Genomic DNA, 532918 nt, shown 5'->3' with positions numbered 1-532918 from the left:
AGGGTACCGCCCCTGCACCATCACCCAGGAGAGGACCGTAAACCCCACAAGGTGAATCACCTCACTGTGGCCATGCCAAAGGGGCCGATGTTACTGGAGTCTCCCCTGCCCCCTCAACCAGTGGGGCATCACCACACCCTCAACTGGGCTTGTAGCCTCAATGGGGAGCTCACGTTGGGGACCCAACCCCTCACCAAGTCCCCCCCCTTCAGGCTTCCCCTGGTCATCCACTAAGCTAGCAGACGCGTTCTCTGGGGGAACAGCCCCCAAGAGTAATATATCGTCCACTCTCAGGTGGTCCCTGACCTACAGAGGCAATCCTCCACCCTCAGAGGAAGCGTGCCCTGGGTTCTCCACCTCAACAGGAGGGGAAGGCTCCCCTCAGGTCGCCCCTGAACTTCAGGGCCCTTCTCTGTATCGGAGGACCCATGCCTCCTCCTCTTCCAACCACTGGCGTGCGGTGGTACGGTGAGCTCCATTGCAGAAGCTTCTACCTCCGCACTACCGTCTATCTCAGAGGCGAGCACGAAATTATCTGCTGCCAGGGGTCCTGCTTGGAGGTGATCATCTTCTAGGGGACCCGCCTGGAGATGTTTCTTCTTTTTCTTGACTTTCCTCCCCCGCTGTTGCTCCCAAACCTTCCCATCCACGCCACGCACTTCTCCGGCATCCACCGCCACAGGTACGGGACATGGGGTGGTGGGGTGGTGGGGGGATGGGGGGTGGGGGTGGGGGAGTAAAGCTTCACGGGCCACCGTGATAAAACCAGCAGCCCCAGATGGGCCAGTAGTGCTTTCCCGGGCCATCGTGGTGGAACTGACAGCCCGGGTCCTGGGACAATTCCTGCGAAAATGCCCCACCTTTTTTGCAAGCGTGACATCGCACTTGGCCCGCGTTCCAGAACACGCGATAGGAGAAACCATCCACCTCGACCTCAAAACTCCCCTCCGTGTCCGTCCCCTGTGCCAACTGTATATACACGCGACGCTTGAACGTATATATATGCTGCATCTCAGGATCGTCAAACCTGTACAATAGTTTGGTAAGCCCTGACCGCACCTCCCCCAGCTTCCTTACATGTGGGATCAGGAGCAAAAGTGGGAACGTTGGACAGAATGACCGGCAAAACGGGACCACCCCATGGATCCACCGCCGCAAAATTCCCGCCTGCTGTTACCCCCCTTTCCAGAGCCAGAGCCACCGCCTGTTCAGTCTTTAGTAGAACAACAACCTTCCCACTGACCACCGCGCCCGAGACTATGGCTTTCTTGCCAACAGTCTCACCCAGCGCATCTAGAAAGGCCTTGAAGGGCAGGTTGCTCTGCATGTACATTTTTACACCATGTGTGCGCCCCATCAACTCGTGACCCTCAGTCTCCGAGACTGCCGACCGTGTGACAGCTGCATAACTCTGAGGGGCTGCCATCTTTAGGGCGTGGCACAACACACAAAGTATCAGTACTTTATAAATCAAAGCAGTCTTTCTGCTGTTGCTGCACCTCCACTCTTTTGCAGCAGTTAAATAGTCCTGTGAAGGCTTTCTTGGCAAGCAACAGAAGCAGTCTCCTCCTGATAAGATAGGAATGTCCGTGCCAATCCTCCCCGTCGTCAAAAATGAAGCTTCCGGAGGCTTCTTCCCCAGATCTCCGTCGCCTCCCCGGCTTCAACGAAATCCAAGGCACTGTTGCCGTTCTTACCCAGCACACCTGGACCGGGCAAGTTGGTGGAGGAGGGAGCTTTCCGATGTTACCGACCACAAACACTGCTCCAGACTCAACTCCCACTTGTACAAGTGTAACTTGTCCCTCCGCCAACCAAAGCCGCTCCTACGACTTTCCAGATACACGGACAAATCCTCCCTAATTAGAGGAATCTTTGAACAAAGAAAGTCTCTGCAGATCGACAAAGCTCTGAACTGCAAAGTCTGACTGCTTTTGTTTCTCCCCGCTAAACAAATCCTTCCGAAAAGTTCATCAAATCCTCCCCGCCAGCAGAACAGCTCCTCTCCTGGCCCGCTCTGGGAGTAGAAGTGGGTCGGATCCGGATCCACAACGGCCGTGAGCCCCAGGCCGAGTTCAGCGATTGTTTGCCTGTTTCTGCTGTTGTTAGAGGTGAGACATTGCGTCGTGCCAGGGTCTTGAGCCTGTCCCACTTTGGTCGTCAGTTACGCGATAGGCCGGTGGCGGGCGTAGATTTTGTTCGCTACAAAATTTCATACCCCTCCGCGCTTCTCAGTGGGACCGGCCCCGCGCGGCTATACGATGCCCGTGCGCCTCAACGCGATGACGAGGTCGCGTAATTTGCGTGCCAAGGACACTCGTAAATGGGACAGGGCCTTAACATCGTTAAATTTGTACAATGACAGCTACTTCACAGGCTTCTGTTCTCACCCTCCCTTCTCCCAGCTAAACACACTGGGCGGTATCGTAGTGCAGTAGTGGAGTTGTTGCCTTACAGCACTAGAAACCCGGGCTCGATCATGACTAAGGGCGTTGTCTGTACAGCGTTTGTACATTCTCTCCATGACCGTGTGGGTTTTCTCCGGGTGCTCCAGTTTCCTCCCACACTCCAAAGACGTACAGGTTTGTAAGTTAATTGGCTTCAGTCAACATTGTAAATTGTCCAGAGTGTGTAGGACAGTGCAAGTGTATGGGAATTGCTGGTCGGAGCAGGCTTGGTAGGCCCAAGGGCCTGCTTCTGCTTTGTATTTCTAAGCTAAACTAAAATAGAGAAACAATGAGCTCCAGATGCGGGTTTACAAAAGAAGTCTGAAGCAGGGTCCTGACACGAAACATCACCTATCCATATTCTCTGCCGGTGCTCCCTGACCCGTTGAATTACTCCAGCACTTAGTGTCTTCTCTGGTGAAAAAAAGTGTTCTGCTTCTTCTTACCTTCCAGCCAACATTCCACTGATCATCGATCACAATTTCTGTAACCTTCAATTAGATTCTACCAGCAGGCATATCTTCCCCTCTCAGCGAAGATGGAGACAAAATGCTGGAGTTGCTAAGTGGGACAGGCAGCAGGCTGGAGAGAAGGAATGGTTTGGTGAGGGACTGTGCAGCTCCCTGGTTTGTTCTTCCATCTCCACCAACCACTTCCCTCCTCCTTTCAAATGCAATCACGAGGGATGCAAGATTCATCCTTCGAAGTCTTGCCTTCTCACCATCCAGGAACCCAAATAATCATTCACTTGCACTTCTTCCAATTTAGTATGTTGCATTTGGTTCTCAAGATGTCATTTCCTCTGCATTTGAGAAAACAAGCACAGACTGGATAACAGTTTTACATAATGCCGTTATTCAATTTGCAAGAGAGTCCCTGAACTTCTTACATGCCCATTCCATCCCTACCCTGATCTTTTTGTCTTTCACCGTCTACACTGTTCCAAAGAATCCATGGAATGTTGCAGGCCTCAGGACTCAGGACTCAATACTGAAATCAACAATTTCAGATTTCCAATCTTTCCTACATGGTTCAGAACTTGCCAGTACTGATGTATGGTTATCCATCCATAATATGAATGCAATGTCTCTCTCGCTACATTCTTCAAATCTTCAGATTGATCAGCATTAGACTTTAGAGATACAACACGGAAACAGGCCCTTCAGCCATCTCGTCCGACAATTTTACAACTTACCAAAGCTAATTAACGTACAAACCTGAACGTTTTTGGGGTGTGGGAGGAAACTGGAGCACCTGGAGAAAATCCACTGAAGGGGAACGTACAAATTCCGTACAGACAGCACCCGTAGTCATGATCGAACCCGGGTCTCCAACACTCAACTCCACCGTTGCACCAATGTGCTGCCCTTGATTAACAAGCATTCATCATCCTCTCTTAGATGACATGAACATTATTTGTGGCATTGAACATTGTTGGTTGCAATCCGTCACAGACATTGCCTCTGTTTTTTCCATCCAACCCCATTCTGCAAAACCTGGGACATGCTTGTTTTCTCACTTTTCTGGTTTTGACCTGAAATTTAAATTCTGTTTCTAATTTCACAGATGTTGCCTGACTTCCTGAGTATCTCCAACGTTTTCTGTTTTCATTTTAGCATCATGGAAATGCGTTGCACTCTCCCGAAGAGGCAGAATGTCTTGGTTTAATGTAAACCACAAGACAGTGCATTCAATAATGTCTCGCTGCCAATCTATAGTGCTGTGATTCAGTGCTCAGGTCAGTGCTCATGCCTAACCTCCTGACTGAAAGGTGTGCTAAGAGCTAAGCTATTAGTGAGTCTTTAATATGATTTTCCAATATGCATTACCATCTTATGAGGGTTGAGTGAATCTACCATTTGTTCCATCTTGTGTGGATGAATGAATCATCTACAATACTGTTAACACCTTTAAATCAACCTTGTTTTGGGCTCTAGGCATTTCTCAGACATGAAAGATCTTCCTCAGTCATACCTTGAAAATGTCCATGCTTACAACAGATACAAAATGCAAAGCACCTTCTATGCTACTTGCACTGGCGGCACGGTGGCGCAGAGGTAGAGTTGTTGCCTTACAGCATCAGAGACCCGGGTTCGATCCTGTCTGTATGGAGTTTTACGTTCTACCCATGACCTGCGTGGGTTTTCTCTGAGAGCTCTGGTTTCCTCCCACACTCCAAAGACGGACAGGTATGTAGGTTAATTGGCATTGGTAAAATTGTAAATTGTCCCTAGTATGTGTAGGATTGGGTTAGTGTGCGGGGATCGCTGGTCGGCGCGAACCCAGTGGGCCGAAGGGCATTTTCCGCACTGTATCTCTAAACTAAGCAAAACTACTTTCATTATTTTTATGGCTGGAATTCTTCAAAATTTAGCGGACATTTCAAACCACCTGCTTTTTGCCCAGATTGCAGCACCAGTCTTTCAACCATGCGTTCCCTAAAAGCTCTTTGACTTCTTTTTAATAAAGGACACAGCATGGTCGGAGGCGGGATATGTACTTTCCATCTAAAGGCACCAATGCTGCTTTGACAGTTTGTTTTCAGTTATGATCACCGGGTGTGTAAGGGTCGCCTATTATAGACGGATCAAGGGCAGCTCATATTTGAGACAAGTTGTTCTCCCGCTGCTGATGGCTAGTTTTGCGAGAGTGTGCCGACCTTGTATCACTCCAGGAAATTTGAAATGAAGGTAACCTTATTTGACCTTCAGTGGCTCATGCTCAGGACATTACATGAGAAGGGACCTGAAAGAAAAATATGGATCATGGCCTCCGCTGTTATTCACAACAAAGGTCACATATTAGCATTTAAAAAGACATTCCTTTTCAGGAAAAGAATAGCACATTTTAAAAAACTTGCACAATTACATTTGCTATCACTTTCTTAATATATGTATTTTGTCTCCTTATAAAGGTTTGAAATATCTGCCGTAAATGCTCCCCTGCATCATGGCACTTGATTTACAAATATCATGTGGTGTCATTATGCAGCAGGACTGAATGCAGCATTCAGTCTTGTTTTCGAAGGCATTGTGTGGATTGTGTCGTGAGGGCTTGGGATCTCTAAAAAGGAATAGTGAAGAGGTGAAGTTTGAAGCAGTTTATAAATCCAGCCGCCACAGGCCAAGAAAATATTTACCATTGAAACCCACAATGTCCAGAGATGAAAAGAATATCTTGTCACATGAACTTCTGCCTATTTAATTATGCATTAAGTGCACAGAAATTCTCATGGCCTGAGATATGTTAGATTACAATCCAAGCATGGGTTGCATTTAGCTACATGCTGTTGACAAGCAGCCCAGCAGTACATTATGTGAATATAACCAGTGGCAGCACACACAAAGCACACATTTTTGCACAATGTCATTAATGCCAGCATACAATCTTCTACGCATGAAGCATAAACTGGGAAATCTATGTTAAGAGGATCAATGCTGTGCTGCTCCTGCCATTGTGCTATTAGCCGCTCCTTCTCATAAATAGTAGTGTTGGTGGAATAACTCGAGCAAAAGTATATTTTAAATAAAATTGAATAGTTGCTGAATAAAACAAATTTTATAAAATTTAATTTGGGTCGGGAGATAACGATCCAGTAATTTTACTAGCATCAGTTGACTATGTTTGTACTCTGATTTACAAGACAAATCACTATAGAATTAAGGGCAGCACAGTGGCACAGCTGGTAGAGCTGTTGCCTCACAGCCTCAGAGACAATGGTTCAATCCTGACCTCGGGTGCTATCTGTGTGGAGTTTTCATGTTCCTCCTGTGACTGCGAGGATTTCCACCAGATGCTCCCACATCTTAAAAATGTGCAGGTTTATAGACTAATTGGCCTATGTAAATTGCCCCCGGTGTGTAAGGAGTGAATGCGGAAGGGGTTAACAGAACTAAAATGAATGGGTGAGCGATGGTCAACGTCAACTCAGTGGGCCAAAGGTCCTTTTTCCATGTTGTATCTGAACAAAACCATACGAATTCTGTGAATTCTGCAGTATTGAATTTCTGCAAAGTACCATCCAAGTCCTCGCTGTGAGAGAGCTTGCATGCATAGAGTGGTTGGGGAGGGATAGTATACAGCAAGGAAAGCCTTGCAGATTAAAGAGCAGAGCAAAACCTTGGCCGCAGGCTAAGAGATACTCAAGGATTCCACCAGCTACCAAACATATCAAAAGTGTTGAATGTTTCGGGATGTCTCCAACATTCAGAAAGATTTAAAAAAAACATGATAAACAATAAATCTAAAGTCTTCTGTAAAAAATTAAAATAAATCAATCCAAAATATTAATATGTTTAATTGATCTCAAGGTTCAAGGTGTATCTTGCCGCTCAAACCTTTCCCCTTCTCTGACATGATTCAAGTCACTGTTCCTGCATCAAGTCTAAACTGGGATATATTTTTCAGCAGCCAGTGGGTGAGGAACCTCTGCATCAGTTTGACCTCTAAACCTAGTGACCTGACACTCACTCTGATAGTTGCTGGCAATTTTCCCCACAAAATCCCACAATTTCCCACAAAGTTTGAAGTGCTGCATTTTGATCATTTAAACCAGGGCAGGTCTTATCAAGTAAATTGCATGGCCCTGGAAATTGTTGTAGAACCCAGAGACCTAGTGGTACAGTTCCATGAAAAGGATTACACAGGTACACAGGGTGATGAAAAAGGTGTTTGGCACACTTAACCTTCAACGGTCAAGACACTGAGTACAAAAGTTGGAATATGTAGGAACTTCAGATGATGGTTTCAATCAAATATTATTCAACCAAATATAAAGTTGGAATATTATGTTACAACTGTACAAAACATTGGTGAGAGCACACTTGGAGTATTGTATGCAGTTCTGGTCACCTAACTAAAGGAAGCTGGAAAGGGTGCAGAACGGATTCGCTAGGATTTATACTTGGCCGTGGGTTATAAAAAGAGACTGGACAGGCTGGCCATTTTGCCCCTGGAGTGTAGGAGGCTGAGGGGGTGACCTTATAGAGATAACAAATATAAAATTGTGAGGAGCACAGACAAGGCGAATTGTCGCAGTTTGGTTTTCCAGAGTAGGGGAATCTGAAACTTCACTGCATAGATTTAAGAGAGGGGACAAAATTCAAAGGGGACCTGAAGGGCAACATTTTCACATGGGGGTGATGGCACATGAAACAAACAGTCTGGGGAAGTGGTTGAGACAGATACAATTATAATATTTAAAGTACATTTGGAAGGGTACATAAATAGAAATGGTTGAACTGGAATATGGGCCAAACAGGGGCAATGGGAGTAGCTCATGTGGGCAACTTGGTTGGCATTGGCAAACTTTACCAAAATACCTGATTCCATGTTGTAAGACTCTGAAATCCTTACCTGTAACTTAGTTATGTGCTGTCAATTCATTTTTCTCAAAAAATGTCAGTATAAAAAAGCAAGAGTCAAAAAATGATGAAATAATAAATGTCAATTAATTTTTGATCTGCAAGTATATTTATTACGAATTAGAATGGTGCACATTGTCATTATACCACTAACTATAAGCTGTCTGCAATAGATAAGTGAAACAGTCATTCTAAAGGTGGAAAGTGGCCTAATGCTAGCAGAAAGAACAAATGGAGATGCTATCTTTATTTTGTTGCGCTTGCTATTCAGGAAAGAGAATAACAAACATTAGCAACAAAGGGCTTTTAAAGGACATTTAAAGATGGCACCTGCCTGTGGCGACATTTTGCCAGCAGCTCAACAGAATTATTTATAACTTCAATCAATCAACTCACCTTGATAAGAGAAACGGCAGAAATCGGCACCGTAACGGACTAGCTGCTAGTGCACTTGAAGGCACTAGCGATATTGCGCTCACACATCTGCGGGAGCCCCTGACTGCACGCGTTCCCTCGATCGCTGGAGAACACTCGACCCGACTGAGGATCACAGGTACTGTACCTGGGAACACCGGGAAGACCTCCGGAGCCGTCGGGCAGGATCTCCCAGGAGCAACGGAGCTTGAGCTGCCGACTGTGAGGGAATCCCCGATCGCTACGGAGCTGGAGCTACCGTCTGCAAGGGAATCCCCGTTCCAGCGCAGGTTCGCAGAAACAGCATGTCAGTAAACACAGTACCTGGAAACAAAGGGGAGGCCTCCATTGTGTCCTGAAACATGGCCGACGGGCAGGACTTCAGGTCAGACTGAAGCGCAGGAGACTTCGACCCCCTCTCCCTACTATCCTACTGGTCAACGTACAGTCCCTTGAAAATAAAGTGGAGGACTTAAGAGCAAGGCTGCTTTACCAAGGGAGTTGAGGGAATGCTCTGTGTTCTGTTTCACAGAGACATGGCTCACCCCCAGCTCCGTTGATTTTGGGATTCACAAAATCTTCGCGTGCCACCTGCATGACGCGCAAATGACGCCCATGTGGGACAAGCCCTTAACTTCCACCAACATGTCTCCTGCTGCACCAGTGGATCAAACACCCTCGACCACTGCTACACGACCATCAAAGATGCCTATCGCTCTATCCTTCGCCCTCACTTTGGTAAATCTGACCATCTTCCTGCCTACAAGCAGCAATTAAAGAGCGCACTCTCAGAGGTGAGGACAGTACAGAGCTAGTTGGGGGGGGGGGGGGGGGGGAGTGGGGGCCGAGGTACAACTCCTGGACTGTTTGGAGTCTGTAGACTGGGCAATGTGCAGGGACTCGGCAATGGACCTGAATGAATTTGCCACAGTCATTACAGACTTCATAAAGAAATGTGTGGAGGACTGCATCCCAACAAAAACCTTCCGAGTGTTTCCTAACCAGAAGCCTTGGATGAACCATGAGATCCGCATTCTTCTGAAGACCAGATCCCGGGCATTAAGGTCTGGAGATACAGAGGTCTACAAGAAGTCCAGATACGACATTGGTAAGGCCATCAAAACGGCCAAAAGGGATTTCTGCTCCAAGCTGGAGGATGAGACAGATGTTCGGTAACTGTGGCAGGGCTTGAATGCCATCACCTCCTACAAGGCGAAACCAGGAGGCAGCTCAAATGTCAGCGAAGCATCACTCCCTGACGAGCTCAATTCGTTTTACCCACACTTTGATAGGGAGAATACTGATGTGCCTTCCCGAGCCCCCATTCGCCGAGATGGTATTACAGTCACAATCACAGAGGCCAACGTCAGAAGATCCTTCAGAGGGGTGAACCTCGGAAAGTGCCTGGACCTGATGGTATACCCGGTCATGTTCAAAAAACCGGACCAACTGGCTGGAGATTTTACGGACATTTACAACCTCTCACTTCTGAGGTCTGAGGTTCCCACCTGGTTTAAAAGGGCATCAATTATACCAGTGCCCAAGAAGAGCAAGGTGACGTGCCTCAATGACTATCGACCATTGCCATTAACGTCTATGGTGATGAAGTGCTTTGAGAGGTTGATCATGGAGCATATCAACTCCTACCTCGACATGAACCTCGACCCACAGCAGTTCGCTTACCGCCACAACAGATCAACGGTGGATGCGATATCACTGGCTCTCCACTCCGCTCTGGACCACTTGGACAACAAAAACTCGTATGTCAGGCTGTTATTCATAGACTACAGCTCGGCGTTTAACACCATCATCCCCTCCAAGCTGGTTACTAAGCTCTCAGATCTGGGTTTATGCGCATCCCTCTGCAATTGGATCGTCGACTTCCTCATCCACAGACCACAGTCTGTGTTCCTTATTGGTGGAAATGTTTAATCCTCGATAACAATCAGCATGGGAGCACCTCAAGGCTGCGTGCTCAGCCCCCTGCTGTACTCACTCTATACTCATGACTGCGTAGCTGGACATAGTGCGAACTCCATCATCAAGTTCGCCGACGACACCACTGTTGTGGGACGAATCACTGATGGGGATGAGTATAGAAGTGAGATCGACTGATTGACCAAATGGTGCCAGCACAACAACCTGGCCCTCAACACCAGCAAAACCAAGGAACTGATTGTGGACTTGGAAGGAGTAGGATAGGGACCCACAATCCAGTTTATATCATGGTAGAAAGGGTCAAGAACTTCAAATTCCTGGGCGTGCATATTTCCAAAGATCTTTCCTGGGCCCAGCCCACAGATGCAATCATAAAGAAAGCACATCAGCGCCTCTACTTCCTGAGAAGATTACTGAGAGTCGGTATGTCAAAGAGGACCCTCTTGAACTTCTACAGGTGCACAGTAGAGAGCATGCTGACTGGTTGCATCGTGGCTTGGTTTGGCAACTTGAGTGTCCAGGAGCGGAAAATAATGCAGAAAGTTGTAAACACTGCCCAGTCTATCATCGGCTCTGACCTCCCCACCATCAAAGGGATCTATCGCAGTCGCTGCCTCAAAAAGGCTGCCAACATCATCAAGGACCCACACCATCCTGGCCACACACTCATCACTCCGCTGCCATCATGTAGAATGTACAGGAGCCTGAAATCTGGTACATCCAGGTTCATGAACAGCTTCTTCCCCACAGCCATTAAACTCGCCATCAAACAAACTCTGAACTATAACAGCCTATTGTGCTTTATCTGTTTATTTATGTGTATATACAGGTATAAGGTCTAGGCTATATAGACACACTGAACTGTATTCATGCTTACAATATTCTGTTGTGCTGCAGCAAGCAAGAATTTCATTGTCCTATCTGGGACACATGACAATAAACTCTCTTGACTCTTGGCTTGACTTGAAATCAGTTGATACTCATTAAGGCTTCATTAAACATATTAAAAGTATAAATATTGAATTCATGCAGCTTTACTCCTTGTATGGTCAAATTATAGAGTGAAATTTCACTCTAGCTCTATCCAGGAGTAGTGAATTTTAATGTAGAAAGATATTTAAAAGCAGTAGAAAACAAACCAGTGAATATCACCAAAAATATTCCTGCCAGGTTTCTCCTTTTTTCTCCTGTGTGATGAGCATTTTTCTTTTCATCTTTGCAATGTTTTCCATATGTAAAAATTAAAAAATAAATTGTTGTTGATCTGTCCGTCTGCACAGCAAGTACAGGCAGCAAAACTTAGTCTCCATGCAAATTATTATTGTGATAATTATCCGCAACTTTTGGGTTCTCCTTATTTTGTGAGATTAGATAGTGGAATAAACGCATGAAGCCTCACAGGTGGCATGGGTCGTAATTTACCATGGTATAACCAATGGAAATATGTCAAGTCAAGTCAAGTCACATTTATTTATATAGCACATTTAAAAAACAACTCTCGGTGGCCAAAGTGCTTTACATTTGTTATAAGAATAGTATAAACAAACAAACTGCATACATATATACATATAACCCTCGCTCAGTGGACGTCAGGAAAGGCTTGGTAGTATAGATAAGTTTTTAGTCTTGACTTAAAGGAGTCGATGGAGGGGGCAGTTCTGATGGGAAGGGGGATGCTGTTCCACAGTCTAGGAGCTGCAACCGCAAAGGTGCGGTCGCCCCTAAGCTTATGCCTAGACCGTGGAATATTCAGCAGCCCCAAGTCGGCCGATCTGAGGGACCTGGAGGTGGAGTGGTGGGTGATAAGACTTTTAATGTAGGAGGGGGAAAGCCCATTGAGGGCTTTGTAGACATAGAGGAGGGTCTTGAAATGTATACGGAACCGCACAGTGGAGAGAGGCCAGGATCGGGGTGATGTGGTCCCTTTTTCGGGTGCCCATCAGGAGTCTCGCTGCGGCGTTTCGGACCAGTTGCAGGCGGGACAGGGAAGATTGGCTGATGCCAGAATAAAGGGAGGTGCAGTAATCTAGGCGGGAGGAAATAAATGTGTGGATGATCTTTTTGAGGTCATCAAAGTGGAGGAATTGTTTTATTTTAGCTATCGTCCGAAGTATGGGTACACTGTTCTCAATATTTTCTATTCATGTTCCCAGTATAGGTCCATATTGCTGAGGTATATGTGCTTCATGTCATGTTCCAAGCAGAGAGTGTAATTTTGAAAAATAAAATGTCCATTTTTGTACAAAAGTCTTGCTTGCTGCACACACCTCATTCTGCATTGTGAGAGACCTGTTGGGTCAGAGAGTCAGAATGTTTAATCCTCTGCATCGAGGGAAGCTGAGACATTTTGTGTGAAGATTGTGAGTAATGGTAAAATAACTTAACTCCAATCTCAGTGCACGTTACACCCAAAGTCAGGATAATATCCGGGTCTCAGCAACTCTAGCGCTGCGCCACTGTGCTGCCCCATCGGCGTAGCAATATCAGCTCTGTTTTTCACTAGCCATTATCACACACTTTTTGAACACATCACCGTTCTGTAATCCTCCAACTTCCTCATTCACAATTCATCCCCAACCCATCACATATACAGTATTTATTTTGTTCTAACCATTTTCCCAACCAGCTCCCTCTCTGCAGCATAAAACAAAAAATCTTCTTGCTTTCCTGTTCATTGATCTGAAATATCAACTATTTTTCTTTTCTCACAGGTGCTGCCATTTCCTGCTGAGTGTTCCAGCCCTTTCTGTTTTTATTCCAGACTAAGAGGGACATGTTGGGTCCCTGTCACACGGGAGGCCTGGTCCGTCAACACAACCCGTTCCCCAAAGGAATATTCCACCACTCACCCCCAACTGCGCAGGCACGGATCATGTCCCCTCATCCCCCAGCACTCCCTCCCCCCCTCTTCACTCTCCCTCTTCCTTCCCCCCTCCTCCTCCCCTCCCCCAATCCCTCCCTCACCTCTCCCCTCCCTTTCCTTTCCCCTACCTTCAGTCATTCCCTCCCTCCCTCCCTTCATAAGTCCTCTCCCCTCCCTACCCCCCTCCTATCCCTCTATCCCCCACTCCTCACCTCCCTATATCCCCCTCACTATCCCTCCTGACCTCCCCCACTGCCCTCCTCTCCCTCTATTCCCCCTCCACCACTCTCCTCACCTCCCCCACTTTCCCCCTCTCCCTCTCTACCCCTTCCTCTCCCTCAACCCCCCCACTCTCCCTCCTCACCTCCCCAGGATATTTTCCCTCTCCTCCTCCCCTAACCCAATCCCTCCCTCACCTCTCCCTCTCTCACCTTTCCCCTACCCTCAGTCACTCCCTCCCTCCATCCATAAAAAGCAGCATCTGCAGTTACTTCCTCCACAGGTCATTCATTGTTAGCTGTGGTTTAGATCCCGTTGACTTGACAATTGGACCAGTTTGCATTGTGTGTGTGTGTGTGTGTGTGTGTGTGTGTGTGTGTGTGTGTGTGTGTGTGTGTGTGTGTGTGTGTGTGTGTGTGTGTGTGTGTGTGTGTGTGTGTGTGTGTGTGCGTGAGCATGTGGGTGTGCGTGTGTGCGTGTGTGTGTGTGTGTGTGTGTGTGTGTGTGTGTGTGTGTGTGTGTGTGTGTGTGTGTGTGTGTGTGTGTGTGTGTGCGTGAGCTTGTGGGTGTGCGTGTGTGCGTGTGTGTGTGTGTGTGTGTGTGTGTGTGTGTGTGCGTGCTCGTGTGGGTGCGCGTATGTGTGTGTGTGTGTGTGTGTGTGTGTGTGTGTGTGTGTGTGTGTGTGTGTGTGTGTGTGTGTGTGTGTGTGTGTGTGTGTGTGTGTGTGTGTGGGTGTGGGTGTGCGTGTGGGTGTGCGTGTGGGTGTGCGTGTGTGTGTGTGTGTGCGTGTGTTACTCAAACTCCGTGCAAACTGCTTGGCAACTCTGCAACTCGACTCTCCCTCCCTCCCTCTGCCCACTCTAGCACAGCTGCTGCTCAGCCCGTCCCCGTCCTGTCCAACTGCCCGCTGCCGCCACTCGGCCCATCCCCGCCCTGCCCACCCGCCTACCTGCCTGCCTACTCGCTGCCGCCGCCGGGCCACGGGAGTGGGTGGAGTCGGTGTTTGTCAAAGTGAGCACCACGAGTTTCGATGAGCTGGTGGAGAAGATCTCCTCCGAGAAGGCTGTGAGGGTGAGTTACCGCAACGGCGACGGCGGAGGAGATGGAACCGCGGGGATGAGTAGACGGGACCGCCATTGCCGCAGAGGGTGGGTGGGGGAGAGGGGTGAGTGATGAAGGGGAGAGAGACAGGACCAGGGCCTCCACTGAACCCCCCCACGGCCTCTGCTGGTGGTGGGGAGACGATAGACAAGTTACTGTGAGGAGTGGAGAGAGGAGTTTGCGAGTGAGGCTGGACAGGCCGCCGCTGCTGGTGGGGCAGGAAGGGGCTTCGCCATCTTGGCCATGGCTTTGACTGACAGGAGAAGAGACCAATCTGCGTGGCGCTGACTGAAGGAATCTGCGCACGTGCGGTATTTAAGATTTTAATACCTCGATAACTTTTACAATATTGCACAGATCGGAACGACACTTATTGCACTCGCAGCAAAGGAGAACGGTGAGGAATCTGGCGAAAAATCGTAGTGCTATCGCGTACCGTTTTTGCGCAAATAGAAAAACCCTGCAAACCGGAAGAGCACAAGATCAGAGTTTTAGTTATGGATGGATAGATGGATAGATGGATAGTTGGATAGATGGATAGATGGATAGATGGATAGATGGATAGATGGATAGATGGATAGATGGATAGTTGGATAGATGGATAGATGGATAGATGGATAGATGGATAGATGGATAGTTGGATAGATGGATAGATATGTGTGAAAGATACATCTTCTAGATGCGCTGGGACGCATCCTCAGTGATGTGACCTGGGGTGTGTCGGGTCTCACAACATCAGACACCCTCGCCCAGGCGACCCAGCCGGATTTGATCAAGCCCCGACTTGCGTCCCAGCAGCAACTGCCCACGGATCAGCCCTCTTAATCCAAAGCCACCTGGTGGCTTTTTCTGCGGCTTCGCTTGCGGACTGAATGGCCCTCTTCTTTGCCAGCCCCGTAATGCCCAACTGGTTGAGGACTTTGCAGAGTGAGCGTCCTGCAAAGCATCTACAGCCACCTCTATGGGCTCATAGTTTGTCTTCCAGCCTCTGTTCTGGCACATCTCCACCAGTTCCTGGTACTTTGCGCGTTTCCTCTCATTAGCCTCTTCAATACGCTCTTCCCAGGGCACTGTCAGCTCCAGAATGATCAGCTGTTTTGTCACTTCGGAGATGATGATCATGTCTGGCTGGTGTGATGTGCTGTGGAAATTTCAGCTGTTTGCCCAGATCGACGTGCAGCTGCCAGTCAGTGGCTGTGTAGAGGAGGCCCAGCCTTGTTTTTGGTTGTGGTCGAGGCTTCTCTCCAGCTTTGACAAAAGTGATTTATTTCTTTGAGGCGTGGTGGTGTTTGCTGTTACTGGTGGCAGGGAGAGGGAGAGGGAGAGGGAGAGGGAGAAGGAGAAGGAGAAGGAGAAGGAGAAGGAGAAGGAGAGGGAGAAGGAGAAGTGGAGGGGGAGGGGGAAGGGGAGGGGGAGGGGGAGGGGGAGGGGGAGGGGGAGGGGGAGGGGGAGGGGGAGGGGGAGGGGGAGGGGGAGGGGGAGGGGGAGGGGGAGGGGGAGGGGGAGGGGGAGAGATAGAGAGATCCAGCACCCGACACAAAAATTCTTCTTATTTTTGTTTTCATTTTCAACTTGAAATGTTAACCCTTCTTCCTGCTCCGCAAATAATATAATACCCCCTGCACTTAGTTTGGTTTCATTTAGAGATACAGTGCGGAAACAGGCCCCTCGGCCCACTGAGTTTGCGCCAACTAGCGATCCCTGCACACTAGCACTATACTACACAAACTCGGGACAATTTACAATTTTACCAAAGCCAATTAGCCTACAGACCTGTACGTCTTTGCAGTGTGGGAGGAAACCGGAGCTCCTGGAGAAAACCCACGCAGGTCATGGGGAGAAGGTACAAATGCTATACAGACAGCACCCGTAGTCAGGATCAACCCAGAGTCTCTGGTGCTGTAAGGCAGCAATTCTACTGCTGCCCATGTTTCAGAGTTCTTTATTTTTATTTCTCTCTGGTCAAAATAAAGAACTTTCTTTATTACACGTTTTACCCTAACGTGTGAAACTGGCCAATCAAAATAGCTTTAACTTCCCATGTAGCTGGGTAGAGAAAAATAATGAATGAGCCACGTGCCAATTTTCTGCCTCTGGCAGCAAAGAGAAGTCATCACTGAACGGATCATGTTACAAGAAGAAAAACTATAATGCATCCACAATTAATAAGTGAATGAATGACTAAAAATATGAGTAGGGATGTATATGGTTGCTTCATGTTCCAGTCTATTTGTGTTCATCTGAGTAACATTTCCTCTGTGCATGTTAATCTATTAGCGAACATTGCAAATAACATTTTATCAGTGTAATTCAGTGGATGCTGAGTAATACTTGAAGCAGACTGGCTCACTAATGAGCACTCTGCAAAACCTAATCATTGCTAATTCTCCCACTGAACAGTTCCACTGTACAAACCTTGCAAATGGTGAACATGTGGTATTACATGTTCTCTGCCCTTCTCCCTTAAGTATTAAGTATCACATCCTTCCTCTGCTGACCAAGTACACTGTTCAGTCCCCACAGGCATAATTTTTCAGTGAGTGACTTGAATAAATACTGTAATAGGAACCATTACAGTCTAAGGTTGCAGTGCCTACAATACAATGTGCATAAAATGAATAAGCACGATTACCATTTTAACAATAAATTTGTTCTCAGAATACTAGCACATAAATGGTTAATGGTACAAGGAGTGTATTATCAAGCCCAGCATCCATGGCTAGGGGCACTTTTACACTCTCAAGGACACTTGTGTAATTAAACAAGCAAAGGCCAGCTTTCGACCTAAATCATTGTACAATACATGATTTATTTTTATCCTCGAATGGCAATTAAGGAAAATAATAGCGCAGGTTTTGTGCTACACTTTGTGTCAATTAAGAGCAGTAATAGTAAGATTAAACGAGAAGTTACCAGTTTGAAGTTTGATCTGTATTTTATGAGGAGTTACGATGAGGGATTACGTGAAGAACCCGTCCAGCACGCATGCGCGACATACTTCAAAGCTGCGGTATGGAATCACAGAAACAACACAATAATTGAAATAAACATAGTAAAGACAAGGAGAACTAAGTTACCATTGATCTCTATAATTGAGGGTGGGAGCGGAGGGCACGTAATCCCTCATCGTAACTCCTCATAAAATACAGATCAAACTTCAAACTGGTAAGTTCTCGTTTAATCTTACTATTTTACTTCGGAGTCACGTGAGTGACTACGTGAAGATTTTAAAGCTCTGTGATTTCAAACCGTGTAACAGTTCATACTTCACTCGCTGCCGAAGTCATCCAAGGGAGGAAGTATGTTATCGTAATCAACCATGAATCTGTTTGTAAAACAATAATGGTATTTATTTAACAATAACAAAAATAAATTAATGCTCCCCCGGGCTTAAATTATATGTTTGCAGATTCTAAAACTCTTTCTGCAAATAAAACAGGTTCTGCTAACGGCTTATCGTAGAACGTTTGGAATGTTTTCTCCATGGACCACCCCGCTGTAGCCAGGATGTGGTCCAATGGCACGTCCATCCTGTTAGCCGCCGATGTGGATGCTGCCCTGGTGGAGTGAGATGTATAAACGTCAGTATCTACTCCAGCAGCTCCCAGAACCTGCTTGAGCCATCTGGAGATGGTTAGGCTCGACACCCGACCATGAGTTTTTTTGTGGCTGACCCATAGAGCTTTTTCTCTCCCTCGGGAATCTCTTGTTGTGTTGATGCAAACGAGTAAATGAGTCATGACACATAACCGAGGGTCAGGTGGGTATGTGGGCCTGAAGTTCCTGGCCTGCTCTGCTTTACCAGCTCCTGAATAGTGAATGTGATACTGTCTGGTGTTATAACCATGTTGTCCAGTCGAAGTAAGTGGAGGGACTGGACCCTTTGTGCTGAGACTAGTGCCATCAGCATGACCGTTTTCAGGGTTAGCTGTTCCAGGGTGAGAGATCTAGCTGGTGATCATCCCCTTAGGTATGTCAGGACAACACTGACATCCCAGATCTTGGTATACCTAGGTCTTGGGGGGTTGGAATTGAATATCCTTCCCATTAGTTTGATCACCAGCGGGTGAGAACCTATGGCCTGTTGTCCTGGTGCCTGTTTTAAGTAGGCTGACAGAGCACTTCTGGCACTATTAATGGCGCTGTAGCTCAGTCCTTCATTATGGTGAAGGCCGGCCAGGAACTCCAGTACATTAGTTACGGTTGTCGATGAATATATTGTCCCTGTTTTCGAGCAGTATGTTTCCCACTTCCTTATGCTCGATAGGTATTGTTTCCTGGTGGACATACGGTGGGACGCTGTCATCGTGTTGATGGTCCTGTTAGATAATCCCAGGCCCAGCAATGGTCTTTTCAGAATCTGCAACACAGTAGATTAATTTTGTCAAGGCATGGATGACTTATGCCGGACACTGGGTGAGTCAATAGGTCTGGACTACTGGGAATGGTCATTGGAGTTTCAATGACCATGTCGAGGACCACTGGGAACCATGGCTGTGTCAGCCAGTCGGGTACTATCAAAATACCTGAAGCAGAGTCCATCTGTATTTTGCGTAGTCCCCGACTGATGAGGCAGAAGGGGGGAAAAGCATAGAAGAAATAGTTCCCCCAGTCCAGCGCGAATGCATCTATCGCTGCTGCCTCATGGTCTGGTTCCCAAGCGTGATTTAGTCGGGATGCAAAGAGATCGATATCTGGTGTGCCATATTGCTTTGTAATTTCAGCAAATACTTTAGGATTTAACATCCTTTTGGTGTTATCATTGAACTTGCGTGACCTGGTGTCTGCCACTGTATTTAGCTTACCTGGTAGGTAAGTTGCTGATAGCCAAATATGTCTATCGACACACCATTGCCAGATTATGTTGACCAGATTGTCACATGATATCGATTTTATCCCGCCCATATGGTTAATATAGGCCACCACCGTGGTATTATCAATCTGTAAACGAACATGCAAGTGGTGCATATTTGTAGAATATGCTTTTAAACCATAAAACGCACCCAACATTTCCAAATAATTTATGCCCAGTGTCTGTAGTAAAGATGATTCTAGGTTAATCCATCTACCACCTGTGCTGGATATGGTATTAGTTGCTCCCCAGCCTTGAGCACTGGCATCTGTTTGTATAGTTAACGTTGGGTTATTGATGATGATAGGACTGGAATTATGCCAAATGTTCTCTATCCACCATTGCAACTCTGATATTGCTTCAATGGGTAATTTCATGGTTCGGTCAAAGTGACCTGCATGTCATTTTAACACCTGCACTTTTGCTCTTTGTAAGTTTTGATAGTGCAAAGGTCCAAATTGTGTAGCTGGAAATGCTGCTACTATTTTGCCAATTACTCTTGCCACTTGTCGGATGGTTGGTCGATTGCTAACCAATAAATTGTTACACGTCTGTGCCAATTCTGCTGATTTATCTTTTGGCAACGTTACAGACATGTGGACTGAGTTAATTGTGAATCCCAGATAGTCCATAGTTGTGGATGGCGTCAACTTAGATTTATCTGGATGTAAGACAAATCCCAAGGTTTCAAACAATTGTTTGGTAGCTAACACAGCTGATTTAGCCAATTCCATGGTTTTGCCTACTATTAAGATATCACCAAGATATGCCATGACAATATGTTTTTGTTTTCTTAATATTGCCAAGGCTGGTTTTAATATCTTGGTAAATAGTCTTGGGGCTGATGTTAAACCATTAGGCAACACTTTAAACTGCCATATGGTACCATCCAGGTAAATTTCAGGTATCTACGATGATCCTTTTGAATGGGTACTGAATAGTAGGCATCTTTTAAATCGATGCTTGCCATAAAGTATCCTTTGGAAATCAGTTGTTTGGCAGTTACAAATGTTTCCATTTTGAAATGTATATACTTAACAAAAGTATTTAGTGTAGTTAAGTCAATGATGATGCGACATCCACCATCTTTTTTGTTTTTGGTAAATATATTTGAGACAAATTCCAAAGGTTCATGTTTAGATTTCTCAATGATACCTTTTGTAAGTAACCTCACCAGTTCTGCTTGACCCTCTAGTTTTTCTTTAACTGAGAGGGTAAAGACCCTTTGGGGTGCATGCTGAACTGGTGGCATTTTTTCTTGAATGAATTCTATTTTATATCCACGAATACTGTTAAGTATATAACTATCATTTGTGGTAGTCCTCCATGCTTCCATGAACAGGTGTAATCTCCCCCCTGTTAGTACAGTTCCCCCACTTTTTATATGCTGGTAGGAACCAGACCCACCTACTTCCATAGTTATGGGTGTGTTCCTTTCTTCGGTTTCTTCATCTGTCGGATTGGTGCTGGTTGGGGGTGGCACATTTTCCATGGGGTCTGCTCTGGGCCCTGGCCTAAAAAAGGTTTTCGGGGATGGTATGCAGACCCCGAGCTTTCACCAGTCCCATGAGGTTGACGTCGACTGGTGGACGCTGTGAGGTACTGCCGTCTGGGTTTTGTGGGTCTGCTCGTTCCGGGGCCTGCCCTCATGAGGCCGAATGCTTTTGACTCTTCCTCTAGATCTTTGACTTGTTTGGACAAGTCCTTTCCAAATAACAGGATCTGTGGCTCTGAGGCCGGTGTTTTGCACAGTCCTGCAAATTTGGGGTTGAGGGCAGGTCTTATTGCCTCTTTGCGGAGGTTATTGATCTTGTATTGAGTATTACACAGCAGAGCCAGGGTGTCTTGCTGATTGGTGGTCATGTCCACCCCGTCCACGGAACGAGCATAGGATGTGATAGCTGACGTCAGGAGCTTTAGTATGCGCTGCAATTTCAGTTCCTGGGTTCGGATACCCTGCCCAACGTATCCCCAGATTTGGCTGTTGACGGCGGGTACGTTGAGTGAAATGCAGTTCTCTGGAGGCGAGTAGAGTTCCAATGCCTCATTGACTACCTGTTCTTGTAGGGGTTTGAAGGACAGGTAATCAATGCTGGCCGCTAGTTTTGGCTGCAATGGCCGCCCCGCTCGTGGTGTAGCCACGTAGCGGTTTACCGCACCCAAGAGCTCTTCCTGATCCTGTACCTCTTGCATACTCCCGACATCTTCGGCCAGTGACCCATGTTCCTGACCAGCCCAGCCCTGGTCGCCAACGCTGCCCTCGGCTGAGGGAGAAGCGGTGGCCAGTGCATTGTAAAGCACTGGTGCGGGAGTGCCTGAACTCCCTTGGCGAGACTGCTCCAGCTCCCGAAGCAAGTCTCGCTGGAGAATTTGCTCCATGAGCCTTTCCATGCGCCTAATGCGGCTGCCTCTGCCGCTCTCGGGCGGCGAGTCTTCCTCGCCGGAGTCATCGGAGATTACCGGCCGGTACGATTTCCTTTTCGCCTTGCCTCCAGTCCGCTGCTATTGGTCAGGCTGTGCTAGCGGTTATGGGCTCGGCTCGGAATCGGTGATTGTGGACCGCAGCGTGTGCGTTCCAGGTGCCGCTGATCGTCCCCCACTGATGGAACGCTCCTGTTCTGTTGGAGTCGAACGGGGAGCGACCTTCTTTCCCTGTTTTGCCTTGTTCATTTTTTCTGGAGTGCACAAAACAGAACAAGGTTTGGGAATTTACGACCTCAGAGTAAGTTACTTACCTGACGGTCCGTCTTTTTAAACTTCTAGCGGGAGCGCCTGTACTCCCATTCGTCGCTGTTGCACTGCGTGAACGCTCATGTCGCACATGCGTGCTGGACGGGTTCTTCACGTAGTCACTCACATGACTCCGAAGTAAAATTGGTGTTTTAGTGTTTTGAGAATTTCACTCAGTTTACATGGCAGGGCACCTAATCCAGAAATGCAACCAGCTACCAATATGGTTGGACACTCTTCACCTTGCACCTTCTCCTCTATACAACTGCCTGCAAACATCATGTCCTTCCTTGAGAAAGTCATTGCTCGTTATGTCATTAGAAGTGCAAAGATCCAAATTAATCTGTTTGATCATATTCATGATAGATTATGATGTATTAAGGATCTGCATCCTGATTGAATCCACTGTCAGTTGCAGGCCATGTGCTGGCTGCCGTAATGAAGACTGAATGCAAACAAAAACAAACAAAAACGATGAAGTCCAAATCAACAGAAAATCAGGGATGCAGGATCTTTACATACTGAGTAAACTTCATTAGTTTAATGAGATTGTCAAGAGCATAAAAAGACCAGGGTTATATTTTCATCTTGGTTCCTTAGTTTGTGTCAAATATGTTGTCTACATTGAGGCTATCTGCAGTGGATTTAGATAAAGGTCCAATGCTGTGTCTTTGTGCATCTGAAGGTGGGGAAAGGAGAAGAAAGAAGAAAGAGATGGTCAGATCAGGCTATTGCTGGCTCCTGATCTCCGAGAGCCTGAACAAAACATGGGTTGCAACTCAACCACATGTCCCACTGCCTACCTTTATGTTATTGTAGAGTCACACAAAAACAACTAAAACTAATGGCAGTGGGGTCACCTGAAGAGTTAGCACCAGCATCCACAATGTGTCCTAGCTTCCCAACATTTCCTTCTCCTTACCCTCTCTGCCACTAAATCTTAAGGCAGTCAGACCACTCGCCAGGAGCTGCAGAGAGCATGCAGAACATTTCCCTTCCGTTCCCAGTGAGCCACACCAAAGGAGCTGCCATACTATAGCTTACTGGCCTCATTGAGAGAGCCGAAGTGTGGTAAGAGACCTTTAATGTGACCTATGCCACACATGAACCTAGAGCTGGCACCTACTCCAATGATGCCTGCATGGTGTCAATGCTCAATATTTTCTTACATTGGGTGTACGCTTCTTTTGAAAGTGGAGATTTCTGTTCTATTTGTTGAGCAGCTGCTTGGGAAGGATGTCCACTCTGCTGACCAGACCCACCATCCTCTACCGTTTTCTCCTGCTCTTTATTGTTCAGTGATCCCACCTCTGTTCTCCCCTCATTCTCGCTTTCACTCTTCTTCCAGTTCCTCCCAGTGAATGGAACGGAGATACTTGAATTGTAAACACGCACAAAATGAACCACTCCCCTTTTCATAGGAATCTGCACTTCTTCTTGCAGCAAGGACATTATGTTGAGAAGGGATAGGGGTGAACAGATTAACAAAGTGATAGCGCGTAAACATGGGCAAATGGATTTCATTGCTGCATCTGCATGGATTGCTTTTGGAGTTTGACACTAGAAGAGAGGTTAACAGTGACTGGCCAAGGAGGATGGAAGTAGCACTAGAAACCCTCATAATGATGATACCACATGCATTCCCATAACCTCTTTTGAGTTCTGTTTCTAGAACCCTGACTTTAAATGGATCTGACTTTCTCCTCCAATGCTTTCTCTTTCATGTGGCTAATTAATTGCTTCTTCCTGAGCTTTAGACCACAGTAACAATGTAGCGGCCATTTGGCCTGTTTTGCATGCCATTGACGATGGCATGTCCATTTAAATTTTAGACTGCCCGTTATATTGTGGGTGGGATTTATGACGTGTTTTTGGGCGTGTTTGGAGCGTAGCTGCTGGCGCAGAAGTTTAGTTTTTAGATTGGTTTGGAGAGACCATGGGGAAGGTTATGCGGGCCATGGGGGGTCCACGGGAGATCTAAAGGAGATCATGCAGGATCATGTGGATCTTGCCAGTGTTACGGAGACATGAGGAGTTCTCTATTGTCTAAAGTAATAAGCTGGAGTTCGAAGAAGATTGTAGTAACGAGTTGGAAGAAACCTGGATGTATCTCACTGTTTTCTATCAACAATAAAGCATTTATTCATCAAAAGACTGTGTTTTGAAGCCATATCTGTGAAGAAGCTCTGAAGGTCTCTGTGAGTGAGCTCGCGTGTGTTTAGAAGACACCCCCTTCAACCATTCTCATCCAAATAGCGGCTAGGGTGCTAATTACCTGAAAGATATGAAAATCTGTCGCTACAAACATCCTTACTGTGTTTTTTTTTAAATAAATTGGCTCATTGCAATGAATCAAGTGGCGACCACATGCTCATTGTTATTTTAAAAATGTAGGAAACGTTTCCACCTGGGTTTCCCTTTACCAGTGAAGTCAGCAAACTCCTTTCCACATTTCTTCTATGTCTTTGTCCCAATGATTGCTGCTGTTGTTCCTACCATCAGCCATTTTTTGCCAGAGCCCGCATTCCTAAACCTGAATGGCCCTCCTTCCATGAAGGGGGACGGCTTAGCACTGCCCTGCTTAACTTCCTTCAAAGACTGTTCAACAGAGTCGACATTTAAAAAGGATGGTCTTGTACAACCTGCCTCTTTCCTGCCATACACTAATGGATTGCAAACAATGTTTCAAACAACAGCATGAAATCTTATGCTTTTGCAATGCTAGTTTAAAAACAATGTTTTGGCAAAATAGATTTTTCAGAAGCATACCACAGTTATGGCTGTAAGTTCAGGGTTCCACGGCACTCATCTAGTTCATCTGTTCATTCCTCTGAATCTCCCAAAGCCTGAAGGTGGTCCTTCCTCAGGCAGTCACACCACTTTAAGCAGCCGTACATCCTTATGGAAACACCATTGTGGTGCATTGACCACTCATTGCGGACTATTATAATAGTGTGTACGGGGAGTTAAAATCAAGTGTGTCAATGTATGATGTAGACGTAAATGTAGACAGGTTGGTTAGTAATGCCCCTGTCCCACTTAGGAAACCTGAACGGAAACCTCTGGAGACTTTGCGCCCCACCCAAGGTTTCCGTGCGGTTCCCAGAGGTTTTTGTCAGTCTCCCTACCAGCTTCCACTACCTGCAACTACCTGCAACCTCCGGGATCCGCACGGAAACCTTGGGTGGGGCGCAAAGTCTCCAGAGGTTTCCGTTCAGGTTTCCTAAGTGGGACAGGGGCATTAGTCTGCAGGTGACACCAACATTGCTGGGGTTGTGGATTGTGAGGAAGTTTGTCAAAGTATACAACGGGATGCAGACTAGCTACAGAAATGAATGGAGAAATGGCAGATACCGTTTTATCTGAGCAAGTGTGAGGTGTTGCATTTTGGGAGGTCGAATGTAGAGGGAAAATATACAATTTAATGGGGAAAATCCTTAAGAGTATTGATGTACAGCGAGATCTTGCAGTCCAAGTCCATAAATCCTTAAAAGTGGCAGCCAAGTCGACACAGTGGTAAAGGCGACATATGGTATGCTTGCTTTCATTGGTCGGGCATTAATTAAAAGAGTCAGGAAGTGATGATGCTGCTTTATAGGACTTTAGTTAAGCTACATTTGGAGTACTGCATGCAGTTCTGTTCACCTATTACAGGAAGGATGTGCAAGCTTTGGACAGAGTGCAGAGGAAGTTTACCAGATTTATGCCTGGATTAGAGAGCATTAGATATTGTGAGAGGCTGGACAGATTTAGATTATTTTCTCTGGAATACCAGAGGTTGAGGGGAGACCTGTTAGAAGTATATCCAATTATGAGAAGCATGGAGAGGGGAGATAGTCGGAACATTTTCCCCAGCATAGAAATATCAATCACTAAAAGGCCTAGCTTTAAATTGAGAGGGGCAAAGTTTAAAGATGTGCAAAGTTTCAAGTTTCTTTACACAGAGCGTAGTGGGTGCCTGTAACGCACTGCAGGTGTGGCGGTGGAGGCAGATACAGTAGTGGCATTTAAAAGGCTTTTAGATAGGCACATGGATATGCAGGGGATGGAGGAATGTGGGTTATGTGCAGCCAGGTGATAGTTGGCCCATTTGTTGTTTGTACCATCATGTTTGGCATAGAAACTGTGGGCCAAAGGGCCTGTTCCTGTGCTGTACTGTGCTATATTACAAGTTGTATGTATCAACCCGTTCTTCCTGGTTCCACCCATGTTAGCCAAAGTTGTGATCAGGGCTGGAATGTTCTTTCCCTAGCAAAATGGGAAGAAGCCACCATTGGTTTCAGCAGCCAGAGTGCAGAAGAGTGGGGTGAAGAGGATTGAGGTACGTCAACTCATTTTTGCAGTCAGCAGTGGCAAAGAGTTCTCCAGAGGGAACAGCAAAGAATCATTGGATGGCATAAATTCACATGTTATAGGAGCAGAGTTAGACCATTCGGCCCAACACGTCTGCTCTGCCATTCAATCATGGCTGATCTATCTTTCCCTCACAACCCCATTCTCCTGCCTTCTCCTCTGCCTCAATCTGTCTGCACTTTTACATTACTGCCATGGCTTTGCAACAGCCCACCTTCCACAACCAGCAGCCAGATCAACCCACCCACCTTCCCAAGATGGCTCCCTCAGGCCCCTAGCACCATTTCACTTTTATTGTTACTTTTTAACTTTATTGTCTGTTTTGTTATGTTTTTTGTTTGTCTTTTGTTTTGTTTTGATTATTTTCTTATGGATTGAATGTGTTGTGGTGTGTTAACCTGGTTTACCAGAGGGACTACAGATGGAAATTAGCCTATAGCTATAATCTTGCGTATTGCATGCAAATGTTTATAAATATGCACTGTCCTTAATAAAAAAACCATCTACAAGCCATTTTCCAGTCCTTGTTGCTGCCAGCCTTGACCTCATTTCCACTATTTTCTAACAGAAAGTAGACTAGTGGTACCAAATTCAGGCCAACATTTAAGTTGAATTTTTTTTCTCTGAATATGTTCTTCGGGATTTAAATTGGTGCAAAATTTGTTTAGTGTTACAGCAAACTGCTTCAATTTTTAAACACGAACTGAAAACATGTTCTAAAATTTTGAGAGACCATTTAAAAAAATAAAACTGTATTTATTTTATCAATGATAATCTTTCCCTCGAAACCACTGAGGCATTCAAATGACAATAAACCTCTTAGGGGATTATGACATCACCTGAACCCCTTGATTGGATTACTGCCTTGTAATTCATTTACAGCTATCCATTATGTCCTTCATATATAGTGGAAAGGAGTGTGTGTGTGAAAAAGAGAGAGGGAGAGAGAGAGAGAGAGAGAGAGAGAGAGAGAGAGAGAGAGAGAGAGAGAGAGAGAGAGAGCGAGTGATAGAGAGGGAGAGGGAGGAGGGAGGGAGAGAGGATGAGAGGGAGAGCATAGAGGGAGAAGGGAGAGAGAGATGGAGGGAGGGAGAGCGATGATGCTCAGGGGGACAGTGGATAGCTAGGGCTCCTATAGATTTTCTAGGGAGCTATCAAGATTTCTCGAGCATTTCACTTTAGATTAGAGGGAGAGAGAGAGAGAGAGATGAGGGAGAGAGAGAGGGAGCATCTTCCTGTTATATTCAATAATTTCCATGTTTACTTCACCTCCTCAGGAAGTTAGCTTTGTATTTCACATCTGTTATCAGCTCAAATATTGCTGGAAGGTTTTGTGCGTATATTCAAGTATCTCTGTGCACAGATACAGGATTGTGTCAGGAAACGTCAGGCAAATTAATGTACATGGAAAGCAAGGAAAACTGCAGGCTAATTCATGTGAATTGAATACGTGTGCTGCACAAAAAGGGTTAAAAGTTGGAGAATGAAGATAAACTGTTCAGCACTTGAAAGACACATGGACCACTCAGATGGATGACGATTTTAAGGCCCCAGATCTCCTCCCCAACCCTTGGGGAAATGGAGGGCCAGGTGCATCTTTTTCCAAATCAAATTAACCACAAGATGCCACATCCAATCCTGGTAAATTGATGTGAGACTTTGTGCTGCCTATAGTGGATCTTACAGCAAAGGTCAGTGCTGGTGTGTGTTCAGATACAACACATCAGCCTGCTGCATGGCAACACATATAATGGATAAAAAATATCCCCCAAAAAATCCTGCAATCAGTAAAAGCAGTTCTTGGATGTTTACGTCCACAATTTATGCATGTTATAATATTTCTTCATTAGGCTGCCATATAACTTTCATATGTAACAAAATTCTGTATGGACTTGTTGAAAAAGAATTAACACCACTAAAGAAAATACATCCAGAATGTTATATTATTATGTTTTGAATGGAAATCTCATACTTGTGACCTTTGAATAATTGTTTATCACTTTAAAAATAATGTAATCCCAACCCACGACATCTTTCTCTGGAAAAAATGGAACCTACATTTGTTTACTGTTTTCAATCAAAAATGTCTGAAACGGACTTCAGAATTTCTTTTAAAAATGGAGGTGAACTTGCAGCCCCTCTGCATGAAGGATGTCTCCACTGAATGTAATGTGCTTTCAAAATCAGTAAAATGTTCACATCACTTGCCTTGTGTGTTGGTTGTTTGCCTGAGAATGTGCAAACCGTTTAGTAGATTTGACATCTGTGCTGTAAGTCACATTGGCACGGCTTAATAGAAATTAATTAAAATCCCAAATCCAATGGCTCTGCTTCTGCAGTGAATACTGCAGAGCCACTTTCAACCTCTATTGATCCAGAAAGGTTTAAAGGGGCATATTGGAAAAACAATTCAAATGAATAACTTTCATCAGAATTTTAACAAGGTATAGCAACTGCATCATCTTTAATTCTGATACAGGAACTGATAATGCTCCATTAAATTTATGTATAATGTGCATATTACCTCCAATACTTTATTGGAATGAATCAACCATTTCATGTTATTTTTGTTAATTTTATAGTGAATGTTTTGTTTTAATTATGCAACAGTCATCAAGATATAATTTAAAATTTTAATTTCTATCTTAAGATAATTTTGTGAAGCACGGATGACTGTAATATATTAATAAAAGCATAATTAACAAATTTGTGTCACGCATTGGCAAATGTATTTGTTAAGTTATAGGATTCATCATTAATTAATATGTAAATGTTAGACCAGTCAGTCAATCTGAAACCCTAAATTATAATTTTTCCAGTAGGCTTTTTGCCTATCACCATTTGTTTCTTGTCATTCACTACATCAATTCAATTGAATTTGGGAAAATTAAATAAAGCATGGTAATAAATTATAACTTTCTAAAGCATTATATCTCATGTTGTCACTGCAGAAAAGTATTCATATTTGAGAAGAATATCAGAGGCATTCATGCTCCAGCCTAAACCTGGTGCAATAGAGAACCCAAATCCTGGTTTTCCAACAGGGATTGTGGATTAAGCTCCTGGTAAAATCAGACATTCTTCCCCGGAGTTATGGATCAATCTCATCTATTTCTGCAGCTCGTTCAAAAATGCTCATTGCCTAACAAAAACAACCTTGCTAATTAAAATGATTTCTGCAATGGGGACCTCAGACATACACAAAATAAGCTCCACGCTCTGTCACAGCTTCCCTTCATCTTCAACCCCACACTTACTAACTCATCCCTGATAAACCCCAGGCCACTGCATTGCAGTCTGAATGGGTGAAGAGCCAAATTATTGTTGCTCCTCTTTGGGGTATTGCATTTGATAAGATTCCTTTAACCATATTTGTAACTCAGGAACACAAGAAAATCTGGGAATCTTAAAACTAAAAGAACAATGGAATTGATGTTGTGCTGTTTTGTTGCTGCTGACACAAAAATGCAGGACATTTGTCAATTTCCAGTGTTTGGTCAGCCTAGTAAGTGTCAATTTCCAGAGTTTGGTCAGCCTAGTAAGTGTCAATTTCCAGAGTTTGGTCAGCCTAGTAAATGTCGATTTCCAGAGTTTGGTCAGCCTAGTAAGTGTCGATTACCAGAGTTTGATCAGCCTAGTAAGCGATACCATTGAGCTGCTCTACATGATAAGCAGAAAACGTCATGAGACATCCTTAGTCACTCTACTAAAGTCACAACATTGATTTGAAATTTCTCCTCGAATTACAACAGTACAATCACTATGATGCTGACTGATATTCGTGAGAATATGTAGAATTGGGGATACTTTAGGACTAAGGTTTAAGTATTCTGAGTTACGTTTTAATTTGATTGTGGATGATTAGCCATGATAACATTGAATGGCAGTACTAATAAGAAAACAGTTGGATAACATGAAGGAAGCAAGTGACTGGGGTAATTAGGGCTTCGGAAGTTGGTCAGACTGGCTAATCAACATGGCTATGTACCGAGCTATTGCGATTATTTGTATTTTTGTAGGATTAACAGTTGTAAAATGTGTATTGGGGAGAATGCAGACAACACTGGAAGGCATAGGTGCTCCAAGAATGTTATTGATAAGACAGGATGAAGTGTGTGATGAAGAAAGACTGAGTACATTGATAGGGTTCAGGAAGAGTTTGAATGACTGGGAAGGATAGAAATAGGGAGGAACATGGGGAGTTATCATGGAATGATAAAAGGGAGGAAAGAGAATATGTAGAATTGGAGATACTTTAGGACTAAGGTTTAAATATTCTGAGTTAAGTTTTAATTTCTTTATTTTGACATAATTTACTTACGTTTCATTATCCTTGCTGTGACAAAAAAAATCCTGGAAAACATGTGATGTTTAAAGCTATTGTATTGGCTAAATATATTATGCTGTGTATGATTGTAATTGGGTAGAAAGATTGTCCCCACCTATATAACCATGTGATACTGTAGTTATTAGTCTAGAATCACCACTCTTTGTAAGTTACCTCCCACTGTATCAACCATATATATATGCTAATTCCTTTGTTTGATGGTATACCCGGTCGTGTTCTAAAAACCTGTGGGGCCCAACTAGTTGGAGTTTTTACGGACATTTTCAACCTCTCACTTCTGAGGTCTGAGGTCCCCACCTGCTTTAAAAGGGAATCAATTAAACCAGTGCCCAAGAAGAGTAAGGTGACGTGCCTCAATGACTATCGACCAGTGGCACTAACGCCGGTGGTGATGAAGTGCTTTGAGAGGTTGATCATGGAGCAAATCAACTCCTACCTCGACAAAAACCTGGACCCACTGCAGTTCGCTTACCGCCACAACAGATCAATGGTGGATGAGATCTCGCTGGCCCTGCACTCCGCTCTGGACCACATGGACAACAAAAACTCATATGTCAGGCTGTTATTCATCGATTACAGCTCGGCATTTAACACAATCATCCCCTCCAAGCTGATTACCAAACTCGCAGAACTGGTTCTCTGCGCATCCCTCTGCAATTGGATCCTCGACTTCCTCATTCACAGACCACAGTCTGTTCGTATTGGTGGAAATGTGTCAGCCTCGATAACAATCAGCACGGGAGCACCTCAAGGCTGCGTGCTCAGCCCCCTGCTGTACTCACTCTATACTCATGACTGCATAGCCGGTCACAGTGCGAACTCCACCATCAAGTTCGCTGACGACACCACTGTTGTGGGACGCATCACTGATGGGGATGAGTCAGAGTATAGAAGAGAGATTGAGCAACTGTCCATAAGGTGCCAGCACAATAACCTGGCCCTCAACACCAGCAAAACCAAGGAACTGATTGTAGACTTTGGAAGGAGTAGGATGGGGACCCACAGCCCTGTTTATATCAATATGGTTGAAAGGGTCAAGAGCTTCAAATTCCTGGGCGTGCACATCTCTGAAGATCTTTCATGGTCCGAGAACACTAAGGCAATTATCAAGAAAGCTCATCAGCACCTCTACTTCCTGAGAAGATTACGGAGAGTCGGTTTGTCAAGGAGGACTCTCTCTAACTTCTACAGGTGCACAGTAGAGAGCAAGCTGACCGGTTGCATCGTGGCTTGGTTCGGCAACTTGAGCGCCCTGGAGAGGAAAAGACTACAAAAAGTAGTAAACACTGCCCAGTCCATCATCGGCTCTGACCTTCCTTCCATCGAGGGGATTTATCGCAGTCGCTGCCTCAAAAAAGCTGGCAGTATCATCAAAGACCCACACCATCCTGGTCACACACTCATGTCCCTGCTACCTTCAGGTAGAAGGTACAGGAGCCTGAAGACTACAACAACCAGGTTCAGGAATAGCTACTTCCCCACAGCCATCAGGCTATTAAACCTGGCTCGGACAAAACTCTGATTATTAATAACCCATTATCTGATATTTGCACTTTATCAGTTTATTTATTCATGTGTGTATATATTTACATTATGGTATATGGACACACTGATCTGTTTTGTAGTAAATGCCTACTATGTTCTGTGTTCTGAAGCAAAGCAAGAATTTCATTGTCCTATCAGGGACACATGACAATAAACTCACTTAAACTTGAACTTGTTTGACCACATGTGTTTCTCCGTGATCCACTGGGAGAGCTTCCCATGGCAGTACAGAGAAACCTGGTCACCCCACTCACCATCAACAACACCACAGTCATATCTGTGGAGTCTTTTAAGTTCCTGGGAACCATCATCTCCAAGGACCTTAAGTGGGGGGCTACCATGGACTCCACGGTCAAAAAGGCCCACCAGAGGATGTACTTCCTACGGCAGCTGAGGAAACACAATCTGCCACAGGCAATGATGGTCCAATTCTATACGGCCATCGCAGAGTCTGTTCTCACCTTCTCCATCATGGTCTGGTTTGGCTCAGCCACCAAGCACGACACCCGGAGGCTGCAACGAATCGTCCGGTCAGCTGAGAAGGTTATTGGCTGTAACCTTCCCTCCATTGACGAACTGTACACTGCAAGGGCCAGGAAGCGAGCGGTAAGATCATCTCTGACCCCTCACACCCTGGCCACAAACTCTTTGAATCACTTCCCTCTTGAAGGCGACTCCGGACTGTCAAAGCTGCCACAGTCAGACATAAAAACAGCTTTTTTCCACGTGTAGTAGCTCTACTCAATAGCCAAAAATCTGTAGCCTCCTTTTGCTCTGGTATTTTGTTTGGTTTACATGTTTGATCAATGGTGTTTTATTATTAAAGTTTAGTGTTTTCTGAGTCATTCGTAACTGTTACTGCATGTCATGTTGTCACTTGTGCGCGGAGCACCAAGGCAAATTCCTTGTATGTGAATACTTGGCCAATAAACTTATTCAGTCATTCATTCATGGTGAAATAAAGGATGATTTAAAGTATTCTAGTCGGTGTTTTCACTGAACGGACTAAGGGATATAAATACTGGAACTATCATTCTTATATCTCTTTGAACACATTGGTGTCGAAATCATTAATAATAACACACTTACAAACATTACTCATTTCTCAGAAAAAGTCTGATCTTAGTATTGTTTAAATTGGGGGTTAAAAATTCAATTTATGCAAAAGATATTACTTCTTCCTATTTAGGTTAATGTTCACACGAAAGGGGTGTGTTTCTGAGTTCATGTGGTCAATGAAGAATTCTGTCTCTTGCCAACTATTGGTGTTTTTGATTCATTGGCCATGGAAGGCCAATGTTGCCTGGGTTTCAGCAACTAAGTTACAGAGAAAGGTTGAACAAGTTAGGGCTTTATTCTTTGGAGCACAGAAGGTTAAGGGGGGACTTGATAGAGGTCTTTAAAATGATGAGAGGGATAGACAGAGTTGACGTGGATAAGCTTTTCCCACTGAGAGTAGGGAAGATTCAAACAAGGGGACATGACTTGAGAATTAAGGGACTGAAGTTTAGGGGTAACATGAGGGGGAACTTCTTTACTCAGAGAGTGGTGGCTGTGTGGAATGAGCTTCCAGTGAAGGTGGTGGAGGCAGGTTTGTTTTTATCATTTAAAAATAAATTGGATAGTTATATGGATGGGAAAGGAATGGAGGGTTATGGTCTGAGCGCAGGTATATGGGACTAGGGGAGAATACGTGTTCGGCACGGACTAGAAGGGTCGAGATGGCCTGTTTCCGTGCTGTAATTGTTATATGGTTATATGGTTATAAGGATTCGAGAGTAAAACATTAAAATATAGCTCCCAAGAAACTAAACACATTTTCTGGTGAATGGCAATTTATTTCATACGAAACAACTCTTTAAAAAAAATAATTCCCTGGATGTGGATGCCACTAACAGGACAGCATTTACTACCTATCCTAATTGTCTTTGAGAAAGTGACTGTGAGTCACATTCATAAAGTGCTGCAGTTGCTATGGTGACATTACTCCCCCTGCACCATTATTGATAAAGTTTCATGATCTTGATTCAGTGGCGATGAAGGGACAGGTTAGAATGGTACTGGACCTAAAGAGGAAGTTGAGGGTCTTTGAGTTTCAATGTGTTTGCTGCTCCTATTCACCCAGGTTGTAAAGTTATGGACTTGGGAATTAGTTCCTGTGGATTGGAGGGCAGCTAATGTTATCCCACTTTTTAAGAAAGGAGGGAGGGAGAAAACAGGGAATTATAGACCCGTTAGCCTGACATTTGTGGTGGGGAAGATGCTGGAGTCAATTAAACAGAGAGAAAACAGGGAACCTGCACCAGCATCCCAAGTCCCATTGCACCTCCGATATCTGGATTCTCTCCCCATTTAGAAAATAGTATATGCCTTTATTCCTACTACCAAAATCCATACCTCGAAGGTGGACACAAAATGCTGGAGTAACTCAGCAGGTCAGGCAACCTCTCTGGAGAGAAGGAATGGGTGACATTTCTGATCAAGACCCTTCTTCAGACTGATGGTCTGAAGGTAGACACAAAATACTGGAGTACCTCAATGGGCCAGGCAGCATCTTTTTTTGTAAAGCATCATCTGCAGTTCCTTGTTTCTACAAAAATCCAAATAGTTAAGTTAAGAAACTGCTTCTCATCTCAGCCATAAATTATCTTTATTCTGAGACTATTCTGAAACCCTGGCTCTAGGCACCACAGGCAGAGAAAACCCTGTAAGAATTTTATACATTTCAATGAGATCACCTCTCATTCTCCTAAACTCTGGAGAACACAGGCCTTGGCCACTCACTCTCTCCTCATGCAGCAGAGTCACCCTTCCAGAAACCAGTCCACCGATACTTTGTTGCTCTCCCTCTCAAAGTAAATCTTGTTTTTAAATAAGGGGATCAACACTATACATAAAGGGTCGCACCACAGCCATGTATAGTGTGATCAGATCTCTTTACACCTGTACTCAAAATAAAGACTTGGAATAAAGACCAACGTATCTAACAGTTTTCTGGACCTGCTTCAGTAACTCGCGTACAAGGACACCCAGGTTTCTTTGAATATCGACTTTCTCCACCCTATCACCATTTAAAAAATACTGCTTCACTGCATCAAAGTGGATGACCTTACATTTTTCTACATTATATTCCATTTGCTATGTTCTTGTCTTAGCATCATTGAAATATACAGCATGAAAACATGCCATTCAGCCCCACTTGTCCCCGTGAACCGTTGGCATTCTGGACTAGTCCCAAATGCTTGCATTTGACCCATATCCCTCATATTCCTCCCTGTACATATATGTCCAAATGTCTTTTAAACGTCGCTGTTGCATCCATTTCTAAAGCTTCTTTCAATTAATTACAAATGAAGACTATGCAAAAAGATTATCCTCAAGTCCCTCTTAGATCTCTCCCCTATGCCCTCCTAGTTTTAGAATTCTCTACCTTGGGAAGATGACTGAGAGTGCTCACTTTATCCATGCACTTCAATAAGGCCAACCCTCAGCCTCCATCTAAGACAAGTATATCTCAGAAGAAAAATGTCCCAGCCTATCCACCCTCTCCCTATAACTCAAGCCTGCAAGTCCTGGAAACATCCTGGTGAACCTCTTCTGCACCCTTTCCAACTTGTCCATTCACTCAGGTTGCCCATATCCACATGAATCCTTTTCCCATCCCTCCCCAAATGGGGCACAGCACAGTGGCACAGCAGTAGAGTTGCTGCCTTACAGCGCTTGGGGCGTCCGCGACCTGGGTTTGATCCAAACTACGGGTGCTGTCTGTACGGAGTTTGTACGTTCTCCCTGTGACCACGTGGGTTTTCCCCGAGATCTGCGGTTTCCTCCCATGCTCCTAAGGCTTACAGGTTTGTACAGCTTTTGGACGGCTGACATTTCAGGTCGAGATACTTCTTCCAGGTTACAGTCCAGATTGAAGTGTCTCAACCCAAAACTCAATATCTCTTTCTTTCTGCAGATGCTTATTTGTCTGCTGAATTCCTCAAGCTGTTTGCTTTTACTTATTTTCTCAATGTGCTGTAATTACGTCATTCATTTTCAATTCAGCATTTTCCTTACTACTGATATTAAACCAACAGTGGCAGTTCTCTGGTCTTCTTGTCTTAGCTGTGAGATCACATTTGTTGCCTTTCAATCCACCTTTCAGGTCCATTCGAAAATATGTAGAATTTTACTAATATTAATTTCCTCTTAACACTTGCTTTTCCAGTATTTTTGGCAATTTTTATTTGTGTCTTTTTCTTTGAAGACAAGCATAAGCCAATTGTTTAATTTTTCTGCCACATTCTCAGCCCATCTTTATATATTATCCCAGCTCTTAATGTAGGGAACCAAAATGAATCCTCATCTGTCTTATCCTTTCCAAGTATCTATTAAAGTTTTTACACTCTTTTTTTGTTGGTCGCAAGTTTACTCTTTATTCTCCTCTGTTAGGTCAGTTTTTTGATCTGTGGGTTCTAAAGTACTTCCATTAGTCAAGCCTACAGCTATTGCTGGCAATTTCAGAAATCACTTTGTAGAAATAAGGAACTGTGGATGCTTTACAAAAGGAGATACGAAATGCTGGAGTATCTCAGCGGGTCAGGCAGCATTTCAGGAGAGGATGGATAGGTGACATTTTGGGTCGGGACCTTTCTTCAGGGACATCCCTGGCAAGGTTGACGAAGATGACTGGACTGGAGAGACAGAGAGGGAATCAATTCTTCCCCATCTCCTCCCCACCCCACCCTACATCCGCAGGTGATGGTCTTCTTTCTAAAGGCAAGATGCACCCATGGTGCAGCTGTGGTGGGACTGGGTGCTTGGTTAGTTGACAAAATGTGTCCATTATGGCTGATTGAAAGGTTGGCAAAAAGATCCAGATTGGAAACTGAGCGATAAATTAACAAACAGGCTTCAAAAAACGGCATTCAAAGCTGACACAGTTGGAAGAAGAACTGACCTGTTTACCTGACCCAATGGGCTCGGGATGAGTCTCCACTTACCATCAGGCATGTCCATGAGAGGTCAGCCATTTATGGTCAGGAGGATCTTCTGCTATACAGATCCCCGCGGTTATGGTCCCAATGGAAAAATGCACTTTGGGACTACTGGGAGAAGCGGTGTAGTCCAGTGAGCCCAGGCAGCTAACCAGTCATTGGAATGGCTGGCAAGTCTGTTCCTTTGTAGATCTAATGAGTGGTTTGATACATGATTGCAAAGACAATCACCTTGCTGTGACTCTGGAGTCACATATAACCATGGACGTTTGACATACGTCTTCTCTAATGGTCAATATGGTAGTTTGATACGTTTGTCATACCAAAGCTGACACTTGTTTGTCTATTCAAATTTAATTAACTGAATTGAAATTCCAGAGCAAGCGGAGTTTAAACTCATTTCAGGAGTTTTAATTCAACATTCCTTATTCTTCATAACGAAAAACACAGCTTTGTGAACTCGCAAGCAACATTAGAGACACAGGAATTGCAGATGTTGGAATCTTGCACAAAATTTAAAGTGCTGGAAGAATTGAATGGATCAGGCATCATCTATGGAGGGAATGACTGATGACATTTCTTCAGACCTGTAGGTGGCTCCTGACCCAAAACATCGTCTATCCATTCCCTCCACAGCGAATGCCGCTGAGTTCCTCTAGCACTTTGTGTATTCTTGGTAGATTACTAGTCCTGCATTAGGACCACTTTACTACCATAACATGCATGAACCTTCCTGCTTCCAGCTTGTGCTTGAGATACTATTAGCCCAAGTAGATCTTTCAATATTGTTCACACATTCTGTAAAGTGAGGAGCTGCAAGAAGTTTGTCGGGTTTTAATGTCTTCATGAAAGAAAACGGTAGCCAGTTTGATGGCAGTTTGGCTAGAAAGTTTTTGAAAAGTTTGAAGCAAATCAGAAGTAAAGCATTTTGCATCCTATCCACGTGAGAATTGGATATGCAGAAACGTAGAGACGAGAATCACGTTTTTGGGAAGAGAGCCATGTTTGAGCAGAGCAGTTCCCTGACTTCATTTTTCTCACCATCATAATCAATCAAGTTTATCCTAGCTTGTTCCAAGCTCCATCTGCATCCCTTAGTTTCTTCATACCATAAACCTATCATGGTCTTTGAGTATTCTCCCTATCATACTGCCATGTCATCAACCTCTCATGAATCTCTATTTTATCTTTAAAATGTAGAATGCAAGGTTGTCTCAGAATTACACACTGTCAGATTTTCTGCTGTTCTCTATAGTGTCTGCTCTGGTCACATTCACTATGTCATTGACACGCTTTACCTTTATCCTTTCGAATCTCATAGCTTCCGAGAGAGCTTTTGTAGACAGCATTTGCCTTCTTAAGCAAATCCAGATTTAAGAAAAGCCTCTTCCCTGTGGCTATCAGGCTCCTGAGCCAATCACCTTTTTCACACCCCCTTCACGGAGGTGCTGCCACATATTCTTACTCTTAACGCTACCTGATTCTGTTAGGCCTTTGCTACAGTTTAGTTGTTTTTTTGCACAACTTTAGATTGCACTGTAATCGTTGCAGCATTCTGCCACTTTGCATTCATTGACATATTTATTGTCATTACCATATACTGTTGACTCTGAGATTCATGTGAACAAGGAATTACATTGCACCCTGATGTATCTGACATTAAACTAATCTAATCTAATTTACAGTCCTCTCCTATTCATACATATCTCAATAATAATATCATATCTCCTCTGGCAGTTGCTCTTTCTTTGCCTGCATTGACACCAGCGATGCAATCCAACATTTCTTATTTGAGCGCCTTCCACTTTATTGTCTGCATTCCCATCACCCCATCCAAGGAATCAATCTGATGAATTTTATTGGACTTCTTCTATTGCAAGTATTCATAGATAAACAATATTCCAGGTCCACCTCACTTTGCCCTGTTCGAAATTAAATCAAGTTATTGAATTGTAAATCGCAGGATGGAAAACACATGATGCATTTGGACTTTCAGATGTTCTGCAATAAGGTGCTACAGAAGACAAGATTAGAGCACAAGGGATAGAAACATAGAAACATAGAAACATAGAAAATCGGTGCAGGAGTAGGCCATTCGGCCCTTTGAGCCTGCACCACCATTCAATATGATCATGGCTGATCATCCAACTCAGTATCCTGTACCTGCCTTCTCGCCATACTTTAGCCACAAGGGCCACATCTAACTCCCTCTTAAATATAGCGAATGAACTGGCCTCAACTACTTTCTGTAGCAGAGATTTCCACAGATTCACCACTCTCTGTGTGAAAAATGTTTTTCTCATCTCGGTCCTAAAAGATTTCCCCCTTATCCTTAAACTGTGACCCCTTTGTTCTGGACTTCCCCAACATCGGGAACAATCTTCCCGCATCTAGCCTGTCCAACCCCTTAAGAATTTTGTAAGTTTCTATAAGATCCCCCCTCAATCTTCTAAATTCTAGCGAGTACAAGCCGAGTCACAAGCCGAGAGATTCGAAAGGATTTAGGTCATATATTGGCATGGGCTAAGGGATGGACACCAATGGAAACAAGGCAGTACGAATAAAAAGACCATTTTTGGATTGGAAGGCTGTAACTAATGGGATGATGTAGAAATCAGTGATAGACCCCAGATCTTCACAATCTATATCAATAATTTGGTTTTGAGGATCAAACATAATATTTCCAAGTTGGGTACTATGTAAAAGGTGGCAGTGTGAGTTGAGAGGAGCGTTAGGTGGACATTGATAGGCTGGGTGGATTGGTATGCACGACAAGTGGAATATAATGTGGAAAATTGTGAAATCATTTATTTTATGTGAAGAGAAAGAAAAGCAAAGATTATTCTAATGGTGAGAGATTGACAAGTATTGCTGTTTGGAGGGACATGTTATGTGTAAAGAAATACTGATAATTACCGTATGCTGTCCACAGCAAACAACAAAATGCTGGCATTCAATGCATGAGGATTTGAGTGCATGAATAAATATATTTTACTGCAATTTTTTAGGATCCTGGTGAGAACTGCATCTGGCATATTGTGTACAGACCGTTCTCCTTACATAAACAGGCATACACTTTCAACAGGGTAAAACAATGCTGAATCAGATTGATTCCTGAAATGGTGGGGGGGAGGGGTGGGACCATTCCAGGAGGGGACCTGTCCTTTTCAGAATTTAGAAGAACGAGTGATGACCTCATTGAAACACTTAAAAATGTAATAATGAAGATGCTGGAATTTCTCCTGGCTGGAGTGTGTGGAATTAGGAACACAATCTCAAAGTAAGAAGTTCCCCCTCCCCCCTCCCCTCCCAAATCAGGACTGCAGTGAAAATAACTTTTTTCCAGCAGAGTGTAATGGTCTCTTGGAATTCTCTAACCCTAAGCAAAGTTGGGGTTTAGAAGCTGAATATGTTCAAGGCAGATTGGTAGCTTTTAAATATCAGGGAATCAAGGGATATGAAGTTTGTGTAGTGCATTTGGAAAGTGGTGAAATCATTGGACAAAGTCAGCATGGATTTACAAAAGGTAAATCATGTCTGACGAATCTTATAGAATTTTTCGAGGATGTAACTAGTAGAGTGGATAGGGGAGAACCAGTGGATGTGTTGTATCTGGACTTTCAGAAGGCTTTCGACATGGTCCCACATAAGAGATTAGTATACAAACTTAAAGCACACGGTATTGGGGGTTCAGTATTGATGTGGATAGAGAACTGGCTGGCAAACAGGAAGCAAAGAGTAGGAGTAAACGGGTCCTTTTCACAATGGCAGGCAGTGACTAGTGGGGTACCGCAAGGCTCAGTGCTGGGACCCCAGCTATTTACAATTTATATTAATGATCTGGATGAGGGAATTGAAGGCAACATCTCCAAGTTTGCGGATGATACTAAGCTGGGGGGCAGTGTTAGCTGTGAGGAGGATGCTAGGAGACTGCAAGGTGACTTGGATAGGCTGGGTGAGTGGGCAAATGTTTGGCAGATGCAGTATAATGTGGATAAATGTGAGGTTATCCACTTTGGTGGCAAAAACAGGAAAGCAGACTATTATCTAAATGGTGGCCGATTAGGAAAAGGGGAGATGCAGCGAGACCTGGGTGTCATGATACACCAGTCATTGAAAGTAGGCATGCAGGTGCAGCAGGCAGTGAAGAAAGCGAATGGTATGTTAGCTTTCATAGCAAAAGGATTTGAGTATAGGAGCAGGGAGGTTCTACTGCAGTTGTACAGGGTCTTGGTGAGACCACACCTGGAGTATTGCGTACAGTTTTGGTCTCCAAATCTGAGGAAGGACATTATAGCCATAGAGGGAGTGCAGAGAAGGTTCACCAGGCTGATTCCTGGGATGTCAGGACTTTCATATGAAGAAAGACTGGATAGACTTGGCTTATACTCGCTAGAATTTAGGAGATTGAGAGGGGATCTTATAGAAACGTACAAAATTCTTATGGGGTTGGACAGGCTAGATGCAGGAAGATTGTTCCCGATGTTGGGGAAGTCCAGGACAAGGGGTCACAGCTTAAGGATAAGGGGGAAATCCTTTAGGACCGAGATGAGAAGAAACTTTTTCACACAGAGAGTGGTGAATCTCTGGAACTCTCTGCCACAGAGGGTAGTTGAGGCCAGTTCATTGGCTATATTTAAGAGGGAGTTAGATGTGGCCCTTGTGGCTAAAGGGATCAGGGGGTATGGAGAGAAGGCAGGTACGGGATACTGAGTTGGATGATCAGCCATGATCATATTGAATGGCGGTGCAGGCTCGAAGGGCCGAATGGCCTACTCCTGCACCTATTTTCTATGTATCTATGTATCTATGTAAAGTGCAGTAAAAAATGGCCTTATTGAAAGGCACAGAAGGCACGTGGGGGTTGAACGACCTATTCCTTTTTCTATTTCTTATGTTCCAGTTGCTTGTGAGATGACAGTATCATTTTCTATGTACTGTAGCAATGTCCTTGCGGCCTACCAGCGGTTCCTGGAGCGACGTTTCCCTGAGGGGACCTGGCCAGAACATCGGCTTTGGCGCCGGCGCAGAACATCGGCTTTGGCGGCGGCGGCACAGCGCTGGAGCGCTATTGCGGAGCGGGCGATGCCTTTCCTGGGTCGCCGCGCTGGAACTCCAGTATGCTGGGACCGCCGATAAGAACATTGTGGAGCCGCGGTTCTGTGGAGCGGCCACCTGCGACGCTGAACGTTACATCCCGGAGCCTGGGATCTCTTGCTGAGATCGCCAGTGTGCGGAGCTCCATCCGGCGCGGTCTGTTGGCTTGGAAGCCGCGGTCTCCGGTGGGAAGGCGGTCGTTCCTGGCACCCCAAGCCGCTGGGGGTTCTCCCGACGCCGGAGCACCATCACCCGGCGAGAACATCGGGCGCCGTGGCGGTGACTGTGGAGGCCTCAATAGGCCCGATTTTGGGTGGACAAGAGGATGGGGACTGGACTTTGTGCCTTCCCCCACAGTGGGAATCACTGTGGGGGGATGTTTTTGTGTTGAACTTCTTTTTGAATACTATGTTGTATTTTTATTAGTGTGCTGCAAGGACATCTGAATTTCCCCTGAATAAGGGGATTAATAAAGTTTAATCTAATCTAATCTAATGCATAGGTTTACCTTTCAGTCTTTTGATTCAAAGGTTATTGCATGCCTCTCCAACTGCCCATCTGTAAACAATATTGCAGGAATAATCTCCTCCAATTCAAAGTAAATAAATTGAAATCTTTTTATTAAAATCAGGAATCGTTCACCTCTTTTACAAATTTTATGAAATGGTATGGAATCTTTAACTCGGCTTCATCTAAAGCTGCGAAATCTTCTCAGATCTTTTCAGTCACCAAGATTATATTCTCTTGACTTTAAAATATCATCTCTGCACATTGATTTATCTCCTTCATTTTATCATCTTGAATCTACCACTCTACCACTTCAAAATTTGACCTGTAATGTTCTTCAAGAATGTTTCACACACTAGAATTTGTTAAGAATTCCTCACACTTATGACTCCTGGTTCTGATCCCAGAAGCTCTGATCAGATTGATATTAAAAACCTTTGCCCCGGCTTGAAAAGCCTTCATGGTTTGCTTGTACTCTCCATCAATCATCTTTACACTTTTCCAACCCTCGAATTTGCTGACTTTGGTCCTTGCGTTATTCAGTGTCCTGCATTCTTCAACATTAATACTTCTTTCAGCCTCTCTACCCTTGCCATTTGAACTCTAGCCGTAAACACCGTCATGTATCCCAACCTCCCTTTCCACTTGCTCTCACTTTATTTCACATATCTTCCCAAAATATTTTCGGTTTACCTGCTCTTCAAGATCTGCCATCTGGTCACCAATGTGAAACATTAACTCTGTTCTCCATAGATGCTGCACCACATGATATGAATTTTCTGTTTTTAACCAAAGATTTCCAGGATCTGCGATTGACTATTTCTCTTTTAGATCTGTTCTCAGATCCTTGTTTTAATCTCCAGCTCAATGTCTCGTGCTATTTCACTCTGTAACATGGCTGAAACAGCCTTCTAGGATTTCTAAGTGAACATCTGATACTATTTACAGCAATACCAGCAATATATAGTTTAACGCCAATAGAAAGAGAAAGTACAAAGATAAATTTAAGCAAAGATCAAATCCAAAATGGCAACAGTCTGCACACTTTAGCCACTGCCTTTTTCAGGTTTAGTTTAGTTTAGAGATACAACGCGGAAACAGGCCCTTCGGCCCACCAGATCCGTGGCAAGCAGCGATCCCCGCACATTAACACTATCCTACACCCACTAGGGACAGTTGTTACATTTACATTTACCAAGCCAATTAACCTACATATCTGTACGTCTTTTGGAGTGTGGGAGGAAGCCGAAGATCTCGGAGAAAACCCACGCAGATCATGGGTAGAACGTATGAACTCCATACAGACATCACCCGTAGTCAAGATCGAAGCCGGGTCTCCGGCGCTGCATTCGCTGTAGGGCAGCAACTTGACCACCAGGGGCGCCGGGGTGATGGCTGCCCTGCCGACAGTCTGTTCGTTTTTTCTCTTTTTTTGTTATTTTTTAATGCGTTAAAAGTTTGTTTTAATGTTCTTCGGTTTGTTTTATGTGGGGGGTGGGGGGAGGTGATCGGGGGAAACTTTTTTTCAAGCTCTTACCTCCCCGGAGATGTGATCAATATTCGGATCACATTCTCCGGGCTCTGCAGCCTGCCATCGATGGAGCTGGAAGCCTCCTCGAACTGTCGTGAGCCCCACGTTGCGGAAGGTTCGACCAGCCCCGACGCAAGGTTTGATTGCCCGGCGCGGGGGAGCTGACATCCCCCCGATGCGGGAGCTTGATCGCCTCGATGCAGAGGGCACGAACACGGCCGGCTACGGGAGTCAAGATCGTCCCGTCAAAGGGGTCTCGAGGCCCACGACTGAGGAAGAACAAAGGAAGAGACTTGAACTTTATTTTGCCTTCCATCACAGTGAGGAATGTGTAGGAGTCACTGTTGTGGATGTTCATGTTAAAATTTGTTTTTTTGAGTGATCTGTTGCTTTTAATTGTATGGCTGACTTGGCCAATGAAATTCTTCGTATGTTGCAAAACATACTTGGCGAATAAAGTGTGATTCTGATTCTGATTTTACTTCGGAGTCACGTGAGTGACTACGTGAAGAAGCCCGCCAGGACGCATGCGTGTCATATCGCTTTCATGCTTGTGAAACGACAGGCGGGGTGGAGCGTTCCCCCGCAGTGGTAAGTTTGAAACCGCGACCTGTAGGTAAGTGATTTACTCTGCGGTAGTTTTTGTCCCCGCGCTGTTTTTACACAGGGGGGGAAGCTAGACAAGTGTCCACAAGTGCTGCGAGTAAAGCTGGCTGGGGAGGACCGCGAAGTTGCGGGAGCCAGCAGCAGCTGAAGGCACAAGCCCCATAAGGGATCAGCTGTGCCGACTTTTGGTCCCGCGCCGGCCAGAACACCACGGCCGGGCGGGAGACTATTCAGATGGGGCCGTCGACTTTTGACAAGTCGAAAACGGCAGGAGGCGGGGTGGAACGACGTTCCCCCGTAGCGACAGTTTAAACCTGGACCTGCAGGTAAGAGCTGCGGTCTTTTTGTGTTTTCCCATGCTGATTACAGGTGGAGAAACCAACGGGCTGCGACAAAGCTGGTGGGCTAGCAGCGGCCAGCGGCACTTGAATCACCTATAATGGGATCAGCTGTGCCCGATGTCGCCTCCGCACCGGCCAGATCCACTCCGCGGCCGGGCGGTAAGGAGAGACAAAAAACAAACAAGGTCGTGGACTCAGAGGAGTCCGACTTTGAACAACCGCGGGCGGCCAGCGACCGTGAGCGCTGGAGTCGGATGGAGCGGTGTGTGGAGCATTTGCTCCAACGTGACAGACTCCGGGAGATGGAGTCGGGTCACAGTGGGCCCTATGATAAACCCACAGCAGTACCTCTTGAAGGGCTGCACAGTGCTTCTACCTCATCAGAGGGGAGCACTGCGGGTCAGTTCTGGGCTGACCTGGAAGAGGGGTCCGCAGAAGGACAGACAAGTGTGCAAGGGGTGTCCAATTTCATACAGCCAGACCAGACTGGTAAAAATCTGGAGCCAAAGCTAGCTGCCAGTATAGACTATATGTCTCTAAACCAGTTAAAAGAACAGACTGTACTGGACACCACATCAAGACACCTAGCACCCCTACGCACCCACCAGCAGAACAAGAATGACTGGTGAAAGCTCGAAGGCCCGGTACTCAAAACATGAGTCTTTTTAGGCCATGGCCCAGGCCGGCCTTCTTGGAAGATGCGCGGACCTCCAACGCCAACCAAACCACAAATCCAGACACCAGCGCAACAACAGCAGCGAAGAACCTACAAAAAGAAGTAAACCTGCCACTGGTAACTATGGAGGTAGGTGGGCCTGGTTCCCTACAAAATACAGGGAGCATGGAGGTTGGTGGGAGATTACACTCTTTTCTGAATGCATGGAGCATGTTAACAACCGATACTTACATCTTAAGCAGTATCCAGGGATATACAACAGAGTTTATACCCAAGTACAGCCCTCCAGTTCAACATATACCGAACCGAATGTTCGTGCTCTCTGATAAAGAAAAATCAGAAGCGCAAGCTGAACTGGAGCGGCTTTACATAAAAGGTGTAATTGAGCAAACTCAACACGAACCATTAGAATTCGTGTCCAATATAATTACCAAAAACAAAAAAGATGGTGGTTGTCGCATCATCATAGATCTGACAAAATTGAATACATTTGTACAATATATTCACTTCAAAATGGAAACCTTTGTTACTGCTAAACAATTAATTTCCAAAGGTTACTTCATGGCCAGCATCAATTTAAAAGATGCTTACTATTCAGTGCCTATACGAGGTGACCACAGATGTTACTTAAAATTCAACTGGATGGGACAACTGGCAGTATAAAGCACTGCCAAATGGTTTATCATGAGCCCCCAGGCTGTTCACAAAAATTTTGAAACCAGCCCTAGCGTTTCTACGGAAACGAAAACACATGGTCATGGCATATTTAGATGACACACTCATTGTGGGCAAAACTTTGGAATTGGCCAAACAAACCGTAACAGCCACAAAACAGTTATTTGAAAAACTGGGATATATTATCCATCCAGTTAAATCTAAACTAACGCCTTCCACTACTATGGACTATTTGGGGTTCACCATTGACTCAGTTCACATGTCAGTGACTCTGCCTAAGGGAAAGGCTAGAGATTTAATAGAGGCTTGCAATAATCTCATTGACATCAGCAAACCATCCATCAGATTGGTAGCAAAAGTAATTGGCAAAATGGTGGCTGCCTTTCCAGCCATACAATTTGGACCTCTACATTACCAAAACTTACAGAGAGCAAAAATACAAGCACTCAAAATCAATGCAGGTCACTTTGACAGACCTATGAAACTACCAATCAAAGCTAAAATTGAACTAAAATGGTGGATAGATAACATCTGGCTTTGTTCCAATCTAATCATTGTCAGTAACCCTTCCATGGTACAATAAACTGATGCCAGTGCACTTAGGTGGGGAGCCACCAATACCATCACCAGCTGTGGAGGTAGATGGACTGCTCAGGAGGCATAATTATTACTCACACTGGGCATAAACTACCTGGAAATGTTGGGTGCATTCCATGGCCTAAAGTCATATTGTACTGGGTCATATCACCAGCATGTTAGACTACAGATAGGCAATACCACCGTGGTAGCATACATTAACCACATGGGTGGAAACAAATCGACATCATGTGACAATCTGGCTAATACAATTTGGCAATGGTGCATCCAGAGAGATATTTGGATATCAGCCACTTACCTACCAGGAAGACTAAATTTAGTGGCAGACACCAGGTCATGCAAATTTAATGAAAACACCGAATGGATGTTGAATTTAAAAAAATATATATTTGCTGATATTACAGCAAGATATGGAACACCAGATATCGATCTATTCGCATCCAGACTTAACCACCAGTTAGCAAATTATGTTTCATGGGAACCAGACCCTGGGGCAGCGGCGACAGATGCATTTTCGCTGCATTGGGGGAAATTGTTTATTTACGCATTCCTTCCTTTCTGCCTCATCAGTCGGGTATTAAGGAAAATACAACAAGAATCTGCGTCTGGTATTTTGGTAGTACCCGATTGGCCTACTTAACCATGGTTCCCAGTGGTACCAAACATGGTATTAGAATCATGTATCACCATCCCACATAGACCAGATTTATTGCTACATCCCGTAACAAGGGATAGCCACCCATGCCATAACCATTTGAACTTATTAATTTGTAGAGTTTAAAAACACCTCTACTACAACTGGGGCTGACGGACCGAACAGTGAACATGATCTCGGCGGCCCAAAGACAGTCAACCAAAAAACAGTATCTGGTCTATATCAGGAAGTGGGAGATGCATTGTCACAAAAACAACATCACCCACAGAGACATGAACATCCCGTCTGTTCTGGAATATCTGGCAGGCCTCCACTATGATGAGGGGCTCAGTTACAGTGCCATCAACTGCGCCAGAAGTGCCCTATCAACTTACCTATGGCAGGGGACAGAGTATTACTCTGTTGGGACTCACCCACTGGTAACAAAACTTATGAGGGGAATTTTTAATACTAATCCCCCAAGAACCAGGTACTCCCAAATATGGGATGTAAGTATTGTCCTGAAGATGCTCAGGAATTGGTCTCCAGCAACAGTTCTGTCCCTACACAGACTGACATTAAAAATAGTCATGCTAATGGCATTGGCACAGAGGGTACAGTCACTGCATAAACTAAGACTGGACAACATGACTTCCTCAACTGAAAATATGGGGTGGGAGATTGCAACCTTCACGTGGTCCGCCCTGTTTCGACAAATGCAATCAACCCGGTGTGCACAGTCAAATAAGATCAAATAGCACAAGTTGTCCTACAACTTTAGGCTGTGCACTCCATACGCAAGAAGAAGAACTGAAAATATTACGTTTCATATCTATGAATTAGTAAAGCAGAACAGACAGGGATCAGCAGGCCTCAATATACAATTTAGGTCATACCCAATAGATGACCGTCTCTGAATAGTAAGACATTTGTCGTTATACATGGAGAAAACAAAAATCATAAGAGGCAATGAGAAGGCACTTCTGGTCAGCCACAGGCAACCACACAAAAGAGTGATGGTCCAAACCATCTCAAGATGGCTGAAACAGGTGCTAACACAGGCTGGGGTGGATACTAATATTTTTAAATCTCATTCCACCAGGGCTGCAGCTACATCGGCAGCGATACAGTTGGATGTACCAATGGACCAAATCCTCAAGGCAGCAGGATGGTCAGGGGGAAAACATTCCAACTATTTTACAACAAACCAGTAATGAAACCTGGAACGTTTGCAGAAACAATTTTAAGTTCTGTAAATTAATTTAAACCCATAAAAAGGGGTTATAATTTTGTGTTAATAAATTTTATGATTTCAATGTCGAATTCATGTCCAAATTATGTTAACACAATTCCTCCTACAGTCATCAAGGCAGACGTGATGCATGGACTCGTTTCCACGGCATGAAATCACAGAGCTTTAAAATCTTCACGTAGTCACTCACGTGACTCCGAAGTAAAATAGTAAGATTAAACGAGAACTTACCAGTTTGAAGTTTGATCTGTATTTTATGAGGAGTTACGATGAGGGATTACATGCCCTCCGCTCCCACCCTTGATCATATAGTCAACTGGTATCTCTTCTCTAATCTTACTATGTTTAGTCATTACAGTTATCTGTGATTTCACACCGCTGCTTTGAAGAATGACACGCATGCGTCCTGGCGGGCTTCTTCACGTAATCCCTCATCGTAACTCCTCATAAATACAGATCAAACTTCAAACTGGTAAGTTCTCGTTTAATCTTACTATTCTGTTTCTCTACCGCTGTGCCACCATGACCGCATAGTTAATAGTTAATAAGAATGAATATGGAGACACCTGTACTCCACCCACCCAGAAATCAATGTGAACTTCAGGGAAACACAAGTGGATAAAGATAGAAAAGAGACAAGTGTGGTTCAAAACTAACTAGGATGACTAAATCTGGGGCAACATGTTCTAAAAACTATGTTGTTCCCAATGACATAATCTCCAAGCACCTCTGGTCTTGCCAGGAGAAAATCTAACAACCTCTTTTTTAATTTTGCTTGGTTTAGAGCTACAATGTTAGTTTGGACGAGTGCACAGTTTGAGATATAAGTTTGAAAATAACTTGCCTGTGTGATATGGGGTGTTGTAAGACCGTCAGACTGTGAAGATACATTGCCAGAAGCATTGATTAAAGTCATATGATGATATAGTGAAATATATTAGTGGTGATTGCACTTAAGATATTAGAATCAATTTCAGTCACTACATGTACAAGACATTGATAAATTAGAAAAGGTGCAGATGACAGGCACATTAACCCTTTGTTGCAATGGCTAGAACAAGGCTGTTCTTACTTTATGAGTATACATTTTAACATAGTTTGTTGCCCCCAAAATGCAAGTAAATGAAATGGTTGCAAAATGCAAAATGCAATGGCTGAAATTTACGAGTCGTCTTTAAATACAGGAAAGGTGCCGGAAGAATGGGGGGTGGCAAATGTTGTGCCTCTTTTCAAGACGGCTGCAGGGAAAATGCTGAGAACTATAGGCATCACATCTGCAGTTATAAAGTTACAAGAGTGTATTCTGAGGGATAGGTTATACGGGCATTTGGATGGGCAAAGTCTGATTAGAGCTAGTCAGCATAGTTTTGTACGTGGGAGGTCGTGTCTCACAAATCTGATTTTTTTGAAGACGTGACCAAATAGGTCGATGAGGGCAGAGATGTAGATGTTGTGTACATGAATTTCATTAAGGCATTCGACAAGGTTCCGCATGGTAGGCTGCTCTGGACGGTTAGATCGCATGGGATCCAAGGAGCGATAGCTGAATGGAGAGCAAATTGGCTCCATGGAAGGAAGCAGAGGATGATGGTGAAAGGTTGCTTCTCGGACTGGAGGCCTGTGACTAGTGATGTGCCTCAGGGTTCGGTGCTGGGCCCATTACTGTTTGTCATCTACATCAATGATTTGGATGAGAACATACAGGGCAAGATTAGCAAGTTTGCTGATGATACAAAAGTGAGTGGTTTTGCAGATAGTGAAGATGGTTGTGAAAGATTGCAGCAGGATCTGGATCGATTGGCCAGGTGGGCAGAGAAATGGTTGATGGAATTTAATACAGAGAAGTGTGAAGTGTTGCATTTTGGGATGTTGAACAAGGGCAGGACCTACACAGTAAATGGTAGGCCTCTGGGTGGTGTTGAGGAGCAGAGGGATCTAGGAGTACAGGTGCATGGTTCCTTGAAGGTCGAGTCGCAGGTAGATCAGGTGGTCAAAAAGGCTTTTGGCATTTTGGCCTTCATCAGTCAGAGTATTGAGTATAGAAGTTGGGAGGTCATGTTGCAGTTGTTTAAGATGTTGGTAAGACTGCATTTAGAATATTGTGTTCAGTTCTGGCCACCATGATATAGGAAAGATATTGTCAAGCTTGAAAGAGTTCAGAAAAGATTTACGAGGATGTTGTCAGGACTAGAGGGTGTGAGCTATAGGGAGAGGTTGAGTAGGCTGGGTCTCTATTCTATGGAGCGCAGGAGGATGAGGGAGAATCTTATAGAGTTGTACAAAATCATGAGAGGAATAGATCGGGTAGATGCACAGTCTCTTGCCCAGAGTAGAGGAATTGAGGACCAGATGACATAGGTTCAAGATGAAGGGGAAAAGATTTAATTGGAATCCAAGGGGTAACATTTTCACACAAAGGGTGTATGGATCAAACTGCCAGAAGTAGTTGAGGCTGGGACTATCCCATCGTTTAAGAGACACACAGGTACATGGATAACACAGGTTTGGAGGGATATGGACCAAGCACAGGCAAGTGGGACTAGTGTAGCTGGGACATTGTTGCCCGGTATGGGCAAGTTGGGCTGGAGGGCCTGTTTCCACACTGTATATATGAATCTAGTGTTTTCTGATTGTGCAAAAAGGTTGTACAATTGGAGCAAATGACCGAATGATTTAAATGCAGGCAGATAATATATTTTATAGAATAGATTTAATGATACACCTAGGAAGGAAAAAGGGGAGAGGAATCACACAATAAATGATAAAACTTTAGAGAGTTAGAAGCGCTCAGAAGTTCAAACACTCAAACCATTGCAACGGATAATGTTGATAAACCTGTGAAAGAAAGAACATACTGGCTTCTAGATAGATGGAGAATGGAGAAAAGAGATAATGCTGAACATACACAGATGTCGGAAAGAAGGGGATGAATATTCTACAGCGTGACTTTAGAGAGCTCGGAAAAATGCTGAAAAACAGGACCTCCAGGGTTGTTATCTCCGGTTTGCTTCCAGTTCCTCGTGCTGGCGAGAGCAGGAACAGGGAGATACGGGACCTGAATGTGTGGCTGAGGAACTGGTGCAGGGGGCAGGGATTTAGTTTCTTAGATCACTGAGATCTGTTTTGGAGTGAGAGGGACCGGTACAAAAGGGATGGATTGCATCTTAACAGGTGGGGCACCAGCATTCTGGCAGGCAGGTTTGCCACTGCTACACGGGTGGTTTTAAACTGAATAAGGGGGGTGGGATGTCAAATGGGATAGTCGAGGAAGGAGTTAAAGGGAAAGAGAGTAAAGGGATGGTTAATGACCCCAGAATTAACGGGAAAGGAAGCTCACAAAGGGATAGGAGCGTATGGCCAAGTATAATAGGGATCGATGTGAAAGGTGAGATGCATAAAGAATTAAAAGTATTGTATATGAATGCGCGAAGTATAAGAAGTAAAGTAGATGACCTTGAGGCTCAGTTAGAAGTTGGTAGATATGACATTGTGGGGATTACTGAGACGTGGCTGCAGGAGGATCGGGCCTGGGAACTTAATATTCAGGGTTATTCATCCTATAGAAAGGACAGGCAGGTGGGCAGAGGAGGGGGGTAGTTCTGCTGGTGAGGGATGGAATTCAGTCCTTGCGAGGGAAGACATAGGGACTGACGAGGTAGAGTCACTGTAGATTGAGTTCAGGAATTGTAAAGGCAAGAAGACACTAATTGGTGTTATCTACAGACCCCCAAATAGTAGCCCGGATGTAGGGTGTAAGTTGCAGCAGGAGTTAAAACTGGCATGTAACAAAGGTAATGCCACTGTGGTGATGAGGGATTTCAATATGCAGGTAGACTGGGAAAATCAGGTTGGTTCAGGACCCCATGAAAGAGAGTTTGTAGAATGCCTCCAAGATGGATTCTTAGAGCAGCTTGTAATGGAGCCGACCAGAGAAAAGGCAATTCTGGGTTTAGTGTTGTCCAATGAACCAGATATGATAAGAGAACTCGAGGTAAAGGAACCGCTTGGAGGTAGTGATCATAATATATTAGTTTAAATCGGCAATTTGAGAAGGAGAAGGTTAAATCGGAAGTGTCAGTGATGCAGTTGAACAAAGGGGACTATGAAGGCATGAGAGGGGAGCTGGCCAAGATAGACTGGAAAGGGATTCTAGCAGGAATGACGGTGGAACAGCAATGGCAGGAATTTCTGGGCATAATCCGGAAGACGCAGGATCATTTCATTCCAAAAAGGAAGAAAGATTCTAAGGGGAGTAGGAGGCAACCGTGGCTGACAAGAGAAGTTAGGGATAGAATAAAACTAAAAGAAAAGATGTATAACACAGCAAAGAGTAGCCGGAAGCCAGAGGATTGGAAAACTTTCATAGGACAACAGAAGGAAACAAAATGGGCAATACGGGCTGAAAAGATGAAGTACGAGGGGAAGCTGGCCAGGAATGTAAAGAAGGACAGTAAAAGCTTCTTTAGATATGTTAAGGGAAAAAGAGTAGCAAAGTCAAATGTGGGTCCCTTGAAGGCAGACATGGGTGAAATTATTATGGGCAACAAGGAAATGGCAGAAGAGTTGAATAGGTACTTTGGATCTGTCTTCACTAAGGATGACACAAACAATCTCCCAGATGTACTGGAGGACAGAGGATCTAAGGGGATAGAGGAACTGAAAGAAATTTTCATTAGGTGAGAAATAGTATTGGGTAGGCTAATGGGACTGAAGGATGATAAGTCCCCTGGACCTGATGGTCAGCATCCCAGGGTCCTCAGGGAGGTGGCTCTAGAAATAGTGGACGTAAAAGTGAACATTTTCCAATGTTCAATAGATTCAGGATCAGTTCCTGTGGATTGGAGGATAGCTAATGTTATCCCACTTTTCAAGAAAGGAGCGAGAGAGAAAACGGGGAATTACAGACCAGTTAGCCTGACTGGTGGTGGGAAAGATGCTGGAGTCAATTATTAAAGAGGTAATAATGGGGCATTTGGATAGCAGTAAAAGGATTAGTCCAAGTCAACATGGATTTATGAAAGAGAAATCATGCTTGACTAATCTTCTGGAATTTTTTGAGGATGTGACAAGTAAAATGTATGAAGGCGTGCCAGTGAATTTAGTATATCTAGACTTTCAGAAAGCCTTTGATAAGATCCCGCACGGGAGACTGGTGACTAAAATTAGAGCACATGGTATTGGGGGTAGGGTGCTGACATGGATAGAAAATTGGTTGGCAGACCGGAAGCAAAGAGTAGGAGTGAACGGGTCAGTTTCAGAATGGCAGGCAGTGGTGAGTGGAGTGCCGCAAGGCTCGGTGTTGGGGCCGTAACTGTTTACCATATATATTAATGATTTGGAATAGGGAAGAGGGAATTAGGAGCACCACTAGCAAGTTTGTGGATGACACAAAGCTGGGTGGCAGTGTGAGCTGTGAAGAGGATGTTCGGAGGTTGCAGGGTGACTGGACAGGTTGAGTGAGTGGGCAGATGCGTGGCAGATGCAGTATAATATAGATAAATGTGAGGTTATCCACTTTGGCGGCAAAAACAAGGGGGCAGATTATTATCTCAATGGGGTTAGGTTAGGTAAGGGGGAGGTGCAGTGAGACCTGGGCGTCCTTGTACACCGGTCACTGAAAGTTGGCGTGCAGGTACAGCAGGCAGTGAAGAAAGCTAATGGAATGTTGGCCTTCATAACAAGAGGATTTCAGTAAAGGAGTAAAGAGGTTCTTCTGCAGTTGTATAGGGCTCTGGTGAGACCACATCTGGAGTATTGTGTACAGTTTTGGTCTCCTAATTTGAGGAAGGACATCCTTGTGATTGAGGCAGTGCAGCGTAGGTTCACGAGATTGATCCCTGGGATGGCGGGACTGTCATATGAGGAAAGATTGAAAAGACTAGGCATCAGTAGAGCCATCTCCATCATCAAGGACCCCTACCACCCATCACACCACATCTTCTCCATTCTGCCATCTGGGAAGAGGTACAGGAGCATCAGCTGCAAAACCAGCAGGATGCTCCACAGCTTCTTCCCACAGGCAATAAGACTGATTAACGGACTTTGTCCCCTCCCCAAATATCGCTCACCAACACATTCAACCTCGTCCATACTTTGACAGTTAGGCACCTGTCAAAGTAAAGCCACTGTAAAGCCACTGTCGGTCGGAATGTCTGTTTTTATTCTATTGTAAATTCTAGGCCTACTTTCTGTTTTTAGACATGGTAATTTTAATTTGTTTTTAAAGCTCTATGTATTTATCCTTTTTTATTAACTACACTGAATGGAAACTGATCGAGCACCATTTTTTCGTTTCCTCTGTGTATGCGAGTACTCAGTGAAAATGATATTAAAGAAATACTGAATACTGAACTGTATTCACTGGAGTTTAGAAGGATGAGGGGGATCTTATAGAAACATATAAAATTATAAAATGACTGGACAAGCTAGATGCAGGAAAAATGTTCCCAATGTTGGGTGAGTCCAGAACCAGGGGCCACAGTCTTAGAATAAAGGGGAGGTCATTTAAGACTGAGGTGAGAAAACACTTTTTCACCCAGAGAGTTGTGAATTTATGGAATTCCCTGCCACAGAGGGCAGTGGAGGCCAAGTCACTGGATGGATTTAAGAGAGAGTTAGATAGAACTCTAGGGGCTAGTGGAGTCACGGAATATGGGGAGAAGGCAGGCACGGGTTATTGATAGGGGATGATCAGCCATGCTCACAATGAATGGCGGTGCTGGCTCGAAGAGCCGAATGGCCTCCTCCTGCACCTATTTTCTATGTTTTCTATGTTTTCTAGTATTGGTTAGATTTAGATAGGTTTTGGGCAACACGGCACAGGCTAAGAGATGAATCTCGCCGCCTTTCCTCAACACCCTTCATCTCTCTCCGAGACACAGGGATGCATCTCCTGTACAGGCTCTTCCTCCACACCCTACAATTTCTCGCCCTGGTCCACCGTCCGGACACAAAGTGGCGGTCGGTGTTGCCTTTCGGTCGCGAGAAGGCCCCCCAGTGGGGGTCCCTCTCTGCAGGGATTCTCCCCCCTCTATATCAGGTACCTGGGGTGGAGGATACTGCACCGAGGAGTCCCTTGCAACCTGTTTCTCTCGCAGGGATCTCTTTTTGGGAAGGTGGGACCTGTACAGAAAGGATGGGTTGCACTTGAACCCGAGGGGGACCAACATCCTGGCGGGGAAATTTGCAAAGGTCACTGGGGAGACTTTAAACTAGAATGGTTGGGGCGAGGGACTCAAATAGAGAAAGCTAGTAGACAGAATGGGAGGCAGGAAGCAGAAAAGGGAAGCACTCGGACACAAGAGGAGAAAGAAAAAAAAGGAAATAAACAGAGAAGAAGAGACGGGGGGTTTCTTAAATGTGCATATTTTAATGCTAGGAGCATTGTAAGAAAGGTGGATGAGCTTAGAGTCTGGATAGACACCTGGAAGTATGATGTTGTGGCGATCAGTGAAACATGGTTGCAGGAGGGCTGTGATTGGAAACTAAATATTCCAGGATTTCGTTGCTTCAGGTGTGATAGAATTGGAGGAGCAAGAGGTGGTGGTGTTGCATTGCTAGTCAGGGAAGATATAACAGCAGTGCTTTGGCAGGATAGATTGGAGGGCTCATCTAGGGAGGCTATTTGGGTGGAACTGAGAAGTGGGAAAGGTGTAGCAACACTTATAGGGGTGTATTATAGACCGCCAAATGGGGAACGAGAATTGGAAGAGCAAATATGTAAGGAGATAGCAGATATTAGTAGTAAGCACAAGGTAGTGATTGTGGGAGATTTCAACTTTCCACACATAGACTGGGAAACACATTCTGTAAATGGGCTGGATGGTTTGGAGTTTGTAAAATGTGTGCAGGATAGTTTTTTGCAGCAATACATAGAGGTACCTACTAGAGGAGGGGCAGTGCTGGACCTCCTGTTAGGAAATGAGACGGGACAGGTGGCGGAGGTATGCGTTGGGGAGCACTTCGGGTCCAGTGATCACAATACCATTAGTTTCAATATAATTATGGAGAAGGTCAGAACTGGACCTAGGGTTGAGATTTTTGATTGGAGAAAGGCTAACTTTGATGAGATGCGAGATGATTTAAAAGGAGTGGACTGGGACATTTTGTTTTATGGGAAAGATGTAGAAGAGAAATGGTGGACATTTAAAGGGGAAATTTTAAGAGTACAGAATCTTTATGTTCCTGTTCGGTTGAAAGGAAACAGTAAAAATTGGAAAGAGCCCTGGTTGTCAAGGGAAATTGGACATCTTGTTCGGAAAAAGAGGGAGATCTACAATAATTATAGGCAGCATGAAGTAAATGAGGTGCTTGTGGAGTATAAGGAATGTAAAAAGAATCTTAAGAAAGAAATTAGAAAAGCTAAAAGAAGATATGAGGTTGCTTTGGCAAGTAAGGTGAAAGTAAATCCAAAGGGTTTCTACAGCTATATTAATAGCAAAAGGATAACGAGGGATAAAATTGGTCCATTGGAGAAACAGAGTGGGCAGCTATCTGCAGAGCCAAAAGAGATGGGGGTGATATTGAACAATTTCTTTTCTTCGGTATTCACCAAGGAGAAGGATATTGAATTATGTGAGGTAAGGGAAACGAGTAGAGTAGTTATGGATACTATGAGTTTCAAAGTAAAAGAAGTACTGACACTTTTGAAAAATATAAAAGTGGATAAGTCTCCAGGTCCTGACAGGATATTCCCTAGGACATTGAGGGAAGTTAGTGTAGAAATAGCCGGGGCTATGACAGAAATATTTCAAATGTCATTAGAAACGGGAATAGTCCCCGAGGATTGGCGTACTGCGCATGTTGTTCCATTGTTTAAAAAGGGTTCTAAGAGTAAACCTAGCAATTATAGACCTGTTAGTTTGACTTCAGTGGTGGGAAAATTAATGGAAAAGATACTTAGAGATAATATATATAAGCATCTGGATAAACAGGGTCTGATTAGGAACAGTCAACATGGATTTGTGCCTGGAAGGTCATGTTTGACTAATCTTCTTGAATTTTTTGAAAAGGTTACTAGGGAAATTGACGAGGGTAAAGCAGTGGATGTTGTCTATATGGACTTTAGTAAGGCCTTTGACAAGGTTCCTCATGGAAGGTTGGTTAAGAAGGTTAAACTGTTGGGTATAAATGCAGGAATAGCAAGATGGATTCAGCAGTGGCTGAATGGGAGAAGCCAGAGGGTAATGGTGGATGGCTGTTTGTCGGGTTGGAGGCAGGTGACTAGTGGGGTGCCTCAGGGATCTGTGTTGGGTCCTTTGTTGTTTGTCATGTACATCAATGATCTGGATGAAGGGGTGGTAAATTGGATTAGTAAGTATGCAGATGATACCAAGACAGGGGGTGTTGTGGATAATGAAGAGGATTTCCAAAGTCTACAGAGTGATTTAGGCCATTTGGAAAAATGGGCTGAAAGATGGCAGATGGAGTTTAATGCTGATAAATGTGAGGTGTTACACCTTGGCAGGACAAATCAAAATAGGACGTACATGATAAATGGTAGGAAATTGAAGAATACAGTTGAACAGAGGGATCTGGGAATAACCGTGCATAGTTCCTTGAAGGTGGAATCTCATATAGATAGGGTGGTAAAGAAAGCTTTTGGTATGCTAGCCTTTATAAATCAGAGCATTGAGTATAGAAGCTGGGATGTAATGTTAAAATTGTACAAGGCATTGGTGAGACCAAATCTGGAGTATGGTGTACAATTTTGGTCGCCCAATTATAGGAAGGATGTCAACAAAATAGAGAGAGTACAGAGGAGATTTACTAGAATGTTGCCTGGGTTTCAACAACTAAGTTACAGAGATAGGTTGAATAAGTTAGGTCTTTATTCTCTGGAGCGCAGAAGGTTAAGGGGGGACTTGATAGAGGTCTTTTAAATGATGAGAGGGATAGACAGAGTTGATGTGATCAAGCTTTTCCCTTTGAGAATAGGGAAGATTCAAACAAGAGGACATGACTTCAGAATTAAGGGACAGAAGTTTAGGGGTAACATGAGGGGGAACTTCTTTACTCAGAGAGTGGTAGCGGTGTGGAATGAGCTTCCAGTGGAAGTGGTGGCGGCAGGTTCATTGGTATCATTTAAGAATAAATTGGATAGGCATATGGATGAGAAGGGAATGGAGGGTTATGGTATGAGTGCAGGCAGGTGGGACTAAGGGAAAAAAATTGTTCGGCGCGGACTTGTAGGGCCGAGATGGCCTGTTTCCGTGCTGTAATTGTTATATGGTTATATGGTTATTTAGTTCACAGACTCGCCAGCCGCCTGCCACTTTTGAAGCCTGGAAGAGTCTGTGTGCCACGTGTATATGGAGTGTGTGAGGTTACAGCCTCTGTTCTAACATCTAAAGGGGCTGCTCCTTGCCTTCTGGCTGAACTTCACACCCACCATCCTCATCTTCGGATACCCTGTGTGTAGGGGAGATGGTAGGGCTGAAGATGTCCTGGTTGGGTTGCTCCTGGGCCTGGCCAAGTTGGCCATCCGCGAGTCACGGTGCCAGGCGGAAGAGGGCTCTGCCCGAGCCGATTGCCTGTCCCTTTTCCGGGGTTACTTCCGCATCCAGGTGGTACTTGAGAGGGACTATGCGCTATCCATGGGCACCCTGGGGGATTTCTGGGACCGTTGGGCTCCGCGTGGGGTGGAGGTCATCCTCAATAAGGATTATAATATAGTTGGATAGTAGTTTATTTAGTATATTTGTTTGTTTTGTATTATGGTGGTGGGTTTTATTTTGATTCATTGTGTACTGTAAATATTATTGTTAATTGATTCAATTATATTTGGTTATATATTTTTTTTAAAAGAGATGAATCTCTCCATCAGTTTTGCCAGTCAGACTGACACAGCCTGCTCCAGTGCTACTGAGAAGTAAATAGCCAGCAGTAACTCTCATCTCTGGAATCTTTGGGAGGCGACTTTGATTGCATTAAGCAATTGCATTTGACACATCTTACTGCAGAGGATGGTGTCTTTTAAAATAAAATCTTACTTTGATCATTTGTTTGTTGTTTGTTTTTGACATTTCAAACTAGCGGGGAGAAAAAGAGAAAGAGCAGCAACAGTATCAAGTATCAAGTAGCCTTTATTGTCATTCAGACCTTGCGGTCTGAATGAAATTTTGTTGCCTTGCAGTCCTACATATAGTAAAAATGACAAAACACACAATAAACACAAATTAACATCCACCACAGTGAGTTCACCAGGCACCTCCTCACTGTGGTGGAAGGCAAAAGTCTTAAGTCTTTGTCTCATCCCTTCTTATTCTCCCTCTGCGCCGAGGCCACTGCCGCTGTCCCAGCCGCCGCTGTTGTCCACTGGGCCCGCGGTCGGGTCGAGTGGCCGCTGCCACCGGAACGTGCCCCAGGTCCAAGTTCTGGTCGCCGCAGCCCCAGCTCCGAGGCCAGGTCGCCGCTGCCGCTGCTCCAGCTCCGATGCCGTGTGGCCGCTGCCACTGCCCCCGCTCCGAGGCCAGGCCGCCGCTGTCGCTGTCCCCGCTCTGAGGCCAGGCCGCCGCTGCCGCCGCCCCAGCTCCGAGGCCAGGCCGCCGCTGTCGCTGCCGCTGCCGCCGTCCCAGCCGCTGCCACCGCCGTCCCAGCTCCGATGCCAGGCCGCCGCTGTCGCTACCGCCGTCCCAGCCGCTGCCGCCGCCGTCCCAGCCGCTGCCGCTGCCGTCCCAGCCGCTGCCGCCGCCGTCCCAGCTCCGATGCCAGGCGGCCGCTGCCGCTGTCCCAGCTCCGAGGCCAGGCCACCACTGTCGCTGCCGCTGTCCCAGCCGCTGCCGCCACCGTCCCAGCTCCGATGCCGGGCGGCCGCTGCCGCTGTCCCAGCCGCCGCTGCCCCAGCTCCGAGGCCGCCAGCTCCGCCATTAGGCCTCGGCGCAGGCGGAGACGGAGACGGGGGATACGACAAAAGAAGTTGCATCCCCCGAAGGAAGAGACCAAAAACATGTTCCTCCCCCCCCCCACATACACAACATAATAAACCAAAAATCAACTAAACAGGACAAAAGAACAACACAAAAAAACAAAAACAAAACAGACAGACTGCAGGCGAGCCGCAGCTGCTAAGGCAGCGCCGCCATCTCACAGGAAGGATGACTACACCGAGCGGTAGGTGAATCTGCAATTAAACAATAAATATTAATAACCACTCAATAACCACCAGAATGTACAACCAGCCATAAAATACGTGGAAATTAGAGAAGGGATCACTTTTCATGAGAGCAAATAAGAGGTGTAAATATATAAAATGTATTGAAAAACACAAAATATTTAAAAAAGTTGAGAAAAGAGCTCTCTATAAATTCTTGAAATGGTAATTTGAAGATAAATGTTAGTTTGTCTTCAGAAGAACAGTAGGAAACCTTAGCAGATTTTGATTAGTTCCGTTTAGTTTAGTTTAATTTAGAGATACAACATGGAAACAGTCCCTTCAGCCCCACAGAATCCATTCTGACCATCAGTCACCTGTTCAGACTAGTTCTATGTTATCCCACTTTTGCATCCATTCGCTACAACAAATGGTGCAACCCTGGTCACATCACAGTTAAGGAGCGTGTGCGTAGCCAGGACATTGAATTGATGGCTGTGGGTCTTCGTCCATACTATATGCCCAGGGAACTCTCACACGCCATTGAGATGGTTGTTTACATTCCTCCGCCCGCCAACCCACTGCGCACGTGTGAGGGATTCTCCCCCTCTACATTGGGGACCTGGGGTGGCGGGTATTGTACCGAGGAGTCCCTTGCAAACTGTTTCTCTCGCGGTTCACAGTCTCGCCAGCCGCCTGCCACTTTTGCACGCTGGATGAGTCTGTGTACCACGTGTATTTGGAGTGCGTTAGTTTGCAGCCCCGTTCCATTATCTAAAGGGGCGGCTCCTTGCCTTCTGCCATCACTTCTCAACCACTATCCTCATCTTTGGACACCCTGTGCGTAGGGGAGAGGCGAGATTGTCCTGGTTGGGTTGCTCCTGGACCTGGCCAAGCCGGCCATTCGCGAGTCACAACGCCAGGCGGAAGAGGGCTCTGCCCGAGCCGGCTGCCTGCCCTTTTCCGGGGGTTAGGTCTGAGCCCGGGTGGTGTTAGAGAGGGAATACGCGCTGTCCACGGGCGCCCTGGCGGATTTCCGCGACCGCTGGGCACCGCGGGGGGTTGAATGCTTCCTTGACAAGGATTGTAAGATAGTTGTAGAATAGTTTGTCGTTTGTTGTGTATTATGGTGGTGGGTTCTGGTTTGTTTTTTACTGTACTGTATATATTATTTTAATATTTGAATAAATATTTTTGATTAAATTAAAAAAAAATTAAACGCGCGTGACGTCATCCACACAGTCACCGCAAGACCCCAGACACAGCACCCGAGTGCTTTCATTGCAATCTCGAGGGATTTCAACCATGTGACACTGGACACCACCCTACCCACTTTCACTTAGATTGCTGACTGTCCCACCTGGGATATGAAAACATTGGACAATGTTAAAGAGGCGCACAGCTCCATAGCCCTTCCGCCAGTGGGAAGATCTGTCCACAACCTGGTTCACCCGACCCAGGTATAGGCCAATGGTCCAGAGGCTGCCTGTGACCACAAGGTCAATGAGGAGATGGTCACAGGAGGCCTATGACGCTCTACAGGGCTGTTTTGAGGACACAGACTGGGGCGCACTCTGCAGTCCCCATGGAGAGGACATTGATGGACTCATGGACTGTGTTACCAACTACATAAAGTTCTGTGTGAATAATGTTGTCCCTGAGGAGACGGAACACTTTCCCCAACAACAAGCCCTGGGTCACCAGTGACATAAAGGCCCTTCTCAACCAGAAGACGAGGGCCTTCAGGAATGGTGACAGAGAAGAGGTGAAACAGATGCAGAAAGACCTGAAGGCAAGACTGAGACAGGGTAAGTACGACTACAGGAGGAAGCTGGAGCTGAAACATCAGCAGGTGTTGAGCTGCAGGTGATTCAGCCAACACCACTCAACAAAGTCGTCGACTGCACCTCTGTATTCAGCTTCCCTCCTCTCACTGACGCAGCTCACAAATGCAGTCACCTGAAAACTTCTGCAGGTGGCAGGAGTCCGAGTTTTATCTGAAGTCCGAGGTGTTGATGGTAAACAGGAAGGGAGAGAGGACCGTCCCCTGTGGGGCCCCTGCGTTGTGTGTAGTCATGTGTGTCGTGCTATGAAGAGCGTTACAGGCTACAAGGAAACCAGTGGCCTGGGTAGGGGAAGCAATCAGGACGGTGCCAACGAGCTAAACCTGTTTTTTAATAGAATTGATGGTGGGGCCTTTGACCACCCTCCCCCCTGCACCCCGACACTCTCCCCCTCAACACCTTTGGTCCACTTCCTCTGCCCTTTCTTTGTCGCACCTGACCATCAAGGCTGAGCAGGTGAGGAAAGATCTGAGCAGACTCCACCCTGGCAAAGCCACGGGTCCCGATGATATCAGTCCTAGGGCACACAAGGCATGAACCAGCCAGTTGTGTAGAGTACTCCGGCATATCTTCAACCAGAGCCTGAGCCTGGAGAGGGTTCCTGTGATGTGGAAGACATCCTGCCTGGTTCCTGTACCAGAGAGGACGTGCCCCAGCTCCTCCAATGACTACAGATTGGTGGCGCTGACTTCACACATCATGATGTCCCTGGAGAGGTTGGTGTTCACTCACCTGCGACCCCTGGTTAAACCCTACCTGGACCCCCTGCAGTTCGCTTACCAGACAAAGATGGGGATTGAGGATGCCATCATCCACATGTTCCAGCATTCCTATGCTCACCTGGATAAGCCGGGAAGCATTGTGAGAGTCATGTTTTTGACTTTCCCAGTGCTTTTAACACCATCCGGCCTGCACTGCTAGGGAGCAAACTGACGAAGATGCGGGTGGATGCTCCATTGGTGTCCTGGATCACCAACCACCCGACTGGACGACCACAATATGTCAGGCTACAGAACTGTGTCTCGGACATGGTAGTGAGCAACACAGGGGCCCCACAGGGGACGGTCCTCTCTCCCTTCCTGTTTACCATCTACACCTCAGACTTCAGATACAACTCGGACTCCTGCCACCTGCTGAAGTTTTCAGGTGACTGCATTTGTGAGCTGCACCAGTGAGGGGAGGGAAGCTGAATACAGAGGTGTAGTCAATTACTTTGTTGAGGGGTGTTGGCTGAATCACCTGCAACTCAACACCGACAAGACTAAGGAATTAGATGGTGGACTTTTGGAGGAGAGGAACACCCCTGTCCCCTGTCTCCATCAATGGTGCGGACCTGCAGTTTACCAGAGAGTACCAATACCTTGGAGTGTACCTTGACAGTAAACTGGACTGGTCCAGGAACACTGAGGCCCTGAACAAGAAGGGACAGAGCCGGCTATACTTTTTCAGAAGGCTCCGCTCCTTCACATCTGCAGAAAGATGCTGCAGATGTTCTACCAATCGATGGCATCCGTTGCCATCTCCTTTGCTGCCGTGCGCTGGGGCAGTAGGGCGAAGGCTGCGGACGCCAATAGGATCGACAAAATCACCAGGAAGGCTGGCTCCATCCTGGGGGCGGAGTTGGGTTAATGGGAGGTGGTCTTGGAGGGGAGGATGCTCCTCAAACCACAGAGTATCCTGGACAATACATCTCATCCCCTCCATGACACACTGGTGGTCAACCTAAGGAGTACCTTCAGCAACAGACTGATTCCACCATGATGCAGGACAGAACACCACAGGAGATCCTTCTTCCCTGTGACTACCAACCTTTACCACTCCTCCCTCTTCTGTCGTGGGAGAGACTGAGACTGAGACTGACTCCACTTTCCCTCTCCCCCTGTGCAATGCGAGAGGAAACTGGAGGAAATGTACACGATCACAGGGAGAAAGTGCAAACTCCACACAAGCAGCACAGGTGAGGTCAGGATCAAACTCTGTTTTCAGATGCTGTGAGGCAGCAGCTGTACCAGCTGAACCACTGTATGTAGCTGCAAAATACTTTATAGAGCTGATTTATTACCATGCAGAATTGTGGGACCATGGACTAGTCAGTAATAGCAGTCTGCGCAGAATGAGTTGTATATTTTCAAAAAGAAAAAAATATTGAAATGCAAAATAAGGAGCGAAGAAGAAAGAAAAATATCTTGCTTTTCATGAACTCAAGATGCACCTCTGATCTGAATGGCTGTTTCCTTCAGCAAGTCAGCACAGGAAAATTGTAAAATTGACATCTTCAGAGCCCTAATACTCCGGAGGGTAGATTTTAGCTTGTAAAAATGGGTATATGTTGAGAATGGTCCCACCATGAAACTGGGAGCTTATTGCTGAATCAAAACTGATGAGAGGGCAAGGGGATGTTTCACTGGGAATGCGATAAACCTGTAGTTCCAAGAGGCAGAGTCCTTGTTGTGCGCAAATTGGAATTTCAGCATGTGCTAGGAATCCAGCAGGCATTGCGAAAGGTAACTGGTTGAAGAGTGTACCAATCTCCTCAACCAGGTTCACCAGCTTCTGTGGGGCTAGGTGAAGAAGGAGGGCTCTCATAATAATTGCCTGGCTGCTGCAAACACAGCATCTTCCCACATCCAACAACATTTGTACTTACCAACCCTTCTCCCAATGTAAGACTGCTGGAGGCTTAAGGTGTTCCAGTGTAGCTCATTGGTTCTATAAAGATTAGGTTCAGGCTTAATCATGGTTCTCTCAGAGCCAATGACCAGCCATACAAACTCATCCACAATGGTCCCCATCATGATTATTCATTTTGCTTCCTGCTCTCATATGACACTTTGGTTTCGCGGGACCACTGGGAGAATATTATTTTTTGAATAGGACCACAGAAATAATAAAATATACCGTATAATATACATAAGAGTATAGATACTTCATTGGGTGAAGCAAACATAGTCAAATCTACTGATTGTACAAATATATTTTACTACTAAAAAAATCAAGACAATCAGTTCCTAAATTGAGGATCATAGGAGTCAACAGAGAAATGCTTTCTGACATGAGTGGTTCAGAATCGTATGGGATCCCAGCCAATGTAAACATACAGAGATTCGTGCAGTCTATAGCCTGCTTGCTGATGAACTATTGTTGACCTTCTTTAGCTGCATTCTTTGTGTCATACATAACCGGGATGAGCAGCCAGCTATTTAATGCTTCACAACTCATTTTACTTACTTTGCCGAAAGTTCGAGCTAACAGTGGTCAGAGCAGGAGTCATGGCCCGGTTAATTGGTGGGAATACGCCTTGGGGCAAAAACTCACTGGAACAGGAGAATGGAAGCAGTCATGGAAATGAAAGTGACGTACTGCGCCACCTCATGAATTGTGAGCAGCCCCCAGTACAAATAGAGTTATTTCATGAAGAAGTTTGCTGGTTTGTCTCGGATCACAAGTCTGATATCACTGCTCCTGACTTCAACCCTCTTATTAAGGCGATTTTAGTTGTGAGAATTACCGGTCGATATATTAATCTATGGAGCGCACTATTAGATAGTTCTCTGTGGCTGAATCAAAACCTTTTAAAGTAACCCCCCTCCCCTTTGTAAGTGATTAAAATTGACTCCAATTCCATTCTGCTGACTTTTTACTCTTACTACGACCTTGCATGTTTTTCTGAATAGCTTTGGACACTATGAAACACCAAGAATAATCGACAGATTATTTAACAAACAGCCACAGTTTCCTAACTGTTATGTCATGGACGAGACTCTCTGCTGGGATAGAGATTTCCTAAAATTAATCTGTGAAATATCGTTTTCATTTTGATCTGCAGTCATTCCTGCAGCAATTTCACATGAATATTTATTCCCTCATAGCAATCTTCAGGTCAGGCAAGTTTAGGAGGTAGGAGATGGAGATATTTTTCGATTAGCCACATTAATCGGTTTTAAGGTTTAACCTTAAAATCAGCAACTTCAGATGATGTCCATGTAAACCTCATTTTAGCCTATCCTTGATATTTGTCCTTTAACAACCTCCTTTTTGATTTATATCATTGGTTAATTGGCTGACAAAGGTTGAGCACAGAAAATCTGATCCGGTTTACCTCTGCAATATATGGGGCGGTAGAATTGGCATAGCTGCGGCCCCACAGAGCCAAAGGCCTAGGTTAGATCCTGATCTCTGGCACTATCTGTTTGGAGATTGTACATTCTCCCTGTGACCTCGTGGGTTACTCTGGGTGCTATTGCTACATCCCAAAGACGTGTGGGTTTGTAGGTTAATTGGCTTCTGTGAAATTACGCCCAATGTATGTTGAGTGGATGAAAAAGTAGAATAACATAGAACTAGTGGAACCATTGGTCGGTATGGACTCACTTTTCAAGGGTCTGTTTCCATGCTATATCTCTAAACTAAACTAGAATGAAGGAGGGAGCAGAAGAACAACTGAATAGAGAGAGAGATAAGGGGGAAAGAGAGATAGTGAAAGCTAAGTGGAAGGAAAAACAAGCATTGCTTGAAAAATCAACTCAAATGGAGTCTTGGCTTTCCTCTGGTCTGGTTCTACCTCTACCACAGAAAGTGCTGTCAGGTCATTTGTAAACCTTGTGTGACCTTCAACCATTTTTGCTCCATTTCCTGGTCTTATATTCTCATCCTTCCCTCTCCTTGCCATCAACTTCAGCTGCGCCAGCCTTCACATTCAGCCAATCATCCTCTGCCAATTCCATCTCCTGCAGCAAAAAGCCACCTCCGAACATAATTCCCTCCCCTCTCCACTCAGTATCCCAGGTGTAAAGTTACTCCCCAACACCCTGGTCCACTCTTCAATCACTACCAGCACTTCCTCCACCTTCTACAACAGAAGAGTTTCACACAGAGAGTTGTTAGTGTGTGGAATTCTCTGCCTCTGAGGGCGATGGAGGCTGGTTCTCTGGATACTTTCAAGAGAGAGTTAGATAGAGCTCTTAGGGACAGCGGAGTTAAGGGATATGGAGAGAAGGCAGGAACGGGGTACTGATTGTGGATGATCAGCCATGACCACATTGAATGGCGGTGTTGGCTCGAAGGGCCGAATGGCCTACTCCTGCACCTATTGTCTATTGTCTATTAACTCTCCACGTGAAAGATCAAATTATGCAACATCTGCCCTTTAATCACTTCCATTTATTCCCTTTACAGCCCCAGCACATTGTAATGATCAATAGATTCATTTCTTTCAATTCTGCACAAGGCAATTTCCCCCAGGTTGAGAGGACTAAATACATATGTTGAGAATTCTCTACGACTCTCCTTGGAATGGTCAACTAGCTGGGAAAATGTATTCCCAACCTCAGTGATATATGTGCCCTTCCTGCGGGAACAGACACACAAAGCACTGCATGGTCCCGGTAACCACAGCACCAAAGAGCTTTTGATATCCTTAAGTTGCAGCTGACCAGCATACCTACCCTTGCCTATTTCACTTCGGAATTACCCATAACGCTCACATGTGATGCGTCCCAGTACGGACTTGGTGCTGCTTGCCTGCAGACCACTGCTGATGATGACTGCAAGCCTGTTTCAAATGCCTCTCACACACTAACTGATACTGAACAGCTTTACTCCCAGATTGAAAAAGAATTGCTTGCAGTGGTTTTCGCCTGCACGAAATTCAAAGACTTAATTTTGGGAAGTCTGTGATTATAGAAACAGACCACCAGCCGCTGGTCACCATCTTGAATAAACCATTCACGCCACTCCGGCTCGCCGCCTGCAACGGGTGATGATGCAGCTGCAGCGTTTTGATTTTAACATTGTCTATAAAAAGGGCAAGGACATGCACACAGCTGACACATTAGCAAGGGCCCCACACAAAACCAGCGAACGACAACTCTCTGAACAGGACCAGTTCTCAGTAATGAATGTATCGTATGTTCCTACTGATTGCTTGAGCAGACTGGCAGAGCACACGGCTGCTGACGAGACTTTACAATTGCTGTCCGCAGTCATCCGGCGTAGCTGGCCCGATAAACAACCCAGCTTCCCGCTCGCGATCTGCCCATACTTCCTGGTTCGCGACGAACTGGTGTTACAGGACGGGAGTATAGTCAAGGGCCACAAGGCAGTTGTTCCAGCTGTCCTCCAGGACAAGTACTTCAACGCCGTCGTGGAGGCAACTTTACAACGGGCACAGAGCATGTTTTACTGGCCTAGTATGACCAAGTACATACGTGACAAAACTGAAGTCTGCGCCATCTGCAAAAGCCTGACACCGCACCAGCAGAAGCAGCCCTTACTGCCGCACCCGGTTCCTCCTCTACCGTGGTCCACGGTAGCCACCGACATATTCAAATGGCATGGGAAACACTATCTGGTTCTTGTCGACTCTTATTCGGGCTGGTTTGACATTGATCTACTCTTAACCATCACATCTGAAGCAGTTATCCAGAATTTGCAACGCCATTTCTCCGTGCACGGTTCCCCTGCACGCCTTCTATCCGACAACGGCAGTCAGATCACCAGCCAGCTTTTCAAAAACGTTGCACAACGATGGGACTTTCAACGTATCACCAGCAGCCCTGAGTTTCCGCAGTCTAACGGACTCGCCGAACGGGCCGTCCGAAGCGTAAAACAACTAATGGAGCGTTCTTACCTTGCTAAATCTGGCGTCTACCTGGACCTGCTCAATTTAAAAGGAACATTGCCAGGGATCCCACACTGGGTTCCCCAGCCCAACGACTTATGTCTCGTCAAACCCGTGCTGCCCTGCCTGTACCCTATCAGCTTCTGCAGCCACGGGTCCATTCTCCGCCCGCAGTCCAGAAACAACTACAATTCAATGCACAAAAATTTAGGGATTAACGGGTCCCTTTCAGAATGGCAGGCAGTGACTAGTGGGGTACCACAAGGCTTGGTGCTGGGACCGCAGCTATTTACAATATACATCAATGATTTGGATGAAGGGATTCAAAGTAACATTAGCAAATTTGCAGATGACACAAAGCTAGGTGGGTGGAGGATGCTATGAGAATGCAAGGTGACTTGGACAGGTTGGGGGAGTGGGCAAATGCATGGCAGATGAAATTTAATGTGGATAAATGTGAGGTTATCCACTTTGGTAGCAAAAATAGGAAGGCAGATTACTATCTAAATAACGTCAAGTTGGGAAAAGGGGAAGTACAACGGGATCTGGGGGTTCTTGTTCATCAATGATAGTAAGCATGCAGGTACAGCAGGCAGTGAGGAAAGCAAATATCATGTTTGCCTTTATAACAAGAGGAGTCAAGAATAGGAGTAAAGAGGTCCTTCTGCAGTTGTAGAGAGCCCGAGTGAGACCACACCTGGAGTATTGTGTGCAGTTTTGATTCAGATTCAGATTCAGATTCAACTTTAATTGTCATTGTCAGTGTACAGTACAGAGACAACGAAATACAGTGGTCTTGGTCCCCTAATTTGGTCCCCTAATTTGAGGAAGGACTTTCTTGCTATTGAGGGAGTGCAGCATAGGTTTACAAGGTTAATTCCCGGGATGGCGGGACTGTCATATGCTGAGAGAATGGAGTGGCTGGGGCTTGTACACTCTGGAGTTTAGAAGGATGAGAGGGTATCTCATTGAAACATATAAGATTGTTAAGGGTTTGGACATGCTAAAAGCAGTAAACATGTTCCCGATGTTGGGGGAGTCCAGAACCAGGGGCCACAGTTTAAGAATAAGGGGTAAGCCATTTAGAACGGACACTTTTTCTCACAGAGAGTGGTGAGTCTGTGGAATTCTCTGCCTCAGAGGGCGGTGGAGGCCTCTGGATACTTTGAAGTACGAGCTAGATAGGGCTCTTAAAGATAGCGGAGTCCGGGGATATGGGGAGAAGGCAAGAATGGGGTACTGATTGGGGATGATCAGCCATGATCACATTGAATGGCAGTGCTGGCTCGAAGGGCCGAATGGCCTACACCAGCACCTATTGTGTATTGTCTAGTATCACATTTACATAAGTATGCAGACCCTTTCCTCAGTATTTTGTTGAGGCACCTTTGGCAGCGATTACAGCCTCAAGTCTTCTTGGGTATGACGCTACAAACTTGGCACACCTGTATTTGACAATTTCTCCCATTCTTCTCTGCAGATCATCTCAATCTCTGTCAGGTTGGATGAGGACGTCGATGCACAGCTATTTTCAGGTCCCTCCAGAGATGTTCGATCGGGTTCAAGTCCGGGCTCTGGCTGGGCCTCTCAAGGATATTCACAAACTTGTCACAAAGCCACTCCTGCGTTGTCTTGGCTGTGTGCTTAGGGTCGTTGTCCTGTTGGAAGGTGAACCTCTGCCCCAGTCTGAGGTCCACAACGCTCTGGAGCAGGTTTTCATCAAGGATCTCTCTGTATTTTGCTCCGTTCATCTTTCCCTCGATCCTGACTAGTCTCCAGTTCCTGCCGCTGAAAAACATCCCCACAGCATGATGCTGCCACCACCATGCTTCATTGTAGGTATGGTATTGGCCAGGTGATGAACGGTGCCTGGTTTCCTCCAGACGTGACAACTGGCATTCAGGCCAAAGAGTTCAATCTTGGTTTCATCAGACCAGAGAATCTTTTTCTCATGCCTTTTGCCAAACTCCAAGCAGGCTGTCATGTGCCTTTTACTGAGGAGTGGCTTCCGTCTGGCCACTCTACCATTAAGGCCTGATTGATGCAGTGCTGCAGATATAGTTGTCCTTCTGGAAGGTTCTCCCATCTCCATAGAGAAACTCTAGAGCTCTGTCAGAGTGACCATCGGGTTCTTGGTCACCTCACTGACCAAGGCCCTTCTCCCCCGATCGCTCAGTTTGGCCGGGCTCTATGAAGAAGGTTACAAAGTTCTTCGATTTAAGAATGACGGAGGCCACTGTGCTCTTCGGGACCTGCAATGCTGCAGAAATTGTTTTATACCCTTCCCAGATCTGTGTCTCGACACAATCCTGTCTCGGAGGTCTACGGACCATTCCTTCGTCTTCATGGCTTGGTTTTTGCTCTGCCATGCACTGTCAACTGTGGGACCTTTTATGTGTGTTTACAAATCTTGTCCAATCAATTTAATTTACCACTGGTGGACTCCAATCAAGTTGTAGAAACATCTCAAAGATAATCAATGGAAACAGGATGAACCTAAGCTCAATTTTGAGTGTCATAGCAAAGGGTCTGAATACTTATGTGACATTTCAGTTTTTTTTTTTTTAATTACTTTGCAAAAAATTTCTAAACACCTGTTTTCGCTTCTTCATTCTGGAGTATTGTGTGTAGATCGATGATTAAAAAAAATGAATACATTTTAAAATAAGGCTGTAACGTAACAAAATGTGGAATTTCTGAATGCATTGCACCTGCATCGCAGGCCTGGGGAAGTGGTGGAAGCAGATACGATAGCAAAGTTTAAGAAGCATTTAGATAGGCCCCACACTAACTTTCAGGAAGGAGGGATATTGACTATGTGGAGTGAGATTAGATTCGTTAGCTTAGCATCAAAGTCAAGAGTCAAGAGCCAGACATGGTGGATTGAAGTACCTGATTCTGCGGTCTACTGAGTTAGGTTCCTGGGGACTATAAAATGTGTCAAAAGGAACTATTGATGCTGCAATATACCATAGATAGACACAAAGTGCTTGAGTAACTCAATGGGTCAGGAGACATCTGCTAGAGTCACACAGCATCTCTGGAGAGAAACAAACCAAATCCAATTCCTTGACGTTCTTTTAATCACTGCTCTCTGGGACTAAAGTATTTGGATTTGCTATAAGGTAGGGTTTTCTTCTCTAGCCATTGGATATCACATCACATTTGATATGGGAGCAGCATCAAAGCAAATACATCCATATTTTGTTTTGCTTCAGCTTCTTGACAGAAATCTCAGACTCCATTGGGATTTCCGGAACCCAGGCTCTCTGCTTTCCATGTGATATAATCCCAGTGAAAAACACAGTGGATTGCCTCTAATTACTGAATAATAATTGGTTCAAATAAACTGTGTATATATCATCTTCACTGTGCAGGACTAAATCATGAGCTACATTTGGAACAGCGGATACAGTAGATGAGTTTGGAGGAGGTGCAAGTGAATCTCTGCCTCACCTGAAAGGATTGTCGGGGTCCTTGGATGGGGTTGAAGGAGGAGGAATTGGGACAGGTGTTGCATCTCCTGCAGTTGCAGGGAAAAGTGCCTGGGGAGGGGGTGGGTTGGATGGGAAGTCAAGAGTTAACCAGGGAGTTGTGGCGGGAACGGTCTCTGCAGAAAACCAGAAAGGGGTGATGGGAAGATGTGGAGGTGGAGATGGCAGAAATGTTGGGGGATTATGTGCTGTATGCGGCTGCTGAGGGGGTGAAAGTGAGGACCAGCAGAATTCTGTCCCTGTTACGACTGGGGGTAGGGGAAGCAGGAGCGGAGCTGTGGGATACCGAGGTGACCTGTTTGATCCCCCCCGTTCCCTAAAGAATGAGGATATCTAAGAATGTTTAATTGTCATATGTACTGACAAGTGAACAATGAAATTCTTACTTGCTGCAGCTTAGCAGACCCGTAAACACAACACACATAGATAATATATAATAAACAAAATTCAATAACTTAATAACCACAAAACTAGTGCCCAAATTGAAGTCCTTAGTGCAATCAAAGACAGTTCATAGAAGTTTATTGTTGCTGAGGTTAGTGTGGTAGTCTTCAAGAGCCTGATGGTTGTTAGGAAGAAACATTGCTGGAACCTAGAGGTCACCGTTTTCAGGCTTCTCTACCTCTCTCCCGATGGTAGGAGCGAAATGAAAGTGTAGCCAGGATGATGTAGATCTTTGCCAATATATGCTGCGTTTTTGAAACAGAGCCTCCTGCATCCCTTCGGTCATGGGGAGGTCAGTACCTGCGATGGACCGGGCAGGGTCTACCACTCTCTATAATTTCCTTCATTCTGGAGAGGAGAGGAGCTGATGGAGGAAGTGGTTAAGGTGGGTACTTTTACAACATTTAAAAGTGACTTAAGGGCCTGTCCCACTTTCACGACCTAATTCACAACCTCTGCCGAGTTTACCCTTGACTCATAATCGCAGCATGGTCATCACCAGGTCGTAGGAGGTCGTAGGTAGGTCGTAGCTAGGTCGTGATGCTAGTCGTAGGTACTCGGGCATCAAGTAGGTCGGGGCATTTTTCTAGTCTGATTAAAAATGTCCACGAGTAAAAAAGGTCGTGAATTAGGTCGTGAAAGTGAGACAGGCCCTTTCGACAGGAACACAGATAGGAATGTTTTGGAGGGATATAAGCCAGGCGCAGGCAAATGAGACTAACTTAGTTAAGCAACTTGGTCGACATGAATGAGTTGGGCCAAAAGGTCTGTCTCCATGCTGCACAGCTCTTGACTCCATGACTAATATCCCAGACTTGATCTCATCCAATGACTATAACGTAATTGTAATAACGCATCTACTCTTGCAATGAAATCCAACATCCCATGTGCATTCCTAATTGCCCACTGCAGTGAATCTCAGCTTTGAGTGATCTTTATATACAGTATGAGGAAATCCTGAGCTTTTTGAACACTTCCTGAACTTTCATCATTTTAAAACGACTTCACATTTCTGGATTTTATTTTACTGAAGTGTTTACAAAAACAGTTTTTGCAAACTGTACACTATGGTGTTGCTCACTCTCTTAGCCTAATTATATCTCCACTCTTTGCATCCTCATCACCACTCACATTTGCACTTAATTTCATGCCAAAATTAGAAATATTACATTTATTCCTCTCAGCTGAATTGTTGACAATGAGTATGAATAGTTGAGGCCTGAGCTTTGATCCATTTGGTCCCCACCAGACACAACCTTTCAACCTAGGAATCATCTATATCTTTGTGCTCCTTGCTCTCTACCTGCTAATTAACAATAATGGGACGGCACAGTTGCACATTGGTAGAGTTGCTGCCTTACAGTGCTTTCAGCGGCAGAGACGCAGGTTCAATCCTGAGGTGCTGCCTGTACGGAGTTTGTACGCTCTCCCAGTGACCGCGTGGGTTTTCTCTGAGATCTCCAGTTTCCTCCCACACTACAAAGACGTACAGGTTTGTAGGTTACTTGGTTTTGTATAAATGTAAAATTGTCCCTAGTGTGTGTAGGGCTGTGTTAATGTGCAGGGATCGCTGGTCGGTGCGGACTCGGTGGGCCAAAGGGCCTGTTTCCGCACTGTATCTCCAAACTAAACGAAACTTAATCCATGCTAGTATATTATCCTACTTCCACGTGCATGAAACTTGTCACCAAGCTACTGTGGTCCTTTATCAAAAGCATTCTGAAAATCTAAATCCACTACTTTCATTGGTTCCCCCTCATCTAGTCCACTGGATACAGCATCGAAGAACTCAAGGAAGAGCGGGGTTAGTCAAACATGATTGCTTTCATAACTTCATGCAAACATCTAAAATGCAAAGCTTAAAATCTAGTCAAATCAAGAATCAAGCGTGTTTAGTGCTCATATGTACCTGCAACGGAACAATGAAGTTCTTACTTGCACCAGCATAACAGGCCTGTAAACACAATTTTCATAAATAACACATAATAAACAAAAAATAAATTAATTGATAACCTCAATACAGGTGCTAAGAAGCCCAATTTCATAGTGCAAACAAAGATAGTCTATAGTTCATAGTTTAGTTAGTACTGTATAGTTTTGAAGGGGAGCGTTGTCTGAGTGAAATTCACACAGTGCAAGGCCAAGGTGATACAGCCACACACCGCGATGAACAGGAAGGTTGGCGATGTAATTAAGACGGCTAGTGTATGGTAAGTCCTTTAAAAGAGGGGGGGGGGGGTAGAATGGGGGAGAAGGGGGGAAAAGGAGGGAAGAAGGAGTGGAGACAACTTTTAAGAAGCCAGAGATACACGGCTGTGAAGCTCGGCGGACATTAACATTACTGGTCGGTTATCCTTGGTTCTGAAAACTACTGCTTACGTTTTTTTCCCCAATAAGCCAATGAAATTCACCGGTCAGCACCAGCTACAACCTACGAGAACTTCCGAGAACCTCCGAGAACCTTCGACCTCCTGGCAACCCACTAGGACCTCCTGGCAACGCACCTATGGCACGAGAATTCTCGCTACTCTCCATGGCGGCTTCATTCTGGTCGCCGCTAATTTTTCAACATGTTGAAAAATTCATTGCGACCATAATGAGGCCATGACTAGTTCCTCACGACCATGAAGGCGACTACCCGGCAACCATCCGTGAGCATGTAGCGACCATGTGGTGGCCGCATAGTCTCCTGCAGTCACGTAAAACGTCACCTAAGTGGGACAGGCCCATTACAGTGCCAGAGACCCGGGTTCGAACCTGAGTACGGGTGCTGTCTGTATGAAGTTTGTACATTCTCCCCGTTACAGTGTGGGTTTTTCCTGGTGCACTGGTTACCTCCCACAATCCAAAGAAGTATAGATTTGTAAATTAATTAGCTTTGGGAAAGATTGTAAATTGTCCCTAGTGTGTAGGACATTGCTAGCGTATGGAGATCACTGGTCTGCGTGGACTCAATGGGCCTGTTTCCACGCTGTATCTCTAAGCTAAACAAAACTAAACAAAACTAAACAATGCAACCTATCAATATGTTCTCTACCATATACACTTGTTGCAGTTTAGGAGAGGATTCATCAACCTACCAGATCTCCTCAATTTTCTAAGGAAGCCGACTCATTAATGGGCTTTCTTTATGATTGCATCAGTGTGCTTGGCCCAGGACATATCTTCAGAGATATGCACGTCCTGGAACTTAAAGTTGTTGACTCTCTCCACCACCAACACATCAGTGAAGACAGGTTTCACATAAAAGGCAAAAACTGGAAGAGGAATACTGCTCATTGAAGAGGTGAACTACCTCGGGGCTAATGGGAGGCACGTTATCTTGCCACATGATGATAATGTGGATATTGTGAAGGCAGCGAGATGTGCCAACTATGCAATAATCATGGAATTAATGTGGAGCAGAAACTTCTTCCCATTTCACTGCCAGCAAAATCAATTGTGATTTGCTTGGGCCTTCCTGAAACACTTGAGAGATGTTGGGGAAGAAGGTCATAAGGAGAGCAAGGCAAGAGAAGAAATGTCATCCTGATGAACGGTGAGGACAACGGAACTGGAATGTTGCCAATGTCTGTTTAAGGAAAAACCAGAGAGCTAATAAATTCTCAACCCATTGGGGCTAATGTCAGTTGTGGGCAACCTAGAATCCTTAATGTGAAATTTCATCAATGAGAATTTGAAAGCATTTGGAAGCATTCAGTTGATGTAGATTTATTTCTACAAATGTAAAATGCCACAGATGCTGAAAGTCAGAAATAGAAGCAGAACTTGAGGGGCGACACTCAGCATCTCTGGAGAGATAAACAAAATTAATATTCTAGGTTACTGATGATCCATGGATCATTTCTCCATGGATTGCAACCTTGTTGTGGTGGAGAAGCTTGTGTGGTCCTGAGATCCTGAGAGCGATGCCGTCTGGAGCTATGCTCCTGGTAGGGCCACCCATGGCGGTAAGGTCGAAGGGGAGGTCCCTGACAAAGAGCAATCCAACCCAGACCTCAATGGTGGAACAGGCGGAGGATGATGGCTGACCTTAGTGGAGTGTCACAACGGCTGGGAAGGCGGATGAAGGCTGCAGCAGAAAAGGGTCTCCAGTCACCTTGGACTCCATGCCACTAGATCCCGACCCAGATCTGTCAGGGACTGTGTGGTGGCTGTCTGTGCACCAGTCTCCCCACGTTAAACAAAGTCAGGCACTGGCGTCCTCCAACCCTGGAGGCACCCATGGTCAGCCATGACCAAGGGGGGCCTAAGAAGATGATCCATAGTTGCCATGGATTCCATGGTTGCTGGTGTCCATGCTGTATCTTTCATTTGATCAATTTGCATATCTCCATAGTTACCACCCAGTTTGTTGGGATTTGTAGTATTTTCTGTGTTATTATGCTTCAAAAGAGCAAGGGAAATGTAATGAATAGGGATTGCCGTTGATGTAGTAGATGTAAAAAAAAATTGTCAAGGTTTTAATACGCAATTAGTTTGAAATAAAGCCGTGCATATCCATGGATTAAAATGTTAGTTGATGGGCAACAAATGCTTGAATAACTGGGTATTGCTCAGATTGGTGTAAGTTCACTAACCTAGGGTGAGTGTTTGTAGAACTGGAAGATTTGCTCTTGAACAACAACAACACAAACTCAAAATATTTCAATGATATAAAAGTTTGTCTAGTTAATTACGTGAAATATTTCAGAAAGGTACTGATGGATAGTGTCAGCAACCTAACATGCAATGGTGATCACAGTATTCCTAGAATTCATCTAATTGGTCAAATGATGGCTGCCAAACTTGCAGTGCCAGTTCCTGAATTTTAAGAGAGCAGAAGTTGCAAAAATAATTTAAAAAACTTAAATGGGCTCAACTGGAAACTGACTTTGGGAAAGGAATCTTTCAAATAAAAATGCTAATGGAATATCTTTAAAGTAAGTTCAATGCACACCCTGTAGGTAGAAAAGAGCAAGCAGAACAAAGACTTTCTGATCAAGGTGCCAGGATTGAAAATGAAATCTCTCAGGAGATCAGCGATGGATATCACACTCCTGTTAAGACAAAACTGAGAGCTAACAGTGGCACAGCTGTTAGAGACTCATAGCTTCAAAGATCCGGCTGGAACCTGACCTTGGGTGTTCTCTGTGTGGAATTGGCACATTCGCTCTTGTGACGGTGTAGGCTTCGTCAGCAGCTCTAGTTTCCTCAAACATCCCATGGTTACCATGGACTCGGTGACCGAAGGGCCTCTTTCCATCTGTTAATCAAACAATCAAAACTGCTTTTCAGAAATGGGTGAAAGTCTGTAATTCTTTACCTCAAAGAGGTCTTAAATTGGATTGGGCTACTGGCCCAGACAAAATTTATCCAAGGTTGCTGACAGAAATGGAAACTATTCTCAATGAGCTTCTTATGAATATGTTTAATAGCGACTATGTTAAATTGTTCAATAGTGTGTTTTGAGAGATATTCCAACAATCATAAAGACGTCAGAATGTAGAAATATTAGACATAAAAGGTTAAAATTAGTTGTAAGAAAGTTGCAACAAAGGAAATGTATGGATACTCCAAACAATCCCTTAATGGAGTTCTTTAGAATCATGCTAAATTGACTTCTGAGAAAGATCATCCTGGATAGATTCTCATGGTGGTTAATAGATGAAAAGCCTTATATCCATTATTTATTTGAACTTTAAACTCTTTTCATCACAAGATAGCTACGCACATAAAATAAAGCCCTAGAGGGGCAGTGCCTTGATCAGATAGAGAATTGCTTGCATTCTCTTCTGCAAAATCTTCCATTAAGGGCAGGACCTCTGCATGGGAACAGGTTTACAGTGAAACTTCAGGATCTTCCAGAAAATGTGGACATCCCTGAGCAGAATAGGCCATATGCTGCTCTGCTTAAGTTTTTAATGAATTGAAACAGCGTGTGAATGGCTAATGCAGAAAGTATAAGATGTCCTTCAAGATAACTTAAAGGAATGTTCTTCACACATGAAATGATACGGAAGTCCTAAAAATAATTGAGAATAACATAACTAGTTTTACACTAGTTTGACACCTTTGCTTAGCTTGGCATTCTCACGGACCTGGGACATTTATTCACAGTCATCAAAGATTTTGGGGAAATGGATTAAAAAGTTAAAGTGATGGCATTATTAAACACTGTTCATGTGGACAGATTATCAAAATAAAATAAAATATGGAGAAGTTACATGCCAATCTTTTATTATTAAATGGAAATATTGCTGACAAAGCCAATATTTATTGTTCTTCCCTAACTGCACAAAATGTCTTGGTTTGTTCCTTCAGAGAACAATTAAGATCATAAGGTCATGAATGATAGGAGCAGAATTAGGCTATCTGGCCCACCAAGTCTACTCCGCCATTCAATCATGGCTGATCTATCTCTCCCTCCTGCCTTCTCTCCATACCCCTGACACCTGTACTAATCAAGAATCTATCTATCTCGGCCTTAAAAAATATCCACTGACAAGGCCTCTACAGCCTTCTGTGGCAAAGAATTCCACAGACTCACCAATCTCTGACTAAAGAAATCCCTCCGCATCTCCTTCCTAAAGGAATGTCCTTTATTTCTGAGGCTATGGCCTCTAGTCCTAGACTTTCCCACTAGTGGACACATCCTCTCCACATCCACTCTATCCAAGCCTTTCACTATTCAGTAAGTTTTGATGAGATCCCTCCCTCATCCTTCTAAACAGGAATACAGGACCATAGCCAGTCAAACACTCAGCATAAGTTAACCTACTCATTCCTGGGATAATTCTTCTAAACCTCCTTTGGACCCTCTCCAGAGCCAACACATCCTTCCTCAGATATGATGCCCAAAATTGCTCACAATACTCCAAATGCGGCCTGACCAGTGCCTTTTAGACTCTCGGCATTACATCTCTGCTTTTGTATTCTAGTCCTCTTGAAATAAATGCTAGCAATGCCTTTGGCTTCCTTATTACCGATTCAACTTGCAACTTAGCTTTTTGGGAATCCTGCACCAATGGAGGAGGGGAGATGGGTGGGGCAGAGAGGGTGGAGGGAGGGAGGGAGGGAGGGAGGGAGGAGGAGAGGGGGGGAGAGTGGGGAGGGGAAGGGGAGAGGGGGGAAGGGAGAGAGGCGGTGGGAAGGGGGAGGAGAGCAGGGTGGGGGAGGGGGGAGGGAGGAAGGAGGAGGGGGAGAGAGGGGGAGGGAGGAAGGAGGAGGTGGGGAGAGGGGAGGGAGGAGGGGGAGGAGATGGGGAGAGGGGTGAGGAGAGGGGGAGATGGCAGGGGGGAGCGAGGGGTGAGGAGAAAGGGGTGAGGAGAGGTGTGTGGAGTGAGGGGGAGGAGAGAGGGGGAAGAGAGGGGGAAGAGGAAGGGTGGAGATGGGGGAGAGATAGGAGAGGGGGGAAGGGAGAGAGCGGAGGATGGGGAGGGGAGGAGAGCGGGAAGGGGGGAAGGGGAGACAGGGGTAGGGGTGGGAGAGGTGGGGGAGGGAAAGTGAGAGTGGTGGGGGAGGGGTGGAGAGAGGGGATGGGGAAGGGGGGAGAGGGATAGGGGGAAGGGAGGGGGAGGGGGGGAGAGATGGGTGGGGGGTGGAAGGGGAGAGAGGGATGGGGGGGAAGAGGGGGAGGGAGTGGATGAGGGAGAGAGGGAGGAGATGGGGAGAGGGGTGAGGAGAGAGGGGTGAGGAGAGAGGGGTGAGGAGATGGGGGGTGAGAGGGGGAGTTGAGGATGGGGGAGGGGAGGAGAGTGGGGAGGGTGAAGGGGAGACAGGGATAGGGGGAAGGGCGGTGGTAGAGGGGGGAGAGAGGGGTGGGTGAGGGGAAGGATATTCGAGGGGGAGGGAGATGAGGGGGAGAGAGAGGAGGGAGAGAGAGAGGAGGGAGAGAGAGAGGAGGGAGAGAGAGAGGAGGGAGAGAGGGAGAGAGGGAGAGAGGGAGAGAGAGAGAGGGTGAGGGAGAGAGGGAGAGGGAGAGAAGGGGGACAGAGAGAAGGGGGAGAGAGAGAAGGGGGAGAGAGAGAAGGGGGAGAGAGAGAAGGGGGAGAGAGAGAAGGGGGAGAGAGAGAAGGGGGAGAGAGAGAAGGGGGAGAGAGTGAAGGGGGAGAGAGAGATGGTGGGGAAACGAAGTGGGGAGAGAGAAGGAGGAGAGAGAGAAGGGGGAGAGGAAAAAGCAGGGGGTGGAAGGGAGGGAGGGAGGGGGAGAGAGAGTAGAGGGGAGAGAGAGAGAGAGAATAGAGGGGAGAGAGAGAGAGTAGAGGGGAGAGAGAGAGAGAGTAGAGGGGAGAGAGAGAGAGAGAGAGGGGAGAGAGAGTAGAGGGGAGAGGGGGAGGGAGGGGTGGAGAGCAGAGGGGGTGAGTGAGGGAGGAGAGGGGAGGGAGAGAAGAGGAGGGGAGGTGGAGGGGGAGAAGAGGAGCGGAGAAGATGAGGTGGAAGGGGAGTGGTGGAGGGGGAGAGAAGAGGAAGGGGAGAAGTGGAGAGGGGAGAAGATGAGGGGATGGAGAAGAGGGGAGGGTGGAGAGGGGGAGGATAGGAGGGGTAGGGGTGGAGGGGGCGGAGGAGTGGGATGGAGAGTGAGGGGGTAGATAGGGAGGGGGTAGAACAACTTGCTCTATTTGATCTTATTTGATTGTGCACGCCAGACCACGTGTAGGTTCCAATCTCCCACCCCTGTCACATTGTGATGTCATACCATAGGTAAATGAGATCCATTGTGATTGGACATCTGTGAAATGGCCTTGTGACTCATGCAGGAGCTTAATTTTATTTTTTTAATGTTTTTTTAATGTTTTTTACTAAAAAAGCAGGGAAATTGACCACATGTTCTAATTTTCAAAAAATGTGGAGGATGAAAAACTCTACAGGAATATGTTTTAAAAATTCCGTTACGGCAAAGGGTGGAGGAGTAAATTCACAAACAGCTTAAATGAATTTTCGCGAAATAGAACCCGTTACAAACCAACAAACCAACGACAGTTTTAATAGTTACTAGTGCGGAACCATTGGGATTGTTACCCCCAACGCGCGTTTGCAGGGGGAGAGAGGGGGATGGGGGGGGATGAGGGGGGGAGGGGAGGAGGGGGATGAGTTGCGGAAGGGGGGGAGACGGGGTGGGGAGAGGGGAGGGAGGGGAGAGGGGGAGAGGAGGGGGAGAGAGAGAGTGGGGAGAGGAGTGGGGAGAGGGGTGGGGAGAGAGGGTTGAGGAGAGGGGGAGGAGAGGGGTGAGGTGAGAGTGATGAGGAGAGAGGGGGAGATGGGGGTAGAGTGAGTGAGCATGGGGGGAGAGGGGTAAGATGGGGAGAGAGTGTGGAGGGGGAGGAGAGGGGAGGGAAGGGGGAATGGAGAGAGAGAAGGATGAGGATGGGAGGAGAGCGGGGAGGGTGAAGGGGAGACAAGGGTAAATGGGGAAAGGGGTGAGGAGAGGGGGAGATGGAGGAGTAGGAGAGAGGGGTGATGAGAGAGGGGTAAGGAGAGAGGGGTGGGGAGAGAGGGGCAAGGAGAGAGGGGTGAGGAGAGAGGGGTGAGGAGAGAGGGGTGAGGAGAGAGGGGTGAGGAGAGAGGGGCGAGGAGAGAGGGGTGAGGAGGGAGGGGTGAGGAGAGAGGGGTGAGGAGGGAGGGATGAGGAGAGAGGGGTGAGGAGAGAGGGGTGATGAGAGAGGGGTAAGGAGAGAGGGGTGGGGAGAGAGGGGCGAGGAGAGAGGGGTGAGGAGGGAGGGGTGAGGAGAGAGCGGAGAGAGGAGTGAGGAGAGAGGAGTGTGGAGAGAGGGGTGAGGAGAGAGGGGCGAGGAGAGAGGAGCGAGGAGAGAGGGGTGAGGAGAGAGGGGTGAGGAGAGAGGGGTGAGGAGAGAGGGGCGAGGAGAGAGGAGTGTGGAGAGAGGGGTGAGGAGAGAGGGGCGAGGAGAGAGGAGCGAGGAGAGAGGGGTGAGGAGAGAGGGGTGAGGAGAGAGGGGTGAGGAGAGAGGCTGTTTGATTTTTTTTTAACATTTTGAAATGTTTTATGTTTTTACTGAAAAAGCAGGGAAAGTTAAACCGAATGTTCTAATTTCCCAAACATTAAGAGGAGGAGGAAAACCCTTACCGGAATATGTGAATTTTTTTTAGTTTTTGCAAATTTCGGAGGAGGAGATTCAGAAAAATGCCTAAAACGAATATTCGCGGTATAGAACCCGGACAAACCAACACGAGAGTTTTAAATATATACTAGACCAAGTGCAGACCCGTTGGGTCTGTTCCTCCAACGCGAGGTTGCGGGGGGGGGGGGGTAGGGGGGTGGGGGGGAAGGGGTGGCACGCGGCGTCACACGCACTAACCACCCCTACACATGCTAACTACCCCCCTTGAGTACGCGGTAAGTACGCGCGTGATGTAATTTACGTCAAACTCACCAATCAGCTGGGCAGGAGGCGGGCCGACTGAATTTGGACGTCGCACGGCGTCGGGCGGTGACGTCATCACACAACGGCACACCGGTCACCGCGCAACGCCACACGCTAGGCGTACGACGTCAAGACGCTGCGTACAACGTGAAGATGCTGCGTCGAGATGCTGCGTACGCCCGTCGAGATGCTGCGTATGCCCTCAATGCGCCTGCGGGCCTACAGTGCAAGAGTTTTGGAGCCCCGCGCGATGTCGGGACCAGACCCGCACAACTCCATACACCTCCAGCGATCGAAGTGTACGTCTCAAGCGACCGGCAGCTGGGCGGGCAGGGCTTCACGGGCTGCACAGGCAGCGAGAAATCTTCCCTCGAGCGGCGGGGGATGGGGGGGAGGGGGGGTGGGGGTGCCGTGAGCAAGGGCATTGTGGCGTCCCCAGCTGCTGATTTAAAGAAAAGAGTAAATTTTGTGAAGGATTTTATTGAAAATGTGTACAGAAAAATGACTAAATTTAATGAGGAGTGGATTTGCGAATGTAAAAGTAAAATCGCTAGCGAAATGGTAAAAATCTCTGCGTTTTTGCGTCTGGTTTTCGCGGAGTAACGAATCAAAGACAAAATCAAAGGCAAAATCAAAATGACATACACCCACACACACACAGAGTTTTAAAAGTATATAGATAGATAGATAAGATAAGATGGATGAAAGGGGAGACAAGATTAAAAATGTACAACGTTCTGTAAAAGTGCAATGCAATTTAAGGAAATTGTGAGCTGGAGAAATAGAGGCAAGAGTTGTAAGTGAAGAGTAAATACAAAAGATTGGCTAAGGTAGAATTGGAACTGAGTTTGTAATTTTGCATATTCCATTGTATGAAGAACTCTAAAGCCACAACACAAAGAATCTATACAATAGATTGATTGTGATATTGTTACTGTCCGTAGAAGAATTATAAGGAGAGATTTGAGATACTGGCACATTTTCTCCTTGAGAAGAGAAACTATGTACAGCATTGATTGACTTTTTTACATTTTTAAGATTAGAGTGACCAGGAAGACTATTTTCTTTGGCTGGGATTTCAGTGAGGGAGGATCGACAATTTAAAATTATCACTAAAATGTGAAGAGACATGTCAGCAGAACTTTCACGTGAAAATGTGTTAGTGCTGAAATGCTTTGGCAGAAAGAATGAATAAGGCAGAGGGAATTGCACTTTTAAGGGAATTCTGGATAAATATTTAAAGCACGGGGGGGATGCTAAAGTATGGGGAGAGATTAGGTCTCATTATTTTCTGTATGCAATAACATTAACCCCCTTGTCACAATATCCCTTGGAATGCAAAATTATTCTCAATTACTCTTTCAAAGAAGCAATTCATAAATGTTGGACTGAATGATTTATTTTAATATTATAGATATTCCATGGGAATACTGAAGAGGGGAGAATGATAAGGAATATGTCACACAAGAACAAGAGATAGCATCATGTTTCCATGACTCCACAGACCAGCTCAGATAATTTCATCTTGGAACATAAAACATAGTAAATACAGTACAGGAACAGAAACCTTTGGCCCACAATGTCAGTGCTAAGCATGACGCCAAGTTAAACTAATCTCCACTACCTGGATGTGATTCATGTCCTTCAATTCCCCGCATATCCGTGCCTATCTAAAAGCTTCTTAAATGCCACTGTCGTATTTACTTCTATCACCACCCCTAGAAACACCTTCTGGGCACCCATTAATCTCTGTGTAAAAAAGCTTGCCTCCTCAAACTTGATCTCAATTATCTTTAAGCTATGCACTCAGGACTTTGACATTTCTACCCTGGAAATTAAGGTTCTCAACATTTTATATACATTTCATCAGATCTCCCCTCGGCTTTTAATGCTCCAGAGAAATCAAACTAAGTTTGTCCAACTTCTCCTTGCAGATAATGCGCTCTAATCCAGGTAGCATTCTAACCAAATTCAATTCAATAAACTAAACTTAAACTAATTCTTGTAAACCTCTTCTGTACCCTTTCCAAAGCTGCAGCATGACTTATTGACTATTTTACTCGACATCTCAACTAATGAAGGCAAGTATGCCACACATCTGTGCTTTATCTACTTGTGTTGCCACTTTCAGGAAGCTATGGACATAGATCCCAAGATCCCTTTGTATATCAATGCATTTGGAATGGAATGGAATACTTTTATTGTCAAGTGTGACAAGGCACAGTGAAATTCTTTGCGGCATACCCAGTGTGTACGAATCGCGGCCATCTACGGTGCTGACAAAGTTACAAAGTACGCCGGCTCCTCCTTTGTTCTCCCCCCCCTCCCCCCCACAGTGGTCCCCCCCACACCGGGTCCCCATTGTCCTTCTTTTTTCCCTCCCTCCCCATTGTCCATTGTTCTTCCCCCTCCCTCACTGCGGTCCCCCTATGAGGATCTTGCCATTAACTGTATACCACCCCCTTACATTCAACCTCTTAAAATGCATGAATACATAAGCTGCATGAGGGAAGATTTAGATGGAGTCATTGAAAAATGTGGGCAGTAACATTCATAGATGACAACATAAAGTTGTGCAGAAACGATAAGAGGACACAAGTTTCATAATGGAGGCAGCAGCAATTTCCCAGACTTAAGAGTTGGAGAACCCATATGAGCCCTAAAAAGATATAAAAGGATATATGAGGAATGACATTACAATATGGGGGCCTGGAAGCATGTGCAGCAGTTTACACCTGTGACTTTGGGGTCTACAGCCCTGGCTTGTCCTTTCCCTCAGTAAAGGCCTTTACTGAGCCTAAAGGAGTTCTCCTCTTATAAACACCCTGCACCCAATACAAAAATAAAACGAAACAGAATCAGAATGGATGTGGGACATTGCTTAGACAGAACTCTCTGTAGATTTCAGACATTTGGAGATGACAGTAGCTCGACTTTTTTTGAGATTCTCTTTCAAAAATCATCTCACTGGTCTACTTCTGAACATGCAATCTCTTTCTGCCTTGTTAGGTAACTCTGTCACAATTTCACTGATAAAACAAGACTGTTTCATTATGATTTATCAGTGCTTAAAGGGTGCCCTGATGCACTGTGGTTCAATGGACTAGCAGGTGGGATCAATCGTAACAGTTGAGGCACATCTAATTTCATGGACACAGATATAATGAGTTTGTTACACTTAACGTGTGCTCAACAATTAACTGAACGACTTATGTAAATATGTGAAAAGGCTGTATTCCGGTTAATGACGGAAAACAAAGGTCTAAATAGCACCTTGCAACAGCAATGCCTTCCCACGTCGGACAATGTTGCATTGACTATATCTGAAAGTTAATATTGAACTCGGGGTTACCGAGTGACCCGACTAAGTTACATAATGCGCGAAGTCAAAGCCTGGGGATATTATTGCTAGTTCAAAATCACTTCCGTAATCAGCAAGTGCCAAAGGTTCATCAACTATAGCCCAACACAGGAGCTGGATTTTTGTTCCATTGTGCTCTTGGAGTAAATGGGGCGTTTTTCTTGTGAATGAGAAACGCTTTGTGTTGCTGGCGGTCTATCGTTTCTATTGAAAGTGCGGGGCAAGAATATTGTCTCGCTTGCAACGAACAAGGATAAGGCATGTTATTTTCTTAGATAAAGGTTTTTCAGCTGGTTACATTCAGCCTCACGGCCCAAGAATGCAATAATGTCAAATGCTCATACGTTTGCCCAAGTTTGCCCTGTCATGGCGAATCCCGCTGGCTTAAAGACTTTCCGATCTGTTTACCGATCCTCGGGCGTTTCATTCTTCACTTTAAAGGCGTTTGGATTCAGCGACAGCTAAGACTGGTTGGAGACTTTTTTCCCAATAGTGTTCAAATAGTCACTCGGGGCTATGGAACCGAAATGATGTCTGCAGTGCTATCAGCTATGGACAGGTCACAAAAACACACGTAAGGGCAGTATTGTGAGGCTCTTGGTCATAAGAAAATGAGATTTAAAAATCACAATGTAATAATAATAATGATTTCAAATGCATATTGACAAAAAACGTATATTTCCTGCAAATCACAATGGAATCATGGATCATGGAAAGTGACCATGGATCACTTTCTAAATCCATCTCCCCATGTACCCATGTCTGGGTCAATTGCTGACATTGGAAAGGACATCTCTGTAGCTGAAAGTTAAGTAAAGAATGTGAACTCCAGCTTATTTAAATTTTAGACATCATATTAAATGCAAGAAAGCGACTCGTGAACAATTTAAAATAGTCGCCTGGAGAAAAGGAACAGCGAAAGTTGTCACTAAGATACACAATTCGTGCGTTGTCATGTACTTAACAAATCAGACAGTGTACTGATGATTCAAAATGTAGGAATTAAATACACAATGCGGAATATTAACAGTGTGACTATATGTTAATTAACATCACATTACATTTTGCATCGGGTTTTGTTTTTCAAGTGTGTTCTGATGGAAACTTTTACTTAATGCTTTTATGCATTACGTTTAGTTTCCTTTACAAAAAGGAGCGAAAAATTGCATTGTCATAATTTGTTTACTTATCCATTTAATCTACGCCTTAGGTTTACATTAAACGCCGCGCTATGAATTAAAAGTGACTATCATTTTCCTCATCGTAGGCGGAACTCATTGTGTATGTTGACACTAATCAGTTAATTCCACCGAACCTCTGGATAAACAATAGCTGGTTGTTGATCAGTAATGGATGTGGCCAGCTCTGTGGATGTCCTTGCTGTGTGTGGATCTGTACAGCTCTATGGCAGACAGGTTGCCTGAGGGGCTATACATGCAAAACTCGGGACAGAAGCTGGTTAATGAGCCTGACCCAGACTCCCCCAACAGCACTTCAATTGATGCTTAATAACGATTTGACAGGTGATGTGAATAATACTAATAACAACGTCAATTACTAATACAAAGACAATTTGACAGCTTTAGCGTATAAAGAGACCCCGTGATCATATCTTCCTTTCCATCTATCTGTTGGCTTCTGCGATTCTCAGGACTACACCCCCACCCCACACGAAAAGTGAATTTGATTTTAGTAATTTGACCAAAAGTAAAATGGTGTATGCTAAGTAGCGTGTTGATATGACATTCCCAAAAATAACTTCTAAAAATCTGCAGGATTGTACGATTAGGAGACGTGCATTCTGCCTAATTATATTAAAGTAAAATACAGGAGAGATAACACTCATTTGCTACATGCCTTTAGAAAGAAACTAGCAGTTATCTTTGAAATCTTGAATTGATTTCCTCCTGAGAGTCTGTGCACAGTCAAATACTCTGAGCCACGCACGCACAGCGATGTGTGGAAGACGCCCTTACCCGCACTAGTGGGGCGGGTGTGTTTCCAGTGATAGTTAATCATACTGTTCGTACTTAATAGTACAATGCTACATATATTCACTCGCATAAGGAAGCCCTCCTTTCACTGATTTGCTTTGTTTCCTGATTTCGAAGACTAGGTGTCAGTACTGTGCCGTGTCACAGTTTATACGTTTTAAATTGAAAGGCACGGCCATTTGAACCTTAATGTCTTTATCTTAGTGATAAAGGGATGTAACATCCAACTCCGATTCAATTCTAAAGCATTGAAAAGCATGTCAGAGCACGGGGCTGGTAAAACGGTGGGTGAATAGATGAAATGTTGACAACGGATCCGTTGAAAATTAAATTCCATCATATTTGTACAGTTTCTTTATGAATCAGTTGGTGTTTAGTACTGAGAGATTTAATGATCGCAGATTTCTATCTCTGCATCTGAGGTCGATAGCAATTTTTTTTCTGTTAATGTCCACTAAAAGCTCAGGGTAATTTAGTAATTGATTCCAAGCACAGCGACTCACCAATGCCCGGCCAACATTCGGGGTAATAACTTTGCTTATCTTATCTATCAGAATGAGATTACCATGCTAATTCACGGGCACCAATTGTCTTCAGGTCACAGGGGGGCACTGGGATGCAAATCGTATGATTAAACACAATCTCTTCGACCGGGACACCAAGGAAAACAAGAAAAATAAAATCACAGCCGTGATAAATATCCAGGAAATTCCTTCACAATATGACTTCAAATACAAATCTGCATGACATCGTCATGTTATTCCAAATGCTCTGTTGATTGAAACGATAAAATATGTGTCTTATATCAACAAAGGGGGATCATCGTGATGAATAATGTTGGAAAATTAACAGGTGACAAGTTAATGTTTAAAACCATGCGTTGGAAAACTGAAAGCGGTCTTTAAATTATCGTCATTAAGGCTCGTCTCTTTCTGATTAGAAAGGCATTTTCTGTGGTGTGGAGTTACTCCGGTGGCCGTTGTGGATTCTTTATAATAATGCGTGTAATATGTACTTGTGAGTGCCACCTTAAGCCCAATTGCGAAAAGAAAACCTATGCAGCCACCTCGTGTGCCGACCGGTGAAGTGTACACATAAAGTGTATAAAGATGACAAACGGAGCGAAAGAGAAATAGCAGGATGGAGGTTTGGTGGGTGTGGGTTGCCAATGTGCCGTGTTGATCTTACAGGTTCAGGGACTGTTTCATGGCAGCCGGCAAAAGGCCTCTCACTAATTGAATTTGGTTTTCCCTCTTTTGTCATGGGCAGATGTCACTTTACATCTGTGCCTCTGTTCAAACGTTCTGCTTCTTTAAGCTCAGCAGATGTTCTCTCTTATAGCCACTCTGAAACTAGCGGAGAGCCGATACACAATTTATGTGCATTTCCAGTGCTAGTCATTAAGTATATATATCTTCAGAAATATAATTTACACAATCAATTGAAATAATTTATAGATATTTCTGAACTGCATTTGTTTTATACTATGACTTAAAATAACTGTATATTTATCATTTGAAACTGTTGTCAGTGATGTTATACACGAATATACCCCACACCCAGTCAAAGTCAAAATGAAAGGACTATTTTGTTAAATATTAGCTTCTGTTCTTTTATAATACACATATTTGTCTTAAATGGAAAACAATAATAGCATCATCAACCATTTTCACCAGAATCACTGTTCCGGATGGTGGCAGTGGAATTTGTTTTTTTGGCTGTAACGAACAGCTTTTACGTTTAAGGAATAAATAATAGTGAACCTTCTCTAACTCAGATGATCAAAATATTTTCATACAATTCTCACTGGAATTGCAATATCCTAGCTGGTCCCACGTTGTTGAGTTTAGCCTCGGGTGAGACATCTTCTTAAAGTGAGACGTTATGCTCGCTTTGACAAGGCGTTTTCAGTCAATACATAACACGAATACAATAGCATTTTGTTACGATTTGTTTTGTTTCCCTGCCCTTCAACATTCCAACCTCTTTCAAAAAAGTAAGGGGAGGGGAGAGAAGAGAAATCATTCTCCCCTCCACAATTCACGGCTGGAATAGAAAGAACAATCTATGTCCTCCGCCGTCTATTTCTTTAAAGCCCTTACAAATACCTAAGATCACATAAGGTTTCATATATTCACATTCAGAACTGCAATTACATTTTTTCAAACAAAACGTTCATTTAGCTCAGCCGTTTTTTTTATTGAGAAAATTGAAAACTTAAGCATTGCCCTTTAAAAAACAAAAGTAAAATTTAATGGACACGATCCTTTTTTTTTGAAAAATAAAAAAATCTTCCATAGATTTTTTTTTTTTTTTTGAAAGTTGCTATTCACATCTGGCAAGCAGGGCTGGCTTTTGTTTCCTCGGGTTTGCAGACAATATTCATGGCCTGGCTCCTATTTGCGTCTCTAATTGTATTGGTCCCGACTTAAAATTCGAAACGGGTGCTCCTGTCTTCATCTCTATTAAATTATATTTGGACGGTCTCCTTTTTTCTCCTCTCCCCTCTTCCCAGACGCGTGGTGGATGGCTGCTGGAGCAGTTGGTCTATAGCTTTAATAATTGAATTAGCCATTTGGTACAACTTTTTAGCCCGAGCTGGGTCGCCAGAAGCTCGCGTGGAGAGCGCAAGTTTAACAAAACAAGGGCCGTTGATTGTCAGGCCCCGGCATTTATCTCAGAACTAAATAAACGGGGCGACAAAAGATTTTCCCTTTGGAAGCAAAACAAACTTACAAAAACTAGAAAGGAAAGCAAGATGAAAAAAAACCCGCCTCCAATTGTGCAGTGGGGCATTTGTACATTTTGTCTTGCTTTACTTTCGTGTTTTATATGGTGTGACTGACTCCTCGGCGTGTCGATTCACGCTTCAAACGAATAACAATCTTTAATGTTTCAAGTATGCCGCCATAATCCAAGGATTGTATTCCTTGTGCGAGGATGTACAATTTCCTTAATGTTATAAATGTGAGTGAATGTCACCTAACCTTATCAATGTCAGGGATTACCAAATTAATGATATATTATGAGATCGGTAGTTGCAGCATTCTGTATTTTTTTTAAACCTATTCTTATCTGTTACAAAATGACCCAAAATAATGTTCAGCTTCCTAATACTTCCTAACTTTGACGCGGAATTATTGTAATTTCGATCTTTGTAAAGATATTTCCACCTTCCACTGAGAATTCAATTCAAAATTCCCATTGCTCGACTCCACCGCACTTGTACACCTGGACAAGCTAGCAATGAAGAGACTCCTTTAAATCCGTTTGGATACGATCCTGAACAATCCCCAACACCAATCTGTGAAATATTGCATTTTCCCGTGGTACTGTTGTCATCTCCCTTCCCTAAATATTTAAATTACCTTAAACAATTCATAGAAGCGAGAAAAGTAAAAGCTTATTCTTTGATGGGGATCTATTTATTGTAGCGAGTTGTAGCGTCTGAAAAATACAAATGAATTTGCTTCCTTTAACTGGATTCTTTCAACATTTGTTGCAATTGTTTATTGTTACTTCACCGAATGCAGGGAAACGGCATTCATATTCATGAAAGCGCGAATAAATAAAGATAAATTCTTGTAATAATACTCAGATTCACATTCGTCTTTGCTGCTCTTTAGGTTTACGACTGAACAGAGTTGGAAGACAGATGCTTCCCTCGCCTTTGTCGTCTGGCTGGAGACGGATGATGAGAAAGCAATTTAGTGCAACATGCAATTTGTTTTCCAGTGTCACTGGTAACTTTGTTTTCATTTCTCCGGTAAACAAAACAAAACCATGTGTACAAAGCACAAAGAAAAGTCCTTCGTTATCGAAACCACAACTCAACACGTCCACCATCAACACCGCACTCCTCCACATCTTTCATAATTAAGATTTTTATTTCGAAAATGGGTGAAGCCTTATATTATCAACCATCATCAGCATCTTTAGAAATTGTGTGTGATATATATAAAATCACTTTAAATGATATTTTTAAATGCTCATATTTTATTTCTCGGGTATTAATTAGAACAAGCGAATAAACATAATTGTATTCGAAAAAATATGATTTTAATATTTTAAGAAATTGCGATTTACATTAAAAAAATGTATGCAATATAATTATTTCCGGTTTATTGTCGTACTTTATTATTCTCATTTGAAATCCGATGCTTTTCTGATATAAATATGTATATGTGTCTATCTTATACTCCGTGCAATGATGGTTTACTATTTGGGTTGATATTTAGTAGATAACATTTAAATGTAATCAAACCATTCTTCAAGTTATTGAAAATCGTAACAATCATGTCTTCTGGGAATTCTTGTTCAAAGCTGAAGGATTAATTAGAAAAATAAACATTCTTTAGTTTATTGGGTTTAAGGTTATTCTTTGTTTCATACTTTTCATTGAATTAGTTATTTCTCTTTTAACTTTGTAATTTCCCCGTCCGCGCATTTGAAATAAAACATCCTAAATCGAGCTGGTGCGATTCCCCCCCATGAGTCTACAGCAAAGGTTTTCTTGAACGACAAGAATTGATAACTGAATAATATTGTCAAAATATTATGTTAAACCTCATATGTTATGTTAATGCACTCTTCAATTTTGTGTTTCCGGTATTACGAACCAAAAATATTCCCGACATCAGTTTCATAAATGGCTACTCCAAATCAAAAACCGCATTGGTTTACATTTATTATCTAATAATTACAAAAAATCAGAAAGCATTATTTAATTCAAAAAAGATAAAATGTTCGTATTAGAATAAGATGTTCAAATCGGTTACCCTTCATCGCACAATAGTGTTCACCGTCTTTCCTGTAAATTTCCCAGCCAGGTGTGTTTTGTTTTAAAAAGAACCTTTTTTTTCCTTTCTCTTTCTACGCTAGCTGAGTTTTTGCACGGTGCCAGCGTCCAGCGAATGTCCACCCGTGATAACATTTCACGCACAACAGGGGGGAGTCTTGTTGTTAAATTGAGCGTGTAACATTATTACAAAAAGGCGGACCATGACACCCAGCTTCCTCCAGAAAACAGAAAATATCTCAATTTGTGCCCGAGCTATGATCGCTTCAAAAGCTTAAAAGCGCAAGGAAATTGGATCAGGGAGAATCGTCACCCAACTTTCATTATTTAAAAGTAGTCTGATTGAATTAAGGGCAGGGATATGGTTAGAGGGATGATGGAGGGGACTTTGTGCGTAATGGTGTGGTATTAAATTCTAATTAGAGATGCAGGAATCAATGATAGGGAGGCTGGGCAGCCCAGTCCCCCTGTGCCAGCCCAATAGACTGATGAGTTATTGTCATGTAAAAGCGAAGGCAATAAGACCACCGCTTTGCTATTGTCCAAGTGGAAACAGCCAAGTTTATTATGAGGACTATATGCTCTAGAGACCTGAGGCAAGGCAGCTCATAGGAGGCATTTTGATAAAACTAAGCTCTCCTGTTAGAAAGAAGCCCAGTTGTAAAGCAGGCTCTGCGCTGTGCACATCTACCTACCAAAGGCACCTTCTCTTTCTCTTTTTTCTTTCTATTTTTGGACAGCTAGCCAGAGCATTTTCAATGTATAAAATGGAATATTCTTACCTCAATTCGTCTGCCTACGAGTCGTGTATGGCGGGCATGGACACTTCAAGCCTTGCTTCAGCCTATGCTGACTTCAGTTCTTGCAGCCAGGCGAGTGGATTCCAATATAATCCTATAAGGACCACATTCGGGGCCACCTCGGGATGTCCATCTCTAACTCCAGGATCCTGCAGCCTTGGAACTCTTAGGGACCATCAGAGCAGCCCATACGCAGCAGGTAAGGATCTCTCGCAATCCTTTCCAAAGAGTACCCCTTCTCCCCGCAACAAACATGTATATAGGAAGGTTGATTGCATTTGAAAATTGAAATGTGTTTAGTATTTACCAAACGAAATTTGCTTACACAAATGAAAGAATTTATCACGTTAGAAGCGATTGCAGGCAATGGGTAATTCAGTTACAGGGTTACACTATACTAGTCACACCCGAACCGCCAACAAAATTATCTTAAGCTGCCAAAATGATAGGCATAATTTATTTACTTTGCGATGATACGTAAAGCTTAGAAAATCTGTCCTGGTGTAATTAAATAACCAAAGACTAAAGCTCATTACCAGAATGTCTTTAAAGCAGAGTGGCTTGGACTTAATACTACGATCGTTTTAAACCATTAGATAAACTTTAACTGACCAATACTTAAAAATGACAATTTGGAAACAATTTTATACAAAACTGGTTGTAAATCAGATTAAAACTAAATAATCAATTGATGCCATTATCTGATTTTATTTCGAAATAGACATTTTCCTGGGTTCTGAGGAAGCTATTCGAAATAATTTATTGATACTATATTTTTATATTACTTTCGTTCCACTAATTATACCTTGAATTAAGTTCGCGCTATGTTATTATGTATACATTTTATCACCTAATTTTAATTCAATGACTTCTAGTACGGAACTGAGAATTGCCTCTTTGTGCACCTGCTTTGCAATGAAGCACATTATAATGTGGATTTTCCAGGACTGCCTTCGTTATACCTTCCCGTATTTTAAAAACAAAAGGATAGTTCGAGAGTTTGACCCATGATCTGAGTTCTCGACTTTTCTCTTGGCTTTCCCTACCCCCACGCCCTCCCTTCCCTCCACAGTACCGTACAAATTGTTTACGGATCACGGCGGCTTAAACGAGAAGAGGAAGCAGAGGCGGATACGGACCACTTTCACCAGCGCCCAGCTCAAAGAACTAGAGCGAGTGTTTGCAGAGACTCACTACCCGGACATCTACACGCGGGAAGAGCTGGCGTTGAAGATAGATCTCACCGAGGCCAGAGTGCAGGTATTACTCAAACAGGGATTTAGCTCAGCGCTGTTCACACTGAACAGTGGTGATGTGCTCACTTCTGCAATTAGATGGTCATTATATCGGCAAATCCGAGGATATATCTCATTGCCCCCCCTATTACACATTTGGATAACGCCCTCATCCTTCGTGGCATTATCGAACAGTAAAGACGAGGTTTGTTAGCACAAGAGTGGAATTAGATGACTACACTGCCAGGTACTATTTGGAATCTTGGTGTGCCAGTTTCGAAGGCATAGAATGGAAATGACAATTGAGATAAACTTTAACGGCGTAGGAATAAATAAAAGTCAAAACAGCGCAATACAAACAATTAAATTGGGTAATATAGAAACACTTTATTTCTGCAGTTCTATATATCTTAAATCAATGCACACCACCAGAAGTTTATTACATACAAAACAAATGAAGAAGAAAAGAGCTGTTATGGTCAAGTTTGAGCTGCAAAAGGAGATATTAATAAAACCTCAATCTCGATCGGAAATCAATCAATCCATCGACCAATCAATCCAAATTCGTCGCCTATTCAATGCAGTTATATTCAGGAATATTTGTACTCTCCATTCGCCTCGCTCGTCGTTATTCTTTCGCCGAGCTTTTCTCAGTCGTTTAGCGCTTAAATGTTCAAAGGTTACTGGTGTGGTGTTTGAGCAGACGCGCCTGGTTGAGCGGATCTTTCCCGGACGCGCCTGGTTAACCACGCACCTGTCATTCCCAGACTCACTGTTAACCCTTCTCCTCCTTTCTCCCCTTCGCCAGGTTTGGTTTCAGAACCGACGGGCCAAGTTCCGCAAACAGGAGCGGGCGGCGGCGGCAGCGGCGGCCGCGGCCAAAAACAACAACGGTTTGTCCAAGAAATCCGACCTGCGAGCGGAGGATGACAACAAGGACTCCAAGCCGGCCGATCCTGACAGCACGGGTCCAGGCAGCTGCGTTGCCACTTCAGGCAACGGCGGCGGTGTGCTCGGCAACGGGGGAGGCGGTGGCCTTGGAGGAGGGGGTGGTTTAGGTGGAGGAGGGGTTGGGGACTCCGCCAAGACGGCGGCAGCGGCGGCGGCAGCGGCGGCTGCGGCAGCTGCAGGAGTAGCGGGCACCGGCTGGGCAACGGGCCCGGGTGGGGTGAGCGCAGTGCCCGACTCAATAGGAGGTCCTTTCGCCAGCGTGCTCTCCTCGCTGCAGAGACCCAACGGAACCAAAGCCACTTTAGTAAAGAGCAGCATGTTCTGAACTTGACCTCCCCCCACCCCACCGCATCACTGGGATTAAAAATATGTAAAAAAAAGTACAAAACGAGAAAAAATCTTTTTGTGTGTCTTTCTACAGCCGTGTTCTGTGAGTAAACCGTAAAAGTGTTATTCTCAGTATTGTCTTCACTAGTTGATCTTAAAAATACTTTTCTCCCCCGTAGTCCACATGAAGTGTGTTTATGGAGAATACAAATTAAAGGAGACCATCCTGGGTTGAGTTATTTTGTTTAGGTAAAAGCAGGTTCATATATTAATAACAACAATAACGGCATATATTTTTGTTAAATGCATGTTGTCGTTTATTTTTTATTTCTCTCTCCGTCCCATCAGAAATTATTGTGAACATAATCCTCATAAATTATGTCTAGGAGTTCAAAATTATTTATACGTGGTATAATGGATGCTTATATTTAAATAAGGGAAATATTTCTACGTGTGCATATAGTTTTCCAAAAGTGTCCCATTAACTTGATTGTTGATAATAAAATGCAAAGCAAAGGTTGGAATATGTTTCTGTTTTTTGTTACCAGAGTAAACTTGTGAGGATAATATGTGCCGAGTTGAGAGATAAAATTAACCTTAAAAACAAAATGACTGTGTGTTTTCAATATCAGACGATAGGACAATGTCAGTGTGATTCTTTGAATATCATTTGCCTAGTTTGAGTAAACATCATTCTAATATATATATATTAGCAGTTGTTTCGTCTTGTGCGGAGACACTCAGGCACATTTTCGAATGGAGATGGAAATGCAATATTTATATACTAGTTGTAATTGTATTAGTTTCCATTTTTTAAATGTCATGTTCGTTTGGAACAAAACGGAAACTACAAAAGCAAAGCTGTGAAATGATAATAAAAAAACGTCAAATAGGCCTGCTGATTAACACTACACTTTGTGTTGCCTACACATTCTAAGCTCCAACTATCAACCCTTCTGAAGAAACCTTTCTTGAAGACGAATATCTTGATGTAATACCAACAAGACCTTGACCAATTTTCGCTCCTTCCTTTTTATTTTTAAATTTCAAGAAAAAGATTAAGAGTTTTTTCAAAACAAATAAACATATGATTATGGAAATCAACTCCTTTAAAATGAAAAACAAAGAAAAAAACGTGATCATTTCTGCTTTGATTACATAACGCGAATGCAGCTAATCGAAAACCATTTGTAAATGAATAACATGGAGGCGGAGGAAAGAAAGGAAGGAAATTGTAGTGTACAAATACTTAGTTAAGCATGGAATATTTGAAATCTTTTCTCGCCAATAAAATAGTTTGAGTTCCGAATAATGTAATTCAGAAAATCCCGGAAACCATATTTCTCTTCGTCATGCACCGAGATTTCTCATCAGATGATCTGTTTGTATTCCGCTTGGCGTCTGGGGTATACGTAGACGAGGTCGAACCTAGTTTACGTTTAATAATAAAACCATATAAGAAACAAACAATCGTGTATTCTGTTGATTATTCTAACATAACTAATATATTTATTAAAACGTTCTCAGTGTCTGACGCGTAGTATTTTGGTTATTTTATCACTAAAACATGAAACCTCTTGCGAGTGTGAATTAGCTTCAATGTAAAGTAAGTGAGGGCGAATTATATTAAATGTAAAGTATCTATTTTTCATTTATTCGCTGACTATTGGTGTATAATGTATATCGATTGGTATTGAATAATCAAATTATATTGGCGTTGCCTGGAAAACAAATTGTACAGTATCTTCAAATCTGATGAGAAGAACTCATGCAGGTATAAACCCCGCCAATACCGGTCACAGTCTCCAAAAGATAGACTTGAAAAGGAACGCGTTTCCATCAGTTTTGTGGATATCGCTTGCAACATGTGAAATGGATACAATTTGGTTAGTTCTGCGAGACATTGAATTGAACAGGTGGTTTTGCACAAGCGATTCGTTGCTGTTGGAAACAAAAAGAGGTTGGGAGACAGAAGCCGGCACAGTTTGCTGCTAATCACAATTAATTTATATTAATTGTAGCTCGACTGTTTATAGATTCAATCTCACAACGAACGACAAGACGGGAAGAGGAGAGACAGGTTCCTCACCCAGAAGAGTGGCGTCAAACAGGTTCGGTGGCATAGAGCTGGTACCGGCGAAGGAATTCGTGGCCCTTCCTCCTGTCTGAATCTTTAAAACATGCTGCCTATAAATCACCAGCAGACATTAAACGTATAAAGATAAAAGTCTACACAATTTATCCCTTCTTATCGTAAGAATGTTTGCTGAACTGTACTTAATTGCAGAAATGAACCAGATCATAATGTTTTTATATACGAAGTGCTTTTCCCAGACTGAGCACTGCGCAGAAATGAACACTGGCAATGCGGTGCCGTTGTTCAAATAACAAATGCCTTAAATGCTTTACTTCCTTCTGTTTAATCGAAGATCATATTAATTTTAAAGCAGGTAAATTCAGGCCTCGTTTTATGGTGCTGTCTTTCGAAATCCCTGTCATAAAAGCGTGTGGTTGCTATTGCGATAAACGGGTCAAGGAAGGCTGCACCAATTTCTCCTGCCTCGCAAATGATTGGAACCAGAGAAGATCCTGTTGATGTCTAAGATTTTTGCTGAATTTTCCGAAGTAAGCATGTTCCGCATTTCAAAAACGTGTAACCCACAGATCACAGTCTCGGATATCCCAGCAAGATGCTATGGTTAAATAGATTGAAAGTTAGTCTCAGATTTACTCCCATCACAGATATGGTGAGGAGAGGGTGCATATCAAATGAAAGGTAGACAAAAATGCTGGAGAAACTCAGCGGGTCAGGCAGCATCTATGGAGCGAAGGAATAGGTAACGTTTCGGGTCGAGACCCTTCTGACTGAAGAAGGGTCTCGACCCGAAACGTCACCCATTTCTTCCCTCCATAGATGCTGCCTCACCCGCTGAGTTTCTCCAGCATTTTTGTCTACCTTCGATTTTTCCAACATCTGCAGTTCTTTCTTAAACATATCAAATGAAGGTGTGCCAGATGGCTGATCGTTAATAATGATTGCCAACAAACCGACTGAGTGCCAATTCCTGATGGCCCAACACAATTTTAATTACCTATATTAAATACGGATAGACATTGGTGATTACGATAAAATAGTTTCATAATCAAGCAAAATGGAGCACTTTTTAAAGTTTAGGTTTATTATTGTCATGCGTACGGCGCTACAGTGAAAATCCGTTTTTCGTGCAGTCCAACTAAATCAGATAATACTATACGCAAATGCAACCAAGCCCTCGTGTACAACAGGTAGAACGAAGGGAAGATAGGATACATAGTATATTTCTCAGCAGTACAGCACAACAGTCGCAGAATCGACCCGAAAGCTGGAAATGGTACAGAGAAGATCTACGAGTATGTTGCCAGGACTAGAGGGTCTGAGTTATAACCATATAACAATTACAGCACGGAAACAGGCCATGTTAGGTAGGCTGGGACTCTATTACTTGGAGCGCAAGAGGATGGGGGGGGGGGGGGGGGGGGGGAGAGAATATAGAGGTGTATAAAATCAGGAAAGGAATAGATCGGGTAGATGCAGTCTCTTGCTAAGAGTAGGAGAATCGAGGACCAGAGGATATAGGTTTAATGTGAAGGGGAAAATCTTTAATAGGAATCTGAGGGATGACTTTTTCACACAGAGGGTGGGTGTATGAAACAAGCTGCCAGGGGACATAGTTGTGACAGGGACTATCCCAACGTTTAAGAAACAGTTAGCCAGGTACATGGGTAAGACAGGTTTGGAAGGATTTGGACCAAAGGCGGGCAGGTGGGACTAGTGTAGCTGGGACATGTTGGGCGGTGTGGGCAAGTTGGGCCGAAGGGCCTGTTTCCACTCTGTCTCACTCTATGACTCGAAATATCCGCAATGAGGCAGATTGAGTCTACTCCAACATCAAGCTGGGCTACAGGGCTAGACCACTACCACACCTGGGTCAGTCGGACCATATGTCCCTGCTTTTAATTCCTGCATATGCCCCTCTCAGGAAAACCGTTCCTACCATTGCAAAGACCATTACAACCTGGCCTGATGGTGCATCTCAGCAGCTGCAGGACTGCTTCGACAGGACCAACTGGGATGTGTTTGAACACCGGGACCTGGAGGTGTTCACAGACAGTGTACTGTGTTACATTAAAAACTGCATGGACACGGTCACAGTGGACAAACGCATCCGGGTCTACCCCAACCAGAAGCCCTGGATGACCCGGGAGGTCCAGCGGCTGTTAAAAGAGAGGAACACCGCTTTTAGGTCTGGCGATAGGGCTTTATACAGCACGGCCCGAGCTAACCTGAAGAGAGGCATCAGAGAGGCCAAATCAGACTACAGGAGGAAGATAGAGGACCACCTGGACAGTAACAACAGCAGGCAGGTGTGGCAGGGGATCCAGTATCTCACCAACTACAAGACCAACCTTGGAGCTGCTGAAGGTGACGCCTCGTTGGCAGAGGAGCTGAACCTCTTCTTTGCTCGCTTTGAAGTGGAGCCACCCGAGACAGCCACATCACACCACATGGTCCACAGCAGCCTAACCATCAAGATAGAGGAGCATGAGGTGAGGCGCACGCTGCGGGCCATCAATCCAAGGAAGGCTACTGGACCCGACGGCGTCTCTGGATGCGTGCTGAAGGACTGCGCTGACCAGCTGGCTGGAGTCTGTACGAGGATTTTCAACCAGTCTCTGGCCCAGTCCACTGTTCCACCCTGTCTGAAGTCCGCAACCATAGTCCTCTTGCCCAATAAACCCCACATTTCCAGCCTCAACGACTACCGGCCAGTCGCACTCACACCAGTGGTGATGAAGTGTTTTGAAAAACTGGTCCGGGGTCATATCACATCACTCCTGCCCCGAAGCTTTGACCCCCACCAGTTTGCGTACAGAGCGAACAGATCTACAGAGGACGCTGTAGCCACAGCTCTCCATGCTGCACTGTCCCACCTGGAGCAGCGGGGGAGCTACGTGCGGATGCTCTTTGTGGACTACAGCTCTGCTTTTAATACCATCCTTCCCCACAAACTGGTGGACAAACTGGGGGACTTGGGACTTCCACACTCCACCTGCATGTGAATAAATAGCTTCCTGTCGGGTCGCAGCCAGAGAGTCAGAGTGGGCCATCACACATCCACGGCCCTCAGCCTCAGTACCGGCTCTCCACAGGGCTGTGTGCTGAGCCCCCTGCTCTACACCATCTACACACATGACTGCACCCCCGCCCACCACAGCAACACCATTGTCAAATTTGCGGATGACACTACGGTGGTGGGACTCATCTCCGGGGGGGACGAGTACGCCTACCGGGATGAGGCGGAGCAGCTGACAGTGTGGTGTGGAGAAAATAACCTGCTCCTCAACACCTTAAAGACAAAGGAAATAATAATAGACTTCAGGAAGAATAAAACGGACATGGTACCATTAATTATCAGAGGGGACTGTGTGGAGAGGGTGGCGGATTTCCGCTTCCTGGGAATCCATATTGAGGAGGACCTGCGTGGAGCGTGAACACCTCTGCGCTGCTGAAAAAGGTCCAGCAGAGACTGCACTTCCTGAGGGTGCTCAGGAAGAATAACATCACTCAGAGACTGCTGCTGTCCTTTTATCGGTGCTCCATTGAGAGCATCCTAACATACTGTGTATGCATATGGTACACCAGCTGCACAGCGGCTCAGAGGAAAGCGCTCCAGAGGGCCATTGACAACGCCCAGAGGATTGCCGGCTGCCCTCTCCTTACCTTGGAGGACTTACACAGTTCCCGCTGCATCAAAAAATCCCAGAGTATTATAAAGGACATTTCCCACCCCGGAAAACTCCCTGTTTGAACTGTTGCCGTCAGGCAGACGGTACAGATCTACAAGGACAAGGACAAACAGACTTAAAAACAGTTTTTACCCCACTGCTATAAAGGCACTAAATGTAGCCGCCAAGGAACGCAGGGGCGATACATACTAAGGGACTGTGGTACACTGTGAAATCGACAGAAGGATGTAGGGTTGGGTGTTTATGCGTGCTATTTTCATGATATTTATTTTAGTTGTTGATCTTTTTTTAATATTTTACCTTGTATGTATCGTTAGCTTTTAGAAATATTTGAATGGTGCACTGACTGGCTGACATTTTTTAATTTTGTTGTACATGGTTCATGTTACAATGACAATAAAGAAACTATTCTATTCTAGGAGAATCGGACTGTATCCTAGCGTATGGAAGGACCATCACCGGGCTTCTGAAGGTCTATCCATAAGCCAGGGTGCAGTCCGTTTCACCTCTACCTCACTGAGGCCAAACGTGTACAACACAGTAAGTCGATTTCAATGAATGTGTGTCTATACAAAGGATGGTTGCTAGTGTCACTCTACCGGTCTCAATTCCCTCTCTCAGTAGAGGCTTCCATCGAGCAGATAATTTAACATGAATTGGAATCTCAATTGGTTCACTTCTCATCAGTCTTGAGTATCAGTGTTCGGTTTACAATTAAAGATTTGCATTAAAACTGGATATTGGTTTTGATGTCCCTGTCTATTAATACAGATATAATACGGGCAATCTAGTCTACCTTGCTTTATCGGTTTTCTAAGTTCTGATGAATGGCCTCGACCTGGACCATTAATTGTGTTTTTGCTTCCAACGGATGCTGCTTGGCTGGCTGAGTTCTTCCAGCGTTTCTGTTTCTCTTTCAGATTCCAGGGGCTGCAGTGTTATTTGTTTTCCACATCTATTAAGATGACTGAGTAGTATTGCACGATATTTCTGGATCAAACATTGCCCCCCCCCCCCTCCACCACCTCCCACCCCCCAAAGCAGCAAACCAGTCTGCTATCGTAACTGTCACTCTATGTCATGTTGTTACTTGTGGGCAGAGCGAGTGGGCAAGATCATCTCTGACCCCTCTCACCCTGGCCACAAACTCTTTGAATCACTTCCCTCTGGAAGGCGACTCCGGACTGTCAAAGCCGCCACAGCCAGACATAAAAACAGTTTTTATCCAAGAGGAGTAGCTCTACTCAACAGCCAAAATCTGGAGCCTCCCTTTGATCTGGTATTTTGTTGGTTCACATGCTTGATCAATGGTGTTTTATCATTAATGTTTTATTATTATTAATGTTTAGTGTTTTCTGAGTCATTCGTAACTGTCACTCTATGTCATGTTGTTACATGTGGGCGGAGCACCAAGGCAAATTCCTTGTATGTGAATACTTGGCCAATAAACTTACTTACTTACTTACTTTTGGCATATCTTTCATTCATTGTTCTTTATCTCTCCACATCACCGTTTATATCTCTTGTTTCTGTTATCCCTAACCAGTCTGAAGAAGAGTCTCGACCTGAAACGTCACACATTCGTTCTCTCCAGAGATGCTACCTGTCCCACTGAATTACTCCAGCTCTTCGTGCCTACCTTCGGTTTAAACCAGCATCTGCAGTTCCTTCTTACGCATTATCTGAATGGTGTCAGATTAGGAAAAGGGGAGGTGCAACGGGACCTTTGTGTACAACAGTCACTGAAAGTAAGCATGCATCTACAGCAGGCAGTGAAGAAAGCTAATGGCATGTTGGCCATCATAACGAGAGGATTTGAGTTTTGGAGCAAGGAGGTCCTACTGCAGTTGTACATGGCCCTGGTGAGACCGCACCCGGAGCATTATGTGCAGTTTTGGTTTCCTAATTTATTGCTATTGAGGGAGCACAGCGTAGGTTCACCAGGTTAATTCCCCGGATTTGCAGGACTGTCATATGCTGAGAGAATGGAGCAGCTGGGCTTGTATTCACTGGAATTTCAAAGGATGAGAGGTTATCTTTTTGAAAATAGGTGCAGGAGGAGGCCATTCGGCCCTTCGAGCCAGCACCGCCATTCATTGTGATCATGGCTGATCGTCCCCTATCAATAACCCGTGCCTGCCTTCTCCCTATATCCCTTGATTCCACTAGCCCCCAGTGCCGATCTCCAATACCTCCCAGGCTGGTTAACAATCGAGGTGATTCCCCAATTTACTGTGGGGGAGTGCTGGTCTTTCACATCCCGACAGTGATTCCTCACAATTTGTCTATAAGCTTACAATTTCAAACTGTCTGGGAGTTAGCTGCCTTGGAGCGCAGAGTGGACCTCACACTGTATTGTGGTGCAGTGTCTGTCGCCCCCTGCAGTGCAGAGGGGGTATGTTGCAGCAGCGTTCAGCACCGAGTCTCTCGGCAAGAAGCAGCATCAGTTAACAGTTTTAAAAATCATCTGAAAATACAATCATAATTTTCTGAAAGAAGGGAAGAAGATTGAACTTTTTTTTGCCTTCCATCACAGTGAGGAATGTAGGGGAGTCGCTGTGGTGGATGTTCATGTTAAAATCTTATTTGGGTGTCTTGTTGCCCTTTATTAAAAATACAGTGAATTTCACTGTATCTTCATGGATACATGTGACAATAAACTGACCTTGAAACCTTCAATGACATTTGACCAACACGTGGAGAAATAGCCAGACCGTCTTGTTTAGGAAGGAACTGCAGATGCTGGTTTACACCGAAGATAGATACAAAAGGTTGGAATAACTCAGCGGGTCAGGCAGCACCTCTGGGGAAATGGAATAGGTGACGTTTCGGTGGAGACCAATTCTTCAGATTGAGATTGTTATTTTATATCAATCAGTTCTGGAAACAGGTTAACTTTCCAGGCATTATCCGTGTCTCCACTTGAAAAGTAGTCTAGAAATGTAGATTTTGTTTTGAAATCCAGAGGTTTAACTAAATACAGCAGAACCGTTCTGCTTGATAACAACTTCTGTAGAAAAAATAATTGAATATTCCTCTCACGATTAAACTGATTATCTGGCACCTCTTGGATTTTGAACGATGTTGAGCAAGCGGATTTTCTGGATTATTGGAATTGCTATGAATACCCCAATGCACGTTTACTTCAGTAGTAATGCTGCAACAATTTTTTAAGAGTGAAGTTGGTGAGTTTAGTGAACGGGAAATCTATATTACTAAAAGTCTGATCTTGACCACTTCCTGTTGTTCTGTATATTGATTTTAGAAAAAACGCTGCCACTTACAGCTGTGATTTTTGGCCATCTTACTCAGAGCCCCACCCGCTGTGCAGGACAAGAGGGTTTTTCCCATAGATTAAAAATAAAAGAGTTATTAGTGTTTAAAAAATGTTGAGATTCTCTCTCCTGAAGGCCACGCCCCTTCCGGAGGGACTATAAAACCCTGAAGTGTTGAGTGCCTCAGTCAGTCTCTGCAAGATGGGGGAACGAGAGGGTGACGTCTCTCAGTCTGATCTATGAATAACACTGAACACATGTCTACTAATCTGTGAGTGGTTTTACTGACCTGTCAGTGCCCTTAATGTGGTTTGAAAATATAGTTTGGAAATGCTAAAGCTGTGTTGCCTTTGGTTTGGAAATGCTAAAGCTGTGTTGCCTTTGGTTTGGAAATGCTAAAGCTGTGTTGCCTAATTAAAGTTGCCTTGCCTAATTAAAGTTGCCTTGCCTAATTAAAGTTGCCTTGCCTAATTAATGTTGCCTTGCCTAATTAAAGTTGCCTTGCCTTCTATGTAATTAAATGTCTAATCTTGACCACTTCCTGTATGCGCTTTATCTTGATTTTAGAAAAAACGGTACCACATACGGCTGTGATTTTTGGCCATCTTACTCAGTCCCCCACCGCTCATCAGGTGCCGAGGATTTTTCCCATCGATGAAAAATAAGAGAGTTATTAGTGTTTAAAAAATGTTGAGATTCTCTCTCCTGTCAATCACGCCATGAAAGCCATGCCCCTTCTGGTGGGAGGGACTATAAAACCCAGAAGTGTGGGCGTGGCTCATTCTCTGCAAGATGGATGAGGGAGAGGTGATGACTCGCTGTCTTTATTGGCCTTGCACCCTGCTTGAAAAGGTATGAAACTGCACTTGAATTTGGTGGCCTTGCACCCTGCCTGAAGTGGTAAGAAACTGCACTTGAATTTGGTGGCCTTGCACCCTACTTGAAATGGAATTTCAAGGAATAGCCGTGAGTCAACTGCCAGCCCACCAGCCGTGAGTGGGATCTTGGCTCTGAATGCAAACCTTCCAATGTTCCTCGCCCCTGATGTTCAGGACTCCAACCCTGGCCCCAGCCACATTCTAAATCCCCACCACTGACCGCACAACCCAAATGCACTTTGCACGCCATGCTCGTGTTCCAGATTAATGACGGAGGCAGCAAGGCAGAATGTAAGGATTTCTAAACATGTGAGTTTTAAATGTTCAAAGTCCCATGCCAAGATTTAGCGTCTCGACATGAAACGTCACCTATCCATGTTCTACATGACCTGCTGAGTGACGCCAGCACTTTGTGTCCTTTTGTGTATTAACCAGCATCTGCATTTCTTAGTTTAAGAAGGAACTGCAGATGCTGGAAAATCGGTATACAAAAATGCTGGAGAAACTCAGCGGGTGAGGCAGCATCTAATGAGCGAAGGAAATAGGAAACGTTGCCTATTTCCTTCGCTCCATAGATGCTGCCTCACCCGCTGAGTTTCTCCAGCATTTTTGTATACCTTCTGCATTTCTTTGTTTCTGCATTTGTATAGGAATGGATAGGTGACGTTACAGATCAGGACCTTTCTTTCGACCGGAAAGTCACTTATATAGTTTAGTTTATTATTGTCACGTGTACCAAGGTACAGAGGAAAAACTTTTTGTACCGAGCTATCCAGTCAACGTAAAGACTATACATGATTACATTCAACTGTCCAGTGTACAGAAACAGGATAAAGGGTATCACATTGAGTGCAAGATCAAGCCCGATAAAGTCAGTTAAAGATAGTTCAAAGCTCTCCCACGAGGTTGATGGATGGTCAGGACTGCACTCTATTTGGTGAGAGGACGGTCCTGTTCAGTTGCCTGATAGCAGCTGAGAAGAAGCTGCCCCTGAATCTGGTATGAGTTTCCAAGCTTCTGTACCTCTTGCCTGATGGCCTTTGACATTGTTGACTACACCAGTTTAATTTCTCTACACTATTATCCAGCTGGATTGCTGCTCTCTTAGTTCTAGTTGTTGCCAAGAAATCACCCAGCAAGTGCCTCACTTCCTGCTCCCACTCTGCTGCCTCTGCTGTCCATAGGATCTCTCCCTGTCCCATGCCGTTTTCTCATCTCCATGTCACCCTTCACCCACCCACCCAGGCAGCACCTGAATCGCCAATTCATGTTTCCGCAACTATTGTGCGAACACTTTTCTCTACCTCACCATCACTTCCTTGACATCTCCTCTGCCTATATATTGTCAAAGTACTGGATGAAAAGATATTGCCTCCAACTAAATATTTGGAAGACGGAAGCCACTACTCTCTGACCCTGTCACGTGTTCTGTTACCTTACCATTGACTACTCTCTCTGGCAACAGTTCAAAATATTCAATAGGCCAGAATGCTCTCAAGCAAATACTTGTGGACATAGTTTTAAGGAGAGGGGCAAAGTTTGAAGGAGATGTGCGGGGGAAGGTTTCTTACACTGAGGGTGGTGAGTGGCTAAAACGTGTTGCCGGAGATGGTGGTTGAGGAGGATATGATAGTGGCATTTAAGAGACTTTTGGATAGGCATATGGATATGCAGGGAATGGAGGGATATGAATTATGTGTAGGCATGGTCAGTGAGTCCTCCATGGCCAGAGTGAGTCCCACCGCAAATTGAAGGAACAGCACCTCGCTTGGGAAGTTTACACCCCAGCGGTATGAAGACTGACTTCTCCAATTTCAGGTAGTCCTTGCTTTCTCCCTCCTTCCCCTTCCCTTCCCAGCTCTCCCGCAGCCCACTGTCTCCACCTCTTCCTTTCTTATTCCCGGCCCCTCCCGACCCCCTCATCAGTCTGAGGAACGGTCTCGACCCGAAACTTTACCTATTCTTTCGCTCCATAGATGCTGCCTCACCCGCTGAGTTTCTCCAGCATTTTTGTCTACCTTATGTGTAGGCAGATAAGGTTTGGTCTTGGCATTATGTTCAGCACTGACATTGTGGGCTGCAGAGTCTGTTCTTGTGCTGTACTGTTCTATGTTTTATGTACCTTTGATCCAGTAGAGAGCTCAGACCACATGTCCATTCTGTGATTAAAACCTCCTATTTCAGTTCTGAAAACTCATAACTTGGCTCTCCTTCAACTCATCTGCTGTTGAAACTTTCATCCATGCATCATTATATTCTATCCACATATATTTCTGCAAGACTCCTTAAATTTTCCTCTCTGTAAACTCATTCAAAACCCTGCTAATCATTGAGACATAAAGAACTGCAAATGCTGGTTTACAAAATAAACACAAAGTGCTGGAGTAGCTCAGCAGGTCAGACGGCATCTTTGGAGGACATGGATAGGTGAGGTTTTGGGCGGGGTCCTTCTTCAGACCGATTATGGTGGGGACGAGAAAGCTGGAAGAGAAGTGGGGCAGGACAGAGTCTGTCAAGTGAAAGGAGTATACAGACGAGGGGGGTTTTAATTAACAGATAGTTGGACAAAGGACAAAAAGTGTGAAATAACGATAGACAGGTGTGAATTGTGCAGCCAAAGGATGGAATATATGTGGAAGAGGAGTAATTGGGCACAAACACAAATGGGGCACAAGGAAGAGATGGGGGGGAAAAGGAGGGTGAGGGCTGGGGTGTGTTGTTTATAGGTTAGTTATGTAAAAGTGGAGAATTCAATGTTCATGTCATTACATTGTAAGCAAACCAAACAGAGCATGATGAGCTATTCCTCCATTTTGTTTGTGCCCTCACTACTCGGCCCCCCTTTTTATCCCCTCTTCCTTGTGCCCCACCTGGATTTGTACCCTTTTTTCTCCCCCTCCCCCCTTCCACACACATATATTCCTTACTCTAATCTCATCTACTGCATTTCTTGTTCCTGATGTTGCCTCCTTTACGTCAGCAAGACCAAGTGTAGACTATGCGACTGATTTGCAGAACACTTGTGCTCGGTCAGCCAAGGCCTGCTGGATCTCCCTGTTGCTAACTATATTAACCCCCCTTCCCATTCCCACACTGTGCCTCCTCCATTGCCTGAGTGAGGTCACATACAAACCGGAGGTACGGCACCTTATATTACGCTTGAGTAGCTTCTGTGTGTGTGTGGAGTTTGCACATCTTCCCAATGCCTGTGTTGGTTTCTTCCAGGTGCTCTGGTTTTTAATACACATTCCAAAGACTTGCAGGTTAGTTGCCCATTGTCCCTACAGCGCAAGTGAGTGATAGAATCTGGGGGTGCGAGGGGGCGGGGGGGATGAGAACGTGGGGTGACCAAAATGTAGGGTTAGTGTAAATGAGTGTTAGATGGTGAGCACAGACTACGTCGGTCAAGGAGCCTGTTTCTGTGCTGAATGACTCTTTGAACCCTATATACTTTTTAATCTACATCGATTCCTAGTCAAATAATACTCTGATTTATATTAAAAACATTTTTATTTTCAATCCTATTACAATCTTGCCCCTCCAATTGTCTGGAAATGTTATTAACTCTATATAATGGCAGATAATTATCTTGAAGATATGTATTGATCAATATTGATCACATTCTGGTATACAGGTCATTGTAAATTTATTGCTCGACTTTTTGGCAGCTACAGAACTGGTGTGATTCAATAATCATTCCTCTTTTGGTAAAGTAGAAAACCTCTTGAAACTCCAAGCTCTGGAATTTGCCTCATATGCCCCTCTGATTTTTAACTCTTTTTTTCCCTTGCAGACATTCCCTAAAACCCATATCTCTAACAAAGCTTTGGCCATCTGCCTAATATCTCTTTTATACACCCCAAAATCAGTTTTTGGTTGTGATAAGCTATGGGACATTTGTGTATGACTATGACTGAAAGTTGTGATTTAATGTCTTGTTATGACTCGGATTGCACTCGCTAGAATTTAGAAGATTGAGGGGGGGGATTGGACAGGCTAGATGCAGGAAGATTGTTCCCGATGTTGGGGAAGTCCAGGACAAGGGGTCACAGCTTAAGGATAGAGGGGAAATCCTTTAGAACCGAGATGAGAAAAACATTTTTCACGCAGAGAGTGGTGAATCTCTGGAACTCTCTGCCACGGAAGGTAGTTGAGGCCAGTTCATTGGCTATATTTAAGAGGGAGTTAGATGTGGCCCTTGTGGCTAGAGGGATCAGGGGGTCTGGAGAGAAGGCAGGTACAGGATACTGAGTTGGATGATCAGCCATGATCATATTGAATGGCGGTGCAGGCTCGAAGGGCCGAATAACCTACTCCTGCACCTATTTTCTATGTTTCTATGAAATCCCTGTCTTAAAAGCGTTGGTTGCTATTGCGATAAACGGGTCAAAGATGGCTGCACCAGTTTTTATGTTAATATAAGAAAGGCATTATTATGCCAAATAATGAACATAACCCAAATCTTTTTCTTCATTTGCTGCCCATGCCGTTGCTTCATGTTATATAGATGTACATATGAACCAATGGTTTTTAATACCCATGCTTATTTGGATGTATGCAGAGATTTTTCTAAAGCAACTCCTGTAAAATTATGTTCTAAAATAAACTTCCTATAATTTCCTATCATTCACATACAACAAGCATAGAACAACACAGCACTGGAACAGGCCCTTCGCCCAAAACGTCTGTGCCTAACTCAATGCTAAATTAAACTGCACATCTGCCTGCACGTACGTGGTCTATATCCCTTCAGTCCCTGTCTGTTCATGTGTCTGTCTAAATGCAACTTAAACATCACTAACATATTTGCTTCCACCACTTCCCCGTGACCTGCTATTCGCTGTGTAAAAAAACCTGCCTTGTAAATCTCCTTTAAACTTTCTTTCTTTCTTTCATCTTAAATCTATGCCCTCCAGTATTTAACATTTCCACCCTGGAAAATAGACTCTGACTATTCACCATATCAATTGATATAAAAGAAATGAAATGTTATTTGTCATTGGATGAAATAGGTATTAGCATTTTTTCCCCATAATTTGAAGAGAGCTTTTTTGGACATCACATCCCATTTTAATGGTATTTTGTCTAAAAATGCAGATGTAGCATTACGATAGGAAAACTGTGCCAGCTCTCAGCGGAAGTTTTTTTAAATCCTTCTCCATTCCCAGCAACGATACCATTATTGGGATTAGTAATGGCATTGTGCTACTTTGTTGAGCTAAGGGAAGCTTTATATATTGTTTCACCAGCCCCTGGGGCTGAAGATGGGCCATTTGCCGGGAATAAAATCCACTTCTTAAATTGCTTCTTAACATATTTACTTTATTGCTCAGGTAATTTAATCTGATTTCAGGGCTTTAAGGCTCTTTGCTCTTTAGTGACTATGTCTGAAAATGTTCAATGTTCCCTGCTTGAAAAGTTGTTAGTGAAGTAAGAGCATCAAATGCATGGTCGATCCGATCAATCAGTTAATCTGACAGAATTGTACGTGAAGTGGTCTTGAATGAATATGATCTAATTACTTGCAATTGCTTCAAGATTGACTTTATTGCCTGCTACAAGCTTTGCCCGTATTCATAACTTGTACTTCCTGCCCGGCAACGAATGCTAGATGGGGGGTGGACAGAGACCGGATGCGGCAGTGTTGAGGTGAAAATAATGGATCCTCATCCAGAGATATGAGCTGAACTCCCATCATGGCGACTGGGGAATTAAGTTCGAAAAATCAAATTAAAAATCTGGATTAAAGAAAATACTACTCAATATAACCACCAGACTGTGATAAAACCAATTTCCTTCAGGGATAGAAATCCATGCCCTTTCTAAATCTGGTCTTTCTGTGACTTCAAACCTACCACTGGGTTGACTCTTATCTACATTTTCCATTCCCATGTAAATAGGGGTGGAGAGTAAAAGCTGGCGTTGCAAGCAATGTCCACATCCCATGAATAAATACAGCACTATTCCCCTACTTCCAATTCCTCCGTCTAAGCCGCAGCTGTGCCCAAGATGAAGTGTTCCATACCAGGACATCTGAGATGTCCTCATTCTTTAGAGAATGGGGGTTTTGCTCTTCCATCATAGATGAAGCTCTCACACGTGTCTTCGCAGTACCCTGCAGCTCCACCCTTGTTTCCCCTCCCCCTACTGCTTGCCTTTCCCTCCATCAGCAGTCGCAAAAACACATAATCCGCCAACATTTTTGCCACCTCCAACGGGATCCCACCACCAGCCACATTTTCCCATCTCCACCATCCACAGAGCATACCCTCCGCAACTCTCTGGTTAACTCATCCCTTCCTACCCAAACCACCCCCTCCCCAGGTACCTTTCTCTGCAACCGCAGGAAATGCAACACTTGTCCATATACCTCATCCCTCGACTCTGTTCAGGGACCCCGACAGTCCTTTCAGGTTAGGCAGAGGTTCACTTGCACAGCCTCCAAATTAATCTACTGTATCTGTTGTTCAAGATGTGGACTCATACATTGGCAACACCAAACGTAACCTAGGCGATCATTTCGCTGAATACCTTGCAATCATTTCGCTGAAAACCTTTGCTCAGTCTGCCTGGACCTACCTGATTCTTGGTTGCTAAACACTTTAATTCCTCTTCATGCACTGACCTTTCTGTCCTAGGCCTCCTCCATTGTCAGAGTGAGGCTAAACACAGATTGGAGGAACAGCATCTCATATTTTGCTTGGGCAGTTTACAACCCAGGGGTATGAATATTAATTTCTCTAACTTCAAGTAACCCCTGCATTCCCTCTCTCTCTCCATCCCTCCCCCACCCAAGTCACACCAGCTTTTCATTCTCACCTAGCAAACAGCTAACAATGGCCTGTTCCCTTTATCATTGTTAATTTTTGCCTATCATTCATTTGTTCGAGACCCTTCTTCAGACTGAGAATCAGGGGAAAGGGAAACGAGAGATATAGACGGTGATGTAGAGAGATATAGAACAAATGAATGAAAGATGTGCAAAGAAAAATAACACTGGAAACTAGTGGGAAAGGCTGGAATTCCATTTTACGCTCAAAATGATTCAGTGATGTGGTAGTCGTGATGCAGTGATTAATGCCCCTGTCCCACTTAGGAAACCTGAACGGAAACCTCTGGAGACTTTGCACCCCACCCAAGGTTTCCGTGCGGTTCCCGGAGGTTGCAGGTGGTTGCTGGAGGTTGCAGGTAGTGGAAGCAGGTAGGGAGACTGACAAAAACCTCCGGGAATCGCACGGAAACCTTGGGTGGGGCGCAAAGTCTCCAGAGGTTTCCATTCAGGTTTCCTAAGTGGGACAGGGGCTTTAGTTGCCTACAGCAGTAACAAAGAGGTTGGATTTACAATCCAGTTGCTTCAGTTCAATCTATGGCAGCTACAGAAGTTACATTTCAGTAATCATCTAAATTTTAAAAAATTACTCAATGGCTTCAAAATATTACTCAATGGAAGGATAACTACTGTCCTTCCCTGGTCTGCCCTGTTGCCAGGCGAGGCAAGAGCCATGTAGCTAGTGCTTCTGAAGACCACGGGTTGAAGGCAAGGGGAGGGCAACTAGGCAGATGAGGTGTGAGCATACCATCATCTTCTGCAATTCTGTGTCTTGGCCTGGACTTTGTCAATGCCATTCTAATCATAATGAGCACTACAACTAAGTAGATGCAGCTGCACATGTCCCCTCTCTCTTGCTGCTACCAGTTGCCATCTTGTCCTGCAGGAATGGGGCAAGTGTGCTCATGATTTTTGCACAATCTTTCAATTAAATAGCCTCATGGTTCACTAGATGAACCTGTGGTATGAGGATGGGTGGTGTTGGGGTAAGTTTACAAGGATAGGGTTGAGCACATGAACATAGATTCAAATATAGAGAATGGAATGCTTGCTCTCTCTCTGTGCATTGTACTATGTCTTCCACAATCATCTTGCATGGTTCAACCATCTGCTGGGGCTTCAATGCCCCCATTCCTTCCGCCCCCATTTTTATTAGATTCCAGATTTCTTTAGGCAGTGCAGTCCGACATTCTGAAGATTTGGATCCCAGGTGCTACACAAAGGCAATGGCGGAAATCAAGGTAATTGGATGGAATAATTTGTTCCTTTCTGGTTGAGCAGATGAGGGTAAATCATGTTTTAAGATCCCAGCACCATCTAATTTATCTGTTTCCATTTAAAATGTGGGTACAAAATCTAAAATAGATAAATCAGCTGGAAGGGATCGCCGATAAGTCTGCAGACCAGTACAGAGAGACATGAAAGGGTTCTAAACGTTGAACTTGAGCAATAAAAAGCATTTCATTGCAGTATTTTTAATAGTTTTATTTATAAACAACATACATTTACTATAAAAGCTGTTGCATTAATTGAACACATTGTAACGTATCCCTCAAGAGGCAAAACACTATACATATAGCACAATAGTTCAACCGTAGCATATGCAAGACAATTTTAATTGTTTATGTTTGAGTAACAGCCCCAGTTACAATTTGTCATTAAAACATACATCAATCCAAGTCCATATTTCGTCAAGCACATTCTGGGGAAAATGTAATTTAGCCACATACTATCAGAAATAAGTGCTCTCAATACAGATGTTAATAGATGCTGGGAGAGTTCCATGGCATGCTAGTTCAAGGAAACTGTATTTAATTACATAACCTTGAATAATCAAGTGACAGTGGGGAAAAAAACAATCACAATATTATTTACCCTGACAAATCTTTACTGATTAATATTCCAGATATGAACTTCTCACTCATTGTACTGTGGTTACCTAGGATGTTCATCACTTTTACATTTAATAGAAATTCACTTCTCTGCTACATTGACATTTTAGGCAAGGAATTATGATCAGTTTTTTTGGGTCTTCTGCTGCACGTGACCAATGTGCAACATGGCGATGAATGTGCATTAAACCAAAATATGATTTCAATGAAGTCAATAACATGATTTCAGAAGTGGAGCTCAATTTGTATCAGCCACTACATCACTTGATTAGAATTGCAACACAAATGAATTTCTACCCCAAAATGCTTCACTGCATTTATTTTTATGAGCCAGATTTTGAATGAGTTAGTAATGCCTTTAAAACAGTGGACAGGGAAAGTGAACAAGTTCATCATTCATGTAATACTGTTGACAATATTTTCCAGCCTACATTTTGTCTTTCTTTCTTGCGATAAAATGTTTAGATTATTGTTTAATTGTGGATTGAATAAATCCTAAAAAGCTTACTTCGCATCTCAAGAAATTGCAGTGCTACCAATTAAAAGCTCAGTAGCTTTGAATTTAGTTCAAAATCAAACTACCTAATATTAAAAAAAAGACATAATTGTAAAAGGGGCTATTGGAACAAGTATAGAATGTGCTATAACATATATTCAATGTTTCCCCTGCAGATCATTTCTGAGGAGTGAGAGTGTACAAGAATATGTAAAAAGTTGTCTTTAAAAATCTTCTGAATGCTAGAAGATGTAGTTTACACAATGAATGTACTGACTCCAGGAGAAATATCAGGCTTTGCTGAAACCATGCGGAGGGTAGGAATCTTTGGGTACTGTGAGCCAGTCACATGAGATGAACCAGCTGGGCCTCAGCTTCATGTCTGACTCATCTTCTTCCCAGTATCACTTGCACCCAGTTCATTTAATAGCTGACATAGATGTTTTTATGAGCCAGATACCAACATTTTATATTCTCTACACTTCTGACCATCCATGTGCAATAGCCTGCATTTAGTAAGGCACAGTTTCAATGAAACATTGATGAATGAAACACATTTTGCATTCCAACAGACTATTCAAACAATGGATACAAATAAAAATAAACCACGCAGTTATCATATAATGCCGTATCACCAACATGCAAAACATGTTAAACTACTTCAATAAATAAATGTCAACCTTGCAATTAAGATAATTACTGCTGGAACAAAGAGACTTGTTAAGTTATGTTCTCTTCAACAAAGCTGCTAAATGATAATGGACTACACCTTATTAATTATCCTTCTGCAAGGGAGTCGCAATATAGAGTAGGGATTGTATTGCTGTTGTTTAAGGCAGATACAAGTCATTGGCTAATTTGGTGCTATCTGTTCTTCATTGAATCACTTTGCAAGCATTTGCCTCGGATATAATAGGTTTGCCAAGCAAGAGATTATGCCATGCCTCAAGTTATTTGTAATTGCTTAATGGTCGTCTTGCTCGACCTACAAATCAACCCAAGTGACATTTTAAAAGCCTGTGCGAAATATAACGATATTTTAAGTTTAAAAAAATGAAATAATGTAATTCTATAGCAAATTCGCCAACTGAAAGGTCTGCTTTCCAGTATTTTTATAAAATCTTCAACAGCTATGCAAATTATTCCAATAGTGACCTGATATATTTATAAATAACTTAAACTATTTTGATTCAATCCCTGTTTAGAAAGACTAAAAAATCATAGTTTCAATGCTTCAGGTAGAATGCTTCATCAAAGGTGCAATAATAATCCAAATAATTGTATTTACTTTTTTGTTAGTCTAACAGGATGCCGACTCGTTTTATTGTTTCTAGTTAAAAGGATTTACTATACACTTAAATGGACATTAAGTATGAAACCTCTAACTTAGCGCTCATCAATTTTAGCTCAGTTTCCAAATTGACGTCCCAATTTACTGGAGTTTAAAATGGTTATGCAGACTGCATTCATAACTCGGAATATAATCCACAGTATTTGAGCATGCACAGATATACTGCATTGTATTTATCAGAACACTGTTGGAATTGTTACACTTGATGCTTCTTTATATACAGGGCAAATGGCATTGAACACTGTGAAAACACTGGGTTAACAGGGAAATCGGGGACTGGTTCCATGTGATAATGGAAAACCCCTGATCAAGTTATGGGAGTGGTAAATTCCATTTTGACAACCTGCATTTGAATTGCAGTCTGGCAGTTGTCTACTAAATAATCATTAGCTTGAAGAAGGTATAGATCTAAAATGCTTCTCTACAGTGGAACAGATCAATTAGCCGAATGATAGGTGAAAGAATGCCAGTAACACAAGGATCTGATGCACAATACCAAACATTGCCAATACACATTTGAAAGCAGACTTTGAACACAAATTGTATCTTTACCAAACACGAGTGAAACAAATCTTAGTCTGGCACACATATGTTCCTAAAAGGCAAGCATTTCAGCTTTCAATTCCGTTTTGTTTAACAATTCCATGTTGCTCTAATACATTGTGTAGTTGCAAGTTACTATTAGCCAAGATGAAATAAAAGCTTGATTACTGCCTCTATCCTTTTTCCTGAATGCTAGACCTTCACGAAATTCTTACGTTATGAAGAAATGCACCTGAAGGACATAGCAATCTAAAATACAAGGTAATTGTAAATCTACCCATTTGGAATGATCTCTACATTCCCTAATTGTGACACAGATGGCTCAAATTAGTTCCAAGGAAAGGAAGACCAAAGTTATTAACCAATACACAGGACAAATAGAATTTTATTCACTTACTCCATTAATAATTGCACCTTGATGATTAACATTTTCATAACTGGAGGAGGCAATAAAATAAATTACATTATCACACAATATTAATAAAAAAACATGTCGAATCCACTTAAAAGCTTTTCTTCAACAGCAAATATATATCAAATGATGCTACTATTGACTATTTGAACAAAACAACAGCGGTTTCACTAACTTGAAAATGATTCAAAATGTTGGTTGCCAAAATATCAACGCTGGTAAAACTTGTTTTTGGGAAGTGAGGGTTCTGGGAGTGAGAAAGCCAGTGAATGATAGTTTCTCTCTGCAATTGTCTGCAAATAGTGAACATCGCATTGAGCTTCAGGGTCATCTGTGTTCCATTGGATTTTCAGTTGCTGATTGGCATGTGGCATGGTCACAAAGTCGTGGGCTGTCCAGCAGCTGAATAAATCAAAGAATCCGAGTGAGTAGAATACAATTATTGTGATTTATCAGTTCATAGATACAAAAATGTTGGTGCATCATCAAGTATTAAACACTTCGTGAAATATCAGTGATAGCTGAAGGAAACGAACGATTATTGAACTCATTTCATCCTGACATTGCCAAGACTGCCAAATTGGAAATGGGATTTAAAGTAGTTGAGTATCCAGGCAGAAAATATGGTAAAACTGTTATTACATCTTTATTATGGTGCATATTTGCTTTTTATTATTTGTAAATTAAAATATGGATGTATAGGGACTATGAAACTGCCACTGTGTTACATTGTTGTGACATATTTTATTAGCAAGACTGTACTTAATGTTTATAATGCTAGTTTTGTAAGCAATGTGGTATATTTTTGAATTTATTCTGAGAAAACTGTTGTTAGTAATAATTGTATTTTTCAACTTTACATTCAGTAGAATTTTTTAATATAATAATATGCAAGAAATTTGCACAGAGGTTTATTTGGGATATCGTGCCAATTTCCCCTATTTCATGTGAATGTTGATCTGGCACCAAATACTGGGGATTTCTGGTGTCTATGTGAAGTCGGAACATTATATCGGGCAATAAACCTCAGCAGCCTCAAAACTCACTGATCTCAAAGTTAATATTTTAAAAATTATTATATGAAAACAAAATAAAAACTGGGCGTGTAACAAATTCAGTTACTAACTAAAATATCTTAAACAAGGTGGTTCAGTGATGGGAGGACGTGATTATGGGCCTCTCTTCCATTTCCCCATCTCGTGTTTCAATAAATATGGCTAAAAGGACATTTAATGTGCAAAAATATACAAGGAGATAATATCAGAAAATCAATACCTAGTCTTAAGGTAAAAGATTAGGAGGTTTGGCATTAAAACCAAAACATTAGCTATGGAATTTGAAACAGGAATTGAGATTGGCAATGGCTCTGAAACTCGCTGCTCAACAAACTTAAAAAGTACCCGGGTGAGCAGGAAGTATTGTAACCTACAGCTCTTTGGAAGTGGGATTACACTTGCATGGCCTATTTCCGTACTGTGCATTTCAATGATCCTATACGTAAAAACTAAATTTAGAAAAATATTTTTATTTTAAATCATCCATGTTTTAAGAGCTTTACTGATTGATTGATACTCTACACCTGCATATATTTCAGGACAACGGACAAGCTAAATCTGTAATAGCAATTTACAATACTATTTAAAAATAGAGATGGTTTTCTAATTGATAATAGTTTATAAACAGTTCATCACTGACTCCCTGAAGAAAGTCACAATATACCCTTTATAGGGCTGGGGGATAAATAGGCAGCAATGTTCTGCATTGGTAGACTCTCGAACACGGTGAATGTTTATATAGTAACAACAGAACATGCTGATAGATTTATTTATATTACTATTGAAAATTTTGTGTTAATAATTGTGTAATTTCCAATCAAGGATACATTTTTCAAGCAACATATAGCACTCAAATGTAACTCACTTCTGGACCTGATGTAGCAGTCATTACAATTGAGAAGACCATTGCGGATTCGGACATCTGTCCCGGTAGTTGCATCTCCAAGTTGTCCTCGACAGATACCACACTGCAATATCATTAACAAAAAGATGTTATTCATTCATTCCAAAAAATAGTATGCAATTTGATCTTGCAAGTTTACTCATCATTTCTCAGCCTGGCTCATTCCTTCTACATATGGTCTTATTCCAGTCTGCAATCACACTTGCAATGAACATTTATTGTTTTCATTATTAATTTAATTGATGTATTTTCTTCAAAACGTTGCCATGCAAAAAGATTTGATGATATATCTTAGTGGTAATGACATTTTAAAATATCACGAGTAAATCCCAAACCAATATCATGTATGACAAGATGTTTTTATTTGCACTGAGAGTGGTGGGTGCCTGGAACATGTTGCCAGGGGTGTTGACAGAGGCAGAAATGATAGTGAGATTTAAGAGGCTTTTGGATAGGTACATTGATATGCAGGGAATAGAGGGATATGGATCACGTGCAGGCCGAGGAGATTAGTTTAACCAAGCATTATGTTTGGCACAGACACATTGCGAGCCAAAACTGGAAACAAAGTATTGCAGGTGCTGGTAAACAAAAACAAAGTGCTGGTGTAACTCAGCAGGTCAAGCAACATCTCTGGAGAACAAGGATGGGTGATGTTTTGGGTAGTTGAGCAGGAAGGCTGCAAGAGGTGTGGGCGGGACAAAGCCTGGCGATTGTTAGGTGGATACAGGTGAGGGGGGTATTATATGGCGGATGGTTGGACAAAGGCCAGAGATGAAAAGACAAAGTGTGAGAGAAGGAGAGAGCAAACGTGAAATGTGAAGCAAAAGGAAGGAACATAGGTGGAAGTGATGGGAGAAGAAGGAGAACGGGAGGGAATGGGTGCCTTACAGGCATGGCATTGGGAAGAGGTGAGATGTTCAAAGTGCTGACTCCAAAAATAGTCTGATGAAGGATCCCAACCCATTTTCCTCCACAGATGCTGCTTGATCTGTTGAGTTCCACTTGTAGTTTGTTTTTTGCTCAAGATTCCAGCATCTGTAATCCTGAGTCTCCAATCAACATTAAAAGTGACCAATGCCAAAGATTATTAGTGGAATCCAGACTACCTGTAAGGGACTCAAAGGCAAATGCACTTTGACCGAAAATAATTGCGAAACACCCACGACTTAAAACAGCCAATCGTCTTGCTATATAATATGCAACTGACTGAGCCCGATACTAAACCCACACACTTGTAAAAATGAACCAAATGGAATTTATTCCAACTTATACCAATTAAAATCACTTTATCAAATATTTTCATATGTACCTTGCCCCTGTTAGGAATGTGGTAGGGGAGAGGAACATGCTTATTAGATACCATTATCTTTATTTGACATAATTATTACTACAAATGACATCTAGGTAAACAAATACGTTGCTTTGAACTCCAATGAGCACATTCAATCTCCATCAACGTTAATTGATCCTAAAGATAATAACACCCTTATTATTACAGATCTCTTCATAACAGAATTTTGGTTACAGCGGATGGACGTACCGACCTTCGATGCCAGGCCAGGCTGTCCATGCCACCCCTAGCCTGTACCACCGCACTGGCCGCTTCCAGACCAGATCTACTGGCGCCATAACCGGCCCACTAAGCCTGATCAGCCGCTCCCAGGTCAGATCAACTGCCTCTACCGTTGGCCCACACAGCTTCAGCGGCCGGTTCCAGGCCGTGCTTGCCACCGCCGACCCTTACCTGCACTCCGGTCGCCCTCAGGTCGTGACCCATCACTCCGCTGATCCCTGCCTCTCACCCAGCCGCCAGCAGGGGGCTGTCAACCACCTGGATTTCAGGCCCAGTCCCAGACCAAGAGTCTGAAGATGGGTGTTCACCCGAAACATCACCTATCCATTTTCATCCATGCTGCCTAACCTTACTGGGTTATAGCAGACAATTGGCAATAATGGATACCATTCCTCCTCCCCCTGTGGTCCATTATAACAAGGGTTTACTGTATCACAATCCAGGAATAGCAAGTGGCTTACCGTGAAGCACTGAATATGAAAATACAGACTGAGCGTTTCAATGATCATGGCTGCACCTTTTCCGAGGGGCAGCCCACAAGTTGAACATAATTTTTTTCCACTGACTGACCTACAAAAATAAAGCAAATATATAAAGATCAAAGCATATTCAAACAGTGGAACATTTTCTTGTTTTATTGCTGACCCTTTGCTGGAAGGAGATTCATGGGCGAAGCCCGCGCACTCTGAATAATAATCTGAATCAAGTTTAAACCAGTAGTAGCACTCTTATATCTATCTGTATATCTGGGTTACATGGTTGGGCTACAGAGTCACACTACTGCACAACAAAGACCATCTGTCAATTGTATGGTGCCTACCTGCCAGGAGACTGGAGCGGAGTGGGAGATGATGGTGGTTGAAGAAGCGATTGGCTTGATTGTAAATTCTCATGAGATCCAGACCTAACAAAACAATTATTAATAGCCGATGACAATATCCTTTTTATTATTTGTTTTTCCATTTGTAGTGACTGCTTGCATCTCTAATCTGATGGCGGTATGGCGTGCAACAAACAATTTATTATAATTATAAATGAGATATATCCAGAAAAGAATACAAAGAGGACCTGTCACCCATTTTTCCTTGTCAAGAGTTCAGGTTAGGATGAAAGTGGCAGAGCTCCCTTCTCATCCGATGTCAGGCTGCCCAATGTTGTCCAATACCCATGGACAGATTGATCTAAAAAAAAGCTGAATCATAACCTATCTCACTTAATGTACAAACAAGGCTCTGCAGATGGTGAACAAAGATATACACAAGTGCTGGAAGGCTCAGTGGGTCAGGCAGCATCTGTGGAGAAAAAGAATGGGTAATGTTTCAGGACTGAAGAAGGGTCCCGATCTGAAACGTCACCCATCCTGTTTCTAAACGGGTCAGGCAGATGCTGCCTGACCCGTTTAGTTATTCCAGGACTTTGGGTCTATCTTTGCTTAAATGCACCGCTGACGTTACTCCATAGAACTGGTCTACCTGAGAGGTTAAGCAAGATGAATTCCACCAGCATTCATTGCTGCTAGGATTCCTACTCCTCATTTTGTGATGGCTAATCTTGAGAACCTAAGAAATAAAAGTTAGGCAAGTTTCTCGAATCTGCTTTGTCAGTGAAATCATGTCTTTGATTTTTAATTTCATCTCTACTCTCTGTCTGATTCTTATAATCTTTGATTCTCCAATGGTACAAAACATTCCTGCTTGAATATATTCAATGATTAAGCATCCTTGACCTTTTGTGTACAGATGCCTAAACATTCAAAATCCTTAGAGGAAAGCTTCTTCATCATTTCAGTGTTAAATGGGCAAATCCTCGTTGTGAGGCAATGCTTGAGGAAGTGGCAAGGTAAAGTACGAGTTCATCAAACACAATTATGCTGCAACACAAACCATATAACACACAAGCACCACAATTTCTTATAACATAAACAATACCCAAGCTCTATTCAAGAATAAGACCCAGCCATGTAACCTTTCATGTCAACTCATCAGGTTAGGAAGTAGGTGGCTGAATGAAACATAGAAAATAGGTGCAGGAGTAGGCCATTCGACCCTTCGTGCCAGGTGCCAGCACTGCCATTCAATATGATCATAGCCGATCATCCAATATCAGTACCCCGTTCCTGCTTTCCCCCCCATATCCCTTGACTCATTTAGCCCTAAGAGCTAAATATAACTTTCTCTTGAAAACATCCAGTGAATTGGCCTCCACTGCCTTCTGTGGCAGATAATTCCACAGATTCACAGATCTTTGGGTGAAAATGTTTTTCCTCATCTCTGTTCTAAATGGACTACCCCTTTCAAGACTTTCAGAAAGCCTTTGATAAGGTCCCGCATGGGAGACTGGTGACTAAAATTAGAGCACATGGTATTGGGTGTAGGGTGTTGACATGGATAGAAAATTGGTTGGCAGACAGGAGGCAAAGAGTAGGAGTGAACGGGTCCTTTTCAGAATGGCAGGTAGTGGCGAGTGGAGTGCCGCAAGGCTCGGTGTTGGGGCCGCAACTGTTTACCATGTATATTAATGATTTGGAAGAGGGAATTAGGAGCAACACTAGCAAGTTTGCAGATGGCATAAAGCTGGGTGGCAGTGTGAGCTGTGAAGAGGATGTTAGAATGTTGCAGGGTGACCTGGACAGGTTGAGTGTGTGGGCAGATGCGTGGCAGATGCAGTATAATATAGATAAATGTGAGGTTATACACTTTGGTGGCAAAAACATATGGGCAGATTACTATCTCAATGGGGTTAGGTTAGGTCAGGAGGAGGTACAGCGAGACCTGGGTGTCCTTGTACACCGATCACTGAAAGTTGGCGTGCAGGTACAGCAGGCAGTGAAGAAAGCTAATGGAATGTTGGCCTTCATAACAAGAGGATTTCAGTATAGGAGTAGAGAGGTTCTTCTGCAGTTGTATAGGGCTCTGGTAAGACCACATCTGGAGTATTGTGTACAGTTTTGGTCTCCTAATTTGTGGAAGGACATCCTTGTGATTGAGGCAGTGCAGCGTAGATCCACGAGATTGATCCCTGGGATGGCGGGACTGTCATATGAGGAAAGATTGAAAAGACTAGGCTTGTATTCACTGGAGTTTAGAAGGGTGAGATGGGATCTTATAGAAACATATAAAACTATAAAAGGACTGGTCAAGCTAGATGTAGGAAAAATGTTCCCAATGTTGGGCGAGAACAGAACCAGGGGCAACAGTCTTAGAATAAAGGGGAGGCCATTTAAGACTGAGGTGAGAAAAAACTTTTTCACCCAGAGAGTTGTGAATTTGTGGAATTCCGTACCACAGTGGAGGCCAAATCACTGGAAGAATTTAAGAGAGTTAGATAGAGCTCTAGGGGCTAGTGGAATCAAGGGATATAGGGAGAAGGCAGGCACGGGTTATTGATAGGGGACGATCAGCCATGATCACAATGAATGGCGGTGCTGGCTCGAAGGGCCGAATGGCCTCCTCCTGCACCTATTTTAAAAAAGATCTCCTCTCATCCTTTGAAATTCCAGTGAATACAAGCCCAGCTGCTCCATTCTCTCAGCATATGACAGTCCTGCAAATCCGGGGAATTAACCTGGTGAACCTACGCTGTGCTCCCTCAATAGCAATAAATTAGGAAACCAAAACTGCACATAATGCTCCGGGTGCGGTCTCACCAGGGCCATGTACAACTGCAGTAGGACCTCCTTGCTCCAAAACTCAAATCCTCTCGTTATGATGGCCAACATGCCATTAGCTTTCTTCACTGCCTGCTGTAGATGCATGCTTACTTTCAGTGACTGTTGTACACAAAGGTCCCGTTGCACCTCCCCTTTTCCTAATCTGACACCATTCAGATAATGCGTAAGAAGGAACTGCAGTTGCTGGTTTAAACCGAAGGTAGGCACGAAGAGCTGGAGTAATTCAGTGGGTCAGGTAGCATCTCTGGAGAGAACGAATGGGTGACGTTTCGGGTCGAGACTCTTCCTCAGACTCGTTAGGGATAACAGAAACGAGAGATATAAACAGTGATGTGGAGAGATAAAGAACAATGAATGAAAGATATGCCAAAAGTAAGTAAGTTTATTGGCCAAGTATTCACATACAAGGAATTTGCCTTGGTGCTCCGCCCACAAGTAACAACATGACATAGAGTGACAGTTACGAATGACTCAGAAAACACTAAACATTAATAATAATAAAACATTAATGATAAAACACCATTGATCAAGCATGTGAACCAACAAAATACCAGATCAAAGGCAGGCTCCAGATTTTGGCTGTTGAGTAGAGCTACTCCTCGTGGATAAAAACTGTTTTTATGTCTGGCTGTGGCGGCTTTGACAGTCCGGAGTCGCCTTCCAGAGGGAAGTGATTCAAAGAGTGTGTGGCCAGGGTGAGAGGGGTTAGAGATGATCTTGCCCGCTCGCTTCCTGGCCCTTGCAGTGTACAGTTCATCAATGGATGGAAGGTTGCAGCCAATAAGCTTCTCTGCTGATCGGACGATTCGCTGCAGCTGCAGGTGTCGTGCTTGGTGGCTGAGCCAAACCAGACCATGATGGAGAAGGTGAGGACAGACTCTACGATGGCCGTGTAGAATTGGACCATCATTGCCTGTGGCAGATTGTGCTTCCTCAGCTGCCGCAGGAAGTACATCCTCTGTTGTACCTTTTTGACTGTGGAGTCAATGGTAGCCCCCCACTTAAGGTCATTGGAGATGATGGTTCCCAGGAACTTAAAAGACTCCACAGATGTGACTGTGGTGTTGTTGATGGTGAGTGGGGTGAGGGGAGGGGGAGCTCTCCTAAAGTCTACAATCAGTTCCACTGTCTTAAGAGCATTGTCATGTGCTCTAGGTTATTGCGATGGCACCAGGACGCCAGCTGTGACCTTCCTGTCTGTAGGCAGATTCCTCCCCATCCTGGATCAGTCCAATCAGGGTTGTGTCATCCACAAACTTGAGAAGCTTGACAGAGGTGTCTGTGGAGGTGCAGTCGTTGGTGTAGAGAGAGTAGAGGAGAGAGTACGCAGCCTTGCGGTGCTCCTATGCTGAGTGTTTGTGGGTCCGAGATGTGCTTGCCCAGCCTCACATGCTGCTTCCTGTCTGTCAGGAAGTTGGTGATCTACTGACAGAGGGGTTCAGGCACAGTCAACTCGGAAAGTTTGGAATGTAGTAGCTCTGGCACAATGGTGTTGAATGCAAGTAACGATGATAAAGGAAACAGGCCATTGTAAGCTGTTTGTAGGGTGAAAATGAGAAGCTAGTGCGACTTGGTTGGGGAAGGGATAGAGAGAGAGAGAGAATGCCGGGGCTACCTGTAGTGAGATAAATCAATATTCATACCACTGGACTGTAAGATGCCCAAGTGAAATATGAGATGATGTTCTTCCAATTTGCATTTAGCCTCACTCTGACAATGGGGGAGATCAAGGACAGAAAGGTCTGTGTAGGAATGGGAAGGAGAATTAAAGTGTCCAGCAACCGGGAGATCAGGTTGGTCGACGCGGGCTGAGCGAAGGTGTTCCGAGAAACGATCACCCAGATGAGGTTGGAGGCGGTGCAAGTAAACCTCTGCCTAACCTGAACGGACTGTCCAGTCTGTGTTTGGTCTCACCAATGTATAAGAATCTTGAACAACGGATACAGTAGATGAGGTTGGAGGAGGTACAAGTGATCATTTTCCCATCTCCACCCCTTTCCGCCTTCCACAGGGACTGTTCCCTCCGCAACTCCCTGGTTAACTCATCCCTTCCCACCCAAACCACCGCCTCCCCAGGTACCTTCCCCTGCAACCGCAGAAGTTGCAACACCTGTCAATATACCTCCTCCCTCGACTCTGTCCAGTCACGGCCGGCCTTAAGCCAATTAGTCCAATTGGGCCCCGCGCCTAAGGGGGCCCCACGCTGGGCAACACACTATCCCCTCAGCAGCGACCCCAGTAGGTGAAATTCCTCACCGACAACAACACAACCCCGCGGTTAACTTTCAATAGGGAGGTTGCACGCAGTCGAGGTCACGACCTGTGACCCGTACTGTTGCCACGCAACACCAACTGGAGTACACGCAATGAACTGCAGGTAAGCATTTTCTATGGCTGCCAGCACAGTGGGGACTTCTTCTGGCCCAGCATCCGGACAGGTTGCACACTCGCGGACCCCGGGCCGTCTATCCCCGCGGTGGTTGGGAGATGGGGGTCAGGTGGTCAGGGGGGGAAGGAGGTCAGGGGGGGAGGAGGTCGGGGGGAGGAGGTCAGGGGGGGAGGAGGAGGTCAGGGGGGGAGGAGGTCAGGGGGGGAGGAGGAGGTCAGGGGGGGAGGAGGAGGTCAGGGGGGGAGGAGAAGGTCAGGGGGGGAGGAGGTCAGGGGGGGGAGGAGGTCAGGGGGGGGAGGAGGTCCGGGGGGGAGGAGGTCCGGGGGGGAGGAGGTCCGGGGGGGAGGAGGAAGAGGTCGGGGTGTAGGTGCAGCGGGACCTTGTGTACAACAGTCACTGACTCCGGGTGAACGGAGGGAGCATACCGTCCCCAACTCTGCTGCAGCTGACATTGCCCGGAGCTGCGGCCCCGCTCCACCCGGACCCCTCCTCCCCACCACCCCTGGCCACAGGGATAGACGGCCCGGGATCCGTGAGTGTGCAACCAGTCCGGATGCTGGGCCAGAAGAAGGCCCCACTGTGCTGGCAGTCATATAAAATGCTTACCTGCAGTTCATCACGTGTACTCCAGTTGGCGTTGCGTGGCAACAGTACGGGTCACGGGTCATGACCTCGACTGCGTGCAACCTCCCTATTGAGAGTTAACCGCGGGGCTGTTTTTGTCGGTGAAGAATTTCACCTACTGGGGTCGCTGCTGAGGGGATAGAGTGTGTTGCCCACCAGCCCAGCGCGGGGTCCCCTTAGGCGCGGGCCCAATTGGACTAATTGGCTTAAGGCCAGCCCTGCCTGGACAGAGTCGAGGGAGGAGGTATAGTGACAGGTATTGCATCTTCTGCGGCTGCAGGGGAAGGTACCTGGGGAGGGGGTGGTTTGGGTGGGAAGAGATGAGTTAACCAGGGAGTTGCGGAGGGAACGGTCCCTGTGGAAGGCGGAAAGGGGTGGAGGTGGGAAAATGATCACTTGCACATCCTCCAACCTCATCTACTGTATCCGTTGTTCAAGATGTGGACTCTTATACATCGGTGAGACCAAACTGGGCGATCGTTTCGCGGAACACCTTTGCTCAGCACGCTTGAACCAACCTGATCTCCCGGTTGCTGGACACTTTAATTCTCCTTCTCATTCCTACACAGACCTTTCTGTCCTCGGTCTCCTCCAGTGTCAGTGTGAGGAACAGCTTCTCATATTTCGCTTGAGTAGCTTACAACCCAGTGGTATGAATATTGATTTCTCTCACTTCAGGTAGCCCCAGCATTCCCTCTCTCTCTACCCCTCCCCCACCCAAGACGCACTAGCTTCTCATTTTTATCCTACAAACAGCTTACAATGACCTGTTTCCTTTGTCATCGTTACTTTTTTGCATTTCTTTCATTCATTGTTCTTTATCTTTCCACATCACCACCATCTATATCTCTCGTTTCCCTTATCTCTAACCAGTCTGAAGAAGGATCTCAGCCCAAAATGTCACCCATTCCTTCTCTCCAGAGATGCTGCCTGTCCCACTGAGTTACTACAGCTTTTTGTGTCTACCATTCGGATAATAATCTGCCTTCCTGTTCTTGCCACCAAAGTGGATAACCTCACATTTATCCACATTATACTGCATCTGCCATGCACCTGCCCACTCACCCAACATATCTAAGTTACCCTGCAGCCTCATAACATCCTCCTCGCAGCTCACACTGCCACCCAGCTTTGAGGCATCCGCAAACTTGGAGATGTTACTTTTAATTCCCTTGTCAAAATCATTAATATATATTGTAAATAACTGGGGTCCCAGCACCGAGCCTTGCGGCACCTCACTAGTCACTGCCTCCCATTCTGGAAAGGACCCGTTAATTTCTACTCTTTGTTTCCTGTCTGGCAACCAGTTCTCTATCCATGTCAATACCCTACCCCCAATACCATGTGCACTAATCTCTTGTGTGGGATATTGTTAAAAGCTTTTTGAAAGTCCAGATACACCACATCCACTGGCTCTCCCTTATCCATTCTACTTGTTACATCCTCGAAAAATTCCAGATTAGTCAAGCATGATATCCCATTCATAAATCCATGCTGACTTTGACCGATCCTGTCACTGCTTTGCAAATATGCTGCTGTTACATCTTTACTAATCAACTCAAGCATCTTCCCCACTACCGATGAAAGGCTAACTGGTCTATAATTCCCCATTTGCTCTCCCTCCTTTCTTAAAATGTGGGGATACGTTGGCTACGCTCCAGTCCACAGGAACTGATCCAGAGTCAAGAGAACATTGGAAATTGATCACCAATGCATCCATGATTTCTAGGGCCACCTCCTTGAGTACTCTGGGATGTAGACCATCAGGCCCTGAGGATTTATCGGCCTTCAGTCCCAACAGTTTACCTAACGCCATTTCCTGACTAATGTGGATTCTCTTCAATTCCTCTCTCCTACTTGATCCTCAGTCCCCTTCTGGTTCTCTTCTCATCCAGAGTTGGTATCAAGCTGGGCTGCATTGTCCAAGGATTCAGTGTTTGCGATCAAGTAGAATGACAAGTGAAACTAATGACCGAATGCCACTGAATAATTCCACCGGGTGGCGCCATACCATGGCAGCCTCACCAGCAGTCTGTCTCGTCTTTTTTCTTCTTTTGTTGTTTTTAGTCTGTTATTAAATGTATGTTTTTGTGTATCTTTGGTTTTGTATTATGTGGGGGTGGGGGGAATCATTTCTTTCCTCAACGGAGATGCGACTGTTTCCATATCGTATCTCTGTTCACGCTGCGGCCTAACATCGTGGAGCTAGCGGCCTCTTGCTGGGGATCGACTTCAGGAGCTCCAACCGCCGGAGCCTGTGGACCTAACATCGTGGAGCTCGCGGTCCCTTGGTTAGGGACCGACTTCGGGTCCAAGCCGCCGGAGTTTCGACCGCCCCGACTGCGGATGGTTCGACTGTCCCGACCACGGGAGAATAAGGAGGAAAGATTAGACTTTATTGCCTTCCATCACAGTGAGGAATGTGGGGAAGGCGCTGTGGTGGATGTTTATGTTAACTTTTATGTGGTTGTGTGATTGTTGCTTTTTTGGTATGACTGTATGGCAAATCAAATCCCTTGTATGTTTTTCCATACTTGGCTAATAAATTAATTACATTTACAATACAATAATAGTACCAGGAGTGTACAAGAAAGAGGAGGTAGCCAAGAGTGGATTGGCATACCACATCGTTATACCCTTTGAATAGATTTTAATTTCAATGTACACAAACTGCGTTGCTACTACACCCTCCGTGTCCAAATCTTCAGTAGAATTGTCTGTGTTCTGTAGGGGCACATCTATGTTCAATAAAGAATGGATCTTTAAAGTTTCCCACATTTACTTTCACAGATTTACTGCAAGTTTATGGTAGCACTTGTCCCACCCAGGTCGTTCCTTCTTCTCGCTGCTCCCATCTGGCAGAAGGTACAGAAGTTTGAAAGCATCCACCACCAGACTCAGGAACAGCTGCTTCCCCTCAGTTATCAGGCTTCCAAATGGCCATTCCACATTCGATTCACTCCCTTTGAGGATATTGGACTTGTTTATGTAACTGGTGCATCTCAAAGCTGAGAAGCTACATTTTCTGTATCTTCCCCTTTGCTCCATCAATTGTACTTGAGTTTGAATTGAACTATGAATGGTTATATCAGATCTGTTTTGATAGCATGCAAAACAAAGCTTTTTCCTGTACCTCAGTACATGTGACAATAATAAACCTAAACCAATGTACCGTGTCAAATATAAAACACAAATCGGGAAAAGTACATTAGATAACTAACCACTTTTTTCTGTCCATCATATTGGACTGATGAGCCCAGCTTCTGTCCAGAGACCCAGTCTTCTGTTCGTCTGGAACATTGGATAGTTGGTTTCTGTGAACGTCAAGGAATAGAGGAGGTTCTTGTGCATTCTGATATCGGTCTGGAAAAACAGGGGAGTCTGCAGCTGAAATGAACACAATGTGCAAGTTTCAAATCTAAGGTAAGGGAAAGATCCACCAATTAGTTGCCAGTTTTGTTTCTTCACGTAAAATATTTAACCTCAAATGAAACGGAAAGACATATTTTAGGATTGTAAAACGTTTAGAGGGATATGGGCCAACCGCAGGCAAATGGAACTAATGGAGGTAGACATCTTGGTCAGCATGAACGATTTAGCCGAGGGGCCTATTTTGTGCTGATAAACTTTGACTCTATAATGGAGGGTTGTTTTGCTGAACTGAAGCATCAAAAAGAGAAATGCAGCTCTCTCATGGATATATTGGAATTGTGAATATTGGACAATCAACTCAGAAGATTGATGATTCAAGTTTCACCATGGCACATAGTAAAAATATGCAAGTGTGAGATGGTTTCACACTTGAAAGTGACAATCCCCCCTTAATTGGCCTGTTAAGATTGAAAATAATAATTAATAAGTCGTCAGGATATTATCAGGTCAGGCTGATGTAAACCCTGCAAAGTTCTCTGATATTTCATTAAGTCTCATTAACCTGTCTCTCTGAATGTCTGGTTGTGGGGAACTAGTCTAGCTGGCAGGTTAACTGGATGAATTCAAGCAGAGCTGAAGGCTGCACAGCTTCCTGTCCTACATTGTATGAAGACTGAACTGAAGAACATAAGAAGGAGGGTGTGCTCCTCAAGCTTGCGCTGCCAGCTAGTTCTTCAAAGTCTGAAGAAGGGTCTCGACCCGAAACGTTACCCATTCCTTCTCTCCAGAGATGCTGCTGTCCCGCTGAGTTACTCCAGGATTTTGTGTCTACCTGCCAGCTAGTTGTTTTTTTATAGACCATCTTAAAGTTGGTGAGATCAGGAAATGGAATTCACTTGATGGAAAACATAAATGATCAGTTTTAATTCTGAAGACATGGGAACTTTCAATAATAATCTACATAGATGGAGGTCAAACCTTGAGCTGACACTTGATGATGATCTGTGATGAGTGTTTGGCTGCGTGCCTGAATTTGTCTTTCACTGTCAGTTTCTTCATCTCTTTGGGAAAAATGTGGTGCAGACTGCAAGTTCAACCTGTTGGTAAAATAGTCAAAAAATTATTGAATATTATTTTATACCACAACATGCTTTGATTTTATAACTTTAGGCTGTGGAGAACCATACAGCATTATGGAATGAAAACAGAAGTTTTATCATTGCCAGTCTTTATACAGCAAAGTTCTCAATCTCAAAGAGAAATATTGAGACCCGAAATAGATGGCAAGTACATCGATATTGCTCTTTCATTCCTCCTAGTGGCAGGCTTAAGGAGAGCTCAAGAGACACAGCAGATTTACTGCAGTCAATAGATTTAAATGTTAGGCTTAGAATATTCTGCACAGTAATTAATTTAGTGCATGTGATTGAGAGCAAGTTTAGACACACAATCTCTTAACTAAAACCTTGGAAATAAAATTAGAAAAAAATAAAATCTTTAATTGGCTCTATTTTGATCTACAATTGTAAACATTCTTTATAACCTGCAACATACAACTCTCAAAACAAAATAAGCTGGTGAAATGCAAGATATACTTTCCCATTCTCAATATTAAATCAATTAGCACATTTGTATTTTTTAAATGCATTTCAAATTGGCCTTATTATGCCTCAACATGAGAACATATTATTTGCAGATAAACACATAATAAAAGCGTACTTGCATCCAGGCACGGAAATCGCTATCAAAACATGAGGGGGGGGGGGGGCCCGGGGGATACAATTTCTTGGCAGCTGCGTGCTCATGCGCACACTCACACACACATACGCGAGGCTTCGGAGGCTTCAACTGTGGGCCCTGTGCCCGGTAATTAGTGATGGGTGCCGGCAGTCGCCGAAAAAAATCTCGTAAGTGGGACAGGCACTTTAATTTCCCATCGAGTCTTCAGCTCCCACTAGTCGAGATGCAGGTGCTTTGTGATAAAAGCATTGAAGCTTTTTCCTAAGGTGGATTTCCTTCTGAAAATTTGCAAACTGTATTGATTGTGATTGCCTCCAGGTGGCTATTTTATTTCAAGAGTTAAAACGTAACGGCAAGTATTATAAATGGCACACATAAAAGAAAGCTAATAAACCAATGAAGAAACCATCATTGTTGGTATAATTTTCAGTAGCACTTATCACCTGTTTGTCCTCTGGTTTAGTTGTGAACAAGTGTGTTGTTGTCTTGTGGATCGCTGAAAGAAATTACCTGTTAAATTGAATGTGATTACTAATAATCGAGAACAGCTATTATAAAGCGTGAATTGCTTCATTATTATATGCATACCATTCAGTTTCTGGAAAGTTAGTTTGCCACCAGTGTCGTGGAATCATACGGAGAAAAATCATGGGTGACGTTTCTGGTTGGGACCCTTCTTCAGACTTCAACAACTAGAGCTGCTGCCTCACATCGCCAGAGACCCGGGTTCAATCCTGACTTCGGGTGCCATTTGTGTGGAGTCTGCCCATTCTCCCTCTGACCATGTAGGTTTCCTTCTGTTCGAAAAAGGGTCCCGACCCGAAACGTCACCCATCCTTTAACTCCAGAGAAGCTGCCTGATCATCTGAGTTACTGCAGCACTTTGTGTCTATCTTAATGTTTGGAGTTTTAAATAATCCAAACGTCAGACGGGAGCAGTGCCCCCAGGCCCACAGCCAGCGCAGAGAAGCAGCGCTAAATCCAGCTCAACTCTGCCCATCTCGCCGGGTTAACCTACAGCCCTGCCTGGACTGATGGGATACCAGTCCGGAGCCATGGAACCAGCGCTGCTTCTCCGCGCTGCCTGTAAACCTGGGCCATTGTTCCCATAAATCCAAGTAGGGCTGATGGGTTAATAGGCAGAGTTGAGCTGGAGTTAGCGCTGCTTCTCCACACTGGCTGTAAACCTGGGCTGTCGTTCCAGTAAGTTCAGGCAGAGCTGTAGGTTAACCTGGCGGGACAGGCAGAGTTTAACTGGATTTAGCGCTGCTTCTCTACGCTGGCTGTGGGCACCACTCCTGTCTGACTCCTGACGTCTCTGGCCACCCCCGGGCATGGGGTGGGGACGCGGCACTTGGGTGGGGACGGGAATGGCCCAGTGGCGGTTCGGCAGTAATTGCGGTGCTGGAAACTCGGGACTGATCCTGGCTATGGATGAGGTGGTCTGGGTCCAGGGCTGCCTAGAGTGTTTTTTGCTTGTGACCCTATGACCTGGGCATGAAATTCAAGCTCCGCTCTATGATCTTTGCTCCACCACGAAGTCTACCCTCCTCCAATCACCGCACTCTATCCTCAGTCCCACCCCCCTACATCCGCCTCTGACCAACACCTCCCTCCTCCAATCATCGCGCTGAATCATCAAGGTCTCCCCCCCCATTGCCTGCTGACCAATGTCTCTCTCGTCCAATCTGCGCCTTCAATCCTAAGTCCCACCCCCACTGTCTCACGGAAAGCAGAGATTTCAACGAGTTTTAAAACCCGGATTACAAAAAATGGGGTGGATCGTCTCCCATCTCTCAAAACAGGGGGGGACCCCCCTTACCCCCCCCCCCCGGATTTCAGCCCCCGCTTCCATCTACCATAACCTATCAATGTTTCTATAAAATACTAGACTAAGTGGGACCCATTGGGTCCCAGCATCACACAGGAGGGCTGGTCATCCAACGCAATATTCCACCTCTCCACCAATTCTAATATTGGTGGCCAGTTGGGGGGGGTGGGGCTTTCTGGAGCGCTAGTATGGGTGTTGTGGGCTGAAGGGACTGGTTTCCAGAGTGCTATTATGCAAATTGTGCGCCAAATGGATTCTTGGGCTGGCGTCTCAGTCAATCAAGCCTGTTGTGCTGGCAACTCACTCACTCACGGCTGGTGGGCTGGTAGTTGACTCACGGCTAATCCTTGAAATTCTATTTCAAGCGGGGTATAAGGCCACCAAATTCAAGTGCAGTTTCTTACCACTTCTAGCAGGGTGCAAGGCCACCAAATTCAAGTGCAGTTTCATACCATTTGAAGTAGGGTGCAAAGCCACTAAAGACAGCGAGTCGTGACCTCTCCCTCCTCCATCTTGCAGAGACTGAGCCACACCCACATTTCCTGGTTTTATAACTCCCCCCCCCACCGGAAAAGGTGTGGCTTTCATGGAGTGATTGACAGGAGAGAGATTCTCAACATTTAAAAAAAAACTAATAACACTTTTATTTTTCATCGATGGGAAGAATTCTCTGCATCTGCTCAGCGGAGGGGGACTGAGTAAGATGGCCAAAAATCACAGCCGTAAGTGGTACCGTTTTATCTAAAATCAATATACAGTGCAAACAGGAAGTAAGTGCATTTACAGTAGTGCCTTTCAACTTCATGCCAAAGCACCCAAGCCACCATTTGCAGTAAGTAGTGCCTTTCAACTTCATGCCACCATTTGCAGTAAGTGGTGCCTTTCAACTTCAAGCCAAAGCACCCAAGCCACCATTTGCAGTAAGTAATGCCTTTTAACTTCAAGCCATTGCATCCAAGCCACCATTTGCAGTAAGTAGTGGCTTTCAACTTCATGCCACCATTTGCAGTAAGTGGTGCCTTTCAACTTCAAGCCAATGCACCCACGCCACCATTTAAAGTAAGTAGTGGCTTTCAACTTCAAACCACACCCAAGCCATAATTAGCAGTAAGAGGTGCCTTTCAACTTCAAGTCAAAGCAACCAAGCCACCATTTGCAGTAAGTAGTGCCTTTCAACTTCAAGCCACACCCAAGCCATCATTTGCAGTAAGTAGTGCATTTCAACTTCAAGCCAAAGCTCCCAAGCCACCATTTGCAGTAAGTAGTGCCTTTCAACTTCAAGCCAAAGCTCCCAAGTCTCCATTTGCAGTAAGTAGTGCTTCAACTTCAAGCCAAAGCAACCAAGCCACCATTTGCAGTAAGTAGTGCCTTTCAACTTCATGCCACCATTTGCAGTAAGTAATGCCTTTCAACTTCAAGCCATTGCTCCCAAGCCACCATTTGCAGTAAGTAATGCCTTTCAACTTCAAGCCAAAGCACCCAAGCCACCATTTACAATAAGTAGTGCCTTTCAACTTCATGCCACCATTTGCAGTAAGTAGTGCCTTTCAACTTCAAGCCACAATTTGTAGTAAGTAGTGCCTTTCAACTTCAAGCCAATGCACTCACGCCCGCCATTTGCAGTAAGTAGTGCCTTGCAACTTCAAGCCACACCCAAGCCACCATTTGCGGTAAGTAGTGCCTTTCAACTTCAAGCCAAAGCTCCCAATCCACCATTTGCAGTAAGTAGTGCCTTTCAACTTCATGCCACCATTTGCAGTAAGTGGTGTCTTTCAACTTCAAGCCACATCCAAGCCACCATTTGCAGTAAGTAGTGCCTTTCAACTTCAAGCCAAAGCACCCAAGCCACCATTTGCAGTAAGTAGTGCCTTTCAACTTCAAGCCAAAGCTCCCAAGCCACCATTTGCAGTAAGTAGTGCCTTTCAACTTCAAGCCAAAGCAACCACTCCACCATTTGCAGTAAGTAGTGCCTTTCAACTCCATGCCACCATTTGCAGTAAGTAGTGCCTTTCAATTTCAAGACACACCCAAGCCAAGCCAACCAGGGGAGGGGTGCTTTCTGGAGCGTTAGTATGAACCATTTTAGAACCAATAGACATTTTTTTGCAAGCTTTAGAACCAATAGACAGTTTTGCAAGCTTTAGAACCAATAGAGACACTTTTTGCTAGCTTTAGAACCAATAGACATTTTTTGCAAGCTTTAGAACCAATAGACATTTTTTTTTGTTCAAAAAGGAACTGCAGATGCTGGAATATCGAAGGTACACAAAATTGCTGGGGAAACTCAGCGGGTGCAGCAGCATCTATGGAGCGAAGGAAATAGGCGACGTTTCGGGCCGAAACCCTTCTTCAGACATTTTTTTTTGCAAGCTTTAGAACCAATAGACATTTTTTTGCAAGCTTTAGAACCAATAGAGACACTTTTGCAAGCTTTAGAACCAATAGACATTTTTTGCAAGCTTTAGAACCAATAGACATTTTTTTGCAAGCTTTAGAACCAATAGACATTTTTTGCAAGCTTTAGAACCAATAGAGACACTTTTTGCAAGCTTTAGAACCAATAGACATTTTTTTGCAAGCTTTAGAACCAATAGACACATTCTGCAAGCATTTTAGAACCACTATGGGCACTTACATTTGAGTAGACATGTGTTCAGTGTTATTCACAGCTCAGAGAAACGTGACCCTCTGCCTTCCTCCATCTTGAAGAGACTGTGTGGCACACCACTTCCTGGTTTTATAGTCCCTCCCCCCTGCCGCCAGCGGGGGCAGCAGAGAGAATGGGGAATTTTGTAAAAACATTAATATCTCTGTCATTTTTAATCGACGGGAAAAATCCTCGGCACACATGTGGCGGAGGGGGGCTCTGAGCAAGGTGGCCAAATATGACGGCCGTAGGTGGCAGCGTTCTCTCGGAAATCGCAGCACAGATGGCCAAAACCGGTCAAGAACAGACTTTTAGTAATATAGACTGTCATAATGAATGCACAAATGCCACGGAGAGCGAGTGATTTTTTTTTTGGTGCAAATTATTCTATCCATATATTCTTTTACCATGTTCACCAATAAAAAAAAAAACAAGAACCAAAATCAGAAAGTTAAACAGCAAAAATAGTGGCACTTATGTGCATGTGCATGTACATGCATGCAAATGTACACACAAGCACACAATTGTTAACAGCTAACAGGGAAAGCTTAGTCAATGAAAAACCTGAAAGAATTCTGCCACAAAAACCATTCCAAACATATTGGCTCAACATGTTTGTACGGTCCCATCAGGGTTTACAAAGATTAACACATTTACAGAAAATTTATCTGCTAGAATTCCTTAAAGTCATTAACCGGTTGTATTAAAATATACACTTTAAAGTTTAATGTGCATCCCAAAGCACACACGAGCCAGTATCCTTCAATAGATTAAATCATACATAGTTTGACCAGAGCAGAATCCCATGAAGTAATATTTCTGCTGGGCATATGGAATTAATTCTTTAAGACAGTGAAAATATACGTGCTAATTTATGGGGCAAAAATGTAACATTATGCTGCATACATTGTTTAATATAATAGATGCATTTGTACGAATGACTAATTGTCAGTTAATAAAGATTAATACATATTTGCACATGGCATTCTTAAATATTTTACAGTGTCCATTTTGAGAGCTAGGGCAAACGAGCAATAGCAATAATGGTTGTGAATCGATACAAGTGCATTTCAGTTCTGTCCAGAAGAAGGCTCATCATTGTGTAACAATAACCTGTGAACATCAATCAGCAGTGACGCACTCTAAATCTCCAAAAGACCCAGTCAACTTTCAACTCTTTCGCAGGAAATAGTAGTGAAGTAGAAATATGTCCTCTGCTAAAAATTGTCATGCTGTTTCCCATTCCCAAAACCATCTAACAGGTTGACCTAACAGACACTTGCCTACTCATGGCCGTCCGAAGTGCGACCGCACCCCCTTTTTCTCCCAGATTAAGAAAAAATCCCGCGAGGGGAAAAAAAAAAAAATCCAAAAAAATCGAAATATAATTTTTTTTTCAGAAAAAAAAAAAAATTTCCGCTGGCCCACGCCACCCCCACTAAGCCCACGCCACCACCCCTGGGCCCACGCCACCCTCGCCGACCCCTGATGGGCCCACGCCACCCCCGCTGGGCCCACGCCACCCATGCTGGGCCCACGCCACCCCCGCAGTGCCCACGCCACCCCTGCTGGTCCCTGCAGGGCCCACATCACCCCCGCTGAGCCCACGCCACCCCCGCTGGCCCACGCCACCCCCGCTGGCCCCTGCAGGTCCCACGCCATCCCCGCTGGCCCACGCCACCCCCGCTGGGCCCACGCCACCCCCGCAGAGCCCACGCCACCCCCGCAGGGCCCACGCCACCCCCGCAGGGCCTACGCCACCCCCGCTGGGCCCACGCCACCCCAGCTGACCCCTGCTGGGCCAACGCCACCCCCGCTGGGCCCACGCCACCCCAGCTGACTCCTGCTGGGCCAACACCAACCCACGCCACCCCAGCTGACCCCTGCTGGGCCAACGCCACCCCCGCTGGGCCCACGCCACCCACGCTGGCCCACGCCACTACTGCTGACCTCCGCTGGGCCCACGCCACCCCCGCTGGGCCCATGCCACCCCTGCTGGCCCACGCCACCCCCGCTGGGCCCGCGCCACCTTCATCTTCGCCCCCCGCCAGAAAGAGGGGGGCTGGATGTGGGAGGGGGAGGGGGAAGGGAGGGGAGAGAGAGATGGGGGAGGGAAGAGGGAAAGGGGGATTATCTTTAGTGAGATTGCAAAATTAAAGTAGGTTTTAGAGCTATTATATTTTCTCCTCCATATGAATAATTTTAAACAATATCACATAATATCAAACAATTGGAACTGCTTTCTTTTCCTTGATAACAATACCGAAAAATATGAATTCCATAGTTTGTGACATAAATACACATTCTAATGGGATCATTATATACAGATGTAACATTTCCATTTCAAGATCGGGTTGGGGGGGGGGGGGGGGGCAAATATGCGTCAAGCCGATAGCCTAATCGTTAAAGAGTTAAAAGATAACCTAATCGATAAAGAGCTGAGAAGAGGAATCAGAGCCTCCAAGGAAAGGTACTCTGAGAAGTTGAGGAGCAAGCTCTCAGCTAGTGACTCGTCTTCAGTTTGGAAGGGCATGCAAGAAATCACCAGCTATAAGAGGAAATCCCCCCGCTCTTTGGACAATCGTCAGCTGACCAACAACCTGAATGAGTTTTACTGCAGGTTTGAAAATCAGAAACGTAACTCTGGTACCCCCTCCCCAACAAACACAGCCAGACCCCAGTCTGCAAAGAATAGACCCTGCACCCTCTCCTTCCTATTCACCACTTCACACCTACTGAAGGCCTCCAGTATGAAAAGAGTGGACCCTGTCCCACCCCAACCAACACATCACACCCAATTACTCATTTTTAACCAGTCCCTGCAAAGATGTACCATCCCTGCCTGCTTCAAAGTCTCCACTATTGTCCCTGTACCCTAAAAGGTAAGGATTACTGTTCTTTATGACTACAGGCTTGTCGCACTGACCTCTGTAGTCATGAAGACTGTTGAAAGGCTTGTGCTGGCCAAGCTGAAAAATATCACAATCCCTCTGCTGGACCCTCTGCATTTTCCATACCGGGCCAATAGATCTGTGGATGACGTAGTCAATCTGGGCCTACACTTCATCCTCCAGCACCTAGACCGCCAGGGGACCTATGCGAGGATTTTGTTTGTTGATTTTAGCTCTGCATTCAATACCATTGTGCCAGAGCTACTACACTCCAAACTTTCTGAGTTGACTGTGCCTGAACCCCTCTGTCGGTGAATCACCAGCTTTCTGACAGACAGGAAGCAGCATGTGAGACGGGAAAGCACATCTCGGACCCGCAAACGCTGAGCATAGGAGCACAGCAAGATGCGTACTCTCCCCTCTCCTCGCCACACCAATGACTGCACCTCCACTGACTCCTCTGTCAAGCTTCTCAAGTTTGCAGACGACACAACCCTGATTGGACTGATCCAGGATGGGGATCTCTGTACTCTTTTCAGTTTGACATCTTTCCTATAACATGGTGCCCAGAACTGAACACAATATTCTAAATGCGGTCTCACCAACGTCATATACAACTGCAACATGACCTCCCAACTTCTATACTCAATACTCTGACAGATGAAGGCCAAAGTGCCAAAATACGTTTTGACCACCTGATATACCTGCGACATGACCTTCAAGGAACCATGCAACCATCAACCATTCCTCTGCCCTCCTGGCTAATTCATCCAGATCCTGCTGCAATCTTTCACAACCATCTTCACTATATGCAAAACCACTCACTTCTCTATCATCAGCAAACTTGCTAATCTTGCCCTGTTCTGTGATGTTTCACAGAGTGCAGGAGTAACTCAGCGGGCCAGGCTGAGTATAGAGGTTGGGAGGTCATGTTGCAGAAGAAGGTGGTGAGGCTGCATTCAGAGTATTGTATTCTGTTCTGGGCACCATGTTATAGGAAAGATGTCATCAAACTGGAAAGGGTACAGTGAAGCTTTACGAGGATGTTGCCAGGACTAGAGGGCCAGAGCTATAGGGAGAGGTTGAGTAGGCTGGGACTCTATTTCATGGAGCACAGGAGGATGAGGGATGATCTAATAGAAGTGTATAAAATCATGATTTGAATAGATATGGTTGAGTCTTTTGCCCAGTGTAGGTGAATCAAGGAGCAGAGGACATAAGTTTAAGGTGTAGGGCAAAAGATTTAATAGGAATCTGAGTAGTATGTTTCTCACACAAAGGGTGGTAGGTGTGTGGAACAAGCTGCCAGAGTAGGTAGTTGAGGCAGGGACTATCGCAACATTTAAGAAACAGTTAGACGGGTACATGGATAGGACAGGTTCGGAGGGATATGGATCAAACATGGGCAGGTGGGACTAGTGCAGATGGGACATGCTGGGCCGAAGGGCCTGTTTCCACACTACATCACTCTATGACTCCATCTATCTTTCCTTCTCAAACCCATTCTCCTGCCTTCTCCCCATTACCTCTGACACCCGTATCAATCAAGAATCTATCAATCTCCTCCTGAAAAATGTCCATTGACGACCTCCACAGCTAGCTGTGGCAATAAATTCCACAGTTCACCACCCTCTGACTTAAGAAATTCCTGCTCATCTCCTTCCTAAAGGAATGTCTTTTAATTCCGAGGCTGTGGTCACTGGTCCTAGACTCTCCCACTAGTGGAAACATCCGCTCCACATCCACTCCATCCAGGTTTTTACCAGACTGGGACAGACTGCAACAGTTTCACACCCTGTCCCAAAGCTTGTGTCCTGTCCTGCATCACCCAAGGCAGCAGAGACGTTATAGGAGAGGGCAAGCACCGTAACAAAGTAGCTCACGATGGCTTGCGTAACATTCAGGAATGTCTATGCATGCCACATCATGAATATTACTGAAAAAGAGTCTTGACCCGAAATATAATCTATATCTTTTCTCCAGAGATGCTGCCTGACTCACTGAGTTACTCCAGCATTCTGTGATGTGTCATCTATCCATGTTCTCCAGAGATGCTGCCTGACCCGCCGAGTTACTCCAGCACTCTGTGAAATGTCACCTATTCATATTCTCCACAGCTGCTGCCTGACCCATTGAGTTACTCCAGCACTTTGTGTCTATTTTCCCTTCACCCATCTGCCCAAGCCCACACTCCCCCCTCCTTTCCTATGTTCCTTTCCACCCATAAACCTCTCTGCCTTTACATTTCACTCCTCTTTCAAATCTGCTCTACTTATCTACATGCATTTTTCTTCTTAACATTGTAGTCATAGAATGATGCAGTGTGGAAATAGGCCCTACAGCCCAACTTGCACACACCGACCAACATGTCCCATCTACACTAGTCCCACTCACACGTGTTTGGCACATATCCATCTAAACCTGTCCTATCCATGTACATGTCCAAATGTCTCTTAAACATTAGGATAGTCCCAGCCTTAACTACCTCCTCTGGCAGCTTGTTACATACATACATTCAGTACCCTTTGTGTGAAAAAGCTACCTCAGATTCCTGTTAATTTCTGAAATATTGGTCATAAATTTGGTGCAAAAATGCTCCAAAATAAGGCTCAGAATGCATCAGAGAGCATCTAAAACCCCAGAGCTTCCAGGGCCCTTAAGCAGGCCCTGGACCCTGGCATTGAGGGACTTCACGCTTCACATTAAATTTTTTGTAATCCTGTCATGCCACCCCCTTTTTTGGAAAGCTTCGTACGGGCTTGCTACTGTTTTGAATTCCCTACCTAACACTTTCTTCAGAGACACCAACCTGACCACTTAATCTATCAGCACTCTCCCTCTTGCCAATCGTATCCTTTGACTACCAACCTCAATCCCACTCACTCTTGATCAATTCTTGGCAGCTGATCCTCACCCCTACCCTTTTATCCGTCAATTGGCCCAACACCTCCAAACATAACTCCCCATGCTATAGACCCAGTCCACTCCTGAACTTAATCTCCAAGGATTCACACACAACTTCCAATTTTCTTAAGACTCTTTGTCAAAAATCCTTGAACATACAAGGTATACAAGAATATACAAAGCTTTTCACTGTACCTCGGTACATGTGACAATAATCTACACACAACGTTCCTTTCAGTTGTGTACACTAATCTTCATAAATTGATTCATTAATGCACATTTATCATTGCTGATCAACTTCTAGGCTTTTTTTTTTAAGACTTGATTTCGGATTGTGCTGCAAAGACTCAAAATATCAAAGTCTGAAAATGTAAATGTTTAATATTTACTTACTGGTGTACAGCACAATGATAATGACATAACATGTATTAAATGTTATAAGATTAATAAGTCTCTAATAGCATTAAAAATCATGTTATACTATCATTACTGTTCAGGGTTGTGAAACTTCATTCATACATACTTTAGCGTTTCAGATTCCAGTTGTTTGGTGTCCTGCCAGTGCCATTTCTCCAAACTGTTCCTCTCAGCTACCTCCTGGTTTTCCTCTGATCCATTCTCATCATTTGACCTCAGTGCTTCTGCTTGCGTCTGTGTTGATCTCTGTTTGGTGTCCTTCTGGCTTTGTGTTTCTTGAACCAGAAGCCCCCCCTCATCTCCTTTCTGACAACTGTCTATTTCTACCATCTGTTAATGAAAGATAAATTGAGATAGTCAAGAGCGTTTTATCATCATGTGCCAAAAGGGAACAATGAAATTCTTACTTGCAGTAGCATGGCAGGTCTGTAATCACAGTGCCGTAAACCCTCATTGTAACGCACCATGAGGAGAGCGGACTGAAATGGTATCTGTTATTATCGATTGTCCGCTATAATTGAGTACGGGATTTCTCCCCGTTCAAATTGCTGCCCGGGAGCTGGATCATAATCCTGGAGCCTAGTGGGATCTCCTTCACCACATGGAATGCAGCGGTCTAAGGAGGTCTCCCAGCACCATCTTCTCCAGCACAACTGGGGGTACCACTGCTGCCCCTGTAACCGCATTCAGAGATTGATATCAAAATGGGAGGTCTGGGCTATTAGTTCTTTTTAACAGCAAAAAAAATAATTATCTTTGATGCTGCACGCTAAAAATACTAAAGGTTGTTTGTTCTCTTCTTGTCCAATCTGGGACACATGACAATAAAACTCTTGACTTGACTTCTCTTGGAATTGCCTTCCATTTTCCACAGAATCCTACTTAATGAAACTATGCGCTCAAACACTGTCTGTATCCACCTTTTTAATGGTTTGTGATGAACTAATGATGATGCACTCATAAAGATTTGGCCATCCATTAGTGAGGTGTTACATTGTGCAGAAATCCTATTGTTTTGGGGGCTTCTTCTGAAGTGATGGCAACTAAGCTGATCCTTGTGGCCACCCTAGATTTCATTTTGTGTTGGAAGGAACTGCAGATGCTGCTTTACACATTATAGCTCATTAAATAAAAAGCATAAACCAAACAGAATTCACATTATGATGGCAACATCACATATACTCTGGAAATTAGAAGGATGAGAGGGGATCTTATTGAAACATATAAGATTATTAAGGGTATGGACACGCTAGAGGCAGTTCCCGATGTTGATTTAGTCCAGAACCAGGGGTCACAGTTTAAGAATAAGGGGTAAGCCGTTTAGAACAAAGATGAGGAAACACTTTTACACACAGAGAGTTGTGAGTCTGTGGAATTCTCTGCCGGTTCTCTGGATACTTTCAAGAGAGAGCTAGATAGGGCTGTTAAAGACAGTGAAGTCAGGGGATAAATGCATTTCGTTGTCTCTGTACTGTACACTGACAATGACAATCAAAATTGAATCTGAATCTGAATCTGAATCTGAATCTGGGAGAAAGCAGGAACGGGGGTACAATCTCATTTAACATTGTGGCAGATCAGAGCCAATCTTGGAACCAGGGCCGGCCTTAAGCCGATTGGGCAGATTTCTCCCAATTGGGCCCCTGCGTTAATTTTCCGTATTTCGTACAAAATACAAATTTGCTTTGATAAATAAAGATTTTTTTTTAAATTCGCCATACAGATTTTTTTACAAAACGAACATGGATAACAACCGCTGCACGGCGATCACATTCAAACGATTTGTTAACTACTATTGTAGCACTTGTTAACAGCCAGTAGTTAACAAGTAGTTATGCAATGTAGTTACATTCCTCAGTAAATTTAATTGTGTTTTGAACAAGTATTCATGACGCTGCGTTCCTTTGAATACAATTCACGCGGCGTCATTAATACTTGTTCAAAACACAATTACATTTACTGAAGAATGTAGATCGGTGCATTGATGACATTGAGAATTTCTTAAAACTCACCATCATGATTGAGGACTTCTTCTTGGTGAGCTTCTTGGTGTGCAGCTGGTTAGTCATTCAATTTACCTACCGACCCACGTTGTGTCTCTCTGTCTTATGCTCTCTCTCTCTCTCTCCCGCTCCCCATCTCGTCTCTCTCTAGCTCACTCGGCATTCCCGGAATCATTGATGTTTTGCGGTAGATAAAAAAGCTGGAGAAACTCAGAGCTATGGAGCGAAGGAAAGAGGCAACGTTTCGGGTCGAAACCCTTCTTCAGACCCGGGCCGAAAGGTTGGCTATTTCCTTCGCTCCATAGATGCTGCCTCACCCGCTGAGTTTCGCCAGCATTTTTGTCTACCTTTGATGTTCCAGCATCTGTAGTTCCTTAGAAGTTTTGCGGTGACGGCTGCATCTGCGGTTCCTTTCTGTTTGGGGGGGGGGGGGGGGGAAAGAGTCCTGACCCGTGGCGGCTCCTGATAAGTGATATGTTCCCTCCGTGGGTGCTGCCTTGCCCGCTGAGTTCCTCCAGCACTCTGTGTTTTTTGTTTGGCTCTGAAGTTGAAGGTGGACCCCCCTGTGTCTACCTTCAACTCCTCGCCTGTAGTGGCTTATCCCTGGCCAGACTCTCCCCCCAATTGGTCCCTTGAACTAGTATAGTAATTCAATAAGATGACAACTGATTCATGTTGCCCCAGTGTGCTCCCATTTTTCCCACCATCTTTCCACCTGCCGTCACCCTCCACCCCCCACCCATTCAGTAATTCAGAAAGAAGGAGATTTGGCAGCCTTGGGCAAATTGAATTGTTACTTTATTAATTTTTATTTTTATTTTTACGGAGAGGACAATCTGCGCATGCGCGGTTTAAGATTTTTATAAAGCCGACTGACTGTCATATTACTCACGACACGCGACTCATTTCTAATTATTTATTTATATATCTATGAAAATTGTTCCCAATTGGGCCCCGCACCTCCTAAGGCCGGCCCTGCTTGGAACAGCTACATGCTGGAAGCACTTAGGATATAAAATAAATATTTTCCTTTCTCCTCCTACTCCAAGTTAAATGTTTTAACTGGCCTTTAAGATTAAGGGAGAATTTTATATAATGTTAATACGCAAGGGGCACATACTCCAAAACCATGCACTTAGGTGACCCTAATGGGTAAGGAGCTTTTTTTCTGCTAACAGAAACATTGTAAGAATGCTAACTACAGAAGTTAAATATTCCAATAGTCTTACTGTTTGCTTCTGCAATTCGGTCTGTTTGCTCTCCCCATGGGTGAGTTCAGTGGACTCCGAATTCCTGACTTCCTCTGCTTTTGAGATAGAAAGCCACTCAGATGGAAGCTGGACAGGCACCGATCGTGGAGTCAGTGGAGTCACCGTTTCTTCAATGATTTTACGCTCCTGCATAAAATTGGAGATAAGCGAAGCATAATTGCTCATATTTCGAGCTAAAGAATTTAACAGTCTCCCAACAATTCAAAATGATTTTCTGTTTAAACAAGAAATGCAAGGCTTATCTTAAAAAAAATATTGACTGCAGTACATTCAGTAGTATCGACAAACAATTCGGACCACTTAGGGTCATTAGTTTGTATCCACGTTACACATGAAAAATAAACCTTGCCAAATATTACAGGCAAAACGTTCCCACTATATATCTCACATCTATCACTGGATCCTGAAAGTTATTGAAGCCACCCAATTTTCCTCATCTCTGAAGGTATTGCATATAATGGGGAATATTTCACCATCATGAGCCATCTACCACTACCTTCTGATAATTACATTTCTTATGGGCCAGTCCTGATGTTAAATGTCATTCTGTAATGTTGTTCTTCATAACCAAACATAATCTGATCTTTTCGCCATTTTACCATTGCCACCAGGAAGAAGGCACAGGAGCCTGACAACTGTAACGTGCAGGTTCAGGAACAGCTTCTTCCCTACAGCCATCAGGCTATTAAACACAACAACAAATAAGCTCTGAACTGCAAAAGTCTATATTATTATTGCACTGTATTTGTTATTTATTGAACTTTTTCTTCATCTGTAAGAGATGCATCAATAGACTCTTTGCCTTCCTCGAAATTACTGATGTTGTGGAATTTTCTTGAGTTCACATTCCTGCAGAGGTCACTGTAGAGTAATGAAGAGCAGGTACCTTGGTGTTTTATCCCCCCTTCTCCCTATACCAGTAAAGGTAGGTTCCTAAAAATACTACCTGCTAACATGCCATCATCGACCTCAGCCTCTGTCAACCACAAAACATTTAATCCCTTTTGCTCTGCTTCACAATTTTTACCAGCTGTGGAAGTACAGATCATTGATGGCATAAGCAAAGGAAATTGACTTACTGAAAAGTGACTTTTAAATCGATAATTATATCACAGCAATTTGATAATTTTCTTACCTCTTCATGATATCTTCGTTCTTCTTCCTCGACCTCCTTTTGTGCTTTTTCCCATTCTTGACGCAGCTTTTCGTGCTCCTTTCTATACTTTTCCTGTCATTAAGTGAAACACTTGTGTCATGTTGCCAGTCAAGTACGGAAGTGATTTGCTATGATTCTCCCCTCTTAACGGCTCATGCTTTTATCTCTTCTGGTGAAAACTCACATCAGATTAATTATTCTCTTTGTTGTTTGAAATTAAATTAACTAAATCTTATTAGTGCATTATCATCGCAGTAACTACATTAAGCACTTCAATGCAAACCCAGTTGGACATGAAGCTAAATTTATTAAAATCTCATTAGCTTAAACGAGAAGATTTTATTGCTGCCTGCAAGTTTGAAATACATTATATATAAAATATACTTACATGCTCGAGTAATTCAGCCTAAAATAAGTTGAAAGCCCTCAAAATATTTCAGATCAATATTTGTGATTGAAGAGTCAAAGATCAAAATTAATGTTTAAAAACCCCATTTGAAAGTGCTCCTACGATACTTAACCATAATGTATTTATTTATCTTCTCATGCACATCGACACATATTGGAAGTTTAGACTAACTGGTAATAAGCATAACATTCTCATCAAACGCATGCATAATTTAACATCAACAATTAATATCCATTGGCTTAATAGAACTTTATGGCCACAGTCAGTATTATTGATTAGTTCAATTGACATCCTAAGTACGTAGCTGTTAGTAATCTACCAACGGCATAAAAAAGGAATCCATGCCCACAGATTCTTTGAGCTGAATTCCGAAGTGTAGTGTATTAGATCCTGTTCTAGGTAAACGCTAATGCCTATGGGGATGTCTGGTCAGGCAGCTGAAAGAGGGACATTTGCTCTACATAAAGACAAGTACTGAAGGACATATTTGGCACTTTGAACAGCAATCATATACTGGAAAAACAACATCAAATTTGCACTGGCAATGATCACAAATTCAGTATGTTGATTCTGTACCAGCTGAATCATCTTTATTTAACTCCTCTATTAAACAAAACATGATATTTAATTTGTAATACATTTCACTTATATAATTATAGAGATAAACAAACACCTTGGATATCATGCCGTGCTTTGCATTATATCTAAAGTGCCAATTCCAGTCCTCGGTGAGCAGCTACATTTAATTGAATTTAAGGCTGCATATCCAGGGACCACGCTGCCTGATGGCTGCTTTATTTCCTTGGAAGCTAGATGACCTCTGTGCTGTTAGAGAAAGACAGATTTCAAGTGTGCCAATATCTTTACACATGCAAATTCAGTGCATGAAATAGCTCGCTGTGATAAAATTAGAGGGATAGAGAATTAGCAAAGTTTGCAGGCAGTGAATCTGTATTCATTTTCTCTTCCAAATTGCCTCAGCAATAGTGAATAATACTTGTCTTTCGGTGCCCGAGCTGGTTAATGTACATCTGTGAGCCCAAGCCATTGAGCACTACAGCCTTGTCTAAATTGGTCTTCACTCATTCACGAGTTTCTACACAGCAAGCACAAGACCTCCCCTTCTTCCAGAGTGTTTACAATTACTGCAGCAATTCATTATATGTCACCATATCTACATTTCAACAGGGTGCTAACATTCATGAGCAGTTACATTTAATTATATTTAAGATTATATGTCCAGGGAACCAGACTAATTCATTGCTGCTGCAATTCCCTTTGAAGCTTGGATCACCACTGCACTGCTGGCAAAACAACAGAATGAAGGAGAAAGAACAGCAATCATAGCTGGAGATTCTTGTCCTACTCATCTAAATTCCTCTTTTAGGTATTTAGAATTTTTGTGAATTTGTCCTCAGAGTGTCCAGTGTTATTCTCAGCAGAGCCAAAGCCTTCAGCAACTTCAAATGCAGACCGCTGCAAGCCATTTTGGAATTTATGTATTCAGGTGGTGAATCGATGCAACATAATAATTTTTACAAGATTAATCCACAGAGATTTCACAGGCAAGGCTAGCAAATTATATCCACCTCAGGTTACCCCGAGAGGATGATGATGGGCACCCTCTGCAACTACTGAACATTTTTGTTGTTTTGTTAATATATACAACTGCATATTACATCTGACTCATTCAAAGGCCAGTTAAGATATCAAGGGCCACTTTCATTTAAATTCAGTTTACGTAATGACCACTGCATATTTATAATAGTGATGAAGGTTGGATTCAAGCAATTTAGGTGAAAGTTTGGAGAGCAGGAGATCAACTGCTCTTAACAACTCAGCTGCATTTTCTCTGTTCTTATTGTACAGATCAGTAGAGGTTTAGCACAATAGTTTATGCTATTCTCAATAGGCTGTGGGCCGAGGTGCTTTTTCGTTTAATTTCTTGACCCAAATCACGTAACTACCTGAATTTTTAACATATTGTGTAAAAATATTATAGAAATTATACCTGAAACTCGTCAAGAGCAAAACCTGCACATATTTTTTAAATATGAGAAAAACTTCCAATTTTCTGAGTAGTAATTGTCCAATCAATGCACGTTTGACATTGCGTCGGACACCGATTGACCAATCATGCGCTTTGTTTCATGGTAGCTAGGCAATGAGTACTCTGGGATCATGGCTGCCTCCTAATTACATCAAAACAACAGCAAGGTTTCGAAAGAATAAAGGTAATGCTAACCTTGCTGATAATTTTGTTTTACAATTGATTTATCTTTGTAGTTATGACTGTATGCACGTAAATATATTTATTTATTGCTCATATTCTATGTTGCTCTTCTAGGGAGATGCTAACTGCATTTCGTTGTCTCTGTACTGTACACTGCACAATGACAATAAAGTTTGAATCTGAATCTGAATCTTATGATGTGAACTGTTAAATAAAAATGCTAAATAAAAATGTAAAGTTAGGATTAGGGTCAGTCAGTCGGTCAGTTAGAAGTCGGTCGGTCAGTCGGTTAGTTAGAAGTCAGTCGGTCGGTCAGTCAGTCGGTCGGGCTGTCGGTCGGCCGGTGGATGCTGCGAGGGGTCGGTCAGGCTGTCGGGTCACCAGTGAGTGCTGTGAAGGATCGGCCTACCGGTGGATGCTGTGAGGGGTCGGTCAGGCTGTCGGGCCGCCGGTGAGTGCTGTGAAGGATCGGTCGGGCTGTCGGTAGGCCGGTGGATGCTGCGAGAGGTCGGTCGGGCTGTCGGTAGGCCGGTGGATGCTGCGAGAGGTCGGTCGGGCTGTCGGTAGGCCAGTGAGTGCTGCGAGGGGTTGGACGGGCTGTCGGGCCGCTGGTGGGTGCTGTGAAGGATCGGTCGGGCTGTCGGTAGGTCGGTGGATGCTGTGAGGGATCAGTCAGGCTGTCGGCTGGCAACCGGAAGGTAGCTGGTTCGAATCCCGCTTGGAGTGCATACTGTCGTTGTGTCCTTGGGCAAGACACTTCACCCACCTTTGCCTGTGTGTGTCCTTGGGCAAGACACTTCACCCACCTTTGCCTGTCTGTATGGAAGTAATTGTGTGAAGCACTTTGGGGTCAATGCAAGTTGACTAAAAATGTGCTATATAAATAAAGACATTATTATTATATTATTATGAGGGTGCTGAAGGCGGCCCGGGTGCTCCCCACCATCATCACCATGATGATCCAGAACGGCATGCTGGCTGAGGTGGACCTCTGAGCAGCCACACTTATGGAGCCCGCAGCCTGTCCCAAAGCGGCTCCAGCTCCAGCCGTGGGCAGCTCTGGAAGAGGGACGAGTTAGGGTTAGGCATTTTCCTCTCAGTGGAAGATGCCTCAGCCTTCCCCCAGCCTGGCACTGTCCCAGGCCCATTATGGCCGTGACCCCGACTCTGCCCACTGGCAGTCAGTGGGCTTCAGTAAACAAATAGACAGCAGCATGGAATTAGGCTCCCATGGAGTAATATGAGCATTGAACACTAGATGGCGTTTACTTTTTCGATTTCATTTTCTAATTAGTTTAATTAATTAATGTGCAACTTTTGGCACCGACGAGTTATGACATCCATCTCAATTATATTTTACCTAAATCATGCCAAATTTCAATTAGTTCCCAGACATGGGTCACGAAAGTTAAATTATAGACACATTTTCGATGCTTGGTCCACAGCCTACAAGGACGTCACCTTGTCAGCTGAAAACTATGTGAAATTATTCAATCTATGGATTAGATGAAATTATTCAATCTATGCAAGTTTAAGCACGTCAGTTTTTCTATATAACCAATTAAGATAATGCAGCAAAGGGTCTCCCTCATTGCCTACAATGCCTCATATCATTACTCCTTGCTGCATTGAGTTAATAAGAGTGGCAGCACATGGCCATTTACACACTAACTGTGGATATTGTGGAAAGCATGCTCCATCATCCGGGTTTATGGATTAGATGATTTAACCTATTGCACTGTGCCCTGTATCATACAGTCCAGAGCACTATCAAATAAAAATGAACATTACAGTAATTTTAAAAAAAATTGGTGAAGTCGTCATAAAGTTAGGAGATGCGTAAAATTAGAATTTCCATCATTCCATCATTCAAACATGCGATTTTCAGTATTATCAGCCGCATTTTCGAAAATTAATCACACTTTTGAATAGTGCATCTTAATCACTGCAGCAGCCAGCAAACTACTGTTAACACTAAAGATTTGCACATGTGCAATTATGGCTTTGTACTAATCAAACATTATTACAGAATTACAGCATTTTTAATAATAATCCAAACAACTAAATCAAACTAAAAGGGAGTGGTAATAAAGGAAAATTACTTTTCTATTATATTGCTGCTTTCCCCCCCCCCATTGTACCAATTTACTCCTCATATGTTGTGTCTATTATTTTAATCTATCTATGTGACAGACCAGTCCAGCAGACAGTGGATGCTGTCAACAAATAGTTATAAAATACAAAAATGGAGACACAAGGAACTGAAGATGCTGGTTTACAGAAAAAACTGAATAAGTGCAGGAGTAACTCAGCAGGTCAGGCAGCATCCCTGGAGAACATGGATCAGTAACATTTCGGGTTGGGACCCTTCTCAAAACGTCACCTATCCATGTTCTCCAGAAATGCTGCCTGACCCGCTGAGTTACTCCGGCACTTTGTATGAAATACTGAAGCTCTCGATGCGCTCGTTATCTTGTTTTCTTAGCTCCTTTTTCCTTCTTGATATCAAGGGAATGAAAAGTTTGAATAATGGTCAAAACTGACATTCCAATTCAATTTTCCCATTCATATGTAATTTGGCAGTATTCCTGGGAAATCTAAATTTAAGAGATAACTAGAGAATGACTGGATCAAGTAAGTTAACAACTATGATTTTAAGCCAGTAAATTTTATGCTTGTTCTATTTTCAGAAATATATTAAATTTCAGTAATTTGCTCCCTGCTGTAGAAATCCTGAAAGTTTCATGGCTCCAAAATGCTTAGCGAACAACTGATACTCTGCTTCCCTTTTATTATTGTCTCCTGGTCAGCTAATCAGAAACATCCTTGTGAAAAAGAAAGCAAGGAGGATTAGTACTGAGAGCCTGAAGCAAGGGTCAACTCAACTATGCAAGCCTACATGTCAAGTCAAGCCCCTTTAGAACATGCACTTTGTAGCAGAAGGTCAATGCAAGTTTTGTTAATGTACCTGGAGCAAGCGTTCCTGCTCTTTCTGCCATCTTTCCTGTCGCTTGCGTTCTTCCTCTGGGTCCCAATACCAGCGGTCAAAATGCTTAGGGAGATTTAAAGATGCAACTGGGATCTAGCAATCCACATCAGGAAAGAGTAGTGTGACAGATTGATGTTATTTCATGATTTGAGAAATTTCAGTTAAGTTGATGGTTTCAGTTAGTAAGAATAAAAATTACAGTTTTTGAAGAAGGTAAATAAAAGTTCTCTTGAAACAATAAGTTTAAATGAAAGTTGTTAAATAGAAAGGATATTAACACATATTGATTTCAATGAAACATTTTAGCCAATGCGTTTTAATCTTTCTTCTCATGCATCATCTTTAAGAAGTCAGTAAAAACAAGAACAGTTAGAGTGCAAATAATCCATTTGATTTTCCTCATTATTTGAAGTATTTAGATTCCTTTGAATAGTTTGAGACAAACGGGTAAGATTATGAGATGTGCCATGTTCACCAAATGCATGAGCCAGCAAGGCAAACTGAGCCATCAGCAATGCTCAGTTTAGTTCATTTTTTTATTGTCACATATGCAGGTAGTGAAAAGCTTTTTTGTTGTGTGCTATCCAGTCAGTGAAAAAAGACATGATTACAATCAAGCTAGCCACAGTGTACAGATCAGTAATGTTGTGCGTGGTGTCTCTGCAAACTGCCACAACTAGTCGAGGATTACATTACATCTAATGAAAGGCTCTTTATTAAGGCTCAACTGATCCACACAAACCACACGTTTTAATGGCCTCTTCCTCTTTTGTACCACGGTTGTTCTACTCCTCCCTCACACGAATCTCTAGCCAAATGTGTAAATGTTACCTGTTTCCAACATTCCACATGACAGGGGCTTCCATATCACTAATCTCCATTCATCTCTATCAAGAAATTCCATTAAAATTCTTTACATGATTTCTCCATGTCTATTTTACTTTATACCCACTTTTTTGTGGCTTTGCTCGCATACAGAACTTATTCCTCAATGTCAAACCCATTTAATTCAAGTTTGGAAGATTTTCATCAGGTCTCCTCTGACTAGAGAAAAGTACCACCACATGTTCAGTATTTCCTTAATTCACGTAACATCCTTATAAATCATTCATACACTTCCTCCAGTCCTTAATAGGCTTTTTGTGGCACAAACAAAATAAGTATTACAAAGTGATCCAGCCAAGATTCTATATAAATTTTATATTACCCCTGCTAGAGATGAACTCAGTTATTGGTTCAAGCTCTTGACTGCCTTATATTGCTGCATTCAATTATTTATGTGCCTATATTCCGATTTCGCTTTACGATACCATTTAGTCTCTTGCCTTCAAATGGCCTCCTTATTTCTCCTACCAAACTTCACCACATTGAATTTCATTTGTTTTATATGCATCCATTGGGCGTGGCTTGCTCTTCCATTTTGGTACAGCGTGCCACAATAATTATATGCCCTGACTTAGTGATCTCTGGGGTGTTTGATACCAAATCGTTAATTCCTCAATTCATAGAGTGATACAATGTGGAAACAGGCTTCTCAGCCCAACTTACCCACACTGGCCAACATGTCCCAACTACACTAGTCCCACCTGCCTGCGCTTGGTACATATCCCTCCAAATCTGTCCTATCCGTCTACCTATTTAACTGTTTCATAAATGTTGGGATAGTCCCTGCCTCTACTACCTCCTCTGGCAGCTTGTTCCATACACCGCCATCCTTTGTGTGAAAAAGTTATCTCTCAGATTCCTATTAAATCTTTTCCCCTTCACCTTAAACCAATGTCCTCTGGCCCTCGCTTCCCTTACTCTGGGGAAGAGATTCTGTACATCTACCCAATCTATTCCTCTCATGATTTTATACACCGCTATAAGATAACCTCTCATCCTTCTGCACTCGAAGAATAGAGACCCAGCCTACTCAACCCCTCCCTATAGCTCACACCCTCTGGTCCTGGCAACATCCTTGTAAATCTTCTCTGAACACCTTTCAAGCTTGACAATATCTTTCCTATAATATGGTGCCCAGAACTGAACACAATATTCTAAATGCGATCTCACCAACGTCTTATACAACTGCAACATGACCTCCCAACTTCTATACTCAATACTCTGACTTATGAAGGCCAATGTGCCAAAAGCCTTTTTGAACACCTTATCTACCTGTGACTCGACCTTCAAGGAACCATGCACCTGCACTCCTAGATCCCTCTGCTCTACAACACTACCCAGAGGCCTACCATTCCCTGTGTAGGTCCTGCCCTTGTTTGACGTCCCAAAATGCAACACCTCACACTTCTGTGTAATGAAGAACTTTACATAGCAACTAAACTATGAAAAGCAGCAATCCCAGCAGACACCAATTCCCCTCTTCTGCTGACGATTGTTTCTCAACCACTAACTTGTTTCATGCTTTGTAGCCATTTTACAACTCAATGCATTCCTGAGCTTCCAAATACTGACCTTTACCTTGAGTTCCTCATCTAGTGCTTGTTGAAAGTTCTCAGAAAATCTGTATGACATTCCTGTATATATGACCCCATATAGTTTGTTCCTCATTATTTTTTTTAATTGTTCTCCAACTTTAGATGTTTGTCGTTACATCTTCACGTTTTCTTTAGTAACCAGTCTATAATTCTGCAGATTTATATTATATCTGTTTTTGTAAATGGCAATCCAAGCTGTTATTTGCAGCATATTTAACCTTAATCTAGTTAGATATGTAAAAATACTGATATTACTATTACAAATGTCATTGAAATAAATTTAGAATATTTAAATACAGTTGCTTGTATGAATCAGAATCAAAACTAAGAATTCAAATTGAAGTTGTCTGGCCAATACTCAGTAATTACAGGTAGAACACCAACTTGAAATCCCAGCTGGAAAATGGTGAGCAGCTGAAGAAAATTAGGCAGGGAATATGCATTATATTGCATATTTAAGATTTTCCAGGTTAATTCCAAATCACTGCTGCCCATATTCCTGCTAGATCTCCTCCCCAAGCAGATCCATATGCCTAATTGTTCAGTGCAGAAGGCAGTCCATTGCCAACTCTGAAAATGGCCAAGAAATGGTCGAGAAACTTAAAAATGGATAAAGATAAATGGGGCCTTCACCATCTTCATGCATACTTTATAGATACAGATTTTCTGGAGTGTAGGATGTATTTTGCGGTTAAATGTATCACACTTTCAAAGATAAGATTCACAGAATTAAAATGCTTTAAACAAAGCAGAAGAAAAATCCATTCAACTGAGATAATTTACAAAGTTGGGGATAAGAGTATGTCTGCTCCACAAACAGCCATTCATTGAATATGTCGCCTAGGATTGCACAATGAAATCATGCGATAACGATTTCCAAACAGTGTCCAATTATCAAGAGCTTTTAACAGAATTATCAATCCAAGGCTAGCAGCTTCCCCACTGAGAAAAAAAGAGAGAATAACACTGCAAGCATCCAGCAACACACCTTTTGCGTGTTGGATGGAATAGGTCTGTGGTACACCAAGAGCTAAAGATGTTTATAAAGAAATTGCACAAATGATAAATCTTCGCTACTTCAATGTATTAACCTGACATTGCATCCTCCCCAGGTTAAGGCAGGGTTCCATTTCCTGACAACTGTTTATCTCCCAAGTTGGAAATGCGGCTGTTGGCAATATATTTATATAAAAACATAGGCCAGCCAAAACGACAAGTCGTTTAACACAACCATTTCAGGTTTTAGGCAAGATATAATTATGTTGCCATAAACAGAGTTCCCACATGGCAGAAGATGCCTGCAGCCCCGCCGGTCTCCCAGATGCTTGTTCAGATGTACAGGCTGTACACGAGTCAGGCATTCATAACCTTGGGATAACCTCATACAGATTATGTCAAAGCATTATTTTTCAAAATGCTCTAATTAAAATTGTTTAGCTTTTCAAAAATATAGCTTTCTGTCAACTATTTAATCGCAACTCCATGTTACACGGATAATAAAATATCATGTACTTACATTTATATTTTCACTGCTGTCTACTTCTGCTGAAAGATAAAGAAATGCTTATTATAATGGAATAGCAATCATGGTAAGTTTCCACCTGTCTATGAAGGAGTCCAACAGGTAGGGAATGATGATGAACAAAACATTGTTTTTCTAATTAATGAGCATTTCTAATATATTGGTGAATAATTAGAAACATTGCTGCAAGAAATAAGAATAAAATGTCAAGCCTGGGAAGATTATTTAAAAATTGTCACTTCTTTGCAGTAATGTCAGATACAAGTGTGGATTTTGGAGCTTGCCACAATAGTGGAGGAAAAATGTAAAACGCCTTTTCTTTATTACAATTATTGACATCTAAAGAGGACTTCCATTTCATAAAGCTTATGTCTGAAACAATGTCTGGAATCCTTAAATCTCTGTGCAGATCATGAGCACTTTTGATCTGCAGTCACCCTTCTATTGTTGAAAACTTGGATACCAATTTGCACACAGCATGGTCTCTCCAAAAAAAACAAAACGAATGAGTACATCGGAGAAACTAGCACGTTGTTCTTGGAAACATTGACAGACAGGTGGAAATCTAGGTTGAAATTAGAGGATATCACGACCAGTTAATTGAACATGAGCTACCACCAGCAAAAATGATTTCCAGATATGACAACCAAACAGAGAGCGATGGTACAGGGAAGGAGTCATGGAGCTGGAATTTACTATTAAAAAATCCATAAAGGACTAAATTAGACAACTTTAGTTCACACGCTTGGATTGCAGAGATTTCTGTGCACTAACACCATGCTGTGTGATTCTGTTATTTTATTATTATTGTGCCACCTGCAATAGGGAAAACAGGCAAATTAGTAGGGAGAATACATGAAAATCCCAGTTTGAAACATGCATAGTTGCCAAACCTACCAATTTTATGTACTATGTGCTGTGGGCACTAAGACTTGTATTATAGATAAAGGCAAATAAGATTACTGTAAATCTAAATTTACTGCAAAGTGTAATGATTTTCCTGCAATTACTGGGCTAACCAGTGAAATGGTTTTGAAGGTGGGCAGTTTCACCTTGTCCATACCGTTGCGGGACGTCTAAGTTTTGCTTAACATTAATGCTCAATACTTTTCACAAAGGCTATTTTTGAAATTCCTGGCCTATGTTAGATTTCAATCACAACTTGCATCGTCAGCAGATTTTGAATACCAAGAAATACAGGCATGTTTTTGGTGCTATATGTACTAATGCCATCTTTTGGTAAAATACTGTTTGATGCAATCACTAATTTTGGAATATAACAAAGCAGATAGAATCCACATAGGAAATGTGACTAAATTTGCAACGGTCAATATAAAAAATGAGTTAAAGTGAGAGGAATTAAAGTGGTGATATTATGTGTACAAACTGATGTATTCTTTATAAAATTTCAGATAGACTTGTTCGTCCAGAGGGTTTAGTGTTCTTCATCTCTGTTTCTAATGACGGGAAAACACAATATTTACTAAAAGAAAGTTCTACTCAGGTCATTAATCAAGAATATTCTATTCTAGTGACAGAATGTATAACATGTTACTTTACTTCTTACAATTTGCCAGTCATTTTTAAAAAGACTCTTTGAAGGAAATGAACAGCTGTTTCCTGCCCATATTGGTGTGTATTGGCAACTATGCAGGAGATAACGAGAAAGGCAAATCTAAAAAAGTGGGAGATGAATGTGATTCAGGTGATCATCAGTGCATCTCAAAGGACTTCCGGAAGCAGGAAGCAAAACAGGGGATATTACTAAGCACGACTTTTACCTGGCAGTGAGAAAAACTCTGAGCGTCGCCAAGAGTTCCGAACTGTAACCGGAACACTGGCAAAATTAGCTGGCTCTAACAGTGGGTAGTAGAACAAACGAAAGAAGAAACAGAAATAAGAAAAAGTCTGAGAACAGAATTGTATTAGATGTGTATTTGAATTACAAGAATAAATTTGTTTCAGAATACAGTAACACACTTATCATACATAGATGTATCAATAATGGCACAGACACTTTGTCCAGTGGAGAGTTGGCTGCTTTCAGCACTATGTTTATGCTTACCTATTGTGACCTTCCTGACACTGGCTCATGGGGGAAGCTGGCACAACATGCAAGGCCTCACTAGTCCTCGATGTGAGGGCATACAGAGTAATCAGAGGGGCAGAACAAACCATGCCCACAGCATGCAAAAATAATTGACGGCCATCTAAGTCATGTATCTTGGAATTCTCAAAGTCATCAAATACTGGAAACAGGCTGAATGTCTCAGATATTTAAAAGATATTCATAATCACCTCGTATCCAAGAACATGTTTTCAACATACAAAACATTTCAAAGAGCTAATGCACATTAAAATGTATCAAAACTTACCTTAGTCATTCGGAGCTATTTACTGCTAATGAAATGAGTGGGGAAGCACTCCTTTTCACTAGATTCATGCACATGAGTAGATACCCTAAGTGGCAACAGTATCTAGTCCAGTATCAGAATGAGTTGAATAAAATGGAGTGAACCACCAACACTGTACAGGTGTATAGTAGAGAGCACATTGATTGGTTGCATTACAGCCTGGTTCAGTAACTCAAACACCCACGTGTGAAGGAGATTACAAAAAGTGGTGGACACCGCCCAATCCATCATGGTCACTGTTCTCCTCAGCATCAAAATAATCTATAGGAGGCACTGACTCAAGACGGCAGCCAGCATCATCAAGGACCCACACCACCCCAGCCATGCTCTCATTTCATTCCTGCCATTGGGAAGGTGGAGGAGCATGAAAACCATGACCTCCAGGTTCAAAAACAACTTCTTTGCAATAACCATTCACACTCTTTAACACCACAAACATACTAACTAAACTATGAACTACAAACTATCTAGGTTGCACTAAGAACATTGAGCTATTCTGCAATAATATTGGGATTTTTAATTGATTTACTTGTATTGGCTTATTATTATTGGACTGTTACATTGCTGCAAGTAGGAATTTCATCGTGGGGTTTCGGCCCGAAACGTTGCCTATTTCCTTCGCTCCATAGATGCTGCTGCACCCGCTGAGTTTCTCCAGCATGTTTGTGTACCTTCAATTTTCCAGCATCTACAGTTCCTTCTTAAACAAAGGAATTTAATCGTTCTGTTTTTAGCACATATGATGATTAAACACTCTTGACTCTTGTTCGCAATTTCAGGGCTTCTGTGTTTATGTGGAAATCTCAAAGTTGCTCGGTTACAGGAGAAGTTGCCAGCAGCTGCACATTAAACCCAAAGTTTTCCCACAATAATCTTAGCCAATAATTTCCTTATAGCTTATTTTGAACAACAATGTATTTATTATTGTCCTAAAATGTTTAGGTTGATTATAATCCCAAAGGATTTACTATATTGTGCATGAAAATCTTTGTTCACTTTACTCTCTATTTGGATGCATTTTGTGTAAATCATACCAATGTTTCAACTATATTATTTTCAGGTGAAAGAACAGGATTTCTAAAGGTTGTCCTCATAAAATTAATCTTCACGTGCATTGTCAGCAATTTCCATTGCTTTAAAACAAACGAAAAATAGGAAAACACATAAATATGTGATAATGGCACGGGCAGTTCAAATTTGTGTTAACTCAGATAATATAGCATGGAAAAAGAATTGTTTTCATTGTGAGAGATTATTCTCAAGTGTGACTGACACACAAGAAAGATGAGCATTCATACAACCTTTCACAGCTTTACAATGTCCAAATTACTTCACAGCCAATTAGGTATTGATGGAGTGTAATTTAGCAGCCTATGTGTGCACAGCAAGCTCACAAATATTAAATGCAAAAATGACAAGAATCTTGAAGGATATATATTGCTGGAGACCAGCCCTTATTCTTTCATATTCTCCGTTGGTAGCGCGAGAGACTCCAGTTTAAAGTCACATCTGGCGGATTGCACCTCGCTGAAACAGCATTTACTACGAGTTCCAGGCGGGGAATTAATCTAATGCTCTACTGATTCAAATGTGAGAGTACCACCCTTTAGTCAATAACGCCTCCAGTACAATATAAATGTAATTATTCAATGACTAACTTGATCATATTACCTTAGGCTGAAAATGGGCATGATCAAAGAAAACTAATCAATCGTAATATACTGTATAAAATGTACCAAAGTAGATTATAAAAAAGGAAACTAGGTAATGACACTGTGTTCAATAGCCTCTTAGCTTTTTAAGGAAGGAGACAACTGCAAACATTGCAATATGCATAAGAAGGTCCACATGAAAAGCCCCCTAGCTAAACACAAAGCCCCGTGGATCCAAGGAAGGAAATGCAAATGACCAAAGGTCAAAAAAACGGTGATTTTAATGGAAGAATATATTAAAGGGGGAATAGTAATTGGAACTTTCCAAAGTTTCCTGTTAGGATCAATATTGATTCCAATGAATATTAAAGTTTTGGATTCCGAAACATAATGAAAACTGGACAACATTTCTTGATAAAACGAAATTTGGAAGAAGCTTCACAGAAGTTGCAAAAATTGAAATAATATCTTGGGGGATAGAACAAAAAAAAAATCGAGGGAAACACGTCCCATATACAAACATTGAGAACTATCAATGGATCAAGTCAAAAGATGCCTCACGAGTCTTTTAATAAGTCCAGTGTTAAAATTGTGAGCTAGAAACATAGAAAATAGGTGCAGGAGTAGACCATTCGGCCCTTCGAGCCTGCACCGCCATTCAATATGATCATGGCTGATCATATTAATGAATAGCACAAATTCCTTGTATGTATACATACTTGGTCAATAACATTTTTATTTTTATTTTTTTTTAAAATTCAACTTCGCAATGCAGAACTTGTGATCTTACAGGGCCCTTGGTTAATGCGTTAGTTCCAGTTACAGAGAAACAACGGTAGCATTCAGGTATCAAAGATACTGCAGAGAATAGTGAGGAAAATTATATATGATGTCGACAATCTGAATGTAAAGGAAAGTTGGAGAAATTTGAGCTTTTAAGTACAGAAGGACAGTTTCTGAAAGGCAACCTAATGCCTGCTGGGTCCGTTCATTAAAGTCCTATGGGAGTTTGTGAGGGAGCATGTGGGGCAGTGAAGGCCAAAACTTTCCTCCTGGGGTCTGTAGCCCCACTTAAAATGCAACTGTGGTTTTGATTTATTGTGCATATTGATTTGTTCACATTAAAGATAAGGGCTCCTCTGCCTGAAGGTTCAGATGCAAAGTAGTTCAAAGCTGAGTGGATAAGTATCCTCGTTATTTTTAAACAGAACACAGCCTGGTGTCCACCTGGTGGTTAGACTGGCTCAGCAGATAATGTTGCTGCCCCCAGTTCCAGGGATCTGCATTTCATAACAGATAGGAGCAGAATTAGGTCATTCAGCCCATCAAGTCTACTCCGCCATTCAATCGAGGCTGATCCATCTTTCTCTCTTAACCCCATTCTCCTGCCTCCCCCCCCCCCCCCACCCCCCACCCCACCCATTACCCGACACCCGTATTAATCATTGTCTTAAAAATATCCATTGACTTGGCCTCTACAGCCTTCCGTGGCAATGAATTCCAGATTCTTCATCCATGACTAAATTAATTTCACCTCATCTCCTTCCTAAAGAAACGTCATTTAATTCTGAGGCAATGACCTCTGGTCCTAGACTCTCCCACAAATGGAAACATTCAGTTCAGTTTAGTTTATTGTCACGTGTACCGAGGTACAGTGAAAAGCATTTGTTGCGTGCTATCCAGTCAGCAAAAAGACAATACATGATTACAATCGAGCCATTTACAGTGTATAGATACATGATAAGGGGATAAGTGCAAGGTATGGCCAGCAAGGTCCGACCAAGGATAGTCCAAGGGTCACCAAAGAGTAGATAGTAGTTCAGCACTGCTCTTTGGTTGTGGTAGGATGATTCAGTTGTCTGATAATAGCTGGGAAGAAACTGTCCCTGAATCTGGTGGTGTGCGTTTTCACACTTCTATACCTTTTGCCTGATGGGAGAGGGGAAAAGAGGGAGTATCCTGGTGCAACTCATCCTTGATTTATGCTGCTTGCCTTGCCGAGGCAGCATGAGGTGTGTAAATTGAGTTAATAGAAGGGAGGTTGGTTTGTGTGATGGTCTGGGCTGTGTCCACAATTTGCTGCAATTTCTTGCAGTCTTGGATGGAGCTTTTCCTAAACCAAGCTGTGATGCATCCTGATAAAATGCTTTCTATAGTGCTTCTGTAGTAATTGATGAGAGTTGTAGGGGACATGCCAAGCTTCCTTGGCCTTCCTTAGAAGTTGAGGCATTGGTGTGCTTTCTTGGTTGTTGCTTCAATATGTATGGTCCAGAAGAAGTTGTTGGTGATATTGAGTCCTAGGAATTTGACGTTTTCGACCATCTCTACTTCGGCACTGTCAATGCACCGTACCGCTTCACTTCCTGATGTCGATCACTATCTCCTTTGTCTTGCTGACATTGACAGGTTATTGTCTTGACACCAGGACACGAGGTTTTCGATCTCCTTCCTATACTCCAACTCATCATTATTTGATACCCAGCCCACAATGTTAGTGTCCTCTGCGAATCTGAAAATTGAATTAGATTTGTACATGCACTGCACAGTCGTGGGTGTACAACGAGTAAAGAAGGGGGCTGAGAATGCATCCTTACGGAGCCCCCGTGTAGAGGATTATCGTAGAGGATGATTTGTCCCCTATCCTTACTGATTGGAGTCTGGTGGTCCGGAAGTCAAGGATCCAGTTGCAGAGATGAGTGCTGACACCATCCCGCTTGTTAGGTGATAAGCTTAGATGGTATGATGTAATAAAGGCAGAGCTGTAGTCTATGAATAGGAGTCTGATATAGGTGCCTCCCTTATCCACGTGTTCTAGGGATGTGCAGGGCTAAGGTGATGGCATCGTCCGTGGACCTGTTGTGGTAGTAGGCAAACTGCAGTTGGTCAATGCCACAAGGTAGACTGGATTTAATGCATTCCATACCTACCGTTTCAAGACATCCTCTCCACATCAACTCTATCCAGGCCTTTTACTATTCAGTACTTTTCAATTAGGTCCCTTCTCATCCAGACTTTGAAGTCTGTCTGCACAAGGATTTGCTTGTTCTCCTCTAACTGTGAGTGGGCTTCCTCTGGGTGTTCTGGTTTCCCCCAACATCCCAAAGAGATGCTAATAGATTAATTGGCTACCATGATTTACCCTTTAATGTAAGGGTATAGCAAAAAAAAAAAAAGCAAAGAGAAAGAAGAGAGAATAAGTTGCATAATACAAGGAAATAAAGGGAAAATAGGCAAATGAGATAGCTCCCTAGGAAGTTGGCATGGATGAAAATGGCCAAGTAATCTCCTGTGTCATTATAATTATATAATGTTCATATCTCAACTGTAATTCTTTAACATTACACTAATATTACAATGAAATCCCAGTTCCGCCCGACATAATTTCACCCACATAATTATTATTATGTGTCTTATTAGTCTGGCACTTTGGACAGCTGAACATTTCTCACAGCAGTTCACAGTGAGGAAGAAAAGCCCAAGTAGAGGTAAGAAGTGGTGGAGTGTTTCAGTAAGCAACTTTGAAGGAAGAGAGATCTGTGATGATAAAGCACCAGAAGACAGGAGTACATTCATTCTCTACTGTGAGGCGGAAAGACCAGGCAAGGAAAGGATGAAGAGAGCACCCATACCAGTACCTTTGACTCTGACAATCAAAGAGCACTGTGGACAAACAATTTTAAATATCCTTAAAAAGTTTCCTTCTATGTCTGCTACATGGCGGCATGTGAGCTGAGATTCTAATTAATGGGTCCACCATAAACCCAATCCCAGTGCAGACAGGGGCTAAACATTGGTGTGATATAGCCCTATCCTTTTCTCAATCTTTCTCACTGCAATATTGCATCTGATCTCCAACAATATTCTCACAGGAGTGAATTTAATCAAATGGCATTTATGTTCGCTCATGAGAGAGTTAGATAGAGCTCTAGGGGCTAGTGGAGTCAAGGGATATGGGGAGAAGGCAGGCACGGGTTATTGATAGGGGACGATCAGCCATGATCACAATGAATGGCGGTGCTGGCTCAAAGGGCCGAATGGCCTCCTCCTGCACCTATTTTCTATGTTTCTATGTAACATCACCTGCACTCCAGGACCAAGACCATTCCAACCTTAGTCACTGAGCTCCAAGTCAGCAACATCTCCTTCATGAGCCCAAACCAGGGAACCAGCTTTAACTGTAACATCTGCAAAACAAAGGCCCTTTACCAAGTTGCCCTCACTGTATAACATTAACTCACAGTAAAGCTCCACGATGCAACCTGGAAAACAGAATACTTTGCAAGGGCAGGTATTGGTATTGAAATTAGCTATAACTTCCTGCAACACAGAGCACAATTTTTGACTGCAGTGTTTGAAGATGAAGATTGGAAACGCCAGTACAAAGCTTATGATCTGCTGAGCAGCAGTACACCCTCTTGTACCCTTCAGAGACATGGACAATTCACAGCAGGTACCTCAAACCACTGGAGAGGTAGAACTAATGCAGTCTTTGCAAAACTATCCAAATCCACTTGGAGGATAAGCAAACCAATGTTTTCAAGACCAGCACGAAAACGCTAATCACACACATTTGGTTCCAGCAGGTGGGTTCATTGGTGACATGTTAATACTGGAAACCAATACTTCAACCCCATAACTCATCATAACAAGAGATCACCAGAAGATAGATACAAAAAGCTGGAGTAACTCAGCGGGACAAGCAGCATCTCTGGAGAGAAGGAATGGGTGGCGTTTTGGGTCGAGACTCTTCTTCACCAGAAGAAATTGGTTAAGGATGTTGTCAAAGCTCCTAGAAAAAACATGACATCCCACCAGTCATGGGCATACCTGGCCCATGATTGCTCGCTCAAAGTAGTGAAGAAGCAGTCGGAATGGTGTTGAGAACCTCGAGTCTCATCATTGGGGACACTTACATGGCAGAAGGGGCACACCACCTAGCTAATCACTCACCCACCCGTCTGCCAAGCACCAGTCTCCAGTCTCACCTGTGGCAGAGTCTGCAAACCCCACAACGGCTTCATCAGCCTGTTCCGAACCTGCAGAACAGCAAATCATCCCGGATCCAGAGGGACTATCTAAAAAAAGAACCAACAAAGGAATCTCAGACTATTATGGGTTAAAAAAAAAAACTTTGCAAATAGATGATACTGCAGATTTTTTCTAATTGTCAAGTAACTAGAGATCTAATGGTAGATCATCATTTTATTGTACCCAAGGCCTTTATCACAATTCATTTCTGACCAATTTTCAAATGGTAAAGGACGTGGAAAACATTGATTTAAAAACTGTAAATAACATATACGTGTGTCATGGCTGTCAATAAACTCCCAATGCCTTTGGTTTGAGAATACCTTGATATTGTGTGTCAGTTAAGGGTACTGGGCAAAGGCCCACCTGTTAGGTTGAGAATAGAGCACAATAAACATCTCAAATGTTCTGCTTATTGCCCTTGTCATTCCCAACAATTAGAAATCTGGATAAACTTGCAGAATCACAGATAATTACATATTTGTGCAGAAATTAGAGTTGAAATAAAACTATTTAGGTTAAACCCAAATCCTAGTTCTCAGTCTGTTACCTTATAGGTTACAGCTCCTCAAAAGTTTATCCAGATACAATTTCAATATGATGCAAGTTTATGCCTCGATTGCTCATTCAGTAGAAGGCTCAGGAGTTCAACAATGTTTCCTCAGTTCTCTGCTAAACATTGTACAAAATATTAATCCATGCCTCTTGGTTATTGATATCTCAGTCAAGGGAAACAGGTCCTTTTTGTTCAAGCTGTCTAGACCTCCCAGAAGTTTATACATCTCATTTAAATTCCTCCTGTTTGCATTGTGCCAAATGTCTTCAGGCAGTTGGCTTTCAGTTTTTCCAACTATCTATCTTTTTAATTCATTAACAATTCTACTTAACACAAGATGTCACTAAAAGGCTGATGCTATGCCCATATGACCCTTGTGCACAAAGGTTATAGCTTAATGTTTGGATCCCTTTCAAATTTTTTTTAGTTTCTTTTTCTTTTAACCCTTTTGAAACGTTTCATTTTTTTACATTTATGAAGAAATTATGCCCAATTTAATGGGAAAAATTGTTATGCAAATTTGTAAACAATTTACAGTTATTTAAAATGTGGGTATCCCCAAAGTGGTGAATTGCTGATATTTTGTGTTAAGATTTACCCATTTTCAGCTATATTAATAAAACTTTACCAGGACAAAACTCTTTTAATATAACGTTAATTCGAACCAAAATGTTGCAAAATATAAGTACAGTAGGACGAGCTCACAAAGTAAGTCATTTACCCTGTGACGACATAACTCTAATTTTAGTGCCATGCTTTTAAAATTAGTGTTAAAGTATGTCAAACATTACACATAACATAATGTGCTTTTAAAATTGTGTAATTGTGCAACCATGGGATTATATGCACATAATTCTGCTCACAATATATCTGTAATTTATTCAATTAATATGTGAAAGAAACACATTGTAGATACAGTGCTTTTAAGCCAACTACATCTCAGTACAGGTGTGTTTTCCATGCTTTTTGATCTCACCTTGCTGATTAATGGCATCATCATACCGACTGTTTTCTGTCACCTCTTCCTTCAGTTCACTTATCACCTGATCTGAATCCAACACATCTCCCGTTTTATCCTGTTGATGTGTCGTCGATTTTAATCCCTGTTTTGTGTAAAAACATATATTCATCTTAGAACAAAGTGTTAAACGGTATCAGATAAAACTGTCATCTGCATGAGCTTAACAAAAAAGCTAAACACATTATGGGCTTAGTCCGGTGATACAGCCCAACCCAATTCTTACAAACTGCTTCAATACTTAGATCTCATAGCTGCTAGAAAACTCTGATTTAACATTACAAAACAATTGTAATTAAGCAACAACTTGTAAATATTTAAAACACAATATTTTTGGCATTATGATGGATTAAAGAAAAGCTTACTTCTTGTTTAAACTGCTCCTGGGGGCTGTTATTTGAAGCTTCACTCTTGGGTAATAGGCAGGCTTCGGCCGACGTCATTATTTTGGATTCAACTGCGTCCCTTATGTCCAACTCAGCATTGTCTGATAGAGCAATGTGTACAATCGAAATGTCCAGGTCCCTCTGAGGATCATCTTCATATTTTGCAATGAAATATAAGACAATACAGTGAAATAAACAAATATTTCCTGAAGGAACACAGAATCAGCAGCAAGGTATTCCTTTACTGCAGTTTTTAGTTAAGGCTTCACTTTCAGTTTAGTGTGAACTGTCCTCAATGAATCTTTCCCCAGCCCACAGACTGACCTATCTTAGGATAAAGGATTTCCCAGGTGGAATAATATGAATATTATTATTGGGCAGCATTGACAGCAATCAAAGTGAACTTTATAACACAGACTTTTTGTCTCTTGTACATCAGGACGGTACCTGGGATAGAAACGCAAAAATGTTTACAGCTGAAAACTGATGCAAGTGGGAGGAACATGAGAAACAAATAAAAAGGAGATAAGGAACAAAAGTGCATCAGATATAATTTCCTGATCACACCAATATTAAAATTGGCTACTTTCATCATACTGATAATCCCAGTAATGAATTTCCAGAATCTTTCTGATGATAGCTCACGGGACAAGTCTTCCCACATCAGCTATTGGTCTCTTTTTAGGCTCCAACAGCGGCTAGTTGTTAGTGTACTGGGAGACTGAGGTGCCATCAGTGGCAGAGGCATGCAACTGGGTTCTGGGCAGGTTTGCAGGCTTCAAGCCACATTGCTCTGGGGAGCAGGGGGGAGGGGAGCATGGTGATTGGTAGAGTGGTGGGTGCCTGGAATGTGCTGCCAGGGACGGTGGTGGGAGCAGATATGATAATGCGTTTGAAGAGGCTTTTAGATAAGCATATGAAGATGAAGAGAATGGATCACATGTAGGCAGAAGTGATTATAGAGTCAGAGTCATAGAGTGACACAGTGTGAACAAAGGCCCTTCGGCCCAAATTGCTCACATGTCCCAGCCACACAAGTCCCACCTGCCAGCATTTGGTCAATATAATAATAATAATAAATTTTATTTATGGGCGCCTTTCAAGAGTCTCAATGACACCTTACAAAAATTTAGCAGGTAGAGGAAAAACATGTAAGGGGAATGAAATAAATAGTAGAGACATGACTAGTACACAAAGTAAAGACAGAATACAATTCAAAACACAATATGAGGCAATTAATGCACAGATGAAAAGGGAGGGGGACGTGGGGCTAAGGATAGGCAGAGGTGAAGAGATGGGTCTTGAGGCGGGACTGGAAGATGGTGAGGGACACGGAATTGCGGATCAGTTGGGGGAGGGAGTTCCAGAGCCTGGGAGCTGCCCTGGAGAAGGCTCTGTCCCCAAAACTGCGGAGGTTGGACTTCAATCTCCCTCCAATCCTGTCATATCCATATACCTGATGGTCTAATATATTAGTTTAATTTAGTATCCTATTTGTCACAGACATCATGGGCCCAAGGGCCAGTTCCTGTATTGTGCTGTTTTACTTTTTATTGGGCATGGGGAATTTAAAAAAAAAATGGTGTAACTGACAAGATAGATATTCCAAAACATTTTCATCCAACATATTTACAGAAATTTGTCTTCATGCACATTGAGGTGTATATCAATCAATGGTGCTATTTTAAATGCCATTCGGTTTCCCACTAGTAGATCCACTCTGAATAGAAAGTCACTGAAAAGTTCTGTGGTATGACAAAGCTGAGTGTTAGCCTCATTTTAAAAAATTCAAATGACGAGTGCACTGCCCTCACCTGCATTTATTACGGACTCTTCCTTTTGCTCATTGCAGAAGGATTTCAATTCAGAGTCATCCTTGGTGTTTGCCTGCTGAGTAGTAGTAATGACAATTGTCATCTCAGCTTGCTCCTCCTGTTGGGGGAAGAAGCCATGATTCAACATCAAACATCTGAAGATTCACAACGAGATTTACTTAAGAAGAAAAAAAACAATATGTAGGAGCGATTTATGTTTAGGCTACCTACTGTTGGCATATTATATTATTTTGTCTAGATAAATCGTGCAGTATTATTTTGTGCACTTAGGGGCGGTCATTAGATGCACAGAGGGGCGTATATATATGGGCATAGTGGACAGGGAGGGGGGCAGACCAGGCACAGGGGGTTGAGGGCATACAGTTCTCACCAGACCATGGAGAACAGCTAGCTACAACTTGTATGCAGAATAAGGAAAACCCGGTACGTTCATCTCTTTATTTGTACAACTACTTCAATAAAGAACCACTGGAAATAACGACTGGAAAATCTGTTCTATTTGCCTGTAATGGCAAAGGAAAGTTGGACACAGGAGGAGTCGGAAATTTGCCATAACATAATATTTTTTACAATCATAAATATTGTAACTCAGAATAGTTGTAAATACAACTTTCAAGAATAATATCTTTGTCAGTCATATGGTAAGTATTGGCAATGCGATAGCACCCTGGCATGAGAACCTGGTTAGTGAATGGAATTGGTGAACATACCTTATCTGTATTTTCAGTTTGTGGATTATTGATGGCAGAGGAAGCAAGCTGCTCAAGTCGGGATACACGGTTGCTGTTATCTTCCTGTAACTGTAGTGGGGAATCCACTCTTGCCACACCTTCAAACATCTGCGATCGGGTGAGCAATGGGGACAATCCTGGAGATGTGGACTCATTCTCTTCCACTCTGGTAAATGTTGGGCTTGTCTCTCCATTTATTCTTACCTTTCCATTTTTCTGCATTAATATTCATGCATATAAGAAAACAATTCAGATCAGATATTGACTTCATAGTTATAGACAAAAATAAAGTTTGTAAAATGTCATCATGGTAGAAAATAACATTCACAACTGCCAGTTACACAGAATATAATTGAGAAATTTATACAAACATCAATTTTTTCTTTGAGCTACCTATATATAAAAGGCCAAAAATTTGTAGGTTAACACATTTTTAAAATCTAATAGTGTCTCTAAAAGAGCAAATATATTGAAATTTGAATACTGCTGGATGCACGGATTTGGAGTATTGCAAACAGTTCGGGTTGAGATCGAATTAGTAGTTTACGATTTAGCAGAAGTTCAAAGCCAAAAACAGCAGATGCTGGGAATTTGAAATAAAAGAGAAACGCTGCTTTACTTCTAGAAAGCAGCCCGATTTGCTAGTATTTTCAACATTTCCTATATACTTTGGCTTATGCTCTCCATCAATGAACACACTAACAACAGTGTTCCCCACTTGCAGCCAGCATCTTTAAACCCACAGGTCATGAAGATGCAGCCAAAAGTGGTCCAATTTGGCACACATATAACTAATCAGTTATATACAGCTGAAAGAGGGTAGCTGGTATTGGCTCTTTTTAAATAACTGACCTTATGCAAGAGAGGAACTAACATCTGAACAGCGTTGGTACATTAAAACAAAGATCAAAGATTATTCTTTCAACAGTTCCTTACCTTAAATGATTTCAGCACTGTCTGCGAATCTTTTGGTTGTGAATAAGGCTTTGGAGTCAACATAGGCACTGCCTTGGAGGCAACAGTTTTGGTTGGGGATGTAACCATTGCAGTAAAGTTAGCCTGCGGTTGGCTGCTGGGAATTATCACTGCTTCAACAGTGGCTGTATATTTTTGGATTGGCAAGGACTGCTGTCGTAAGTACTTCAGTGAATTAGGTTCCCTTGTAGGCGAGCATGAAGAATCTGAATCCACTGACTGACTTCTCTCCAGGAATTTTGGCATCTCCAGGTTTTCAAGAAACGCTTCACTGATCATAAATCTCTGTGAATACTTCTTCAAAATTTCTTCAGCTTCTTCTGGCGTCCTTGCTTTTTTATATGCTTCTTGGAGTTCTTTTTCTCTGGATTCCCTGAGATTCAAAAGTACAGCCAAAAGTCAGGAACAGTTTTTAGGTATCAAATGAAACAGATCAGTTCCTCAATCGTACATTTCAGCCAAAGCCAGTCAGCTGAAATTGCAGTCAGTTTGGACTCTATGCAGCAATGTTACAAAATTGAGATTTTAAAAATCAAGTCTGCAATTTATCCCATCAGATAAAGCACAAAAATAAGTTTAATTTGACACCTAATTCACTTTCATATCTTCAGTATTAAAAAAGTTATGGCCATTTTCATACTCGGAAATTAGCATCTTGTTCCCTATTGATTTTCCATTGACTTAACACAAAAGCTGTGATCGAGGACAGTGACTTGGCCATAACTTTCTTAAAAATTAAGAGAACTGAAAGAAATTTTCAGTTATTGTAGATTGAAGCATTCTGAAACAAATATGAAACAATCTTTTTTTTAAGAAGGAACTGCAGATGCTGGAAAATCGAAGGTACACAAAAAAGCTGGAGAAACTCAGCGGGTGCAGCAGCATCTATGGAGCGAAGGAAATAGGCAACGTTTCGGGCCGAAACCCTTCTCCAGCTTTTTTGTGTACCTATGAAACAATCTTACTTGGATGACCTGAAATTAAAGCATATAATTAGTTAGTTACCCAATTGTAGCTAATTCCAAACTTCAATTACTAGATCTAAACATCTATCCATTTCTTAAGAAAAGATTAACATTTTTAAATAGCCTAAGTGTCCAAATAACATTCACAAAGAATTCACAATAAAACATGATTTTTAAATCTCATTTACATTAATTTATAGGCCAAATGGAAGGAATTTAGTGTTCAATTGCTGTAAATTAATGGCCATTTAAATCAGCTTTCGAGTGGGATCCTGTGGAACTCTGTGGAACGCGCTGGTTTGGAACGTTCCCATTGCGGTAGATTTGTACCCCATATGCCCAGAAAAATACTGCGGGATTTAATGGGGCACCAAATTAGCTACTCGCAACATAAAACTTTGTATAAAGGGATCTTAAGAAGCCCTTTTTAATGTAAAAATAAACAACCTACCTTCCGTTGTCCCCTGTATGAGATACGTCCCGTTGTCTGCGGTCGCGGGTTTAGAGGATAATTTTTAACCTACTATAACAATTAAATTAACCAATTAAGTTTAAAAATAGCTGCAGCGAATGAACCTCGCAGCGATTTTTCGTCAGCAACTAAGTAGGCTGAACAACCTCGATTTGAATAGCCGAGAGAAAATCGTGTTTTAAACCCGCCCCCCTCTCAACGGCACCAAAATCACGCACAGGGGCTGGGACAGATCTGCAGACCTGCTGAAGGTAGGTTTTGCAACATACCTACTCTATGTCCTATTTTCATCTCTTTTATTTAACTATGAATTAATGACAACAAGAAATTTCCTCTCATTATCTAGCAACAATTTTAAAAAAGGTTGCAGTTACCGTAACAGGAAAATGACAGCTTGAGATTACAGTGCAGAAATCGATTTAGTCATTGAGTCACACAGCAACAAAGCAGGCCCTTCAGCCCATCAGGACCACTCCAACCACCGATTTACAGTAATCCTACATTAATCCCATGTTTTATGTTCTTCACATTATTACCAACCACCCATCCTCAAATCTTAAACTCAGTTTCACACCAGGAGCAATTTACAGCGGCCAAGTCTATGATTAAAGTGCACTGAAAAATGAATCTGGCAATGGGGTTAGGTTAGGCCATGGGCATGGGCAAATCTTGCTGATATTTTACTCTGCACTAACATTATAAACAGAAATTCAACTTTTAGATCAAAGTTGGGAATGATTCAGAAGGCACAACTGGCCTTTACCGTTGTAAACCTTATCTAACTTCAGTGTAATTAAAAAATATATAAACAGCAATGGCTTAATTATTGGATATCACTGCTAGTTTAAACTTTTTTTATTTTTTTAGTGTTTTAATGTATGTTTTTAATGTTTCTTTGTGTGTTTTGTGTGGGGGGTGGTGTGGAGGGGTGAGGGGGAAACCGTTTTGGTCGCCTCCACGGAGAGGCGACTTGTATGTATGTATACATATATATATATATATACACACACATATATATATATACACACACATATATATATATATACACACACACATATATATATATACATATACATATATACACACATATATATATACATACATATATACATATACATATATATACATACATATATACATACATATATACATATACATAAATTTAAATTCCATTTCGAATATTTTTGGAGGACCAGGAAACCAAGAAGCAAGAGTTACTCCAGGGAGTTACTCCAGCGAATGATTCTGCATTGGTTTTCAGTGGTCGCGGCGAGTGGACAGCAATGGCGGCCAGATCTCTCACCATGCAAAGGGAGGGAGAAAGTGGCCGACGCCGACCAGTTACAGTGTCAGTGCGCATGTGCAGGGCAGCACATGCGCACCACCACGGCCGATGTGCTGGACAAAGATCCTCGCTATAGGATCTTTGGTGCTGCCCGTGGTTGTGCTCACGTGTAAGGCGGCCGGCCGTGCCGGCGGATGAGGAGCGGGCGGAGACCCGAGTCACGGACACGGATAGCGGGAGGAGACGGAGAGAGAGAGAGAAAGATAGAGAGAGAGAGAGAGAAATATAGAGAGGGGGCCCGCTCAGGTGTCCCGGGTGCTTGCCAAGCCGGGCAAAATGGCATGGCTTTTAGGTTGCCCGGTGGGACTGTGGGTTGCCATTGGTAACCGGGCAACCGCTAATTTCTAGCCCTGCATACACTGTAAATGGCTCGACTGTAGTCATGTATTGTCTTTCTGCTGACTGGTGAGCATGCAACAAAAGCTTTTCACTGTACCTCAGTACACGTGACAATAAACTAAACTGAGAAACAAGGTGATATCATATGTAACAAAAGTCCTAAGATGCAAAAACTGATGAAGACTTAACAACTAATGGTTTGTATGAAGCAGCTTAAAGAACAGCTGTCTTCGTGTAGAAGGTAAGGAGGCAGGGTAATAGGCAATCCTTTGAGGCCATGGATAACAAGAATGCAGGAAGTACTTTCAATTTCCTCTCCTCTTCTACATCACTCACCACTATAAACCAGAGTGGAACAGAGATGGGGACAACTCTTCTTTGTAAGGTAAAGAAGTGTGGAGTATGGGAAGAGGCATTCTATTGGTCCTGAGCCCTGGTTCTCCTGTAAACAGATTCACTTTCCCACTTTTTAAAATCGGAAAGTGAATACGTGTACAGGAGAACCAGGGATCATGACAAATAGAATGTCTCTTGCCATACCCCACACTTCCTCTTTGCCTTACACTGATGCTTTAAGGATTAATCCTGCCTCCCTGTGTACATGAATGGACCTCCCAGATTGGACCAGGTCTAGGATCAGAAAAATCATACCTCCCTCCTTGTATCCAGAATAATCTTCCAACCCTCCACCTGTCCGAGACATCAGAAGCCCTGGCAACCACATCCTCCTAGTGTCTGTGCACATTGCCATGGACCCAGATGTAGGCTACTTGCCTGCAGCTGACCTATGGCTTCTCCAAAAACATTGTCTGCTCAACAAGGAGGCCAGACTGCCAACAAGTGTGCTTGTAAAGCAAGCCAAGCAATGTGTAGTCAAAACTGAACACCAAGCAGAGAAATCCAGGTGTCCTGATCAAAATTCTTCTCTGCTACTGTTAAACATAGAAACATAGAAATTAGGTGCAGGAGTAGGCCATTCGGCCCTTCAAGCCTGCACCGCCATTCAATATGATCATGGCTGATCATCCAACTCAGTATCCTGTACCTGCCTTCTCTCCATACCCTCTGATCCCCTTAGCCACAAGGGCCACATCTAACTCCCTCTTAAATATAGCCAATGAACTGGCCTCGATTACCCTCTGTGGCAGAGAGTTCCAGAGATTCACCACTCTCTGTGTGAAAAAAGTACTTCTCATCTCGGTTTTAAAGGATTTCCCCCTTATCCTTAAGCTGTGACCCCTTGTCCTGGACTTCCCCAACATCGGGAGCAATCTTCCTGCATCTAGCCTGTCCAACCCCTTAAGAGGGAGTTGACCACATGCTCGACACACCTGACCCAGTTGAGAGTATATTGGGCAAAATGGTCTCACAATGAATGACAAAAGCATCGGTTTATAACAAAATTGCAGCCAAACATACTTTTCTTCCACAATTTCTTTGTAGGTTTTAATGCTCTTCCGTCTCTCTGACAAACTGCGTTCCCCACTCATTATTTTTTCCACGATATCTCGCTCCTCCTTCCGTTTGATCAAGTCCTGAGATGCACTTCTCCGCCTACTCTTCCAGCGAGCCAAATCCTGCAAAGAAAAAAAACACATTCTTCTTCATGGAGTAATGTCTGGAATTTAAGATTCATATTTTGTGGCAGAAACAAAATCAGTTGTTTTTACACTGAACTTTTCTATTTAAAAAAAAATGACGAGGCTCTTTGCAAGGCCATTTTATATTGAGTTGGAAATCTGTCTGTTCTGGGAAAAGTATGTTAAATTGGTGCTGCAAATATTCTGCTGCAGTTTCATGTAAAATAAACCACCCCGAGCAGTATAATTCTATTCCTCCGAAGGTCCAAGGTATCATAGAGAGGAGGGAAAAATCAGGTAGGTCATTAAACACGGGGGTGAATGAACAGAGGAAGGACTGCAGTTGGAGGAGTGGTGGCAAATTATAGAAAATTGTGACTAAAGTTATGAGAGAAAGGGAGATGGGAGCATTAGTGGTTGGGCAATGAGATGGAGCAATATTGATGGTCAGCATTTTGGAGACTGAGCAGGATTAGTGGTCAGCCAATGGTGGTAAAGGCTACGATGATTAAATAACACAGGTAGAATGCCAGCAGGGTTTTGCTTAAAAATTATGTAAATGGTTTGATTGAACAGCTGAATCTAGAATTAATAGAGGTACAAATTAGGCAGGGGATGCAGGTGATGGGAGTTTATTTGGTACCACAATGGAGAGGAGTGAACAGAAGGAAAATACTGACATGTAAATGCAAGTGAGAGCAAAGTGCCTCAACTTGCAACACTGTACATGCAACAATAGAGTACCATTGAACCATTGTACTAATGGTAACATGTTCCTTTGAAATGCCTTTTTCCCACTAATTTGGCAGAGATAATAACCCACTTAAAATTTCAGCGTGGTTCTGAAAGAATTCAGCAATCAATGCACAAAACATCAAGGGCAAGAATATGCTGCCAACAATGTGCCTCCCGAGTTCACCAGTGTCCTACAAATCAAGTGGGTACTACTTTAAGACATTATTTTTAACAATCTGCCAAGACACTGACAGATCGCATCGATAACTTTCAAAGGATGAGGATAATTATGATGGGGTTCAGCAGCTCCTGCTCTTGTCTTTGCATGCTGAATGGTGACCAGCAACTGCAGGGTAGGTGATAACAGCTTTAGCAGGTGATGGTAGATGCAGATGGAGTATCATGGCAAAGGATAGACTCAAAATGCTGAAGTAACTCAGGGGGACAGAAATGGGTGACACTTCACATCATGGCAAAGGGTTTCCTTTAGAGCTTACATCTTGCCATTTGTCCTGGTCTTCACGCAGTCGACTGTGAACTTTGTGTAGTTCCTCATGGCGTGCTTTACTATGGGGCTGTGTTGGACCATCATCTTCTGTTCTCATGTCATTCATACTGACGCTCCTGCAGAGCAATTTAAAGAAAGTGCAAGAATGTAGTTACTTTTCACAATTAGTGTGTAACAATTACTGTACATTCATCTTCCACAAGGGGGTGCCAGAAATAAAATTGTATTCAGCTTATTCTCAAGAGTAATATTCATTTCACCCATGGGGAAAATTTAACGTGTAAAGCCGCAGTACAAAACTTCCAGAACCATCCATCATAATGACAGGTTCAGTGTCCCTATTCGACATTCCAGGGTTCAAATCCAAGTAGAATTTTTAAACAATTTATTTGGATCTACAATTTAATTCACAAGACCAATCGGAAATAGCCATTTAAGAATGTCAAGACTTGCTGCAATCAGGAAACATTCCTCAAAGACCACGACACATAGTTTGGGATTTTGTAAACCATCACTTGAGTACTGAGCCAAACTGCACATTCTGTCCTGAAGTTAGAATGTTTTCAATTCACTTTCCCCAAGATGAAAAACTGAGAGGTTGTTGTATATAAAATTATGATTAAGCTATAAAGTTTACATTCTTGGGATTCAGAATTTATTATTACAACTGAAATATTTTATGGTGAAAAATTTGAAATTGTGGCATGGGATCCCATTCAGAACTTGGACTATCTCGAGGGATACTCCTGGAAAGGAATTATATCCGAATCAAAAGAACAATCCTCAAACCAGCCGTATAAATTTATCTCTGACCTGACTTCTCTGATGTTTTCAGTTAAAAACAGATGGGTAATATTTTAATGCTCAAAGCATTCTTCCCATTATGTGGTGTGATTTATGATCTGGGAGGAGATGTCCAACTGGAAAACTGCAAGTTGGTTTGGCCTCAATTCATTCACAAAGGTTAAAACAACAAAAGGAATTGATCAAGCATAACTTTTTGTGCTGAATCTGTTAAAAGGAAATTAAATGTTGCAAGCCAAGCAACATAGTAGAATTTGAAACAACAACAAAAATAAGCCAAAGGGTGTCAATGGGTACCCAAGAGACAAGTTTATTTTCATGCAATCCACAAAACCTGTGCAATGTTTAACAGAACACAGCTATCAAGCGAGCCAACACGGAATCAGCAACAACTTCCAACCTGAATGAAACCTGCTGCACACAACATATGGAGTAACTAAGGAAGGAAGCATTATCCTTTCAAGTGCTCAGAGGTACATAGCATGCATGCCATACATCAGACAAGTGATAGTAATTATAATTTGTACCCACACAATGTGAAAGCAATAGTATGGCAAATGGATTTGCATTTGTGGCAAGAATGGGATGGTCAGAAATTCACTGATTAATATTCATTTAATTTATGTTAAAGTGAAGCAGCTGTGTGAAATATGAGAGTCAACATACATTACAAATTGTGCAGTTGTTATGCAGTCATAGAGCATAAAAACAGGCCCTTCAGCCTAAATCGTCCATGCTGACCAAGATGCCTCATTTCCCCAGGTTTGGCTTATATCCCTTCAACCCTTTCCTATCCATGTACTTGTCAACATGTATTTTAAATGTTGTTATTGTACCTATTTCAACTACCTCATATGCAGCTTGTTCCAAATATCCACCTCCTGCTATGTGAAAAATCTGCCCCTCAGGTTCCTATTAAATATTTCCCCTCTCACCTAAACATATGTTCTCTTGTTTTTGATTCTCCTGGTAAAAAAAGTTATGTGCATTCATGGTACTTATTGCCCTCATTATATAATGCACAACTGTCTGATGAAGGGACTCGATCCAAAACGGCCCCCATTTATTCTCTCCAGAGATGCTGCCTGTCCTGTTAAATTACTCCAGCATTTTGTGTCTGCATCTCCTGGCAGTCACCCAACTACTTTCTGCCTGTATTGCTAGTGTGACAATCTCATCATAACTCCTAACTATAAATGTCCCACCAGCATGCGATAGCATGCGTCTAGCGCGACCAAACGTGGTCGCTTGAGGCGTACGGCCTTGCGGGGCCAGTCCCACTTCGATCGGCGGAGGTGTATGGAGTTGTGCGGGGCTGCTCCAAAAATCTTGCACTGTTCGAAAAATCCAGGCGACAACGGCCTGTTGGCCCGCAGCCGCATTGAGGTCGTACGCAGCGTCTCGACGGACGTACGCAGCGTCTTGACGTCGTTCGTAGCGTCTTGAGGTCGTACGCCGCGTCTTGATGGCGTACGCCTAGCGCGTGCCGTTGCGTGATGACGTCACCGCCCGACGCCGTGCGACGTCCTAATTCAGTCGGCCCGCCTCCTGCCGAGCTGATTGGTGAGTATGATGTCGGGACCAGCCCCGCACAACTCCATACGCCTCCGCGGTTCTAATTGGGACCGGCCCCGCGCAGCAGTATGCCTCAAACGACCACGTTTGGTCGCGCTAGATGCATGCAATCGCATGCTGGTGGGACAGGCCCTTAAGTCTTCTGTATGATCCCAAAGTTGTCCAGTTCCCTCAGATGGTCAGTCCCACAGGCAGAGTTCTCTGGGGACTAGAAGTTTCCCAGACAGTTAGATCGCCCTCTCAGGATCGCATATGCCATAACCTTCCAGAGCAGTTTATCAAGTGGAATCTATCAAATACATTGCTGAAGTCCATATATACTACCCTTATCAATCTTCTTGGTTAAATTCACAATATCTGTAGATCATCAACTTCTTCAAAAAAAAACACAATCAAATTCATGAGATACAGTCTCTCATGCACAAAACAATGCTGACAATCCCTAATCAACCTATCTTTCCATGTGTGTGTGTACAGCTTATCCCTCCAAATCTTCTCCAGTAACTTTCCTACAACAGATATTATGCTTACTGAGTTGTAGGTTTTACTGAATCATAGGCTTTACTTTGTCAGTCATATTTTAAGTAATCCAAGCACTGAAACATGGGATACCTAAAGCTAATATCTTTGGGATCGGATAACCGATGGGCGGCGCGACTCTCGTCAGCAGCGGCCTCTGCAGTCCGTCTGTGTTTTATTATTTTTTGTCTCGTTTTTATGTAGTTTTTGTTATTTTTTTTGTTGGGGTGTGTGTGTGGGGGTGTGGGGGGGGAGGGGGTAACTTTAAAATCTTTCCCCTGCACGGGAGACCCGACCTTTTCTTTGTCGGGTCTCCGTTGTCGTTGGGGCTGCAACGTGGAGCGACCTCCAACAGGAACGACCTGGGACTCCAGTCACGGAGCTGCCGACTACTCACCATCACGGAGCTGACCGAGTCCGGAGCGGGTGGAGCTGTGGTGGACGCTGCTGCCACCCGACCTCCGGAGATTCGGAGGCTGCAACTGTGGGTTTGGCAGACGGCGGCACCGGGAGCCCGCGGGTCCCTGCTGGGTGACCGCTTTTCGGGGCTTCCGCAACGGCGACTTCTCCCGCCCGAGTTGCGGGGTTGAAGATTACCTGAGCGGGGCCTTACACCATCGCCCCGCGCGGCTTGGAATGGCCGCGGGACTCTGCGAGCGCCCGCCGGGGGCTCTAACACCAAGACCCGGTGCGCGACCTTGCATCACCCGGCGTGGCTTTAATGGCCGCGGGACAATCGCCATCGCCAGCCGGGGGCTTTGACTTTGACTCTGACAGGGGGGGGGGGGGGGAGAGTGCAGTGGAGAGATAAGTTTTTTTTGCCTTCCATCACAACGATGTGATGGATGTTTGTGTAAACTGTGTTGTGTCTCGGGTCTTTTTGTTTTGTAATGTATGGCTGCAGAAACGACATTTCGTTTGGACCTCAAGGGGTCCAAATGACAATAAATTGAATTGAATTGAATTGAATTGAACCTCAACAACCCTGATAGCTGACAGGTTTTTTCATAAGTCTACTCTTCCTGATCATCCACAATCTCATTCATTTTCATTCTTCACTAACTTGCTTTACTTGGGAAGACAATAATGTGTAAATAACACAATTAAAAAAGCTTATTATTTGAGCTTCATTGAATTCTCTTTCTGATTTTCCCAGTTATGATTTCATTCTCACTCACTCTCGGGTCAGGTCGGGGGGAGTTCTCCCCGCCACGGGTACCATGTAATCCCGTGCTACCCTCTCCATGGTCAAATAGTCGGCGACTAAACCGTCTCCCCCACCTGGTTTGCCAGGTGAGGAGGGAGCTGTGGACCCCCAGCAGGACCAAAAGCAAGACCTGTCAAAGGGCGGATGAGCTCCTAGTGAACCAACGACCATCCACCCTTCAGTAGATCACTGTCGCACACTGGCGCACCGTGCCCTTTGATGTTTTCAATGATGATGATGATGATTCATTTATAGGTTGTAATTTTAATTGGTTAAATCTTCAAAGGGGCTAGTGGAATCAAGGGATATGGGGAGAAGGCAGGCACGGGTTATTGATTGGGGACGATCAGCCATAATCACAATGAATGGCGGTGCTGGCTCGAAGGGCCGAATGACCTCCTCCTGCACCTATTTTCTATGTTTCAAACATAAATTCACAATATCTGTAGATCATCATCATCAGAGGAAGCTAGTCTTGACAATAAGATAATGTTATAAAGTGTTAGCCTGATTGTTCTCAATGGATCCTTCAATCTACACATGTTTTATGCAACTTCCTCCAATACCACTGGCAATTTAAGATTTTCTCCTGCACTAAACACTGTGGCCACTTCATCAACCCACCTCATCAATTTCATCAAACGTACATTATTTTGCAGTTGAAACCCAATGAGTCCTTGCTTACAGCAAAACATGCAGGTGCTGTCAGGGGATCATGTATTTCATTTGCTTTGATTTTAGGTCAACAAAATTTTAAAGAGCAATTTCATAACATCCGTATAATAATCTATATTTCTTTGTTTGACTGTTTCCATCTATTTTTCTTCGAGCTAAAACTGAAGTAAAATTATTTTTTTACTGGATAATGCATGCCATTTAGCAACAATGAATTACAGTACTTGCATACGGACGCACATACAGTTTTTGACTATCTCGACTATACCACATCCCAATACTAGTAGGACAGATTCTCCAGCATCACTCTCAAATCTTATTACAGTTCAATGTGCCTATTGGAAGGCTATTGGCACTTCACCCACATCCCAAGATATACTTCCAATAAGATGCCTTTTATATTCATCGATTTTACCCACTCCCTCACCTCTGTCCTGGGTCCCAAACATTCTCCTCCGGCAAAACAGCAATTGTATTTGTACTAGTACAGCATTCTGCATTCACGAATGACTTCTTCGCTTTGGGCGACACCAGAATGGGTGATCGTTGCAAGGTACCTCTCTTCAGACTCGTGCATTACTCTGAAATTTCTGGTCACCCGCCCGTTTAATTCTCCGTCCCAACTTAATCTGCTTACATAGATGCAATGAACTGGGGCATTCATGAACTATTTTTCAGACCATGTAGATCGCAGCCTTCCAGATCAACACCGAGTTCAGCGCAGATAGACACGAAATGCTGGAGTAACTCAGCGGGACAGGCAGCATCTCTGGAGAAAAGGAATGGGTGAAGTTTCGGCCGAGACCCTTCTTCAGACCACGACCCGAAACGTCACCAATTCCTTCTCTCCAGAGATGCTGCCTGTCCCGCTGAGTTACTCCAGCCTTTTGTGTCTATCGTTGTTTTAAACCAGCATCTGCAGACTGCAGTTCCTTCCTACACAGCGAGTTCAGCGTAGTCGGCAGTAATTCCGCTATTCTGATTCACTTTACCGCTAGACGCATCTTCATTTGGAAGACTACCTGGACCCAATGCTCACGTGGGTCTACTGTGTGCAACGCTTATCGTTTCCACAACGTTTAACAGGAGTAGCTTTACTGGGCCAGATGTTGCCCAGATGTTGCCGAGCCGATGCTCCGGCCCTGCCCTGCACCTCCTCCCCCCCCCGCCGGCCACTCACCTGCTGCCCCGGTTACCGGGCGGCCCGGGGTAGCGCCGGGCGGTGGGCGAGGCCCGGCCGAACACTCCCCGCCCCAGGAGACGCGCCCTCCTCTGCTCTTCTCTCCTCTCGCCCCCCTCCCCCCCCCCCTACAACGGACGTAAAGTTCGCTAAAAAAATGTAAAACTTGAAAATTATTAACGCAAAGCAAGCATAATTAAACAAAGTAACTCCCATTTACCTCCTCACGCCCAGTACACGGACAATCAGTCAGTCAGTGAGTCTGCCACTTCTCAGCTTGACAACGCATGCTGGTAAGTCCAGGACTTTCTCACTTCTCCCGGTCCCAGGCTGGACGTTTGTGATTTCTTTTTAAACTACTAGCTATTTTTTTTGGCGCCTTGCTATTTGCTCTCATTACATCACGTGGTGAAGTCAAAAGGAGATTCAAAGACTCTCTTTCAACATCTCTTAAGACTTTGAACATTGACATACATCACTGACACACAACTGCTGAGTGCTGACATCAAGCACAGGATCGCTCTGTTTGGTGGACCCACAAACAAAGTGGCCCTTGCTCGTTTCAGGACGGTAGAATGAAGGAAGCAAAGAAAAAGGGAGAATCTCTACGTTCAACAGCCAGAGGATGCCAGTGCATCTCTACACCTCTGTCACCTGTGTGCAAGGGATGTTCAAGCCCAGATTGGTCCAACTACCAATTCTGTAAACATGGCAACACTTTGGATATCACGGTCTTAGGTGAGAATGAACCACAAGCAACAACAACATAAAGTAATGCAGCAGGGAATGACCCAATTTGGCCCTTTGGCCCATTGTGTCCAGTACCAACATTATGCACCATTCAACACTAGTCCCATTTCCCAGCACTTGACCCTGAATTTCCCAGGCCATAGGATTGCAAGCTCGTCCAAATACACTTAGAAATTATCTGCCTACATCAGCCTGTTCAAATCAGGAACTTCCTGATTTGAACCACCCTCTGGCTAAATAAAATTACACAAATCGTCTCCAAATCTCCTACAGGCAACCTTGAAATTATATCTTCTATTAAAGTTTCATACTATCTACCCTATCTATGCCCCTCAAAATTGGAAATTGGAATTTCTACCCTATCTATGCCCCTCAAAATTGAGGTGTAACAGCCATGTCAGCACCTCTTCTTCTTCTTCTTCTTCTTCTTGCGTATGGCATGCACAGCCTAAAGTTGTACGACAACTTTTTTTTTTTTTTTTCAATTCAACTTTATTGTCATTGCACAGATACAAGTATAGGTACAACGAAATGCAGTTTAGCGTCTGGTCATAGTCATAGTGCAAGATAGGAGGGAAAAAAAATACAGACAAATACAGAACAAGCATACATTAGAGTAAGAAGAGTACTGGTTAACAATGTGGATGGAGAGACCAAAGATATCTAGCGACGGGACTCCGAGTTCAGCAATGTAAGTGTGTTGTTGAAAAAGCTGTTCCTCATCCTGCTTGTTCGAGACCTGAGGCTCCTGTACCGCCTCCCTGATGGGAGGAGGGCAAACAGTCCATGGTTAGGGTGAGAGGGGTCCTTGATGGTCTTCCTGGCCCGTCTCAGACACCGTTTTCGGTGGAGGGCATCCATGGCAGGGAGCGGGGCACCGATGATGTGCTGAGCGGTTTTCACCACCCGTTGTAGTGCCTTCCTATCCGCTGCGGTGCTACTGCTGTACCATACCGTGAAGCAGGTGGTCAGGATGCTTTCGATGGTACAGTGGTAAAAGTTGGTCAGGATCTGGGGGGACAGGTGAGCTTTCTTGAGCCTCCTCAGGAAGTAAAGGCGCTGCTGCGCCTTTTTGATCAGTTTGGTGGTATTGTTCTATTTGATCTTATTTGATTGTGCACGCCGGGTTGATTGCATTCGTCGAAACAGGGCGGACCACGTGAAGGTTGCAATCTCCAACCCCCACCATGTCAGCACAATGACATCAAATTAAATTAATCCCGTCTGTTTGCACGTGGTCTGCATCTCTATATTCTCATGCCTGTTCACGTGTCTTGCAAAATGTCTTAAGAATTGCTTTTGTTCCACAAGGATGTTACTGGGACTGGAGAGACTGACAGGGGCTCCCCCCGGTGAAGGAGGCTGAGAGGTAATCTTATAGCGGTGTCTAAAATATAATTCTACCACTTACTCTGGCAACATTTTCTAGGCTACTATCACTCATTAAAAATAACTTGCTTCGCAATTCGCCCTTAAATTTCTCCCCTTGCCTTAAACCTTTGGCCTCTAGTGTTCGATATTGCCAACATAGATAAAAGATATTGACTGCCTATGCAGTCATAATTACCATAAAAAGAGGGCCTTGCTTCTTTTGGGAGCCATTTGCAATGTCGTTTGTACTTAGTCTGATCTCCGTGGCAAGGATTTCCTGGTGACAAATTTTCAAAACTACATGTGCGGCGCTCAAATGACGCGCAAATGGCGCGCCGACGGCGTACGGGCGGTGCATGGTTACGGATGTTGACGCACGGTGATGCATAATAAATTAGCATTGGCAATGTTTGTGCGTCACCGTGCATAACCGCGCTATACATACGCTGTCAGTACGTCAGCGTAAAGCATCAGTACGTCAGCGTGCGCAAGGGATACGTCACGCGGGTGGCACGCGCGGATTTTGAGCGCGTCAATGGGGCACTCCAAAACCCTGGGGCGCTGCGCGTTACCGCGCGTCACTGCATACGCCACCACGCCTGACCACGCGCATGTCACGCGCGCGTCACGACGTGCCACCCAATTTTTAGGATGCCACGTAAATGACGCCCGTGGGACAGGCCCTTTAGATTCTGACTACTCAGAGAAATCAACCTAGGTTTGTCCAACCTCTCCTTACATGCCAATATAGGCAACACACTCTAATACACTCCAATATAGGCAACATGCTGGTGAACTTCTTCTGCACCCTCATAAATGCCTCAACATCATTCCAATAGTGTGACAACTGCACATGATATCTCCATTCCTTTATTAGTTGTGATCCATCATAGGGTTTGAATAGATTAATTTCAAAAGTCCAGTCACATAATTAATCATTCATCCTATAATATTTCATCTATGCCAAGGTTTAGTTTAAGGAATCTTTATCACGCTGCCTGCTCTTATTTTGAGAGAATTTTTTTGTTGACTTAGTGAAAATGTACATGCAATTTACAAATCTGTAATAGTAACCTCAAATTCTTCTATTCCTGTTTGGCATTTCTGCTAAATAATCTATTGGCAATCTTGCACACTGTTACATTTTATCACCGACTGTTTATTATAAGATTTGTAAAGTTATATTAGGCATTTTAATAGGGGGCCCGATGAAAGCACTTTGTGGGATACTTTGACTGGAATGCACCAAGAAAGATTTTGTTAAGAAAAATAAGACGGAGATACAATTTATTTTGTATTCCTATTATGTTAGTTTCTTTTGATGTAGTGTCATATTCACTTCCAATAATATGAAACCAAATTGCAACAAATGGTATTCCACATCACATTGATCTGAGCTAAACAGTTATTCTTCCCGAGTGTCACTTTTTCATTTAGCTGTATTGTGATTTAAAACTTTGTCATTGTATTCGCTCTTGAGCTGATCCATTCTTCTTAGTGAATTCACATTGTGCTTTGCATATTTTCATCGAAACATAGATAAAGACTAGACTAAGTGGGACCCGTTGGGTCCCAGCATCATACAGGAGGGCTGGTCATCCAACGCAATATTCCACCATTACTAATATTGGTGGCCAGTTGGGGGGGGGGGGGGGGGCTTTCTGGAGCGCTAGTATGGGTGTTGTGGGCTGAAGGGACTGATTTCCAGAGGGCTAGTATGCAAATTGTGCGCCAAATGGATTCTTGGGCTGGCGTCTCAGTCAATCAAGCCTGTTGTGCTGGCAACTCAATCACTCACGGCTGGTGGGCTGGTAGTTGACTCATGGCTAATCCTTGAAATTCTATTTCAAGCAGGGTATAAGGCCACCAAATTCAAGTGCAGTTTCTTACCACTTCTAGCAGGGTGCAAGGCCACCAAATTCAAGTGCAGTTTCATACCATTTGAAGTAGGGTGCAAAGCCACTAAAGACAGCGAGTCGTGACCTCTCCCTCCTCCATCTTGCAGAGACTGAGCCACACCCACATTTCCGGGTTTTATAACGCCTCCCCCCCCCCCCCCCACCGGAAAAGGTGTGGCTTTCATGGAGTGATTGACAGGAGAGAGATTCTCAACATTTAAAAAAAAAATAATAACACTTTTATTTTTCATTGATGGGAAGAATTCTCTGCACCTGAGTAAGATGGCCAAAAATCACAGCCGTAAGTGGTAGCGTTTTATCTAAAATCAATACACAGTGCAAACAGGAAGTGCATTTACAGTAGTGCCTTTCAACTTCAAGCCAATGCACGCAAGCCACCATTTGCAGTAATAGTGCCTTTTAACTTCAAGCCATTGCATCCAAGCCACCATTTGCAGTAAGTAGTGCCTTTCAACTTCAAACCACACCCAAGCCACCATTAGCAGTAAGATGTGCCTTTCAACTTCAAGTCAAAGCTCCCAAGCCACCATTTGCAGTAATAGTGCCTTTCAACTTAATGCCAAAGCACCCAAGCTACAATTTGCAGTAAGTAGTGCCTTTCAACTTAATGCCAAAGCACCCAAGCCACCATTTGCAGTAAGTAGTGCCTTTCAACTTCAAGCCACAATTTGCAGTAAGTAGTGCCTTTCAACTTCAAGCCAATGTACCCACGCCCCCATTTGCAGTAAGTAATGCATTTTAACTTCAAGCCATTGCACCCAAGCCACCATCTGCAGTAAGTGGTGTCTTTCAACTCAAGCCACACCCAAGCTACCATTTGCAGTAAGTAGTGCCTTTCAACTTCAAGCCAAAGCAACCAAGCCACCATTCGCAGTAATAGTGCCTTTCAACTTCAAGCCAAAGCTCCCAAGCCTCCATTTGCAGTAAGTAGTGCCTTTCAACTTAATGCCAAAGCACCCAAGCTACAATTTGCAGTAAGTAGTGCCTTTCAACTTAATGCCAAAGCACACAAGCCACCATTTGCAGTAAGTAGTGCCTTTCAACTTCAAGCCACAATTTGCAGTAAGTAGTGCCTTTCAACTTCAAGCCAATGTACCCACGCCCCCATTTGCAGTAAGTAATGCATTTTAACTTCAAGCCATTGCACCCAAGCCACCATCTGCAGTAAGTGGTGTCTTTCAACTCAAGCCACACCCAAGCTACCATTTGCAGTAAGTAGTGCCTTTCAACTTCAAGCCAAAGCAACCAAGCCACCATTCGCAGTAATAGTGCCTTTCAACTTCAAGCCAAAGCTCCCAAGCCTCCATTTGCAGTAAGTAGTGCCTTTCAACTTCAAGTCAAAGCTCCCAAGCCACCATTTGCAGTAAGTAGTGCCTTTCAACTTCAAACCAAAGCTCCCAAGCCACCATTTGCAGTAAGTGGTGCTTTCAACTTCAAGCCAAAGCACCCAAGCCACCATTTGCAGTAAGTAGTGCCTTTCAACTTCATGCCACCATTTGCAGTAAGTGGTGTCTTTCAACTTCAAGCCACACCCAAACCACCATTTGCAGTAAGTAGTGCCTTTCAACTTCAAGCCAAAGCAACCAAGCCACCATTTGCAGTAAGTAGTGCCTTTCAACTTCAAGCCAAAGCAACCAAGCCACCATTTGCAGTAATAGTCCCTTTCAACTTCATGCCACCATTTGCAATAAGTAGTGCCTTTCAATTTCAAGACACACCCAAGCCAACCAGGGGAGGGGGAGGGGGAGGGGGAGGGGCTTTCTGGAGCGCTAGTATGAACCATTTTAGAACCAATAGACATTTTTTTTGCAAGCTTTAGAACCAATAGACATTTTTTTGCAAGCTTTAGAACCAAGTCATTTTTTTTGCAAGCTTTAGAACCAATAGTCATTTTTTTGCAAGCTTTAGAACCAATAGACATTTTTTGCAAGCTTTAGAACCAATAGAGACATTTTTATGCAAGCTTTAGAACCAAGTCATTTTTTTGCAAGCTTTAGAACCAATAGTTAGAAACAATAGTCATTTTTTTGCAAGCTTTAGAACCAATAGACATTTTTTGCAAGCTTTAGAACCAATAGAGACATTTTTTTGCAAGCTTTAGAACCAATAGACATTTTTTTGCAAGCTTTAGAACCAATAGACATTTTTTTGCAAGCTTTAGAACCAATAGAGACACTTTTTGCAAGTTTTAGAACCAATAGAAACACTTTTTGCAAGCTTTAGAACCAATAGAGACACTTTTTGCAAGCTTTAGAACCAATAGACATTTTATTGCAAGCTTTAGAACCAATAGACACATTCTGCAAGCATTTTAGAACCACTAAGGGCACTTACATTTGAGTAGACATGTGTTCAGTGTTATTCACAGCTCAGAGGAACGTGACCCTCTGCCTTCCTCCATCTTGAAGAGACTGTGTGGCACACCACTTCCTGGTTTTATAGTCCCTCCCCCCTGCCACCAGCGGGGGCAGCAGAGAGAATGGGGAATTTTGTAAAAACATTAATATTTCTGTCATTTTTAATCGACGGGAAAAATCCTCGGCACACATGAGGCGGAGGGGGGCTCTGAGCAAGGTGGCCAAAAATGATGGCCGTAGGTGGCGGCGTTCTCTCGGAAATCGCAGCACAGGTGGCCAAAACCGGTCAAGAACAGACTTTTAGTAATATAAGATAGATAGATAGAAGATAAATAGAAGATATATGCAGCAACTTTCAATGACATCTGAGAAAAGCTCTGAGCTTCAAATTCAATTTCACTTGAAGTCAATTAAGAACATTATATAGTATGTTTGCATGCAAAATATTATTAAACAAAGTCACCTGTAGCAGCAGAGAAAAATAGTTGGTTCAGAAATGTGTTTCTATGGACCAGTCCCCACATTCCAAAACCTTACCCCTAACACTACGGGTATTTTCCATCATTCACTCCTACACTACCCCACGCATTACACTACCCCACTCTTACACTACCCTTTGCCTCACGCATCTCCAACCAGAAGCAAGAACAACAATTGATATCCTACATACAACAACAAAAGCTGGATTTTTGGCACAGCCACCTCATTAGTTCCACTCTTCTGTGCTTTTCCCTGAGCCTTGCAAATTAATCCTATTATATTTTACATATATAATTCTGCTTTGAAAGTTTTGCACAGGGTTATTGAGATATTTTATTTCACATTTGGTAAAATGTTGGTGGAAAACAGAAACCATGTTTGATTGGGACAGAGCTACCAGCCTTGGAGGGCATCTACCACACGCGGTGCCTCAGGAAGGCCCTCAGCATCCATAAGGACTCATCACATCCCTGCCACGGTGTGTTTCAACTACTTCCCTCCGGCAGACGTTACAAGGCCTTCTACGCCCGAACCTCCAGACTCAGGAACAGTTTCATCCCAAGAGCTATAGCGGCTCTGAACCGGCCCTAATGAGTGCCCCCCCACCCACCCCCTTTGGACAGTCTCCCTCAGATGGTCACGTCAATCAATTCAGCTTGTTTATTTATGTATTGTATTTATTTACCTTTCTTGTACATCAGTGGAGCTGCACACTAAATCTCGTTGCACTGACGTGCAATGACAATAAAAGATATATTATTATTATTATTATTATGATTTGTGTGAGTCTCACAAACCCAGCCAACGAACTTCAGTTCAATCTAAATACTTGCGACTCTACCTACTCCCCACCCACCCACCAACCATCTTAACCATAACCTCTCGCTCACTCTGTTAAAACCTACTCCAAAACTGCCCGCTTTCTAGCGCACTGTGTTTTCATTATGAAATAAATTGCTTTTATACGTAATACTTCCAGATACCACAGCAATTGATTTAGAATGTGTTGTTCAAAGGTTCTTAAACATGTGGGCACAGAGAATACATATGGACATTTGTTTCACAATAACCTAATACCAAATGGCACTCATTAAGAATTTCAATGTTCTAATATTATTCCATATTCGATTCTTCTTAAATCTGTTTTGTTTTACGAGTGGAAATTCACCTGTTTCTTACACAAAGGGTTGCTGTCAATAGCCCAGATGCATGTTGCCGCAATATAGTCAAAGCAGTTAATTATACAAGCCAAGACAAACACGTTATTCTTGTTGGTTTAGTAAGCAGTTGTGAATATTGATCAAGCCATGCAATTTCTTATATTAAGATTCAAGGTACCACTTACCCTGTATCATCAGACAGGGCTGCTGTAGGACTGTATCTACAGGACCAAATATAAAGAACACACAGAATATTTACAATAAAACATGAAATACATCCAAATGCATAAGTTTGAGATTTTCAAAAATACAAAATGATAATTTCCTTGTGCAACAGATGTGTAATGTTGGACTGGTCCCTGGTCCAGAGAATCCTCAGTTCCAGGGGCAATTAGTTCCTGACATTTCAAATTCAAACCCTTTTTACAATTACAGTGATATTCTATTATATACTACCAAAGAAAGCATATAAAAATGTCTCCAATCATATTTAATTTGCTGGGAACAAATACTTCCAATTGGAGAATCATCTTCAGAAGTTCAGTAAATTCCCAAGGTTTCCGCAAATACTAATGACAATAATTGGTAACTCACAAAGATACCTCGAGAAATCTTTATGCTTGCTTTTCTTGCCCAAACTATCTAATCAAACACCTCTAATATGAAAGCTAATTTTAAACACATTTTCTCCCTTTTAATGCTGAAAGTTGAAGATTATATTATTGCTCATTCATTGGTTTAAAACCAGTTTCAATTGTTGGTTTATGGGTCAAATGGATGACCATATTCTTTAGAATGACATGTCCTGACTTATGTATCATGTACAACAATTGTAAAGAAATAAAACATGCCCCGCTGAATAACATACCAGTCACATATTTTTGGAATCCAAAAAACCCGACCAAGCAACTAAAATAATTATCTGACTGAAATCTTAATTTTGTTACCCCCCACCCCCACAATTACTGCCTGATATGTTGAGTACTTCCAATGTTTTTTTAATTTTTATTACATTGAAACAGAATTCCATTTGACAGCAGGATTAATGGTCAACATATTTAATATTGAAAAAAGATCAGAAATGTATTTGCAGTGATGTATTTCACAGGTAGCACCATGACCCTTTGGGAAAGATACAAACCAAAGAGAAGAAAGGAATGTTGGGGGATTGGTGGGGGTGGCAAGGTGGTGCAGCGGTAATGTTGCTGCCTTACAGCGCCAGAGTCGCGGGTTCCATCCTGATTATGGGTGCTACCTGTACGGAGATTGTATGTAATCCCCATGGTCATGTGGGTTTTCTTCAGGTGCTCCGGTTTCCTCCCACACTCCAAAGACCTATATGTTTTTAGGTTAATTGACTTTGGTAAAAATTGTAATTTGGCCCTTGTGTGTAAGGATAGTGCTAGTGTATAAGGATTGATGATCAGCACGGACTTGGTGGGCCAAAGAACCTGCCTCCACACTGTATCTCTTAACTAGGTTAAGAGATACAGTGATTTAGGTGATTTAACAAAAGATATTTGACAGCAATAACAGCATTTATCATGCTGCAAGACATGAAGGATATCAGGTAAAAGGTAAATAAATGAATTAAAATATTTGTGCTGACATTTAATAGTAATCTTAAACACACAGAAGCTAGTTAATTTTCATTTAGATTAATCATATTTATAGTTAATTTCATAATCTTAAGAATTCATAATTTGGGAATTCTAGGTGCACTGATGATCAGCTGAAGTTGAAGCATTTGGGTCTTATTTCCAAAGGTTCACATTAAAATTACATTTTACTGCACCTTATAGTGCATGTGACAAATAAATTTGAACCTGAACGAACTTAAATTAAGAAAATTAAGATTTTGCTAACAATAAATTAATAATACGTAATATTTCATAATTTAAGAATGAGTCTATTCAACAAATATGCTGTTATGGAAAGATTGAAACATTGATATGAATATTATCAAGAAAGTTTGTAAAAATTGGACTAACAATCTGGTTATTTTTAGAGGTATGGAGTCACAGAATCATGCAATATGGACAACGGGTCCTTCAGCCCAACTCATTCATGTTAACAAAGATACCCCATCTCAACTTGTCCCATTTACCCATGTTTGGCTTATATTACTCTGAACCTTTCGTATCCATGTACCTGGCCGAGTGTCTTTTAAATGTTCCTATTGTACCTGCTTTAACTACTTTATCTGGGAGCTCGTTCCATATACTCGCCACCCACAGTATGAACATGTTGGCCCTCAGGTTCCTATTAAATCCCCTCTCACTTTAAACCTCACGTTCATGATTCCCCTATCCTGAGGGATTCACCCCATCTATTCCTCTCATAATCGTATACACCTAATTAACGATGAAAATATTTTCTAAACTACTGCGAACATTGCACTTGTACATCGTTCCAATGTTGTACACAACAAAATAATGAATGACTTAAATTACAAAAAATACATCCTTCACAAATGTTGCAAATATCAGATTTTACTGGAATGATTTAGTAATAACCAAACAAGGAAAACAAACAAATGGAAAGTGCAAAACAGTGAGTTCCGTATGTAACACATAAATGTTTTGCTCTTGCATTCAAAATACGTCATGGAAACTTATTTTAAAGCAATAACGAATGAATTCAAGAAATTTAACTAATTGCCACTACTTATGAAGCTGCAAAGGACAGTGCAATGCAGCCAGCTTGCTTACCATCCCTTCCACCACCTTAAGCATCCATTCTCTCCACCACTTCAGCAAGTGGCAGAACTACAGGCCACAATACAGCAATTTGTCAAAGGTTCTTTAGCAGCAGTTCCCACACCCAGAACTTCTATCAGTATTAGATAAATAAGAGCAATCTCCATTCTGTCACATAGCATCTGACTGAGAAATATATCCACCTTCCTTCATTGTTGGATCAAAATCTAGGAACCCATTAAACAACTGTACCCCCCCCCCCCCCCATAAGGATCACAGTGATTCTCAGCAGCAGCTCACTAGCAGCTTTTTATGACCTCTCAGTAAATAGATCGTAAAATAATCACAGACATGTAGCCCAGTCGTAGACAGTATCTTGAATCAAAATATTTTCTTTAAAAAAAAATTCTACCTGGTTACATTCTCTTTCAGCACACTGCTCTGAAATGTCTCTATAAATAACATATCCCCTATGAATAATCAATTTGCTCCTCTCAGGTGATATTAGCTCACACCTGTGACTTATTTTTCATCTGAAGTACAAATGTACATATGTATACCACAGAAATGCCTATCTTTAAGGAAGATAAAGTAGTATTGCGATCACAAATCTCTAGCGGTTCATCTCTACATTTTATGCTTCAGAAATGTTAATTAAATCTATTATAGCAATTAGCAACAAACATTTTACTCTGGATTCTATATGTAGCATTTACAATATATGTAGCATTTTCCTTTTTGGGTGCCAATAAAGAGATATTTAAAAAAAAGAAATAGCATAGCAAAAGGTTAAGGCGATGATTCCATGCAATTAAAATTTTAAGACTTCTCATACAAATCATGCCCCCACCTCCGCACTAAATGTGGATTAAGACTTAATGAGCTATTATGTCAAGAATGGCATTTCACTGTCATCAAAAGGATATAAAACAAGTTTCAACAATACAATTCAACAGCCTTAATGTGTGCATACAGACCAAGACAAACTTAATACAGGTGTTAAGTTCTATTTATTTCAACGTAGGCATTCCCACACAAGTAATTAGATTGCATTAGTGCATTTCAAACTCTCGGACAATGGCAAACTGTCAGTTCATAAGCAAAACAAATAGCTCACGTCCTTTGAGATTCATCCTCAGATTTTCTCCTTTTTTTCGGTTCCCGCTCAGCTTCTTTATTAATTCCGCTCAATTCCTGGTCTTGCTGTGAACTGGGGACTGGGAGAAATTTGTTAAAGGAAGCACTGCTCTGTTTGGCGGTGTCTCTTATCCGACGACTCATCATGTCGTCCTTCTCCACATCCGGGATTCCCTCCTCGTCATCTTCACTCCCTTCGCTGGAATCCTGAGCGTTTTTGTTTATAGTTACTGTGTGGGCAACCAGGACAGGAGAAGGGATCCTTGGAAAATACTCAGCTGTGCAAGTATCACTAAGGAACGTTTCTTCAGGTTCACAACTATGGAAGAAGAGGTAAATTAAACAAAGAAGGAACGAACCAACTCACAGAAAGTAGGTAACAACAAGATTCACAACTTGGTCAAGCAAGGCAGAAAATTATCATTCACGCTTATAATTGATTGGGTTAAAGTTTCTGAAGATTTTAAAATTCTAGAAAACACTAGGTGATTCTTTAGAAGTATTTTGGAAGCTTGGGTTCAAAAGGTGACCAGTAGTCTATGGTGAAGCTAGGCTCTGCCTGGGTTCAGCAACACTTACACTTGCATCCATTGCACCAAGCATATCTTCAACACCCTGGCTGTGCTGCTGATCCACTTCAAGAACAATGTGCCCAGCCAAGCCTGAGGAGGTGGGCACCTGACAGCTTCACTCCCATGCCATGCTGTTGATCCCCCTTCAGCCCCTCAGGCCAATGAAGGTGTACAATATGCTGGCAGAGTCGGCCTCTCAGCCATGTTCAACCAGTGCAGCATCTGCTCAGCAGTTGCCACCATCCCAACATCCTTGAGGATTACATCCAATGTTTGTACGCATGCATACAGGGCACTGGGAGGAGGCAGCCACCAGATAGATACAACATATCTTTTATTCTGCCCACATTGCCTAATGGGCTCCTGACCGAGGTCACCAGAGCTAAAATGAGTCACCACCCACATGATGTTCGAGACTAAGAACGAGCCCCTCATCCACCCTGACATTGCTCCTGAAAGCAGCAACCACCCAGAACCTCCCCCACCCACAGGCGTTGCACATAGCTGAAGTCAGGTTGGGACCACAAAGCCCATTGAATTTGGCAAGGCTAGACAGGCCAGCACGGGGTATCTCCCCCCTCTTCTAGCTCCCCACTAACGCAGTAAATTAGGAGCTGGTTTTCGGTTGATGGTATTATGTATGTTTCTACAGCTGAAATTTAGCTACTGCTGGCCCGGCTCTGTAAACCTAGTAGAGGAATGAAGGCCTGAGGTGTTGGCTGCAGAAGGTAGGTGCTTGTTATGGCACCCCTTGTGTGCCAGAGTAGCAGCAGTAGTCTTTTGGACTCTAGTACATTTAGCCTTTCATTGATCAGTTGCAGGTTCTTTGCATTCTGGCCCATTCCAACGGATCCTGGCTGCAGCCTCCAGCTTTACCATTCATAAACTGTTATCTTTGGCCAAGTCTTGGATAAGAACTATAAGAAAAATGACTCTCCTGTCCAATCATTAAATTCAGCAGGACCACTACAACCCCAACTCTGCCACATTTCTCCACATTGCCAAGTTCCTGCGCTGCACAAATAAGAGGGCCATAATTATTTTGCATCTTCTGCAAGTTAGATTTATTTCTGACCATTATTAGACCAATAATTTTCTTTAAATTTGACCGATTTCAATGAGAATCACGGCAGAAAGAGTGTCGATAGCATGGGAAAAGTAGCACAGAAGCAGGAGAAAACACACACAAAAACTCATGAAGGATTAATTAGAGAGAGTTAGGAATATAATTTGTTTAATTGAACAGAGGTTAAATTATTCACGGTGCTCAACTGCAACACTCAGTTCTCAATACAAGATAAATATTTTCATTATTATCCAAAAGGTTTTTGTGGTTAGTAGATGTTATGTAGCCACAATTGAAATTCAGTTACATGGAGACCTGCATATCGATTGTGCAAATATTACTTTCTTACACTTGTGCTGTACTCTGTTTTAGTTTACTTACACAATGTTATACCCTTCTACTCTAGCCAAATCTGTGTTGTTTTTAGCTTCATATTATGAAAATTACATTTTTAGTAAGTTATCATTTGGAGAAGTATAGGCTGGAATTATTGTTGTGAGAAGGGGAAAGATTTAATAGGAATACAGGGAGCAACTTTTTCACACAGGGTGGTGGGCCTATGCAACGAGCTGCCACAGGAAGTAGTTGAGGCAGGTGCAATAACAACATTTAAAATACATTTGGTACGGTATATGGATAAGAAAAGCATTGAGGGATATGGGCCAAATGCAATTAAATGGGACTAGCTTATATGACTAGCGGCAACTTGGCTGGCATTGGTGAGTAGACCAAAATGTCTGTTTCCTATGACTCTTAGATTAGTTACCCTATACCAATACTTTCCTGGAATTCTAATCTAATAGCTATACTGTAAAAACAGATCACTCAAAGTTGTGCAGACTCCTACAAATATTCCTTAAAATAAGATGTAAAACTCCAGCGTACTAAGACTACTGTAAATATATACTCATATTAGAAATGTCCATTTACTCTTGTGACGAGCAGATATTGCAACATTATGGGGGATAGATAGATAGATAGATAGATAGATAGATAGATAGATAGATAGATAGATAGATAGATAGATAGATTAGATCGATCGATCGATCGATCGATAGATAGATAGATAGATCGCTCGCTCGCTCGCTCGCTCGCTCGCTCGCTCGCTCGCTCGCTCGCTCGCTCGCTCGCTCGCTCGCTCGCTCGCTCGCTCGCTCGCTCGCTCGCTCGCTCGCTCGCTCGCTCGCTCGCTCGCTCGCTCGCTCGCTCGCTCGCTCGCTCGCTCGCTCGCTCGCTCGCTCGCTCGCTCGCTCGCTCGCTCGCTCGCTCGCTCGCTCGCTCGCTCGCTCGCTCGCTCGCTCGCTCGCTCGCTCGCTCGCTCGCTCGCTCGCTCGCTCGCTCGCTCGCTCGCTCGCTCGCTCGCTCGCTCGCTCGCTCGCTCGCTCGCTCGCTCGCTCGCTCGCTCGCTCGCTCGCTCGCTCGCTCGCTCGCTCGCTCGCTCGCTCGCTCGCTCGCTCGCTCGCTCGCTCGCTCGCTCGCTCGCTCGCTCGCTCGCTCGCTCGCTCGCTCGCTCGCTCGCTCGCTCGCTCGCTCGCTCGCTCGCTCGCTCGCTCGCTCGCTCGCTCGCTCGCTCGCTCGCTCGCTCGCTCGCTCGCTCGCTCGCTCGCTCGCTCGCTCGCTCGCTCGCTCGCTCGCTCGCTCGCTCGCTCGCTCGCTCGCTCGCTCGCTCGCTCGCTCGCTCGCTCGCTCGCTCGCTCGCTCGCTCGCTCGCTCGCTCGCTCGCTCGCTCGCTCGCTCGCTCGCTCGCTCGCTCGCTCGCTCGCTCGCTCGCTCGCTCGCTCGCTCGCTCGCTCGCTCGCTCGCTCGCTCGCTCGCTCCTCGCTCGCTCGCTCGCTCGCTCGCTCGCTCGCTCGCTCGCTCGCTCGCTCGCTCGCTCGCTCGCTCGCTCGCTCGCTCGCTCGCTCGCTCGCTCGCTCGCTCGCTCGCTCGCTCGCTCGCTCGCTCGCTCGCTCGCTCGCTCGCTCGCTCGCTCGCTCGCTCGCTCGCTCGCTCGCTCGCTCGCTCGCTCGCTCGCTCGCTCGCTCGCTCGCTCGCTCGCTCGCTCGCTCGCTCGCTCGCTCGCTCGCTCGCTCGCTCGCTCGCTCGCTCGCTCGCTCGCTCGCTCGCTCGCTCGCTCGCTCGCTCGCTCGCTCGCTCGCTCGCTCGCTCGCTCGCTCGCTCGCTCGCTCGCTCGCTCGCTCGCTCGCTCGCTCGCTCGCTCGCTCGCTCGCTCGCTCGCTCGCTCGCTCGCTCGCTCGCTCGCTCGCTCGCTCGCTCGCTCGCTCGCTCGCTCGCTCGCTCGCTCGCTCGCTCGCTCGCTCGCTCGCTCGCTCGCTCGCTCGCTCGCTCGCTCGCTCGCTCGCTCGCTCGCTCGCTCGCTCGCTCGCTCGCTCGCTTCGCTCGCTCGCTCGCTCCGCTCGCTCGCTCGCTCGCTCGCTCGCTCGCTCGCTCGCTCGCTCGCTCGCTCGCTCGCTCGCTCGCTCGCTCGCTCGCTCGCTCGCTCGCTCGCTCGCTCGCTCGCTCGCTCGCTCGATCATGATTGAATGGCAGAGTAGACTTGATGGGCCAAATGACCTAATTCTGCTCCTATAACTTGTGAACTTGTAATGTGTACATATTTCTTTCTTTCGGTCTTCGCTGGCAAAGTCGGTCCGCACCAAGAACCAATGGGTCAGGCATGTACCTCCATTTCCTGTCTGTTGGTTCATAAAATGGAAATATTGACCCAAGTGAAGCAGAGAATTAATTTGATCCTAGGCTAATTTACTCTCCTTTTAATAACATTCAATTGATTTGTATTGAGAGTAAAGAAATGAGTTTCTAGACCCAATTCAGTAACAAACTGGAGTCAGGCCCCTCAGACAATATATTTGGTTGCTTTGCATTTGGAGAACATCAAGAATCTCTGGACGTACAAGCTCGAAAGGCTTTGGTGATGGTAACCATCACTAGGTCATGCCTTCCACACTTTCCTCCTCCTGCTCTATGGTTGCTCACCATATGGTGGCGACGGCCAATGAATGGAAGATTATTTGGCAATCAATAGATCACACGAAAGGTATGTTTTACACTGCATGAGACAGCCAGGCATTCTGTCATTCATTCAGTGAATGTTGTCCTCAACAGCATGAATTGCATACCAATGATGTTTCTAGCCTTCTTTACCAAGGCTCTATCCTTTCACTTGTCATGAAGACACATGTAGAGATGGCAGGACAGACTAATTTAGAATTAAAGCTGTTTCTAGGATACTGCGTATTGAACTATCTGATTCACATTCTGTGGTCAAATAATCAATCAGTCATTGATAGAATAGAACATCTCAGAGTTGACATCTAGTGCCTACGACTATTCACCAAAGGGATGACGATGTTTCTTGTGACACCATGTGCTTGTTCCACTAGCCACTCCTTATCAAAGGAGAAGGAAATGTATTTGACTCATTTGGTGTAAAAATGTCTCTAATTTCCTTTATATATCAAAGAGTGAAATATTGGAAATATCTACTCCAGCCTGGAAGGTACTTACTTTCTGCTTTCAAGTTTATTATAATTATGAGTGCCTGTGCTAAAAGAAAGTATTTGAAGGACCTGAAGTTGGAGTTGTGACAGGATCACATAGCACACCTCATTGAGAATGATCTCAGTGAGGTGGAGCCGTCTCCTACATTGTTTTTTGCAAAAAAAATATTGTTTGCTGAAAAATTAGCATGGATATAGACTTTTGCAATGCTCTTCTCCCATTCCTTCTCCTCCCTTATCCTGTTATGTGTACCTTCGGTTTGTTCTCCTGGTTGCGCTGCTTCCCAATGGCTCTTAAAGTAGTGAGCAACTCAAACACTCTATTGGCTCCTGGCGTTACACTCCTTGTAGACTACAGAAACATTAAAGATATCCAGATGCACCTAATTTTAATTGAATTTCATCACATTCTGTTGAAACTGTTCAGTGACTAACTTTCAAGTACACAATGGCCCCCCAGAACAGCACAGCAGGGATAAAGGATGCTATGGTGAGTGGTGGGCCGGGTGGTGGATGCAGGACTTGTCATCCATCCTGATGCTTGAGTTTCCATGTGATTAAGCCCACTATTAAATTGTTATTGGCTATATTGCACATGTATTATAATCGGGAACTGTTGACTCTGCACGTATTGAATGCATGTGCTAACGCTCACACTTATAATCTGGTCAGTCACCCATGCTATAGAATGTCCGTATAAGCATTGGGAATAAAACAATAACTGTTGAATCTGAACAGAGAGCCCCTACCACTCACCTGAATTTAGTCAAGAGGAATGATTGCTAGGCTAGCACTGTTTTCCTTGGGCAAATGGAAACATGAGGAGACTTAATTTAGGCGTAGGTGCCGAGAAAATCTAAGTGCATTTTAACAAATACACTAAATGATCATTACAAAGCATTGCCCACATCCATTTTGGTCATGGACCCATAGTCCACACAAGCAGCGTATAAGGCCCACTGCCATAGCACAAGCCCCTTGTTGTGGTGGGCAGAAATGTTCGGTGATCTAAAGGCCAGAGTGGGGTGGGGGGGTTGATGGGTTGAGAGTGTGAATGGCCCCAGTTTCAGTTTCAATTAGATTATCAGCTATCATGTGATGGGCTGGTGACTGGTGGTACGTTGCTTGTGGACTGGTGGTACGTACGTGGGGTTGGTATGTCGTGGGGACGGTAAAGATGTAAATACTAAGAAGGCATCTGGAATGGTTTTACTGTCCCCACAGAGAAATATGTACCTGAAACCACAAAATTCCTAATGGTAACAAACAAGTCAATGCATATTTGCCTCCAGAGCATAAACATATTAACAAACTTGCAAATAGTTTAAAGCAGCATTTGAAATGAACAAATGTGTCCAAATCATGCTGCAAAAGTTAAATAAAATCACAGCTCAGGAAATAAATATGACCGAACTAAACTGGAAACAGGTACGCTTGTGCAGATTCCAATAAAGTGGTTAGCACTTTTAACTGGCAATGTAAATGAGAGGTGTAGTGCCATCTGGGCTGCAGCATAGTCCTTTTTATTGTGTGTTATTTTTGAAAAGCATGTTGAACTAATTATTTTGCAGATGGCTGAAGTCTCCACATAACAAAACTATTGATAAAGTTAGAATTAGTGTCTGAAGGACTGAGTGGCCTCAAGTCTTGTGTTACAAGGACCATGCTTATCAGAAGTGCCCAACAACACATGCCCAAGTGCTCAAGCAGGCTTTTAATTCAGACCAGCTGGAAGGAAGACAAAATGTACCTGATCGCCTTCTGGGAGGCAAGAATAACCTCACTGTGTGCACGGATTTGGGATTTATCTCCCATTGCATTGTCTTGTGAATTGAGGATAACTGCTGAAGATACTGAGGGTAATTGATGGCAGGTATAGGCTTTGACAGTGCAACTATCTGGCTCTTCTTCTGACTCACTGCCTGGGCCAGCCCTGCTGATGCTCATCTTATCCCCACGTTGCTGACCTATCTCCGTCACTGGGCCAAAATGCACAGAGCGCTGGCAGCTGGGTGAAGCGCTCTTCGTGTTTCTTGCCCTACGATGGGCAAGGTCAACTTCAGCTGCTTTTCCTATTTCAGATCCGCACTTTGGCTTCACTTCAGAACAAGTTGTAGTTGGTTTGGAAGCCTCCTCACTGGACAAAAGTTATGGAAAATGGAGAAAGATTATAGTTAGAAGCAGACAAAGCTGTATTCACTAATTCCCAAACTGGCATTGGTTGCAAGAGGAAGATACTCTAGTCAAACAATTCACCAGCAAAAATAATGATACATCCAACATTCTCAACCATCTCAATGTATTGGCATCCATCTTATTATTTTTTTTAAATCACACAATTAACAAAAATGTGACTGCAGAATTGACTGTTGGTTTGTTTGGGAAGTAGGACATAGAAAGACGGTTTAATGTGTTTGAACAAGTATTAGAAACATAGAAAATAGGTGCAGGAGTAGGCCATTCGGCCCTTCGAGCCTGCACCGCCATTCAATATGATCATGGCTGATCATCCAAGTCAGTATCCTGTACCTGCCTTCTCTCCATACCCCCTGAACCCTTCAGACACAAGGGCCACATCTAACTTCCTCTTAAATATAGCCAATGAACTGGCCTCAACTACCTTCTGTGGCAGAGAATTCCACAGATTCACCACTCTCTGTGTGAAAAATGTTTTTCTCATCTCGGTCCTAAAAGACTTCCCCCTCATCCTTAAATTGGCAGACTCTAACTAGTTTTGTTCCAAGAGGATGAGGTAAACTGTTGCAGAGGCAATGGAAATACCAAATACCAAAACTGTGGCAGGTGGAGTCCACTGTAGGGAATTACTTCATCATAATTTCTGAATGGTGAGAAACTTCACATAGAAATTGTGTGGGAAGGTAAAGCAAAAATATCCCTAAAATCTAAAGAACTGGAATTTCAAGTGGGCAGGAATGCAAGGGGTTGGAAATTCAGATTCAGGCCATATGCCATCATGCAGTCAGCTCTGCACTGCATCTCAGACGGACAAAGCGCTTCAGGAGGGCAATCTGCCCCCGGACGGGATATACCAGAGTGATACTAAAAGGGTTACATTAAGAGCATAATTAACAGACTATACATGCGGTCCCCTGAGTATAGAAGATTCATGATTACTATAATTTGGCTGTTTAAGATGATTGTAACAATTATTGAGGTTGATATGGAGAAACTAGTTCCTCTCGTCGAGATGCCCAAAGGAAAATGCATCGTTGAAATCAAAAGTGGGTCATACAGAGATGAGGTCAGTAAACAATTCTTCACCAGAAACAGCCATGGACATTTCACACTAGCTCCTTTAAATGCTACCAACGATGGGTCGAACAATGATTTCAAAACTGAGGGTGAATATTTGTTAGCTGTTGTGGGTTATGTAAATTGGATAGATTTAAGAAGCAAATTAACAGTGAAGACCACAAAGGCTTAATTCCCCTGTTGGGATGTAACAACTGTTGTTACATCCCTACATTACCCAATGCTCTAGCATCAAGAATACAAAATCCAGAAGGATGTAGAATTGTTAGTGACAAGGGTCAGAAAATATAGTGGTTGCTATTTGTCACTTCAAGAGGTGAAAAATGTGGGGGATGGGCGCTGAATTTGGGGAAAGATTGATGCTGAATAATTCTCCTCCACTTTCCAATGGTCGAGACAACAATGATAAATACCGTAGCCTCCTGGAGGTCAACAATCTGCCCTCTTGTTTAAATCTGGTGCACTGCTCTGGGGAAACTAGCGAAAAAACTAAATTCGACATAAAGATTGCACCCCTCAAAATAACAAGTGTATTTCCGCATGGGTAAATGAGACTTATTTAGAGAGAGTAAATATAGTTAAGAGGTATGTGTAAGAGGGAACTCCAGATGCTGGTTTATACTGAGGATAGACACAAAATGCTGGAGTAACTCAGCAGGACAGGCAGCATCTCTGGATAGAAGAACTGTGTGGTTCCAGGTCAAGACCATTCTTCAGACGCTTCTCCTGAGCTGAAACGTCGTCTATCTATGTCCTCCAGAGTTGCTGCCTGACCTGCCGAGTTACTACAGTAAAATTCCAGCATCTGCAGTTCCTTGCATCTCTGAGCATTTATTGAAACAGTCTTGTGTAAAGCAATACCCCAAGGTTATATTTTCAATTATAAAAGAGTATTCACCAATAATCGTTGCCCATTTGACTGCCTAATTAACCTGAAAAATGTATATATTTCAGAGCTCATCGATTTGAAGCAACACATAGTGATTACCTATATTGGCCTGACTGAATAGGCCATCTGACTAAAATAAATACAAAGAGAAACTGAAAGGTTTTTGACCAAAGCAATTATTGTTGGTGCTTTAGCTCAGTAGGATTGAGTAATACTGCTTATCTTTTTCCCCAATGGCATACTACAACAATAGCTCCTCAAAGCAATTCTATTACAAGGGGTTCACCTTTATTTCATACTAGCCATGTGTTTCTGTCTCTTCAACACAGGCAACTCACTAAGAACCAGTGCTGTTACGTCACGTTTATTTTATTCCTCTATGAACACTAAACAGTAGGGAGCAGCTCTGTTTGTTGCACCCAGTATCTTAAAAAACCATCCTAAAAGTGATGAAAAAGTGATGAAAATCTTCAGTACTTTTGAAATGAAATAGATTCCACTCAAAATATTATCATCAGGAATGGTCTCTAATTAGTGAATTGGTTCGAAAGTACGTAACTTTGGATTAAAAAAAAAAAAGGGCCCGTGTTCTTTGACTATAATCGTGCTTATGCAATGGAAACATGGAACTATAGATGCTGGTATACAAAAAAAGACACAAAGTGCTGTAGCAACTCCGTGGGCCAGGAAAAAATGGATAGGTGACTTTTTGGGTCGGGGCCCTTCTTCGGACTGCTAATGCAGTGTTTTGCTTCTTGAAAATGTAATTCAATGCTGCACCGTTAGTAACTGAGGATTTAATGTGGCCACATTATAGGTATGTTACAAAACTTACCTTCAGCGGCGCTGCAATTCTGCCACTTTCCGTGTGCGCGATTTTGACGCGTTTGGGGGGGGGGGGGCGGGGTTAAAACGGGGTTTTTTCCCGACCTGGTCCTGAATTATATTTGTTGGAGTGCAAGATGTTGCTAAAGAATCGTTCCTACGGCCGTTCTATGTGTTTTTAAAAAAAATTCACCCGACAAGTTAATCGCTGGAATGATTTTAAAATCAGCTTCTGAAGCCGTCAATGCCGACAACGGGGACGGATTTTATGGAGGACCAGGTAAAAGAAAGTAGTTTATTTTTATGTATAAAAGTGTTTCTTAAGATGTATTTAATTCACATTTTAAGTTGCGAAACGGTGATTTTTCCCCCCAAAGACCGGCAGTGTATTTGCTGCCGATATGGGGGACTAAATTCACCGCAACCTCAACGTTCTAAATGGTCCCGTTCCAGAAAATCCCACTCGCAAGCTGATTTAAATGGCCATTAATTTACAGGTATTAAACATTAAATTCCTTCCATTTGGCCTATAAACCCATGACAATGAGATTTAAAAATTATGTTATATTCTAAATTCTTGTGTGAATGTTATTTGGACACTTAGGCTATTTAAAAATGTTAATCTATTCTTAAGAAATGGATAGATGTTTAGATCTAGCAATTGAATTTTGTAATTAGCTACAATTAGGTAACTAACTAATTATATGCTTTAATTTCAAGTCATCTAAGTAAGATTGTTTCATATTTGTTTCAGAATACTTCAATCTATAATAACTGAAAATTTATTTCAGTTCTCTTAAATTTTAAGAAAGTTATCGGCTTTTAAATGTTCTTGATCACAGCTTTTGTGTTAAGTCAATGAAAAAGCAATAGGGAACAAGGTACCAATTTCCGAGTATGAAAATGGCCATAACTTTTTTAATACTGAAGATATGAAAGTGAATTAGGTGTCAAATTAAACTTCTTTTTATGCTTTATCTGATGGGATAAATTAAAGACTTGATTTTTGAAATCTCAAAATTTTGTAACATTGCTACACATTAGAAATATTAAAAAAAACAGGCACTTAAAGTTTGAGACTTTGCACGGGTAATTATTGTTTTTTCAATTATAATTTTGTTGTTCTAATTAGATTAAGTATAAAGCAAGACTCAGTCGCAGAATAATATACAAACACGTACGGTGAGTGTAATTACAACAGAGCGGGTGCTCGGTAACAACCTGGTATTGGTGGAGAGCTTGAGCCTCTGCCAGATCTCCATATCAGCTGACGTGATAGAGGAAGGAATGAAGGTGTGAGGCTCTTGCCGACTGGTAAAACCAACCAGGGCCTTTCGCCGAGCCAGATCATCACGCTCTACATCTGGTCCTTTCACCTGCTCTTCCTCATTGTGCCCATTCTTTTTCTGCGACTTCAGCAACACGCCTGCTTCCATGCCTGCTTCCTGAAGGATAATAACTTCACTCTCTGCAGCCTTAATGGGACTTTTGCTGAACAATTGCACACACGTAAACAGAGGGATTAAAAGAAAACGTATAGTGAGAAGACAGAAAGCAATGGGACAAGTGAAGTTTTAAGGTGAACACCTGTTTCCATAGTTAGTCAAGAGTGGGACTGTAGAGATTGTTAATTGCACAATATTGGGAATGAAATCATATGAAGTTGGATGAAAGAAGGGAAATGTCATCAATAAAATAACAGGAGTATAACCTGCTGAAAATTATTTCCTCTGGCAGAGAACACTAAACACAAAACATAATCTTAAAATTTAACCTGTGACATTCAAGCGTGAGATCAATAAACTCCTTCATAGTGAAAATTTTGGAACTCTTCCCACAGCACCCCCCCCTGCCCCATCCCCAAACCCCCAGAAGAGTGTGAATGCTGCGTCCATTGAAATTGTCACGGTTGAGACAGGTTAGGTTTTGATAGCTGAGCAGTAATGCAAATACATGGACTTGAATTACTGCCCATCCATGATTTAAATGAATGGAATGAGCCAATGGAGCTGAATAGATTACCTTAATTCAAATGTCCCTAGCTAGGAAACACACAAACTTGATAAAGGTCCTCCCTAGATATCAAACGCTCGATATATGTACAGCTCGTACTGCTGTGGGTCGACAGGCACCTTTACCTGTGGGAACTTGGTTGTGCCAATATTGGCCTGCTTGAATTAAACACCTTGGTTTAACAACACTTGGATGGCCTACATTTGTATTTAAATATATTGCTGGGCAGCTGTATTACCGACTTGTGAATAATATGTATTCTTAGGAACCTGTCGTGCATTGGGGAACCTGCCGTGCATTGGGGAAGACCTATATTCACACATCTGTGAAATTGTAGGTCAACTTTCATCTGTAGGGACTATTTTTTTAAATATCAGCTTAGCAGAATCATAGGCATGCTTATATGCTAATCTTCGCATGAATGTAATTCATAACTCGGCAGTAGTTTTAAAATCAATATAGGCATAGAGCCACGCAGCTTGGAAACAGGCCCTTCTGCCCAACTTGCCCACGAACATGCCCCATCCGCACTAGTCCCTTCTGCCCCACTTGCCCACACCAACCAACATACCCCATCCGCACTAGTCCCTCCTGCCTGCGAGAGAGAGAGAGAGAGAGAGAGAGAGAGAGAGAGAGAGAGAGAGAGAGAGAGAGGGAGAGGGTTTCCCTAACTGAGAGGCGGGACGAGAGCAGAGGGAGAGGTAGCGAGATAGAGATAGAGAGGATCGCGGTATGACGACTAATTGACGAGGGAGACGGGCATCAGGGAGAGGGGGAGGAGATGGGTGAGGGGGGGAGAGGAGCAGGGGGAGCAGGGTCGAAGAGGAGGGAAGGGAGAGGGGGGAGAGGAGAGGGCGGAAGATGGAGAGGGCAGAGGGGGGAGAGGGAGAGGGGGAGAGGGGGAGGGGGAGAGGAGGAGAGGGGGAGGGGGAGAGGGAGAGGGGGATTCGAGGCGAGGGGGAGAGGAGAGGGGAGGGGGAGAGCGGAGGGGGAGAGGGGGAGGGGAGAGGGGGGAAGAGGGAGAGGGAGAGGGGAGGGAGAGGGAGAGGGGGGAGGGAGAGGGGAGAGGGATGAGGGGGAGAGGAGAGGGGGGAGAGGGAGAGGGGTGAGAGGGAGAGGGGGAGAGGGAGAGGGGGAGAGAGGTTGAGAGATGGAGAGAGAGAGGGAGAGAGGGGAGGGGGAGGGAGAGGGAGAGGGGGAGAGGAGAGGGGGGGGAAGAGGGGGGGAGAGGGAGAGGGGGAGAGGGAGAGGGGGAGGGGAGAAGGGGAGAGGGAGAGGGGGAGAAGGGGGCGAAGAGAGAGGGGGAGAGGGAGAGGGGGAGAGGGAGAGGGGGGAGAGAGAGAGAGGGGGGGAGGGAGAGAGAGGGGGGAGAGGGAGAGAGAGAGAGGGGAGCGAGAGAGAGGGCGACGAGAGAGCAGAGATGAGAGATCGCAGGAGAGACGAAGAGAGATGCAGAGAGAGAGAGAGCGGAGAGAGAGAGACCGCGAGAAGAGGAGAGAGAGGAGGAGAGGAGGAGAGAGGCGAGAGAGGAGGGGGGGGGGGGGGGGGGGGGGAGGGGGGGAGGGAGAGGGAGAGGGGGGGGGGGAGGGAGAGGGAGAGGGAGAGGGAGAGGGAGAGAGAGAGAGGGGAGAGAGAGAGAGAGAGAGAGAGAGAGAGAGAGAGAGAGAGAGAGATTGCACCCACTGACAAGTCTAATCTCAAAGAAGAATATATCAGTCTTTCTGGAGGAAAATACAAAGTGCATGAGTAACTCAGCAGGTTATTACTCCAGCACTTTGTATTCTTTACTCAAGATTCTAGCATTTGCAGTTCCTTCTTCTTTCTTGGGGGCCTTTTCTCGTCCCAAATTGACTAGCCCTCTGTTATTAGAAAGTAAATAGGAGAGTGGAGAGTAGTACTGTATATACTCTCAACTTAAGGCACACCTTTCCATTTTCTGCTCTTGCCTTTGAGAAGCTCCATCAATTCCACGAGGGGAATGTTTGATACTCGCCCAGAGCTCCCTGTCCTTCTTCGTGCATGGTCCAGCTAAAAACTGATTGACCACCTTGGGCTTGCATTGGTGGAGCTGAGCCTTCCTTAAAGCGAAGTCATCTTTCTCAAGATCAGGAAGTTTCCATTCCCCCTCCTCAGTCTCAGAATCGCTGTCCAGATAGTTAGTTGAAAATGTATTTTCCCTACGAAGAATAATATCTGGAGAAGTGTGTCCACTGCTTTCTTGCTGTTGTTTTAGTCTACCACATAGAGGTAAAAAGTGATGAACATTTGTCATCAGAAAGAAAGAAAAGCATTTCTCAGCCAAGCAATGAGAGTGTGTTGCTGTTAGCATCACTCACTTATCAAGAAGCTTACTGTCAGTACTTTTAGAGATTTTTTCCCTTCATGCCATTTTCCACAAACAGTCCCCTGCAACTTTCCCACAACTTTCATGCACATGTCTAGTGGCACTGTGCTGCAGCATTGCTGGTGCCCTGCATACAGAGAGCAATTTAGAAAGCGCATCACCTACGTTTTTTTGTCCTCTGCTTCGAATTGAAATCAACGAATTTTTTTGACAAGCTGCTGTCACCACAAAATCTTGGAAAAATGTACTCACAGGTTTCTTCAACATTTGTTATGCAACTCGCAGCTAAAACTAATTGTAGGTAATAGCTGATGCAACCACTCATGACAGTAAACATCACAGTTAGAATCATGCTAAATACACACAGGAATATATTTTCCCATAACTGTTAATGAAATCTGAGAGATCTAGGAGGGATCTCGGTGCATGGTTCCCCAAAAGCAGTGAGCCAGGTGGACAGTGTGGTAAATAAGTTGTCTGGCATGCTTGCCTTCATCGGGAAGAGTATTGAATACAAAAGTTGGGACATCACAATGCAACTGTACAAGTTGTTGGTGAGAACACACTTAGAGTACAGTGTTTCGCTCTGGTCACCTAGCTAGCTATAAGAAGCATGCCATTCAACTGTGAAGAATGCAGAAAAGATTCACCAAGATGTTACCTGGACTGGCAGGCTTGAGTTATGAGGAGAAGTTGGAAGGGCTGGGACTCTTTGGGGAGGTGACAAGATCATGAAGTGAATGGATAAACTGAACATTCACAGACTTTTTCCCAGAATGGAGGATTCTAAAATGAGAGGGCAAAGGTGCAAGATGAGAGAGAAGATATTCAAAAGGGACCTCAGGGACAACTTTTACACTTAGAGGGTAGGCCGTATGTGGAATCAACTGCCAGAGGAAGCTATTGATGCAATTACAACTTTTAAAAGACATTTGGAGAGTGGTTCAGAGGTGGACGATAGGGGTCATGCCATTGAGATATGCCTGCAATCCTAAATGTAGTTTATTCTGTGGTCTGAAGAAGGGTTTCGGGCTGAAAAGTTGCCTATTTCCTTCGCTCCATAGATGCAGCCTCACCCGCTGAGTTTCTCCAGCATTTTTGTCTACCTGTGGTTTATTACAAGCTTGGTTTTTCCTCACTGCAACCAAAGTGTCAAGGTGAGAATACCCCAATGCTTGGATTTCCAGCTCTTACTCACCATCACATTCCACAATCATCGTACCTCCACAAGCACATTCCAATCACATCTTGACTATTGCCCACCCTACATATCTTAGCAGCTCCCTCTTTTTTGGGAGGGGGGGGGGGGGGGTTATCCTATTTCTCCTTGCCTATCTCCATCTTATTCTACACAACCTACATTAAAAATGGTTGCTACTTTCACCATTGGACAATGCAAGAAGAAAATACGATTTTTCCTGCGAATGTAGTGGTCACTGGAGACTGGAAACTTAGCTAACTGTGCAGGGCAGGCTAAGAGAGAAGTGATCACATGGCAAATTAATCTATGTCTGTGTAGAGGTAAGATACCAGGATGTCACAATTGCCAATTTCCACAGACAAGAACATGCACTGGCCCTGTTATAAGTGGTCAGGGAGAGATTTGAAGAAAGCAAGCTAGCGAGGAAGGTTGAGGGTAATCGACCAGGAAATTCTAGGTACATGGGGAAGCCTGCCAGCAAGTTTGCTTAGTGCAGGAAAAAGTACACCTCCAACTTTTCATGTTCAGTTATGCAAAGCATAGAAACTATTCTCTCCACTGTGGGCATGGTCAGCTCTACAGGCAGAACTATGATGATTACAGAGACTAGACAGTCCACTGTGCCTTAATTCCTGAATTCAAAAGCAGATTGACCAGAAAACTTTCATCTGTTATAGATACAAACTTAAATAATGCAGCACCATCACAAACGTTGTCTCCACTAGCCAGTATACACATGAAGAGCTCAGAAAACATACAACAATTTGCCTACAATTCTAATGCGACGTGTGAAATGGATAGGCCCTTTGAGTAGTGACATTATTAATGTTATTGACATTATATGCCTGGTGAGTAAATCACAAAACAACTGTTGCAGAGATGTCAAAAAAGGCACGATGAGAAACTTAGTGCCCTTATTTAAATGCCAATTAGATCAACATGATATAGTTCAGTGCTCATGGCACAGAATAATCATGTGCGTAATACTACCAGCACAGTCTAAACCCAAGATGCCCATTGTATCCCAGTAATACAGGTGCAGCACATCAGTTTTCAAGGTCCTGAAAACCTGGAACTCCATTACTGTTATTTTGTGAAATATTTGCAATTAATTTACGTCTATAAATAACTGCAAAGTGAATGATAAAATGATATATTTTACAACATCAGGGTGCTCACAGTATGCACAATTGCTCAAGTATTGCTTCTGAATTTGATGACATCATTTTACAATGTATTATGGAATACAATTGAATTATAATAAGTACTTGGTCTCCTTTTCAACATTGCAGTAAAAACTACACGATTCAGTTATTTAGGATCAATCATCTGGTGTTGATTTATACAAGTAAAAAGATTAACATCGCTGCGAATTGTGTAAGGCAGTCATGATACATTGTTAGAGACAAACAAGACTGTCATTGGTGGAATCTTGAGCAGTATACTAAATGCTGGATGAACTCAGCGTGTCAGGCAGTATCTGTGGTGGGAAATGGACAGATGATATTTTGGGTTGGAACTCTTCTTCAGTCTGAACAACCCTTCTGTCTGTAAAAGGGGTCCTGGCCCAAACCATCATCTGTCCATTTCCCTCAACAATACATGCATTGATCCTTCAAAGATGAAAGTGGCAAAATCCATATAAAATATCGAAGTGCTGGAGAAACACGGCAGGCCAGATATGGTCTGTGGAGGGAAACGGACAGGCAATGTCTGAAGAAGGGTCCACGACCCACGACCCATAAATGCTGCCTGGCCTGCTGAGTCCCTCCAGCGGTTTGTTTCTGCTCAAGATCCCGGAATCTGCTGACTCTTGTTTCTCCTGGGTAATTATTTTAGGAAGGATTTTAAAATGTGAGAAGCTCTTCAGAGAAGGTTTATTAACTCGTACTTGAAATGAACAGGTTGTCTTATGAGAAAGGATTGGAGAAGCTATATATGTATCTGCTGGCATTTTGGAGAGTGTAGGGAGACTTCATTGAAGCATTGAAACAAAGAGAGGAGAACTAGAGTCATTCTTACAACTAAAGGGTCGGGCACTGACGATATACATGAGGTCACTTTTTTTCTTTTACATGATCTTAATTCTTTGGAACTGAAAAGATGGTGGGAGCAGGGGGTTTGATTATTTTACGACAGTGCTAGATATATTCTTGATAAGCAAATTGGGTTTGAGGGGCTGAGAGTCCTCTCTTGCCCCTAGTTTGTTTGTGTTTTCACTCTACCTATTACTCTATGAGATTGTTTCCAACCCTGTGGCCTGTCTTGTGAAACAGTGGTACCCAAGACTTGGAATATCTTTTCCAAAATCCTGAAAGAACTCCCTACAGATGAAACTCCACACGAGCATGAAGTTTAAAAAGTCATCCTTCATATGCAACAAATTAACATCTGCTATTCATTTACTGGATGAGACAGCACCTCACTTCTCTCTGTTTCTTTCATAACGTATGCTTATTTTACTTAAGGCAATTTTCTGAATTTGTATCCCCAACACGTTCATTGGGAATACATTTTGAGATTTTGAGCACAAGGACTTCATCTCCTCATGAATTTCCATAATTAACATTTCCAATATGTGTCTTGGTGGCAGCCTTTGTGATGGGAGTGATAATTTGTGTAAGAAACCTACCATTTCCTGGACATGCCAAACCAAAATGTGCTATTTATAGTGTATTTATTAATCAGTGACAGGGTTACATTTAAAAGAAACAACGCTTCTTATCAAACTGTTAGTCATATAGTGATGTCATGCCAAGAGTAAGCCCGCTCTGTAATCGTTGAATAAGTACACAACAGCAACTTCAGTACAAATCTACTGCAGTTGAAATGCTCATAAGCATGTTATCGAGGAACTCTAATAGTCATGCAGAAAATATTACTTGATGCGTATATAATAACGTACAAAAATACAAAGCCAAATGAGCACCAGCCAGCATACTGGGGTTACACAAACACATTCCTCAGCTTCATCATTTATTCATATTATACCATGTCAAAGTCATTAATTCAAAATAATTTCCTTAAAATTATCATTCAGTACCAAAATCTTTTGGATACATTTTTCATTAAAAAAATGTTAATTGACTATCTTCAAATTCATTAGGTTGACACCTATTTATGGTGAACTTAATATTTCTCACAGGCTCTATTTTAAAGCCGAGATAGTTAAAAGAATTCTAAAAGAATACCATGGTATAATAAAAACCTACCAAGCTAACAACACAACATGCCTTTACTTCACCTCTATGAGAGCTTCACACCACATTCTGACCTGCGGTATCTCTCAGCTGCTGGCAGGACCGTGATACCAGCCTTTTGAATTCTTTTCAACTTCTTTATTTCGTCTTCTTCTTTCCCCTCCCTTCTTGTACATTCTTTGGATGCTTTGTGCCCAGGGTCTTCCACCAGGTGAACTTCTAACGGGTTCTTGAGACCACCAACGTCCTCTGCAGCAACCAGGTTAGACTTTACTGTTGGCTTGGAATCATTAATCTCTTGAGTATTGGGAAAGGTAGATGATGGATCTGCAAAATCTTCACCCTGAGAGGATTCTTCACTGTGTTCTTCTTGTATAGGCTCAGGATGACTATGACTAACGAGTTATACAACATATATTAAGGGCAAAAATGTTATGGACCATAACATTTTAATTTAAATTGTAAGTTACAGATTATCACAAACCATTTATATTGGCTAGTTTTATTCTTGATAGCATTTGAGTTCGACCTGCCATCCGAGAAGGTCAGAAAACACGGAAGGTCTCTTACCAAATTCTATTATTACACCAGACGGTTGTGATTGTACCCAACTGCAGCCAAGCCCCAGCAGAACTTCCATATCCCTCTACTCCTTGCACTTCCATGTGCCTATCAAAAAGCCTCTGAAAGGCCACTATTGTATCTACCTCCATCACCATTCCTGACAATGCGTTCCAGGCCCCCACCACTTTCTATGTAAAAAAACTTGCCTCACACATCTCCATCAAACTTTCACATTATAGCTATGCCTTCTAGTGTTGGACAGTTCCACTCTCGGAGAAAAGGTTCTGATGGTTTGCTTGTATTTGGGAATTTTTTTTCGAATAACCTGGAAGATGCTGAAACAGCAAACAACAAACCTGTGATGATAAAATTAATTTGGCTGACTGATGTTAATTTGATCACAGTTCAACCAATCCCATGTTCATTCATATCGATGTCCTGCCTTTCATTTCACATAAAGGATGCATCGTTGTATAAGAATTCATGAAGATGGGCATGAACCATTTTCAGTAGGAAGAACATTTAATGGTGTTTAACTGGTAGAATCAGCTCAGATTTGAGAGATGATTCTGTTTCAGAAAAGCAGTTAGTTAACCACATACATCAACTTGCAATCACCCAAAATATGGTCACGTAAATGGGATCACATTAAAGATGAATGTTTGTTCCAGTTTTGTGAATGTCATTTAATACTTACAATTCATACAATGCAACTAGTGATGTCAGTTACCTACCTGAAAGGTCGTTCTGCTCCTACAGGTGAGGTAGCGTTGCTCCAACTCTTCCGGTAATTTTCTCCTCGCTCTGCCCGCTTTTTTCGGAGAGGTGCTGGCATATAGGCTGTATGATTGTGCTTGTTAGGTAGATATTGGTTAAAGGGCAAGGAGGATTTAGGATCATTGTAGGAAGACCGTCTGGCAGACATGTCGTCTCGCTTTACATCAGGTATCTTCGATGCCACATCCGATTCAGAATCACTGCCACGACCTTTAGGAGTACCCAGAAACAAAGCATCAGAAATTGGCTCATCACTTTCATGTGACACATTTCAGCAATGCTTAAATGAAATTTGAAATGGCACAGAATAGCGGAAGGATTTGGTTGGACATTCTCTTGACCGTGTAGGTTAGGAGTCTCTAACCCATTGCCAGAAAAATCGAAAGAAGCAGAAATGCCCATATTTAAAAAGTACTTGTATATGGCATCATATCCATGTCAGTACATAAACGTGAGGGGGAGGGGTGAGAGAGTGTGAAAGGCAATGGATGGAACTAGTTGGGGCAGTGGGGACGAGGGTGGGGGGAAGGGTAGGGGAGAGGAAGGGTTATGGGCTGCTAGAGCAGGTTGGGGAGGATAGAAAGGTCAGTGTTGGTCATTGCCGACTGAGAGCAAGTGCTCTGCCAAAGGGTCAGAAAGTTTATAGTTTGTTTCGCTGATGGAGAGGAGGCCACATCATGAGCAATGGCCACAATACATCAGGTGGGAGGAGGTGCATGTGAATCTCTGCCTCACCTGGAAGGGCTGTTTAGCATCCTGGATGGTGGTGGGAAAAGATAAATTGGGATAAGTGTAATACCTTCGACTGTTGCAGGACACAGAGGAGTTGGTAGGAAGGGATGAGCGGAGCAGAGTGTCATGGAAAGAGTGGTCATTGTGGAAAGCAAAAAAGGGTGAGGTTTAGATATATGTGGCGGGTGATAGGATCCGGTTAGAGTGGTTGGGAGTAGCAAAAGATGATCTGCTGAATGCAGCCGCCACTGGGATGAAAGGTGAGAACCGGGGGAACTCTGTTCTGTGGAACATGAAACTACAGATGCTGGTTTACACAAAAGGACACAAAAAGTACTGGAATAACTGAACGGGTAAGGCAGCATCTTTGGAGAACACGGAAGGGTGACGTTTCGGATCCATACTTTTCATCAGACTGGGAAGGGACTGGACAAGGATGTAATCAAGGTATGTAGAAATGATTTCAGTGGGGCAGGGGCAGGCAGAGACGACAGAACATTCCTGCTTGTGGATTTGAAGAGATAGAAGCAGCAGAAGAGGGATTAGATTGACATTAATTTGAAATGATAAAGGTTGATTAGGGATAGTCAGCATGATTTTGTGTGTGGACAATTGTGTCACGTATTTGATTGAGTTTTTGAGGAAGTAACCAAAATGGTTGATGAGGCAGGGCCATACACATTGTCTAAATGGATATCAGCAAGCCCTTTGCTAAGGTTCTGGATAATAAGTTGCTCTGGAACTTAAAAGACATTTGGACAGGTAGGAAAGGTTTTGAGGTATATGGGCTCATCACTGTGGGCAAATGGGACTAGCTAAGATGGGGCATCTTGGTCATCATGGATGAGTTGGGCCAAAGAGCCTGATATTGTGCTGGATAACTATCTACCCTTATATTTGATCCCCCAAGAATAAACAGTAACATTTGGTTAGCTTCCCCAATCAATTACGGAACCTGCATATCAGCTCTTTCTGAATCAGGCATTAAGATATCTCCGAGCTTAGCGATTTCCCACCATTTAGAGAATAGGCTTCCCTTTCACTTTCCCTGGCAAAATGGAGAACTTCATAAGTTTCTCACATCCTGCACTTGTCAGATTTTGCACATTCACTTAACCTATTATCCTTTGTTACGTTGTCTTCACAACTTACTTTCCAAGCTACTTCTGTGCAGCAGAAAATGTAGCAAATTCACACTAAATTTTTGCCTTCAACACCATGAGTTTTCATTTTCAACGACAACCTTGAAGCAGCATCTAATCAAATGCCTTCTGGATATCTAAGTCTAGTATATTCATCACTTCCCCTTTATCAAACACATATTGACTCTTCCACGAACTTCAATAAATTGGTCAACTGTGATTTCTCTTTCACAAGACTAGTTGAATCATATTTGATAGGATGGAAATCTCCTCATATAATTATTTAATAAAAGCTGCGAACATTTCCCCTATGGCAGCTATTAAGCTATCTGATCTGTACTTTCCTGTTTTATACCTCCCTCCTTTTTTGATTGAAAGGGTTGCATTTATTATTGTCCAACCTAACCAAGTCTTCTAGGAAATTCTGGAAATCTAACACCAAGGCTATAACTGTCAATCAGGACTCAGAGGCTTGTCAATCCACAACTCCAACAATATGCTCAGCGCCACTTCCCTGGTAATTGTAAATTTTCTCTCCCAATTCAAGATTTACAGTTAGTTTTGGACAGTAAACTAACGTTTGGATAAACGATTTGTATCCTCTGTAGTGGTGACATGCATTCCTCTTTTAATTCGTCTGGCAGTCTGTTATTTTACATTAATTCCCAGACACTCTATCAGACTAACGCACACATTGTTAATTTTTCTTTTTTACATATCTACACAAACACTTACAATATCTTCTTACATTTCTTACTTGCTTTGTCTTGTACTTTGATCTTATTAATCTTTTACTCATTCTTTGCTAGTTTTTATATTGTCTCCAATTTTCTGACCCATCAAACATTTGCATGGTTATATACTTTCTATTTAACATTGATGAATAACATTTTTAGTTATTTTGAGTCCTTTCGTTGTAATTCTATGTTCAGTTGAGAATGTTTTGTGTATTGTGAAACATACCCTTAAATGCCTCCAACTAACTGCAGGCTCTATAGGCAGACATCCGAATGTCCCTTTGTTCTAAGTTTATCAGTATAAAACTATCCTTTGCATATTCCCCGGACTTGTTTTCCTTCCTTCAGACATTTGTGGATTGAATTTTATTTGCCATTTTTCTGCGTGCTCGAGCAGCCCACCATTAAAATTTCAACAGTTACATCTTTCTCACAGAGGCTTCCATTTGATGATCTGTATCCTTCTTAGTTATATTCCAACATTAAAATGTAAAGCATTGCTGTTTATCCTGAATACTAAGGGTTTTTTCATTAGGGACTGGAGAATTTTGGCCAAAACTCTTAATGGCAATAAACATATCTGGTCCATCATTGACCTTTGCTTCCTGCATTTGAGACCTAAAATCACTTTCTGTTGGGTATTGTATTTCTATTTCCTTCACACGAATTTGCCATAATCTTTGCCAAATCCATAAATATTATATCAAATATGCCATGATAGGATAGTGGGTATTTTTTTGAGAAATAATCTGAAGAAGTGGATTGGGTATGAATCCCACTATGGCAAACAGTGAATATAAGTTTAGTTAATTAAGCAATTATGGACTAAAAAATATTTTATCATTCACCATGAGACTATCAAATTGTCAATAAAGACCCACCTGATTCACTCATGTCTTTATGGAAATAAATCTGCCATTCCTTACTTGCCTGAGTAACTCCAAACATGCATCACTATATTTGAATCTTAATAGCCCTATGAAATTTCCTGACAAACTACATGTTTATTTCAAGACCACTACATTAACTTCATATGTAACGGCACCATGGAAGTACTGAATGGCTGCGGCACTGACTGAATGGCTGCGGCACTGCGAGCGCACGCCGGGGGCTCTAACATCAAGAACCCGGTGTGCGACCTTGCATCACCCGGCGTGGCTTTAATGGCTGCGGGACAATTCGCCATCGCCCGCCGGGGGCTTTGACTTTGACTCTGACATCGGGGGGGAGAGTGCAGTGGAGATATAAGTTTTTTTGGCCTTCCATCACAGCAATGTGATGGATGTTTATGTAAATTATGTTGTGTCTTGGGTCTATTTGTTTGTAATGTATGGCTGCAGAAACGACATTTCGTTTGGACCTCAAGGGGTCCAAATGACAATAAATTGAATTGTATTGTATTGTACCATGGAAGTACTGTACCTACATCGGAAGAGTTGTAGTGCTTCAAAAAGGGAGTTCACTGCCACCGGCTCCAGAGAAATTAACAACATGAATTGTCTAAAGATGAGGCCCCATCGTGCAACTGTAAAAAGACCCATTTATAGGGCTGAAACCCTACATAGGTTTAAGCACCTACTCTCCACTTTCTGTTTCCCAGCCAAATATATTTCCCAGACCAATACCTTTCATCCTTCACTATGAAATTCCACAATAACCATTAACATTCTCAAATATTCCCGGGATGTCAGAACTGACATATGATGAAAGAAAGGATTGAATAGGCTTATATTCACTGGAATTTAGAAGAATGAGAGGGGATAGAGTCATGAGTCATACAGTGTGGAAACGGACCCTTCGGCCCAACTTGCCCATACCAGCCAACAATGACCCAGCTACACTAGTCCCCCTTGCTTGCACTTAGTTCATATCCCTCCAAACCTGTCTTAATGTTTCGTAAACTATGCGATAGTCCCGGCTTCAACTACCTCCTCTGGCAGTTTGTTCCATACATGCACCACCCTGTGTGAAAAAGTTACCCCTCGGATTCCTATTAAATCTTTTCCACCTCACCTTGAACCTATGTCCTCTGGTCCTCGATTTCCCTATTCTGGGCAAGAGACTCTGCATCTAGCAGATCTATTCATCTAATGATTTTGTACACAACAAAATAGAAACAAATAAAATTCGTAAGGGATTGGACAGGCTAGATGGAGGAAAAATGTTCCCGATGTTGGGGAAGTCCAGTACCAGGGGTCACAGTTTAAGAATAAGGGGTAGGCCATTTAGGACTGAGATGAGGAAAAACTTTCTCACGCAGAAAGTTGTGAATCTGTGGAATTCTCTGCCACAGAAGCAGTGGAGGCCAATTCACTGGATGTATTCAAGAGAGAGTTAGATTTAGCTCTTAGGGGTAACGGAATCAAGGGATATGGGGAGAAAGCAGGAAAGGGATACTGATTTTGGATGATCAGCCATAATCATATTGAATGGCGGTGTTGGCTCTAAGGGCCATATGGCCTACTCCTGCACCTATTTCCTATGTTTCTATGTTTCAAATGTCTTCCGTAAATCTTGGTACACCATTAATTCACCTTTAATCACAGCACATTACTACTTCAGATAACTTCAATAACTTAGTCAAACATGGTCTAACTTTCATAAAACCATGCTGACTATTTTTGATTTCCTTGGTTTTTTTCCAAAGTGCCTCAGTATAACATCTTGAATAGCAACTTCCAACATTTTAGTTATAACAGATGCTAAGCTAACAGGCTTGTAGTTTCTTGATTTTTTTGTCTTACCTTCCCTCCTTTTTTGAATAAACAAGTTGCATGAATTACTTTCCAATCTTATAGAATCTTACAAGAATTTTAGGAAATTAAAGCCGACAGCAAATATGTAATTAACCATTAAAAAAAAAGACTTTTGGATGAAGTCCATCTGGACAAGGAAACATCTCAGCCCACAGCTCCAATAATTCACACAGTTTCATTTCCCTGATAATGTAATTTTGCTGAGCTCCTATTTCTCTCCTGATTCCTGACATTACTCTAATGGTGAACAGTGTTGCAAATATATGTTTCATTCATCTGGTATCACCTTGCATTTCAATATTGATTCCCCATTCACTTGGGCAGAATATAAAAAAAACAGCAAAGAATGACTAATAGATTAATCAGGAATGCAAAATCAGAGAACAGGACAAAATTAGAAAAGAGTTAACAAAGTGAGCAATAGAAATAGGATTGGCACTCAGTGTCAGCCTGTCAGGGTAATCCATATCCTCTGAATGAATTAAAAACAAAATCTTCACTCACCCTCTCGGTTACTTCTCCAATAAATTCAATCTAGTTTGTCAGCCATGACCTACAAACGTCATCTTCCCTTAACATATATACCTTCTGTCTTCAATCATACTTAATACTATCCCTCAGAATAATTTCTACACCAACAACGTATTCTCCAATTTCAATTAATGCAACCACACCCCCTAGCTGAGTTCCTCCATCACTTTGTTTTTTTACTCAAGATTCCAGCATATTCCCACAGATTCCCTGGGTCTCCATAACTCCAACTATTCCTTTAGCACGTTTTCAACAATGTTATACATTAAGTAGAACAGCATCCCTCTAACACCCTGGCTCTAGCTGGAGAAGATTTGAACATGTTGTTTTGAGACTGCGCTTTATCATGCCTTGTGCACATATCATTGGGGCCCATTAATGTATCTACTTCTGTGAAAACGAATATTCTTAGTGAAAAGTCCCGTTATCTCCCCCCCCCCCCCCCCCCCCCCCCCCTCCCCAGGTATATTTCACTACTTTGCCAGCTCTGCCAACCTTTTCAAAGCAACTGTTCCATTCATTGTCAGTTTTCTCTGGGAGCTGAAAATGAAACCTTCTGCCATCTCCTCATTTACAGTTTGCTTGGTAATACTATCCAGCGTAAAGGCAGTGCTATGCTTCATTTTGCAAACTTAATCATCTTAAGTGTACATTTTCTTCATTTACACAAGGTAAGGCAACACTCTTTGTAATCCTATCTCAGCTTAAACAGTTTTACTAGCACTTCCAGAGTGGCTGTATTCTATTCTCATTCATTGACTTTTATTGGATCAATAGTTTTCATAAAGCCCACAGACATTACAATTGAGAAAATACATTGTAAAAGGCAGGAAATTTAATTAAGCATTTATTTTTGTCATGAGCCTTTTAGACAGATTATCATCATTTGTCACCTTTTATAAAATTACATTCAAATTTGTATTACATTAGTCAGTCTGTTCTATCACATGTTACATGAATGCAAAGCAGTTTGGTTCAACACAAGTTTCTTGAGAAAATTATGTGCCGACATGCCCAAAACCCAGTTTAACAAACCTGTATGAAAAACACCTCTGGAAGAATGCCTTATTGTATTCCAGTTTTGAACCTTTTTATTTTTTAAACCATAACTCTGAAGTTTAATTTTTTAAATCTTAGCAGATATGGCAGGCTATCAATTCAGGAGCTCTGGAGAACATGAGATGCTGCCTGATCCGCTGAGTTATTCCAGCACTTTGTGTCCCTTTGTGTAAACCAGCATCTGCCATTCCTTGTTTCTACACATCAATTAAGGAGCTTTCAGATACCACCAAGTAGATTTCTTTGCATAAATGCAGCCTCTATCATCCCTGCCAATGACTGATATGGGAGCCTAGAACCAAACTCAGCATTTCAATCATTGTGACTGCACCATAGCCCAATGTAGCCTCGTGGATCTTGAAAAGATAGTGCTGTTCACGGACAGTTGTCAATAACCATAGACATATAACAATTGGAGATGCAAGGATCTGCAGATGCTGGAACCTTGATCAAAAGACAAATGCTAAAGCAACTCAGTGGGGCCAGCAGCATCTGTGGGGGGAATAGATCAGCAGTGTTTTGGATTACGACCATTTTTCAGACCTGAAAAATCGCCTGTCCTTTCCCTCCACAGATGCTGCCTGATCCACTGAGTTACTCCAGCACTTTGTGTTTTGACATGTAACAATTAATTAGCCTCGCAGCAAAGTTCTCTTGGTACTCAGTTGGTACATACCATCACTACTTCCTCTAAATATCACATCAGGGGATGGAGTCTGTTGTGACCGTGACCCAAATGATTCCAGACTATCAAAGGAATCATCCCTGGCATGTCTGGGAGGTGACAGGGAGTCACTGCGCTCCGAGTCCCAGCTGTCAATGTAGCCGCTGTCACGAACACTTCTCTTTGGACTCTCTGTGTCCTCCATCTCCTGGTGATGGGGAGAGTAGGAAATAAATTATTAACATATGTCCAAATGCTTAAACAGCCACTTACCCCAGTCTTCAAGGGTTAAAGACAACAAAACCAACGACTCAGTTAAAGCCTTTCATTTGCATATTAATATCCAGAAATATGGTTGTAAGAAACTGCGATTACTGCATTTGATGAGGTTATGTATTTTCCAGCTTCGATTCTCTCCTAATAATATATTCCCTCATTTTCAAAATGTTCTCCAAACGGCAATGATCAGATTTTGTCCATCATCCACACACAAGCACCCTGCCAGTGGCCACTGCAGGAGCAAAGTGACAACCTGTGGATTTCAATGTAAGTGAACTTTCCCAGTGCTCGATAAATGAAATTCCCGGATTAAGGATAAATAGCTTTCAGAAGCAATCAGGAATGAAAATATGCAAAAGCTGCTCCTTTAAAAAAAAAATAATTCCAGTGCTTTGCTGCTTGCCAGCTATTGGCTTTGAAGGATATGAGCGCACTTGCATCTGACACACATGGTTGGAGCATTGAAAACAATCAATGCCTTTCACAGCCCTTGATTATAAATTCTTTCCAAGGCAAGGAGCCCATACTAAACATCGAAACTCTAGCCCAAGAAAAGGTCAATGGAAGCCATCCCATGCTATGCTCACTCCAGTGGTATAATAAATCCCTTGTCTGGATTAAAGATTGCTTTAACATTAATTGGTACAGAAAAAGGATAGATCAGCAAGCACATGCTCGAAAGGTTTCTTGGTTTCATTTTACAAGTCTTTCAATGATTTTGGATTACTTGTGACAATTTAATCATGACATTTTCCATGCCTGAAATAAAAGTAGTGTCTGATATCTCACACAATATATTTATAATTGGTACAGAGTTAACCAGAAATTCAGAAGCAAGACGTGAATGAAATACAGTGGTGTTCTTGTTCACTATGTGGTTGTAGCACATGGTTTAACAATTTAGCTCTTTTCATATTATATAAGTTGTCCTCTATCTCTTGAGTTGGTTAGTTTTGAATTAAAAATTAAAAATGTTAAGATACATTGTAAGTATTTTGAAAGGATACAATTTTAATATTTTAAATAACTCACTTACTTCCACATTATAAGAAACAGACATTATAATAGAAGAAATGTTTCCAAATTTACTACTCAGTGTTGGGAGTGGAACACCCTTTTTTTTTCTCCACCAATTCTCGACCATGTAAACAAAGAAAAGTGAAAACTCTGCTGCTAAAATGTATTAGTAGAGGGAGAATTTCACATCCAGACTCAAAGTTAGCCTGGAAATGCGCTCTGATATTATTATATGGACACCCAAAATATTTGGATGAAATTCCTTTGTCAATGTCTGAAATGAATGTAGGATTTGGTATCTCAACCAGAATATTTATAATTGGTGCCAGATTAACATGAAATTCAGAAGGAGCACATGAATGAAACACAATGGAGTTCTTGTTCTCTTCAGTGGTCACATCACATGGTTCAACAGTCTTGCTTTTTACATTTTTTCTGTTGCTCTCTAGTTTGCAAAATGGTTTACTGCAAACAAAACCTGTTGTTTTAAGCCTTGATAAACATAGAAACATAGAAACATAGAAAGTAGGTGCGAGAGTAGACCACCAGGTCCGTCGAGCCCGCACCGCCATTCGCTCATGGCTGAACACTAAACAGACACACTTACCCACAAACAGTACACACAAGACACAGAACACAAGACACTACCCTCCCCTTTATACCGCTATCACCCCTCTCCACCCCAAGAACCTCGTGATCTCCTGGGGGAGGCAAAAAACCGGATAAAAACCCAGGTCCAATTCGGGAAAAAAATCCGGGAAATTCCTCTCCGACCCCAATCCAGGCGATCGACACTTGTCCAGGAGATCACTCAGGTCTTACTATACTAACCATACCTAGGTCCATATCCCTGCCCTCTCCCCGTAGCCCCTTATCCCCTTGGCAGCTAAAAAAACATCTATTTTAGTCTTAAATATATTTAAAGTTTCTGCTTCCACTGCTCCCTGGGGCAGTGAATTCCATAAATTAACCACCCTCTGGGTGAAGAAGTTCTTCCTCATCTCAGTTTTAAAAGAGCCCCCCCTTATTCTGCAACTATGTCCTCTAGTTCTAGTTTCCCCGATCATTGGGAACATCCTTCTGATATCATTGAATTTGAAACAAATGCACTGAACATCTATTCAATATCACACAACATTATTTTTCTCCCTCCACTTACGAAACCAGTCAAAAGATTGAGCGTCTCATCTGGACGTTTCTCATTGTATTTTTTAAAATATTTTTTCCGAAGATGTGAAAATGGGCAATAATTTTAGGTAAATCAAGTAACTCTGAACATGATTGATAGCAATGTTTTGCAATAGGATCACAGCCTGAAGGGTGCACACATGCAAACATACACGCACATGATAACACTAAAATTGAAATGTACTACCTTTTGAATCTGAGCCAACAATCCTTCAAATTCTTTTAGGTTCAGTGTTGGTCCACTGTACGACGTACAGCTATTTGCTGCTTTTCCAAGCCAGTAAATTGTGATCAAGACCTGTGTGTAGAAATGATCACGACAACTTCTGATACCCAGTTTCCAAAAGCCCATCAATGCCACGGTCACACTAAAATTAGCCAATTTGTAGCAATTTTTAAAATATTGTCAAGCAATCAACAATGCAATATCTAAGGTGAAACAAATCCTATCCATCTGCAGGTCACTGTATATTGGGCAGACCTACCCTTGATACACATATTCACGGGTCTACCTACTTGCTCATTGTCTTGAAGAGAATCAGACTACAATAGCACGGAGAAAAAATGTTTTGAAAAAGATGAAGCAAAATTCCAAATATTTTGTTTAAACCACAAAACTTTTCTGCAAGCTCGAGTGAGTGGTAAGTTGCCAAGTGACCATTTGCAGTGTGTTCTTCATTGTGGGTTGGAGTGAGGAGATGGGGAGAGGGAAATAATTTTCTACTAGGTTCCCTCTTCATTATTTGGGTTCACTTCAATTATTGCCAGGTTTGCAAACCTTAACGGCAAAATGGATGAGGAAACAGAGGTTGAAAATAAAATAAAGGAACATTAAACAGCCAATAATCCCATTTTCCCACTATTTAGGAAGGGATTAAAGACTACCAACTAAATCTAATCTACTAATACCCATGATGCAGGAAACATAGTGACTAAGTGCAGCTCAAGGTAGCAAAATATCTTCATTATCAGGGAGATTGTGCCATACTGCTCATCCATTAAATTTCACCCTCATGCATATATTAAAAACTAAACATAAAAATACAAAATCTATAACCTAACCTTTGATGGATTCAGAATCATACAGCACAGAAACCAGCCCTTTGGCCCAACACATCCCTGATACCCCATCTAAGCGAGTCCCATTTGTCCATGTTTGGCCCATATCTTGCACTAAACTTCATTCCCTCATTATGTAGCGATTCACTGTAAATGGATTGATTGTAACTATGTATTGTTTTTCTACTGACAGGTTAGCACGCAACAAAAAGCTTTTCACTATGCCTTGGTACACATGACAATAAACTAAATTGAACTGAACTGATCTCTTTACACCTTTCCTATCCATGTTCAAATGTCTTTTAAATTTTGTTATTTTACTTACCGCAGCTCGTTCCATATACACACCGCCCCATGTGTGAAAAAGCTGCCCGCCAGGTTTATTGTAAATCTTTCTTCTCTCACTTTAAACCTGTGCAATCTGGTTCTTGATTCCCCTATCCAGGGAAAAATATTCTGTGCATTCACCCTCTCTGTTTCCCCTCATGATTTATACACCTCTACAATATCACTCCTGTACTCCAAGGAATAAACTCCTGGCTTGCCCAATCTTCCCCTATAGCTTAGACCTTCAAGTCCTGGCAACATCCTCTTCAATCTTCTCTGCATTCTTTTCAGCTTAATGGCACTTTTCCTGTAACAGGGTGACCAAAACTGACCACAATATTCCATGCGTGGCATCAAAGGGCACTTGTACAATAGTTACATAATGTCCCAATTTCTCCACTCCATTTCCTAATTCCCTAACTGATGAAGGTCAAAAGGTATTGTGCCTGTTTGGAATACAATGCTCCTCAAGGCTCAGTGGAGGATAGGGGGGGGCATTGTTCTTCACTATTTACATAAACTATTTGGACTTAGAAATCTGGTACATAATTAGTGTTATAGTCCTGCATCATGGAAACAGACCCTTTGGCACAACACATCCATGATGATAAAAATGCCCCACCTGAGCTAGACACATTTGCCCACTATCCCTCTAAACCTTTCCCATCTATGTATCTCTCCAAATGTGTTAAATGTTATCATTGTACTTGCCTCAACTATATGGCAGCTCGTTCCATATACCAATCACCTCAAATTCCCCTAAAGCAGTGTGACCAAAACTTAACACAATACTCCAAGTGCGACCTCACCAAAGCCTTGTACAACTGTAACAACATCCCAACTTCTATACATAATTCCCTAACTGATAAAGGCCAGCATGCCAAAAGGCTACTTCACCCCTCTATCTACCTGTGACACCACCTTCAGGGAACTATGCACTCTTAGGTCCCTCTGCTCAACAACACACCTAGGGTCTGCCTTTCACTGTGAAGGTCCCTCCCTGATTTGACTTTGTAGGAATTTGTAGGTCTTCACAATTATCTGAATTAAACTCCATTTCCTATTCTGCAGCCCACTTGCCCAGCTGAGCAAGATCCCACTATACAATGCATTCAGATAGTATTCAGAATGGATTAAATTCATTTTTTTAATCATCAATCTGCACACAATACCTCACAATAAAAAAGCAAAAACAGGTGTTTAGAAATTTTTGCAAAGTAATTAAAAATAAATAACTGAAATATGACATTTACATAAGTATTCAGACCCATTGCTATGACATTCAGCATTGAGCTTCAGTTCATCCTGTTCCCATTGATTATCCTTGAGATGTTTCTGCAACCTGATTGGAGTCCACCAGTGGTAAATTAAATTGATTGGACATGTTTTGGAAAGGCACACACCTGTGTATATACGGTCCCACAGTTGACAGTGCATGTCAGAGCAAAATCTAAGCCATGAAGATGAAGGAATTGTCTGTAGACCTCAGAGACAGGATTGTGGTGAGACACAGATCTGGGGAAGGGTATAAAACAATTTCTGCTGCATTGCAGGTCCCAATGAGCACAGTGGCCTCCGTCATTCTTAAATGGAAGAACTTTGAAACCACCAGGACTCTTCATAGAGCTGACTGCCCAGCCAAACTGAGCAATCGGGGGAGACAGGCCATGGTCAAGGATGTGACCAAGAACCCGATGGTCACTCTGACAGAGCTCCAAAGTTCCTCTGTGGAGATGGGAGAAACTTTCAGAAGGACAACTATATCTGCAGCACTCCACCAATCAGGCCTTTATGGTAGAGTGGCCAGACGGAAGCCATTCCTCAGTAAAAGGCACATGATAGCCCGCTTGGAGTTTGCCAAAAGGCATGAGAAACAAGATTCTCTGGTCTGATGAAACCACGATTGAACTCTTTGGCCTGAATGCCAGGTCTCACGTCTGGAGGAAACCAGGCACCGCTCATCACCTGGCCAATACCGTACCTACGGTGAAGCATGGTGGTGACAGCATCATGCTGTGCAGATGTTTTTCAGCGGTACAAACTGGGAGACTAGCCAGGATCGAGGGAAAGATGAACGGAGCAAAGTACAGAGAGATCCTTGATGAAAACCTGCTCCATAGCATTAAGGACCTCAAACTGGGGCAGAGGTTCACCTTCCAACAGGACAATGACCCTAAGCACACAGCCAAGACAATGCAGGAGTGGCTTTGTGACAAGTCTGTGAATGTCCTTGAGTGGCCCAGCCAGAGCCCGGACTTGAACCCGATCGAATAACTCTGAAGGAACCTGAAAATAGCTGTGCATCGATGTTCCCCATCCAACCTGACAGAGCTTGAGAGGATTTGCAGAGAAGATTGGGAGAAATTACCCAAATACAGGTGTGCCAAGCTTGTAGCGTCATACCCAAGAAGACTTGAGGCTGTAATCGCTGCCAAAGGTGCCTCAACAAAGTACTGAGTAAAGGGTCTGAATACTTATGTAAATGTGATATTTTAGTTATTTATTTTTAATTACTTTGCAAAAATTTCTAAACACCTGTTTTCACTTTTAAATTATGGGGTATTGTGTATAGATAGAGTGTATTGTGTATAGATAGAGTGTGACTGAGGAGTGAATGAATAATGCGATGTAAAGCGCCTTGAGTATTAGAAAGGCGCTATATAAATCCCATCCATTATAGATTGACGATAAAAAAAATGAATTTAATCCATTTTAGAATAAGGCTGTAACGTAAAAAAATGTGGAAGGGTCTGAATACTTTCTGAATGCACTGTAATTCTTGATAATCATTTTCATTATCTATGCTAACACCTATTTTAGTATCATCTGCAAATTTACTAATCATTCCTTATACATTTTCATCCAAATTATTGATATCAATGACAAGCGGCAAGAGTCCCCGAGGAACACCACTAATCACAGGCCTCTAATCCAAAACACAAGCTTCTACCACCATTCTCTGCTTCCTACTATGAAGCCAATTCTGTATCCAGTTAGCTAGCCCTCCCTGGATTCCATGTGATCTAACCATTAAGAGCAGCCTACCACGTGCAACATAATCAAATGCCGTGCTGAAGTCCATATAGACTACATCTACAGCCCTGCCGTCATCAACCTTCTTAGCTAGTTCTTCAAAACTCACCAATTTAGAGGATAAGATTAATATACTGCAACCAAGTTAGTGGACCTACAGAGTGGCTATACAAATTGGTGTAGGTACTCCCACAGTGCTAACAGGCAGTTCTGAAATTTGGACCCAGTAACAATTAATCCCACAGCATGTCAATTACAGCATTGATGTCAAATGTAGTCATTTTCCCAGCTCTGGAATTTAGCTCTCTGTATAATTGTATTGATACTTCCTTTATTTCCAAACTCCAACCCTATTACTATAAATCGATTGACCGAAGAGCCCATTTCTACGTAGTAGCTCTTTCTGCTTCTATAACTCAAATTTCACTGTACCTTAATTGGTACGTGACAATAAGCTGACCCTGAAACCTAATTTGCTTTCCTAACCACTTGCTTCACCTGTCATAACTCCCTCTGTATTTTACTCATCCAAACTTATTCCATTTATATAATAGTCTACCTTTAGACTTCTTTTAACAAAACATATCACTTCACATTTTCCCACTAACTCTCAGTTTTCTATGCAATAATCAGTTCAATCGATGCTCACAAACCTTTCCGAATACCACAAGCTCTTGTCTTGTGCACTAGCCTTTTATGTGACATCTTTCAAATGACTTCTGAAAATCTAAATGTACTACAAAAAGATGTTCTCCTCTGTTGACTATGCCTCAAGGGTCAAGATTGTTTAATTGTCTTATCTACCAGCAAAGGAATAATGAAACTCTTACTTGCTGCAGCTTTACAGGCTTGTTATATTTTCAAAAAACTCTAACAAATTTGTCAAACATGATTAACCTTTCATAAAATCATTTTGATTCCATTACACATCTCTAAATGACAGTATTTTTTTCTTGATTATAGACTCCAGCATGATCTTAATCTAACAGATTTAAATTTGTTTATATTTTGTCTTCATCCCTTCTTGAAACACGCAGTCACATTTACAGTTTTCCAATCCACTAGAACCATCCTGAACTTAATGTGTTTTGAAAAATTTCAACCAATGGCTCTAGTAATTCTACAGCTCATTCCTTTAAAATCAGGCCATGGGGACATAATGACTTTTCTATGTTTAGTGCATAAGTTTTTCCAATTTCACATCCCTCCTTATGGTATTCATTGACATAAAGTGTGAACAGTTGAGACTCAAGCCCTGATAGCTGTGGAATCCCATGAACCCGCCTAGCAGGCTGAGAAAGATTTGTTTATTCCTACTCTTTTCTTGCTACCTTTAAATCAGCTCAGTCCAATCTTCTTGATTAACCCTGTTCACCAAGTTCCCAATATGACCCTGTCAAAAGCATTTTCAAAATCCAAATATATCGTCCACTCGTTGTCCCACATCTAATCCACCGGGCACATCTTCAAAGAGCTCCAGTAGATCAGACAAACATAATTTCCCTTTAATAAGTTCATAGTAACTCTTTTCCATCTTTATCATTATTTAAAATATCTTAAATCATACTCGTTATTATAGATTTCCGAAATGAAAATCACTAAAAGTGCATCAGAACCAAAACAAACAAGACGCGGATCAATTTATAGGAACTACAGAATAGAAGAAGTAATGTTAAATTCAGATCCACAATTGGATTGTGATGAATCTATATCAATGTTATCCAGCCCCAAAACTGGTTAAAAAAATTACCACTGGATAACATTGGCATCGTGAAAGTACTTCTACTTGGATGAAAAAGAGCAGAATAAGGGGCTATAATTATAAGGTATAATTTGGGTATAAATGGTACAGTGGGAAAGGAAATGGTACAGTGGAAATCAACATTTTAGAAGTGTTGATAACAACACTAGAAATGAGAGAATGTATAATTCAAGAAATCTTGAAAAGGTTGGGGATCATTACGCTTAAAAACTGTGGAATGACCAGATGGAGATTTCTAATTTTTTTGGGGGGCTGGATAACATTGGTATAGTGAAAGTACTTCCACTTGGATGAGAAAGAGCAGAATATGGGGATATAATTATAAGGTATAAGGTCAAGTGGAAACAAAATAGGCTCCTTATACAATCTTGCCCTTCCTCCCAGATGTTAAATATATATATTGCAATTATAGTATGATGAATACAGAAGAGCAATGACATAGCTTGCAATCACATGGGCATAGATTTGTTGCACATAGTCATAAATGAAGTTTTCCCTTTATTTTGATACAAGAAATCCATGAAGATTCTGTGTTAAAAGATACTTACATTTTTCATTTTCCGGCTGCACTCTGGTACTCTGAAATAATACAAAGGGTAAATAGATTAATTAATACATGCAGTATTTTAACAGCATGTAACACAGAAGCTATACCTGTATTCATATTCCATTTACTAAGAGACAGTATGCAGAGTTAAAAGTACAAACTGTTCCCAGGGATACCGTCTTGTCTGCTGCAGCTGGTATTCTGGTGTTAAATGTACTTTATCCAGGAGAAACCTGTTTGCTAAGACTGCAGTTAGATTGTCGAACTTGCTACCACATTTGGCAAATTCATTCAATGAATTTCAAGAGAAGCTGAAGGAATACATGTGGGAGAATAGAATACATTAATGAGGGAGCGCAGCTGATAGAGTTACTGCCTCATGGCTCCAGCATCCCAGGTTCAATCTTGACTTCCTTTGCTGTTTGTGTGAAAATGCGCATTTTCCTCGTGGGTTTCCCTCAAGTATTCACCCACATCCCAAGGACACTCCGGTCCGTATGCACCGTATGCTCTTGAGCCATTGCAAATTGCCCCTCGTGTAGGTGAGTCGTCGAAACTGGGGGAAGTTGATGGGAAAGTTCAGGGAATAAAATGTTTATAAAGCCCTTAACGGGCTTGCCCCCCACATATCAAAAATCTTCTAACCAACCATTCTACCTCCAGGTCCCTCAGGTCGGCCAACTTGGGGCTGCTGACTATCCCGTGGTCTAGGTTTAAGATCGGGGTGACCGCACTTTTGCGGTTGCAGCACCTAAATTGTGGAATAGCATCCCTCACATCATCAGAACTGCCCCCACCATCGACTTCTTTAAGTCACGACTCAAAACCTATTTCTACTCCCAAGCGTTTTTGAGCCCCTCTGATGGGGCACTGTAAACATTTTATGTATATATTTTAGGTCTGTCTACAGGGCTCGAAATTAGCAGTTGCCCGGTTGCCAATGGCAACCCACAGTCCCGCCGGGCAACCTAAAAGCCGTGCCATTTTGCCTGGCTTGGCAAGCGCCCGGGACACCTATCGTTTAATTCTGAGCGGGCCCCCCCTCTCTCTCTCTCTCTCTCTCTCTCACTCTCCATCTCCGCCCGCCATCCATATCGGTGTCCAGGCCACCGGGTCTCCGCTCTCTCCTCATCCGCCGGCACGGCAGGCCCCCTTACACATGCGCACTGCCACGGCCTTCCTTCTTCCCCCTCCACATGCGCACAACCACAGCCAGCACCAAAGATCCTATAGCGAGGATCTTTGGCCAGCGCATCATCGGCCGTGGTTGTTCGCATGTGCCGCCCTGCTAAAGGCTGGCGTCGGCCACTTTCTCCCTCCCTTTGCATTGTGGGAGATCTGGCCGCCATTGCTGTCCGGTCGCCGCCTCGCCGCGACCGCTGAAAACCAACGCAGAATCACTCGCTGGAGCTGGAGTAACTCCCTGGAGTAACTCTTGCTTCTTGGTTTCCTGGTCCTCCAAAAATATTCCAAGTGGAATTTAAACAGTAGTGGACCCACCACCACCAAACTCCAAACTCTGAAAAACAACAGCCTATTGCATTTTATCTGTATTACATATTATGATGTGCTGCAGCAAGCAAGAATGTCATTGTCCTACCTGGGGCACATGACAATAAAACTCTCTTGACTCTTGACTTGGAGTTAAACAAAAAAGGGTTCTTGGGGAAAAAAAGAGCTACCTTAAATTTAATTGCGTCTGGTTGGGTACCTATAGTAGGGTGAAGACTATTCCATGCTTTAATTGTGCGGGGAAACTCCATGGAGTTTTTTGTAATATACATAAGTTACTTGGATGTAATGTAGAAGTATGATTAGTGAATTGCAGAAGATGTCCCTCTTAAATCTCATTCCTCTCACCTTGAGCCTATAGAAACATAGAAACATAGAAAATAGGTGCAGGAGTAGGCCATTCGGCCCTTCGAGCCTGCACCGCCATTTGATATGATCATGGCTGATCATCCAACTCAGTATCCCATCCCTGCCTTCTCTCCATACCCCCTGATCCCTTTAGCCACAAGGGCCACATCTAACTCCCTCTTAAATATAGCCAATGAACTGGCCTCAACTACCTTCTGTGGCAGAGAATTCCACAGATTCACCACTCTCTGTGTAAAAAATGATTTCCTCATCTCGGTCCTAAAAGTCTTCCCTCTTATCCTTAAACTGTGACCCCTAGTTCTGGACTTCCCCAACATCAGGAATAATCTTCCTGCATCGAGCCTGTCCAACCCCTTAAGAATTTTGTAAGTTTCTATAAGATCCCCCCTCAATCTTCTAAATTCTAGCGAGTACAAGCCGAGTCTATCCAGTCTTTCTGCATATGAAAGTCCTGCCATCCCAGGAATCAGTCTGGTGAACCTTCTCTGTACTCCCTCTATGGCAAGAATGTCTTTCCTAAGATTAGGAGACCAAAACTGTATGCAATACTCCAGGTGTGGTCTCACCAAGACCCTGTACAACTGCAGTAGAACCTCCCTGCTCCTATACTCAAATAATTTTGCTATGAATGGTAACATACCATTTGCTTTCTTCACTGCCTGCTGCACCTGCATTCCTACTTTCAATGACTGGTGTACCATGACACCCAGGTCTCGTTGCATCTCCCCTTTTCCGAATCGGCCACCATTCAGATAACAGTCTACTTTCCTGTTTTTGCCACCAAAGTGGATAACCTCACATTTATCCACATTATATTGCATCTGCCATGCCTTTGCCCACTCACCCAACCTATCCAAGTCACCTTGCAGCCTCCTAGCATCCTCCTCACAGCTAACACTACCCCCCAGCTTCGTGTCATCCGCAAACTTGGAGATGTTGCATTCAATTCCCTCATCCAGATCATTAATATATATTGTAAATAGCTGGGGTCCCAGCACTGAGCCTTGCGGTACCCCACTAGTCACTGCCTGCCATTCTGAAAAGGACCCGTTTACTCCTACTCTTTGCTTCCTGTCTGTCAGCCAGTTCTCTGTCCACATCAATACTGAACCCCCAATACCATGTGCTTTAAGTTTGTATGCTAATCTCTTATGTGGGACCTTGTCAAAAGCCTTCTGAAAGTCCAGATATAACACATCCACTGGTTCTCCCTTATCCACTCTACTAGTTACATCCTCGAAAAATTCTATAAGATTCGTCAGACATGATTTACCTTTCATAAATCCATGCTGACTTTGTCCAATGATTTCACCAATTTCCAAATGTGCTGCTATCCCATCTTTAATAACTGACTCCAGAATTTTCCCCACCACCGATGTTAGACTAACTGGTCTGTAATTCCCCGTTTTCGCTCTTCCTCCCTTTTTAAAAAGTGGGGTTACATTAGCTACCCTCCAGTCCTCAGGAACTACTCCAGAACCTAAAGAGTTTTGAAAAATTATCACTAATGCATCCACTATTTCTGCGGCTACTTCCTTAAGTATTCTGGGATGCAACTTATCCGGCCCTGGGGATTTATCGGCCTTTAATCCATTCATTTTACCTAACACCACTTCCTGGCTAACCTGGATTTCACTCAGTTCCTGCATCTCATTTAAACCCCGGTCCCTTGCTATTTCCGGCAGATTATTTATGTCCTCCTTAGTGAAGACAGAACCAAAGTAATTATTCAATTGGTCTGCCATATCCTTGTTCCCCATGATCAACTCACCTGTTTCTGACTGCAAGGGACCTACATTTGTTTTAACTAATCTTTTCCTCTTGACATATCTATAAAAACTTTTGCAGTCAGTTTTTATGTTCCCTGCCAGTTTTCTTTCATAATCTATTTTCCCTTTCCTAATTAAGCCTTTTGTCCTCCTCTGCTGGACTCTGAATTTCTCCCAGTCCTCTGGTAGGCTGCTTGTTTTGGCTAATTTGTAGGCTTCCTCTTTTGTTTTGATACTATCCCTGATTTCCCTTGTTATCCACGGATGCACTACCTTCCCTGATTTATTATTTTGCCAAACTGGGATGAACACTTGTTGTAGTTAATCCATGCAGTTTTTAAATGCCTTCCATTGCATATCCACCGTCAACCCTTTAAGAATCATTGGCCAGTCTATCTTGGCCAATTCACGTCTCATACCCTCAAAGTCACCTTTCTTTAAGTTCAGGACCCTTGTTTCTGAATTAACAATGTCACTCTCCATCCTAATGAAGAACTCAACCATATTATGGTCACTCTTGCCCAAGGGGCCACGCACAACAAGACTGCTAACTAACCCTTCCTCATTACTTAATACCCAGTCTAAAATAGCCTGCTCTCTCGTTGGTTCTTCTACATGTTGGTTTAGAAAACTATCCCGCATGCATTCCAAGAAATCCTCTTCCTCAGCACCCCTGCCAATTTGATTCACCCAATCTATATGTAGATTGAAGTCACCCATTATAATGGTTTTACCTTTGTTGCACGCGTTTCTAATTTTTTACCTTTGTTGCACGCGTTTCTAATTTGAACTCACCACTTTGTCCTCTAGTTTTAGAGTTCTCTAACATGTGAAAATGACTGAGTGTTCACTTTATCCACATCCCTCATAATTTTGTATACTTCAATAAGGCCATTCTGAGCATCCTACATTTCAAATAAATAAGTCCCAGCCTATGCAACCTCTGGCTGTAACTCAAGTCTGAAAGTCCCAGTAACATCCTGCACCAGTTCCAATGTAATGGAATCCTCACCATGACTGGATGGCCAGAACCTCTCCCAGTACTCCAAGTCTTACCAACAACTTGGACAACAGTATCACAATATTCCAACTGTTGCACTCAATACCATACCCAATGAGGGCAAGCATGCCAATTGCCTTCCTCATCACATTTTCAACCTGACTTGCACTTTCAGGGAACTATGCACCTGTACTCCTAGATCTCTCTGTTCTTCAACACTCTCCAGGGCATTACTATTTACCATCTAAGTCTTGCCCTGGTTGGACATACCAAAGAGCAACACCTCAAGGTTTTCAGAGTTAAATTCCAATATTTTAAATGTATTAAATTAGGAGCGGCATAAGTAGGATAGATAGTCAGATTTTTCTTCTCAGGACAGGAAGTCAAGAATTGGAAGGCGCAGGTTTAAGGTGAGGGGAATTTAATGGTGATCTTAGAGATATGTTTTTCATGCAGAGAGCGATGAATATCTGAAATGAGCAGGCAGAAAAGGTAGTGGAGACAGGAAAATGGCAACATTTACCAGGTACTTGGATAGGAAAGGCACACAAGTATACCATATGGGTCAAATGAGAAAAAATGGGATGAGTGTAGATAGGATTCTATTAGTATGGATAACTTGGGCAGAGAGCACCTGTTTCTATGCAGTGTCCTTCGATGACTAAATGATTTTCACATCTCAGTAGGATGTCCTAGGGTTCATGAACCAACAGATCACTCGAAAATTATTGCAGTCTTTAACAAAAAAAGGAGTAAAATCTAATTTTATAACCAATTACGTCAAAAATGTTATATAAAATGTAAATGGGAATGCGATATCAAATATGCTGGTTTTTTGTTGTTTGATAAAATTGGTACAGGGTGATATTTTAGCTCCGATTAAAGTGGGTTTGAGATCTTTCATGTCTGTATTTCTACATAGTCTCTTGTGCTTTGCAAGATATGGATTATTCTTGATATAACTTTTATCTAGTGTGCACTCAGTGTTTTGTGTTAGTAGCAAAGCTGTAATTCACTGCATTTACCCTAACTGTCATCTCCCACTATAGTCTGAAACCATTCGCTGCCAGTGCAATAATGAGGTTATCTGGCATCCTCCCAGGGGAATGCTTGCAGCGCGATTAATGTCAAACTGCATCCTTTATTTTGAGTCAGTTAACAGAAAGGCTAAATAGATTAATGAGGCATTCTAGATCAATTATGTAACAACCATTTTTTCTGTTTTGCCTACTGTCATTGTTTCATTAATAACTATATTTCAAGATAAAGGACATTTAACAAACCCCAATTTCTTCAATACCATTCAACACCAAGCTTCCACAACAACGGTGCAATGATGAAGGCACACCTCTTGATCCTCACTAAAATCCTCACCAGGCCTGTAGTTGGATGAGCACACCTTAACAACCTTCGATTCCCCTTGTTCAGTGTGGGCAGCATGCCTTGAGAGAATTGAGCTTGTCTGATCTGATCAATCCGAAGAAGGGTCTCGACCCGAAATGTCACCTATCACATGTTCTCCGAGGATGCAGTCTGAACCGCCTGAGTTCCTCCTGCAGTTTGTGTCTTTTTTTTTGTTCTTGTCCAATGTTGCGAGGTTGTGATACTTTACACAAGTCCACACATTCATCGTGTCATTCTGCTACAGTCATGCAGAATTTTTGTTTATGTTTATTGTGATACACTCACTATATTTTTCTATGCAATTGAGCGTTGATGTTTATATTTTGTTGAGAAATTGGTATCCCAATTTGGGTCATATTTTTCTACACTTGATTTATCCCACAAACACCACAAATCAGATTAGCTCTTCTCTGAAACTGGTAGGAATGAGAAGCCCTTGCTTAACCAGTGGAATTGCGACCTCTGAGCCTTCTAAAATATCCTACAGTCAATAAAATGTTTTTGAAATGCAGTCAATGTTGTAATGTAGAAAACATGGCAAGTAATTTGCCCAGAGTCTGGTCTCACAACCCACAATTACAATAAAAAGCTTTGAGGAACACATTTTGGCCAGGTGCAGGGGGAATATCAAAAACAAACTACTTGCAGATGATGGAAAAGTTTTGATGAAAGGTCACGTTGTCTAACCTACTGAGTACTTCTCAACATTCTTTTCTCACTCCTGGGAGAATGCCTTTGTTTCTCTTCAAAATAACGGTACAGGTGGGTTCATGGTATAACTTGGCTCTTGAAAAGCCACATCTTAATGGCACAGAACTCCACCAATTGTGCCAGCCTAACTTGTTTTTATCTTAGACATGGAATGTTGATCTCCAATCTGCTGAGACCAGAGACAGTAGTACTACCACAAAGCTAAAGTAGAGCTTCCATCTGTGCTTAGCTATACTATTCATGTCATATACTGTATAACCAGAGAACATACTCTATCCTATATCAGAATCTTACAGAATCACATTTGAAACTTGATGACCCGTTTCAATTAAACAAAATACACATGAACAAAAAGACTTAAAAGAGAAAAACTAAGCTGAGGATGGACACAAAAAGCTGGAGTAACTCAGCGGGGCAGGCAGCATCTCTGGAGAGAAGGAATGAGTGGCGTTTCGGGTCGAGACTCTTCATCAGACACCCGAATTACAGGTACCCACAGTCAATCTACCAATGAGTTACTCCAGCTTTTGGTGTCTATCTTCGGTTTAACCCAGCATCTGCAGTTCCTTCCTACACAAACTAAACTGAGCTTACGGGCCAGCACAGCACTTAAGATACAGATCCATTGTTGGTATAATACACTGATCCATTGTTGGTAAAATACACTGATGGGATTGATGCAGTGATGAGAGTTGATTAAGTTCAAGTCTTATCAGAAAATAAATGAATGTTGTGGAAACTACACATATTGCAATCAGTAACAAAATCAGTATACAAAATCAGGAGAGGAATAGGTCATGTAGACACACGGAGTCTCTTGACCAGAGTAGGGGAATCAAGAACCAGAGGACATAGGTTTAAGGTGAGGGGGGAAAGATTTAATAGGGATAAACTGAGGGGTAACTTTTTCCATACAGAAGGTGGTGGGTGTATGGAAAAAGTTCCTGCTGGAGGAGGTATTTGAGGCAAGTAGTATTGCAACGTTTAAGAAACATTTGGACAGGTACATGGATAGGGCAGGTTTGGAGGGATATGGACCAAATGCATGCAATTGGGACTAGTGTAGCTGGGACATAAAATGCTGGAGTAACTCAGCGGGACAGGCAGCATCTCTGGAGAGAAGGAAGTTGGGACATGTTGACTGGTGAGGGCAAGTTAGGCCGAAGGTCCAGTTTCCACACTGTATGAATCTATGAGTAACATCCTTTTGAAATGTCTACTTGTAATATAGGAAACGTGACAGGCAATTTGCTCAGGCCAACCATATACCGCTGCAATTCGATAACTCAATTATTTCTATTCTTTGTTTCATGGGGAAATTAAGACATGAAGCCGTGACTGGATGTTAGATCTTATACCACCAAGGTGGAGATGTTCTTATTCAGGAAATATTCCTTTTAAGTGACACTTGTAAAATGCATTGTGAGATGGGATGACAGAATCGGCAATTCCATGAAATGGTATGTATGGTAGAGAACAGCATTCCTAGGTATTGGAACTAGTCATAGGAAATAACTCCATGATTTACTTTTAATTAATTTTAATCAAATACTTTCTGATTAGTAGTGAGGGTGGGGGTGTGGGATTCTAGGCTACTGCCCTATTGTTTGACTGCGTGGAAGAGCCGGAGGTTAATTGCCTGGTTAAAAGACCACAAGAGATTGAAGAATGTGAGGAAGAGATAACACTTCATAATGCCAGCTGCACAAATAGTAGAGGTGAAATTGGCCAGGATTATGGACTTTAATTTCCGTGATGTGTCTTTTGAAACTAAAACTTCAGGGTGAACATCTCACGCAATCCTATTTGAGCCAATATAAATAGTAAATCTTTAGAGAGTCATACAAAATAAATAGTGTGTATCTCAACGGTGTGGGTGCCATGTAAAGCACTGAAAATATCTAACGTGGACAAATAGCACGTAGTGATGAGTCTAAGAAAGGAAGAAGGAATTAACAGGGTGAAAGAATAGATAATTATTCAGGCTTATTATGCATGCCCTTTTAAGGAGTAGGGATAAAACACCAAATGTTGGGGGGACCGTTTGCAACATCCTTTTATTACGAGGATGTTGCAAAGGGTCAGCCAACATCTGTGGAGGAAATGGGCAAGTAATGTTTTGGGTCAGGATCCTTTTTTAGACTGGAGTGGGAGTGATATTCACAACGCTGATAAATTGGGAATCGTGGCTGAGGGAAAGTTGTTGTTGATAATAATCATAGATAGCCATAGTCATACATGGAGACAGACACTTCAGCCTAACGTGCCCATGCTGACCAACATGCCCCATCTACACTAATCCCATAACTCTTGGCCCATAACTCACTAAACCTGTCCTATCTATGTACTAGTCCAATTGTCTCTTAAATGTTAAAATAGTACCTGCCTCAACTACCTCCTCCGGCAGCTCGTGTTAAAATATTATCCCTCAGATTCCTATTAAATCTTTCCTCTCTCACCTTAAACCTATGTCTTCTGGTTCTTGATTCCCCTACTCTGGGCAACAGATTCGGTGCATTTACCTGATCTATTTCTTTTTTTTTTTTTTTTTTTTTTTAATATTTTATTTTATTAGAAGTAAGTACAGTCATATGGCACCAAAGTGCCTAATATATATTTTCATAATACATTTTATGTACAACTTCTTTTTTTTTTTTTGTTACACTGAAAAAAGATTAGAATAAGAAAAAGAAGTTAGATAGTAAAGGATAGAAAGATGTGAAATATATAGTGTGTGAAAAAAGAAAACGAGTAAATGAAGAAAGTTGAGAGAGAGAATAGAGAAAAGAAAAGAAAAAAAGAGGAGATCATTATTTATAGTCTTGACCAACCCTCGTCCAGTCCTGAAACAGTTATTTTTTATAATTGTGTTGCACCATATGATTCCAAAAAAACGACGAATGGAGACCAACTCGTTATGAATTGGTCTGATTTATCCATTAGGAGGAATCGCATTTCCTCAAGATGAGCGGTGTCCAACATACTTGCAATCCACATTTTAAGCGTTGGTATTGATGTACCCTTCCAAAATTTAAGAATTAATTTTTTTGCTATTATTAAACCATACCTGATCTATTTCTCTCACGATTTTATACACCTCTATAGGATTGCCCCTAATCTTCCTGCGCTCGAATGAATGAAATTCTAGCCTGCTCAACCTCTTCCTATAGCTCAGGCCCTCGAGTCCTCACAACATCCTCGTAAATTTTCACTGCACTCTTTCCAGCTTAACAACAAGATGATGATGTCCATAGACCACCAGGGGAGATGGCAGCTCTGCCTGTTCATTTTTTTCTTTCCTTTTGTTATTTTTTAGTTTGTTAAAAGTTGGTTTTAATGTTCTTCGGTTTGTTTTATGTGGGGGGAGGGGGGAGGGGATTGGGGGAAACTTTTTTTCAAGTTCCTACCTACCCGGAGATGTGATCAATTTTCGGATCACATTCTGCGGGCTCTGCGGCCTAACATCGCTGGAGCTGGGAGAGTCCTCGGTCTGTTGTGAGCCCCACCGCGGGGCGCGGACTTAACATCGGAGTGGATCCCTTGCCTGGGATCGCTCCCACCGTGACCACTGCGGACTTACCATCAAGGGCTCGCAGTCTCGGGAGAGGCTAATCGGGAGCTCCAACATCGCAGAAGGTTCGACCATCCCTGACGCGAGGTTTGATCGCACGGCGCAGGGGAGCTGACATTCCCCCGATGCAGGAGCTGAACGCCTCGATGCGGAGGGCCCGAACGCCGCCGGCTACGGGAATCAAGACCATCCCGTCAACGGAGGGCTCGAGGCCCCCGACCGAGGAAAAACAAAAGGAAGGATGAACTTTATTTTGCCTTCCATCACAGTGAGGAATGTGTTGGAGTCACTGTGGTGGAAGTTCATGGTAAAATGTGTTTTTGAGTGATTTGTTGCTTTTAATTCTATGACTGACCTGGCCAATGAAATTCCTCGTATGTTGCAAAACATACTTGGCGAATAAGGTGTGATTCTGATTCTGATTCGGATGTCGCCATCAAAAGAACCTCTCACTTCTGAGTTCTGAGGTCCCCACCTGCTTTAAAAGGGCATCAATCATACCGGTGCCCAAGAAGAGTAAGGTGACGTGCCTCAATGACTATCGACCAGTGGCACTAACGCCGGTGGTGATGAAGTGCTTTGAGAGGTTGATCATGGAGCAAATCAACTCCTACCTCGACAAAAACCTGGACCCACTGCAGTTCGCGTACCGCCACAACAGATCAACGGTGGATGCGTTCTCGCTGGCCCTCCACTCCGCACTGGACCACTTCAGATTCAGATTCAGATTCAGATTCAATTTTAATTGTCATTGTCAGTGTACAGTACAGAGACAACGAAATGCATTTAGCATCTCCCTGGAAGAGCGACATAGCAAATGATTTAAATAAATAATAATAAGTGATAATAAGTGTCCGGGGGGTGGGGGGGTGATTGGCAGTCACCGAGGTACGTTGTTGAGTAGAGTGACAGCCGCCGGGAAGAAGCTGTTCCTGGACCTGCTGGTTCGGCAACGGAGAGACCTGTAGCGCCTCCCGGATGGTAGGAGGGTAAACAGTCCATGGTTGGGGTGAGAGCAGTCCTTGGCGATGCTGAGCGCCCTCCGCAGATAACGCTTGCTTTGGACAGACTCAATGGAGGGGAGCGAGGAACCGGTGATGCGTTGGGCAATTTTCACCACCCTCTGCAATGCCTTCCGGTCGGAGACAGAGCAGTTGCCATACCATACTGTGATGCAGTTGGTAAGGATGCTCTCGATGGTGCAGCGGTAGAAGTTCACCAGGATCTGAGGAGACAGATGGACCTTCTTCAGTCTCCTCAGGAAGAAGAGACGCTGGTGAGCCTTCTTGATCAGAGTTGAGGTATTGTGGGTCCAAGAGAGGTCATCGGAGATGTTGACTCCCAGGAACCTGAAGCTAGAAACACGTTCCACCTCCGTCCCGTTAATGTGGATGGGGGTGTGCGTGCCGCCCCTGGACTTCCTGAAGTCTACAATGAGCTCCTTGGTCTTCTTGGAGTTAAGGGCCAGGTTGTTGTCAGCGCACCATGCTGCTAAGTGCTGGACCTCCTCCCTGTAGGCCGACTCATCGTTGTTGCTGATGAGGCCAATCACCGTTGTATCATCTGCATACTTGATGATGGTGTTAGTACCATGTACAGGTGTGCAGTCATAGGTGAAGAGGGAGTAGAGGAGGGGGCTCAGCACACAGCCCTGTGGAACGCCGGTGTTCAGGGTGAGGGTTGAAGAGGTGTGCTTGTCTAACCTAACAGACTGGGGTCTGTTGGTTAGAAAGTCCAGTATCCAGTTGCAGAGGGAGGGGTCGATGCCCAGGTTACCGAGTTTGGTGATCAGTTTTGATGGTATAATGGTGTTGAATGCTGAGCTGTAATCGATGAACAGCATTCTTACGTAAGTGTCTCTGTTGTCGAGGTGGGAGAGGGCGGAGTGAAGTGCCGTTGAGATGGCATCCTCCGTACTCCTGTTCTTGTGGTAGGCAAACTGATAGGGATCCAGTGTGGGGGGTAGGCAGCTTTTGAGGTGTGCCAGGACCAGCCTCTCGAAGCACTTGGTGATGATGGGGGTAAGTGCAACTGGGCGGAAGTCGTTGAGGCTTGCCGCAGTGGAGTGTTTTGGCACTGGCACGATGGAGGTGGATTTAAGGCACGTGGGGACAACTGCTTGGGCAAGTGACAGGTTGAAGATGTCAGTCCAGACGTCTGTCAGCTGCGCAGCACAGGCCCTGAGCACGCGCCCGGGGATGCCGTCAGGGCCAGCAGCTTTACGTGCATTAGTCCTACTCAGTGCCACGAATACGTCGTAGGGGGTGAGTGTGAGGGGTTGGTGATCGGCAGGTAGCACAGCCTTGATGGCTGTCTCTAGATTGTCCCTGTCGAAGCGGCCATAGAAGTGGTTAAGCTCCTCAAGGAAGGAGGCGTCGCTGGATGTGGGGGTGGTGTTGGAGGGTCTGTAGTCCGTGATGGCCTGGATGCCTTGCCACATGCGTCGGGGGTCGGAGTTGTTGTTGAAGTGCTCCTCAATCCTGAGCTTATGGCAGTGCTTGGCCTTCTTGATGCCCCTCTTCAGGTTAGCCCACAACAAAAACTCATATGTCAAGCTGTTATTCATTGATTACAGCTCGGCATTTAACACAATCATCCCCTCCAAACTGGTTACCAAACTCGCAGAACTGGGTCTCTGCGCATCCCTCTGCAACTGGATCCTCGACTTCCTCATCCACAGACCACAGTCTGTTCGTATTGGTGGAAATGTGTCAGCCTCGATAACAATCAACACGGGAGCACCTCAAGGCTGCGTGCTCAGCCCCCTGCTGTACTCACTCTATACCCATGACTGCGTAGCGAACCACAGTGCGAACTCCATCATCAAGTTCGCTGACGACACCACTATTGTGGGGCGTATCACTGATGGGGATGAGTCAGAATACAGAAGAGAGATCGAGCAACTGTCCATATGGTGCCAGCGCAATAACCTGGCCCTCAACACCAGCAAAACCAAGGAACTGATTGTGGACTTTGGAAGGAGTAGGAGGGGGACCCACAGCCCCATTTATATCAGCGGGTCGATGGTTGAAAGGGTCAAGAACTTCAAATTCTTGGGCGTGCACATCTCTGAAGATCTTTCCTGGTCCGAGAACACTAACGCAATTATCAAAAAAGCTCGTCAGCGCCTCTACTTCCTGAGAAGATTACGGAGAGTCGGATTGTCAAGGAAGACTCTCTCTAACTTCTACAGGTGCACAGTCGAGAGCATACTGACCGGTTGCATCGTGGCTTGGTTCGGCAATTTGAGCGCCCTGGAGAGGAAAAGTCTACAAAGGGTAGTAAACACTGCCCAGTCCATCATCGGCTCTGACCTTCCTTCCATCGAGGGGATTTATCGTAGTCGCTGCCTCAAAAAGGCTGGCAGTATCATCAAAGACCCACACCATCCTGGCCACACACTCATCTCCCTGCTACCTTCAAGTAGAAGGGACAGGAGCCTGAAGACTGCAACAACCAGGTTCAGGAATAGCTACTTCCCCACAGCCATCAGGCTATTAAACCTGGCTCGGACAAAACTCTGGTTATTAATAACCACTTTCTGTTATTTGCACTTTACCAGTTTATTTATTCATGTGTGTATATATTTATATCATGGTATATGGACACATTTATCTGCTTTGTAGTAAATGCCTACTATGTTCTGTTGTGCTGAAGCAAAGCAAGAATTTCATTGTCCTATACAGGGACACATGACAATAAACTCACTTGAACTTCAACTTGAAAAGGATCTTTCAACATGTTGGAATCTATGTTGGTAGGAAATCAAGGCAGCAGATGGTGCTTATCTGAGAAGCAATCACAGCAGGAGTTGGGGTACAATAGTGAGATAGAATATGGTCAGGTGAAGAGGCATCCTCAGTCACCTTCGATAACATAAATATTGTGGCACATTCCACTTCTGAAACGTTGGTCCATTGTAATCAAACGTTTGCAAGGTGGTGAGGAAGGTGTATTTCTAGTTTGCTGCAATCAGCGGTAAACATGTCGCTGTGGACAAATGATGTGGGGGAGGAAGAATGACCTGATAGCACTGGGTAAGAGGAGCACGTGCAGGGGAGGGTGGGATGAGAGGAGATAATCGGGTGTGCGTAGGTTGAGGAGAATGAATGCTATCGTCGAGTGAGTGAGGAGTTGGGAAGATGGGTGGGTGGTGAAAAGAGATAGAAACATAGAAAAATAGGTGCAGGAGTAGGCAATTCGGTTCTTCGAGCCAGCACCACCATTCAATATGATTATGGCTGATCATCTAAAATCAGTATCCCATTTCTCCCTCAATAGCAATAATGTCCTTCCTCAAATTAGGAGTCCAAAATGGCACACAATACTCCAGGCGTGGCCTCACTAGGGCCCTGTACAACTGCAGTAGGACCTCCTTGCTCCTATACTCAAATCCTCTCGCAGGATCCGGAGGGAGGGAAATTGGGAAAAGTTCAGAGAGGGATTTGGGTACTATCCATGGGACCATGAAGATGGGTCAGGGTAGGGAGGAACATGGGAGAAATTAATCCACAAGATTGGAAAGTTAAAGAAGGAGTACACTTCAAAATCCATTGATGCTTTGGAGATCCCTGGAGATCGTCCTGGCAGTATCTGGCTCTTCAATTAACATTGAAACATGCCTTTCCCTCTCGGTCTATTTAGCTGTTTACGGGTCATACTCATATCACAATGATAAAGTGCCTCTATATGTACAAAGGATCCAGGTCAACATCCACTGCACATAAAGTGCAAATCATATCTATCGTTGGGTTTAGTATTTTAAGGTTTTAGATCTACAGCACGGAAATGGGCCTTTTGGCCCACATGGGGCCTTCAGTCCATGCCGACCTTCGATCACCCTATCGCCTTAGTTCAATGTTACCCCACTTTCTCATCCACTCCCAACACATTAGGGGCAATTTTATACAGAGCAATTAACCTACAAACCCACTATTTTTGTGGTTCATTCGTAAAACAATGGACTCTATGAGGGAATGGCTGGGTTGAAATCAATTAAGTATCCTTAAATGAAAGAATAAAACAATGAACCTAGTGTGGGAGTACATTGCATATAAATCGATAATCATAACAGGTGCATTATGTTAATTAAAGTAGATTGAGTGTATCCCGAGGCCACTTTAAATCAGTGCTTTCCATCTGTTTAACCCATACATGACAAATACATGTTTAGTTCACACAGGGAGATTAAATCAAGGTTCAGTAAGACCAGCAGAAGCAGAGTATATATGCTGCAGGAGGGGTTGCTCTGATCAAAGAATCATAAATACATTCAAGAAAACCTAATTTACAGTGTTGTTGCAGGCAGCATCTAATTATCATCATATTCCAACCATAATTCCTGCATAACAGAATTTAGTTTATACAGTGGTGAAATTATTATTATAAAGCAGACAACCTGAAGTATACTTTTATTTGAAGGTTGATTAACATCTGAAGCAGATTATAAAGAATTGTGATTGTAAACAGAACGGCTGATTTAAAATAAAGTCAGATAATGAAGGCAAAAAGTGCTTTGGATGCTGTTTTGGGTAGATGTAAACAAATGAAGAACCACTTTCAATCAACTTGGCTTGTAGTACTATGATCCATAGAGGTAAATAAGGTTGCAATAATTTTGCCAATAGAGCAGAGGCCAAGAATCAAAGCAAAACACGCAACATATCGACTATGACACTTAATAATTTCACCACTGTATAAACTAAATTCTGTTATGCAGGAATTATGGTAGGAGTATGATGATAATTTACATAATCTGTAATGATGAGAATTGATCCACTGTTTATATTTTGTTTTCTAAGCTGTTAATTCATGTACAATAAAATGCAGTAATCAAAAAGTACACTTGAAGTATATGCTGATTGCAACACAGCAGCATCTGATTAATGTGTCAAATTAATTTTGTGTTCTGTGGCATTTTCTGGCAGTGCTTTTCCACATACAAAAAATTATTACATCAAAAACATCATTCTTTGGACATTAATGATTTGAATTCCACTTGTTCACAATATCTTGGCATTACTAATTAACAGGCATACGGATTTGACACATAAATACAGTGAGAATTTCAGAAACCTTGATACATATTCCAGAAGTCAGGTCATTGCTGAGATATATGTTTTGCCATTAAAAAGGCAGGAATCAGCCAAACAGAGAAGAATCTGCAGCATGCAAGCTGAGCATTACTGGGCCAAAGGGTAAAACTACTCTTTAACTCCAGACTTGCACAGACACACTAGTTATACATCTTGGATTTTGTTAAAAATGTGTACATTCATGACAAGCTCATTCAAGAAAATGCTTATGAAAGGGAATATATCTTTCTTTTTACAATTTAAATGATTGCATTAAGTATTCTATATTCTTTACAGCAAAAGTAAGAATTAATTCAAATTAACGTAGATGTTCAGCACAGTTCTTCCAAATTCCTTTCCAATTGCTGCGAAACATAAGGCAAATGAAAAAATATATATTTTGCACAAGTACCGGTAGCTTTTTTTTCACTTACTTGACTGAGGCTCTGTTGGTCATGTCCTGGAGATCACCAGGGTCAAAAAGCTGTGATCCCTTTAGTCCAAGCTCTTCACATGCTCTCAAAAACAATGTAATGTTGTCCTATAGGAGACAATAAAATTGATACAGGATGATGGCATGAGTGCAACAGTGCATTAATGCAAGTGTTATTAATGGAATATTATATGCCAGCAATACTTTATTTAAAGCCATGCTGATTCATTTTGGTTTATAGCCTGTGCAGCTCAAAAGTAAGTAATCATCTCACATATTTGTAGAACACCTACAAACTAACCTCTGTCCAAATTATTTGAACAAAATGGTAATTATATGTAACAAATGGAACAATATGTAATTATAAAACAAAGTTAGCAAGTATCTACAAAATATTAACATTTGCTTCTTGATGTAAATTAAATAAGTGTTGGTATGGTTTGCCTGCACATTCCTCACAAATATTATGAACTGAAATTAAAGCATCTTCCTATTTACTTTGAATCATAATCGCAGTCTGACGGTTAAAGGAGACAGACACTTAAGGGCCTGTCCCACCAGCATGCGACTGCATGCGGCGAGCGCGACCTAACGTGGTTGCTTGAGCTGTACGGCCTCGCGGGGCCAGTCCCACTTCGATCGCCGGAGCCGTATGGAGTTGAGCGGGGCTGGTCCCGACATTGCGCGGGGCTCCGAAAAACTAACACTGTCCAAAAATTCCGCGCGGCACTGGCCTGTCGGCCCGCAGCCGCATTGAGGCCATACGCAGTGCCTCGACGGGCGTACGCACCGTCTCGACGCCGTACGCAGCTTCTTGACGCCGTACGCCTAGCGCATGGCGTTGCGCGATGAAGTCAGCGCCCGGCGTGCAGTTGCGTGATGACGTAACCGCCCGACGCGGTGCGACGTCCAAATTCAGTCAGCCCACCTCCTGCCCAGCTGATTGGTGGGTATGATGTCGGGACCAGCTCCGCACAACTCCAGACGGCTCCGCAGTTGGAAGTGGGACCGGCCCCGCGAGGCCGTACGCCTCAAGCCACCACGTTTGGTCGCGCTAGACGCATGCAATCGCATACTGGTAGGACAGGCCCTTTAGAGATACAACGAATGTCCAGTTTTATCTGCAGAGAAGACAAATAAATTAAGTTTGGGGTGCAAAATTGCTGGTGGCAGTGATCTTTTTAGGACTATAAAGGTCTTACTGTATACTGAGGGCTGCTTTACCAATGTACACCCAGCATTGAAAGTATTATGAATGGTGAATCTGTGGAATTCATTGCTACAGACAGCTGTGGAGGCCAAGACGTTGGGCATTTTCAAAGAGGAGATTAATAGGTTCTTGACAGAAGGTTACAAAGGAACCTTCCTTTGTAGAGAAAGAGCAACAAGAATTATGGAGAAGGAAGCAGAATAGGGTTGATGGAATGGTAGAGTATACACAATTGGCTGAATGGCCTAATTTTCCCCCTATGTAGAAACATAGAAACATAGAAATTAGGTGCAGGAGTAGGCCATTCGGCCCTTCGAGCCTGCACCGCCATTCAATATGATCATGGCTGATCATCCAACTCAGTATCCCGTACCTGCCTTCTCTCCATACCCTCTGATCCCCTTAGCCACAAGGGCCACATCTAACTCCCTCTTAAATATAGCCAATGAACTGGCCTCGACTACCCTCTGTGGCAGGGAGTTCCAGAGATTCACCACTCTCTGTGTGAAAAAAGTTCTTCTCATCTCGGTTTTAAAGGATTTCCCCCTTATCCTTAAGCTGTGACCCCTTGTCCTGGACTTCCCCAACATCGGGAGCAATCTTCCTGCATCTAGCCTGTCCAACCCCTTAAGAATTTTGTAAGTTTCTATAAGATCCCCTCTCAATCTCCTAAATTCTAGAGAGTATAAACCAAGTCTATCCAGTCTTTCTTCATAAGACAGTCCTGACATCCCAGGAATCAGTCTGATGAACCTTCTCTGCACTCCCTCTATGGCAATAATGTCCTTCCTCAGATTTGGAGACCAAAACTGTACACAATACTCCAGGTGTGGTCTCACCAAGACCCTGTACAACTGCAGTAGAACCTCCCTGCTCCTATACTCAAATCCTTTTGCTATGAAAGCTAACATACCATTCGCCTTCTTCACTGTCTTATGGTCTTATCGTCTAATTTCCTCAAGGTCTAGTAATGAGAATATGTTCCAAATGGTGATCAAAGTGCACATTTACTACTCCACTGTTCTGCAGCATTGATAGATGGGGTTTGGGTGCATGGAAAGGTACTGTGTGGTCCAGAACAAGCCCCACATCCAAAGCTTTGAAGACATAGCCACATCCCCTGAGCTTTGTCAAGTGTCAAAACTGAATGTCTCTGACATTCATTAACAGATAAATACCATTCAAATCCAAAAAAACCCAACATGTATTAAAATGTAAAATAAAAATTAAATCACATAAAAATAATCTTTATGGAAAAAATTGGAGAAAATACAATTAATTCAAAAAAATATTAATTTCCTCTTTTCATACTTATCTCTCCCTTTCATAGGCACTCCTCTCTATTCAAACAAATGGATACACTGCTCTTATACGGGGTCTGCTGCAGAGTTGCAGCAAGATGTGGCCCAGTGCACATGAAGCCCCATAGTGGGAAACAGCAGGGAAATCACTGGCCAGCTTGGACTGACCAGTTCAGGGCATCCTCAACCATGTTGCAGTCCCAAACATCCTGACACAGGAAAGGGAATTTGAAAGACTGCTAAATTAAAACATGTCCAAGACACAACGGTTCCTGAAGTATATTGGACTTTCCTGATCGTTGACTAGTTTAATGTCACAAAGAAACAACTATGAGATAAAGGGGGCATAAATTTGCCTGACTGCAACTGCAATTAAAATTTAATGTGGAAAACAACATCAAACCTATGTCACTCTTCGGGAATCTAAAGCTGCAGTTCATTCTCACTTATAATTGTTAGCTTTGTTGTGATATTTGAGGATGAAATTCATCAGCAATCACTTGTTACAAGCAATAGTTGCACATTGAATATTTCTGAGATGACATGGCACTTTGAAGCCATGGGTTTCAGATAATAGTTGGGATATCAGTGTTTGCAATAAGGTTGGAGGATATAGCAACTTCATGACCAGAAGTAGTACTAGATGTAAGGGACCAAGCCCATTGGAAAGGGAAAACCTATTCTCAAGTAAGGATGTTGTGATTTGGATTCCACTTTGCCTGTGTTGTATCGAAACAACAGCTGCTCCAATCTTTCTCAGTCATTCGGATCAAGGTTTATCCTTATGATGGAGAAAAACTTGATGAGTTGCTGCCATCTATTGGGTAGACAGCACGAGCAAGGCAGGTTTTGCATCAGTGATGGGCTGCAGTGAATGTTCAGGTTGCTTACTGAAACAGCTGCAGTGTGTTGAATAAAGTTACATTTCCGTGTCTTTGAAGCAGAGAGGATTCTCTGTCCCTTTGAAGCTATTCTCCAGGAGGGATGTAGAGAATGTACCTCCTTGTCCTTTGAAGCTTATTGAAGTTTTGCAATTCTATTGTGCATTACTTTATCGATTACATTACATCTTCACAAAAAGCGAGATGAAAAAAACAAATGTTATCATACAATAGCTATTTTCTTCAGGTAGTATGATATCATCACATTTGTATGCAAAGTCATTTGGTTTTAAAGAAATGCACATGTTATCATCAACTAAAGTAGTGTTTCCACACGAACAGAGAAAAAAACATTTTGCTCACTAATTTTGATGGGACATCATCATGAAATGGTTAATGTCATCCATACACCAATGTATAGAAAATAACCAACAGTCCATGAATATAAAGAAAACCACTAAAGCCAAACAGGTATGGACAACAGCTTCTTTATCCTTCAATCCATCATGTCAGAAGATAGACAGAAAAAGCTGGAGTAACTCAGCGGGTCAGGCAGCATCTCTTAAGAAAAGTAATTGGTGACGTTTCGGGTCGAGACCGGTCTGAGTTACTCCAGCTTTTTCTGTCTATCTTCAATGTAAACCAACATCTGCAGTTCCTTCCTACAACATCCAGTATGTCAGTTTGGTATGTGTTATAGGCATCTCAAATGACTTTGAGCAAATCAGGCCCATATTCCAGATGTTACATTTGAAATTAGAAATCAGTGCTCCCTCCAAAGGAATCTATCTACGCTGTCAACTGAATGGCCCTTTTCCTCTACCTAACATGTGGAGAAATGTACACATCAGGAGTCAAGCATAATATCACTGACCCCATGCATTGTCACAGAATATATTACAGTGTAGTATGTCTGAGTAATAGAACTGTTTTGTAACCTTTTCAGACAATGCCGTAATATTTACAGAATGTTGATCACTTATTGCTATGATATAATGTTCAGATCTACTCACTTGCAATTTATAACGATGGATTTGCAATCTATTTCTGTGCAACACTTACATTATGACTGCTCATGTTAGGAAAAGTGGGCAAGAACAATTGCTGGTGATGCACCTACCCGAGCTGGTAACATCACAAAAATACCAGCAGAGGAAACTGGGCAATGCAGGAAAGCCACCGATCTCATTGCCCCATCAGCAACAACGCCCCGATAAGTCCCCTATATATTTTCAGATGGCTATAAGATCTAATTTCTCCATGGTCGGTGGAGGAGCCATTCTTGCTTAGGCTAGTTACTGTTAGCATATTTTATTATTCTGTCTACATATTTCTTGCAGAATTATTTTGTACGCTTGGGGTGGGATTTTGATACGTAGATAGGCGTGACATATATCGGATGAGGCTAGCGAAACCACTGGGACTGGTCAGATCGATTGGAGCGAGCAGAGGAGAAGGAATATAGCTTTTTACCAGATCAGATAATCAGAACGGAAAGCTACGATTTGTATAAGGATAAAGAGGATCTGCTATGTTTACTTCTTTGTCTGTACAACTATTTCAATAAAATAGACAACAGACAATAGGTGCAGGAGTAGGCCATTCGGTCCTTCAAGCCAGCACTGCCATTCAATGTGATCATGGCTGATCATCCACAATCAGTACCCCATTCCTGCCTTCTCCCCATATCCCCTGAAAAGAATCAAACTGGAAAGAACGACTGGAGGATTCGTTTTTGCTATCAGCTACGTACAATCACTCCTCCCTGCTTGTGTAGTAACGGCAATGGAAAGCTGAAGCTTGGAATAGTTTGAAAGTGCCGTTACAGTCGAACTGAAGGTGATTTAGAAGCAGCCAGCACAAATATCCTAATTTAGTCATTTAGTCCAATCCGATTACAATTCTGCTAATTACATGAATAAAGCCTTAGAAAAGTGTTTAATCTACTAATGGCATCCCAGAGATTCCAGCACTGTGGAATATAGGGCCATGCCAGATTGCTCCATAGCTCACATCTGCAATACTAACAAACAGAAGGACAATCAATCCTTTTCAGAACTTATGAAAAACAAGCTACAGAAATGTTAATCACCACCAAAAAAATTTCTTGAACAACTTTGCGGCTTACCTTAAAACCAGAAAGGGACATGCCTTGAAGGCTAATACCACTTTTCCAATTCCAATATCAGAGGTTTTGTTCATGATAACTGTGCACACATTTTTATGAAGATGGAATTGAGCCAGTTTGAGTTAAAGAACATTTAATTTGGCTAAAGTTCGATGTACTTATTTGGGTAGAAATTGAAATTAAACAGTGGTACTAGTCACTCACCCCCAACTAAATTCACCACATATTTTCAGTAGTGGTGAATAATTCAGAAGCAATATCTTATTTCTCCCGTAGCTTTGGTACCTCAGAAGCAGCCAACATAAATACCACAGTTTAATCATTTGATTCAATATGATTACAGTTGCCTTAAATTCTTGGAATAATGCCAGGGCATAGGCCCTAATCTATTTATCTAAACCTTCTCTAACACTTACTTTCTGAAAAAGAAGTGCAATATTTGGTTCATCAAACATAATCTTTGTTATAAAGATTTGTTCCAGAGGGTCTTTCATAAGATGCATAAAAAAAATAGCTAGCATCACAAAGGAACTGCACGATAAAACATTCAGGTCGCATGTTCTCCTACAGGTTAGAAACATAGAAAATAGGTGCAGGAGTAGGATATTCGGCCCTTCAAGCCAGCACCACCATTCAATATCATCATGGCTGATCATCCAGAATCAGTACTTCGTTCCTGCTTTCCCCCCATATCCCTTGATTCCGTTAGTCCTGAAAACAATATCCAACTCTCTCTTGAATACATCCAATGAATTCACCTCCAGTCAAGGTAAAGGGAGCTGTGCAATACTGACAACATTTTCCAAACTGAAAACTAAATCTTGTGTCTCTGACTGATTACGGTTTAGCAATGAATGATCATACTGTGTGCACCACAGCTAGGTGGAGTACAATGACGTTAGATAAACAGCACACAGCTGCCAATGTCTGCAGCTGAAGTTTGGCTCCCAGACACACGGAGGAAAATGCTGCTACTGCCAAGAAATATCACTCTGTACACTGCCTGACCTTGACCAGGGCTGCTAACTCTCATGGTTTGAGCGTGAGAGTCACGCATTTCAACCAATTCTCACGCCCTCACGCTGATGACAGAATTCTCACGCTGTCTTCAGTCCTTGCGCAGCTAAGATCCTATAGCGGAGCTGTATGATCTTTACTGCACAGTTTGTCTCTTTGCGCCACATGACAGCGATCTGCACGGTCTGGGGAAGCGCGTCGGTCCCGGGCAACGGGTGTCAGCGCCTCTGTGTGTCAGCTGCGAGCGCTGTGCTGCCGGCCACCGCTGCAGCCACCACTGCAGCCTCGCTCGCTCGCTCCCTCCCTCCCTCTCTCCTGCCCTTCAACTCACATGGCAGCGCCAGCGCTGCCAATCCACACTACACCGTCCCCGCCAGACGTCCGGGAGAGAGAGGGAGGAGAGAGGGAGGGGAGAAAGAGAGAGCGAGGGAAAGAAAAAATGCGAGGGATGGAGGCAAAGAGAGACAGGGGGAGGGAATGTAGAAAGGGAATGAAGGAAGGGAAGAAGAAAGGGGAGAAAGAGGGAGGGGGAGGAAAGAGGGAGGGAGGGAGTGAGGGGGAAGGAAAGGTGTGTGTGTGTGTCTGTGTCTGTCTCCCTGTGTGTGTCTCCTTGTGTGTGTGTCTCCCTGTGCGTGCGTGCGTGTCTGTGTGTGTGTATGTCTGTGTGTGTGCCTCCCTGTGTGTGTGTGTGCGAGTGCATGTGCGTGTGTTTGTGCGCCTCCCTGTGTGTGTGCGTCTCCCTGTGTGTGTGTGTGCCTCCCTGTGTGTGTGTGTGCGTGTGCATGTGCGTGTGTGTGTGTGTGTGTGTGTGTGTGTGTGTGTGTGTGTGTGTGTGTGTGTGTGTGTGTGTGTGTGTGTGTGTGCGCCTCCCTGTGTGTGTGTGCCTCCCTGTGTGTGTCTGTCTGTCTCCCTGTGTGTGTTGTCACATCCTGGCCTTAGACAGGGCTGCCAACTCTCACGCTTTAAGCTTGAGAGTCACGCATTTCAGCCGATTCTCACGCTCTCACGCTGATGACAATATTCTCATGCTGTCTTGTCCCTGCAGTTTGTCTCTTTGCGCCACATCAGAGCGATCTGTGCGGTCAAGGGAAGCGCGTCAGTTGGTGGCTGTGAGTGACATAGCGTCTCTTCTCTTCTTTTCTTTCTTGGTTGAATGTGCAGCCACTGACAACATGAAGCAGCCAGAGATGGAACTAACCAGGTGAATCAGTTAAAACATGGGGGGGACCACAATGAGGCCAAACATCTCGGACAGGGTTCGGCAACCTATGGCCCGTAACCTGAAAAACCGCGGGGTTTTTTTTCAATTAGTTTTCGTGTGGTCGGGGCAGGCGAGCCAACCTGAGATCTGCAGCCAGTCCCTGGGAAGCGAGCTGATCTGGGAACGACAGCCCGTCCCTGGGCACGCAGAATGACAACTTGATCATATTGGACATATTGGGCCAGCCATGTACATGTTGTATAACTCTGACTCTATGCAGATCTGAATGGGCTTAGAATTACCATTTAAGCAAAATTGCCCCCACTTTCCCCATTTTGATTCTTGAGATTAATTTCCCTTTGCTCTGTTAACAGCATTAAAGTACTTATGAGGTAGAGTCAGGAAAGGGAACATGTTATTTTTTTTTTAGTTTGCTTTAATTTGTTAGTTGATTGTTAGTTGACCGCCATAATTTCTGAAATGGTTTTAAAGTAACTTAACTGTTATAAAGCAGTAATAAGTGATTTTTGTCCAAACAATTGGAACTTGCATAAAATGTTTGCATTATTAGCAGGGCTGCCAACTCTCACGAATTGAGCGTGAGACTCACGCATTTCACAAAATTTTCACGCTCTCACGCTGATCACAAATTTCTCACGCTCAAAAATCTGCAGGTGCTGGAAGTTCAAAATAAAGCAAAAATTGTTTTAGAGGTGAGTAAAAACCATGAGGGGAATATAAGGTGGATGCAGTCTTTTTCCCGGGATATGTGATTCAAGAACTAGAGGGCATTGGTTTAAAGCAGAGCTGTCAAAATACCGGCCTGCTGGATGATTTTGTGGGAAAAAAAGTAGTTTCGTTTCTCCCGTGTAGATGAGGTGAGATACGGCGGTGGTCCCAGCACCAAACCCCCCTCCCCCTTCCCCCCCCGAGGCACGGCTCGCACCCTCACCTCCAGCGGCTCTATGTCCGTCGGCCGCTCTGTCCACACCCCATGGAGTTTTAATCCCGGCCCGGAGCCAGGAACGGGCCGGGTGAGTGGGGGCGTCGGTGCCGCATCCGGAGCCGCGGGGATGAATCTTGGGCTAAGGCTCCGTTCTGATGCCTGACCCCCGGGTCACTGACCCTCACCTCCCCCGGACCCCAGCTGGACAAGGAGCACCTGGGCCGGCCCGCATTCTCGGGAGTTAAAAGACTCGCTACAGTCTGCACCAGATTGCACAATTTCAAGCTGAAAAATGCAAAAGCTCCCTTCCCCCTCCCACACCCTCCCTCTCTCAGTCGCTACGCTCCCTCGCAATTTCTCACTCTCAACTCTCACCCAATGTTGGCAGCCCTGCCTTGACTGAAAAACAAACCAACTTCTTTTGTTTGCTTTCAGGTGCTGATCCTGTACAAGCCCTAATCAAAGACCATTTAACAAATCAAACCTCTTCTGCATACAATCTGTGATTAAACATGTATGTCATTATTAAAGTAAATAAACCGTGAAGATTATGAAATTATTTCCTGAAAAGTAATTACTGAAAATATAATTACATCTCTAACATTAGTCCGTGAAGGTTGCGACGGAACATTTAAGATGAATGAATATTGTGTATAATCAAGTTCTTCTCTCCACTACTTTAGGGCATTTAAAATAAACACATTAAAGCCTCCATTAAAATTACAGCAGCATATTTCATTGTAAATAATATTAACAAGCCAGTATCATCAAAAGTAATTTCTATAATCAAGTCATTCATAGAACCCACGATTATTCCATAGTTATCAGTTCCAGTTCCAGTTGGGATTCCAGTAATTTAATGGAACTGTAATCACATTTGATCAAGTGATTAAATGGTTGTATTTTCGTTGGCTGAAAGGTTGATCACACTGCCTTTTTGGATAAGACATTCAATCACCACCCCATCTGTCCACAGTAATGGAAACAAAAGGTCAGTGTTTGTTGACGATCAGTAGAGTGGCTTCAGTTCCTCAAAACCCTCCATCAACCTGCAGCAACAAGGGTCACGTAGAAATCACTCATTTACTATGCATGAGATCTTGCTGTGTAAAAATTTGCCGCATTATTTACCAACGTGCCAATGATACTATGCCATTAGTCATCAGAAGTTTTGGAAAAACACAGAATTTTTCTTTATTAAAATACACTTATTTAAAAAACTGGGAGATCTTTATGAGATGGGGATTCAAGAATTACAGTTGAAATATCATCTGAAAGGTAGTCAATACTTTAGATATCTTCAAATACGAGACTATCTGAAATCACATACCCAATATATGGTTCCAGACATACTAGACGAATGCATGAATAGAAACTCGGATTCAAATAAGTTAATATCGTACCTTTATAATACCCTTTTAAATATACAAACCCCATCGTCGGAAATAATTACGCGAGTTTGGGAAGATGAATTGGGCCTAACAATTTAGATGGGAGGAAAGCCTTCTATATATACACAACTGTTCTCTTAACGTTAGGCACTCGTTAATACTATTTAAAATATTGCATAGATAAACTCAAAAAGATCTTCACAAATGTTTCCCCTATTTGTGATAAATGTCTCCTGCAGGAAGCAACTCTTTTGCCTCCTGTATAAAGTTACATAATTTCTGAAGGGGAATTTTTGAAATTTTTTCAAAAATACTTGAAATAAAATTGGACCCCAACACGGAATTGATGACTCTAGGTACGTCTGTCAGAAGCCTGTTCTGAGCGAACATTATCTCAAAGACGTTTCCTTAACTATGGCCTGATAACTGCGAAAAACCGAATACTTAAATTTTGGAAACACACATCAGTCCCTACTGTGAAGATGTGGGTTACAAACATGTCTGAGACACTACATTTGGAAAATATTAGGCTTGTCTTGGCAGAAAAACCAGATCAATTTTTCAAGACATGGACAACCTTCACCGAATTCTTACAAGGATAGTATGGCGCAACACAAATTTGTATTTAAATCTGACTCTGGGTTGGTGAGGTGGGCGAGGTGGGGGACGAAGGGCAGGTATATCTCCACTTTTTTCTTTTTTTTTTCTCTCTTATTTCTTTATTCACTCTTTGGCCACACTACTTTAGTAGTCTAGGGGTCTTATCTTTTCACTTTTCTCTTTCTCCTTCTCTTGTTCTTTCTCTCTTCTTTTCCCTCATTTTCAGGTTATAAGGTTAAAATTGAAGCTGTACAATAATTGTATAATTTTACATGCCGAATGTTTTATTCTTGTGCAATTGCTTCTAATAAAAATAATTTTAAAAATAAAAAATAAATAAATAGCACATATAACTGGACAAAATATTTGTTTGAAAAAGCTTTGACTACATGGGCAAGCTTTTTATACAGCAGGGAGTCGTATGAAGGCAAGGCAGGATAGCAGCTTTATTTAGGTATGTTGCAAAGCGTACCTGAAGCGTCGCTGAAAATCTGTCGCTGCGGGTGTGCGCGATTTTGGCGCCGTTTAGAGGGGGGCGGGTTTAAAACGCGATTTTCCCTAGGCTGTTCAAATTGAGGATGTTCAGCCTAGTTAATTATTAACGAAAATTCGCTGGAAGATTCCGTCGCTTTAGCTATTATTACTTTTAAGGGCTTTATCTAATTGTTATAGTAGTTTAAAAATTAACCTCTAAACCCCCGACCGCCGGCCGGATCTCATACAGGGGACAACAGAAGGTAGGCTGTTTATTTTTACATTAAAAAGGGCTTCTTAAGATCCCTTTATACAATGTTTAATGTTGCGAGTAGCTAATTTTGGGCCCATTATATCCCGCAGTATTTTTCTGGGCATTTGAGGGCACAAATCTACCGCAATGTGAACGTTCTAAACCAGCGCGTTCACAGGATCCCACTAGAAAGCCGATTTAAATGGACTTTAATTTACAGCAATTGAACACTAAATTCCTTCCATTTGGCCTATAAATTAATGTAAATGAGATTTAAAAATCATGTTTTATTGTGAATTATTTGTGAATATTATTTGGACACTTAGGCTATTTAAAAATGTTAATCATTTATTAAAAATGGATAGATGTTTAGATCCAGTAATTGAAGTTTGAAATTAGCTACAATTGGGTAACTAACTAATTATATGCTTTAATTTCAGGTCATCCAAGTAAGATTATTTTATATTTGTTTCAGAATGCTTCAGTCTATGATAACTGAAAATTTCATTCAGTTCTCTTAATTTTTAAGAAGGTTATGGGCTTTTGACTGTCCACGATCACAGCTTTTTTGTTATGTCCATAGAAAATCAATAGGGAACAAGATGCTAATTTCCGAGTATGAAAATGGCCATAACTTTTTAAATACTTGAGATATGAAAGTGAATTAGGTGTCAAATTATACTTATTTTTATGCTTTATCTGATGGAATAAATTGCAGACTTGATTTTTTAAATCTCAAAATTTTGTAACATTGCTACTTTATTATTCCAATATGCTTGGTAGAGATTTGGGACAAGCACAGGAAACTGTACAATTAACGTACAAAATCTTTGGAATGTGGGAGGAAACCGGAGCACCCGTGGCGAACCTACATGGTCACAGGGAGCACGTACAAAGTCCATACAGACAGCACCCGTAGTCAGGATTGAACCCAGGTAAGACAGCAACTCTACCGCTGCACCATAGTGCATTGGTCATAGAGATGGGTACAAGCACAACATTTAAAAGATATTTGGATGGGCGTGGATATGGGTTCAGAGGAACATGGGCCAAAAGCAGGTAAATTGGATTAGCTTACATAGGCATCTTAGCTGGCATGGAGGAATCGCGACAAAGGGTAAATTTTCATACTATATAACTATATAAATAGCTATAGACAATAGACAATAGACAAAAGGTGCAGGAGTAGGCCATTCGGCCCTTCGAGACAGCACCGCCATTCAATGTGATCATGGCTGATCATCCCCAATCAGTACCCCGTTCCTGCCTTCTCCCCGTAGCCCTTAATGCCGCTATCTTTAAGAGCTCTGTCTTGCTCTCCTTTGAAAGCATCTAGAGAACCAGCCTCCACCGACCTCTGAGGCTGAGAATTCTACACTCTCAACTCTCTGTGTGAAAAAAGTGTTTCCTCATCTCCGTTCTTAATGGCTTACCCCTTATTCTTAAACTGTGGCCCCTGGTTCTGGACCCCCCCCCCCTCCTGCCTCTAGCATGTCCAAACCCTTAATAATCTTATATGTTTCAATAAGATTCCTCTCATCCTTCTAAACTCCAGAGTATACAAGCCCAGCTGCTCCAATCTATAAGTTATTCCTTACTTTGTCACATTAAAAGTCACTGTACAAGATGAGGACTCATGGTGTTTAATGTATTATATTGAATGTATTATATTGAAAGGGAATAACATGTCATTGAAAAAAAAGGTTCATTGGAGAGAAAGGGCATAAAAAGTAATGAAGCAAGATGCAGTCATAATTCATTGGCTGCAGTGACAGATCTCACCATGAACAGACAGACTGGAACTCAAGCAGTTCTCATTCCACTTGCTTCATGCTTCGGTGAAGGTTAAAGTTGTGCAATAGGAAACAGATCACAAAAAGCTTTGAGCTCTTGGCAAGCCATACCGTAACTCTCTCTGATCTGTCCAAGAATTAATGTTTTGTTCCAATGCCTTGGAGGGATATTTAACAAGCATAAGATGCTGTCTCATTTCATTCTTCTGCTCTAGTTTCTGCTTAATTCGAGGGGATCAAAAGTCAAAGGAGGATAGCCTTGGTCTCCAAGAAGCCATCTGCTACGCCTCTAAATAATGTATTGCAGAATGTCATAAAAGTTAGCATTCATGGTTAATGTTGGGGTAATACAATCCCATGTATGTAATGTCTGCCTATGATCAGCTTCATTGTAATAATCAAAACAATTATTTCATGGAGGCTCTATAACTGATGGTGTCATGGTGTCATGGTAGTGGTAGGGTGCTGGTTTCAGCTGTTGGTTGCATGGAGGTGAGTAGCGAATAGCTGCCCTTTACATCAAGGTAAAAGTGGTCAATGGGCATCAAAGGTAAAACAGTCTTATGGTTTGAGTCATAGGAAGGTAACATAGAAACATAGAAACATAGAAATTAGGTGCAGGAGTAGGCCATCCGGCCCTACGAGCCTGCACCGCCATTCAATATGATCATGGCTGATCATCCAACTCAGTATCCCGTACCTGCCTTCTCTCCATACCCTCTGATCCCCTTAGCCACAAGGGCCACATCTAACTCCCTCTTAAATATAGCCAATGAACTGGCCTCGACTACCCTCTGTGGCAGAGAGTTCCAGAGATTCACCACTCTCTGTGTGAAAAAAGTTCTTCTCATCTCGGTTTTAAAGGATTTCCCCCTTATCCTTAAGCTGTGACCCCTTGTCCTGGACTTCCCCAACATCGGGAGCAATCTTCCTGCATCTAGCCTGTCCAACCCCTTAAGAATTTTGTAAGTTTCTATAAGATCCCCTCTCAATCTCCTAAATTCTAGAGAGTATAAACCAAGTCTATCCAGTCTTTCTTCATAAGACATTCCTGACATCCCAGGAATCAGTCTGGTGAACCTTCTCTGCACTCCCTCTATGGCAATAATGTCCTTCCTCAGATTTGGAGACAAAGGAAAGTGGTTGTCATTGTTGAAGCACAATCATTTCAGTCCCAGAATATCACAACAGCAATCCTTGACTAAGACCACCCTTTCATCGAAAAATTAGAGATGGGATTGTTTACAAGTGATTGGGTCAATTCCAATTACAACTCCTCAGCAAAAGAAACAGTCCAAGTCAAAGCAAACAGATTTCAGGGATACGTTGATAGGAGGCATGAAACTGACTGGCAATGGCCATCTCCATCAAGAGAGAATAAACCATCTGCCCTCGATACTCAATGACATTACTATTGCTGCATCTTCTACCATCAAGATTCAAGAGGTTACCACTGTCAAGAAATTCAAATAAACAAGCAACATAAATCATATGGTCTCATGACCAGGTTAGAGTCGAGGTATCCTATGCCAAAATACCCACTCCCAACACCCCAAGATCATTTCTCCACCTGCATACCTACAACTATATGCATCTCCACCTGCCCTAATAAGTGCAGTGCCAACCATTCTCAAGTATCTCAGCATAATCTAGAACAAAACAGTCCACGTTAATGGAAAACCATCAATCTCATTGAATCTCATTAAGGGCTTGGACACGCTAGAGGCAGAAAACATGTTCCCAATGTCGGGGGAGTCCAGAACCAGGGGCCACAGTTTAACAATAAGGGGTAAGCCATTTAGAACAGAGACAAGGAAACACTTTTTCTCACAGAGAGTTGTGAGTCTGTGGAATTCTCTGGAGAGAATTCTCTGGAGAGAGAGCTAGATAGGGCTCTTAAAGATAGCAGAGTCAGAGGATATGGGGAGAAGGCAGGAAAGGGATACTGATTGGGGATGATCAGCCATGATCACATTGAATGGCGGTGCTGGCTCAAAGGGCCGAATGGCCTACTCTTGCACCTATTGTCTATTGTCTATAACATTCATTACCTCCACCAAGGCTGCACAATGACAACAGAGTGAAGCATTACAAAATACACTGCAGATTCTCAAACAGGGCCTCCAACACTACTTCCCAAACCCATGACCTCCGCAATTAAGAAGGTGCAAGAGAACACAACCATCTGCAGATCCTAAGTCATATGCCATCCTGATCTGTGTTTAACTCACAAGAAGCAATACCTTCACCAGAGGACAGCAGTGCCTCAAGATGGTGGCTCACCACCAGTTTCTCAAAGGCAATTAGAGATAGGCAATAAATGCTGGCTTTAGTTACTGACAACACCCAGATCCTGAAAATCAATATATAATTCTGTACGTAAGTTGCATATTTCCTTGGGTTAAGCAATGGACAATGCAGAAATGAATGGATGGGAGATCACTAGATGGCAAAGCTAGATTGCCCTTTATGCCTGTGACTATATTTTCATACCTTTGCCATTGCTTGACAACATTTAATGAAAACTGGTTCTGCTGGAACCAAATCATGAGAGGATTGTGCCACCTGCTGCAAAGGACACTTGTGTCCTGGGAGCAACAGTGCGAATGCCAATTAAGATGACCATCTTCTTTAATATCTTGGTAATTGTTCCTTCGCACCATCACGTACCATATAACATTTGACCCACAACATACCAGCAAATGAATGAAGCTTGAGTCGAATATCCAGCATTTTCATGTTCTTTCTCACTGTACCCCAACTGCAGAGCTGCCTAACTATGCACTGCAGCTTACATATTACAGCCACTGTTGCAGGTTACCTCTCTTGCCTGCCACCACCACCCAGATTTATTTTAAGTGCCACAGTTAATCATCCAGTATATTTAGATATATTATGTTACAAGGACTAATGCATGAAACACTTGACGATGTGAAGGTGCCAAGGGTACATTGCAGTCTGATCATGTGCCTTGTCGGAATTTTGCTATGAATGAAATAAAGCTAAAACACTCTCAAGGAATGCTAGATCTGGCAAGCACTAAATTGAGAACAGATTGACAGATAACACCAAGTAATAGGGCAATATGCCCAGTAAACATTACTGTTAGCAAGTCCTGCGTTGGCAGCTTCCCTAAACCTTTGTGTTTTCTTCCACTTTAACCCTTCCTAGTGCAGTATTGTACAAGATGTAGAAACTGAATGCTGGTTATAGGTTATATTGATGGTAAGGGACTGAGCAATAGAAATGCCATTGGATGTCAAGCATTGGTAGTTTGAACAGTCTGAAGAAGGGTCCTGACCCAAAACGTCACCTATCCATGTTCTCTAGGGATGCTGCCTGACCTTCTGAGTTACTCCAGCATTTTGTGCCTTGGTAAATCAGCAGTTCCTTGTTTCTACTAGTTAGAAACAGGCTCTTTGAGTCAGTGCTGACCATCAAACAGCCATTTATACTAATCCTAATTTTGGCCTCTTCATATTCCCATCAACAACCCTCTCCTGTCTCAACCCTCATCAGGGAAATCAGATAACCCAGGCCTGATACAACATCACACAGGCTATATAGGTCAAAGTTTGGCTGGAGGAAGAAGGCTGCCATTGGAAGGAAGGGGTTAGTTATGGCATCGATTAGGTTCTGAAGATAACCTGTATGCCACTGTATCTGGCCAAGACCTGAGTTATCCAATTTCCTTGTAAGCTCTGCAATGTTAGACCACATGATGGAAGGATCATTAGCCTCATGCAGTATCAGACGAGCCTTGGGTTCTTAAGGTACTGAATTTCCAAGCAGTTAGCACCAAATGAAATTGTTGTATGGTCATTAGGAAGTGTTTGCTTAATGATCCATTATAAGTACTGAGTAATTCCTCAGGATAATGCTTTGGTTTCGCCAGACTGAGTAGGAAATAATGAACATTAAATAATCATAGGATTCATATTTGTGAGGTAGAATTGGCAGTTGGTGGTGCTGAACCACTTGTTGGTGAGAGGGTAATGTTAGGTTGAGCCAAATTAGAATATCGGTATGGGTGTGGTGTTGGGTGAATAGTAAACTTGGACGGGTGTGTTGAGGATGAGGATGTGGAGCTTGATGGAGAAACACACCAGTAATTCACATAAAGGGAACCTACTTGGCATAGATTTACATAGCTGGCCTTGGAACTAATCAGGTAACCACTTCTTTAGTTATGCCAAAGATCTTTATAAGAGTGTCTTATAGAACGGAACAGGAAATGGATGCGCAAATGAAGATGCCCTATTCACCTCTACCCCATTGTGGACATTGAACTTTGTCCCTGGAACTGGTGCTGAGAACTATATTCTACATTTTGTATCTTTCTCCTTGCTTTACCTATTGTGTGATTGTACTTATCTAGTATTATCTGATTTGATTGGATAGCGTGCAAAGCCAAGCTTTTCTCTGTACCTTGGTACATGTGACAATAATAAACCTGAACCTAAAAATAAGAAGAGCTCAAGGTCACAAGTCTTTTAATAAATGGCAGCGGTGCCACCAATGCACTGATGAACAAAAACAGACGATGCAAAATGCACATTCCCATCAGGGCCCCATGCTAGCAGAACTGTGACTGGTGATTGTAGTATTAGCCACCTACTGAAGATATACAATATTTGCTGCGAACTGGGACTTTTAGCATTAGTAATTCAAAGAATATTATCAATAATTCTCTGCCTGAGAGGGCAGTGGAGGCTGGTTCTCTGGATGCTTTCAAGAGAGAGTTGATAGGGCTCTTAAAGATAGCGGAGTCAAGGGATATGGGGAGCAGGCAGGAACGGGGTACTTATTGTGGATGATCAGCCATGATCACATTGAATGGCGGTGCTGGCTCGAAGGGCCGAATGGCCTACTCCTGCACCTATTGTCTATTGTCTATTATAATTAGCAGTGGTCACTTAATCAATGCAGTAAATGTGATTAACAAAAATATAATTTATATGCATTCTGAGGGTAAAAGACAATGAGAAGGAAATGGTTAAAACTTTAAGTGCAGTACTGCCTTACAAAATGATCTGCAGAGTGGGATGTATTCTTGTCAGATCATAAGATCATAATTGATAGTAGAATTAGGCCATTCGGCCCATCAAGTCTACTCCGTCATTCAATCATGGCTGATCTCCCTCCTAACCCCATTCTCCTGCCTTCTCCCCATAACCTCTGACACCTGTACTAATCAAGAATCTCTGCCCTAAAAATATCCAGGATAAACTTCAGTTAATGGCACCCCATTTTGTGTTCAAGTCCCAATCCAGAGAGTTTATTACATATTTTAGACAAATACTGAGGGGCCGTTAAAGTTCTCGTGATGGTGGTTTTGGTATGAGATATTAAATCAATATGTTGCCCATTCTTCTGAGTAGTGGCACAATTTCAAAGAAAAGCCAGAGAGCTTTATTTAGTATCCTCAATCAATATCACCAAATACAGATTTTCTGGCCATTGCTATTTTCGTGATGTGGCAATGTACAAATCGACTATTACATTTTCCACACTGCAACAGTGACTACACTTCAGATGCTATAGAAAGGATTATATAAATACATGTCGTTTAAAAAAAATATAGAATTTGATTGTTCAGACCACACTGTGATTGAAATGATAGTTCTCTCCTTTCACTCTACTAGGACGGGTCAGAGTGAAGAGAGAAATTAAGAGCAGAGGCTGCAACACCAGATTAGAAACCCCAGCCAGGCAGAAACCAAGATAAGCAGCAACATTTTTCGGATCACAAACCCATTGCTGAGAACCAAGCTTTGCAAACACCATTCTAAACAGAGCTCGAAACATCAGGAACATGAATAAAGAGAATTGAGAAGAGGATGACAGGTAGTATTTTCAATCATAGCAAACATCTGATTAACTCACAATAGATTTGATTGTTATTTGATTGCTCTGTACAAAGCAATGTAAATTCTCACTTGCTTTAATGGCCCCTGTATCTGCCATTCCTTAAGAAAATAAAAACAGTACAACATGTTTTGGTTGCATCAGTCAGCAAGTTCCCTTTCTTCACAAGATCCTGTTGTATTTACTTAAACAGTGTATTCAGTTTAAACTCTGAAGGTTGGTCACCAAGACTTCCTTGTATTATAGTCTGCTTGGACATTCTTGTGTAAAAGGTCTGGACAAACTCCATTGATTGTAATTGATTTGAGTGCCTCGACGTGCTATAAACATTGTTCAGTTAATGATCCCATTTCCTCAATCTTAAAATACAAAATAAAATCATAAAATGGGTGTGCTGAGAACTAAATACTTGTTTAAAAGCCTCACTAAAGCAAAAAGGTAATAAAAGAATATTGAACAATTTTAACAGATTTATAAAAATGTAAAAGCACAATAGTGTTATCAGCAATGCAGTTACATCATGCACATGTTGCCTGCATCCTGTATTATGATTTTTATTCATACCTAAAGTCTCTAATGGTTGGAAATCCCTCTCACTTCTCCGCTTCTGACTTCTCTTTAATCTATACATGACTAAAACTCTGATCTTGTGCTCTTCCGGTTTGCACGGTTTTTCTATTTGTGCAAAAACGGTATGCGATAGTGCTACGATTTTTCACCAGCTCACTTGCCGTTCTCCTGTGCTGCGAGTGCAACAAGTTTTGTTCTGATCGGTGGTATATTGTAAAAGTTAGCGAGGTTTAAAAATCTTAAAAACAGTGCATGCGCAGATCAATCTCCTCTCCTGACAGTCACCGCCGCGCAAATTGGTTTCCTCTCCTGTCAGTCACGAAGGGGCTTCGCCGGGACAATGGCACCCTTCCTGGCACCATCGCTGCACTGATTGGCCGCGTCCTCTGTCATTCGGCTGGAGGTCGCCACCGGCGCCGCAGTGATGGCATGGCGGCGGCACCTGGAGGGGAGGGTAGTGCTCAAGCCGAGTCCGTCCAGGTGTCTGGGTCCAGGGACTGGGCCTGGGCTCTGAAGCTGTCCAGTCCCTAGCACTGTTCTATGACTTGAGTAGGTCCTGGGGCAGGGAATGGGAGTGAGGAGAGGAGGATGAGGGAAATGAGGAGGAGGAGGAGGGAAATGGGGTGGTAGAGGGAGATGGGGGGGGGGGGGGGGGTGGGGGGGGGGGGAGCAGCGCCGAGCCCCGCTGGCAAGGGAGTGCCGCTCAAGGCCCCGGCTCCGTGGGTTGCGGGAAGGGTAGCGCTCCAGCGGCTCATGCCCGCGGGCACGGACACCTGGAGCGGCCCTAATGCACCGTACTGTTACACGGAGAGAGGGAGCGCCCTCAGCATGGGGGGGGGGGAGGGGGAAGAGAAGACAGAGGGAGGGGGGAGAGAGGGATGAGGGAGTGGGGGAGGGGGAAAGAGGGATGAGGGAGGGAGGGAGAGGGAGGTGGGAGAGAGGGATGAGGGAGGGAGGGAGGGAGAGGGAGGTGGGAGAGAGGGAGGAGGGAGGGAGGGGGACAGAGGGAGGAGGGAGGGAGAGGGGGAGAGAGGGATGAGGGAGGAAGGGGGGAGAGAGGGATGAGGGAGGGGGGAGAGAGGGATGAGGGAGGGGGAGAGAGGGATGAGGGAGGGAGGGGGGAGAGGAAGGGAGGGGGAGAGAGAGGGAGGGAGGGGGAGAGAGAGGGAGGGAGGGAGGGAGGGAGGGAAGAGAGGGAGGGGGAAAGAGGGAGTGAATGGGGTAGAAGTGTGGTGGAGTACAGCGTGGTAGGGAGGGGGTAGAAAGGGTCTGGAGTGATGGGCAAGGTGGAATAGAGGGGGGGAGTAGAGGGAGAGGGGGACAGAGAGGGGTGGATTCGATGGGAGAGGGATAGGCGTGAGTGGTGGAATATTGCGTTGGGGGAACGGGTTGCGTTGGGGGACCAGGTCTCCCATGTGACTGGGACCTAACGGGTCCCACTTAGTCCAGTGATACTTAAAGCCTCAAGCATTCATTACTGTCCTACTATCACTACTTTGACATGGGGTCAATTTTTGTATGATTATCCTCCTGTGAAATGTTGTGGACATTGTCACTCCAGGATAGTACTTTATAAATGTAAGTTGTTGCCGTTAACTACCTTGAGCTACTGTATGTGTGAGGCATCACATAACATTTACATACACTGACAGCAAATATGAAAATAGCAAAATAGGTATTGGTATTGTATAGAAATATCCAAAAACAGTAAAACTCCAATCATCTGACATCTGACTGTTTGCAAATGCTGGTGGGTTTAGCATCAGGTGCACCAGATGATATTTCCAGAGCCTCCTCAAAACTCATCAACGGCCCAGTTCCCATGTGTCCCTAAAACGTACTAATGCCCTCGTTTCCATCGGTCTGAGGAATGGTCCTGATTTGAAACATCACCTATCTATTTTCTCCAGAAATGCTGCCTGACTCACTGAGTTACTGCAGCATTTGTGTCTACCCCTGGTTTCTATGTTCTTCTGAAATTCCCTGGGGCCCTGGTTCTCACAGTTACTTGAAACTCATGGGGCACCCATTTTCCATGTTCTCCTGAATCTCACTGGAGCCTGGATTCCAATCCAGTTTCATCCATGAAACTAACAGGGTTCACTAGAAAATAAAAAAATACTGGATATTAAAAAAAAATGCAATAAAAAAAATGTTGGGGTATTAATAGGAATAATATTCAATGGTCCAAAGTATCTTTCAGTCCAGCACCACGAACATCCACAGCATGCCAGGTTGTGAGGGATTTATTGTACTGTAATAGCTTTACATAATCCTCAAAACCTAATTTGATCGGAAAATTTGCATAAAATCTTTGGCGTGCTGAGCTCTTGGTGAACTCTATGCCGTCAGCATTCTTTGGTGTACTCCAGTCACAAGAATTGGCCTTGCACATGCTGATCGTATCACTTCCATCACTGGGGAGGCAAATGTCATGGAGACTCCTGGCAACTTGGCTGCATCCTTTTCTGAGGTGGGGAATGGAATGACTCTATTCTTGCAAATTTCTAATCCACAAAAAAGGACACTGCTGAAAAAAATCCTTATAGCTTCCATTGTAGACAAAAGTGCTGGAGAAACTCAACGGGTGCAGCAGCATCTATGGAGCGAAGGAAATAGGCAACGTTTCAGGCCGAAACCCTTCTTCAGACTGATTTCCTTCGTTCCATAGATGCTGCTGCACCCGCTGAGTTTCTCCAGAATTTTTGTCTACCTTAGATTTTCCAGCATCTGCAGTTCTTTCTAAAACAACTTATAGCTTCCATTGTCAGTTTTCACAGAGGAAGCTTGAGATAAAAATTATAATTAGAATTAAAGATAAACAAAAATGCTGGAGAAACTCAGCGGGTGAGGCAGCATCTAATGAGCGAAGCATCTACTTTGCTCCATTGATGCTGCCTCACCTGCTGAGTTTCTCCAGCATTTTTGTCTACCTTCGATTTTTCCAGCATCTGCGGTTCTTTCTTAAACATAATTCTAATTAAACGTTGTTTATATGGACTTCACTGAGCCCTTTGATAAGGTTCCAACTGGTAGACTGCTCTGGAAGGTTAGATCACATTACACCAGGAAGATCTAGCTGCTTGGATACAGAATTGGCTTCATGGAAAGAAGCAGAGGGTGGTGGTGTTAAGTTGTTTATCGGGCTGGAGGCCTGTGACTAGTTGTGTGTCTCAGGGATTAGTGCTGCGGCTATTGATGTTTGTGGTTTATAGTAACAATTTAGATGAGAACATGCAAGGCATAATTAGTAACTTTGCAGATGACAAAAATAGGTGGCATCATAGTTAGTGAAGAGGGTTATCAAAAATTACAACAGGATCTTGATCATCTGGGCAAGTGGGCTGAAGAATGGCTAATGCAGATTAATGGAGATTTGTGTGTAGTGTTACATTAATGGGGCTTTCTCACGGGGCGACTTGACGCAAGATGTAACCAGAGTTGAACATCGTGGGAACCTCGTACGATAACCGTACGGCATTCGTGGACCACCGTGGCGCTAACGGCAGGTACTCGTGTAACTTGTTGACTCGGGAGAAAATTCAAGCAAGCTTGAATTTCTCCAAGAGTGACTTGTACACTTGTGGTTGAACATTGAAACATTATATGGACGTAGTGGCCAGTGCGATATCCGTAATAACTCTTGCGTTTACCGTGGGAACTCCTGCGAACGGTGAACCCGGAAGCTGGACAGAGGGGACAGAAGGTGAGTAAAAAAGGTGGTCTCAATATCGCCAATGGAACATGTGTCCATCGAGGACGTCCCACCTCATTGTCATTGTTGGAGAATCTTTTTCACTGGAACACTTGCAGAGATGGCTCCCAGAAAAGCTCAAAGAAAGGGGGTAAAGCATGTCAGAAAGGTTTTTGCCATGCAGGAGAATGAGGAGGAGACGCAGCAAGAGAGACAGGTGGAGAGGCAACAGGAGATGCCACAGATAACACTGCCTGTGGGCTCCTTGGAGCAGGGAGAGGGTGAGCAAGGTGGATTTCAGATTGCCTCCCCAGTAGCCGTTGTAGGAATATCCTCAACAGACGCGTATATAAAGGGAAGATGGCGGAAGGTAAGGCCATATAACTTCACCAGGGAACAAGAGGGGGAACTTGTAGAATGGTACCAATTCAACGAAATTCTTTACGATAAATCCAGAGGATTACAGAAACAGGGAGAAAAAACGGAACCTGCTGGAGACGAAGGCTGCGGAGTATCCCGGGTGCTCATGTGAGTATATATAACGATATATTAGTACATCAACAGGAAAACCATTTAATGTTATCCATGATTTAAAAACATACAGTTCTATTGATGTAAAAGTGCTGTTTCTGCAGTTAACTTAAACTTCTCTTATAAGTGTGTCTGTGCCCTCCAGCTGCAAAGTAAAATAGTCGCAGACAGCTTTTACACGCTTTGTGTTTGAAGTTGGAATCATGTCTCCAAGAGCCATAAAATAAATTATGCATGAGGGCAGTCAATTTTCACTTGTAATGCTTGTCTTAAAAAAGGCTATCTGTATTTACAACCTTGTGCTCAGGTATCCAAGAAGCACAAGAAATACCACATTAAATGCGGAGGGCAGGCTCTTAAACAGGCCTCTATTTACTGTCCAGAACTTTGTGAATGCACTTTTATCCTCTTCGCACAGCACATTAAGCAGTTTATCATATTGTCCAAATAGAGGTCTCCGTTGAAAGATGGGCTTCACCCAGTGAGACTTCCTCTTAATTCTCTTTTTAATTAATCTCACCCTTCTGCCTTCACGCAAGCGTCCTCGATTCACATAGAGGACTGCTGCATACAGCGCATCAATGAAAAACACCACCATCCTGTACTCGAAACTACTTAGTACAGGCATGTCTCCAAATGAGCCAATTCAACCAAGGGAGGATATTTATAGTGTGTGAAAAAAAAAGTGACATCATTTGTGCCACGTGATGATTTAACAACACTTCACAGTTCACAATGTTCATTCAAGATTGAACGGGAAAGCTCGGGAGACGGACAAGTCACTCGCACAAATAACAGAAATGCCGAGTACCCGTGGGAACTCTTTATCTACCCCCCGTTATATCGTGTGATATCGTGCTAGACCATGACCACTTCACTCTGGTTACATCTTGCGTCAAGTCGCCCCGTGAGAAAGCCCCATTAGGGTAGCCAAACCAGGGCAGGAACTTCATCATGAATAGTGGGGCCCTGAAGAGTGTTGTAGAGCAGATGGATCTACGAGTACATGTAATAGTTCCCTGAAAGTGGCGTCACAGGTAAATAAGGTGGTAAAGGAATCTATTGGTATATTGGCCTTCACCAGTCAGGATATTCAGTATAGATGTCGGGACATTCTGTCACAGTTTAGTTTTTAGTTTAGTGTAGTTTATAGCGAGGAGATAGGTCCTTTGGTCCATGCCGGCCAGTGATCCCTGTACCTGAGCACATTATCAAGTCAAGTATCAAGTATCGAGTATCCTTTATCGTCATTCAGACTTTTCAGTCTGAACGAAATTTCGTGCCTTGCAGTCATAACATAGAATAAAATAACAAAACATACAATAAACACAGATTTAACATCCACCACAGTGAGTTCACCAGGCACCTCCTCACTGTGATGGAAGGCAAAAGTCTTAAAGTCCTTGTCTCTTCCCTCCTTGTTCTCCCTCTGCGCTGAGGCGATCCAGGCCTCCGATGTTGTGACCCCGCCGGGTGATGGTAAGCAAGTCCCGTGCCTGATTCTGAGCTCCGGGAACGGGCCGGTTCAAACTCCGCAGGCCGGGGCGGTCGAAGCTGCCGAAGTTGCCGCCCTCCAGTCCAGCTGACGAAGCTGTTGTTGCGGGAGCTCCGGAAAAACAGGTCACCAACCTGGGACCTGCGAGCTCCCGACAATGTCGTCCACTGGGCCCGCGGCTGAGTCTCCGAGGCTCCGAAGTCGGGTCGCCGCCGCAGCAACGCCGCCACAGCCCCGAAGTCGGCCAGCCTCGCGTTGGTAAGTCCTGGCTGGCTCTGCCTCCGGAACCTCGAGATCGGTCCCAGTTGGAGGCCGCCAGCTCCGCCATTAGGCCTCAGCGCAGACGGAGACGAGGGATACGACAAGAAAAGGTCGCATCGCCCCGAAGGAAGAGACTAAAAACATGTTTCTCCCACCCCCACCCATACACAACCTAAATAAATTAAAATTAACTAAGACAGGACAAAAGAAAACAAAGAAAAAAAGAAAAAACAAAGGGACTGCAGGCGAGCCGCAGCTGCTAGGGCAGCGCCACCACTGCCTAGCGAGAGACTGCTTCAGAACAAGAAAGCAAAGAAAGTTGTAAAGTCTATATGCTAATTGTTAATGGGTTTCTGATCACCTTTGTTACTTATCAGGGAAAGCACTTAGAAAATAAGCCTTACATTGATGCAATTCATTTATTGCCAAACTTGGTGCTCAGTGCTGACACTGAAGGAGGTCATGTGATTTTGTCCATTGGTTGTCCGTAACAGTGAGATCTGGCACTTTTTCAGTAAAGTCAGAATCACGGGTCATCTCCACAACTGGTGAAGTTCTTCTGAAATGTAGTCACCATTGTGAAATAAAGAAGTTGGTGGTTAATTTCTGTACAGCAAGGAGCTAAAAAGACCTATTTATAGTTTGTAACATATAACCTATTTCAGAAATGCTTTAAGGGCCTGTCCTACTTAGGTGACTTTTCAGCGGATTGCCTGCGACCTTCAAGTTCGCGGCACTCGCCTGAAAAACCACGAACTAGAACGGCGCCCGTCAGAGGTGGGGGCCAGGGAAAGCAGGGCAGAGCTGTCTGAAATTCACATGGTGCAAAGCCACACAGCGCGAAGGTTAAAGACGGCTAGCACAGTGTACAGTAAGTGGTTTAAAAGTGCGGGGGGGGGGGAGGGGGGAGAAGTGGGGGGGGTGGGGAAGGGATGAGAAGTGGGGGATGGGGGGAGAAGTGGGGGGGGGGGGGGGGGAGAGAGAAGGAGTGGAGACACTTTTAAGAAGCCAGACAACTTTTAATAAGCCAGAGATACACAGCTGTGAAGTTTAGCGGGCATTTAACATTACCGGTCAGTTTTCCTTGGTTCTGAAAACTCGTGCTTAATGTTTTTTTCCCCCAATGAGCCAATGAAAGCTTAGCAAAGGAGATTAACTAAAACTACCTACGGCTACCTCGACTACCTACAACAACATGGCGACCCCACTACAACTGCACCTACGACTACAGATGTATTGATTTTCTCCATGGCGACCAATTTTTAAACATGTTGAAAAATTTACTGCGACCCTACTGAGGCCGCGACTAGTTCCCAGAATGCGGGAACTCCTCTCGACCATAAAGGAGACCCACCAGAGACCACCAGCGAACATGTGGCGGCCATGAGGCGAGCGCAGAGTCTCCTGCACTCGCCTAAAAAGTCGCCTAAGTGGGACAGGCCCTTTAGACTTTAGAGATACAGTGTGGAAACAAGAGTTTTGGCCACCGAGTCCGCATCCACCAGCGATCACCCTGTACATTAATACTATCATACACACTAGGATTAATTTACAATTTTACCAAAGCCAATCTATATTACTAAAACTCGTTGTTTGTACCGGCAATGTGTCACTCTGTTCTGCTCTTGCCTATCTTCTTCCAAACGCTACGCCACAGCCTTCCCATTTTCACATATTGTACTCACATTTTCTCCGTCGAAGCGATAAACATCTTCCCGTCGCATTCCGACCTATATTTCCAAAGTTATTCATGATTTAAAGTTTGAAAAAAAGCCAAAATCGCTTTCTCAGAGAGCATCCAGTGATGATGTCACAATGCCTCTCACAGTGCACCAATAACAATGGGCTCTCAAGCTATCCAGGCCCTGGCGCTGCTCTACGACCTGGGTAGGTCCTGGGGCAGGGAATGGGAGTGAGGGGAGGAGGATGAGGGAAATGAGGAGGAGGGAGATGGGGGAGATCAGCCCCTCTCCCTCTCTACCTCCCCCTCCCTCTACCCTCCCTCTCTACTCCCCTGCCTCTCCCTCTCTACCCCCCCCCCCCAACTACTTCCCCCTCCCTCTCTAGCCCCCTCCCTCTTGTGACCCGTTGGGGGACGGGACCCAATGGGTCCCACTTGGTCTAGTTAACTTATAAAACTGTACGTTATGGAGTCATAGAGTGATACAGAGAGAAAACAGGCGCTTCAGCCCAACGTGCCCACATGTTCTAGCTACACTAGCCCCACCTGCCTGCATTTGGCCCATATCCCTCTAAACCTGTCCTTTCCATAAATGTGGGTGGAAACCAGAGCACCCAGAAAAACCCCACGCGGACACGTACAAACTGAACAGACAGCACCCACAGTCAGGATCGAGCCCGGCTAAAGCGATAGCTCTACCGCTATGTCACTGTGCCACCCCTAAATGGTTAACAGAATTCAAGAAGGGGGAAATGCTGGAGATAATTGTAATGGGGGAGGTAACAGGACTCACGGAAAGTATCAGTGGGATAAGACACGGTCAGCATAAATTTCCAGAAGTGAAATTGTGTTTACCCTACTGAACTTTTAAGAGGATGTAATTTACAGAATAGATAAGAGAATATCAGTGGATATGCTGCACTTGAATTTCTGGAAAGTTTTTGATAAATAAACACAAACATTTCATGTGGGAGAAGTTAAAGCACATGCCATCGAAGGTAACGTATTTACATGAAATTAAAATTGGTTGATAGCCAGGAAACAGTTGGGAATAGTTGAGTCAGTCGTCTGTCTTTTTTTATTTTTTGTCTTGTTAAATGTATGTCTTTGAGTCAGTTTTTATTAATTTTTTTTAGCTGTGTATATGTGGGGGGTGGTGGGGGGGGACTGTGGGGGAAACCGTTAATTTCTTCCCTGTGCGGGGACCCGACTATTCCCTGTCGGGTCTCGGATGTCATTGGGCCTAACATCGTGGAGCCGGCGGCGACCTCCGGCCGGGTCTAACCCGGGGGCTCCAGTTGCAGAGCCTGCGGAACTGATATCGCGGAGCTGGCCAACTTCGGAGCGGGAAGAGCTGTGGTGGCGTGCGGCTGCGACCCGACCTTTGGAGTTTGGAGGCACCGGCCGCAGACCCGGTGGATGGGAACATCGGGAGCTCGCAGGTCCCTGGTGGGAGACCGCTTTTCCGAACTCCGCAACGGCGACTTCTCCCGCTGGAATCGCGGGTTTAAGGACAGTGAGCTGGGGCCTAACATCGCCCGGCGTGGCTTAAACGGCCTCAGGACTTACCATCGCCCGCCGGGGGCTTTAACATCGGAGCCCCAGTTCGCCTCGACACTGCAGTTGGACTGCTGGACCACGGGAGAAGGAACAAAGGGAAGAGATAAAGACTTTGCCTTCCATCACAGTGAGGAGATGTTGGAGACTCACTGTGATGGATGTTTATGTAAACTGTGTTAAGTGTGGGTCTTGGATTGTGTTGTAATGTAAAAAACTGTAGAAATGGAATTTCGTTCAAACCCAGGTTTGAATGACAATAAATAGCATTCTCTTCTATTCTATTCTATTCTATTCTAGTCTTTATCAGCATCACAGGAGGTAACTAGTGAATTACCGCAGGGATCTGTGCCTGGACCTCAACAAATACATAACATAGATCATGATTTAAAAGAGGAAACAGAATATTTTAAAGTTTAACAACAGCACTAAACTGGGTGATATTGTGAATTGTGAGGGGGATACAAAGAGGCTTCAAAGTGATTTAAAAACTTGTCAAATGCAGCATAATCTGGATAAATGGAAAGCTATTCACTTTGATGGTAAAATAAAGAGAAAGGCAGGATATTAGTTAATGGGTGTTAGATTGATAAGTATTAATGTGCAAAGAGAGTGGAAACAGACCCTTGGGCCCAACTTGCCCACACCAGCCAACATGTCCTAGCCACACTAGCCTCACCTGCCTGCGTTTGGTCCATATCCCTCTAAACCTGTCATTTCCATAAATGTGGGTGGAAACCAGAGCACCCAGAAAAACCCAACACAGACACGTACAAACTCTGAACAGACAGCGCCCACAGTCAGGATCGAACCCGGCTAAAGCAGTAGCTCTATCGCTACGTCACTGTGCCACCCCTAAGACTTAATAGTTTTGTACAGCAGTAACCGAAGGCAAATACGCAAGTACAGCAAGTGGTTAAGACTACAAATGGTAGGTTGATCTTCAGAGCACGACGATTTCAGTACAGAATTAGGAAGTCTTAGGGGCTTGGTTAGTCCAAACTTAGAAACATAGAAACATAGAAATTAGGTGCAGGAGTAGGCCATTCGGCCCTTCGAGCCTGCACCGCCATTCAATATGATCATGGCTGATCATCCAACTCAATATCCCGTACCTGCCTTCTCTCCATACCCTCTGATCCCCTTAGCCACAAGGGCCACATCTAACTCCCTCTTAAATATAGCCAATGAACTGGCCTCGACTACCCTCTGTGGCAGAGAGTTCCAGAGATTCACCACTCTCTGTGTGAAAAAAGTTCTTCTCATCTCGGTTTTAAAGGATTTCCCCCTTATCCTTAAGCTGTGACCCCTTGTCCTGGACTTCCCCAACATCGGGAGCAATCTTCCTGCATCTAGCCTGTCCAACCCCTTAAGAATTTTATAAGTTTCTATAAGATCCCCTCTCAATCTCCTAAATTCTAGAGAGTATAAACCAAGTCTATCCAGTCTTTCTTCATAAGACAGTCCTGACATCCCAGGAATCAGTCTGGTGAACCTTCTCTGCACTCCCTCTATGGCAATAATGTCCTTCCTCAGATTTGGAGACCAAAACTGTACGCAATACTCCAGGTGTGGTCTCACCAAGACCCTGTACAACTGCAGTAGAACCTCCCTGCTCCTATACTCAAATCCTTTTGCTATGAAAGCTAACATACCATTCACTTTCTTCACTGCCTGCTGCATCCTGCATGCCTACTTTCAATGACTGGTGTACCATGACACCCAGGTCTCGCTGCATCTCCCCTTTTCCTAGTCGTCCACCATTTAGATAATAGTCTGCTTTCCTGTTTTTGCCACCAAAATGGATAACCTCACATTTATCCACATTATACTGCATCTGCCAAACATTTGCCCACTCACCCAGCCTATCCAAGTCACCTTGCAGTCTCCTAGCATCCTCCTCACAGCTAACACTGCCCCCCAGCTTAGTGTCATCCGCAAACTTGGAGATATTGCCTTCAATTCCCTCATCCAGATCATTAATATATATTGTAAATAGCTGGGGTCCCAGCACTGAGCCTTGCGGTACCCCACTAGTCACTGCCTGCCATTGTGAAAAGGACCCGTTTACTCCTACTCTTTGCTTCCTGTTTGCCAGCCAGTTCTCTATCCACATCAATACTGAACCCCCCAATGCCGTGTGCTTTACTTGAAACTTGAAACGTTTTGGGTTTGGTTTTGGTTTCCTTACGTGAGAAGTGATAAACTTGCTATAGAGTAAGTGCAACAAAGGTTCGTCAGACTGGTTCCTCCGATGGGGCCATTTGCCGTTTTAGGGGAGATTGGCTTGTTTAGGTTTGTCCTCTCTAGGGTTCGCAAGAATGAGAGGGGATATAATTGAAGCCTACAAAATTCTGTCAAGGCTATTCAGAGTAGATGCAGGTAAGATGTTTTCTCTCGCCGTGGAGTCAAGAATGAGGGATCACAGACTCGGATTACAGAGCAAGGGATTTAGGACTGAGATGTGGAGAAGTTTTTATTCACACAGACGGTGGTGATGTTGTGGAATTTGCTACCACAAAGGATTCAGCAGGCCAACCAATTGATTTTTTTTAAATAAGGAGGTCAGTACATTTCTCACCACTAAGGGCACCAATGTGTATGGGGAGCAAGTAGGAATATGTTACTGAGAAAGCTGATCGGTCATGATCGTATTAAATAACGGAGCAGATTAAAAGGCCAAATGGCCAACTCCGTTCTCCTGCGTTCTATAATTCTATCTTACCCCTACAGGGTTTATTGGAATAATGCCATGTTTTTTTTTTTTGCATGTAGTTTTAATGGGTTAGTTTTACAAGGAAAAATGTCTAAAATAACAGTGCTCAGGAGATGTAGCGATCCTTTTGTGATATTGATACGTACACTGAGTACTACGCCATGACAAATGGCAGGGGATTTTAAACCTTGTCAACCTGGCACTTGTCTCTTTCCTCCAGTGTGAGTTGTGAAAATATTGCAATTTGCTGATCTTTGATTCTTCTCGGCCTGCTTTGGATTAAAGTGGAATGAGATACAAATCAACTCCAGACTCACGCTGGACGCACCACATTCATCCGGACACAGTCAAAGGCAAAACCCAACATCTACCGGGAGACGTTTTCCGCATACTGCAGAGGTTCTTGCAGCTCTGGCCAAAACCTGGCATAGCATGGCAACATAAAATGTGTTTACAAAGGCACTAGCTTAAAGTGGAGAGAAATAGTGTCATAGAGTAAAACAGCACAGAAACATACCCTTCGACACACCATATCCAGCCAACCATTGGGTACCTATCTATACTAATCCCATTTACCAGCATTAGGTCCATAGCTTCCTACAAAATAGCAATCCACATGTACATTCAAATGTTTCTTAAATGCTAAGTCTCCAATGTTTGCCAACATTAGTCTTGGTATGAGTCACGATTTGGCACTTTTCCTTGTTTATTAACATATAACCAAATTTGGATTCGCCTTTTTAGAATGTATCAGATGGGCTGGAATTACTCTTGCTCTTTTGAATCCAACTTGACCCTGATCCTCACTCATTTCTCTGATCAAAGTCCTTAACAATCCTTGATATTTAGCAGCAGCCATCTAACAGCTAGTTACAAAATCAAGACCACATTTGCAACATTTGGTTCCAGAGGGACTCTCCACATTTAAAGGCGCCCATTTTTTTTTTTAAGTCAAGATACCCCCGTGAAAGTCTGAGCAGAATGGGGGACATATTGTCATTGGCTGCTTCCCAATGCATGAGTGGTGCAATTTTAATTTTTAAATGGCCTTGCATTCAGAGGAAACATGCCCTTTAGCTCACCTTATCCAAGCTGACCAAGATGGCATTCTGAGCTAGATCTATATGCCCACAGCTGAGCTGAACCCTTTTAAACACTTTGTATCAATATAACTCTCCAAATGCCTTTTAAAAATCATAATTGTATCACTTCAATACTTTCCTCTGGCAGCTTATTCCAGATACAGACAACCCTCAGAGTGAAAATATTGTCCCTGAGGTCCCTCTTAAATCTCTCCCCTCTCACCTTAAACCCATGCTCTCCAGTTTTAGAATAAAGATGATAAGAGTTCACTTTATCAATACACCCGATGATTAAGTACATTTCAGTAACGTCACCCTTCAGCCACCAAAATAAAAATGTCCAGCCTATTCAACCTCTCCTTACAACTCAAGCTTGCAACCCATCAGCCATCGCATACACCATTTTCGCCACCTCCAACGGGATCCCACTACTGGCCACATCTTCCCATCTCCACCCCACTCTGCTTTCCATAAAGACCATTCCCTCCCCAACTCCCTGGTTAACTCATCCCACCCCATCCAAACTACAGTCTGACTATCCTCCTGACCAGATTTTACATTATATGCCTTGTTGTCACCTTCCCCTAGCTAACATTGAAATATTCTACATTTTCCTTGAACTTTGTCCCATCTGAACGCTCGTTTTGACACCTTATCCTGCCATATCTCTCGTTTTCCTCTCCCCTGTCTCTCAGTGTGAAGAAGGGTCTCAACCCAAAATGTCACCCATTCCTTCTTACCAGAGACATTGCCTATCCGCAGAGTTACTACAGCATTTTGTGTCTATCTTCAGTGTAAACCAACAACAGCAGTTCCTTCCGATACAACCATGTAATCTCATCTGCAACCTTTCCAATTTAATAACATATTTCGTATGGCTGGACACAATACTGCAAGTATTGTTTCACCATGCTTTGTAATGACTTATCATAGTGTACTAATAATACCCTTCCCAATGAAGGCTAGCATGGCACCATATTGTGCACCTGACTTGCACTTTCAGGAAACCATACCCAGATTGTTCTGGTCTGCAGCATTCTCCAGGGCTCCACCACTGACTGTGTAAGTCCTGCCCTGGTTTAACATACCAAAGTGCGACACTTCACATTCGTCAGAATTAAATTCCATTTGCCATTCCTCTACCCACTTTCAGATCCTGTTGTGCCATCAGATTCAGAATGCCAGATCCTGTTGTGATTTTAGATATCCTTCCTCAACATCCCCTCTAACACCAATTTTAGTGACATCTGCAAATTTACAAACAATGTTAACTCGAACTCCACTGTATACCATGCTGTAAGTGTTGTTCTTACTTGATGTCTGAATACATTGACTGGTGGCATTGACAATGGAGATGAAAGACAATGACTGTTGTTTTTGGGTAGATTTTGATAGTTCTTTGTGAGATTTTAAGATGTTTCTCTGGCGCTGTGGCAGGATTTACTGAGACTGATTTGAACTTTAAAGATTTAGTCTTTTCTGCTACTTTCAGCTGCATCATGGCATCATTAAGATAATCAGACTTAGTAATTTCATTTTTTTTAACCATTCAGTGCAATCATGGATTGAAGATGTTGAAAGAATGTTACAGTTACGGAGCGAGGAGGAAGCTCATTATTTCCATATATCGCTACAACGTAGGTCAAAAAAGACATAAAAGTGCTGGAGTAACTCAGCGGGTCAGGCAGCATCTCTGGAGAACATGGATAGGTGACATTTGAATTGGGACCCTTCTTGGGGCTCATGTTGTCGACCTCCCCGTGGTGAGCTCTGTCAACTGACCTCACTCAGGCGAACGACAACAAACAGAGACAGCAGCAGCGCTGAAGCTTGGCGCCAACATGCACCCTTTTTAGGGCGGGCACCTACGGATGTCAAACCGGATGGCATCACCCTGCTGCAGACTTCTGCTGCCTCAAACGCAAGAAGAAGAAGAAGAAGAAGGACCCTTCTTCAGGCTGAAGGAGGATGCCGACCTGAAATGCCACCTATCCATGTTCTCTAGAGATGCTGTCTGACCCACTGTTACTGTAGCACTTTGTGTTTTTTTTCCGTAAACCAGCATCTGCAGTTCATTGTGTCTTACACAGTGTGTTATACCACACGCTGCCTCGGCAAGGCCAGCAGCATAATCAAGGACGAGTCGCACCCTGGCCATTCCCTCTCCTCCCCTCTCCCGTCAGGCAAAAGATATAGAAACATGAAAACGCACACCACCAGATTCTGGGACAGTTTCTTCCTAGCTGTTATCAGGCAACTGAATCATCTTACCACAACCAGAGAGCAGTGCTGAACTAATATCTACCTCTTTGATGCCCCTCAGACTATCCTTGACTGGACTTTGCTGGCTTTACCTTGCACTAAACATTATTCCTTTATCATGTTTCTACACACTGTAAATGGATTGATGGTAATCATGTATTGTTTTTCTGCTAACTGGAGAGCATGTAATAAAAAGCTTTTCACTGTACCTCAGGACATGTAACAATAAACTAAACTGAACTTTAGGCAGAAGGAGATCATTCGGCTCATTGAGTCTATGATACATCCACCACTTATTTCTCTGCAACCTATTCTCTCACATATGTCAACCACCAGCCCTGATTCTCCTTCTACTTGAGAAGCAATTTACAGTAGCCAACTAACTGAGAAACCAGGACATCCTTGGGACATGGGAAGAAAACAGTGTACCAGAGCAAAACCCATGTGGTCATAGGGATAATGGTACAAACCCTAAACAAATCGGTGTTGCAGTGAAAATATCTGCAGAACCATGGTGCCACGATAAGCTTACTAGTATCAAGACATTAAAGTTAATAAAAAAACGTGTTGCACCAACTAAACTGGGAGACAAAGCTTTTGAAAAGATGGTTAACCTTTTTCAATGGCATCAGGCCCCAATCTCAGAACCAATAACTGGGCCTTGAAAATGGTGCCAAACCTGGTGACTCTTGTATACTGTCTTAGAGTACTATTTCTATACACTGGTACTGCATCTAAGATGTGCTTATGGATTGTAATACTTGTACTGAACTGTATACTAAAATGAATTTGACTGCAACCTCTACAATGAGACTATAAAGTGGCATTGAACCATTGAACCCTTTGTTCCACTGCACAAATTTAACAGCTGATATCAACATCGGGATGAAAGTGCTTCCCTGCAGATTTGAGGCAATTTGTTGAACAGCAAACTACTCAGAATTTACAAAGACAGCATTTAAATGGCACCTGAACTTCACTATGGACATTATTGACAGGAAAATATGTGCTAAAATGGAATAGGTCCTTTGGGGATCTGGGAGAATTGAGCCGCATTCACTATTTATAGTAACACAGATTAATCAGGCCATAAAAATAGCAAATCACTAGGATTCATTTCCGGAGGGATAAAAGCTGAGACATAGAACATAGAACAGTACAGCACAGGGACAGGTCCTTCAGCCCAAAATGTCCATGCCAAACATGATGCCAAGACCATCTCTTATCTACCTTAACATAATCCATATCCTTCCATTCCCTGCATATCCATATAAGCCTCTTACATGCCCCTGTTATATCTGCCTCAACCGTCTACCCTGGTAACGCAATCCAGGAATTCACCATTCCATGTATAAAAAAAGTTGCCCTGCGCATCACCTTTAAACTTTGTCATTATCACCTTAAAGTTATGCCTTCTAGTATTTGAATGATCCTTCCTGGGAAAAAGGTTCTGACTGTCTACCCTATCTATGCCACTCATATATTTCTATCAGGTCTCCCCATGACCCCTGACATTCGACAGAAAACAAACCAAGTGTACCCAACCTGTCCCTGCAGCTAATGCCTCCGAATCCAGGCAACATTTTAGTAAACCTTCTCTGAATGTTACATGGTTTAGGATTATTGCCAGAGACCTTGTTCAAATTGCACAGAAATTTGCTTCACTCTCATTTGGAATATTGTGCACAACTCTTTTCCTTCTTTATAAAAAAAAGAATGAGAATCAGTTGAGCATGTGATGTAAATACGCTCCTAAAGCTTACCCCCCCCCCCCCCTCCCCCCTCCTCTCCCCCTCCTCCCCTCCCCCCTCCTCTAGTCTAGCTCAGTAAAAACACTGATTCAAGCACTGAACCAACTAATCTTTATTTTTAGAACGAACACAAATTCCCCTATACGATACCTAACCACCGCGGGTTCGATCTTTGTCTCTGCCTGGCTAAGCCCTTCAGCCTCGTGCAAGCAAACACTGCCCAAAAGGTCACGCATTCCCAAGCGCCCTTCCAGAAGATTGACATTGATCTAAAATGGGGGCTAACTTTTATAGGTCCACGAACCTTGAGAGACTGAACTACATAGGGGAGGTTCCCCTTTCAATCCAATCAACATATCAATTACATCAATACATTATTGACAGTTTCCAAACCCAATTACAGAGAGTCTTAAACAATGTTTTTTACAGAAGCTTCTGGAAGGAAGTCAGGTTAACTGAATAATGCAACATTTAACCTGGAACACAAAACAATTCTGCCAGGGCTTAACACTCTGGCCAATCAACAAAGAGCAGGGTAACTGTCTTGCAACATTATTTACATTATTTACAATCCCTTTGCAGTAATCCAATCAAACTCATGCATTTACAATACTTTGGAGTTCCTCTGCAAGATTCTCATTCATACTAACAATTGCAAAGATACTTGGACCTTCCTTATCTGAGGTATTGATCTGGGACATAGACTTCCCGGCACCAGCTAGTAGCCTGTGGCTTCTTATACAGAAATGGCTAAATGGCCTTGCGAATGCATGACTCCTCTGCTTTATTTTGGCTCTATTTTGGCCAGGATTTACAGTGAGAACTATTTATTTTGGAATAGGTGCAAAAATCACAAGGATATACTTATCAAAACATTACTGAAGGTTCAAAAGCTCATTAAATCAAGCAAAGAAATGACTGAAGAGTGGCCTGATGTAGATTTTCAAATGTTGATATGATGTAGAGAGAATATGTTCTTTCTCATTTCTATATGGAGGAGAAATCCAAATAGAGGTCATAAATATAAGATGGTAATAAACTGAAAGGAAAATACAAGATAAACCTGATATGCTCACTTCAATCGTTTCTATGTGTGCTCATTTCAATCTTTGCTCCCCTAGCATAAGGCGGGGCGACACAGTCACGCAGTGGTAGAGTTGCTGCCTTACAGCGCCAGAGATCCAGATTCAGTCCTGACTACGGGTGCTGTCCTTATGGAGTTTGCACACTCTCCCTGTGACTGCGTGGATATTCTCCGGGTGCAGGTTTGTAGGTTAATTGGCTTCTGTAAATTGTCCCTAGTTTGTTGGATAGAACTAGTGTACGGGTGATTCTTGGTCAGGATGGACTCAGTGGGCCAAAGGGCCTGTTTCCACGCTGTACGTACAAGGAAAGCTAAAATAAGGTAAATTTCCCCCCATTGCTCTGGCCCATCGAAATTGAAATTCCCACTGTTCTGCCATGCTTGCTCATTGATTGACAACAAATAATTACCTGTAATCATATGATTCCTTCCACTAGCAATGTTACAAAATTTTGAGATTTTAAAAATCAAGTCTGCAATTTATCCCATCAGATAAAGCATAAAAAGAAGTTTAATTTGACACCTAATTCACTTTCATATCTTCAGTATTAAAAAGGTTATGGCCATTTTCATACTCGGAAATTAGCATCTTGTTCCCTATTCCCTATTTACCTGTCCCCTACGTAAAATCCGGCCCCGTTGTCGGCGTTGACGGCTTCAGAAGCTGATTTTAAAATCACTCCAGCAATTAACTTGTCGGGCACATTTTTTTTTAAAAACACACAGAACGGCCGTCGGAACGATTCTTTAGCAAACGTTTGCACACTAACAAAATATAATCCAGGACCAGGACCAGAAAACCGCGTTTTAACCCCGCCCCCTCCCCCCTCAAATGTGCCAAAATGGCGCACACGGCCAGTGGCTGAATTGCAACGCCGCTGAAGGTAAGTATTGTAACATACCTACCTCCACAACCACTGAACAACCCACAGCACCTTACTGTTAATGAGGTACTCTTTGAAATAATAATTGAAATATAGAAATGTTGGAAAGAGCACGAAGGTTACTGGGGAAGAGGTCTTATTTATTGGAGACACAAGAAACTTCAGACTGAAGAAGGGTTCCCACCCAAAATGTCATCAGTCCAATTCTCTCCACAGATATTGCCGGACCCGGTGAATCCCTCCAGAACTTCATTTATTGGACTATTTTTTGTTTACCTTCAGAAGTGTGATAAGATGGAATTTCTTTAATCAGAGGGTCGTGAATCTGTGGAATTCATTGCCACATGAGGCTGTGGAGGCCAAGTCAATGGATAATTTTAAGGTGAGATTGATATGTTCCTAATTAGTATGGGTGTCAGGGGTTATGGGGAGAAGGCAGGAGAATAGGGTTGAGAGGGAAAGATAAATCAGCTATGATTGAGTGCCGTAGACCTGATGTGCCGAATAGCATAATTCTGCTCCAAAAATGTATGAAGTTTTAACATATCTTATGTATCATCCTTTTGGAGGTGTCTTCAGATTTGGCTTTTTACAGAGCATCTTTAATAACATTGCTTGGCAGTCACTGACGGTTTCTGCTCCCAACATTGAGTCCTCTTGGATACTCTATCAAAGACCCATTAATTGTGTGATTGTCAATGATACCTAGAGCCTGCCCAGCATGAATGATTAACAGAATAGCAGGAAGATGGATTGTGATCAGGGCAGAACAGCATGCCGTTTGAAATCCCACACGGCCAGTGTCCTAAGAAGGTCTAGCACACCAACTCCATCTATTCTCTGGCTTCTCATCAACTACCACTGAAGACTGAGGGCAATGCTGAAATATGGCTTTGAAATATGGAAATATGGCACAAGAAATACATCTCCCTCTCCATTCTCACTGTGAATCATTCTCTCTCTCCTTTCCCACTGGGGACTATTCATCCTCTCCTTTCCCACTGGGGTTTGACCCCCTCATCTTTCCCATTGGAGAATGGTCACTCTTTCTTTTCCCACTCAGTTCAGGTTTCCAACCACTTTCCCCACTGTGAGCGGTCTCTGCCTTCTTTCCCACTGGGGTCTTGTCACCATCTATTTTAAATGGGGCTTAAACTAAACTTATTTAGTTTAAATGGGAGATTTTTTATTTAGTTTAAATAAGTTTAGTTTAAGTATAAATGTTAAACTTAATGCGTTGGAGAAATTCATTCTATTTTGAGGTTGTCATGCTGCGAAGATGACCTATCTCATGCAAAGCGAACAAACTTCAATTTCGTTCTTCCTGTCCAATAAAATCTATAGTTGTCTGAATGGAAAATATTTATAAATAACAGTAATGGTCTGTTCGTGGGTGTTGAATCTGTTTAGTCAACACCTCCCAAAATAGATATTTGAGTGGTTATGAGAGGCTTTTATTGTCATTAAATTACATTCATAGATTGAAACTATTTCAATCATTACCAATTCAAGAGCGTGACACAGTATTTCTTTACTTGACAGTCACATCAATATTGTCAATATTGCCCTACAATTCTGCTAATTGAATTTAACATGAATTTTAAATCATGATAATGTCTGTGTACGAGGTTCAGAGGGCAATGTCAAATGTGGGTCAGTATCACACAACACACTCGCAAGGTCTATAATTCAAAGACCTGGAAGTTCTGGCTCATGGAAGCTGCAGTAAAAGCACAAAGTGCAAGAGTTCATTGTTGTAAAATTCAAAGCACCATGCCCTGCATGACCTTTGCATGTTTAATGCATTGATAATCCTCTCCATGCGCCATTGTTGCTGCTGGTTGCAGCGATCAGAGCCTCAAGGGTAAGGTTTCTGTGTTAGGTGGGCATTGTGATCAGCTGCTCTGGATACAGAGGAGAGAATTTAAATGTAAACATGTGGCATGGATCAGCAATGTGAACTGGCATGTTTAAACATCAAGCTTTGCGTAAGAGTTCCTTCGTCATGATGTAACAAAGAACCAGGTTGAAATTACGTTGACGCCTTAACAGACCTTAATTAAAAGATTATGTGAATGAGTTCTTTCCTCTTACAATGGGTATGCTAAGGCACCCATTCCAAATATTGGATAGTTTGATTTCTTAAATGTATTGAGTTCAATACACAGCCACAGTTACAAATTGTACTGTAGGTGAAAATGACTGAGATTCACAGTGATTAAATCAAAACAGCAATGTTTTATAAAGCTATCATTCAAATTGTTTTATAGTTTCAAATCCTGACTGGAAAATTAATGGATGTTGACTGTGTTCTCGTTTAAACTTGGTGAACCAGACAGATTATTAAGCATGGATTATTCGAAATGGAACACAATTTAACTAGTTTGGAATTTCCCAACGGTATCTTCCTATTGATATAATAGAGGACTGTGTTTGTGTTAGGGTTCTCCCAGTATGTCAGTAGGGTTCTTATTGGACAGCATTAGCCCAGTTAAACTAGTACACTGAAATAATGTAAAGTTCCTATCGTTTTCTCCAGGGCATCCGCCCATTTCCTGCCAAAATTAGATTTAGGATCAAAAAAGGATGTTATGTTCACGCACGCTCACCTTTGGCTTCCTTCTGCATCGAGGTCAGGTGATGGCAATGTTCAAACTGACAGAAATTATTTGCGTAAATTCTGCTTGCAGCCCAGTGTGACGGTGAAGCAATGCTGTTCTGTTCTTTGGAAAAACTATTGAAGTGAAACTGCACCTGCCAGCCTCGTGGCCTTGGCTGTCACTTCAGCATAATATTTTAGATGTCTTCTCTCCCCACTGTCAATACTATTAGCACAGATTGCTCAGTGAACTACAAAGTACTGCAACACAAGGCAGTACTACCATTATTTCTGCCACAGAATAAAACCACTTTCCTCTGATTTCAAAAACTAGACAATTCATAATGTAAAACGTTCTCTGAACTTTTAAGCTTCAAGTGAAATTACGAAGAACCTAAAACTCACCAGTCCTGCAATGGGAGTTGGCAAACGGTTGATCTTCTTCACAGCCCCAGGCTTTATAGCATTTAATAACCTATGAGTAAAAAGAAGAAAGAATAAAAAGACCTAAAATTTAATAGCCTGAAAAATCTTTGGCTTAAGAAAATTGAATTAGGCTTTTGCCTGAAGTCATTGGGTTAAGTCAACCTCTCCATCAGAAAGCTCAACTGCAGTTGACAAATGATTTATCAGTTGCTGGTTCTAAATGAATAATTGAAACAGGTAACAATTTCAAAAACATTTTAGCCTTCTACAATACTGATGTCAAAAGACTACAGTCAAGGCAATTGGGTTAACCAATTTTTGCAGAGCTCCAAAAGAAATAGCTCCTAATTATTGTACACGAAATCCATGCATACCTCATGTAAATACAACTGACACTTCATATATTGCACTGTAACGGGGACTTTAAAATATTAACAAGAACTACTGCCCAAGAGAAGCAAGAAACCAGAGCTTTGGAAAGAATTGGTAATTTACATGCAACAGAACTAGCAATAAATGCAACGAGGCAGCTTAGACTAACTTCATGCCTTACACTAACTTTATGGCACATGATTCCAATAGTAAAATGTTTTGCAAACAAAGTTAAAAATAATGTGAGTGTATGGTGTTGATACCTAATCTGCATCTTAATTTAGAACTGGCTGTAATTAACTAATTCTTAATGTTACATTAATTTGTGGAGAAGCAACCAGCAGTTCAATATAATTATAGTTTAAAAATTATGACAAAACACAAATTAGTCTCATAGAAGTCATTCTCAGACATTTCCATTAAAATACATTCATCTTCGTTCTGTCTGCATTAAAGCCAGAATTATTTATTGTTTGATGCCAAACTGCGTTACAGACTGACACCTTTCATGGAGTACTTTGTTCTTCAGATGTGAGCAAATATTTACTTTGGGTTTTCACATTTTGGTGGAATGTGAAGGGAAGGCAAGATCTTTTCCGTAAGGATTCAAACTCATTCGCACTGCTTCCTGACCTCTGACAGTACACAATATGGCTTAAGGATCAGAAAGCGCAATGGGACTGTCAGCCCAATGATGATGATTGAGTTTGAATCACAGTACAGTGTATTATGAGTGGTACCATTTTACTATGAAACCTATCTTTTTGATGGTCATATAGCCAACTGCTTCTATAGTTCATTCATTGTGCATCAGTGCCGGGAGGAAATTCCACTCGCTCAAAATTTCAGGATCTAAGTGTATTGGCTAGTTTCACACAGATTCTGGCAACAAATCTGTAGCATTAGAAGATCTAAATGCTTTGTAACTTAAACACAAGGCTGGAGAGTGACATATTAATACACAACACGTTGCCCCAGTATGCCATCTGCAGCCTATGTTTGTTAGAAAAAAATCTATTGTATTAAAATTGTCAGTATTAGCAAATAAAGGATACAAATATATCACAACTATTTTGGGAATATATGCTTTCTCCATTACTCTATTTATATTAAAAGGATAAATTATGTAAATGAAAATCATCCCGAACTCATTGCCTGGCAAATCAACTGTCTGGTTATTAAATCAAATTGTAAACACATCTTCTACTTTTGTTTTCTTTAGTTCCAGATTGCATTAACATTTTCCACTGGGTTATTTGGTTTTATGGGTTTCAAGTCATGCATTTTTCAAATGTAGTCAGCTAAAAAATTCAGGCTGATGTAATGAGAGTAAAAGGGAAGAATATGAAGATGGAATGAATCCTTTTCATTTGCTGTCCTTGAAGGAGCATTACTGAAGTACTCCACCAATTTTCTTGCACTCAAAATAACTGTGAATTCAAAAAGGTCTCAAAGGAGATGGGAGCTATGTATGATTAACAATGGAACTAAGGCCGTATTGGTCACAGTTATGCATAACTTCCTCTGTGGCTGCGAACATTATTGACTGCCTCTTTTTTCATCTTCACCATCACCATTGTTGTTAACACTCTTAAATTGTCTGTCCTACCCCACAGTCCACCTTTAAGCTAATGTTCTTTTGGGTCAATCTGTACTAGTTGCACTTACTTATATTGCAACATCAATTATACTTCAAGAACTTCTTGGGTATACAGCAATTTGGAAATGCCATGAAAGGAATATGAAAGGCACTGTTTAAATATGTATATTTATTTTTTTGGCAGCAGCAAAAATGACATAAACCTCCTTCAGCATCTCTGTTCTAATATTTAGATGTTCTAACATCTGAGCAAATGCTTTATTTGATCATGAACCACTATTTTGCTCAGTCACTACTATTTGGAAATATAGGTGGGCAGCGCGACTCTCGTCAGCAGCGGCCTCTGCAGCCCGTCTGCGTTTTTATTATTTTATGTCTATGTTTTTATGTAGTTTTTGTTATTTTTGTTATTTTTTGTTGGGGTGTGTGTGTGGGGGGGTGGGGGTGAGGTGGGGTGGGAGGGGATAACTTTTAAATCTCTCCCTGCACGGGAGACCCGACCTTTTCTTTGTCGGGTCTCCGTTGTCGTTGGGGCTGCAACGAGGAGCGACCTCCAACAGGAAGACCGGGGGCTCTGGTGCCGACTACTCACCTCACCGTCGCGGAGCTGGCCGAGTCCAGAGCGGGTGGAGCGGTGGTGGACGCTGCTGCGCCCGACCTCCGGAGCTTCGGAGGCTGCAACTGCGGGTCTGGCGGACGGCGGCACCGGGAGCCTGCGGGTCCCTGGAGGGAGACCGCTTTTCAGGGCTCCCGCAACGGCGACTTCTCCCGCCCGAGTTGCGGGGTTGAAGAGCTCCTGGAGCGGGGCCTTACATCATCGCCCCGCGCAGCTTGGAATGACCGCGGGACTCTGCGAGCGCACGCCGGGGGCTCTAACATCAAGAACCCGGTGTGCGACCTTGCATCACCCGGCGTGGCTTTAATGGCCGCGGGACAATTCGCCATCGCCCGCCGGGGGCTTTGACTTTGACTCTGACATCGGGGGGGGGGGGGGGGGGGGAGTGCAGTGGAGAGATACGTTTTTTTGGCCTTCCATCACAGCGATGTGATGGATGTTTATGTAAATTATGTTGTGTCTTGGGTCTATTTGTTCGTAATGTATGGCTGCAGAAACATCATTTCGTTTGGACCTCAAGGGGTCCAAATGACAAATAAATTGTATCGTATCGTATCGTACTAGTTTGCACCAGAAGTCTCTCCTTTGCCGTCTTTATATACTATCCTTTACCAACATTATCAAGATTCAGAGCAGCACAGTAGTGCAGTGGTAGAACTGTTACCTCACAGCACCATAGATCCTGTTCGATCCTGGCTACAGGTGCTGTCTGTGCAGAGTTTGTACGTTCTCCCTGTGACCTTGTGGGTTTTCTCCAGGTGCTCTTGTTTCCTCCCACATTTCAAAGACATGCAAGTTTGTAGGTTAATTGGCTTATGTAAATTGTCCCAAGTGTACAGGTTGCAAAAGTGGGATAACACGGAACTAGTGTACATGCTATCGTTGGCGCGGACTTGGTGGCCCGAAGAGTCTGTTTCCACTCTATATCTCTAAACATTAATTTGGGCATTTAGGCAAATAGCACCGATTTTTATCTTTCTTCATTCTCTGTGAAAACAGTTGCTACTCCCCAATGACATATTTCTATTTCTGGTTGAGCAGATATTTCCTTCAGCTCAATATAAACACGGCTTATTTCATTTACTGTAGTAAAATATCCTAAGGTGCTTCATGCCATGCAAGGAGAAGTAGATGAAATCACATGTGTATGATCAAAGAGGTAGATTTAAAGAAACGTTTTAAGGAGAATTGGAGATAGAATGTCTAACAGTTTTAACACAGATTTCCAGAATTCACATTGCAACCAAATGCACATTTACCAACAATGAGGCAAATAGAATGAGGAATATACAAGGGGTGAGAATTGGAGGAGCACCATTGCTCAGAAAAGGTAACCAGCTGTGGGACTGGAGGAGGTAACAGTAGGAATGTATAAGACCATGAGGTATTTGAATATGATGATGGAAATTTTTCATTTGAAATAAGCACAAAGATAATGGGAAAATGAAACTGACTGTGCAACTTAGATTTCTTAAGTTTACAAAACGAGGAGGATGGTAGGTCAGCAAGTTGTGCAATGGAATAGTTAAGGCTGGAGGAAACAAAAGCATGGATAAGATGGTTGTTGCCACAGCACCACACCCATCTAAATGAGCCACTCCATTGCCCCCACCCCACTCACGACTCCAAACATAGATCCCAGTGTACATTGTGTGGCTCAAGGGGTAATGAAATTGTGCTCATGATCTTACCGCTTGCTACCTTATCAATCTCCTTTAGCCATTCCTTCCCCATCCTCATTGGAAACTAATGAGTGGGTTGCCGAAAATGAGCTTTTCTATATCTCCTTGACCTGGAGAGGGGTGTGCACTATTAGTTCATGCCTGTCGGGGAATGTAGGGAATTGCTGAATGTGTTAGAAACTGCTGGCTCCTTGAAAAGAACAGTCGGTAAACTGAAGTAACTTGAGCACCCCCTAGACAAAGAACAGTCTGTGAACTCGGGTAACCTGTGTCCAGCCACTGGCCTGAACCAGTTATAACTTACAAAAACTAAGGCAGAACTGTGAACAAAATCCTTTCTTAGGACAAAGATGATGAGGTAATGGCAACCGCCCCCCTGGGATCATGACCAGGAAGGAAGGGAAAGCACTCGGGTGATTGGTTTTAAGCCAATGAAAAGAAGGGCAGAGATAGATGATGTAATTATTTGCATAGATAAAGTAAGATTGTGCATTAATGTGTAGATTCTTACGTTGTCTTGGTTCATTCGTCTCCTGTTTTTTGGATATGTAACAATCTATCTATTCTGTGGGCCAGGCAGCATCTCTAAGAAGAGTCTCGGCCCGAAACGTCACCCATTCCTTATCTCCAGAAATGCTGCCTGTCCTGCTGAGTTACTCCAGCATTTTGTGTCTATAATCTGAGGAATAGCAGCTATTCCATTGGTTATAATTCCTTAAACTGAATTGCAGTATACTTATTACTGTCTTCCAAAGACATCAAAGAAAATGGAGAAAAATGTTTATCGTTCTGAGACTTCAGATCTTATTAATTCTGTTCACAATAGAAACTATTTTGAAAAGGCTTTAGCCAAGAAAGCAGCTCTGACTGTGTATGATTCTGTGACATACATAAATGTCGTTTTGCAGATTTTAAATCACTTTTCAATCAATACCAGGTCAATTAGTGACAATCGGGAAACAGGCATGGAAGATTCACAGATTCAGCATCGGGTGCTGGCCCAGTAACAAATTGAAGCAAGGAACTACGATTGCTGGTTTACAAAAAAAGACACAAAGTGTTGGAGTAATTCAGCAGGTCAGGCAGCATCTCTGGAGAACATGGATAGGTGTTGTTTTGAATCAGGACCCTTCTTCAGGCTAAATATATAATCATAACTAAATGTCATCTAATGGATACTGATCATTGATACTTTTACTGACAATCAAAGGTGTGACCTCTGATTTTCACACACAGTAATAATAAAAGGAGCAAATCAGCCTGGGGCCATCAAGCACTTATACACAACCTTTGCCAGACTCATCTAGTACGTATTAGCACCTCTAAATAGTAAAAAACATGATTTTCACATTTTTAGAATTTTAATTGTTACTAGAGCCGTTAGGTCCCGTCCCCTCAACGCAAGGTTGCGGGGGAGGGGGGCAGCCTGCAGCGTCACACACACACTAACCATTCCCCCCCACACGCACACACACACATACACTAACCACCCCCCCCCCCCCCACACGCACACACACACACTAACCATTCCCCCCCACACGCACACACACACACACACTAACCATTCCCCCCCACACGCACACACACACATACACTAACCACCCCCCCCCACACGCACACACACACACTAACCATTCCCCCCCACACGCACACACACACTAACCACCCCCCCCCACACGCACACACACACACTAACCACACACGCACACACACACACACACTAACCATTCCCCCCCACACGCACACACACACATACACTAACCACCCCCCCCCACACGCACACACACACTAACCATTCCCCCCCACACGCACACACACACATACACAAACCACTCCCCCCCACGCGCACATACACACACACTAACCACTCCCCCCCACACGCACACACACACACTCTAACCATTCCCCCCCACACGCACACACACACTAACCATTCCCCCCCACACGCACACACACACTAACCATTCCCCCCCACACGCACACACACACTAACCACTCCCCCCCACACGCACACACGCACACACACACTAACCACTCCCCCCCACACGCACACACACACTAACCACCCCCCGCTAATCTCCCACGCCCTATCCAAACACGCATATCCCCTAGCTGCGCAGGCAAGGCTAGAGAGGGGGGTGGGGGTGGAGAGGGAGGGAGAGCGGGGTAGAGAGGGAGGGGGCGAGAGATTGAGGGGTGAGGGGGGGGCGGCATCACACGGGAGGGCTGGTTCCCGAACGCAATACTCCACCACTCACCCATAGATCCCAATATTCACCACTCTCTAGAGAGGGCGGCGGAGAGGAAGGGGGGACAGAGAGGGAGGGGGGCAGAGAGGGGGGGGGGGGCAATGAGGGAGGGAGGGACAGAAAGAGGGGGGACACAGAGGGAGGGGGTAGAGGCAGCACCTACCCAGGTCGTACAGCAGCAGCCTCCCCACCAGGCTCCGGGCCCGAGCGAGGCCCTCCTACCCCCCCTCTCCTTTCCCCCAATCTCCTCCTCCCCTCCATCTCCCCCTCCTCCCCCCCCTCCATTCCCCCAAACCGCCCCCTCAACCTCCTCACCTCCACCGCCCTCCAGCCCCCCTCTCTGCCCCCCCCCCCTCTCCAACCCCCCTTCCCACTCTCTCTTTCTCTGCCCTGGGGAGGCGGTAGAGAGGAAGGGGGAAGGGGTAGGGGCAGCAGCCTCCCCACCAGGCGCTGGGCCCGAGCGAGGCTGCGGCTGGCGTAGACCCGAGCAAGGCCCGGAGCGATCTGAGGACGGTCAAAAGCAGCGGAAGGACGGCCGATCGTGGCTTCCACGAGGGGAAGCCCATCCACCCGCATGACAGACAATCAGGTGGAGGGGACGGAGAGGAGGTCGTCCCCCGAGAGGGCCAGAGATCGCCAGGTGGGATCGGGATGACCAGCGAGGAAAGTACGACACTATTCCCCGAGTCCCTGCGATCGACGGAGGAATCGCAGGTCTTCATAGACGGCCTCTCCCAGAGGGAGTAATGGCCGCCATGGCCACTTCCCATCGCACTTCCCCGTACCCGCACGGCAATGACGGCGGTGGCCGCCGTCATGTTCTAGAAGTTCAAGGAGCCCAGCAGAGCGCGCAGCACGACCTGAGCACCAGTTTAAAAACGCTAACTGACAAATTTAAGTGAAAGTTAAGAAGCAAAGAAGTACAGAAGACAGAACAAGAGTGACGTCACTCGCAGCGCGAGCAGAGGCAGGCAGTCAGATCCATTGTGACGTCATCAGCGAGACCATCTCGTTTATTTTCTAAGTTATTTGAGATTTGTGAACATTTTCATAAATAACTCAAGAAATAATGCATGACATTTTCAGATAACACAATTTTTGATTTCACGGGATAAATCTCTACCAGAATATGTAAAGATTTACCCGTTAGCACGTCGGTTCTTCGATTAGATGTGATCGCACACAAACAAATAAATACACACACACACATCCACATCCAAGATCAGAGTTTTATAGTTATATAAGGATGCTCTTCAATTTTAAACTATTACCGAAAAGATTACAGAAATTTTAAAAATCAAATGTATTAATGAAATTAGACAGTCACACTCTGCAACATCATGAAGGTGGTCACAACAGCAGCTGGGAGGTAATTATTTGATATATATCAGCCAAATGCGTCTGGACAGTTTTATCAAAGGATGTGTCAACGTAATTACTTTGTTTTTTGGCATCATGACATGTACAGTACATCTCCCTATTGTTTCTAGATCTCACCGTCTCCATCACAGGAGACAGACTATGACCGACATCCATTACAACCCACTGACTCCCATAGCTATCTAGACTATACTTCTTCCTACCCTGCTTCCAGTAAAGACTTTGTCCCCTACTCCCAATTCCTCCGTCCACGCCGCATCTACGCCCAGGGTGAAGGTTTCCATACCAGGTCATTGGAGATGTCCTCATTCTTTAGGGAATGGGGGTCCCCCTCTTCCACTATAGATGAGCCTCTCACTAGGGTCTCCTCGATATCCCACAGCTCCGCTCTTGCTCCCCCTCCCCCCATTCGTAACAAGGACAGAGTCCCCCTTGTCCTCACCTTTCACCCCATCAGCCCTCGCACACAGCATATAATCGTCCAACATTTTCGCCACCTCCAACAGGATCCCACTACTAGCCACTTCTTCCCATCTCCACCCCTTTCTACTTGCCGCAGAGATCGTTCCCTCCGCAACTCCCTGGTGAACTCGTCCCTTCCCACCCAAACCACCTCCTCCCCTGGAACTTTCCCCTGCAACCGCAGGAGATGCAACACCTGTCCCTTTACCTCCCCCCTCGGCTCCATCCAAGGACCCCGACAGGTGAGGCAGAGGTTCACTTGCACCTCCTCCAACCTCATCTACTGTATCCGCTGCTCCAGGTGTCGACTATTGTATATCGGCGAGACCAAGCGCAGGCTCAGCGATCGTTTCGCTGAACCCCATAGCTCAGTCCGCCTTAACCTACCTGATCTCCCAGTAGCTCAGCACTTTAACTCCCCCTCCCATTCCCAACCTGACTTTTCTGTTCTGAACCTCCTCCATTGTCAGAGTGAGATGCAAGAAATTTGAAATAAAAACATGAAGTCAGGCATCATCTATGGAAGTGAAACACTCATCGCTCAGATCAAAGGCATTTTATCATTTCCTGACAAAATTGCTGAAGGGAAAACCGGTAGACAGGATAAACAATGTCTTGGAATCTTATATATCTATACTACAGAAATCATCTCAGTTTTACATCTCCTTAGAAAGATGGCGCTATGGTGGCTTAAGGCACGCGCCATTCACCTCTGCACCGTTAAAACGCCGAAAAACCACTGAAAATTCAAACCGGACAGAGTTAAAAATATTCACCGGCAGACGATCAGCGTTCGCGTAAGTGACGTCATCAGAATGGGACCCCGGTACTTTTAAAATGCCCGGTAGACGCTCGCCAAAACCACAGAGGAAACATCAACTAGAAGTTATTGAAGGCCCCGAAGAAGCCTTGAACTCGATTATGGAACACCCCCGAGAGGAAGCAGCAAGGCAACCTCCAGGTTTGGAGGACATCCGTTCACTACTATGTCAGCAACTTTCGGCTGTGAAGGTAGAAATTTTGGCTGTGAAGGCAGAAATCTGTGGGAAAATTGACAAGATTGATGCCCTTATAGAGGAGGTGATTTCCGACCTGAAAGGGGTAATCGACAGGCTGGAAACCGACATCAGCCGTAAGTTGGAACCTATTCGTGCTACTTCAAAAAAACAAAGCGAGGTTATTCGGGACTTGGAATCTGCTGCGGCTTCAAATGTAGAGACAACACACAGGCTGACGGCTGAGGTGGAACGTATCTCCGGGTTGCTAGCTAAAGTAACAGAAATATGTCTTGATTTGGAAGGGCGCTCTAAACGTCAGAACCTAAGGATTGTTGGAGTGAAAGAAGGCACAGAACATGGTCAAAATCTTCGAGATTTTACGGCTCAACTACTTCAAGACGTACTCTCTTTGGATGAAAAACCTAGACTTGATCGGGCTCACAGACCTCTGAGAGCCTGGTCAGACAGCACAGCTCCACCAAGACATCAGATCCTGAGGGTGCATCACTGCCATGTTCTAGAGGACATTCTGCAGAAAGTTGCCAACAACAGAAACCTAACTTTTCAAGGTGAAAACATACGAATCTTCAGAGATTTTCCTGCCAAAATCGTAAAGAAAAGAGCACTCTTCTCCAAGTCAAGAGCTATTCTGAGGGACAAACAAGACCTCCGATTTGGCCTATTATATCCTGCCAAATTGCAAGTTACTTATAAAGGGACTGAATTTTTTTTTACCGACCCTGATAAAGCATTCAAGTTTGCCCAAGATACTGCAGGATCCGTCAAGGGATAAGTAATTGCTCGACTGAGTTTAAATCATGATGATATTCAAGAGGGTTTAACTGTGTTTGTACTGTGTTTATAACAGCCATTTGCAGGCAGTGTTTTTTTACTTCAAACTAACTATATTTTCATTTTCAAACCAAATTAAGGGTACTCAGTGTTGTAGACATTTGTTCAGTGTCATTCAGAGCTCAGAGTGACAGAGACTAATTGACACAGCTCCAGCTTGCAGAGACTAATTGAGGCACACCACTTCCTGGTTTTATAGTCTCCAGCGGGGGCAGCAGAGAGAATGGGGAATTTTGTAAAAACATTAATATATCTGTTATTTTTAATTGACGGGAAAAATCCTCGGCACACATGCGGCGGAGGGGGGCTCTGAGCAAGGTGGCCAAAAATGACGGCTGTAGGTGGCGGCGTTCTCTCAGAAATCGCAGCACAGATGGCCAAAACCGGTCAAGAACAGACTTTTAGTAATATAGATAGATAGATAGAAGATAGAAGAAGATAGATAGATATGTTATAAATCTACTGACTTAGAATCGGTTCATATGTCAAAACAGAGAATTTGAGGGAGAGAGGGAGAGAGGGAGAGATGGGGAGAGGGGGAGGGGTAGAGAAGTAGAGAGAGAGGCAGGGAGGGTGAGGGAGTGAGAGAGAATGTATGTGGGAGAAAGTTTGAGAAAGTTTTGGGAAGTTTTGGGAGAGAGGGAAGGGAAGAGGGAGAGAGGGAGGGATGGAAAAAGGGGAGGGAGGGGAGAGGGGGAGGGCGAGAAAGGGGAGGGAGAGAACGAATGTGTGAGACAGGTTGGGAAAGTGTTGGAACGTTTTGAGAAAGTTTTGGAAAGTCTTGGAAAGTTTGGAGAATGTTTTGGAGAGCTTGAGAGAGGAAGAGAGAGAGGGAGAGAGAGAGGGAGAAAATGAGTGTGTGAAACGGCATTTGTAATCAATGTTGTTATAAATTCACTGACTTTTTTTAATACTCGGTTAATACGTCAAAACAGTATTAATAGAAAGTTAAGTAATAAGTGCCATATATTAGTTAAACTTCTCAATATTCAACTACATAATTAGAGCACATCAAGATACTTAATTTCTTGGGAATGTTGATTCCCTGACGGATTTAAATACTGTTAAACATTTTTAAGGTTTGTTCTGTTTAGTTTTTATTAACTCCTTAATATTATCTATCTTACGGAAGTTTTCACTAATCCAACCACCAGCAGCATTTCTATATGCTGCAATTTCCGTTGTTATTCTTTTTCACTTTCTATTTTCTTTACTAAATATCTTATCTATCTTTATTAATGCACATTTTTCTTGGAGATATCTCTGGGGGATAGGGGAAAAGGGGATAGGGCTCACCCACCCAGCAATTAAAGGAAATATTTCAAATAATGTGTTGGACCATTTAAATCAAAAGAGACCATGTAAGCTTTAAAATGCAAGATGATGTAGCTAGGAAAATAGGAGGAATTTCATTTTGTAGTTGGAATGTTAGGGGTGTTAAGTGAGCCAATTAAAAGTGGCAAAGTATTAACCCACTTAAAATCTATTAATACTGACATCATATTTCTTCAGGAGACGCATCTCGAAAATGAAGCTCACAACAGACTGAAGGGTAACTGGATTGGTCAATTATATAATTCTACATTTTCTTCCAAAGCAAGAGGAACAGCAATTCTAATTCTAAAGGTACACCATTCAAACACAAATCCATTATAGCTGATAGGGAAGGCAGGTACATTATAATATCCGGGGAATTGTATTCAACTCCATTGACTATGGTGAATATTTATGCTCCTAATTTCAAAAATCCCCAATTTTTTTATAAAATATTTAATATAATTTCAGACTCTGGTCAGCAGAATTTGATAATTGGAGGAAATTTAAATTGTGTATTAGATCAATACTTGGATAAATCTTCAGGTCAAAGGAAAAGTACTTCAAAATCAAAATCGAGTGAACTTTTAAACACATATAAATAATACAAACATAACTGACGTGTGGAGGATTGCCAATCTGTCTGGAAGAGAATACTCTTTTTATTCAGGGGTTCATAAAATGAAAATACGAATTGACTATTTCCTGGTAGATGCAAAACCTATCCCTTTTACCTATAACCCAAAATATCATAACATTATTATTTCGGACCATTGTCCTCTCACTTTTTCAGTAAAATTGGAGGGAATGTATAATAAACAATCGTTTTGGAGATACAACCCACAAATACTAGCTGAGGCAAGTTGTTGTGACTATTTGAAGCTACAGATGAAAACATTTTTTGAGACAAAGCACACCCCCGGTATTTCTGCAGCTTTGCTGTGGGAAACTTTTAAAGCCTATGTTAGAGGCTGTATTATTGCATACCAAGCTTTTCAAAACAAGAAAAATAAGACTGAACAATTGGAATTATAAAAACAGATAAAAGAGTTAGACCTAGAAAATGCGGCTGACCCAACCATTGCAAAACATAATAAAAGATAGCTGCATTAAAATTTAAATTAAATCAGATTCTCTCTGCAATTAGGGTATTTCATTATACTAAGCAAAAAAAATTTGAATTTGGTGATAAACCACACAAGCTACTAGCACGTCAACTCCGCAAATTAGAGAATGACCGTACAATACACAAAATTAGATCAGAAAAAGGAGATCTGCTTACATTGCCTAAAGATATTAATGAAAGATTCTTACAATTCTACCAAACACTATACACATCAAAAACAACAGCCGATCCTGCAAAGATGAAAAGTTTTCTTCAGAATTGCAATCTCCCATTCCTTAATGAGGAGAAACGGGATGAATTAGGAGCAGAGATAACAACAAAATACATCGTAGAGACTATTAAATCATTGAAAAGTGGAAAAACTCCTGGCCCGGACGGGTTTAGTAACAAATTTTATAAAAAATGTAATGATTTAATTTCTCCACGTTTACAAGCCCTTTATATTCAAACATTTAAAGAACAGACTTTACCACAAACTCTTGCTGAATCAACTATTACATTAATTCCAAAAAAATCTCGAGGAGCCTGGATCCTATAGGGCAATAGCCCTTTTAAATACGGATCAGAAGATACTAGCTAAGACTTTGGCTCATAGATTAAGCTTGGTTATCAGTAAACTAATACATCCAGATCAAACTGGGTTTATACCTAAATGACATTTGTTTTTATAATTTGTTTAACATAATATATTCGCAGAGAATGCCAAATGAAGATCTAACAATTATTTCTCTAGATGCAGAAAAGGCTTTCGACCAAGTGGAATGGTCTTATCTTTTTACAGTTGGAAAAATTCCAATTGGGAGAAAACTTTACTTTATGGGTGAAGCTTTCATATACTAATCTGACAGCTAGAATATTGACAAATCAAATGCATTCACCTAAATGTTATTTATCTAGGGGTAACAGACAAGGATGTGCCCTTTCTCCAATGTTATTTGTTTTAGCCATAGAACCTCTTGCCAAGAATATCAGGTCCCATTCAGGCATTTATGGATATAATACCAAATATACCACCAATAACATTTTGTTATATGCAGATGATGTACTAATCCCCAAGTTAGTATTTCAAATGTTCTACACATTATAGAACAATTTGGTTCTTTCTCTGGATACAGAATAAATTGGAATAAAAGTGAAATTATGCCAATAAAAGGACAAGACCCTTCTCAACTCCAAAAATTTCCTTTCAGAATTGTTACTGAAAAATTCAGATATCTTGGAATTTACGTGACTTTAAAGTATTCCTCTCTGTTTAAAATAAACTTTCCACCATTTATCACTAAACTATATGCCTACATTCAATTTTGGAAAACACTTCCTATCTCCCTTATAGGTAGATTAAATTCCATAAAGATGATCTTCCTTCCGCAACTTTTATATTTATTTCAATCAATACCGATATATCGCCTTAAAAGTTAAAAAAAAAAAGAGATACTTTTGTCACCAACTTCATTTGGGGCTACAAAACCCATAGAATACACACAACAGATTTGTGCAAATCCAAAGAAAATGGAGGATTAGCTCTTCCTAATTTTCTTTTTTACTACTGGGCAACTAACATTAAAAATATAACCTTCTGGTTGGACGATACGTGTCAACATGTAAATTGGTTAAAAATGGAGAGGGAAGATTGTTTGCCTTTTAGTATAGGCTCGATCCTCATATCTCCAATACATTTGAATAAGTCAACGTATGAGCAAAATCCGATAATACATAGTACTATTCGTATCTGGAAACTGTTGAAATTCAGTCTTAAATTGAGAAACATGTCTCTCCTTCTTCCTATTGCAACCAATCCCTCGTTTAAACCGTCTACTTTAGATATGGTGTTTGGTCAATGGAAGAACCTGGGAATCAATACTGTGGGAGACCTCTATAAGAAGGGGACTCTCTTCTTTTCAAACAATTGTTGGCGTTCAAGTGATATTTCTCCTATAGTCAAGAACTATAGGAGAAATATCACTTAAACGCCAACAATTTTTTTAGATACCTTCAAATCCAAGATTATGTGAAAACATATACACAAGACTGTCCTCTAATGGGTCCAGATAGATTAGACGATTGTTTGAATAGACATGCCGATACAAGTAAGTTGATATCTTATATTTATTATACTCTTCTCAATATTGATACTCCACCTTCTGAGATTTATAGGCGAGCATGGGAGGACGAGCTGGGTTTGCCCATTCCAAAAGATATATGGGAGGAATATATATATTTATACATACATTACTGTTCTTTAAATGCCAGGCATTGCTTGATACAATTCAAAATATTGCATAGGTTATACTACTCAAAGACCAAATTGAACAAGATCTTCCCAACTGTCTCCCCTCTCTGTGATAAATGTCACTTCCAAGAAGCTACCCTAACAAATTATTTTGTATCCTGTATAAAACTACAACATTTCTGGATGGGAATATTCAATCTAAAACACTCAAAATTCAATTGGAGTCAGATTCAAAATTAATAATATTAGGAATGTCAGAGGGCTGCCCTAAGTTAACGATATTCCAAAGAAGCTTCCTTGACTACAGTTTAAAACTGCGAAAAAACTTAGACTTAAATTCTGGAAAAAGATAACAGTTCCCACAGTGAAGATGTGGATCACAGAAATGACCGAGACACTACATTTAGAAAAAATAAGGCTTGTTTTGTCTGACAAATCAGCTCAATTTTCCAAAATATGGTCTCCTTTTATTGAATTTCTTCAACAGCAGAATGGTTGAACACAAATTCAAAACCGACGCTAGGGTCAGGTGAGCGGGTATAGGGAAGGATAGTGGGATATATCTCCGCTTTTTTCTTTCACTTCTTCATTAGTTCAGGGCTTGTTCTTTCTTTTACGTATCTTTTTCGAAATTCTTTCTTTTCTTTTTCCTTTTCTTCTTTTCCCTTCTTTCCTTTTTTCTTTTTCCGATTCACTTATTAGTTTATAAAATGTTAAAACTGAAGCTGTACGAAAATTGTATAATTGTTATGTCGATTACTTTCTCCTTGTACAATTGCTACAAGACTGGGAATGCAGCACTCTCTCAATATTGATAGACAGCCATCTCAATGAAAGGCAGAGATAGAGTGGATGTGCAAAGGATGTTTCCACTGGTTGGGGAGTCTAGAACCAGAGGTCATACCCTCAGAATTAAAAGGCACTCTTTTAGAAAGGAGGTGAGGATGAACTTCTTTAGTCAGAGGTAGTTAATCTGTGGAACTCATTGCCATAGGGGGCTGTGGAGGCCAAATCAGTGGATATTTTTTAGGCAGAGATAGACAAATTCTTGATTAGAATTGATGTCAAGCGTTATGGGGAGAAGGCAGGAAAATGGGATTAAGAGGCAAAGATTAGCCATGATTAAACGGTGGAGTGGACTCAATGGGCCGAATGAGCTTATTCTATAACTTGTGAACTTGCACTGAGTTATGGAGGCTAACAACCTTTCCAGTGCAGTGCAACCTCCTGAATCGAAGGCCAGGGTGAGAGTATTGAGTCAATTCAGACACTTACTGATACATAACACTGATAACTAAAGATACTAAACTGCTAGAATATTGATCCAAAATTGTGGTTGAGATGATAGCAAAAACTGATAAAATTGGTATTATTATACAGCACCTTCTCGTAGATGCACGCATTGTTAGGTGTGAAACAGTACAGCACAGGAACAGGACCTTTGGCGCACAATGTCTGTGCCAAACATGATGCCAAATTAAACTAATCTCCACTGCTCGTATAGGATCCATATCCCTCCATTTCCCATACATCCATGTCTCTTAAAGGCCATCCCTGGCAACGTGTTCCAGGCACCCACCACTCCCTGTGTAAAAAAATTGACTTCTCACTCTTCATCCTATCTATGCCTCTCATCATTTTGTATTATTCTCTCAGTTCCACCCTCAGCCTTTGATGCTCCAGAGAAAACAACTCAAGCATAGCTATCACCCTCTAATCCTGGCAGCATTCTGATAAACCACTTCTGCACCCTCTCCAAAGCCACATCCTCCTGTAAGGCACAAAATACTCCAAATGCAGCCTAACCAAAGTGCTTTAAAGCAGCAACATAACTTCCTGACTCTTGGACTCAATCCCCTACCAATGAAGGCAATTTCTTTACCGCTCTATCGGTTTGTGTTGCCAGTTTCAGGAAGCTGTGGACTGGGACCCCAAGATCCCACTGTACATCGATGCTGTTAAGAGTTTTGCCATTAACTGCATACTTTTCCTTTACATTAAATCTCCCAAAGTACAGCACCTCACACTTGCTCAGATTAAACTCTACCTGCCACTAATCTGTCCATTTCTGGCACTGATCTATATCTGGTTGTTGGTTTTGACAGTTTTCCTCACTAATCACAATTTCACAAATTTTGGTGTCTTGGTGCAAAATTACTAACCAACCCTTCTCTGTGTATGTCCAAGTTATTTATATATATTTCACAGAGGTCGCAGGATGGATCCTTGCTGAATTCCACTGGTCATAGAACTCGAGCCAGAATAATACCCTTCCACCAGAACCCTCGACCAGAGATACCCAGCTTCTGCTTCTGCAGCTTTTGTCAAATAGTAAGTAGATGTAAGCTTCAACTCCGTGAATTATTACACAATATTGCTGCTTATCTCACTGTAAGAAAAAGCATTCAAAATGTTAAGCTGGGTTGATTGAAATGGAACTGAATATTTAAACCAGGGGTCGGCAACCTACGGCCCCCAGGCCGAATGCGGCCCCGTAACCCGAAATCACCCGGCCCGCAGGCGTATTTTTTTTCCCGGATTTATCCGGCTGTTTACTTCCTTCATCTCCGGTACCTCCCGGGCCCGAGGCCACGGTGACGCAAGAAGGCCTGCACTGGCGGCCGCAATGGCGGAGTTACCGAGCTGCTAAGGAGCGCCAAGCTCTGGCTGTACTGCATCCTGCGCAAGGCCACCAGCACAGCCGCGCACCTTCTCTGTCTGGGTTTCACTGTCAGGATTGGAGGTAGACAAAAAAGCTGGAGAAACTGAGCGGGTGAGACAGCATCTATGGAGTGAAGGAATAGGCGACGTTTCGGGTCATGATCCTTCTTCAGAAGTGGCTGACGCTGCTCTGAGACCAGTCTGAAGAAGGGTCTCAACCCGAAACGTCGCCTATTCCTTCACTCCATAGATGCTGCCTCACTCGCTGAGTTTATCCAGCATTTTTGTCTACCTTCGATTTTTCCAGCATCTGCAGTTCTTCCTTAAACATACTGTTGGGATCGGGGTTGTCAATAGGCCGGGGACGAGTGAGTGTGAGTATTTGAGCCGTCGCCTTCAGGACAGAGTCAAGGCAATGGTCCGTAGATTCGCCATGTTCGTGAGCGCCCGTAACCATCTTTGCCCGTAACTAGGGGCCAGTTCTGGGTGGCGTCCTCGAAGGGGCGGGATCTATGTGAACACGTGATTTGATGCCTGCCATTCGGTGCGGGATCCATGTGTACACGTGATAGATGTGGCCCGCCATCCGCTCACAGACATGCGTCCCGGCCCCTATGCAGAACAAGGTTGCCGACCCCTGAGTTAAACATTGTGCTAAGTCATAAATCTCTCGTATACAATACTTTTGACCCTGCTCGACTCAACTAATTGTATGTTTAATGTTTTTATGTTTATAGGTCCCTGACAATAACATCAGAACATTTCATAAATATTATTTTTAATTATTTATAAACTCACAATAATTAAATTTCTTCTTTAATTCAATGAGATGATTTTTATTTCACTTTCTATAAGAATGTAAACAAGTTATTTTAAATCAGTGCCCTTTACTTTCTGGTTTGACATCCATGAGAATCTTTGGATCTAGCGTGGGTGTTCATCCTGTTTGGCACCAGAGGTACCGAGTGTCACAATTCCTTATTGAACACATTGGACTGTGAGTCCTTTCAACATAGGGGAAATCTATGCCACAAAAATGGCCAAATATACATAGGCAGCTTTCTTCAAGGGCAGCAATGAAGACTGTCATTGCTGCTAAGTGGATCATTCAAGCCACAGTCATTATGCAACTGTTTCCACACTCAGTAGAGCAATAGAGTTGCTGCCTTACAGTGCTTGCAGCACCGGAGACCCGGGTTCGATCCCAACTATGGGTGCTGCCTGTACAAAGTTTGTACGATCCCCCATGACCGCGTGGCTTTTCTCCGAGATCATCAATTTCCTCCCTCACTCCAAGGACACACAGGTTTTTACGTTAATTGGCTTGGTATAAGTGTAATTTGTCCCTAGTGTGTGTAGGATAATGTTAGTGTGTGGGTATCGCTGGTCAGTGCAGAATCGGTGGGCCGAAGGGCCTATTTCCACGCTGTATCTCTAAACACTAAACCGTACCTAACCCAGTGTGCAGAGATAATCCTGGTGTAATTCTCTAAGCATCACATTCCGTGTTTCACATAAAATTAGCTGAAAACGAATGATCTGAAATCCTGCTGCAGCTGGCAAGATGAAAACACTTAACAATAATTTCCAGATTGCTGATCACCACCAATTAATTTAATTAATTTTTGTAATGGACCATGTGCTCAAGGTGAGAATTCTGTGCTGAGAATTAATCACCATCATTTTGACACTGAAGGGCTTCATTTCCTCCTGTGCTAATTGCAATATCCCGGCTAGCAATGAACACTGTTCTGTTCTTTCATTACTGGAGCTATCAGCCTATTTAAAACAATAACTGCATTTAATAACAGGAGTGGAATTTAGTGGTGGCCAGTAATCAGCATACTAAACATGGTATGAAAACCAAATAAAACCACTCGGTGCCATGAATGACACATGTTCCTGCCACATGCAAAATAAAGTTATTTCTGCATCACCTCAAAAGATTCATGTTCATAAGTTGTAAGAGCAAAATTAGGCCATTTGGCCCATCAAGTCCACCCCGCCATTCAATCATGGCTGATATATATTTCCCTCTCAACCCCATTCTCCTCCGCCTTATTCCCATTGCCCCTGACACCCGTACTTATCAAGAATCTATCAATCTCTACCTTAAAATCTCTCCATTGACTTGGCCTCCGCAAACTTTTGTGGCAATGAATTCCACAGATTCACCACCTTCTGACTAAAGAAATTCCTCCTAGCTGTTAGCAGTTAGCAATTTCAAAAGCCTATGGCATGTTGTACAAGTTTAGCTTTTCATATGTCACATCCTTAGAAAATGAAAATGCCAATGTAATGCTAAATTGCATTCAGCCTTCTCATTACTGACCGAGACCACGACATGATAATTTATCTTCTAATGAAAATCACAAAAAATGCAGATGGTGGAAATCTGAAATTTTAAAAAAAAATTTGAAACACACAACAGATCAGGCAGCAGCTGTTGAAAGAGAAATGAAGACCTTTTGTCAGAACTGTGAAAGAAAAAAAAGATATTGGACCTGACACATGAGCTGTTTCTCTTTCCACAGATATAGCCTGACCTGCTGAATGATTCCAATGTTTAATACTTTCATTTATAGGTTATATAATGTTGGTCATTAACATTCACCCTTCAATGTCAGGAAGGCAGACTTCAAAGGCAAAAGATAATAAAGATAATGACAATAAAGATTGCTCTCAAAAGGGAAAGAGCTTTTAAAGACCTATAGGCTGAAAGTGCATAAACAAAGTGAGAAAGGAGAAATTAGTTTGCATGTCCTCCCTGTGGTAGCCTGGGTTTCCTACTTATGATATTGCCATTGATTCATTATTGTCACGTATGCCAAGATAGAGTGAGAAACTTTGTACTGTGTGCTATCCAAGCCAATCATACCGTACCTGAATACTTCAGATCGTGCAAAAGTGAAAATAAGCAGCACGCAGAATATTGTTTTTACAGCTACAGAGAAAGTGCAGATAAAAAAAGTGCAAGGAGTACAATGTAGTAGATTGGAAGATTGAGAATTTATCCTTAACATATGAGAAGTCCATTCGATAATCTGATAACATTATGGAAGAGGTTTTCCTGAATCTGGTGGTTGTGCTTTCTACCTTTTGTATCTTCAGCCTGAAGGGAAAGGGGAGAAGAGGGAATGGCCATGTGTGCAATGTGTGCAATGTCAGGATCCCACTCTCAATTTGATTGCTATCCAATTTCTATAGAGCGTAGAAAAGTACAGCACGGGTCTTTCGACCCATAATGTCTCTGCCGCACTGCTGCCAAGATGAACTAATGTCATCTTCCAGTATGTGATCCATATTCCTCCATTCCCTATATATATACATGTGTCTATCTAAAAGCCTCTTAGATGCTACTTCCGTATCTGCTTCCACCATCACCCTTGGTTGGAGACCAAGGTTCCAGACACTCATCACCCTCTGTGTGAACAACGTATCCACATAACTCCTTTACATTATGGCAATCTCACCTTAAAGCTATGCCCTCTACTCTTTGACTTTTCTACCCTTGGTAAAAGGTCTGTCTGTCTATCCTAACTATGCCTCTCCTAAGTTTATAAACTTCCATCAGATCTCCCTTGAACCCCCTGCATTCCAGAGAACACAATTCAAGTTTGTCCAACCTTTCCTCGCAGATAATATCCCCTCATCCAGGCAGCTTTCCGGTAAACCTCCTGCACCCCCTCCAGAGCCTCCACATCATTCATATAATGGGGTGACCAGAACTGCACGCAATAGTCAAAATGCAGTCACAACAAAGTCATATAGAGCTGCATCATGACTCCACACCTGATCAATAAAGACCAGCATACCACATGGCATCTTTACTGCACACAATACTTCAAATGCAGCCTAATCACATTTCTATAAAGCTGCAACATAACTTCCTATCTCATACTCAATCCTTGACCAATAAAGGCAAGCATATCATTGGCCTGTGGCAGGGACTCGCAGGAGTCCAGCCAAAAACTAGTCGGACACGAGTTGTGTGCATTAGACGTGTTTATTCTCTCCAATACAGCTCCCTACTCCTCCCCGGACATGGGCATTGCCCGGCCTTAAATACCAACACAGGTACTGACCCCCTGACTAGCGCCTCCCACACCAAGACGCCGCCCTCTACAGCCGATGGTTCGTTATGCCCTTGGGTTGCCACCAGGTGCCGCCCCAGGCCTTCTATTTATTTGCGTTGTCACTTTCAGGGAGTTATGGACTTGAACCCCAAGAGTCCTCGGCATATCAATGCTGGTAACTGTCTGCCATCCACCATATATCTTCACCTTACATTCAACTTCACAATGTGTAACACCTCCCACTTGCTCAGATTAAGCTCCATTTGCCATTTCACTGTCGGTTTCTGTTGTTGATCTATATCGCACTGTATATCTTGACAGCCTTCCTCACATTCTGCAACTCCAGTAATCTCGGTGTTGTCTACAATCGTACTTACCAACGTTAAAATCGATGTAGAACATGCAAAAATCGTCAATGATCCTGAAAATTCATTGCCTTCTTGGGAGAGAATTCCAGGGTTCCAAATTCGCTAATTCCACTCCTAAAACCGAGTAGGAATTTTATGATTATCTTTCTGTGTTCTGGATTTGCCGACCAGAGGAAATTGCACAATTACCTGTACTTTAAATCCCTTGATTAGTTTAAACGGCTGACATGGCCCATGTCGCAAACCACCCTTATGAAACACATCTTCACAATGGAAGCTATTGACCCCAATAGAGTCCTGGTGAATCCATGCCGCTCACATCTAAGGACTATATCTTCCTCTGTGTTTGGAAGAGAAAACTAACACAGCTTTCCAATGGAGCTCTAGCTAAAGGTCTCCACACGTGAAGCACGCTGACTCACTTTTTAAACAGCGCGTCACTCAGCTCTATTGTGATAAAGGTAATAGCTTTTTAAATTATATATATTTAAATCAAATTGTTGCTCTGCAGCTCTTAACCCCTAATTTTAACTTGGGTCTGGAAACAAACATTCTGATAATGTCAGAATTTTGTTTTAAAAGGGGTATTTTAACTATTGTTTCATTACAGTTTATTCTGAAATGTCTTTAGTTCCTCCACTTATTTTACTTGGAATACAATTAAAGCTAAGATTCTGCCTTTGCCTATAATGCTATTTGTTATATGGCACCACCCGGGCCTAGATTTAATTTGCTGGTATCTCCCCTCTAAATGCCTTCATATGAACTTTGGCTCTTCAAATTACTGCAACTCAGCAGCATCGGGCATGTGCAGAGCATTAGGCCACACAAGCCTGCCATTCCATGAAATCGTGGATGATCTGCATCTTAGGTCCACATCCTCCTCTCTCCACGTATCTCTTGATATTAAATAACTCCATCTGAGTAAATGCCGTGAATCAGAAGCTTTTTGAAGAAGGAAAAATACTTACTAACATCATACCTTATCAATTCAATTTAAGTTTCAAGATCTGTGAGGACGACTGAGATATAAAATATTTATAAATCACATCTTCATCAGATTATTTTTGCACCATTTCACAAGGCAAAATTTGAAGGTAAATTAACACATCTATAACTTGTGCCAGGCACTATTTGAGAATAATGGCATAAACAAATAAAATAAACATAGCTTGGAAAAGATTATTATTTACCACTCGGTCCCAAAAGTTATACTGCACATCAAAGATTAATAGCCTTTTCTACTATCAAATCAGTGTGTGATATATAACACATATCGTGCAATCCTATTAATAATGTACATGGTCATGATTCTAATTAAATAAAGGATAATATAAAACTAGCTGAGCTTCAAAACGGTAATTCAATAAATTACATCATAAACCATAAAGGCAAAGTTCAAGATATTATGAATTTCTCCAACACAAGAATAAATTCTAATTACATTCAATATCAGTTTATTATTATGCATCCTAAATCATTTCAATTTTAATCTTTCGAACAGTTAAGTGCAATAACAGGCTGCACTTTTAATGGGTTACGAAGATAGATGTGCGGGAGAAGGTGATGGAGAAACCTAGAAGCAACTGGCTTCATGTGAGGGTACTAGAGTTTTGTAAGTCTGTTTGCCAGTGAGTTACTATTAAAGGATGCATGTAGGAGGCTGTCTGCTACTTCATTTGTTCATCATGTTTCGGAGACATTGTGACCAAATATTATCTATTAGGATTACAACACAGCCCATACTGGCTCTGAAAATAATAATCTAATGTCCTATTTTCCCTTGTTTATTTCTCTGCAGGTTGTGCCTGCTCTCATATTTGTAGGAAAATGAATGAGGAACCTCATAGAACATGAAACAAAAGCACAGTCGGCCATTCAGCCCTTCGTGCCTCCTCTGCCATTCAATAACTTCATGGCTGATTTATCTCAAAGCCATTTCCTGCACTCATGCCTTACTGTGTTATGTACCTTCTAAATATCCAGGATGTGCTAAATGCATCCTCAAAGGTTGCAGTTATATTATTTGTTTAAAGTATTGTAAAATGACAAAATAAATTAAAAAACATGTGCTATATTCAAAATAAGATCTCAGAGATGGATCTCCATTTAGTTTGTTTAGTTTAGAGAAAGAGCACAGAAACAGGCCCTTCAGCCCACCAAGTCTGCACCAACCAGCGATCCCCGTACACAATGCCCCTGTCCCACTTGGGAAACCTGAACGGAAACCTCTGGAGACTTTGCGCCCCACCCAAGGTTTCCGTGCGGTTCCCGGAGGTTCCCAGAGGTTTTTGTCAGTCTCCCTACCTGCTTCCACTACCTGCAACCTCCGGCAACCACCTGCAACCACCGGGAACTGCACGGAAACCTTGGATGGAGCGCAAATTCTCCAGAGGTTTCCGTTCAGGTTTCCTAAGTGGGACAGGGGCATTATACACTATCTTACAATTTACAGTTAGACCAAGTCAATTAACCTATAAACCTGTACGTGTTTGGAGTGTGGGAGGAAACAGACAATTTATGAGAAAACCCACGCAGGTCATGGGGAGAACGTACTAACTCTGTACAGACAGCACCCGTAGTCAGGATCAAACCCAGGTCTCTGGCGCTGTAAGGCAGTAACTCTACCGCTGTGCCACTGTGCCGCCCAATTTAAATGTATTTCTTGTTATGCACAATAAAAAATATTAAGTTGGAAAATCTCTGCTTCCATATTAAATTCCAATGATTTCTTGCAGGTGGAGAGATCTTACAAAAGATTCAGATTCCTTCACATTAAAGTATGCTTATAATCCAAAGGTTTGCAACAGAACACGCAGTGCTCTGTGCTCATATCTCACTCTTATGATACCAGTGTAGCAAGAGATGTCTGCTCTTTTCAACCCCGAAGTATCCATCGGTCAAGGTAAGTTTAAAATCATTATAAACTTTTAATTGGAAAATGAAAGGTTGGCATCTTGCTTCCTAGAACACGAGAACATTACTTTGGTGCATAGACATCTGATCAGGCACAACAGGACATTGAATTTAACCCGTCAAAAAGAGGGGGTGGCGGGGAGAAGGCCCGGGGAGTGGCAGGGCCTTCTCCCTGCCACCCCCTGTCAGTCTGAAGAAGGGTTTCGGCCCTAAACATTGTGTATTTCCTTCGCTCCATAGATGCTGCTGCACCCGCTGAGTTTCTCCAGCTTTTTTGTGTACCTACAAATGCATCAATACAGGTATTTGGATAGGACAGGTTTGGAGGGCTATGGACCAAGCGCAGGCAGTGGGACAAGAGTAGCTGGGACATTGTTGACCAGTGTGGGAAAGTTGTGCTGAACCTAGGATGAGAAAATGCAGTGCATTCTGGAGATGATACATACTGTAGCCACTTTGCACCATTGGTGAATGAATGAATGTTTAAAGTTTTGGAAGAGTTGTCAATGAGTTTTCCTGTATGATACAGAGACTCTTGCTTATTGTTGGGCCTGCCCTCATCCTGACATCACACTGCAGACTTGGACTTTGCACATGGTGGAAAGAATTTGGGTTATTATTCACTGCTGGACCCACAACCTCAGACCTACTCTGTAACCCCAGTATTTGTGTAACTGAGTAAGTTATGTTTCTGGATATTTATGATCCCAAAAATGTTGATGATGCTGGACACAGTGATAATAGTGCCATTAAACATCAAGGGGAGGTGGTTGGGCTCCCTCTAGGCTGTGGGCCAAGCATCAAAAATGTGTCTAGAAATCAACTTTCGTTACCCATGTCTCGGAACTACATGATATTTTGCACAGATTTAGATAAAACTAGACTAAGTGGGACCCATTGGGTCCCAGCATCACACAAGAGGGCTGGTCACCAACGCAATATTCCACCTCTCCACCAATTCCAATACTGCTCGCCAGTGGTGGGGGCTGTCTATTGCGCTAGTGTGGGTGTTGCGGGCCGAAGGTACTGGTTTCCAGAGGGCTAGTATAGACATTGTGGGCCGTATGGATGCTTGGGCAGGCATCCAACTGTTGCAATGATTTTAAAAGCGAAGCCAAGGCAAACAATTGGGCTGCAGCCACCCGACAACCAAAATTCATTTTGTGAACACAAACTTGTTAAAAAAAAGACGGGGCAAACAATTGGGCTGCAGCCACCCGACTACCAAAATTCATTTTGTGAACACAAACTTGTTAAAAAAAGGCGAGGCAAACAATTGGGCTGCAGACACCCGGCAACCAAAATTCATTTTGTGAACACAAACTTGTTAAAAAAGGTGAGGCAAACAATTGGGCTGCAGACACTTTACAGCCGCATCGAGGGGACTCACCGTGGAGTAGACGTGCCTTCAGTGTCATTCGCAGCTCAGAGAGCCGTTAGACGTGACCCTCACGCTTCCTGGGTCTGGAAGAGACTGAGTGAGGCACGACACTTCCTGGTTTTATAGTCCCTCCCCCTGCCGCCAGCGGGGGCAGCAGAGAGAATGGGGAATTTTGTAAAAACATTAATATCTCTCATTTTTCATCAACAGAAAAAATCCTCCACACTCATATGGCGGAGCGGGGCTCTGAGCGAGGTGGCCAAAAATGGCAGCCGTAGGTGGCAGTGTTCTCTCGGAAATCGCAGCACAGTCGGCCAAAAGCGGTCAAGATCAGAGATTTAGTAATATAGATATAATTGAGAAGGAAGTCATACCTCGTCAGTGCCAAAAGTTGCACATTAATTAATTTAACTAATTCGAAAAAGTGATCGAAAAAGTAAGCTCCATCTAGTGTATATTGCCTATATTGCATCATGGGGAGCCTATTTCCATGTTGCAGTCCATTTAAACCATATAACCATATATATATTTATATATATATACTAGGCTAAGTGGGACGCGTTGGTTCCCAGCATCACACAGGAGGGCTGGTCATCCAACGCAATATTCCACCTCTCCACCAATTCTAATATTGGTGGCCAGTTTGGGGGGGGGGGGGCTTTCTGGAGTGCTAGTATGGGTGTTGTGGGCTGAAGGGACTGGTTTCCAGAGGGCTAGTATGCAAATTGTGCGCCAAATGGATTCTTGGGCTGGCGTCTCAGTCAATCAAGCCTGTTGTGCTGGCAACTCAATCACTCACGGCTGGTGGGCTGGTAGTTGACTCATGGCTAATCCTTGAAATTCTATTTCAAGCAGGGTATCAGGCCACCAAATTCAAGTGCAGTTTCTTACCACTTCTAGCAGGGTGCAAGGCCACCAAATTCAAGTGCAGTTTCATACCATTTGAAGTAGGGTGCAAAGCCACTAAAGACAGCGAGTCGTGACCTCTCCCTCCTCCATCTTGCAGAGACTGAGCCACACCCACATTTCCGGGTTTTATAACGCCTCCCCCCCCCCCCCACCGGAAAAGGTGTGGCTTTCATGGAGTGATTGACAGGAGAGAGATTCTCAACATTTAAAAAAAAACTAATAACACTTTTATTTTTCATTGATGGGAAGAATTCTCTGCACCTGCTCAGCGGAGGGGGGCTGAGTAAGATGGCCAAAAATCACAGCCGTAAGTGGTAGCGTTTTATCTAAAATCAATATACAGTGCAAACAGGAAGTGCATTTACAGTAGTGCCTTTCAACTTCAATCCAATGCACCCAAGCCACCATTTGCAATGCCTTTTAACTTCAAGCCATTGCATCCAAGCCACCATTTGCAGTAAGTAGTGCCTTTCAACTTCAAACCACACCCAAGCCACCATTAGCAGTAAGAGGTGCCTTTCAACTTCAAGTCAAAGCTCCCAAGCCACTATTTGCAGTAAGTAGTGCCTTTCAACTTCATGCCACCATTTGCAGTAAGTGGTGTCTTTCAAATTCAAGCCACACCCAAGTTACCATTTGCAGTAAGTAGTGCCTTTCAACTTCAAGCCAAAGCAACCAAGCCACCATTCGCAGTAATAGTGCCTTTCAACTTCAAGCCAAAGCTCCCAAGCCTCCATTTGCAGTAAGTAGTGCCTTTCAACTTCAAGTCAAAGCACCCAAGCCACCATTTGCACTAAGTAGTGCCTTTCAACTTCATGCCACCATTTGCAGTAAGTGGTGTCTTTCAACTTCAAGCCACACCCAAGCCACCATTTGCAGTAAGTAGTGCCTTTCAACTTCAAGCCAAAGCAACCAAGCCACCATTTGCAGTAATAGTGCCTTTCAACTTCAAACCAAAGCTCCCAAGCCACCATTTGCAGTAAGTAGTGCCTTTCAACTTCATGTCACCATTTGCAGTAAGTAGTGCCTTTCAACTTCAAGCCACAATTTGCAGTAAGTAGTGCCTTTCAACTTCAAGCCACACCCAAGCCATCATTTGCAGGAAGGAGTGCCTTTCAACTTCGTCAAAGCTCCCAAGCCACCATTTGCAGTAAGTAGTGCCTTTCAACTTCATGCCACCATTTGCAGTAAGTGGTGTCTTTCAACTTCAAGCCACACCCAAGCCACCATTTGCAGTAAGTAGTGCCTTTCAACTTCAAGCCAAAGCAACCAAGCCACCATTTGCAGTAAGTAGTGCCTTTCAACTTCAAGCCAAAGCAACCAATCCACCATTTGCAGTAAGTAGTGCCTTTCAACTTCATGCCACCATTTGCAGTAAGTGGTGTCTTTCAACTTCAAGCCACACCCAAGCCACCATTTGCAGTAAGTAGTGCCTTTCAACTTCAAGCCAAAGCAACCAAGCCACCATTTGCAGTAAGTAGTGCTTTCAACTTCAAGCCAAAGCAACCAAGCCACCATTTGCAGTAATAGTGCCTTTCAACTTCATGCCACCATTTGCAGTAAGTAGTGCCTTTCAACTTCAAGCCACAATTTGCAGTAAGTAGTGCCTTTCAACTTCAAGCCACACCCAAGCCATCATTTGCAGGAAATAGTGCCTTTCAACTTCAAGTCAAAGCTCCCAAGCCACCATTTGCAGTAAGTAGTGCCTTTCAACTTCAAGCCAAAGCAACCAATCCACCATTTGCAGTAAGTAGTGCCTTTCAACTTCATGCCACCATTTGCAGTAAGTGGTGTCTTTCAACTTCAAGCCACACCCAAGCCACCATTTGCAGTAAGTAGTGCCTTTCAACTTCAAGCCAAAGCAACCAAGCCACCATTTGCAGTAAGTAGTGCCTTTCAACTTCAAGCCAAAGCAACCAAGCCACCATTTGCAGTAATAGTGCCTTTCAACTTCAAGCCAAAGCTCCCAAGCCACCATTTGCAGTAAGTAGTGCCTTTCAACCTCATGCCACCATTTGCAGCAAGTAGTGCCTTTCAATTTCAAGATACACCCAAGCCAACCAGGGGAGGGGGAGGGGGGAGGGGGGGCTTTCTGGAGCGCTAGTATGAACCATTTTAGAACCAATAGACTTTTATTTGAAAGCTTTAGAACCAATAGACATTTTTTGCAAGCTTTAGAACCAATAGAGGCATTTTTTTTGCAAGCTTTAGAACCAATAGAGACATTTTCTGCAAGGTTTAGAACCAATAGAGACACTTTTTGCAAGCTTTAGAACCAATAGACACATTCTGCAAGCATTTTAGAATCACTAAGTGCACTTACATTTGAGTAGACATGTGTTCAGTGTTATTCACAGCTCAGAGAAACGTGACCCTCTGCCTTCCTCCATCTTGAAGAGACTGTGTGGCACACCACTTCCTGGTTTTATAGTCCCTCCCCCCTGCCGCCAGCGGGGGCAGCAGAGAGAATGGGGAATTTAAAAAAAACATTAATATTTCTGTCATTTATAATCGACGGGAAAAATCCTCGGCACACATGCGGCGGAGGGGGGCTCTGAGCAAGGTGGCCTAAAATGATGGCCGTAGGTGGCGGCGTTCTCTCGGAAATCGCAGCACAGATGGCCAAAACCGGTCAAGAACAGACTTTTAGTAATATAGATGGGGGGGGGGGGGGGGGGGGGGGTGTGTGTGTGTGTGTGTTGAATATTATTATATAATTATAATAATTTTAATTATTTATAATTATATTATATTAAAATAATATAATTGTGAGTGTGTATTTTGAATGAGACTGCCGCAGATGTCTGGGCCTGAACTAGCCTAATTAATGGGTGATGGCAGTTTCTGTGGGTTCCCCCGTTTACTGAACCCCACTGACTGCCAGTGTGCAGTGGGGGTCACAGCCATAGTGGGACTGGGGCAGTGCCAGGCTGGGGGAAGGCTAAGGCATCTTCCACTGACAGGAAAATGCCTAACCTTAATCCTAAACCTAACTCGCCCCCCTTCCAGAGCTGTCCACGGCTGCGGACTCCGTACGTGTGGCCCCGCAGCACATCCACCTCGGCCAGCATGCCATTCTCGATCATCATGGGGATGATGGTGGGGAGCAGCACTGCCCTGCACGCCACCCGGGCCCCTTTCAGCACCACCATAGCGCCGACTCCGTCAGTCCACCCGCACGCTCGCTGCAGCACCGGCCTACCTTCAGCCCGATCAACCCTTGCAGCACCCACTGCCGTCCGGCCACTCGCAGCACCCATCGGCGGCTGCGATTGGTACGTGTAGTAACTAACAGGTGTGTCGGAAAAAAAGTGGTCAATATCAGCTTCACAAGGCTAAAGCTTGAAATGCTGCCGGGAGCAGTCGTGCGGCGAAAGCGTGGCGCCAGTGACAGCAGGTCATATTCCCCGCTTCCTCCCATCATCAACCTCGGGGTCTTCCGATTCCTGCCCTTCATTCCCACCCATCGGGAGGGAGCTGTACAGGGACGACATTCTCCCTGACCACAGACTGAAACATTGATTGCAAGGAGCTGGTTGCAACCACAGAGCCCATACAGAATATTAGTAAACCTTTGTTAAATAATGCATGGAATAATGCAATACGTTTAATGGTAATTAGAAGCTACGGTAAAGGTTGGAAGCCAGCGGAGGTACTGACAGTCAGACGAGAGCAGGAGAGATTAAGACAGTGTATAATCCATAGCACCCTAATTTCATAATCTATATTACTAAAAGTCTGATCTTGACCGCTTTTGGAACACTGTGCTGTGATTTCTGAGAGAACGCCGTCACCAACGGCCGTCATTTTTGGCCACCTCGCTCAGAGCCCCCTTCCGCCTTCCGGGACCAGAGGATTTTTCCCATCGATTAAAAATCAGAGCGATATTAATGTTTTTTAAAAAATCCCCATTCTCTCTGCTGCCCCCGCTGGCGGCAGGGGGAGGGACAATATTGATATTGATATAATTTAATTGCCACACAACCAAGGTCAGTGGTATTTGGGTTGCCAGCAGCGGTACAGTAATAAAGAACACAACCACAATAAAAAATTTACACAAACATCCACCACAGCATTCATCACTGTGGTGGAAGGCACAGAGCTTGGCCAGTCCTCCTCCATTTTCCCCCGAGGTCGGGACCACCACCCTCCACAGCCGTTGCTGCGGGCGTCCAGATGGTAAGGGACAAAGTCAAAGTCAAGGTGAGTCCAGGATCGGCTCTTCCCAACCAGAGACCGCGGCTTCAGGCTGGTGTAGGCCGCAGGCCGGCGGTCAAAGTTTTAAAGTACCTGCCGTGCCGCAGCCGGAAGCACCGCAGTCTGCAGGGCCGGCGGTCGAAGCTCCCCTCCAGGGGAGATGATAAGTCCATACCACGCCCGCGGTAGAAGATGGCCGCGGGCCGGCGGTGGAAGCTTCTTCTTCCACCCGGGTCCCCAACGTGCGATCCCGGGCTGTAGACGCCGCACCAGCTGGAGTTCTGCAGACTGCGGCTTCAGGCTGCCGGCTGCCGCGGGCCAGCGTAACGGAGCGCTCCCCTCCAGCGAGGTCTCACCCGCTCTGCGCCGAGAGTCCACGCTGCGCCCGCCGCTGAAGCTCCGGGCGCGTCTCCGGGAAAGTCCGCGCCGATCCTTGCTGTTAGGCCACGGGGGAGGCGACCTGAAAAAGTCGCCTCTCCATGGAAGAGGCGGCCAAAACGGTTTCCCCCTTACCCCCCCACACCACCCCCCACACATAACACACAAAGAAACATTAAAAACAGACTTTTAAACATACTAAAAAAATAAAAAAAGTTGAAAAAAGACGGACACGCTGCCGACAGGCTGCTGCCAGTGCAGCGCCCCCTACCCGGAAATGTAGTGCCTCGCTCAGTCTCTGCCAGACCCAGGAAGCGAGAGGGTCATGGCTCTCTGAGCTGTGAATAACGCTGAACGCACGTCTACTCTATGGTGAGTCCCCGCGATGCGGCTCTAAAGTGGCTGCAGCCCAATAGTTTACCTCACCTTTTTAAAAAGTTTGTGTTCACAAAATGAATTTTGGTTGTCAGGGGCTGCAGCCCAATTGTTTGCCTCGCCTTTTTAAAAAGTATGTGTTCACAAAATGAATTTTGGTTGTCAGGTGGCTGCAGCCCAATTGTTTGCCTCGCCTTTTTATAAAGTTTGTGTTCACAAAATAAATTTTGGTTGTCAGGTGGCTGCAGCCCAATTGTTTGCCTTGGCTTTTAAAATCGTTGCAACAGTTGGATGCCAACCGACAAGCCCGACCGACAGACTGACCGACCGACTGACTAACCGACCAACATTGACCCTGACCCAAACCCTAATCCTAACCCAAGCTCTACATTTGTTATTTATCATTTTTATTTAACAGTTCACATTATAACTTTATAAAGATAAATCAATTGAAAAACAAAATAATCAGCAAGGTTAGCATTACCTTTATGCTTGGAAACCTTGTTATTGTTTTAATGTAATGAAGAGGCAGTCATGATTACCAGTGTCCTCGCTGCCTAGCGACCATAAAACAAAGCGCGGGATTGTCAATTTGCATCTGACCTCATTGATTGGACAATTACCACTCGGAAAATTGGAAGTTTTTCTCATATTTAATAAAAATGTGCAGGTTTTGGTCTTCACGAGTTTCAGGTATGATTTATATTATATTTTTACACAATATGATAGTTCCGTGAGTTGGGTCACGAACTTGAACGAAAAAGCTCCTCGGCCCACAGCCTACTCACCCGTTGTTGATAGTTATTGCCTGGTACTTTGTTGAACGTTCCTTGGCCCTTATCAGCCATTGTCAGATCTTGCTATATGTGGGTCTCAACATATGTCAGCCAACATCCCCACTCCTGACCATTTGATGGACGGAAGATCATTGATTAAGTAGCTGAAGATGTTTGTTTAACAAACGGCATTGAGAAACGTCTGCAGTGGTATCTTGGTACTGGGTTGATTGATATCAGACAACCACAGCCATTTGCCTTTGTACAAGGTACGGTTTGAGTCATTGCAATGTTTTACCCCTGACACCCACGGACTTCAGATTTACCAGCTGTATTATTTTGTCTACTGCAGCCAGAAATGGAAACTTTACTTTCTAAATCTCCTTAATTATGCAATAAGTAAATCAACTCACAATGGAGAACAGTCCATCCATCACCATTGTGGAACTAAAATAGCTAGATTGATGTAATGTAATAGATTAATGTAATGTAATATTAATGTAATAGTTAAACGCTAGGAACAGGGAGTACATAGAGCCTGAAGAAGGGTCCCGACCTGAAACACCATCTATCTGTGTACTCCAGAGATGCTGCCTGACCTGCTGCGTTACTCCAGCATTTTGTGTCATTGTTTTGGTACAAAGAGTTTTGCAGGTTCATTTATGTAGGTCACAACAAAATAACTAAAGATGCAAAATAGTATGTGTAGAAAGGAACTGCAGATGCTGGTTTAAACCGAACATAGATACAAAAAGCTTGAGTAACATATAAGTTTTATAAATTAAAGCCTGGAATGTAGTGGGCAGACGTTTTGCTACAGCCATACATAGACTTGATCAGGTCACATCTGGAGTAAAGCTGTGGCAGCCAAAGCAATATGGTAACAGACAGAAACACAGGCAGCACGCAGTCCTAGAGATTTATACGTCATTTTTTGAGCATTTTGTTGTCATTTTTTTGAGCATTTTTAATGCTGTTTTTAAATGTTTTTAAAAAGCTCTGATTTACTTCAGGGACATACCATTGGAAAAATGTCACGCCCCTTTTAATACACAAATGTTGGCTACACTTCACGAAACCTTTCACGACAATAGCCTGATGCTCTGCCAGGAAGTTGCTAGGCAGCTCTCTATGAGAACGTGTGTGCATCTAGGCCAAGCCTGCAATGCGGACAAATGCCTAGGTCTAATCTGTATCTTCTGGTGGGTTCAGGTATAAGTAATATGCTGGTATTAATTGAAACACAACCTTTTTAACAGCACATTGTTTCAGCAATTGCAAGCTGTTGTACTTCTCTCTGCTGCCAACATTTACGCAAGCAGCTGAGAGGTCTTCAGCCAGCCCTGATAAGTACAAGCACACTACACCATGATCATAGTTTCACCCATTGGAAAGTGACCAAGTAATTGCCAAGCCATTTTGATTTGAGGAAGAGGGACCCTGAGAGGTTCATGAATCGTATTATCCATGGCAAAGATGTTCTCTGTTCAAGGGACCAATGCTATGGCTACCAACACTGCTGTTAAAATAAAGGACAGGATACAGATTTACTACAAAGACATACCATTGAAAACGGCATGACCCTGTTAATACAAAATTGTTGGCTACACCTAACAGAACTTTCCAGGATAATAGGCTGATGAGACTGCCAGGAAGTTGCCAAGGAGCTCTCTGTTACAACGTGTGTACATCTTGAGCAAGCCTGCAATGTGGACAAATGCCCAGGTTTAATCTGTATACTGTGGTGGGGTGATGTATGACTAGTTAGGGTTTGGTCTTGTAGTGTGGTGAGCGGTGATCTGAAAATTGAGAAATTCAATGTTTTTCAGCAAATGTGAGCTGAAATATTCTGAGCCCTAGAAGCTTAGACTGAAGGTGACCTTCACTTCCACTGTGAAAGCAACAGTTACACCTGATCTTTTACTAGAGAAATTACAAGATCACATGTGCGAGTGAGGACTCTCGCCTGGAAGGGAAGACTATGTTGCTATTGTTCCCCTGACAGCTCCTGTGAAGTTTGGATGCCTGAGGAGATGGCATCTACTAGAAACCTGCGTAATTCATGAGATAGAATGTTAGATTTTGATAGTAGACAAAAGTGCTGGAGAAACTCAGCGGGTGCAGCAGCATCTATGGAGCGAAGGAAATAGGCAACGTTTGGGGCCGAAACCCTTCTTCAGTCTGATGTAGGGTGGGGGGGGGGGGGGGGGGGGGGGCAGGGAGAAGAAACGAAAAAGGAAGAGGAGGAGCCCAAGGGCTGAGGGAGAGCTGAGACGGGGAGGATACAGCAAGGGCTACCGGAAAGTGGAGAATACTATGTTTATTCCGCTAGGGTGCAGACTGCCCAAGCGGAATATGAGGTGCTGCTCCTACAATTTCCGATGGTGCTCACTCTGGCCATGGAGGAGGCCCAGGACAGAGAGGTCGGGTTCGGAATGGGAGGGGGAGTTGAAGTGCTGAGCCACCGGGAGATCAGGTTGGTTAATGCGGACCGAGCGGAGGTGTTCGGCGAAACGATCGCCAAGCCTACGCTTGGTCTCACCGATGTAGATCAGCTGACATCTAGAGCAGCGGATGCAATAGATGTGGTTGGAGGAGATGCAGGTGAACCTCTGTCGCACCTGGAATGACTGCATGGGTCCTTGAATGGAGTTGAGGGGGGAGGTAAAGCGACAAGTGTAGCATCTGTTGCGGTTGCAAGGGAAAGTGCCCGGGGAGGGGATGGTGCGGGAGGGAAGGGAAGAATTGACCAGGGAGTTACGGAGGGAGCGGTCTTTGTGGAAAGCAGACAGGGGGGGAGATGGGAAGATGTGGCGAGTGGTGGGGTCACGTTGGAGGTGGCGAAAATGACGGAGGACTATTTGTTGTATGTGACGGCTAGTGGGGTGAAAGGTGAGGACGAGGGGGACTCTGCCCTTGTTACGAGTGCGGGGGATTACGGGAGAGAGAGCAGTGTTACGGGTTATGGAAGAGACCCTGGTGAGAGCCTCATCAATAGTAGGGGAGGGGAATCCCCGTTCCCTGAAGAATGAGGACATTTCCAAAGCCCTGGTGCGGAACACCTCATCCTGGGAGCAGATGCGGCATAGACGGAGGAATTGGGAGTAGGGGATGGAGTCCTTACAGGAAGCAGGGTGGGAAGAAGAGTAGTCTAGACAGCCATGGGAGTCAGTGGGTTTATAGTGGATGTCGGTCAGAAATCTATCACCTGCGATGGAGATAGTGAGGTCAAGAAATGGTAGGGAAGTGTTGGAAATGGTCCAGGTGTATTTGAGTGCCGGATGGAGGTTAGTGGTGGAGCGGATGAAGTCAGTCAGTTGTGTGTGGGTGCAGGAGGTGGCACCAAAGCAATCGTCGATGTAGCGGAGGTAGAGGTCGGGGATGGGGCCCTGGTACGCCTCGAACAAGGATTGTTTGACGTACCCGACAAAGAGGCAGGCATAGCTGGCCCATGCGCGTGCCCATAGCTACGCCTTGTATTTGGAGGAAATGGGAGGAGTCAAACAAGTTAGATTTTGATAAATAGGCATGGGAAGACAATAATGGTTGCTGGAAGGTACCAAGAAGGGAAAATCTTCAGTGTGAACATTGTGCACAGTAAGCTCTGAGCATGCGATGGTGAGCAGTCGTCTGACTAAGAATCCAGGTTTAGTCTGTAAATAGCATTCAGTTTGAGTGGCATTTATAAAAGTTGGTTCTTCTGTTAACCAACAGGGACTGTCAATATTCAGATCCAGGTAGTCAAAAATCTCATGGATGACATATTTTACGCATTTGCACTACTGTTTGCAAGCTTTCCCCTCACCTCCCACACTGGCATAGGGAGATAACTGTGGTGAAGTTGTGAATTTAGGTCAAAGAAAGAAATACCTATGTAATAGAACCTTCATGTCAGCGCATCACAAACCCCCTTTACAGCCAAAATATCTATTTTTAAGTGTACTCAATTGTAATCTAGAGGGAAAAACAGCAGCAAATTTGCAGGCAGCAAACCTACCTAAAGTGCATTGAAATCAAGAGCAAATAATCTGTTCTGGTAATGTTGAATGCAGGGTAAATATCTACCATGATATTTGGGAAAATTTCCCAGATCTTTAAAATTGTCATGAAATATTTTATGTCCATCTGTTGATAGCCTTGGTCTAACATCTCATGTGAAAGCGGGCACCTGTTATGTTTTAATGCTCTATCAGCCCTGCACTGGTGTGTCAAACTAAAGTTCTGCACTCGGGTTTTGAGCAGGAATTGAACCAAGTTGCAGTAAAATTGCCAGCTGAACCGCAGTTGATCTACAAAGGCAGAGGCACAGCTGTCCCAGCCTTCATGTTCCTTCCTGGCACCTGCCCAAATTGGCACTAGCTCCCCCATTCCCAAGCAAACCACAGAGGAAGAAAAGCCAAGAAAAGTTTGTCATTACTGTAGACTAGTGCATGTTCCTTTAACATAGTGACCTCACCACTACTAACCACTCCCCATATCACCAGTATAATTGTAACCTCCCCACCTCTAGATGTCTCTCTAGCTCCGGTGACAGACCACGGACAGCTAGTGCAGTAATGTGTATGAGTAGTGTGATCAGTAATAAAACAGTAGTGAAGACATAGTGCGCTTAGACAAGTCTTTACATGGTGTCATAGTTGTACCTTGCGCCTCCTGTTTATCGGGTTTTATTTACTCTTCGCCCAGTTCCCTACCCTTCAATGTTTCTCTCCCGTGTCTTTACCATGGCCAACTCTTGTCGCAAGCCTGGTATGCTGGTTTTCGACTCCGACATTGCCCATCGGTGGGCTGTCTTCCGACGCGACTTTGAGCACTACATTGCGATTGCCTATCCTGATGCCACCCCTGCGACGCAGTCACACCTGCTCCTCAACTTGGCTGGCCCGGAGGCCCTGGAACGACCGGAGTCGTTTGAATACGCTGCTGGTGAGGATGCTCGGGACCCGGTATGTCTTTTGGCTAAGTTCACCGGTCTGTGCGACATTCCCATCAACTGCATCCTAGAGCGATTTAAGTTTTTCACTGGGCGCCAGAGCCCCAGTGAGCACATTGACACCTACATTGCCGCGCTACGGCATCTGGCACCTGGACGCGCTGACCCCCGATCAAATGACCCGGGATGTCCTGGTGTTCGGTCTCCAGGACGAGAAACTGCGGGCTGAACTTCTAAGGAAGCCCGATCTGACTTTGACCAAGGCTCTGCACGCCTGTCACATGGCGGCGGCTGTCGCCTCCGTGGTATCGCCTGCAGCTCAGGACATTAACGTTGCCATTGTTGCTGGCCGCCGGCGGAACGATGGCCAGCCGCGCCAGCGTGGTTCCCCTGCCCCCTCGAGGGGCAGCCCGCGTCGTTGCCCCAACTGCAACTTTGCATCCCATCAGTTTAACGTTTGCCCCGCGCTAGGGAAGACTTGTAATTTCTGCAAAAAGTTAAATCATTTTTCTGCCGCATGTCACTCCCGTGGGAAGCCTGTTCCTGCTCCCCGGAGTATGCTAAACAACCTTGCGGAGGCTGATAGCGCGCTCGGTTCACAGTACCAGTCGGACGAACTCCCTGATTCTGATACCAGTTCCTCCCATGATGAATCAAGCATTTTTTCACTGTTGGGTGCACCTGCGCTGATAACGGATCCCTCGGTGTGTGTTACTGTGAATGGGTCGACCTTCCCAGCGAAAATCGACACGGAGGCAGTGGCCAATGTTATGTCAGTGAGCCTCTTTAAAAAGATAAGGTCTGGTGAGAAGGTCACTCCCGACAACTCCCGTCTACATGCCTATGGGGGAAGCGTGCTCGAACCAGTCGGGAAGGCAACCCTTATCTGCAAGGTTTTGATGGCCTCTCGGCCCCTCACTTTTTATCTGCTGGACACTGAGAACATCACGCTGTTGGGCGCCCGTGCGTGACAGGACCTCGGTTTGGTCTCCTTTCACCGCGATATCCACCAGGTGCGGACCCTCCTGGACCCCATGTGTGAGTACCCTGATCGTTTCGACGACGGGCTGGGCAAGCTGCCCTGCAATTACAAGATCGTTGTCGACCCAGGTGTCGAGCCTGTGATCCGCCCGCTACACCGCATCTCCTTTGCTATGAAGGACAAGGTAGAGTTGACTCTGCGCCACATGGTGGCCGTGGGCATCCTCAAGGAGGTGAGTGATCCCACCCGATGGGCCTCCACCATGGTTGTTGCTGCAAAGAAGGATAAGAGTGAGCTTCGCATTTGTATAAACCCCAAGGACCTGAACCTTACCATTAAGCGCCCGCACTACCCCATGCGGACGGTGGAGGACGTCGCTGCACAGGTTGGCCCGGCCACTGTCTTCTCAGTCCTCGATGCCAAGAGCTCTTTCTGGCAGATACCGCAGGATGAACGTTCCTCATACCTGACCACCTTCAGCACACCCTTCGGCAGGTTCCGTTTCCTTCGCATGCCATTCGGGATCAATTCTGCCAGTGAGCTCTTCCAGCGCACCATGGAGCAGCTGTTTGCCGGTCTGCCATGTGCTATCATAGTCGACGACATCCTGGTATACGGGAAGGACGTCGCTGAGCACGACCTCCACCTCCGCCAAGTCCTGGACAGGGCTCGTGAGATCAACCTTAAGCTTAACCCTAAGAAGTGCCGTTTCCGCGTCCCAGAGGTCACGTACGTGGGACACGTCTTCACAGCTGAGGGGCTGAAGCTTGACCCGCAGAAGACGGCTGCGGTCTCTGGGATGTCTGCACCCGCCGACGTGCCCAGCCTGCAGCGCTTTCTGGGCATGGTGAACTACCTGGGGAAGTTCATCCCCGACCTCAGCGAGCTGAGTGCGCCTCTGAGGGAGCTGATCAAAAAGGACACTGCCTGGGCTTGGTTCCCGAAGCACCAGAATGCGTTTGACATCCTGAAGTCCAGACTGGTTAGTACCCCCACTCTCAAGTTCTTCGACTTGCAGCGTCCAATTGTCCTCACCTGCGACGCCTCGAAGTTCGGTCTTGGTGCCGCCTGCCTGCAGCTCTACGATGGCCTGCAGCTGCCTGTCTCCTACGCTTCTCGCACCATGACCCCCGCTGAGCAGCGTTATGCTCAGATCGAGAAAGAGCTCCTCGCCGTGGTGTTTGCCTGCTCGAAGTTTAAGGATTACATCCTGGGCAACACCTTCACTATCGAAACCGATCACCAGCCGCTGGTCACGATCCTGAATAAACCGATCCACGTCGCCTCATCCCGCTTGCAGCGAATGATGCTGCAGCTCCAGCGCTTCACGTTTCGGGTCGTGTACCGGAAGGGCAAGGACATGTTCGTGGCCGACACGCTGTCCCGCGCACCGCTGACGTCCACTACCCGACACCCGTACGAATCGTCTGACCTGATGGTGTTAAACGTTAATATTGTGCCTTCACAGCAGATGCAGTCCCTGGTCCAGCACACTGCCAAAGATCCTGCCCTGCAACAGCTTGCCGACGTCATCCGGCGTGGTTGGCCTGACCGTCGCTCATCCTTGCCGGCCGGTGCCGTGCCCTACTTCCTGGTCCGGGATGAGCTTGTGCTGCACGACGGTGTGGTGGTGAAGGGCCACAAGGTTGTGGTGCCTGCTGCGCTGCGGGAACGCTATTTTCAAACCGCCCACAGCGGCCATCCCGGGGCCGAGGCCACTCTGTCCCAGGCCCAGAGCCAGTTCTATTGGCCCAGCATGGCCCCGGACATCCGGGAGAGGATCTCCGCCTGCTCCACCTGCAATAGCCTCTCTCCCCATCAGCAACGGCAGCAGCTTCTGCAACAGCCTGCCCCCGATCTGCCATGGATGGCGGTCGCCACTTCGAGTGGCGTGGCAAGCACTTCCTGGTCCTTGTGGACTCCTACTCCAGCTGGTTCGAGATGGACCAGCTGCCCTCCCTCACATCTGCTGCTGTCATTGGGAAGCTGCGCCGCTACTTCGCAACCTTTGGCTCCCCTGCGAGTTTGCAGTCGGACAACGGTAGCCAGTTTTCCAGTGCCGAATTCCGCGATTTCGCTGCCACCTGGAACTTTCGTCACTTCACCATCAGCCCCGAGTACCCGCAGAGCAACGGCCTTGCTGAGCGCGCCGTCCGCAGTGCCAAGGAGCTGCTGGAGCACTGCAGACTTTCCCGGTCAGATTTTCACCTGGCCCTCCTCAACCTCCGCAACATTTCCCGAGACCCTGCCCTGGGCTCGCCTGCTCAGCGGCTCATGTCCCGCACCACGCGCCCTCCGATCCCTGTGTCCCAGCGGTCCCTGGTGCCTTCTGTCCTCCGCCCTGCTGCCGTCAAGGAGCGCATTGTCCAAAAGCAAGAAATACAAAAACGCTCCCACGACAAGTCCTGCCGTCCCCTTCTGCGTCTGTTCCCTGGTCAGGTCGTCCGGATGCAGTCCCTCTCCTAAACATTAACACGTCCGGATGCAGTCCCCCTCCGGCCACTACCGACTGGCGGTTGTCGTCAGCTCTGCCGGCTCACCGCGCTCTTAACTCGTCGACCACGAGGGTACCATCTACCGCCGGTCCCGCCAGCATTTGCGGCTGGTCAATGAGCCCGCACCGCCTCCAGCTGCCCCTTTTGCCCCCCCGATTTCTTTCTCTCTGCCTACCGCTCCTCGCATGCCCGACACTCTGCCCTCTCAGCTCTTTGTGCCCCTCTCCCCTGCTGCCAGTCCGCCCTCGCCTGTTCGTTTGCCCGCCTTTGTGCCGGTTTCCCCTCCCCGGTCTCCGCTCCATCCCTCTCCTGCCCGATCTCCGGCTCGTTCGCCCGCTCCCGCTCCTGCTCCTGTTGTTCCTGCGGAGGAGGGGGAGGGCGAGTTACGTACCCGCTCCGGGCGGCTGGTCAAGCCGCCTGTACGTTATGGGGAATTTGTTTAACTGTTGCCTGACTGTGTGTGTGTGTGTTTAACTGCTTGTAGCGTATGAGCCGTGGTCGCCCTGTCACTGCTGTACTGCTTTGTTTCCAAGGGGAAGGATGTAGACTAGTGCATGTTCCTTTAACATAGTGACCTCACCACTACTAACCACTCCCCATATCACCAGTATAATTGTAACCTCCCCACCTCTAGATCTCTCTCTAGCTCCGGTGACAGACCACGGACAGCTAGGGCAGTAATGTGTATGAGTACTGTGATCAGTAATAAAACAGTAGTGAAGACATAGTGCGCTTAGACTCGTCTTTACAATTTCTCTGTCTCCCAACTTGCAGAGAAGTCAGGACTGTACATCTCTAATACCTCGTGTAATGAAGAAACAAGTTCTGAAGCAAACCGTGATCTTTGGTTGCAGTGGGAAATCAAGGTCCAGTCTAGATCCTGTGGTGTGCCTATGCCTTGTTCTATTTCCCTAATGGCCAGTTTTTATTTTTATTTTCTTTATGGCTGGGAAAAAAATTGTTTCTGGCTGGAGACTTCCCTTCACATTTACTGATCTTTAGCTAAGGAAATCAAGCCTGGGTCACAGCAGGGTCAGGACGGTAGCTAATATTCCTTTCCTGACCATCCTACAGTGGGAAGAGGTGTAAACAAGCCAGTTTCTTTGTAAAATAAGCATTGCGTGTTTGCAAACTTACATCAGCAGAAGCGGTTGTTTCAGCTTACTGCAAAAAATGCAAAGAACAAAGGTTCACAGAAGCCTCACTTTGCATTGATTGGCCCCAATACTACACAGCAATTCATCTGTTACAGATTAGCTTGGTTTCTTCTGCTAGCACTAATTCTTCAAACTGCAATCCATTTCATCATTAGAATAACAGAATCTGTTGACAGAATGTGAAAGTATGTTGATGATAAACTATTGGTTTGGAATCTGTGCTCAGAATGTTCAAACACAAAACAAACAATCCAATTGGTTCATTTGCCAGATTCACTTTGCGGCTTCACATGTCTACCAGATGTCAGGAAATTGTGGGATTAGTTAATAATCTGAGGTTTTAGAATAATTGCTTTATTCTTCCTGCCTGGTGACTCAAGCATACCTGAATTGCCAACCCCATTAGTAGCTTCAACCAGCTGAATGTTCTCATTCGAGTTTAGTTTAGAGATACAGCGCAGAAACCGACCCTTCGGCCCGCCAAGTCCGTACCGACCGGCGATCCCTAAACATTAACACACCCCTACACACACACACACTAGGGACAATTGTTTTACATTTACAACAAGCCAATTAACCTACAAACCTGTATATGTTTGGAGTGTGGGAGGAAACTGAAGATCTCGGAGAAAACCCACGCAGGTCACAGGGAGAACGTACAAACTCCGTACAGACAGCACCCGTAGTCAGGATTGAACCCGGGTCTCCTGCGCTGTAAGGCAGTAGCTCTACCATTATGCCACCATTCCGCCGCTAGTGGTATCTGGTATCACTGGGAGTTCTCAGGACCACACAAGCTTCTCCACCACGACAAGGTGACAATCCATGGAGAAATTCTCCAATTATACTTAATGCCCTCCTTTCCCCTCTCTCTTTCCTATGCACCCCACAACCTGGAGCACATCCATTTTTTTCATTACCCGACACCTCTCCCTCCACCCTTCCTCTGCCCCTAACTGTCCTCTTTCACTTGTGTCTCTCCCTCTGACTTGACATTTCACTTCTATCTTTATCTGACACTCATTTGTCTCCTTTTCATCTCTAGCCTGTCACTCACTCCACCCAACTGCCAATCAAATCTCCATCACCTGTATCCATCTATCACTTCCCAGGCTACGTCCCACCTCCCCTCTTTTCCAGCTTTCTCCCCCACTACAATCAGTCTAAAGAAGGGTCCTGACCTAAAACGTCACCCATCCATTTCTCTCGAGAGGTGCTGCCTGACCCAGTGAGTTAGCTAAATACGTCTCGGCTCTGAATCACAACAGCATTTCTCACTTACTCCATTCAATTGTTGAACACATTTCTTGAAAAAAAATTAATTACTTACTCGCAAAGTAAAATTCCATTTTCCAGGCCAGTTCGAAAGTCTTTATCACCAAAACCTCTGCCTGTTACTTGCTGTGGGTGAGAAAGAAGAACTATTAGTGGACATGTGAATAATTAATGCAATGTTATTGATATCAGCAAGCAAATTACAATGATGGAATCATGCTTAATCATCCCAAGCTGGAATATTCTCATGTAAAGCAAATGGAAATGGTGGTCTGGCATCTGCTGGAATTCCTTTCCTGAGTAAAAATAGTGGATGTTCCATTTTTGGTCATTTAGGGGCAGGTAGAGTTTTGTTTTTAATACATCATTACATGAAACATGTAACAGAAATGCATAATTAACAATATGTACCAGTACATAGCCAAATATGGCGCCAATTTTACCTATATTAGCTGCACAATAAGGATGAGCACCACACTTAAGAAGTTATGAAACAAGTATGTTTTTGATTTCACCTTGTAATGATTTTTGCAAAACGTTTTTGATTTAATACTGTTATCGAAGCACAGGCACTTACGTTATAGGCGACTTACGTAAACTCGCACTTACATTAGCAATTCTTAGAAACATAGGAACATAGAAAATAGGTGCAGGAGGAGGCCATTCGGCCCATCGAGCCAGCACCGCCATTCATTGTGATCATTGCTGATCGTCCCCAATAAATAACCCGTGCCTGCCTTCTCCCCATATCCCTTGATTCCACCAGCCCCTAGAGCTCTATCTAACTCCCTCTTAAATCCATCCAGTGATTTGGCCTCCACTGCCCTCTGTGGCAGGGAATTCCACAAATTCACAACTCTCTGGGTGAAAAAGTTTTTTCTCACCTCAGTCTTAAATGGCCACCTTGTTGGGCAAGTCCATGGTTCTGGACTTGCCCAACATTGGGAATATTTTTCTTGCATCTAGCTTGTCTAGTCCTTTTATAATTTTATGTCTCTATAAGAGCCCCCTCATCCTTCTAAACTCCAGTGAATACAAGCCTAATCCTTTCAATCTTTCCTCATATGACAGTCCCGCCATCCCAGGGATCAATCTCGTGAACCTACGCTGCACTGCCTCAATCACAACAATTCCTCAAATTAGGAGACCAAAACTGTACACAATACTCCAGATGTGGTCTTACCAGAGCCCTATACAACTGCAGAAGAACCTCTCTACTCCTATACTGAAATTCTCTTGTTATGAAGGCCAACATTCCATTAGCTTTCTTCACTGCCTGCAGTACCTGCACGCCAACTTTCAGTGACCGGTGTACAAGGACGCCTAGGTCTCGCTGTACCTCCCCCTTACCTAACCTAACCCCATTGAGATAATAATCTGCCCCCTTGTTTTTGCCACCAAAGTGAATAACCTCACATTTATCTATATTATACTGCATCTGCCATGCATTTGCCCACACACTCAACCTGTCCAGGTCACCCTGCAACCTCCTAACATCCTCTTCACAGTTCACACTGCCACCCAGCTTTGTGTCATCTGCAAACTTGCTGGTGTTGATCCTAATTCCCTCTTCCAAATCATTAATATATATGGTAAACAGTTGCGGCCACAACACCGAATCTTGCGGCACTCCACTTGCCACTGCCTGCCATTCTGAAAAGGACCCGTTCACTCCTACTCTTTGCTTCCTGTCTGCCAACCAATTTTCTATCCACGTCAACACCGTACCCCCAATACCATGTGCTCTAATTTTAGTTACCAGTCTCCCGTGTGGGACCTTATCAAAGGCTTTCTGAAAGTCTAGATACACTACATCTACTGGCTCTCCTTCATCTATTTTGCTTGTCACATCCTCAAAATATTCCAGAAGATTAGTCAAGCATGATTTTCCTTTCATAAATCCATGCTGACTTGGACTAATCCTTTTACTAATCCAAATGCCCCATTATTACCTCTTTAATGGTTGACTCCAGCATCTTTCCCACCACGGAAGTCAGGCTAACTGGTCTGTAATTCCCCGTTTTCTCTTTCGCTCCTTTCTTGAAAAGTGGGATAACATTAGCTATCCTCCAATCCACAGGAACTGATCCTGAATCTATTGAACATTGGAAAATGATCACCAGTGCGTCCACTATTTCTGGAGCCACCTCCCTGAGGACCCTGGGATGCAGACCATCATGTCCAGGGGATTTATCATCCTTCAGTCCCATTAGCCTACCCAATACTATTTCTCGCCTAATGATAATTTCTTTCAGTTCCTCTACCCCCATTTGATCCTCTGTCTTCCAGTACTTCTGGGAGATTGTTTGTGTCTTCCTTAGTGAAGACAGATCCAAAGTACCTGTTCAACTCCTCTGCCATTTCCTTGTTCCCCATAATAATTTCATCTAATTTCAAGGGACCCACATCTGATTTTGCTACTCTTTTCCCCTTAACATATCTAAAGAAGCTTTTACTGTCCTTCTTTATATTCATGGCCAGCTTCTCCTCGTACTTCATCTTTTCAGCCCGTATTGCCCGTTTTGTTGCCTACTGGTGTCCTATGAAAGTTTCCCAATCCTCTGGCTTCCGACTACTCTTTGCTGTGTTATACATCTTTTCTTTTAATTTTATTCTATCCCTAACTTCTCTTGTCTGCCATTGGTGTTCCACCGTCATTCCTGCTAGGATCCCTTTCCAGTCTACCTTGACCAGCTCCTCCCTCATGCCTTCATAGTCCCCTTTGTTCAACTGCATCACTGACACTTCCGATTTAACCTTCTCCTTGTCAAATTGCAGATTAAAATTAATCATATTATGATCACTACCTCCAAGCGGTTCCTTTACCTCGAGTTCTCTTATCAAATCCGGTTCATTGGACAACACTAAATCCAGAATTGCCTTTTCTCTGGTTGGCTCCATTACAAGCTGCTCTAAGAATCCATCTCAGAGGCACTCTACAAACTCTCTTTCTTGGGGTCCTAAACCAACCTGATTTTCCCAGTCTACCTGCATATTGATATCCCCCATCACCACAGTGGCATTACCTTTGTTACATGCCAGTTTTAACTCCTGCTGCAACTTTCACCCTACATCCGGGCTACTATTTGGGGGTCTGTAGATAACACCAATTAGTGTCTTCTTTCCTTTGCAATCCCTCAACTCAATCCACCGTGACTCTACCTCGTCAGTCCCCATGTCTTCCCTCGCAAGGGACTGAATTCCATCCCTCACCAGCAGAGCTACACCCCCCCCCCCTCCCCCCCTCTGCCCACCTGCCTGTCCTTTCTATAGGATGTATAACCCTGAATATTAAGTTCCCAGGCCCGATCCTCCTGCAGCCACGTCTCGGTAATCCCTACAATGTCATATCTACCAACCTCTAACTGAGCCTCAAGCTCATCTACTTTACTTCTTATACTTCGCACATTCAAATACAATACTTTTAATTCCTTACGCATCTCACCTTTCACATCGATCCCTATTACACTTGGCCATACTCTCCTATCCCTTTGTGAGCTTTCTTTCCCGTTAATTCTGGGGCATTAACTATCCCTTTACTCCCTTTCCCTTTAATTCCGTCCTTGACTCCACCCTCATTTGACACCATCCCCCCCTCCCCCCTTATTTAATTTAAAACCACCTGTGTCGCAGTGGCAAATCTGCCTGCCAGAATGCTGGTCTCCCACCTGTTAAGGTGCAATCCGTCCCTTTTGTACAGTTTCTCCTTACTCCAAAACAGATCCCAGTGGTCTAAGAATCTAAATCCCTGCCCCCTGCACCAGTTCCTCAGGCGCATATTCAGGTCCTGTATCTCCCTGTTCTTGCTCTCACCAGCACGAGGAACTGGAAGCAAACCGGAGATAACCACCCTGGCGGTCCTGCTTTTCAGCATTTTTCCAAACTCTCTAAAGTCACGCTTCAGAATATTCATCCCCTTCTTTCCGACATCGTTTGTGCCAACATGCACTACAAGGCTGTTCACCTTCGCCCTTGAGGATTTTCTGCACTCTATCCGTGACATCATGGATCCTCGCACCAGGGAGACAGCACACCATCCTCGAATCCTGCCTGATGCCGCAGAAACCCCTGTCCGTACCTCTCACAATTCTTTAAGCCCACTGACACCCATGTGGTCTCCGTATCGGAGCTCCCACCAGGTCTCACTTCAGAGCTCCACCTGGTCTCCACGTCAGAGCTCCACCTAGTCTCCACGTCAGAGTTCCACCTGGTCTCCACGTCAGAGCTCCCACCAGGTCTCCACGTCAGAGCTCCACCTGGTCTCCAGGTCAGAGCTCCACCTAGTCACCACGTCAGAGCTCCACCTGGTCTCCACGTCAGAGCTCCCACCAGGTCTCCACGTCAGAGCTCCACCTGGTCTCCACGTCAGAGCTCCACCTGGTATCCACGTCAGAGGTCCACCTGGTCTCCACGTCAGAGCTCCACCTGGTCTCCGCATCGGAGGTCCCACCAGATCTCCATGTTGGAGCTCCTAGCTGGTCTCCGCATCGGAGCTCCCACCTGGTCTCCACGGGGAGCTCTTGCGTGGTTTGTGCGTCAAATAGTAAATTTGCATGTGCACAGCAGCACTTTGTTTTCCAACTTACATAAGCTCTGACTTACACAAGGGTTCATGGGACGTAACCTTGACGTACATCGGGGAGCATCTGTACAGAGGTTAATCTCATTAAATTATTGCACACTATGTTGAATAATATTGAATTGAAATACTTCCTATATCAGTGATCTACTGTTAACACCAAACAGTCTCAGGCTAGGTATTGCACAACCAGATCCAGTGTAAAGTCTGAAGAAGGGTCTCGACCCGAAACGTCACCCATCCTTCTCTCCAGAGATGCTGCCTAACCCACTGAGCTACCACTCCTCTGAAATAAGCCAAATTTAGAAAAACAACATGTATTGCAGTAATGTTTCCACCCCCCCCTCCCTGCTTCATTAACCTTTCACCCTCTGAACGAAAGTTGTCAATTAGAAACTGTTGAGACTTCTCAAATTGGCCAAAATATAGAGGAAACTCTGTCAACCATTTGAGCATAACCCACAGTCTACCAGTTCCCCTGCATACTCTATTCTAAGGTAACAAGACTTGGCAAACATGTTGCCAGACACCTTTTGGTGACGGAATAATATTAATCAGGGGAGTGTGATTGCATTGCACACACTGCCACTATCACCACCCTACCCACCCACCAAACCACTCACCATCCCAGCCCCACTCCAGACTATTCCTTCATGCAGAAAGCTGTTTCCAACAACAGTCGTGTTTCAGGCCTCAGCTTTCATGGGAATGTGAGATAGGCATGATGTCAGTATACCAGAAGAGCCAATTTACAGTGTAGATACGCAACAAAGTAATTTCACGGAATAGAAAAACTTTCAAAAATGGGTCATGGAATTCATATGGAACGAAAATTTCCAACGAATCTCATGCTGGATTTTTTGAAGCAGTACATCCATTTTTTTTAAATGTATAGATTTTAATTACTTTTTGTGATCTCGGCCACTAAATTGCCATCCTTAATTGCCCATGAAGCAAAGGTGGCCAGCTATCTCCTCGAATCCCAAAGCATTTTGGTTGAAGATACACTATAACATCACTTGACCTGCTTTTCCACGCACTGTTTATGTGACTGGTCCAATTAAGTTCCTCAAAGGTATCAACATTTCATTGCATAGAAATCTCGCGAAATAATGATGCAGCAGCAGAAGAAAATGCAGTAAGATCATTATCTGTCTAAGAAAAAATCTGGGCCAGTGTGAAAGATTACACTCCAGAGTATTTAGAGGATCCCAAATCTGAGCTGACTGCCTCCATGGTTTGGAAAAAGTAGGTCATCATCTTTTCCAATGGGGAGCTGCTTTTTTTTCCCTTTTATCTAATTTCATATAACTAGAGGTTATATTGTGAATTTATCTTTGAATCAATGCTGCAAAAAAAGGAAACCCATCAAATATATATTCTTCAAAAATTCATTAAAGACACTCACCTCAGAAGCATTTTACATAAATAGGATAAATATTTTGTCAACATTTCTACTTTATGTTACCTTGCCTATGAGGAAATGCATTTGTTGAAGATTATTTGCTTGTCCTTTTAATGATCCATTTACAGACCAGTTTAATGTAAACGTGCATGGTTTTATAATGAGAATCATAAAAAGAGAGAATTAGTTTTAAGAATCAAGATTTAACTTTCAGAGACAGAAATCATCAATTATATGTTGGCAGGAAATGGATCAGTAACCATCTGTGCAGCAATTCTCACAGTTGGAGCTCATATAAAAACACTCCTCCAATTAACAGTGAATTTTAATTTTAAAAGTATTTAAAATTTTGAAAAATTATGTAAGATGTGCGGTAATGCCATTAAGTTACAACTATCCTTCAGAAGTAACTCATTAATAGTGAGGTGCTCCATGAAACCCTGCAGTCAGGAATGCTTTTATTTTAATAGCTTCAAGTCTCTCATAAACTTTGACTTTTTCAAATAATTTTTTTTTCATATTTCTCATATTATTTATTACATTATGTTTTACAACATGTAAGCAGGCCATTTTGCCCACTATCTATCGACATTTTCATCAGTCTTATTCTACGTTATTTCCTTGTAATCTATTTCATCTCACATAAAGTCATAGTGACAGTGTGGAAACAGGCCCTTCGGCCCAACTTGCCCACATCGCCAACATGTCCCAGCTACATTAGTCCTACCTGCCTGCACCTGGTCCATATCCCTCCAAACCTGTCCTATCCATGTACCTGTCCAACTGTTTCTTAAATAATGAGATAGTCCCAGCCTCAACTACCTGCTCTGGCAGCTTGTTCCATACACCCACATATGTGGAAAAGTTACCCCTCGGATTTCAACTAAATCTTTTCCCTTTCACCTTGAACCTCATGCACATCAATTAAGCTCTGATTCTCCTGCTGATCACCAACAGTCGGGCCAATTTTACAAGTAATCTACCAGCATTTAATTCAGATAGTGATGAAAACGGAAACATCCCACGCAAACCCATGCAGTCACGGGAGAATGTATAACTCTACACATACAGCATGCAAAGCCAAGATTGAGCCCAAGCCATTGGAGCCGTGCAGCCACAATAGTGACTGTAATAACTTTGGGTCATGCCTTTACATTTCCTTTCTTCAGTCTTTTAGACTTTAGATATACAGCACAGAAACAGGCCCTTCAGCCCACTGAGTCCGTGCCGACCAGCGATCACCCTGTACACTAACCTACACGCATTTTACAACTTATTGAAGCTGATTAACCTAAACACCTGTACGTCTTTGGAATGTGTGAGGAAACCGGAGCATCTGGAGGAAACCCAGCTGGAGAAAACCAACGTGGTCACAGGGAGAATGTACAAACTCCATGCAGACAGCACCTGTAGTCAGGATCGAACCCAGGTCTCTGGCACTTTAAATCAGCAACTCCACCGCTACGCCACTGTGCCGCCTGCCTTTGAATACATATAGTCAAATTACCCCAAATCCTGATGTGTATTTTCCATTAGCAGATATTGATAAATATAAGTGGAAATTAAATAAAAGAGATTAATTCACGTCCTTTCATGAATCGCCAGTGATCTCCACTCCACAGCATTCGTCAGGTACTTGAACAAGTCCTTGCGTTAATTTTAAGTCCTGACATAAACTTGGTGAGCTGGTTAGAAACAACAATATAGTTACTGGACTGCAGATGGGTAAGACCTGATTGATAAGGACTTGTTTCCACTAGTGGGAGAGTTTAGAACTAGAGGTCATGGCCTCAGAATTAAAAGATGTTCCTTTAGGAAGGAGATAAGGAGGAATTTCTTTAGTAAGAGGGTGGTGAACCTGTGGAATTCTTTGCCACAGAAGGCTGTGGAGGTCTAGTAAATGGTTATTTTTTAGGCAGAGATGTGTAGATTCTTGATTAGTACGGGTGTCAGTTTATGGGGAGAAGGTAGGAGAATGGGGTTAGGAGGGAGTGATAGATCAGCCATGATTGAATGGTGGAGTAGACTTAATGGGCCGAATGGCCTAATTCTGGTTCTATCACTTATGACCTCATAATGTTGACTGAAGCATAATTCATTCTCTAAGAATTACAATTCATGAACTTTGGTTTACACCTTTGTGCACATGGAGTTGAATATCCAGAAAATCTTGAATCACGACAACATAACACTTAACAACAGACCGCAAACAAAACATTAAGGTATTTAATCACAATACAAATTATATAATCCAAGATCATGTTACTTTATCTACAATGAAATCTTTCACTTGCAAAATATGAAATTATCCTTATCATAGTGTTCATGATTGACCAATTATATTTTAAGATTTAGTCTTAGAAATAATAGTAGAAAAATGCAGAAGTATTTGATTCTCTGCAACAAAACCCATATTTCCTGAACAGATCACATTGTGAGTCTACTATTCATCTCCCTGTGTAACCTCTGTCAGCCAGAAAATGAGCAAATAGAATGCTTAACTCTCAAAGCAAAGTTGCTCATCTAAAGAAAGGGATGTACTGAAGAGCTACCAAGCAGAGGTTTTCCCAAGTGGCATAAGACCAAGCTGGCACTTTGACCCTATTACTGTGCTGACTCCAGCAGAGGGCAGGCTGTGATTAACTGGTGCTTTGCATTACACATATTATTTAAAGACCAGAAGAATGTTGGTTAAATAAGAAATATTGGTGGGAAATTCTATGTTAATACCACGTGCCATTATGATTTCAATTATAAATGCACAAAACTAAATAAATGTTCATTTTTTTCTCCATCCCTTTTTTTAACTTTTGGCCCATGTATTGGTATTGGTTTATTATTATCACATGTACAGAGGTACAGTGAAATGCTTTGTTTCCGTATTATCAAGTCAAATCAGACAATTACAGATACTGCCTGATCTGCAGAATATTTCCAGTATTATCTGGTGTTTTGTTTCAACACACCAGTAATTCCTTATGTGAATACATATCAAATTTTGTTTAATAACCCATTGATGAACTGCCTTGGGACTTCTTCCTGACTTATAATTGAAAGACAAGCTCTTGGTATAGCTTGTGATCATAAAACACAAGGGTTCTTAAGCACACTACAGTAAGACCATTCTCCGAGTGACTATTTACTTTTAAAGGTCAAGTCAGATTTCTACATTTGCTCTCAATTTAATTTTTTGTGGTAATTTTGCATTTAGCACATCTAACAAAATTGAACAAATATTTATTATGAAGTAATAAATATTTGGATGATCAGCCATGATCATATTGAATGGCGGTGCAGGCTCGAAGGGCCGAATGGCCTACTCCTGCATCTATTTTCCATGTTTCTATGTAATACTTGCTGCAGCACTTCGCTATTCAATTCGCCAAACATCCATTGTTTAATGCTATTGCCATAGCATGACTACTAAAAAAGTTGAATGTTCAAATATTTATTTCCAAGGTTGTACATCCAGAAAATGACTCCAGAGGGAGATTACATACATTATTGTTAATGACAGATGCACCTGTGTTTGAAATTAGCTGGGACTTTGACCTATGCAGCAGTTTCATGAGCCAGTTTCCTCTTCTTTGTCAAGAAATTTTCCAACTCATCACTCCAATCCCAAAGCCATTATGCAACTGCAACTGCAATTCCAGCTTGTTCTTTTTTATTATATCAGTTCTAAGCACACACAATGAAGCACTTAAAAACTGTGAATTCCTTAATGTCATTTGGTGTGTGGTTATGTGGTGAAATATTCTAATCTTTTGGCTGTAGTTTGGAAGAGGAAGAGAATACAGGCCATCTATCTACCTATATTACTAAAAGTCAGATCTTGACCGCTTTTGGCTCGCTGTGCTGCGATTTCCGAGAGAACGCCACCATCTATGGCCGTCATTTTTGGCCACCTCGCACAGAGCACCCCTCCGCCTTCCGGGACCGGAGGATTTTTCCCATCGATGACAAATCAGAGAGATATTAATGTTTTTAAAAAATCACCATTCTCTCTGCTGCCCCTGCTGGAGGGAGGGGGAGGGATTATAAAACCAGGAAGTGGTGTGCCTCACTCAGTCTCTGCAAGATGGATGAAGCCAAAGGGTCATGCCTCTGAGCTCTGAATAACACTGAACAAATGTCTACTCAACTGTGAGTCCGCTTAATGTGGTCTGAAAATGAAAATATGCTTTGTTTGAAGTAAAAAGGCACTGCCTGCAAATGGTTGTTTGGGTGCTTTGGCTTGGTTAAAAAATCACCATTCTCTCTGCTGCACCTGCTGGAGGGAGGGGGGGGGGGACTATAAAACCAGGAAGTGGTGTGCCCCACTCAGTCTCTGCAAGATGGATGAAGCCAAAGGGTCACGTCTCTCTGAGCTCTGAATAACGCTGAACATATGTCTACTCAACTGTGAGTCCCCTTAATGTGGTTTGAAAATGAAAATATGCTTTGTTTGAAGTAAAAAGGCACTGCCTGCAAATGGTTGTTTGGGTGCTTTGGCTTGAAGTTAAAAGGCACTAATTACTGCAAATGGTGGCTTGGGTGCTTTGGCTTGAAGTTGAAAAGCACTACTTACTGCAAATGGCGGCTTGGGTGCTTTGGCTTGAAGTTGAAAGGCACTACTTACTGCAAATGGCGGCTTGGGTGCTTTGGCTTGAAGCTGAAAGGCACTTCTTACTGCAAATGGTGGCTTGGGTGCTTTGGCCTGAAGTTAAAAAGCACTACTTACTGCAAATGGTGGCTTAGGTGCTTTGCCTTGAAGTTGAAAGGCACTACTTACTGCAAATGGCGGCTTGGGTGCTTTGGCTTGAAGTTGAAAGGCACTACTTACTGCAAATGGCGGCTTGGGTGCTTTGGCTTGAAGTTGAAAGGCACTACATACTGCAAATGGCGGCTTGGGTGCTTTGGCTTGAAGTTGAAAGGTACTACTTACTGCAAATGGTGGCTTGGGTGCTTTGGCTTGAAGTTGAAAAGCACTACTTACAGCAAATGGTGGCTTGGGCTTGAAGTTGAAAGGCACTACTTACTGCAAATGGTGGCTTGGGAGCTTTGAATTGTAGTTGAAAGGCACTACTTACTGCAAATGGTGGCTTGGGTGCTTTGGCTTGAAGTTGAAAGGCACTACTTACTGCAAATGGTGGCATGGGCGCTTTGGCTTGAAGTTGAAAGGCACTACTTACTGCAAATGGTGGCTTGGGTGCTTTGGCTTCAATTTGAAAGGCACTACATAGATACATAGAAATACATAGAAAATAGGTGCAGGAGTAGGCCATTCGGCCCTTCGAGCCTGCACCGCCATTCAATATGATCATGGCTGATCATCCAACTCAGTATCCCGTACCTGCCTTCTCTCCATACCCCCTGATCCCTTTAGCCACAAGGGCCACATCTAACTCCCTCTTAAATATAGCCAATGAACTGGCCTCAACTACCCTCTGTGGCAGAGAGTTCCAGAGATTCACCACTCTCTGTGTGAAAAAGTTTCTTCTCATCTCGGTCCTAAAGGATTTCCCCCTTATCCTTAAGCTGTGACCCCTTGTCCTGGACTTCCCCAACATCGGGAACAATCTTCCTGCATCTAGCCTGTCCAACCCCATAAGAATTTTGTACGTTTCTATAAGATCCCCTCTCAATCTCCTAAATTCTAGCGAGTATAAGCCAAGTCTATCCAGTCTTTCTTCATATGAAAGTCCTGACATCCCAGGAATCAGTCTGGTGAACCTTCTCTGCACTCCCTCTATGGCTATAATGTCCTTCCTCAGATTTGGAGACCAAAACTGTACGCAATACTCCAGGTGTGGTCTCACCAAGACCCTGTACAACTGCAGTAGAATCTCCCTGCTCCTATACTCAAATGGTGGCTTGGGCTTGAAGTTGAAAGGCACTACTTACTGCAAATGGTGGCTTGGGAGCTTTGGATTGTAGTTGAAAGGCACTACTTACTGCAAATGGTGGCTTGGGTGCTTTGGCTTGAAGTTGAAAGGCATTACTTACTGTAAATGGTGGCTGGGGTGCTTTGGCTTGAAGGTCAAAGGCACTACTTACTGCAAATGGTGGTGTGGGTGCTTTGGCTTGATGTTGATAGGCACTACTTACTGCAAATGTGGCTTGGGTGCTTTGGCTTGAAGTTGAAAGGCACTAACTATAAATGGTGGCTTGGGTGCTTTGGCTTGGTTGAAAGGCACTACTTACTGCAAATTGCGGCTTGAAGTTGAAAGGCACTACTTACTGCAAATGGTGGCTTGGGTGCTTTGGCTTGAAGTTGAAAGGCACTTCTTACTGCAAACGGTGGCTTGGGTGCTTTGGCTTGAAGTTGAAAGGCACTACTTACTGCAAATGGCGGCTTGAAGTTGAAAGGCACCACACTGCAAATGGCGGCTTTGGTGCTTCGGCTTGAAGTTGAAAGGCACTACTTACTGCAAATGGTGGCTTGGGTGCTTTGGCTTAAAGTTGAAAGGCACTACTTACTGCAAATGGTGGCTTGGGTGCTTTGGCTTGAAGTTGAAAGGCACTACTTACTGCAAATGGCAGCTTGGGTGCTTTGGCTTGAAGTTAAAAGGCACTACTGCAAATGCACTTCCTGTTTGCACTGTATATTGATTTTAGATAAAACGCTACCACTTACGGCTGTGATATTTGGCCATTTTACTCAGTCCCCCTCCGCTGAGCAGGTGCAGAGAATTCTTCCCATCAATGAAAAATAAAAGTGTTATTAGTGTTTAAAAAATGTTGAGAATCTCTCTCCTGTCAATCACGCCATGAAGGCCACACCTTTTCCGGTGGGAGGGGGAGGTGTTATAAATCCCAGAAGTGTGATTGTGGCTCAGTCTCTGCATGATGGGGGAGGGAGAGGTCACGACTCTGCCTGAGCTGTGAATCAACTGAGCACACTGAATGTCTACTGAACTGTGAATTTGGTGTTTTGTGTGGTTTGATGGTGGTTTCACCCTGCATAAAATGGTATGAAGCTGCATTTGAATTTGGTGGCCTTGCACCCTGCTTGAAGTGGAATGAAACTGCACTTGAATTTGGCGGCCGTGCATCCTGCTTGAAGTGGTATGAAACTGCACTGAATTTGGTGTCCTTGCACCCTGCTTGAAGTGGTATGAAACTGCACTTGAATTCGGTGGCCTTGCGCCCTGCTTGAAGTGGTTGGAAATTGCACTTGAATTCGGTGGCCTTGCACCCTGCTTGAAGTTGTAGGAAACTGCACTTGAATTCGGTGGCCTTGCACCCTGCTTGAAATGGTAGGAAAATGGATTTGAATTTGGTGGCCTTGCACCCTGCTTGAAATGGAATTTCATGAGTCAACTGCCAGCCCACCAGCCGTGAGTGAGCTGCCAGCAGATCAGGCTTGAGAGACTGAGCTGCCACCCCAAGAACCCATACTAGCGCTCCAGAAAGCCCCCCCACTGGCCACCAATATTGGAATTGGTGGAGACGTAGAATATTGCGTCGGGGGACCAGCCCTCCCGTGTGAACATGGGACCCAACGGTTCCCACTTAGTCTAGTATATTACTAAAACTCTCATATTGTTTGATTGTAAGCGTGTGTGTGGGTGTCCCCCCGAAATTACACCAAAACAGTACACGATAACGCTACAAGTTTTGGCCCACCTTACTCACCATTGTCCTGTGATGTAAATGAAACAAGTTTCATTCAGATTGATGTTATATTTTACAGGTTATTGACATTTTAAACTTTAAACTTTACAAAAACCATATTTCCCCTTGCCCTGCCCATCAGCCGTGTTACAATGGAGTTTTACCAAGTTGATTCCTGGGAATGAAGAAGTTTATATATGAAAAACGTGTGAGCAATCTGTTACTTTTGTTGGTGACAGACATGCTCTTATTACTATAAAAAAGTTTATAGAATGAGAGCCAATCTTATTCTATCATATACAGTGCTCAGGAGCATTGACAGAATGAATGCTGAAAGGATGTTTCTCCTGGTGTGGCATTTTGATATAGGGCCCATCATCTCAGAATAAAGAATGAATACTTTATTGTCACATGTGACAAGTCACAATGAAACTCGTTACTTGGATGGGGTATGCAAAAATCGCCACATACAGGATCACTACTTGAGATGGAGATCTGGGGGTTAATTCGTCTCTCAGGGAGTCATGAACCGTTGGCATTTTTTACCCAGAGCAGTAGAGGAGAGTCACTGAATATATTTAAGGTGCAGAGTAACATTCATTTTGACTCCAAGGTTGTGCAGGTGCATGGGGAAAGGCCAAAAAGTCCCATTGCTTTTTTTCTTGTTTTCTTGTGACCTTAATTTACATCAATCAAAAGTAATTTTAATGCATTTTATAACTTTTAATAATTATCTTCCTGTTATTTATATCTATTTAAAATATCTTTCATTATTAAAGCCAAGTGTTATGGTATGAGTAGAAAGAAGGAACTGCAAATGCTGGTTAATACACAAAAGGACACAAAGTGCTGAAATAACTCAGCAGGTCAGGCAGCATCTCTGGAGTAGATGGATAGGTGAGGTTTTGGTTCGAGACCCTTCTTCATCCTTTTATATGCATGTTTAAAAAGGTGATTCAGTGGTAGGGCCTTGCATTGTGAGGCCTACTCAGTGCCTGGTTAAAAAGATGCTGGAGTAACTCAGTGGGACAGGCAGTGGAGAGAAGGAATGGGTGACGTTTCAGGTCAAGTCCCTTCTTCAGACATGAATCGGATTTGTGAGACACGACCTCCCATGTACAAAACCATTATACCATGATCATGACTGACCCATGATCACAGGGATTGTGCAATGGATGAGCATAAGACACAGGCTGGATTGAATTCAGCCCATTATTAGTGAATCCCAAATTGGGTCACAGGGTAATATTTTCATTCATCATTCAACCTACCAAATTGAAGGTGGTGGTGGCATTACCAGCAACCATTTGTTTGGGAATCACCGTGTTTCACAGATTGCGTTATCAGGATGTGCCAGTGATGAAAGGAGTGAATGTACCGTTTGGGCAGCACGGAGGCGCAGTGGTAGAGTTTCTGCCTTACGATGCCAGGGAGCCGGGTTCGATCCTGACTTGTGGTGCTTTTTGTATGGAGTTTGTACATTTTCCCCGTGACCTGCGTGGGTTTACTCCGGGTACTCCGGTTTCCTCCCACACTCCAAAGAAGAACAGGTTTGTAGGCTAATTGGCTTGGTATAAATGTAAATTGTCCCTAGTGTGTGTAGGATAGTGTTAGTGTGTGGGGATCGCTGGTCGGTGCGGACTCGGTGGGCCGAAGGGCCTGTTTCCTCGCTGTATCATTAAAACTAAAACAGTGTTGTGGACTGAGTGTCAATGTGTCAAGTGCCTCATTCATTCTTCATCCCCCTGACTATTTCCCCCTCTCAACCAGCACTTTGCCTCTTCCTCTCACCAGATTTCCCCCTGAACGACTGCAGGCATCCCTAGCTTGGGCACAGATTTACCCCTGAAGCCCCAGAGAGCCCATGCCAGAAGCAGCAGCTGGCAGACTGGCTGGCCCCAGCCTCGTTCAGCAGGTTGCTGGGTTCTACAGGCATCCTGCCTGTCAGTCAGCATGACAATCAAGACTGAAAGACTTCGAAAGGTGTTCCTTCGTTACCAAGGATGCAACCCATCCAAACCAAGCAACATCACTATTTTGAGAGCAGCCACCCTATTAATATCATCCTCTTTATTTTTATCCTCTCTAATATTCTAATCCTTCCTACTCCTCCCTGCTGCTAAATTTGCAGAGAACTACACTCCCTCTTTACTGATCATTTCATATAATTAGAGCACAAGTCTGAAGCTGGCATTTATACTGCCAGCTGTACTGAAGACCAATTGAATATATAATCTGCAGAAGGGCCTTGACCCAAAGCATTGTCTGTCCATTTCCCTCCCAGATGCTGCCTGAACCATTGAGTTCCTCCAGCACTTTGTTTCATGCTCAATATATTGAATATTGTGGGATCCGAGCAAAAGTCTATTAAATACATTTGCTATAAGATTAGGTTTAGTACTTAGTCAAATCACGTACATTAATAATCTTGCAGACAATTATTACTTTCTTGAAACATGTTTGCAGCACAGGTTCTGCCCACTTTACGAACAGCCGACTATGTAAAGTCCGTACATACAAACGGGCATCTGGGAGTGGCAGATGGATTTGCCAGCTGTTGGGCGTTGCAGGCATCTTCTGCCATGTGGGAATTCGTTTCAGGGCCATAAATGAATTTAGACTTTTGACTTTAGAGATACAGCATGGAGACAGGCCCTTTGCCCACCGAGTCTGCGCCAACCAGTGATCACCCTGTACATTAGCACTATCCTACACACTAGGGACAATTTACAATCCTACCGAAGACAGTTAATCTACAAACCTGTATGCCTTTGGGATGTGGGAGGAAACCGGAGCACCTGGTGAAAACCCAGGCGGTCACAGGGTGAGCGTACAAACTCCGTACAGGCAGCACCCGTAATCAAGTTCAAACTCGGGTACGTAGCACTGCAAGGCAGCAACTCTACCACTGCGCCACTGTCACCCTAGTTGTTGAGTTAAACGCCTACGTCAAACTATATGTTGCCCAGGGTTTCTTATTTAAACCATGTCTGGAGAAAAGCCCTGATCTGAGGCTTTGTTTGTCCCATTCCTCACCACAGATGCTGTCTGACCGACCAAATTCCTCCAGCTGTATATTAATATATTGCCGGATGGCCACCTTTTCAACATGTGATCAGTGCAGATCATGAACGGTTCTCAGGTACGCAATCCTGCCCCAACCTGGGGAGGTTCTGCAAAGTGTGACCGATGCATTCTTTTGCATGCTCGGACACTATCACGCCTTGCATGCAGCGCCAGTCATGAGAATTAATTAATTTTTCCATGTCGTATCTCCGTCCGCAATGCAGCCTTACATCATGGAGCTTGCGATCCCTTTATCAGGGATCGACTTTGAGATCTCCAACCGTGGGAGCCTGCGGACTTTAACACCGTGGAGCTCGTGGTCCCTTGGTTGGGGAACGACTAAGGGAGCTCCAAGCCGCAGGAGCTTTGACCGCCCCGACCCGGGAGCTTAGATCTCCGGCTGCGGGAGCTTCGATCGCCCCAACTGCGGATGGTTCACCTCCCCCAACCACGGGAGAAAAAGGAGTAAAGAAGATCATATTTAGTGCCTTCTATCATAGTGAGGAATGTGGAAGAACCGCTGTGGTGGATGTTTATGTAAAATTTTATGTGGTTGTGTGGCTTGTTGTTTTTTTTGTATGGCAAACCAAATGTGCAAAAACATACCTGGCTAATAAATTATGATTATGATTATGAAAACCTTTAATTTCTTTAAGATTTCTCGTGTGTGTATGCCTGCATGTGACAAGTGATGTGCCGCAATTATCGATGTTGGGTCCACTATTGTTCGTTATTTATATTAACAATTTAGATGTGAATGTAGGCGGCATAGTTAAAAGTTTGCGGATGATACTGAAATTGCTGGTACAGTGGACAGAGAAGAAGGTTATCTATGATTGTGATGGGATCTTGATGTCTTGATCTTTCTTGACGTCCTCTGAGGGAGGGCTATATGTATGTATTTATGTATGTACTTAATCTATGAACCAATGTTGTATAAAGTTAGTACCTCCATCAATGTAAAGCACTTTGGCCAACGAGAGTTGTTTTTTAAATGTGCTATAGAAATAAAAGTTACTTGACTTGACTTGATCTTCTGGGCTAATGGGTTGAGGGAAAGAAGATGCAGTTTAATGCAGATAAAAGCAATTGTTGCATTTTGGGAGGCAATACTAGGGCAGGACTTAGACAGTAAATGGTAGATCTGAGAGACTTGGGGGTGCAGGTACCCTTTCATGAGGGTGGCGACACAGGTGTTCAGGGTGACGAAGAAAGTGTTTGGCACGCATGCCTTTATCGGTCAGGGTATTGAGTACAGGAGTTGGGACTTTGTGTTACAGTTGAACAAGACTTTGGTAATGCCACATTTGGAATGAAGTGTACAGTTCAGGTTGGATCGGCTAGGTCTTTTCTCCCTGGCGGTGAGTGCGAGCATACGAGGTACTGACATACAAAATCATAAGAAACTTAGATAAGGTGAATAGCCGCAGTATTTTCCCCAGAGTATGTAAGTAAAAAATTAGAGGGCATAGATTTAAGGTAAGAGGGAAAGATTCAAGGGGACCTGTGAGGCAACTTTTTCCACATAGGCTGTGGTTGCATACATGGCATTAACTACCAGACCAAGTGGTTTGAGGTGGGTATAATTATGACATTTAAAAGACTCTTTGACAGGTTTGTGGATGGGAGATGTTTGGAAGGATAAGGCCCAAACACAGGCAAGTGGGGTGAGCTCAGTTAAGCAAGTCGGTCCGCATGGACAGGTAAAGCCGAACTTCCGATTCCATTCTGTTTACCTCTATGACTCTATAACTTGCAAGTAACTATTAACCATGGAATAATTGGGTCACCCAGATGGTGTAAGCAAGCACTTTGAATAAATCAAATACAAGGAAGATATGAGAAAGTGGAACAAATCACATCAAGACAATATCTTTTTCTGAGTTCTCCTTGATTCTCATTAACTGAGTTGGACAAATAAATGACCTATTTCCATGCTGTAACACTGTATGACTTTATGAATAACAAGGAAGAAGGAACACTTTTGGCAGGAGGGTTTTAATTGGAATTTATATCCTGAATATAATAGTTTAATTTTGCATATTGATGCAATACTTTATTTCAACAAAATAGGGTTTATTAATGTAATGTTCTCCACAAAAATAAAAGGATGCATCATAAAGGATTTTTCTTTTCCCTGCTAGAGCTAAATTTAACATTCTAATGGAATTACCACAAAGCAACACAAGGACTTTTACTGCTCTCCATGGATCCCACTGTTTAAGTAAGTGGTATTTAGGTTGTTTCCTTTAATCAGCTAGTGCTGTATCAGCAGGGAACACACAGGTTTTCCTTCCTTGTTTAATTGTACTCCTATCGTGGAAAATCAACAAAGTCTGGAAAACAAAAATAAATCTTCTAAAGCCAAGGCTGCCGAGCTCGTAAAATAAGTATTTAACTGAAATTCCGATTCCAGCAAAAAATTCTGGAACAAAAGATTCTGTACTCATGCATAAAAAATCTGAGTTACATATTTCCTTACTTTTATAGTATAAATTTCAAAAAAGTTTTGTGCTCTGCTCAACGACAGCACCTCTTGGGGTTGGTCCACTAATCTGGCCAGGTTCTTGAGCCAGTCTTTCTGAAGCTGCTTAAGGGCTACTATAAAGGGCACAACGTTTAGTGCAAGATAAAGCCCAATAAAGTCCGATTTAAAATAATCCGAGGGTCTCCAATGACGTAGATAGTAGCTCAGGTCTGCTCTCTAGTTGTTGATAGGATTGTGCAGTTGCCTGATAACAGCTGGGCAGAAACAGTCCCTAAATCTGGAGGTGTTTTCACACTTCTGTACCTCTTGCCTGATGGAAGAGGGGAGGAGTGATCAGGGTGAGACTCATCCTTAATTATGCTGATGGCCTTGCCGGGGCAGCGTGATGTAAATGGAGTCATAGAAACATAGAAAATAGGTGCAGGAGTAGGCCATTCGGCATTTTCGAGCCAGCAACGCCATTGAATATGATCATGGCTGATCTTCCATAATCAGTACCCCTTTCAGGCTTTTCCCCCCATATCCCTTGATTCCCTTAGCCCTAAGAGTTAAATCTGGGGTTGAGATTGCAAACTTCAAGTGGTCCGCCCTGTTTCGACAAATGCAATCAACCTGGCGTGCACAATCAAATAAGATCAAATAAAACAAGTTGTCCTACAACTTTAGGCTGTGTACACCGTACGCAAGAAGAAGAGGAAGAGCTAAATCTAACTCTAAGTCAATAGAAGGAAGGTTGGTGTGCATGATGCATATTGAAAATTTAACATGCCTTTTCAGGTACCAAGTTATTTGTAGCAGTTATACACTAATAGGAAAACTTTACCTTTGTATATATAATATCTAGGTGCAGCGGCTTTGATATTGGAGGCTTCTGAGAAAAGGCTATCAATGAAAAGATACAGTAAATCCAGGTAAGTACCTTTTTTTTAAATCTTTTAGCCTAGTACAGATGTAGAAGGAGAACTAGTGGAGAACAGAGCTAGTGGTGAACTATACTCCTTTTGTGAAATGTGGGGAGGCCAGAGAGAAGTTAAATATTCCTGACAACGACAGTTTCATGAGGTGGGTTCCTTTACCTTTACCGCTCCTCTTGGGCAACATAGATAAGCCGAAACGACAACTGGACACACTGAGGAGCACACGGGTGGTGGAAAGTGTTGTAGACAGGAGTTTCTTGGAGATGGACACATCACAGGTTCAGCCAGATAGATGGGTGAGCACTAGGATAGGCAGGAAGGTGGTATATGAGTCACCTGTGACTATTCCCCTTTCTAGCAGGTAAACCACTCTGCATACTGTTAAGTGAGGTGGCCTCTCAGGGGAAAGCAGCAACAACAGTCAGACCAGCAGCACCATGGCCGGCTCTCTTGAACAGTGGGGAAGGTCAATGTCTAGATAAGCAGAAGTGATAGGGTGTTCTATAGTCTGGGGCACAAATAGGTCTTTCAGTGACTCTGAGTGAGTCTCCAGTCAGCGAGAGGGCAATCCTGACCTCCCATCCACCCTAAAGCAGGGCTGCCAACATTGGGTGAGAGTTGAGAGTGAGAAATTGCAAGGGAATGTAACGACCGCAGGGGGAGGGTGTGGGAGGAGGGTGTGTCCCCCTCCAACAGTAGGAGCTTTTGCATTTTTCAGCTTGAATTTGTGCAATTTGGTGCATACTGTAGCGAGTTTTTTAACTTACACTTGAATGCAACATTTATGCTTCAAATTGGATTAGGTATGAAAAAGTTTAGGCTAAATTACATTCCTAATAAAATTCCACAGTAGAGTCAGGCTCTGATCAACAGGTGCAGCACATGAATGACCTTAGTATATTCATGTATGGAAATCAGATTATAAATCATGCTGCTATGCATAAATATAGAGAAATAAGGCAAGAGGAGTCAGACTTCCATCACTGTTCTGCACAAATAAATCAATCAACCTTACCCTTTCATGATGGAAACAAGACGAAAACAATGCCACATATTCAACCGTATATGGTTCAATGAAATTAAGATATATATGTAAAACATATATATGGAAACAGGCCCTTCGGCCCACAAAGTTCACACCGACCAGCAATCTACCATACACCAGTAGTATCCTACACACCAGGGACAATTTACAGAAGCCAATTAACTTACAAACCTGCACTTCTTTCGGAGAAATGGGAATATCCAGAGAAAACCATGTGGTCATAAGGAGAATGTACAAATACTGTACAGACAGCACCCGTAGTCAGGATCAAATCTGGGTCTGTGGTGCTGCAAGGCATCAACTCTACCGCTGCGCCACCGTGCCACCCCATTAATCTTTTTTTCTGGAATATATATATTATGGTGTCACGTCAATAAAGATGAACACATGATTCTGATTTCTGCCCTTAATTGGATAACACACATCTCCAGTCATTGTGTTTTACGGCTGGTTTTCAACCTCTTCAGTCTGAAGGTCTCGACTCGAAACATCACCTATTCTTTCTCTCCAGAGATGCTGCCTGTCTGAATTATTCCAGTTTTTAGTGTCTATCTTTAGTTTAAACCACCATCTGCAGTTCCTTCCTACACTCTTTGTTAAGCGACACAGGTTCTATTCTCATAATATTATTCATCTCAACTAAGTATTTTCTTCACCTCCGTTGCTGCAGAGAATACAATCCCAGTTATCAAATCTTTCTTCAAAGTGAAAAAAAAATTCCAGCCCTGCCAATATGTTCATAAATCACCCCTGGATCCTCTCCAGAGCAATTGCACCATTTCTACAGTGTGTCGTAGTCTTACAGCATGGAAACAGGCCCTTTATCCCAACTTGTCCATGCAGATCAAGATGCCCCATCTAAACTAGTCCCATTTATCTGCATTTGGTCCATATCCCTTTAAACCTTGTGTGTGCCTGTGTGTGTAATGGTGTGTGTTAGGTTGTGTGTGAGAGTGTGTATCAGTGAAGCAGCGACAACACCCGGAGGGAGCGGAAATTTGGCGATGTCCGGGGAGCATTTCCCTCTCTCCTCCCCGGGAATGCGGGCCGGCCCAGGTGCTCTGTGTCCAGCTGAGGTCTGGGGGAGGTGAGGGTCAGTGACCCGGAGGTCGGGCATCGGAGCGGAGCTATAGCCCGAGATTCATCCCCGCGGCTCCGGAGGCAGCACTGACACCCCCACTCACTCGGTCCACTCCTTACGGTGTGGACAGAGCCGCTGGAGGTGAGGGTGGGAGGTGTGAGCGGTGTCTCGGGTGGGGGGGGGTCAGTGCTGGGACCACCGCTGTGTCTTACCTATCACACCATCTGTACGGGAATGTGAATGCGGGTGAGGCAGCATCTATAGAGCGGTAGACAAAAATGCTGGAGAAAAGCTTGAGTCTGAAGAAGGGTCAAACTCAGACATAGATGCTGCCTCACCCACTGAGTTTCTCCAGCATATTTGTCTACATTGCCATTTTAAATAGTGTGCGATGGGCTTAAGCTCGTTCTTTATGGGGAACCCGCCGACAGAAAACTATTTTCATTGGTGAGTGTGACTTTATTTATTTATTCATTTATTTATATTTAAAAATATACTTTTTTGAGTGTGAGGACTTCTGTCATCAGCGTGAGAACTTGTGAATTTCGTCAAATGCGTGATTCTCACGCTCAATGCAGTTGGCAGCCCTGCTAAATGGACTTCATCTTGCACCAAATGTTGTACACTTTATCTTTTATCTGTACACTGTGGACAGCTGAATGTAATTATGTGCAGTCTTTTTTTTACTGGATAACACGCAACAAAAGCTTTTCACTGGACCTATAAACACATGACAATAAACTAAACTAAACTAAAACTAAACTAAGTGTGCAGGACACAGAAAAACATAGAAAATATGTACAGGAGGAGGCCATTTGGCCCTTCGAGCCAGCACCGCCATTCATTGTGATCATGGCTGATTGTCCCCCATCAATAACCCGTACCTGCCTTCCCCCCATATCCCTTGATTCCACTAGCCCCTAGAGCTCTATCTAACTCTCTCTTAAATTCATCCAGTGATTTGGCCTCCACTGCCCTCTGTAGCAAGGAATTCCATAAATTCACAACTCTCTGGGTGAAAAAGTTTTTTCTCACCTCAGTCTTAAATGACCTCCCCTTTATTCTAAGACTGTGGCCCCTGGTTCTGGACTCGCCCAACATTGGGAACATTTTTCCTGCATCTAGCTTGTCCAGTCCTTTTATGATTTTATATGTTTCTATAAGATCACCCCTCATCCTTCTAAACTCCAGTGAATACAAGCCTAGTCTTTTCAATCTTTTCTCATATGACAGTCCTGCCATCCCAGGGATCAATCTCGTGAACCTACGCTGCACTGCCTCAATCACAAGGATATCCTTCCTCAAATTAGGAGACCAAAACTGTACACAATACTCCAGATGTGGTCTCACCAGAGCCCTATACAACTGCAGAAGAACCTCTTTACTACTATACTGAAATCCTCTTGTAATGAAGGCCAACATTCCATTAGCTTTCTTCACTGCCTGCTGTACCTGCACGCCAACTTTCAGTGACCGGTGTACAAGGACGCCCAGGTCTCGTTGCACCTCCCCCTTACCTAACCGAACCCCATTGAGATAATAATCTACCCCCTTGTTTTTGCCGCCAAAGTGGATAACCTCACATTTATCTATATTATACTGCATCTGCCACACATCTGTAGTAAATGGAAGGAACTGCAGATGCTGGTTTACACTGAAGATAGACACAAAATGTTGGAGTAACTCTGCATCACTGTTGCAGCATCTCTGGAGAGAAGGAATAGGTGGCGATTTGTGTCAAGACCCTTCTTCAAACCCGTAAAACTAAGCTAAACGTAAACGTAAACCTGTAAAACTAAACTACAGATTGTGTGCTTAGGTCAAGAATCTCTGTGCAAGTCATTCTGAAAGTGGAGAGTGAGCAGGAAGATGCTGTGATCCATATAAACAACACAGCAGGAAGGGAGATGAGGTCATGCAAAGTGAATAGAGAGAGTTAGGCAGAAGGTTAAAGGGTGGGACCTCCAGGATTACTGCCTGCGCCATTTGCCAGTGAACCAGAATAGGATAAGAGGACAAAGCAATCACCTTAAGCAAAGACTAGTCCGACCATGGTCATTCGCTCCCACGGACATAATATCCAAAAGCTCGAAAACACACACCACCAGACTCAGGAACAGCTTCTACCCCTCTGTTATCAGACTTCTGAATGGTTCGTCCAGAAGCTAGGGTACTATCCAGTTCACCTCTACCCCATTGTGGACATTGGACTTTGTCTATGGAACTGTTGTACTACAATGCTGAGAACTATATTCTACACTCTGCATCTTCCCCTTTGCTCTACCTATTGTAGTTCAGTTTGACCTTATTGTATGTTTGTATGGTGTATCTGATCTGTTTGGATTGCATGCAAAGCTTTTCATGGTAAACGTGGCAATAATAAGCCTAAACATGTGAAATTACTGCTGACCATGGTAATGCATGAACACATTTTGCTTTTTTTGTGCCAGGCCTGCACTCAGTGTCTTCCTGGAGCATCTGGCTGCTTTTATTAAGTGGGTCAGCAGCTGAATTGAAGAACAATTCAGGAAAATGTGTGATGTAACCTCTGATGTACAGTTATTTCAATGATTACAACTCCTCCTTCGCTCCCACGGAATTCCCCATTCACTGAAATTATCCATTATTTCCAGAAGATGTTCTAGTTTTGTGTTTCCTTCAGTAAAGATAGACGAAGTATTTGTTTAATTTCCTTACAATTTCTTTATTCCTTCCCTAATTTCTCTTGTCTGTCTGTCTGTAGGAGATTACATTAACTTTAGTTTTTACATATTTATAGAAGGTTTCACTATGTAGTTTTCTCACCACATTATTCTTTTATAATCCCGCCAGGACGCATGCGTGTCATATCGCTACACGCATTGCGAAACATCAGACGCGGTGGAAGGACGTTCCTCCGCGGTGGAAGTTTAAAAGCCGCTAATTGCAGGTAAGGGTTTACTCTGCGGTCTTTTTTGTTTCCTTTCCCAACTACAGGCAGGGAAATGGAGAAAACAAAGAAGACAAGGGCTGCGACAAAGCTGGTGAGGGAGGACCGCGGAGCAGCGGGCAGCCAGCAAAAGCAGCCGACGGCACTTGGATCACCCGTAGTGGGATCAGCTGTGCCCAATGTCGCCGCCGCACCGGCCAAATCCACGCGGCAAGGCAAAATACAAAACTAACAAGGTCGTGGACTCGGAGGAGTCCGACTTTGAACCACCGCGGGCGGCCAGCGACCGAGAGCGCTGGAGCCGAATGGAGCGGTGTATGGAGCATTTGCTCCAACGTGACAGACTCCGGGAGATGGAGTCGGGTCACTGTGGGCCCTATGACAAACCCACAGCAGTACCTTTTCAAGGGCTGCATAGTGTTTTCACCTCATCGGAGGGGAGCACTGCGGGTCAGTTCTGGGCTGACCTGGAAGAGGGGTCTGCAGAAGAACAGATAAGTGTGCATGGGGTGCGAGAAAAAGAGAACTTGCTGGACATGGTGGCCAATTTTATACAGCCGGAACAGACTGGGAAAAATCTGGAGCCAAAGCTTGCTGCCAGTATTGACTACATGTCACTAAACCAGTTACAAGAGCAGGCTGTACTGGACACCACAGGAAGACATCTGGCACCGGGCTATTGCATATCCCTGAACGTTCCAATTATCAACAACTGTATATGGAAACACATTGGAACAGGAGTCAGGAGTATGGATGTAAAATTACTAAAAGTACTGAAATTAATGACCGCAGGGATAACAGCATTTGCCCGTACAGTGGACGACAGAGACATGTCCCAGGACCAACAAGATGCACTGGCACTATTCTGCAATACCCAGCATGAAATAAATAACATCAGGAAAAGTGCCATACAACCCACACTGAACCCAAAATTCGAGGGACTGTGCAAACCTGGGGCCACGAAACCACCCATTCTCTTGTTCGGTGGCAACCTATCGAAGCAGGTAAAAGAGCTCGATGAGGAAGCCAAAACCTTGGGATTAATAAAAGGAACACCAACAAAAACCCACTACAGCCAAAGACAGCATCCCTACGCACCCACCAGCAGAACTGGTGAAAGCTCGAAGGCACGGTATTCCAAACATGAGTCTTTTTTAGGCCATGGCCCAGGCCGGCCTTCTTGGAAGATACGGGGAACCCCAACGCCAACACCAACCAACCCGAAAAACCAGGCACCAGCGCAACAACAACAGCGGAAGAACTACAAAAAGAAGTAAACCTGCCACTGGTAACAATGGAGGTAGGTGGGTCTGGTTCCCTAAAAGATATGGAGAGCATGGAGGTTGGGGGGAGACTACACTGGTTTTTGAATGCATGGAGCATGGTAACAACCGATACTTACATCTTAAGCAGTATCCAGTGATATACAATAGAGTTTATACACAAGTACAGCCCTCCAGTTCAACATAGACCGAACCGAGTGTTCGTGCTCTCTGATAAAGAAAAATCAGAGGCACAAGCTGAACTGGAGCGGCTTTACGTAAAAGGTGTAATTGAGAAAACTCAACACGAACCATTAGAATTCGTGTCCAATATTTTTACCAAAATTCAACTGGATGGGACAATGCGACAATATAAAGCACTGCCAAATGGCCTATCATCAGCCCCCAGGCTGTTCACGAAAATCTTAAAACCAGCCCTAGCGTTTCTATGGAAACACATGGTTATGGCATATTTAGATGACATACTCATTGTGGGCATAACTTTGGAATTGGCCATACAAACTGTAACAGCCACAAAACAGTTATTTGAAATTGGGATTTATCATCCATCCAGTTAAATCTAAACTAACGCCTTCCACTACTATGGACTATTTGGGATTCACCATTGACTCAGTTCACATGACGGTGACACTACCTAAGGGAAAGGCTAGAGATTTAATAGAGGCTTGCAATAACCTCCTTGACATCAGAAATCCATCCATCAGATTGGTAACAAAAGTAATTGGTAAAATGGTGGCTGCTTTCCCAGCCACACAATTTGGACCTCTACATTACCAAAACTTACAGAGAGCAAAAATACAAGCTCTCAAAATCAATGAGGGTCACTTTGACAGACCTATGAGACTACCAATCCAAGCCAAAACGGAACTAAAATGGTGGATAGACAACCTCTGGCTTTGTTCCAACCCATTCATTGTCAGTAACCCTTCTATGGTACTACAAACTGATGCCAGTGCACTTGGGTGGGGTGCCACCAATACCATCACCAGCTGTGGAGGTAGATGGACAGCACAGGAGGCATCTTTCTTACTCACACTGGGCATAAACTACCTGGAAATGTTGGGTGCATTCCATGGCCTAAAGTCATATTGTACTGGGTCATATCACCAGCATGTTAGACTACAGATAGACAATACCACCGTGGTAGCATACATTAACCACATGGGTGGTAACAAATCGATATCATGTGACAATCTCGCTAATTCAATTTGGCAATGGTGCATCCAGAGAGATATTTGGATATCAGCCACTTACCTACCAGGGAGACTAAATTTAGTGGCAGACACCAGGTCACGCAAATTTAATGAAAACACCGAATGGATCTTGAACAAAATGGTATTTTCTGATATTACAGCAAAATATGGAACACCAGATATCGATCTATTCGCATCCAGGCTAAACAACCAGATACCTAACTATGTTTCATGGGAACCAGACCCTGGGGCAGCAGCAACAGATGCATTTTCGCTGCATTGGGGGAAATTGTTTATCTATGCATTCCCTCCTTTCTGTCGGGTATTAAGGAAAATACAACAAGACTCTGCGTCTGGTATTTTGGTAGTACCCGATTGGCCTACACAACCATGGTTCCCAGTGGTGCAAAACATGGTATTAGAACCATGTATTACCATCCCACATAGACCAGACTTGTTGCTACATCCCGTGACAGGGGATAGCCACCCATGCCATAAAAGCTTGAACCTGTTAATTTGTAGAGTTTAAAAACACCACTTCTACAACTGGGACTAACGGACCGAACAGCAAACATGATCTCGGCGGCCCAAAGACAATCAACTATAAAACAGTATCTGGTCTACATCAGGAAGTGGGAAATGTACTGTCATAAGAACAACATCACCAACAGAAACATGAACATCCCGTCTGTTCTGGAATATCTGGCAGGCCTCCACTATGATGAGGGGCTCAGCTACAGTGCCATCAACAGCGCCAGAAGTGCCCTGTCGACTTACCTATGGCAAGGGACAGAGCGTTACACTGTAGGGACTCACCCTCTGGTAACAAAGCTCATGAGGGGAATATTTAATACAAATCCCCCAAAAACCAGGTACTCCCAAATTTGGGATGTAAGCATTGTCCTGAAAACGCTCAGGAACTGGTCTCCAGCATCAACTCTGTCCCTACACAGACTAACTTTGAAAACAGTCATGTTAATGGCACTGGTCACGGCACAGAGGGTTCAGTCACTGCATAAACTCAGACTGGACAACATGACCTCCTCACCTGACGATATTACGTTCCACATCTACGAACTGGTAAAGCAGAACAGACAGGGATCAGCAGGCCTCAATATACAATTTAGGTCATACCCTTCAGATGACCGTCTCTGTATAGTTAGACACCTGTCATTATACATAGAGAAAACAAAAATCCTAAGAGGCAATGAGAAGGGACTGCTGATCAGCCATAAGCAACCTCACAAAAGAGTGACGGTCCAGACCATCTCGAGATGGCTGAAACAGGTGCTGACACAGGCTGGGGTGGATACTAACGTTTTTAAATCTCATTCCACCAGGGCTGCAGCTACATCGGCAGCAGTACAACTGGATGTGCCCATGGACCAAGTCCTCGAAGCAGCAGGATGGTCAGGGGAAAGAACTTTCCAGTTATTTTACAATAAACCAGTGATGAAATCTGGAACATTTGCAGAAAATGTTTTAAGTTCTGTAAATTAATTAAACCCATAAAAGGGGTTATAATTTGTGTTAATAAATTTTATGATTTCAATGACGAATCATGTCCAAATTATGTTAACACTATTCCTCCCACAGTCAAGACAGACGTGATGCATGGACTCGTTTCCACGGCATGAAATCACAGAGCTTTAAAATCTTCACGTAGTCACTCACGTGACTCCGAAGTAACATAGTAAGATTAAACGAGAACTTACCAGTTTGAAGTTTGATCTGTATTTTATGAGGAGTTACGATGAGGGATTACGTGCCCTCCGCTCCCACCCTGATCATATACTTAACTGGTATCTCTTCTCTAATCTTACTATGTTTAGTCATTACAGTTATCTGTGATTTCACACCGCTGCTTTGAAGAATGACACGCATGCGTCCTGGCGGGGTTCTTCACGTAATCCCTCATCGTAACTCCTCATAAAATACAGATCAAACTTCAAACTGGTAAGTTCTCGTTTAATCTTACTATTCTACTTCCCTTTGCTCATCACTGCCTTTGTCCTTGTTTTCAGAAATATGAAGGGGGGGGGGGGGAAGAGAGGGATAGACCTGTCCATTGGAGAGAGGATTAAGTGGCTTGCTGGACTTGTCAAAATATCGTTTTTGTGCATCGTGCTTCATTTGTAGTTGTTTCTGGATCCCGGGAGGTGAACGGACTTGTGGCAGCAACAGCTGCTGGGGTACGGGCAGGGCAGCACAGGTTTGGCGAGACATCAGTCGTTGGGCTGGAGAACCCAGTATGGGATTGCGGTCAATGTTCCTCAAGTTGAGCAAGTCCAAGTAGACGTCGGATTTGGCAAGATAAGAACGCTCCATTAGTTGTTTTGCGCTTCGGACGGTCCGTTCGGCGAATCAGTTGGACTGCGGAAACTCAGGGCTGCTGGTGATATGTCGAAAGACCCATCTTGAGCAAAGTTTCTGAAGGGCTGACTGGTGAACCGACTGCCGTTGTCGGATAGGAGGCGTGCAGGGGAACTGTGCATGGAGAAATGGCGTTGCAACTTCTGGATGACTGCTTCAGATGTCATGGTTTGGAGTAGGTCAATTTCGAACCAGCCCGAATATGAGTCAACGAGAGCCAGATAGTATTTCCCATGCAATTCGAACATGTCGATGGCTACCGTGGACCACAGCAGAAGAGGAACCGGGTGCGATAGTAAAGGTTGTTTCTGCTGGTGTGGCGTTCGGCTTTTGCAGAAGGCCCAGACCTCAGTTTTTTCACATATGTACTTGGTCATACCAGGCCAGTAAAACATGCTCTGCGCCCGTTGTAAGGTTGCCTCCACACCTGTGGATGGCATTGTAGTACTTGTCCCGGAGAACGGCTGGGACAGCTGCTTTGTGACCCTTGACTATAATCCCGTCCTGCAGCATTAGTTCGTCGCAAACTAGGTAGTATGGGCGGATCGCGAGTGGGGTGCTGTGTTGTTTATCGGGCCAGCTATGCCGGATGACTGCGGACAGCAATTGTAAAGTCTCATCAGCAGCCGTGTGATCTTCCAGGCTGCTTAGGCAATCGGTGGGAACATACGATACCTTCATTACTGAGAACTGGTCCTGTTCGCTGGTTTTGCGTGGGGCCCTTGGTAGCATGTCAGCTGTGTGCATGTCCTTGCCCTTTTTGTAGACTATGTTGAAATAGAAACACTGCAGCTGTATCATCGTCCGTTGCAGGCGAGCCGGAGCTGCGTGGATGGGTTTGTTCAAGGTAGTGACCAGCGGCTGCTGGTGGTCTGTTTCTACAGTCACAGATTTCCCAAAAATAAAGTCTCTGAATTTCGTGCAGGCGAAAACCACTGCAAGTAACTCTTTTTCAATTTGGGAGTAACGTTGTTCAGTGTCGGTGAGTGTGCGGGAGGCATATGCAACAGGCTTATAGTCGCCATCGGTGGTGGTCTGGAGGCAGATAGCGCCAAGTCCATACTGGGACACGTCACATGTGAGTGTCACTGGCAACTCTAAAGTGAAGTAGGCGACGGTGGGTGCGCTGGCCAGCTGCAACTTGAGGATGTCAAAAACTCTTTGGTGCTGTGGATACCAGGACCATGCAGTGTCTTTGTGTGTCAGTTCCCGCAGGAGGACAGCTATATCGCTAAGGTTGGGAATAAATTTCCCCAGGTAGTTGACCATTCCAAGGAATCTTTGTCAACCCGTAACGTCAGTAGGAACCGGCATCTCATTGATGGCAGTAGTATTTGATGAGTCCGGTCTGAGACCATCACTAGTGAAAACATGCCCAACATCGCAGCACTCACAATACAAACCACTCAGCAGATACTCACAATATAAAGAACTGCTAAACGATGAGCTTGGTAAGCTGCCCCTCAAATACAATATAGCCGTTGATCCCAAAGTTACTCCTGTGATCCGTGCCTCACACCATGTTCCGCTTGGCATGCGCGACAGAGTACACAATGAGCTCCAGCGGATGGTCTCCCTGGGTGTCATAGTTACAGTTACTGACCCATCTGACTGGGTTTCCACTATGGTGGTTGCAACGAAAAAAAACAAGGAAGAAATCCGTATGTGCATCAACCTCAAGGACCTAAACACAGCAATCAAACGCCCACACTACCCTATGCGAACGGTAGAGGAAGTTACTGCTCAAATAGGCAACGCATCCGTGTTCTCCCTTCTGGATGCCAAAACTCGTTTTGGCAGATCCCACTTCCAACACCATGTAATGAGTTGAGGCATACATACGTCAAGGTACAACACATGTTTATTAAAGTTCACACACAGCATTCTTCTGCAAGGTTTTACAGTAAACTAGCAACTACTCGGATTGTAGCAGCAGATTTTTATATCATTCAAGAGATTACTCCCTCTAGTCGCTAAGTGCACTACATGGTTAAGTGGAATGTCGTTATACGCATGCGAGCTCACCGTCAGAGACCTTCAGAGCTTCTTCACAGATAAATCTTCATAACACACTTTTGATTAATAGATTCTTTATTGTTGATGAAAAACAATAAGGTATACATCCAAACTTCTTCCGACTTATACAATATAATCTTCACCCAACTCCAGCTTATCGCTTTAAAGGTTAGAAAACTTCTCGTGTCTCAGGTACGCTTCACATGGTCAAAGGGTATGCCTTCCTCATGCTGGTCCAAAACTAAACCAAAAACTAAGCTTCTGCACGAGAAACTTAGCTCCAAACATGCCCTAAATACGTCATAAATCCCACCCACAATATAACGGGCAGTCTAAAATTTTCAAACACATGCCATAATTAATGACACACAAAACAAGCCAAATGGCCACTACACAGACTGGCTACTTAAGCAGACTTCTGATAATATAAACTGCATAGTAGGCGGATCTTCTACTAACAAGCACTACAATTGGTTGGTAAGAAGTAACCAATCTACATTGTCGTCAAAGAGGAAGGAAAACTGGAGGAGAGTGAGTTTGGAAACAAAGAACTGCAGATGCTGCTTTACACCAAAGGTAGCTGGGTTATGCCAAAGAAAGGGTCTGAAGAAGGGTTCCGACCCGAAACATCACCCATCCCTTTTCTCCAGAGATGTTGCCTGACCTGCTGAGTCACTCCAGCACTTTGTATCTATCTTTGATAAGAGTTAGTTTATGCTTTCATCCCGAGAACAAAGGAAAATACCAGTGTGCAATAGAATGATGGTGCACGATAGGGAGTCTGCTTACGGCCTTGCGGTAACAACCTTATAACATTCAGCAGAGTGGAAGCAACGAAAGGGTGAAGCTCTAAGATAAATGAGTTACAGTAGGATACAGTACAGATTTACAACTATCAGCTCTATGGTCACTTTTGTGACAACTGCTGTTTCACTGCTCAGAGATGCTGTAATCTGGACAACTTTATGTTAAAGATTGCTATAAACCAATGTATAATTCCTTTGATAGTCTCAGTCATTTACACTTTTAAATGCCATGCTGTTTGAATAAATACTTCTATCATTTTTTTAAAGTCGATAGCACGATGTTGTTATTTTGGAGTCATGACAACCCTTTCCAGCTGAAAAAAAATATTTTTTTCTAATTTTACAGTCTTATAATAGGTAAAGGTGCTGGAAATCTGTAATAGAAGCAGAAATCTTGGAAGTATTCATCAGATCTGGCAGCATCTGTAGAATTGAGAAACCAATGTAATGTTTCATATCAATTACCTAACTAAGAAAAGTCAGAACCAACCATAAGGAGAGGCAGAGAGAATGAGAGGAATGTTTATGATATGGTGGATTCCTACAGAGACTAATTGGCATAGGTGTTGGCAGTGCCAGCTGGGGGAGGGCGCTGATAGTGTGTTAACCGTGGAGGACCTGTGTGCAGGAGTTGTAAATAAAATGAAACAAACAAAAACAATAAAGGCAAAATGAGAAGTAAAACACTGGAACTTGGAGAGCTGTCAAAGCTCTCTGGTTAAACATATCCGTGAGCTGTCTAGTTTGTGGCTGTTATGTTGCAATAAACTTTGAGTGGTTAATAATATGGAGTCCAGCCATTTAGACATTGGGATGAAACTTGGAGCCTTACAATGATAGGCATCTACTCCTTGCTCAATCTGCTGTCAACCCCTGTAATTAATTGCATAAACACTGGTGACTTAGTGCTGCCAGAACTTCTACAATTATCATGGTCTCTGTTGGATTTAACCTCCTATTTGGTCCAGCGTCAGACTCAAAACTTTAATAATGCTGGTGACATTGTGCCAAGGTTAAAACTCTAAAACTGGCCCAGAAAAGAGCCAATGGTGTTGCACCCAAGCAGAAGTCACTTTTGACAAACAAGCCATTTCCCTCTGTGGGCAATATCACAGCATGGTAGCCAGATTACAACAGCTCTGTGTCCCTGAGAACCCCCTCAATAAGTTTTGGTAACTTGCACAGGCCAATGTGAAAAGTAACGCCCACGTGTGAATGATTTATATTTGGAATATATTGCAAAACCTTGCATCCGTGCAGGCATTTTCAACATTCGTTTTGTATAAAATCTACAAAAAAATCTGACAGCTATCCCAGCCAACCAATCTGTCTGCGTTACTTGTTTTAATAAAAAAATAACGAGAAATGCTTTTCAAGTCACATACCCTGTGCAAAAATGTCACCGTAGGTTGTGGAGAATTAATTATACAGTCTGATTAGTTAGAGATGTCAGAGATAACGTCAATTCTGTTTTCACAGAATGCGGCTTTATTTCACAGGACAAAGTGGAATTGTACAGTCACAGAGGACGGAGGCTTGTTATTGAACAAGGGAGGAAAATCTTCTGGTGTGCTGAATGACACAGTCTGCAGCTGTCTGAAAACTAGGCTCCAAGGAGGAATGTATGTAAAGAACTGTAAAACAAAATACGACAATTGTGCTATGAGTCTTCCATAGAGATTTGCCTTTGAGATGTTTAGGAAAGATAGCACACTGACATCAGGACATTTATACACCTGCTAAAGCCCAAAGTGAAGATACATTTTCAGCGAAAAAACAAATGCTTTTAATAGGTCTAACTTTTTAAAACACTCATTTATATGCAATACCCGATACCCCGGTTATAAGTAGTGCAGATGGACATTATGTGAGCTACATTTTCTCTAATGGTACTCGGGAGATATGAAGTGCTAAACAGAAACAATCAGAAACATTCAAAGAGCAGTCAGCTCTTCGGAGAGAATAGAAAGAGAATGACTGTTAGACAGAAATACATTGTGGGATTATAATATCCCAACATGTTTCTTCTCATACTCCTGTTGTGAAGTATCTCTTTAAAAATGAATTGCTTAATTTTCTCTGTTACTAATCATACATTAGCACACAGTCTCCAAAATTCACACATTGTGTACACATATTCTCATGATTTCATTCATGGGTCATTAGCTCTGGAGATTGGCAGATATCCTCATTCTTCATGAAGAAGGAATCTTGCCACAATGAAGTGCTTAAATCCAAGGTATTTATTCCAGAACACATTTGTCTACCTCTCCATGGTTGATTTTAGTTTAGTTTAGTTTAGTTTAAAGATACAGCATGGAAACAGGCTCAATGAGTCCCTGCCGATCATCAATCACCCATTCACGTTTGTTCTATGTTAACCTATTTTCTCATCCACTCCCTGCACACTAGATGCACATCTTTGGGATTTGAGAGAAAACTGGAGCACTCGGAGGAAATCCACTTGATCACAGGGAGAATGTGAAACTCTACATATACAGCACCCGAGGTGGGGATCAAACCCGAATCCCTGGTGCTGTGAGACAGCAGCTCTACCGGCTGTACCACTGTGCAGCAATCGGAGCAGCAAATGGGGAATTAGCTCATCATGTGAGGAGGACAGAACAGTGGCACAGACCCGGGTTCGATCCTGACTACGGATGCTGTCTGTACAGAGTTTGTATGCTCTCCGTGACCTGCATGGGTTTAACCCGGGTGCTCCGGTTTCCTCCCACATTCCAAAGACATAAAGCCCTGTCCCACGGTACGAGTTCATTCCAAGAACTCTCCCGAGTTTGCCCTGATTCGAACTCGGAGATTTACGGTAATGGCCACTCATCGGTATGCGGGGCTCTCGTGGACATTTTTTAACATGTTGAAAAATCTTCACGAATCTTCCCTTGCTTACCTGCCGTTAGCGAGTCTTCCCGAGTACCTGCCGTTAGGGTTACGAGCCACTAAGAGACGTCCCCGAGCTCCGACGTACCCACTTCGTTCATTCTCCATGCTTACCACGAATTTGATTTTTTTTAAACTCGGGTGAGCTTTTGGAATGGTACAGGGGTTATACGGGTTTGAAGGTTAATAATTGTAAATTGTCCCCAGCACATAGGATAGCGCTAGTGATCACTGGTCGGCATGGACTCACTGGGCCTGTTTCTGCACTATATCTCTAAAGTCTAAAACAAAAGGATACCATAAGATAAATGCATTGTTGGAAGGTAAAAATCAACCTCTATTCAGAGTTCACATTCAAATAAATTAATAAATATACAGAGGAGCTTTTGGAAATTGATATGCTTTTGTATATGTAATATCTCATTATGAAACACATTCTTGGATAATGTGATTATTGCTAAATGAAACAAAAATTGTTCTCTATACAGAGTAGTCATGATCTAAATTCAATGCTTGCAAGGGGAACAGCAGAATCAATGAGAAATTAATTATCTGCAAGATCAGAGACAAGACAGTGAATGGGATTCATAGGATTAGCCCACCAGGCACTGGGTCAGACTCGATGATCAAACAGGCGGTAATAATTCTATTATTCTCTAAAATTAAACCAAACACTACAAAAATGACTATTGATGTTTTCTACATGATTAACTCATTTTTATTGGGGGCAAAACACGAGGTCTTTATTTCAGATTCTCTTTTATTTTCAAAAATTAATAAGTTCATTAACTATTCACAAAAAAAATTTCAAAGGACATAAGGATTCTTTTGATACAGACTTCATGCCCCTGAAGATGCTGGAGAGTAATGAGGAATGTTCAAAACAGTCTTCAACGCAGATTCCGTTCCAAGGATCTGCATTATTTACATCAAATTTTAATGGCTCAATGTTCGATTAGAAGCAGCTCTTTCCTTTCATCCAACCTGCTTGATTGGGGGAAGATGTTGGAGAGGAGGGGGAGATGAAGGGGAAGGCACTGATCACCAGTTCTTGAGCTTAGTGACTAATTAATTGAAATATATAATTTTTCGATCCTTGTTATTTATATCCAGGAAATCTTGACCAGTAAAGTTGAATGAATGAATGAATGAATGAATACGTTTATTGTCATTGCACAATACTGTGCAACGAAATTCCATTACATCTCCTCCGGTTAAAAAAATACAAACACGACAACCATTAACATATATGCACACTTATTAGTAAAAAATAAATAGGTATTTTAAAAGAATTTAAAAGAATTTAAAAGAATTTGGCGGCATTTCTTGGAATTACATTTTGCTTCCCCAGCATTCTCTGTTGGAATTTAGCTCTTTTATCGCACATGGGTAGAAACTATTCTTTAGTCTACCGGTGCGAGCCTTCAGAGTCCTGAATCGCCTCCCAGAGGGTAGCAGAGTAAAAAGGTGGTTGGCAGGGTGGGATGTGTCCTGCTTGATATTTGTAGCCCGGCGCAAGCATTGGGCCCTATATATGTCATCCAAGGAGGGCAGTTGGGCGTTTGTAATGTTCTGCGCAGTTTTTATAATTCCCTGCAAAGCCCTCCTCTCAGCCACAGTACAGCTAGCAAACCACACCAGGATTCCATAGGAGAGGATACTTTCCACGGCGCATCGGTAGAAGGACAACAGCAGCGGCTGTGAGACGTTTGCTCTCCGCAGAGACCTCAGGAAATACAGCCGCTGATGTGACTTCTTCACGAGAGTGACGGTGTTCATTTGCCATTTAATGTCCTGGGAGATGTTTATTCCCAGGAACTTAAAGCCAGTGACTCTCTCCACCATGTCTCCTTTGATGTATAAGGGAGCAGGTTCCTCTCTCCTCTTCCTCCTGAAGTCAACGACCAGCTCTTTTGTCTTCGATGGATTGAGTACCAGGTTGTTTTTGGTACACCAGACAGTCAGTTTTTGGACTTCATCCCTGTAGGCAGAGTTCTGCAGGGATCTGGGCTGAGAACTCTGTTGTTTGTGATTTATATAAATTACTTGGATGCAAACATAGACAGGTTGGGTATTAAGTTCGCAGATGACACCAAGTTCGTTCTGGTCGCAGACTTTGAGGAAGACTGTCATGGTATGCAACGTGATATAGATCAGCTACAGAAATGGATGGAGAAATGGCAGATGGAATTTAACCCGAGCAAATTTGAGGTGTTGCACTTTGGGAGGTAAAATGTATGGGGAAAGTAAACAATTAATGGCATGCCCTTTAACACCATTGATGAACAGAGGGATCTCGGGGTCTAAATCCATAATTCCTTCAAAGTGGCACACAAGTTAGGTTGGTATGGTTGCCTTTATTGGTCAAGGCATTTAGTATAAGAGTCAGGAGGATATGGTGCAGGTTTACAGGACTTTAGTTAGGCAGTATTTGGAGTATTATGTACAATTCTTGGCATCCCATTACAGGAAGAATGTGGAGCTTTCGAAAAGATGCAGAGGCAGTTTACCAGAATGATGCCTGGATTAGGGAGTATTAGATAAATGGAGAGTTTGGACAAGCTTGGATCGTTTTTCTGGAATGCCGTAGGTTGTGGGGAGATCTGATAGAAGTACATAAAATGATGAGTGGATGGAAGTATCAAATACTAGAGGACATCGCTTTAAGGTGAGATGGGCAAAGTTTAAGGGAAAGGTGCAGGACAAGAATTTTGCACAGAGGATGGTGAGTGCCTGGAACATGCTGCTGGGACTGGTAGTGGAGGCAGCTACATTAATGGCATTTAGGAGACTTTTAGAGAAGGACACGGATATGCAGAGAATGGAGGGATATGGATTATGTGTAGGCAGATAATAGTTGGTCTTGGCATCATGTTCAGCCTAGATATTGTGCGCCAGTGCCTGTTCCTGTGCTGCATTTTTCATGCTCTATAAATGGATTGGAATTTACCATATTTTGAAACCCAGAGCTACTTTAATAGGCCAAACCAAATTCTGTTATTGGTGTGGAGCATTCACAGATTTTATTGGTGTGTTAGAGGCAGTATAGAAGATGCAAAAAATGACTTAATTATGTTACCAGGAAAGGGTGAACAACCTGCATTGCTTGTCTTGTAAATAAGGAGTCATTGGGGGCTTAACATTAAGAAAGGTTTGTATGGAGCTGATAGAAAAAACATCATCAGTTTCATGGAAGAACAAAGTTAGCATCCATTAACAGTGATTAAAGTAGGCAGTGATATAGGGAATTCAAAAACAACTTATTTTTTAAGCCAGAGTGCAGTGAACATAGAACACATCAGAGTTGAAGAGAAGAGTACAGATATATTTAAGGAGTGCCTAAATAAGCAGGAAGAGAATAGAGATTTATGCTGACAAAAGATGGAAGGCAACTTGAGCCAGGCAGAAATATTGGCTTGGATGTGTTATGCTGAATGACATATTGCGATAAAACTCCAGAGGGACTTTATTGGTGCCAAACCAACAGGCATTCTGAATGGTTGGACAATATTCCCATTACCCCAACACATTTTTATTTCATTTTCTTCACATGTTACATGGTGGTATAATACATTTTCCAGTTTAAAGGGACCACGGAAATGAACCGCTTGCCATTTAATAACAGTATGGGAAACAGAACTTGGTGAATTTCACTTTGTAAGTTTCACATTGTAATAGTTTCACCTTTTCAAAGTTCCAATGCAGCAATGTCAAGCAAGGTTTCAAGAATTTCAGCATTCGCATAACAGGGACAAATCTCTCCAGAGCAGCTCAGTCTGGAAAAATTAGGTCAAATGTGGTGCAGTTATCCTGTTGTGCCAGAAAACCCAAGCTAATGCAGAGTATACGTCTATCTCCATCTGGTAAAGGGATCCATATCCATAATAGGTTTGCAAAGTTATTTTCCAAACTCATTATCAAATGCCATTGAATGAAAGAATTGATCACACTTATTCTCGTTTGTCAAGAAAATGGAAGATGTCCAGAATTTTCTCCATCAAAACTGATTTTGAATGTCAATTTCCCATGCGCTTGAAACTTATTTCAGCCAATGTCTCCAACATTTTCCAATTACATGAATTCTACAAAAAGCCGTCAATTGTATTATTTATCTGCCTCTTCAAAATTTATCAATGAAGCACATAGTTAAACAAAGATTTTGCCCAAGTTGGCAAAGATCCTTTCCATGTATCCCGCCTACCTTCCTATCATAGGGACTGCCAATTTCTCCCCTCAGATGGAATCAAATAGTCTTGTAGTTAATAGAAGAAAGTGAGGTTTCATGACAAACATATAATTTGGAATTCAAGAATTTTTAACCCTTTTGCATTTCTACGAATGTCTAAACTTGCACTCTGGTAACTTTTATTAAATCATTGCTCAAAGCACTGCACTCTTGTAAAATCTTCAATACCCAGCATTCTGTTCTCATGAATATTTCTTCCCTGTCAGTACATAATCAAAATAATTTAGCAATTGTTGCTTAAATCATAAGAATTTGACAAACAAACTTCTTGTAATTCATACGATTTTGGAAAGATAATTTAAGTAATATGTCTCAATATGTAATTTCACTTCATATCCATCCGGATAGAAGCTCTTCCAAAGTATTTTTTTATGGCAGGAATTAAAGGAATTACTTCTGGCACAAATCCTGATGTACATATCTGAAAGAGATTTGGGGAAGGCCACTTAAGGCCACTTAAGCTAAGGAACTGGCAAAATGATCTATAACCGCCTACAGAAACCCAGTGTAAATATTTCCAACTGACCTCCTGTGTTGCTGATGTGCAATTCATAAATAAATCGTACTACATTACATCAAACACGCCTCACACGCCTTTCTGGTTGCAATTTTATTTTTGCAAAAGGTTCACAAGGTCCTCATGTGACATGGAGAGTACAATTGTTTTCATCCTTGAAGTTACTGTGACCATACTTAATTTGAAATTGTTTCTAAGCCATTCGCTTCTCTGCACTAAAAGATTATGTCTACAAAACCAGCTGGAGAGATAAAGTGAATTCAAAGAGATAATCTGCTATCATGCAACATGACAATCAAGAATTATTTCTGAAATTCAATAATTGTTCTAAGTTGATTTTGCCCCTCCATACAACCTGAAATAAGTGCACAAATTCTTCTAAACTGAATTTAATCAATTGCTTTTCAATAGGAACTTGTAACTGTGACTTTGAAACATTTCTGTAGACTTTATCAAACAAGTTTGTGGTGAATAGTAGGGCAGAGATGACATAAGTGAAGTACAGTTTTCAGCTGGAGGTCTGCCTGAGCGTAACATTGAAACCTGACACAACGATGACTAGGTCACAACCAATATGTATTTGCAGATCAACAGCATTTGTAGAAAAGCAGTAAAAGTGCGACTTACTATGTATTGATCAGTAACAGAGAACACATGCTGTCTCACTGTGGTATCCCAACCTGGATCAGGTACTAATACAACTCAGACCAACCTTAACCTGAATGTTATAATCTGAATCTTGTTTGTTTTATCAGAACATACACCGAGCCACTTTGAACACTGCACAATGGTCAGAGCCCACCAGGGGTGAATGGGGTTCCATCTTCAATTATCACTCAGTCTGTTGTGACATAAAATGAGGTATCCCAGTTAAATTATTGCAAAAATACCTCCCCAAAGCAAGACTATTACAATTATCGAGGACAACACAATCTGCACCATAATGGAAAATTTGAATATTCACCAGTGTCAGGCAAGTGATAAACTTGTGACTTGACCATGCAGTTAATACAAAGTTGACACAAGCCCACCATTAGGCAGCCAATATTTTCACTCTAAAAAGGTTTTTACCATGTACACTGGAGATCCTTCACCAGTTGCAGCATCCCATTTAGAATTCTAAATATCAATGGGAAAGGTAAGTGCATGCATTCTCTGCTCATTTATATCATGTGTTGAGCAGTCGAACAAAAACAAAACTGCTAAATATTTTTCAGAACATATGCTTGATGGTTTCCTGCTCCTCTCCACCCAACAATACAGTGAATAGCCATCAGAAACTCAATAATTTCCCAGGGAGATGGCAAATCTCCCCATTCTCAACCCCAAAGTTGTCCTTATGCACTCTGTGCCGTTTTCATCACCTTGTGCAAGGTGAAGTTACATGGTCGTGCAAAAGTATCAATATCGGCTGCTTGAAAATTCCACAACTATAGGGTCACCTCATGTCGTTTATACTCACAAATATGGAAATGACTAATGCAGCTGACAATTGGACTTTGCATGGCTTAATGGAGTCATTAGCTAAATGGAAGACTTAAAAGACCATCTATAATTTAGATACTTGAGAGCCAGCAAGGATTTCACTCAGTGAATGGAATTCAGAGTTTAGCAGCCACTCCTGTGCAAAGCGGTTGCTTCTTTGTTATTGAATATGAATTGCATATGAAATGAATTGAATACGAATTAGATTAGGTGGTAGTAGCTGCAAATCAAAACTTTATTGAAAGGTTAAATAACCCCTGATCTTAATTGTTCATCCATCAAACCAAGTACATGTTTTTCAGATATGGAAACAATGAAACTTTTTAGAAAGGGACATACAACTTGTAAGTTGCTGCACTACTGCCGAGGGCTTGAATAATAAGCTGATAGCCATGTACTTTTGACCAAAGAGCGACCAGCAAGCCATTCCAGAGACTCTAAAAAAAGATGCAGAAAGTGATTTAGATTGATGACTGGTGCAGGAACTGTGGCCTAGATTCTGGTGAAGAATGTACACTGGCACTACTCAATGTCAGTTAGAAATAGTTAAAACCAAGTCAAGCTTCCACTCAAGTATTAAAAATATAGAACGATGATGGGTGTAATGAATTCAATCTTTTTGTTTACTTGGCTCCGTTATCCTTCTCTCCTTACAGGGTCTGTACTTATAGTTCAGTTGCTACACAAGTGTATTGCTGTGCTGTATTGTCCTGTGGATGAGGTCATTTGGCTGTCGGTCAGTCAATAAACATCTGATCGTGACACTATTCACAAACTAAGTCAGGAAGTTCCCCTTATGTCCTTTTCAAAGTTATCTTGCCAGCAGAGGAGATAAATCAAGAAGTAAGCCTTGGGTTTTAAAAATAGTTAGAACAACACATTTAGGAGGTGGGTGCCTTTTAAATAAAACATATCAGAAGGAAAGAATAAAGGAGGTGAAGGACAAGGGGGATAAAGAGGAAATTCACTGGGCAGTAGTGGAGTAACAAGAGACTTCACCATCAAATTTGGAACTGGAGAAAAGGGAATGAGACAGTGTGCAATAAGGCAGTCCAAGTTTAGTGGAACGTTCGATGGGATTAGAGGCTGAAGGGGTTTGCAGCTATACTGCAAGGGCACACCCATGGAAACAGGAAAGGAGGAGAAACTATGTGAGCTGAAGTGTGAGAAGAAGAATGTGTTATGTACTGCTACTAAGATGAAAAGGGAAAGAGTTGGCGCAGCAAACAACCTGATGCACTCACAAGGGTGTGTTAACAACCATTTTAGTTATTGGATGCTTCTCATAAACACTCCCACATATACACACGTGATCAGGCTTGGTACAACTTCAGTATTGGAAATGTGCTGTCCAAGGCTCTGACACAGGGAGTAATGGATAGATGGTCAGGGACAGGGTTGGGTGGATGAAGGCCCTCTGAGGTTTTTCAGGGAGCGTGAGCGGGAGCAATATCTAAAGAAATGTAAAAATGACTCATGCCTATGTCCGTGGTTTAATTCTAGAGCGGCAGAAAATAACTTGGAAAAGGATAAACTTGCTTTGTATGCTGCATACAATAAAATCAATTTTCTATTTCATTTTGCTAGAAAAGGCCATTATGCACTTGAATTTCTGGTCATACATTTGAAAATTAAAATGATGAAGGACCACTGCACATATTCATGTTGACAAAAGAGCAAAGAAGATTGCAATGGCTGGAAGCCAATGGAAAGAGATGAATGCACTGGCAAGCAACACGTTTTTCTTAAAGCTTTTGAAATGAGAAAAAGGGTTCATTACACATTGGCAAGAAAGATAATCTTAGAAAATCTGCATGTGTGAATGCACTCATTCTACTAGTGTGTATGGTTACTCTTGGGATTTCTTGTTTGTCGTGAGAGGGTGTGGGCAATCCTGAATGGAGTACTTTGAAAGGAATACGTTTTTTTATGGAGCTAACTTGTTTTAAAGAGTTATATTCGGAGGGGGTGGCAGGGAAGGGGGGAGTAAACAAAAATAAAATGGGGAAGCAAGTGACATTGGTGGGGGAAAAGGCACAATTATGCTTTCATGTCCATCATCAAAAGCCAGTGAGCATGCTGATTTCAGAAGGCTGCAAAGCTGCTCATCACATTTAGCACACCAGAGTATTTATTCAAACTCAAATACAACAGTGAACCATGCTTGTTAAGTCAGCCACAAAACTGTGCACTGTGAGCCTCATCATACCCATCCTTTGTGTAATCCCTGATGCTATCAATGAGTTACTGTATGAAATACCTGGACCAAAGCATGCAGGAGCAGAATAGCTCATACCTTCACATCAATGGGCAGAAGATCATCTGCAGTGAACTCACACTTCGAGATTTGGCAGCAGTGCGATGGGGATTTCACAATGGGTCAGTAATTCTGAAAATCTGCTCTCGAATATTTGTCCAGAATTGTATTAAAATAAAAGAAACAAAGAACTGCAGATGCTAGTTAGTAACAAAGTGCTGGAATAATTCGGCAGGGCAGGCAGCATCTCTGGAGAATATGATATAGGTGATGTTTTGGGTTGAGACCCTTCTTGAGCTGTACGTGACTTTCTGGCTCTTATATTAAGTGTACTAACATGTAAAGCCAAGCATACCATGTGCCTTCCTTACCACTCTATCTACTTGTGTTGCATTTTCAGGGAGCAATGGACTTGGACCCCAAGATCAATGCTGTTAAGGGTCTTGCCTTTTCCCTTACAAGAATGCACAGTAAGCCAAACGGAGGACCTGAAGTGATTCCAATGTATTTAAAGAGTGTTGCAGAATGAATTACACACAAGGTCAGTGGCACATTGTGAACAACACTAATATAAAGCTAAAGGTCGAAAACCTTAAGTGAAAAGTTCAGACTTGAACAAATTCAACATTGGCACCAGCAATCAATATGTAGATGAGTAAGCTGTTTTAGACCCATTGACTGAATTACCTTATGTACTCTGAAAAGAGTTAACACCATCAGTCAAACATTTATGATTTCCAGGTCACGTTGTTCATAAGATAATATTTTATTTGCATTCTGCAAATTTATAAACAGGATACAAGTTACTATCTACTCAAGAAGCCAACGTCTGAAAAAACAGTGAATTGTTAAACTTGATCTTAATACAGACGTGGAACTAAACATTAAGTCTTTAGAGATTTATGTTTTCCTGCTTAAAGAATTCTCACAGATCCAATAATATTTGGACTGGACTGCTAAGAATAATTAATGGCTCAGTGAAACAAATGAGAACTAATACTTTGCACTTTAGAATTTTAGATTATTTTATTGTCATTCAGACCTTTCGGTCTGAACGAAATTATGTTGCCTGCAGTCATACACAGAACCAATAAAGACAAAACGTACAATAAACACAAATTAAACATCCACCACAGTGAGTTCACCAAGCACATCCTCACTGTGATGGAGGCAAAGTCTTCGTCTCCGTCTCTTCCCTCCTTGTTCTCCCTCTGCGCTGAGGCGATCGATCCAGGCCGGTGATGCCGCCCTCCAGTCCAGCGGACCTCCGTGGTGATGTCGCCGCCGCCGAAAGCTGGAACGCCGTCTCCGCTCCGAGACGGCCCGCCACAGCATCAGCTCCGGGCAGCCGCCCCAGCTCCAGGTCTCGCAGTCTCCGCTCCGGGCAGCCGCCCCAGCTCCGGGTCTCGCAGTCTCCTCTCCAGGCCGCCGCCCCAGCTCCGGGTCCCGCAGTCTCCGCTCCGGGCAGCCGCCCCAGCTCCGGGTCCCGCAGTCTCCGCTCCGGGCCGCCGCCTGACTTTGTTTCACTGTTGTTTCTTAGCAGCAGCTTCTCACTCTATACAAGCTATGGTTTCATCCACTACGCCGAGTATTGTGAACTACCAGAATTATGGTCACTTGCTCTTTGATCAATTTAGGTTTTCATCTGCAAGACCATGCCGTACAGCGAGCCCTTCACTAACAAGGGCAATTATTGGCAGAGGTGCATTCATTCTGAAGGATACAGCAAGTTGATTTGAGGAAATAATAGCACATGATGATGCATGTTGGACAAGAGTGGAGGACCAAGTGAAAAGGAAAAATAGAAATCTACTGCATAAAGCACTAACAGCTAAATACTGCAGGGAGATTCCACAGCTTCGCTCATTAACTAACTTTCTGATGTGTGGATAGCAACATGGTAACTGCAGATGCTAGAAGCAGGAGGAAAAAATAAGACTGCTGCAGGAACACGGCAGTTCAGGTAGCATCGATGGAGGAAAAAGAACAGACAACATTCGTCAGACTGGTGGACACAACCCAAAATGTCGTCTGCCCATTTACCACCATGGATGCTGCCTGACTATGGGTTGTTCCGGCAGTCGACTTTTAGTACCGTGATAATGCCACATTTCTATTGGATGGTAAGCTGCTGAAAAGCTTTTAGATGGTTAGCTGCTTCTCTGCACAAATGTCAACAATTTTAGGTAACTATAAAACCCTCCTCCTCTCACTTCTTCCCAACATACCCATCCTCCCATTCCCCATCTGGACTCTCCCCTTCCACCCACATTCCTTCCTCCAGCTTCACAATTCTTCAATCCTTTTGTCTCACATCTTCTTTCCTTTCATGTGTGGCCCCATCTGCCTATAAAAAAAATTCTCAACTGTATCAACCTATTACTTTTCAGGTGTGGTGCAGTCCCCCCCCCCCCCCCCCCCCCCCCCCCTTCCCCCGCCATGGGAATATGGGAATTACCTGCTAAGATTTTCATGTCTTTCATTGTAGTTTGGAAAACTAAACTGCACTTCCTTATGGGGAGAGGGTTTCCACTGGAATCTAGAAAATGCCTTTAATCAATGCAAATCGGTTGCTGGTGATATCATTGGAGCCGGTCAGCTATTTTAACCAGGGGCCTACATACAGAATCACTTTGACCTTTCCAAGAGGAGAATGTGTCAGCTTTCTCCTTGTGCCTCCCGATGGGTAAACAAGCTGGGCAGACTCAAGTCTTGTTAGTTAGTACTTTGAAGGGGGCCCACCTGGGAACTTGAGATGCAGTTGGTTTGCAGCCATGGGGCAAACCAGCAAACAACAACCACAATAAGGATCTGAATTACACTGTGCAGGTTCAAGTCAAGTTCAAGTGAGTTTATTGTCATGTGTGCCTGTATAGGACAATGAAATTCTTGCTTTGCTTAAGCACACAGAAAATAGTAGGCATTTACTACAAAACAGATAAATGTGTCCATATACCATGATATAAATATATACACACATGAATAAATAAACTGATAAAGTGCAAATAGCAGAAAGTGGTTATTAATAATCAGAGTTTTGTCCGAGCCAGGTTTAATAGCCTGATGGCTGTGGGGAAGTAGCTATTCCTGAACCTGGTTGTTGCAGTCTTCAGGCTCCTGTACCTTCTACCTGAAGGTAGCAGGGAGATGAGTGTGTGGCCAGGATGGTGTGGGTCTTTGATGATACTGCCAGCCTTTTTGAGGCAGCGACTGCGATAAATCCCCTCGATGGAAGGGAGGTCAGAGCCGATGATGGACTGGGCAGTGCCAGAGCGCCAGAGACCCGGGTTCGATTCTGACCTCGAGTGCTGCCTTTGTGGAGTTTGCGTGTTCTCCCCGTAACCACGCGGGTTTCCTCTGAGTGCTCCACTTTCATCCAACATACCAAAGGCATGCTGATTTGTAGGTTCATTTGCTCCTAGTGTGTAGGGAGTGGACGAGAAAGGGGGACAACATAGAACTGGTGTGAACTGGGTGATCTATGATTGGCATGGACTCGGTGGGCCCTTTTCCATGCTGTACCTCTAAACCAAACTGGAATGAGAAGCTATTATTAAGAGAAGCTCAAAAAGACATGGTTCTTTATGTACTTGACTTTCCTTCATTTTTTGATTTGATTCAATTTAATGTCATTGCACTTTTCAGTGCAACAAAATGGTTTAGCCTGCAGTCATAACATAGAATAAATAACAAACACTCAATACAGTTTAAAGTCCCAAAGTCATTATCTCTTCCCTCCTTGCTCTCCCTCTGCGCTGAGGCAATCCAAGCCTCCGATGTTGTGACCCTGCAGGGTGATGGTAGGTAAGTCCCGCGGCTGAATCCGAGCTCCGCAAACGGGCCGGTTCAAACTCCGCGGCCCGGGGCGGTCGAAGCTGTCGCCCTCCAGTCCAGCGGACGCAGCTGTAGTTGCGGGAGCTCCGGAAAACAGAACTCGAGCTCCCGGTGATGTCGTCCACTGGCCCACTGGCCCGCGGCCGAACCTCCAAGGCTCCAAAGTCGGGTCGGAAGTTGGGTCGCACCGCAACCACAGCCCCGGTCGGCCAGCCTCGCGTTGGTAAGTCCTGGCTCTGCCTCCGCAGCCTCGAGCAAAGATCCTATAGCGGCCTCGAGGTCGGTCGCAGTTGGAGGCCGCCAGCTCCGCGATAGGCCTCAGCACAGACAGACACGGAGACGGGCGATACGGCAGGAAAGGTCGCACCCTCCCCCCCCCCCCGAAGGAAGAGTCAAAAAACATGTTACACCCACCCCCCCACACACACACAACTAAATAAACCGAAATAAACTGTAAAAACGGGACAAGAGAAAACAAAAAAACAGAAAAGACAAACGGACTGCAGGCGAGCCGCAGCTGCAAGACAGCGCCGCCACTTCAGGGCCCAGCAGAGGTAGATGTGCTCCATAAGGAAACTACAGGCCTTCCTATCCAGTGTTCCTCTCCCTTCCCAACAACAAGGCAATCCCTTTCCTGAAAGTTTCCAGCTACAATGGTGGTGTGATGCCAGCCGACATTCCACTCACTTACCAGCCAGCTCTCACATCCCATCCGTTTTGAACAGGAAAATAAAGGAATCTGCATCTGGAAGATCAAATTTCCCAGGCCTCACTGTGCCAACATCAGGATACTTTGGGCTCACTCCCACACAACTCCACTTCTCGACCTCTAAACCACAACATTTTATTTTGAAGAAATCAACTTACTGAGAACAGGTTAACGTGGCCAAGATATTTATCCTATAAAATTGAGCCTGGATATGGATTTGATTTTGAGCAAATTTATTTTCTGCACTTGAAAATTGATATGAACCATGCTAATATTCCATGTAAAAATCTAGATTTGACCGCCATTGAAAACGTGCCCCAAATATGAATGTAGTATTGCCAATCCATGCTCCAACACAGATACGCCGCCTTTCAGGGACACACATGAACACGACTGATGTGCTGTAAATTCAAATCTAAGCTGGGGCTTGTTTTTGAGATGAAGCACAACATCATCTCCTCAGATTTTCTCATGAATCTGCTGTTACGCAAAAATATTACTTACAAAGGCGAGGCTGGATTAATGTCTGCCAATAATGATAATGAAAGGTGGTTTTTGACTTAAAAGGATACTTTGGCTGTCTTTTCCAAGTCCATGACATGGCATGAATACCAATTATAGCCTTTCAAACACAAATGATAACTGGAAAGAGGCTATAAGTATGTTTCAGTGATAAGAACAACCACCAATTATTCCCAGCTTTGTTTGTTTGCTGCTGGTATGCAGCCATATGATCTCCAGTTGTTTAAGGGAACAATTATTCTGAAATTAGGCCATCTGAAAATATTTCCTGCTACTTGGCAATGCTAAAGCTGCAGAACAATGTGGCAAAGAACTATTTGATTCACTGGCAGTAATTGTTGAATAATGATGCTGTGAAAAGGTGCTCCTTTTAAAAAGGCTATTTCAGATTGGAAAAAAATCAAAGACATCCTAAACCTGTGAACAATGTACACAGGATTATCACGTCCAGTGCTGGAATCATATGAAATGTTATGAGATTACTAGTCTTCCCAAAGTGGGGATCAGCAGATGTGCTTGTTGCATGTAAAGTGAGCAGGTTTATTTATACTCATGCAGTTGGAGAAAGACCAAGTCTCATTATTACTTTGACACCCGCCACGTAATGTATGGCCTACTGGCCATGTGGGTTTCAGGCCTCATTGCAAGAGACTGCACAGGTACAAGATGGAGAAGCATAGTCCACCATGCATTGCTTGGAGTATCATTAACAACAAAATCTCGCAATGCAGACTGTGTAAGGACACCTAAAAACAGGTCTTCCCATCGGTTTCTAGTTCAAGCTTTCTGAGGTTCCTAGTCTGATTAGTTTAGTATAGAGATACAAGGCACCAAATTCTGCACATTGGTCCCCACAGAGCCAAAGATTCTAATAGACAGAACGGCCTTGCCAAGATATGGATGATGTAAAGTTGACACAGAGGGACCCCTCTAACGTGCAATGCAATTTTTGAAAACGAGAGGGCTGCGCCATTGACTCTTTGATGGGCCTCTAGTTCACCCCTCTCGGACAAGTTTGTGTAACTGATGTTTTTCTGTCCGTTCTTTTATATTATATACACTGCCTTATGAACGCTGGTAAGGAGGGAAAACAATGGAGATACAATTTCAAAACCTAATTGTGATGCCCATTTTCCTTTGTGAAAATTCCATGTTAATTCAGTACATGTGTGGAATGGTGGGCAAACTTATGAGTATATTTGGGTGTATAAAAGTATTAAAAATTTGAATAATTTCCCTGAGGTGTGTATAATTGTGTTGCTTTTGAGTGAGAATTGTATTGTTTTAAAGTGTGTGAATATCTGAGATTTAGCATATTGAATGAGGTGTGGCAACTTGCGAGTGAATGTCACTGAAAAAAAATGTTTTAAGAGGTAGAGTCTCTTTAAGATGTTACAGTTGTATGGGGGTGGAGCCACACAGTTATTTTCTTTTCCTTTGTTCTTTGGATATGCTTATCCATTTATGTGGAAATTAACTGTTTATTCTTTGTTTTCGTTTAACTCTTAAACAGAGGAGAAATGCAAATATGCAGTTTGTTTTGTCTTATCGATGTTTTAAGCTTGTCTTTTTCCTATTTCTAATCATTTGAACGCAGTTCAAAAAGAAACCTGGATGCTTTTGGCATCCTGGTTAACGTGAGATTGGAGATGCCAATATCGCAGAGGAAAAAAATGTTAATTTGGGAAAATTGTGATTAGTATACATTTATACTAGGAATTTGAAATTGTGAATTTGGGGAGATAGATTGGAACAATTGGGAATCATTTTTAAATTGTTTTTTCTTAATCATTTATTTTTTATTTTTTAAAGGGTTTAAGGATATTGGCGAAGCTATGGATTACTGATTTTGGGTTTTTGAGTTCATTTGGGAAAGCTTGTTTTGATGTGATCATAGTGTCTTTTAGAATGAAAATGAGCAGCCAGGTTTCCTGTCTGGAAGGATTTGGGGAATTTTTGTCCACTATGGATTGATTGTATTACTAATTGTACTCTTAATTTGTTTGTTGCTATGCTTATGGCCTTTTCTATGTACTCGGCGAAGACTGTAATTGTTATCATTGAAATGATAAAGAGAAGGGAATGAAAAGGTTAAATGCTTTTAAATATATAAAAAATACATAGTGGAATACTTGACTAGGTTGTAGCTTATATTTTGTCTCAAGCAGGCCTTCTCCAGTGGATTGATAAGAAAGATAGAGACAAGCCCAGGCTTGTTTCAGGTTGGTGTATATTGAGACAATGACCGATGCCGTTGAAATGTATCTACCAATTGATAAGGGAGACAGGCTCAGACTCGTGTAGTGATGTGTATTGATTGAATCTTGTGACCTCTTTGGAATGTGATTAACTCTTGTGACCATGACTAACCTCTTTGGAATATGATTAAGTGACACACAGTATAAAGCACCTTGCAAATCTTTGTTCATTGAAGTGGTGGTGCGGGGGAAGTCAAGTGTCTGTGTTGCTTACTTGACTGGTGTATCCCTGTCACTTCCCGGCCGATGATCAGTAAAGCTTGAGTTGGTCTACTGAACGTTTTTGTGAGTTGTCTGTTTATTAAGAAGTGAACCTTATCACAAAGGCACGCGCAGGTTTGTAGGTTCAATCCTGAATATGGATGCTGTCAGTATGGAGTTTATACGTTCTTCCTGTAACCTCATGGGTTTTCCCCCGGTGCTCTGGTTTGTTCCCGCATTTCAAAGACGTGCAGGTTTGTAGGTTGATTGGCTTCTGTAAATTGTCCCTAGTGTGAAGGATAGACCTAGTGTATGAGTGATTGTTAGATTGTCGCAGACTCGGTGGGCTGAGAGACCCGTTTCCACACTGTATCTCTAAACTAAGTTATTTCATGAATTTATGTGGCAGCTCAAAATAAATTGTTCACCTTTTCTGGGATATTAAGCATGTGCCATGTGGTTTGAAATTTGCTATGTAATATTTGTATAAGCAATTAAACTAGTTGGAGGTGAAATTATCCAAGGCCATCTAGAATGGATAAAATGGAAGCTACATTTCCCTGAACCAGCTTAGCCAGAAATTCCCGCAATCAGCTTCTACGCAATTTACAGAGAAGGCTTTGCTTTACTTTAGTAGTTGTTAAGTAACGCCATGTGTATCAGAAGGATTTGTTGCCTGGTGAAAGATCACAAAGAGAAGAATTAACCTGTATTGTATTGCAGCCAATCCATTAGGGAAGTGTTTAGAGTTACAACATGGAAATAGCCCCTTCAGCCCACCGAGCCTACACCAACCATCGATTACCCATACACTTATTCTATGCTATCCCGTCCAGGGGCAATTTACAGAAGCCAATTAACGTACAACTTTGGATGAGATTCTGGGTATCTGGCTGTGTTCTGTAGTAATTAAATATTCCTTCAGGTTAAACAAATGCCCCCCCCATAAAGGCCATAGCAGACAGTGGCAGCAATATTATGGCATTGCAAAACAATTGTCCAATCTAGCATTTATTTTTTCTGGTAGTTAAAAAAGACAAATGATGCAAACATTGTGATTAACATCATCAATTAAGGGTGATTTGGTGTGGAGTCGATAATCTTCCACCAATTTACCAAGTAACCAATCATAGTAAATGTGTTCCAGAGAGCGTGCCCATATCTTTAAACTTCCATCAAGATTTGATGTATTCAATGCACATTTTACTGCCGATATAAGCAAGCAGGATGAACACAATCACTAGATTGGATTATCACTGGCACTGTCATCAAAAAAATCCATTCAAATCAATGAGGGAATTCCCGTAGAATGTAATTACTTTAGTACGCCTACTGTTTAAGAAAGGACAGTATGCTAACACTTTGCATACAAAGCTGTCAGCTCATGACATTCATACTTCTGTTTGCTATTATTTTGCATGCTGTACTTCCACGCCTAATATTTTCTTTTATTCTAGTCTGAATGTTCAGACTGCAGGTAAAAGGCAACCCACACATGACTATGGCTCAGTTTGTGAGCAACCCAACCCCCTTAATATAAGAAGCAGTTACTAAGCTTACTCCTTACTCCTACTACTACTACGGACTGACGCAAAACTGCATTTCGTTGTACCCATACTTAGTATTTGTGCAATGACATTAAAGTTGAATTGAATTGAATTGAATTGAATAGTGCAGCGCCCAGGAAAATCTTGGTCAAGGGGAAACAGTTTGAATGCAGCTGAGGCTGAGATTTCTCCCAACTCTAACAGATGAAGCAACAAGACCTCAAAATCTGTTTGGCTCAGATGAATAACACATGATGTACTGAGTAAACACAGGAACAGAAGTTCATCCATCCCTGTGGGCATTGGATGGTCTGTAATTTAATCCTCTATTCACCAACAGCAGCTATGGAATTGTTTCCATTTTATTTGAGGAATTAAGTTTGAACTGAACCTACTCCCAAGAGTCAAGAATTATAGTGTTTAATTGCCATATGTACCAAAAACAGATCAATTAAATCCTTACTTGCAGGTCTGTATACACAGTAGGCACAGATAACACAATAAACAAAAGTTCAATAAGTTAAAAAAAAAACAATATTCGTGCAAAACAAAAACTGAAGTCCCTAGTGATTAATCTGAATTTAGAATATTTACTTTTAGATTGTGCACAAACTCTACTTGGGGCGAAAAAAATTGATGTTTTAACAGCATGCATCTACATGTTAAGTTTTCACAGGGAGTATGTTGCTCTTGAATTTATCCTTTAGTTTTGAGATTTAGAATAAATAGTTCAAAAATCTATGCTCTAGATTCTATTACCAGAACACCAATGATTGGAGAATTTGGAGAGAAAATCACTTAATGGGATGTCCAAAAGATTGAAGCATCGTGAAGATTAAGAGAATTACAGTTGCAATATCAATTCTTCAGCAAACGTTATCATTCTTCAGCCTTACTGTCTGGAGTGGATTAATTCACTCACTTGATTACCAGTAGATTTGAATAATAGGTTGAAAAAAAAAAGAAATGGGGCATAGTCGATGTTAAAATTGACCTAACTTGCAATGAAAAACATCAAATAAAGAGGTACTGAGTGGGAGGAAAAAAAGCAATCTAGTTGAACAGGAAGCCAGATTCAAGTGGGACAAATAATCCTAATGCTGGTGGGGGAGGGGTTATCAACTTTATTCTACAAAATATAAAGCTAATTGTTGAGTGAAATAGGATCAACTCAACCTCACCGCCACATGGATAAGCTCAAATGAATTCTGAAAACGTTGCTGCCTACCAACTCTAAAACTACCACCTACCCTGTCATCTTGCAATCAAATACAGTTAACTCATCTGCTATTAAGTGATTTATTACTAAATTAATCTTGCCAATTTGCAGTACAACTACATACCAATCATAACTCGAAAATAATAGTCAATGATATAATTAACACTCATTTTAGGCAACATTACCAATTTGATTTCATGGCTTACATTACTCATTTTGTGACATAACTATCCATTACTCTTCTACTGATCAAATTGCTGGGCCACCTCTGCTATAGTTAATTATATCTATCAATTTGCTTGTAAAGCTTGATGTTTAACTTGAAATTGTGATTGTTTAAGCAATAAATAGGTGTAGAAACAACATATGCTGTCTTACATTTACTTTGGCTAAAAATAATTAATTCCTTCACTCAGCAGCTTGCACATATTACAGTTGAGAGTTTATTACCATAAATAACCAACTTTGTTGATATACCCCCAGATTATCCCAAAGTACTTTCACAAGAACACAGCACAAAGGAGCAGGAATAGGCAACCTGGCACATCACACCTGCCCACCATGTAATACAATCGTCACCGATCTAACCCAGGCCTTAACATTTCTTCTTATGCGCTAGTTCCATGCAGTCCTCAATTTCCTGATATTTCAAAAGGTCATCTACTCCTCCTTAAATGCCCCCCCAGCGATTAGGACTCCACAACCTTCCAGGCTACAAAATTTCAGAGATTCATATGGACCTCTGTTTTAAATTATCCCCCCCCCCCCCCCCCTTTCTTTAGACTGTGTCCCCTTGTTCAAGACTCTCTCATTAGCAAAAAAAATCTTAATATTTACCCTGTCCAGCCAATTTAAAATCTTTAATTTTTGCAATAAGATTACCCCTCTTCTAAATTCCAAAGAATACAGATCTAAATCTTTTAGATTTTCATGGTGGGGCAACCATCTCACCCCAAGTATTCATCGAGATAATTTATTTTGGACTGACTCCAGTGCTAACACTCAAAGTATTGTCTCACCAACATTTAATAAAATTGTAACTATGATTCCATATTTCTAACAACTAATCCACATGTAACAAAGGCCAATATGCCCTTCCACTTTCTAACTACTTGCTACATCTCCCTGCTAACTTTTTGTGATTATCAATCCAGCCTAAGTTTGGTCTCACCTACGTACAAGAGTCCACATATTGAAAAACAGGTACAGTAGATGAGGATGGTGGAGGTGCGAGTGAACCTCTGCATAACCTGAAAGGACTGTCGGGGTCCCTGGCCAGTGTCGAGGGAGGAGGGAGAGTGACAGGTATTACATCTCCTGCAGTAGCAAGGGAAAAGTACCTGGGGAAGGGGTGGTTTGGGTGGGAAGGGATGAGTCAACCAGGAAGTTATGGAGGGAACAGTCTCTGCGGAAGGTGGAAAGGGGTGGAGCTGGGAAGATATGACTAGTGGTGGGATCCCATTGGAGGAGGCCAAAATGTTGGAGGATTATGTGTTGTATGCGATGGCTGATGGGGTGAAAGGTCTAGGGGGACTGTCACTTTTGTGACTAGGAGGAGGGGGAGCAAGGGCGGAGCTGCGGGGTACCGAGGAGACACGTGTCAGGGCCTCATCTATAATGGGAGAGGGGAACCCCTGTTCCCTAAAGAATGTGGAAATCTCGATGTCCTGGTATGGAACATCTCATCTTGGGCGCAGATGCGGCGTAGACAGAGGAATTGGGAGTAGGGCTAGAATCTTTGCGGGAAGCAGGGTTTGTTGTCGCAATGGGATGTACCAAGCAGGGTTTGTTGTAGCAATACCACTCAACGAGGTGTTCTATCTAAATCTTTGTGCTGAGCCATCACCATCTGTAATTTGGCTAACACCTCACTACATTTGTAGTTGGCATTGGAGCTGTGTTTAGCCGTGTAGTGCTGGATGTAAAGAGAGTAGAGCTGGGGATTATGTACGCAGCCCTGATCTGCACCTGTGTTGCACCACTGTCTCGTTTTATGGTCTTTTACTTTTCACTGACTCGTGTAATTTTTGTATAAATTATGTTCTGTGTGATATCTGAGACTACATGCCTGTGATGCTGCTGCAAGCAAGCTTTTCATTGTACCTCATTTCACCGTACCTTTGCATATGACAATAAACTCCACTTGACTTGACTTTCATATTTCATGAATGGAGCAGACTTTATTAAATGTTTCTATGACATTTCTAACAGCAAAGAATATTTTGTGGTATTATTGTATTCACCAGTACAAGAAGTGTAGTCAAGATAGTTGTGGGAGTCAGTGGGTTGGTAATAGACGTCAGTCAATAGTCTATCTCCTGTGTTGGAGACTTTGAGATCAATCAATCAATCAATCAAACTTTATTGTCATCTCGCAAAGCAACAATTGTACAGTGCAAAATGAGAAGACGTTTCCCAAGGAATACCGGAGCATCGCACATAAATCTTAAACATTTCACACATAATAACAGTAAAAACAATCCAGTCCCTGATGAAACAGTATAAATAGTTAAAAGCAGGTAAAACAGCAACATTAAAATACAGTAAAAACAATCATTAAAATGTCCAGGGCAGCTGATTTGAGTGGCCAGTGCTAGAGTTATTAAATTGTCAGTGCAAAGCAGCAGAATCAGGTGGAGTGACTGTTTAGCAGCCTCACAGCCTGTGGCAGGATGCTGTTTAGCAGTCTGGTAGTCCGGGCTTTGATGCTACGGTATCAAGAAAGGGAAGGGAGGTGTCAGAAATTGTCCAAGTGAATTCGAGTGCAGGATGGAAATTGGTGGAGAAGTTAACAAAGTAATTAATTGTTCTATATCTCTCTACATCATCGTCTATATCTCGTTTCCCTTTCCCGTGACTTTCAGTCTAAAGAAAGGTCTTGAACCGAAACGTCATCTATTCCTTCTCTCCAGAGATACTGCCTGTCCTGCTGAGTTACTCCAGCTTTTTATGCATATCTTCAGTTTAAACCAGAATCTGCAGTTCCTTCCTACAAATTCCAACTCCATGTCTTCTATCTGATAACCAATCTTCAATCCACATTACCAGACCTCTTCTTTGACTAATGGAATGTAACAAGCTGATTCAACAGGGGAACCTGTAGATGCAATTTGGTGCAATTTACCTGGGCTGCCTGGACCTCTTCCGATAGCATGAGCTTTTATCCTTTGAGCTAGACATTTATGTTGTGCTTTGTAAATGTGGCCTGGAGATCCAAGTAAGCTGCATCTACAGGTTCCCCTGTTGACTCTGCTTACTACATCCTCAAAGAACTCTTGCAAGTTTGTCTAACCAGATTTACCTTTCATAAAACTGTGTTGACTTGGTTTGATTGTGATGAGTTTCTCTAACTGACTAGCCATCTCTTCCTTGATTATCCTTTCCAACATCTTGCCAACAAGTTGACTGCCTTATTTTTCCTCCCATTTATTTCCCCTGTTTTTGAACGGGAGAATCACTTCCTTGATTTTCCAGTCTGCCTGACCCCTCTCTGAGTTTAGTCCCTGTTCAATATCGATGGTGGTGGCAATTACTTATATACAACAGTTATTTTAATCCTTCAGTCTGCTTTATGTGTGTTCCTTTGGATAGGTTGTGTTGCCAAAATGTTTAAAGCTTTCAAAAGAAGATTAAGGCACAAGTTATGCAATTACTTTTGGCCCTTTTCTATGAAATATTTTATCATTTTCTTCTCTCAGCTTATCACTTGCACTCCTTTGAGTTAATGTCTATATTATCTCTGGCAAACAAATAGTTCTTCTAACAAAAATATCAATGGGATTCAAATAAATTATTTTCTATTCTTACTGCAAATTATCAAATCCTTTTGGATTTTATTTAAAGTATTTAGCCTATCTCTACAAATTATCTTTCCTGGTTAATACTCCCACTCACAGTTCCTTAGTTCTCATGGCCTATCATGTTGCGCAAATTTCTTAATCATAGTTCTCTATGGCGTGTTCCTCACCTCCCTTATCACTCATTCTCCTATGCCTCCCCAATTGCAGTGTCATAGTTTAAAACAAAACTCCCCCCAGCTCCTTCTACAATTCACTTAAGTTTCCATCTCTCATGCTTTTCTGTCCACCCTATTGTGTTCTACCCTGCATAGTATTTTACTGTGGATGGTTTGCACCATTACTTCCTCTGAAGAAGGGTCTCGACCCGAAATGTCACTCATTCCTTCTCTCCAGTTTCCTTCGCCTGTTCCGCTCAGTTACTCAGTTACTCCAGCATTTTGTGTCCATTACTTCCTCACCACTGTGCCTTTTGATACATCCACTGCCTTGCATCTCCATTCCCTAACACTGATCATGTAAACCTTTCCAGGTCATTAAGTCATAAATCTGCATCCACTGGGGTCACAACTTGTCTGGTCAATACTGCCAGACCTAGCCAAGCTGTATTAAATGCCATCATGACTTGCACTCTTGGTGATAGTTTACTTTTGCAGGATCACCTTCAGAGGGTACAGTGCCTCCTCAGTCTACTTCCTCTCAGCCAATTTGATGCCACCAACTGAAGCATGGTTGAAAACAAAACAATGATCATGATGTGGCACTCAGATTGTGCCCATGATGTACATTGCAGCATTTAGCAGTCACATCTCAAGCTAACTGAACATATGAACATGCAGTCTATTATAAGGCAGCTCATTGTTTGGACAGTATCAATATATTGGCTGGCCAGTTGCTCAGTGCGAGTCCACCACGTTGCCTCAACGCAAAGGTTAATCCATTGCCAACAGATTTCACCAGCAGAATATAGATGTAATAATGGTATTTACTTGTACACTGCAGAACCCACAGAAAAGCATGGCCTGCCAGACTTATTCTCGCACCACCTGGCTACATTTAGAGATTCATTTTAATAATCTTCTTTCTGACTGTACAACCAGGATGTGAGAAAATTAAGGAAAAGGATTATGGAATTATTCTGGCACACTTAGCCTCCACTTTTAAAAGATATCCAAAACACACCACTTTACACAGATATTCACACCAGTTCAGGACTCTTAAACCAAAGCTGCCTCAGTTACTGTCACAATTGATAGTTATGAAGATTCAGGTGAAGAAATGGATGCATGCTCGAAAGGGAAGACACAAAAAGCTAGAGTAACTCAGTGGGACAGGCAGCATCTCTGGAGAGAAGGAATGGGTGACGTTTCAGACTGAAGAAGGGTTTTGACCCGGAAAGTCACCCATTCCTTCTCTCCAGAGATGCTGCCTGTCCTGGAGAAACTCAGCGGGTGCAGCAGCATCTATGGAGCGAAGGAAATAGACAACGTTTCGGGCCAAACCCCTTCTTCAGACTGAAGAAGGGTTTCGGCCCGAAACGTTGCCTATTTCCTTCGCTCCATAGATGCTGCTGCACCCGCTGAGTTTCTCCAGCATTTTTGTCTACCTTCAATTTTCCAGCATCTGCAGTTCCTTCTTAAACAACATGCTGCCTGTCCTGCCGAGTTACTCCAGCTTTTTGTGTCTTCCCTTTCGAGCATGCATCCCATTTCATATCTGGGATTTGCTCTGTAAAAAGATTGAGAAATGCTCTGTAAAAAGATTGAGAAATTCCCTAGATAATGTGTACTATATCAATTGATTATCAAATCATTTTGGATTTATTTAAAGTGTTTAACTTGCCTCTACGAATTATCTTTCCTGCTTAATACTCCCACTCACAGTTCCTTAGTTGTCATGATCTATCATGTTGCACCAATTTCTTAATCATGGTTCTCTCTGGCTTGTTACTCACCTCCCTTATCACATTCTCCTATGCCTCCCCAACACACATTACGTTATTATTGTTTAAAAGAACTTAATAGGGAAAATATCTTTGTGTATTACCTTTATATGAATTATATCAATTGTGACAGTAACTGTCACTACAAATGTCAGTAACTGCCACAATACATATTTATAATGATTTGATAGGGCCGATCTTTGGTTTCACATCTTGCACTTCAAGTATTGTCAAATGTTGCTTTGAAGTTTTAATTGCAAGTGAGAGCTGGAATTTCCCGTTTAGAATCTTAGACAGAAACTCCACATCAGTACAAGGCTCGGAATTCTCTAACCATGTACAATTGTCCTTTTGTCATTTGACGACATCTTGGATGCCATTGGAACAATGTTTCCAAGCACATTGCCAGCAACACTTAAAATAGATTTCTTACCCTGTAATTAAAAATGTAATAGCGTCATTCTCTTCCGTACATTTCATTAAATCTTTCCAAACAGCCAGTTGGTGCTCAGCTTTACTCGTCCATTCTCTTAACAATTAATGATAATGAATCTTCACTTTTTTTAAATATTTTACCATGGTGTGAGGGCAATTTTCTTGAAAGCATGGTCAAACAAACCTGAATATGTAGAGAACACCAAGTGATCATAGAAGACATAATCTGAATCCTTACAAATGAAGGAAAGGTTTGCTGTAAACCCCAGATTGCAAATGAAAAGGAAGAAAATAATCCCATGCAGCAGTTCCCAGTAAGATATACTCTGCTTAAAAACCGAGGAGCAATCAATATCCAACAGGAATAAATAACTCTTATGAGATATTAACTGCTTCATTGACAATCCAGTAGCCGGAAAGACAGTTCATAAATGCCATCCAAATCTGGAAACATGGAAAGTTCTTCAGGAGGTCAAATTTACTCATTGCTGTTTGAGGTAAAGGAAAAAGTGATGGCACTCCGTGGTATTATGGCATGGTGATGTCATGCAGAAATGAGAGGATGTTTTCAGAATGGAAATGCTATGTGTTGATAATTGACGAAGAGGACTATTTTCCAATCAGAGTTTGTGATTTGAGATCTTTTATGGAGTTGCCACATCGTTGTATTTACAGCCTCTTCCAAAGGTTGGAAAGCCCGATGTCCACTCAATCAACATTTCCCATGAAATCAAAATATAACGCTTGTGGTACTTACAAATTAAAAGCCAAAATCTAACACAATGATCCAGTCTTTCAGTTTGTGAGAAATGTTAGGGAGATACATAATTTACAAATATTTTTTTTTTTTTAATGTGGAACCCTTATTAGAATAGAATCCTTTGTAAACCAGCTTAAGGCCTCATCAAAGTGCTGGAAAGCAGCAGGGTTACACTGGATTTGGACACAGAGTGTCAAAGGCACTTCTTAATCTGATAATATGAATATTATTTTATTTTCCATAAGAAACAAAGGATTTCAGTCAGAAAATAAGAATTTCAGTCGTCAAGACAATATCTCCCAAGGATGTGAAAAATGCACTATTCTATGTTAACCTGCAGCCATTAATTAAAACACTACTAGTAGTAAACAAAGCAAAATGACAATAAAATAAAATGAACAATAAACCAATACACATTAACTTCTCATAAACATCACAAATTAAATCTTACATGTTCGAAAAGTAGGAGGAAGTATACACTTATTTATTCCTACCCCTTCTTTGCTACTCATCAATTAATTCACAAACGTTATCTCATCTACACACACACACACACACACACAATTGTGTAGATGAGATAAAGTTTGTGAATTAATCTCATCTCATCTACAATTTATCATTTTATCTCATCTACATATATATCATATACATACACACATATACACATATACATATATACACACACACACACATATATACACGCATATATATACACTATATACACGCACAAATACACACATACACATATATACACACATACACACATACATACACATACACATACACATATATACATACACACATATACATATACACATATATACATATACACATATATACACATATATACACATATATATACACACATATATATACATATAGAATAGAATAGAATGCCATTTATTGTCATTCAAACAGACAAGTTTCAAACGAAATTTCGTTCCTGCAGTCATAACATTAAAAAAACCCAAAATACACAATTAACACAAACATCCATCACAGTGAATCTCCAAACACCTCCTCACTGTGATGGAAGGCAAAAGTCTTATCTCTTCCCTGTTCTTAGTTTCTTCTCCCACGGTCAAGTAGTCCAACTGCTCCGTCGAGGCAAACGAGGCTCTTGATGTTAAAACCCCCGGCGGGCGATGGAAAGTCCCGCAGCCGTTTAGGCCACGCCAGGCGATGTAAGGCCCTGCTCGGGTCTTGATGTTAAAGCCCCGGCGGGTGATGGTAAGTAAGTTCCACGGCCGTTTAAGCCGCGCCGGGCGATGTAAGGCCCCGCTCCGGGTCGTTTTAAACACCGCAATTCGGGCAGGAGAAGTTGCCGTTGCGAGAGCTCCGATAAACGGTCTGCCACCAGGGACCTGCGAGCTCCCGATGTTACCGTCAACAGGGCCTGCGGCCGGAGCCTCCGAAGCCCCGAAGTCGGGTCGCAGCTGCGCGCCACCATAGCTCTCCGCGCTCTGAACTTGGCCAGCTCCGCGCTGGCGAGTCCGCAGGCTCCACGACTGGAGCCCTCAGGTTGGTTCCAGTATATAAATATCTCCAGTATATATAACGCGAAAATCACACTGTGTCAATAAACTAAAACATAACCATCATCACAGCCCTTCCTCAATCTTATACCTCTGGAAAAAAAATGTTTTGCACTTCTTCTTAAACTGAGTAATGTTTGTGCCTTGCTTGAGTTGCACATCCAAATAATTCCACAATTTCACCCCACAGATTGAAATACACATACTCTTCATAGTTGTACGAACACAAAGTTTCTTTAACTTAAACTTTTCTCTCAAATTATAACCACTGTCCCTGCTAAAGAAAATTTTTCGTATATTACCTGCCTGGTAGTAAATTATTTCTTGCTTTATACATTAAAAGATGAATTGATGAATTGATAAAGGCCAGATATTGTGTTACAAAATCTACATAACAACTGACATTTCTCCACATTACTGACCTTTGGTAGAAATTTAGTATTTCTGCATAAACCGATTTGTAACGGCTGATTACAATAGCTTGGTCACTGTACATCAACACTGGATTCATCAAAGCTCCTAAAATACCCCTGCACCATATGCTCTCTTTGATTTAAATTGAGTGTGAAACTGTGGGGAGAGGAAGCCAATACTCAGTTAATTAACATTGTTTTATTTGATAGAATTTAGTTTAGAGAGAGAAAACATGGAAACAGCCCCTTCGACCCATTGATTTCACACCAACTATCTATCACCCGGTCAAACTAGTTCTATGTTATCACACTTTCACATCCCCTCCTTACACACGAGGGGCAACTTAGTGGCTGGTTAACCGCCAAACCCATGTGGGAGAAAACCGAAGCACCCAGAGGTCACATGACAAGCGTGCAAAGCCACACAGGCAGCACCGGAATTCTGGATTGAACCAGGGTCATTGTTGCTGCTCCACCAGTTGCTCCACTGTGCCAATCGTTATAGGATTATAGAAACATGGAGTCATACACCATGGGAACTGGCCCTTCAGCACATTGCATCTGCGGCAGCCATTAAGTGCTCATCTACACCTATCCTACAATAACTCATGATTTGCCTTCCACTGACCTCCATAATGGAACATTTACAACAACTGATTAACCTATTTTGGGGTGTGGGAGGAAACCAGTCTGCATACGAGGAGGGGAAATCCACATGGTCACAAGAAAAATGCGCAAACTTCACACTATACCCAAGGATCAGATTGAACAGGTCTCCAGTGTTGGAAGGCAAGAGTGAATAGAAATAGAAAATTCTATTTTGAAGAATTTATTTATTACATGTTTTTTTTTAAATGATTTTTAAAGTTCGTATATTCCGAAGTATTGAAACATGTTCAGTATTTTGACAACTGACAGCGAGCTAAGTCAGGGAGACACAAGAGACTGCAGATGCCGGAGGCTTAAGCAACAAATAAAGTGCTGGGGGAACTCAGTGGGTGAGGCAGCATCTGTGGAGGGAATGGACAGATGACTTTTACCACTGGGGCCTTTCTTCAGACTCAGGGATGTGGTCAAGCAAGCTGTCGAAGATTTTCAGCTCTTTCACAGTCATGCTTGTTCTGGCCCCTAATGGAAAACATTAGATCAGACAATACAGAGTAGTCCAGCAGAGGAACAGGCCTTTTAGCCCAAAGCATCTCATAAGATCATGTGATAGGAGTAGAATTAGGCCATTTGGCCCATCAAGTCGACTCTGCCATTCAATCATGACTGATCTATCTCTCCCTCCTAACCCCATTCTCCTGCCTTCTCCCCATAAACTCTGACACCGGTGCTAATCAAGAATCTATCTCCGCCTTAAAAATATCAATGGACTTGGCCTCCACAGCCTTCTATGGTGAATAATTCCACAGATTCACCACCCTCTGACTAAATAAATGTCTCCTCATCTCGTTCCTAAAAGAATGTCCTTCTGAGGCTATGACCTAATTCTGAGGCTATGACCTCTAGTCCTGGACTCTCCCTTGAGTGGAAACATCCTCTCCACATCCACTCTATCCAAGCCTTTAACTATTCTGTACGTTTCAATGAGGTCCCCCCTCATTCTTTTAAACCTGTGCCAAACACGATGCCAGTATGATGCAAACTGCATGAGGCCTTTTTGTGGCTTGTGTCTCACTACTGCGAATCAGCAGGCATCAGGAACACAAGTACATGCTGTCCAAAGTACGAAATGTTAGTCAGTGCAACCCACTAATACAGTTCTGTCTCAATGAGCAGTGGGCGCAGCTCGTTGTCATTGGTGAAGGGTTATTAAACAGTAAAATTAGAGGATCTTAGTAGAAGTTTCAGACAGAAACCTACTTCAGCACATTAAATGGGATAGGGCCCAAAGTAAAATGGTTGTATTCTGAGATTTCATTGGCCAAGTAGCTTTTTATTTTCTTCTATGCAATTCTATATTTCATTTTGTATGTCATCTTAAGCTTAGTGCTCTACATTTCAGACCTTCTAACTCCCTCTGCATAAACTAAGCATAAATACTGATCCTACAGGTTAATTAGTCTGAGGAATGGTTTCGGCCCGAAACATTGCCTATTTCCTTCGCTCCATAGATGCTGCTGCACCCGCTGAGTTTCTCCAGCATTTTTGTCTATCTTTAATTAAACTACAAAATGGTTTAGATAAAGATATTCAAGCACAATGCAGCAGTTAATTCAAACTCTTCAATTCAGCCACATACCTGTCTTGGACCCATGTTGAAGGATCCATTTTCATTAGAAAGCTATGCATAATTTCATAAAGATGATGGATAGGTCCCTGCTAGTGCTATAAATTATCAGAGTGAATTAAAGCCTTTCAGCTGGAATCTTAATATATAAAATTATTTTGTTAACTTTAAAGACAAAATTTACACGACAGAGTCATGATTTCCCTTGTACTTGAGCTTTACCAGAATTTTTTTTTGTCACATCTGCTTTTGCATCCAATTAATCACAATGTTGTTTCATCAGATAATTTTATTGGCATATGAAGTCAAAGTACTGGATATTTTCTAGGCTGTGTTCAAGGTCAGACTCCACATGGCAAGTCACGCACTGCTGGCTACAGATTTCAGATGCCATTCAGTGTAACCAGTTGTTACTGTACACAGAACAATAACATGGCAATAGAAATCGAAAAGAAATGTAACGGGCTTAGAAATAACAGTTAGCCACTGTGGGAGTGCGCGCGTTTTCCCCGGTGCTCCAGTTTCCTCCCGCACTCCAAAGACGTACAGGTTTGTAAGTTGTGTAAGAAGGAACTGCAGATGCTGGTTTAAACTGAAGATAGACACAAAATGCTGGAGTAACATCTGGAGCCTGGATCGCCTCGTCGCAGAGGGAGAACAAAGAGGGAAGAGACAGAGACTTTAAGATTTTGCCTTCCACCACAGTGAGGAGGAGGTGTTTGGTGAACTCACTGTGGTGGATGTTACATTTGTGTTGATTGTGTGTTTTTGTCATTTTTTATTACATGTATGACTGCAGGGAAACGAAATTTTGTTCAAACCGAAAGGTCTGAATGACAATAAACAAATCTAATCTAATCTAACTCAGCGGGACAGGCAGCATCTCTGGAGAGAAGGAATAGGTGACGTTTCGGGTGGAGACCCTCAGACTGTATCAGTCGCTATTTAAATTCCAAGCCTGTCCAGCCTTTCCCTATAGGTCAGGCCCCCAAGTCCTGGCAACATCCTACAAAATGTTAATATCCTCAGTTGTTGCAACCTCAGGCACAGATTCACTGCATGGATCTATGTCTCCAGAGCTTTGCATGTGGCTTTTTGAAGTACAAACAGTGGTTCTGAATACAAGCTGCAAGGATTCCCTGGCGTAAAAGTTAAACAGTCTTGACTTTATAATAATAATAATAATACATTTTATTTATGGGCGCCTTTCAAGAGTCTCAAGGACACCTTACAAAAATTTAGCAGGTAGAGGAAAAACATGTAAGGGGAATGAAATAAATAGTAGAGACATGACTAGTACACAAAGTAAAGACAGAATTCAATACAAAACACAATATGAGGCAATTAATGCACAGATGAAAAGGGAGAGGGACGTGGGGCTAAGGATAGGCAGAGGTGAAGAGATGGGTCTTGAGGTGGGACTGGAAGATGGTGAGGGACACAGAATTGCAGATCAGTTGGGGGAGGGAGTTCCAGAGCCTGGGAGCTGCCCTGGAGAAGGATCTGTCCCCAAAACTACGGAGGTTGGACTTGTGGATGGAGAGGAGACCGGCTGATGTGGATCTGAGGGACCGTGAGGGTTGGTAGGGGGAGAGGAGGTCAGTGAGATATGGGGGGGCCAGATGGTGGAGGGCTTTGTAGGTGAGGATCAGGATTTTGTAGTTGATCTGGTGGGAGATGGGAAGCCAGTGAAGTTGTTTGAGGACTGGAGTGATGTGATGCCAGGATTTGGTGTGGGTAATGAGTCGGGCGGCTGCGTTCTGGACCAGTTGGAGTCGGTTGATGTAGGTGGAGCTGATGCCAAGGAGAAGTGAGTTGCAGTAGTCCAGTCGGGAGGAGATGAAGGCATGGATGAGTCTTTCAGCAGCGGGAGGTGTGAGAGAGGGTCTGAATTTGGCGATGTTGCGGAGATGAATGAAGGAGGTTTTAATGACATGGCGGATGTGAGGCTCAAGGGAGAGGGTGGAATCAAAGATCACGCCAAGGTTGCGGGCCTGGGGAGATGGGGAGACAGTGGTGCCGTCGATGGTGAGAGTGGGGTTATTGATTTTGCTGAGTGTGGCTTTGGAGCCTATGAGGAGGAATTCTGTCTTATCGCTGTTGAGTTTGAGGAAATTATGTTGCATCCAGGTTTTTATAGCTGACAAACAGTAGTTGATATGGGAGAGGGGGGGGTTGTGGGGGGATTTGGTGACTTTATGCACTTTTTCTTACATATGCCAACTAATCCGTCACAGACGGACAGACTTAACCCCTATGTTTCATTAAATTTGTCCTCTTTAGTTGAATAAAGCACAAGCTTCAGAAATACTGCGCAGCCATAACGAAAAATGACACATTTTCACTAACCACTGTCAAGTGAAAAGTGGATATGCAAAAAAAAAAATCAGAGAAACTCACCCCCCCCCCCTCCCCCGCCCCCCCCCCCCCCCCCCCACAAACTGAAAGAAATTGCATAAATTGCTCAGTGGATTTTGGTAAAAAAAAGCTGAGAACAAACAAATTATCTTGTCCAAGGGAGTGAATTACGAAAGAAAGTAAGGATGACACAAAGCTGGGTGGCGGTGTGAGCTGCGAGGAGGATTCGATAAGTCTGCAGGGTAACTTGGATAAGTTGGGTGAGTGGGAAGATGCATGGCAGATGCAGTATAATGTGGATAAATGTGAGGCTAACCACTTTTTGGTGGCAAGAACAGGAAGCAGGGCCGGCCTTAGGAGGTGCGCGGCCTAATTGGGAAAACATTTCCTTGAAATATAAATACATAATTATAAATGAGTCACATGTCGAGAGTAATATGACAATTCGGGGGAGAGTTCCTTTCACAGCATGTGGGGAGTCTAGCCAGGGGTAAAGTTGCGGGGGAGGGCAGGAGTGTGGAGAAGGAGGGGGTCGGTTCATGCCAGTAACTCACTCACTCACCGCTGCCGCAGCGCTCCGGGCGCGCAGCCACTACATTGTGGCCGGGGAGGGAAGCACCTCGCCTACGAGCGGCCTCCATCACCGGACAGCGGAACCGACTGCCATCTCAGCGCCTTCTGCCGGCCCGCTCACATCTGGCAGTGCTCACCATCTGAACTGTGAGGGGACCAGCTCAAGAGCAAAGAACATAGAGCGGAGTGGGTCAGCGAGTGATGGATAACATCACAGCAGGCGGTGGAGCTTACTCCTGTGTCAGCGCAAACAAGGGATCAATTGAGGTTACTCGCACTGACATATGGAGTAAGCTCCACCGCCCGCTGTCCTGTTATCCATCGCCCGTTGACCCGCTCTTGAGCTGGATGATTCCCGGCCGACCCCCTCCTTCTCAATGCTCCTGCCCTCCCCGCAACTTTACCCCTGGACAGACTACCCACACGCTCTGAAAGGAACCCCCCCCCCGCAGCGCTGTCCTTTTACAGCCGCTTCCCACTTTACAACCACTTCCCATCAGCTGCTAGCAATAAGGAATAGACGTGGCTATTCCTCAGTACAGCAACATCGTTCTTGATGTTGCTGTACTGAGGGATAACGAAGTCTATCTTTCTTGGCTAACAACCTAACCTTCGGCCTCCAAGATGCAGGTACATTTTCTAGCAATGTCACAATATTTTGAGCGTTGAGGGCCTTCAAATTCGCATTTTATTTTAATCCAATTATTAAATTGTCTAGCGATTTTAAAAAAAAGTCAGGAACGGAAGTCCGATCGATTTTTCTGTAGATGCTGGAAAATCGAAGCTAGACAAAAATGCTGAAGAAACTCAGCGGGTGTGAAGCCCTGTCCCACCGTGCGAGTTCACCCAAGAGCTCTCCCGAGTTGAAAAACAATCAAAACTCGTGGTAAGCACGTAGAATGAACGTAGCGGGTACGTCGGAGCACGGGATGTTTCAATAGACAATAGGTTCATGAGAAGGCCATTTGGCCCTTCGAGCCAGCACCGCCATTCAATGTGATCATGGCTGATCATCCACAATCAGTACCCCGTTCCTGCCTTCTCCCCATATCCCCTGACTCCGCTATTTTTAAGAGCCCTATCTAGCTCTCTCTTGAAAGCATCCAGAGAACCTGCCTCCACCGCCCTCTGAGGCAGAGAATTCCACAGTCTCACCACTCTCTGTGAGAAAAAGTGTTTCCTCGTCTCCGTTCTAAATGGCTTACTCCTTATTCTTAAACTGTGGCCCCTGGTTCTGGACTCCCCCAACATCGGGAACATGTTTCCTGCCTCTAGCGTGTCCAAGCCCTTAACAATCTTATATGTTTCAATGAGATATCCTCTCATCCTTCTAAACCCCAGAGTGTACAAGCCCAGCTGCTCCATTCTCTCAGCATATGACAGTCCCGCCATCCCGGGAATTAACCTTGTAAACCTACGCTGCACTCCCTCAATAGCAAGAATGTCCTTCCTCAAATTAGGGGACCAAAACTGCACACAATACTCCAGGTGCGGTCTCACTAGAACTCTGTACAACTGCAGAAGGACCTCTTTGCTCCTATATTCGTTTCCTCTTGTTATAAAGGCCATTTCTTAGCGCTAACGCCAGGTACTCGGGAAACGTGGTAACTCGTGAAGATTTTTCAATATGTTGAATAATGTTCACGAGTAAAATATACTTAGGATGTAAAAATTTAACACATAGTCATACCGTAGTAGCTCGTGAGTTTGCCGTAGTAGGACCTGGTGTCTTATATCACTATTGTATGTTCATGATGGAAATAGGAATACTCTTTATATTCATTAACTTTGAATTGTAGTTTTATGTAATCCTCCCATAATTTCTGAGTTCCATTTCACAATATCTATCAGACATACAGAATGTTGCAAGGTAATATCTTGCCCAAACTCAGTTGTATCTTTCAATCTCAATAAATATCACAAAATATGCCATTGTTTCAGCCACATTATGACAAGATATAGAATGTAGGTTATTTGTTATCAGTCACCCCATCCCAGAAACAACAGAGGAGGAGCCATCTTGGGGAACGGCTGCTAGCCAGCAGCCGTCCGTTTTAATTCGCTTTTTAAAAAAGTTTTTAGTGAGTCCCGTTAAGTGATGTTTGGAGATATGTACTTTTTATTGTGGGGGGTAGGGGTCAATTTTACTTCTAGGTCCCTACCTGGTCGGTGAGGCAGCTTTTTCTCCGGGCTGCCCATCGACCCGTCCTCGTGGCCTACCAGCGGGCTTAGAGCGCTGTTTCCTGGCAGGGATCGCCCCCCAGCACCTCGGCCTCGGTGGCGGCACAGCGCTGGAGCGCTATCGTGGAGCAGAGCGGGCGATTCCTTGCCTGGGTCGCCGCGCTGGATCAGCGCGCTGGAGCTCCGGTGAGCTGTGACCGCCGTGTTCAACACCTCCGGGCTGCGGGTCTGCGGAGCGGAGCTGGCGGCGCCGATTTTAACATCGGGAGCCTGGGAGCTCCAAACCGGCGCGGCCTTGTCGGCTTCGGAAGCCGCGGTCTCCAGCTAGAAAGCGGCCGTTCCAGGTGGGCCAGCCGCTGAGAGGACTCTCCCGACGCCGGGGCAACACCACCCGGTGAGAACGGCCAGGAACATCGGGCCCCCGTAGAGGCAATTGCGGTGGCCTCAATAGGCCTGACTTTGGGGTGAACTTGGGGTTGGGGACTGGACATTGTGCCTTCCCCCACAGTGGTATCCATTGTTGGGGGGATGATTTTTTGTCTGTATGGTAATCCTGTTAGTCTTTGTCCAAGATGGCTGCCGTGAAGGGAGAGTGGACGCTGGCGCGCTTTAGCTGCCGCTGCTCTCTCTTCACATTGTGTTTTTGATTTTTTGTTTTTGGACTGAATTCTGTTTTTAATTTGTGTTTCTGTGATGTCTTTATTATTTATTTTATTCTGATTATATGTTTATATTCCTGTTAATCTATGTAAGGTGTCCTTGAGATGTCTAAAGGCACCCAATAAATAAAATGTATTATTATTATTATTATTATTAAAGAAGAACATTTTACTAATTTACGAGCATGTACCATACAGAGTCCGTTGATCCATCTATCTTCTATCTATATTTAAAACTGTGTGTGTGTGTGTGTGTGTTTCTGCCTGTCTTGTGGGTACCAGCCTTTGATTTGTTGCTACGCCAACACCACACGCAGAAACGCCGAGAATTTTTCCATTTCGGTAGAGATTTCACTTTTAATTCCAAGTATCCACTCCTGATTAAATTTCGACATGTTTATGTACACATTTTTAATAAAAGCCTTCTCCCCCCCCCCCTCCCACTCACTCATTTTGTCGCCTCCTGTTGGCCAGCGACCATAACGGCTGCTGGTGCCCGCCTCTCGCCTCAAAGACGCCATTTAAAAACAGCCGAAAGAAGCCGCCCCATGACCGGCAGCTGTCTCCCCCCCTCTCTCTGTCTCTGCCCTCTCTGTCTCTGTCTCTGTCTCTCCCTCTCTCACTCTCCCTCTCTGGAGACTGCCGCCGCAGGCAAAGCCCGGTTCGCCCACCGCCCGCCCGCCGCATTGCTCGGCATCCTCAGGTCTATCCCCGCCTGTGGCCCCCCCTCCAGTCCATGCCTGGTGATAGGCCGATTATGGGGTAAAAGGAGCAAATTAATAATATTAATATATTAACAAGGGGGTTAATTACTTTGTGTGCGTGGGGGGGAGGTAGTTAGTGTCTGTGTGGGGGTGGTTAATGTGTGTGACGCCCAATGCCCCCCCCCCCCTCAAGTGCACGTTGGCGGTACAGACCCAAGGGGTCTGCACTTGGTCTAGTATCCAACAAAATGTTGTGATAATTGCATAAAAGGTATTATTGTCTAAAAAATTTGGTGTGGAATGATAATCCATCTCAGTACTCATTTCGGCAAGTCCTAAGCTATAGATACTTTTCCCCCACCCCCAATCCCCCTCGCCCGAACTTCATTGAATCTACCATTTGACCAATCTTTTACTCAGCTGCTGTAACGTTTCCTTCCTATCAAAATCTCTGTGTAACATCTCTGTCCCTATCTTCCAATTCCCACTTTGAAATAAAATACAACTTTCGACTTAAATATTTCGCAGCAGGATCGCTATGTAAATGCAAATATATGGTATTTTATCCTAGTATCCCCCCCCCCCCTCTTACCACCACACAAGAAGCGTAACTTGAAGCGTTTGCATTTGGAGAAATACGGACCAGGAATGAAAATTAATAGCTAAGAATCGATTAACAGCGAGCTACGAGGTTAGAGGCACCTGTCAGAGGGCTAAGAAACAATCCTGAGTTGACGGCGTATTGTTTTAAGTGAGCATTTTGCAGCGACCTCGCCTTATATACTGGTAAAATATTCTTTCCACGGAAAACTCGTATTTCACTTTGAAATTATATTCATTTATAACCGTTTGTAACATCAGTAACCACCTTAATGTTCGTGCATTTAGTACCGGGTATGCTTGAAACAATTTATTGTAATGTACTGTATCTTTAAAAAAAACTACATCAACCAGGTGTGAAAATTACACTGAATCGAACGATGATTGAAAATGCGTGGGAATCGACTAATCGCGATCCTGCTGCAAAATGTTTAAGTCGAAAGTTGTATTTTATTTCAAAGTTGGAATTTGAAGATATGGACAGAGATGCTACACAGAGATTTTAAGCTCTTGGGTGAACTCGCACAGTGGGACAGGGCTTGAGGCAGCACCTATGGAGCGAAGGAAATAGCCGGATCTGAAGAAAGGTTTCGACCCGAAATGTTGCATATTTCCTTCGCTCCATAGATGCTGCCTCACCCGCTAACTTTCTCCAGCATTTTTGTCTACCGCAAAATGTCAATGATTCCGAGAATGCCGAGAGAGCTAGAGAGAGACGAGATTGTGAACGGGAGAGAGAGAGAGTGCGAGAGAGAGAGAGAGAGAGAGAGAGAGAGAGGGAGAGAGCGAAAGACAGAGAGACACAACGTGGGTCAGTAGGTAAATTGAATGACTAACCTGCTGCAGACCAAGAATCTCACCAAGAAGTCCTCAATCATGATGGTGAGTTTTAAGAAATTCTCAATGTGTCACCAATGCATCGATCTACATTCCACAGTAAATGTAATTCTGTTTTGAAGAAATGTTAATGACGCTGCGTGAATTGTATTCAAAGGAACGCAGCGTCATTAATACTTCTTCAAAAACACAATTACATTTACTGAGGAATGAGGGACGATGCATTGATGACACATTGTATAACTACTTGTTAACTACTGGCTGTTAACAAGTGCTACAGTAGTACTTAACACATCGTTTGTGTCTGATGGCCGTGCAGCGCTTGTTATCCATGTAAGTTTTGTTAAAAAAATCCTTATGGCGAATTTAAAAAAAAAAAATCTTTATTTAACAAAGCGAATTTGTATTTCCATATGAAATACCGAAAATTAACGCGGGACCCCCCTTGGAAAAATCGGTCCAATCGGCTTATGGCCGGCCCTGACAGGAAGGCAGTTTATCTGATCGGTGTCAGATTAGGAAAAGGGGAGGTGCAACGAGACCTGGTTGTACATCAGTCACTGAAAGTAAGCATACAGATACAGCAGGCAGTGAAGAAAGCAAATAGCATGTTCACAGCTTGAGGATTTGAGTTAAGGAGCAAGGAGGTCCTACTGCAGTTGTACAGGGCCTTGGTGAGACCACACCTGGAGTATTATGCGCAGTTTTGGTCTCTTAATTTGCGGAAGGACATTCTTTCTTTTGAAGTACTGTAGCATACGTTCACCAGGTTAATTCCTGGGATGGCGGGAATGACATATGATGAAAGAATGAATCAACTGGGCTTATATTCACTGGAATTCAGAATGATGCGAGGGATCTTATAGAAACATATAAAATTCTTAAGGGATTGGACAGGCTAGATGCCGGAAATATGGTCCAGGTGTAGGGGAGTCCAGAACCAGGGTCACAGTTTAAGAATAAGGGGTAGGCCAATTACGACTGAGATGAGGAAAACCATCTTCACCCAGAGAGTTGTGAATCTGTGGAATTCTCTGCTACAAAAGTCAGTGGGGGCCAATTCACTGGATATATTCAAGAGTTAGATATAGCTCTTGGGGTTAACGGAATCAAGGGGTATGGGGAGAAAGCAGGAATGGGGTACTGATTTTGGATGATCAGCCATAATCATATTGAATGGCGGTGCTGGCTCGAAGGGCCGAATGGCCTACTCCTGCACATATTTTCTATGTTTCTAAGTTTCTAATAATGAGCCCACTTATATCTTATCCAAGTCAATGGCCTTCTTAAAACAATAGGCAAACAGATATGAAATATATGAATAAATATATTTTTTAATACAGGTGAGTAAATTAAGTTTAAAAATGAGGTTGGTGTCAGGGTGACAAAAATACTGGAGAAACTCAGCGGGTGAGGCTGCATCTATGGAGCGAAGGAATATGTGACATTTCGGGTCGAGACCCTTCTTCAGTCTGATGTGAGGTTGCGGGGGTGGGGGGTGGGGAGCGCATCTGCAGTTCTTTCTCAAACCTGATGTAAGGGTGCTACATTCGAAAATGACAAATGTTGACATTGTTCCAAAATATAAACCTCAAAAAAGTCAGGAAGTATGAGTGTAAAGGCATTTATTTCTTGAAACTGCTATTATGTAAATACAAAAGATGAGAAGCAGTGAGGAAGGAAAGTTTGGTGCAATTCACAGACTGGGTGTTGGAACTAGGAGGGATGAGCTTGGACTTTAATGGAAGAGAGGACAGAATTTAAAAAGAGTGTTTTGAGGGAAGAAGGAACTCAATGTTTTGGTTCTGGCCCTGAACCGTTAACTCTGATCCTCTTTCCACATATGTTGTCTAACCTACTGGGCATTTCTAGCATTTTCTGTTTTTATATCAGATTTTTACCAGCTGCAGTTTTTTAAAATGTGCATTAACTATTGAATTCAACAATTTCACTCACCCATTCCTCCTCACCCACATTCATTTTCTATTTGTTGACGTTTATAGTGATTCTAGTGTTCTCCATTACATTTTGCTTTTTGCTTGTCCTATTTGTACCCCCTTTTGTCCTGCACCATAGAACACATAGAAGTTTCTCACTCCCCACTCCACCCTATGACTGGCTTTCCCTTTTGTTCTTAGAATAAAGGGGAGGTCATTTAAGACTGAGGTCAGAAAAAACTTTTTCACCCAGAGAGTTGTGAATTTATGGAATTCCCTGCCACAGAGGGCAGTGGAGGCCAAATCACTGGATGGATTTAAGAGAGAGTTAGATAGAGCTCTAGGGGCTAGTGGAGTCAAGGGATATGGGGAGAAGGCAGGCACGGGTTATTGATAGGGGACGATCAGCCATGATCACAATGAATGGCGGCGCTGGCTCGAAGGGCCGAATGGCGTCCTCCTGCACCTATTGTCTATGTTTCTATGTTTCAACTCCTCCCTTCCATTTCACTGCCTCTGCACTTACTTAAAACATTACTTCCCTAATCTTTCCTTGCTTGAACGATAAGTCACCAGTCTGATTCATAGACTGCTGTTTTTGTCTCATCATCCTGAATGGGCCCTTTATGAGTTGATTATTAACATAATTTTTGGCTTGTGTTAAATGATGGGTTGTTAAAAGCTTTCCAACGGAGATGAAAGACAAGAAAGTTTATCCCAGGCTCAGTTCTGTTTAAAAGGAACAGGAAATTAATGTGCTGAATAACTTGAATAATTAAATCCATCTAGAATTTCGCCAAAGTGCTGAGAGCTGAACAGGGACTTGTTTAGGAGAAACACAGATTGTTTTGAACCCCAATACTCCGTTGGTGGTCTCCAGTTAACTCTCCCATTTACATTCAGTCCCAGATCATTCCATCATCCATATTTTGCTATTCTATCCTAGATTCCCCAATGTAAATTTCATGCTCTGTCAATACAAACTTCTCTAGGATTCCCAACCTATTCCCCCCGTATAACACTCTGTGAGCTTCCTGTCCCCATTTGGACCTCTGTTGCATCCCTACACACAAGGTTCCAGTCTGTGAAATTCAGTCCTTGAACTTCGCAACCTTCTTTTATCCCACCCTTAGCCAAATTGTGCATTCAGATCCAATTCTATACTTTAATTGGACTGCAGCTCAATGGGGCTTTAGAACAGGAATGATCATACAATATCTTTAACAGTATTTGCTAGTCCATATTAATTATTGAAAGACAAATCTGAGTGTCTCTGTATATGTGTTGCTGTGCATGTGTGTGTTTGTGCCTGTGCCTCTGTGCATGTGTGTGTGTATCGGCGTGTGAATGCAACATCAATGTTGATAAAACAAGTTGTTGCACAAATATCAACTTTTCTCCATGTAGCAGCAAATCTAACTGCCACTTCATTGCCTGTAAAGCCTGTAAAGATTTAAAATTGCAATACAGAAGCACAGTAATTCATAACAAGGTTAGAGTCATAGAGTTATACAGCACGGAAGCAAGCCCTTTGGCCCAGCTTACCCATGCCGACCAAGGTGCCCCATCTATACAAGTCCCACCTGCCTACATTTGGACCATATCCGTCTAAACCTTTCCTTTCCACATACCTGTCAAAGTGTATTTTGTATACATGATCAGTCTGAAGAAGGGTCTCGACCCAAAAGTCACCCTAAGATGAGGGTTCTCTCCAAAGGTGCTGCCTGTCCCACTGAGTTACTCCAGCAATTTGTGTCTACCTTCAAAGTGTATTTTAAATGCTGTTATAGTAGCTGCCGCAACAACCTCCTCTGGCAGTTCACTCCATATACCCACCATCCTCTGCGTGAAAAAGTTGCCCCAATGATTGCCGTTAGATCATCTCCCTCTCACCATAAAGCTATGTCCTCCGGTTCTTGATTCCATTACTCTGGATAAAGGACTCTGCACATCTACCCCCTCATGATCTTACACACACCTGTAAGATCACTTCTTATTCTCCTACACCCCAAAGCATTGTAGTTTATGCTGCAAATTCTCTGTTGAACCACTGCAGGATGCTACATTGCTAACAATATGATCACTGTCTGTATATAATATGATTTGCTATAAATTATTTTTTAATTGAAATTTGATTGAATAAAGCAAGTTAGACAAAATGAATATTAAAAATCACCAATTGAGACATTATTCAATTAAAAACCTTGTTAGTGGAATCAAAAGCAACAGACCAAACACATTCAGGCACAAGTTTGACCGTCTGTCTGAAGGTCAAGTCTGTACAATGTTTGCAAGTATGTCAAAGCCAATTAGAATATGTCCACCATCATGTTTAAGTAGTTGCCATCCTAAAATTGTAGTGTTCTTTCTCCTGCTGCATGGGGCAAATTCATTATAGAAATCCAGTCTGGTCAGTGTCCACTAGCCTAATCTCTTGTAGACATTTCACACGTGACAGCTAATCAGACAAAATAAACCTTTTCAGGCTAAGTTAAAAAAAACAGCATCCAGTACTAATAATATAACCAATTTGAAATTTTACAGCATGCTGAAAGAAAAAAATTACCCATACTTTGACTGCAACTACTGTGTTCTCAAATAAGTATTAATATGAAAACAATAAAAATAATTCATGTTGTCATAAATATTTAAACATTATTAGCTGCTTCTAGCTTGAGAATTACATTGAACAGCAATGTCAGACACTTAATACATCCATATATATCCCAGGCAGTAGACAACATACTCGAGATAAACTAGTTGATCTGAAGCCCACAAGTACAAAGTAACCCACATAACATCCTTATACAGGAATATAAAACAGGTGATAATGTGCCAAAAGATATAAAATCAAGGAGGTTATATAAAAGATTTGCAATACCCATCAGCACCCAAAATAACATTATCCCAACTGTTTCTTCCAAACTCTAGTGTGCCTGCTTGTAACCTCACTGTTATTATTGCTATAATGAACCTTAATATCCAATCTTCAGAGTCCAAGGAAGGTATATGGGTGGCACGGTGGTGCAGCGGTAGAGTTGCTGCCTTACAGCGCTTGCAGCATCGGAGATGCAGGTTCAATCCCGACAACGGGTGCTGTCTGTCCGGTGTTTACATGTTCACCCCATGACCGCGTGGGTTTTCTGTGATCTTTGGTTACCCACACTTGAAAGACATCCAGGTATGTAGGTAAATTGGTTTGGTATAAGTGTAAATTGTCCCTAGTGTGCTGGGATCGCTGGCCTGTTTCTGCGCTGTATTTCTAAACTAAACTAAACTATACTGCTCATGAGAACATCCTCATGTTGTCTATCTACATCCTTAAGCCCCTGTCCCACTTACATGTCCTTGGCACGCTAATTACGCGACCACGTGGTGGCGCTGAGGCGCGACTTCATTCGACCGCACAGCTGTCTGGAGCGCGTGACGTCATTTGAAGATGGAGACAAAATACAGGAGTAACTCAGCGGGACCGGCGGCATCTCTGGAGAGAAGCAATGGGTGATGTTTCCATTCCAAACGTCACCCATTCCTTCTCTCCAGAGATGCTGCCGGTCCCGCTGAGTTACTCCAGCATTTTGTATCCATCTTCAATTTTCTTGGCCCCGCTCTGGGGGTAGGAGTGAGGGCGGACGGGATCCGCAACGGCCGTGAGCCCCAGGCCGAGTTCGGCGATCGTTTGCCTGCTTCTGCTGCTGTTGGAGGTGAGCCGTTGCGTCGCGCCAGGGTCTTGGGCCTGTCCCACTTTGGCCGTCAGTTACACTACAAGCCGTTGGCGCGCGAAGATTTTGTTTGCTACAAAATTTCAGAGCGCCGCGCGATATACCCCTCCACGCTCCTCAGCGGGACCAGCCCCGTGCAGCCACACGATGCCCGTGCGCCTCAACGCGACCACGAGGTCGCATAACATGCGTGCCAAGGACACGTAAGTGGGACAGGGCCTTTACTTTCTATCCAAGGCTCTCTGTCCACTTTGGAACTTCTTCAGCAACAAGCCACTAAAGCAAGGATGCAAATGAGATTTACAATCACAGGAACATCAAAGGATTAGAAAGTCAGGCAGTGTGCATTTCAATCAGTCCAATTCCACCAGTTTCCATGTCCCCTACAACCTGTATAACCTCCAACCACCACCATAATAGGTTAAAATTAGTTCTTAATTTGTGATACATATTTAGTGATCTTTCCCATTCCAATCTTCCTTATTCCTCTCTCCCTAAGGATGCAGAACTAAACCAGGGCTCAAATTAAAAACTAACTACATTAATGAAAATGAAATGAAATTATCTCCAAGAGAGGTTTTCTGCAGGACTTCATTGTGTATTATTAATTATTTTTATATGTCATCTTGGGATTTAAAAAAAGGTAAATAAGGCAAAGGCGTTCTTGTATAAGACTTTAAACATATTTAATGGAATTATATTTAAGTGCTATTAAAGTCACTTAAATAGTGGGTTATAAGAAGTTTGTTGAAATCTCCCTGATGAAACACAAGCTGTTTTATTGGAATAATATTATATTTGATTGAATAGTCAAGTCAAGTCAAGAGAGTTTATTGTCATGTGTCCCAGATAGGACAATGAAATTCTTGCTTGCTGCAGCAGAATATTTTAGGCATAAATACAGATCAGATCAGTGTGTCCATAATACCATAGAATATATATGTACACACATAAATAAACAGATAAAGTGCAATAGGCTGTTATAGTTCAGAGTTTGTTTGAAGTTGTGTTTAATAGTCTGATGGCTGTGGGGAAGCAGCTGTTCCTGAACCTGCAGATTTCAGGCTCCTGTACCTTCTACCTGATGGCAGCGGAGAGATGAGTGTGTGGCCAGGATGGTGTGGGTCCATGATGATGCCGGCAGCCTTTTTGAGGCAGCGACTGCGATAGATCCCCTCGATGGCTGGGAGGTCAGAGCCGATGATGGACTGGGCAGTGTTTACGACTTTTTGTCGCCTTTTCCGCTCCAGGACGCTCAGGTTGCTGTACCAAGCCACGATGCAACCGGTCAGCATGCTCTCTACTGTGCACCTGTAGAGGTTCGAGTTAGTCCTCCTTGACATACCGACTCTCCGTAATCTTCTCAGGAAGCAGAGGCGCTGATGTGCTTCCTTTATAATTGCATCAGTGTTCTAGGACCAGGAGAGATCTTTGGAAATATGCACGCCCAGGACTTTGAAGTTCTTGACCCTTTCCACCATCGACCCGTTGATATAAATGGGACTGTGGGTCCCCATCCTACCCTTTCCGAAGTCCACAATCAGTTCCTTGGTTTTGCTGGTGTTGAGAGCCAGGTTATTGCGCTGGCACCATTTGGTCAATCGGTCAATCTCACTTCTATACTCTGACTCGTCCCCATCAGTGATACATCCCACTACAGTGGTGTCGTCGGCGAACTTGATGATGGAGTTCGCACTATGTCCGGCTACGCAGTCATGAGTATAGAGTGAGTACAGCAGGGAGCTGAGCACGCAGCCTTCATGTGCACCCGTGCTGATTGTTATCGAGGATGACACATTTCCACCAATACGGACAGACTGTGGTCTGTGAATGAGGAAGTCGAGGATGCAATTGCAGAGGGATGCGCAGAGACCCAGATCTGAGAGCTTGGTAACCAGCTTGGAGGGGATGATGGTATTAAATGCTGAGCTTAGTCAATGAATAACAGCCTGACATATGAGTTTTTGTTGTCCAAGTGGTCCAAAGCGGAGTGGAGAGCCAGTGAGATCGCATCCACCGTTGATCTGATGTGGCGGTGAGCGAACTGCAGTGGGTCCAGGTTTTTGTCGAAGTATGATTTGCGCCATGATCAGCCTCTCAAAGTACTTCATCACCGCAGACGTTAGTGCCACCGGTCGATAATCATTGAGGCACGTCACCTTGCTCTTCTTGTGCACCGGTATTATTGATGCCATTTTAAAGCAGGTGGCAACCTCAAACCTCAGAAGTGAGAGGTTGAAAATGTCCGTAAAATCTCCAGCCAGTTGGTCCCCACAAGTTTTTACAACACGCCCGGTTATACCATCAGGTCCAGGCACTTTCTGAGGATTCACCCCTCTGAAGGATCTTCTGACATCGGCCTCTGAGACTGTGACTGAAATACCATCAGGGCGAATGGGGTTTCGGGAAGGCACATCAGTGTTCTCCCTATCAAAGCGTGCGTAAAACGCATTGAGCTCGTCGGGGAGTGATGCATCGCTGACATTTGAGCTGCCTCGAAGATGGCGCCTACCTGTGGCAACATTTTGCCAGAGGCGCAACAGAATAAATTCCTAATCTGCACCTTCCTGTTGGGAAAACCTCAACCTTGACTGCTTATAAATTGCTTGTCAACTAATACATATTCCTCGAGTTCAGGGTCCCAGTGGAGATTTGCATTCTAAGGAAGAGCCAGGACATCATCATATAGAACTGCAGTCTCAGCTCTGAGCTGCACTCTTTTTGAACCTAGCCGCTAATTTACCTAAAAATTCCAAGGTTGTAAATTAGAATCTTCAAATTCCACAAAGTCACCAACTGCTTCTATTTCTTAGGTTCTTATAACATGTACTCTATTCCTTCTGTTTACATCAAGCTAATCAAATGATGTGGTCATTTGTAAAAAAAAATGTCCACCAGCAATGTTGCATTCAACTAGAAATTTGGATAAATCTGTTACTAGTCAATTGAGCAAATCCCATTCTTCCAGCCAGTTAAAAGGAATGTAAATTTTAGAATTTGCACTTCCTTCAAATGATCCTCCTGTAGGACACTCCACACGGGAGTCTGGATTGGTTGAATTGGATTTAACTGACCCTAGATATACAGTGCATTCAGAAAGTATTCAGACCCCTTCACTTTTTCCACATTTTTTTGTTACGTTACAGCCTTATTCTAAAATTGATTAAATTATTTTGTTTTAATCATCAATCTACACAAAATTCCCCATATTAAAAAAGTGAAAACAGGTGTTCAGAATTTTTTTGCAAAGTAATTAACAAGAAATAACTGAAATATCACATTTACATAACTATTCAGACCCTTTGCTATGACCCTCAAAATTGAGCTTAGGTTCATCCTGTTTCCATTGATTATCCTTGAGGTGTCTCTACAACTTGATTGGAGTCCACCAGTGGTAAATTAAATGGATTGGACAGGATTTGGAAAGGCACACACCTGTCTATATAAGGTCCCACAGTTGACAGTGCATGTCAGAGCAAAAACCAAGCCACGAAGACGAAGGAATTGTCTGTAGACATCCGAGACAGGATTGTGTCGAGACACAGATCTGGGGAAGGGTATAAAACAATTTCTGCAGCAATGCAGGTCCCGAAGAGCACAGTGGCCTCCGTCATTCTTAAATGGAAGAACTCACCAGGACTCTTCATAGAGCTGGCCGCCCAGCCAAACTGAGCAATCGGGGAGAAGGGCCTTAGTCAGGGAGGTGACCAAGAACCCAATGGTCACTCTGACAGAGCTCCAGAGTTCCTCTGTAGAGATGAGAGAACCTACCAGGACGACAACTATATGTGCAGCACTCCACCAATCAGGCCTTTATGGTAGAGTGGCCAGGCAGAAGCCACTCCTCAGTAAAAGGCACATGACAGCCCACTTGGAGTTTGCCAAAAGGCACCTAAAGGACACTCAGACAATGAGAAACAAGATTCTCTGGTCTGATGAAACCAAGATTGAACTCTTTGGCCTGAATGCAAGCGTCACGTCTGGAGGAAACCAGGCACCGCTCATCACCTGGCCAATACCATACTGACGGTGAAGCATGGTGGTGGCAGCATCATGCTGTGGGGATGTTTTTCAGCGGCAGGAACTGGGAGACTAGTTAGAATCGAGGGAAAGATGAACGGAGCAAAGTACAGAGAGATCCTTGATGAAAACCTGCTCCAGAGCGTTCTGGACCTCAGACTGCGGCGGAGGTTCACCTTCCAACAGGACATGGACCCTAAGCACACAGCCAAGACAACGCAGGAGTGGCTTCATGACAAGTCTGTGAATATCCTTGAGTGGCCCAGCCACAGCCCGGACTTGAATCTGATCAAACATCTTTGAGGGACCTGAAAATAGCTGTGCATCGACGCTCCCCATCCAACCTGACAAAGCTTGAGAGGATCTGCAGAGAAGAATGGGAGAAATTACCCAAATACAGATGTGCCAAGCTTGTAGCGTCATACCCAAGAACACTTGAGGCTGTAATCGCTGCCAAAGGTGCCTCAACAAAGTACTGAGTAAAGGGTCTGAATATTTATATAAATGTGATATTTCAGTTAGAAATAACAGAAGGAGCTTCGTGTTATTTGGCCGACCCAGAACGCGGTTGAGTTAAGTAAGTAAGTAAGTACGTTTATTGGCCAAGTATTCACATACAAGGAATTTGCCTTGGTGCTCCACCCACAAGTAACAACATGACATACAGTGACAGTTACAAATGACTCAGAAAACACTAAACATTAATAATAATAAAACATTAATGATAAAACACCATTGATCAAGCATGTGAACCAACAAAATACCAGATCAAAGGGAGGCTACTGATTTTTGGCTGTTGAGTAGAGCAACTACTCGTGGATAAAAACTGTTTTTATGTCTGGCTGTGGCAGCTTTGACAATCCGCAGTCGCCTTCCAGAGGGAAATGATTCAAAGAGTTTGTGGCCAGGGTGAGAGGGGTCAGAGATGATCTTGCCCACTCGCTTCCTGGCCCTTGCAGTGTACAGTTCATCAATGGAGGGAAGATTGCAGCCAATAACCTTCTCTGCTGATCAGACTATTCGCTGCAGCCTCTGGATCTTGTGCTTGGTGGCTGAGCCAAACCAGACCATGTTGGAGAAGGTGAGGACAACCTCTACGATGGCCGTGTAGAATTGGACCATCATTGCCTGTGGCAGATTATGCTTCTTCAGATGCCGTAGGAAGTTGGGCCTATGTTGGGCCTATGTTGGGCCTTTTTGACTGTGGAGTCGATGGTAGCCCCCCACTTAAGGTCCTTGGAGATGATGGTTCCCAGGAACTTAAAAGACTCCACAGATGTGACTGTGGTGTTGTTGATGGTTATACACTTTGTTTGCCATTCCAAATAAATAATTATATTTTACTCAACAGACTCGTCTCGCCAAAATTGGAAATTAAACCTTTCACAATTGTAATAAGTACAACTACACATATTTTTTCTCCAGGTCATAATTTGTTGCTGGCTCTGGACCTTCTAACATCACAGGATGATTTATTTACACTACTTGCATTTTTCATATTTATGATCTTATCTACACAAAAATACTTTTATTTTTCTTCATGCCAGTTTAAACAAAGCAATCCATGGGAACTATCATCAGGAATTCTAAACACTAGGCACGCACAGCAAAGACAAACATCAGCTCAGCCCTAATCATCTTCACAGCCGCTTCTGATTCAAGCTGATTGCAACAATTAGCAAGAGAGTTCATCCCAATCAATCTATTGTCATCCACATACAAGTGCATTCTAACCCAGTGACATTTTATAATACTAAATATATTCAATTATATATTGATAATATGGATAAGTGTAATCAGTATTCTCATGCTTGAAATAAGAGCTACAAATCTGTTGTTAGCCTATCCTCACGAGGCTAAACTTCAACTGCTCAGGATATTTTGTGGTTTCTCTGTGAAGAAATTACAATACTTTTAAAAAATGGCATTTCAACATTATGAATATAGATTCCAGATCACATTTAATGTGCAATGGTTATATTGATTTGAAACACACTGTAGATTGTTGCATCAACTCAGACCATATTGTGCTTCAGACCATTTCTAGGACTGATCATCCACTCCCAGAGCAGATAATCAAGGCTTGCAAGTAAGAAACCCATGATTGACTCTGAAGAAGAGTCTTGACCCGAAACGTCGCCCATTCCTTCTCTCCAAAGATTCTGCCTGCCCCTCTAGAGTTACTCCAGCTTTTTGTGTCTATCTTCGGTTTAAACCAACATCTGCAGTTTCTTCCTACACATTGACTCTTAAGCTTAAGTTCCAAATAATTAGGCTGAACTGTTTGATACTTAGATATTCAACACTAATTGGAGATATCTAAAAGGTTCTAATGTGTTTGTTTAAAATAATAGTCTCAAATTTCCTAATATATATCTCATATTAAGAGGGAACAAGCTAGAAATCCAGGCACAAGAAACTTGAGCAAAAAAACCCCAAAATGCTGGTGAAACTCAGTGGGCCAGGCAGCATCTGCGGAGGGAATGGACAGACAACCTTTCAGGTCAGAAGAAGGGTCCCAATCCGAGACATCAGCTGTCCATTCCCTCCAAAGATGCTGCCTGACCTGCTGAGTTTCCCCCAGCACTTTGTTTTCCTCTCAAACATAGAAATGCAATTGTTTGCATATTCCCTTTAAGAGCTACAATTCTTCTGTATATGTCTGAGCATCTCGGAGATGAAGCCTTTTTTCCCCCAGAATGATCAGAAACAGGAAACAAGCTGAAGGCAAGGTCAACCTCACAGAAGGGGCTCAGAGTGCACGAGTTGAACTCTGTCCCAAGGGACCTTTGAGATCTAACTCTCCTACCGCCAATTCTTCAAGGGCTATTACCAGTGTCAACAATAGCATGTACTGAAAAACATTGTCCAGTCTTTTCAAGCGGATTTCCAGCCATGAGCCTGTGCAGGTTCCACCCGCTGAGCTAAAAGGTTACTCTGGCCATGAACTTGCTGGCCTCCATGTCACTCCAGATGGCAGCAACTAACTAATACGTTTCATGGTTTACAGTAAGCAGCGGCACGTGAAATGTCAAGGAGAGGGGAAGTCGCATTGGGTTGAAAGCAACACGAGCACACAGACTGTCCCTGAATGCAGGCTTATGAAAGCTGCACACACATAGTGCTTATAAGATGTAAACATGTTTATAATGCCATAAATTAAACTAAGAGAAACAAAACAAGTCAATTGTATTATGAAGCAACAAATATAATGTTGTATTGGTCCTATGATTGAATGGCATAAACGCAACCTGTAACAAGTGAAATGGTTTAACACACCTTCTCTGCTAACCCTGTATTGATCCACACTGTAATGCTTCAGATTCCTTCTCTACACCCTGCTTCATGCTGTCGGCTTTTATGGCCATTATTAGGGCGAGGAATTCAGCCATTGATTTATTGAAATGATCCTCAATTCACGTGCAGTTGTATGGAATCAGACAGCGGGATGGACTATCTTAGCTCAGGTGTCTGCCCGGGACATTTATCCTCATGTTTAGGAATACGACTGCTTTCAAAAAGACAATTCACAGAAGAAAGAATCTAAGTGCGATCAACTTTATTAAACTGAAGCACATAACACCAAGGGCTTTATCCTGGAGTACGTAGGATGAACGTAGCGGGTACGTCGGAGCTCGTGGATGTCTCGTAGCGGCTCGTAATGCTAACAGCAGGTACTCTGGAAACGCGGTAACTCGTGACGTTTCTTCAACAGTGTGAAAAATTTCCAAGAGTAAAAAAATACTCGTGATGAAGTGCCACGAGTTTGATTTTTTTTTTTAACTCAGGAGGGCTCTTGGGTAAACTCGCATCGTGGGACAGGGGCTTAACCTTTCTTTGTACAGTTTTAGTTATTCAGAATTTATTTCTTCCACTCCTGGTTCCCTGTGAATTTAATTCTCCATCCCAACCTTTCTTTGGCAGCATACAATGTTCCTAATAAGCCTAATACAAGCTTGAGGTAATACATTTTCCATCAAAATTTTAAAAATGGGGATCTGAAATTGAAACAAAATGCTGGAAATTCTCAGCAGGCAGGCAGCATCTGTGCAAAGGGAAACAGTTGCAAGTCCCAGACATTTCAACATAACTGTGAAAAAGAAAGACAAGTCAGCATTGGCACGAACAAGATTGAGGAGGTGGGCGGGTTAAAGGTGGAATGGAGGAATTTACTCGGATAGATTGAGAGAGGATATCGGAAAGGTATCCGAAATGAAAACAAAAGACAATAGGAAAACATATTATTAGACACGATGCAGCTCTCAGCACTTAAGATGGAACTCAGTAAATTCAGATATCCAGCTTATTTTAGAAATATTGTCTCAGATGAAGATCAACCTATAAAGTTAATTTGTTTTTTCTCTCTCAACATCTGGTGTCTGACCTGCTGAACATTTCCTCTGCTTTACTTCAAATTCCCAGAATCAGCGGTGCTTTATATCTCCCAATGTCAGCATTGAATTTCCCCTCACTCCTGTTTTCATTGATCTCCTTGCATCCCGTCTAGAATAATCAGGGATAATTAACAAATCTTTCACTCTCTCTCTGCGTGTACCATCACTTGTGTGGCACTTGCTTCTCATTCTATGACAGCTGTTCTCTTAGTTCTTTCCATCCTTTCCCTTCTCTGCAACTTAAAGGAGGAATTTGTGTAGCCAGAGGGTGGTGAATCTGTGGAATACACTGCCACAGGCGGCTGTGGAGGCCGAGTCATTGGGTGTTTTTAAATCGGAGATTGATATATTCTTGATTTGCGAGGGCATCAGAAATTACAGTGAGAAGGCAGGATAATGGGGCTGAGAAGAAAAAAATAGATCAGCCACGATTGAATGGCAGAGCAGACTTGATGGGCCAAATTTTGTTCCAAGGTCTTATGATCTTATGTTTGATTTCTAACTTACCCAAGTTCTGATGAAAGGTTATTGAGCTGTTCCTGTCATCGGCGTTACTAACCGATGTATTCAAGAGAAAGTTAGATATAGCTCTTAGGGCTAACAAAATCAAGGGATATGGGGAGAAAGCAGGAACAGGGTACTGATTCTAGATGATCAGCCATGATCACATTTAATGGTGGTGCTGACTCGAACGGCCGAATGGCCTACTCCTGCACCTATTTTCTATGTTTCTGTTTCTATGTTTTTGCGTTTCTGTGTTTCTAACTGATCTACGAAGTATCTCAAGCTTATTCTGTTTTTATTTCAAATTTCCAGTGGATCCAGTTGTTTGCATTTCATTGGCTCAGCCTGCACATTAAATCAACAATAGAAATTGCATTCATTGCAACGTGCAAAAAGAGATGAGATACTGTATTGTAATTTTGCTGCATGTCATTGAGTTATATATCATGTCTTCATTGGTGAATATGTTTAGTTTGTGACTTTATTTGAAGCAGAAATAATATGTGAATGCTTCATTGACCATAATTCTGACCGGTAACTACGCACTTCGTCCGAGCACATTGTCGCGCGTGTCATGCGAGCCGTCTTAAATGACCACCTAAACTGTCATTTGACAACCTAAAAAGCTGCCTAGGTTGCCCGGCTGGCAACAGGGAAATAAAGTTAGGCGAGAGCCCCGAATCTGCCACAGGCGACGATTGTCCAATTCTACATGGCCATCGTAGAGTCCGTCCTCACCTTCTCCATCACAGTCTGGTTTGGCTCAGCCACCAAGCACGACATCCGGAGGCTGCAGCTAATCGTCCGATCAGCTGAGAAGGTTATTGTCTGCAACCTCCCTCCATTGATGAACTGGACACAGCAAGGGCCAGGAAGCGAGCGGGTATGATAATCTCTGACCCTTCTCACCCTGGGCACAATCTCTTTGAATCACTTCCCTCTGGATGGCAACTCCGGACTGTCAAAGCTGCCACAGCCAGGCATAAAAACAGCGTTTTTCCACGAGTAGCTTTCCTTAATAACCAAAAATCTGTAGCCTCCTTTTGCTCTGGTATTTTACATGTTTAATTGACAATGTTTTATTATTAATGTTTAATGTTTTATGTGTCATTCCTAACTGTCACTGTATGTCATGTTGTCACTTGTGGGTGGAGCACCAAGGCAAATTCCTCGCATGTGAATACTTGGCCAATAAACTTATTCATTCATTCATTCATTCATTCAATCTGACTCGTGGTAAGACTGTAGTGGGCTCACCACATTAACCATTAGGCCACAAGTAAGCGGCTAATGGAGTCCTCATGATCCTCAGGGTGCGACCTATGGAACTCCCAGCAAAGGTCTCAGACTTTATCATCAACTGTTATCTATGAATAAGAGTTTTTAAACACACTCATTAATGGTTGTTACAGCACAACAGTGTGGAAAGAAGCACCAAAATAAAACCTAATATAACAATGGAGAAGTTGCAGAAAGTTATTGCCATTAGCAACAGAGCTAGCAATGATTATGTAATGTACAGAAAAACCGCACCTTATGGAATGTTGGTACCGTCCCATGGGTAATGCAACAGCTCCGTGAATAGGAGGCACAAGAGACCGCAGATATTTGAATTTTGAGCAAAACACAAAAGGCTAGTGGAACTCAGCAGTCCAGGCAGCATCTGGAGATGATTGTGACCGAGGCTTTTAAGGGGGCGGCATGGCCACGATGTCCACCGAGAAGGCCCAGGAGTCTCAGCAGACATTCAAATCTGTCTCGAATGACATTCAAAGAGCTCGAATGACGCAGAACGGCTGGAGGCTCCATCGGAAGGCTGAACACGCCTTCAATCACACAATCACAATCAATCAATCACAATCACAATAATCAATAACAATCACAATCACAATAATACTTTATTAGCCAAGTATGTTTTGCAACATTCGAGGAATTTCATTTGCCAAGTCAGTCATACAAATAAAAAGCAACAGAACACACAAAATACATTTTAACATAAACATCCACCACAGTGACTCTTCCCCATTCCTCACTGTGATGGAAGGAGAAAAAAAAGTTGAAATCTCCTCCCTTCATTGTTTCCCGAGGTCGGGGGCCTCAAGCCCTCCGTTGACGGAACGATCTTGACTCCCATCGCCGGCGGCGTTTTGGCCCTCCACATCAGGATGATCAGCTCCTGCATTGCAGGATGTCAGTTCCTGCGCGCCGGGCAATCAAACCCCGTGACAGGGCTGGTCGAGCCTCTGCGTCGTTGGAGCTCCCGACTAACCTCCCCCGAGACTGCGAGCTCTCGATGGTAGAGTCCGCAGGCCACGGTTGGAGCAATCCCAGGCAAGTTAAGTCCACGCCCCGGGTTGGGGCTCAAGGTCAGTCCGAGGAGGCCTCCAGCTCCATCGATGGTAGGCCGCAGAGCGACCAGAGATGCGATCCGGAAAAAAAAAATTTGCATCTCCGGCAAGGTAAGAAACTGAAAAATAGTTTCCCCCGAACCCCTCCCTCTCCCCCCACATAAAACAAACCGGAGAATATTTACACAAACTTTTAACAGCACTAAAAAAAATTTTAAAGACAAAAAAAAGACAGACTGTTGGCCGAACACGCACAGAGGCTCTGTCAGAAGGCCGAATGGGCCCAGGGACATTGGTCGTCGGCCAAAAACCGGGGGAGAGGTTTTACCAAGTGGCCAAACTCGCTTTGAGGCTCCGCGGGCACGGAACTGCCCGAAAACACATAGAATGTGGAATACCGGGATGGAGTCACTGGAGGCATCGGGTGTGGCGCGGCACTGCCTCCAGCTCCTTTAGGCACACTAAGATTGCCGGCAAGGAGAAGGAAGAGACCATGCTTCGTGGTCCGAGCTGGTCGTGGGCAAATGGAAGGGATTGGGAGCCTCTTTGGTAGAACGAACACGTGGGAGTACAGAGTTTTGAACTCAATGAACTGGTGCCAAACATGGCACGCCAGCATTATATGCAAAATAAATTTCACTATGTAATATGCATACGTTGCATACTATGTAATTACATACGTGAAAATAAATATTCATGTAACATCTATTGAACATTGAATGCTATTTTATTTCACCAAACACGACACAACCCGACAGCCAAATAGTTCTTGGCTTTATTTTCCTGATCCTGGCAGAGGGGTTTCAGGTTGCAAATGAGACAAATGTCCTTTTACGAAAGGTGGCTGACTTCTACTTCTAAAACAAAACAAATAATACACTGACAGTACGTACATGGTGGGAAAGCTCTCTCCCAGCTGACAGAATTGTGCATGCTCTGCACTGTGGGACTCTGATTTTCCAGTGTGTTTTTAACGCAAGTTAAACTAATATAATTATACACTGACCCTGCAATTTCCCAGTAATTATGTTACAATTGTTAATTCTTCTGAGTCAACATCATTACATACCAATTACAAACAAGGCACTGATTTTTAAGTCAAATGAGGCACATGAGAATAGCACAGGAAAATGCTTTCAAGATGGAAGCAATATGCTACATGAACTCACAGTGTAACATTTGCTACAGAGAAAAACCTGGTGCAATAGCAATGTCTTTTTTTTATTATTGCTTCTCAAACATTCCTTGAGATCCTGTATATTACAGATTCAACATGTAGTCAGATCTCAGTAGGATTAATTATCTCATTGAATGTTATTTTTGTCTCACTGGTTAGCACAATCATTTAAAAAATCCTGCCTGCTTTAATTTAATGTTGTCATTCAGTTGTTTTAAATAGATAGATTAATTACTATTTCAAATAACATACAAATAAATCAGAATCAGAATCACACTTTATTCACCAAGTTTTGCAACATACGAGGAATTTCACTGGCCAGGTCAGTCATGCAATTACAAAGCATACAAAGGACATTTATTATCACATACACCAATTGGTGTAATGAAATCTGATGCCATGCAGCACACAAATAAAGATAAGACTCAACATTAAAGAATTTAACAACAAACATCAAAACATCCTCCCACAATGGTTCCCACTGTGAGGGAAATCCAGTCCCCATCCCCTTGTCCACCCATAGTCGTGCCTATTGAGGCCTCTGCAGTCTGCGCTACGGCAGCCCGATGTTTCAGGCCCTCTCGCTAGGTGATGGTGCTCCGGCGTCGGGAGAACCCTCTCAGTGGCTTGGGATGCCTGGAACGGCCGCTTCCTTACTGGAGACTGCAGCTTCCGAAGCCGGCAGGCCGTGCTGGACGGTGCTCCACCACTGGTGATCTCGCCGATCCTAGGGGGCGCCGTCCAGTGGAGTATGGCTGCCCAGCCTGCAGCTGTCTGTCTTTTCACTTCATTCTTTTATTTTTAGTATATTAAAAAGTGGTTTGTTTGGAGGTCTATTCTTTTTTATGTGGGGGGTGGGGGGGGAGGGGGAAACTGCTCTTCTTGGTCCCTACCCGGTCGGAGAAGCGGCTTTTCTCCGGGCAGCATCTTCGACCCATCCTCGCGGTCTACCAACGGGTCTGGAGCGTCGTTTCCTGAGGGGACCGGCCAGGACCACGGCTTCGGTGGCGGCACAGCGCTGGAGCACTATCAGCCCCGATGTTAAGCCCTCGCCCCGCGGTGGGGCTCACGACAGTCCGAGGAGGCTTCCAGCTCCATCGATGGTAGGTCGCAGAACCCGGAGAATGTGATCCGAAAATTGATCACATCTCCAGGAAGGTAAGAACCTGAAAAAAAGTTACCCCCCCCCTCCCCCCACATAAAACAAACCGAAGAAAATTAAAGCAAACTTTTAACAAACTAAAAAATAACAAAAAGAAAGAGAATACAAACAGGCTGCGGCAGGGCAGCCATCTCCCCGGCGCCCCTGGTGGTCAATCACGTGTCTACTCCTCTGCATTAGGTAGCATCAATATAATTTTAATGCCGTCAACTACCCTTGTTTGTTTAAAACCTAAACCACATGAATACTGTGAAGTTTTCAAATTCAGTTTACCTCAGGAAACAGGAAAGGATGAAAAACAGTCCCTCAAGGGCCATAAATGTTGAATAAAAGTGACCTAATTTACCTCAAGCCTATTTTTATAAGATCTATGGTTAGATCACAGCTGGAGTACAATTCTTATTTCTTTGTTCCTTGCAGTGAGATGGATATTGAATCACTGAGAAAGCACTTACAAAGATGTTTACATAATTCAAGGTGAAACTATTCGGATAGCCTCAGCGATTTGTGCTTTTACCGAGGAAGAAGTGGCTCAGGAAATCCGAGTTATCCTCCAAGCTATTTACTATCTGTACTATAAAGCTGTCCCACCATAATCGGATACAGAGATTGGAGTTTCCTATCAGACAGCATCTCTACCACACAGACCACATTAATTCAAGAACTCCACCTTCTTAAGGTCAATTAGAGCTGGATAATAAGTTTTGGCTACGCCTATTCCCAAAAAGCAATTTCAAAAAGTATACTTTTTTGCACATCTATCATTCATAGTTCTTTATCTTTCTACATCATCGTCTACACCTCTCCTTTCCTAGTCTGAAGAAGGGTCTCAACCCAAAACATCACCCATTCCTTCTCTCTACTTGAGGGCAGCTAGAATCTTGGCTACCTATTTCACCAGGAAGAGTGATTTTAACCTTCCCGGCTGTGGAAGAATCACAATGGGAGTGTAGGGGGTGGGTGTCTTTAAAATGGAGACAATCTGGTTCTAGGTAATCTTGCACTTTAATGCCACAATGTTTACATATGGATGTGAATAGCTGCTGAATTCTGCTGGAAGATGCATGTATGGCAGTGTCGCTTGTCATCATTTGCACTGCAAGATTTTCTAAACCTGAGAGAGGAATACAAAATAGAACAGAACAAGCACACATCTTGTTTACAGAGATTACATGGCACTTTTTAAAAAGCAAATCCATGTATTATTATTTAAACCATTACTCGGATGTTCCCTGACTTATTCTAAACAACTGGGATGCTCATTTTAACTTTGTTACCACAGCCTCTCTCCTTATTTTACAAATATGTTGTAAATAATTCAATATTTTAAAGTAGTTAACCCAGTAAGTTTACTAATATCAATATTTACTGACATTGTTAATAGGTGTCACTGACATTACTACTCAATATGAGTTTCGAAAAGGTATAAACAGTGCAATGTTATAACACAATTCATATCCAATTTCCTTAAAGTCTTAGGCAGACACAATCACTGGCGACATTTCCCAGGGTTTCAGCCAAACCTGCATTTACCTGCCAGCTTCTCATGTAACATAATGGCTGAGTGTCAGCCTCTGCCACAGTAGAACTATTGTTTACCCCGATTCCATCATTTTACAGCAGAGGTAATCTGCCATTGTCCATCAATTGACCATTAAGCACTGTTACTAATGTAGTATAATATGGTAAACAAGGATATAGCTTGATTCAGAAAAAAACTTTCATTTTCTTCATGCTAATTTATGTTCTAGTACAAATCTTCTGCTATACCACTGTCAAAGATTTTTTTTTTAAGGGAAAAAAGAGCAGCCCTTACTATCAAAGCTACACAGTCCCACAATATTAATGATTAGCACTATGAATTGCAGATTCAAATTCCAAAAGAGAAGCCCAAAAAACAGAAGAAACACGTGATTTACACAAACAAAAAAATCTACTTGGAAATTCAGTGAACATGTTCTCAGGGTCTAGACAAATTGTTAACAGCTCCCACTTCACTCACACCACCTGTTTGCCAACTTTTTGCCACCCTTCTATACTCGTAAAAGAATACAAGATGATGAGGTGATGTTTGTTTTGTTTAGCTACCAAATGAATGTGCTCTACATTGCTTTACAAACCCTTCATCACCTCACTGTTTAATAAATATTAAAAATATTCCCATCTTTATGGGGCTTAGTGTTACTTCCAAATTATTTATGATGCATGAGTAACAAATTTTAAGCTCATAGCAGACCATTATTTCTTCTGGAAACTTGATCCTTGGCAATGTCATTTTATTGCCATTTTGGGATGTACTAACATTATGTGGAATATTATTTTATTAAAACAGTTACAGGCCATTAGCATCTCCTTTCATTTTGATGTTTAATTTTGTTTTAAGAGACACCAGCTACCTGGAAGTCAATGCAAGTTTCTCCAAAAGTCATTCTTGGCAATTCATTCCTCTACTTTAATGCTGAATAGGTTACTCTAAAAGTAGTCATATTTAATTACATGAATCAGTTGCAATTTGTTTTTGGCATTAAACAACAGTGCTTTAGGAGCTGTTGAGTGCACAACTAACTATGTTGTTATTTGCCTGCTGTGGTGAGATGCATCAAACATCATGTAATTTTTTCCCATTACAATTTTTAAAAGTATGATGCTTTTTTCAAGAAATTAATCATAACAAGCGAAAGGGAAGTCACCGAAGCTACTGAATTCACCTGCCATCTCTCTCAAACTCTAATAGCAGTCCCCGAGGTGTTCAGCGGGAAGCTCTTTACACAACGGTGTCGATACTGAACAAAATATATGAAGAGATTTTCATTATAACTTCATTTAACAAAGCAATTTATTTGTCTTCAGAAGTGGCATTTGGCAAGTAAAATACATTTTAAAGCAAAATGAATAGTTCCCCTCAATGAGACTTGAATGGATCAATTTTAGAGTCACAGAATCCATTACATTTCTGACTCAGGAATGAGGAAATTGTAATTACAGCTCAAATTCAGGTGCATAAAAACTGAATATGATCAAGTGATACCAAACGGCTCTTCCACGAATAATAAAACAAATTTACTGATAGCATTTTAAAGTCCTAAATTGAAGTGAAAATAAATGACTATGCAAATCTTTTTATAATATTTTGCAGCATGAGCTGTTTTGTATCTAATGCTGTGAAAATTGTAATTTAAAAAAATTGCTCTAGTGTTCAGTTTATTTTGTTTTACAGCTAAACTTTCAAATTTCACACAGTATTTTATTTTTTTTTTGTATATTTTCCCTACCAATTTGACGTCAGACCACGATTGAACATTTATGTTATGATAAAGGTCACAGACTCATTGTTTGCATGATGATAACGTATACAAATACTCATTCCAGCGGTTCAGCAAAGCAGAACAAAAATCCATTGAAGTTACAATACAATACAACAATACAATACAATTTATTTGCCATTTGAACCCCATTGAGGCTCAAACGAAATGTTGTTTCTGCAGTCATACACACAAGAAAGAACCAAAACAAAACACAATTTACACAAACATCCATCACAGCGCATCTCCTCCTCGCTGTGATGGAAGGCAAAGACTTATCTCTCCCCTGCACTTCCCATTCCCCTCCCGATGTCAGAGTCAAAGTCAAAGCCCCCGGCGGGCGATGGTAATTGTCCGGCAATTGTCCCACGGTTCATTCCCAAAGGAACGCACACTGGTATCCAAATGTCAAACAGCACCTACCAGGGTGCCATTTGGCTGCTCAGTTTTCTTAATAGTGGTCAAAAGCATCACTCTTCCCACTCCATCACAGTATTTCATGCTGGAAGAGGAGCTAAAAGAAACAAAACACATCTCAATCATGAGCAGCAACTTCCATCTGTGCACTGCCCTTAAAATAAAATCTCCCAATCCTACACTGAGATTTATTGAATTGGCTCAAGCCAGGAAGGAAGCTGAAAGGATCTAAGTCACCCAAATCTTATCGCAGATAACTAGGATAACAAAGCTTTTCAGAGATCTGTACAGCAATGAAGCAGGTCCTTCATCCCACCTTGTCCAGGCCGACCAAGTTGTCATATTGCCAGCATTTGCCAGGTTCATTAACCTTTAAACCCAACCCATTCATATATCCGTCCAAATGTCTTTTGCAAGTCGTCATTGTATTTGCTTCTCAAGCTTCCTCTGGAAGCTCATTCCAGATATAGACTACCCTCCGAGTGAAAAAATGCCCCTGACAACTCCCTGCTGATAGCCATATTTAGTGTGGCTGGAGTTAAAATTGATTTACATCCAGATGGCGAAAACAAAAATGGGATTCATTGCTTTCCTCAATTTTTTTAAATTAGTTCATAGGAAGTGGGTGGCTCTGGCAGGGACCATATTCATTGTCCAAATATGAGTCAATGAGCAGTTATGGCACAACTTCACTGCAGTTTCACCATTGTGAATAGTGATATCTTTATTCAGATTAATTAGAGTGATAGACTCATAGAGTGATACAGTCTGGAAACAGGCCCTTCGGCCAACTTGCCCTCACAGGCCAGCCTGCCCAGTTACACTAGTCCCACCTGCCTGCGTTTGATCCATATCTCTCCAACCCTATTTTTTCTATGTAATTACATTCTATTTTGTTTTAGTTAATTCAATTAGAAATTATATTAGATTAATTCCGGCCTTTAATTTATTAGTCCAGTGCCATAACCAACATGCCGCTACAGGTTAATCAATACTTAAGAAGTAATCAAACTTTATTTTCCTTTCGCAGAATAGATGTGGCTGCAAGGATTTACATTTATTGATGTTCTTTGAAGACATAATATGATGGTAAGCATATTACATTTTTCAAATGGCTTCTGATGAGGTGCCACATCAAAGGTCATTGCCGAAAATAAAAGTTAACAGTGTAAGAGGTAACATTTTATCATGGATAGAAGATTAGCTGGTTAACAGGAAATCACGTTGGTTTAAGTGGGTCTTTTTTTCTAGTTCACAAGAATGCCAAGACTGATGTGCCACAAGGATTGGCTCTAGGGTCTCAACTTTTTTTTAATTTGGGTGTTGACTATGCAAGATTACCCTAAATTTGTATTCAATGAGTTGGATGAGGACATTAAAAGTATGGTGGCTACATTATGCTGATAATGCAAATATATGTAAGAAAGCAGGTAGGGAAGGGGCCATAAGGAAACTACAAAGGGATACTTTGTAACTTTGTAAGCACAGTTTACATGGCGAATATTTGCATACCTTGGGTATGCAAGCAAATAGTTTCACTGTGACTTGTTACATGTGACAATAAAGTATTCAATTCAATTCAATATGTCACAAAGCTAGCAGAATGTTCATATTTAATGCTTGAAGATCAAAATACAAAGCTAAGGGGGATGATACGTCAATTATATAGGCATGGGAGATCATATTAGCATGTATAGTATTGCTGTCTTTATATGATGTGTTGGATACACATTATGGAAGCTACACTAGACTCAAAACTGGAAAAGTTAGATTTGAAGAAAGTTGGAACAGGCAATACTTGGATCCACCCATATATTGCTACGGAAGGAATCGACTATGAATATTACAACTAGCACAGTAATTGACAGAGCAGCAGCACTGGCAGGATATAAGCTACTAAGCTGTATCTGTGGGAAAAGATAACATCAGAGAAGGATCTCAAGATCCATCAGGGCAGGAAAAAGTGCCTGAGAGAGCTTGGTGAGGGGCCTCGCATTGACCATTACTTTCTAAGAGATAGGCTAAATCAGTCGAGTGAAGCCCAGTGGCAGGATAACCACCACAGTCCACAGGGTATCAGCACCCCAGGCGAAGCTCAACCAAGTAATGTCCCACCAATGGACACTAGTCCAGAGCCCAACCAGTCACAGTCAGCGGTAGAGAGGAAGATGGAAGGAAAAAAGCTGAATGAAGAAGTCACTGGCTTTGGCTGAAGAGAAAAGATGCTGTCTGGGCTGCCACGTGACCATCTAGAGGCTAACCATAAGACACACACCCAGGTCTAATCTCCCTGCGGTGGGCCTGCCTCGACTGAGGATGTCTTGTGATAAAAGGCCAAAACACCCAGTGACGTTGAGGTACACAACTGAAGTTGTGTCTGATTGGTAGCAAAATCACTTAGTGGTCATCCCGAAGAAAACCAAATGTCAATTGTAGTGAAAAACCTTAGGGATTGTAACATCCAGTCCTACTAATCAAACTCTGGAGTTTAGAAGCATGCGATGGAACTTGACTGAAACATATAAAATGGCGTAGATTATGATAAGGTAGCGTTCCTCTTCTGGAAGTATCTATGACTAGAGGTGACGGTTTAAAAATTAGTGATATGCGTTTGAGTACGAAGTGAAGCAAACTCTTTTCTCTCAGAGAGTTGCCAGTCGTTGGAATTCTCTTCCTTGCAAAAAAAAAAAAAAGTGGTTTCTCAAGAACGAAGGAGGGAATATAAAAACCAGAAGGCACAATTTTAAAAGGTGTACAATAACAGAGAGGTCTGGGGATACAAAGGCATTGTTTGTTGAAAGTGGAAGGGCAGTTTGAGAAATTAAGCTAAGAAAGCATGCAAGATCCTGGGCTATATAATAAAGGAGCTGGAAGCGTTCTACATCGGTGAGACCAAGCGGAGGCTTGGCGATCGTTTCGCCGAACACCTTCGCTCAGTCCACAATAACCAACCCGACCTCCCGGTAGCTCAGCACTTCAACTCCCCCTCCCATTCCGTATCCGACCTCTCTGTCCTGGGTCTCCTCCATGGCCAGAGCGAGCAACACCGGAAATTGGAGGAACAGCACCTCATATTCCACTTGGGGAGTCTGCATCCTGGGGACATTAACATTGAATTCTCACAATTTTGTTAGCCCTTGCTGTCTCCTCCCCTTCCTATCTCTCCCTCAGCCCTCGGGCTCCTCCTCCTCCTTTTTACTTTCTTCTCCCCGCCCGCCCCCCCCACCCCTCATCAGTCTGAAGAAGGGTTTCGGCCCGAAACGTTGCCTATTTCCTTCGCTCCATAGATGCTGCTGCACCCACTGAGTTTCTCCAGCATTTGTGTGTATCTTATTTAATAAAGGACATAGGCAAGGATGTAATTATTGCATTAAAAATACTTGGAATGAGAAATAAAAATAAAAAATGCTGGAATCATTCAGCAGGTCAGGTGGCATCTGTAAAGAGAAACAGACTTAATGTTTCAGTTGAAGATCACTTCTGATGAAAGACTGCTACCTAACCTATTAATTGTTTCCAGCAAAGAAAACACTCTTTCAGCCGTGCTGCATCCAGTTCTACAGCTACATTGCAGGAAAGATGCAAAGGCTTTGAAAAGTGCAAAGAAGGTATTTAGTCAAATGATTGCAGAATATGAATAAACAGAAAGACCATTCTTATTGGAATGGTGAAAATAGCAAGATTTTTAAAATCACATTGGGTGTAGACAGAGCATAAAAAGAATGAAGATGACTAGTAAATTAACAAAAGTGTCAAGAGTCAAGAATGTTTAATTGTCATATATACAGACAATGGAACAATAGAATTATTACTTGCAACAGCATTATAGGCCTGTAATCACATTGCATATAGATAATATAATAATCAAAAGTTCAATTAAGCTAATAAGACCAAAACTAATGCAAAAAAGCCCCATGTTACTAGTGCAACCAAAGACAGTCCATATTTCATAGATTGCTGTTGTATGGTGTTCAAGAGCCTGATGGTTGTTGGGAAGAAGCTATTCCTGAACCTGGTGGTCTTAGACAAATAGGTGCAGGAGTAGGCCATTCGGCCCTTCGAGCCAGCATCCATTAAGCAACACCCATTTTAAGCAACTTACTAACCCCCCCCCCCCCCCCCCCCACTCCGTCCGCTCCCCCTCAGCAAAATCAGTGTGAAGAAGGGTCCCCACTTAAAACTTCACCTATCCAGGTTCTCCAGGGATACCGCCTGCTGAGTTACTCTAGCACTCTGTGTCTCCGTTTGATAAATTTGCACCTGCAATTCCTTGTTTCTGAATATCTGGGTAATTGTTTAATGCAACAGTTCTTTTCATTGACAGCTGACAGGAAGTAGTTAAAGCAGAATTTCTCTCAAATAGTCTCAACACATAATGATCTGGATTTTAAATGAGAGTTTCACAACTGGAAGAGCTCTGACCTAGATTTTCTCCTTGTTCAGCAGCAGGGTATATTTAAACTTTCCACCAAGAAACAGAGATTAATGATAATGAGGTGCCTGTAGTGTTACTGTCACTGGGGCAGTAAATATGAAAATTCACTGCATTTGTTAATGGATTCAATTTAAAACAATTACATTTATGCAATAACTCACATATTGTGATTTTCATGCTGCGCTAATCCTCATGTGTAAATCCGGTATTTCACACCCCTGAATTTTTAAAGTTCCAGGAGCAGAGCTTCACATGGTCGGAGTACTGGTGGGAATTTTATTGCAAGCTCCATAGGAATCAACAGTCGTTAATCAAAAATCCTTTTGGGCACACTGGTACTAAACTGATTTTGCCTTGGCAAGGTAGCAACGTAGATTTATTTCACTTAGAGGTCAATTAACCTACAAATCCTTTGGGATGTGGGAAGAAACCGAAGAAACTGGAGGAAACCCACGCAGTCACTGGGAGAACATGCACACTCCACACAGCCAGTACCCGAGGTCAGGATCAACCCAGGTCTCTGGTGTTGTGGGACTGTAGCTCTATCAGCTGGGTCACCCCAATTTTAATCTGGGCAAAGGAGTCTTTGTACAGGAAGGGCAAATTGGGAGCAATCATACTCTCTGTCATATTATTGATGCAATAAAACAAAGCCAACACAAGCTGATAAACTGGTTGTGTTAAACTAACTCATTGCCATATCAGTCAACCATAAATGGAAAGTAACTTCCACAGAGTTATGCCCCTGTCCCACTTAGGAAACCTGAACGGAAACCCCTGGAGACTTTGTGCCCCACCCAAGGTTTCCGTGCGGTTCCCGGAGGTTTTTGTCAGTCTCCGTACCTGCTTCCACTACCTGCAACCTCCGGGAACTGCAAGGAAACCTTGGGTGGGGCGCAAAGTCTCCAGAGGTTTCCGTTCAGGTTTCCTAAGTGGGACAGGGGTAGGAACCTCATCAAAAGAATCAGGTTAAGCCTTTGTAAACCTTTGTTCCAGCCCTGTGTGTTTCAAACTGTGCAGCATGTCAAGCTGTTGAGGGACAGACTGCAACTTCCTACAAGAGTGGAATTTTCAACTGTCTGCTATCCAGCAGCCAAAGACACATGGCCACATGGCAGTCCACAAGCTTCACTACATTGGTAAATAAAACAAACAGTTGCCTGGCATCAAACCAAGAGACCAAATAAACAGCTCATAATCTATTAAAATAATCCATTGGAATGAATTTCCAGCTGGTTTGGAACACACCATTGAGTGGAATCATTTTGACCCCCCCCCCAGCCTCTTGAATTCAACGGACTCTAATCACGAGCAGACCTTCACCTTAAACACCCCAACAACCTCAATGGATCTAGGCCATATGTGAAGTACAGCATACACAGGCATTATAGTTGGAACCTTCAATTCATTAATGGAAAATGCCAGGAGCACTAAATTCATAAGGGTAACATACTTCCGGAATGGCTCATGTGTTTTATGTATACAGGCAGATTCGTGGGTGTAGTCAGAAACAAAGGATATATATAGCCTTGTTAAAAAAAAGACATATCTGAAAGAAAAACGACCTTATTGGTAAGGGGAGTAAAAAAACTACTTATTGAAAAGAGAGTGGTACAACAAGCAAGTCATAGATTTTCTATCAGATATTACATGTTTCACTGGCCTCAAGATCAAAACTATGAAGGTTTGGGTGACCTATTCCTACTCTTAACAAAGTGTTGGAGGAACTCAGTGGGTCAGAAAGCATCATGAAGCTGCCTGGCCTGCTCAGTACTTTGCAGTACTTTGTGTTTTTGCTCAGGATTCCAGCATCTGCAGTTTCTTGTGTCTCCGTACCCATGCTCTTATGTTCTTGGGTTCTGGAAAGTTAATGGCAAAAACCGATCTTTAGAAGATTTTGCATCATACCTTGAAACTTCGGGCTTGACGTCTGGATAGACTTTCTGTGTTGCTGTGTTAAACACATGCAATTATTCAAGTCAAGAGTGTTTTATTGTCATATGTCCAGAAACGGAACAATTAAATTCTTACTTGCAGCAGCACGACAGATATGTAAACATACTACTCTGTAAAACCCTTAATAAACAACATAAAAAAGTTCTGTATATATATATTTTTTAAAGACAAATAAACAAACAATAATAGTGCAAAGTCAAAAATAAATGCCCCCAAGTCTGGACAGTTCAGAGCCTATTTGGAGGCAGTAGTGTTTAGGGGCTTGGAGGGAAGAAGCTACTCCTGAACCTGGATGTTACAGTTTTCAGGCTCCTATACCTTCTTCCTGATGACAGAAATGAGAATGTGGCCAGGGTGGTGAGTCTCTGATGGCTGCTTATTCTAACAGTATATGAATATAATATTTAATAATATTAAATCATTCTCCTGATAATCCCGTGGTAACCTTCCAGCAGAGTGACGGTCAGAAATTTTCCTTCTAACTTGTGCAGGCAGTGATGTTTTCCCTGGGAAAGGCCATTATCTACATGGCCTAGAAATGAAGAAAATGAGAGTGGCAGTAGGCCACTCGGCCTCTCAAGCTTGTCATAGCTGATCTGCGTCAAGCCTGCTCTCTATTTTTGTTCCCATTTCCTGCAGCTCTCAATTCCTTTACTTTCAAAAATATATCCAAATCTTTAAATGCCCCCAAACCCTTAGCCTTTGCAACAATCCAGAGTAGAGAATTCCAGAGATTTATCTCTGCAAGGTCAAAGCATTGTTGTCATTGAATAATAATTTTACAAATTCTCATTTCTAGGATTGAGATTCACTAATCAAGTTCTACATTCCCAATGTATGGTCCCAGGAGTCAAAACATTACTCCAGGAGGGCGTTATTTTATAATTGTTCCTCGTTTTAATTACACAACACTAATTAAAGCAACAGTATTCAATTAATGGGTATGAAGTAACACTGAACAAAGATATTTCCCATACTATTGATAATATGAATAGTCTTGGAGTAATGATAGAAAATTGCCTTTTAGAAAGATAAATTGCATCGTCATGGCAGGTATGTACTTATGCAACTCTTGTCAACCTCTGATGCTTTGCAAAGGAAGTCATTTACAATCGCAGTGTTAGCTAAATTACTTTTCTGGTCAGAAACATAGCAAAGTGAAAGATAATACACCAAATATGTTTACGTAGATTTCATGATCACCAATTAGCAAGTAGAAGTTGCCCTGCTTAAACTGCCCAAATATATTTTGTGGAGCTTTGTGTAGCAATTTTCTGTCATCAACAATTCAAGGGGAACCGAGACCTTTGTGAACAGGGCAAGCAGGATCTCTCATCGACTAGAGTGAAGAATCCTTTAGTGGCCACACAATCCAATACAGGAAATTTAACTGGAAGTCATGTCAATACAAAAAAGGAAATGGAAAATATAAAATAGCGACTGAGACAGACTGAGGGTCTTGACCCGAAACGTCACCCATTCCTTCTCTCTAGAGATGCTGCCTGGCCCGCTGAGTTATTCCAGCATTTTGTGTCTATCTTTGATTTAAACCAGCATCTGCAGTTCCTTCCTACACATGAATTAAAGACAAATCAATTTCCCATGTCTGAGGTCTTATTTTTCCCGGTTTAAGCTTTGCTACCCTCGTGTCATCCATCCAGCTACCCAATGGCATATTCCTCTTTAACAATTCTGTATGATATTACATCTGCAATAATATGTCCTCTGGTTTTAATAATATTTCTTTTAAAATCAATATGCTCTGTGTATGTAGCATTTTCTTCATTTATTCTTTTCTTATTTACTCAATACAATAAGTACGATGACAGCCATTCTAGAAGATAAAAAGTGAAAATATTGGAAATTTTAAATAAATGTATTTTAAATAATGCTGGAAATATCCAATAATAAGTGATTACATTCACAACATTTGCAACACAACATTGTCAGACAGCAACAAGTAAATATTTGAAAATACAGATATCTTAACTGCTCTCATAAAGATCCAAAGTCTTTGATTTTTTTTACACCTGATAAAGTAAAATTTGACATTTGTTCAAAAAATTAATCAAATTTACTGTTTCCCGAGTTCGATTATTTGAGTGCATTGGCCACTGATTATTTTAGTTTCTGAATTAAGTTCACATCTCAAAAAGGAAGTAAATGTCTTTTTGAGAACCCATTTTCTCTCCATGGCTGGGGTTACATATAAAACACTTGAAAAATAAGGCAGGATGAGCCAAATATTTCACCCTGATGAAAATACCAAGCCTCTACGATGTCTTTTGTTTTTATGTCTTAATTGTTCTAAAGCCTATATATATTTATCAATGTTGGTGTTTTTACATAAATAAAGTCACATTAGAGAAATCTTCCAGAGATTGGTGTCATAAGGTTGACAGCATGAGCAATAGACTGTAGCCCCATCTCATCAATTAAAGAGTAATTAGTGTTAGCAGGCTCTAAATGCGCACTCATAATTTCTATGAGTTCTTTTCTCTCCTATATCCACAGCAATAACATTTTGGAAAAATATCTAATTTTTTAATTGTTGCAGCCTTCTTTGTCAAATAAGCATGCAAGTGAATTTTACTTCCCCTTCCATTTCCATCCCACCCACCAAACACACTTCAAATAGCAGGCACAACTCAATTGAGAGAAGAAGGTATCTTGTTCCCTGCCTGACCCATTTACTCTGCACTTGAAAATTGTCTCCCACGTCCCCATTTAACTAGATGCGGAATGAGTGCAGTATTGTCCAGACGTCTCCCGATAAACTGTTGTCGAGTCCTTGCCAACATTAATAAAGTCCTCACGGTTTCATTTTTAAGAATAAACAATTCAGCAGAGCAATCTCTCCCAGGGGTCCAAGAGCTTTCCTTAAGTTGTGCTCCCCCAGCAGGAGTCTTTCCACCTTTGTAGCAAAAATTAATGATGCCAGACGATCCTGCAACTGTTATTTTTAATCCCGTGCTGCCGGGTTGCTGCTGTGACAAGTCCAGCTGTAATGTGCCAATCTTTCCCGCTCTTCAAATGCCATAAATCCCCAAGGACAGCTGCTTGTTCCCATTTTAGAAATGCTCTGCATGCTTTGTTGGTGTTGGAGGTTCACTTTGGAACGTTCCACCATCCCAGTCCTCCGGACAAACAAGCTAAAATATAATTATTTCTTTATTCCACCATATTTGTAACCATCAGCTATTAGTCAAATAAAGGACAAGATCTGATAACTGTCCTCATCACTGCTAAACTAGTAACAGCACTGGTGTACAATATTCAACCTTCAGCAACTGAACCTAATCACTCCCTTTGTTACCAGCTCTTGTCTTTTATTTGAGCTATTGCTGGTGAATACAGATATGATGGAAAAAATAAATTGTTATATTTTAGCTCTTGCTGAATTTTAGCTCTTAGCTCTCTCAGTCTGAAGTCTCTACCATAAGCTACAATATTGAAATAACACCAAATTGCTTTTCACATGAGAGCATTACATTTATTTAATGGTAATAAATTGTTCTGTATTATTTATTCCTTCAATCAAAAAAATCAAAAGGTACACAAATAAAGTGCTGTGTAAAATGACTCACAGCCCGATTGAAAAAAGACACTGCAATTTTTTTTATCATTATTCATTTTGACAGTACAGCACAAGTTTTTCATCCGGCATCTCAATGTCACAATTTCTGCACTGCTCCATTTTCATGCAATACAGCCCCAGTAAAGAACATGAAGCAGCTTCCTACTGAAGGGAAATGATTTCAGAACAATACTATGACTGCTATAAAAAGAGTGCTTCAAGTGTTTATTCTGATGTTAGGGAGGAACAACCATTGTGTACAACAACAGGTTGAAGTACAAGGGAAGAGACTAAAGGGCCTGTCCCACTTCCATGTCCTTGGCACGCAAATTACGCGACCTCGTGTTCGCGTTGAGCTGCGATGGTCCCGCGAAGGTCGCGCGCGATTGCACAGCCATCTGGAGCGCGTGACGTGATTTGAAGATGGACACAAATCTGGAGCAACTCAGCGGGACCGGCAGCATCTCTGGAGAGAAGCAATGGGTGACGTTTCGTGTCGAGACTCTTCTTCAGTCTGAAAAGCAGGGCCTTGACCCGAAACGTCACCCATTGCTTCTCTCCAGAGATGCTGCCGGTTCCATTGAGTTACTCCTGCATTTTGTGTCCATCTTCAATTTTCTTGGCACCGCTCTGGTAGTAGAAGTGGGGGCGGATCCGGACCGCAACGGCTGTGAGCCCCAGGCCGAGTTCGGCGATCGTTTGCCTGCTTCTGCTGCTATTGAAGGTGAGACGTTGCGTAAAGCCAGGGTCTTGGGCCGTCCCACTTTGGCCGTTAGTTCCGCGACAGGCCGTTGGCGCATGAAGACTTTGTTCATTATAAAAATTTCGGAGTCTCGCGTGATGTCGCGCACAACTACATACCCCTCCGCATTTCTAAGTGGGACCAGCCCTGCGTGGCCATACGATGCCCGTGCACCTCAATGCGACCACGAGGTCGCGTATTTTGCGTGCCAAGGACTCGTAAGTGGGACAGGCCCTTAAAGCTTTTGCTGTAATCTATATTACTAATTCACTGATCTTGACCGCTTTTGGCCGACTGTGCTGCGATTTCTGAGAGAACGCCGCCACCTACGGCCGCCATTTTTGGCCACCTCGCTCAGAGCCCCCCTCCACCATATGAGTGTGGAGGATTTTTTCCGTCGATGAAAAATGAGAGAGATATTAATGTTTTTACAAAATTCCCCATTCTCTCTGCTGCCCCCGCTGGCGGCATGGGGAGGGACTATAAAACCAGGAAGTGTCGTGCCTCACTCAGTCTCTGCCAGACCCAGGAAGCGAGAGGGTCTGGCAGAGACTGAGCTGCGAATAACACTGAACGCACGTCTACTCCATGGTGAGTTCCCTCGATGCAGCTGTAAAGCGGCTGCAGCCCTTTTTAAAAAGTTTGTGTTCACAAAATGAATTTTGGTTGTCGGGTGGCTGCAGCCCCATTGTTTGCGTCGCCTTTTTTGACAAGTTTGTGTTCACAAAATGAATTTTGGTTGTCGGGTGTCTGCAGCCCAATTGTTTGCCTCGCCTTTTTTTAACAAGTTTGTGTTCACAAAATGAATTTTGGTTGTCGGGTGTCTGCAGCCCAATTGTTTGCCTTGGCTTGGCTTTTTAAATCGTTGCAACAGTTGGATGCCTGCCCAAGCATCCATACGGCCCACAATGTCTATACTAGCCCTCTGGAAACCAGTACCTTCGGCCCGCAACACCCATTCTTGCGCAACAGACAGTCCCCCCACTGGTGAGCAGTATTGGAATTGGTGGAGAGGTGGAATATTGCGTTGGTGACCAGCCCTCCCGTGTGATGCTGGGACCCATCGGGTCCCACTTAGTCTAGTCTTTTATATATTTTAACTAATTCCCAGAGCCTGTATTTTTCCCCATTTTATGATTCATCCCACTTTTAAACTCTTGTGAATCCAAACAATTCCAGGCCACTATTTAATTGGTACATTTTCCCAGTGTCCTGGAAGTATTTAATCCTTAAATAACAGCTCTAAAAACAGATTATCCAATTGGTTTGTGTGACCTTGCATATCACCTGCCGTTTTCCCTAAATTACACTTCAAAAGTACTTCACTGGAGTGTGTTGAGGATTTGAAATGGGATGACATATCAAAGTCTTGTTTCCCATATGCCTCCCCCCCCCCTCCCCGCAATCATATTAATTCCTTTTCTGAAGCTTAGTGGGTCAATTTGAAATACGAATCCAACGAAAGTAAGACAAGTTCAATCTGAGCAAACACCACACCAGCAGTCGACTCCCAGCAAAGCATTAAAACCACAAGGTACTGGAGTAACTTGGAGCGTCAGGTAACATCTCTGAAGGACATGGATAGGCAGCGTTTATGGTCGGGACCCTTCTACATTGTCTGACAAAGGGTCCTGATCCAAATTGTTATTTGCCCATGTCCTCCAGAGATGCTGTCTGACCCACTAAGTTACTCCAGTAGTTTGTGGGGGGTTTTGGTAAACTAGCATCTGCAGTCCGTTGTGTCTATCAGCAAACTATTTACAGTCTCATTGACCGTGCTATCAAGCAGTACTTGCTCACCAATAATCTACTTAAGAAGGCTCAGTTTTGATTCTGCCAGATCTACAGTCCTAACCTGCATTACAGCCTTGGGTCCAAACATTGTATCACGGCAATATTTGTCCAAGTGTAACATTATGAAAAGTTGGCAAGACCAGTCATCAAGGGCAAATCTCTCCACTGGCATGGTTACTGTGGTTGATGAAGCTCAAACATTTCAACCCCAGGATGTTACCATAGGAGATCCTCAGGGTAGTGTCTAGAGCATAACGATTTCATTTGTTTCATAGATGAACTTCGCACCATCATCATATCACGTGGGGACTTTTTTTTTTAATGATTGAACAAAGAGCACAGTAAGTACTCCTCTGCTAATAAAGTGGTCGGAATCTGCCTACAAAAAGTATTGGACAACTTGAGGCATACACTGATAAATGGTATGTAACACTCGTGGTATGCAAGTGCTGAGCATTGCCCATAGAAATATCCTTGGATATACTATATAATGCTACCATCAATTTACTCAGTAATTTACTGTTTGGGACTTACATTTGGAAGCTGACACAATTATGTAGTGCTGCACCCTGGGAATGAACGTCTAAGCATTCAGCATTTTCTCGTGCATTTGCTTGTTTGAGAACAGAAATATTCCTGGTGCTCCCTTCTCCAGCTTTCTGCAACAGGCCTCTCCTCAAAAAAGAACTGTATAAATTTGATGTGTTGAATACTTCCAGCACCAAGCGAGCGAGCGAGCAGCTGAGAGGTGAGGTAATGCGGGAGAATTAAAAAACAGCTGTGTGTGCCTTGGACGGACTGCTCTGAGTGGTGTACAAAGGGAAGGCAGGCACGAGGGGGCCGCTGGCAGTAGAAGGTCCAGACAGGCCGCGGACCTGGCTTGCCCGCCGCGGAACTGGGAAACAGCCTGGAATGGGAAGCTGCTGTGCCCGGATCCTGCCCGCCCCCCAAGGACCGGGAAACGGAGAGAGATGTGGGGGGAGTCAAAGACAGCGGCGGTCTCTAGAACAAAGGGCCAGAGGTCTTACCTTGCGCTCCTTCAAGGTCGGGTCCAGGAGATGCCCCCAGGGCCCCCAAAGGCTGAAGGTGACCAGGCGAGGAGAGGGACATCGGTTCATAAAGTCATAAGTGATTGGAGCAGAATTAGACCATTCAGCCCATCAAGTCGACTCCACCATTCAATCATGGCTGATCTATCTCTCCCTCCTAACCCCATTCTCCTGCTTTCTTCCCATAACCCCTGACACCTGTATTAATCAAGAATCAATCTATCTCTGCCTTACAAATATCTATTGACGGCCTCCACAGCATTCAGTGGCAAATAATTCCACAGATTCACCACCCTCTGACTAAACAAAATCCTCATCCCCTTCTTAAAGGAATGGCGTTTAATTCTAAGGCTATGACCTCTAGTCCTAGACTCTCCCACTGGTGGAATCTTCCTCTCCACACCCACCCTATCTAAAACCCCTGTCCCACGGTATGAGTTCATTCCAAGAGCTCTCCCGAATTTGCCCTGATTCGAACTTGGAGATTTACGGTAATGGCCACTCGTCAGTACTCGGGGCTCTCGTGGACATTTTACAACGTGTTGAAAAATCTTCATGAGTCTTCCCGTGCTTACCTGCCGTTAGCGAGTCTTCCCAATTACCTGCCTTTAGCACCACAAGCCGCTAAGAGATGTCCCCAAGCTCCAACGTACCCGCTACGTTCATTCTCCGTGCTTACCCCGAGTTTGATTTTTTTTAAACTCAGGAGAGCTCTTGGAATGAACTCGTACCGTGGGACAGAGTATTAAGCCTCTCACTATTTGGTAAGTGGTTCATGAGACAAACCAGATGGAGGCGACGGCTGCAACGGGCTTTTATGGCCAGCTGCGACTTTGAAAAATGGCACCAAAACTGGCAACTCTTGCATATGGATTCAGTGGGCCCTTTCTAGGCATTCTGTATTTAATCTGGGATTGTAGTTATTTATGGCAATAATCTTACTGATCTGTATGCATTAAAATAATTTCTCTGTACAATCTGGTACATGTAACCATTGATGGAAGTGGCCTAACGTGAGCTGCCGTTGGCAGAGGCTGTGTTAAGGTGAAGTGCTGCATTTCGTAAATTCATAAATTATAGTAGCATTATTAGACTATTCAGCCCATCAAGTCTATTCCATCATTCAATTATGGTTGATCTATCTGTCCCTGTCATGCCCATTCTTCTGTCATCTCGCCATAACCACAGCCATTTGGGGGCGACTATTGAAGCTTTTGGGTCAAGATGATTCAGCCCGCAGGCTAAGCAGATGTAGAAGGCAAGGATATGGTTAGATCTTTAAAAAAAAAATCTTATTCTTTAGTATAAATCTCGGGCCTCCAAACATTTCAGCATGAGGGGCACATTATATATTTGGCACATTTTTGCTGACCATATGGAAAAAAAGAGAAATGTCACACTGACACACACACTGGTAGATACACACTGACACACACACACGCACACTAACACACACGCACACTGACACACACACACACACACATAGAAATGCACACGCACACGTGAACACACGTGTGTGTGAGAGGGAACGATTACCCTGACCGCGCCAGCTGAGACCCGGTCAAAGGGTCCAGGTCTGTGTGGTGCCCCGGAGCGGGAGCTGTTCACTGGTCACCCTCATGGGGGGAGACCGCTACACACCGACCCTGGCACCAACTAGCTCACCCTATCCCCCTGGCTTCACTCCCTACCCCATGCTACCACCCCGCACAACTTGCTTTTGCAACACAGGAGCAGTGGCACAGTGGTATAGTCACTGCCTCACAGCGCCAGAGACCCGGGTTCCATCCTGACTATGCGTGCTGTCTGTACGGAGTTGGTGCCTGCGTGGGTTTTCTCCGGGTGCTCTGGTTTCCTCCCATACTCCACTTTTGCAGGTTAATTGAATTTGTCCAGTGTGTAGGATGATGCTAGTGCATACGGGCATCGCTTCGATGGGCCAAATGGCCTGTTTCCGTGCTGTATCTCTAAAGCTGCACTACCACTGAACCCGCTAAATAGCCCACCGCATGGAATGTGTTAAGAGCTTGCTGCGGGCCGGATAAAATCTCGTGGTGGGCTGGATGTGGCCCGCAGGCCATAATATGGAGACCCCTGGTCTAAATCCAGTAGGGATGACTATTAGGGCACTGGTATGCTCCTCCTGCAGGATGTGGGAAGTCAGGGAAACTTCCAGTCTCCCTGAGGACTACACACGTGGGAAGAGCATCCAGCTGTAGCTCCTGACTGAACGCATGAGGGAACTGAAGCTGCAGCTGGACAACTCCAAGAGACTGAGGGCTTCAGAGAGTGGAGTTATAATGAGCTCGTCACACCCAAGGTTCATGCAGAAAGTGGATGGGAAAGTTGAAAGCAAGCAAACTCTTTTGGATACTGTTGGTGGAGACGATCGTTCAGAGGAAAGCAGCAGCAGTAGTCAGTTTTTTTAAAAGAAGTAACCAGGAAGGTTGATGTTGATGTTGACAGGGCCATAGACATAATCTATATGGCCTTCAGTAAGGCCTTTGATAAGCTTCCACATGGTAAGCAGTTCTACAATGTCAGATCGCATGGGATCCAGGGAGATCTAGTTAACGGGATAAATGATTGGCTTCACAGTAGGAAGAGCTTGGGCAGGCTAGCACTTTAATCCTTGCAACACAGGAGACTGAGGGGTAATCTTAGAGAGATTTATAAAATTATGAGGGGAATAGGTAGGGTCAATGCTTTTTCCCCAGGGTAAGTACGAGAAAGCATTGGTTTAAGGTGAGAGGGAACATATTTAACAGGAATCTGAGGTACAACTTTTCCCACACAGAGGGTGATGAGTCGAGCCCGGTTTTTGTCATGTGCCTTTTCATGCGTTATTTCTCCAAGATAATGCATTTTTCACGATCGAGTGTCCAAATCAGCCTTTTTTTAAAAAACTGTTTTACCTGGGCGTGACGCCGAAGGAGGAGAAGCTGAAGCCAAGAAGTCAAAGCCAAGATGCTAAACGCAAATCACATCGAAAAGCCGAGAAGCCAAACGGACACGACGCTGAAAAGCTGAGAAGCCGAACGTATATGAATTGAAAGGACACGAAGTCGAACAGATATGACGTCGAACGAACAAGACACCGAAGGGACATGACGTCGAAAAGCTGGCAAATGGACATGACGTCTCCGGGGACAGGATTGGTCCAACACCTTGTCAGTCATCGACAAAGGTCAGCGATTGGTCCAGGCCCCTACGTCCATTCGGCGTCGTGTCAGTTCGGTTTTGTGCACTTTCGGCGTTGTGTCCGTTCAGTATCTTGGCTTTTCTGCGTAATGTCCGTTCGGCATCTTGGCTTCAGCTTCTCGTCCTTCGACGTCCTGTCTGCACACGTTAATATTAATGTTATTTACTTGTTAACATAGTACTTATAACTTACAATTTGAAAACAATGCTAATAATTATGTCCAACCAGACAACTTTGGTCATTTAATGTAGTATACCTTCATATTATCATTTTTAACCATATTTTGGCAGTGGAAATGCCTTTTTATGTATTTTGTCAATAAATGCCTTTATCGTGCATTTTTTGTAATGTTATTATGCCTATTTGCCTATCTATTTCAGAGTTTTTAGTGCCTAAACATCCTGGCTCTAGTGATGAGTATATGGAACAAGCTGCCGGAGGAAGTAGGTGAGATAGGTATAATAACAACAACATTTTAAAAGATATTTGGACAGATGCATGGATAGGTTTAGAGGGAGCCAGATGTGGGCAAATTAGACTAGCTTGGTTGGGACATCCTGGTTGGAATAGAGAGCTTGGACTGAAAAACATAGTTTCCATGCAGTCTGACTATGAAATAGCACTGTGGATCACAGGTTCGTAACTCATTTACACTCCCCATAAAACCTGTGTTCATCACCAGTTGGATAAAGATTGTGGAATGAGTGTTATCCAAGGTCAGAAGGTGATGGATATTTCAGCTATTGTTGTTGGGCCACTAATGTTACTAAGTCTACTTTTAGTCTGTGACATTACATGACGCCACACTACACAGTAATTGACTGTGGAAATATAATGAGTAGGCTCTGTGATGGCCTCTTTTACCAATGATACTACTGTTATTGGTGTTTGTAATGGATAGATTGCTGAAGACAAAGAAAAATAAACTACATGTTGCATCTAAATTTAAATAAAATTCGAGGCTTGGAGTCTTTGGAAAACTCATTATTTAGATATACAGTTGAATTAAAAAATCGGATTTTTCACAAGAAACATATGTGAACAGGATTTTCAAAACAGTAAAGAGCATCGATTGGACATAACACAGTCAATGGAGATTGCAATTGGCTAGCAAATTAACAGTGGCAATTCTAAATTTGCTCCATATAGTGTGCTAGAGTCTCACGAATAGCAACTGCTGCATTACTAAATTTGGCTCTGACTGAATGCTAATCATATTTACACTTAGTTGACCCAACTGGCAGCTGACTTTTTAGCTTCAAGCATGACACGCCTTCATGTCATATTGTTCAAAGCCAGCTGTTGCCCAGAAACATTATGTAAAGTATATATTAAAAATCAGAGGTCTTTTTAAAGACCATGATAACATTGTGATTTCTGAAAATGTTATAGACTTGAAGAAAAATGTAATACCTCACTCCAAAGCATCAAACTAACAACCATTGATAGATTTACTTGAACAAATAGTATTTGGAGCATATAACTGTCCATTTAAGGTCAGGGATTTTGTAAAGACCATGATACATGAAGGTATTCTGGAATCGTATCAGGTATATATAGTATAATGGAAGAAAAATATAAATATTATCTTGTAAATCATCAGTGCTAAATAACAATCATTTTCCTTGAAGCATCAACGTAATAGGGATATTGGGGCCGCAGGTCCACAGCACCCTGAAAGTGGCAACATAAGTAAATAGTGTGGGGGGAGAAAAGGGGGGGGGGGGGGGGGGAGAGAAGGGGGGGGAGAGAGGGGGGGGGAGGAGAAGGGGGGGGGAGGAGAAGGGGGGGGAGGAGAAAGGGGGGGAGGAGAAGGGGGGAGGAGAAGGGGGGGAGGAGAAGGGGGGGAGGAGAAGGGGGGGAGGAGAAGGGGGGAGGAAGGGGGGGGGGGAGAAGAAGGGGGGGGGGGGGAGAAGGGGGGGGGGGGGAGAAGAAGGGGGGGGGGGGCGAAGAAGGGGGGGGGGAGAAGAAGGGGGGGGGAGAAGACGGGGGGGGAGAAGGGGGGGGGCGAAGGGGGGGGAGAAGGGGGGGGAGAAGGGGGGGGAGAAGGGGGGGGGAGAAGGGGGGGGAGAAGGGGGGGGAGAAGGGGGGGGAGAAGGGGGGGGAGGAAGGGGGGGGAGAGAAGGGGGGAGAAGGGGGGGGGAAGGGGGGGGGAGAAGGGGGGGGGAAGGGGGGGGGGGGAAGGGGGGGGAGGAAGGGGGGGAGGAGAAGGGGGGGAGGAGAAGGGGGGGAGGAGGAAGGGGGGGGAGGAAGGGGGGGGGGGGGAGGGAGAAGGGGGGGGGGGAGAGAAGAAGGGGGGGGGGAGAAGGGGGAGAGAGAAGGGGGGGAGAGAAGGGGGGGAGGAGAAGGGGGGGAGGAGAAGGGGGGGAGGAGAAGGGGGGGAGGAGAAGGGGGGGAGGAGAAGGGGGGGAGGAGAAGGGGGGGAGGAGAAGGGGGGAGGAGAAGGGGGGAGGAGAAGGGGGGGAGGAGAAGGGGGGGGAGGAAGGGGGGGGGGGGGAGAAGAAGGGGGGGGGAGAAGAAGGGGGGGGGGGAGAAAGAAGGGGGGGGGGGAGAAGAAGGGGGGGGGGGGAGAAGAAGGGGGGGGGGGGAGAAGAAGGGGGGGGGGAAGGGGGGGGGAGAAGGGGGGGGAGAAGGGGGGGGAGAAGGGGGGGGAGAAGGGGGGGGAGAAGGGGGGGGAGAAGGGGGGGGAGAAGGGGGGGGAGAAGGGGGGGGAGGGGGGGAGAAGGGGGGGGGAAGGGGGGGGGAAGGGGGGGGGAAGGGGGGGGGAAGGGGGGGGGAAGGGGGGGGAGACAGGGGGGGGGAGAAGGGGGGGGGAGAAGGGGGGAGAGAAGGGGGGGGGAGAAGGGGGGGGGAGAAGGGGGGGGGGAGAAGGGGGGGGGGGAGAAGGGGGGGGGGAGAAGGGGGGGGGGAGAAGGGGGGGGGGAGAAGGGGGGGGGAGAAGGGGGGGGGGAGAAGGGGGGGGGAGAAGGGGGTGGGGGAGAAGGGGGGGGGAGAAGGGGGGGGAGAAGGGGGGGGAGAAGGGGGGGGAGAAGGGGGGGGAGAAGGGGGGGGAGAAGGGGGGGGAGAAGGGGGGGAGAAGGGGGGGAGAAGGGGGGGAGAAGGGGGGGAGAAGGGGGGGGGAAGGGGGGGGGAAGTAGGGGGGGGGAGAAGGGGGGGGGAGAAGGGGGGGGGAGAAGGGGGGGGGAGAAGGGGGGGGGAGAAGGGGGGGGAGAAGGGGGGGGAGAAGGGGGGGGAGAAGGGGGGGGGAGAAGGGGGGGGGAGAAGGGGGGGGGAGAAGGGGGGGGGAGAAGGGGGGGGGAGAAGGGGGGGGGGGAGAAGGGGGGGGGAGAAGGGGGGGGGAGAAGGGGGTGGGGAGAAGGGGGTGGGGGAGAAGGGGGTGGGGAGAAGGGGGGGGGAAAGAAGGGGGGGGGGGAGAAGGGGGGGGGGGGAAAGAAGGGGGGGAGAAGGGACACTTTTAAGAAGTTTAATAAAGTTTAGCGGGCATTTTAACTACCGGTCAGTTTTCCTTGGTCCTGAAAACTCTAATGAGCCAATCAAAATGCCCGGTCAGTGAAGGAGATTGCCTACGGCTGCCCTTGGCTGCCTGTAACTACATAGCGACCCCACTCCACTGCAGTACGAGTTTAAAAGAACCATGCCGATCAAAAATTTTGGTCGGCATGGTTCATGGAAAATTTTTCAACATGCTGAAAAAATGTTCGCGACCTAGCTGAGGCCAAGAGTATTCGGGAACTTCCCTCATGAAGGAGAGTTCCAGCGACCTCATAGGATCTCCTCGGACCACGTGTCGACCATGCTGCGAGTTTGAAGGTCGAACACACTCTTCTAAACTCGCAGATTAGGTCGCCCAGGTGAGACAGCCCCTTAAGCTTCCCGAATACAAACCAGACTTCAATTATGCAAAGACAAAATTTGAAGACTGCTGAAAGACAATGAGAAACTAAAATGACAAAGAGAAAAACTTGAGAAAGGGGATCAGTCTGAAGAATGGTCCAAACCTGAAACATCACCTATCCATCTTCCCCACAGATGCTACCTGACCCACTGAGTTACTCCAGCACTTTGTGTCGTTTATCTTCTAAATTGAGAAAGGAATTTTTTTATCTCCAAAAACAATTAACTTCTGAGGAAATCAAACTTCACACTCACAAAATTAAAATTTTTGTCCAGAATATTTCTGGCAATAATAATCAAGTAAAAAGTCAGTTTAAGAAAAATCTGGAATCAAGCCAAAGTTTTTCTGGCATCTTTTGGGCAACTGAGGTGCTCCGACCTCTCAGTGATTTTTTGCGAACCTATCTGCAAGAACCGTTACAGAACATCCTGCGGAGAAACAAGGGGCGGCGAGATGTTGCAGCGGGAGAGTTGCTGCCTTACAGAGCCAGAGGCCCGGGTTCAATCCTGACTACAGGTGCTGTTTGTCGGGAGTTTGTACTTTCTCCCAGTTACAATAGACAATAGGTGCAGGAGTAGGCCATACGGCCCTTCAAGCCAGCACTGCCATTCAATGTAATCATGGCTGATCATCCACAATCAGTACCCCGTTCCTGCCTTCTCCCCATATCTCCTGACTCCACTATCTTCAAGAGCCCTCTCTAGCTCTCTCTTGAAAGTTTCCAGAGAACCGGCCTCCACCGCCCTCTGAGACGGAGAATTCCGCAGACTCACAACTCTCTGTGCGAAAAAGTGTTTCCTCATCTCCGTGCTAAACGGCTTACCCCATTATTCTTAAACTGTGGCCCCTGGCACTGGACTCCCCCAACATCGGGAACACGTTTCCTGCCTCTAGCGTGTCCAAACCCTTAATAATCTTATAGGTTTCAATAAGATAACCTCTCATCCTTCTAAACTCCAGAGTATACAAGCCCAGTCGCTCCATTCTCTCAGCATATGACAGTCCCGCCACCCCGGGAATTAACCTTGTGAACCTACGCTGCACTCCCTCAATAGAGTCATGGAGTCATAGAGTCATGATACAGTGTGGAAACAGGCCCTTTGGCCCCACTTTCCCACACTGACCAACATATCCCAGCTACACTAGTCCCACCTGCCCGCGTTTGGTCCATATCCCTCCAAACTTGTCCTATCCATGTACTTGTCTAACTGTTTCTTAAATGTTGGGATTATCCCTGCCTCAACTACCACCTCTGGCAGCTTGTTCCATACACTTACCACCCTTTGTGTGAAAAATATACCCCTCAGATTCCTATTAAATCTTTTCCACTTCACCTTGAACCTATATCCTCTGGTTCTCGATTCCCCTACTCTGGTCAAGAGATTCTGTGCATCTACCCGATCTATTCCTCTCATGATTTTATACACATCAATAAGATCACCCCTCATCCTCCTGCGCTCCAAGTAATAGAGTCCCAGCCTACTCAACCTCTCCTCATAGCTCACACCCTGGAGCCAAGCGACATCCTTGTGAATCTTCTCTGTAGCTTCTCTTTCCTGCTTGACAACATATTTCCTATAACATGGTGCCCAGAACTGAACACAATACTCTAAATGCAGCCTCACCAATGTCTTATACACCTGCCAGGTGGGTTTTCTCCGAGTGCTCCAGTTTCCTCCCACACTCTAAAGACATACAGGTTTGTAGGCTAATTGGCTTGGTAGTATTGTAAATTGTCCCTAGTGTGTGTAGGATAGGTCAGCACGGACTCGGTGTTCCGAAGGGCCTGTTTCCGCTCTGTATCTCTAAACTAAAGTACATGTTACAACAGTTTCTGGACTTCTGCAATGTGCTGCATATGGACATAGTCCTCAGTTAATCATCAGATTTTCTCCAGTGTAATGGACAGCATCATGAGCCACATCATTGCCGAAACTGAGCTAAAGGGCAAGAACAGGTTGTGGGCTAATTCTTTTGAACTCTTGCTTCTTATTTTTTTTAAAGTCCATTTATTTTCTATTCTTGAATTGTTATTCTATATACAGGCAATAATTATGTTTCTTCAGACAAGTAATTAGTGCGTCTGTTGAACAAATAATAGGCTAAATGCTTCGAGTTTGGCTGAAAAGTCAGAGTTCTGATGCGTAAACTCTGTCCCTTTCCACTGATGCTGCCTCGTCTGCCTTGTATTTCTAGCAAAGTTACACGCAACATGCTGGAGTAACTCAGCGGGTCAGGCAACATCTCTGGAGAAAGGAATAGGTGACGTCTTGGGTTGAGACCCTTCCTCCAACTGAGAGCTTCAGGTTGTATTTCCAGCACTCGTTTTTAATTTATACAATGAACATTGCTCCTTAAATGTGGCATCAGCCATAAGGTATAAATATTCACTTAATAATTATAATACAGGTGCACAACCTTTTATCCGAAGATCCAAATAACGAAAACCTCCGAATAGCGGCCATTTTTTCGGTCCTTGAAGAAAGGTCCTTGAAAACGTTCACCGAGGGCGGCCCGCAGAGGTGACAGCGGAACCTCCGGTCGGTCCTCGAAGAAAGGGGAACTAAATCCCCATTCATAAAAGAGAAGGTGAGGGTATATTGTGCGGGAGGGTTAATAATTGACAATATGCTGCTGCCTGCCCGCTGAGTTAAAAAGTTCCCACGGTAGACTCACGAAACACAGTGTTTCGTGAGTCTTGCGTGGGAACTTTTTAACTCAGCGGGCAGGCAGCAGCAGATTGTCGCTCGCTTCAGTTTCACCCCACCTACACCCCTCTGCTTCCCGGCCATGTGTGTGACCCCTTCCCTCCCCTCTCCAGCTCCCCGCCCATTGCACCGGCGCGGGGGCTTTGCACTGTCTTCACGTCGGTGATTGCAGCAGGACAGTGACAGTCACCGGAGACGTCAGGACCAACGGGACACCGACCCCCAGGCCCACTGCGAGCACGGAGATCCCAGAGACCCACTCCAGCAGCAACTCCAGCCCAGCCCCGCTCCAACTCCAGAGGAACACGTAGGGGCAGAAGCTGATGGTGTGCAAGGTACGTCTTGTTCTTGGGGTGGCGGATGAGGGGGCGCAGCTCGGGCTGTGGGCAAACTGCCACTTGTCGCCGTAGCGGCCCATTGGGGAGCGGATTCCTCTGGAGTTGGAGGGGGAGGGGGGTATTGCGCTGTTTGATCGCCCCCTGCTATCCCAGGAACAGGGAGACACAGCGGCTTTTTAGACTGGTGGGCAATCACTTCCAAAGTTCTGCCCACACAGTCAGTACACCTCTCCTACACTGCATTTCATACAAACATTTATTCTGCAAGAAAAAACTACATTGAAGACTCAAACTCGCGACCGAGTTTACTGCCAGGATCAAGGCGCAAACTCGCGACCTTGCGGATATGAGCCGAGCACTCTACCACTGAGCCAGCCATTAAAATCTACGCTAAAAAATTTCCATTCCGAAGACCGACAAATTCTGAATTACGAAAAGTGTCTGGTCCCAAGGCTTTCGGATAAAAGGTTGTGCACCTGTAATAATAATTTGTTTATAGGGACAGTGCATATTAATGAACATTTGCATGTAAATATACGAGATTGTAGCCAATCAGTAGCTAATTTCAGTCTCTAGTCTTCATACAGTTCCTTGGAAAAGAACACTTCCTTGACATGGACCAGCAGAAAATCACCTCTCCTTTGGTGAGTAGTCTATTAGCTTTTATGATATTACATATTACTTCGTGAACGTGGGCTTGCAGTGTTCAGGGCCTCTTATGCATCTTTATGGCCGGCACGGTGGTGCAGCAGTAGAATTGCTGCCTTACAGCGCCAGAGAACCAGGTTCGATTCTGACTACAGGTGCTGTCTGTATGTAATTTGTATGTTCTCCCTGTGACCCTGTATTTCTCCCTGTATTTTTTCCAGGTGCGCCGGTTTCCTCCCACATTCCAAAGGTTAATTGGCTTCTGTAAATCGTCCCTAGTTTGTAGGATAGAACTAGTGTGTGGACGGTTGCTGGTTGGCACGGACTCGGTGGGCCGAAGGGCCTGTTTCCACGCTGAATCTCTAAACTAAACTACCAGAACTACTTGCCACCAATATATTTCTGTCCAAATCAGATTGCAGAGGATATTTATCACTGCAAAAATGATTACTTTACATTCTAGTGAAAGGTTAACGTTTCTTCTCCAACCTACAAGTTTCTACCTCAGCTAGAATGAAAAATTTTAGCTTTAATCTAAAACAATAAAATTAAATTAAAAATGCTGATCAGATAGAACTTTTTCTTCCCTCCTTTTTTAACTCTCTCTGGACTACCCAGCCCAGCCCCTCTTCCACATTTATTTGGTCCCTTGCAATTTTTTGGTCCCTTGCAATAAATTGGTCCCTTACACTTGTCGCTTTACCTCCCCCTCTATAAATCTCTCTGCCTCCCTCTCTCCCACTGACATCTCCCTAGACACCAATCCCTTCTCTTCACTCGCCTCCGCTCATCTGCCCGGCCATCATCCAGCCTCTCCATATGAACGCTCGAAGCAGAAACACATTGTGAAAATCAGAAGCAGATGCTGCAAAGTTAAGGCCGCAGCAGAAGTGTCCACATCACATCCCTGGAGGTCCTTCTGACTGTAAAGCCGACAATCACCAAGTAAACAAATACTATTGTGATCGATCCATTTCCATCCCCACACCCCACCTCCCCCTCACCCCAACAGGATTGATGAGGCTGGCAGATGACCACAAGAGAAGAGGGCCCGGGGCTGAGAAATACTCGTAGTTCCATGAACTCCCTCCTTGCCTGAAATAACCTTACATTCATTTGAAGCTGGAGTAAAAGGAACTGCAACAGCATAGTTAGAAATTAAGGATGCTTCAGGGGAGAAAAGCTGCAAGGGATCAGGGACAGGAGGGGACAAAGGCTACATGGATTTGAGGCAATGCAGGTGGCGGACAATATACGAGTTTAAGGATGGCAGGGTCAGAGGGTTTGTGGATTTATGGACAGCATAGAGGGCAGAGGCTTGATAGTTTGAGACAGCGGGAAACAGTCAGGGAACCGAGAGGAAATAAAGGAGAGAAGGGATTAGGAGGAAGGGGGGGAAGAGGAGAGAGTGGGGAGGAGAGGAGAGCTTCAGAGTGGAGAAAGGGAGTGCTGGGAAAGAGAGTGGGGGAAAGAAAAAATGGATATTGTCTTGTATTAAAGACACAACTTCCATTTAAAAAAATTACATCTGACACTTCTCTTTAACCAAATGTAACATTTGCCACACCTATATTTTCCTTGATTAATGCATTATACCATCATTGGCAATCTACCTGGTATTGTTTTTATAACTTGTTCAATAGCAAATCTGCCTACTTTGCAAAAGTTACCCTGAATCTCTCAACAGTTCTGTAAAGTTTGTAGGCTTGTTTCCCGACACTCGGGCTGCAGCCCAATAAAACAAAATCATTAAACAAATCTCTTTAGTTTTGTATTACAAATATATCCACAGAGGGCATTTGTTCCAAATATTATGAATACAAATTAAATTTCTGTAAACTTCCATCATTGCATTCTATAAATTACAGAAATGCACATATACTTCATTTGCAATAGTCTCAGAAGATATATTGCTGATTTGATGTTTTTACTTTATTTAAAGAAAATACTGCCTTGCCCCCAGTGTCTGTGTGCATTATGTTGTCCAAATGCCTTGGTGCATTTTATTGTTCATTAAACTACCATGTCTAGCCCAAAAGGCAACTATAACACACTCCTTAGTCTCCTGCATAAAACTTTATAGATTTTGGAATGATATTTTTGAAATATTTACAAAATTATTCAAGACAAGAATGGAACCCAAGAAGAGTAAGGTGACATGCCTCAATGACTATCGACCAGTGGCACTAACGCCGGTGGTGATGAAGTGCTTTGAGAGGTTGATCATGGAGCAAATCAACTCCTACATCGACAAAAACCTGGACCCACTGCAGTTCGCGTACCGCCACAACAGATCAACGGTGGATGCGATCTCGCTGGCCCTCCACTCCGCACTGGACCACTTGGACAACAAAAACTCATATGTCAGGCTGTTATTCATTGATTACAGCTCGGCATTTAACACAATCATCCCCTCCAAACTGGTTACCAAACTCGCAGAACTGGGTCTCTGCGCATCCCTCTGCAACTGGATCCTCGACTTCCTCGTCCACAGACCACAGTCTGTTCGTATTGGTGGAAATGTGTCAGCCTCAATAACAATCAGCACGGGAGCACCTCAAGGCTGCGTGCTCAGCCCCCTGCTGTACTCACTCTATACCCATGACTGCGTAGCGAACCACAGTGCGAACTCCATCATCAAGTTCGCTGACGACACCACTATTGTGGGGCGTATCACTGATGGGGATGAGTCAGAGTACAGAAGAGAGATCGAGCAACTGTCCATATGGTGCCAGCGCAATAACCTGGCCCTCAACACCAGCAAAACCAAGGAACTGATTGTGGACTTTGGAAGGAGTAGGAGGGGGACCCACAGCCCCATTTATATCAACGGGTCGATGGTTGAAAGGGTCAAGAGCTTCAAATTCCTGGGCGTGCACATCTCTGAAGATCTTTCCTGGTCCGAGAACACTAATGCAATCATCAAAAAAGCACATCAGCGCCTCTACTTCCTGAGAAGATTACGGAGAGTCGGATTGTCAAGGAAGACTCTCTCTAACTTCTACAGGTGCACAGTCGAGAGCATGCTGACCGGTTGCATCGTGGCTTGGTTCGGCAATTTGAGCGCCCTGGAAAGGAAAAGACTACAAAAAGTAGTAAACACTGCCCAGTCCATCATCGGCTCTGACCTTCCTTCCATCGAGGGGATCTATCGCAGTCGCTGCCTCAAAAAGGCTGGCAGTATCATGAAAGACCCACACCATCCTGGCCACACACTCATCTCCCTGCTACCTTCAGGTAGAAGGTACAGGAGCCTGAAGACTGCAACAACCAGGTTCAGGAATAGTTACTTCCCCTCAGCCATCAGGCTATTAAACCTGGCTCGGACAAAACTCTGATTATTACCAACCACTTTCTGTTATTTGCACTATCAGTTTATTTATTCATGTGTGTATATATTTATATCATGGTATATGGACACATTTATCTGTTTTGTAGTAAATGCCTACTATTTTCTGTGTGCTTAAGCAAAGCAAGAATTTCATTGTCCTATACAGGGACACATGACAATAAACTAACTTGAACTTGAACTTGAACTTGAACCTAATACTGAAATGATTATATTTGGCGTAATGGAAGATGGGAATAAATTGAACACATCTCAAAATCTATTCCTTAACTATAGTTTAATAATAGCAAAAAAATTAATTCTTAAATTTTGGAAGGGTACATCAATACCAACGCTTAAAATGTGGATTGCAAGTATGTTGGACACCGCTCATCTTGAGGAAATGCGATTCCTCCTAATGGATAAATCAGACCAATTCATAACGAGTTGGTCTCCATTCGTCGTTTTTTTGGAATCATATGGTGCAACACAATTGTAAAAAATAACTGTTTCAGGACTGGACGAGGGTTGGTCAAGACTATAAATAATGATCTCCTCTTTTTTTCTTTTCTTCTCTCTATTCTCTCTCTCAACTTTCTTCATTTACTCGTTTTCTTTTTTCACACACTATATATTTCACATCTTTCTATCCTTTACTATCTAACTTCTTTTTCTTATTCTAATCTTTTTTCAGTGTAACAAAAAAAAAAAAAGAAGTTGTACATAAAATGTATTATGAAAATATATATTAGGCACTTTGGTGCCATATGACTGTACTTACTTCTAATAAAATAAAATATTTTAAAAAAAACTACCATGTTCAAGTGAACCCGACACTGCTTGGTTAAAATAGGTTTAGTAGTCGTTCAGGAGAAATAAAATCAGAAATTAACCAGGAATGAATATGGCAAAATCTTGGATTACAATATTCTGTTGTCTAATTGGCCCTTGTGGTGTGTTGGCACACAATAAAAAAAATTCCTTTCAGTCATTACTTTTACCAACAAGGAAATTAATGGGGAATGAAGGAAGGTGGCATTCTCGGCAACATTATCCATCACAAACAGTGGCGGAGGCACTGTGGGTGTGGCAAATGCAAAAAAATAATTGCAATGCGTTTTTTTTCTATCCAGGTGTGCTGCCAGCATGGAGCCGATTCAAATCCTTACATGAAAGGCAGCAGCTCCAACATTGCCCGACCCGATCAATACTACAAGAAAATATTGGCCTAGATTATAAGCATAATTCAGTGTTATGTGGCTGGATCTCAAAAGATTCTGGTACCATCAAACTCAGAATAACTCAAACAAAGGATACCAACCAGCAAGGAAGTTTCCTGTTTACATTCAGTTATTGTATTACCATTGAGTAGGATTAAATCCCGTGAAGGATGATTTATCTTCCATGAGGCAGACAATCACGTTCATAAGTTCACAAGACATACTAGCAGAATTAGGCCATTTGGCCCATCGAGTCAGCGCTGTCATTTAATCATGGCTGATCTACTTTTCCCCCTAAACCCCATTCCCCTACCTTTTCCTCCTGACCTATGACTCCCTCACTAATCAAGAAGCTATCAATCTCCTCTTCAAAAGTGTAAAATTATTGCCGTCTATGCAGGGCTCTCGCTTAACTTTTTTTCCCTGTTGTCAGCCGGGCAACCTAGGCAGCTTTTTAGGTTGCCAAATGGCAGTTTAGGTGGTCATTTAAGACGGCTTACATGACACGTGCGATAATGTGCTCGGACGAAGTGCGTAGTTACCAGTCAGAATTATGGTCAATGAAGCATTCACATATTATTTCTGCTTCAAATAAAGTCACAAACTAAACATATTCACCAATCAAGACATGATATATACCACAATGACATGCAGCAAAATTACAATACAGTATCTCATCTCCTTTTACACGTTGCAATGAATGCAATTTCTATTATTTCTTTCCACTTCCAAACAAAATTCTGGCTGGATTATTCTGCGTATGATCAACCTCAGTGAGACCAAGCGCAGGCTTGGCGATCGCTTCGCACAACACCTACACTCAGTTCGCAATAACCAACCTGATCTCCCAGTGGCTCAGCACTTCAACTCCCCCTCCCATTCCGAATCCGACCGTTCTGTCCTGGGGCTCCTCCATGGCCAGAGTGAGGCCCACCGCATATTGGAGGAACAGCATCTCATATTTTGCTTGGTAGTTTACACCCCAGCGGTATGAACATTGGCTTCTCCAATTTCAGGTAGTCCTTGCTTTCTCCCTCCTTCCCCTCCCATTCCCAGCTCTCCCACAGCCTACTGTCTCCGCCTCTTCCTTTCTTTTTCCCGACACCCTCCCCCCCCAACATCATCTGAAGAAGGGTCTTGACCCGAAACGTTGCCTATTCCTTCGCTCCATAGATGCTGCCTCACCTGCTGATTTTCTCCAGCTTTGTCCACCAACAGGATCCCACCACTGGCCACATCTTCCCATCTCTTCCCCTGTCGGCTTTCCGCAAAGACCGCTCCTTCCGTAACTCCCTGGTCATTTAGTCCCTTCCCACCCAAACCACCCCCTCACCTGGCACTTTCCTTTGGAACCGCAAGAAATGCTACACTTGTCGCTTTACCTCCCCCCTTGACTCCATTCAAGGACCCAAGCAGTCTTTCCAGGTGTGGCAGAGGTTCACGTGCACCTCCTCCAACCTCATCTATTGCATCCGCTGCTCTAGGTGTCAGCTGCTCTACATCGGTGAGACCAAGCATTGGCTTGGTGATCGCTTTGCCCAATACCTCCGCTCGGTTCGCAATAACCAATCTGATCTCCCGGTGGCTCAGCACTTCAACTCCCCCTCCCATTCTGAATCCGACTTTTCTGTCCTGGGCCTCCTCCATGGCCAGAGTGAGGCCCATCGTAAATTGGAGGAGCAGCACCTCATATTTTGCTTGGGCAGTTTACACCCCAGCGGTATGAAAATTGACTTCTCCAATTTCAGGTAGTCCCTGCTTTCTCCTCCGCTTCCCAGCTCTCCCTCAGCCCACTGTCTCCGCCTCTTCCTTTCTTCTTCCCACCCCCTGCACCCTCACATCAGTTTGAAGAAGGGTCTCGACCCAAAACATTGCCTATTTTCTTCGCTCCATAGATGCTGCCTCACCCGCTGAGTTTCTCCAGCATTTTTGTCTATCTTAACAAAAGTATGCTAACTTTGTGTATGCCTTCCTTCCAACCCTGGCTCATTAACCTTTTGAGAAACCTGCAACAGCAGTCCCAAGTCCCTTTGAATGATCAATAATGCTTTTATTGAAGCTACTGATGGTATTTGGAATTTTGACCCCAACTATTAAAGAACATGGATCATTTTCCACATTGCGGGCACAGAATCTCAAACAGCAGTTCCACAAGATCACACCATCCCCACTTTTTAAGAAAGGAGGGAGAGAGAAATTGGGAAATCAAAGGCTGGTTAGCCTTACATCCGTAGTGGGGAAGATGCTCAAGTCGATTGTTAAAGATGTTATAGCAGCGCATTTGGAAAGCAGTGACAGGACCGGTCAAAGTCAGCATGGATTTATGAAGGGGAAATTATGCATGACTAATCTTCCCACACAAGAGATTAGTGTGCAAAATTAGAGCACATGGTATTGGGGGTAGGGTATTGACATGGATAGAGAACTGGTTGGCAAACAGGAAGGAAAGAGTTGGAATTAACGGGCCCTTTTCAGAATGGCAGGCAGTGACTAGTGGGGTGCTGGGAACCCAGTTATTTACAATATATATTAACGATTTAAACGTGGGAATTAAATGTGACATCTCCATGTTTGCGGATGACAAAAAGCTGGGTGGCAGCGTGACTGCAATGAGGTTGCTATGAGGCTGCAAGGTGACTTGGATAGGTTGGGCGAGAGGGCAGATGCATGGCAGATGCAGTAAAATGTGGATAAATGTGAGGTTATCCACTTTGGTGGCAAGAACAGGAAGACAGATTATTATCTAAATGGTGTCAGATTAGGAAAAGGGGAGATGCAACGAGACCTGGTTGTATTCTGGTGTCAACGATGTTTAAGGGCAGAGTGGGATCAGGTCCTCAAGTCTCACTTTGGACACGTTCATGAACCCAGTCATGAGTGATCAAAACTTTGTATATCAAGTATCAGCAAATTTTGTGCACTGCAGCATATGGTCAAAGAAGACAGGGGATTCAGTCAGAGAAGTGAATTCCAACTGATGTTGGGTGTGGGGTGGAGGATGGTGGTTAGAAGTCTGAGAATCCAGTGGCCTCCATCCAACCGGATGCTACATAACTGCACCTCTGCACCCCCCCAGCACCCTGCTCCATTCCACCCACTGCTGCCTTTGGCAATGGATTGTTGCCACAAAAAAAAGTGATGCCCACAGTCATACCCCAGAGATATTAGACTGGATATTTATAGGTTGGCACTGCTCCAATCAACGGGGTTGGCAGTTACCCTCGGCTAACAGCAAAAAACTCAGAAGGTAGCTTTTGATATATAACTGGGTAATCGTCAGTTACTTCCAATATATAAGCAGGGGAATTATTGGTTACTTTTGATATTTAACCAGGTAATCATCAATTACTTCCTGTATACAACCAGACAGTCAGTTAATTTTCAGTATTCTCTCTTTCTCCAATCTCGATACCTCTTCCACACCATAAAGAGATGTTCTTTAGCCTAAACTCAAAGGTCATTTGATCATTGTTAGACGAGACAGTGACCAGCAACAAGGTATTTTATTTTGATGAGAACCACTTCTTCTTTCGTGTCCATCTTCCATGTTTCAAATGTTCACATCGCTGTCATTGTCCGTCCTGAAAAGGACGCAAGCTTCCGGCGACAATCAGTGGGAGCCATCACTTGTTGTAATAGATGATGGTGGTAGCAGAGTTAGCTCAGGATACTTCCAGTTTACAGCCCCGTGACATGGACACTTCTGCCAAGGGGTCAATGAGAACCAAGCCATGCTCTTTTCCTTTTGTCTTAATGTAGCAATCACACGCATGCACTTCCAGCAAAAATAGCTAATTAGCTAATGGTATCACCCTAACCATCGCTCTAATCTAGCAACACTTGCGCTCCTTTCTCTGCCTACATTCAATAAACATAGCATAGTTATAAAATGATCTAGTCTCCCACCCTGATATATGTTCACCACAGCCTTAACCGGCAGAATCAATGAGATTTTTAAAGAAACATTAATATACAGCCAATATGATGAAATACTGGGAAATAGATAATGATTGGTAAAGAATCCTGGAAGCATTTTCCTTGGCCACTAGCGTTCATGATGTTATATTGTTCAACTATTAGTGGCTGTGCAATAAGCTGCTACTTAGTCTATGCTTTGGAATTCACTCTTTCAACCTTTCTCTTTATACTTCCTTTTCTGACAGTTTACAGCCTTGACCAAGCATTTGATCATTTGCCCCAATATCTCACATCAAATTTTGCTTAATCACAATCCTGTGCCAAACCCCGTGAATGTTATTATACCGAAGGGACTCTATAAACACCAACCATTGAGGCTTTATTTCCTCTTTTGGAAAATTTCCAGCAGCAATGTTCAAAATTCACTAGACCTGCCAATCTATGAGATTTGTGCAGCAGCAGCAGCAGCAGCAGCAGCAATGTTGATAAATTCATCACATCTCAACTTTCATTTGACCAATTTGGTCACGCTTCAACAACTCTACGTTTACTGTGGTATCCATGAAGTTGTGTGAAGGGCGAATCACATTGAGCAGTATGGAAACTGCACGGAAGATTTTCACATTGGGAGGTGTAACGGCTTATTGAACAATCAGTTCCCATGGTGGATCAAACTAGCATGCAAGTCTAGATTTTGATTTGGAAAATAGAAGAATGAATGCTAATTATAAACAAATATAATCAGTCTGCAGTTTAACTAAAAAAAAAATTGGCTTAGTTATGAAACTGTGCTTGCAATAGACTTTGGTCATTTCCATATTTTGGCTTCTGACTGCACCAGATGTCAGGAAATTCCAGAATTAGCTAATATTCCCAAGATTTTGTTGTCATTTTTTTTACCAAGGATTCAATAAAATAATGACCACATGTAAAAAGTAGATTAACAGTTTTATTTAAAATAAACACACAATGCTGAAGTAACTCAGTGGGTCCGGCAGGATCTCTGGAGAAAATGGAAGGGTGATTTTTCAGGACTGGACCATTCTTCATACTGAAGACATCAGTCACAAGAAGGGTCCTGACCCGAAACTTCACCTATCCATTTTCTCCAGAGAAGCTGCCTGACCCACTGAGTTACTCCAGCATTGTTTGTCTATCTTTGGTATAAACCAGCATCTGCAGGTCCTTTTTATTACATCATAATATTTTTATTTACTTTGAAAATTGGAACCAAACTTCTTGTAGTTATTACTGATGCCAAGAAGCAGAGGATATATATTCTTGCAGCATTTCTGGGAGTAGCCAGTTAGGCCGATTCAAGCCTGATCACTACTTGGATAGAAGACTGCTTGAGAATAGCAGGTGCAGTAAGCGCAGTAAACTGCTTGGAAATCCAATGGTCAACAGACTCTGTTCATATCCCTACAAGATTATCAATCTTGTGTGCTGATACAATCTGTAATTCTTCATAAATTATTGGTATTGTTGCACATGATCTATTTGTGACCAACAGAGGTTCCCACGTACTAGATTTTTTTTTTAATTGCTCGGTAAATCTTCTAAGAATCGGCTGGCACTCAGGGGTACAATAATTCCACCATTTCAGTGACATGATCAATTACCAAAAAATCTAATGTCACAATGTAAGTGAACCATACAGTAATAGAATCATACAGCACGGAAACAGGCCCTTTCAGCCACATCCACCACATCCACCTTCTTCAGTTGAGCACCCTATTTTGAGGACCAACCTTATTTTTTTTGATTTGGCATAAAAATCAATTTTATTAGATTGATGCTTATCAAACTACGGTCATTCTTTGCAAAGGGTTCCTGCAGAGTCATAGACTGCTACAACAATACATAGGTCAATCAAACCACCAAGTATACCATAAAGAACCAATTTTAATCAATTCTGCTCCAACCCATTTTATTCCCCCATATTCCCATTAATTCCCCCCCCCCCACCTCATTAATTCCCTCTTGAAGCCAAAATAGGTTAGTGCAGATTAAAAAGGAAACCTGCAGATGTCAGCAGAATTAAAACCAGAGATTGATATTATTGCTCAGGGCAATTGTAATCAGCAACAATAATGGAGTTGTCACTTCCTCCTATAGGCTCACAATGATTGTTAACAATGTAAACAGACAGAATGATTTTTGTGGTGAATGTAGACATTTTGAAAGGAATTGGGTATAATAGTAGGTTTTATGAGAATCTTGTAACCCTCCCTTCAGCAGAAGTTGGTTGACGGAAGTTCAAGAACCAAATCCCAACTTGCTGAGGGAGCAGAAAACATTACAAAGATTAAAATGCCATTACACAGAGTCAGAGAAAAGTCTGTAAGATTCATTCCTGAGGCATTGGGACTAAACATTGATAAAGGATTGCTATGAGATATTGGACCTAAATTTATCAGCATCTGAAAATAAACACAAACCTCGTGGGGTGTCAGAAATAGAGAGGCCCAAGGCCTCTTTAAAAATTCCACTCATACTTAATGATAATGAAGTGAGATAAAAGCAACACACACTCACTTTAAACAGTACATTTGTTTGGGTCTTTCCGATTTGTCATCTATACATTAATCCAAGCAGAGAAGGGATGATAAGGTGTGACAGTGTTGGTGAGACCAGAGAGGGCCAGCAGCAACTCTGATGTGACCAACTATGCGAGAAACCACACCCGTCAATATCAGAGCATTTCCTTTAAGGGACTGCAGGAGGATGCTTGAAGAGCTGCTTACAATCTGGGAATACTGAGCAGAGGTTGGCCAAGACAGACTTTACAGAGGCTGCAATGCCTGGGCACAATAACACTGACTTGTTCAATTGGGCATTATTGTGCCCATTTTAAGCAGACCGAACAAGCACACTTGGGTTAAACTGGGGCCTGATTATTTAAATATCATCCATTAATAGTTTGTCTTTTATCATTATGTGAAGATAAAGTACACCAACTAATCAAACCAAAACTACTTCTGTATATTCACTCAATGAGAAATAAAACAGTTTAACAATTTATATTAATACGTACATTAATCTATATTCAGATCGTGAGGGCCACAATTACAGATTATAGGTACACAAAAATGCTGGAGAAACTCAGCGGGTGCAGCAGCATCTATGGAGCGAAGGAAATAGGCAACGTTTTAGGCCGAAACCCTTCAAGGTTTTTTCACGATCTTCAAGATGGAAGTGGACGGTGGATAAGCATGGTGCCGTTGAGCGGGCTGGGGCATTACCTCCCGCACCCTCGGACGTGCTTTCGATGTTCCAAGGTCAGCTGCAGAAGGTTCCCCGATACGGAGGCTGAGCAGTGACCCTGTGAGGTGAGGGACACGTGTTCACGGGTGACATGTCTGGGTCGATGTGTTGGTGGAGATGGGGGGGCTCAGTTGAATCAGACACCGCTCCAAGAGGTCAAGCCTGCAGATCGGACGTGGCGGATGAGGGCATCGACAACATTGCCTGTCCAGATGGACCCCTACAACCCTGGACCGCTGCCAAGATAACGGGCCTTCATGGCCAAGTTAAGACACTAACATTTTTAACAACTCTGAACTTGAAGGGTACAAGATGGTGCTGGAAACATGGTGACTCTTGTGCACTGCTTCAGTGTCATCTACTATTCTTACACTCTTGTAGTTATATGATTACTATGCGTAGTAATGAAAGAGGAATTTCACTGTAGCTAGGTACATGTGAGAATAAAGTACCATTGAACCATTGAATTGCTTCGCCTGTCTGCATCAGAACTTGTCAAGTTGGAGGGAACGTGCAAACTGGAGAAACAGCAGCTCATACTGCTTGTGTAGCAACCCAAATAGTATGAACAACAAATTATCCAATTTTAGGTAACTTACACCGACAACCCCTCCTTCCCCCACCTGCCCTCCCTCCCTCTAACCACCTCCCCCCACCCCCACTCTCTCCCCTGTGCCCCACCTGCTTCAAACCTACTCCTCTCCCCCTCCTTCCCTTCCAATAGCTTCACAATTCACAACCAATCCTTTTGTCTCTACCTCTGTCTCAGCCCTTTGTCCAACCATCTGCTTATCAAACCACCCTCCCCCACCTGTATCCATCTATTACCTGCCAGGCTTTGGCCTGCCCCTTCTCTGTTTCAGCTTTCTTTCCCCCACCTACAATCAGTCTGAAGAAGGGGCCTGACCCAAAACATTACCTATCCATGTTCTCCAGAAATGCTGCCTGACCAGCTGAGGTATTCCAGCACATGGTGTGGTGAACCTTCCCTAAAGCCTCTCAATTGAAATAATGTCCTTCTTACTTGTGTAACCCAAAGTGCACACAGTATGTTTGCTGTGGCCCGATCAACGTTTATAAAGTTGTACCATAATCTCTTATAACATTCTTTGACTCAGCTAATGAAGCCAAGTATCTTGAATATCTTCATAAGCACTTTATATACTTGTGTTGCTCCCTTCAGAAATGTGTACTCTCAGGTCTTTTTGTCGCTCCATGTTCCCTGGAGTCCCACCATTCATTATGTGTGCCAAAACCAGGGGCGGAAATGGCGGGGCGGGGATATACGTGTGTGTCCCCCCCCCCCCCCCCCCGTTTTGAGAGGTGGGGGACGATCCCCCCCATTTTCTGTAATCCGGATTTTAAAACTCGGTGAAATCTCCGCTTTCCGCGAGGCAGTTGGGGTGGGACTGATGACCGAGGGCGCCGATTGGACGAGAGAGATGTCGGTCAGCAACCAATAGGGGTGGGATATGATGATTCAGTGCAATGATTGGAGGAGGGAGGTGTCGTCCAGAGGCGGAAGTAGGGGGGTGGGACTGAGGATAGAGCGCAGTGATTGGAGGAGGGAGACGTCCTGGTGGAGCAAAGATCAAAGAGCAGAGCTTGAATTGCATGCCCAGGTCATAGGGTCACAAGCGAAAAACACTCTCGGCAGCCCTGGACACAGACCTGCGCCTCATCCGCAGCCAGGATCGGTCCCGGGTCTCCGGCACCGCAATCACTGTCGAACCGCCACTAGACCATTCCCGTCCCGACCCGAGTGCCTCCCACACGCCCGGGGTGGCCAGAGACATCGGGAGTGGTGCCCCCAGGCCCACAGCCAGCGCAGAGAAGCAGCGCTAAATCCAGCTCAGCTCTGCCTGTCCCGCCAGGTTAACCTACAGCCCTGCCTGGACTTACAGGAATGACGGCCCAGGCTTACAGCCAGTGCGGAGAAACAGCACTAGCTCCACGGCTCCGGACTGGTGTCCCGTCAGTCAAGGCAGGGCTGTTGGTTAACCCGAGGAGACAGGCAGAGTTGAGTTGGATTTAGCACTGGATTGAGCTGAAATTACCGTCCACAGGGCCCACGGCTGAAGCCTCCGAAGCCTTGCATGTGTGTGTGAGTGAGCGCATGCGCGCGGGGCCACCAAGAAATTGTGCTCCCCCGCCCCCGGTCCCCCCCCCCCATGTTTTGATAGCGATAGCGATTTCGGTGCCTGGCCAAAACCTTATTAATCCTCCCAAAATTTCACCTTACATTTAACAGGATTAAATTCTGCCTGCATTCAGTTTTCTGTACCTGATATTGGCATCCTTTCCTAACCCAACTCATGATATAGTTCAATAGCAGTTCAATAGCACTTGTTATCACATATGCCGAGATACAATGAAATTCTTTGTTTTGCATACAATCCAGTAATGTAGCATTGTCATGTAACAACAATGGTAGCGTAAAGATAGTTGATTTCCTGAGGCAATATACAAGGAGTCATCACGTCTCCACCACCATCGTGTACCTTTCAAACATCAAGTTCTTAAAAATATCAAATAGATATGGATTGGATGATCTTCCTTATACTCCATCTCTGGTGGAACTCTATGTACCAGTTCAAAAAGCTTTCCTTTCGCACAGATGCTATCTTGGCCTTAAAGGATTGTTATCCTGGTAGTGGCACTGGGTCAGAGATGCAGGGGGTTGCTTGACCTGGCTCTGCTGTTGATGTCCTCCACAACTCTTTGTTGCTGCAGGCACAACCAATCTGCATGCTTGTCCAACCTCTGTGGGACCTTCAGCCATGCCAGATCCACGCGACCTCCTGGCTGGTGTGGGACTTCCAGCAATCTACTCCACCGACACCTCCAGCCACGAACCCACCAGCCTTTTGCTTCCTGCAGCCCTCCTCAACTCCCTCAGAGCACTTCCGAGGGTGCGGGAGATGAGCTTATAGCCGATTCTCTCCTCCATCCACCCTCACCGCCATCGGCAAAATCTCTTGGCATCCAATTTTGCTTGGCATTGCTGTCCTTTTCACTCTTCCGAGAACACATTGGCTTGAACTCTCATTATTTCACTTTTCAATGCATCCAACTTCTTGGATGTAGATTTCGTTGCACGTAATTGCTCCCAGCCTACTTTTGTCTGGTTATGTCCTATGATATTGACATCAGCCTAGTCCCAAATCAGTTTTCCCAGTTGTCCCAAACCCAATTTCCAACCATCCTTATCCCTTTCCATAAACACATTGAAGCTTGCAGAGTTATGGTCACTAGCGCCAAAATGGTCTCCTATTGACACTCAAACCACTTGGTCAGAGAGTCATAGAGTGATACAGCGTGGAAACAGGCCCTCCAGCCCAACTTGCCCACACCGGCCAACATGTCCCAGCTACACTAGTCCCACCTGCCTGTGCTTGGTCCATTTCCTTCCAAACATTCTATCTATGTGCCTGTCTAACTGTTTCTAAACGTTGGGATAGTCCCAGCCTCAACTACCTCCTCTGGCAGCTTGTTCCATACACCCACCACCCTTTGTGTGAAAATGTTGCCCCTCAGATTCCTATTAAATCTTTTCCCCATCACCTTGAACCAATGTTTTCTGGTCCTCGATTCCCCTACTCTGGGCAAGAGACTCTGTGCATCTACCCGATCTACGGGTATTCCTATCATGATTTTGTACACCCCTATAAGATCAAGACTTGCCTGGCTAATGTCCTAAAACTGGGTACAGTTGGACTGGATGATCTTTCATGCACTCCACCACTTCAAAAAAGCTTTCCTATCTGAAAACTTCACATCATTTAAGCCTTTCACACTGATGCTATCTCAGATAGTACTGGGGAAATTAAAACCACAAACAGTAACCCTATTAATTGATTGAAAGATTCTGCATGGAAACAGTCCCTTTGGCCCACCAAGTACATGCTGGCCATCGACCTCTAGTTCTATGCTATCCTGTTTTTGTATCCACACCATGCACACGAGGGTCAATTTACAGAGGCCAGAGGAGGAAATAAAACTGGGCACCATGAGGAAACCCAGTCACAGTGAGAACGAGCAAACTCCACACAAAGAGCACCTGAGGTCAGGATTGAACCCAGGTCTCGGACGCTGTGAGGCAGCTGCTCCACCAGCGGTGTCGTTTGCTGTCAAGATATATTTACACCTCTCCAGAATTTGCGTACATCTGCTCTGATCAGATCTGATGCCAAATATACATGTACCATTTTGTATTTTTGGCTTCAGTTTCAAGATGGCCTGAGTGTGATATTGGCCTTTATCACTGCAAAATACAGACACTTGCCTGACAAGGCCTGGCCTGCAATTAGTTTTCACTGGAGATAGAGGGGCGTGTCATGGAAAGTTCTCCAGCTTTTCATTGGCAAACTCAAACCACGGGCTCTGGGGCGCGTTGTCGAACACTACTCCGCCGAGCTCCTTCCTAAAGCTCGTCTCCCCTTGGGTGAACTAGCAACGGGATGGTTAACGTGCCGCGCCATCCCCGGGTGCTGCAGACATGCTCTGCGGCAAACCCACTGTACCTGGCTCCAAGCCTCGGGTACTGAATGAACACAGCAGCGTGAGCGGCTCTCGCCTGCTAGCAGCGCAATCTTAAAAGCGTTTCAGCATCGTTCCATCTAGCGAGCTGGACGGGCGATACAGTAACGCTGGCTGTAACACCGGCCCACTGAATATAAACTCCTTCCTCCTGCATTAATCTAACATCATGGGAAGCGAGTTGTAGCCCGCTGCAGCCGCTGGAAGCACAGCACCCAATATATCATCTCATGGATGCAAACTCCCCACACTCGGTCAAACTTCCTCCAGCCGTGAGTGAGCGAGCAGGGTAACACTAGTAACACGCTCCATTGCAGCAAGTGCCTGCACCCTTCTCCTCACTCAAGGTTACCGACAGCTCTATTTCAATTGCAGTCTTTTATAAAACTCGCCACAAAACCACTCGCGTGGGATTGCGGTAGCGTTTGCTAAACCATTTTCAGATGATGCTTATATGTTTTTTTTCCTTACATGTCGAACCCACGCGCGATATGAGAAACAGGCTGTGACCCACATAAGCAGCGCCTGTTAATGTCGACTTGAAATGCAAACGCCGTCAACTTACTTCTATCCAGTGTTGAGCCTCGATGAAGGCGGGCCCGGGGCCGGAGCCGGAGTCCTGGTGCGGAGTTTCTCCCCACTCGCCGTCTCTCACGTTAGGGCTGGCCATCAGCAAGCCTGCAGCCCTCAGGCACTCCCGACTGAATTAGGATGACACACACAGGTCCCAGTAACCGGTCGCTCTCAACTGCTTGCTCCAGGCTAGATTTCAAAGTGGGATGGGAGCGTGGGCTGCCACGGTCCTAATGTCAGTCCCCCTCCCTCCACGGCTAGTGCCGTGCAGTACTGAGCAAGTCTGGAGATAAGACTGACCGCTCGGCGCTGGAACAGGGAAACGACGCTAAAAATACACACAGCAAATCCACCCTGGTGCAGCCAATGGAAATCCAGAGCCGGCGTCTCCGCTGACACCTCTTCCAGCGGCTTGGTCCGTGCAGCCAGACAACACGGACAGACGCTGCCGCTTGTATCATAGCACTACAGTGCCACGGAACGGGACAGCAGGAAAGTTCAGAGGTTTAAGGGGCTGTCGAATGCTGTGTTCATTGCTTCACTTATTTTTAACTTGGGTGGGAGTCAGAAATGAAGTGCCGGAAAAGATGGTGTCAAAGACAGACCAAGTGAATTAAAGTTAATGTCACTTAGCGAGTTGTTCAGTTTTGACGGTCATCATTTTGTTGCTTTGATGGACCTTTCTATTGCTTTATTAAAACTGTTGGTTTCAGCACCTCATGCAGTCAATTTCAACTGGTCTGCAGGCAGCACAGGGTTCCATAAGCACTTGCACCTCGCTTTCAGACATCACGACAGATAAACCCATGTCGATTCTGAAACGTTTTCTGCTGATAAATGTGCTTTTAGCACAGACATTACAAGAACTAACATTGACGAATATGTTATTATTTTCCAGTGTAATACTAAAAACATAAATTAAAAAAATTATGCCATATGGCATTATAAGACCGTTTAGTGTGTCAAATAAAACAGGTACAAGAATATCTTCCTACGACTGGTTTCTGCAGCCGGAGAACTAGCCGGAAAGTGAATGCGCTTGGTTAGCATCTTCTTAAGCAGATGGACTCTAAGGCCAATGTTGTAACCGATGTGAGGCAAGTTTATACACAAAGGATGGTGGTTGTTTTTACAAAGGCACGTGGATATGCAGAGAATTGAGTGATATGGATCATGGACAAGCAGAGGAGATTAGTTTATTGGCAACATGTTCAGCTCAGACCAAGGGCCTGATCCTCTCATGTTCCATTTCTATCTGGAAACTGCACTCAGCCAAAAGTGGGACAAAACGTGTTGGGTGAGTTCATATGTGTGTAGTTTGTGATATGTGCACTATATCCACCATTTGCACTGGCTTTTGGGTGCTACGGATGCATAGACACAATATTCTCAATATCAAATTACTCAATAGTAAAACTATGCCTCACACTCACAGTACGATAGACCTGGGCTCGATCCTGACCTTGGGTGCAGTCTTTGTGGAGCACGATCGCATAGGTTTCATCCGGGTGCTCCGGTTTCCTCTCGCATCCCAAAGATGTATGGTTTTGTAAGTTAACTGGCCACTGTAAATTTCCTCTAATGTGCAGGGAGTGGATGAGAAAGTGGAAAAACATACAACTAGTGCGAACAAATGATAGGTGATCAGTATGAACCTGGTGGGTCGGAGGGCTATGTTGTATCTTCCATGCTGTATCGTTGAATCAATCAATCAATCATCTCAATTGCTGGTTCTCCACTTTGAGTGGTCATGGGCCAAATGTTCCCAAAGTGTCAGGAGAAAGTCTGTGGTTTTTCAAGAAGGCCTTGAGAATATTCATGAATGGTTTTCCTCTATCCACCTGACATTGTAATTCCAACAAATCTGGAGTTGGGAATATGAATGACATGCCCTGCTCAGTGGAGGTTATAATTAGGGCTTCAACAGTAAGGATGTTGACAAGAGAGAAGATGCTGATATTGGTTCACTTATTTACCAGTCGACTGGGACAATTTAATGTCATCATTATTGGTAATATCTCCCCAGTGCTTTGAGTTGCCTCCTGTAAGTAGCCTAAATCTCAGAAGCATAGAGGAGGACATGAATTACTTCTGGCCAATAGACCCTGAGCTTTATGCCATGCTTCAGGTTGGGATCTTTATTACCCCTTTCCTCAAATAGTCACGGCTATGCTGGTGCATGAATGATGATGGTGAATTTCATAATTATTATTTGTTTGTCAAGAGGTTGCTTCCAAGATTTGGCAAGTTGTCCATACTTTCCAGGGTGTCAATGTAGAAATGCATTGTTGAAGGCAGGTAGACCTTTCGTTTGCAGATTCTGAGTGTAAGGCCCATTCTTTAATTTGCTTCAATGAGGAAGTCAACGATCACTTTGATCTGAATGTGCATGTATGCAAACACTCTCTATACTGCAACTGAACTACTGAGGATAGTATGATATTGATTCTGGAGGAGAGGCTATATAAGGTGACCAGTTTCTCACGTAGCATGGCATACTGGTACAGCAAGTAGTCGCTGCCTCACAGCACAATTAACTGGATTCAATCCTGTGTTCTAGTGCCATCTGTTTAGAGTTGCACATTGCTTCAGAGACTGCGCAGATTCCCTTTTGTGCTCCAGTTTTGCCAAAGATATGCATGCTGGTGGATTAAGTGGCCACTGTAAAATGCTGCTTATGCATAGATGAGTGGTAAAGTCCAAAGAAGGTTGATGGGAATGTGGGTTGAACAAAATAGGATTAATATTAGATAATTGTGAATGGGTTCTTGCATATAAGCTCAGACTCCGTGGGTCTTGGTACAGCTTGGTACTGTCTGACTCTGGCAATTTTGGTTCCATTCCAGCTTTAAGCCTGTTGTTGGCTCAGTATAGTGTTATAAAGAGAATGACTGTTGAACGTTTTGGGGTGATGAAGCAATCTTGCTTGAAACCAGTCCACAGTGAGATTGGATCTTTTGATTGGAAACATCCTCTCCACATCCACTCTATTAAAGCCTGCAAGAACGGAGATAGAAGAGACTGCAAATGCTGGAATCTTGAGCATAAAGCAAACTGCTGGAGGGGGTGGGGGGAGAGATGGGGAGGGAGAGAGAGGTGGAGGGAGAGGGAGGGGGAAGGAGGAGGGGGGGGGGGGGAGAGGGAAAGGGAGATTATCTTTAGTGAGATTGCAAAACTAAGGTAGGTTTTAGAGCAATTATATTTTCTCCTCCATATGAATAATATCAAACTGCTTTATTTTCCTTGATAAATACCAAAAAATATGTATTCTATAGTTTGCGACTTTCATTTTTCATCATAATTTTAATGTGCACCCATTAACACAGTCGAACAGTAACAGGCAATTAAATCAACACACAAAACATTTTCTAAAAAAAGGTTTTATTTACTGCAAAAACTTACTATTTTATTTGCAGTGTTTGCATGCTCCTTTATAACATTTTATATAATATTTTGCATAACATTTTACAGTGCAATTTGATTATTAAAACAAGGACAGCTTCAATTCTTGATTTAAAAAAATGTATACAACAATGACCACAATCATTCCATTCCAACCACTCATTACTCTTGACTCAACCAACATAATTTCTGAAATATTGGTCATAAATTTGGTGCAAAAATGCTCCAAAATAAGGCTCAGAATGCAACAGAGAGCATCTAAAATCCCAGAGCTTCCAGGGCCCTTAAGTGGGTCGCAAGGGTCTTTGAGCTTCGCGCTTGTGATATGCGCTGCGTGCACTTATTTCACATAACATTTTTGTAATCCTGCCATGCCACGCCCCCTTTTTGAAAAGCTTCGTACGGGCCTGGTGTATAATATTTTTGACACTGTCATAGGCCTTTCTTACATATGCTGTCACAACGCACTGTAGTCTCTAAACACCACTTCAGTAATTTTCCTTGCCCTCCATTTCAGAATAAATGTGTTTTAAGCTGATAACTCAACACTAGCGCTGGCAATAAATAAAAAGCGCAGCTTTCCAGCCCTGATCCCATTGGCCACGCTCGGCTGCACATCGGTGTCAATCTGGTGGACTCTTCCATCTTCCTCTCGTCGTGGGGGTGGGGGATTGGGAGGGGCCTCACAAGTGGAATAGCCTTGGGCCTCTCTTTATCTAAATCCAGCCCTGCCTTCTCCCCATAACCCCTGACACCTGTACCAATCAATAATCTATCAACATATCAATCAATAATCTATCAATCTCCACCTTAAAAATAGGGGGTGTGTGAGGGACTGACGTATGGGAGATGAATGCTGGAAGACAGTTCATAGTTCACACAGTTCACATTTATTGCCGCATGCACCAATTTAGGTACATGGAAATTTGACTTACCATGCCGCCATACAAGCAAGTGGTTCAAGGCACAGCTAGACGCCATTCTGTCACCAATGATATCATAGTTCAGGTTCAATTCTTGGTTTAAAAAAATCCTTGCTCAGACCGAGTAGTGGATTACCAGCCAAATGGTTCTGTTCGGAAAGCAACAGGTTTTGTCTCAGACTTCCGGCATGATTTTTTTTCCCATTTAGAAACAGTCGATAATTTACGGTTAATGAGCTGGAAGCTGCAATCAGTAGACTCAAGGCTAGTAAATCACCAGGCAGCGATGGGTTTCCACCAGAATGGTACAAGGCCTTTAAGAAAGAGCTAACACCTCTGCTCCTGTCTTGCTTTAACTGGACCCTTAAAGAGGGCAGGGCTCCCCCATCATGGAAGGAAGCAATTATTACCATTTTACACAAAGAAGGCAAAGACAAAGAGCAATGTAAAAATTTCAGGCCAATCTCAATTTTAAATGTAGACTACAAACTATTTACATCAATCATTTGCAAAAGACTCAAGACTTTTGTACCAGATCTGATTAATGAAGACCAAACTGGATTTATTCGGGGGCGTCAAACACAGGATAATGTTAGAAGAACCCTCCACATTGTGGATAATGCTCAAAAAAATGATACAAATATGGTCCTGGTCAGTTTAGATGCAGAAAAAGCCTTTGATAGTGTTAGTTGGGTATTCTTATATGAATTACTGAGGAGATTTGGTTTCAATGAAGATGCAATTCGGTGTATTAAAACAATATATCAGGAGCCTACAGCTAGGATTAAGGTAAATGGAAACATATCAAAAAGGATCCAGTTAGAGAGGGGCACAAGGCAAGGATGCTGTGTTTCTCCTACTCTCTTCGTTTTGTATATCGAACCCTTAGCACAAGCAATAAGGCAGAGAGAAGACCTGCAGGGGGTCAAAATAGGGGGGAAAGAACATATAATTGGTCTTTTCGCTGATGATATCATTATTTTTCTTGAACGACCAGATATATGTCTCCCAAATCTAATGAACCTATTTGAAACATATGGATACTACTCAGGGTATAAATTGAATATAACAAAAACACAAATTCTTTCATTCAATTATTCTCCATCCCAACAAATCAGAGACGCATATAATCTGAAATGGAATTCTAAAACGATGCAGTATCTTGGTGTAACTATAATCAAAACATTTTCCAACTTGTTTGAAACTAATTATAACAAAATTGAAGAAAACATCAAAAAGGATGTTGAGAGGTGGTCGACCCTTCCTCTAGACTTCAGTGCCAGAATACAAGCGGTAAAAATGAATATCCTACCTAAACTACTATATTTATTCCAATCTCTCCCAATTAATGTCCCCCGGGATAAATTCATAGCCTGGGATAAAATGATCTCTAGATTCATTTGGAATAGCAAAAAAACAAGAATAAAACTAACAACACTTCAACTGCCGAAAAGCAAGGGTGGAATGGCTTTACCAAATCTGAAGAAATACTTTTATGCAGCTCAACTCAGACCTCTGGCTTGTTGGTGTAGACATGATTATGAATCTCGATGGAAAGAAATGGAAAGGGAGATACAGGGTTACCAGACCCAGATTTTGGTGGGAGACAAAAATCTGAGAGGGGCTTTGAGACATGCTATGGATCCATTAGTAGCATTTACGTTAGAAATATGGAATGTTATAGTGGAAAAATACAAATTAAAAAGAGGGGTTCACGCATTGAAGTGGTTCGCATATGACTCAAAGTTTAAGCCAGGGGTGTATGATTCAAAATTCAAAGAATGGGCACAAAAAGGCATAACGGCAATGTATACAGTTTCAGAAAATGGCGAGTTTATGAGCTTCCAAGATTTAAAGTCAAAGTATGGTCTCGAAAACAAAGATTTTTTAGATACTTGCAATTAAGAGACTACTTTATAAAAGAGATAAGGCCAGAACTAGATGAAACTTCAAATAATGTGATCAAGGTGATTGTGGATGCATACAAACAGAAGGGGTCTCGGGTCATCTCTGCTTTCTACCAAGCTCTGGTGGAAAGCGGGGGAGAATCAACGCTCTACATAAAAACAAAATGGGAAGCAGAATTAAAGATTCAAATAACAGAAGAAGAATGGTATCAAATGTATGAAACACAATGTTCATCCACAAGCTCACTAGTATGGAGAGAATTTTGCTGGAAGAATCTATCTCGCTTTTTTATAACACCCAAAATAAAAAGCAGACAACTTGCTGTCCAACAACACTGTTGGAGGGTGTGTGGGAGTACGGAGGCAGACCACTCGCATATTTTCTGGAACTGTGTAAAGATAAGGCCATACTGGGAAAATGTTAATGCAGCTGTAAATAATATCTTGGGTTATAAAATCCCAAATACTTGCCCTGTGATGTATCTGGGGCGTATTAAAGATAGTGTAAAAATAGAAGATACATATTTGATTAAAGTTTTGCTTGCAGCAAGTAAGAAGGCTATTACCAGGCAGTGGCTTAATGAAAAAAGTCCAAAACAGGAACAGTGGTTAGAAATTGTGCGAGACATCTTTAATATGGAGAAATTGACATATTCCTTGAGGGTCAAGGAGAATTCATTTGAGAAGATCTGGGAAAAATGGACTGTTTATTTGAGCCATGACACCAATTAGATAAATGCCGAGCTAGATATGGGAAGATTACGTTATATAGAACTAGATGGTATGTTTGTATGAATGTTGAATTATCTCCAGATAACTAATCAATGTAATGGTTTTTCTTTTTTTAATTTGGTAAGTGAACCACACGGTCCTATTCCAATTTTTTTAATTTATTTACTTTTTATTTTTTTCCCCCATCTACTTATTTTTTTAATTTTGATTGCTGTTTTTCTTACTTTGTTTTATTTATGGTGATGGTGTTGCACTGTTTTGAAAATATCTCTTAAAAATCAATAAAAATTTAAGTGAAAAAAAAAAAAGAAACAGTCGATAATTCTGTTCATCAAGTCAATTGGTCGTGATGTTCGTACGCCGCAGATGTGATCAATGCCATTGTCTGCCCCGCTCTGGGCGCCCATCGCCCTGTGTCCCGGGTAACGGAGTGAGGGGCAGAGCCCGTGGCCGCATGAGACCCGGCCGTCCACTCACCTGATCAAGGTTGACCCCTGTTTGTGAATCGGCGAGAGTCGCTGCCAAGGCCTCGTGTTTCCAGCTGTCCTGGGTTTTAATTTCTCCATGATAAATATTGGGTAATTAAGTAATTTTTTTTTCCACATGAAAGCGAAAAAGGAAAATCAAAAACAATAATGCTTTTCGTTTTTATCGATGTCAAGGGATTTCTCGCAGTGAAATGGAAATTTTATTATTTTCTTGTCGTATTCACACCAGGAGACTCCAGTCTCCCCTCGTCTCCACTTCTTTCTTTTACTACCTATTGCAACCACTTTCCTTTTCTTCTCTCTCTTAATGTCATAAGTAATAGGAGCAGAATTAGGCCATTAGGCCTTCCAAGTCTACTCCACCATACAATCATGGCTGATCTATCTCTCCCTCTTAACCCCATTCTCCTGCCTTCGCCCCGTAATCCCTGACATCTGTACTAATCAATAATCTATCTGCTTTAAATATATAAATTGACTTGGCCTCCACAGCCTTCTGCTGCAAAGAATTCCACAGATTAACTGCCGCTTCTTGCCAGATGATGGGTGCAGTGGGGAGAGCAGCCATCCAGTTTCATGGTGCAGATCGCAGGTCTCATCTGCACCTTTCTCATCACTCTCTTGCCCCTCTGAACCTCCCACCCACTCAGTCTTTCAATTTCTGGCCCTTCATCTTCCCACAACTTCCCCCAATACATGCAACCCAAGTGCAGCATCTTCCAGTAGGTTGTTCAAACCTGTCCTCTCCTCTTTCCAGTATTTGGTTGTTACCCACAAGCCTCTAAAATAGTAAAGACTCAGGTCTTTTACATTCTTCCCTCTCCATCTTTCTTTTTATTTCACCCAATATTTCATTTTAAAATAAATTAAATAAGAGGGGAAACCACTTGTCAACCATTTGTAACTCTTTTTCTCTCTTTATAACTTTCTCTCACATGTACTGTCAATTTTTCACAATTATAATTAGTAATTAACTTTTCTAATTGTAAGACTGATAAGTACTTGGCTTCAGAATACAAATACCACTTTAAAAATTGCAACAGTATTAATTGAAAACTTATTTTCATTTGAGAAGCATTGTATAGAACTTGGGACATTGTGTTGCATTTGTACAGGATGTTGGTGAGGTCCTGTGTTCCGTTTTGGCCACCCTGCAATTAAGCTGGAAAGAGTGTGGAGAAGATTTCCACGGATGTTGCCAGGTTTTGAGGAACTGTGCTAAAATAAGAGGTTGGACAGCAAGGATTTTATCATTTGGAGCGTGGGAGACCAAGAGGTGATCTTATAGCGGTGTATAACATCATGAAGGGTATAATAATCAAAATCGTCATTTATTAGCCAAGTATGTTTTGCAACACACGAGGAATTTGATTTGCCGTACAGTCATACCAAAAAAGCATCAAGGCACACACCTACGTAAAAATTTGACATAAATATCCACCACAGCAGCTCCTCCACATTCCCCACTGTGATGGAAGGCAATAAAGTAATATCTTCTTTCCTCCTTTTCTCCCGCGATCGGGGCAGTCGGACCATCCGCACTTGGGGCGATCGAAGTTCCTGCAGCCGGCGATCGAAGCCCCCACGTTGGGGCGATTGAAGCTCCTTCAGATTAGAGCTCCCCGAAGTCGGCCCCTAACCGTGGACCGCGAACTCCACGATGTTAAGTCCACAGGCTCCCGCGATTGGAGCTCCCAAAGTCGATCCCCAGCAAGAGGCCGCCAGCTTCTCCAGCTTCTCGATGATGAGCCACAGTGCTGACGGAGATACGACATGGAAAAAGTAGCATCTCTGTCGAGGAAAGAGACAAAAAAGGTTTCTCCCACCCCCCCCCCCCCCCCCCACATAATTCAAACTAAAGGTACACTAAAACATACAAACTAAAAACAACAGCCATCGTTCGGCGCCACCTGGTGTACCGTACTGTACACATTCTTTTTTTCTAGGGTTAGGGAATTGAACTTTGGGGGGGGTTCTGGACCCCCTAACATCGGCATAGATTTAAATTGAGAGGGGAAAGATTTAGTCGGAACCTGAGGGGCAATCTTTTTTACACAGAGGGCGGTATGTGGATAAGAATGAGTTGCCAGCGGAAGTAGAAACAAAGAATTGCAGATGCTGGTTTACAAAAGTAACTTAGGTCAGGTAGCATCTCTGTATACTATAGATCGGTGACATTTCGGGCTGGGATCCTTCCTTAAACTGATGGGGGGGGGGGGGGGGGGAAAGCTGGATGAGAAGGAGGGGCAGAACAAACAATGGCAAGTAATAGGTGGACACAGGTGAGAGGGGTTTTGATGGGCAGATGGTTGGATAAAGGCCAGAGATGAAAAGACAATAAGAGAGAAAAAAGGATTGAAGAGTTGCAAATTGTGATAATAGACAATAGACAATAGGTGCAGGAGTAGGCCCTTCGACCCTTCGAGTCAGCACCGCCATTCAATGTGATCATGGCTGATCATCCCCAATCAGTACCCCGTTCCTGCCTTCTCCCCATATCCCCCGACTGCTATTTTTAAGAGCCCTATCTAGCTCTCTCTTGAAAGCATCAAGAGAACCTGCCTCCACCGCCCTCTGAGGCAGAGAATTTCACAGACTAACCAATCTCCTCATCTTCGTTCTAAATGGCTTACTACTTATTCTTAAACTGTGGCCCCTGGTTCTGGACTCCCCCAACATCGGGAACATGTTTCCTGCCTCTAGCATGTCCAAGCCCTTAACAATCTTATATGTTTCAATGAGATCCCCTCTCATCCTTCTAAACTCCAGAGTGTACAAGCCCAGCTGATCCATTCTCTCAGCATATGACAGTCCTGCCATCCTGGGAATTAACCTTGTAAGCCTACGCTGCACTCCCTCAATAGCAAGAATTAAGGAATTTAATTTAATCCTGAGTTAATTTGTTCCATTGTCATCCCTGCTGGTGTATCTTTCCAGTCAACTTTGGCCAGCTCCTCCCTCATGTCCCCATAGTCCCCTTTATTCAACTGCAACACTGACACCTCCGATCTACTCTTCTCCCTCTCCCTCTGTTAGTGGAATGCAGGTGGAAAGAGAGGAGGAGGGAAGAAATAGGTGCAAGTCCAGGTGGGGCACAGTGGAGAGAGGGGGTGGGGTGAAGAAGGGGAAGTAATCATCCCAGGCAATACATAAGATCCAAGTTCAGGAGTAAGGCTGAGATGTAAAATTTGTACTGAAGGCATCAAAAGCAAACAGAAAATTCAAAGGTGCAATGTGTGAAAATGTATGGAAGTATATATTTAAAAACTCTGATTCAGTCTATTTTGGTTAAATTAAATTACAACAGCTGAGAAAAACAATCTAAAATTGAAAAGCATTTTGAGTTAATTGTGGTAATTTTCATACCGTTATATCTCCGAGTAATGTATTTCAAGTATCAGTTAGTATGTGTGACCCTGGCAATACCTCTCAAGGCAACAGAGTTCCCAGTCTGGAGTCTGCAGAAATGGAAAGTAAATCTACTGAATATTAATGTGTTGGATTAATCTCTTGTATATCGGCGAGACCAAGCGCAGGTTTTGCTGAACACCTCCGCTCAGTCCACCTAAACCGACCTGATCTCCCGGTTGCTCAGCACTTTAACTCCCCCTCCCATTCCCACACTGACCTTTCTGTCCTGGGCCTCCTCCATAGTCAGATTGAGACCTAGCGCAAATTGAAGGAACAACACCTCATATTTTGCTTGGGTAGCTTACACCCCAGAAGTATGAACATTGATTTATCTAACTTCAAGTAGCCCTTACTTTCCCACCAGTCTTACTGTCTCTGACTACATTTCATCTTGTACCACCCACTCCCCTGACAGCCTGAAGAAGGGTCTCGACCCGAAACGTCACCCATTCCTTCTCTTCAGAGATACTGCCTGTCCCGCTGAGTTACTCCAGCATTTTGTGTCTACCTACTAAATATTAATGTTAAGATTTCAGATTTAGAAGAGGTATTGATAGATATAGAGTGATACAGTGTGCCCATCTTGCACACACCGGCCAACATGTCCCAGCTACACTAGTCCCAGCTACCTGCATTTTGTCCACATCCCTCCAAACCTGTCCTATCCATGTACGTGTGTAACTGTTTCTTAAATGTTGGGATAGTACCAGCCTCAACTACCTCATCTGGCAGCTTGTTCCATACACCCACCAAATGTGAAAAAATTACCCCTCAGATTCCTATTAAATCTTTTCCACTTCGCCTTGAAGCTATACCCTCTGGTCCTTAATTTCCCTACTCTGATCAAGAGATTCTGTGCATCTACCCGATCTATTCCTCTCATGATTTTATACACCCCTGTAGGGGTTTTGCGTTTCCCTTTACTCCACTTCGGGCCCAACTGCCCGAGTTATTCTCTCCCTTGTCGGAGGGTCAAACGGCCACCACTCCACTCGAGCGGTTTCCAAGAGAGAGAATACAACAAAAGGGATTCCCCTAGGTTCTAGACCTCGGAATTATGGTGGGATATGATAAAAAGGTTGAATTGACCAGAGCGTGCTGATGAGAGAAAACAGAAACCAAGATGGACTCAAAGCAAGTCTAAAATTTACAGGCTATATTAAACAATGAGAAATCGAATCTCACCAACACTACATAACACGTGGCTAAACTTATGCTTTAAACTAAGACTATGGACGGAAAACTATCGGGCACGTCGTAAAACTTACTTTACACAATTTTACCCCCCCCCCCTTTGACCTCTTTCCCCTTCTCAACCACTATCCTATTTCGGGAATTTCACCAGGTCACCGGGATACTCACAGCTAGGTCGATGCAGGCCCACGAGCTGTCCAGCAGAGCAGAAAGAGAGCGAGTTCTGGCTTGACTCCTGTTTTTATACCTGAGCTTCCTTTGAAACCCCCAGGTGGTCCTCTGGATAAAAGGGTTCTTTTGATGATTCCCAGTTTCGATCTGGCATGAACAATAGGCTTCCGATGTAAAGGGGTTTGCTGATGTCATGATCCCTCAGCCTGATCGTTATCCCATCGCCTGGATGGGCTCCTATTGTCTCGATGGATGGGTCATCGAAGATGGTGATTGTGCTTGAGCTGGCCTGTTCACCACCGTCTGCTGAGGCTTGGTTCCTTCCTTTGTGTATCCAAGATAATCTCGTTATCTCCGTCTCAGCCTTTCCTGCCCACGCCATTCGCATAGTTGTGTGATGCCCAAGTCCACAGGCCAGACAGGTTTGAAACTTGAAACTGATTCTTTCTGTGGATTGGGGGTTTTTCCGTTGCAGCCAGCAAATCTGTCTTTTTAAAATATCCATGTCCTTATCCGAGTTCTTCCATAATTTTGGAGGATTTGCCCCAATAACTTACACCCCTATTAGATCACCCATCATCCTCCTGCACTTCAAGGAATAGAGACCCAGCCTACTCAACCTCTCCCTATAGCTCAGACATTCTTGTCCTGGCAACATCCTCGTACATTTTCTCTGAACCCTTTCAAGCTTGACAATATATTTCCTATAAAATGGTGACCTGAACTGAACACAACACTCTGAATGCAGTCTCACCAATGTCTTATACAACTGCAACATGACATCCCAACTGTATCTGTGTTTCAATTTGTTTTCTTAAAACAATTTTGTTTATTATTATTATTTTAAGAACACTTAATTTGTGTAAAAGGCAGGTGAACTGACCAGGCAAGTAGTAACAAGTATAAAACTTCTGAATTATGTGTAGTCTGTGCTGGAAATCATGATCATGGCATAATTTCAGGGAGTAAGGGATAGATAATAGGTGCAATTAAATATATGTACCAATACAAAACCTGACATAAGTAAACATTAATAAACACGGATGTAGTATCCTAACAATTTTCCTAGTCTTTTTCAATTAGGAACACATTTACATGGCATATATCAGTTTAAGATTGGAACTTGGTTAGAGGTATCTGGAGAAACAAGCCAAAATTAATTTAGGTGGAAAATTACCCCCAAAGTATATCTTATTCTTTGATTTCAGAGCAACCTGCCGTTTTGCTTCAAGATTCTTACAGGGATTGTAAAAGGGTTTCTGTACCTTGGGCTTTATTTCTGATGCAGGAAATAATCTATTCCTTTCATTAAACTTGTTCCTTCAAGTATGTTATTCTAAAAATAAACTTTCCCCACTTTGTCTTTCAATCTTTCAATTGACTCTTGGCATACAATAGTGTCACTAATGGAAATATTTCAATATGCTATGGAAATAATAATCATGCATCATCTCTAAAACAATGCATTAAAAACTTTTGAAATTCAGTCACAATTGTAACATAAAGAAAAGGTGCTTCTGCTTTTTAGAAATAGTAGCATTGGGAAATCTGTATGTTCAACAGAAAAAATATATATTTTACTCGTGAAATTGACGTACTGTGAAGGGCCTAACTATTTGTTGGACCTAATTTATGAGAAGACAGCTGATGGTTTTCTCCTTGAATCTGTTCATTGAGTTCTTTTAATTCCAATAGCTAGGAAGCTCCACAATTTATTTAAAAACAGTAGGAATAATATTACATTTCCAGATTAGCTTAATACATGACTTGGTAATGATGATGTTCCCATGATATTGCGGTTCTTGGCCTTAAGTTGAGAGGCTGGTTATAACATATACCAACTCCTGCCTTAGTAAGAACCTGGACACATTACAATTGACCTATCACCATGATAAATTGACAGGGGATGCTTTCTCACTGGCTCTCCACTCTGCACGAGAACACTTGGACAATAAAGAATGCAAGCGTAAAACTATTGTTCATCAACTACAACTCAGCTTTCAACACCATCATCCCTTCCAACCCTATCATCAAACTCAGAGTTCTGGGTTCCTGCTCATCCTATGTAATTTGATCCTTGACTTCCTCATTGGTAGACCACAATCAGTATGAAATGGCAACAATATCCGACTCGAAGCATCAACACAGGAGCAATTGAAAGCTGTGCAATCGGTCCCCTGCTCTATCTATCTATATTACTAAAAGTCTGTTCTTGACTGGTTTTGGCGATCTGTGCTGCGATTTCCGAGAGAACGCCGCCACCTACGGCCATCATTTTTGGCCACCTCGCTCAGAGCCCCCCTCCGCCGCATGTGTGCCGAGGATTTTTCCAGTCGATGAAAAATGACAGAGCTATTAATGATTTTACAAAATTCCCCATTCTCTCTGCTGCCCCTGCTGGCGGCAGGGGGGTTGGACTATAAAACCAGGAAGTGGTGTGCCTCAATTAGTCTGCAAGCTGGAGGAAGGCAGGGGGTCACGTTTCTCTGAGCTGTGAATAACACTGAACACATGTCCACACAACTGTGAGCAAGTACCCTTAATGTGGTTTGAAAATGAAATTATGGTTAAAGTAAAAAAGCACTGCCTGCAAATGGTTGTTTGGGGGGTTTGGGTTGAAATGAAAAGGCACTCTCTCTCCCCCCCCCCCCTCCTCTCCCCCCCCCCCCCCCTCTCCTCTCCCCCCCCCCTCTCCTCTCCCCCCCCCTCCTCTCCCCCCCCCTCTCCTCTCCCCCCCTCTCCTCTCCCCCCCTCTCCTCTCCCCCCCTATCCTCTCCCCCCCTTTACTCTCCCCCCTTTCCTCTCCCCCCCTCTCCTCTCCCCCCCTCCTCTCCTCTCCACTCCCCCCTCTCTCTCTCCCCTCTTTTTCTCCCCCTCCTCCCCTCCACCCCCTCCCCCACCATCCCTCCCCTAAACCCCCTCCCCTCCACACACCCCTACCCCCTTCCCTCCACCCCCCTCCCCCTCCCTGCTCCCCACCTCTCCCCCTCCCCTCACCTCACCCCCCTCTCAGCACACCCCCTCACCCCTCCCTCTCCTCCTCCCTCTCCTCACCCTCTCCTCTCCCCCCCTCTCCTCTCCCCCCCTCTCCTCTTCCCCCCTGTCCTCAGCCCCCTCTCCTCTCCCCCCCTCTCCTCTCCCCCCCTCTCCTCTCCCCCCTCTCTCTTTCTCCCCTCTTTTTCTCCCACTCCTCCCCTCCATCCCCTCCCCTACTGTCCCTCCCCTAAACCCCCCTCCCCTCCACACACCCCTGCCCCCTTTCCTCCACCCCCCCTGCTCCCCACCTCTCCCCCTCCCCTCACCTCTCCCCTCCCCTCACCTCTCCCCCTCCCCTCTCCCCTCTCCCCTCACCTCTCCCCCCCTCTCTCCCCCTCACTCTCACCCTCTCTCTCTCCTCCCCTCCACCCCGACCTTTCCCCTCTCACCCACCCTCCCTCTTCTCCTCCTCGCCCCCCCCTCTCCCTCTTGCCTCTCTCTCTGTGTCTCTGTCTCTCTCTCTGTCTCTGCCCCTTCTCTCTCTGCCCTCACTCTCTACCCCCCCCCCCCACCCCCCTCTCTAGATGTGACTGCAAGTTGGGGGCTATGCGTCAGTAGATAGGGTGGTTATGGGGTAAAAGGAGCAAATTAATAATATTAATATAATATCAAGGGGGGTAATTAGCGTGAGTGCGGGGGGGGGGGGATAGTTAGTGTGTGTGAGACACTGCATGCCGCCTCCCCCCCCCACAACCGCACATTGGGGGAACAGACCCAACGGGTATGCACTTGGTCTAGTATATTACTAAATCTCTGTTCTTGACCGCTTTTGGCCGTCTGTGCTGCGATTTCTGAGAAAAAGCCGCCACCTACGGCCGTCATTTTTGGCCACCTCGCTCAGAACCCCCCTCCGCCACATGTGTGCCGAGGATTTTTCCCATCGATGAAAAATGACAGAGATATTAATGTTTTTACAAAATTCACCATTCTCTCTGCTGCCCCTGCTGGAGGGAGGGGGAGGGACTATAAAACCAGGAAGTGGTGTGCCTCAATTAGTCTCTGCAAGATGGAGCTCTGTAAATTAGTCTCTGTCACTCTGAGCTCTGAATGACACTGAACAAATGTCTACATCACTGTGAGTACCCTTAATGTGGTTTGAAAATGAATATATGGTTAGTTTGAAGTAAAAAAGCACTGCCTGCAAATGGTTGTTTGGGTTTGGGTTGAAGTAAAAAGGCACTCTCTCTCTCTCTCTCTCTCTCTCCCCTCCTCTCTCTCCCCACCTCGCTCTCTCCATATCCCTCTCTCTTTCTCTCTCTCTCCCCCCTGTCTCTCTCCCTCTCCCCTCCTCTCTCCCCCCCTCTCCTCTCTCCCCCCTCTACTCTCTACTCCCCCCCTCTCCTCTCCCCCCTCTCCTCTCTCCCCCTCTCCTCTCCCCCCTCTCCTCTCCCCCTCTCCTCTCCCCTCTCCTCTCCCCTCTCCTCTCCCCCCTCTCCTCTCCCCCTCTCCTCTCCCCCTCTCCTCTCCCCCCCTCTCCTCCCCCCCTCTCCTCTCCCCCTCTCCTCTCTCCCCTCTCCTCTCTCCCCCCCTCTCCTCTCCCCCCCCCTCTCCTCCCTCCCCCCCTCTCCTCTCCCCCCCTCCTCTCCCCTCCTCTCCTCTCCCCCTCTCCTCTCCCCCCCTCTCCCCCTCCCCCCCCACTCTCTCTCTCTCCCCTCTTTTTCTCCCCTCCTCCCCTCCATCCCCTCCCCCACCGTCCCTCCCCTAAACCCCCCTCCCCTCCACACACGCCTACCCCCCTCCCTGCTCCCCACCCCACCTCCCCTCACCTCACCCCCCTCTCAGCACACCCTCTCTCTCCCCCCATCTCTCCCCCCCTCCCCCTCTCTGCTCCCACTCTCCCCCCCTCCCCCTCTCTGCTCCCACTCTCCCCCCCTCTCTCTCTCTCCCCCCCCTCTCTCTAGATGTGACTGCAAGTTGGGGGCTACGCGTCAGTGGATAGGGGGGGTGATGGGGTAAAAGGAGCAAATTAATAATATTAATATAATATCAAGGGGGGTAATTAGCGTGAGTGCGGGGGGGGGGGAGGGGAATAGTTAGTGTGTGTGACTCTGCATGCCGCCTCCCCCCCCCCACAACTGCACGTTGGGGGAACAGACCCAACGGGTCTGCACTTGGTCTAGTACCCCCTATAACCCACGACTGCACAGCCAGACACAATTCCAATGCCATCTTCAAATTTATCAAAGATACCACTGATGTACGATGATAAATGATTAACAATACGTCAGAGTACAGGAGGGGGATTGAAAATGTCATTGAATGATGCCAGGAGACAATCTTACTCTTGACATCAGCATGAACAAGGAAATGATTATTGATTTCAAGAGGGATCCACAGGCAAATAGACAATAGACAATAGGTGCAGGAGTAGGCCATTCGGCCCTTCGAGCCAGCACCGCCATTCAATGTGATCATCCCCAATCAGTACCCCGTTCCTGCCTTCTTCCCATATCCCCTGACTCCGCTATTTTTAAGAGCCCTATCTAGCTCTCTCTTGAAAGCATCCAGAGAACCTGCCTCCACCGCCCTCTGAGGCAGAGAATTCCACAGACTCACCACGCTCTGTGAGAAAAAGTGTTTCCTCGTCTCCGTTCTAAATGGCTTACTTCTTATTCTTAAACTGTGGCCCCTGGTTCTGGACTCCCTCAACATCGGGCACATGTTTCCTGCCTCTAGCGTATCCAAACCCTTAACAATCTTATATGTTTCAATGAGAATCCTTTCATCCTTCTAAACTCCAGCATGTACAAGCCCAGCTGCGCCATTCTCTCAGCATATGACAGTCCCGCAATCCCGGGAACTAACCTTGTAAACCTACGCTGCACTCCCTCAATAGCAAGAATGTCCTTCCTCAAATTAGGGGACCAAAACTGCACACAATACTCCAGGTGTGGTCTCACAAGGGCTCTGTACAACTGCAGAAGGACCTCTTTGCTCCTACATTTGATTACTCTTGTTATAAAGGCCAACATGCCATTCGCTTTCTTCACTGCCTGCTGTTCCTGCATGCTTACTTTCATAGACTGATGTACAAGGACCCCCAGATCCCGTTGTACTTCCCCTTTTCCCAACTTGGTGCCACTTAGATAGTAATCTGCCTTCCTGTTTTTGCTACCAAAGTGGATAACCTCAGATTTATCCACATTAAACTTCATCTGCCATGCATCTGCCCACTCCCCTAACCTGTCCAAGTCACCCTGCATTCTCATAGCATCCTCCTCATAGTTCACACTGCCACCCAGCTTGGTGTCATCTGCAAATTTGCTAATGTTACTTTGAATCCCTTCAGCCAAATCATTAATGTATATTGTAAATAGCTGCGGTCCCAGCACTGAGTCTTGCGGTACCCCACTAGTCACTGCCTGCCATTCTGAAAGGGACCCGTTAATCCCTACTCTTTGTTTCCTGTCTGCCAACCACTTCTCTATCCATGTCAGTATTCTACCCCCAATACCATGTGCCCTAATTTTGCCCACTAATCTCCTATGTGGGACCTTATCAAATGCTTTCTGAAAGTCCAGGTACACTACATCCACTGGCTCTCCCTTGTCCATTTTCCTAGTTACATCGTCAAAAAATTCCAGAAGATTAGTCAACATGTCTACATCAATGGGACATCACTGGAGAAAGGCAATAGGTTCAGGGTTCTGGGCATGCATATCTCCGAAGATCTGTCCTGGCCGTAACACATTGGATCACTCTTAAAGAAAGCACATCAGTGCCTCTACTTTCTTAGTCAATTGAGAATATTCAGTATGTTGTCGAATACTCTATTGAACTGTAGGTGTACAGTAAAGAACACATTGACTGGTCACATCATGACCCCATAAGTGATAGGAGCAGAATTAGGTCATTTGACCCATCAACTCTACTCTGCCATTCAATCATGGCTGATCTATCTCTCCCGCCTATCCCCATTCTCCTGCCTTCTCCCCATAACCCCTGACACCCCTGACCTGGTTCGGTAATTCGAACGTCCAGGAATGAAGATTACGTACTGATGGTGGTGGACACTGCCTAGATTAAGGAAGATGGTAGACCCTGACTAGGTACTGACATTCAAAGAGATCTATAGCAGGCACTCCCTCAAAAAGACCACCAATATCATCAAAGACAACAGCATCCTGGCCATGCTCTCATTTTGCTCCTACCATCGGGAAGAAGGTATATGAGCCCTGAAACCTTGACCATCAGGTTCTTCTTCTTGTGTATGGCATGCACAACCTAAAGTTGTAGGACAACTTGTTCTATTTGATCTAATTTGATTGTGCACACCGGGTTAATTGCATTCGTTGAAACAGGGTGGACCACGTGAAGGTTGCAACCTTCCACCCCAACCATCAGCTTTATGAATAGCTTCTATCTAGTAACTGTGAGGCTCTTAAGCACTACACAATACTAACCTCAGCAACTATGATCTTCTATGGATTGTGTGACTGGTTGCACTATGGTCTTCGGATTTAGACTATTATGGTTTCCCAGTGATAGTTATTGTTATTATATTATTGATTATTATATATTTATCTGTGCCGCAAGCATGAATTTCATTGTTCTGACGTTGGTATGTATGACAATTAAATCTCTTAACTCAACTTTGGGAGATGCCTTTGAAGTAGGGGGTGGTGTTTAAATAAACTGGATGCATTTCTACAGTGCGCCTTATGGATAATGCACAATGCGGCCACAGTGTTGGCAGTACAGTACAGGAAGATAAAGGTTGTTCACCAGTGCAGCAGATTGCTTTGGGCCGCATGGAAAACTTCTTGAACTATTTTATATAATTGTTTACAGCAAAGTGAACCATCTATCGGACTGGAATGATGTGGAGGTATTGAAGGGTCTGAAGGTGACTATGCTTGGATTTAGTTGCAAAATAAAATGAATAACAATGGCACGTCTGAAGATTATGGAGAGAGGGAAATGCTCATCTCATTGAGGATGGTCAACTCCCCTTCATCTAAGAGTAAATATGCTGGTTTGAATATAGTTAAAAATGCTGCAAGCTTCAACATTGAAAGATTGGCGAACAATCTATTCATCACAAAGTCTATTAGAGTTGCCCACATTTACCTCTCGAGTTTTCTCTTGTGCATGAAAGATCACTCTGGTACATTTTAGAGGAATAATAGACCTACTTTCCAATATTTTGTTTTGCCTTCCAGGAAATTATGATAAATTCTAGACTTCCCATCAGAAAGCTACTTCCATATTCATAACAAACAAAGACAAAAGAAACAGGGGAGCTGCGCGGGCCCGATCCACCTGCCGAACAACCGCGCCGCCGCCAACCAAAACGACGACTGAAGACAAGAACGCGTCCCGGTAGGCCCAACTCGCCCCACAGGCCTCCCAGGAGACGGCGGTAAAGCAGGGTGGCGAGGCCTGTCTCGGCCGATGGAGTCTTAGCGGTGGCGGCGATGGGAGCCTAGGCGGCTGCAGTGGCAGCGGGTGCCTTGGCGGCAACGGAAGCCTCGCTATTTGGCTTCCTAACAAAAAAAAAAGTTTAAATTATCTTTGGAGCAAAGGCATAAGTTACAAAGTGCCTTTACATAGAAACTGCTTTGTGCATGATGAGTGCTAAATGACACAAATGGAAACTATTGCAGCACTCAGTCCTCTCAAACATTTTTAATTCTGGTGGGAGTATTCTTGTTACAATATTAAGTAACGTGACTTGTAGTCCATAATACCCTTTAAACGGATAGCCTTTTAAAAGATTTTATAGGATTGCAGTCTTTTAGCAGATATTTATTGTTCAAACATTTTTCAAAGAGGCATAAAAAAAACAGTTCTTCACTGTAGATGCCATGGATAACAAATTTTGTAGCGTTACTGTGGTAAATGGAAAGGTCAGCAACTGACAGGTTCATGGATGCCAGCTGCATGCTGTTTGGACAACTGACAGCATTGTTAGCCGCATGTTGGGAGTTGGTGACGAGATCAGACAGTTGTGCTACGGGGTGGAACAAGAACAAATCTAAATAAAATTTGGACCAGAGGAGTACACAGCTCCTGGTGGTCTACAAATAGCAAAGTACAACACAGTTCATTGCAGGCAGGCCAGAACTGAAGCAAATTAAACTTTGCTCACGCAAAGTTCAGTTGAGATGACCCAAATACTGACAGTTAGAGGCGAGACATTTCTACACCATCAACCTTGGCTGAACTTTAATAATGGACCCAAACATTAATAGAAATGTATAAATTCATCTCTTAGCATTTGGTTATTTCTATTCATTGCCTTCTTAAGTTCTTTTCATTTGCAAATCATAATTCAATACTTTTGTTCCAATGAATTAATTGACATAAAATTAATTTTCATGAGCATTTTGATTTATGCTCTTGCCTGCAGTGTTAAAGATGTGATTCATGTCGTCTCTCAAATATATTTTCTGTAAGAAATTAGTTAATCTAATGTCGGCAGTGTTTAGTAGGATGAAAGTTGGCCAGGATACTGGCAGAACCTCCAGCCCATTCTCAATGATGAATGAAGCACTTAAGATTATATAAAGAGTTACAAATCAGGATTGTTCCAGTAACAAGATATAAACAGAACAAAAAAGCATTTGTCCATTAACCCCAAACAATTAAAGTCTACAAGCTCTGAGATATTCTCTCATATACATTCTTATTACTTGTGATATGTCTCATAAAATGGTGTTGGGTTACACTGTGACAGAAGAGGAATAGATTAATATCCTAGTTAAAATTTAAAAAAATAGAACTTCACAAAAGCATATTTCCATATTGGTTAATAAAACTGTACAATGTATTTTTAATTTCTATACTCAAAGCAGAGTTCTCAGAAAGTCATTTATCACATCAGAATTCTTCAAATTTAAGAGGGGAATAAAGGGCCTGTCCCACTTAGGCGACTTTTTCGGCGACGGTCACATTCGTGGCGTGACGCCGAGAAACCTACGACAATGTCTACGACAGGCTGCCACCTAGTCAACGTCAAGCTACGACAAGCTACGTCAACCGGCATCCCAATTCTTCACGACACGCGACATCAACCCACAACAACACCCACGACAGCCTACGACAACCGAAGTCCGCGACAACACCCTGACGGTGTCAACTGAAGACAGGTGGAGCGGTGCATTTTTTTAATCAAATGAACCAACATGACTTCTCGTGACGCCGATACTGTCGCTGGTTGACGTAGCATGACGTAGGTTGCCGCCGCTTGAATTCACCGAAGTCAGCACCCGGCGACAGCCAATGTCAGATGGTATCAACCTGGCGACAGTCTATGACAACCTACCACAGCACCTACGCCAGGAGAAGTCCCGCATCATCAAGCTAACTGTCAGCGAGAGGTTTTGAACATTTCAAAACCAAGCGACGACAAGAAAAAGACCATGGCACTTGTGGGCTGTGGGCTGTGGGCTGGGCATCAAAAATGTGTCTAGAAATCGATTTTCGTGACCCACGTCATGGAACTACATGAAATTTTCCACAGATTTAGATGAAATATAATTGAGAAGGATGTCATAACTCGTCAGTGCCGAAAATTGCACACTAATTAATTAAACTAATTAGAAAATGAGATCGGGAAAGTAAGCGCCATCTAGTGGCCAAAGCCCATATTGCACCATGGGCAGCCTATTTCCGTGTTGCAGTCCATTTAAACTATATATTATTATACATATATATATATATATATATATATATACTAGATATATATATATCTTGTAAATATGACTGTAATCATATATAATTAAGTATAATGATCTATATTACTAAAAGTCTGATCTTGACCGCTTTTGGCCCACTTTGCTGCGATTTCCGAGAGAACGCCGCCACCAACGGCCATCATTTTAGGCCACCTCGCTCAGAGCCCTCCTCCGCCTTCCGGAACCAGAGGATCTTTTCCATCGATGAAAAATCAGAGAGATATTAATGTTTTTTTTTTAAATCCCCATTCTCTCTGCTGCCACCGTTGGTGGCAGGGGGAGGGTCTATAAAACCCAAAGGTGTAGTGCCTCACTCAGTCTCTGCCATACCCAGGAAGCGAGAGGGTCACGGCTCTCTGAGCTGCGAATAACACTGAACGCACATCTACTCCACGGTGAGTCCCCTCGATGCAGCTGTAAAGTGGCTGCAGCCCAATTGTTTGCCTCGCCTTTTTAACAAGTTTGTGTTCACAAAATGAATTTTGGTTGTCAGGTGACTGCAGCCCAATTGTTTGCCTCGCCTTTTTAACAAGTTTGTGTTAACAAAATGAATTTTGGTTGTCAGGGGGCTGCAGCCCAATTGTTTGTCTCACGTTTTTAACAAGTTTGTGTTCACAAAATGAATTTTGGTTGTCAGGTGGCTGCTGCCCAATTGGTTGCCTAGCCTTTTTAAAAAGTTTGTGTTCACAAAATGAATTTTGGTTGTCGGGTGGCTGCAGCCCAATTGTTTGCCTCGCCTTTTTAACAAGTTTGTGTTCACAAAATGAATTTTGGTTGTCAGGTGGCTGCAGCCCAATTGTTTGCCTTGGCTTTTAAAATCGTTGCAACAGTTGGATGCCAGCCCAAGAATCCATTCGGCCCACAATGTCTATACTAGCCCTGTGGAAACCAGTACCTTTGGCCCGCAACACCCATACTAGCGCAACAGACAGCCCCCCCCCACTGGCGAGCAATATTGGAATTGGTGGAGAGGTGGAACATTGTGTTGGTGACCAGCCTTCCCTTGTGATGCTGGGACCCAACGGGTCCCACTTAGTCTAGTATTATATAAAAATAATATGATGAATATAATTGTGTCTTTTTTAATGACACTGTCGCAGAGGTCCTACTCCTGAACCAGCCTAATTAATGGGTGAGGGCAGTTCTTGTGGGTTCCTCCCTTTACTGAACCCCACTGACTGCCAGTGTGCAGAGTGGGGGTCATGCCCATAGTGGGACTGGGGCAGTTCCAGGCTGGGGGACAGTCCTGCAAGGCATCTTCCAGTCACTTTAATAGGAAATTTAATGAGACTGCAGCAGAGGTCCTAGGTTTTAACGGCTCATGAACCTGCCTAATCAAAGGGTCAGGACAGATCCTCTGGGTTCCTCCGTTTACTGAACCCCGCTGACTGCCATAGTGGGGAGAGTGGGGGTAACGGCCATAGTGGGGAGAATGGGGGATAATGGCCTAGTGGGACTGGGGCAGTGCCAGGCTGGGTGACAGACCTGTAAGCGACCTGTCTTATTTCTGATGTAAATGTTACATCCTGACCATGAATCGAATGCTCTGATGTTTACTCGATGAGTATTCATTTTAAGCTACAATGAGCCTATATTTATGTTAGAGACCCCCCGATAGTGCCTTTGCAAATGAGGGCTATTACCTTTAACCTAAAATAACCCTAAAAGTGTTGCATTGTTTAAGTATCTGTAGTTCGTGTGTGTATCTGTGTATACCTGTCATACCTGTCAAGCGTGTATTTGTGGATGAGTGGATGGATGGATGTATGTGTGTGCATGGATGTGTACATGTATGTCTGCGTGCGGGTGGATGTGTGTGTGCGGATGTATTTGTGCATGTATGTGTGTGTGTGTGCATGCATGGAAGTGTGTGTACGGATGGATGTGTGTATGTGTATGTATGTATGTGTGGATGGGTGGGTGGACTGTTGCACTGTCATTCATCAGCAATCCATTATCATAAGTAATTCACTCATTGTTTAAATAATTTGACCAAATAAACAGTGAAACAATCGACATTAAAAATAAAACTTTATACAATCATTTATTTCCGCAATTTATTTGTTTACATTACATCTGATCTTCATCTGAATATTCGTCATCAGATTCCAAGTCTTTTGATAAGTTTTGATAAGTTAGTTCAAGTTCAAGTGGAGGGTCAGGCAGAGGCTACAAAAAAAAACAGCTCATAGTCATTAAGTCTGCATGGACTTCAATTCATAAAATTTCAACCTCTTCTTAATGTTAATGAGAATAACATTGTTACTACCATAGATAAATTAGTTCAAGTTCACATACACCAATTCATTTCTACATAAACATCAGCCATTTCTGACCATTTCTCAATTCCATGGAAGCCTATAAAGTGCAGTGAATAATTCCTCCGTTTTTCTCCCGTGGTCGGGGCCTGGAAACGGCATCTACGGACGGCACTATGTACAGCCTCCCCCACCCCCCCCCCCCCCCCACCCCGCGGGTAGATGATCCAAACACACTCCACGGCTCAGCGTTCGCGAATCGGCCGCTTCTTAATTGAGACCGCGGCTTCACTATTTTAAGTACATAGGCCCCTCGATCGGAGCACTTTTTCCCGGTATGTTATCGCAGGCAGCTCCGAGAATAGATGTTAAAGAAAACTTATTAGACTTCAACAAGCTGGCATTAGTGGAAATGTTTAATTTACTTTGTTATGGATACACATAGTTTAGGCCCGCAACTTCATGAATGAATGAGTGAGTGAATGAATGAGTTAATGAATGAGTGAATGTACAGCCTCCAAATCTCTTTTATTCACATTATAAAAGGGTGCAATTAAATGAATTATAGTCCATACGGATTAATTTTCATAAATTCAGACTTTAGATCTTACCTTTCAGTTCCAGTTGATTCACAAAGTTTGACTGCAGCACCTCAGCAGGGACTTTGCTTTCACGGCTTTGTTCCACTTCTATCCACTTAGCTGCACATTCTTCAGACTTCTTAATGCTTTTCTCACTAAATTCAATTACCCTGCTGCAAATTTCCACGACATGTATTCCACAGAACAACAAAGAACCTTCACCGGAATCTCCAGTAAAACAGGCATCAGTAGAAGCACTCTCAGCCATGATGTGTGCTCCCTGCCTAGCTAGCCTGAAACAAAGTGCGTGATTGGCCAACTGGCGTCCGACTCAATGTTAAACGTACTTTGATTGGACTAAAAATACCCGAAATGTTTCTGGTTTTTCTCCAATTTAATAAAAATGTGCAAGTTTTGTTCTTGACGAGTTTCAGGGATGATTTATATAATATTTTTACACAATATGTGAAAACTTCATGTAGTTCCGTGAGTTGGGTCACAAAACTGCACAAAAAAGCTCCTCGGCCCGCAGCCTATTGAGGCAACATCTCACGACAATACAGATGTCACGCAACGTCACCCCGCGACCATGTGGCGACAACCTATTTTCCGGCTGTCGCTGAAAAAGTTGCCTTAGTGGGACAGGCGCTTAAGGGTACAGTTTTCAGCCTTTCAAGTCTGTTCACTATTCATTTAATGAAACTAAGATCCAGGTTTCTATTATAGTTTGTAGGAACACAGTCTGTACCTATATTCTAATGTCCTCAAGTATATGAAGAAGCCCTAATTTTGGACTCTTGAGTCCCAATTAAACAAACTAATTTGGCAACCAGAGGGTGTATTCTCTCATAAGGTGGCTAAACTAGCACATCTCATCTTTCTCAGTTTTAAAATAAACAATGATTTCCTCTAGACCAAGTCAATTTCTTATATTATCCTAGAAACTACCAAAAAAATTATTTTTTCATGTTTACAAAGAGACAGTTACAAAGGGAATGGGCAAATGAATCAACATTAATCAATTGAGTATTGAGATTAACTTTGAGCTAACATTGCCCATGCCACCTCATCCAGATCTCTTCTGTTGTATCCTATCCAATTTTTGCTGTCACTGTTCCCTATTTCATCCACAATGACCACCAAATTTTCGATCGCACATTCAAATCTTTCAATTGGCTTGTTACATTTATCTTTTCTCTCATCAGCTACAACCCACTTCATACATTTTTGGTTACCTGTATCAAGTCTAATATTCATTCTATGCCCATATATTTATTTGGCAGAATCTTCAGAAATGTTCTCTAAAAACGTTTACCATTTATCCATAAACCTACACCAACATACTTGACTACAAATTCCTAAAAGTCTCAAGTCTCCTTCATACATTTCTCCCGATGCCTCTTCTATTATCAGGGAGCGACCAAAGCTCTACCTGTAATGCATTCTTGAGGATCTCATCACGGGTACACCATTAATTTGATGCTGATGTGCTCAGAAGAGGGAGAGTGTGTAATTGTGCAATGTGATGAGCATAGGGAGGTTGGCATCCAGAACTTTGTCAGGAGAGCACTTGCATCACAGTATTCAGGATTAATGGAGTCTCAACCTCAACCCTAAAGCAACCTCAATTATTCTTCATGAACATTCTGCCTAATGTATATATAATCCTATAATATCCTAATTTGGATTTCGCAAAATAGCTTTGTTTTTTACTTCCAATAAAACCAGTTGCCAGATATGCCAGTAGATCTTTATGGAAAAATCATCGGGAAATGTATTAACCGATCCAGATTTTAGCTCTCTGGCTCCATTTGGCCAAAATAAGGTTCTCGATCAGAATGTGTCACCAATTACTCTTTTCTATCAGGACCTTTCTATAATTCTTGAGATTATTTTCTTGAACTGCCCTGATTTGGCTAATTTATCATGATTTTTGTGATGCCACATTTTCTCGTAACTACCTAATCAGCTAAATTACCAAAGTCCTTAGATAAATGCCACAGCAGTCCAACTCTCTGTAAGTTAACATGGACCAGTGTAAAGAATCAACCTCATGGGAAAAAGACAAACTGTGAAATTATGCCATGCAATACTCATGTAATATTTAATAATTGTTAACAATGATGGAATCCTTTTTATATTAAATATATTGATATCTCTGCCAAAATAATGAAAAGGATTTTTCAGATGAAAGTCTTGAACATAACGATCAAGCAAGAACATTGTGGAGAGCAGGTGGAATAGGCAAGAGCCCCCGTGCCTGTATTGCAACTAAATATGATCATAGCTGATAAGTATTGGTCTCAGACTCATTTTTTCACAACACCCATCATATTTGATCTATCTCTGAAGAAGGGTCTCAACCCGAAACGTCACCCATTACTTCTCTCCAGAGATGCTGTCTGTCCCAGAGTTACTCCAGCATTTTGTGTCTATAGAAGCATGTAAAATAGGTGCAGGAGTAGGCTATTCGTCCCTTTGAGCCTGCACAGCCATTCAATATGATCATGGCTGATCATTTAAACCAGCTTCGAATTAAACCAGCATCTGTCGATTCTTTCTATTTATTTGATCTATCTGTTGGCTAATAACCAATTAAGAACGACAGATGGCACAATGGGCTAAGTGTTCGGCTGGCAACCTGAAGGTGGCTGGTTCGAATCCTGCATGGAGTGTGTACTGTCATTGTGTCCTTGGGCAAGACACTTCACCTACCTTTGCCTGGGACTAGAGACGGAAATTAGCTACTGATTAGCTACAATCTCGCATATTTACATGCAAATGTTAATTAATATGCACTGTCCCTATAAACAAAAACAAAAAAAACAAAAAAATCTTAATCCCCAATACATTTAATGGTTCAACATCTGCAAAGCTCAGTGGTTGAGAGTTGCAAAGATTCACAACCTTTATAAAAGCAATTCTTCCTCATCTCTATCATAAATACTTGACCTCTTATAATAAGACTTTGCCCTCAAGTTCTCAATCCTTCAGAAATGGGCAATATCCTGAGGTGATTCATCCTGTCTATTTCCCTCAGAATCCTACATTTCACAATCAGATTTCCTTGTATTCTTCTAACCCTCGGGAGTATAGGTCCATTGCACTCAATCTTTATTCATAAGATAACCCATTCATCTTTTAAAATCTTTTTCTGCATTGATTTCAAGACAACCCATTTTAGAGATGTACCATTTCCCTGCAATAGATTTAAATTACTTGGGTCGAAATTTCCAAATTGGGCAACATGCCAAATAATCAGCATGGGGTGGGGTGGTGACAAACATATGAAAATCTAAAGAACTGCAGACACATGAGTGCTGCAATGAAAGCAGAAGATGCTAGAAATGCAATATACAGTCTGTTTGTTGGGTCGAAGAGAACCATAAGAGATGTAAATAGTCTAAAACTGAAAATAAGAACCAGGTAATAAATCCACCAAACACCTAGTTCTTCTAAACATTTATGGGTCAGACAGGACTTCTGCAATCGAATCTGCACAATGTATCAAAATAAGGTTCCAAAGGAAATGTATTGGTGAATCAAGAGTACGAGAGGGAAGTACCGGTGGATTAGAATCAGGCCAATGCACTGTTTCAGGTTTTAAGAGTCATCAACATGGCTGCGAGCAATTATAGTTCTTTATTAATTTATGATGTAAAAAGTTAAAGTGATCAACAGGACAGGTAGCCTTTGAAGAGTTTTACCTAGATAAGCAACTAGAGTTAGCATTATAGGTCTTTGACCAACAGGAAGGTGGGAGTATAATTTTAACAAATACTAGACTAAGTGGGACCCGTTGGGTCCCATGTTCACCCGGGAGGGCTGGTCCCCCAACACAATATTCCACCTCTCCACCAATTCCAATATTGGTGGCCAGTGGGGGGGGGGGGGGGAGGCCTTCTGGAGCGCTGGTGTGGGTGTTGTTGGATGCAGGGACTACGGGTCTCCAGAGGGCTAATATAGACATTGTGGGCCAAATGGATTCTTGGGGTGGCAGCTCAGTCCCTCAAGCCTGATGTGCTGACAGCTCACTCACAGCTGGTGGGCTGGCAGTTGACTCACGGCTATTCCTTGATATTCCATTTCAAGCAGAGTGCAAGGCCACCAAATTCAAGTGCAGTTTCTTACCTCTTCGAGCAGGGTGCAAGGCCACAAAATTCAAGTGCAGTTTCATACCACTTCAAGCAGGGTGCAAGGCCACCAAATTCAGGTTCAGTTTCCTACCACTTCAAGCAGGGTGCAAGGCCACCAAATTCAAGTGCAGTTTTGAACCACTTCAAGCAGGGTGCAACGACACCACATTCAAATGCAGTTTCATACCATTTCATGCAGGGTGCAAGGCCACCACATTCAAATGCAGTTTCATACCATTTCAAGCAGGGTGAAACCACCATAGAACCCACCATAAAACCACACAAAACACCACACTCACACACAGTTCAGTAGACATTCAGTGTGTTCAGTTGATTCACAGCTCAGACAGAGTCGTGGCCTCTTCCTCCCCCATCATGCAGAGACTGAGCCACATCCACACTTCCGGGTTTTATAATCCCTCCCCCTCCCACTGGAATAGGTGTGGCATCATGGCGTGATTGACAGGAGAGATTCTCAACATTTTTTAAACACTAATCATTTTTCATTGATGGGAAGAATCCTCTGCACCTGATGAGCGGAGGGGGACTGAGTAAGATGGCCAAAATTCACAGCCGTAAGTGGTAGCGTTTTATCTAAAATCAATATAGTGCAAACAGGAAGTTGTCAAGTTTAGACAAACAACCATTTGCAGTGCCTTTTACTTCAACCCAAAACCCCCAAGCAACCATTTGCAGTGCCTTTTACTTCAACCCAAAACCCCCAAGCAACCATTTGCAGTGCCTTTTACTTCAACCCAAAACCCCCAAGCAACCATTTGCAGTGCCTATTCACTTCAACCGAAAACCCCCAAAAGAACCACTAGCAGTGCCTTTTCACTTCAACCCAAACCCTCCAAACAACCATTTGCAGTGCTTTTTCACTTCAACCCAAACCCCTCAAACAACCCTTTGCAGTGCCTTTTCACAACCCAAAACCCCCAAACAACCCTTTGCGGTGCCTTTTTACTTCAACCCAAACCCCCCAAACAATCATTTGCAGTGCCTTTTTACTTCAACCCAAACCCCCAAACAACCATTTGCAGTGCCTTTTTACTTCAAACCAACCATATTTTGATTTTCAAACCACATTAAGGGCACTCACAGTTGAGTAGACATGTGTTCAGTGTTATTCATAGCTCAGAGAGGCGTGACCCTCCCGCTTCCTCCATCTTGCAGAGACTGAGTGAGGCACACCACTTCCGGGTTTTATAGTCCCTCCCCCCTCCCACCAGCGAAGGTATCAGAGAGAATGGAATTTTAAAAAAAAACATTAATATCTCTCTGATTTTTCATAGATGGGAATAATCCTTTGGTCCATTCCGGCGGGGGGCTCTGAGCGAGGTGGACAAAAATGACGACCGTAAGTGGCGGCATTCTCTCGGGAATCACATCGCAGTGAGTCAAAAGCGGTCAAGATCTTACTTTTAGTAATATAGATGGAGGCAGGGAAATTGGGGAGAGGAACGGATAGGAGGAATAAATAAAATGATGAAAGGGCAAAGGGCATTGTGATTAAATGAGAAAGGATTTATGCTAAAATAGGATGAAATAAAAGATGGAGGGTAGGGTAGCTATGATTTGAAGTTTTTTAATTCAGCACTGAGTTTGGAATTTTTGTAGAGCTCCAACTCAAAAGGACGGTGTCTACATGTAAAAATATAAAAAATACAAGTAGAATTGGGCAATACATCTCCCAGGCCTGCTGCATCATGGTTGGATCTGTGTATTATCCACTTTCATGTCTGTTTAATCTATCTTCCCATTCCCAAAGTGGCCAAAAATGTCTTGACTCGGCTTTGAATATATTCAATGAACGGGGATGTAAATCCCTCTGAGGTAGATAGTTTCAAAGGTTTACAATTCTCTGCACTGTAAAAGAAAATGCCTTCAATCATCAATGGATTGGTAAGAGTAAGAATGCAACAAGAGATGAAACTGGCGAGTAATCAAAAGTTTAGGGTCAATCTTGCAGATTCAATGAAAGCTTACATTATATAGGAACAGAATGCATGATCAGGGGTGACATTATATTGCAGTTATGTGAAAGTTACAATTGATTTTCTCTCAGGCAGATGTATTTGAATTATGTTGATTGCCTAGTTATCGTTCATCCAATGCACATCTGTAAAATGGATTACTATTTTTTTAATCCCCCTGCCAATTGTATTAACTTTGTTTCATGGATCCTACAGGGTAGGAGTGACAACACTATATAATTATTTTATTGACTTTTTAGAACATTAGAACAGATGAGAATGTGACTAAATGCATATCATTCATTTCATTAGTTTTATATTTACATAGAACATGATGAAAAATGTTAGCCCTTTACCTTTGTCCTGGATTCATGGATGTAAAATAACTTTGACAGGACACCAAATCTCCAATGAATAGACATTTTCTCCAAGCACATGCTGTTGCAATATCTAAATGTTAACTTCCAATCATATTATATTAATCACTGGAGAATACACAGGATGTCTATCAGATTTTGCTTCTTCCAAAAGGCAACAAATAACGAGTACCAGACAATGCATAGTAAACAGAGCCTTTTAACTCAGAAATATGTGAAAGGTCCAGAAACATCACAAAGAATAACAATGCAATCAGGATTAGTACATGGAATGGAATACTTTATTGTCACATGTGACAAGGCACAGTGAAATACATAGATGCTTAAAGATCTTTTCAAGACCACACATCGTCTGTTAAATGGAAAACATTTTGGAAGTAATTATCTGGTGACTTTTGGCAAGATTTCATGTTTATGTGGCATGTAATGATTTTGGGTAATCAAGAGAGGTTGAATCAATTGCCAGAACCAAGGACGATTGGTAGATCCCTGAGATTTTGTAGTCCAAAGCTACCTGAAGAAAGTATTGTCAATCATTGGAGATTAAGCCAAAATATCTGTGTGCAATACTAATAAACATGTGATCATATATCATCAGGTTTCCAGTTATTTGTTCACGCTCCAGTTGCAGACAATTCAATTCTCATTTGAATTGAGTCCAAATTGTCTTGATCAGCTTCCAAACCAATCAATCAATGTTAGCTAGCTCTTATTTTCAACTTCCTTACTTCAGTTTGGAACTTGCTTGGTATAGACGTTTTTATGTATCATTATATGTAACTTCAACATTTATTGAGTGTTTCCATCTGATGGAAGCACAATCGTTTAAAAAAAAAATAAGGCTTTCGCCTTCCTTAGACTTTAAAATACGAGTTTTGATATATTAATTTATTGATACAAAACTACTTTGGGTTCCATTAACTTTTAATTTTTACGTTCCCACTGATTTTTAAGCAAATAACTACAGAATAACAAAACCCGAACAATTATCAACATTTAGTTTTGTTTATTATCACGTGTACAGAGGAACAGTGAAAAGCTTTTTTGTTGAGTTCTATCCAGTCAGCGGAAAGTCTGTACATGATCATAATCAAGGTGTCCAGTGTCCAGATACAGGTTAAAATAAATAATGTTTTGTGCAAGATAAAGTCCAGTAATGACCAATTAAAGATAGTCCAAGGGTCCTCCATTGAGGTAGATGGTAGGTCATGACCACTCTAGTTGGTGCAAGAATGTTTCAGTTGCCTGATAACACCTGGGAAGAAACTGTCCCTGAATCTGGAGGTGTGCATTTTCACATTTTTGTACCTCTTCCCTGATGGGAGAGGGGAGAAGAGGGAGTGGCCAGGGTTAGACTTGTCCTTGATTATGTTGCCGGCTTTGCTGAGGCATCATAAAGTGGAGATGGAGGGACAATACCGTCAGCGGGCTGGCTACCGAAGCTGAAGGGAGGAATGTGTACACATTCTCGCTGTCCAAGCACGACGTGAGGAGGGCTCTGACACGGGTGAACACGAGGAAAGCTGCAGGCCCCGATGGCATCTCGGGGCGAGTACTTAAGTTCTGTGCTACGCAGCTAGCTCCGGTGCTCATGACAATATTCAACCTCTCCCTGGACAAGTCCGTGGTCCCTGCCTGCTTCAAAAAATCCATCATTGTACCGGTACCTAAAAATGTCTCCCCAGCCTGTCTGAATGACTACCGTCCGGTGGCCCTCACCTCGGTAGTCATGAAATGCTTTGAGAAGCTGGTCAAGAAACACATCTGCACCTTCCTCCCTCGGAACATGGACCCGTTACAATTCGCATACCGTCCGAACAGATCCACGGACGATGCGGTCTCCCAGGTTCTGCACACCGCTCTCTCTCATCTTGACAGCCAGAAAGGGGGGCTACGTGAGGATGCTGTTCATAGACTTCAGTTCAGCCTTCAACACGATAGTCCCCACCAGACTTGCTGAGAAGCTGCTTGGGGCTCCGAGAATTGGGGCTCAACACCTCCCTGTGTGCCTGGGTCCTGGACTTTCTCACCGTCAGGCCCTAGGTAGTCAAGATGGGGGGAAATACATCGAAGTCCCTCACCCTGAGCACAGGATCCCCCCAGGGTTGCGTCCTCAGCCCCCTACTGTACTCCCTGTACACACATGACTGTGTGGCTAGGTTCAGCTCCAACTCAATAATCAAGTTTGCTGATGACACTGTGGTGGTGGGCCTGATCTCAGACAACGATGAGAAGGCCTACCGGGAGGCTGATCTGGCACTCTGGTGTCAGGACAACAGCCTCCTCTTGAACATCAAAAAAACTAAGGAGCTGATCATGGACTTCAGGAGGGCACATCATCCGAGGACGTACACACCATTGAGGATAAATGGGGATACTGTGGATAGGGTGAGCTGTTTTAAATATCTGGGAGTCCACATCTCTGAGGATATGACATGGACATCACACGCTGCAGCACTCATGAGTAAGGCAAGGCAGCGCCTTTACCACCTCAGGCAATTGAGGAAATTCAGAGTACCTCTGAGGATCCTCCAGTGCTTCTACTCAGCGGCTGTGGAAAGCATCCTGTCCGGAAACATCATGATTTGGTTTGGGAACTGCTCTGCCCAGGAAAGAAGGCTCTGCAGAGAGTAGTGCGTTCGGACGAACGCACTATGGGAACTTCACTCGCCCCCCCTGCAGGAACTATACATCAGAAGGTGCAACTCCAGAGCCAATAAGATCATGGGAGACCCTTTCCACCCCTGCGATGGACTGTTCCAGCTGCTATGGTCAGCCAAACGCCTCCGTTGCCATGCTGTGAGAATGGAGAGGTTGAGAAGGAGTTTCTTCCCAGAGGCCATTAGGACTATAAACTCCTACCTCACCAGGGACCATCTTTACTGTACCATTCTACAGTTTTTTTTTTTTAATTGATGTTTTTTATCCTTTTTCCTTCCTCCCACAATATGTAATATGTAAAATATGTGATTCTGTTCCATTCTGTTTGTAGTTTGTTTGTTTGTTTGTTTGTTTTTGCACAAAGTCTGCGAGCATTGCCACTTTTCATTTCACTGCACATCCCGTATAAGTATGTGACGAATAAACTTGACTTGACTTGGAGTCAATGGAAGGGAAGTTGGTTTTTGTGATGGTCTGGGCTATGTCCACAACCGTCTGCAATTTCTTGGGTCTTGGATGGAGCTGTTCCCAAACCAGGCTGATATGCATCTTGATAAAGTCCTTTCAAGTTCAAGTTCAAGTGAGTTTATTGTCATGTGTCCCTGATAGGACAATGAAATTCTTGCTTTGCTTCAGCACACAGAACATAGTAGGCATTTACTACAAAACAGATCAATGTGTCCATATACTATAATATAAATATATATACACATGAATAAATAAAATGATAAAGTGCAAATAACAGATAATTGGTTATTAATAATCAAAGTTTTGTCCAAGCCAGGTTTAATAGCCTGATGGCTGTGGGGAAGTAGCTATTCCTGAACCTGGTTGTTGCAGTTTTCAGGCCTGAAGGTAGCAGGGAGGAGAGTGTGTGGCCAGGATGGTGTGGGCCTTTGATGATGCTGCCAGCCTTTTTGAGGCAGCGACTGCGATAAAACCCCTCGATGGAAGGAAGGTCAGAGCTGATGATGTATTTACTACAGAGCCGGGCAGTATTTACTACTTTTTATAAACAACACCTCTGCCAAAGTTGGTGAGTTGTTGGTGTTGTGCCAAATTTCCTAAGCCTTCTAAGGAAGTAAAGGTAGTGATGTGCTTTCTTGGCCATTGCTTCGATATTGCTGATCCAGGCCAGGTTGCTGGTGATATTTACACCCAGGAACTTGAAGCTTTCAACCATCTCTTCTTTGGCATGCCAATGGTACGTATACCACTGGTTCCTGAAGCGGATCATAATCTCCTTTGTCTTGCTGACATTGAGAACATAAGGAAACAATTCCACTAAAGGAACGAGTGTCGAACTTTTGACGGAAGGTTAAGTAGAATTAAAAACTAATGTTGTCGAGTTGGATGAATCTAAGATAGACAAGGCTCTTTAATTGAAGTAGATGAATGAAAAATGGAGATGAGGAAAAACGTTTTCACCTAGAGAGTTGTGAATCTGTGGAATTTTCTGCCACAGAAGGCAGTGGAGGCCAATTCGCTGGATGTTTTCAAGAGAGAGCTAGATTTAGCTCTTGGGGCTAAAGGAATCAAGGGATATGGGGAGAAAAGCAGGAACGGGGGTACTGATTTTAGATGGTCAACCATGATCATATTGGATAAGTGTGAGGTTATCCACTTTGGTAGCATAAACAGGAAGGTAGATTATTATCTAAATGGGGTCAAGTTGGGAAAAGGGGAAGTACAACGGGATCTGGGGGATCCTTGTTCATCAGTCAATGAAAGTAAGCATGCAGGTACAGCAGGCAGTGAAGAAATTGAATGGCATGTTGGCCTTCATAACTGTATTGTGTGCAGTTTTGGTCTCCAAATTTGAGGAAGAACATTCTTGCTATTGAAGGAGTGCAGCGTAGGTTTACACGGTTAATTCCCAGGATGGCGGGATTGTCATATACTGAGAGAATGGAGCGGCTGGGCTTGTGTACTCTGGAATTTAGAAGGATGAGAGGCTATCTTATTGAAACAAGAGTTTGGACACGCTAGAGGCAAGAAACATGTTCCTGATGTTGGGGGAGTCCAGAACCAGGGGCCTCAGTTTAAGAATAAGGGGTAAGCCATTTAGAACAGATGTGAGGAAACACGTTTTCACACAGAGTCGAGTCTGGGGGCGGTGGAGGCCGGTTCTCTGGAAACTTTCAAGAGAGCGGTAGATAAGGCTCTTGAAGATAGCGGAGTCAGGGGATTTTGGGAGAAGGCGGGAACGGGGTACTGATTGTGGATGGTCAGCCATGATCACATTGAGTGAGTGAATTGAGTGTTCGAGGGGGCGCTGCACTGCAGCAGCCTCTACCTACAGCCAGTCTGTATTTCAATCTTTTAAAAAAATTTTAGTTAGTCTAAAGTTTTGTGTTGGGGGAAACTTTAACTTTTCTATGTGTGGGAGGGGGGCAGGGTAAGGGGGAAACCGTTTCCCAGTCTCTTCCTGGCGGGGACGCGACTATTTCTCCGAGTCGCATCCTCGCCCCCCACCTCGCGGCCTACCAGCTGAATCGGAGCGGCCTTTCCTGCCGGGGACCGGGAACCGGACCAGGGCTGCTACAGCGGCGGCGCAGCGCTGGAGTCACCGCGGAGCGGGCGATGCCTACCTGGGTCGCCATTTGGAGCTCCAGAGCGTTGGGCCGCTGCTCCAACATCGTGGAGCTCTGGTGCGGAGAGCTTCCAACGCGGGCGGCGCTGGACAACATCGTGGAGTCCTGGGGCGCCTTGCAGAGGGCCTACAGCAGCAGTCTCTACCCGGCGCGGCCTGCGGACTTTGGAAGCCGCCGACTCCGGTAGGAGGGGGCCGACTCTGGTGTCCACGCCGCTGAGGACGTCCCGCAGCCCCGACGTCGGACTTGTATCACCCCGGCGAGCGGTCTTGGACATCGGGCCGCATGTAGCTGCAACTGCGGAGGGCTTGGGGAGGCCCTGACCACGAGGCCCTGACCACGAGGAACAGTGGAGGAAGAGACTGACTTTGGTGCCTTCCCACACGGTGGGAAACTTTGATTCTGCTGTGTGGGGATGTTTTATGTTAAATTCTATAGTGTGTGTTCTTTATACCCTTTCTGGCTTAATCCCTCCCTTCACCACCTCCAGTTTAAATTCCAGTTGGAATATTTTGGAGGACCCAAGAACCAAGAACCAAGAATGGTGGTGCTGGCTTGAAGGGCCGTATGGCCTACTCCTGCACCTATTGTCTATTGAATGGCGGTGCTGGCACTAAGGGCATAATGGCCGACTCCTATTTTTCTAGAATCAGTTCTCAACACAAGGTTAGAAAAGGTTGCAGAGTTAGTTTGGGGCACAACCTGGAAAGAAGTTCCAGAATTTAGACATTAATGCTGGTAAACATTATGAACTGACGGAAGAATTGCTTAGGCAATGGTTAACAAAATGAAAACACTGTGCCCATTACTTATAGTAAACAGTTTTGCTCTCTGTAATAAAAGCAAATGCTGTATTCTCCATAGTACATTCAATGCCCCACTGTCATTTTAGAGTCATTTCAAGGCCCCAAAATCCAACTAGTTATTAGATTGGGCATGAGAGTATTCAATTCGGGAAGGTTATAAACTGAAAGTTACCCACAGATTTCAAATTACATTATCGCACTATGAACATCACACTCCAGGCCCTAACTATCTGCTGGACATAGCAAATAAACCTATTACTTTCACAAGTAGTGAGTCATAGAGCTATGCAGCACTGAAACAGGCCCTTGAGCCCACCTGGCCCATGCCAACCATGTTGCTATACTGGGCTAATCCTGTTTGCCTGCATTTGGCCTATAGCCCTCCAAACCCTTCCTATCCATATTTCATTCCAAATGATAACATTGTAAGTGTATCCACTTCTATAGCTTTCCCTGGCATCTCATTTCAGACACAGACCACCCCGAGTTAAACTGTTGCCCCCGAGATCACTCTGAAAAATTTCTCCTCTCATCTTAAGTCTGTGTCCTCTAGTTTTACAATCCTCTACACTGGGAAAAAGACCAAGCATTCACTTTATCCATGCCCCGACAAAGAAAGCAATTTGTTACAATTAATCATTTTTTTGTATGGCTTTTAATAGTCAAAGCATATTTAATTTTTTTTGTCACCTTCTAATTATGCCAATATTTAAAAAAAATTTAAACAAAGTGTCTAAACTCAAATTCAGAGAGATGTCACCTTTTATCTTCAGTGGGAATGGAATGGGCAATCTACCATTAACAATATGATAATAATGATCTACTAAATTTCACCAATGGGCATTTCATTTGCCTTACTGTATTTGAGAGCATTCTGACCACAACATGGTTATTGGTCAGGGGAAGAAGAAAAATACATTTGATTCAGAGGCACTGGAACAAGGTCCTCAAAGCAAATCTGACAGGAATTGGAAAGTTTCAGAAGTGAAAAATATTAACAGAATTGGTCTTTTGAAAATGCCAAGGACCAAGTCTGAATATCTCTGCAGTTATGGTTGTATATGGGCAATGCCAAATTATAACTAATAGGTAGACAGCAGAAACTTGCCATCTGGCCTGCAACAAGTGATGTGCCACAGGGATTGGGGCTGTGTTCATTATTTATTATTCATTATTTATGTTAACAAATTGAAAATGAATTTAGGTGGCATGGTTAACAATTATGTGGATGACACTAACATCTGTAGTAAAGTGGACAGCAGAGGTTATCCATGAATACAATGGGATTGTAACTGTGCTAATGGACCAAGAAATAGCAGATAGCGTTAATTCAGACAAATGCAGACCGTTACATTTTTGCTAGTCAATGGTCGGATCCCAAGGAGTGTTGTAGAGAGCAGAGCACTGCCGGTTGAGCTGTCACCTCATAGTTCCACAGACAGGTTCAATCCTGACATTTGTTGCTAATTATGGGGTTTGCACGTTCTCCCTGTGACCATGCAAGTTTCCTCCAGGTGCTCCTCTCATATCTCAAAATATTTGGAGTTTGTAGAGTAATTGACCTCTGTAAATTGCTCCTAGTGTGTCGGGTGTGGATGCAATGGGATATGACACATGACAATAAACTCACTTGAACTCACTTGAACTATAACCGGTGTTCAGTCATTCCAGCTAAAGCAAGTCCCATCAGATCAGGGCAGGAGCTATTGCTCTAACCAGTTTCACCTTTTGCAGTGGGAACCCAAGAAATATCTTTCAAGTGTGAAAGGTCATCACTCCAATAGCTGGCACAAGCAAGTTCCACAAACAACTTTTTTTTTAAATCGTAAAGGCAGCGTCAACTTAGATTGTAAAAATGTTCAGAAACCAGTTGGGTTAATTAAAAAAAATGTTATTCAATTCATTGAGTAAAGTTCAATGATACTAAAAAGGCATCGTTCAACATAATTAAACAGGTCATAGGCTAGCAGAGGCATTAAATGATTCACCAAGAACTACAGATGCTGGAATCTGGAGCAAAACAAAGTGTGGAGAAACTCAGAATCTGAGGAATGATGTGATGCACCTTGACCAATAGGATAAGGACAAATATAAAATTAATGCTACAGATCTAAAATGATCCTTGCAAATGAGAGTATACGAGATCTTAGTTTGTTAGTGTAGCATTGACTGTAGCATGTTAGCCAATTAGAATGCTTAGTTATTATAACCCCGCCTAATTGTAACATTCACAGTGTAAGATCCTGCCCACTGCTTGCCGTCGGAGTAGCAGTGTGAACGTGTGATGACCTGCTGTGTAGTTAATGACCTGAACAATAATGATGCTTGTGTTTCAACCCGTGTGAGTTTTAACTCTTTACATGGTGTCAGACTGGGTTTGCATGCCTCTGTTTATCGCGATTTATTCCGTTTACCAGTATTTATTTTTGTGGTTTTTTAGTGATTTGGGAACATGGCTAGCTCTTGTCGAAGGCCCAGTCTGCTTGTGTTTGATTCTGATATCGCCGAGTGATGGCGAATGTTTGAGGAAGATTACTCTCATTATATCCGCATCGTTCACCGCTTTGCTCCCGACGATTTGAATGCTTCGCTACTGTTGAATTTAGCAGGTCCAGAGGCTAATATCCGCGCTGACTCGTTTGAATTTGCACCAGCTCACCTAGACGTGAATGGACAGGTATTGGTGCCAGCAGAATATATAGACAACTCCATGGTGTTGCTGAGAAAGTTCAGAGAACTGTGTGACCTACCGTCTAATAGAATCCTTGAGAGGACAAAATTTTTTGCCCGAGTACAACAACCTGATGAACCTGTGGAACGATTCATCAATGACCTGAGACACATCAGTTTTCGATGCAGGTTTGGTGAAATAACAAATGAGCTTGTTCCGAGATAAAATTATGGGAGGAATGAGTGACCGAAAGCTGCGAGCTGAACTATTACAAAATGCAGACCTGACTTTAGATCAGACTATTCATGCTTGTCGGATGGCTGAGACTGTGACACCACTGGCTGATTATGATAGTGCGAATGCTATTCAACAACTAAACGTGAATATGGCTAGTTACTCTCTGCAAAGACTTCTTAATGCATCCAGCTAGGTTCAGAACATGCCTAACACGAGGTGCACAAACTGTAACTATTTCCACCCCAAGGGGTTCCAATTTTGCATAGCTCATGGGAAAGTATGTCATAATTGCAAAAAACCCAATCACTTTGCTAATTGCTGTCGTTCTAGTGGAAGTACAGCTCCAAGGTCAAAGCTGCACCTGATTCAACAAGACCGTCAGATTCAGATTATCATGAACAAGATTAATCTTCCCACGGGAACAGACTCTGATAGCTCAGACACTAAGCCTGCCGTACTTTCCCTAAACCTACGCACCATAGGCAAAAGATCCTGCTGTGACCATGGTGGTCAACAACAAACCACTGATCGCCAAGGTCAATACTGGTGCCCGCATGAATGTCATGTCACTCAAAGTGTTCAACAAGATAAGAATCATGAGAAAAGACTCCTCCACTTTACATGCTTACGGAGGGGAAATTCTTCACCCATTGGGCAAAGCCGATCTCAAATGTACCATCAATGAACAGACCAAGGACTTGTTATTTTACATTGTTCAGCCAAGTTCTGAAACCCTGCTAGGCATTGATGCGTGCCATGACCTGGGTTTGGTCTATTTCGGGCATGCTGTTCACAAACTCGGTTTGGCAGAGGGACCACCAAAACGGGTGCTATCCAACTATAAAGATTTGACAACCAACTCGGCAGACTGCCTACAACATACAAGATCATAGTCGACCATGCAGTCACCCCGATCATACGTGCCCCTCACCGTGTCCCGCATGGTTGTCACCACAAAGAAAGACAAGGAGTTACGCATCTGCATCAATCCTAAAGATTTGAATACAGCAATCAAATGCCAGAATCAAATACACAGGACAAGATGTTAAGAAGTCCCTTGTGCCAATAGGTGGGGAGCATTTCACGACATTCATTGATTGTTGAGAGTGGTAGACGCTCAACATCTGTGGGGGGGGGGGGCGGGGGGAGTGGATACGTATATCTTGGCCTGGGTAACCTTCAGGACAGTTGGGCACAGGACACATCATCAGTAGTGTACCCTTGCATCACTGGGTGTTTCGGCCTTTTAACACTATACACCCTCCACGAGGGCGGCCCGCTGCAGGATGATCAGCCCTCAGCGCGTGTCCCGTGTCAAACCGTCCCAAAGATTCACCCTGAAATACTTGGGGCCCAGCATGGGTCTTTCCGCTTGAGCCAAATCCACCGGCTGCTTCTTTCAGCCGCCTCTGAGAGTGATCTTATGGTCTTCCGCAGAGCCTGACCGTGGATTCCAAGCTCCTTCAGCAGTCTGATGGTAGATGACGCAACAAATCCTCTGCATCCCACTTCAACTGGATAGACTTTGGTGTTCCAGCCACGCTGCGTTGCCTCTGCTGCAAGCTCTGCGTAACGCAGCTTCTTACGCTCATAGGCCTCCTCAACAGAGTTCTCCCATGGAACTGTGAGCTCTATGATGTAAGCAGTCTTCTGTGAAGGGGACCAGAACACCAAGTCTGGCCTGAGGTTGGTGGAAGCAATTTCAGGTGGAAAAACTAGTTGTCGGCCGATGTCCGCCAGCATCCTCCAGTCGCGGGCCCTGCATAGGTTTCCTTCTTCTGATCTGGTGGAAGGATGTTTAGATGTTTTCTGTCCTTCTCGGACAAAGGTTGTTGCCCTTAGGGGGAGGGGGTTGCTTGCTCTCGGAGGCAAGGAGTTGGTCGCACACCGCCTGTTCTCAAGGGCTGATGCCAGGCTTTTTAGTACCTGATTATGCCGCCACGTGTATCTCCCTTGTCACCACAAAGAAAGGCAAGGAGTTACGCATCTGCATCAATCCTAAAGATTTGAATACAGCAATCAAATGCCAACACTATCCTATGAGGACCATCGAAGATGTTGCAGCACAAATCGGTAACGCAATGGTTTTCTCAGTCTTGGATGCCCAAAACTCATTTTGGCAAATCCCGTTAGACCGTGCTTCATAGGCATTAACAACATTCGCCACCCCGTTCGCTCGTTACCGTTTCCTAAGAATGCCCATTGGCATCAACTCTGCCAGCGAAGTTTTCCAGTGTGCAATGGAACAACTGTTTGCAGAATTCCCCCTGTGCCATCATAGTTGACGACATTCTTGTTGTGATGCCACCGAGCACGATGCAAACCTACTTAAAGTACTGGACCGTGCCAGAGACATCAACTTAAAGCTGAACCCACTGAAGTGCAGGTTCAGGGTTCCTGAAGTCACTTACGTAGGTCACTTGTTCAAGAGCAATGGGCTAAAACCAGATCCATTGACAACTGCAGCAATTAACGAGCTGCCGGTACCAACTGACGTCATCAGCCTACAACAATTTCTAGGCATGGTCAACTACCTGGGAAAGTTTATCCCCAATCTCAGTGAACTTTCAGCACCCCCTACGTCAACTAACTCACAAGGACAACACTTGGTCCTGCTACTCAAACCACCAGCGAGCTTTCGAGACTTTAAAGCTACGGCTCGCTAGTGCGCCGACTGTCTTACTTCAACCTGCCGGTTACAATCACCTGCGATGCATCCCAGTATGGACTAGGCGCTGCATGCCTGCAGACCTCTTTCAACGGCGATGTTTTGCCATATCCTATGCTTCCAGAACACTAATGGATACCGAACAACACTATACCCAGATAGAAAAAGAGCTGCTTGCCATGGTTTTTGCCTGCTCCAAATTCAAAGACTTCATTTTTGGCAAAACGTTCACGGTAGAGACTGATCATCAGCCTCTGGTTACCATACTGAGCAATTCGATCCACGCTGCCCCAGCAAGGCTCCATCGCATGATGATGCAGCTTCAACGGTTTGATTTCCGCATTGTCTACAAAAAAGGTACACTCTATCACAGGCACCACGCGCTACTAGCGAACAACATCCTTATTTATGAACGTGAGGAATTCTCAGTTCTAAAGGTTTCCTTCGTTCCAACGGACTGCCTTCGCCGAACACAGTGCCATGGATAAAATATCCCAGGTACTAACTTCTATCAAAACCAGCAAGCTACTTAAGCCATTAATCCAAGGACGTGGTTTGTTTATAGACAAAGGATATGCCAAACTGGGGTTCATCCATGTCCCCACAAAAGAACCACAATCCTACCTTTGCTGGGAACTGAAGCTAGTCTCGGGGACGCGAGGGATCGGCAGCTGGTCCCGGGGCATGCAGGCAATGTTGCCGACCCCTGGACTAAGCCAAACCCTTGATTCTGTCCCGCCATCCTCATTTCAAAATGTAACAACTTAAATTGTGGGTGCGTCTTCATTGCCGGAAAATACGGTAAATGCAGTATCAGGTTGTTTTTTTAAATAAATGGCATTACTCTTTGTAGGACAATGTTTTTTTTTTTAATAAAAAGTGTTTAAAACGATAGATTTAGTGAAGACAAATGGTATTTTGGGTATGGGAACAATTTTAAAAAGTGCCAATGGACTTGAACGGCAACTGGAGCAGAAGCAAAATGATTAACTGATGTATTAATGCTTTCCTCCCACTGTCTGCACAATCCACAGCTCCTCAAACAAGACTCACACCAATTGTTCTTATCGCTGGCCTTTATTCCAACTATCTGCCTGATAAAAAGTGTCTTGCCTGTGTCAATCCATTACTTGCCACACTTTGTCCATCTTCTCTCCTTTTCCAGCTCTCTCCCTCTCCTCCCCCCCCCTCCCCCCCTCCCATCAGTCTAAAATATCACTATCCGTGTTCTCCTGAGTTGCTACCTGCCTTGCCAAGTTACTTCAGCACTTTGTGTCCTTTTCTGGATTTTAATAAACTTGCAAAACTAAAGGTAGTAGGGTACCCAATTGCTCTGGAATCAGCATGGAATCTTAAGGGGTCTTGCACTACAAATCCATTCGAGGGGAAGGGAAAGGTAGAAGATCCTCTACATTGTAATTAGGGACAGGATGTGTCAATTATGCCAATGCATAATGCAATGCATAAAGCAGCAAGGTGAGAATTTAGAATTTAAGATGGTAATTTGGCAAATTCTTGGGAGGGAATTGAGAGTAAAAGCTAGTCACAAGCACAAATATGCCATTGGCTACTCAAGAATTATACCAACTTGAAAATGTGAGTCTTATCACCAATAATAATTTGTAATGCACATCTTAGGCACAAATATTGTTGCAATGATTTTATTTCAGATATTACACAGAAATAGCTGTAAAGATTAGGCACAATATGGAATTAAGCAAATATTTCCAGATTCCTGCAGACAGATTTACTAGGCAAAGTACAATGGTCCAGCAATAAATCAAGCAGCTTCTACCTGCTGCAATATCAAAGATACTCAAAGTAAGACCATTTGTGAATAAAGCTATAAATATTGCCTACAATTCAATACTGCATTTGTGCACTCATGCTATCCATTAAACTTTATCCATTCTCACTGCAAGTGTAAAAAGGCTACACTTAAAGTGCCTCAACATACACGTGATTTTAAGCCAAACATTGAAAGCTTAGATTAACAACTTAAACTGCAGTGCTGTGATTGTGTTTACTCCCCCACTCCCTATTCAGGAAGATTTGCACAGAGCCACTGCAGTAAAGCGGACTTCTCCTTGATCACGTTCCATAAATTGCCTGCATATTTTTGCTGAGTCCTGTAATGACAATTTGATTTGAATTAGAAAAGTGGAATAACAGAACTGTCATAAAGTTGAGTTGCAGATTTATAGGACTTCCTTTACCCTGCATTTGGAGTAAAGTACACAGTTCTGGTCACCCCATTACGTGAAAGATGTGTGGGCTTCAGAGAGGACAGAAAAAGTTTACAAGAAGTTTGCTTACATTAGAGGGTATAAGAAGAGGTTGAACAAACTTGGATTGTTTTATCTGGAATGTTAAAGGCCAAGGGAAGACCTGAAACAAATGGTGATGACACATCCTTCCCAAAGGCTGCTCTGATCACCATCACTGGCAGACAGGAGAAGCTAACAATCAGCACCACAAATAGTACCTGGCTGCCAGAAAACACTGGTGGTCTGGGCAGAGCAGAGGCCACAGTCAAATAAGCCAATTAACTGGAATTGGATCAACTCAGCTGCACCTCATCAGCATCACTCCTTATAACCCTAGGGAGTTCCAGCCAAGGAAGAAGAGAGGCAGGATAGGAAGAAAGGGAGAAAAAGTTAAAGACTCCCTACTAACAGCACCTCTTGTACAGGCTCAGAAGACAGAGCTGCTAGGAGAAGCCAAAGACCAGCAGCATCTCAGAGGCCAGGGTGAGCAGCCGGGGGCGAATCAGACAGTGCCAGTGCCTCCTCACCGATGACGATTGTGGTCCATGGAGACTTGGACCTTTAACGCTATAGTACCTCGCTATAAATAAACAATGACACTCAAATTCACCCTAATGTGAGGGGCAGTGAATTAGTCAACCCAGCATCATCCCTGATGCCACAAAGTTTCTAAATTAGGAGGCATGCAGTTAATATGCTCAAAAGCCACTTGTAAACAGTTGGAATCTTCTTTTCCCAGGGTCGAAATGTTAAGACTAGAGGGCACAGCTTTAAAAAAAAGCAAGAGGGGCGAGGTTTGAAGGAGATATGCAAGTGGTGGGTGTCTGGAATGCACAATCAGGGGTGGTGGGGGATTTGGAATGATGGTGGCAATTAAGAGGTTTCAGGTTAGAGTTGGGTAGGGAATGGATCAGGCAGGATTTAGCTTAATTCGGCATCATGTTCTGCACAGATATTGTGGACCAAAGGGTCTGCTCCTGTGCATGTTCAATTTCTAACATTGCATGTTCTAACTACTTTAGATTTACCAGCCAATTTTAATTTCCATGCATGCTGCTCAATCAAGATTTACAGATATTCCTAGTCAAGTGCAAGCAATTGTTTACAAGTTATTTTAGCATCATTGTGGAACCAGAAGAGTTGTGCTTAAAACCAACCTGTAATAATTCATTTGACGTTTTTCCATGGTCAATTGGGAATGGCATCCTTCCATCTTTAGAAAGGACAAACATTGAGCGTTAGAATATTTTAAATACATAAAGAAAGCTAATCATGCAACTGTGTTGCAAACAAAGCTCAGTTTACCGTGTGGGAATATGTTTTCATAATTACATAATTTAAAATTCAGACATTAATAAATACTGTCCATTAATAATACCAGGTTTTAAACACCCAAAGTTAAAAATCAGGGGTGGGGGAGGGAGAGGAGATGGAGGAGAAGCGAACAAAATTAACCACAAAGGTACAGCCTCACCTATAGAGTTGCTTAACATGCACCAGCTTACTGTTAATTTCTTACTTAGTCTAGTCACCAGAAACCAGTTTTAAACAATGTGACTTGGAGTCCGCACCTAGTTCATGTATCGAATCTTAATGAACAGCAGCCAAAATGTTATAAAATTAGCAGCTTAGCTTTGACAAGTGTCAAAGAATTTTATATATTTTTTGTAAAAGACAGCATTACCCAATTCATAGAGATGTCCATCTACACCAAGAAAAGTGATAAAGTGAAAGTTTGGGCCATCATCATGTACCTACAGGGAATCAGAACTAGAGTTACTGCATGATAAGAGAACTATATTCAGATACCAATTTGAAGTTCTGGTGCAACAGCAAGAATCCTGGACCACTGGTCCAAAGACTCATTCAAATCACACAATGACATCCAAGGAATTTTATTCCAGCTGAATAAAAGGCGAGGTATTGAGGCCCCCAACAGCTTGAAGAGACCAAATGTACTGTAGTGCAGTTTTCTGATAAAATTAGTTAGAATTGTGTGAAGCAAACACTAGCTTGTGAACGAACAAGGATAGGTTGTGCATGGGCTTCTTGGCAGATAAAATGCAGATGCGGGTAAGCAGGTTGTCAATTACTAAAAGTTAATGTTACAATACATCAGGGGATCCTAGTACACAAAACTTCACATGCAGATAGGAATGGCCTTTGATGTAAAGATTTTGGAATACCGAATTAAGAGAATTTTTCCTGCAACTTTCCAATGCAGCCAAGAATCCACACTGGTCACCATACCAGAGGAAGCATGCTTGCATTGGAAGTTATGAATATAAATTGATTCTCAATTAGGAGGAACATTTGATTGAAGTTTGCCAAAATGAAATTCTGTAAGGATGCTGATAATACTGTAATGTGTCAACTCGTGTGGGGACTTAACTCAAACCAGTGTCAGGTGGAGTCAATAACAATAATTCGGTCTTAATAAACAGAATGAAGTTTACAAGAGACAAAATTAACTAGTGAAGGGCCTGTCCCACTTGGCAATTTTTTTGGCAACTGTCAGCGTAATTTAATGACGTATCAGGGTCGACGAAAGATTTTGAACATTTCAAAATCCAGTGGCAACAGAAAAAAAGTTGCGACACGCGAGGAAACACCGCGCGTCAACACATCACCACGCCGCGACTTTTTCGGTGATCTGATACGTCAGTCAATGATGCCCGCAGTCTCCGAAAAGAGGAAAAAAAAGAAAAAAAAAGCCAAGTGGCAAATGGGACAGGCCCTTCGGGCTTTCTATCAGTGCAGTGCCACAAATAAGTATCCTTAGTTAACAAGTAACAGAATTACAGAGCCCTCCCATGTTCATTAACAGAACTGCAACTGATGAAAATGGAATTCCATTTAAAGTTTTGAAAAGATGGAAGAGCAAGTACATTAGTTAAGTGTTTAATTTATTTAAAAGCTTTTATGGAGCAAGATTCTTACCCGACACTCTCCTTCTTCTGCAGTAGCATCATGTGCTGCACGTATTTCCTGTACAGATGATTTGGACAGGTGAGTAAAGTGATAATTTGATTCACCATTTCAAAATGAAACAGGTCATAAATGTGAAATGTTACCTTATTTTGTTCCAATTTCTTAGCTCTTTCCCGAGCTGAGAGATCTGCAGTTTCATTGAGAAATTTCTTCAAAATTGATCCTTCCACTGTAAATACAAAGTTTTATGCTAACGGTCAACATTCCCCAAAGGTTTATCAAAATATGCAGACGTCAGAAAGGTCTTACGGCATGAGTGTACAGAGTTTCAAATATGCATGCATAGTTTACTAGATTTGTGAATCAGATGCAATTTTCCTTTCCAAGGTTTCAACACTGCTAGTTTTAGGAACAGTAATAGCAGACTTGATGTACATTAAAAATATTAGCAAGAACACAACTTACCAAAGTCAAGTTTATCTTGATTGTTGGCAATAGTATTAACAAGTGCAATGGTACCACAGGAGTTTGAAATCGACTGCACCACAAAGTAGATTTTAGAATCGATGCCCTTCCCACTCAGATCTGATGTTTGATGGTTTCTGTGAGATTCATGCTGTGTTGGTGTGGAGAACAGCTGTGTTAGTAGCGTGCATTGGTATTGGGTATCAATGCAATTATAGCCTCGTACCTGCTCCATTATGTCCCAAGATCACAGAACCATCATCAGTTGCCTGCTTCTATACTCCCACCGGGAGGAAAATCTACAACAGGAATTGATGCTGGAAATTCTCATGAAGTCAGAACTGTATGATGAGGAACAACCACCGTTTTCTGGTTTTCAATTCTACCCAAGTTAAACATATGCAGTAGGTGAATCAGTTTAGTTTGACAAATTTTCCTGCTGAAAATTTAAAGTCTCATTGAATTTGCGTTTATAAAACAATGACAGCAATTATTGAAAGCTGCCGAGAATGTCTCTCCGCCAGTCCAGTCTCTCCCCCTCTCATGCTATTACACCCCGCTCTCCCACTACCTAGCACCCCAGTTCCTCACATAAAGTATATATATTTTTTACACATAAATGAATAAAGATAAGAATTTATACATAGTTTATACAGCCAGCACTTTGTTCACTTTTTCTTTATCACTGATAACCTTTGACAAATTCCTTGCGTTTTTCGGAATACCGAACTCGCTTATTCTTGAGTGGCCAAGTCAATCACCTGATCCGAACCCAGCTGAGCATGCCTTTTATATGCTGAAGAGAAAACTGAGAGGGACTAGCCCCCAAAACAAGCATAGGTTAAAGATGGCTGCAATACAGGCCTGGCAGAGAAGACACCCAGCAACTGCTGATGTCCATGAATCGCAGACTTAAAGCAATCATTGCATGCAACAGAATACTAAACATGACTACTTTCATATACATGACATTGCTGTGTCCCAAACATTATGGTGCCCTGAAATGGGAGCAATATGTATAAATACTGCTGTAATTTATACATGGTGAAACCAAAATATATAAAAACGGCCTTCATTAAAAATCTGACAATGCACACTTTAATCACGGAGTACAGACGCAAATAAATAAATGATGGGTCTTTGTCTCAAAAATTATGGAGAGCACTGTATCTAAATATATGGATAAAGTTGTTGAAATTGAATATTCAATGGGGGGGGGGGAGATGGGGAGGGGAGCACAGGGGATGTCAGTGAGGACTGAATAGAGGCGGGAATGGGGATCAGTGGAGGATGGAGAGGAGGGGGGCGAGGTATGGAGGAAGGAGGGTCAGCGCTCCTAAGCCAACATCGCCCCACTGCCTTGGTCTTTGGGAACTGCTCGCCACAGCCTCCCTCCTCCGCCAATCAACAGCAAGGTGCGGGGCCGAGTGGTGCAGCTCAAAGATCCTATAGCTATAGGATCTTTGGTGCAGCTGCTTCAGAAGGGTCGGAGCGAATGACGGGTCCCACACAGTGACAGCAGCTCCATCTCCTCCTCCTCCTCCCTGACAGCACCTGCTGCTTGCAAATCCGCAAACGGCGTTTTCAAAACAAACCCTCCCGCACGCCGAGGCCTCCCCCCCCCTCCCTCGGCGTGCGGGAGGGTTTGTTTTGAAAGCGGCGTTAGCAGATTTGCAAGCAGCTGCCGCTATCAGGGCGGGCGGGGTGCGGTAGGAGGAGGAGATGGAGCTGCTGTTCGGGGCCCGTCATTCGCTCCGACTCTTCCTCACCACGCACCTAGTTTCTTTCCCACGCAATTCAGCCGTCACCGCCGATACAAAACGTCGCGTTCCTTTTCTCCACAGATGCTGCCTGACCTGCGGAGTTACTCCTGTTTTTTGTGTCTATCTTCGGTACAAACCAGTATCTGGTTGCCAAGCCGGGCAAAATGACTCCGTGTTTAGGTTGCTCGGCGGCGCTTTGAGTGGTCAGTGGCACCCGGGCAACCGCTAATTTTGAGCCCTGTTTAAGGTACAAAGGAGGTGGTTCTGGAAATCGTGGATGCATTGACGATCATTTTCCAATGTTCTATTGATTCAGGATCAGTTCCTGTGGATTGGAGGGTAGCTAATGTTATCCCACTTTTTAATGTCCTTCCTCAAATAAGGAGACCAAAACTGCACAAAATACTCCAGGTGTCATCACACCAGGGTCCTGTACAACGGCAGTAGGACCTCCTTGCTCCCAAACCCAGATCCTCTCACAACGCAGGCCAACATGCCATACAGCACTGCCTGCTGTACCTGCATGCTTACTTTCAGTGATTGATATACAAGCACACCCAGGTCTCGTTGAACCTCCACTTTTCCTAATTTGACACCATTCAGATAATAATTTGCCTTCCTGTTCTTGCCACCAAAGTGGATAACCTCACAATTATCCACATCATACTGCATCTGCCCACTCACCCAAGCCATATAACCATATAACAATTACAGCATGGAAACAGGCCATCTCGGCCCTTCTAGTCCGTGCCGAACATGTATTCTCCCCTAGTCCCATCTACCTGCACTCAGACCATAACCCTCCATTCCTTTCCCGTCCATATAACTATCCAATTTATTTTTAAATGATAAAATCAAACCTGCCTCCACCACCTTCACTGGAAGCTCATTCCACACAGCTACCACTCTCTGAGTAAATAAGTTCCCCCTCATGTTACCCCTAAACTTCTGTCCCTTAATTCTCAAGTCATGTCCTCTTGTTTGAATCTTCCCTACTCTCAGTGGGAAAAGCTTATCCACGTAAACTCTGTCTATCCTTCTCATCATTTTAAAGACCTCTATCAAGCCCCCCCTTAACCTTCTGCGCTCAAAAGAATAAAGACCTAACTTGTTCAACCTTTCTCTGTAACTTAGTTGCTGAAACCCATGCAACATTCTAGTAAATCTCCTCTGTGCTCTCTCTTATTTTGTTGACATCCTTCCTATAATTAGGCGACCAAAATTGTACACCATACTCCAGAATTGGCCTCACCAATGCCTTGTACAATTTTAACATTACATCCCAACTTCTATACTCAATGCTCTAATTTATAAAGGCCAGCACACCAAAAGCTTTCTTTACCACCCTATCTACGTGAGATTCCACCTTCAGGGAACTGTGCAGTTATTCCTAGATCCCTCCGTTCAACGGCATTCCTCAATTCCCTACCATTTACCATGTACGTCCTATTTTGATTTGTCCTGCCAAGATGTAGCACCTCACACTTATCAGCATTAAACTCCATCTGCCATCTTTCAACCCACTCTTCCAACTGGCATAAATCTCTCTGTAGACTGAAAATCTAAATCATTATCCACACCACCTATTTTAGTATCATCTGCATACTTACTAATCCAATTTACCACACCATCATCCAGATCATTGATGTACATGACAAACAACAGTGGACCCAACACAGATCCCTGTGGCACACCACTAGTCACTGGCCTCCAACCTGACAAACAGCCATCCACCATTACTCTCTGGCATCTCCCATTCAGCCACTGTTGAATCCATCTTGCTACTCCACCATTAATACCCAACAATTGAACCTTCTTAACCAACCTTCCATGAGGAACCTTGTCAAAAGCCTTACTGAAGTCCATATATACAACATCCACTGCTTTATCCTCATCAATTTCCCGAGTAACCTCTTCAAAAAATTCAAGAAGATTAGCCAAACATGACCTTCCAGGCACAAATCCATGTTGACTGTTCCTAATCAGACCCTGTTTATCCAGATGCTTATATATATTATCTCTAAGTATCCTTTCCATTAATTTGCCCACCACTGACGTCAAACTAACAGGTCTATAATTGCTAGGTTTACTCTTAGAACCCTTTTTAAACAATGGAACAACATGCGCAGTACGCCAATCCTCCGGCACTATTCCTGTTTCTAATGACATTTGAAATATTTCTGTCATAGCCCCTGCTATTTCTACACTAACTTCCCTCAATGTCCTAGGGAATATCCTGTCCGGACCTGGAGACTTATCCACTTTTATATTTTCAAAAGTGTCAGTACTTCCTCTTCTTTAAATCTCATAGTTTCCATAGCTACTCTACTTGTTTCCCTTACCTCACATAATTCAATATCCTTCTCCTTGGTGAATACCGAAGAAAAGAAATTGTTCAATATCTCCCCCATCTCTTTTGGCTCTGCAGATAGCTGTCCACTCTGACTCTCTAATGGACCAATTTTATCCCTCGTTATCCTTTTGCTATTAATATAGCTGTAGAAACCCTTTGGATTTACTTTCACGTTACTTGCCAAAGCAACCTCATATCTTCTTTTAGCTTTTCTAATTTCTTTCTTCAGATTCTTTTTACATTCTTTATACTCCTCAAGCACCTCATTTACTCCATGCTGCCTATAATTATAAAGCCACCCTACAGCCTCATTGAATCCTCCTCGTAGCTCACTCTGCCACCCATCTTTGCGTCATCTGCAAACTTGGAGATGTTACATTTAATTCCCTTGTCTAAATTGTTAATATATATATATTGTAAATAACTGGGGTCCTAGCACTCAGCCTTGCAGCACTAGTCACTGCCTGCCATTCTGAAAAGGACCATTTAATTCCTCTTTGCCAACCAGTTCTCCATCCATGTCAATACTCTACCCCCAATACCATGTGCTCTAATTTTGCACACTAATCTCTTGTGTGGGACTGTGTCAAAGGCTTTTTGAAACTCCAGATACACATCTACTGGCTCGCCCTTATCCATTCTTGTTACATCCTCAAAATTCCAGAAAATTAGTCAAGCATGAATTCCCCTTAATAAATCCGCTGACTTTTATTGATCCTGTCACTGCTTTCCAAATGCGCTGCATCTTTAATAATAGAAACATAGAAACATAGAAAATAGGTGCAGGAGTAGGCCATTCGGCCCTTCGAGCCTGCACCGCCATTCAATATGATCATGGCTGATCATCCAACTCAGTATCCCGTACCTGCCTTCTCTCTATACCCCTTGATCCCTCTAGCCACGGGCCACATCTAACTCCCTCTTAAATATAGCCAATGAACTGGCGTCAACTACCTTCTGTGGCAGATAATTCCAGAGATTCACCACTCTCTGTGTCAAAAATGTTTTTCTCATCTTGGTCCTAAAAGATTTCCCCCTTATCCTTAATCTGTGACCCCTTGTCCTGGACTTCCCCAACATCGGGAACAACTTCTTGCATCTAGCCTGTCCAATCCCTTAAGAATTTTGTACGTTTCTATAAGATCCCCCCTCAATCTCCTAAAATCTAGCGAGTACAATCTGAGTCTATCCAGTCTTTCTTCATATGAAAGTCCTGACATCCCAGGAATCAGTCTGGTGAACCTTCTCTGTATTCCCTCTATGGCAAGAATGTCTTTCCTCAGATTAGGAGACCAAAACTGTACGCAATACTCCAGGTGTGGTCTCACCAAGACCCTGTACAACTGCAGTAGAACCTCCCTGCTCCTATACTCAAATCCTTTTGCTATGAAATCAACTCAAGCATCTTCCCCAAGGCTAACTGGTCTATAATTCCCCGTTTTCTCATTCCCTCCTTTCTTAATAAGTGGGGTTACATTGGCTACCCTCCAGTCCACAGGAACTGATCCAGAGTCGAGAGAGCATTGGAAAATGATCACCAATGCATCCACGATTTCTCTGGAATGCAGACCATCAGGCTCTAGGGATTTATCTACCTTCAGTCCCAACAGTTTACCCAACACCATTTCCTGATTCCCTTCAGTTCCTCCCTCCCACTAAATCCTCAATCCCCTGGTATTTCCGGGAGATTGGTTCTGTCTTCACTAAGGAAGACAAAAACAAAGTACTCGTTTCACTGGTCAGCCATTTCCTTGTTTCCCCATTATAAAATTCACCCGTTTCGGACTGTAAGGAACTACATTTGTCTTCAGTAATCTTTTCCTCTTCACATATCTAAAGATCTCCACATATTGGCTGAGAAAACCATCCAGTATACATTCCAGGAAATCCTCCTCCTAAGTGCCGTTACCAATCTATATGTAGATTAAGGTCACCCATGATAACTGCTATACCTTTGCTACACACATCCCTAATTTCCTGTTTGATACTATCCCCCAACCTCCCTTCTACTGTTTGGTGGTCTGCATGCAACTCCAACAAGCATTTTCTGCCTGTGGCCATTTCACAATTCTAGCATCCAGGCTAATGTCTCTTCTTGCTATTGCATTAAGCTCCTTTTTAAACCAGCAATGCCACCCCACCTCCTCTTCCTTTCTGTCTATCCAGCACCCCTGCACATTGAGCTCCCAGCCTTCGTCATCCTGGAGCCATGTCTCCTTAATCCCAACTTTATCATATCTGCTAGCGACTGGCTGCGCATTCAATTCAAGTGAGTTTATTGTCATGTGTCCCTGATAGGACAATGACATTCTTGCTTTGCTTCAGCACACAGAACATAGTAGGCATTTACTACAAAACAGATCAGTGTGTCCATATACCATAATATAAATATATACACACATGAATTGCCAAACCAATCCATCGTATTACGAATGTTCCTTGCATTAAGTCGCAAAGCTTTTAGGTTTTTTTCCTTATCTCCCATCCACCTTTTGCTTCTGTCCTTTTATGGCCCCCTGTCCCTTTGCATTGATTCCGTTCCCTCTGCATTTGTTGCATTTCCAGACTGAAATTAGCTACTTTCTGCACAATACAACTCCAACCAACTATTGGAATACGTTTTCCTTGATGCCTATTCACTTTAAGTTTTACCAGAGCACCTTGATGCTGCATTGACAAAAGCTGCTATATTAAGGGCCTTAACACTTCTGGAATTCAGCTCCTTGGACCATGGACAAATTGTCCTGGCAAAACCCAGGTGGGCATTAGTGATCAGGCTATTGGAGTAAACATCGAGTGCAGACAGGGTTTCAATTGGAATTTTTCTGCATTGAATAGGACCTACTTGGGGGTTTTACCCAAATTGTCAGCAGCTTGGCTACAGGCCATGACCAGTCTGCAGCACAAGTCCTCAGTATTACTGAGATATAGTTTGATACAAGAATCAAAAACAGCCAACAGATAAAGGGAATATCGAGAGAAGCTGTAACTTTCTGCAAGAATGTATCTATACAGAGATTCCCCAGAGTGTCAGCACCATGAATGGATGAAATCTTGCAAATTACAATGACAGGCTCATTGTACATCGCTCATCATTGGCTTTAACCTTTTTTTTAAAAATAATGTTTTAAACTTTAAAATAGAGGAAAAGAAAAAGAACAAGAGAGAGAAACAGTGAGAGGTGCAAAGATAGGACCCCTAGACTACCAAAGTGGTGTAGCTAAAGAGTGGGTAAAAGAAAGAAAGATTAAAAAAAGAGAACAAAAAGAGAGAAAAAAGTGATATGCCTGCCTCTCGTCACTCCCCACCCAACCCAAAGTTGTGTTGCGCCATACTATCCTTGTAAGAATTCGGTGAAAGGTGTCCATGTCTTGAAAATATTATCTGGTTTTTCTGCCAAGACAAGTCTAATATTTTCAAGATGTAGTGTCTCGGACATGTTTGTAATCCACATCTTAACAGTAGGGACTGATGTGTGTTTCCAAAATTTAAGTATTCGTTTTTTTGCCGTCATCAGGCCATAATTAAGGAAACGTCTTTGAAATAGCGTTAGCTCAGAACAGGCTTCTGACAGAAACATAGAAAATAGGTGCAGGAGTAGGCCATTCGGCCCTTCGAGCCTGCACCGCCATTCAATATGATCATGGTTGATCATCCAACTCAGTATCCTGTACCTGCCGTCTCTCCATACCTTCTGATCCCTTTAGTCACAAGGGCCACATCTAACTCCCTCTTAAATATAGTCAATGAACTGGCCTCAACTACCTTCAGTGGCAGAGAATTCCACAGATTCACCACTCTCTGTGTGAAAACAAAATTCTCATCTCGGTCCTAAAAGACTTCATCCTTATCCTTAAACTGTGACCCCTTGTTCTGGACTTCCCCAACATCAGGAACAATCTTCCTGCATCTAGCCTGTCCAACCCCTTAAGAATTATGTAAGTTTCTATAAGATCCCCCCTCAATCTTCTAAATTCTAGCGAGTACAAGCCGAGTCTATCCAGTCTTTCTTCATATGAAAGTCCTGCCATCCCAGGAATCAGTCTGGTGAACCTTCTCTATAGTCCCTCTATGGCAAGAATGTCTTTCCTCAGATTAGGAGGCCAAAACTGTACGCAATGCTCCAAGTGTGGTCTCATCAAGGCTGTGTACAACTGCATTAGAACCTCCCTGCTCCTATACTCAAATCCTTTTGCTATTAATGCTAACATACCATTCGCTTTCTTCACTGCCTGCTGCACCTGCATGCCTACTTTCAATGACTGGTGTACCATGACACCCAGGTCTCGTTGCATCTCCCCTTTTCCTAATCGGCCACCATTCAGATAATAGTCTACTTTCCTGTTTTTGCCACCAAAGTGGATAACCTCACATTTATCCACATTATACTGCATCTGCCATGCATTTGCCCACTCACCCAACCTATCCAAGTCACCTTGCCATCTCCTAGCATCCTCCTCACAGCTAACACTGCCCCCCAGCTTCGTGTCATCCGCAAACTTCGAGATGTTGCATTCAATTACCTCGTCCAAATCATTAATATATATTGTAAATAGCTGGGGTCCCAGCACTGAGCCTTCGGCATCCCACTAGTCACTGCCTGCCATTCTGAAAAAGACCCGTTTACTCCTACTCTTTGCTTCCTGTCTGCCAACCAGTTCTCTATCCACATCAATACTGAACCCCAAATACCGTGTGCTTTAAGTTTGCATACTAATCTTTTATGTGGGACTTTGTCGAAAGCCTTCTGAAAGTCCACTGGTTCTCCCTTATCCACTCTATTAGTTAATCCTCAAAAAATTCTATAAGATTCGTCAGACATGATTTACCTTTCATAAATCCATGCTGACTTTGTCCAATTATTTCACCACTTTCCAAATGTGCTGCTATCCCATCTTTAATAACTGACTCTAGCATTTTCCCCACTACCGATGT

At 43.5% G+C, this 532918-nt stretch overlaps 3 protein-coding genes and 1 long non-coding RNA gene across 19 annotated transcripts in view; 2 read left to right on the top strand and 2 right to left on the bottom strand.

The window, feature by feature from the left end:
* Positions 1-94592: 94592 nt before the first annotated feature.
* phox2b (paired like homeobox 2B) lies at positions 94593-97914 on the top strand. Its single transcript, XM_033027819.1, has 3 exons — positions 94593-95076; positions 95950-96137; positions 96921-97914. The coding sequence occupies exons 1-3, from the start codon at positions 94836-94838 to the stop codon at positions 97386-97388; spliced, it is 897 nt and encodes a 298-aa protein (XP_032883710.1). The 5' UTR covers positions 94593-94835; the 3' UTR covers positions 97389-97914.
* A 17715-nt stretch (positions 97915-115629) lies between these two features.
* On the bottom strand, positions 115630-474692 carry limch1 (LIM and calponin homology domains 1). 16 transcript variants are annotated; one of them, XM_033027735.1, is made up of 34 exons: positions 474289-474692; positions 336680-336750; positions 292844-292913; positions 251210-251316; positions 234367-234397; positions 227825-227935; positions 225166-225361; positions 217490-217742; positions 216266-216586; positions 211372-211680; positions 208655-208924; positions 204197-204583; positions 197289-197627; positions 193658-193693; positions 179465-179591; positions 178072-178229; positions 173493-173904; positions 172536-172772; positions 171805-171922; positions 169970-170142; positions 169563-169689; positions 167988-168077; positions 160718-160792; positions 158931-158959; positions 154914-155027; positions 149283-149375; positions 148106-148273; positions 144980-145203; positions 133422-133540; positions 132293-132458; positions 123209-123292; positions 122850-122958; positions 120774-120876; positions 115630-119255 (listed from the first exon to the last, which is right to left on the bottom strand). In XM_033027735.1, the coding sequence occupies exons 1-34, from the start codon at positions 474391-474393 to the stop codon at positions 119230-119232; spliced, it is 5358 nt and encodes a 1785-aa protein (XP_032883626.1). In that variant the 5' UTR covers positions 474394-474692; the 3' UTR covers positions 115630-119229. The 16 variants fall into 16 exon arrangements, with proteins under 16 accessions (XP_032883626.1, XP_032883634.1, XP_032883662.1 ...); XM_033027743.1 differs by having other exon boundaries at positions 158931-158956; XM_033027771.1 differs by lacking the exon at positions 167988-168077.
* Positions 295983-305957, top strand: LOC116977374. Its single transcript, XR_004413215.1, has 4 exons — positions 295983-295994; positions 296945-296948; positions 303920-303934; positions 305799-305957. It is a non-coding gene; the product is annotated as an uncharacterized LOC116977374 (long non-coding RNA).
* Positions 474693-519849: 45157 nt separating the features above from the next.
* The window catches only part of uchl1 (ubiquitin C-terminal hydrolase L1), a 20201-nt gene continuing 7132 nt past the window's right edge, over positions 519850-532918 (bottom strand). The window contains exons 4-9 of the mRNA XM_033027721.1: positions 523868-524018; positions 523546-523631; positions 523412-523459; positions 522156-522225; positions 521629-521684; positions 519850-520333 (exon numbers count right to left, since the gene is read on the bottom strand). Coding sequence (XP_032883612.1) covers positions 520247-520333; positions 521629-521684; positions 522156-522225; positions 523412-523459; positions 523546-523631; positions 523868-524018 — 498 coding nt within the window. The 3' untranslated portion in view covers positions 519850-520246. The remainder of the gene's footprint in view (positions 520334-521628; positions 521685-522155; positions 522226-523411; positions 523460-523545; positions 523632-523867; positions 524019-532918) is intronic.

Source organism: Amblyraja radiata, chromosome 1 (assembly GCF_010909765.2).
Source record: "Amblyraja radiata isolate CabotCenter1 chromosome 1, sAmbRad1.1.pri, whole genome shotgun sequence".
NCBI lineage: Eukaryota > Metazoa > Chordata > Chondrichthyes > Rajiformes > Rajidae > Amblyraja > Amblyraja radiata.
The sequence above is the reverse complement of the archived record's forward strand: the minus strand, read 5'-3'. Positions and strand labels throughout refer to the sequence as shown.

Excerpts from the sequence above, each read along its gene's own strand:
- phox2b (XM_033027819.1), top strand. The coding sequence starts at position 94,836 with ATGTATAAAATGGAATATTCTTACCTCAATTCGTCTGCCTACGAGTCG. Across the intron at positions 95,077-95,949 it reads GAGCAGCCCATACGCAGCAG|TACCGTACAAATTGTTTACG; the intron begins GTAAGGATCTCT and ends TTCCCTCCACAG. Across the intron at positions 96,138-96,920 it reads TCACCGAGGCCAGAGTGCAG|GTTTGGTTTCAGAACCGACG; the intron begins GTATTACTCAAA and ends CCCCTTCGCCAG.
- limch1 (XM_033027735.1), bottom strand. The coding sequence starts at position 474,393 with ATGGCCAGCCCTAACGTGAGAGACGGCGAGTGGGGAGAAACTCCGCAC. Across the intron at positions 173,905-178,071 it reads AAAGAAATTGTGGAAGAAAA|GGAATCCAGAGAAAAAGAAC; the intron begins GTATGTTTGGCT and ends TTTGAATCTCAG. Across the intron at positions 169,690-169,969 it reads AGGAGCAGTTTAAACAAGAA|GGATTAAAATCGACGACACA; the intron begins GTAAGCTTTTCT and ends TACACAAAACAG.